We start from the raw sequence: 440,831 nt of genomic DNA, 5'->3' as shown, positions 1-440,831 counted from the left end.
CAGCCAAAGGAAACCCAGAAGAAATACCCCATAAAAGTAATTCAAACTGCCAGAGGGCACAACCCAGGGACTCTCCCTCTGAATCTGCCCTTGTGCCTATATACACGTACTGAACTCTTTTCCTCTTAATGGTTTACCTGCTTGACTACTTTCCTTTTATGCAAAGCTAAAGGGCCAGGGCCCTTGTCTCTGACCACTGGTCTAGTGGCTAGTATCTGATGCTTTCACTGCCACAACCGAGCCTGAATCTCTGGCTGGGAACCCAAGCCCCACTCCAGGCCACTGCAGGTGAGGCCACCCGAGATCATATCTGGTGCTGAAACCTGGGAATTCAGAAAGTCAAGGTAAATTTCTGGCCTTGCCCAGCTGTGGCTTGAGGCCCCTGACTTTTGCTCCTGCCTTCTTTCTCTCACTCTCCCCTTTGCTTTCAAGACTCGCAGGGCATAATCTCTGTCCGTTCACAGCATTATGGCTCCCCCCAACATAGGGGGTGGCAGGGGAATTCTCCAGGCGGTGCAGATTCAAGCACTGCTGGGGTGACACAGCTGACGCTGTCCTCTGGGACGTGGTAGAAACGTGATTTCTGACTGTGCTGGGATCCAAGGAGTCTCTGACTCTCACTTCCCCTTGCTCTCTCACTCTCCCTCTCTCACTCGCACAACAAGGTCTCTTTCTCACTTCTTATCTCCGCACCCTTCTACAGAATGATTTCCTAGATATCATTCCTAAACTGCATCCTCACCACTGTCACACTTGGTGCCGTGCTGGACAAAATTGTCAGACGAGTCTCAATTCTATCTTAGCTGCCAGGAAGACAGGGCCAAGAATTTTGGGTTCTTCTGCTGTCTAGTCTCTCACCTCACTCTATGTCCAGAAATCTCCTATGAGCATTTCTCTGCCTCCCAGCCCTCAAGCCTTGAAACATGTGCCATCTTCCATAGCACCCAACTCTTAATTTCTCCAAGGGTTCCTCTTTGCATCTATTGGACCCCTTCACTCCAGGCCTTGGCAGCCTCCACACTGTTACAGATAGCCTATTGGACCAGCTGCTACCCAGAAGCCCAAATTATAAACTTTGTAGATGCTCAGTCTTGAGGAATACACCCCAGTGTAGGAAGACCTATCATAGAACGTAAGCTCTATAGACAAGGGATCCCTTCTAAGAAAAGTCCTGGCAACCTGTCTACACTAGAAAGCCCTTCTCTGGCTGTACTGGGGTGGGCACCCTGCACAGGGTATCACAGGGGCCAGAGATGTCTGGTCAGAAATCGATGGAAGAGTAGAGGATTCTTGAAACTCCATCAGGTTCGAAGGGAATTTGGAGGACGCCCTGAACCCCTTCAGGTTAAAGCCTTCTGGTAAATGTATCTGGGACACTAGATTCCATTCCAGGAGTGCTGTCTTGTTCTGGGGTTCAGGTTACTCAACATGGGAGGATCCCTCTACAAGCCAGAAGAAACACTTCTGGAGTGTATCCCTAAGAACTGGTAGTTCTTTAAAATCGAAGGGTTAAAAAAGGAGAAACTTAAGTTCTACTGTTGCAGTGCCTGGCCTTTTTGTAAGTTGGGGAATAGAGAAAAATGGTCTGAAAACGGGTCTCTAAATTATAATACCATTCTGCAATTAGATCTTTATTGCCACAGAATGGAAAAAGTGGAGTGAGATTCCATATCTTCAGGTTTCCATGGTCCTTTCATGGTCCAAAATCCCGACCTGTATGGCTTTCATAATGTAAAACCTGGAGAACCAACCAGAAGATTTTCCCGACATTTTGGTTGATCCCCTTCTAAGCTCTTCCAGGGTTGGGGGGGGAGGGGGAACTGAGCTTTTCCTGCTCCAAACCTAGCTCTTCCTGCTCCTGAAAGTATTCCCACCTAATCAGTCCACCCTTATATTGAAGTGAAGTCGCTCAGTCCTGTCCGACTCTTTGTGACCCCATGAACTGTAGCCTACCAGGCTCCTCGGTCCATGGGATTTTCCAGGCAAGAGTACTGGAGTGGGTTGCCATTTCCTTCTCCAGGGGATCTTCCTGACCCAGGGATCAAACCCGGGTCTCCTGCATTGTAGGCAGACACTTTACCGTCTGAGCTACGAGGGAAGTCCCAGCCTTTATATTAGGAGGGCTTCCCTAATATCAGATGGTAAAGAATCTGCCTGCAATGCAGGAGACCTGGGTTTGATCCCTGGGTCAAAAAGATCCCCTGGAGAAGGGAATGGCAACCCAGTCCAGTATTCTGTGTAGGGTAAGGGAGTTAGAGAAGGTGAGGTTTGGGAAAAGAATGAGGCCGGCTCTTTAAAGGAACAGATCACCTTTAATGAGGCGAGAAGGGGCAGCAGTCAGATTAGTGAGCTGCTGCACTAACCCAGGAAAAGAGTAAGTATATATAGGAATATATGTGGAAATCTACTGTCTTAAGGGGGCTTCTTCTTCTCCAAGGTTGTTCAGAGTAGTTATCTCTTAAACGGCTGGGGCAAGGAATTCTGGAGATTGGCCAGAGACTGGACCAGCTGGGAACTGGACGTAATCAATCTTAATGTCCATTTTTTTTCTTCGGGTGAGAGAGTTCTTTGTTTTGCATGGAATGGTGGGGAGGACCCGGAGGGGAGTTTTAACTCCAGGCTATTTTGAGCCATGTAACTTTCCTTCACTCTCCAGTATTCTTGCCTGGAGAATCTCATGGACAGAGGAGCCTGTCCATGGGGTCGCAAAGAGTCTGACATGACTGGAGAGACTTAGCAGGCAGCACACAGGAGTAAAGAATTATTTCTAATTGTATAATAATGTCAATTAGTTTGCTGTCACAGAGGTGATACATACTTGAAGGAACTGTGATTTGATTTTCCCCTGCTTACAGTGAATACGTTGTTTGTGTCTCAACAGTGATAGAAGACATGGGACTCCTCAGACAACAGACTTTATTACTCATGGCACAGGAAGAAGGTTGAGCTTCAGCATGTTCACAAGGGTTTTCTTTGCCCCTAAACTCCGCACAGGAGTCACAATGAACACAGATGGGTGGCGCCCGTGCAATGGGTTTGCTTTACGCTGAGGAACACTGAACTTAGTAAAGCCTTTGCTTTTATAGCAACAGTAAACAAGCCTATGCTTTGTCCTGGTGAGACATGCTTTTATCCCTTGAGGTTGCTCATGTAAACTCAGTCTTGAGAAACTGTCTGAATGGCATAACCAATAAGACACATAGAAGCTCAAGAGAGCCACAGAAAATTCCCTTCAAACAGTACTTACTCTGTGTGTGTGTGTGTGTGTGCAGTCTCTTCAGTTGTGTCTGACCCTTTGTCACCCTGTGGACTGTAGCCTGCCAGGCTCCTCTGTCCATGGAATCCCCCAGGCAAGAATACTGGAGAGGGTTGACATGCCTCCTCCAGGGGGATCTTCCTGACCCAGGGATCGACCTGCATCTCCTGCATTGCAGGTGGATTCTTTACTGCTGAGTCACTAGGGAAACCCCAATACTTACTTACATTTCCTAATGTGGAAAAAAACAAAACAAGGAAAATCTACCCTCTACTTATATATCCCAGCAACTTCATTGTTAATTTAGTTCTACAGACTAGATCTGTCTAAAATTGAGAAAGGTGTATGGTCAGCCACTGGAATCACATTTAAAGTTCGGGTTATAATATTTTTGAAACTCACAAAAATACTCCTGTTAGTGACAGCTAAAGCTCTTACACATTGTCAACCTCATGATTAGGGATTGCAATTACTTTCTCAGGTGGGGTTACCCAGGGGCCTCCATTTCCCAAATTCTCAAGGACAATCCTTCAGGTTTCCCAGTGATGGAGTGAATGTTCTCTGTCTTTGGACATGGTGAGAGTTTCCTCACAGAGCCTGTCCACTTCTAAGCCCTTGCCTCTTCCTCAGTACACTGTCAAACAAGAACAAGTCACAAAAAATGCTTGGAATAGGACAGATACCCACAGCAGAGCATCCAGACTAAGGCCACAGGCAGCCTCGACTGCGGAAACATGTAACACAGTTGTCTGTATATGTTAGTGGAACGTTTCCCACTGTTTGTGCTTAGTCACTCATTCGTGTCTGACTCTTTCCCACCCCACGGACTGTAGCCCGCCAGGCTCCTCTGTCCATGTGGATTCTCCAGGCAAGAATACTGGAGTGGGTTGCTATGCCCTTCTCCAGGGGATCTTCCCAACCCATGGATCAAACCCATGTCTCCCACATTGCAGGTGGATTCTTTACCTTCTGAGCCACCAGGGAAGCCCAAACTTTTAAGTGAAAGTGAAAGTGTTAGTCGCTCAGTTATGTCTGACTCTTTGCCACTCTACAGACTATAGCCCACCAGGCTCCTCTGTCCATAGAATTCTCCAGATAAGAATACTGGAGTAGGTTGCCATTCCCTTCTCCAGAGGATATTCCCAACCCAGGGATCAAACCCAGGTCTCTTGCACTGCAGGCAGATTCTTTACCATCTGAACCACCAGGGAATGCTACTAATACTTATTGGTATGTAGGCCATGAGTGGTTCCCAAACCTGCTGTTCCCTCTCAGTCTCTTGTATTGGATTTTTCTCTGTACCTATTTCCTGGATTGCCGGCTATTCCCATACAGTCTCTCACAGGGATCTCAAATTCAACATGTTCCAAATTGACTTAATCATTCTCTACCTATCCAGATCTGCTCTTGGCCCTGTAGTTCTGTCTTGATGGATAAAATACTGAACCATCCCACTGCCCAAACTACAACCTTGGGAATCCTGGTTGACACATCCATCTGGCTTACCCTGGATCATCCATCTAAGACCAACTCTTGTTGATTTTACTGCATAAATATTCCTTATACCTGTTCTCCCCCTGAATTCTTTGTCACTTCTCTGACTCAGCTCTTCATTATTTCCTCAGTAGATTTGCAACAGCTTCCTTACTAATCGCTCTTCCAGGGTTTCTCAGAGGAGATGCTATTGGCATTTTGGGAAATATAGGTGTTCATTTGTGCAAGATGGTTCCAGCATCTAATGGTTGCATGCATGAAATGTCAATGGTGCCGTCTAATTGTAAGAACCAATCTCTCCTCCCACAAGTGGTGATAGAAAGGAATTAATGTTGATCAGAAACCCAAGAATACCAAGGGCAAAATAGAGCCACAGGAACCATCAAAGCTGATCTGAGCCAAATCTAAAAGTGGGAATGTGTACCCTTGATGGGGATCCTAGGGTAGGAATGCAGTTCCCCCCAGGAGTTTTAGATGTAGCAGACACTGCATCTCTACCCCATGCCTCGTCCTTCTTTGTCTTTGCCTTTCAGATTTTCTTCTTCTTACTCTACACGTTATCCTCAGAGATTGTTTTCACTTGCAAGATCCAAGTGTCATGGAAATGCTGATTTCTACCAGACACACAACTCTAGCCAAGATACCTCTTTTGACCTTGAAATTTTGTATATATTGAAATATTGTATATATAAAAAAGTGGCTATTCAAATCAGTTCAGAAAGGTAAACTATTCAACAAATTGTATCCATACATACAGAAGGAAATTGAGATAGATCCTTAACCAGTTACAGAAGTATGTTCCTGATGGTTAAAAAAATTAATATAAAAATTATGAAACTATAGAATAAACTTAAAGGTATATATATTTGAAGATTCCAGTTTGATGGTGACATAGGAAGATCCTGAATTTACCTCTTCCCACAGACACACTGAGTCTATAACTACATGTGGAACAGTTTCCTCTGGGAAAAACCTAAAGCCTGGTTAAGTGACAACTACACACTGGCAAATGAGAAGAAAACCACATCGAAGTGAGTAGGAGAGGCTGGCATACAATCTGATTATAAACCCCATCCCCAGTTTATAACTCACAATCAAGAGAGAATTCAAAACCTGGAACTTTTCTCCCTGAAGAGTGAAGGGTTTGAACCCTATATTGGTCACCCCACCTTTTAAGACCTGCACCAGAGAGATAAGCCCCCAAAACATCTAGCTTTGAAAACTAAAGTCTGAGATCTTTGACCCATTTCACCCTTTTCTCCTACCCACCCACCCAGCGACAATTGGACTTAGTAAATACACATCTTATCTATCCCAAGGAAAATTCACACATATGCACACACAAGAATGTTCATTGCAGAAATGCTTCTTAGAGCAAAGAGTAGAAAGAAACTTGATGGTTAAGTATAGTGTGATATATCAGGGGCTAAATATACTGTGGTTTGTTCTATCTTAAGACATTACAAAATAGATTACAAACTTATATATGTACAGATGTGGACATTCAGTGAGCAAGTGTAGATTCAAAAGTAAAGCAATACTGGCAATTCCCCGGTGGTCCAGTGTCTTGATTCTGCACTTTCACTGCTGAGGGCCCAGATTCAATCCCTGGTCATGGTACTAAGATCTCCCCACAAAAAAAAAAAAAAAAAGAAGAAGAAAGAAAGAAAGAAAGAAAAAGCAAAATAGTAATGGGGAGATCTTAGTTCCCTCACCAGCCACTGGACCACCAAGGAATTCTCAATATATATAAAAATAAGCAGGGCTAAAAGAACTACTTGCCTTATAAAGGAAAGGAAATATTTGGTAACATGTGGCAAAGGGTGAGTAGTCATGAAGGAGTTAAACCTTTAACTTTTTTTGAAAGTGTGGAGTCCTAACCACTGAACTGCAAGGGAATTTCCATTTTTAACTTTTTGAGAGTTTTGTTACAATGCACACCCTCAATATTAACATAAAAATTTAAAATAATAGAATATACCAGACAATAACCCTCCCCTTTCTTCTTCAGGAAAGGAAGCAAACCATGAGAATGAAGAACAAAACATAAGCAATTGCACCAGAAAGGAACCCTTTACCTAGCATTCTTTCCCTTCTATCCTTCCCAAAGGCAGAGAAGAGCAATCAGCTGCAAACACTAGCCCCACCAGGTGGTTCTACTGACCAGTTTCACACTGAGAAGAAAGGAGCAAAACTCATCATGGTTTTTGAAGTCTGACACTATTTTGAAACACTTCTCTGGTAACATTCGATAGAAATGGTCTCTGGAAGTGTAGACTCTGCCCTTTACCTTTGTTGAAACTAGGAATTTTATTCCTGTTTCATTGATGGAGAGATTTCTCCCACTCTCCACCCAACAGTCCTTCAGAAGAATATATTTCCTTAAAAATTTTTTTTAATTTATGTATTTATTTTCAGAAGAATATTTCTTATAATTACATTCCACAAGTTTAACAAAGCACTTTGGAATCCATTAAGTAATATTTCTTAGAGAAAGCTTAAGCCACAAACCTCCTAATTAGTACCACCCCACCAATGGCAACACACTCCAGTATTCTTGTCTGGAGAACTCCATGGATGGAGGAGCCTGGCAGGCTACAGTTCATGCTATTGTCTAAGAGTCGGACACAACTGAGCAACTTCACTTCTTCACTTCACTTCACTACCCAATCAGAAGCCATTATCATCCAACTGATATCAGGCCCCTAATTCTTTAGCTACTCTAACATAAAAGAACCAGCTCCCCAGTTGGTGGAGCTCTTCTCTGTGATTATGATGTTAGCAAGTTGATGCTACCTCAAGTGGAATGAACGTATATGACTTAAGTATAGATTTGAAGTTATTTTTAATTCTGCTTTGTGTCAGGGGTAGTGTCAATGGAGATTTTTAATGCTCAAAACAGTAATAATTATGTTGTATCATTGTGCTTCTTAGATATCTAAGTAAAGTTAGTGAGTTGGTAGTTTGAGTGTTAAGCACAATAAAATGATCTGACCTAGAGATAGGATCTTTGTATGGCTGTTAGAATAATTGATGCCATCCTGGGCCCATAGAGTTCCTCCAGTTCTTCCACTGACCCTACTCAGGACTCTACTTTGTGGCAGATTACTTATCTGTTATCAAGGGCTTTGTAGTTAATACATATTGTTTAATAAACAGGTGACTGAGCGTAGCACACACTCCACAGGACCAGGTGACTTCTGTGTTCTGTTAGTACCCAAAAAATGATGAGACCTTTGCTGACATAATCCTGGCACCCATGAAACTGGTTACTCATTCATAAATTTTGACATCGGAATGCATATCTTATTTCCAAGCATGTACTCCTATACCCTAGGTTGACTATAAAACAGTCCCAATGGCTTCTAATTGGTGTGGAATGCATTTGCGAATGCTTTCCTATTATCCCACTCTGATCCCACCCTGTGAGTATGTTATCCTATGATAAACTGATCCATTGGTTATATGCAGCTGCCTTCCTCATTTTTCAATCTCAAGATGCCCTCTCACTTTGGTGGGTACTTTTTGTTCCCTCCATCCTCCAACAGCCCTCTTCTGAGAAAATAAAACACAAGATTAATATTTTGAGATATTGATGCTTTTCTCCTCTGTGTATTTTCCTTTATTTATTTATTTTCAGAACTTTCCCCTAGCCATCTCCATCCCAGAAGTTGGTCCAGTTTAATTTTCTCAGGGAAGGAGAGCAATAGCAGAAAACACTGATAGTCTCTGGCTAAAACTCAAACTCACTAAGAAGATTAAGTGAGATGCCTCTGAGGGTAAACACCACAATAGAGGGAGTGCCTTATAGTCTAAAATCATAATTAAAAGTTCCTTTTGGCGGGGTGGGGCTGGGAGGAAGCTGGGAGTCTGAAGAGTTAGGAAGGTTCCAGAAGGGAATGGTCATAGCCTCCTAGTGTTGGTCCCCAACTCCAAGACCCAGAGCATTGGGTCAGTCCTGAAGAGGGTCTGCTGATGATGCTATCTGAGTTCTTGAGTGTTGAGAGTTCTTGAGTGAGTGGGGAAAGAAAAGGGCAGTAAGACTCCAAAGAGATCTTAGGGGACCCAAGTCCAGTGAATAGGCAGTGGTATCACAGAGAGGCCCAGAGGAGGCAGAGACATATGAGGTGGGGCAGGGATGAACTAAAACATATTGGGATTAACTTTCCACTCTTCCTATGGAACAATGGCTTTGCTGGTGGTGGAGGAGCTCCAAATAGAAATTGAAGTAAATCTAGATTAAGTTATATTTCTTTTATATGAATCTGAGGGCTGAGAGTCCTCCCTGAGACACAGATAACATCTTGTTCTTATCAATACTACACAGAAATGCAGAAATAAATACTACACAGTAATACAGAAGAAATGAAGGGGAGGAGGAGAGAAAATCTTGAGACACCAGTGAGAGAGAAGAGTCTTAATGACCAAATTGATGTGCAGGGGAGGTAGGACTGGGGCAGAGGGAAGAAGGAAATGGCATCTATGATGAGCCCCAGGTTTCTTGCTTAGGGCCTTGGTGGTAAAAGTTGGGGTCATTTACTAGGGCTTGGAACACATGAACGAGAGAGGCTATGTGAGCCTGGGAGACTTAATGAAGGCACCTAATTCTCTCTCCTACTCATCTTTATAAAGTAGGGACAATGCTACACACCATAGGGCCCCGTCGATTTCACAAAGACCTGTTAGAATGCTGTGGGCTAGAGTTGATAACTGAGGAGAGGCTAACAGTTGAGAAGAACAACAGGTGATGGAGAACATTAGACAGGAAGGAAATCTTTAAAATGAAATTTAAAAAACTTAAATTTAAGATGAAATTTTAAAAATTTGTTCTAAGTGAATAGATCAGAGCCAGAGACGTTCCTTCCATTTGACACTACTGCTTCGTATCCATATCATGGCTCACCTTCATTAGATCTCCATCACCCGTAAAATGAGGATCGCAGTGTGGTCCCAAGACAAGAAAGGGGCAGGGCACAACATTTAAAAGGATGGCATGGTCCAAGGACAAGACACAAACTGATTAGAACCAACTAGGTCCAAGATGGTGTACCAGTGGACTTACCCTAGACCTGGAGACTCAGTGTTTGCTCATTTTAATACATCAGCAAGCGAAATGACACTCCCACAGGTGTCATGACAGTTCTAAGACTGAGCATAAGGTCAAAACATGGATGGTGGCCCAATTTCTGGAAATCCCCAACCCTTTCTCAAAATGGCTAGAATATTCCTCCCACTCATTAGCCTATGAAATTACTCACCCCTGTAAAAACTAACAACTCCATACCCTATTGCTTCTCTTGACTTCCAAAATGGTCTACATTCTGTCTCTGGAGTGTGTTTCCTCACTGAATTAACCTTCTTTCACTTTAGTATGGCGTGCTCTTGAATTTTTTCCTGTGTGCAGCCAAGATCTCACACTTGGCGGCTGTCCCAGGGACTCTGATGTGACCTGGGATGTGACCATTTTTTCATGCCCCACTCTCTTTCCTATAACAGTCCCATTTCTAAGTAGGGGCAGTCATGAGGAGGGAGGGAAGGGGACTTCAGATGATGGTTACTACTGATTGATCTGTCCTCAGAAGCATGGCAGCAGCATGCAGGATGAGTATGGAGCCAGATTAGTGCCCAGAGAGGACTGGATGCTGCAGAGGGACAGAGGCGGGAGAGACATGAGATGTGGGTGAGGGGTTGGTGCCTTGCAGATGGTTGGGGGATAGTTGTGGGGGAGGGAGTTCAGAGATCGTCTATGACCTAGGAAAATCAGGGTGGTTCAGGACTGAGACTGCCACATCAGCCCCCTCCCTGGGCCCTGGAGAGCATTATCAGACTTAGGGCAGCCCCAGGATGGCAGTATTCTTTGAGAGAAGGGCACAGGACTCACAAGGCAGGCCCTCACCACAGGGTCCTCAGCGTAGACAGGAAAACAGAAAGAGGAGATCATTGGCTTCAATGATCTCTGAGCTAAAGGGCACCCAGTCTGACCCTGGACTGTTTCTTCTTCTGGCTAATGTCATAGTGGAGTCACTAGACTTTTCTCCAAAGTAACTGGCAGGGCTTTGAGGGTAAAAGCTCTTGTTCTTGCACCTCCTCTGTATTCCAAAGCCCCAACAAGGCATGGCAAGGAAACAGTGCTGGGTAAAGATACAGGTCTCACTCAAATAGCTAGAAAGGCTAGTTTATATAATAAAAATTCAGGACAGAGGGACTGTCACAGAAAGTGGAGAAAAGGTGGTGGGCTTCACTGGTGACTCAGATGGTAAAGAATCTGCCTGCAATGCAGGAGACCTAGATCCAATCCCTGAGTTGGAAAGATTCCCTGGAGAAGGAAATGGCAACCCACTCCAGTATTCTTGCCTGGGAAATCCCACAGATAGAAGGAGCCTGGTGAGCTATAGTCCATGTGTTCGCAGAGTCAGACACGAGTGAGTGACTAACACTTTTCTCATATAAAGCATGGCCTTGAAGACAGGGGCTGGCCTTAATCATCTATTTGTAGACCATCTTGAGACATTGCTGCACCTTAGTAATGATTCATGAAAGGGAAGCTGCTACCAAAAATGATATTTAGAGGAGGTCGTGATAGCAGGGCAGTAGGACATGGAATTAATCTCTCCCCACAAATGCACCAAGAATACATCTACAAACAGAATAATTCTCACAAAGCACCAGCTGAACACTAGCAGAGGACCTGAGAGACCTCAAAGGACAGGAAGGATCCCCAAGTGACTGGGTAGGATGAAAGAAAGAAGGGGAAAATAAGAGAGGAAGCAGAATGAGACTGGTTCCCAGGGGTGGGGGGATCTGAAGGAGAGGTTCCCACATCTGGGGAACTCCCCTCACCAGCAGGAACATCAATTGGTACAGAAGGAGAACTTAGGGGGCTATCAGAGGAGAGTTCAGTAAGCGATCTGTGGCATGAAAGACAGAGTCAGACTTACACAGACAGTCTATGTCACAGCCCTGTGCACTTTATCCTGAGACATGTGTCTGCCACTGTGAGTGGGATTGGGGGCTGGAACCTGGGGTTGGAGAGCAAACCTGGGAAGGGCTGTGAGGAGACAGCCTGAAGGAGTGGGAGTGAGGAAGTTTGCAACTAGGAATGTTTTTGAAGAAAACTTGGACTGCCATAGAAGCAAAAAGTGAAATGTTTGTCACTCAGTCATGTCTGTCTGTTTGCATCCCCATGGACTGTAGCCTGCCAGGCTCCTTTGTCCATAGAATTCTCCAGGCTTTTATCAGGACATCACAGGTCCAAGCCCTGGGCCAGCATTTGAATGTCCCATGACCAGAAGTGAATAGGCTCTGGGAGAACAGATCACATCAACCAAGTTCTCAAGAAAACACATCAGCCAACACGCTTATTAATTGACAATGGCAGAGCCACCTGGCACAAGATCTAGATCAGATTATCTTCTAAATAAGTTGACCCTGGGGATTATCTTGTCTAGGGTAGAATTATGACTGTGTGTGTTGTGTGCTATTATTTAGTTGTATCTGATTCTCTGCGACCCCATGGACTGTAGCCTGCCAGGCTCCTCTGTCCGTAGAATTCTCCAGGCAAGAATACTGGTGTGGGTGGCCAGCACCACTGTTAAGTGATGCATGAGGGGCGGGGTCGCCATTGCAGCCTCTCTCCCCACAGGGTATCCTGGCCTCACAGGCACTGGCAGGGTGCCCTCCCAGGTCTGGCTCTCTCAGGCCCACAGTCTCTGGCTCCCTTACATGACTTGTTGTCACTGGAACCAGCCCCCTCACACCTGTGGCTCCTGGCTTCCCTGCATACCCCAAAACACCAGGGCCAGCTCTTTTGCACCAATGGCTGGGCACTAGGAAAGACCCCTGCTGGGGTTGATTTTCTCTCACCCATAACTGCTGACCTTCCTACATGCCTGTCAGCACTAGGGCCAGCTCTCTTATGCCCATGGCCAAGCACTGGGAAGGACACCATTGGGGCTGATCTTCTTGCACCTGGGGCCACCAGCTCCCGTATGTGCCTGTCATTGCCTGGGCTTCCATGACCCCATCCACAGAACCACCTCCACACTCCCTCCTTGAATGGATGGACTTGTGTGCTCCAAGGAAACCACAGAAGCAGACCTGCGGCGGGTGGTCCACACTCAGAGGTGGGGCTAAAACCATTGAACTCGAGGCAGCTATGCAGCTAAAGAAGGAACGCTCAAATCTCTTCTTGAAACTACATAAACAGTGAATTGAGAGTCTTGTGACCGACTTTGTAAGCTCAGTACCTATAGATCATCTATATGGACAAGTGCTCCTATAACCAAGATGATTCTGGCTTTAGTAACTGTATATCTTGTGGGTATATACATGTGGGCATTGGACCAGGGTAGAATCTAAGCTGCCTCAGTAGCACCCACAGTGGGTCTAAATCCATTATTACTGCAATCCTGGGACCTGAATCCAGTGAATCTACGCTGGTGGCCTGGTGAAAACAATGTCTGAGACACTAGGGCCAATGCTGTGATACCCACAGTTAAGTTGGCGCCAAGAGCAGTGCCAACAACAGTGTAATCTGAGAGCTCACACAAAGGGTAAAAGGTGACTCAATAGAGTATACCACATGTGAACAATTCCAGAGGAGGAATACTCAGTCACTTCCATCCCAGTGGGAGTGCTGCAATACCACCTATCTTGCACTATGGATCAGAAACACAGTGAAGAAATGACCTGGGGGCCTCTACTCCAACAAATAGGAAGCAGACTCCACCTCTGACAAGACAGTGACAAACACAGAACAAAGGGAAGGCCCTGCTCAATATGTAGGGCAGCCTCTGGTTATGACACTGGTCAAACCCCCATCAAGAGGATAATGGCACAAGCCTCTGGACCAATGTCATCCACCAGTGGGCAGACACCAGAAGCAAGAGGAACTATGATCCTGCAACCTGTAGAAAGCTGACCACAAACACAGTAAGTTTGACAAGATGAAATAAAGAAATATATTGCTGATGAAGGAGCAAGAAAAAACCTATAAGAGCACCTAAATGAAGAGGGGATACACAATCTATCTAGAAAAGAATTCAGAGTAATGATAGTGGAGATGATCCAAGATTTTGGAAAAAGAATGGAGGCACAGAATGAGAAGATACAAGAAATGTTTAACAAAGACCTAGAAGAAAATCAATTATCCTCCAACTAAAAATAAAATTTTAAAAAGATCTAGGAGAACTGAAGAACTAAAGAACAAACATAAAATAACTGAAATGAAAAATAAACTAAAAGGGATCAATTAAAGAATAACTGAGGCAGAAGAATGAATAAGTGAGCTAGAAGACAGAATGGTGGAAATTACTACCATGGAACAGAATAAGAAGAAAGAATGAAAATAAATTTCAGAGTATCTGGGAAAACATTAAACACACCAACATTGAACTATAGGAGTCTCAGAAGAGGTAGATAAAGAGAAAGGGTCTGAGAAAATATTTGAAGAAATTATAGTTGAAAACGTCCCTAATATGGGAAAGGAATTAGCCACCCAGATCCAGAAAGTGTGGAGTCCTGTACAGGATAAACCTAAAGAAGATCATGCCCAGGCACATACTAATCAAACTGTTAAAATTGAATACAAAGAAAAATATTAAAAGCAAAAAGGGAAAAGCACCAAACAACATAGAAGGGACTCCCCAGAAGATTATCAGCTGAGTTTTCAGCAGGAAGTCTGTGGATCAGAAGGGAGTGACATGATATGTTTAACTTAATGAAAGGGATAAAATTACAATCAAGAATACTCTATCAGCAAAGATTTGACAAAGAAATCAAAAGCTTTACAGAAAAGCGAAACCTGGAATTCAGCACCATCAAACCAGCTTTACAACAAATGCTACAGGAACTTCTCTAGGCAGAGGAAGAAAAATAGATCACAACTAGAAACAAGAAAATCACAAATGGGAAACCTCACTGGTAAAACAAAACCTAAAGTAAAAGCAGGAAATCATCCATACACAAATATGACATCAAAACTAGCAACCATAAGAAGAAGAAAGAACAAATGCAGGAAATGGGAAATTGAGAGGCCAGCAATTTAAACTTGAATATATATATAGTGGTTTCCCTGGTGGCTTAGTGGCAAAGAATCTGCCTACCGATGCAGAAGATGCAGGTTTGATCCCTGAGTCAGGAAGGTCCCCTGGAGAAGGAAATGGCAACCTCCTCCAGTATTCTTGCCTGGGAAATCCTATGGAAAGAAGAGCCCGGTGGGCTATAGTCCATGGGTCACAGAGTCTGATATGACTTAGTGACTAAACAACAACAGTGACACCATATATGTGTGTGTGTATATATATATATACATATATATACAAGTATATATATATACATATACATATATATATATAGAGAGAGAGAGAGAGAGAGACTGCTAACCAAAATCTCAGGGGAAATGCAAATTAAAAGCTATGATAGATACACACAAAAATAAGAAAGCAACCCAACCACAACACTAAAGATGGTTATCAAACCACAAGAGAGGAGAACAAAAGAGGAAGGAAAGAAGAAAAGACCTACAAAAACAAACTGAAAATAATTAAGAAAATGGCAATAGAAATACACATATCAAAAATTACTTTAAATATAAATGCATAAATGGATTAAATGCTCTAGCCAAAAGACATAGATTGGCTGAATGGATACAAAACCAGACTGAAAGTTGGAAAAGGATATTTCATGCAAATGGAAGTCAAAAGAAAACTGGAATAGCAATTGTCGTATCAGAAAATAGACTTTAAATAAAGATTGCTACAGGAGATAAGGAAAGATACTACCTAATGATCAAGGGTTCAATCCAAGAAGAAGACATACCATTGTAAATATATATGCACCCAACAAAGGAGAACCTCAGTGTATAAGGCACATGCAAACAATCATATAAGGGGAAATCAATATTAACACCCAATAGTGGGTGACTTTAACACCCCACTTAATCAATGGACAGTTGATCCAGTCAGAAAATAGATAAGAAAACACTAGCCTTAAATGACACATTAGACCAGATAGACTTAATTGATGTTTATTGGAGCATTCCATCCAAAAGCAGCAGAATACACTGTTTTCCCAGATGTACACGGAACTATCTCCAAGACAGATCACATCTTGGGTCACAAATCAAGCCCTGGTAAATTTAGGAAAATTGAAAACATCATGCATCTATTCCAACCACCATGATATGAAATTAGAAATCAATTAAAGGGGGAAAACTGTGTTTTAAAAAAGCACACACATTCACATGGAGGCTAAACAATATGTTCTAAATAACCAAAGAGTCACTGAGGAAATCAAAGAGGAAATTTAAAAATACCTAGAGACAAATAGAAAATTATCCAAAACCTATGGGATAGAGCAAAAGCAGTTCTAAGAGGGAAATTTATAGCAATACAATCTTACCTCAAGAAACAAGAAAAATCTCAAATAGACAACCTAACCTTATACCTAAAGCAACCAGAGAAAGAACAAACAAAACCCCAAGTTAATAGAGGGAAAGAAATCATAAAAATCAAGGCAGAAAAAAATGAAATAGAGAAAAAGAAAACAATAGTAAAGATTAATGAAAATAAAAGGTGGTTCTTTAAGAAAATAAACAGAAGTGATAAATCTTTATTAAGTCTCAGCAAAGAAAAAAGGCAAAAGATACAAATAAATAAAATTAGAAATAAAAAAGGAAAAATTGCAAAAGACACTACAGAAATACAAAGGATCATAAGAGGTTACCACAAGCTACTACATGCTAATAAAATGGCCAACCTATGAGGTTGAATAAATGCTTAGAAAAGTATGATTTTCTAAGGCTGAGCCAGGATGAAATAGAAAATATGAGCAGACAACCACAGTACTGAAATTGAAACTGTGATTAAAAAACAAAAACCCAGGACCAGATGGCTTCAAAGACAAATTCTATCAAACATTTAGAGAAGAGTTAACACCTATTCTTCTGAAAATATTCCAAAATATTGCAGAGGAAGGAACACTCTGATGCTCATTCTATGAGATGACCATCACCTGGATACCAAAACCAGAGAAGAATATCACAAAAAAGAAAATTACAGGCCATTATCACTGGTGAACATAGACACAAAAGTCCTCAACAAATTATTAGCAAACTGAAACCAACAACACATTAAAAGGGTCATAGTCCATAATCAAGTGTGATTTACCCCAGAGATGCAAAGATTCTTAAGCATATGTAAATCAATCAATGTGATACACCACATTAACAACCTACAGGGTAAATACCACATGATCATTTCAGTAGATGCAGAAAAAGCTTTTGACAAAATCCAACACTCATTTGTGATAAAAAAAAAAATTACTCTCCAGAAAGTGGGCACAGAGGGAACTTACCTCAATATTATAAAGGCAATATGAAAAACACAGCAAACATCATTCTCAGTGGTGAAAAACAGAAAACATCTCCTCTACGACTAGGAACAAGACAAGGATGTCCACCCTCACCACTTTTATTCAACATCATTTTGGAAGTCCTAGCCATAGCAATCAGAGAAGAAAAAGAAATGAAAGTAATCTAAATCGGAAAAGAAGTAAAATTGTCACTGTTTGCAGATAACATGATACTATACAAAGAAAATCCTAAAAATGCTGTCAGAAAACTACTAGAGCTCATCAATGAGTTTGGTAAAGTTGCCAGATAAAAAATCTATACACAGAACTCTCTTGCACACCTATACACTAACAACAAAAGATCAGAAGGAGAAATTAAGAAAACAATCCCATTTCCCATAACAGCAAAAAGAATAAATTACCTAGGAATAAACCTACCTCAGGAGGCAAAAGACTTGTACTCAGAAAATTGTAAGATACCAATGAAAGAAATCAAAGATGATGTCCATCAATGGAGGAATGGATAAAGAAGATGTGGTACATGTATACCATGGAATATACTCAGCCATAAAAAAAAGAACAAAATAATGCCATTTTCAGCAACACAGATGGATATAGAGACTGCCATACTGAGTGAGGTAAGTCAAAGACAATATATGATATCACTTATATATGAAATCTTACAAATGGTACAAATAAACCTATTTACAAAACAGAAATTAGGTCATAGATGTAGAAAACAAACTTATGATTATCAAGGGGGTAAGCGGGGGGGTGTGAAGGGATAAACTGGAATATAGGGATTGACATATACACACTACTCTACATAGAAGACAACTAATAATAACCTACCGTATAGCACAGGAAATTCTATTTGGTGCTCTGTAAGATGATGCTGTGAAAGTGCTGCACTCAATATGCTGGCAAATTTAGAAAATTCAGAAGTGGCCACAGGACTAGAAAAGGTCAGTTTTCATTCCCATCCCAAAGAAAGGCAATGCCAAAGAATGCTCAAACTACCGCACAATTGCCCTCATCTCACTTTCTAGTAAAGTAATGCTCAAAATTCTCCAAGCCAGGCTTCAGCAATACATGAACCGTGAACTTCCGGATGTTCAAGCTGGTTTTAGAAAAGGCAGAGGAACCAGAGATCAAGTTGCCAACATCCGCTGGATCATCAAAAAAAACAAGAGAATTCCAGAAAAACATCTATTTCTGCTTTATTGACTATGCCAAAGACTTTGACTGTGTGGATCACAATAAACTGGAAAATTCTGAAGGAGATGGGAATACCAGACCACCTGACCTGCCTCTTGAGAAATGTGTATGCAGGTCAGGAAGCAACAGTTAGAACCAGACATGGAACAACAGACTGCTTCCAAATAGGAAAAGGATTATGTCAAGGCTGTATATTGTCACCCTGCTTATTTAACTTACATGCAGAGTACCTCATGAGAAATGCTGGGCTGGAAGAAGCACAAGCTGGAATCAAGATTGCCGGGAGAAATTTCAATAACCTCAGATATGCAGATGACACCACCCTTACTGCAGAAAGTGAAGAAGAACTAAAGAGCCTCTTGATGAAAGTGAAAGAGGAGAGTGAAAAAGTTGGCTTAAAACTCAACATTCAGAAAACTAAGATCATGGCATCTGGTCCCATCACTTCATGGCAAATAGATGGGGAACCAGTGGAAACAGTGGCTGTCTTTATTTTTCTGGGCTCCAAAATCACTGCAGATGGTGATTGCAGCCATGAAATTAAAAGACGCTTACTCCTTGGAAGGAAAGTTATGACTAACCTAGACAGCATATTAAAAAGCAGAGACATTACTTTGTCAACAAAGTTCTGTCTAGTCAAGGCTATGGTTTTTCCAGCAGTCATGTATGGATATGAGAGTTGGACTATAAAGAAAGCTGAGTGCCGAAAAATTGATGCTTTTGAACTGTGGTGTTGGAGAAGACTCTTGAGAGTCCCTTGGACAGCAAGGAGATCCATCCAGTCCATCCTAAAGGAGATCAGTCCTGGGTGTTCATTGGAAGGACTGATATTAAAGCTGAAACTCCAATACTTTGGCCACCTGATGTGAAGAGCTGACTCATTTGAAAAGACCCTGATGCTGGGAAAGATTGAAGGCAGGAGGAGAAGGGGACGACAGAGGATGAGATGGTTGGATGGCATCACTGACTCAATGGACATGAGTTTGGGTAAACTCCGGGAGTTGGTGATAGACATGGAGGCCTGGCATGCTGCAGTCCATGGGGTCGCAAAGAGTCGGACATGACTGAGCGACTGAACTGAACTGAATGACCTATATTGCAGTGTCCCTGGTGGCTCAACGGTATAGAATCCACCTGCAAATGCAGGAGATGCAGGAGACATGGGTTCCATCCCTGGGCCAGGAAGATCCCCCTGAGAAGGAAATGACAACCTACTCCAGTATTCTTGCCTAGGAAATTCCTTGTACAGAAGGGCCTGGCAGTTTATGGCTATGAGACTGCAAAAAAGTTGGACACAACTTAGTGACCAAACAGCAGCATCAATGACCTACATGGGAATGGAATCTAAAAGAGAGTAGATATATGTACACATGACTGAGTCACTTTGCTGTACAGAATGAGCATACTATTGTAAATGAACTATAGTTCAACAGTATATTAATTAAAATGTCAAAAATGAAATTAGCATTCAATTTTTCCCTTCCTCCTAGCTGCAGCAGAAGGTAGGTGAAAATCTGCCGTTTTAGAGCCCTGGGTAGTCAGATTCTTGCTTTCTCAACTCATATTTCCCCAACCCACTATAGAAGGCTGGCTATGGGACTGGACATGAGTAATTAGGGGACAAAGATAGAGTCTCCTGACTTGGCACTTGTCTCTGACAAAGCCTCCTTGAGAAGTGGATAACTGAAGCTGAGTCTTTTACTTGTGATACGCTTGTGGGATCTTCAGAGCTTCCCTGCCCATCCCTCTGACCACAGGCCCTGTGATGTGGGCAGTTCCTTCCGTCCCTTTGGATGTCATCCCCCTGGGGCCCTCATGTGCTCATGGCCCATTCTGCATCACATCTGACTGTTGGGGTACCTTCAACCTCCAAGACTCAGCTCTCAGCAGCACTTAAAACCTCTTTAGTTCAGTTGTTCTGCCTCTTCATGGTCTGTGAAACACTCACACATCCTTACTCTGACAAATTCTGGGAGTCCAGTTCATTTGGGGCAACATATTCCGTCCTGCTGCCCAGGCTCCCTTGTTGTTAAGTCGCTAAGTCATGTCTGACTCTTTGTGACCCCATGGATTGTAGCCTGGTAAGCTCCTCTGTCCATGGATTTCCCAGGCAAAAATACTGGAGTGGGTTGCCATTTCCTTCTCCAGAGGATCTTCCCAACTCAGGGATCAAACTAGCATCTCCTGCATTGCAGGCATATTCTTTACCACTGAGCCACCAAGGAAGCTCGTTAGCTATTTCAAAATTTCCTGTACCCTCTCTGGCCTTTGCGAACACAGTGCAAGGTCTTCTACTGCAACCATAGAAGTCCTCTCATTACGCCTGAGGGACAGAGGCTGCCTCTAGATCCTCCCTGAAAGGGAGTAGGAACTTGGCAATAGCAACCTCCAGATAAATCTTTTCGAAATTCTTCTTCCTCTCTCCTCTCTAGATACAGGCTCTTCTATATTCTCAAGTAGGCAACAGTGCTTGAGGACCATAGAACCAGATCTGGAAATTTCCTTTGTGAATTCTGCACATTGTGAGCTGGCCTTTAACCAAACTTGCCCATGTCTCAGTTGAGACTGAGTCAGGAAAAACCCCATCTAACATGTCTGACATGAAGCTCTAGTAGCATGAGATGTCAGTTCAGAGGTTCTCAATATGCTCACTTGTTTGCTCCCTCATCACTCACACAGTGCCTGTTCTTTGAGTCAGACACCTGGAAACACCTCCAGAGACTGTCCAACTTAACTGGACAGTCAAGTATCCTTTACTGCATTCAATTTGGATTGCTTCATCACGTTTTAGGTGCAGCTACTGACTGGGACTGGGGCTTCCCTGGTAGCTCAGTGATAAAGAATATGCCTGCTGATATAGGAGATATGGGTTCAATCCCTGAGTTGGGAAGATCTCCTGAAGAAGGAAATGGCAACCCACTCCAGTATTCTTGCCTGGGAAAACCCATGGACAGAGAAGCCTGGTGGGCTACAGTCCATGGGGTTGCAAAAGAATTGGACATGACTGAGTGACTAAAAACAACAACAACAATTGATTGGGACTAAATTCAGCAGCATATGGAAGCAGTCAAGATGGCTCTGCAAATTTGGGGTGCAAATGTGAGCAACTCTCTTTTTTCCACTGGCATAGCAAGTAACCTCCAACCACTCTGCCTTTCCTTGAGGTCACACTCCTCACCTGAGATGATCTGAGAAGGTCCAGGATGTACGAGGGAGAGAGCAGTGGGATCCACTGTCCTCCCAATGCTGCCACATGGTGGCAGCTGTTGAAGGTCCTGCAACCTTCCACAAAGGGGCTTTTGTCTGTGTCCCCACAGAGCCACTCAGGTTCTCTGAAGGAGGATGAACCCATTCCTTCAGCAGTAACCTCAGCCGGGGTGACCCTCCCACTGGAGCTCACAAGGTTGCAGCTTAGCTGAGTTCTGCCGCCAGTTTTCTTTCACAGCTCCTCTTTGGGAGCCAGTTGGCTCCAGGATCCCCAGGGCAGCACAGGCTACCAGGAATCCCAACAAGTGTTTGTTTTCAACTCAAAACACAGTGTCCTGTTACCATCTCCTCTTCCTGGACAACCAAGATACTTGCCACTCATCTAGAATTCTGGAAAAAAGTAACCTCAGTAACTCTCTAGGGAATTTCAGCATGCCTATCTCTTCCCTTCCCCTTCCCTCCACTTAAAGTTAGCAGCTCATGGAGTTCAAATTGGTTTTCTGTCAGAATCTACAAACCAATAAGAAGTTGGCACTTTTCTCACTTAAGAAAGGGACTGCAAATGTAATTTTTAGATTTTCCTTAGACATCCCTCAAAGTGAGAAGTGCCTCAAAGTCACTCTGCCTGAAAGTAAAAGCCTGTCTCACATGCTTTAAGATCTGGAACTGTCTATGGCCCTGATTTTCAGAGCGGACCTCTGGGAGTGCGTTTGAAAACAGTGCCACAAGACTCTACAGCCATGGCCAAGACTAAGGTTTGAGACCTTTGCAGCAAGAAGAAGGAGGAGCTGCTGAAACAGCTGGAGGACCTGAAGGTGGAGCTGTCTCAGCTGCGTGTGGCTGAAGTGACAGGTGGCATGGCTTCCAAACTCTCCAAGATCCGAGTTGTTCATAAATCCATCGCCATCATTAACCAGACTCAGAAATAGAAATTCTATAAGGGCAAGAAGTACAAGCCCCTGGATCTGCGGCCTAGGAAAACATGTCCCATGGGCCGCTGACTCAACAAGCATGAAGAGAGCCTGAAAGACCAAGAAACAGAGAGGCAGGAGTGGCTGTACCTACTCCAGAAGCACACATCTGAGCACCCAGGGGGCAATGGAACAACAAACTGGCAAAAAGAAAAAGGACATGGTGCCACAGTCTGACCTCTCTGACTTAAGAGATTGATTTTAGATTCAAAAGGCTTGTTCATGCGTGGCAATTAGTTTTTAAAGCTTCACGGGATAAAGGTTAGTCCCCATGGAGATGCAGAATGGGGAACCCAGTGTTTTTGAGGCAGGGATGTAGGTCATGGAGTGCTGGATGTTGCATCAGTGACTAAGCCACTTCTTACCTTTGCTCAGTAGGAGCCAGGCACTGAGGGGACCAGAGGGCTCCCAGGGTGAGGATGAGACAGTACATCTTACAATCTGGGATAACAACAGTTGACATCTTTGAACATGGGTTATATGCCAAACATTTTTGGGCTTACTTTGCACATGTTCTTTCTTATTTTCACAATCACTCTATTTGGTGGATGTTTATCACCCCCATTTTACAGATGAGGAAAGTATCTCAGAGGAGTGAGCAGTCCAGTGTCACACAGCTATTAGAGGAATGGGGATTTAAACCCACTTTTCAGGACTCTACAACTCTTTCTCTTCCCACTGTCCTATGTGGCCTCTCAAGAATAGTATCCATCTTGAAAGATGGATGACAAGGAGAAGGCAACTGGGAATGCATCTTGCAGGGCTCCTTGTGAGATCTGAAGTTTAGAAAAATGATAAGCTTGCCAATAAGGCAACAATGAAAATTATTCTCACCTACAGTCCCTTACAGAAAGAGTGGTGGAAGCCAAGGGCACAGAGTAAATGTGACCACTTCACTTCCTTGGGAGTGGATGGGCTTCTTATTAATTTGACATCCTCTTTCATGTCTCTGTAGTGTTTCCTCTGCTGCTTCCTTCCCTGGAGTTACTTTCAGCCCCCACTCTGCTTCCCTTGGAGAAAGTCTGACCATCTCCTCTATGCAAGAAGGCCTTTCCTGATGGGTCCTCTAATATGCAGGTGGAGTTAGGAACTCTCTCATCTGTGTCCCCATTGTTCTTGTGCAGGCCCTAGAACAGCATGCATTATTCAAAGCACAGTCATTGTTTAGGCCTGGGGCTAAATGCAATGGCAGGGGAGTTATTTTTTACACAAGACAATAGCAGGTGCCAGGAACGTTCAGAGCCCCAACTATTCAAGAACAGGGAGGTCTGAAGGGAGTCTACACGGCCCAAAGGCAGTTATGTTAGAGGATGAAGCTGGAGCCAGGAACCTGGAACCTGGAGAAGATGAGAGAAGCAAGCACTAGCAAGTCAAGCTGGAAGGTGCAGTATCTAGTGAGGGCCCTGCCTGTAGATGGCTGGTCCTCAGTAAGCAGGTGATAAATCAGAGAGGAACTGATAAAGTATGATGAACAGCCTTTCTTAAGCCAAACCTGAGGCTGTGTTTGTCACAGGCAGTCGCTAACATGAAACTGGAGTCATAATTCTCCCAAGAGCTCATCATTGTCTTGAAACTTCTCCCTGTGTTTCCCGAATGACTTCCCCACAGGTTTGACCAAAGATCTGGACCACTTGAATTGATAAGCCACGCCAACCATCCTGGCCAGCCGCACTCTGAGAAACACTTCTCTCTCTAGGTGCCTGCGTGCACAGCTAGAAATAGCTGAACCAAAATGACAGTTCAGTATAACTGAACTGCCTCATTTGGGAATCAGCCCTTACTCCTGGTCATAAATCTACTTGTGCCCAACACCCCCTTTGTTTTTCTGGAAGTTGGGGTTTCTTTGGTTAAGCCTCCAGGTCTTCCCTATTTCTGCATTTAATGAATTCATTTATTTTTCACCTAGCAGGTTTTAGGACTGGTTAATGAGTGGTGGGGTTCTCTTTAACTGCCCAAGTGGGCCGAACTCGGACACTTTTCTTGCTATTTCCAGCTTTCAAGTCCCCAGCGTCTCTTTCAGTCTCTCCTCTACTCTGGAAATTGCCTTCCTTAGTACAGTTCCAATCTGTGGAAATTTCTGCAGTACAATGATATATAGGCCTCAGGTTTTGTTTTGTTTATTCACCTATCTTCCCTTGGACAGTTGTTTCAAAACAACTTTAAGAAAAAACAATTTCTTTTTAAAAAGAAATCTGTGTTGAAGTGTCAGGGAGAGAGATTTGCTTTTAAACATAGTTTCTTCTCTGGGATTTGTCTGAAACTTTTGGTAGATTTTGGGGTGCGGGTTGGTTATGAATCCCAGAGAGATTTGCCAGAGGCTGTTTCAACCTCCTTCGGGTGAAGCTGTTTTAAAGAGCTGCCAGGAGGGAACACTAATGAAAGGGAACTTAGAAGCCTCGCTTGGTGATTGACACCTGGGAAATTTTCAGCCTAGAGCGAATGAGTGTAGGGTCTGTGTGGCAAGAACAGGAATCTACAGTGACTCAACGGCTGACTTCGTTCCCAATAGCTCCTTGTGGTAATGACATCGCAGCTGCTTTATGGAATCATGAACCACAGAAAGTTTAACCCATAGGATCTCTGTATCGTTGATCCTGCTTGTGATGCCAATTGTCTTGCTATTCACACTGTCCACACTGTTTGCTGAACCCAGGGTAGGCAAGGTGCGAGCTAAGAGGCTGGAAGGAGACTTGAGGAGCCGAACTGCAGACACAGTCATTCTCCTCTGGCTGACACAGCAGCCGCAGCGGTGTTCACACTTTAGTCTCTCCTCTCATGGCTGACCACACAGACACAGCCCTGATGCAGCATTAATGCTGACACTTTTTAGGTGGATCTCACATGTACATACAGCACACAACCCGTGACCAAGCAGGAACCTCATAACACTCATGTGCAGTGCTATAAGTGATCTCAGCTGTTATATAAACCTCATGATGTGCGTGCACAGTGCTATAAATGAAGTCAGCTGTTATATGGTCATTATATACAAAACGTAGGGAGAGAGAGCCTGAAAACACTATCTTGGCTAATTTGCTCTCTCCCCACAATCTCCTTATGTGTTTGCCCACCGTCCTTTGATCTTCCATCCATTGATCTAGCTATCCATCCATCTATCCATCCAGTAAATGAAGGCTGACCACTTACTGTGAGGCAGGCCCTGGACTAGGTATTAGGGTGGCAGGAGGAACGATTAGACACAGCACCAATGAATAACTACAGGTCACCTTTGCACATTTCACAGTAAGGATTCTTGTGTGGTAGAGGCCAAAAGACAGTGGGGAGGCGATAGAGAATAATTCACAGAAACCTCAGCATCCCATGCTTGGGTGGTTCACAGAGTGGTTGTTAACTCCTTGTCCCCTGCTGAATCTCTAAAGCTTGGGCACAGCACTCTGCCTCCTCAACCTCTGCTGCCTCCTATGAAGTCACAGCCTTCAACCTGCTTCTCCATGGGGTCTAGGCAGTGGGCAGCATTAGAGAGTCTGAGGTGCTTCCATCCCAGGTGAGATTAGAGAGACAAGCTCAGGTGGGGAGGCAGTCTGCCTTCATCTGTGTGCCGTTGCTGGGCTTCCCAGGTGGCTCAGTGATAAAGAATTCACCGGCCAATGCAGGAGATGCAGGAGACTAGGGTTTGATCCCTGGGTCAGGAAGAGCCCCTGGAGGAGGAAATGGCAACCCACTTCAGTATCCTTGCCTAGAAAAATCCCATGGACAGAGGAGCCTGGCAGGCTATAATCCATGGGGTTGTAAAGAGCTCAACACAACTGAGCACATTAGTTTGCTAGGGCTGCTATAACAGAGCACCACCTGGGTGGCTTAAACAGTGGGAATTTGTTGTCTCACAGTTCTGGAGGCTAGAAATCCAAGATGAGCGTGTCAGGAGGATTAATTCCTTCTGAGGATTATGAGAGAGAATCTGTTCCAGATTCATGTGAAATCTGTTCCATTTTTCATCTGGTTTCTGGTGGTTAGCTGAGAATCTTTGGCTGCTCTTGGCTTTTACACTGGCTCCCCTGGTGGCTCAGATGGTAAAGAATCCACCTGCAATGTGGGTGACCTGGTTTCTATCCCTGGGTTGGGAAGATCCTCTGGAGGAGGGGATGGCAACCCACTCCAGTATTCTTGCCTGGAGAATCCCCATGGACAGAGGAGCCTGTAGGGTACAGTCCATGGGGTTGTGGAGTTGGACATGACTGAGCAACTAAACACACACACATATGGGTGTGTATATGTTAATTCGAAACTTCTAATTTATCCCTCCCCCTACTTTCCCCTTTGGTAACCATAAGTTTGTTTCCTATGTCTGTGGATCTATTTCTGTCCTGTTATATAAATTTATTTGCATAATTTTTCCACATACAAGTAATATCATATATTTGTCTTTCTCTGTTGGACTTACATCACTTAGTATGATAATCTCTAGGTTGATCCATGTTGCTACAAATGACGTTTCATTTTTATGGCTGAGTAATATTCCATTGTGTGTGTGTGTGTGTGTGTGTGTGTGTATGTGTGATATCTTCTTTATCTACTCATCTGTCAATGGACTTTTAGGTTGCTTCTGTGTCTTGAAGCACTAATCACAATTAGTGCTTCAATGAACAATGGGGTGCAAAAAATTTCAAATTATTATGGTTTCCTCTGGATATATGCCAAGGAGTGGGATTGCAGGATCACATGGTAGTCTTGTTTTTAGTTTTTTAAGGAACCTCCATACTGTTCTTCATAGTGACTGAACCAATTTGCATTCCTACCAACAGTGTAAGAGGATTTCTTTTTCTCCACACCCTCTCTACCATTTATTATTGTAGACTTTTTGATGATAGCCCTTCTGACCCGTGTGAGGTGATAACTTACTGCAGTTTTGACTTGCACTTGGTGTGCTGTGATTCATGGAGTCGCAAAGAGTCAGACACGACTGAGCGACTGAACTGAACTGAACTGAAGTAATTAGCAATGTTGAGCATCTTTTCATAACCTGCTGTTTATCTGTAAGTCTTCTTTGAAGAAAGTCTATCTAGATCTGCCCATTTTTTGATTGGGTTGTTGGTCTTTTTTATATTGAGCTGTATGAGCTGTTTATATTTTGGAAGTTAATCCCTTGTTGGTCACATGGTTTCAACAACCCCACTTTAAGCTGTTCTTCCAGTGAGATATGAAAGTACTTGTACCTAAGAATGTATGACAGGGGTACTTATGGAAGCACTGTTTGCTATGGCAAAATACTGGACAATGCACCAGAATCTGTCAATGATAAATGGCCAAATAAACACTGTGCCTCCATGCTGTAGGATGTTATGTGACTAATACAAAGAAGAAGTAAATTAGATTTATCAACATATTCACATGGAGAAATATTACTATATTAAGTGCAAAAGCAAGTTGTTTTCAAATGTACATACCATAATTGTATTTTTGTAGAAAAGTTGATAAGCAAATAAAACACAATACTCATGCCTATTCTGTGTTTATGTTTATAACATCTTGGAGAAGCATGGCTTAACAGCATAAATTGCCTCAGGGAATAGGAATAATAGAGTGATTTTTAACTTACGCTTTCTATACCTTGAGTTGTTTTGCTTTTTAGAAGAATCATGTTTTTGTTTTTTTAATTAAAAGCAATTGGTTAAAGGCAATTTTCAAGGGGAAAAAAAAGACAGAGTGCTTAAAACATTTTTGTGACTCACTGAGCTCTCAGGTTAAAGTCCTTTAATGGACTCACAAGGCCCGTGGGATCTGATGCCTGCATACAATAACAGCCTTTCCCCCCTTTATTTTGTTGTTTCTTCTCTGTTCCCCAACTGTGCAGGACCAGGAGCCTTCTTAGCAGTATTCTTCCCTCTCTGCATACCTGGATCTCACTTCCCATGGGAATCCCTGAGACTGGCTTAAGTACCCACCTAACTATTCCTACAGCTCCTTGTGCCTATGTCCCTAATGGGATTGCTGTTGGTTTAGTTTTATCCCCACTGGATGGTAGGTACCATAAAGGGAAAAATAGCTTTTTTCGTGGTGCCCTCAGTGCCTTGTCCAGTTCATTGTAGGTAATAAATACAATAAAAGTTTGCTGAATGAATAAAGGAAAGAAGAGCAAAATTAATGAATGAATGTCAAGCATTAGAGATACAAAGAAGAAAACAGTCTGTGCCCTCAAAATTGCATAGTGGAGAGACAGGCATGTAAACAGCACAGTTATAATAGAAAAGAATGATTATTGTTATAGGACTGAAGGACCATAAGCTACCTAGAATTGCCCAGAGAAAGTCTGGAAGATTTCACCAGTGAGGAAACATTAAATCAGAGATCTAAAGTATAAATAGACATTTACTAGGAAAATAAGAGGATGGCGTGATTTTCCTGGCACAAGGACAAGCTCCGGCAAGGTCATAAAAGAGCATAACATAGTCTGAAAAACCTCAATAGGTTTAGCATTGCTTGAGTGTAAAGTTCAAGGTTGGGAAAAGAAGTATATGAAAGGTTATAAATGGAGGCAGTTTTGTTGGAACCAAATCATTAATGAAGTTCCCTGCTTGGCCATGACCTTGACTTTAGAGATTACATGGGGAACTACCGAGGAAGACTTTAAGAAGGGGTATGATATGAGAGGAGAAGGCAATGGCACCCCACTCCAGTACTCTTGCCTGGAAAATCCCATGGATGGAGGAGCCTGGTAGGCTGCAGTCCATGGGGTCACTAAGAGTCGGACACGACTGAGCAACTTCCCTTTCACTTTTCACTTTCATGCATTGGAGAAGGAAATGGCAACCCACTCCAGTGTTCTTGCCTGGAGAATCTCAGGGATGGGGGAGCCTGGTGGGCTGCCATCTATGGGGTTGCACAGAGTCTGACATGACTGAAGCGACTTAGCAGCAGCAGCAGCAGCAGCATGATATGAGAAGTTTTAGATCATACTGATAAGATTTGAAGTTTGGGGCAGGAGATGATTATCAAATAAAGGGAGACTGGCCAAGAGTGCAACAGAAAGGAGGTTACTACAACCTTCTGAAAGTGAAAGTCACTCAGTTGTGTCCAACTCTTTGTGACCCTGTGGACTATATCAGTCTATGGAATTCTCCAGGCCAGAATACTGGAGTGGGTAGCCTTTCCCTTCCCCAGGGGATCTTCCCAACCCAGGGATCAAACCCAGGCCTCCCATATTGCAGGTGGATTCTTTACCAGCTGAACCACAAGGGAAGTCCAAGAATACTGGAGTGGGTAGCCTATCCTTTCTCCAGTGGATCTTCTCAACCTAGAAATTGAACCGGGGCCTCCTGCATTGCATGCAGATTCTTTACCGACTGAGCTATGAGAGAAGCCCACCACAACCTTCTACTAGAGAAGTAATCTGGGCTGAACCAGAGCAGAGACTACGCTTCAAATAGGAGGGATGGTGAAGTACTAAGGAGGTCACGTGCTTGATGGGCTGGAGTAGCCAAAAGTCCAAATGATGCCTCAAGTTTCTGATTTGGCAACTTCAGAAATATTACAATAAGAAACATCAGAGTAGACGCAGATATAAGAAAGGTAGGAAACAAATTCAGTCTGGCCCGTGTAGAGGGTATTCATTTCCTAGGGCTTAAGTTCTAAAAACTGCATGGCTCAAATCAATAGGAATTTATTCTGTTACAGTTCTGGAGGCTGGAAGGCCAAAATCAAGATGTCAGCAGGGCCATGCTCCCTCTGAAGGCTGTAGTGGAGAATTCTTTTCTTGCCTCTTCCTAGCTTCCTGGTGGTTTCTCTCAATCTTCACAGTTACTGGGTTTTTAGCTCCAGTCTCTGCCTCTGCCATCCCTGAACTTCTCCCTGTGTGTCTCTGTTTCCATACAGCATTTTTCTTTTATTATAAAGACTGGGCATATTGATTAGGATCCACCCTACCAGCCTCGTATTAACCTGATTATATCTGCAAAGACCCTATTTCCAAATAAGGTCACATAGAGAGATGTGGGGAGTTAGGATTTCAACACATATTTGGGGGAGATGAAATTCAACCCATTACACTGAGTTTAAAGGGTTGTGGGACTTTTGGTGGCAGTGTCCAGGAGGCCTCTAGACAGATGGTTTAGGGCAGAGGCCTGGATTGCATGTCTTTAATTAGAATCTGGTGGTTCAGATGGTAAGGAATCTTACCATGGCATGGCAACATGCCACAGCATGGCAACCCACTCCAGTATTCTTGCCTGGAGAATTACATGGACAGAGGAGCCTGGTGGGCTACAGTCCATAGGGACACAAAGAGTTGGACATAACTGAGCAACTAAGCACACACACCAGCAAAGTGACTGCAGAAGTGATCATGGCAAATGCGGAAGTGGCCTGGAAAAGGAATCCTGGGGAAGGTTATGGAGCTGCAAGGGCCAGAGGGTCCCATGCAAGACATGAATAAGAAGGGCCACAGGATGGACATCTTCAGGGACTCCTATGGATATGGCTGTGACAAGGCAGGCATGTGTCCACCCTTTGCTAATTGTCACCCACCAGAGCACTAGACTGTAGCCTGGCTCTTTCGTGCTCGAGTTTCTTCCCCCTGCTTGACATAGCTTTTCTCTCTTATTTAGGAAGCATTTGAGCCCTGCAGCCACCTTCCAAAAGTGTCAGTGGTGATGTTGTCAGGTCAACTGCCTTGCTAAACTCAGCACCATAGTACAGCATTGGTAAAATAAACAAGGGCAGCTTGTTTGCATTTTGCATTCCTTCAGAAATAAGCTGAACGTTTTATAATAAAACTGAGGAATTACACTTTGCTGTATCACCAAAATATTCCCATATGGCCATAAAAGGGTTGTCAGGGTGTACCTAGTCTTTCCCTTTCAATCTTGAGCCTCTACCCCTAAGAGGCTGCAAAGCCAGATTTCAGTTATCAGAGAAAGGTGCAGATTCTAGAAAGTAGGACTGAAGTTCAGAGAGGACCGGAATAACTCAGCCAAGGGCATTCAAAAAGCGTTCCTTTCAAACATGGTAGTATGTGCTTTCTGTTAGGGCAGAGTCCTTGACTGTTCACTGCTATAGCTAGCTCCTTGTAGGCTCATGGGAGTTTTTTTTAAGTTTAGTCCCTCAGTCGTGTCCGACTCTTTGTGAGCCCATGGACTGTAGCCTACTAGGCTCCTCTGTCCATGGGATTTTCCAGACAAGAATACTGGAGTGGGCTGCCATTTCTTTCTCCAGAGGATCTTCCCAACCCAGGATCGAACCCGGGTCTCCCACATTGTAGGCAGACACTTTACCATCTGAGCCACCAGGGAAGTCACACGTTAGGTGTTAGGCTCATGGGAAATACTTGAGATACTCAAGAAATACCTCCAGCTCCGGGCAGCCCAGGATGTGAGATGATTGTCAACACTGGGATCAGTAAATGACTGCCCAGCAGTTTTCAGCTAAAGTGGAACTCCCACCTCCATCCTGAGTGAGCAGGAGTGAGATGCGTGCAGTGCTCATCTTTTCTTTTCCTTTCTGGGGAGGCCAGTTGTCAGTGCTCAAGCTTGCTGCAGGTTAGCAGTTCTGAGCCAAATCTTCCTTGCTCCAGCAAGATTTATTTTCTCTGACTCTGAAAACTATTGCATTTTGACAATAAAAATAATGACTAATATTTATTGAGTGCCTGCTATAGATCAGGCTCTGAACTATGTGCTTTACATGTATTGTCTCAAGTAGCACTTGCAACACTCTATGGGGTAGTGGAGTAGGTGCTTTTTTGTTTGTTTAAGATAACTAAGCTTTTATTTTGTTGTTTCACAAATAGAGCTGGCTGAGTCGATTGCTTTCTTGGTGATAATTCAAAGAAACCAAGTGTAGGTGTTATTATATCACCATTTTAAAACAAAAATGAAATTTAAAATGATGAAGTCACTTTATTCAAGTTCTCACACCTAGAATGTGGTGTTAGGCATGTCTGAACCCAGACTCTCCGGAAATGTAGTCCCCTTGTTGAAGCCCTTCATTGTACACATGAGTTTTGTCAATATCTTGTTGAAATTTCTTGTATACTCATAGCAAGTTTAGCCCAAGAAGATGTGACAAGAATGATGTGGACAGTTAGGAAGCCTTCAGGGAGGCTCCTGTCAAGTTCTAGGAATTAGAACACAACTTTGGCTTTGGGGAGAAAAATAGCAGTGAATTTAACAAGAAGTGCAAAGGAGCCTAGGTGCCAAGAGTCATAACTGCCTTGTAAGCGCTACATGTCTTTTGGGCTAAGTTCAGCTGTACAGGCCTACAAAGGGCATGGACTCACAGTCTGAGCTCCTTTTGTCAATTAGTGAATTATGCGTTAGAACCAGTGATTCATAGCCTCTGGGGATTGACAGGGCCCCCAAGGATAATCCAGTTTGACTCTTTGATTTCACAGGTGAGAAACCTGAGGTTCCAAATGCAGAGTAAGGACTATGGAGGTGAGTTCTTTACCACTGGGACCACCTGGGAAGCCCCATGGCAGATTTAAGATGGCTACAAATTCTTTGACACTTGTCCTACTGTGAGTGAGAACTAAGCTCCTCCCCATGAATCTAGAGAGTCTATGACTGCTTAGCTAATAGAAAGCTGCCTAAGTGACACTGTGCCAGTTTCTGGACCCAGGCCTTAAGAGACTAGCAGCTTCCACTTCCTGCTGTGTGAACATGGATTCTTCAAATACAAATGCCATGCTGTGAAGAAGCTTAAATAGCCCCATAGAGAAACATATAAAGAGGAACTGAGGTCCCTGAAGTCAACAGTCCTTGATGACAGTGAGGATTTTGTGGCTAATTTGGAAATGTAGCCTCTAGCTCGAGTCAAGGGCCTCCTGCTGAAAACTCATGGAACAAGAACAGCCATTTCTGCGTAGCCCGGCCCCAAATGCCAATTTATAAGCAAATTAAGTGCTATCTTAAGGTACTGAGTTTTGGAATGGTTTGCTGTGCAGCAAGAGATAATCAGAATAAGATGTTCTGACCTTCAACCAGTGTTTATTTCACTCTAGTGCACTAATGCTTGGGGTTTGCCTTTGGGTCACGCAGCCCACTCACCAGTCTCAGTGGTCTGTGAAGCTGGAAAAACTGGTTTATTACCCTGTATGAGGACTGCTGAATGACTGCAGGTCTTCAGCAAACATCTAAGGATCATAAGAATCCCTGGGGTCTGGAGCTTAAGTATATACATTATTGAGGCTCATCCCGTCATATATTGAATCATAATCCTTAAATGTGTGACACTTCTATTTTTTAAGGCATCCCCAAGTGATTCTGATGATCAGTCAGCTTTGGGAACCACCAATTAAGATTTGTTGTTGTTCAGTCAGTAAGTCATGTCTGACTATGTGTGACCCCATGGCATGCCGGGCACCTCTGTCCTCCACTATCACCCAGAGTTTGCTCAAATTCATGTCCACTGAGTCACTAATGCTATCTAACCATCGCATCTTCTGCCACCCTCTTCTCCTTTTGCCTTCAAATTTCCCAGCATTGGGATCTTTTCCAATGAGTCAGCTGTTTGCATCAGGTGGTCAGCATCAGTCTCTCCAATGAATTTTCAGGACTGATTTCCTTTAGCATTGACTGGTTTGATCTCCTTGCAGTCCAAGGGACTCTCAAAAGTCTCCTCCAATACCTGAGTTCAAAAGCATCAATTCTTTAGTGCTCAGCATTCTTTATGGTCCACATCCATATATGACTACTGGAAAAACTGCAGTTTGACTATACGGATCTTTGTCAGCAAAGTGATGTCTCTGCTTATAATATGCTTTCTATGTTTGTTATCACTTTCCTTCCAAGGGGACTTCCCTTGTGGCTCAGCTTGTAAAGAATCCACCTGCAATGTGGGAGATCTGGGTTCAATCCCTGGGTTGGGAAGATCCTCTGGAGAATGAAAAGGCTACCCACTCCAGCATTCTGGTCTGGAGAATTCCATGGACTGTATAGTCCATGAGGTCCCAAAGAGTCTGAGCTACTTTCACTTTACTTCACTTCCTTCCAAGGAGCAGACTTCTTTTAATTGTATGGCTGCAGTCACCGTCTGCAGTGATTTTGGAGCCCAAAATATAAAATTGTCACTGCTTCTGCTTTTTCTCCTTCTATTTGCCATGAAGTGATGGGACCAGATGCCATGGTCTTAGTTTTATGAATGTTTTAAGACAGCCTTTTCACTCTCCTCTTTCACTGTCATCTAGAGGCTCTTTAGTTCTTCTTCACTTTCTACCATTAGAGTGGTATTATCTGCATATCTGAGACTGTTGATATTTCTCCCTGAAGTCTTTATCCCAGCTTCATCCAGTCCAGCATTTTGCATGATGTACTCTGCATATAAGTTAAATAAACAGGGTGATGTATACAGTCTTGATGTATTCCTTTCCCAATTTTGAACCTGTCAGTTGTTCTATACATGGTTCTGACTGTTGTTCTTTGACCCAGATACAGGTTTCTCAGGAGACAGGTAAGGTGGTCTGGTATTCTCATCTCTTTAAGAATTTTCCACACTTTGTTGTGATTCATAGAGTTAAAGGCTTTCATGTAGTCAATGAAGCAGACATAGACATTTTTCTTGAATTCCCTTGCTTTCTCTATGAGCCAAAGATGTTGGCAATTTGATTTCTGGTTCCTCTACCTTTTCAAAATCCATCTTGTACATCTGGAAATTCTGGATTCACATATTGTTGAAGTCTGACTTGAAGAATTTTGAGCATAACCTGAGAAATGAACACATGAGAATGAACACATGAGAAATGAACACAATTGTACAATAGTCTGAAAATTCTTTGGCACTGCCCATATTTGGGATTGGAATGAAAACCGACATTTTCCAATTCTGTGGCTGCTGCTGAGTTTTTCAAATTTGCTGGTATATTGAGTACAGCACTTTAACAGCATCATCTTTTAGGAGTTGAAATAGCTCAACTGGAATTTCATCACCTCTGCTACCTTTGTTTTAGTTATGCTTCTTAATGCCTACTTGATTTCACAGTCCACTCACTAAAGAATCCACCTGCACCACACCATCATGGTTATCTGGGTCATTAAGACCTTTTTGTATTGTTCTTCTGTGTATTTTTGCAACCTCTTCTTAATCCCTTCTGCTTCTGTTAGAGCCTTACCATTTCTATCCTTTATTGTGTCCATCACTGAATGAAATATTACCTTGATAGCTCTAATTTTCCTGAAAAGAGGTCTCTGTCTTTCCCATTCTATTGCTTTCCTCTACTTCTTTGCATTGTTCATCGAAGAAGGCCTTCTTATTTCTCCTTGCTATTCTCTGGATCTCTGCATTCAGTTAGATATATCTTTCACTTCCTCCCTTGCTTTTTACTTCTCTTCTTTCCTCAGCTATTTGTAAATCCTCCTCAGACAAACACTTTACCTTGTTGCATTTCTTTATATTTGGCATGGTTTTAGTCTCTGCCTCCTGTGCAATGTTAGAACCTCTGTCTACAGTTCTTCAGGCACTCTGTCTACCAGATCTAATTCCTCGAATCTGTTTGTCACCTCCACTGTATAATCATAAGGGATTTTATTTAGGGCAGAGCTGAATGGCCTAGTGGTCTTCCCTGCTTTCTTCAATTTAAGCCTGAATTTGGCAATAAGGAGCTGATGATATGAGCAACAATCAGCTCCAGGACTCACTTTTGCTGTCTGTAGAGAGCTTCTCCATCTTTGTCTGCAAAGAATATAATCAGTCTGGTTTCCGTATTACCATATGATGATGATCATGTGTAGAATCATCTCTTGTGTTGGTGGAAAAGGGTGTTTGCTATAACCAATGTCTTCTCTTGACAAAACTCTGTTAGCCTTTACCCTGCTTCACTTTGTACTCAAGGCCAAACTTGCTTGTTACTCCAGGTATCTCTTGACTTCCCACTTTGGCAGTCCAATCCCCTATGATGAAAAGGATATCTTTTTTTGTTGTTAGTTCTGAAGGGTCTTAGAGGTCTTCATAGAACTGTTCAACTTCGATTTCTTCGGCATCAGTGGTTGAAGCATAGACTTGGATTACTGTGGTACTGAATGGTTTGCCGTGGAAACAAACTGATATTATTCAGTCGTTTTTGAGATTGCACCCAAGTACTGCATTTCAGACTCTTTTGTTGACTGTGAGAGCTACTCCATTTCTTCTAAGGGATTCTTGCCATAGTAAATATAATGGTCACCTGAATTAAATTCTCCCATTCCGGGCCATTTTAGTTTACTGATTCCTAAGATGTTGATGTTCACTCTTACCATCTCCTGCTTGACCAGATCCAATTTACACTGATTCATGGACCTAAGATTTCAGATTCCTATGCAATATTGTTCTTTAGCATTGGACTTCACTTTTATCACCAGACACATTCACAACTGTGTGTCATTTCCACTTTGGCCTAGTCACTTCATTCTTTGTGGAGCTATTAGTAATTGCCCTCCAGTCTTCCCCAGTGGCATATTGGACACCTTCCAACCTGAGGGGCTCATCTTCTGGTGTCATATCTTTTTGCCTTTTCATACTGTTCATGGGATTCTCAGGGCAAGAATACCAGAGTGATTTGCCATTCCCTCCTTCAGTAGACCACATTTTGTCAGAACTCTCCACTATGACCCGTTGTTTTGGGTGGCCTTGCATGTCATGGCTCATAGCTTCATTGAGTTACACAAGTCCCTTTGCATGACAAGGCTGTGATCCATGAAGCAGAAAGCAAAAGTTACTTATTCTCTTAAAAGCTAGGCCCAACACTGGAATGGCATTATTTCTGCTACATTCTATTTGTTAATCAGTCATAGAACCAGTCCAGACTCAAAATTAGGAGTAGCAAAATCTACCTCTAGATAGGGTAATTGACAAAGAATTTGCCATCATCTTTAAGCCACCACATTGCCTAATTTCCATTTCAAATATCTCCCAAATCACTCAAGAAGATTCTATGAGGCAAAGTAAGTCTATTAGCATTTCCAAAATATGTCTGGTTCTTTCTCACTTCTCTGTCTTGAGCAAACCTATCCCTCTTCATAAATTTTGCCCTCAGATACCTCTACCCTCTGGGGGATTCTAGACAGTCAGGATTGGCCATTGATCAGTGTCTCCTGTGAAGTTTCATGACAATACAGTCATCCATTGGTATCTGCTGGTGATTGGTTTCAGGACACCTCATAGATATCAAAATATTCAGATATATATCCCTTATATAAAAAGGTGTAGTATTTGCATATGATCATTGCATAGTCTTCTGTGTACTTTATCTCTAGATTACTTATTATACCTAAGACAATAAAAATGCTAAGTAAAAGGTTGCTGGTGTGTGCAGCAAATTCAAGTTTTGTTTTTTTGAACTTTCTGAATTTTTTTTTAATAGTATTTTCAATCTGCAGTTGGTTGAATCCACAGACATAGAACCTGTGGATAGGGAATGCTGAATGTACATTTACCTGTTACTTGATACTTTCCAGATCTGAATACTCATTTTATATGTAGTTTCTCATTGAATGGGCTTCCCTTGTGGCTCAACTGGTAGAGAATCCACCTGCAATGTGGGACACCTGGGTTCGATCCCTGGGTTGGGAAGATCCTCTGAAGAAGGGAATGGCTACCCATTCCAGTATTCTGGCCTGGAGAATTTCATGGACTGTATAGTCCATGGGTCGCAAAGAGTCAGACATGATTACTTCTCATTGAATGGGATTTATATGTCATGGCTTTCAGCATTGATCGGTGCTTAGTAAGTATTTTCTAATTTGAGTGCTGTGGGACCTTCTCTGGTGGCTCAGACAGTAAAGAATCCACCTGCCAATGCAAGATACCTGGGTTCAATCCCTGGGTTGGGAAGATCGCCTGCAGAATGGCATGGCAACCCACTCCAGTATTCTTGCCTGGAGAGTTCCATGGACAGAGGAGCCTGGTGGGCTATGGTCCATGAGGCCACAAAGAGTTGGACATGACTGAGTGACTAACGCACATTGTGGGGAGGCAGTGGTGGAAGGGACTTGGTATTCATTAAACACAGAGCCAAGCACGATGCTATGTTGATACACATCATTTCATATGTTCTTGATGGCCATTCTATAAAATGAGAATTTTATTCCCCTCTAACAGACAAGGAAATCAGTACTTAATTTGTTTTATTTCACAGCTGGTAAGTGGAAAACCCAGAACTGAATGTAAATCTGTTTGAGGCCAAAATCTTTATCTTTCATTGGTATCATCCTGCCTACAACTCCCTTGAAATGAAGCTGTATGGAAAAATAGGGGAAAACTATGTAACTAGAGACTGTGGTTTCTAGAGCATTTGAACCATGAACTTATGGTGAGGGCATACTCTAGTCAGCTTATCGGCATGCAGACATTTACTAGTGCTTAGGACTAAAGCTAAACATTAACTCATTTGAGATCTGCTTTTTCTTTTTGTTTTCAAATTCCTATGACTCTCAGTGGACTTGGTCATAGACCTTTTCCATTATTACTCCTTTTTAAACAGCTGCTGGGCCTCGAGACAGCACTTTTGGAAACACTGGGTCACATCTGTAGTGATTAAACTTCACTAATATGTTTGGAAACACTGGGGCACATCTGTAGTGAAGTCGCTAATATGTTTGACTCCTAGTCTTCCTTAGGCCTCATGACTCCAGCATTGCTGGGGAGCCCCTATTTATGTCTCCATTTGAAGAATCTCAAGAGAGTGCTTGTGGCTCCTTCTCTCCAGCCTCAGAGGGGAGAAAAATTGCTGGGTAGGCATTTCCAGAGGGCTTCAAGGGGATCAAAGAGAGAAAAGCAAACACTGAGGGAAAATGTGCTGTTTATTCTTGGAACACAGTTATATTGGCAGCTTTCTCCTCTCCAGTAATACTTGTTTTCCTGAAAGGATTATGCATGAATTTGCTTCCTCCCAGAGGATTGAGATACCACTCAGCTTGTGACCTGCAACTTCTATCTCCCACACCCTCTCAATTATGCTTTCAGTTTTCTCACTGGCTGGGCAAAATATAAAGAGATTAAAATCAACCATGAGAGAAAGTGGGTTAATGCAGCTGCTGCAAATGCCCATGTCAGCAATCCAAGTCAGCAGCTTTAATTAACTCAACCATGGGGGTGGTGTCCCTGTGCCATAGACGAGAAGATCCCAGAGATTTTAGGGCTCCATCCCCAGGGAAGCAATGAGGAGGTTTAGGCTAAGTGAGGAGGGCTGCCAAGTGGAAATATCTTTCTTTGGGAAAGCAATTCTGGGTTTCTAAGCATACACATCCAGACTGGAGGTCAAGGAATTCCCCAAAAAGGAAAGAGAGAACAAGATTTCTGAGTGTGTTCATGAAATGTAAATGCCTGGATCCTGCTCTCCTACGGCACCCATTGCAAGGACTGCTGAAGGGCAGGAGGGGAGAGAGAGAGAGTAGAAACAACCAAATATTACAGGCTGTGGCCTTGAGAACCACAGGCCTCAGAAGTTACATGTAGACTTAGAAAATAAGCTTGGATATAGCAATGAATGTAGACAGGAGGGCCCACCTTACATGCTCTGTATGGTACAAATCATCAGGGAGCTACCCCTGACCTTGGGGAGAACCTAATAATGACTGAGATTAAATTTCCCTATGGAGGGAGTAAAGAGCTCAAAGTGAATTAAATTCACTTTAGAGAAATAAAAGAAGTGTAATGGCTCTTGCATCTTACTCATGTAGTAGCACCTACTAGGTGCTAGGCACTGTGCAAACTCTGGATACAAAGCGATGAACAAGCACTTATTGCCCTCACAGGTGAGGAAACAAATTGCAGAGTTCACAGTGAAGACGTCACAGATGCCAGGGATCCAGGAGGGAGTGCTGCCTCTATTTGAGGGCAGGGAAGCCTTTCTAGAATTCCCCACCTTTTTCCTGAGTCTCAAAAGATGATTTGGAATTCCCCAGTGGAGGATGGGGGTGGAGTAAAGGACATTTTTTACAGAGGTATAGAAGTGTGAAATAGCATGACATATTTGGGAGATGGTAAAGAGGTTCACCTGGGTTTCCCAGGGGGTACTAGTGGTAAAGAACCTGCCTGCCAATGTAGGAGAGTCAGGGAGCCTGGGTTCTACCCCTGGGTTGGGAAGATTCCCTGGAGGAGGGCATGGCAACCCACTCCAGTATTCTTGCCTGGAGGATCCCTGTGAACAGAGGAGCCTGATGGGCTACAATCCACGGTGTCACAAAGAGTCAGACACGACTGAAGCGACTGAGCCTGCCTGCAACGCAAAGAGGTTCACAGAGCGAAGCATTGCAGGTTGTTACAGGCTGCGTGGGGGCTGACCCTGAAAAGCTTTGAGCTCCATGCTAAGAAGTCTAGGCTTTATTCTGTACAAGATGGACAACCCCCAAAGGATTTTAGTAACACGAACAGATGCATTTATCACGAATCAAAGCCAGTTAATGAAGGTCACAAAGGAGGTATGACCACAAAGATAGGAAGGAATCTAAGCGATGGGAAAGTGCAGAAGTGAAGGGAGTATAGTTTGTGAAGAAGAAAATGGCCAACAGCGGACAATACTACAGAGAGGTACCAATATGAGCTCAGGGACAACCAATGGGTTTTGAAATTTGGAGGCTATTATTGACTTTATTGAGGGCAATTCCAATGGTATGTTGGGGCCAGAAAACAGGCAACAGTGAGCTGATGACTGAATAGAGTTTGAGAAAGTGAAAGTAAATACACTCATTTGTTTGATAAATTTGGAGAAGAAATAAAGATATGGAAAAATATACATAAGTGGGTAATTTATTTATGTGTTTCAATTGATGAGGAGGACTCAGGCATGTTCAGGATTTAGGAAGGAGGCAATGAGAGGATAAAAGATAAGAGAGGGAAAAAAGTATTAGAAAGCAAGGTCTGGCAAGCAAGGGCTTAAAGCATGAAGAAGATTCCGCTGACAACCAAACTTCCCATATGCCTAAGGGGGTAGAGATCACACGCTAATTTAAAGGGTTCCAAGTATGGCCCTTTTGTTGAAGCAAATGAATCTGTTTTTTCATTTATTATCTCTTCTTCTGTTTGGACCATAATCTTAGACTCTTTTTTCAACCTAAAGTAGATCCCTAACTCCATTAGCTGTGTCCACACATAGGAGGCTGACTGTTTGCTAGATGCAGACATCAATTTAGAAATCACTTCAGTTTGGGCACTGGGGTAATGAACAAAGTGCCGTCCATTTGGTTTGATTAGATTTGGCACACCTGTGCATAAGGATACCATGTTCCAGAACTTGCTACTATGAAATTTATGAATCAGAGAACTGATTAATGAATGCACTGTAGGGTTTTGAGAAATTTAGGGTCACCTCAACCATCTGTTCTGGTTAGTGCATACTCTTCAAAGAAATGAATAATTTGGTATGTTCTGTCATATGTTCTGTGTTTGCCTATTTATCTTTCAGACCAAATCACTCAATTTCTCAGTCTCACACCTTTCACAGAGTTGCAGGATACAAGTCTTTGAGAAATTTGGAAGAGTTGCAGACTGTCTTGTAAAGGAGTACTGAAATAGAGCTCAGAGTTTAGTTCAGTTATGTTATTATGTTGAGCTGCTGTAATTAAAGTTTTATACTTTATTTTGAACTCTACTGTTTCTTATTCCTCTAAAAATGACTTTTAGTAGTTTGCTAGGTATGAAGTGCATTTTTTTAAAATAGATTGTGGGACTAAAGTTAAGTGTAGCAGAATGTCTCAAAATTGAAATGTCAATGACATTTTCAATATAAGAAAGACATTTATCTTACAGACAACATTCAGGGTCATATGTGTTGTGGATAGAAGTAAAATTCGCACTTTCTTAAAACACAACTATTAAAAATTTTACTAGGCATGTTTCCTGTTTCCATTGTCTCATTTCTTATAATTAAAACCTCTCAGTTGCACAGTGACTTCCTGTTCATTAGAAAGAGAGTGTTTTCTATGAATGATTTATTAAAATTCTGTTCATGCTTATTTAGCCTGTTAGCTTCGATGAAAAAAGTAAAGGTCTCAGCCAAAGGATGAAAATCGCCCCATGGAAAATAGAGGGAATAAAAGAGAAGCAAAAATTTTTTTTTTGAGAAGCAAAATTTATACTCAGCTATATTTGTAGTTGCACTGGTGAATATTTTTTGGTTTGAAACCCACCAGTAATCAGAAGTAATATTGTATTGGGCAGCAGAAACTGGCTAGAGAAATATTTTGATTTCTACTCTGTTACCTCAAGCAAGATATGGTGGTTGAGCCAAGAGGACTTAGATTTCTACTCTCCTGACTGGACCCATGGGGAAATAATTCAATGAGAGATAAGTTTCCACTTTGCAATAGAATAAAGACATCCTTAGTGGATGCTTGTTCCTCATTATTTCATCTATTTTAAGTGCATAATATTTTAAGAAAGATGGAGGAAATAGTTAGAACACCGGGAGGCCAGTTGGGGGGGTTGGTGCTTAGCTGTGTGGCTTAAGTTCTCTATGCTTTTCAGTTTTATGAAATTTTTTTGACTAGTGCATCCAGCATCCCCTTATATTTCTCTGTATAGGTAAAACTTCACTTTCTGAAAATGAAGAAAAGACCAGGGACCATACATTTGGTTATCTGTCTCTGGAAACTAGGGAGGGCATAACTGTCAATATTGACTTATTTGGTGATCAAAGGTGAAAAAGCTGATGAAAGGTCTGGCTGTAAGTGTTTGGTGCTGCATTCTTCAACCTTTGGTGTCTAAGAGGTATTAGCAACTAATACTATTAAGGTTGGTGATAAAGTAACTGCAGTTTCAGACCATGAATTTTATTTTATTTTATTTTTTATTTTTTTATAAGAATAATTACTTTTTTTTCATTTATTTTTATTAGTTGGAGGCTAATTACTTTACAATATTGTAGTGGTTTTTGTCATACATTGACTTGAATTAGCCATGGATTTATATGTATTCCCCATCCTGATCCCCCCTCCCACCTCCCTCTCTACCCGCTCCCTCTGGGTCTTCCCAGTGCACCAGGCCCGAGCACTTGTCTCATGCATCCAACCTGGGCTGGTGATCTGTTTCACCCTAGATAATATATATGTTTTGATGCTGTTTTCTTGAACATCCCACCCTTGCCTTCTCCCACAGAGTCCAAAAGTCTGTTCTGTACATCTGTGTCTCTTTTTCTGTTTTGCAAATAGGGTTATCGTTACCATCTTTCTAAATTCCATATATATGTGTTAGTATACTGTAATGGTCTTTATCTTTCTGGCTTACTTCACTCTGTGTAATGGGCTCCAGTTTTATCCATCTCATTAGAACTGATTCAAATGAATTCTTTTTAATGGCTGAGTAATATTCCATGGTGTATATGTACCACAGCTTCCTTATTCACTCGTCTGCTGATGGGCATCTAGATTGCTTCCATGTCCTGGCTATTATAAACAGTGCTACAATGAACATTGGGGCGCACATGTCTCTTTCAGATCTGGTTTCCTCAGTGTGTATGCCCAGAAGTGGGATTGCTGGGTCATATGGCAGTTCTATTTCCAGTTTTTTAAGAAATCTCCACACTGTTTTCCATAGCGGCTGTACTAGTTTGCATTCCCACCAACAGTGTAAGAGGGTTCCCTTTTCTCCAAACCCTCTCCAGCATTTATTGCTTGTAGACTTTTGGATAGCAGCCATCCTGACTGGCGTGTAATGGTACCTCATTGTGGTTTTGATTTGCATTTCTCTGATAATGAGTGATGTTGAGCATCTTTTCATGTGTTTGTGAGCCATCTGTATGTCTTCTTTGGAGAAATGTCTGTTTAGTTCTTTGGCCCATTTTTTGATTGGGTCATTTATTTTTCTGGAGTTGAGCTGCAGGAGTTGCTTGTGTATTTTTGAGATTAATCCTTTGTCTGCTTCTTCATTTGCTATTATTTTCTCCCAATCTGAGGGCTGTCTTTTCACCTTACTTATAGTTTCCTTTGTTGTGCAAAAGCTTTTAAGTTTCACTAGGTCCCATTTGTTTATTTTTGCTTTTGTTTCTAATATTCTGGGATGTGGGTCATAGAGGATGCTGCTGTGATTTATGTCAGAGAGTGTTTTGCCTATGTTCTCCTCTAGGAGTTTTATAGTTTCTGGTCCTACATTTAGATTTTTAATCCATTTTGAGTTTATTTTTGTGTATGGTGTTAGAAAGTGTTCTAGTTTCATTCTTTTAAAAGTGGTTGACCAGTTTTCCCAGCACCACTTGTTAAAGAGGTTGTCTTTTCTCTATTGTATATTCTTGCCTCCTTTGTCAAAGATAAGGTGTCCATAGGTTCTTGGATTCTTCTCTGGGCTTTCTATTCTGTTCCATTAATATATATTTCTGTCTTTGTGCCAGTACCATACTGTCTTGATGACTGTGGCTTTGTAGTAGAGCCTGAAGTCAGGCAGGTTGATTCCTCCAGTTCCATTCTTCTTTCTCAAGATTACTTTGGCTATTTGAGGTTTTTTGTATTTCCATACAAATTGTGAAATTATTTGTTCTAGTTCTGTGAAAAATACTGTTGGTAGCTTGATAGGAATTGCATTGAATCTATAGATTGCTTTGGGTAGTATAGCCATTTTGACAATATTGACTCTTCCAATCCATGAACATGGTATATTTCTCCATCTGTTTGTGTCCTCTTTGATTTCTTTCATCAGTGTTTTATAGTTTTCTATGTATAGGTCTTTTGTTTCTTTAGGAAGATATACTCCTAAGTATTTTATTCTTTTTGTTGCAATGGTGAATGGTATTGTTTCCTTAATTTCTCATTCTGTTTTCTCATTGTTAGTGTATAGGAATGCAAGGGATTTCTGTGTGTTAATTTTATATCCTGCAACTTTACTATATTCGTTGATTAGCTCTAGTAATTTTCTGGTAGAGTCTTTAGGGTTTTCTATGTAGAGGATCATGTCATCTGCAAACAGAGAGAGTTTCACTTCTTCTTTTCCTATCTGGATTCCTTTTTCTTCTTTTTCTGCTCTGATTGCTGTGGCAAAACCTTCCAACACTATGTTGAATAGTAGTGGTGAGAGTGGGCACCCTTGTCTTGTTCCTGATTTTAGGGGAAATGCTTTGAATTTTTCACCATTGAGGTTAATGCTTGCTGTGGGTTTGTCATATATAGCTTTTATTATGTTGAGGTATGTTCCTTCTATTCCTGCTTTCTGGAGAGTTTTAATCATAAATGGATGTTGAATTTTGTCAACGGCTTTTTCTGCATCTATTGAGATAATCATATGGTTTTTATCTTTCAATTTGTTAATGTGGTGTATTACATTGATCAATTTGTGGATATTAAAGAATCCTTGCATTCCTGGGATAAAGCCCACTTGGTCATGATCTTTGATTTTTTTAATATGTTGTTGGATTCTGTTTGATAGAATTTTGTTAAGGATTTTTGCATCTATGTTCATCAGTGATATTGGCCTGTAGTTTTCTTTTTTTGTGGCATCTTTGTCTGGTTTTGGAATTAGGGTGATGGTGGCCTCATAGAATGAGTTTGGAAGTTTACCTTCTTCTGCAATTTTCTGGAAGAGTTTGAGTAAGATAGGTGTTAGCTCTTCTCTAAATTTTTGGTAGAATTCAGCTGTGAAGCCATCTGGTCCTGGGCTTTTGTTTGCTGGAAGATTTCTGATTACAGTTTCGATTTCCTTGCTTGTGATGGGTCTGTTAAGATCTTCTATTTCTTCCTGGTTCAGTTTTGGAAAGTTATACTTTTCTAAGAACTTGTCCATTTCTTCCAAGTTGTCCATTTTATTGGCATAGAGCTGCTGGTAGTAGTCTCTTATGATCCTTTGTATTTCAGTGTTGTCTGTTGTGATCTCTCCATTTTTGTTTCTAATTTTGTTAATTTGGTTCTTCTCCCTTTGTTTCTTAATGAGTCTTGCTAATGGTTTGTCAATTTTGTTTATTTTTTCAAAAAACCAGCTTTTAGCTTTGTTGGTTTTTGCTATGGTCTCTTTAGTTTCTTTTGCATTTATTTCTGCCCTAATTTTTAAGATTTCTTTCTTTCTACTAACCCTGGGGTTCTTCATTTCTTCCTTCTCTAGTTGCCTTAGGTGTAGAGTTAGGTTATTTATTTGACTTTTTTCTTGTTTCTTGAGGTAGGCCTGTAATGCTATGAACCTTCCCCTTAGCACTGCTTTTACAGTGTCCCATGGGTTTTGGGTTGTTGTGTTTTCATTTTCATTCATTTCTATGCATATTTTGATTTCTCTTTTGATTTCTTCTATGATTTGTTGGTTATTCAGAAGCATGTTATTTAGCCTCCATATGTTTGAATTTTTAATAGTTTTTTTCCTGTAATTGAGATCTAATCTTACTGCACTGTGGTCAGAAAAAATGACTGGAATGATTTCAATTTTTTTGAATTTACCAAGACTAGATTTATGGCCCAGGATGTGATCTATTCTGGAGAAGGTTCTGTGTGCACTTGAGAAAAAGGTGAAGTTGATTATTTTGGGGTGAAACGTCCTATAGATGTCAATTAGGTCTAGCTCGTCCATTGTGTCATTTAAAGTTTGTGTTTCCTTGTTGATTTTCTGTTTAGCTGATCTATCCATAGTTGTGAGTCGGGTATTAAAGTCTCCCACTATTACTGTGTTACTGTTAATTTCCTCTTTCATACTCATTAGCGTTTGCCTTACATATTGTGGTACTCCTATGTTGGGAGCATATATATTTATAATTGTTATATCTTCTTCTTGGATTGATCCTTTGATCATTATGTAGTGTCCTTCTTTGTCTCTTTTCACAGCCTTTATTTGAAAGTCTATTTTATCTGATATGAGTATTGCGACTCCTGCTTTCTTTTGGTCTCCGTTTGCGTGAAATATTTTTTTCCAGCCCTTCACTTTTAGTCTGTATGTGTCCCTTGTTTTGAGGTGGGTCTCTTGTAGACAGCATATATAGGGGTCTTGTTTTTATATCCATTCAGCCAGTCTTTGTCTTTTGGTTGGGGCATTCAACCCATTTACATTTAAGTTAATTATTGATAGCAGACCATGAATTTTAAATCATTATAACTAGGCTCAAATACATCTTTGTTAAACAAAATAGGAACCATCACAATCACCACATTTTTGCCAATAAGAAATAAATTTGTTTATTCCTGTAGCATAAAAATCCATACCTCAGAATTTGATGAACTCTTGGAAAGTATTTTCTGCATGCTGTTGGTTGTGGAAGTGTTTTCCTTTGCAAAAAGGTGTCAAGATGTTGAAGAACCAGTAGTTGGTTGGTGAGAGGTCAGGTGAATATACCAGATGAGGCAAAACATTGTAGCCCAATTCATTCAACTTTTGAAGTGCTGGTTGTATGACATGCGGCTGGGTGTTATCATGAGAAGAATTGGGCCCATTCTTTTGACCCATGTTGGCTGCAGGCATTGTAGTTTTCACTGCATCTCATCAATTTGCTAAGCATACTTCTCAGATGTAATGGTTTCGTTGGGATTCAGAAAGCTGTAGTGGATCAAACAGGCAGCAGACCACCAAACAGTGACCATGGCCTTTTTTGGGTGCAAGTTTGGCTTTGGGAAGTGCTTTGGAGCTTCTTCTCAGTCCAACCACTGAGCTGGTTGTCTCCAGTTGTCGTATAAAATCCCCTTTTCATCGCACGTCATAATCTGATGGAGAAATGGTTCGCTCTCATTGCATAGAATAAAAGAAGATGAAACTTCAAAACAACAACTTTTTTGATTTTCAGTCAGCTCATAAGGTACCCACATTGAGCTCTTTCACCTTTCCAATTTGCTTCAAATGCTGAACAACCACAGAAGTGCCGACATTGAGTTCTTTGGCAACTTCTCATAAGAGGATAAGCTTCAGTAATCTTCTCAGTTGGTCATTATCAACTTCCGATGGCCAGCCACTATGCTCCTTATCTTCAAGGCTCTTGTCTCCTTTGAAAACTTCTTGAACCACCACTGCAGTATATGTTTGTTAGCAGTTCCTGGGCCAAATGTATCATTGATATTGCAAGTTGTCTCTGCTTCTTTAAGATCCATTTTGAACTCAAGTAAGAAAATCTCTCAAATTTGCTTTTTTGACTAACATCATTTCCCTAATCTAAAATAAATGTAAAATAAACAGCAAGTAATAAGTAATAAGCAAGTAATGTCACTAGCAAAAAAACATAAAATGAGAAATGCACATTAAAACAGCAAATTTCAACTATGCAAAATCACGATTATTTTTGCACCAACCTAAATATCTATCATATGACTAGCATCGTTTCAGTGGGAAGTTATGAGGTGAATTTAAATGTCACCTGGTTAATGACTATCCATGGGCCTCAATGTAAATTTTATCAATTTTCCAGGGAGTGTAAAGGTAAAAGTGAAAAGGTGGATTTTTAAAAAAATAGGGAAAAAAGGAAGCAAGAAACAAAGAGAAAGAAATTGTTTTGCATCCTGTACTATTTTAAATAATATTTGAAACAATGTTCAATATTAAACAAGATTATTTAAACAATAATCTTACTTTTATTAAGATTAATAAATATGAAAAGACTATAGGGTAGAACATTTTTAAATATTCTCAGCTTCTTGATTTTCCTAATGTGACATCATTAATGGTGACTGTTGCATCACTGATGCAATGGACAGGAGTTTGACCAAGCTCTGGGAGATGGTGAAGAACAGGGAAGCTTGGTGTCCAGCAGTCCATGGGGTTGCAAAGAGTTGGACAGGGCTGAGTGACTGAACAACAAAAGTCATGAGGCAATTTCTTTTGTCTTTTGTTTACATGTTTACATTACTGTCTTGCTCTGACTCTTAGAGATCATTTACTACTTCTGAAATTATAAGTGCTTGATGTATGAATGCTTCTTGTAAATAGCAGTGTCATAAGAGAAAGGACAAGAATTCTGGTTTCAATCATTTGTACTTTCTTAGGACAGAACAAGATTTCCTACTCTTCAGCATGTGTTGATGACCTCACCTGCTCAAGACTGAGATAAGTCCAGGGATTTTTGTTAGTTTGGTGTTATCTTAACATGCTTCAGTCAAGAGGGAGATTTTGATATTTTCCTTTTCTTGATGACTTCTGGTGATCATCCATTACTAAACAGAGCACCTTATTGTTTGCCTAGGCTTTGTCTCTGCCTTTCCTAGAGAAATGCTTCTTAATCCTGACTATAATTTTAATTACCTGCAGAGGTTAAAAAAATGGGCTCCACCCCTAGAGATTCTGATTCAATTGGTTTGGAGCCCAGCTTGCAATTTTAAAATATTCTCCAGCTCTCTGCTCCTGCCCATTTGACAGAAAGCCACAACTTCCCTGCTGTGCCAGCCGCATCCCTGAGACAAGATGGTGAAGGTCGGAGTGAAGGATTCAGCTGCATTGAGTGCCTGGTCACTAGGGCTGCTTTTGATTCTGGCACAAAGTGGGCATTGTCACCATCAATGACCCCTTCATTGACCTTCACTACATGGTCTACATGTTCCAGTATGATTCCACCCATGGCAAGTTCCACCGCACAGTCAAGGTGGAGAAAGGGAAGCTCGTCATCAATGGAAAGGCCATCACCATCTTCCAGGAGCGAGATCCCACCAACATCAAGTGGGGTGATGCTGGTGCTGAGTACATGATGGAGTCCACTGGGGTCTTCACTACCATGGAGAAGGCTGGGGCTCACTTGAAGGGTGGAGCCAAGAGGGTCATCATCTCCGAGCCTTCTGCTGATGCCCCCATGTTTGTGATGGGCGTGAACCATGAGAAGTATAACAATACCCTCAAGATTGTCAGCAACGCCTCCTGCACCACCAACTGCTTAGTCCCCCGGCCAAGGTCATCCATGACCACTTTGGCATCGTGGAGGGACTCATGACTACTGTCCACGCCATCACTGCCACCCAGAAGACTGTGGATGGCCCCTCCGGGAAGCTGTGGCATGATAGCTGAGGGGCTGCCCAGAACATCATCTCTGCTTCTACTGGCGCTGCCAAGGCCGTGGGCAAGGTCATCCCTGAGCACAATGAGAAGCTCACCAGCATGGCCTTCCACGTCCCCACCCACAATGTGTCTGTTGTAGATCTGACCTGCCGCCTGGAGAAGCCTGCCAAGTATGATGAAATCAAGAAGGTGGTGAAGCAGGCGTCAGAGGGCCCCCTCAAGGGCATTCTAGGCTACATTGAGGACTAGGTTGTCTCCTGCGACTTCAACAGCGACACTCACTCTTCTACCTTCAATGCTGGGGCTGGCATTGACATCAACGACCACTTTGTCAAGCTCATTTCCTGGTATGACAATGAATTTGGCTACAGCAACAGGGTAGTGGACCTCATGGTCCACATGGCCTCCAAGGAGTAAGGTCCCCAGACCCCAGCAGGAGCATGAGAGGAAGAGAGAGTTCCTCAGCTGCTGGGGAGTCCTTGGCCCACCTCGATCCTCTGCCATACTAAGAATCTCCCGACCTCCGCACGGTTTCCATCCCCAAGGCGCTGAGGAAGGGGAGGGGCTTAGGGAGCACTGCCTTGTCCTGTACCATCAATAAAAGTACCCTATACCCCCCAAAATAAATAAATAATAAAATAAAATATTCTCCAGATTAGGAGTGAGTGTAACATGCCTCTGGTGTCTAGGAAAATTCTTTGTGAAGGCAGGTGGTCTCCAGGAAATGGCAGATAAATTGAACCACATTGGTAAATAGGCTACAGAGGCCAGATGATTTTGAGTGAGGACATGTGTGGACCTATTTCACTGCAAGCATAGTGCAGCATCTTACCTACATCATTTGGGGGTAAAATCATAGGGGCCTGAAGGTCTCACCTTAGATTCATAGTCCCCCTTTGGGTATTGTGCCTTAATTTCCCCATCAGTAAAATGGAAATAACCAAAGTTTGAGGTCATAGTTTTGTTTGAGGCAAAAACCAGTATCAGTAAAGGTTCGCCACAATGAGCTTTGTGTAAAATCATCAAATTGCGGTCATGCAAACACAGATGAGAGTTTGGGAAGTGGAAGCAGCAAAAATGTGTCTGGGGTCCTTGTTTAAGTTGATTGACAGGGATCCACCATGATGTGGACTTGGAATCTCCTACTAAATCCTAGCATCGTGACATTAGTGTTGCTGAAGAAATGCTACAGCCTCCACTGACTGAGGGTTAAAACTACCACTTCTTTTTTGTGTTAAAAAAAGGGGGGGCTCTGAGGACTGTGTTCAGTCACTTCAGTCTTATCAGACTCTTTATAATCCTATGGACTATAGCCTGCCAGGCTCCTCTATTCATAGGATTCTCTAGGCAAGAATACTGGAGTGGGTTGCCATTTCTTTCTCCTGAGGATCTTCCCAATCCAGGTATCGAACCCTCATTTCTTTCTTTTTATTTTATTTTATTAGTTGGAGGCTAATTACTTCACAACATTTCAGTGGATTTTGTCATACATTGATATGAATCAGCCATAGAGTTACACGTAGTCTCCATCCCGATCCCCCCTCCCACCTCCCTGAACCCTCATTTCTTATGTCTCCTGCATTGGCAGGCATGTTCTTTACCACTAGCACCACCAGGAAGCCCATGGGACTGGATCTCTTCCATGAGTCAAGATGTCCTGCTGCTAACCAGGACACCAGTGTGCAGGATGGTGGAGCCTTGCTCTTACTACCAGCACCTTGGGAGCCTAGCAAGAGTGCTTACAATGAGAGCTTAGTTCACAGCTCTGGGCCTGGACCCATGCATGAAGTAGTTACTTCAGATTCTGGTTTCCCAGGATAAACACTTTTCCTGTTCTAATTCCCCACCCCTGCCTATAACTGGAGCCACAGGGCATGTCTGTGAGTATAGACTCCCTCCTGCTTCTGCTCCTACCTGGATCATCCTATGGTTCTCAACCCCAGATTGTGTTTCTATTTAACTCAGCCTTAAGGCCAGTCCAGCAGTTCCATAACCAGGGGATTAGCTTCATAAGATAGCCACTGAGTATCTGCCATGGTCGAGGATAAAGACTTAATAGCCCCTCCTCACATTCAGTCTAAAGTCTTAAATTATACATAATGCCAGATGGCACTAGTGCGGAAAGAACCCACCTGCCAGTCCAGGAGACATAAGAGACACAGGTTCGATCCCTGGATTGGGAAGATCCACTGGAGGAGGGCATGACAACCCACTCCACTATTCTTGCCTGGAGAATCCCATGGACAGAGAAGCCTGATCAGCTACAGTCCATGGGGTCACAAAGAGTTGGACACATCTGAAGCAACTAAGCATGCATGCACAGACATGGAAAATAGAGGATTCCCTCTTTTATGATAGTTGTGCTATTAATGAAGTACTGAACCCTCTCATCTTGGGATAAATCTCCCCATTATGTTTGGCTTCTCATCACAGTCTATAGTTTCTCTCTCCTCATCTCAGTTATGGAGGATCAAGCCATGCATTGCTTGCTTGCTTGCTAAGTTGCTTCAGTCATGTCTGACTTTTTGCGACCCTATGGACTGTAACCTACCAGGCTCCTCTGTCCATGGGATTCTCCAGGCAAGAATACTGGAGTGGGTTGCCATGCCCTCCTCTAGGAGATCTTCCTAACCCAGGGATTGAACCTGTGTCTCTTACGTCTCTTGCATTGTAGGTGGATTCTTAACTGCTGAGCCACAGAGGAAGCCCCAAGCCATGCATAGTGTCTCGGTAAACGGGAAATCAAGGAAAACTTATTTTACACATGGGAAAAAGGGGGACAGAGAGTTTTGATGAAGTATAACTGTGACAAGTGAATGGGATCTGAAATAAGAACTCTTGTTTCTATCAAAATGGTGGTGTGGGGGGTAAAAGGGTGGTGATCAATGTGAACAATGGTGGTGGTCAAGTGTACCACTTGAGAAACTTGGATTGCAGGGACAAACAAATCTTCATTTAATGACATCTCAGTTTTCTCATTTATAAAACATGAAAACAAGAGTACTTAACATGTCAGGATGCTGTGAGGGTTAGGAAAAATATATGTGAAAAGAACTGCAGCAGGGTTTGGCTTTTGTAAGTAAGTAAGGCAGTAAGTGCAAACAGGTGCAACCATGAAGTGGGTAGCTTTGAAGAGTCCCTTTTCAGTGCTTAACCATATAGTCCAGAGATCTCTTGAGATAGGTTCTGGGAGCATCGGTTCCTATAGGGCCCTGGAGCAGTCACTCCAAAGCGCTTCCCTCAGGTTGGTCTCTATGGAAGCATTCTCTTTGAAGAGTGACCCCTAAGACCCTCAGGAGGGCTCTCTGGCCACATATGCCCAGTTGCACAACCGGAGGCAGGGGCTGCCCTAGGGGTTGCCCTCATCCCTTTATATCTATGATTCCTGAAACTAATTGGACTGTATAAGTTCAACAGTATCTTCTTCATTATAACGAAATGAGGTTATCCTAAGCAGAGTATTTAGCTCAATGCCTGCTGTGTACTAAGCATTCAACAAAGGTTTTATTTTTGTCATTTTTTAGTTGCTAAGTTGTGTCTGACTCTTTGCGAACCCATGGACTGTAGTCCACAAGGCTCCTCTTTCCATGGGACTTCCCAGGCAAGAATACTGGAGTGGGTTGCCTCTTCTTTCTCCAGGGGATCTTCCCCACCCAGGGATTGAATCCACATCTCCTGTGTTGGCTGATGGATTCTTTACTGCTGAGCCACCAGGGAATAGTTTTAAATCCTAAACTAGGTTTATGGGTCAAAGTACTTCCAAATTCCAGAGTCCTTCCTCTAGATTAGGAAGGGCCAATTCTGGGTTAGGGCCAGTTCATGGAAAGTCTATATCACCATTATGAATGATATTTATTCATTCATATATTTATTTATACATTTAGTACACATTTACTGAGCATCACTTATGTGTGTTGCCCTTGCTCAGCACATAATTCTCTGATCTCTGGTGCTTATGAATGGCAGTTGCACACAGAGTGTTTTATTAGGAAAACCCACCTCTGAACATCACTTTTCCATTTACCTGCTGATAAAGCTAGCAAATTGGAAGGAGCTCCGATCATGGCACCTTTCAAGCCAAGGTGTGAAATCTAGAGTTAGTCATGTGTGTATTTTACAGATAAGAAACTGAGGCCTGAGAGGCCAGAGGCCCCAAGTTTGGAACAGTACTTCAGAGGCCATCTGAGGCTAGAATCTGATTGCCTGATTAGTTTAGGAAACAAAGGCCCTTTCCAGCAGACTGGTTGCCTCTGTACAAGGGTGAGATAATTGGTCTTTACATTGTCATTTACACAAAGGTGTTCTTTTCTGAAGAGGTGCCCTTCAAGGTTAAGTGAAATAGCATTTGAATAAGTCTAAAACAGTGGTTTTTAACTCTGACTGTATTAGATCCTCTGAAAAGCATTTTTAAAACACTGATTTTGGAGCCCCACCCCAGACCAACAAAATAAGCATTTGTGGGAGCAGGGGTCTGGGGGCGTCATATTGTTTTTTAAAGCTCTCCAGGTGTTTCTAATTAAAAAGCTCCACAGTCTAATTAATACCCAATCATTCTTATACACAGTCAGTGGTCTAGAGATCAGTGCTTCTGAAATTCTAATGCACATTTGCATTATCTGGGATCTTGTTAAAATTTAGATTCTGATTCAGTAGGTCAAATGGGGCTGGAAAGTTCCCATTTGCAACACACTCTCAGTTCATGTTAATAATGCCAGTCCCCAGATCACACTTGAAATCGCACCCCCAGAAAGTGCTCTGGATTCTGGTCATCCACTAGTCACCAGTTTGTCCAGCCAGAGGCCTGGAAATTGCCTCTTTACTTCACCCACTCATCTGTACCCCATCAGCTCTTGGTTACTAGTGCTTGTCAATGCCAGCCCACTGTTCTCTGTAGCTTGTCAACTTAAATGCACAACATGAAAATTGCAAGTTTTATCTGCAGTAAAGTGAGAACTGCAACCAGGAGACAGCACCTCAGATAGCTTTGAGAAACTGCTCCAAAGAGGCGGGGCGGGGGGCAGGGGGGAAGGTTAGTATATATGATTTTTTGTGAACAGAGAATACATGCAATCAAATACATTATTTTTCCAGAAGGTTTCTATTAGTCTCTTGAAGCCTTCTCTAGTCCTGAGGAACAGTGTCACCATGAAGGATTTTAGTGTTCTAGATAGGAGGAGATGTAAGAATTGGGCTCATAAAAATCAGCTCCTGAGAATATCTATTTGAAGACCTGTCCTGTCAGTTTTCCTGGGGCACAGATTGCCTCATTTATGCTCCTCACCCTGAACCCCTTCAGGGGATGTTGAAAGTCAGCAGCAACAAATGATTTAATCCTTGTAGAGGTAAATGACAAGCACCCATGTACGTGTGTTTGTGTGTGTGTGCTTAGTCAGGCAGTCATGTCCAACTCTTTGTGACCCCCAAAGACTGTAGTCCACCAGGCTCCTCTGTCCATGGGATTATCCAGGCAAAACTACTGGAGTGGGTTGCGATTTCCTTCTCCAGGGGATCTCCCCAACCCAGGAATTGAACCCGCGTCTCTTGAGTCTTCTGCATTGGTAGGTGGATTCTTTTTTTTTTTTTCCATTTATTTTTATTAGTTGGAGGCTAATTACTTCACAACATTGCAGTGGGTTTTGTCATACATTGACATGAATCAGTGGTAGGTGGATTCTTTAGCCCTAGTGCCACCTGGAAAGCCCAATCACCCATGGCAAGTTCCAATCTGTATTTGACAAGTTCTTAATTCTTTCTTGGTAGACTGGTCACCATTCTCTTCCACATTCATCTACCGTCACTCCCCATCCTGGCTGTGTTCTCTGATAGACCACCTCCTGATGGGGGTTTTCCATTCCTTCTTAGCTCTGTGCATGCCTTTTCTACTCTGTAGAAAGCTCTTCCAGTACTTGACCTATCTTGTAAGAGACCACAGAATCCTTGGGCCTCTATCTGCACTAGACACATATTACAATTGTCCAGGAACAACATGCCCTACTGGTTCTTTTCTAAGTTCCTAGAGCCCTGCTCAACACTCATCAGGCTCTTAAATAAAACAGTCCTTGAATCTAAGAAAGAAAATTCCAAATTTGAATGAGCAAAACCAAACAAAGACATCAAATACTCTCCTCATCAAAATGAACATTCTTTCGAGATTACGCATTAGGTTTTAAACACCCCCATTGGGGGGGGGGGCGGGGAAGTAGCTTAATAGGGGCTCAGGGATGTCTCTGGTGGTTCAGTGATTCAGATTCTGGGCTTCCACAGCAGGGGGCACAGGTTGGATATCTGGTCCTGGAACTAAGACTCCAGATAGGGAACTAAGATCAGAAAAAGGAAACAAAACAAAACAAAACAAAACACTCCCCACACAAAAAAGAGCTCAAAGCAAGCGAGAGGACAGGAAGGAGAGGATGGGATGCTGGAAGCAGCATGGAGGTCAGCTTTTAAATCTGGGCTGGTCCCAGCAAAGGCGCCTCTCATAGCTCAGTTGGTAAAGAATCTACCTGCAATGCAGGAGACCCCGGTTGGACTCCTAGGTCAGGAAGATCCCCTGGGGAAGGGACAGGTTACCCACTCCAGGATTCTGGTCTGGAGAGTTCCATGGACTGTATAGTTCATGGGGTCGCAAAGAGTCGGACACGACTGAGCGACCTTCATCTTTTTTTTTCTTTCCTCCCAACAGGGGAAAAGGGAAGAGCTCTGGGCCAGGGTGGGGACAGCCCACGGTGAACCTTTCAGGGCCCTGGGGACTGTCAGAAGTGCGCGGAGTAGGCAGGAGTTTCGGAGCTTGAACTAACTTGCTGCGGAGGGAGGCGCCGCGAGCCGCAGCTATTCAGGTTTCAGATCTTTCCAGCGCCCTCAGGGTAGCTGGTTTGGGGAAGGGGAGGGGATGGGAGGGCAGGTCCAGAGCAGAGTGGGTGGAGTGGAGGGGGCAGACTGAAGGAAATGAGACAACCTTTTCCTCCCACCGACTCGTGATCCTCCTGCGTCTGCTGGGGTTACCACCGCCGCCTGTGAGCGCCCAGGCCGGGACCGCGTGCCCACAGGTCTCCACTGGGGTTTCTTTCCGAATCGCCAGTGCCAGCCTCAACCTTGGCCACAGCTTTGCTGCGTCCTCCTCTCAGGGATCGGCTCCCGGTCCCCCGGCTCCGCCCCCAGCACCAGGAGCCAGGACCCCGGAAGTGCGTGCTGGCGGCTCCGGCGAAGGTAAGCGTTGCGGTTGAGCGCGCTCAGGGGTTAGGGGCGCCTGGCATCCCCAGCGGGTCGTGGCCTGCCCTGAACACCCCTGCTTCGGAAACACGTAGAGCACTTCTGACCCGAGGAGGCTGCTTTGTTCCTGACCCCCTGCCCAGGTGTTGTAGCCTGGGTACCCACAAGGAACTTTGCTCACTGGCGCTTTTCTCTTTCTTCTTCTCACTTTCCTGTTGCTTCCTACCCCGCATCCCTGCTTCTTTTTCTGGATCCAAGAAATCTCTGCTCCTTGCCTATGCAGCCTGGCTTCGGAGAGCGAGTCCTTCCCTAATCTCTGCGCCTCTCTCCTCCTCTGCCTCTGGGACCAGGGGCTAAGTTCCCAGCCGGCGACTGTGACTGGCTTTGACCTCGGACCTGCCAGGTCCGAAATTTCCTTGGCTTTAGTTGATTTCGTTTTGTTGTTCAGTGGCTCAGTCGTGTCCGACTCTTTGCGACCCCGCGGACTGCAGCACACCAGGCTTCCCTGTCCCTGACCTTCACCATCCCCCAGAGCTTGCTCAAACTCGTCCACTGAGTCAGTGATGCCATCCAACCATCTCGTCCTCTGTTGTCCCCTTCTCCTCCTGCCTTCAATGTTTCCCAGCATCAGGGTCTTTTCCAATGAGTTGGCTCTTCCCATTAGGTGGCCAAAGTATTGGAGCTTCAGCCTCAGTTCTTCCAATGAATATTCTGGGTTGATTTCCTTTAGGATTGATTGGTTTGATCTTGCAGTCCAAAAGACTCTCAAGGGTCCTCTCCGACACCACAGTTCAAAAGCATCATTTCTTCCATGCTCAGCCTTCTTTATGGTCCAACTCTCACATTTTACATGACTACTTAAAAAACCATAGCTTTGTTTTATGAATGTTTTAAGCCAGCTTTTTCACTCTCCTCTGTCACCCTCATCAAGAGACTCTTTAGTTCCTCTTCGCTTTCTGCCATATGGGTGGTGTCATCTGCATATCTGACATTTACCAGACTCCTTTCCAGGAACTCAGCCTGCTACACGCTTTTGGTGGCCCCCGAAATAAAAATGGATGGGGGGGTGAAAAGGTAGTTGGTGGTCCCTAAATCCTTAGGGGGGATGCTCTGCTCGTGGAGAGGAGTATAGTCAGCTTCTTGCAGTTCTGACTGGGTTTCCCAAGGATTAGGGTGTGGGGGAGGGGATGAGCACTGAATGTGGGATTCGAGGGTGGAGGGTGGAGGTAAGGAGGCTGATTTGGAAGGAGAGGGGAGGAAACCATTTTGTGTAAGCTTGCCATTTTGCTCTTATTTACTACCTGAGTTTTCACATCAAGCCTCTGAGTAGGGACTCCTATCCCTATTTTACAAAGGAGCAAAGTGAGATGCACAGAGGGTGAGTAATGCTGCCAAGGCTATGCAGATGGGAAGGGATCCAGCCAGGATTTGGGAATCAGCTGGTTTGTACCAAGCATACCCACATCCTGCCCTACAAAGAGTTCCTCTATCCAGTTTGAGCAGAATACCAACACCTATCCCTGGGTCAAACTACATGGGACCAGGCTTTTTACTTTTTGAGCAAATACATCTTGATTCTATTCAAATCCAAATGATTTATTTAGTACCTACTATCCTCGCAATTCAGTGGAAAGCACTGAAATTTCAGCCTGAAACCTCACTCTTGTATCTTCTGCCCGTCATCCAATCTGTCATCAAATATGTAATTCTTCCCCAGAAGCATGTCTTGAGTCTCTCTCCCCAAAAGACTGTTAGGCTTGTTGGCTAACCTAGAGTGGGACCACTAGCGTTTAAATCCTGCATGAGGTCTTACTGTAGTTTTCTGTGTCTGGAAAGTAGGGATGGGAGGATTTGAAGCAGAGGCTGTCAACTAGGGTTTCGGTTTTGCCTCCCAAATGGTATCTGGCAATTTCTGGAAACATTTTTGGCTCTTAACATGCAAGTGTTAGTGTCCTCCCACCCCCAGGTGACAGAAGAGATGAGAATCTGCACGTGTTGTATGAGCACCGAGGTAGATCCTATGCATATTAAAATTTGAGAATCACTGTCTCACAGAATAAAGTCTAACCTCAGATATTGGCCTACATGCCTGTTCACACTGGTCTCAATTTACCTTCCCAAATTCATCTCATGACACTTCCTGTATGCACTTTCTATTCCACCCAACTTCCTATTCTTTTGGTATTCTAGGTCTTGACTTTTTGGAATGCCCATCTTTCTCCATGGCTGGCAAATTCCTCATTATTCTTTGAGACCAGATCTCAAGTCCCATGCTGGGTGAAGGATAGTTCAGCCCCTACAGGTGGTTTGGTTTTATCCCTCCCTGCTACCCTGTCCCCAGTCCTCCTCTCCCATTTTTTCTTTTAATGTAGCTCTCCTGTAGTGTTCACTGTGCTTTATAGGGATCTCTTGTTCATCCCCTGACTGGTCTCTACCTGGAACCTAGCACAGCGCTGTCCTCATGCTGGTGGTTAAATTTGCAAGCTTTGGAATCAGGCTGCCTGCATTCAAATTCTAGTTCTGCCACTTTGTGACCTTGAGACATTGACTCAGTCTCTCAAAACCTTGTTAACAAAATAAGAAGAAATAGTTGGCCTTCTCTGCGGACGAGTGTTATCAACTAGTGGGATAATAATAGTTCATATTAGCACTGAGTGCCAGGACAGGGTTCAATTTTAGCATTTTATGTTTTTACTAATTTAGTTTTTATGAAGACCCTATTAAGTTAGTACTAGTATTACCCTATATTCCAGGCAAAGAAATGGTATCCTGGGAAGCTAAGCAGTTTGCCCAAAGTCACACAGCTAATGTAGGCCAGGATTCACCAGATATCTGGACTGTAAAACACATTCTGGTAAAGGGCTTAAACCACATATAGTAAGTGCTATATAAACATGAGCTGGATTTGTTGTGTACACTGATAAGAGCCAAAGTCTATTGGGTTTTTCAACTGCACAGCCTTGTGATCTAAGACTGTGCCCTTCTTTTTACAATTTCTGTTCCTTTCCTCTCCATCTTGCCCCTAACCCAGTCACAGAGGGACAAGACATTGGAGTCAGTCTCCTGTCACAGTTCTAGGTCAGAACCAATGAACTTGATGCTAAATGGAATCTTCTGTGAGCCAGGTCAGGGTCAGAACAGCATTCACTCTTTGAGGACGGGCCCATGGAATCAGCACACTTGCTGGAGGTGGGAGGTGCCGAGGAGGAGTTAGGAGCTACCTGACTCCAGCTCTGTCCTTTCCAAGCATTTTGTGTTTTGCAGTGTGTACCTAGCACATTAGTACTGTGTTAAATCAATCAGTGAATGTGGGATGAATGGGTGAATGGCACTAGGTAGATCTCCTGCCTATACTTGATGATGCAGAGTATACTTTTTCTCCAAGTGTTATATAGTAAAGGTAAAACTTGTTAAGAGAATTTAATGACTTGCACGGAGTTTTTGAGAACCAGATTTGGAACCTGTCACTGACCACTTATATGAGTTATGTGTGACACTGGATTCTAGGTTACAGCTGATCACTTTATTAACTCAAGATCCTTTTCCCTGAATGTAGCCCTGCCTTTGAAAGCTGAAAGCTGAACCCTCTTCCTTGCTGGTCCATTGGCCACTTGCTGTGTAGGCCAGACTGCCTTACACAAATACCTGCACATTTGTGTTCTCTGGCTTCTTTCACAGCTGACTCAGACAGTTGTGATCCCCCTGAGTTTGCTTGTTTTGGCAGGTTGTTCCTCAGACTTTAGTGGAGTGAGGTTACCTGGTATGTGCAAGGCTTTGAGGTTTTGTTAGGAGGTCACAGAAATACTCTAGTAAGGCTGCTTTTGAGGATGGAGCAGGGTGAGAACTTCCCTGTCCATCGACATGTTACAGACCACTCAGATTCCCTGTAGCACTTCAGACCAGACTCTTACTGCCTCTGGCGGTAATGCCTCTGGCATTATCCCCTTTCTTGGGTCATCAGATGACTGATCTGAGAAACACATTTTCCTCAAGTGCTAATGACTGGAGTGAAAGGCCAACTCAAGATTTTGGGAGAATCACTTGTATTTTCACTGAGGCATTTATCTAGAAGATAAACTAGCCCAGGAGGGGAACGTCAGGCCCGGCACTATGGTTTGCAGGCCTCTGATGTCACAGCTTGGCTACCTCTTAACCTCTTCTACCTCTCAAGTAGGAGCTTGCTGGGTTTGTGGGGACTGGTAATCATAAGTGACAGATAGAAAGCTGTATGTAACTGGTATATAGCTAAAGAAGGGCCTGACAGATGGATAGGTGCCTGGTGACTGGAGGACAAGAGATGGGTCTGGGAGATGGCTCTGACTTTCCAGCAGACCAGGAATCTGTTTCTACATTTTTGGGAGACAGTGGAGTGGGCTCAGGTATGCTGAGCTCTTTGAATGGTGGCTCTCCCTTCTGTTTCCTCCTGTGGCCATGGAACCAGAGCCCAGGGGGAGGGACAGTGTGTCCGGTAAGCAAAGAAACCAGAGTCACGAGGTTGTGCTCAGTGGTTGTAGGTTTGTTTGTTTGTTTGTTTTCCTTCAAAGCCCTGGTTAATAAACTGTGTGGATGCCTCCTCCTGAGTCTGGACTTTTGAACATTACCTTTAGAGAAGCCAAAAGTCTGTCTGAATTGATAAGTAATTGCTAAGTTTCTCTGGACTTAGGGAGGAAGAAAGCAAGAGAGAGAGAGACAAGAGAGAGAGCTAGGGCACACTTGATCTATCAGGTCTGATTTTGTAAAATCCAGCATGTGACCCAGCAGATCACTGTCACGGCTGATACATTTGCTGGGAATCATGTTCACAGTTGCAGTCCTTTTCTTTGATCCAAAAGCCTTTTGTCAAAACACACCTCAGGTGCTAGGTACATACATTTGTTGATTGGACAACTGATATAAGTGCTTCTATAGGTCATTCCCAGATTTCACTAGTTTATTTACCACTTAGTGACACCCCCTTCCCCCTCCCCGCATGCAAGAGATACTTAGTGAGTGATAAACAGTGAATGAATGCACTAGCTTGACAGTCACATCTTGAACCTCAATATGTTCATGCCCTAAATGGGGAGATAGACAGCAAAACCAGCACAGCACAGTGGAGCAGTTCTGTGACAGAAAATACAGATGCGGAGGAATACTCAGTCTAGCCAGGGGTCAAGGAATGGAGGCAGAGGGAGAGGAGGTCTCTTTGTGGAACATTCCTCTTCCATGGAAAGTGGTCCCATAGGTGGTTACTAGTGGTCAGTTGCAATAAGAGCACCTGGGAATAGGTGCCAGAATCCATGTTAAAGGTTTTATATGCCTTTATTGTGTTGATCCTCGTAACCATCCTCTGAGGTCAACATTAGAGGGGGAATCAGAATCCCATCCCTAGCTAAAAGGCAGATCTGGTATTGGATCCAGGCCACTGGACTCTGAGCCCTTCACCATTGCTCCAGACTGTCAGGGTGGTCATATTATCATCAAAGCCAATTAGAAAATCTAATTTTCAAAAAAGAAAGTACAGGTGTGTGGGGTTTTGTGGTCTGGGTGGGAGTGGCCCTTTCCTCTATGTTTTTCCCCCTTTCCCTCTCCCTTGCCTGATGTCTGAGGCCTGGACTTGTGAGAACTTAGAAGCTTAGACGCTGAGAAGCTTAGATGTCTAAGACGTCTTAGATGCTTAGACGTCTAAGACGTCTTAGACGCTTAGAAACTTAGAAGTTAGACGCTGTCTGCTCTGGGGATCAGCACCTCTTTTTTCTACCTCTTACCTCCTCTTTCATCACCTAGGCGTCTTGCACTTTTTTCTCCAAGGTGAGAGGAGGTGGAAATGCTGCTCAGTAGACAAGTAACCATAGAGTTTTGAATAAAAAAAAGCTTTCTTAAAAAAAAAAAAAAAAACCCTGCTGTAGTTTAAGCCTTTCCCCTTCGCCCTGTGCCCTCCTGCCTGCATCACTCGGATGGTTAGTAGTAGGAGGAAACTGACTTCAGGGGGCCTTGTTTCTACACAGGGACCCTTGATCAAAAGGGCTGCCAAAACTTGCCTTACCCTAAGGACCTACACAAATCACAAATATGGCTGGCTTGTCTTTTTGCTTGCTCATATTGGCAAGACAGGCCACAGCAGTCCATGATAAGGGGCTGGAAGGGCCTCTTATTGGAAGACACATGCATGATTTTCCTTAAGTGCCTATCCTGTGTTCCACTAGGCTGAGCAACCTTTGACATTAGTTTCCTTCCCTGCTGGAGTACATTTTGAGGACCTCATGAAAATACAGAAAACAATGACTTGGATGTGTTAGAGTCTTGAAAAGACACTCATAAAAGTGAAGAGTGAGCCTGTAGATAGCCTTGTTTGCTCACAGAGATAGCTTGGTGGCCTTGGTTAGTCTGCTTAACTCAAACCGTCAGTGTTTGGGCTTCCCAGGTGGCTCAGTGGTAAAGAACCTGCCTGCCAATGCAGGAAACACCACAGACTCAAGTTCAGTCCCGTGGGTTGGGAAGATTCCCTGGAGAAGGAAATGGCAACCCACTCCAGTATTCTTGCCTGAAGAATCCCATGGACAGAGGAGTCTGATGGGCCACAGTCCACGGGGTCACAAGAGTTGGACCCAACTGAGCACACATGCTGCATGTCAGCGTTTACTGACACCTCATGTCCCAGGCATAGTTCTAGGCCCTGGGGTTGTAGAGATGAACAAGATGTTCTTCCTGCCCGTCAGGCTTCTTTGCCCATGGAGTTTTCCAGGCAAGAATACTGGAGTGGAGTGCCATTTCTTACTCCAGGGGATCTTCTCAACCCAGGAATTGAAACTGTGTCTCTTGCATCTCCTGCATCGGCAGCTGGATTCTTTACCACTGGCACCACGTGGGAAGCCCCAATGTAGCCCCAATTATTACATTACTATCCTGTATTATAGTAGCATTACTATATTACTGTCTTGTAGTATTACTATGCTATCCATCTCTCTCATTAAAGTAAATTCTCTGAAAGCAAGACATGTGTGCTTGTGCATGCTGAATTGCTAAGTCATGTCTGACTCTTTATGTCCCTATGGAATGCAGCCTGCCAGGCTCCTCTGTCCGTGGGATTTCCCAGGCAAAAATACTGGAGTGGGTTGCCATTTCCTTCTTCAGGGGATCTTCCCAACCCAGGGATCAGACCTGCATCTTCTGCATTGGCAGGCAAATTCTTTACCACTGCACCACTGGGGAAGTTAATTCTCTACTGATCTCCAGTAGCATATTTGGCACCTACCGAGCTGGGGAGTTCCTCTTTCAGTGTCCTATCTTTTTGCTTTTTCATACTGTTCATGGGTTTCTCAAGGCAAGAATACTGAGGTGGTTTGCCATTCCCTTCTCCAATGGGCCACATTTTGTCAGAACTCTCCACCAAGACCTGTCCATCTTGGGTGGCCCTACATAGCATGGCTTGGTTTCATTGGATTAGACAAGGCTGTGGTCCATGTGATTAGATTGATTAGTTTTCTGTGATTGTGTCTCCATTGCTTGTCTGTAAATAGGTTCTTCAGTGCTATTTTTCTAGATTCTGTATATGTGTATATTCACAATCAATAGCCAGACAAAAAATAAAAAATAATTACAATTGCCGGCTGCAATGGAAACATGATTAACTTAACAATATTAAATAATTACATACAATTTGAGGGGTCAAGCAGAATGATGTGGGAAGTGAACGTACATACATTCACATGTTTTCATCTGCCCAGCCAGTCTTTGTCTTTTGATTGGTGCATTTAATCCATTTACATTTAAGATAGTTATCAATATGTGATCCTATTACCATTTTCTTAATTGTTTTGGGTTTATTTTCTGTAGGTCCTTTCCTTCTCTTGTGTTTCCTGCCTAGAGAAGTTTCTTTAGCATTTGTTGTAAAGCTGGTTTGGTGGTGCTGAATTTGCTTAACTTTTGCTTGTCTGAAAAGCTTTTGATTTGTCCATCAAATTTGAATGAGAGTCTTGGGTAGAGTATTCTTGGTTGTAGGTTACCTTTCATTACTTTAAATATATCATGCCAATCCCTTCTGGTTTGTGGAATTTCTGTTGCGAAATCAGCTGATAATCTGATGGGAGTTCCCTTGTATGTCATTTGTCATTTTTCCTTTGTTGCTTTCAGTATTTTATTTTTGTCTTTAATTTTTGTCCGTTTGATTAATATGAGTCTCAGTGTGTTCCTCCTATGGTTTATTCTGCCTGGGACTCTGTGCTTCCTGGACTTTGTTGACTATTTCCTTTCCCATGGTAGGGAATTTTTCAGCTATTATATCTTCAAATGTTTTCACAGGTCCTTTCTTTTTCTCTTCTCCTTCTGAGGCCCTTATAGTGCGAATGTTGGTGCACTTAATTTTGTCCCAGAGGTCTCTTAGGCTGTTTTCATTTCTTTTCATTCTTTTTTTTTCTATATTCTGTTCTGTGGCAGTGATTTGCACCATTCTGTCCTCCAGGTCACTTATCTGTTCATCTTCATTAGGTATTCTACTATTGGTTCCTTGTAGTATATTGTTCATCTCTGTTTGATTGTTCTTTCATTTTTCTAGGTGTTCGGTAAACATTTCTTGCATCTTCTCAATCTTTGCCTCCATTCTTTTTTCCAAGATCTTGTATCAATATCGCTATCATTATTCTGAATTCTTTTTCTGGAATGTTGCCTGTTTCTAATTCATTTAGTTGCTTTTCTGGGGTTTTATCTTGTCCCTTTATCTGGGACATAACTTTCTCCTTTTTCATTGTGATTAACTTTCTGTAATATGGTTTTTATTTTAGCTGCTGTGAGACTGTTTCTTTTTGCTTCTTCTGTCTGTTGTGTGGTGGAGGAGGCTAAGAGGCTTGTGTAAGCTTCCTGATAGGAGGACCTGGCAATGGGAAAAACAGTCTTACTCTGGTGGGCAGGGCCTTGCTCAGTAAAGTTTTAGTCCAATTATCTGCGATGGGCAGGGTGTACTTCCTCCCTGGTAGTTTTTTGGCCTGAGGCAACCCAGCCCTGGGGTCTATGGTGGGGTTAATGGTGACCTCCAAAAGGGTTTATGTCAAAGGGGACCTTCAAGGCTTGCTGTTGCCATGCCCTTATCCTGGTGGTGAGCCCCTGCCAACCCACACCTTCACAAGAGGCCCTCCAACACTAGCTTTGGTTCAGCAGCCTGTGGGGGTCACTGCTCTTTTCCTCTGGGTCTTGTGTGCAAGATTTTGTTTGTACCCTCCAAGACTGGAGTCTCTGTTTCCCTTAGTCCTGTGAAAAGTGAAAGTGAAAGTCGCTCAGTTGTGTCCAACTCTTTGCGACCCCATGGGCTATACAGTCTATGGAATTCTCCAAGCCAGAATACTGGAGTGGGTAGCCTTTCCCTTCTCCAGGGGATCTTCCTGAGCCAGGAATTGAACCAGGGTCTCCTGCATTGCAGGCAGATTCTTTACCAACTGAGCTCTCAGGGAAGCCCCAGTCCTGTGGAGTCCTGTAATCAAACCCCGCTAGTCTTCGAGCTCAGGTTTCCTTGGGATTCCTAGTCCCTTTGTTGGATCCCTAGGCTGGGAAGCCTAACATGGGGTTTAGAACCTTTGCGACAGTGGGAAAATTTCTTTGGTATTATTGTTCTCCAGTTTGTGGGTCACCCACCCTGCAGGTTTTGGATTTGACTTTATCGTGATTGTGCCCCTCCTACTGTCATGCTACAACTTCTTCTTTCTCTTTGGATGTGGGGCACATTTTTTTGGTGTGTTCCAGCCTCCTCCTGTTGATGGTTGTTCAACAGCTAGTTGCAGTATTGTTGTTCTCATAGCAGGAGATGAGTGCACATCCTTCTATTCCACCAGCTTGAACAGGAAGGCTTAATTTCTAACTTTTTTGAAATTAAAAAAAAAAAACTTCTTTTTTTCTTGATGAATCTGGCTAATGGTTTGTCAGTTTTGTTTATCTTCTCAAAGAACCAGCTTTTAGTTTTATTGATCTTTCTTATTGTCCTTTCTTTCTTTCTTTTTTTTTTTTTTTTTTCATTTATTTCTGCTCTGATTTTATGAGTATTTCCTTGTACTAACCCTGGAGTTTTTTGTTTCATTTTTTTCTGGTTGCTACAGATGTAAAGTTAGATTGATTATTAGATGGTTTCCTTGTTTCTTATTTTTTCCCTTTTTAAAAAAGTTCATTTTTAATTGGAAGAAAACTGCTTTACAATATTTTGTTGGTTTCTCCCGTACATCAACATGAATCAGCCATAGGTGTACATGTATCCCCTCCCTCTTGAACCTCCCTCCCACCTCACTCCGTCTCTCAGCATTGTCATAGAGCACCAAGTTTGAGTTCTCTGAATCATGCAGGAAATTTCCAGAACGAAGTTAGTGGAGGTGATGAAATTCCAGCTGAGCTATTTCAAATTCTAAAAGATGATGCCATGAAAGTACTGCACTCAATATGCCAGTGAATTTGGAAACTCAGCAATGGCCACAATACTGGAAAAGGTCAGTTTTCATTCCAATACCAAAGAAAGGCAGTGCCAAAAAATGTTGTAATGTAACTACCTTACAATTGCTCTCATTTCACATGCTAGCAAAATTATGTTCAAAATCCTTCAAGCTAGGTCTCAGCAGTGCCTGAATCGAGATCTCCAAATGCACAAGCTGTATTTAGAAAAGTAGAGGAACCAGAGATCAAATTGCTAACATCTACTGGATTATAGAAAAAGCAAGGGAATTCCAAAAAAAATCTACTTCTGCTTCATTGACTATAAGAATGCTTTTGACTGTGTGGATCACAACAAACTGTGGAAAATTCTTAAAGAGAGGGGAATGCCAGACCACCTTAGCTGTTTCCTGAGAACCCTGTATGCAGGTCAAGAAGCAACAGTTAGAACCGGACATGTAACAGTGGATTGGTTCTAAATTGGGAAAGGAGTATGTCAAGGCTGTAGATTGTCACCCTGCTTATTTAACTTATATGCAGAGTACACCATGCAAAATGCTGGTCTGAATAAAGCTATCATCAAGATTGCCAGGAGAAATACCAACAGCCTCAGATATGAAGATGACACCACTCTAATGTCAGAAAGCCAAGGGGAACTAAAGAGCCTCTTGATGAAGGTGAAAGAGGAGAGTGAAAAAGGTGGTTTAAAACTCAACATTCAAAAAACCAAGATCATGACATATGGCCCCATCACTTCATGGCAAATAGATGGGAAACAAATGGAAACAGTGACCTATTTTATTTTCTTGGGCTCCAAAATCACTGTAAATGGTGACTGCAGCCACGAAATTAAAAGATGCTTGCTTCTTTGAAGAAAAGCTATGACAAACATAGACAACGTATTAAAAAGCAGAGACATCACAGTCAACAGAGGTCCATATAGTCAAAGCTATGGTTTTTCCCATGGTCATGTACAGATGTGAGAGTTGGACTGTAAAGTAGGCTGAGTATCTAAGAATTGATGCTTTTGAACTGTGGTGCTGGAGAGAACTCTTGAGAGTCCCCTTGGACAGCAAGGAGATCAAACCAGATCAAACCAATGGAAATCAACCCTGACTATTCATTGGAAGGGATGATGCTGAATAGGGGTGATGAATGATGCTTAACCACCCATGATGCAAAGAGCTGACTCATTGCAGGGTACCCTGATACTGGGAAAGATTGAGAGCAGAAGGAGAAGGGTGGGACAGAGGATGAGATGGTTGGATGGTATCACTGACTAGATGGACATGAGTTTGAGCAAGGTCTGGGAGTTAGTGATGGACAGGGAAGCCTGGTGTGCTGCAGTTCATAGGGTTGCAAAGGGTAGCATATGACTTAATGACTGAACAACAATAATCTATTTTACATATGTTAATGTTTATGCTTCAATGCTACTCTTGATTTGTTCCACCCCCTCCATTCCCTACTGTGTCCACAAGTCTGTTCTTTATGTCTGCGTCTCTATTGCTGCCCTACAAATAAGTTCATCAGTACCATCTCTCTGGATTACATATATATGCATTAATGTACAATATTTATTTTTCTCTTTCTGACTTAACTTTATATAATAGGCTGTACGTTCATCCACCTGATTAGAACTGACTGAAATGCATTCCTTTTTATTGCTGAGTAATCCATTGTCTACATATACCATTCATCATATGTACCATCCATTCATCTTAATGAATGTCCATTCATATCCATGGACATCTAGGTTGCTTCCATGTCTTCACAATTGTAAATAGTGCTGCAATGAACATTGGGGTATGTATGTCTTTTTCATTATGGTTTCCTCATGGTATTAACCCCAGTAGTGGGATTGTTGGATCATATGGTAGTTTTGTTCCTAGTTTTTCAAGGACTCTCCGTATTGTTCTCCATAATTGCTGTATCAATTTACATTCCCACCAACAGTGCAAGAGAATTCCATTTTATCCACACCCTTTCAAATGTTTATTGTTTGTAGATTTTTTGATGATGGCCATTCTGACTGATGTGAGATGATACCTTACTGTTTTTTTGATTTGCAATTCTCTGATCATGTGTGATGAGCATCTTTTCATGTGTTTATTAGCCATCTGTATGTCTTCTTTGGTGGGATGTCTGTATTGGTCTTCTGCTAACTTTTTGATTGAGTTGTTTGTTTTTCTGGTATTGAGCAGCATCAGCTTCTTGTATTTGGGGGGAATTAATCCTTTGTCACTTTTTCCTTTGCTATTATTTTCTCCCAATCTGAGGGCTGTTTTTTCACTTTGTTTACAGTTTTCTTTTGCTGTGCAAAAGCTTTTAAACTTAATTAGGTCCCATGTGTTTATTTTTATTTCTATTCTTAAAGGTGAGTCATGGAGGATCTTGCTGTGATTTATTCAAGGAGTGTGCTGCTTATGTTTTCCTCTAAGAGCTTTATTGTTTCTGGCCTTATATTTAAGTCTTTAATCTATCTTGAATTAATTTTTGTGTATGGTGTTAGGAGGTGTTCTAATTTCATTCTTTTACATGTCCAGTTTTCCCAACACCACTTAGTGAAGAGGCTTTATTTTCTCCATTGTATATTTTTGCCTCCTTTGTCAAAGATAAGGTGTGTGGGTTTATATCTGGGCTTTTTATCTTGTTCCTTTTGTCTACATTTCTGTTTTTGTGCCAGTACTTTGCTGTCTTGATGACTGTAGCTTTGTAGTATAGTCTGAAGTCAGGAAGGTTGATTCCTCCATCTCCATTTTTCTTTCTCAAGATTACCTTAGCTGTTCACAGTCTTTTGGTTTCCATACAGATTGTGAAATTTTTTTGTTCTAGGTCTGTGAAGAATACCATTGGTAGTTTGAGAGGGATTGCATTGAATCTGTAGGTTGCTTTGGGTAGTGTAGTCATTTTCACAATATTGATTCTTCTAATCCAAGAACATAGTATATCTCATCTGTTTGTGTCATCTTTGATTTCTTTCATCAGTGTCTTATAGTTTTCTGCATACAGGTCTTTTGTCCCTTTAGGTAGGTTTATTCCTAAGTATTTCATTCTTTCCGTTGCAATGGTGAATGCAATTGTTTGCTTAATTTCTCTTTCTGATTTTTCATTGCTAGTATATAGAAATGCAAAGGATTTCTGTGTGTTAACTTTATGTCCTGCAATTTTATTATATCCATTGATTAGCTCTAATGATTTCTGGTGGCACCTTATGGTTTCTGTGTATAGTCTCATGTCATCTGCAAAAAGTGAGAGTTTTACATCTTCCTTTCTAATCTAGATTCCTTTTATTTCTTTTTCTTCTCTGATTGCTGTGGCTAGGGCTTCCAAAACTATGTTGACTAATAGTGGTGAGTATGGGCACCCTTGTCTTGTTCCTGATCTTAGCAGAAATGCTTTCAGTTTTTCACTGTTGAGAATAATGTTTTCTGAGGATTTGTTTTATATAGCCTTTATTATGTTGAAGTAGGTTCATTCTGTACCTACTTTCTGGAGAGGTTTTTTGTTTTTTTTTTTTTTTAATCATAAATGGGTATTGAATATTGTCAAAAACTTTCTCTGCATCTATTGAATTGATCATATAGTTTTTATCTTCAGTTTGTTAATATGATGTGTCACAGTGATTGATTTGTATATATTGAAGAAACTTTGCATCCCTGGAATAAACACCACTTGATCATGGTGTATGATCCTCTTAATGTGTTGTTGGATTCTGTTTGCTGAATTTTGTTGAGGATTTTTTAATGCATATGTGTTCATCCATGATTTTGGCCTGCAATTTTCTTTTTTTTTTTGTGCAATTTTCTTTTTTTGTGTGATATTTTTTTCTGGTTTTGGTATTAGGGTGTTGGTGGCCTGGTAGAATGAGTTCAGGAGCTTTCCTTCCTCTGCAATTTTCTGTAAGCATTTGAGCAGTATAGGTGTTAGCTCTTCTCTAAACTTTTGGTAGAATTCACCTGTAAATCCATCTGGCCCTTGGCTTTTGTTTGTTGAAAGATTTTTTATTGAAGTTTTGATTTCTGTGCTTGTGATTGTTCTATTTGTATTTTTTATTTTTTAGCTTTTAGTTCAACTTTGGAAGGTTATGCTTTTTCTAAGAATTTGTCCATTTCTTTGTGGTTGTCCGTTTTATTGGCATATAGTTGCTCACAATATCTGTTATAATCCATTATATTTCTGTGTTGTCTGTTGTAACTTCTCCTTTTTCATATTTAATTTTATTGATTTGAGTCTTTTCCATTTTTTTCTTGATAAGTCTGGCTAATGGTTTGTCAGTTTTGTTTATCTTAGTTTTAGTTTTATTTAGCTTTTAGTTGTATTTGTTTTTGCTATTGTATTCATTTCTTTTTCATTTATTTCTGTTCTGATCTTTTTTATTTCTTCTATTAACTTTTGGAGTTTTTTATTCTTCTTTTTCCAGTTGCTTTATGTGTAGGGTTAGGCTGTTTATTTGATGTTTCTCTTGTTTCTTGACGTAGGCTTGTATTGCTATAACATTCCATCCTAGCGCTGGTTTTACTGCATCTCTTAGGTTTTGAGTTGTTGTGTTTTCATTGTCATTTACTTCTAGGTATTTTTTAGTTCCTTTTTGATTTCTTCAATGACTTCTTTGCTTTTCAGAAGTGTATTTACCACCTTCCATATGTTTGGTTTTTTTGTTTTTAACATTTATTCCCCCTGTTTTGATATCTAATCCTGTAGCACTGTGGTCAGAAAAAATGTTTGATACAATTTCAAGTTTTAAAAATTTATGAAGGCTTGATTTGTGACCAATGATGTGATCTATTCTGATGAATTGTCCAAGTGCACTTGACAAAATAGTGAAATCTAGTCTTTTTGGATAAATGTCCTGTAGATATCAATTAGGTACATCTGGTCCAAGATGTCATTTAAAGCTTGTGCTTCCTTATTAATTTTCTGTCTGGAAGATCTGTCCATCCGTGTTAGTTGGGTGTTAAAGTCCCCACTATTATTATGCTGCTGTCGATTTCCCCTTTAATAGTTTTTAACATTTGCCCTATGTCTTGAGGCGATCCTATGTTGTGTGCATATATATTTAAAATTGTTATGTCTTCTTCTTGGATTGATCCCTTGATCATTATGTAGTGTCCTTCCTTGTCTCTTGAAATGGTCTTTATTTTACTTTCATTTTTTAATGATGAGTATTACTATTCTTGCTTTCTTTTGATTTCCATTTGCATGGAATAATTTTTTCCAGCCCCTCACTTTCAGTCTGTATGTGTTCTTAGGTCTGAAGTGGATCTCTCATAGATAACAGCATTGGGGTCTTGTTTTTTTATCCATTCAGTTCTCTGTGTCTTTTGGTTGGAGCATTTAATCCATTTCCATTTAAGGTGATTACTGATATGTGATCCTTTTACCATTTACTTTATTGGTGAGTGTGTTTTTGTAGGTCTTTCTCTTTCTCTTGTGTTTCCTGTCTAGAGAAATTCCTTTGGCATTTGTTGTAAAGTTGGCTTATTGGTGCTGAATTCTTTGAATTTTTACTTATCTGTAAAGCTTTTGATTTCTCCATCGAATCTGACAAAGCAAAGTCTTTGCTGAGTAGAGTAATTTTGGTTGTAGGTTTTTCCCTTTCATCACTTTAAGTATATCTTGCCACTCTCTTCTGGCCTGCAGAGTTTTTGTTGAAAGATCAACTGATAGCCTCATGGGGATTCCATTGTATGTTTTTTTTTTTTTTAATTTTCCCTTGTTGCTTTTAATATTATTTCTTTCTGTTTACTTTTGTTAGTTTGTATAATAAGTGTCTTGACATGTTTCTCCTTGGATTTATCCTGTTTGGGACTCTCTGGGCTTCCTGGACTTGGGTGGCTATTTCCTTCCCCATGTTAGGGAAGTTTTTGACTATAGTCTTCTCAAATATTTTATCATACCCTTTATTTTTCTCTTTTTCTTTAGGGACACCTATACTTTGAATGTTTGTGTGCCTTATGTTTCCCCAGATGTCTCTAAAACTGTTCTCATCTTTTCTTATTCTTGTTTCTTTATTCTGCTGTTTCAGTTACTTCCACCATTCTATACTCCAGCTTGCTTATTCATTCTTTTGCCCCAGTTATTCTGTTATTGGTTCCCTCTAGTGTATTTTTTGTCTCATTGTTCTTTGCTGATTGCCTACTCTCTAATTCTTCTAGGGCCTTGTTACACATTTCTTGTATCTTTTCAATCCATGCCTCCATTCTATTAATCTGTGCCTCCATTTTTATTTCCATGATTTTAGATTATCTTTAGTATCATTACTCTGAATTCTTTTTCAGGTAGACTGCTTATTTCCTTTTCATTTGTTTGGTCTTGTAGGTTTTTACCATTTTCCTTCATCTGCTGAGCATTTTTTGTGTCTTTCCATTGTGTTTAATTTGCTGTGCTTGGGATTTCCTCTCTACAGGATTCTAGGTCATAGTTCCTCTCATTTATGGAGTCTGCCCACCGTGGGTGGGGCTGGACCAGTGCCTCATGATGGTTTCCTGGTTGGGAGGATGGGTGCTTTTGTTCTAAGACAAATGGTAATAGCAATACTCCACAGACAAGAACACCCAAAGAAGCTCACATGCTCACAAAGGGAAGAGACAAAAAAAGAGAACAAAAAAAAAAAAAAAAAGAAAAACAAGAACCAAAAGAGACGAGAGCAGTGAAGCCAATTAAAAAACTCATAATTAAAACAAATATAAAAACTAGCCAAAATACAAAATCAAAAACATAGGATAAAATCCTATTTATCTACAGAGTACTGTAAAAATAGGAAAAATGAACAAGAAAAAAGATACATATATATAGCAAGAGAGAGAGGAGGAGGAGGAGGAGTAAGAATATCCTCCTGTGTACTCTGTTGTCCTCATCACACAGTGATCACCAGCCAATCTGCCTCCTCAGGAAGTCCTCCAATATTTCTAGGAAGGTGTCTGGACCTTCTGTGGGCATTCTGGGGTCAGCTCAGACCCAGATCTGTCCTTCTCCAGCTTGTACTTGCATCCAAAGTCCACAGTTGACCCCAAAGCAGTCTCAAACCTATTGTGGGGATTTGACCTGGTGTCTGCAGCCATGAAATTAGTACTCTAGTACTTTGGCTATCTGATGCGAAGAGTTGACTCTTAGAAAAGAACCTGATGCTGGGAAAGATTGAAGGCAGGAGGAGAAGGGGACAACAGAGGATGAGATGATTGGATGGCATAGCAAACTCAATGAACATGAGTTTGAGCAAGCTCCAGGAGATGGTGAAAGGCAGGGAAGCCTGGCGTGCAGCAGTCCATGGGGTCGCAAAAAGTTGGACACAACTGAGTGACTGAACAACAATGTGTTGCACCTGCAGCTGCAGTAATGCATAGCCTTCCTCTTCTCAGGCCACACAGTCCTGAGTGCTCAGCTTTGGTTTTGGCTCTGCCTCTGCTTGTAGGTCTCCCTTTGGTGTCTGTTCCACCCAGGCAGGAGGGGGCAAAAGTATCAGGTTATTAGGGCTCACTTGCTCCGTCAGGCTAAGGAGAGGGAGGGGTATAGCAGATACAGCTGGGGTGTGTGAGGCGTGCCTGCTACAGCTGAGGCCTGAGGGAAGTTGCTGTAGTCTGAGGTGGTTCATGTGCTCTCCTATAGGAATTGGCCCTGGATTGTGTGTCCCTCAGCAAAGCCAAGCTGCATAGCCTCCCAGGAAGGTGTGGGTAGTGACCTGTGCCCGTTCACAGCTTGGTGGCAGCTGCTACCTCTGGGGTCGGGACAGCAGTGGTGTTTTGTCCCTTGCCTTTGGCACTCGCTCAGGCTTTGGTGGTGGCCATTTGGCCTGTTTCCACCTTTGGGATTGAAAACTACAGTCCCTTCTAGTCTTGCTTCTGGCACTCATGCCAACTTTGGTGGTGCTGGCCAGCGTATCTACCTCTGGGGTCACAGTCCACAGCTGCATCTTGTCCCACCTACAGCACTAGCGAAGGCAGAGTCCTGTGGTCTGTGAGTGTGTGGAGTTAGAGGGTCCCCACAGCAGTGATCTTTTGTGTCTCTGGCAGGCCCAGGCTTTTCCCTGGACTTCCTCAGCTGTGTCATACTAGCTCCCTCAGAGTATCTTCACAGCAGTCAACCCAAGTCCTTTACCTGGAGTCTGACCCCCAAAGCCTGAACCTTAGCACCCAGCCCCCATTTGCCACAGCAAGTGTGCAAACAGCCTCTCAGCCTACAAGTCCTGGTTGGCAATGATCTCCGTAGTGAATTCTCTCCATTTTGCCTTCCAAGCACCTATTGCTGCATCCAGCTTTGAGGTTCTGAAGCTCCCTGCCCTGTCCCTGCCCGTGAAGTGGTTTCCGACTGTGTGGAAACTTTTCCTCCTTCACAGCTCCCTCCTTGAGATGCAGGTCTCTGTCCTAAATCCTTTTATTATTATTTTTTTCCTTATATCTTTTACCGTACCCCATTCTGTGGAGATAAGTTTGTGTTTTTGGGAGTCTGGGATATTCTGCCAGCATTCCGGTGTTTTGTAGGAGTTGTTCCAAGGATGTATTTTTGGTGGATTTATGGGGAGAAAGCCTTACTCCTTAGCCATCTTGAAAGCTACTCCCATTTAGCTCCTTAATAATGGGAAAGACTGGCATTTCCTTATGAATGCTCTGTAACCAGGCTTGAAGGACAGTTCCAGCAAATTCTAAGAAGTGCTAATCTAGATCCAAAGACAATCTCCATGTTTTAATACATAGAATTCTTTCATTGCTTGACCAGAGGTAGATGCCACAGAGGGCTGAAAGCTTGATTTAAACAAGAAATTCAGCTTTGCCTTCATTCATGGAACTGACATCCCTGAGGCTGCAGGCTAAAAATAGAATTTGACTGCCAGCTTCGTTAATTTGCCTTGGTTGAAAAGGTGTCTTTGCTCTTCTTGGAAACATCTCAGTGAAATGCACACACCTCCACAGAAAGCCTTTGTGGATGGGGCTGTCTCTCAAAGAGACGCTGTCCAAAATCAAAAAAGCCACACAGGAAATGGCCTTGGGATATTTTTTTTTTTCCCCTACACTAAGCAGCAACCAAGCTGAATTATTTGCCTGATCTTGAGCTTCAGGTCTTAGGAAGAATGAACAATACAGCTTTCAAGAGTCACAGTCTGAGCTTAAAGATTTCCTCTGTTGGAGTCAAGGAAGGATCATTCCAGCCTGGCAGCCTCCCCCAGCCCTTCCCACCCAGGCCTCTCATCTGTATGTGGGCATGGTGTGTGGTGCCTTTAGCTGGATGTGGGAGTGATGCATGGATAGGACACCCTCCTTAGGGACAGAGAGAAGAAGTTGCAGTAGTCTTGCCCACCTTTTCTTAGTAGAAAAGGAGTAGAGGATGTCTTTTTCCAGGAAGTCATGGTTGGGATACTGTATGGTTCATTGAAAATGTAGACTCAGTGACATAAAGCTATAACTTTATTTCAGTTTCATGAGGTCTGAATTTGAACTCATCAAAAGGGCTATGTAAACGTTCCACACAGATTCCAAGAACATGTGAATAGAACTGTATACATATTCCAAACATCCCCATCAAAGTGGTACTTGAGTTCAGTTCAGTCACTCAGTCGTGTCTGATTCTTTGCGACCCCATGAACCGCAGCACGCCAGGCCTCCCTGTCCATCACCAACTCCCAGAGTCCAACCAAACCCATGTCCATTGAGTCAGTGATGCCATCCAACCATCTCATCCTCTGTCGTCCCCTTCTCCTCCTGCCCTCAATCTTCCCCGGCATCAGGGTCTTTTCAAATGAGTCAGCTCTGCACATCAGGTGGCCAAAATATTGGAGTTTCAACATCAGTCCTTCCAATGAACACCCAGGACTGATCTCCTTTAGGATGGGTTGGTTGGATCTCCTTGCAGCCCAAGGGACTCTCAAGAGTCTTCTCCAACACCACAGTTCAAAAACATCAATTCTTCAGCGCTCAGCTTTCTTTATAGTCCAATTCTCACATCCATACATGACCACTGGAAAAACCATAGTCTTGACTAGACGGACCTTTGTTGGCAAAGTAATGTCTCTGCTTTTTAATATGTAGTCTAGGTTGGTCATAACTTTCCCTCCAAGGAGTAAGCGTCTTTTAATTTCATGGCTGCAATCACCATCTACAGTGATTTTGGAGCCCAGAAAAATAAAGTCAGCCACTGTTTCCACTGTTTCCCCATCTATCTGCCATGAAGTGATGGGACCAGATGCCATGATCTTAGTTTTCTGAATGTTGAGCTTTAAGCCACCTTATGCCTATCCAAACTTTTGGACCATCTGAATGCCAGAAGAATCTGAGGGGCAGTATCTGGTGTACTCAGAAAGTAACAGTTTTGATTCTTTAGATTATTTCATTGATATTTTTGTCTTTTCATACTGTTCATGGTTTCTTGCTGCAATAGTACTGAAGTTGTTTCCCATTTCCTCCTCCAGTGGACTGCATTTTGTCAGAACTCTCCACTATGACCAGTCGATCTTGGGCAGCCCTGCATGGCATGCCTTATAGCTTCATTGAGTTATGCAAGTGCCTTCTCCGTGACAAGGCTGTGATCCATGAAGCAATATGTACTGAGTATGACATGTCAGTTATTGGTGGGATATTATTTCCAAGGAAGGAGTGCCTGCCCCTTGGATAGGGCTGAGGCAGCAATTCTAGAAGGCTTCATAAAGGAAAGGATATTCAAGAAGTATATTGAAGTACAAATAGAAGTGTTTTGTTGTTGTTGTTGTTTTTTATGTGGAAAGGGTGTGGTGTTGTTCTAGGTGAAAAGATTCTGGTGTGTTTGGGGGAGCTTTATTCTACAAGGAGTTTAGGATGCAAGTAGGGGAATGGTGAGAGATGAGCCAGGATAGACTGGTTAGGGCCAACTAACACAGCTTAGACTTTATCTTATAGGCAAGTCACTGAAGGGAATGATGAGTTACTAAGGGGGAGTGTTCTAGAACAAATTACCAAGGGTACTGCAAGCTTTCTTAAAGAACCAGATAGTAAATATTTTAAGCTTTGCAAGCCATACTGTTTCTGTTGCAGCTACTCAGCTCTGCCTATAACTATAGTGTGAAAGTTGTAATAGATGATACATAAGCAAATGAGCATGACTCTGTTCCAAGAAAACTTTATTGATACAAACAGCCAGTGGGCCTGACTTACCTGTGAACTTACCAATTGCTATTCTACAATGACAGTTCTAGGGGCTCACTCAAGATTGGATTGGACCATGGGGAGAGAATGGAGACAGTGAGGCCACTTAGGCTCCACTGCTTTAATTCAGGGGAACTAGGAAGGAGGGACCTTGAAGAGAATGGCTTGTGACATGCTCAAAAGTCAAAATGACAGGACTACATAACCAATTTGATGGAAAAAATGTCTAGCTGTTTCTTTAATGCTCAGTGGACTGATTTTTCCAGTAAAGAAAAAACAAAACTGTAGACATTCTGTATTTGTGACTCAGAATCATGTGTACATCCTGGGGAAGTCACCTCTTGATCACAAGATACTATGCTGGGTGTATTATATAGATTATTATGCAGAATTCTTAAAAATATTGTTTTATTTCCTGTTTTTCAAACTGAATTCAAGTAGCTGGTAAATGGTGGAGCTGAGATTGAACCAGATCTGGGATCAAAGCCTGTGACATTCTTAAAGTGTAGAGTCTTCTCCCCACCTCTCATAGTGTGGCATGAAGCCCCATTCCATAAACCTATGCCACTCTCTCCTCTCTGTCCCTGCTAAGACCCACCTAGCCCTTCAGGGTTCTCAGTTAGCCTCTGGCATAGCAAGGACTGTGTTTTAGCTGCAGAAACCAGTTAGGTGTGAGATTATTCTTCTGTGTTTGACAAAGGACATGCAACAAAACTCAGACCCAAACTTGAGGTTCTAACCTGATGATTTTTGCATGTTACAATTTGGAGAAAGTGTGGTATTAGGTTGTGGATTAGGGAATTCCTGAATTTAAGTGTCTAGATTATAACATTGTCTTATCCACTGCCTAATCACCCAGTGGATGTTTGTTAAATTCAGGTAATAATATCTGATAAGAGAAAACTTGTTAACTTACACTCTGGAGGTCCAGATTAGCCTCTGAAAGGACAAACAACTATTATGGTCAAGGAAATCAATTCAGTTACCATTCTCCCTCAGGTTATCTAGTAACCCCACTGATTATTACTTTAGCGCCTTGTCCAGGTTCAGTAAGAGACAGTCTCTGCACTGAATATTTCAAACAGGCCTTAGAGACAGAGAAATATCCAAAACCAAATGAATCATATCATGGATGCTGTGCTGCTGTGCTAAGACGCTCAGTTGTGTCTAACTCTGCGAGACCCCATGGACTGTAGCCCGCCAGGATGCTCTGTCCATGGGATTCTCCAGGCAAGAATACTCGAGTGGGTTGCCATTTCCTTCTCCAGGGGCTCTTCCCAACCCAGGGATTGAACCGGCGTCTCATGTCTCCTGCATTGGCAGTGGGTTCTTTACCACGAGCGCCACCTGGGATACAGCAGTCCTTTTAGTGAGACCTCTTGGACAGAGTTGGGTCACATGGTACACAGAATGGCAAAGAGATGTCTGTGATTGAAGTGAATCAAGTCCATCTCCCATACCTTGGGCCAGGGAGGATGGAGAAACAAAGCAGAGGTCTTCAGTAAGTGGTAAGGAGGACTGCATGTTGGAGGTAAGCACCAGTGCCTGCCACAGGTTTTGATCTGTTTGACTTCCAGCCTGTATTAGTTTCATAGGGCTGCCATAACAAAGTACTACAAACTAGATGGCCTATAACAACAGAAATTTATTGTCTCACAGTTGGGGAGGCCAGAAAAAATATTAGCAGGGCCATGCTCCCTCTGAAGGTCCTAGGGAAGTATCTGTGCCAGGTTTCTACCCAGGCTTCCGGTAGCCTTAGGCACTTTTGCTTCCTCCCTGTGTCTCTTCACATTGTCTTCCTTCTGTGTATGTCTGCATCCAAACTTCTCCTTTATGTAAGAACACTAGTCATACGAAAGGACCCACTCTTAAAGACCTCATTTTAACTTGGTTAAATCTGTAGAGATCCTGTTTCCAAATAAGGTTACATTTTGAGACTTCACCATATCTTTTTTGAAGGACACAATTCAACCTATAACACAACCCTCTCTCTCCTTTTTTTTTTTTTATTGCAGTGGTTTTTGTCATACATTGACATGAATCAGTCATGGATTTATATGTATTCCCCATCCCAATCCCCCCTCCCACCTCCCTCTCCACCCGATTCCTCTGGGTCTTCCCAGTGCACCAGGCCCAAGCACTTGTCTCATGCATCCAGCCTGGGCTGGTGATCTGTTTCACCCTAGATAATATACATGTTTCGATGCTGTTCTCTCGAAACATCCCCCCCTCGCCTTCTCCCACAGAGTCCAAAAGTCTGTTCTGTACATCTGTGTCTCTTTTTCTGTTTTGCATATAGGGTTATCGTTACCATCTTTCTAAATTCCATATATATATGCGTTAGTATACTGTATTGGTCTTTATCTTTCTGGCTTACTTCACTCTGTATAATGGGCTCCAGTTTCATCCATTTCATTAAAACTGATTCAAATGAATTAATGGCTGAGTAATATTCCATGGTGTATATGTACCACAGCTTCCTTATCCATTCGTCTGCTGATGGGCATCTAGGTTGCTTCCATGTCCTGGCTATTATAAACAGTGCTGCGATGAACATTGGGGTGCACGTGTCTCTTTCAGATCTGGTTTCCTCAGTGGGTATGCCCAGAAGTGGGGTTGCTGGGTCATATGGCAGTTCTATTTCCAGTTTTTAAAGAAATCTCCACACTGTTCTCCATAGCAGCTGTACTAGTTTGCATTCCCACCAACAGTGTAAGAGGGTTCCCTTTTCTCCACACCCTCTCCAGCATTTATTGCTTGTAGACTTTTGGATAGCAGCCATCCTGACTGGCGTGTAATGGTACCTCATTGTGGTTTTGATTTGCATTTCTCTGATAATGAGTGATGTTGAGCATCTTTTCATGTGTTTGTTAGCCATCTGTATGTCTTCTTTGGAGAAATGTCTGTTTAGATCTTTGGCCCATTTTTTGATTGGGTCATTTATTTTTCTGGAATTGAGCTGCAGGAGTTGCTTGTATATTTTTGAGATTAATCCTTTGTCTCTTGCTTCGTTTGCTATTATTTTCTCCCAATCTGAGGGCTGTCTTTTCATCTTGCTTATAGTTTCCTTTGTTGTGCAAAAGCTTTTAAGTTTCATTAGGTCCCATTTGTTTATTTTTGCTTTTATTTCCAATATTCTGGGAGGTGGGTCATAGAGGATCCTGTTGAGATTTATGTCGGAGAGTGTTTTGCCTGTGTTCTCCTCTAGGAATTTTATAGTTTCTGGTCTTACATTTTGATCTTTAATACATTTTGAGTTTATTTTTGTGTATGGTGTTAGAAAGTGTTCTAGTTTCATTCTTTTACAAGTGGTTGACCAGTTTTCCCAGCACCACTTGTTAAAGAGGTACACAACCCTCTCTCAAGGAGACTTCAGGACTGCTTCCTCATACCAAGGTGATTGAGTAGCTCTACCCTAAGGAATCTTCATCTGTGTTCTTTAGGCCACACTCACTGCCTTTGTCCTTCCAGCCTCCCCTTACTTTAAACTTTGCTCATTTATTTAACAGTAAGTGTTCATGTAACAGTAAGCACTGAGTTCCTGTTGCATTTCAGGTACTATGCTAAGCACCCCTCTACCATGCTCTCCTTGCTTCCTTTGGAAACAGTACTCCTTTCCCCCAAAGCGACACTGACCAAAATTTGTTTGTCTTCATAACTCAAGTACTACTATCATGCCCGTGTTAATAGGTGCTTTATCAGTAAATGAGTGAATGAATGAATGAATGATTCCTAGACTATGCTGCACTTCTGCTTTCCAGGCTGCATTCTTCTCTTGGCCTCCTTCCCTCAAAATCATGTCTAGTCACCACTTTTTTTCTACATGCCCAGAGCAAGTAGCACATGGCATTCTTTCCATTATGCTGATACCTCAGCTATGCTGGTCCTAATCATGTGTGGATACATTTGGCTACCCATTGACCACCATCTCTCTGTCCTGCTTCACACAAAGAAAAGTCCAATTTCAGTTCAGTTCAGTTGATCAGCCATGTCCAACTCTTTGCGACCCCATGGACTGTAGCACACTAGGCCTCCCTGTCCATCATCAGCTCCCAGAGTTTACTCAGACTCATGTCCATTGAGTTGGTGATGCCATCCAACCATCTCATCCTCTGTTGTCCCCTTCTCCTCCCGCCTTCAATCTGTCCCAGCATCAGGGTCTTTTCTAATGAGTCAGTTCTTCACATCAAGCAGCCAAAGTATTGGAGTTTCAGCTTCAACATCAGTCCTTCCAATGAATATTCAGGACTGATTTCCTTTAGGATGGACTGGTTGGATCTCCTTGCAGTCCAAGGGACTCTCAAGAGTCTTCTCCAACACCACAGTTCAAAAGCATCAATTTTTCGGCACTCAGCTTTCTTTATAGTCCCACTCTCACATCCATACTTGACCACTGGAAAAACCATAGCCTTGACTAGATAGACCTTTGTTGGCAATAACATCTCTGCTTTTTAATATGTTATCTGGGTTGATCATAACTGTTCTTCCAAGGAGTAGGCGTCTTTTCATTTCTTGGCTCCAGTCACCATCTGCAGTGATTTTGAAGCCCCTCAAAATAAAGTTTCTCACTGTTTCCCCATCTATTTGCCATGAAGTGATGGGACCAGATGCCATGATCTTTGTTTTTTGAATGTTGAGCTTTAAGCCAACTTTTTCACTCTCCTCTTTCACTTTCATCAAGAGGCTCTTTAGTTCTTCTTCACTTTCTGCCATAAAGGTGGTATCATCTGCATATCTGAGGTTATTGAAATTTCTCCTGGCAATCTTGATTCCAGCTTGTGCTTCACCCAGCCCAGCGTTTCTCATGATGTACTCTGCATAGAAGTTAAATAAGCAGGGTGACAATATACAGCCTTGACATACTCCTTTCCCTATTTGGAACCAGTCTGTTGTTCCATGTCCAGTTCTAACTGTTGCTTCCTGACCTGCATATAGATTTCTCAAGAGGCAGGTCAGGTGGTCTGGTATTCCCATATTTTTAAGAATTTTCCACAGTTTGTGGTGATCCACACAGTCAAAGTCTTTGGCATAGTCAATAAAGCAGAAATAGATGTTTTTCTGGAACTCTCTTGCTTTTTCGGTGTTCCAGCAGATGTTGGCAATTTGATCTCTGGTTCCTCTGCCTTTTTTAAAACTAGCTTGAACATTTGGAATTTCCTGGTTCATGTACTGTTGAAGCCTGGATTAGAGAATTTTGAGCATTACTTTACTAGCATGTGAGATGAGTGCAATTGTGCGGTAGTTTGAGCATTCTTGGAATTGGAATGAAAACTGACCTCTTCCAGTCCTGTGGCCGCTGCTGAGTTTTCCAAATTTGCTGGCATATTGACTGCAGCACTTTCACAGCATCATCTTTTAGGACCTGAAATAGCTCAACTGGAATTCCATTACCTCCACTAGCTTTGTTCGTATAGTGAACAAAGCTACAAACAATGTTCAACTTACTTGCCCGCAGAAAGATGGCTCTCATAGGAAAAGCAAAACTTCTACCATGGGCATCTTTGTTTCTCCATTTCTAAGGTTTCCCTCTCTTGCAATTCCAGAAGGAAGGGACATACCATTTCTGCTACGTTGATTATTTCAACAAGTATTTTTTCGAGTCCCACGTTTATAGGTGGGACTATGTTTGAAGCACATTAACTCTTATCTAGTTTCTACCTTTCTAATAAAAAGGCCTGCTTCTTTAACTTCTTCCTGTTTAATATATTGGGTTTTTCCTATGGATTGAATAACACAGCGACTTTTAATTTTTTTTTAGCATTAATACTCTTCAAATGAAATCTTAAATGGAATATCAATGAGTTAAAAAGAAGAAACAAAAATTTTGTTGTATATTTGAAAATGATGAGACTGTTATGGTGAATATAAAAATATAAATTGAAATTTTGCGATGACAGTTGTAGCCTTGTAGTCTCCTCACTATTAATACTTCTCTGTGTTTTGTGTTGGCTGTACAGCCTTAAGAAAATTATGGCAGCCAGACATTCAAAGTGATAGCACTTTTAAACAGGATACCTTGCAGATTCAGGTTATTTTGATTAAAATGATCCAGAAACTTGAAAGAAGAATATAGGAAAATGTGGTTTTAATGTTGACTAATTAATGCTATGTAACAACTGTTTGCATTCTTTAATTATAAGGGATCTAATTGAAAATAATAGATAAACAGGTTCTTCAACCAATTTTTATCTTCCTTTGACAGAAAATACTTCCTCAAAACATATTGTGCCATTATGAGATGTTAATTATGATATTAAGAGTATTGTGACTTCACTGCTTGTTTCTATTAATGGGTTTCCCTGGTGGCTCAGGTGGCAAAGAATCCACCTGCAATGCAGGAGACCTGGGTTCCATCTCTGGGTTGCAAAGATCCCCTGGAGGAAGGCATGGCAATCCACTCCAGTATTCTTGCCTGGAGAATCCCCATGGACAGAGGAGACTGGTGGACTGCAGTCCATGGGGTTGTAAAGAATCAGACACGACTGAGTGACTAAGCACAGCACAGCACAAAACCTTAAACACAGCAAAAAATATTTAATTTGGCATGTTGAGTCCAAACTTCAGTTGTCATTTTCATCACTGACATTTTGGCCTGTACTGCTGAGTTGGTCTTATTTGGATTTATAAAAGCCTTCCAAGCACTATAAGAATAAAACAAACATTAAAGGTACCAATACCACCACATTGCAACAGGTAATGTGGTCACTTATTACTATTACAGTTTACTTTCCCTCTTTATGTGAGCATGGATATCCCATGCTCAATGGATATCCCAGAGTCTTGTCTGGCATTTAACTGAGCTATGGCATACTTGAGCCAAAGTGGTGGTGGTGGGCTTACTTGTCCAGTTTTACAGAGAGAAGACTTGCGAGGATCCGAATCACTAAAGACATTTTCAGAACTACAGCTTTCCTAATTATTGGTGTTTCTAATACATTCCCTGATGGCTCAGCAGTAAAGAATCTACCTGCCAAGCAGGAGATGCAGGAGACACGGGTTCGATCCCTGGGTCAGAAAGATCCCCTGGAGGAAGAAATGGCAACCCACTCAAGTATTCTTGCCTGTAAAAGATCCCATGGACAGAGTAGTCTGGCAGGCTACAGTCTTTGGGGTTACAAAAAGTCAGACATGACTCAGCACAAGCTTCCCTTAATATGTTCAAAAATATTCATGATTTTCCTTTATTCTGAACTTGTTTACATTTGGCACACTGAATGTATATGTTTACTGTTTTAAAAATATTTTTAAAAATATAATTTGAGTCAAACATTTGTAGAACCCTGAAGCAAATAGGTTGAACTTCAGTGTATTGGAGTATGATGTAAGACAATGGTGGCTTCAAGAAAGCTGTAGAACTGACTTGTTGGCATCAGATAAATGTCTGCCCAGCTCATGGCTTTTCACCTTCTGGGTGTTCAGCGGTTTGTCTGCATTGCATTGAATTGAATTGGCCCAGAGCAGGTCCTGTGTATCTGTGGACTAGTTCCCCCTGGAAGGTCTCAGGTGGAAGCTGTCTACCTTCTCAAGTATCCACACAGATCCTGCCAAGGAAGGCTGGCACACCCCTACCTAGAATTTCCCTTTTCTCCAGCTCCCTGGGGGACTGGTGTGGGTTTCCAGACTCCACTTTGTTTTTGATCCACTCTTCTGACTTCTTGTCTTCTTTGGGCTTCCCTTGTGGCTCAGCTGGTAAGGAATCTGCCTGCAATTGGGAGACCTAGGTTCAATCCCTGGGTTTGGCAGATCCCATGGAGAAGGGGAAGGCTACTCACTCCAATATTCTGGCCTGGAGAATTCCAGTGTCCCTGTACTTAATGCTCTGGTTTTAATAATTATCATGGACTTAGAAGTCAGCTTGGGACTTGGGAAGCCAAAATGGAAAAGAATCATGACTGGTAATGCTTCTTGTTCCCATTTGTGTGTTCCTTGGTGGGGCATTATTTTTGTGAGTTCTCTACTTTTACAGATGCCCCAGGTATACAGGACTTGGGAAGCCCTACTGGTGGCAGATGAAACCTTTGCTTGAGGAATACAGGTTAAGAATAAAATGGCAAGTGAATTGCCTTTTTTAATGGCCTGGATTAAAGATCCACATGTCTGTCATCATGTTCTGCCTTGCTTGCAACCGTAGAGAGAAAATCACACAGGATTTAGTCAGAATTATTCAAGCACATGTTGGTTGGCTGACCATCAGGACTGAAATTCTTTTCATGCCCAGTGTGGTACAAATGTTGTGATTCTGTTTGACTACTTCCTGCCATCTCCATGAAGTTTCTTCTTTCTCCATCTGACACTTGACAGGCTAGTTTTCACTAGGGTTCAGCCATGAGTTCTTTCCTTTACCTTTGATATTCTTCATCAGGGTTACCTCCTCTGTTTTCACACTTCAGCTGATGACTCGCAAATGCTTTTAATTATCATTCCAGGATCACAGCATGATTCCAGAATTCCTTTATGTTATTATTCCTCCAAACCTCTTTACATGTCTTACAAGCTGAGCAAATTCAATGTTCTTGGGTCTCCCTACATTTCCTTAATGAAGGCGAATCTAGTGTAAGGCCCCTAATTTCAAAGAACTTATATGGCCTAATGCAAAAATATAGGAAACACATACTTTTACCACATGCAAAATATTGTCACAGAGGGTTACAGGGCTGCAAGAGAGGGAGCCATTATGTATGATGAGGAGAATCAGAGAATGTTCTTACAGGAGATGATGTGACATGGATCTTGAAGGGTGGATAGGACTCAGAAGTGCATTAATGTAGAGAAAAGCATTCAGCAGAGCAAAGCCCAGAGTTAGAACTGAGTGGGAAGTATATGAGGAAGAACATGATTCCATTTGCTGGGACTTTGGCTGTGTTGGAGAGCTAGGTTGGGGAGAACCTATGAAGGGCCTTGATTTACAGGCTCACACTTGAATTTTACTCTGTAGGTGGTGATTTTAGAACAGAGGAGTGGCATTATTAGAACATTGTTTCTGAATGCTCAGTCCAACACCAATATATGATCTTGGGGTAGGAGAAGAAGAAAAGGGAACTCCTGTTAGGTGAGTGGCAATGGGGACCAAAGAGGGGATATGAGGTAGAATTTTCAGGGCAAGGGAGAGGAAGGGCCCAAGATGACTTCCAAGTGTGAGTATGAGTGATTGGGAGGGTCAGGATATTGTGAAAACTGTGGAGAAAATAGGAAGTAGTTTAGTGGGAGAATGAACTTAGGACACACTGGGCTGGGGAGATCTCTGAGAAATCCAAGTGGAGACTCCCATCCCGCCTCATCCATCCTCAGTCCTTTAGACTCCCCTTTCAGGTTAAGGTGGTCTGGCTCCCTGCCTGGCTCTCCAAGCTAGAATCAACCCCAACTTGTATGCCCAGGCCTGTCTTACTTGGGGCAGTAAATATTTAAGAGGATCCCCTGACCCCCTGGGCACATATATTTGGGCATCAGTCAGGAGTCAGACACAACTGAAGGGACTTAGCACGAACCTAACAGTCCAGCTTAGGGCTGATCCTAAGAGCCTTGCAGGTTAGACCACCTGTAACCCACGTGGTCTACTTCATAAGACTGGTTTTTGTTTGTTTCCCTTTCAAATTCTTGTCCCTTTGCTTGTGTTCGCACTCCTGTACGCCCTCCTGGGACAGAAACTCCTGCTCCCAGACTAGTGCTAGGGTCCTAATACACATAGACAGAATCCAGAGGCTGAAAGCTACTCTTTAAAGATAGCTTCCTGGATTCTGACCATTTTTAAGGCCCTTAGAGTTGACTCGGGCTTCCCAGGTGGCGCTAGTGGTAAAGAACCCACCTGCCAATGCAGGAGACATAAGAGACGCAGGTTCAATCCCTGGGTCAGGAAGATCCCCTGGAGGAGGGCATGGCAACCCACTCTAGTATCTTGCCTGGAGAATCCCACGGACAGAGGAGTCTGGTGGCCTACAGTCCATGGGGCCACAAAGAGTCGGACAAGACTGAAAGTGACTTGGCTCTGGCACTAGAGATGACTCCGCTCTTCCATCTACAAGATCAAATCCTCAGTGCCTGTATCATCCTTAGGGATGGGCCCTGGTTCTCTTCCCACGTCCAGGTGCTACTTCAAGCCCAGTACCACAGCTCACCAGTGACTTCCAGGAAATGTGAGGTGTCCAACATGTGCATGGCACACTCTGCATCTTGCACCTGTCTCGGACCTTTTATGAAAGCATCCTGCATCCTGCCTCCCAGGGTTTGAACATTCCTTTGGATCCTCAGTCTTCCCTCCGTGGTACTCTGGTTGACCTCCCCCACGACTGGACCCCTGACCTTCGTGCCATACTGGAGGTATTTGCCTTGCTGGTGCTTGGTATTTCCCATGTTGGTTGTTTTTGCTGCTGGTTGCCCCTTGCTTCTGACAGTGTCATCATTCAATTCCATGGATACTTCCTTTATGTTTATGGTTTGGAGACTTCAGAAATAAACTGAAACTGGGGAGGAGTCCGGGAGTATCCAAAGCCTTTGCGATTGCTTTAATCAAACATCTTCAATCACTTTTTTCTCCTAGTGAAGACTTCACATAATTAAAACCATTCCTGGCAACGCCAAATAAATTTTTCACATTCTGCTTGAGTTAGTGTGCAATTTTACCCTAGTGTGGCTTTGTCTGAAATTAATATTTCACCGAAACTCTTCCTCTGGATAGGCTGAAACCAGAAACAGTGGAAATTCAACATTTGCTTTGTACAATGAAAATTTAGGACAGGACTCCCCCCTCCCCCACATTTCTTAGATATGTAACTCATTTGTTGGGGGGGGGGAGTGGGAATCATTCTTGGCAGAATCCATGTAGCATGAGCCAAATATCCTAGCTTGTGTTTCTATATACTCAGATATAAAGTGATGGAGAAAATGCAATTCTAAATGCCCGTCATATAACATTGGTGTATAAAAGTTAGGATTACCATTTATTGAGTATCTACTATGTGCCAGGCATCTTACCATGCTCTGCATCCTCAAAAACACCCTGTGAGTATAAATGTGCCAAACCTGGGCCTTTTGGCTTTCTGATCCATACTCTGTCCTGCATAGAAGGGACTAAACTGGAGGCTGCCTTTCTCAGGCTTTAGGGTGCTCTGATTTCCTGCTAGGTTCGGTCAGTAGAGTCACCAGTGAATGGTTGGAGGGTGAGGAAAGGAGGAAGCTGGAGCATTTCCTTCCTCCCTCTTTTCCTCAGGTGTCTCCTCCAGTAGTGGCTGCGTCTCCATGGTTCCAACTTCCACTGTTTCAGTGCTCCATGGTTCCAGATTCTTCCTGGTGACCCTGGCTCCTGGAAAACACAGCCTTCTCCCTGTGTCCCTTCAGTTGGCTCCTGCTTATTGTTGCTAATCTCTGGTTTATCTCTGGCCCATCTTGTACAGTCTTACTCCAGCTATTTTCCTCTTTTTAAAGTTCAAACCAATCTGAAAAGATTTTTAAATTCTTGACTTTGTCATCTATTATAGCAGTCTTCAAATCTCAGCTTCTCTGTCACCTTCAACCTGTATTTATATCTTTATCAAATGCAACCAGTTCTCTGAAATAAATTTCTTTTGTTGTAAATACTTGAAGCAATTTCTCTGGTTAGAAGGGGATTGATGGATTGAAGCCGGAATCATTAGCCTCATTTTAAGGATGAGGAAACAGAGGATGACAGAGGTTAACTGATTTGCTCAGTCTTAAATATAGGAAATAGAACTCTGGTTTAAACTCATGCTTGACCAGTCCTGAAGCTTGTGCCCTTTCCCCTACGTACATCTGTGTTCTGCTTACTGCTGCCATACAAATGGAATCTAATTTTTTTTCTGTATAAATTCCTTCATCTTCTGGAAAAAGAAAACTTTCATAACCTCCTTCTCCAAGATTTCCCCAGATGAAATGTTCTATATCTCTTCAACTGTTCCTTATGAAAAAGAATTTTGGATTTCCCAAGAATCGCTCTGTGGCCCTTTTATTGCCATACTCACTTCCCTTCTGACCCTAACCCCTCCTTAATCCCTAAAACCACTAATTTACTCACCATTTCTATAATTTTGGCATTTAAAAAAAAAGACTATTACATAAAGTCATACAATATGCAACCTTTTGAACATGTTTTTTTAGATTCACTTTTTAAAAATATTTGTTTCTTTTTGGCTGCTGTGGGTCTTTGTTGCTGCGTGCAAGTTTTCTCTGGTTGCGGCAAGTGAGGGCTTGTCTTTGATTTGGTGTGTGGGCTCCTCATTGTGTTGGCTTCTTGTTGAGAAACACAGGCTCTAGGCTGCGTGCGTCAGTAGTTGCAGCCCGTGGGCTCAGTAGTTGTCGCGCACAGACTTAGTTGCCCCACAGCATGGGGAATCTTTCTGGACCAGGGATTGAATTTGTGTCCCCTGCATTGGCAAGTGAATTCTTAGCCACTGGACCACTAGGGAAGTCCTGAAATCTTCTTGGATTGAGTTTTTAACTCATAATTTTTTGGAGATTTATCCAGGTTGTTGCATTTGTTAAAAGTCTGTTCCTTTGTTCTTGCTGAGTAGTATTCCATGGCATGACTATCCCACAGAACATTTACCCCTTGGAGAAAATTTGGGTTGTTTTCAGTTTTTGGATGTTACAAATAAAACTGCTTTAAATATCTGTGTGGGTTTTTGTGTGAATGTAAGTCTTCCCTTATTTGGAATAAATGTCCAGGAATGGTGCAATTGCTGGGTTATGTGATAGTTTTTTGAGAAACTATGGAACTCTTTTCTAGAGTGGCTGTCTAATTTTACATCCTCACTAGCAATGTATCACTGATCTAATTCCTCCATATCTTTGTCAGCAATTGGTATTGTCTCTATCTTTTAGTTTTGCTGTTTTGATAGATATGTAGTGGTATCTCATTGCTTTAATTTCATCTTCCTAGCGACTCATGATGTTGCATATCTTTTCATGTGCTTATTTGCTATTTCAGTATCTTCTTTGGTGAAATGTCTCTTCATGACTTTATCCCTGTTCTAAATGGATTGTTTGCTGTTTGAGTTGAGTTTTGAAAGTTCTTTATATATTCTAGATAGTAGTCCCTTTGACAGATATATGACTTGCACACTTTCCCCCATTCTCTAGTTGTCTCTTCATCCTCTTAACAGAGAGAATGTTTTTAATTTTGATGAAATCCAGATTATCAATTTTCCCTGTTATGCATTGTGATTTTGGTGTCAAGTCTGAGAATTCTTTACCTAATGCTAGATCCCAAAGATTTGCTTTTTTTTTTCTAAAAGTTTTGTGGTTTTATGGTTTGTATTTGGTCTGTGATCCACTCTGAGTAAACTTTTATGTAATATATGAGGCTTAGGTCAAGGTTCACTTTTTTGCCTTTGGCTGTCCAGTTTCTCCAGCACCATTTGTTATAAAAGCTCTTTCCTCCATTGAACTGCAAAGCACCTTTGTCAAAAATCAGTTGGGCATATTTACGTGGGTCTATTTCTGGGTTATTTATTCTGCTCCATTGGTCTGTGTTTCTCTCTTTTAGAAGTAACACACAGTCTTGATTAATGTAGCTGTATACTAGTAAGTTTTGATATAGGTAGACTTATTCCTCTCACTTAATTCTTTTTCAAACTTGTTTTAACCATTCTAGTTCCATTGCATTTTTATATAAATCTCAGCAAAATCTTATTTATATCTACCAAAAGTCTTGCTGGTTTTCTTGTTTGTTTGTTTGTTTTTGGCTGGGATTTTAATAAGAATTCATTACACTTATATCTTTTTGGCCTTTTATACAGCTCTCACAGCAAGTATACTGGGGTGGTTTGCCATTCCCTCCTCCAGTGGATCACATTTTGTCAGAAACTCTCTGCTATGACCTGTCTGTCTTGGGTGGCCCTGCATGGCGTGACTCATAGCTTCATTGAGTTACACAACCCCCTTTGCCATGACAAGGCAGTGATCCTTGAAGGGGACTGTATACACAGAAGAACTGTATAGAGAGGATCTTAATGAACTGGATTACTACGATGGTGTGTGGTTAGTCACCCAGAGTCAGACATTCTGGACTGCAAAGTCAAGTGGGCCTTAAGAAGCACTGCTGTTAATAAAGCTAGTGGATGCGATGAAATTCCAGCAGAATTATTCAAATCCCTAAAGGATGATGCCATCAAGGTTTTGCATTCAGTATGTCAGCAAATCTGGAAGACCCAGCAGTGGCCATAGGACTGGAGAAGGTTGATCTTCATCCCAGTTCCAAGGAGGGTAGTACCAAAGAATGTGCTAACCATTGGACAGTTGCACTCATATCCCATGCTAGTAAGGTCATGCTTAAAATCTTGCATGCTAGGCTTCAGCATTATGCAAACCAAGAAATTTCAGATGTCCAAGGTGGGTTTAGAAAAGGAAGAACTAGAGATCGAATTGCCAATATTCATTGGATTATAGAGAAAGCAAAGGAATTTCAGAAAAACATCTTTGACTGCATGGATCATGACAAACTGTGGAAAGCTCTTTGAGAGATGACTCATTGGACCAGTCCCTGATGCTGGGAAAGATTGAGAGCAGAAGGAGAAGTGGGTGTCAGAGAATGAGAGGGCTGGACAGCATCACCAATGCAATGAACAAGAACTTGGGCAAACTTCAGGAAGTTTGGTGAAGGACAGAGAGGCCTGGCGTGCTGCAGTCCATGGGGTCACAAAGAGTTGGACACAACTGAACGACTAAACTGAACTGACAGGGCAACTGAACAACAACAACAACAAAATACTTGTATATCACTTTGGGGAGAATTAGTATCTTTATTGAATCTTTGAGACCACAACCATGATTTCCTTTCATTTTTTAGATCTTTGATTTCTCTCTGCAGCATTGTATAGTTTTCAGCTTTAGAGTTCTGTACATGTTATGTTACATTTATATCTAAGCGTTTCATTTTTTGAGCAATTGTAACTGGTATTGTGTTTTTAATTTCAGTGTCCACATGCTCATTACTAGCATTTAGAAATAAACTTGATTTTTGTATGTTTTATCTGTTTATCTTCCCTGTGATATTGCTGAACTCATTTATTAGTTTTAAGGGTTTATTGTCGTTGTTGTTGGCTTTTTTGTTTTCTGTTTTTAGGTTCCTTGGTATGGTCTGTGTAGACCATCAGTTCAGTTCAGTTCAGTTCAGTCGCTCAGTCATGTCTGACTCTTTGAGACTTCATGAATCACAGCACGCCAGGCCTCCCTGTCCGTCACCAACTCCCGGAGTCCACCCAAACCCTTGTCCATTGAGTCGGTGATGCCATCCAGCCATCTCATCATCTGTTGTCCCCTTCTCCTCCTGCCCTCAATCTTTCCCAGCATCAGAGTCTTTTCCAATGAGTCAACTCTTCGCATGAGGTGGCCAAAGTATTGGAGTTTCAGCTTCAGCATCAGTCCTTCCAATGAACACCCAGGACTGATCTCCTTCAGGATGGACTGGTTGGATCTCCTTGCAGTCCAAGGGACTCTCAAGAATCTTCTCCAACACCACAGTTCAAAAGCATCAATTTTTCAGCACTCAGCTTTCTTCACAGTCCAACTCTCACATCCATACATGACTACTCATTTTCAAATGAGTCCATCATCTCATCTGCAAATAGAAACAGTTCTGTTTCTTCTCTCTAATTTGTATCTGATCTGTAGCTAAGGACAGATCAGTTCAGTACAGTCGTTCAGTTGTATCCAACTCTTTGTAACCCCATGGACTGCAGCACACCAGGCCTCCCTGTCCATCACCTCCCAGAGCTTACTCAAACTCATGTCCATCAAGTCGGTGATGCCACCCAACCATCTCATCCTCTGTCATCCGCTTCTCCTCCTGCCTTCAATCTTTCCCATTATCAGAGTCTTTTCCAATGACTCAGTTCTTAAGGTGGCCAAAGTATTGGAGTTTCAGCTTCAGCATCAGTCCTTCCGATGAATATTCAGGACTGATTTCCTTTAGGATGGACTAATTGGATCTCCTTGCAGTCCAAGGGACTCTCAAGAGTCTTCTCCAATACCACAGTTCAAAAGCATCAGTTCTTCGGCACTCAGCTTTCTTTATAGTCCAACTCTCACATCCATACATGACTACTGAAAAAACCATAGCTTTGACTAGATGGACCTTTGTTGGCAAAGTAATGTCTCTGCTTTTTATTTATTTATTTTTGTCTCTGCTTTTTAATATGCTGTCTAGGCTGGTCATAGCTTTTCTTCCAAGGAAGAAATGTCTTTTAATTTCATGGCTGCAGTCATCATGTGCAGTGATTTTGGAGCCCCCCAAAATAAAGTCTCACTGTTTCCATTGTTTCCCCATCTATTTGCCATGAAGTGATGGGACCGGATGCCATGATCTTAGTTTTCTGAATGCTGAGTTTTAAGCCAACTTTTTCACTCTCCTCTTTCACCTTCATCAAGAAGCTCTTTAGTTCTTTTTCTCTTTCTGCCATAAGGGTGGTGTCATCTGCGTATCTGAGGTTACTGATATTTCTCCAGGCAATCTTGATTCCATATTGTGTTCCATCAGATAGCTCTAGCTTAATTTGCTTTCAAGGTTTCTTTCTTTGTTTTAGTTTTCAGAAATTTAATTAAAATGTGTTCCGGGGACTTCCATCTGCCTGCCAGTGCAGGGGACATGGGTTCGATCCCTGGTCCAGGAAGATGCCCAGGGAAACTAAGCCCGTGTGCTGCACCTCCGGAAGTCTTTGTGCTCTAGAGCCCATGCTCTGCAACAAGAGAAGCCATGACAGTGAGAGGCCTGCACACTTCTCTAGTTGTGGTGAGTGGGGGAGAGAGTAGTGCCCACTCACCACAACTAAAGAAAGCCCACATGCAGCAACGAAGACCCAGTGTAGCCAAAAATAAATACATAAAAATAAAAAAAAATTTAAGTGTGTTTTAGCATGGATTTCTTTTTTGATAATAGCTATTTTTATTTATTTAAGTTTAAATTTTTATTGGTGTATAGTTGGTTTACAATGTTGTGTTAGTTTCAAAGTAAATCATTTATGCATATATCCTCTCTTTTTTAGATTCTTTTCCCATATAGGCCATTACAGAATATTGAGTAGAGTTCCCTATACTATGCCATAGGTCCTTATAAGTTATCTATTTTATAGATAGTAGTGTGCATATGTCAATCCCAGTCTCCCAATTTATCTCTCCCACCACTTTCCCCACCTGGTAAACATAAGTGTGTTTTCTACCTCTGTGACTCTATCTCTGTTTTATAAATTCATTTGTACCATCTTCTTTAATATTCTATGTATAAGTGATATCATATGATACATCTTTCTTTGACTTACTTTACCCAGCATGACAATCTCTAGTCCATTCATGTTGCTGCAAATGGCACTATTTTTTCTTTTTTATGGCAGAGTAATATTCCATTGTATATATGTACTCCATCTTCTTTATCCATTCCTCTGTTGAATGACTTTTAGGTTGCTTCCATGTCCTGGCTGTTATAAACAATACTGCAATAAACATTTGGGTGCATGTATCTTTTCAAATTATGATTTACTCCAGATATATGCTTAAGAGTGGGATTGCTAGGTTGTATGGTAACTCTATTGTTCTTTACTATTCTTCATAGTGCCTGTACCAATTTACATTCCCACCAATGGTGTGGGAAGTTTACCCTTCTCCACACTCTCTCCAGGACTGATTGTTTTTAGATTTTTTGATGATGGTCATTCTGATCATGGTATGAGCTGATGTCTCATTGTAGTTTGGATATGCTTTTCTCTAACAATTAGCATGTTTTGTCAGAACTCTCCTCTACGACCCGACTGTCTTGGGTGGCCCTGCACAACATGGCTCATAGCTGAGAAGAGGAGTGAAAGGCAAAGGGAAAAAGGAAAGATATGCCCATCAGAATGCAGGGTTCCAAAGAATAGCTAGGAGAGATAAGAAAGCATTTGTAAGTGAACAATTCAAAGAAATAGAGGGAAACAATAGAATGGGAAAGACTAGAGATCTTTTCAAGAAAATTAGAGATACCAAGGGAATGTTTCATGCAAGATGGGCACACTAATGGACAAAAACCGTGTGGACCTAACAGAAGCAGAAGATATTAAGAGGAGGTGGCTAGAATACACAGAACTGTACAAAAAAGATCTTCATGACCCAGATAATCATGATAGTGTGATCACTCAGCTAGAGCCGGACGTCCTTGAGTGTGAAGTCATGTGGGCTTTAGGAAGCACACTACAAACAAAACTAGTGAAGGTGATAGAATTCAAGCTTAGTTATTTCAAATCCTAAAAGATGATGCTGTTAGTGTGCGGCACTCAGTATGTCAGCAAATTTGGAAAACTCAGCAGTAGTCACTGAAAAAGGTCAGTTTTCATTCCAGTCCCAAAGAGGGCAGTGCCAAAGAATGTTCAAACTACTGCACAATTGCACTCGTCTCACACACTAGCAAAGTAATGCTGAAAATTCTCTAAGCCAGGCTTCAGCAGTATGTGAGCTGAGAATTTCCAGATGTTCAAGCTGGATTTAGAAAAGGCAGAGGAACCAGAGATCAAATTGCCAACATCCATTGTATCATAGATAAAGCTAGAGAATTCCAGAAAAACATGTACTTCTGCTTCATTGACTACGCTAAAGCCTTTGACTATGTGGATCCACAACAAACTGTGGAAAATTCTGAAAGAGATGGGAATATCAGATGGGAATATCACCTTACCTGCCTCCTGAGAAATCTGTATGCAGGTCAAGAAGCAACAGTTAGAACCAGACATGGAACAACAGACTGGTTCCAAATAGGAAAAGGAGTACATCAAGGCTGTATATTGTCACCCTGCTTATTTAGCTTATATGCATAGTACATCATGAGTAACACTGGGCTGGATGAAGCACAAGCTGGAATCAAGATTGCCGGGAGAAATATCAATAACCTCAGATATGCAGATGACACCACCCTAATGGCAGAAAGTGAAGAAGAACTAAAGAGCCTCTTGATGAAAGTGAATGAGGAGAGTGAAAACGTTGGCTTAAAGCTCAACATTCAGAAAACTAAGATCATGGCATCTGGTCCCATCACTTCATGGCAAATAGATGGGGAAACAGTGAGAAGCTTTATTTTTGGGGGCTCAAAAATCACTGCAGATGGTGACTGCAGCCATGAAATGAAAAGACGCCTACTCCTTGGAAGGAAAGTTATGACCAACCTAGATAGCATATTAAAAAGCAGAGACATTACTTTACCAACCAAAGTCTGTCTCGTCAAGGCTATGGTTTTTCCAGTAGTCATGTATGGATGTGAGAGTTGGACTATTACAAAAGCTGAGTGCCAAAGAATTGAGGCTTTAGAACTGTGGAGCAAGCGTCTTTTATAGCACTTTCACAGCATCATCTTTTAGGATTTGCAATGGCTCAACTGGAATTCTATCACCTCCACTAGCTTTGTTCTTAGTGAGGCTTCCTAAGGCCTACTTGACTTCACATTCCAGTCTGTCTGGCTCTAGGTGAGTGATCACACCATCGTGATTATCTGGGTCATGAAGATCTTTTTTGTATAGTTCTTCTTGTATTCTTGCCACCTCTTCTTAATATCTTTTGCTTCTGTTAGGTCCATACCATTTCTGTCCTTTATTTTGCCCATCTTTGCATGTAATGTTCCCTTGGTATCTCTAATTTTCTTGAAGAGATCTCCAGTCTCTCCCATTCTATTGTTTGCCTCTATTTCTTTGCACTGATCACTGAGGAAGGCTTTCTTCTCTCTCCTTGCTATTCTTTGGAACTTCTAGCAGATGAAACAAATCAGGCTCACTTGGCTAGAGGGCCAATATTTACGGAAATGACACTTAGGATTTTAACTTATCCTTGACAAACTGTAGTTCTCAATTTCTTTACCCTTGTTTTCAAAATTTATATTTTAAAAAGATGGCAGAGATAAGGTGTTCCCCTGAATACCAGATAAGAACATTTACATTTTGAAGGTGTAGGCAAATTTCTCCTAGGATGACTTTGTTTTCCCTCTGTTTAATACTGACAAGCCTTTTGAGAAAAATAGGGTTTTGGGAGTGGTAGAAAGGATTGGTGGGCTTTGGATTACTTTTGGAGCCACACTTCTGGTCCTATAAAGGCTAAATTTGTAAAACAAAGATAGTTTTGTTTTTATTTCTCTCTCCCTCTCTCTCTCTTTTTTTTTTTTTTCGAAGTTTGGGTGGCTGCCCCAGTGATATGGAAGAACTGACATACCCATTTGCCGGTGCTGAAATGTTTTAGTTTTACTCATTTAGCTTAAGGGAGAAGGCCTTCACCTAAAATTCTTATCAGGCTCCAAATGTTAGCTATGGTTAGTGTGAAAGTGAAAGTGTTAGTCACTCAGTCATGTCTGACTCTTTATGACCCCATGGACTATAGCCCACCAGGCTCCTCTGTTCATGGAATTCTCCAGGCAAGAATATTGGAATGGGTGCCATTTCCTTCTCTAGGGAATCTTCCCCAGTCAGGGATTGAACCTGGGTCTCCTGCGTTGCAGGCAGACTGTTTACCGTCTGAGCCACTAGAAAGTCCATGATTAGTGTAGTGGCCTCCCATTTTGGTAGTCTATTTACAAACACTTTCGAGGATCTTCCCTAGGCTTAAGGAATTTGTACCTTATATTTAGACACTCTTAGACCCTTTTGTGTCACCCACTTGGTTGACATGAGTTTGAGTAAACTCCGGGAGTTGGTGATGGACAGGGAGGCCTGGCGTGCTGCAGTTCATGGGGTCGCAAAGAGTCAGACACGACTGAGCGACTGAACTGAACTGAACTGAAACCCTTTTTACTTAATAATCATTGGCTGGATATCTTCAGCCAATCCCAGAACCTTGCTATTCCACATTATAGGGTCTACTAAGGCTTCTATTTTAGTTTCAGCTTTTATCTGTTACTTTCTACTTTCTGTTAGAACCACTTGGTGATGAGGGTGGTTACTTTGCCCCTCAAGAAACAGAGAAGCCCCTAACTTGGTTAATAAATCTTTTCCCATTAAAGGGATGGGGCAATCAGGCACAAACAGAAAGGAATGTAAAAACAGCTGGCCATTGATTTTGCACAAAAGAGGTTTCTAGGAAAGTGTGCCCCTTCTTTTTCCCTGACACCCTCATTACATACTCTTTATGGTTACTAAGGGTTCCAATACTTTGGGTTAAGACTGAAAAGGTTGCACCATATTTAACATATTTCTCTGGGTATGTTAAGACTTTCTGGCCATATCACTATTATTGAAAACCAAATAAGCCAATTGGAACAAATCATTCATCAGTGTCTGAGGATCAGCAGTTGTTTTCTGAATTGTTCCTGAGGCAGACTGGGGTATGAAATGCATAAAAAAAGGGCCTGTCCCTCGGGGGAGGAGGTATCCGTGTTCATGTACCTCCTTATAAGCTCTACTACCTTGCAAGACTGCAAGACTTTTCTCCTGTCCCTGTTGAACCTCTTGTCTCAAGCTTCCATCTTGTACGTGGTCCTCTCGTAGTCCTGAGGAAGTACCCAGCTTGCCATCTGACTCATAACCAGTCAGCCCTGGTGTACTTTTAGTCTTCAAAGTGGCTCACTCTAAAATCTACTCAGAAATACTCTCTGAGACTTACTCATGCACGAAGAATGTTGTTAGGCACTCAGTCGTTTCCAACTCTTTGCGACCCCATGGACTGTAGCCCACCATACTCTTCTGTCCATGGAATCTTCCAGGCAAGGATACTGGAGTGGCTAACCATTCCCTTCTCCGGGGAATCTTCCCGACCCAATATCAAACCCGTCTTCTGCATTGCAGGTAGATTCTTTACTCTTTGAGCCACCAGGGAAGCCCTTATGCATACAAAGCTCATGTCTAATTGCTCTTTTGTTTTTCAACCTTCTCTCATCAGGTACCATGCTAGGTACCAGGATAATAAGGATTTGTAAGATGCCTCTTCAGTAAACCAATAATTCCAATTACAATAGCATAGGTGCAATATTAGAAAAATATTTGGATACTTTGATAGAGAAGAAAAGAGTCTGGAGCATTTGAAGCTTTGCTTCATTAGACTATTCTTTTTTTAAAAAAATCATGAATTTTTATTAATTTTTACACAAACACATTTATACATTCAGTGACATATGTTTTTCCTCTTCATCTATAAATGTGATGGAATACAGTTATTTACATTAAATTTTTTATAAGTGAGATAATGAAAGCTTTTACATAAAGTTAAGCCAGATTAGAATTGTATTGACTTCAACTTTTTACATCAAAGTGTAGTTTATATATAATATTCTATAAATTACAAGTGTACAATATAGTGATTCACAATTTTTAAACATTATATTGCATTTTTAGTTATTATAAAATATTGGGTGCTCGCTTCGGCAGCACATGTACTGAAATTGGAACGATACAGAGAAGATTAGCATGGCCCCTGCGCAAGGATGACACGCAAATTCGTGAAGCGTTCCATATTTTTTAAAAATAAAAAAGAAAAAAAAAATTGGCTATATTCTCTGTGTTGTATAGTGTATCTTTGCAGCTTATTTTATACATAATACTTTGTATTTCTGAATCCCTTGCTCTATATTGCTCCTCCCCCCTTCCCTCTCCTCACTGGTAAACACTAGTTCTCTATATCTGTGAGCCTGCTTCTTTTTTGTTATACTCACTAGTTTGTTGTATTTTTTTAGGTTCCACATATAAGTTATATCATGTAGTATTTTGACTTCAATTTTAATATACTATAATTCTATTATCATTCCTGTTAACTGAAAATCAATATTTGATTACAGGATTCTCTAAAGAATTTTTAAAATTTAATGTTTAAAATGTATTGTGTACCTCATCAACAGCTTATATTATTATTAATTTAAAAATTGTGAAAATTTCCTATTTTAGTCATTTTTAAATGCACAACTCAATGGCATCAAGTACATTTACTTTGTTGTGCAACCATTATCACTATCCATGTCCAGAATACTTTTCATCTTGCAAAATTGAATCTTTGTACTCTGTACCCATGAAACAGTAATTTCCCATTCCTGCCTTCTCCCCACCCCTAACAGTCACCATTCTTCCTTCTGTCTCTATGAATTCAACTACTCTAGATACTTCATATAAATGGAATCATACTATATTTGTTCTTTTGTGACTGGATTATTTCATTTAACACAACGTCCTCAAGATTCATCCATGTTGTTGCATGTGTCAGAATTTCATTCCTTTTGAAGACTGTAAGTAATAGTTCTTTGTATGCATATACCACCTTTTCCTTATCCATTTGTCTGAGGATAGACACTTTGATTGATTTATCTTTAGGCTGCTGTAGTACTGCTTCATAATTGATAAACAAATATCTGAGCCCCTGTTTTCAATTCTTTTGGTTGTAGACCCAAAGATGAATTGCTGAATCATATTTTTAATTTTTTTTTTTTTAGAAACTGCCATACTATTTTCCATAGTGCCTCCACAATTTTACCTTCCCACCAAGAGTACAAGTGTTCCTCTCAAATCCCCTCAAATACTTGATCCTTTCTGTTCTTTTTTTTTTTTAATAGTAGTCATCCGAATGGATGTGCAGAGGTATTTCACTGTGTTTTGATTTGCATTTCCTTAGTAATGTTGAGCATCTTTTCATGTGCTTATTGGTCATTCATAAATCTTCATTAGAGAAAGGGGTATTCAAGTTCTTAGCACATTTTTAAATCAGATTGTTTGTTTTTTGTTGTTGTTGAGTTGTAGGAGTTCTGTATATAATCTAGATATTAACCCCTCATCAGATATATGATTTACAAATATTTTCTCCCATTCCATGGATTGCCTTTCACTCTGTTGATTGTATCCTTTGATGCACAAAAGTTTTAAGTTTTGATGTAGTCCAGCTTATCTACTTTTATTTTGTTGCCTGTGCTTTTGATATAAAGTTCAAGAAATCATTGCCGAATTCTGTGTCATGGAACTTTTCCTCTATGTTTTCTTCTAGGAGCTTTATAATTTTAGCTCTTCCATTTAGGTCTTTTATCCATTTTTAGTTAAATCTTTTAGTATGGTGTAAAGTAAGGGTTCAACTTCATTCTTTCACAGGTGGATATCCAGTTTTCTCAACAAGACTATTCTTTCCAAGTTGTATGGTCTTGGCTCCTTTGTTGAAAATAATGTAACCATATATATAAGGTTTTATTTCTTGGCTCTCTATTTTATTCCATTTATGTATATGTCTGTCTTCATGCAAGTACTATATTGTCTGGGTTACTGTAGCTTTGTAATATGTTTTGAAATCAGGAAGGGTGAGACTTCCTGCTTTGTTTGTTTGTTTAAGGCTGCTTTGGTTATTTGGATTGCTTGATATTCCATATGAATTTTAGTATGGATTTTTCTATTTCTTAAAAAGGGAAGTCTTTGAGATTTTTAGACTATCATAGAACTTTTGAATTATTTCTTAAAAGAAACATTAGCCAGACAGATAAAAGGAGGAGGGGCTTTTAGACAAAAGGAAGGGTATAACAAAAAGCATGAAAAGATAAAAGAGCTTAGTATATTTGGGGAACTGAAAGTAATTTAGTATTTTTGAAGTTTTAGGCATATTTCTATTTCTGTGTATATGTGTAAGAGTGTAGACTTGATCAGGAGATGAATTAGGAGCTAAAATAGAGTTCATATATTGTGAAAGTAGATATGTGTTAAGAAGTTTAATAAGGATTAGTTGAAGGGCTGGACTATGGAGTGAAGTGATCAGATTTGTACTTTATAAAGGTAATCTTGTTGGTGAGAGTGGGTGCTAGGTTGAATAGGAAGAGTTATTGGCAGAAGCATCAGTTAGGAGACTATTAGAAAACTCACAGAAATGAAATGAGATTTGCACTATAGTAAATCTTGATGGGGATACAAATGAGGGAATGGACTTGAAACAGCTTTGTCCCACTACATACTCCATTTTTCATTGACCTCACTTTCTTCCTAGGTCCTGAAGTCCTCAGACCTTCAGTTCAGAGTTCAGTCTCTGAACTCAGTATGGTGGTTCCAAGCCTTCACCTACATCATCTAGTTGTCACCATTAAGGAACTCAAATGGCGTTGAGGGCTCAGAGATACAGGGGTCCCTAAGCAGTATCTAGCCCCCTCTCAGAGCTCCCTAGCTCCTACTCCTCATCCCGCTTCTCTCTAGGCCTCTGGCTGCTCCAAGGACCTTACGTTAGTTTCTATCTTACCTGTGGGTTAGGCTGTCTTTCTTTGCTTTAGTCTTCCATAAGCCCATTGGAATTCATCAAAGTTAGAGTTGCCTTATCTGTTGTGACCCATTCCACCCACCTATGGAACTGTGGTTCTCCAAGCCGTCTAAATGTGATCCATGTTACCAAATGTCTGTGATGACCCATCTGAGAACCTGTTTCTTCTGCAAGGACTGGAGCTTTCTGCTTCTCTTACTTTCCCCAGGGCTTCCCTTGTGGCTCAGCTGGTAAAGAATCTGCCTGCAATGCAGGAGACCTGGGTTCAATCCCTGGGTTAGGAAGATCCCCTGGAGAAGAGAAAGGTTACCCACTCCAGTATTCTGACCTGGAGAATTCCATGGACTGTATAGTCTATGGGGTCGCAAAGAGTCAGACACGACTGAGTGACTTTCATTTCACTTCACTGCTTTCCCCAACCTGACGTCCCTCCATACCCTGTGTCAGTTTCCTGCTTTCAGCTGGAGCGTGGCATTGAATAGGAATCATTAAAATCTTTGCCACTTGAAATCCTCAGCTGTCTGCCAGGGCTTCATTGAATCAACTGGGTAATGATAATGTTGGGCCTGAGCAACAGCAGCAGCTAGGGAAAGAATGTGTTCCCCCAGCCAGAGGCTGAGCCACTGAACACTGAGATCCCAAGTTCTTGTTTGGAACCCCAGTGATCCAGTTCCTTTGATGGGTAGTTCATAGCACTGCCTGTGTGTTTGGTTGGCCCACCACTGTCACAGTGGAGTCATGGAGCTGGGTGCAGGGAGCATGCTTGAGCTCCCAACTTCTTGGGGGCATTTTAGAACTGGAACCACTTTAGCAGTTCTAAAATAGGCAGCTCTGACCCATTTCCAAGAATCCACATCTGGTGATATGTGGGATGAGGCAAACTGATCAAAGTACCCAAGTGCCAACAATACAGGCGAAAGCAGAGCCAAGTGAAGAGCAGGCTGTGGCTTGGGGTTAAAATGCAGTGACTAAAATGACGATGGACTGCACCTCATAGACAAACCAGCGAGAATGAAATGAAACATATCACAGAAAGATGAGGGAGAAGTGTTAAAATGGGAAATTGGAAAGAGATGGGGGAAGAGAAGGGCTTCTCAGGTGGTGCTAGCAGAAAAGAACCCACCTGCCAATGCAAGAAACATGGGTTCGATCCCTGGGTCAGGAAGATCCCGTGGAGGAGGGCATGGCAGTCCACTCCAGTACTTTTGCCTGGAGGATCCCATGAATAGAGGAGCCTGGTAGGCTATAGTCCATAGGTCACAAAGAGTCGGACATGACTAAAGTGATTTAGCATGCATGCATGCTGGGAAGAGAAAGGAGAAAGGCCAGGAAAAAATGACTTAAGGAGTTACTTCTTCTTTGAAAGCCAAGAAGCTGTTATAGCAAAGGGAATAAGACCTCAGGTCTTTGCAGCCCCCTGGCTGGGAAATTGGACTGACTTTTGTTCTTGAGCCCAGGCTACCTGGAACACAGCTTCAGGAAATCAGAACGTGTTCTCATCACTCACTTTGTGTTCCCAAACAGAAGAGAAGAGAGGGAGGGTGGCCACCTTGATCCAGCTAAAGCATCTCCAGGAGGCCTTCTCTGGATGTCACATCGAGGCTGCCCTTCTGCCACAACACGGAACTGGTGATCCCCGAGCGCATGGACATGGCTTTGCTCAGCAATATCCTAGCGGCCTATTCCTTTGTCTCAGGTAGTTGTCCAGGCTCAGCTGGGCCAGGTCTGAGGCGTTGGGCTGGGCAGAGTCATTTCCTGAGTGGCCACCTCTGGCCTTTTACTCAGGAGAAAAATGGTATGCAGACTTATCAGAGGGGCTCTGTGTTACTGAGTTTTGAATGGAAAATCTTCTGGTTTGAAAGTTAAGTTTTCTCTAATTTGGCAAATGGGAGGAGTTCTAAGAGCTTTATATAATGTTTGGTTTCCTTTTGGGCTCAAGTGAGTGAGTGAAGTAGCCTGGGGCTGCTGTTGGCTTCTGTCATTAAGTATTTAACTCTGATATGAAAGGCCAGAATAGAGTATCCTCATCCTGATTTTTTCTAAGCAGTGGTTCTCAACCCTGCTTAGGGTGTGTGTGTGGGGGGTGGGCGGCGTCTGTGTTTAGGGGGCTATGTGGAGAAGTATGATAACTCTCTGGGAGACATGGAAACAAAAAGTATGTGAGTCTGGGAGAGTCTAATATTTGCCTCTTCCTTGATTCCAGGTTCTTTTCTTTTAGGAAGATGGCTGACTTTCTCAAGATCATTTCTTGAGAATAGGTGCTGTACATATAAAAGGAGTCATTTAAAAATACATGAAAATATACCTCAATAAAGCTGAAAATTTTTAAAAATACATGAAAATGCTCAATGGTTTGAAAGACCAAACTGATTTTCTGCTGCTTGAGTGAGTTTTTAAGTTTTGATAGTTGATTTTTCTTTATCTTATGTCTTTATTGTATTAAAAGGAAGGGACTGAGGTTCTGAATAGATTTCCTTTGAGAGCCTGATTTTACGTTCTAGTTCTCTAGTCAGGGTTGACATGTGATGACCTCAGAGTTCAGATACAAAACCTGACTTTTCTATTTACAATGTCAAATCTGAGCCAGGACTGAGGATAAAGGAAGTTCACAGCTTCTTGCTGAGAGAGCATCTTGGATGACATGCAATCTGATTTTAGAATGGAAGACTTCTCAGGAGCTTGGCTGGCTCCTTAGTGGCTGGCAAGATGCAGCATGTCATCTTCACATGTTTTGAGTCCAGGGTTCTCCCTTCTCAGATCAGCAAAGGCTCAGGTCATCAGTCAGCTCCTCACCTCCCAAAGTGATGCCGAAAGCTCAGCTTCTCTATAAACCGGTGCCAGATCGAATCTCAGAGAGCTTTAGGTGAAGTAGAAATGGATAGCTTTGTTACTTTGCCAGGTAAAGGGGGACACAGTGGACTCCTGCCTCAAAAAACTATGTGTCCCCACTTGGAGAAAATAGAGTTTATAGTAATTGTTCAAAGAGGGCATGATCAGCTCATGGGCATTCTTCTTATAGGTTGATGGTAAGTAGGAGTCAGCATCATAAACTTTCAGGTTCCAGCTGGTCTGGATCTACATACTTGTGGCCAGCATACCATTATTAACTGTTAATTTATCCCACTCTGAGGGGGGGTTTCAGTATCTGAAAAACAACTCAAAGATATTGTGTGTATCTGTTGATGGGGAACCAGGACCATGCCCCATGGCTGAATAACTTGTTTCTCTTGACCGTTTCTCCCTGGTCTTGCATCCTCTCCCTTCCCTAATTAGCAACTGCTAGAATCTACCTGGTGGAACTCAGCAAAGGTCATGGAGGCTGAATGAAGGCTATTTTCTGTAATCAAAGAAATGGGAGACATAGAAAGGATTCGTGCCCAGGAGACCCAGAGGACCCTGCTCAGTATCAAAAGGAAGTTGTAGTGCCAGGAGCCTCCTTACCTATGTACTCACACATCAAAGGAATCTCAGTTCTGCTCTTTCTTCTAGGCTATTCTGGGGAGAAAGGACACTGGAGCTGGAAAAACGATGTTTGAAACTATGGTATCGTGTTTTCACAAGCAACTGAATGATGGTCTCCTCAGCTCTATAGTGAAGACCCCCAAAATGAAGTGGGGTATGGCAGGGAGGGTCTGAAGTTTTCAAGGTCTCAGATGACCCTTGCAAATAAGCTGTTGTAAGAAAATATCTCTGGTGAGAACAAACAGGCTATTGGACTTTGAAACTGTTCTCAGCACAGGAAGTACCTGGCAGATATCCATTTTGGCCCTGAGTTGTGATCATTGAATGTGGTAACTCATTGAATGCCCTGGTGTTTACCATGTGTCTTAAGATCTTAAGGTGAAAGGGTACGTGGCCCTGTTTTTCTTCCTCCTTCAAACTTTTTCCTTCCCACTCCATATTCTGGAATTAAATATTGCTTAGGGTACAGGAGGACTTCCCTGGTGGCTTAGAGGGTAAAGCGGCTGCCCACAATGCAGGAGACACAGATTCGATTCCTGGGTCTGGAAGATCCCCTGGAGAAGGAAATGGCAACCCACTCTAGTACCCTTGCCTGGAAAATTCCATGAATGGAGGAGTCTAGTAGGCTACAGTCCATGGGGTCTCAAAGAGTCAGACACGACTGAGCGACTTCACTTTAGGGTACAGGAAAATAATTTTTCTTTTAAGTATGGGCTGAGATAAAAAGAGAATGCAAGGAAATGGAAAGTAGAGTAGCTAAAATAAAATGCATTAGAACTAGTAAGTAGATTTGGTGGCTAAAAATTTATTCCAAGTGTGATTTAGAACACTGCCTGACTATAAAGGAAATGAATTAAAATATTTAAAATATGAAAGTGTTGACTTAAAAAATATTCACAACCTATTAATAAAAATTGAGAGTAATATTTTATTCAGTGGAAGTTTGGGGGATTTCAAGCCCGGAAGACAGCATTTCAAGTGACCCTGAGAGAACTGCTCCCAGAAGGTGAGGGAGAAGCCAAGTTATATAGAAGTTTTGCAACAAGGGGCAGGTAGTCTTAACATCAGAAGATGATTTTTAATTAAAGAAAACCATATACTCCAAGTTAAAGAATTTAGTGCTTTATGGCAGGAAATATTTCATTTCTCAAAGGTGAATATAATATCCCCTAACCTCTCCTAGTTTCTCCCAGTTTATCAATTGCCTCATTCATAGCAACACCCTTGCTAATACACATAATTCCCTTATTCCCGGGGGCTTCCCTGGTAGCTCAGATGGTAAAGCGTCTGCCTACAATACAGGAGACCTGGGTTTGATCCCTGGGACGGGAAGATACCCTGGAGAAGGAAATGGCAACCCACTCCAGTATTCTTGCCTGGAGAATTCCATGGACCGAGTAGCTGGTGGGCTACAGTCTATGGGGTTGCAAAGAGTCGGACACGACTGAGCAACTTCACTCACTCCCTTATTCCTGTGACTCGTTTCTGACTAAGCCAACAAGCAAAATTCCAACTCTTAAGTGTATCCTTCTTTCTCCCTTTTCTTTCTCTGCACTCAAGAAACCAAACGCTGTTAAAACTTTGAAGATTGAAACAATGAGAAATTCATAGAATCCAGCCTTTGCCGAGCCTAATATTGCATCATTCTTTCTTTTTGCTTTTGAATACATCTTGTTCCCATTCTTCATATTCTTCCCATTCTTCACCATTTCAAACCTTGACCATTCCAGCAATTTAAAATATCTGTTTATCAAAATGTACCCTTAGTTGGCAAATGCAACTAAGAATAAAATGTAGCGTTAATGAAGAAAGCTTAAAGTTAATATGTAAAGAGCTCTTACAAATCAATAAATGTTTTAAAAGAAAAGGTGCAAAGGATAAGAATCAGCAGTTTGCCAAAGAAAAAATCCAAATTGCTGATAAACATAAGCATCTCAGGTTTTAGAAATTAAATGCAAAATGAAAACAACAGGTTAACATTTTTATTTTATAAAATTGTCAAATATTTGAGTGTTATGTTTATAATTTCTGTTTTGGAGAAAGTGTAGGGAGATGAGTATTTGCATATATGCTGATGAGGTTATGAACTCCCACAGCCTCTCCAGAAAATGATTTGGGAACACCTGTCAAAAGCCTTAAAACAATATTTAGCCAGCAATTCCATAAGTAGGGATTTATCCTAGTGAAATAATTAAGGTTATGGGCCAAAATTTTACTGTGAAGACAGTTTGTCTCAGAACTATTTATAATAGTATAAAAAAATCATAAAAGTAGGTGAATATTAATTTAAATAGAAAGATGTTTATTATGTGCTATTGTATGCTTTAACAGTTAGGATTGCTTTCAGCTGCAAATAATAGAAACCTTTAATTTGGTGGCCTAAATGCATAGGAGTTATCAAACCCACTCTGATGGGAGAAGTCCGGAGGTAGGTGATTGCTAGCATTAGCTCACAAATGTAGGGGCAGCTTCTCTGACTCTCATGGTCTCTCTTTTATGCTTATCATCTTATGGCTGCAAAATTGCTGCTGTTGCTTTTGCCTTTCAAGTAAGGATTGAAAGGATGAAAAAGGAAGGAACTTCCAGTAGACCCCCTCTCATGTTTCATTGGCTAGACTGTGTCACGTGGTGATTTCTAGCTGCAAGCAAGGCTGGAAAAGTGAGAATTCTAGCTTTTTCAACTTCCAGACCAGTGGTTCATAATCAGGGGTGATTTTGCCCTATAAGGGGATTTCTGACAATGTCTGGAGATATTTTTGGTTGTAATAACAGGTAAGGGTAGAGAAACATACTGCAATGCATAAGACAACCCCAATGACAAAGAGTTAACCATTCCAAGATGTCAGTCATGCTGGGATTTAGAAAACATACTAGAAGAGAGACAAGCAAGGGAGAAGGGATTTAGGGATAGTTTGAGGTACTCCAATCTGCAGTTTTTTATATGGTTTACCAGGGCTCTTAATGCTTACCTTAACATCTCCATACTCTTATTTATAGTCCTCCCTGACCAAGACCTCACTTTGGTTATTCTGAACCACCTGCCTGGCCTTTGCTCATCTCTTTGCTTTTGCACAGTCATTTCCTTTTCCAAGAATTGTTTCACTCAGTCTTGGATTGGTTAACTCCTTCCTAGTCTTTAGAACTCACTCAGCCATCTTCTCCCCTCACTCACCATTCTGACCTAGGTGCCCATCCACCTAAGAATCATCCATGTGTTCTCCCTACACATTTAGTTTCCTCTATCTCAGCACTTGAATTGGAGCAGTAAACACTTCTTATTTTAACTTCTTGTTTTAAGGGGTTGAAAGCAACCCCTTGAGATCATAATATAGTAAATTAAAATAAGGATATAATCTCATCAATAATAACCTTATTAATAATTAATATTAATAACTTCTAAGTACATTGTTTAGAAAATTAAACTGAATGATTGCTCTTTTTAAATTCAATGTTTTTCATTGATAATACATTCTGCAGCCTCACTCTTCCATTGTTAGATTTTTTTTCCTTAAAAATCACCTTCTTAGTGAGATTCTGGTCACTCTGTTAGCCTCCTTGCCTCCAGCATACATTCAATACATGATATCTTCTTTCCTATTTTTTCTGTTTTCTCCTTATCACCATCTAACATGCCACCTATTTTATTTATCTTGTTTATTATCTATCTCCTTACTAGCTTACTAGAATGTAAGCTCCCAGGGGCACAGAGATTTGTGTTTCTTTTTTTGACTGCTGTATCCTTAGCACAAAAAATAGGGCCTCCTTAGCACAAAAAATAGGGCCTGGCACCTTTTAGGTATTTAGCAGGTTAGTGAATGAATATTGTTCAATGATCAAATAATATAAAAGGACATATAGTAAGAGGTCTTACTCCAGAGCTGCCCCCTCCTTCCAGTCCCAAAGTCTGATGTATTACCAGTCTTCTCTGCACCTTCCCAGTGCTTATTGTGCAGATGTAAGAAGCTCTAGCCCAACAGTCTCATCCTCCCCACTTTTACAGACAGGTAGCATATCCTATGTACTGTGTTGTACTTAATTTTTTTCTCACTGAACATATATTATAAATATAAAGTATTTATATCATAAATACTTATAAATACATAAAATAAAGTATTTAATATCAATATATAGAGAGCTTTCTCATTCTTTCAGACAACTACATACTGTTCCATTATATATATGAATTGGTTTAACCAGTCCTCCAGTGGGAATGATTCAAATCTTTTTGAATAGGAAAACAAACCCATAATAAATAACCATGGCATACATACATGTGCATACATGGCATACATGGCATACCTTCCCAATGCTCATTGTGCAGATGTAAGAAACTCTAGCCCAACAGTCTCATCCTCCCCACTTTTACAGACAGGTAGCATATCCTATGTACTGTGTTGTGCTTAATTTTTTTTTCACTGAACATATATTATAAATATAAAGTATTTATATCATAAATACTTATAAATACATAAAAATAAAGTATTTAATATCAATATATAGAGAGCTTGCTCATTCTTTCAGACAACTACATACTGTTCCATTATATATATGAATTGGTTTAACCAGTCCTCCAGTGGGAATGATTCAAATCTTTTTGAATAGGAAAACAAACCCGTAATAAATAACCATGGCATACATACATGTTCAAGTGCATTTGTAGAATAAATTCTCAAAAGTAGAATTGCTTGATCAAGTATAAATAAATTATTGCTTAAGATAAGTATTACCAAATTGCCATTTGAAGAGTTTCACAAATTTATTGCTCATAAGATGTGTGAGAAGACCCTGTTTTCAAGCTGTTGGATTTTTGACAGTCTGATAGAGAAAAAATAGTATCTAAATGTCATTTAATTTTTTTTCTCCAGGTTACCTGTCAGTAAACTTTCCTTTAAAAAAACCAGATAGTAAATATTTTTAGGTTTGTAGGCCATATGCAGTCTCTATTCTAACTCGCAAGTCTATTGAAGCATGTAGGCAGACATAGACAAAACGTAAATGAATGGGCATAGCTATGTGCAAGTAACAAATCAGCTAGCTAGCCAGATTTGGCTTGTGAACCATAGTGTGCCAACCCCTGCTTTCAGTGAGCATCTTTTCATGTGTTTTAAAGAACCATTTGTATTTACTTTTCTTTGAGCTATTAATATTTTTTGTTCATTTCCTTTATTGATTGTCTTTTTCTTAATGCTTTTTCTAGGTAATCTTTATATATTAGCTCTTCATCTCTGTTACATATTTTAAATATTTTTCCCAGTTTAGCATTTTTCATTTAACTTTGCTTATGGTAATTTTTTCAATGAATAAGTTTTGGGGAATTATTTTTCTATTTAACCAATATTCTTTGGATATTTAACTGCCAGTATAGCTGTACAGGCCATGTAATATTTAACCAGAATTTGAATTACTGTTCCTATGAGATTGGCCTGAGGGAGATGATCTCAGCAACGAGGGAGTGTAGCCCACCATTGCTCAATTGATAGTCACAAATTTGGGGATTTAAGAAAGTATTGTAATTTCTATTTTCTAGTATTCTCCTTTATATGGAAATCTGGTGAGGGCTAAGAACCTTGTCTCTAGGTCAAAGGCATTGTAGACTCACAATAAATTTTTGTGAAATAAAGTAACCGTTTACTGACAAAAAATTTTAAAAATTTTTCAGCAGTTGGAATATATCTTCTTGGAGAATTTGGTAAAAGTGGTAATTTCATACATAGCTGTTGGCAAGATAAATTGTTGTACCATTTTTGAACTTTCACTTAGCAATGTATTTTAAGAGGTATAAAATTATATACCCTTTTGACATGAAGATTTCTATTCTGAGAATCCATTATAAAAGCTGTAAGTGAAACAAGCAAAATAGGAAGTAGTTTTAAGCATAAAAATGCTGCTTCCATTATTTTTAACATAAAAAGAAATTGGCAACAACCTAAATATTCAAAGGTAGGAAACTGCTTTTGTAATGTGTGGTGAATTCACTGGGGAGAATACTATGTAGCCATTATTAGGTATGATTGACTGGAAGACTATGGAGCAAAACAAAGACATTTACATTATATAAACTGTATCTCCTTGGAGAGAAGGGTGAATAGGTGGAGCACAGGATTTTTAGGATAGTAAAAATGCTCTGTATGATGGATACATGTCATTATACATTTTTTGAAACTGATAGAAAGTACATCACCAAGAGCAAGCCCTGGTATAACCACTGGCCTTTGGGTTATTATGTGTCTATGTAGTTTCATGTAATAAATGTACATTAAATAATTGTACCAAATGTAACAAATGTACCACTCTGCTGGGACATGTTGATAATGGGGGAAGCTATTGCATTTTTAGAGTAGTTTTACATTCAGAGGAAAATTAAGAGGAAGGTACAGAGATATCCCATATAGCTCCCAACCTTACACATGCAATTCCTAAAAAAGATCATTGTAAAAGCAACCAAAAAGTATATCCAGAGAAAAATATATAAGTTGTATATAAACTGACAATAAACAAATATAAATATATACAGGATAAAGAAGGGAGAAAATTCACTTCACTGTACTTCATAGTTTCTAGTTATGTTCAGGTTGTGAGATTATGATGATTTGATAGATTTTCTTCTGTTGCCATCACTTCGTGGCAAATAGAAGGAGAAAAATGGAAGCAGTGACAATTTTATTTTCCTGGGCTCCAAAATCACTGAGGATGGTGCCGCAACCATGAAATTACAAGACTTGCTCCTTGGAATAAAACTATGACAAACCTAGACAGTGTATTAAAAAACAGAGACATCATTTTGCCAACAAAGTCCATATAGTCAAAGCTATGGTTTTTCCACTAGTCATGTACGGATATGAGAGTTGGACCATAAAGAAGATTGAGTGCTTAACTGTGGTGGGGAAGACTCTTGAGAGTCCCTTGGACTGCAAGGAGATCCAACCAGTCCATCCTAAAGGAAATTAACCCTGAATATTCATTGGAAAGACTGATGCTGAAACTGAAGCTCCAATTCTTTGGCCACCTGATGCGAAGAGCTGTCTCATTGGAAAAGACTCGGATGCTGGGAAAGATTGAGGGCAAAAGGAGAAGTGGGTGGCAGAGGATGACGTGGTTAGAGATTATCACTGACTCAGTGGACATAATTTGAGCAAACTCTGGGAGATAGTGGAGGACAGAGGTGCCTGGTATACTGCAATCCATGGGGTTGCAGAGTCTTAGTGACTTAGCGACTGAACAGTACTCTTAATATTTCAGTCTTCTTCTCTCTTCTTTCCTTTCTTTCTTTTCTCCCTCCTTCCCTTCCATCCTTCCCTTCCTTCTACCCTCCTTTCATTCCTTCCTTCCTTCTTTTATTTCTTTAATTGAGATATAATTTGACATATAACATTGTATAGATTTAAGATTTATAAGTGTATAAAGTTATACATTTCTGTATTGCTGCATGATCACTCTTGTAGCATTAGCTAACACCTATTTCATATCATATAATTACTGTCTTTCTTTTTTGTGATGAAAATTAAGATCGTGTCTCTTAGAAATTTTGAAGTCTATAATAAATATCATTGTGCATAATGACTATGCCATACATTAGGTCTCCAGGACTAATTTATCTACTAGTTGCTAATAGGTACATTTAAACTACATGTCCACAGCTCTCTCACCCCTCAGCCCCTGGTAACCAGCATTCTATTCTGCTTTTATGAGTTCAACTTTTTAAGATTCCATATATTATTGATATCATACATTATTTGTCTTTCTCTGACTGATTTATTTAATTTAGCATAATGTCTTTGAAGTCCATCCATGTTATAAATGGCAGGATCTCCTTTTTTTTAATGGCTGAATAATATTGTAATATATATCACATTTTTTTAATCTATTCATCTGTTGATAGGTTGTTTCTATATCTTGGTTACTGTGAATAATGCTGCCATAAATATGGGAATGCAGGTATCTCTGTAAGATGATGATTTCATCTCCTTCTGTTTCCTTGATCATCTCAATAGATGCAGAAAAAACATTTTACAAAATACAGCTTTCCTTAATGATAAACCCTAAACAAATTGAGTATAAAAGGAAGATATCTCAGTATGGGCTTCCTGGGTGTAAAAGAACCTGCCTGCCAATGCAGGCAATGCCTGAGACAGGGTTCGATCCCTGGGTCGGGAAGATCACCTGGAGGAGGTCACGGCAACCCTTTCCAGTATTCTTGCCTGAAGAATCCCATGGACAGAGGAACCTGGCAGGCAACAGTCCATAGGTTCACAAAAAGTCAGACATGACTGAAGCAACTTAGCACACATGCATGCACTCAGTTTAATGAAGCCAGTATATGACAGGCCCAAAGCTAACACACTAATTGGTGAAAGACCGAAAGTTTTTTGTTCACATATGAAACCTCCACCCATTTTACTCACCTCTTTACATTTTGATGTCACAGTTTACCTCTTTTTAATAGTGTATTCTTTAACAGATTATATGGCAACCCACTCCAGTACTCTTGCCTGGGAAATCCCATGGATGGAGGAGCCTGGTAGGCTGCGGTCCATGGGGTCGCGAGGAGTCGGACACAACTGAGCGACTTCACTTTCACTTTTCACTTTCATGCACTGGAGAAGGAAATGGCAACCCACTCCAGTATTCTTGCCTGGAGAATCCCAGGGATGGAGGAGCCTGGTGGGCTGCCGTCTATGGGGTCGCACAGAGTTGGACACGACTAAAGCGACTTAGCAGCAGCAGCAGCAGCAGCACTGTTATAGTTATTAATACTCTTTTCCTTTAACCTTTAAACCAAAGTTAAGTGGTTAACAAACCATGCTAATACAGAATTAGGGTTTTCAAAATCTGAAACTGTATTTACAGTATATTTACCTTTGCCGGTGTGTTTTATACTTTAATATATTTTCATGTCACCAGTGGCTTCCCTCATGGCTCAGATGGTAAAGAATCCGCCTGCCGTGTGGGAGATCTGGGTTTGATACCTGGGTTGGGAAGATCCTCTGGAGGAGGGCATGACAACCCACTCCAGTATTCTTGCCTGGAGAATCTTCATGGGCAGAGGAGCCTGGCAGACTACAGTCCATGGGGTCATAAAGAGTCAGACACAACTGAGTGACTAACCATAGCACAGCACAGCACCAATTAGCATATTTTCTCCTTGATATCTGAAGGATAACTTTGCCAGATAAAATATTCTTGGCTGGCCTTCTTACTTTCAACAATTTGAATATATCATTCTGTGCTCTCCTGACCTATATAGCATTTCTGCCAATGAATCTTCTGATAGCCTAATGAGGGTTCATTTGCAAGTTTACTATCTTTTTTCGTCTAGCTTTTTAAGGATTCTCTCTTTTTCTTTGATTTTTGAGAATTTCATTATAATGGGTTCTTGGTAGTCTTTTGCATTGAGTTAGTAGGATGACTTATTAGTTTCATAAACTTGGATTATCTATGTCTCTCCTTATATTTGTGAAGTACTTAGCTAGTGTTTCTTTAAATAAACTTTCTGCCCTTCATTTCTCCTTTTGGAACTCCAGTTATGCTAGATATTTGTATGTTTGATTGAATCCCATAGATTATGCACACGTTCTTCCCACTTTTTCATTCTTTTCTCTCTATTCACCTCTGATTGGGTTATTTCAAAATCACTGTCTTCCTGGTTGCTAGTCTTTGATCTACCCTGCTGCAGATTCTCTCTATTGCATTTTTATTTTAATCAACAAATCTTCAGTTTTGGAATTTCCGTTTGGGTCTTTTTTATGGTTTTTAGCTTTTTGCAGAATTTCTCATTTTGTGCATGCATTTTCCCCCTGGTTTCATTGAATCGTCTTCTGTGTTTCTTGTAGTCTGTAGTTTCCTCAAAACAGCTATTTTTAATTCCTTATTGGCTCAATTATAATTTTTTTTTCTGCTTTTGAGCTCAGTTATTGATGGATTATTATCTTTTGGTGATGTGTTTTCTTGATTCTTCCTTTCTTGTATCAGACACTTCCTCAAATCTTCACTAGTTGCCTTCAGATAGGGTATATACTGTTTGTTAATCCTGTTCTATCTGGGGTTCTCTCTGACCTCGTATTTATACACCTGCTTTGCACTTCTTGCTCCCTCATGTGGCAGAATTCATAAGCTTTTATGTCTTCTGTGGTTCTTAGAACTCACATGGCTGGCTGCTAGAAACCTCTCCTGTTTTCCAGAAAGTAGAGCTATAGCTCAAGTTTGTGTTTTCTCTTTTGCCAACAGATCCTGGCCTGTTTTTGTCATAGCTCTCCTTTTACTATCCTCACTCCTGCTACGAGTCTCTGCTCACAGAAGCCACCCTAGAGTGAGGGGAGGTATGGTTTTAGTTCTTGGGACATTGAGGGTGAGATCCCGCTAGTGGGGAGATCCTTGGCTGAGCTAGTGGGGAGATCCTTGGCTGAGCCTCCCAGAGGCTCCTAAGTGGACTTCCTGCTGAAGCTCTGAGCACAGACAGCAGGACCCATGACCCTTTAGTGCCTTTTGATGTTCTTATTTAGCCTTTCCTGATCTCTCCCCTGCCTCCCAGTAATGGAGGTTCCCGCTTCCAGTACTCTTACTGTTGCTGGAGAGAAGTGGATTTCTTGTGTGCAGCATCTAGTACAGCTGGGGCAGCCGTGCACTCACTGCATCCCCTTTTCACCTGTGGAGAGGTCATCATGAGATAGCTCCGTCTCTTATTGTGTCAGCTTGTGGGGAGGGGCAGAGCCGATCAAGCTCCTCTTTGCCTCTCTGCTACAGTCAGACTCGTATGTGTGTGTGTGTGTGTTCCCTCCAGTGGTGTGCTCTGATCACCTCCATAGGGCTGGAATTTTACAAATTCTCCCTCATCTGTGGGTATTTGCCCAAGTCAGAAATCTCCAGGTTTTCCCCAGTTATGGCTGGGAGTTGTTGAGGCAGGTTTGCTCACTCTGCTGATTCTGCAAACCAAACCAAGGATTTATCTATTACCAGATGAACAGGTAGGTGAGGCTTCTCCCTGGTCCCTTGGTTTATGTTGATAGATCATGCTGTGCCCACAGAGGCACTCTTGTTTGTGTTTGTTTAAAAAGAAGGGACAAAAAGTAGACTTACACTACCAGGACTTGATGTCACTCCTTTTTCATTATATTATACTGTTTGTTGGCTACTCTTACGTTGACTCTTCGTGTTTTCTATTTTCTTCTCTATTCTTTTCTTCATAAAAATACCTATAATTTGTATCTATTTTATACATGTCACTATCATTTCAGTGGGGATTTCAGAGAGAAGGAGGGATCATAAACACATGGGTTCAATATGCTGTGTTCAAACTGATAGAACCTTTTTTAGGTAGAATTTGAAATGTATAAACCTCAGAATGCCTAAGCCCTTTGATGCAAAGTTCTGTTTCTAGATTAATTAACCTGTAGAAATAATTTTGCTGCTGCTGCTGCTGCTAGGTCGCTTCAGTTGTGTCTGACTCTGTGCGACCCCATAGACGGCAGCCCACCAGGCTCCCCCGTCCCTGGGATTCTCCAGACAAGAACACTGGAGTGGGTAGAAATAATTCTACATGTACATAAAGAGATGTGTACAAGGACACAAAGATATGACTCTAGCATTGATCATAACAGTGAAAAACTGGAAACTGTTTATATGTTATCAACAACGAAAAGGTTAAATAAACTTTGATGTCTATACTACAGAAAAATATGCAACAGTAAAAAAAAGTGCTATTGGTATATGTTGAAACCTCTCTAATAAATATTTTTAAGTTTGAAAAGCAAATATAAATAATATATAATCCCACTTATATTCTCTAAAAACACACAAATACAGGGTTTTGAACACATCATACAGGGATCATCACTGGGCACACTAAGTATATTGCTCATCAGCAGAATGTTTATTTCTTTCTCTCACCAAGGAAGGGCTTAAATTACTCCCCCACAAATTAACCTAATGAGGTCATTCAAAAATGCCCACACTGACTTTCAATCTATGATTGAAAAGATAAGTTATCTATTGCTGCACAGTAAATTACAGATCTTCCTTAACTTACCCATTGTAAATTGAAAATATCATAAGTCAAGATGCATTTACTTAAAAAAATTATTTTATATTGGACTATATTTACAATGTTCTGTTAGTTGCAGGTGTACAACAAAGTGATTCAGCTGAAAACATACATATATCTGTTCATTTTACAATTCTTTTCCCATTGAGGTTATTACAGAATATTGACCAGATTTCCCTATGCTATACCGTAGGTCCTTGTTGGTTATCTATTTAAAATACAGTATTTTGTGTGTCTCAGTCCCACAGTCCCAGTTTATCCCTCTCCTCTACCTTTCCCCTTTGATAATAGTTTTTTCTAAGTCTGTGAGTCAGTTTCTGTTTGGTAAATTTTTAGGTAGGAAGTTAGGCATGAGCGACTGAGGGGTGGCCCAGCTGAAAAAGATTCAAGCTGATATCTAAACCCCACCTTAGTTGCTTTACAGACAAGCAGGAGATAAGAGAATTCAGAACCGCTAAACCAGTTTTACAACAAATGTTAAAAGAACTTCTCTAGGCAGGAAACACAAGAGAAGGAAAAGACCTACCTACAGAAAATAGACTCAAAGCAATTAAGAAAATAGGAATAGGATCATACATATTAATAATGACCTTAAATGTAATGTATTAAATGCACCAACCAAAAGACATAGACTTGCTGAGGTGGATACAGAAACAAGATGCATATATATGTCATCCAGAAGAGCCCACCTCAGACCTAGGGACATCTACAGACTGAAAGGGGGTGGGAGAAGGTATTCCATGCAAGATGAAGTAGCAATACTCATATCACACAAAATAGACTTAAAACAAAGACTATTATAAGAGACAAAGAAGGACACTACATAATGATCAAGGGTTTAATCCAAGAAGATATAACAATTATAAATATATATACACCCAACATAGAAGCACCCCAATATGTAAGGCAAATACTAACAAACATAAAGGGAGAAATTGACAGTAACACAATAATAGTGTGGGACTCTAGTACCCTATTTTCATCAGTGGACAGATCATCTGAACAGAAAATTAATAAGGAAACACAGATCTTAAATGACACTTTAGACAAGTTGGACTTTACTGATATTTATAGAACATTCTACCCAAAAGCAGCAGACTACTCAAGTGCACACAGAACGTTGTCCATGATTGACTACATGCTGTGCTGCAAGGCAAGCATGGTAAATTTAAGAAAATCGAAATTATATCAAGCATCTTTTCTGATCACAACACAATGTGATTAGAAATAAACTATAAGACAAAACCTCTGAAAAACCCAAACACATGGCAACTAAATAATATACTACTCAATAACCATTGGATCACTGATGAAATCAAAGAGGAAATAAAAAATACTTAGAGACAAATGAAAACACAATGGTCTAAAACTTATGGAATTCAGCAGAAAGCAGGTCTAAATGGGAAGTTTATAGCAATACAATTTCATCTCAAGAAACAAGAGAAACCTGGAATAAAAACTGTCAGCCCACACATGCCTAAATGAGTATGTAAAAGCCTCTCTTGAAAACCCCTGTGCCTCCTCATTCTGGCACCGGTGCCTCTCTTGGCTTGGCCCACCTCTCCCTTGAGGTGTTCTTATAAGATCTCAGATTCTTCTTAGTGTTCTTAAGAAGAACTGAGGTCCCACAAGGGGGGGTCCTCTTCAATTCTCCCTGTATCTGCTAATAAAAATAGGCTCATTTGTATCATTTTTTGGGGTTCTGTATATAAACAGTATCATATGATATTTGCCTGTCTCTGTATGACTTACTTCACTTAGTATGATAATCTCCAGGTGCATCCATGTTGTTGCAAATGACACTTCATTCTTTTTAATGATTGAATAATATTCCTGTGTGTGTGTGTGTGTGTGTGTATATATATATATATATATGTATGTATGTATGTATGTATGTATGTATATCCATTCATCTGTCAATGGAGATTAAGTTGCTTCTATGTTTTGGCTATTGTAAACAGTGCTGCAATGAATATTGGGTTGCATATATCCTTTCAAACCATGATTTTCTCCAGATATATGCTTGGGAGTGGGATAGCTAGTTCATATGGTAGCTCTGTTTTTAGTTTTTAAAAGAACCTCCATACTGTTCTCTATAGTAATTGTACCAATTTACAGTCCCACCAACAGTGTGAGAGGTTTCCCTTTTTTCTACGCCCTTTCCACCAATTATTGTTTGTAGACTTTATGATGGCCAGTAGTCAAAGCTATGATTTTTCCAGTAGTCATGTACGGATGTGAGAGTTGGACCATGAAGAAGGCTGTTGTTGTTCGATCGCTCAGTCATGTCTGACTGTTTACAAACCCATGGACTGCAGCACGATGCTAGGCTTCCCTGTCCTTCACCATCTCTCGGAACTTGCTCAGACTTATGTCCATTGAGTCATGATGGGTCCATTATGATGCAGTCGTAAGGTCAATGATGCCATTCAACCATGTCATCCTCTGTTGCCTCCTTCTCTTACCCTCAATCTTTCCCAGGATCAGGGTCATTTCCAATGAAACAGCTCTTCATATCAGATGGCCAAAGTATGGGAGCTTCAGCTTCAAGCTTCGGCATCAGTCCTTTCAATGAATATTCAGGGTTGATATCCTTTAGGATTGACTGGTATGATCACCTTGCTGTTCAAGGGACTCTCAAGAGTCTTCTCCAGCACTGCAATTCAAAACCATCAATTCTTCAGCACTCGGTCATCTTTATGACGTACATGACTATTGTACATATCACATCTGTACATGACTAGTGGAAAACCATAGCTTTGACCATTCAGATCTTTGTTGGCAAAGTGATGACTATTTTTTAATACACTGTCTAGATTTGTCAGAGCTTTTCTTCCAAGGAGCAAGTGTCTTAATTTCATGGATGCAATCACCATCCACAGTGATTTTGGAGCCCAAGAAAATAAAGTCTCTCACTGTTCCTATTGTTTCCCCATCTATTTACCATGAAGTGATGGGACTGGATGCCATGATCTTTGTTTTTTGAATGTTGAGTTTTAAACCAGCTTTTTCACTCACCTTGTTCACCTTCATTAAAGAGGCTATTTAGTTCTTCACTTTCTGCCATTAGTGTGGTGTCATCTGCATATCTGAGGCTATGGATATTACTCCTGGCAATCTCAATTCCAGCCTGTGATTTATCAAGCCCAGCATTTCATATGATGTACCCTGCACATAAGTTAAATAAGTAGGGTGATATACAGCCTTGACATACTCCTTTCCCAATTTGGAACCAGTCCATTGTTCCATGTCCGGTTCTAACTGTTGCTTCTTGACCTGTGTACAGATTTCTCAGGAGGCAGGTAAGGTGGTCTGGTATTCCCATCTCTTTCAGAATTTTCCACAGTGTGTTGTGATCCACACAGCCAAACGCTTTAGCGTAGTCAATGAAGCAAAAGTAGGTGTTTTCTGGAATTCTCTTGCTTTTTCTATGATGCAATGGATGTTGGCAATTTGATCTCTGGTTTCTCAGCCTTTTCTAAATCCAGCTTGTACATCTGGAAATTCTCAGTTCAAGTACTGTTGAAGCCTAGCAGGAAGGATTTTGAGGATTACCTTGCTAGCATGTGAAATGAGCACAGTGGTGCCCTTTTTTGGGATTGGGATGAAAACTTTTCCAGTCCTGTGATCACTGTTGAGTTTTCCAAATTTGCTGGCTTATTGAGTGCAGCGCTTTCACAGCATCATCTTTTTGGATTTGAAAAAGCTCAGCTGAAATTCCATCACCTCCACTAGCTTTGTTCATAGTAATGCTTCCTAAGGTCCACTTGACTTTGCAGTCCAGGATGTCTGGCTCTAGGTGAGTGACCACACCATCACAGTTATCTATGTTATTAAGATCTTTCTTGTACAGGTCTTCTATATATTCTTGCCACTTCTTAATTTCTTCTGCTAGATCCTTACTGTTTCTGTCCTTATTGTGCCCATCTTTGCATGAAATGTTCCCTTGGTATCTCTAATTTTCTTGAAGAGATCTCCAGTCTTTCCCATTCTATTGTTTTCCTCTATTTTTTGTGCATTGTTTACTTAAGAAGGCTCTCATCTCTCTTTGCTATTATTTGGAATTTCATTCAGATGGGTATATCTTTCCCTTTCTTTGCTTTTCACATCTTTTCTTTTCTCAGACAAACATTTTGCCTTCTTGCATTTCTTTTCCTTTGGGATGGTTTTGGTCACCGCCTCCTGTGCATTGTTATGAACCTCTGTCCATAGTTCTTCAGGCCTTCTGTGTATCAGATCCAATTCCTTTAATCTATTTGTCACTTCCACTGTATAATCATAGGGGGTTTGATTTAGGTCATACTTGGATGGCCTATTCATTTTCCCTGCTGTCTTCAATTTAAGCCTGAATTTAGCAATAAGGAGTTAATGATCTGAGCCACAGTCAGCTCCTGATCTTGTCTTTGCTGGCTGTATAGAGCTTCTCCATCTTCTGCTGTAAAGAATATAATCAATGTGATTATGGTATTGACGATCTAGTGATGTTCATGTGCAGAGTCATCTCTTGTGTTATTGAAAGAGGGTGTCTGCCATGACCAGTACATTCTCTTGGCAAAATTCTGTTAGCCTTTGCCCTGCTTCATTTTGTATACCAAGGCCAAACTTGTCTCGGAGTAACAACTCCAGGTACCTCTTGACTTCCTACTTTTGCATTCCAATCCCTTACGATGAAAAGCACATCTTATTTTGGTGTTAGTTCTAGAAAGTCTTGTAGGTCTTCATAGACCCATTCAACTTCAGCTTCTTCAGCATCAGTGGTTGGGGCATAACTTGAATTACTATGATGTTGAATGGTTTGCCTTGGAAATGAACTGAGATCCTTCTGTCATTTTTGAAATTTCACCCAAGCACTGTATTTCAGACTCTTGTTGACTATGAGGGCTACTCCACTTCTTCTAAGGGATTCTTGCCTATGGTAGTAGATATAATGGTCATCTGAATTAAATTCTCCCATTCATCCATGTTAGTTCACTCATTCCTAAAATGTTGACGTTCACTCTTGCCATCAGAATTCCAATTGTGGTGCTAGAGAAGACTCCTGAGAGTCTCTTGGACTGCAAGGAGATAAAATCAGTCAATCCTAAAGGAAATCAACCCTGAATACTCATTGGAAGAATTGATGCTGAAGCTGAGGCTCCAGAGCTTTGGCCACCTGATGTGAGGAGCCAACTGATTGTAAAAGACCCTGATGTTGGGAAAGATTGAAGGCAAAAGGAGAGGGAGGCAGCAGAAAATGAGATGGTTAGATAGCATCATTGATTCAGTGAACATGAGTTTGAGCAAACTCTAGGAGATAGTGAAGGACAGAGGAGCCTGGCATGCTGCAGTCCACGGAGTTGTAAAGAAATGGACATGACTTTGCAGCTGAAGAGCAAAACTCTGACTGGATGAGGTGATATCTCACTGCAGTTTTGATTTGCATTTCTCTAATAATTAGTGGTATTGAGCATCTTTTCATGTGCCTCTTGGCCATCTGTATGTCTTCTTTGGAAAAATGTCTGTTTAGGTCTTCTGCCCATTTGTTGTTTTCTTTTATATTGAAAAAAAAAAAGGCATTTAATACACCTAACCCTTGGAACATCATAGTATAGCCTAACCTACCTCAAATATGTTTATAACACTTACATTAATCTGTAGTTGGGCAAAATCATCTTACATGAAGCCTATTTTATAATTAGAATCTCATATAATTTATTGACTACTGTATTGAAAGGGGAATACCAAATGGCTGTCTAGCTTCAGAATGGCTGTGACTGATCACGTGGCTGACTGGGAGCACAGCTTGCAACTACTCCCCAGCATGAGGAGAGAGTATTATACCCTATATTGCTTGCAGAAGGAAAGATTAAAATGCAAAACTAGAAGTACAGTTGCTACTTAAATGCATATTGCTTTCACTCCATTGTGAAGTTAAAAAATTGTTAAGTCCAGCCATTGTAATTCAGGGACACTCTGTGTCTCAAAACAACAAGTATTTATTTTCTCTCAGTTTCTGTAAGTCAGGAATCTGGGATTTGCGTAGCTGGGTTCTCTGTTCAAGAGGTTCCACAAATTTGCTGCAAGACCAGGGTTGTGGCCACCTCAAGGATCCAGCGGGAGATGATTCACTTTAAAATTTTATGTCCCAGTAAAATAACATGACTTATTACAAATGTGATATCAATAAGTATAGAATACTGACAACATATAACTAAGCAAAAGAAAATTTAGAGGACATATATGCATATTCATACACATCCAGGCTCACTTACATGGCTGTTGGTGCAGTCCAGTTCTTTGAAGGTTGTTGGTCAGAGGCCACCCTTAGTTCCTCCCTATGTGGGCCTCTCTGGTACAGCTCACAGCATAGGAACTGACTGCTTCAGAGCAAATGGGTAAGAAAGAGAGAGCATGAGTAGTTGGAAGTCAGTCTTAGGTTACCTAATCTCAAGTCATCCATCACTTTTGTTAGGTCCAGCCCTTGGGGGGAAGGTCTTATGTAACAGTATGACTACCTAGAGGTAAGGATCATCTCTGAAGTTGCCTACAACTACAGTTAAAAGATAATTCAAGGAGTTTCAGGAGAAAATTCAGAAACAAAGATTTGTGTAATATAAGCAAATGGCTTCTTAAGCACAGTTACTTGCTTATAGTAGATGCTAAACAATATTTTTTTCATTTTTTAACTTCTCATTTTGAAATAATTTCAAAGTTAAAGCTGCAAGAATAGTGAAAGAATTCCATACAGTCTTTATCCACACTATTTGTTGAAAATTATATTTGAATACATTATGCGATTTGTCACATGAGAAGGCATTATTTGTAGCCATCAAAGCTTTGGGGCCTGGTGAGAGGGGTCCATCCTGTGCTGAAGTCATATTTGCTCTCTTAGTATATAGTTCTCATCTTTCAAATGGTCTCTTTTTCTTCCTTCTCCAACAGAAAATCCCGAGGGAGCAGCTCTGTACTTTGTCTCTGGTGTGTGTGTTGGACTGGTCCTCACCCTAGCTGCCTTGGTGATGAGGAGCTCTTGCCACACAGACTGCTGTCAGCGTTCCCAGAAGCTTCTGAAGGACCAAGAAAGCAGCAGCAACAGCAGCGATAGCGAGGATGGCAGCTTGGATGCAGCATCTGACATCTCAGTCAGGAGACATCGGCGCTTTGAGAGGACTTTGAACAAGAATGTCTTCACCTCAGTGGAGGAGCTGGAGCGAGCCCAGCGGCTGGAGGAGCGGGAGCGTATCATCAGGGAGATTTGGATGAATGGCCAGCCCGAGGCTCCCGGCACTAGGAGCCTGAACCGCTACTACTAGGGGCCGGAGCAGGAACCCATAGCCCACTGTTTAGCTGCCTGGGAGAGAAAGGGCCCCGCAGAGACAGTGGGCACTGAGAGTTGAATGCAGTTCTGCTAATGTTATGGTGGCAGAGATAAGCAGGACACTGTCATTTTTTAAACAGTAAGACAGATTTGTCCCTTTTGGCTACATGGAGAAGTAGAAAAACCAAGTCGTTTTATCAACCTTTCTAGATCTTGGAATGGTGCTGAAAACCCTCTCCAGCAATGTGGATGGAGATTAGAGGAATGGGACTTGTGGTGTGGTTTCTCTTGATTTCTGAGGATCTCAGAAGTTTCTGCAGACTTCATTGCTATGTTTTATTTCTATAGAAAAGGAAATATTATTATAGCAAGAGGGCTAGGGAGAGCAGGGTTACCTTAACTTAGTAAATACAACTTAAATGACTGCTTGCCATGGAGGTGATTTTGATCCAGGTAGCATGATCCATGCTTATTATTTAAGGCCTATTTTCAAATCTTGTATTGTAATTGCAACCTCTTCCATTTTAAATGGCACCTCAGGGATTAAAATCCTGTTTTTTATTACAGTTACCACTTCACTCATGAAAATGAATAATGTATTATAGGAGATGTGTCAGTGAACTAGAAAAATGTCAATAACCTCAAAGGATGAAGGGTTTTATTTTAAATAGCTTCTAAGGACTCTATTAACGTGCATTTAATGCTGTATGCATTTGAAAATGCTGCAGCAGAACAAAAGCCGTGTCTCCCCCCTTTTGGAGAAAAGAAAACTTTATGACTCTAGATAATCATGACTTTAAACATTTTGTTAAAAAAATAAAAACCATGTTTGGATTTATAGTAAGAGAATGGGAATGGGAGGTGAGGAATAAAGCCAAAATCAGGTTGGGATAAAAAAATAAAAGTTACATAAAATATTTTTTGCTTCATGTTTTGTTTCTGTGGTTACACTTACTTTAAACAGCAGCCCTTTTATAGGTGGGTATGATCTTTTGCCTGATCCTTCAAATAACTGGAGAATTTTGAGAAACAGAGAAACCAGAAAGTGGAGAAATGACACCCAGGAGCTTGTTATTTTATGTATGTTTCTAAGTTGATTTAGGACTAGAAGACTTACCAAAGGCTAGAAATAATAGGGTGTCCTCATATGGAGAGGGGAAGTTGGTAAGGAAGGGAGGAAAGGCTGAACCACATTTAGAAATGGGTTACAGAGGAGGATGCAGCAGGAATAATGTTAGTTCTGTGTGACTGTCAGATCCCTTTTCTTGCCATGTAGTAGATTCCTTAGTCTGTCTGGATACTCCAGAGCCTTCCTACTAGATTCCTCCTGTTCATTGGCTTTGTCATCATACCTGAGAGGCTGGTTGGGAGACTTTCTCTGCTGGACTCTCTATTAATGATACTTTGGCAACCCACTCTCTGTGATAGGGGCCTGGAAGTCTGCCTTAAGGACTGAGAAGTTACAAATACATGTTTCCCAAGGGAGCAATAGTTTGCTTGAAACCCTCAGTGGCTGGCTTGATTATACCTTTTTGAGTGACCTCATTGGCAATTGCCCAAAATCTTGTTAAATCAAGCATCGCTGAATCTGGTTTCAGCCCCTTGCCAACAAGTACAGGAATCATATCATTTCCCCTGAGCATTACATTAATATCATCTATACTGGTCTCTGCCTCTTTTTTAATTTTTAAATTTATTTTATAAATTAATTTTTATTGGGGTGTAGTTGCTTTACAATGTTGTGTTAGTATCTGGCTGTACAGAAACATGAATCAGTCATACATATATCTACTCTTTTTCAATTTCCTTCCCATTTAGGCTACCACAGAATATTGAGTAAGAGTTCCCTGTGCTATACAGTAGGTTTTAATTAGTAATGTATATATTTCAGTCCCAATCTCCCAATTTATCCCACCCTGTCCCTTCCCCTCTTGGTAACCATAAGTTCTCTACATTTGTGACTCTATTTCTACTTTGCAAATAAGCTCATCTCTCCCATTTTCTAGATTTCACATGTAAGTGTTACTATACAACATTTGTTTGTCTCTTTCTGATTTCACTCTGTATGACAGTCTCTAGGTTCATCCACATCTCCACAAATGGTACTATTTTGTTCCTTTTCATGGCTGAGTAATATTCCGTTGTTTATTTGTACCATGTCTTCTTTCTCCATTCCTCTTTCGGTTGACATTGAGGTTGCTTCCATGTCCTGGCTATTGTAAATCATTCTGCAATGAACATCAGGATGCATGCATCCTTTTGAATTATGGTTTTCTTAGGATATATGCCTAGAAATGGGATTGCTAGGTCATATGGTAGCTCTGTGTTTTTTTTTTTAAGATACCTCCATACTGTTCTCCACAGTGGCTGTGTCAATTTACATTTCCGTCAACAGTTGTGGGATGGTTCCCTTTCCTCCATACCCTTTCCAGCATTTATTGTTTGTAGAATTTTTAATGATGGCCATTCTAGCTGGTGTGAGGTGATACCTCATTGCAGTTTTGATTTGCATTATCCAATAATTTAGTGATGTTGAGTTTGTTTTCATGTGTTTGTTGGCCATCTGTATTTTTTTCTTTGGAGAAATATTTTGGTCTTGTCCATGTAGGTCCGTGACCGCTTTTTGACTGGGTGGTTTGTTGTTTTGATATTGAGCTGAATGAGCTGTTTGTATATTTTGGAGATTAATCCCTAGATGGCTGTGTCATTTGCAAATATTTTCTCCCATTCTGAGGGTTATCATCTTGTTTATGATTTCCTTTGCTGTGCGAAAGCTTTTAAGTTTAATTAGGTCCCATTTGCTTGTTTTTGTTTTTATTTTATTTTCATTACTGTAGGTGGTGGATCAGAAAAGATCCCATTATCACTTATATCAAAGAGAGTTCTGTCTATATATTCCTCTAAGAGCTTTATAGTATCTGGTCTAACATTTAGGTCTTCAATTTGTGTGTGGTGGTAAAGACTGTTCATTTTTTAACATGTAGCTGCCCAGTTTTCCCAGCATCATTTATTGACGAGACTGTCTTTCCTCTGTTGTATAGTCTTGACTCCTGTGTTATAGATTAATGGATCATAGGTGCATGGGTTCCTTTCTGGCCTTTCAATCCTGTTCCATTGAGTTATATTTCTATTTTTGTACAAGTACCATACTGTTTTGATGAGCTGTAGCTTTGTCGCATAGGCTAAATTCAGGAAGCCTGATTCTTCAAACTCCGTTTATCTTTCTCAAGATTGCTTTGACTATTCAGAATCTTTCGTGTTTCCATACTATTTGTAAAAATTTTTGTTCTAATTCTGTGAATATTGCCATTGGTTATTTGACAAAAATTGCATTGAATCTGTAGATTACTTTGGGTAGTATAGTGATTTTGACAGTATTGATTCTTCCACTTCAAGAATATGGTACCGCTCTCCATCTGTTTGTGTCTTCTTTGATTTCTTTCATTAGTATCCTATAGTTTTCTGATCACAGGTCTTTTGCCTCCTGTGGTAGGTTTATTCTTACGTTTTTTTATTCTTTTTATTGCAATGGTAAATAAGATTGTTTCCTTAATCTCTCTTTCTGAGCTTTCATTGTTAGTATATAGGAATGCAAGAGACTTCTGTATGTTAATTTTATAGCCTGCAACTTTACCAAATTTATTGAGGAGCCCGAGTAGTTTCTGATAGCACCTTTAGGATTTTCTATGTATAATTCTGGGCTTCCCTGGTGGATCAGTGGTAAAGAATTTGGATTCTGTGGGAGAAGGCGAGGGTGGGATGATTTGAGAGATGAGCATTGAAATATGTATATTACCATATGTAAAACAGATGACCAGAGCAAGTTCGATGCATGAACAGGGCATTTAAAACTGGTGATATGGGACAACCCAGAGGGATGGGGTGGGAAGGGATGTGGGGGGGGGGGGTTCATGATGGGGGACACATGTGTACCCAATGCCGATTCATATTGATTTATGGCAAAAATCATCAAAATATTATAAAGTAATTATTCTCCAATTAAAATAATTTAAAAATTAAATTAAATTAAATATAACTTAAAAGGCAAAAAAAGAAACTCACTGCCAAGCAGAAGTCACAGACTTGATTCCTGGGTCAAGGAGATCTCCTGGTAAAGGAAACAGCAAACTACTCCTGTATTCTTGCCTGGGAATTCCCATGAACAGGAGAGCCTGGACAGTCCAAGAGGTCACAAAAGAGTTGGACATGACTTAGCAACTAAACAACAACATGTATAGCATGTCATCGGCAAATAGTGACAGTTTTAGTTCTTTGTTTCCAATTTGAATTCCTTTATTTTTTCTTATCTGATTGCCATTCTAGGACTTTAAAGCTATGTTGAATAAAAGTGGCAAGAGTAAACATCCCTTGTCCTTTTCTTGATTTTAAAGGGTTTTTCAGCTTTTCACCTATGTTGTTAGCTGTAGGTTTGTCATATATGGCCTTTATTATGTTGAAGTAGGTTTCCTCTAAGCTTACTTTCTGGAGAGTTTTCATATATGGGTGTTGAACTTTGTCAAAAGATTTCTCTGCCTCTATTGAGATGATATTATGGTTTTTATTCTTCAGCTTTTTAATATGATGCATCACGTTGATTGATTTGTATATATTGAAGATTCCTTGCATTTCTGGGATAATGCCTATTTGGTCATTGTGTATGATCCTTTTAATGTGTTGTTGAATTCTGTAAGCTAGTATTTTGTTGAGGATTTCTGTGTCTACGTTCATCAATGATATTGGTTTATAATTTTCTTCTTTTGTGATTCTTTGGTTTGGGTGTCAGGGTGATGGTGGCCTTGTAGAATGAGCTTGGGAGTATTCCCTTCTCTGCAATTTTTTTGAAGCATTTGAGAAGAACAGGTATTAGGTGTTCTCTAAATGTTGGAAAGGATTTCACATATGAAGCCATTTGGCCCTGGGCTTTTGTTTATTGGAAGATTTTTTTAATAAGCGTTTCAATTTCACTATTTGTTATTGGTCTGTTCATATTTTCTATTTCTTCCTAGTTCAGTTTCTGTAGGCTATATCCTTCTAAAAATCTTTCCATTTCTTCTAGGTTGTCCATTTTATTGGCATATAGTTGCTTGTAGTAATCTCTTATGATTTTTTGTATTTCTGTGGTAGCCATCATAACTTCTCCATTTTCATTTCTAATTGTATTGATTTTTAAAAAACTTTTAATTTGTACTGGGGTTTATAGCCAATTAACAAGCAATGTTTAATTTTATTGATTTGTTTTTTTAGAATATTTATGTATTTGGCACCACCAAGTCTTCATTCTGGCACACAGGATCTTAGATCTTCTTTTTAGCATGTAAGATCTTTAGTTGTGTCATGTGGGATCTAGTTCCCTGACCAAGGAGCAAATCTAGGCCCCCTGCAATGAAACCATGGAGTCCTAGCCACTGGACCTCCAGGCAGGCCCCTAAATGTATTGATTTGAGTCTTCTTTCTTTTTTCCTGATGAGTCTGGCTAAATACTTAAGAATTTTGTATATGTTCTAAAAGAATCAGCTTATATATTTTTTTATTTTTTGCTTTTTAAATTATGAAAACATGATAACACATTTATAGGAGTCTTGGAAAACAAAGAAGGTTACATATGGTTCTACTATATATTACAATTATTTTTTAAATATATAAATTAAGGTTTTTAGTTGGAATTTCAATATCAAACACCCAAAAATTAATGGAATGAATAGACAGAGAAATAGAAAGATATAGTAGACCTAAAAAGCACTATGAACAAATTCACCATAATTAAGATTTATGCAATTTTCACACAATAGTAGGTTACAAATTCTATTCAAGTTCCCGTAGACTATGAACTAGGAGACACTAGAACGTATCCAGAAACATAAGACCAGGTTCAAAAATTTCATAGTCTAAAGCTATTGAAATCATAGAGTCTGTTCTCTTATCGCTGTGGAATTATGTTAGAGATCAATATCAAAACCTTTTGAAAATAACCCACATATTTTCAAGTGCAATGTGACATTTGCCAAGAGAAATCTTTGACTTAGCCATTGAAAGCCTCAATAAAGTTAGTAGACTGAAAAACCACAGAAGGCGATTGCAGCAAAGAAAGCTTTTAAATGAGAAATTAGTATCAAAGATACCAAAAAAATCCCCATGTGTTTGGAAGTTAAACCTTCACTTTCAAATGATGGGCATATCTAAGAAGTCATAACAGGGAAATAGAAGCTGTGTGAGAACCAGCTTTTAGTTTCATCGATATTGACTATTTTCTTTATTTCCATTTCATTTTTCTGCTCTGATCTTTATGATTTCTTTCCTTCTACTAACTTTGGGTTTTCATTTGTTGTTGTTGCTGTTGTTGTTCTCCTTTCTCTAGTTGCTTTAGGTTTGAGGATAGGATGTTTATTTGAGATTTTTCTTGTTTCTTGAGGTAGGATTGTTTCGCTATAAAAGTCCCTCTTAGAACTGCATTTGCTACATCCCATGCATTTTGGATTGTCATATTTTCATCGTCATTTGTCTCTAAGTATTTTTTCATTTTCTCTTTGATTTCTTCAATGACCCATTGGTTATTTAATGACATATTGTATAACCTCCGTATGTTTGTGGGTTTTACAGTTTTGTTTTTTCTGTAATTGATTTTTAATTTCATAGCATTGTGGTCAGAAAAGATGCTTGATATGATTTCAATTTTCTTTAACCTACTGAGGCTTGATCTGTGACCCAAAATGTGATCTATCCTGCAGGGTGTTTCGTGTGCACTTGAGAAAGTGTGTTCTGCTACTTTCAGATGAAATGTCCTATAAATATAAAATAAGTCTATCTGTTATAATGTGCCATTTATGGCTCACGTATCCTTATTAATTTTCTGGCTGGATGATTTGTCCATTAGTACAAGTGGGGTGTTAAAGTGTCCCACTACTGTGTTACTGTTGGTCTCCGTTTTTTTTCAATTAATGAATTGTTGTGTTGCTCAGTTGCTCAGTCATGTCCGACTCTGTGTGACCCTGTGGACTGCAGCATGCCAAGCTTCCTGGTCCTTCACCATCTCCTGGAGCTTGCTCAAACTCATGTCCATTAAGTCAGACTTGACTTGAAGAAAGTAGGGAAAACCACTAGACTATTCAGGTATGACCTAAATCAAATCCCTAACAATTACACAGTGGAAGTGAGAAATAGATTTAAGGTACTAGATTTGATAGATTGCTTGATGAACTATGGACAGAGGTTCATAACATTGTACAGGAGACAGGGAGCAAGACTATCCCCAAGAAAAAGAAATGCAAAAAAGCAAAATGGCTGTCTGAGGAGGCCTTACAAATAGCTGTGGAAAGAAAAGAAGCAAAAGGCAAAGGAGAAAAGGAAAGATATACCCATTCGAATGCAGAGTTCCAAAAAATAGCAAGGAGAGATAAGAAAACCTTCCTCAGTGATCAATGCAAAGAAATAGAGGAAAACAATAGAATGGGAAAGACTAGAGATCTCTTCAAGAAAATTAGAGATATCAAGGGAACATTTCATGCAAAGATGGGCTCAATAAAGGACAGAAATGGTATGGACCTAACAGAAGCAGAACATATTAAGAAGAGGTGGCAAGAATACATAGAAGAACTGTACAAAAAAGATCTTCATGACCCAGATAATCACGATAGTGTGGTCACTCACTTAGAGCCAGACATCCTGGAATGTGAAGTCAAGTGGGCCTTAGGAAGCATCACTATGAACAAAGTTAGTGGAGGTGATGGAATTCCAATTGAGCTATTTCAAATCCTAAAAGATGATGCTGTGAAAGTGTTGCTCTCAATATGCCAGCAGATTTGGAAAACTCAGCAGTGGCCACAGGACTGGAAAAAGTCAGTTTTCATTTTAACCCCTAAGAAAGGCAATGCCAAAGAATGCTCAAACTACTGCACAATTGCACTCATCTCACACGCTAGTAAAGTAATGCTCAAAAATTCTCCAAGCCAGGCTTCAACAATATGTGAACCGTGAACGTCCAGAAATTCAAGCTGGTTTTAGAAAAGACAGAGGAACCAGAGATCAAATTGGCAACATCTGCTGGATCATTGAAAAAGCAAGAGAGTTCCAGACAAACATCTATTTCTGCTTTATTGACTATGCCAAAGCCTTTGACTGTGTGGATCACAATAAACTGTGGAAAATTCTGAAGAAGATGGGAATACCAGACCACCTGACCTGCCTCTTGAGAAATCTGTATGCAGGTCAGGAAGCAACAGTTGGAACTTGACATGGAACAGCAGACTGGTTCCAAATAGGAAAAGGAGTACATCAAGGCTGTATATTGTCACCCTGCTTATTTAACTTACATGCAGAAGTACATCATGAGAAATGCTGGGCTGGAAGAAGCACAAGCTGGAGTCAAGATTTCTGGAAGAAATATCAATAACCTCAGAAATGCAGATGACACCACCCTTATGGCAGAAAGTAAAGAACTAAAGAGCCTCTTGATGAAAGTGAAAGAGGGGAGTGAAAAAGTTGGCTTACATTAAAAAGAATACATTTGAATCCGTTCTAATGAGATGGATAAAACTGGAGCCCATTACACAGAGTGAAGTAAGCCAGAAAGATAAACACCAATACAGTATACTAATGCATATATATGGAATTTAGAAAGAATGTAACGATAACCGTATATACAAGACAGAAAAAGAGACACAGATGTATAGAACAGACTTTTGGACTCTATGGGAGAAGGCGAGGGTGGGATGATCTGAGAGAACAGCATCAAAACATGTATATTATCAAGTGTGAAACAGATCGCCAGTCCAGGTTGGATGCATGAGACAAGTGCTCGGGGCTAGTGCACTGGGATGACCCAGAGGGATGGGATGGGGAGGGGGATGGGGAACACATGTAAATCCATGGCCGATTCATGTCAATGTATGGCAAAAACCACTACAATATTGTAAAGTAATTAGCCTCCAACTAATAAAAATAAATGGAAAAAAAAAAGAAGACACAGAAGCCTCTTAGTCTTTTCTAGAAAGATTTTGTAAAAAAAAATAAAATAAAATAATAATAATAAAGAAAAAGTTGGCTTAAAGCTCAACATTGAAAAAACTAAGATCATGGCATCTGGTCCCATCACTTCATGGCAAATAGATGGGGAAACAGTGGAAACAGTGGCTGACTTTATTTTTGGGGGCTCCAAAATCACTGCAGATGGTCACTGCAGCCATGAAATTAAAAGACATTTACTCCTTGGAAGGAAAGTTATTACTAACTTAGACAGCATATTAAAAAGCAGAGACATTACTTTGCCAACAAAGGTCCATCTAGTCAAGGCTTTGGTTTTTCTAGTGGTCATGTATGGGTGTGAGAGTTGGACCATAAAGAAAGCTGAGTGCCAAAGAATTGATGCTTTTGAACTGTGGTGTTGGAGAAGACTCTTGAGAGTCCCTTGGACTGCAAGGAGATACAACCAGTCCATCCTAAAGGATATCAGTCCTGTTCATTGGAAGGACTGATGATGAAGCTGAAACTCCAATACTTTGGCCACCTAATGTGAAGAGCAGACCCTGATGCTGGGAAAGATTGAGGGTGAAAGGAGAAGGAGATGACAGGATGAGATGGTTGGATGGCATCACTGACTCAATGGACATGAGTTTGGGTAGGCTCCGGGAGTTGGTGATTGACAGGGAGGCCTGGCATGCTGGAGTCCATGGGGTTGCGAGGAGTTGGACACACTGAACTGAACTGAACTGAACTGAACCGCTTGCCCTGGGAACTAGATAGGCATGAAATAATGCTGCCACCTTGTGGATACTGCATATAACAACAATTTAAAAACCAGTGCTGATGGGCTCTTAACATTCATAAGCCCTGTGGGGCTTCTTCCCAGGTGGTACTATGGTACCACCTGCTAATGCAGGAGATGCAGGTTCAATCCCTGGGTTAGGAAGATCCCCTGGAGTAGGAAATGGGACTCACTCCAACATTCTTGCCCTGGGTGATCCCACGGACAGAGGAACCTGGCTACAGTCCATGTGGTTGCAGAGTTGGACATGACTGAGCACACACACTCTAGATGAAAAAAAAAAAAGAAAAGAAAATCTCAGCAAAGAAACAGAAGTACATCTTTTTAAAAGAACCAAATGGAGGGAACTTCCCTGGAGGTCCAGTGGCTAAGACTCTATGCTCCCAATGCAGGGGGCCTGGATTCAATCCCTGGTCAGGGAACTAGATCCCACATGCCACAACGAAGATCGAAGACCCCACATGCTGCAACCAGGACCTGGCACAGCCAAATAAGTAAAATTTTTGAAAAGAACCAAATGGAAATTACAGAATTGAAAAAGAAAAAAACGTAATAGGTGAAATTCTAAAATTCACTGGCTGAACTCAGTAGCAGAGGGGAGATGAGAGGATAGAGTCACAGAAGCTGACTTTCAGAAGAATTTATAGTAACCTTTCAAGGTTGACCTTTCAGAAGAATTTATCTGATCTGCGTGACGGAGAGAAAACAGACCCCATGCAGGCAGGGGTCACTGTGATGACCATTTTGCAATATGTACAAATAGTGAGTCATTATGCTAGACACCTGAAACTAACACAATGGCACATGTCCATTATGTATCAATGAAGATATGAGGAAGTCTATAGACCTTCACCAGTTAATTTGTAGAACTTCACCAGTTAATATTTTGTGTTATGAACTCTATAATAATAATGAGTTCCATGACTTTCTTATTGTCACTCAATTCAGAGGCTTCCAGAGGCACTAGCAGGAGCTGTAGGGTCACCTGTATGCAGTGAAGTGCCTGCTAAGGACACACTAAATAATACTTCTCACTCTTTTTCTTTTTAAATTATTGTTTTGGTTGAACTAGGTCTTTGCTGCAGCACACGGGCTTTCTCCTGTGGCAGTGTGCATGCTACTCTTGTTGCAGACCGTTGGCTCTTGAGCGCTCAGACTTCAGTAGTTGCACCTCGTGGGCACAGTTGCCCCATGGCATGTGGAATCTTAGTTCCCAGACCAGGAATTGAATCTGAGTTCCCTGCATTGGAAGGCGGCTTCTTAACCACTGAACCACCAGGGCAGTTCTCTGACTCTGCTTTATCTTTTCTTTCAGCAGCATCTTCATGCAAGGGTCATAAAGCCGTTTGTTGCTAAGTGAATCTTCATGCTGCTCCTTCAGAAGGAAGGGGAGGGGAGGCCATCTTTATCTGGGGGTGGGAGGGAGAGCGGTATTTAGACTGAGAGGAAAGATCTGGAGGGCAGGGGTCTCCTGGGCCATCCTGTCTCTGCCACTGACACACACAAAGTCTGAGGGTAAGACCCCTGGGTTTGGATTACAATTCTTCATTCGTGAAGTGACCATAATCACCTTCCCAGTCCTTCCTTCATGAGGAGGTTCAAGGAATCTAAGCAGTTTGAGTAAGCGTGCTGTTTCCATGTGTCCACACAGGACTTGGTCTCAGAAGCTCATGAGATGCTCATGAAATGTTGGATCTCCTCCCTGCACCTACAGTCATCCCTTCCCCATTGTTCCTCAATCCAATCATAATTCCTTACTGAAATCTCAGATTGGATGGGGGCATTCTCTGCATTCCTTTCTGCCTCTTGGAGACAGTCCTGATATCAGCCTGAAAACCGCTGTGAACTTTTTGAAGGAAAATAACAATTTGGGGTTTTGAATTATGATCCAAACACTCATTCAGAAAGTCCATGTTTCTTGGTGGTAAGCATGCTAGACTGAGGGTCAAGGAGGAAGGGAAACACAGGAGCCAAGAGCAGGAGAAGGGGACGGGAGCGGGGTGGAAGGAAGGACCACACTGATGTGGGAGGGAAGGGGGGCGGCTCTCAGGCTGCCAGAGCTCCTCCCGGCAAAGACTGCACATGGGATGGGACGATCCTCCCTGTTCTCCACAAAGTGCTTTGCTATCTTTTGGTTTCAAATACCTGGGAAGAGCTGTGCCTGCAGAAGGGCCACCAGGAGAGCGAGGTCACAGCCAGGCTGGGGGAAATTCTCTGTCTCTGCTCCTGGGCCTCATGCTCACAAGCAATGGGCCAGGCACCCCAAGGACAGAGGCTGTCCTTGGTTTCTTTATCTGCTTCTGTGTTCCTGGAATTGACTGAGTGTAACTAATCGATTATCCCACTTTCTATCCAGAACAATCACACATCAGGAAGGAATGTCCTCGATGAAACTGTCAGATTTTCCCTCTGTGGCCTCAACCCGCTATAGCCATTCATTTTCCTCTGGAAGAAGTGAGCCTGGGGGCACAACCACTCCTCTGCTGTTCCCGGAGCCAGCAGCTGAGTCACAGCCCCACCGACTCCCCGCAGCCACGGTGGCTGTAACATCAAGTGGATTTTTCTGGTTGGGTTTTTCTGGTTGGCTCCTCACTCCAGACCACCACTCCTCCTCCCTGGTCCCCCACTTCAACCTCTGAGGTTCAGACTCCGCAGGTATCACCCGGTCCCAGAGAGGCTTGCTGTCTCCCCAGGCCACGTGTCTCTCAGAGGCCACACGGCTCTGGGTTTTCATTGCATATGAGGGTGAGTCCTCCCACACCCGGTCCTCTCGTTTCCTACCAGTCTTCTCTTCCAGCAACCTGCCAGAAACAACAGCCTGCCTGTTTCCAAATTTCGTGGTCAGCTCACCTCTCAGAAACATGTGACACGGGTGGTCACACCTGGCTTCTTGATGCACCTGCCTCCAGTGGCCTCCGGGTCTTCCCGCGCCCACCCCTGCCAGTCTCCTCGGGTCTCGTGGCCTGAAATACCACCCACCTGCTGGCCACTCCCAAGTGCGTCCAGCTCAGATTTTCCTCCCAGCTCCACACTCGTGTATCTAGCAGCTTATCTGACCTCTCTGCTTGGAAAGCTGACAGACACCCCCAAGGCGGCATCCCAGAGCTGAACTCCTACCCAAGCTCTCCTCCAGAAACCGGCTTCATCTCAGACAAGGCCAGCTCCACCCTTCGTTTGCTCAGGGCAAAACTTGGAGTTGCCTGGACTTCTTTTCCTTCCACATCTTACATCTGATTGGGCAGGCTCTGCAACCACCACGTATCTTGACTGTATTTCTCACCACTGCTACAGCCCAGCCCTGGTCCCAGTACCACTGAACTCAGCAGGATCACGCAGCCCTGGATCCCTTCTCAGCTGAGCAACCAGCGTGGCCGTCACATCCTCCTCTGCCCTGGACCACCCGGGGGCGGGGAGCGGGCATCACTCTCAGGAGACCGGCCAAAGACTCCGTCTTTTGGGGGGATCCAGAGTTCGTTTTAATCAGGCATGGTTAGACTCGGAGACACGGAAATGGCTGTCACGAAGGGAGAGTCTTTATTGACACATCCCTAGAGACGGGAAGCACGCACACTTGGCCACGAGGGGGAGCCCAAGGGCCAGTCCGGAGGTTCATTCCGTGGGGAAATGCTGCCAAGAGCCTTTACAGTGGTTTCCACAGTGTAGGCACCTGGGGTTGAATAACTAAATAAACTGCCCCTGGCTTTCTGGTTCCTGGCCCCGGGGTGAGCAGGCCAGGGGAGCAGCGGCCTGGACTGTGAGAGCCTCTGGAGAAGGGGCTGGGGTGAGCTGTGGATTGGGTGATTTGCCTATTTGCTGCCCCTAGGGATTAGCTGACACGGTAAGAAAACACGCTTCATACCCTGGCGCCTCCGCGAGCTGTGGCCCCACCGCGCGCCTGGGCAGGACCACTCCTTCCCCGGTCCCTGCAGGGCTCTCTCCTGCCTCCTTGTGGTCTTTGCTCAGATGACACCTTCTCAGTGGTGTCTTCCCTGCTCACCCAATAGTATAAACTTCCATGCCGACTCTGTGCTCCCAACCGCCTACCCTGCTCTGCTTTTTTCTTTGCTTGCACTGACACTTTCTAATACATCCCATGATTTACTTTTTCATTGTTCACTGTGTTTCTGTCCTGTTTGACGACAGTGGGTGCATCCCCAGGCCTAGAGCAGGGTGTGGCGCAACGAGGCCCCAAGCCAACAAGTCTCCTGAACTACAGACGGAACTCCTGTGCTACACCTTTGAGGGTGAGTTAATTCAGGCAGCCCCTCTGCAGCTCCTGAGGAAACCAAGTTGTGACTTAGGGAAGAGGAAGAGGCAGAGTCAGCATAGACGGGGGACCCCCTCCACAGTTATAGGTTTTTCTCCCACGTGGCCAGTAGCTTCCAGCCTGAGCCAAAAACGAGCCCCAAACTCAGGGGTTTCCCATGAAAAGAGTGGCATGAGGCTCTGCTCTTCTATTGTATATCTGTTAGTTCTGCTGTCATGTTTGTTTTTCTGTTGAGATGTATTTCACAAGTCATAACATTCACCCTTCTAGAGTGTGCAGTTCACTGCCCAAAGCTATGCATCCACACCCTCCATCATCAATTTTAGGACATTTTTATTGCCCAGGAAGACATTGCACACCCCTTCACTGGAACCCCAGCCTTAGGCACCCAGACTCTCTCCCCATGCCTATAAGTTTGCTGCTCTGAATGCTTGTGGAGAGGCAACCACACTCTGCCATTGTGCTGGCTTCTTTCTGTGGCCACTGTCCCTGGGTGGTGAGAGGCAGAAACTGAACACTGATCAGGAACTCTCCAGGCTGCTTGAGACTGCGATGGGTTTCTGAGTAGGCAAGGGCTCCTGGGCTGCCAGGAGTCTGCAGTGAGGATTTACTTGCTGGCATGGAGCACGGGAAGGGAGACGAGCCTCAGATCCCCTCCAGCTTGGCTTTGAGTTGGGAGTGTTTTAAGGGAGAGGAACAAAGGGGCTGGGGTTAGTCATAATCCTGTGACATTTCTTTACCATGGCTTCAGGAGTCAGGATATCTCTGGCAGTTCATGGCTCAGGGGTCTGTGAGCTCACCTTGCACTGGAGAAATGACCTGAGTGTGTGACCTTAACACTGGTAGCGGTTTTCATTAGTATGACTGTTATGTACAATCTTATCAATAATAGCAATCTTAGTCACCTGACCTGGTTGATTAGTGTTCAGTGAGCACAGGATGGAGGTCAGAGGGAACAAGAAAGGGAATAAAGTTATGGACAGAGAGGTTAATCATAGATGTAGTGAGGAAGCTCAGTTTTAGGGGGACTCAGTTTCAGAAGCAAGGCTGCGTTCCCCAGGGCCCTCACAAAGGCTCAGTTTCAATGTACAGGCTTTCCAGCTGGCTGCTGTGGTCCCCACCTCCGCCCCTCGGTGGCAGGGGAAGGGACAGGAGAAGCCGGAGCCTGGACCTGAGATCGAGATCGCTGAAGAAGCTCTGGGTCCCACCTCTGGGGCTGGCAGCAAAGCACTTGCAGAGTGCTGCACAAGGCCTGCTCCAGACCCCAGCTGGCCGCTGCCTGAGGCCCTTGCCAAGTGTGAGGTCAACAGAGCCCTCCTGCTTTGGCCCAGCTCTGAGCAGACCTGGAAACTGGCCCTGGAAGGATCTCCTCAGCTGAGCTCTCTGCCCTCAGTAGATCACAGGACATGCCCCAGAGTGGCACTCCCCAGGTCCGCAGGTTTAGGCAGAAACCACCATCATTAGGTGTTATATAAGGGAGGTTTCTCCCAGTCATCGACTGTGGCTGGTAAGTAGGTCTGTTTTTCTTCCAGCACATTCGCTGAGCTGTGGGCAGAGCTGCTGTAAACACTGCAGTTCTGCTGGGACAGACCCCAGGCCTCAGCCGGTTGTTTGTAAAGAACTTGCCTCGCGGCAGGACAGGGCCAACTGCTCAGAACATGGTGAAACCTGCAGAACCAGACGCGGCCTGTCCTGGGGAGGAACCCGCTCCACCCAGGCAGTACAGTTAGGCAGAAATGGACGCCAAGGCTGGGCTGGAGAGGAACTGTCACGAAGGCACTGTTCAGAGCCTGTCGCTGCGTGTGTAGGAAGAAGGAAGGTGTGTGAAAGGAGGAGAGCCAGGTGGGGCTTGCAAAGTCCCCCAAGCAGGGGATGTCCCAGGGTGTGGTCACCATGTGTTCCTCCTGATGAGGAGCAGCAGACCGACAGGAGGGGGCCGGGCCTCGGAGGGGCTCAATTTCCCACTCACTGTAGGACCCTGAGCTGTCACCACCCTCAACTGACTCTGAGGTTCTGTCACCTGTGCCAGAAACTCCTCGGGTCCAGAAGACTTCCAACATAAGCACATTCCTCGTTAGATTAACTACTGGAGGCTGGCGACCAGATGGCCTTTGTCTCTGCGCCCCAGTATGTACCTGCCACAGACCAGGAAATTTTATAAATTCTAGTTACAATGAATGAAATGACAGGTAAGGGAGAGAGGGTGCTGATACTAATTTTGGGAGTTTGGCTATCACTTTTTCCTGGAAAAATATTTTTCTGTTGTTCAGAGATACTTGGCTGTGGAAGAAGTCTTACAAAAGAGCAGTTTTGTGAGAGAAGTGTAGACCGTCCAGCCCATATGGATCAAATTTCCCTGTAAGTCCAAGACGTCTTTTACAAACACAGCAGAGATGGGGGAGGGGAGAAGGCTTTCAGAAGGGAGGAATATTAGAGCTTACCCAACCCAGTGCAGGAGAGGGAAGAGGTGATGGTGTGCAGTCCAGAGTGGCTGGATTCTGTTCCTGTATGGAGAAGTGGGCAGTGAAGCACACTGCAGCTAGTTAAAATGCGCGCCACGTGTGATTTTCTGCTGACTGCCCCTCCCCCATGCCTGCGACCCCAGCGCTAGCACTGCAAGATGAACAGCTTTAGTTCAAGTTCTACCGCTGTTTTGGCCTATGTGAAATAAAAATATCTACTGCCATATTAATAAACAAGAAACATCACAGCCATCAGTGATTTCTGGCTTCCAAATATGAGTGAGGGCTCCCGAAACTGTCATTATACAGATGCTGCCACCCCCATGATGATTGCTGAGGAACTGGGGAGAATGCAAGTAGCAAGGTGAACAAGGATACAGGATTAGCCCCAGATAACTGAGGTGCACATGAAAAGAATGAATTCAGTGAGCCCAGAGACTTGCATCTTGCCATACGTAGAATGCTAAATTCCTTAATTTGATGCCTTCTGGAGTGTGAAGTCAAGTGGGCCTTAGGAAGCATCACTATGAACAAAGCTAGTGGAGGTGATGGAATTCCAGCTGAGCTATTTCAAATTCAAAATGATGATGCTGTGAAAGTGCTGCACTGTATATGCCAGCAAATTTGGAAAACTCAGCAGTGGCCACTTGACTGGAAAAGGTCAGTTTTCATTCCAATCCCAAAGAAAGGCAATGCCAAAGAACTACTGCACAATTGTACTCATTTCATACACTAGCAAAGTCATGCTCAAAATTCTCAAGCTAGGCTTCAACAGTTTGTGAACTGAGAACTTCCAGATGTTCAAGCTAGATTTAGAAAAGGCAGAAGAACCAAAGATCAAATTGCCAACATCCATTGGATCATAGAAAAAGCCAGAGAATTCCAGAAAAACTTCTGCTTCATTGACTACACTAAAGCCTTTGACTGTGTGGATCACAACAAACTGTGGAAAATTCTGAAAGAGATGGGAATACCAGACCACCTGACCTGCCTCTTGAGAAATCTGTGTGCAGGTCAAGAAGCAACAGTTAGAACCAGACATGGAACAACAGACTGACTCCAAATTGGGAAAGGAGTATGTCAAGGCTTTATATATATATATATTATATATACAGTCAAAGCTGTGGTTTTTCCAGTAGTCCTGTATGGAGGTGAGAGTTGGACCATAAAGGAAGCTGAGTGCCGAAGAATTCATACTTTTGAACTATGGTGTTGGAGAAGATTCTTGAAAGTCCCTTGGACTGCAAGGAAATCAAACTACTCAATCCTAAAGGAAATCAATCCTGAATATTCATTAGAAGGAATGATGCTAAAGTTCCCATTGTGAGGCGAGAGTAGGTCTTCCTACTTGGTAAGATTATCAGGCCACCTGGATACAACCAATTAGCTTTTGCTCAACACTGACCACTGTTTGCCAATTAGGACCAATTAGCTTACTTAATACTGACCGCTGTTTGCTAATTAGGAAATTAGGAATGGGGCGGAAACCCCCAGGAAAGTCCCGCGCGCGTGAAAGTATTGACCAATGAAATTGCTTTGCAAACGTGTAACCAATCCGCTTCTCACCCTATAAATTTGTGTTAACAGCCTGGGCTCGGGGCTCTCTGACCTGCACCACTGCTTTGGATGCGGCAAAGGGCCCTGGCTCGAGTCAGTAATAAACTTCCCCTTTTTGCCAGTTGCATTGTCTTGGAAGCCTTCTCTCTTCCCGCTCAGGGATTCAGACATCGGGCATAACACCCATTCTTTGGCCACCTTATTTGAAGAGCTGATTCACTGGAAAATTCATTGGAAAATCTTTCCCTGATGCTGGGAAAGATTGAAGACAGGAGGAGAAGGGGATGACAGAGGATGAGATGGTTGGATGGCATCACCGACTCAATGGACTTGAGTTTGAGCAAGCTCTGGAAGTTGGTGAAGGGCAGGGAAACCTGGTGTGCTTCAGTCCATGGGGTCACAAAGAGTCAGACAGGACTGAGCAATTGAACAACAACTTTGATGTTCAGACTACCTGTTCCCTTTGTTGCAAACTTGTATATAACCTGACTCCCCCTCCCACCTCCTTGGAGAAGTTTTCTCAGAGTTACTGAGATACTGTCTCCTGGCTCAGAGTCCTAAACATTCCCACCAAATAAAATAGCTCTCTACTTCCAGGCTGTGACTAGGTTTTTTAGTCAACACCTAAAGGAATCTGAAAAGCAATATTAGTGACACAGGCACCATTCTCCAAGAAATGGAACCAGAGCTCCTTGGAAAAGGGACAGATTCTAGGAATGAGGGAAAGGAGTGACCAGAAGACCCTAAACAGCTTCTGGGGCCAAAAGGTAAGAAGCGCTCAGAAGTCAGCTGGACTCATCGACCTGAAGGAATCCCTGCCGGGGCCATGTCCACAGCAAGATAAACAATGATAATTCTGGATTGAGACCCCAGTAAGATCAGCGTCCACACCACTGGAAACAGGTGACTTCATTGCATGCGCTGAGCCTCATCAGGGTTGGGGCCGAGCTGCACCCAGGCTGTGCATCCCTGGAGGAGCAGAGGCCATGGTTAAAGGCTGTCTACTGTCAAACACTGGGCGCCTACGAGCAATGTGACTTACAGGGTGGATTTCACAAACAAGCCCTTTCCTGTTCACACTAACAGGCTCAGGATTAGCAATGAAGCAGAGCTGTCATCCTCCTCCCCGCGATCATCCGGGGTCAGAGGGGCAGGGCCTGCACTTGCTCTAGCAAAAGTCCAGGCCCCCAAACCCTTCCCACAGGCTGCCCCCCTAACACCGCACAGACCCCGAGACACCCAGTTACCATAGGACTGAGCCCAGTTGGCAAAACTGTCTACACAAAGTACTGAGATGTGAAGGCCAGAGGCTAGGAGACAAGGAAGTGCCAAAACTCTCAAAATTAACCATGAACCCCTCTAAATTACTCTTCTGTGATATTTTTTCAGAAATTTTAAAACACAGAATCGTCCCTCATAGTTTAGGCTTTTCCTCCAAAACTTGACCTGCTCTCCAGCATCCCCATGCTCCTCCCCTCCTCTCCCTCCCCCCTCCAGCACTGGCCCTTCCTGACCCTGGAAACCCTTCCCCTGTTTTGTGACCCTGATGTGACCCTTCCCACGAACAGATGGCCATTCCAAACACCCCAGAACCCAGCACCCAGGCCCCAGCCTAACAAGCCTCCGGGACCCATCATGTTGGTGGCTGATCTCCATCTTGGGGGCTGTCCTCTTGCCACTGGCCAGCCCGTCACAGCTGCCCATGGGCTTTCAGCTGCCCCCACTCACAGCCTGAGCAGAGCACTATTCACAGAATGAGGGCTTGGTGAGATTAAAAATCGTGACCGGTTTCTGAGGATGTGGGAGACATACTGAATGTAAGTTGGTGTGACCTCTACAAAGGCAATTCAGCAATAATTGCCAAAGTTTGAAATACACACATCCTTAGACCCAGGAGTTCTCATCAGTGATTATCCTAGAGTTTTACTGCTGCAAGTACAACACTCTGCTTTAAAAAACCTATTCATTGTAACATCATGTGCCCTTACAGGCTTATCATTGATTCTGGCGATCGTCCGTCCTCTGTCGCTCAGCGTGTCCAACTCTGTGATCCCATGGACTGTAGCCCGCCAGGCTCCTCTGTCTATGGGGTTTCCCAGGCAAGAATATTGGAGGGGGTTGCAATTTCCTCCTCCAGGGGATCTTCCCAACCCAGAGATCAAACCCACATCTACTGTGTCTCCTGCACTGCAGATTCTTTACCGCTGAGCATATCATATCAGTGGTTACCTGGTGGAATAAATCACACGCCCTCTGCACGTGGAATAATACTCAGATGTTAACAAGAAAGCGGCAGGGCTGGTACCCTGGTACAGGAAAGGTTGCTGGACGTCTGGCAGGTGACAATAGCCGTGAGCTCAGTGCAGTGCCACCTGTGTGAAAACATATGCTCACAGAAGCCCGTAAACATAGACTGTTTCTCACAGGATTCCCAAGAAGGCTGGCAGTGGTTGACTGACGTAATTAGACAGAAAGAAAGGCCAAAGACAAAGGAAAACTTGCTTTTCTCTTTCTTCACAGAATTTTAACTTTACAATTTTGTTCATATGTATAGTTACTTATTCCCAAAAAATAAAATAATATAAAGGTATATATAGTTTTGTCTCTATAAACTTGGGGGATGTGAGAGGGTTACTGAATTTAATCCCCGTGGGCCTTGTACTTGTTCCCTACGAGTCACAGAGAAGAACATGAGGTGGTCTCCTCTCAGAGGGAACCGGCCAATGTGGCCCCCGGCAGGTCCTCCAGGGGTCAAGAAGTGGACAGGAGCCAGAGGGCCCTGGAGGTGGCCTGGTCACCTCAGGGGAATCCCAGCCCCGAGTTCTGCTCCAGAAGCCATGCGTTTTTGCTTAATCTGCCAGCATTTTTGGAGAATGGTCACTGACTGGGGGGCTCAAGGACACAGAGGTGAGCAGGTCCATGTTCCAGGAGCAATGTTGACTCTGCCAGGTCAGGCTGGGCCACTCCCAGTCATGACACAGCCGAGGGAGGGGCTGCCTTTGGCCGCCAGCTGGTGAGTCACAGTCTGACCCTCCTTGTGGCCCTGGTTCTGGGCCACCCCCACCCACAGCGCTGCCTGTGGCCCTGCAGGCTGTCTGCCCACTGTCTTCCCTCCACCCCTCCCCCGGCCCAGGCCCTGCACCTGTCACCCACCCCCCGTCCTGCCTCCTCAGCAAGGCACCCTCCTGCCCAGCTCCCCCAGCTCAGGGCTTTGTTCTGAGGGTCACACAGCTTGACCTCTAACCACTCCTGCACTCTCCCCATGTAAGTCCTCTTTCCATGGAGGGTGGGGACTACATCACTCCATGGCAGCACCCTGTCCAGCACCTTCCAGACTCCCACTTAGGACATTTCCAACAACTGAATGACTTAATCTCCTCCTTCCTGGTCCCCCATCAGGCTTGGTCCTCCCCAAGGCCATTCCCTGGGCCACACTTACAGGGATATTTAAAGAGAAAGCTGTTTGCTTCTTACTGAACTAGGAAAATAGAAGAGAGGCTAGTCTGTCCTTGCCACCATTCTTAGAGGAGAGTCAGCTGAGGAAATGAGATGATCCAGGCTCTCCCGATGGGGACCAGCCCCTGACCTGCAGGTCAACATCCCGAGGATGGTAATGACCATCCTCCGCCTGACGGTGACAGTCCCCCTCATGTCACACAGGCACGGGTTGCCCGCCCAGAGCCGTGTTTCTGGGATGCTGGTTTCTCCTGTCCCTGGGGTTCCTTTGTGTGTCGCCCTCCCCCTGTGTCTGCAGGCATCACATGCCCATTTCAGCCTTCAGGGGGTCTCAGGTCTAGGAGCCAAGCCCACTCCTCTCCCAAGAGGAGAGAGGCCCATGCTCCCACCGTGTACACACAACCACACCGGCCACACGGGGTCAGGCTGGGTGAAGCTCACACCACGGTCAGGCCTTCAGTCCCCTCTGGTTCTTCTTCCTGAAAGTCTGTGCTTCTCCAGTTCCCAGGAAAGTGCAAACGCCATCTCCCCATCGCCCCATGCACACACGCACAGCACACGCACACATGCACACGTGGAGCACACATACCGGATCCTCTGACGAGGAAGTGCGATCATCTCATCCAGATCCTGGGCCCACAGCTGCGCCAGGCCGCTCTGTGGCAGCATCCTGTGGACTGCCCCCACAGGGACATAAATGGGCTTTGCTCAGCCCTGACAGTAGCCCAGGACAAGAGGCACAGCCCACCTTCTGTTTTCCCCATCTTTGCTCAGCTTTTGGCTTGAAAGGCTGTGAGGAGGCTCTGGATCCCCATTCATATCAGTTTCCTGACGTTAGCACAGTCTCTTAACCCCTTCCCCGCTCTCAAATTCCCTCCAGACCAACGAAATCAGGAACTCTGGATGTGGGACTCAGAAATCGTGGTATTTTGTTTTCTTCTGTTTTCTTCACAGCTACCAAGTGGGTGTAACTTTCAGCTGCTGTAACTGAGAACCACTGCCTGGTAGTAATTAGCTGTGTCAGGTTAGGATGCTCGAGGCTGCAAGAAACAGGAAATCCCAGTTTAAACAGAAAGAAATGTCCTCTGTCCTCTAACAACAAGTCAAAGGTGAGGCGGATCCACGGCTGCTATAACAACCTGACGTGTTGGTATCACCCCACCCCCACCCCCCCACCGTGCTCAGCTCGTCAGCCTGTCCCTGGCTCCTGACAGCACATCCTCACATGGACAAGCTTACAGGGTGCAGCCTCCTCACCTCCCTTCCGGGACTCAGCTCTCTGGACTTGTCACACGCACTTAGGTCCTTTTCATGACTCAGTCATATTCCATTGTGTATGTGTGTGCTTGTACACAATATATATATATATACCACACCTTCTTTATTCATTCCTTTGTGATGGCTGTTTAGGTTGCTTCCATGTCCTGGCTGCAGTGAACCCTGGGGTGCATAGGTCCTTTCAAACCATAGTTTTCTCCAGACACATGCCCAGGAGTGGGATTGTTGGCTCATATGGTAGCTCTGTTTTTAGCTTTTTAAGGAAGTTCCATCCTGTTCTCCACAGTCACTCACTCACTTCAGTCACTCAATCGTGTCCGACCCTGCAACCCATGGACTGCTGCACACCAGGCCTCCCTGTCCATCACCAACTCACAGAGCTTACTCAAACTCATGTCTGTTGAGTCGGTGATGCCATCCAACCATCTCATCCTCTGTTGTCCCCTTCTCCTCCTGCCTTCAATTATTCCCAGTATCAGAGTCTTTTCAAATGAGTCAGTTCTTCGCATCAGGTGGCCAAAGTTTTGGAGTTTCAGCTTCAGCATCAGTCCTTTCAATGAATATTCAGGACTGATTTCCTCTAGGATGGACTGTTTTGATCTTGCTGTCCAAGGGACTCCACAGTTCTCCATAGTAACTGCACCAATTTACATTCCCACCAAGAGCACAGGAGGGTTCCCTTCTCTCCACAGCCTGGATGTGCATAGTCTAATTTTCATAAATCCTACCAAAATGCCCTCCAGAAATGTGTCCCACGTTACTCTCCCAAAGGCATATGAGAAACCCTGTCTCCCACACCTCCACCAACAGCAGGTCAGCATCCTCTGAGGTGCCTATTGAGCTGACACATGAAAAATCATCTCACAGCTATGATTTGTGTTTCCTCCATCATGATCCTGGTAAGAGTAATGTTTTAAGTGTTGTGTAGATAATAAGCACAGCACCCTCCATTTGCTGCCTGGGTGGGGGCTGGGGGGAGAGTAAAGAAGTCCGGTTCCTATAAAAGCAGAGAGGCCCATTGCTGGCTGCCCACCATGGTCTGACATTGCAGTGTCCTGTGGATGGAGCTGGGAAGACCACCACCAGAATGATGTTTGGGTTGCCAGAAAAGGTGGGAAATCTACCTAGGGTAGGCAGTCTCTTGCTGGGCACAAGGTCTGCCCAGAGACACCCAGTTCCCCCTCCAGTCTCTGTCCTGAACTGACACACACTGTGAGGTCTTCAGTGGGTTCCAGGGACCCTTCTCAGTCCTCAGATTGCCCGGGGAGGAGGACGGGTGGTGGTGGGGCTGGCCGGTGATTCTTTCTTCCTGGACCAAGTACTTCTCTGAGCACAAATGGTGAGACAGAAATCGACACGATACAGTGGGAGCCCTGGGGAAGGCGGCCAGCTCTGGGAAAGGCTGCCAAAGGTCTGAGAGAGATGCAGGGCGAGGGGAATTTAGGGCTCACCCCAATCTCTGATGAGGTTCTAGAAGCAGCCTCCTCTCCCCACCACTATAAGTGCCACAAAGCAGGCCCACCCCACAAGTCCTGAGCCAGCACACAGCAAGCACACAGTCAGTGCTAGTGCAATACAAGAAAGGGCTGGGGGCAGGGACCACCACGGTGAAGAGCCCCTTTCCCAGAATGCTGGCCTCTCCGTGGTGAGTGGTTGTGGCCAGGCGGGCAGCTGGTCCAAGGGCAGGGACCACACTGCCTGGGAGCAACTCTGCTTTTCTGGGTCCTCACTGCTGAGACTGGGGAGAAGTTACAGCCATCTGCCAGTTTCCCATATGTGAAGGGGGATAAACCAGACATCCAAGGTCAGGGGAAGGGGCAATCCACTACATTACATGAAGTGCTTGCAACAGTGTGACCGTCGTAACAGTCCATCAATTTCCTGTCATCTCACGAGCCACCGACTCCACTGACCCACCTGTTCCCTCTGCCATCGACCCCAGGAAACTGCCTTGAGGTCCTCAACCTCCCCTGGAGGGCGGTCAGATCTGCCACGTAACAGTACAGAGCAGACAGTCTAAGAGCATCTCCATCACACCATACTAACATATTGTTCACTGCTTATCTGAAACCCAGCTTTAACTGGGCAGCCTGTACTTTATGCAGCAACATGACTGCTGGTCATGTTGTCAGAATTCTCCTTCTCCCCTACAGGAAACTGTAAAGTTATTACAGTACTTTGGAGTATTTTCAAAACATCATCTCACTGTTCACAGTAATGTGTTTATTCTTTTCCAAAGAATGTTCTTTGCACCAGAACTGTTCCCAAAACTGGTCTGATTAAAAGATGAACCTAGAATCCTGGACCCCCTAGACCAACCAGTCAGCCTCTCCAGGAGACAGCCTTTGGAGGCATGTTTTTGGCAAACATCTCAGAGATCCTGAGACACAGGAAAGGTAGGTCTGGGGAACACTGGGCTGAAGTGGATGGAAAGAGTGTGGAAGAGTAAGAGCTCGTGAACCTCTGATGGCAAAGTGAATGATGAGGCCTCGCTAGTGAAGCAGACCACAGCTGTGTGAGCCTCCCCGAGGCCACGACTCAGCACATTGGGGTCCCTGAAGTCACTCAGCTGCCCTGGCTGTGACTCTCCTGGTCGGCCTCTGAATCCCAGAGTTTCAGTGCTTCATCTTTCAAAATCATCACAGTCCTAGACTTCCTTCCCCTCTTTGAAAGATTTTTTTCTGGTGGGGACCACTTTTAAAGTCTTTATTGAATTTGTTACAAAAAACATTGCTTCTGTTTTATGCCTTTTGATTTTGTAGCCTGGAGGCAAGCTGGATTTTAACTCCTCAGCCAGGGATTGAACCCACCCACCCACTCCCCACTTCGCATTGGAAGGCGAAGTCTTAACCCCTGGGCTACCAGGGAAGTCCCCCACTCCACTGTCAAGGGGCACCCAGGTTGTTCCTAATTTGTATTACTGTGCCATCGTGTACTTGTCTTCTGGTGAATGTACTGAAGGGTGAAGACCTGATGCCCCACTAACACCACTTTGACATAATGACTCTGGAACTAAAGGCACTTGAGAAATAGCAAGTGTGGGAAAGTCTCTCTGACCCCTTTTGAGATAAAAACAAGTCACAAAATTTCCCATGAGAAGGACAACCTCCCTATACCAGGAAGAAATATCCTTATCACCAGCAACCGGGAGTCTACACTGAAACAGGCTATACAAATGAGCCTCCTAAATCACCCTTCACCCCAGTGGATTCCCAGGTATTTCCTGATCCCTGTCTCATAACCCACCACTCCTAGAAGCTTAAATCTTTTCTTCTGTCTTTTTGCTCCACAAACTTACTGTTTTGTTAAGAGAGTATCAGTTTAGTTCAGTTCAGTCACTCAGTCATGTCTGACTCTTTGTGACCCCATAGACTGCAACATGCTAGGCTTTCCTGTCCATCACCAACTTCCAGAACTTGCTTAAAGTCATATCCATTGAGTCAGTGAGGCCATCCAACCATCTCATTCTCTGTCGTCCCCTTCTTCTCCCGCCTTCAATCTTTCCGAGCATCAGAATCTTTTCTAATGAGTCAGTTCTTCATATCAGGTGGCCAAAATAATGGAACTTCAGTTTCAGCATCAGTCTTTCCAATGAATATTCAGGACTGATTTCCTTTAGAATTGACTGGATTGATCTCCTTGCAGTCCAAGCGATTCTCAAGAGTCTCCAACACCACAGTTCAAAAACAGTAATTCTTCAACACTCAGCTTTCTTTATGGTCCAGCTTTCACATCCTTACATGACTACTGGAAAAACCATAGCTTTGACTAGACAGACCTTTGTTGGCAAAGTAATGTCTCTGTTTTTTATTTTATATTTTTTATTTTTTTGTTGTTTTATGTTAAGAGTTTTATTTATTCTTTTTTTCCATTTATTTTTATTCATTGGAGGCTAATTACTTTACAATATTGTAGCAGTTTTTGCCATACATTGTGTCTCTGCTTTTTGATATGCTGTCTAGGTTTGTCATAGCTTTTCTTCCAAGGAGTAAGTGTCTTTTAATTTCATTTAAGAGGCTATAGAGGGATAAAAGATGGCTCAGTCCTACCTGCTTTTATGGCCCTTATTTTTTCTTTTTTTTCAAGTGTATTCATTTTTGGGCTTTGCTGGGTCTTCATTGTTCTCATTTTGGGTTCTCATTTTGGTGGCTTCTCTTGCTGCAGAGCATGGGGTCTTGGCTCATAGGTTTCAGCAGCTATGGCGCAAGGGCTTAGTTGCTCCAAGGCATGGGGGATCTTCCCGGATCAGGGATCAAACCTGGGTCAGCTGCACTGGCAGGCAAATTCTTAACCTCTGAACCATCAAGGAAATCCCTATTACTTTTCTTATGAAGGCTTCCATGAACACATAAAAAAATTAAATAAAACTGTAGGTTTTTCTCCTGTTAATATGACCATGTCTGTTTAATTCTCAGGCCCAGTCACAGAACCTAAGAGGGTAGAGTACCTTCCTTGCAGACCTGTGCCTTTACTGGTGGGATGCTGGGTCCCTGGGGTACGGTGCTCAGCTCTGACAGACAGTGTCAGAGACAACGTACAGGGTATGCTCCCAACAGCAAGGTTTGAAAATCCCACTTTCTCCACATTTTTACCAAAGCTAGGTGTTATCACTCTTTTTCATTTTATTTTAGATAGGTGTAAAGTCCTGGGACTTCCCTGGTGGTCCAGTGGCTAAGATTCCATGCTCCCATTGCAGCAGACAGGGGTTCAATCCCTGGTCAGGAAACCAGATCCTGCATGCCCTAACTAAAACCTGGCACAGTCAAATAAATAAAAATAATTTTTTTTTAAAAGAAGAAAAGTAACCATTTAAAATGGAAGCATACAGATTAGAACAGAGAAGGTTTGGGCAAGAGGTGAGAGTCACGTGGCTAAAACGTGAGCATGAGTAGGGGGTGGGGCCTGACTGAAAGGGTGTGGTTGAGTCTAGGCGGCCAGTTAGTAATGATGATGACGAGTGGTCACTGGGTGTTTCTACATGCTCCCTGTGTATTGATACATTGAGTTCTACAGAGAGAGAGAACCACTATTACTAGAGCCCTCACTCTATACATAAGACGCAGAGATGCTGATAACCTTCCCCAGGTCACCCAGCTTCAAACAGAACTGCCACTGTCTACCTAGACTTGACCTACAACATTATTCTGTCCTGGAGCCAAATTCACACTGGGTCCCTGTGCTCACAGCTGATGGCAGGAGGAAGTGCTGTGGCTTGCCTCTTGCCCTGGGATCAGACAGTTGTCTCCAACTGTTTGGGAACCTTCAAGGTCATTGTCAAACTGAGCTTTGAAAACTGTGTAAAATGCACCTTCACATTCCTGGGCTCCAGCTCAGATACCTGATACTGTTTCACAAAGTCTGGAGTAGGGTGTGGTCCCTGGTAATGTTATCAAGTCCAAGCTCAGTCTGCTTGCTGCACGACAGGCCAATGAATCTGAGAGACAAGATGTTGAGGCAAAGAAAACGAATTTATTCAGAAAGCAGCTGACGGAGAAGATGGCAGCCTAGAGCCATCTTATCGGGGTCTGGATGCCAGTTTCTTTTGTAGGTCAGAGATTGGGGGAGGTGAGGAAGCAAAGTACAAAGGCCATTAGTCTTGCAAACATCTCCTAGAATGGCAAGCCTCAAACAGAGAATGTGTTAATTTCTTCCTTCCTGCCATCTACAGGTGGACAGGGTTCTGAACAAAGGCACTCCAGTTTAACAGTCAGGCAGAGGTGCTGTGCTGTGGTGTGTTGCTCAATTATGTCCAACTCTTTGCAACCCCATGGACTATAACTCTTTGCAACCTTGCCAGGCTCCTCTGTCCATGGGGATTCTCCTGGCAAGAATACTGGAGTGGGGAAATGCTTTCAATTTTTCACCATTGATGATAATGTTTGCTGTGGGTTTGTCATATATAGCTTTTATTATGTTGAGGTATGTTCCTTCTATTCCTGCTTTCTGGAGGGTTTTTATCATAAATGGATGTTGAATTTTGTCAAAGGCTTTCTCTGCATCTAATGAGATAATCATATGATTTTTATCTTTCACTCTGTTAATGTGGTGTATTATATTGATGGATTTGCAGATATTGAAGAATCCTTGCATCCCTTGGATAAAGCCCACTTGGTCATGATGTATGATCTTTTTAATATGTTGTTGGATTCTGTTTGCTAGAATTTTGTTAGGGATTTTTGCATCTATGTTCATCAGTGATATTGGCCTGTAGTTTTCTTTTTTGTGTGTGGCATCTTTGTCTAAAGTCAGGAATAAGACAAGGGTGCTCACTGTCACCACTACTATTCAACATAGTTTTGGAAGTTTTGGCCACAGCGATCAGAGCAGAAAAAGAAATAAAAGGAATCCAGATTGGAAAAGAAGTAAAACTTTCACTGTTTGCAGATGACATGATCCTCTACATGGAAAACGCTAAAGACTCCACCAGAAAATTACTAGAGCTAATCAATGAATATAGTAAAGTTGCAGGATATAAAACCAACACACAGAAATCCCTTGCATTCTTATACACTAACAATGAGAAAACAGAATGAGAAATTAAGGCAACAATTCCATTCACCATTGCAATGAAAAGAATAAATACTTAGGAATATAGCTACCTAAAGAAACAAAAGGCCTATATATAGAAAACTATAAAATACTGATGAAAGAAGTCAGAAAAGACACAAATATATGGAGAAATATACCATGTTCATGGATTGGAAGAATCAAAATAATGAAAATGAGTATACTACCCAAAGCAATCTATAGATTCAATGCAATCCTTATCGAGCAACCAACGGTATTTTTCACAGAACTAGAACCAATAATTTCACAATTTGTATGTAAATACAAAAAACCTTGAATAACCAAAGCAATCTTGAGAAAGAAGAATGGAACTGGAGGAATAAACCTGCCTGACTTCAGGCTATCCTACAAAGCTACAGTCATCAAGACAGTATGTTATTGATACAAAGACAGAAATATAGATCAATGAAACAAAATAGAAAGTCCAGATATAAATCCACACACCAATGGACACCTTATCTTTGACAAAGGAGGCAAGAATATACAATGGAGAAGAGACAATCTCTTTAACAAGTGGTTCTGGGAAAACTGGTCAACCACTTGTAAAATAATGAAACTAGAACACTTTCTAACACTATACACAAAGATAACTCAAAATGGATTAAAGATCTAAATGTAAGACCAGAAACTATAAAACTCCTAGAGGAAAACATAGGCAAAACACTCTCCGACATAAATCACATCAGGATCCTCTATGACCCACCTCCCAGAGTAATGGAAATAAGAGCAAAAGCAAACAAATGAGCCCTAATTAAACTTAAAATCTTTTGCACAACGAAGAAAACTATAAGCAAGGTGAAAAGACAGCCTTCAAAATGGGAGAAAATAATACCAAACGAAGCAACAGACAAAGGATTAATCTCAAAAATATACAAGCTACTCCTGCAGCTCAATTCCAGAAAAATAGATGACCCAATCAAAAAATGGGCCAAAGAACTAAACAGACATTTCTCCAAAGAAGACATACAGATGGCTAACAAACACATGAAAAGATGCTCAACATCACTCATTATCAGAGAAATGCAAATCAAAACCACAATGAGGTACCACCTCACGCTGGTCAGAATGGCTGCTAACCAAAAGTCTACAAACAATAAATGCTGGAGGGGGTGTGGAGAGAAAGGAACCTTCTTACACTGTTGGTGGGAATGCAAACAAGTACAGCCACTATGGAGAACAGTGTGGAGATTCCTTAAAAAACTGGAAATAAAACTGCCATATGACCCAGCAATCCCACTACTGGGCATACACACCGAGGAAACCAGAATTGAAAGAGACACGTGCACACCAATGTTCATTGCAGCACTGTTTATAATAGCCAGGACATGGAAGCAACCTAGAGGTCCATTGGCAGACAAATGGATAAGAAAGCTGTGGTACATATACATGATGGAATGTTACTCAGCCATTAAAAAGAATACATTTGAATCAGTTCTAATGAGGTGGATGAAACTGGAGCCTATTATACAGAGTGAAGTAAGCCAGAAAGATAAAGACCAATACAGTATACTAATGCATATATATGGAATTTAGAAAGATGGTAATGATGACCCTGCATGTGAGACAGCAAAAGAGACACAGATGTATAGAACAGTCTTTTGGACTCTGTGGGAGAAGGTGAGGGTGGGATGATTTGAGAGAATAGCATTGAAACATGTATATTATCATATGTGAAACAGATCGCCAGTGCAGGTTTGATGCACAAGACAGGGTGCTCAGGGCTGGGGCACTGGGATGACCCAGAGGGATGGGATGGGGAGGGAGGTGGGAGGGGAGTTCAGGACGGGAACACATGTACACCCATGGCTGATTCATGTCAATGTATGACAAAAGCACTACAATATTTTAAAGTAATTAGCCACCAATTAAAATAAATAAATTAAAAAAAAAATACTGGAGTGGGTTGTCATGCCCTCCTCTGGGGGATCTTCCCAGCCCTGGGATCAAACCCAGGTCTTCCACATTGCAGGTAGATTCTTTACTGTCTGAGCCACCAAGGAAGCCCTGGTCAGGCAGAGAGGTAGGGTGCTTTTAAGCAAGCCATTATGTATGCTTATAATAACAAAAGCAACAAAAAGCAAGTTGAAGAAACAGTTTTCAACTAGGAGTCAGAATTGGCTTCTTCTCCAAATCAGTAACTTATACAAGCAGAGTTCATCTCATTGAGATGGTGTGGGATGCTTAGATTTGGAAATTTCTCTCTGAAAAGTTTTAAACCAAGTAACCAGAAGTTTGCTCCAGCCAACTGACAGAGGTCACCTTTAGAGCCACGTCTCCTCAAGGTGGTGGAGGGGAGTACAGTGTCAGCTTTAGTGTTTAAAGACAGACCAGTGTATGCATACAGTGTCTCAGGTATGTATGTATATAGATGCACCTACACACATGTTGTGATAAATATGCCGCTTATGTCTGTATATACATCAGTAATACGTACACAGAGTCGATCCTGTGATTTATAGATTTTGTATTTCTAAATTAGTTTGTAGCCCCAAATCATCACTCACTGACTGATGTGCATAGTTGTGCACAGGCTCACAGCAGAGAGAAACGTGTCACCCATCCATACATTCCCACTGAGCTCCAACCAGCCAGGCTCTGCTTTCTGCTTCACGTCACCCTGTCAGCAATGTCCTCTGCATGGCCTATTTAGTTTTCATGTGTTCACATTTCACACTGTTGGATATGGCCCCAGGAGGGACTTTGTCTGAGCTTCTAGGGGCAGGAAGGCTGGAGCACACTGCGGGCAGGGTTGCACATGTACATTGAGTCTCCTTCAGGCCTGAGTCACGAGAGTTCAGTGACAGTGAATCAATAACTTATATTCAATATGGTGTCTACACTGAAGCACACAGAACAAGGTGCCATGTTGATCCGCTGATAGAAGTGCTGGGTCATGGGACCTATCCTTGCATTTCCCTGGTGGCAGAATCCGGGTACAGAACAGACTGGCCGCGGAGGCAGCGCACGGGGGCACCTCTGCCTTTGCCTCTACTGGGTCAGCCCAGAACAGGCCCTTCGCAGCTGTTGGCTGAGAGCTGAGCAGTGGAAGGCTCCAGGCTTGTTTCCTGATTGTGTCCCTCCTGTGTGCCGGGCCCACATGAAGGGTCTCACTCTCAAGCTACGGGGCAGCCAGCATGCCCTGCACCCACAGTGGAGCCCCTTTGGCTTGGCCCCACAGTCTGGTTCAGGCTGCCTTGGGAGCCCAAGGAAACAGAAGGCAGAGCTGAGCGTCCACTGTGTACTCCGAAACCAGGGAGTCTGGTCACTCCTCAGGACCACCTGACTCCTTCACAAAGTTCTCAGTGCAAATTCTCCAGGAGCTCACGTTCGGAGGAAGGCTCTGGACGCTCTCTCCTGGACTGAGTGAGCATGTCTGGAGGCACTTCTGTTGGGTCCAGTCCAGCAGCATCCGGTACAGCAGCCGGGTCTGCTCAGGGATCAGAAGGGTGGCTCTGGACAGCCTCCCCACTCCCTCAAACATGGCTAACCCTCTGGTGACAGATTCTCAAGTGTGACCATCTGATATCCTCAATATTTTCCACCCTGGGGGTCCTTTACAAATTTTATATTTTGAGCTGAGACAAAAGGAAAGAACTTACCTAGTTTTAAGAGCAATCAAAGATGCAGTCTTGCCATAAGAAGCTTTTGGTCTGTACCTTCTGAGTGACAGGAAGTAAGGAACTGTTGCTAAGCAACACTGCACATCCCCCAAGTCCCTCATCCCCAGCGGCTCCTGCTCAGTAGGGTCCCAGGGCGTGTCCCTGAGGGGCCTGTGACCCTCCCTCTGGTCAGCCATCCTGTCTCTCTCTGCAGCGGAATTTGTTGGGTGCTTGCAAGTCCCCCTGCCAGGTACTGGGGGTGCCTGGGTCAAACCAGGAGAGTCCAGCCTCTTTTTAAAGGGAGACAGCCCCAACGAGTGATTATACGACAGTGTAGCAGTTGCTCTTGTAAGGAAATAAAAAACTGATTTTTCTAAACAGCTGACACCAGAGTTCTCCACTGGGAGGAAACTGACTTTATCCGGGAAAATGACTTGGTAAACTTCTGGGTCAGGACTTGGCACACAGGATATGGAGGCTTCAGGCACAAGCCTACGGGGTGGGAGGGAGTTCCTGGAAAAGAGGAGAAGAGGAGGGAGGACGGGGAGCCCAGCTTTGAAAATCCTGGCTGAGGCCCAGCTCAAGAGGGATGTGGAGTTAACTGCGTGGCTTTTAAAGCACTTCCTGTGACCCACAAACCTTCAGTAAGCATTCTGATAGTCCTGGCAGAATTCAGTTCACCGTCACCGGGAAAGGCTGCTCAGAACGGATGGGACTCGACTCTTAGGGTGTTGGGACAGTGGTGGAGGGAGAGCCACATCACAAAAGGGAAAGCAGACCATGGGGCCGAGACTGGACACCGGTGCAGGATCGACCTTGAGACCACAGAGTTCCTGCCACCAAATTCGGAGAAGTCCTGGGCCAGGCACGGCTACAGCCTGAAAGCTAGGTGGCAGGACCTGAGCACCCCACCCAGACGGAGGGGTGGGGGGGCGGCTGTGACACCAGGCCATCCTGTAGCACAGGTGGGGCGGGTGAGGGACCATGCCCCGGGGTCCCTCTCTCAAGAATTCCTGAAGGAGGGGCACAGTGCTGAAAAGAGAGTGAGTAGAAGTCACCTGCAAATCAGGGTGTCTGCCTTGGAAGATGGGGAGTGTGCCATAAAGTGACAAATTAGTAAGGAGCAGAGCAGAGGTGGGAAACCTCAGAGATGACACCCCAGCATCTGAGAGATGGCGATCTCTTCCTCTCAGACCAGGTCTCACAGAGAAGATGACGGAGAAGCAGACACCAAGGAATCACCCCCAGGGTCCAAGTCAGGTCAGCAGAAGCCCAGACAGCTGCAGAGGCCGCAGTGGGGCATGGGGGGACTGTGGGGGGGGGGCCGTGGGGGGCCGTAGGGGGGTCGTGGGGGACGAGCCCAGGGCTCCCAGGAGAACAAACCACCCCCCCGCAGACAGGCGGAGCACACTGGGAGCCGCCCAGCCTTCCTAAGGCAGAGTGAGCACACGCCCGGGTTGGTCATAACTGGCTTGCTTCCTTGTTTCAGGAAGAAAAATGCTTCCTTTCCTTTCCACAGAAACATTCACGACCCCTTGTTCAGCTGGAATTTCCTGGGTCTGTCCTGTCACGTCAGGTCTCTGGCTTCAGCTCTGACAAAGGCAATTTCAGGGCTCAGATATTTCCTCCCGGCCATGCTGAAAAGGCAGAAAACGTGCCCAAGGAATCTAAGCATCTGCACACGCCCACCTGTGGCTCCCCTGCTTCTGAATGGGAACCACAGCCCACTTGTACTCGCAGTTACTCACTGAGTTGGGGCAGAGGGGAGAGCACAGGTGCGGAGGTGATGCTGAGAGAGGCATCCTTCAAAGGGCACTGACAGTGCTGAGGGAGAGCCTGGCCCCATGTGCACCCGAGGACCCAGGCCGTGCAGGTGGGAAGAGAAAGGCAGAGGGTGGGCTGGCGGGGGTGACCAGGGTAGGAAAGGTGACGGAGTGGATCTGGCCATGGTCCCTCCAGCCTGCCAGACCTCCTCCAGGGCACACACAGCAGGACTGTGATGGCTGTTACACTGGAGGAAGCCCCTCATTGGTAAATGTTTGTGGGAGAATAAATAGATGCAGTCTTTCTCCCGGTAGTCTCCCTGCCCCACCCAGAGGCCTGTGTTCCCACGGGAACCAAACACTCCCAGGGATAGGAAGGGCGCTGTCTGCAGGTGAGGGGAGCTCAGGGCCTCCACCCACCCCGGGACAGTTTACTACACAGTCTTCAAACAGAGCCACACTCAGTAGAGACAAGCAGGCAGGGCGGGGCTGGCACGGAAGGAGCCACGAGGTCGCGGGCTCAGGGAAGTCCAGCAGGCAGCCCTCTGCGTTCAAGAGCAGCTGTCGCAAGGGGCACATGGACGAAGGCTCTGCTACTGTGTCCGCCAAGAGGCACATGGGCGACGGCTCAGCCACTGTGTCCTCCCAGTTGGCAGGTGGCAGACATTCTACAGCATCAGAGGAAGTCAGCACCTGAGGGCGCTTAAAAACATCACTGGAAATGAAGTGCAGCCAACCAAGAGGTGGATCAAAACAGAAAATTAAGGGAGGGAGGAGCCATGGTCAAAAGACTGGCAAAGAGGATGAATCTGTTCTATGGAGGAAACTGGTCTGAAAATAAAATGTAAAACTTAGCGGCATAGAGCTGGCAAACTCAGGTGAGAGTTTGGGAGAGAGAAGGAAGGAGATGTGAGAAGGTGATTTCCTTATTCAAATCAAGCGTTAGTAGATACTATCCAAGGTTAAAACACATTTTAAAATAACTGCTGGGACTTCCCTGGAGGATCCAGTGGTAAAGACTCCGAATTTCCACTGCAATGGGTGTGAGTTCGATCCGTAGTTGGGGAACTAAAATCCCACATGTCACAGGATGAAGTCAAAACAAACAAACAAAATTAACTGCTGCTCATTAATGCTTATCATAAATCCTTTTCTTGATTTCAGCAGCTTTAGCTTAGAAACTAGTTTTTTCTTTTTTTTATGGTGAGGAAATATTTATCTGAAATTCTGCATTCCCTCCATCTTACTTCAGTTTTTTTTCTGTTAAATTCAAGTACAGTGACACTCAATATTCATTGTTTAAAATAGGACGTTTTGGGGGACTTCCCCAGTGGTCCAGTGGCTAAGACTCCATACTCCCAGTGCAGGGGGCCCAGGTTTGATTCCTGGTCAGGGGACTAGATTCCACATGCCACAACTAAGATGCAGCACAGAAAAATTAATTAATTAATTAATTTAAAAAAATAGGATGTTTGTGCTTACTGAGATGTAAAGGCTGACACAATAAAAAGCTGTCACGGGCAGCCCTGAGAGAGTGAAAGGTGTTTCCCACAGGGTGCAAGGAGGTCTCTGCAACATAACCTGACACATTAAATGAGAAACAGGAAGACAACCTAGTAGGAAAACCAGGCAGAAGACCCAGACAGGCACTTCACCAACAGACACCCTGGACAGGCAGTGACTGCATGGACAGGCGCTCACCTCCTTAGTCTTCAGCAAAACACAAATTAAAACCATGTGAGCTACAACTTTTCTCCTAGAATAGCAAAAATGCCTTATCATACTGTTGCTGGGGTTCTCTCGGCAGGAATACCGGTGCTGTGCTTATTTAGCCATCAGTCCTGTCTGACTCTTTGTGACCCCAAGGACTGTAACCCGTAAGTTTCCTCTGTCCATGGGATTTTCCAGGCAAGAATACTGGAGTAGGTCACCTTTTCCTTCTCCAGGGGATCTTCCCAACCCTGGGATTCCCAACCCGTGTCTCCTGTGTCTCCTTCATTGCAGGTGGATTCTTTACCCACTGAGCCATCAGTGAAGGTCATTCCAATTCCAAAGAAGGGCAATGCCAAAGAATGGTCCAAATACCATACAACTGCACTCATTTCACAAGCTAGCAAGGTAATGCTCAAAATCCTTCAAGGCAGACTTCAGCAATATGTGAACTGAGAAATTCCAGATGTACAAGCTGGGTTTAGAAAAGGCAGAGGAACTAGAGATCAAATTACCAACACTTGTTGGATCATAGAGAAAGCAAGGGAATTCCAGGAAAACATCTACTTCTGCTTCACTGACTACACTAAAGCCTTTGACTGTGTGGATCACAACAAACTGTGGAAAATTCTTCAAGAGATGGGACTACCAGGCTACTTTACCTGCCTTCTGAGATACTTGCATGCATATCAAGAAGCAACCATTAAAACTGGACATGGAACAATGGTCTGGTTCCAAACTGGGAAAGGAGTATGACAAAGGCTGTATACTGTCACCGTGTATATTTCACTTATATGCAGAGTACATCATGAAAAATGCTGGGCTGGATGAAGTGCAAGCTGGAATCAAGATTTCCAGGAGAAATATCAATAACCTCAGATATGCAGATGACACCACCCTCATGGCAGAAAGCGATAGAGGAACTAAAAAGCCTCTTGATGAAGGTGAAAGAGAAGAGTAAAAAAGCTGGTTTAAAACTCAATTCAAAAAATGAAGATCATGGCATCTGGTTCCATCACTTTATGGCACATAGAAAGGGGGAAAGTGGGAAGATTTTATTTTCTTAAGCTCAAAAAATCACTGCGGACAGTGACTGTAGCCATGAAATTAACACTTGCTTCTTGGTAGGAAAGCTATGACAAACCTAGACAGCACTAAATAGCAAAGACATCACTTTGCCACCTCTTGAGAGCCCCTTGGACAGCAAAGAGATCGATCCAATCAATCCTAAAGGAAACAAACCCTGAATATTCATTGGAAGGACTGATGCTGAAACTCCAATACTTTTCCACCTGATGCAAAGAGCTGGCTCATTGGAAAAGACCTGATGCTGGGAAAGACTGAGGGCAGGAGGAAAAGGGACAACAGAGAATTAGATGGTTGGATGGCATCACCGACTCAATGAACATGAGTTTGAGCAAACTCTGGGAGATGGTGAAGGACATAGGAACCTGGCATGCTGCAGTCCATGGGGCCACAAAGAGCTGGACATGACTGAGTGACTGAACAACAGCAAGAAAGCTAAAATGCAGGAGAACATTGGACCCTATTGAGCAGACCAGGCCGGGGTCCTGGGACCCTCGTGTACTGTCTGCAAAGGTAAACTAATGCTGCTGCCTCGGAAAACTGGCCTTTTCTGACCAAAGCAGAGTGCACGTTCTACATGACTCGACAATTCTATTTCTGGGAATATCTAACAGATGTGTATACACGGGCTAAAGTGTGCACAGGAACACCTAGAGCAGCATTACTCACAGCAGTCCTGAACTGAAATGTGCACGTGTCCACTGACTATTCACGCACTAGACAACAATGAAAACCAGTGACGGAGACACAGAGCAACGGTGATGAGGCTCACAAACATCGTTTTGAGCCAAAGAAGTCAGACACAAAGTAATACCGAATTCCTTTTCTTTTGGCCTGCACCCCGAGGCATGTGGGATCTTAGATCTCAGACCAGGGATCAAACCCACAAGCCCTCCCCTGTTAAGGGAGGAATCTTAACCACTGGCCCTCCAGAGACATCTCAGTGATTCATTTTATAAAAAGTTAAAAAGGTGAAACTAAGTTATGGTGACAGAAGTCAGGACAGTGGTCCTCTGCGGGGAAGAAGGAAGGAAGGGTGATGAGGGGGCCTTCTACAGAGGAGCAGGAGTGGGATTCTGGGCACTGACCTATTTCTTGACCTAAGTGGAGTTTACATAGATGTATTCATACTGTTGCATTTACAGCTTTGAAATTTTTCCCTTTTCTGTATGTATGGCATATTTACGAAGTTTTAAAATAAAATTTAGAATTACAAGTAGGAATGTTGTATCTCATTTGGGGATAATTAATTTTATCTGTATTAAAGTATTCACTGAGAAATTTCTGTGAGACTGTTCACTAAACATTCATAAAGGTGCTTTCTGGGAGGTAATTCAGGTGATTCTAAATTTTGCACAATTGCTTAAATTTCTAAATGCATGCATCATTTCTGCAGAAATTGAATGATGGAATTGTGTGACAAGCAGAAACCTTGCCCAGCAGGAAGGATGATTCAGAAGAGGAACAGACTTAATGAGGCCTGCCCAGCACCAGGATGGGACAGTCTGCTCTCCAAGCAGAAGAGAACACAGGCTTGACTTGGAGACTTTTCCACCTCATGCTCCTCCCAGCTCTCAGCCAATGCATCTGGGTCCACAACAGCAAGCAGGCTGGCCACTGTCCGGTGACCCTGGGCAGGTACCTCAATGTTACAAGAGCCTTTTCCCCACAGCCAACTGGAAACGGTTCCTGGATGAGCCCAGTCTCTCTGCCACCATGTGGACTCATCAACGTCATCACTGCTGTTCCTGCTACTCTGGGTGTTCTGTCAACCATCCTAACTCCTGTCCCAACTGTTCTTGGCCTTTCCTTGTGGCTTGTTTCACGTTTGTTGATGTAGTTACGAAATTTCTGCAGACATTCTTAGCCATAATTCCATTTTCCTTTCACCCAAGGGAGACGTGAGTTTCTGTGCTGCTGATAGCAATGTATTTGGTTGACAGGCTAGTTTAAATAACCTTTCAGCATTTAACAGCAAGGCACTTTGTATGTGTGCTCAACATTGGGTCTAAACTGGATCAGAACTCCACCAGGAAAGGGACATCTGGACGTCTTTATCTGTCTTGTTGATTTGTCCCCAGCACCCAGGAAAAGAACTGGTGCATAGCAGATTCTGAGTGAATGAATGAAATACCACCTTTGCCTTCAATTTTCTGCACTAGTGGAGGAGATAATAGTGCACCTAAGACATAAGGTTAGGGATCTATGCAAAGTGCTGTGAGATCCCAGAAAAAAAAAAAGGGTCTTTGAGGACATCAAAGGGACCCCCAGATTGATTCTCAGCTGTCTTCGCTCAGGCATCCTGGCCCCTCTGTCCTCCCCACCTTGTCTGGAACTCTGCTGACCCCTTTTCTAACCGTGAGCCCTGGGCGTGCACACTCTGTCTGCCAGACCAAGTCACCCCGGCACACAGTCCCTGCTGCCGGGGCTGCATACACACCCCATGCCGGGCCACCTTCGTCCCTCTCCCGGGCCTGCTCCATCCATCCAGCCACTGGTGAGCCTCTGAGCACACTCGAAGTTGCCCAAGGATAAATCAGAGCATCTCTGTCAGAAGACAGTGCTCTAATCCTCGTCAACATTCACTTCTGAAAGGTAGCCAAGGCAACTGGGTTACTGTCACCTGAGCTTCTTTGATTTTATCTAGTTTCCTTCTTGGGATATCACGGGTGTCATGGGCCAGTCTTTGAACAGCTTTAATACGATCCTTTTACTGTGACTTGACATTATTCTAAAAGAATCTCAGTACCAGATATTATGGTGCCTGTTTAAATAAAGAGAGGACATTGTGATTCTGATTCACATTTGTTAGAAGTGAAATCATTTTACTCAGGAAACAAGTGAGAATCAGTTTATGTAACATGAATTCCGATTTGTGCTAATTTCAAAGCCAGGAACTTGGTAAGACTTCCACGTCAAGTGACTGATTACAAATAGTTAATCGAGCCTTTGGAGACCTTAGTCACCTTGGAATCCCTTCTGAGAGTGGATCCTCCCTCACCCTTAATAAGATGCCATTCCTAGTTTCTAACAGTAACACACACTAGACATGAAGCTAAAACCAACTTAAACATTTACTTCAAGTTGGACGTCACTTTGCACATGTATGTGATGTTCTATCTATAGAAATGCTGAGAAAGGATGTGGGTGTGAAAGAGAGAGAGTTCTGCTTAAACAAACAGCTGTCAGGCATCTGACATGTAGGGGTGCCTGCCTGGCCCCACAGAACTGGCTGTTAACCATCACCAGATAGGTAAAGTCTAGTTTTGGGCTGTTAAGCCCACATGAAAGTGGAGGGTGTTTCTAATTTAGCTGAAACGACTTCATCTCTTAAATCATATCATGGATTTTCTTGGCTCCAGTGTTGAAACAATTGGACAAAAGATCAACCTCAGGTTTGTGAATTTTTACTGTCTGTCCTTTCCTTTCTCCATCATGGATCTTGATTCCTCCTATGACTCTACTTTTCTACATTCTTTCTATTTTCTTAACAAAATCATAGACCACATTTTCTCTCTTTCCAGCCCCCTCAGGCCTTATTCTTCATTCACTAAAAACTGAGCTGAAGAAAACTCAGAAGACTCACATGACATTAATTAATGCCAGAGGGCAAATTAACTGTACAATTGCTAACTAACTAATCACTTGAGATATACTTCAGAAAGGATTATGTACATTAGGTACCTGAACAAATGAAGCTGGGCTTCCTTTGGCACTTTAGTGTTAAGAAAAGGAGTTGAAAATTAAAGGAAAGACAGTAGTCCTAACGGACAGTGGACAAAAGGCAGGCGGAAGACGTGTGGGGAGGACAAGAGGGTTCTGCTCCATTTCAGGCACTCAAGCCGATGTCATGGACTGGGTCCTGTCTGGGCCATGAGCCACATGGCTGTGCAGGAACAGCAGGACTCCATCATCACATGACAATCACTTACTTCTGATACAAGAGAGTCCCTTGGTCAGAGTCAGGTTTTGCAGGATATTGTGCTGATAAGTAGAACATTCTTTGCATCCAAGAATAGGGACTAGGGACTTCCCTGGTGGTCCAGTGGCTAAGACACATATATCAGTGCCCTGCTAGAACATCCAGAAACTATATTGTTCCAGGAAGCTTTAGGATCACATGTCCTAAGAAAGTGATACAACTGTTATGCAACAAACGGTTACATCCTAGAACTGTCATGTCATCACACAAGTGTGACACTGAGCTGTCGTGGGTCCCCAAGTTCATCTCCGCCCAAGTAGTCACTTCTTCTCTTAAACACACAAGGTGGGGAGGAATATTAGTGAAGGAAATATGTGCTTTGGAATTCAGCTCCTAGAAAATGGAATATAAAAAATTTGGAATTTTAAAAGAGATAAGGAGTTAATCAGATGTTTTACCCAAAAAAAAAAAAAAAATTCTTTATTTTAGGTAAGTATAAAATTCACAATACTTTTAAATACTTAGCCCCTGTGATATATTTCAAGCACCATTTTCAGGATCATTAGAACTCTTCTGCTAACACAAGGAGAAGGTTAAATTACTCAAGCTTTCAAAGCCATCTCCAAGTTTTCTCTTCCTAGCTAAAAAGAAGCTAGGACTTCCCTGGTGATCCAGTGGCTCACTCCTAATGCAGGGGGCCCATGTTCGATCCCCGATCAGGGAACTAGATCCCACATGCTGCTGCAACTAAGACCCAGTGACCAGCACAGGCAAATAAATAAATAAAAAGAAGCTTGTTGCCCCACCACCACTACTATCTTGGACAAACAACATGGCTTGCAGATCTTAGTTCCCTGACAAGGGTTCAGTCTGGCTCCAAGGCAGCAAAAGCACCGAACCCTAATCACTGGACCGTCAGGGAATTCCCACCCACTCCCCTTTTTGGAATGTTTAGGTAGTCAGGTGTTTATTTTCTAGTTCTCAATAAAAATTGTCAGATTTTCATTTTTGGTAAACACTGTGTCTTACCTTCTTGCTTTTTTGTTTAGTATTTATTTATTTGGCTGCACCGGCACTCCAAATCTTCGACCTTCATTGCAGCATGCGAACTCTTAGTTGTAGCATGCACGATCTAGTTTCCTCAAAGGGATCGAACCTGGGACCCCTGCATTGGGAGCACAGAGTCTTAGCCACTGGGCCATCCTTACCTTCCCGCTTATGGGGTGAAGGTAGCAGTTAATAAGCATGGTTCTAAGTGAAACAGCAGAAGCCAATTTACTCTAAATAGAGTAGAGGTAGGTCCAGGCCAAGGTGACCTGGCCTGGTTACTCCCCTCTTAGGTCACGTGGACACTGGTTAGGAGTTAGGGTGTCTACCCCACCACTCACCTGCTGAGTCGGAATCCACATTCAACAAGGGCCCCAGTGGAGACGCACTGCACTGTGGTTGGTGCAGGGGTTCCTACAGAGCGACAAAACAATGACTGTGCTAAGTGCTCAGACTGGAGGTTTGAACCTGCTGGCTGTTCCCGCAGGTCCCGCGGGGACCCCCACACACCTGGGGCTGTTCCGAGCCTGGAGTCTCCTGTCTCCCCAGACCCTGCCAGCACAAGGAGCACCCGTGGCCTCAGAAATTCCAAGTGACACCCTCTGTCCTAGTTGACTCACCAAATTTGCATCAGAGATTTTTCTGATTCTCAGTTCAGTTCAGATCATGTCAGTCGCTCAGTCACGTCAGGCTCTTTGCGATCCTGGGAACTTCAGCACACCAGGACTGAAGGAAAGTGCAGTGCAGCCCTTTCACAGCGTCATCTTCCAGGATTTGAAATGGCTCACCTGGAATTCCATCACCTCCACTAGCTTTGTTTGTAGTGATGCTTCCTAAGGCCCACTTGACTTTCCATTCCAGAATGTCTGGCTCTAAGTGAGTGATCACACCATCATGGTTATCTGGGTCATGAAGATCATTTTTGTACAGTTCTTCTGTGTATTCTTGCCACCTTTTCTTAACATCTTCTGCTTCTGTTAGGTCTATATTATTTCTGTCCTTTATTGTTCCCATCTTTGCATGAAATGTTCCCTTGGTATCTCTAATTTTCTTCAAGAGATCTCTAGTCTTTCCCATTTTATTGTTTTCCTCTATTTCTTTGCATTGATAATTTAGGAAGACTTTCTTATCTTTCCCTGCTATTCTTTGGAACTCTGCATTCAGATGGATATATCTTTCCTTATTTCCTTTGCCTTTCACTTCTCTTCTTCCCTCTGCTATTTGTGAGGCCTCCTGAGACAACCATTTTGCCTTTTTGCATTTCTTTTTCTTGGGGATGGTCTTGATCACTGCCTCCTGTACAATGTCATGAACCTCTGTCCATAGTTCTTCAGGCAGTCTGTCTGTTAGATCTAATCCCTTGAATCTATTTGTCACTTCCACTGTATAATCATAAGGGATTTAATTTAGATCATACCTGAATGGTCTAGTGGTTTTCCCTACTTTTTTCAATTTAAGTCTGGATTTTGCATAAAGGAGTTCATGATCTGAGTCACAGTCAGCTCCTGGTCTTGTTTTTACTGATGATATAGAGCTTCTCCATCTGCTGCTGTAAAGAATATAATTGATCTGATTTTGGTATTGACCATCTGGTGATGTCCATGTGTAGAGTCATTGCTTGTGCTGTTGAAAGAGGGTGTTTGCTATGATCAGTGTGTTCTCTTGGTAAAACTCTGTTAGTCTTTGCCCTGCTTCATTTTGTACTCCAAGACCAAACTTGCCTGATCCTCCAGGTATTTCTTGACTTCTTACTTTTGCATCCAGTCCCCTATGATGAAAAGTACATCTTTTTTCTTGGTGTTAGTTCTAGAAGGTCTTGTATGTCAACAGAAATCCACTTATAACAGTTGAAGGGGGGAAAAGGACTTAATCATAATGACAGGCGTGTAGATCACGAAACCCAAGGCAGCCTCCTGGGGGAATTCCCAAGCCCCGGAGAATTATTCCAAGTCCAGCCCCATGGCCACGTGGCCTCTGGTTGCTGTTTCCATCTGCACGTTGCATGCTTCTGTCTTTTTACACTGTTTATATGACCAGCCCAGAGGTTCCCTCATGCCAGCAATACAACCCCACCATCCTCACCTAGAAGGTCTCCTCTCAGATATAAACTTGGGGGGACCTGCATTTAATAAGGCACAGTCCCATTTACCCAGAGAAAAACATCTCTGGTTGACAGGGTGAATTCAGGCATCCCCCACAGACCTTGGCTGGGTGCCTACTCAGCCAGCTCACAGACTACCTGCTGCTCTAGAAGAAGGGTGTGGGCAGATTGTGCAGAATCTCACTGCTGGCAGTTGCATTGACATTTAGAGTCCCACGGGCTTGTGAATGTGGCATTGTCCTTCCAGGCCACACAGTCAGAAAGCAAACAAATGCTGCTCAGTCAGCCCTGCATTGCTCTCCCTGGGGGTGGGGACCAGCCACAGCCAAGAATCAGGGAAAAGTCGACAGTTTGATCAGAGTGATTTCTGTTGACTTCCTCTTCTGTTTGTTTTAAGTGACAGGCTTGGGGTTTGGCAACACACAGCATCCTGTGATCTGGAATCAAATATTAACAAGCGGCTGAGGAGCAGGCAGGGAACGAGGTGCAGGTTTGGAAAGACAGTGTTGCTTCTTTGGAAAGTGGAGCGCGAGCTGCAGGCTGACATCTACCGCAGGCCACGTCCAGGCAGCATGGCCGCAACTTCCCAGCCACAGAGCTCTGATGCCCATGGGATAAAGGATGCCAGCCAGAGCACAGCTCCCACAGTTTGAGTGTGGTTACTGCAAAAGCCTGATTTCTTTTTTTGCCTCAGATTTCTCAGTAGTCATATTAGAGATTCTGGAAAATTTTACCTCTAACACAAACTTCTTTTCTTTAACCACAGCCTTTCTCCTAGTGAACTTATTTGACTCCCTAGTTTTAATGCCATCTATTTACTGATGGCTCCTAAATGTGCATCTCCTCTGAGCTCAGGGCCAACCTGAGCTCACAACCTAGAAGCTGAGAAGGGAGTGGATGCAGTCTGAGTGCTGCCAGATGGAGCAGGCATTTTTCACCTTCCGGGTGCCCTTAGAGCTCAGGAATTCACATGTGGAGGGCCAGAATCGCTGATACTTGTCAGCCTTGTTTACTGATCTGGCAGAAAATACTCCACTTCTCAAAGTTCCTCCTGGGACCTAGATTTCTAATTCCATCTCAGGCTCAGTGTGGCCACAAGTGAACTTCAGAGCTCTGCCTGTCTCTTCCATCTCCCAGTTGTCTCTAATGAGTTCGTGGCCTCCTTCCAGCCACCACAGGCAAAAATGGAGGAATCAGAACCAGTTTCTCCTGTCAACTGAAAGAAATGCACAGCAGGAAAGCTGAGTTTGTTCGGCAGACTTTCGAGGACTTAAGCCCGGGATGCAGGCTCTTAAAACAGCTCTGAGGGTGTACTCTGTTACAGGCAAGGGGGGAGCCAGGATATCCAGGAGTTTTTGCAAAAAAATCCAGGCAGTCAGAACACTGAAAAATTACTGTTAATGAATCTAGTGCTCTGGTATGTATGGGAAGATGCAAGAGTCTGGGTTCACTGAAATCATTCCTCTGATGGGCACCTCAGCTGTCTGGGGCTAACATCCTTCTCTTCTCCATCCTGAGTTCCCTTGGGGTGCACAGTCAGGGTGGCCCAGTGGCTGCTGGCTTGATGGCCACAGCATCCCTTGTTTACCACTGTGGGAGAAGGCATTCTTTGTCCTCACCCTCTTGGCTAATACCGCTAGGAAATAGCTCTCTACTCCCCACAAATATACCCCAGATTTATCAATTCTCACCATCTTCCTGATAGAAACAAGAGTACTAGTCACCTTTGTCTCCACCTAGACTATATCATGAAAGCGTCCCTCCTGTCTCTCTTACTTTTTAATTTTTGTTGTTTTTATGCTTCAAAAACTTTTTATTATAGAAAGTTTTAAACATTAAAAGCAGAGAGATTAATATAATAATCCTCTGTATACTTATCAACTAGCTTCAAGAAACCCATTTTACATGTTATTTTTCTCTCCCCCCCCCCCCCAAATTGGTACTTTGCCTTGTTTCAGAATATTTTAAAGCAATTCTCTTATATCATGCTGTCTTTTTTTCCTGTAAATACTGTAGTATGCATCTGTAACGGATAAGGAATTTTTAAGGAACACATCCATTATACTATTATCATATGTGAAAAATTAACAATTTTCTCATTTTGTACATATCATCTTGAAAACCTGTTTTTACAGTTGCTCTGGTGGAATCAGGATGCAAACAAACTTCATGTTGTATATTTGGTTAAGCTGTCCCTTCAGTCTCTTTTGTAACCACCCTTCCCTTCCCTTTTTAGGCTCTGGAAGGAAACAGACTGGACTTCGAAGTTGTCATCTCCCAAGAGCACAGAAGAGCTTATGCACAACTGGTCTAAAATCAAACTACATAGGACCTCCCTGTGGCCCAGTGGCTAAGGGAGGCTAAGACTCCACGCTCCCAATGCAGGAGGCCTGGGTTCCACCCTTGGTCAAGGATTTAGATCCCACAAGCCTGAACTAAAGATTCCACATGCCACAACTAAAATCTGGTGCAGCCAAATAAATATTTTAAAAAAATAATAATAGAAAATAAAATAAAACTACAGTCTAAGACTTGCATTCCTGGTGCAGGATTTGTGGAACATCAGGGTTCATATACTTTTCCCTTTTTTGACATTTTTCAAAATGAACGTTAACAACACAGAAACCACCCAGAGCCAACCATTTCCCACAGCTGATGTCTTAGTTCTCGAGATCCACCATCTTTTGTCAATAGTTTCCATCTCCTAAGGGTATGGCAACCCACTCCAATATTCTTGCCTGGAGAATCCCATGGACAGAGGGGCCTGGCAGGCCACAGTCCATGGGGTCGCAAAGAGATGGACACAACTGAGGCAACTTAGCATGCTTCTTCTCTTCTACTTCTGGATAGACAACAGTTTTTGATTATTTTGTCTCCCAAATGAGACTCACCCTGCTATCCTGTTGCTGGGACCAACCATCCGTCACCCTCCAGGTATAGGATTCCTGCTCTACACACAGATTGGCTTCAGTACCAATGCTGTCAGTTACCTTTCTCTGTGCCTGAGACTGTCCTCCTTACCTGGGTTCTAAGTCCCTGAGACCGAAAGTCTCGTCTTGTACTTACTGATACACACAGAAGACTTGGCACTATGATCCACAGCACATGATTGATAATTGTGGTTAAGTGGCTGTAATTACTCAATTGGATGCTAAAGGTAGAGCTTTGAGAGAGAAGAGATGATAATTACCTGAGCACAGAGTTAGGAGAGGTAAGGCTAGAAGTGAGACAATCTTCCCAGAAGAAAGAAAACTACCTGAGGACAGCCTTTGGGACACCTAGCATGGGAAGACAGTGCCTTACTGTTACTGAGTCCAAGCATGCTCTACTCACTGCGTGACTGGCCAAAGAATCCAAGAGATGAGGTGAGGAGGCAAGGAAAATGACTTTATTTGGAAAGCCAGCTGACTGAGAAGACAGCAGGCTAGTGTCTCAAAATAACCATTTTGTCAGGGTCTGGATGCCAGGCTCTTTTGTAGAGTCAGAGAGAGAGAAGCAATGAGGAACTAAAGTCAAAAGGCAGAATAAAGAGGGAGAGGCAGTGGGGAAGTAAAGTGAAAGGGTCTTCAGTCTTGCAAAACATCTCCAAAGGAACAGCCAGTCTTTGAGAAGGTTTGTGTTAATCTCTTCTATTCACAGGTGGGCATGGAAAAATCTATCTCTCCATGAGCTGAACAAAGGCACTTTAGTTTACAGTTAAGCAGAGGGGCAGGGTCCTCTGAGGCAAGCCATTAAGTATAATAACAAAAGCAACCAAAAGCAAGTCAAAATAACAGTTTCCAACATGGAGTCAGAATCAGCTTCCTCCCTGCAACATTAGCAGATTGCCCCTGGAAACCAAGTGAGGTGTTATTCAATACACACGCAAGGGGCTTTAATTTTTTGCTTACAGTGGAACACTCCTGCCTGCCCCAAATGTTCAGCTGCCAAGAAACAGCTGAAATACAGCCAGAAAATTTGACTGAAATACCCTGAATCACTCATTAAGTGGCCATTGAAAAGAAGTGAAGGTGAAAGTCGCTCAGTTGTGTCCAACTCTTTACGACACCATGGGCTGTAGCCTACCAAGCTCCTCTGTCCATGGAATTCTTCAGGCAAGAATACTGCAGTGGGTAGCCATTCCCGTTTCCAGGGGATCTTCCCAACCCAGGGATTGAACCCAGGTCTCCCACACTGCAGGCAGATTCTTTACCGTCTGAGCCACCTTTTATTAATCCTAATTCCTTTTTAAAATGTATTTCAAATAGCCAAAGGAAAAGAAAGGAAGGTCATTTGAGAAACAGAAAGGCTGACTTTGTCATTTATATGACTGCTGCCCCTTTGTTCCCTCGTCCGTATTTTTTTAGTGTGGTAAATATATATAACACAGAATCTATCGTTTTAGCCATTCTTAGGTGAACGACTCAGTGGCATTAAGCATGTTTCACTGGTGAGCAACTATCACCAATAGAACTTTTCATCTTATAAAAACTGAAAGTCTATCTGCATTAAACATTGGCTTCCTCTGCCCTCCTCCCCCAGACCCTGGCCCCCACGATCTACTTTCTCTCTCTGTGACTCTGACTTCTGTAGGGACCTCAGAGGAGTAAAATCAAACAGTATTTACCCTTCTGTGTCTGGCTCATTTCACTTAACACAATGTCTTCAAGAGAAATCCATGTTGTAGCCTGGGTCAGATTTTCATTCCCTTTTAGGCTAAATAATATTCTGCTGTATGTACAGACCACATCTTGTTTATCCATTATCCACTGATGTCACTTGGGTTGGTTCCACTTTTTGGCTATTGTGAACAGTGCTGCTCTAAACACGTGACCGCAAAGCTCTGTTCAAGTCCCAGCTTTCAATTCTCTTGGGTGTATACCCAGCCAAACCCAGGTTTGGAGCCATTATTTCCAGTTCTACACCTCTTAGGCATTTAGAGTATTTCCTTTCTTCCACATCTTATTTTTAAGGTAATTCTACAAGATTTAGCCTCAATTTCCAGCCTCTGGTAAACCCCATATAAACAAAAGTCCCAGCCTTTGGGCATCAGGAGATCGTCAGGTCACTTTGGAGGCAGGAGCCAGGCAGGCTTGGACATTCACTCCACTGTCTGAGTCAGCTCTCCCGCCACACCTGGGACAGACTGAGGAAAACAGAGGCTCCAGTCTTCAGGCTAGAGAACTTGGAATGACTGTTCAGTAAACAGCAGCCACCGGGATGGAAACAGAGCCGGGTATCTGAAGCTCCCACCTAGAAAGGGCAGCGGAAGCCGGCAGGAGGAGCTGGGGTGGGGACAGACCACGCAGACGGGTCCTGCTGGGGCCACAGGAATAACCAGCTCCACACTGGCTGGAGTTTACCTGCTTTTAGAAAAGTGACCCTGTAATACATGTATACTGTTCAGAGCTGTTGTGAGTGCTCAGAGCTGTTGTGAGGAGAGATTAAATAACAAAGGAGATTTGGGCTTTGAAGACACAAGGAATCATGCAGTTCCTAAGTATTCTGTGATCCCTCCATAATGCTTAATGTTCTGTTTCAGAAAAAAAAAAGAAGGGAGGAAAAATAGAAGATTCCCAGCTCTTGAAGAGCAGGAAGTTCCTTGTGTTCTGCTTCCCTCTTAATCTCACCCTGTTATTAACAGAAAACACCAACAACTTTCTTTAAAAGGTAGATCAGAACCTCTAGATTGCAATGATTTTCTCACATGGCCCTGAGTCAGATCACTGTTTCCCCAAAGCCCTAGCAGAACATCTGGTTATTTTCTTAGTGTAGACCTGGCCTAATGCCTAAATCCTTCACTGAGGACTAATACTCTTTCAGTTCAGAAGGTAGAGAACAAAGTCTTGAACTTGAAAATAGTCTGAATGGGGACTTCCCTGGTGGCCCAGTGGGCTAAGACCCCCGAGCTCCCAAAGCAGGGGTCCTGGGTTTGAGTTGAATGCTGGTCAGGGAACTAGATCCTACATGCCTCAATTAAGAATTCTTGTGCGGCAACTAAAGATCCCACATGATGTAAATAAGACTCGGTGCAGCCAAGTAAATTAAAATAGTTATTTTTCAAAACTGCATGAATCTCTGCAAAGGAAGAGATGCTTCAGATGAAACCACACTGACATGAGAGGTCTCTATGACAACAAACACGCCCTAAGCATTAGGCAACAGACTCCTTCTTTCCAAGGATATTGGAGAGAAATATCCAAGGATATCGGAGAGAAAACCCAGGGAGAGTCACCTGGATCACTCCCTGGGAAGGGGTTTGGCCAGGACATCAGCTGCTGACTACAGGCTCTGTTTGGGACATGGCCACAGTGCCAGGAAAGACAGAAGAAAGTCTCCAATCTCTATTTATTTCAAGAAACATCATCTCAGAGGGTTGGCAGAAGAAACAGGGAATCTTACAAGAAAATCATCTCAACAATACAACTTCCTAGGCATCTGAACTCTTTCTCAACAGTTTTAGCAATTTTTAAAAGTTTAGTGTTTAGAACTGCGAGAACTAGTCCTAGTAGCTGAGACCAAGCGCTCATAAATGAGCCATTAAAAGAATCTAAAAGACAGAAGTAGTGTATTATAACCATCAATCTTGCTAAGAACATGTGCTAAGTCGCTTCAGTTGTATCCAACTCTGTGCAACTGTAGCTCGTCAGGCTCCTCTGTCCATGGGGATTCTCCAGGCAAAAATACCGGAATGGGTTGCCCTGCCCTCCTCCAGGGGATCTTTATGACTCAGGGATCAAATCTGCATCTCTTATGTCTCCTGGATTGGAAGTCAGGTTCTTTACCACTAGCACTACCTGGGAAGCCCTGCTAAGAACTTACTGATTCCTCAATTCACCTACTACTACCGAAAGCCATGCCTTGGACTGCAGCAAGCAATGCTTTGGGAAAGGGATCCTGTGACACTACTACTAAGAAGGGAAGATAATCATGTGATGTGAGAGAGGTGCTAATTATTCCTACATGTATAAATGTATCAGAGCAACATGGTGTACACCTTAAGCTTACACAATGTTATATATAAAATATATTTCAATTCAAAAAGTCAACTTTAAAAAGATTTTCAAAAGAATCTAAAGGAAAAATAAAGGAAGCCGTGTGGCTGAGATTCCATGAAAACATTTTTTTTTTTTTAAATTAGTGTGCAAACCTACTACATAAGGACTCAGGAACTGATTTGATTTAGCCCATTTGTGAAATCTGTTTCTAACTGGACCGACTTTTTTTTTTTTTTTTTTTTTATGGCCATGCACCTTGCAGCTTGTGGGAGAACTAAGGTTCTCCAACTAGGGAGTGAACGCATGTCCCCTGCATTGGAAGGATGATGTGTGAATCACTGGACCACCAGGGAAGTCCTTAACTGGACTGATTTTTAAACGAATCAATGGAAGTAGTTGCACAGAAGGCCCAGTCCTGTCACTGTCACCGTTGGCCGGTGGCTCAGCCCCACTCTGGAGGTGCCTTCAAAAGCAGCTTCAGAAAAAACAATGACACAGTCCAAGCACATGACATGCATACCTGGTGAGGAATTTGGAATTTGAATTTGCTTTTTTATTTAATATTTATTTACTTGGCTGTGTCAGATCTTGTTTGCAGCATGTGGCATCTTCGCTGTGGTAGATGGCTTAGTCGCCCAGCGGAATGTGGGATCTTAGTTCCGTGACCAGGGATTGAACCTACATTTCCTGCATTGGAAGGTGGATTCTCAACCATTGGACTGCCAGGGAAATCCCCTGAGTTTGCTTTTATGGGGCATTAAAAAAAAAAATGTTTCAGGAAAAATTAAATCTCATGTTTTCAGAGAGCAACCCACTGTCTTCCCCTTTAAACAAACTTAAACTCCTTCTAGTGCGTGCTACAAACATTTGAAGTGCTTCATTTTAATCCTTAATAACAGTTTTATTATGCTACCTTTGTTTAAAACTTTAAGTTACAATAAGATCACAAAGAATTTCCATTTATCCTCTGTCCTCCTTCTTCAAATGTTAACATTTTGCCACATCCACCCTGACTTCCTCTGTCTCTTGCACTTCCCTGAATCATTTGAGAGTAAGTTGCAAATGTGATGCTCTTGAGTCTGAATAGTTCTTCCCAGAAGCAAGGTCAGTCCACTCCATAATCACAGAACAAAGATCAAACCCTGGAAATCAGCATCACACAACACCATCATAACCTACAGACCTTATTCAGGTTTGGCTATTTAGCTCAATATTGTCCTTTGTAGGGGCTTCCCTGGTGGCTCAGACCGTAAAACGTCTGCAATGTGGAAGACCCGGGTTCGATCCCTGGGTCGGGAAGATCCCTGGACAAGGAAATGGCAACCCACTCCAGTATCCTTGCCTGGAGAATCCCATGGATGGAGGAGCCTGGTAGGCTACAGTCCATAGGGTCGCAAAGAGTTGGACACGACTGAGCGACTTCACTTCACTTCTTTTCCTTTTGAGTAAAAGAAAAGCCTGGCTCACGTGCTACATTTGCCAGCTGTCATATTTCTGAAATCTCCTTTAATCTGGAACGGCTCTCAGGCTTTGTCTTTGATGATCTTGACAGTTCTGAAGACTATACATCAGTATATTGCAGAAAGTCCCCTCACTTGGGTTTGTCAGATTCTTCCTAATTACTTCAACAGGGTCATGCACTTTCAGCAGAGATTTCATAGAAGTAATGTGTTTTTCTAGTGCATCAAATCAGGTGCCATACTATGTTGATGAACAACAACTGCTAACAGAAAAGTTGTATCTTGGTATGCCTTTCTCTGTGAAATAAAAAAACTATAAGAATTCTAAACTATCATTAGATTCATAATAACTGTAGTTATGATTCTGTGATTTACCTATCACTTCCTAGTCACAGGAAAAGTGGAGAGTGCACATTTACAACTTAGTACCAGTAAAGGACATGACTTCTAGTTAGCACCCAGAACCACCTGTCTTTTTCGTTTCTGCTCTGTTCCCCACCCCCCACAACTCCCATCTCTGTTTCTTGATCAGCTTAGACAGGGTCAGACAGTCCAATCCAGACGTGGCTCCCTCTCAACATGCTGTGTGGCTCCACTGGTCAGCAGTGGGTGAAATGGCCTCACCCATCACTTGACAATGTTGGATTGCTGAAAAATAAACGATTAAAATATGGTATGTCCAGTAGTTATCACACTTCTGATGAACAATGAAGTTGCATAAAAAACTAGACCTCAAATAGGCAAAAATTGTTCTTTTTGAAGTTTATAGAAGATGTAAGGTTAAAGAACCACCAGTTTCAGGATTCTCCATAAAATGGTATAACATTTAGGCTTCTGCCATAGCCTATGTAGGGCTTCCCAGGTGGCTCAGTGGTAAAGAATCTGCCAGCTAAATAAGGAGATTCAGGTTCGATCCCTTGGTCAAGAAGATCCCCTGGAGAAGGAAATGCAACCCACTCCAGTATTCTTGCCTGGAGAATCCCATGGAAAGAGGAGCCTGGTGGGTTATAGTACACAGGGTCACAAAGAGTTGGACACGACTGAGTGATTAAGCACACAGGCACACACAGCCTGTGTCTATGAGCAGTGGCTGGTAGATGACAGAGAAAGCAAACATATTTTGTTATTGTTCAGTTGCTCAGTTGTGTTCGGCTCTTTGTGACCTCATGGACTGCAGCACGGACCGCAGCACGGACCTCATGGACTGCTGACTCCTTGTCCTTCAGTATCTTCCAGAGTTTGCTCAAACTCATGTCCATTGAGTCGGTGATGCCATCCAACCATCTCATCCTCTGTTACCCCCTTCTCCTCCTGCCCTCAATTTTTCCCAGCATCAGGGTCTTTTCCCACGAGTTGGCTCTTCATATCAGGTAGCCAAAGTATTGGAGCTTCAGCTTCAGCATCAGTCCTTCCAATGAATATTCAGGGTTGATTTTCTTTAGAATTAAGTGGTTTGATCTCCTTGCAGTTCAAAGGACCCTCAAAAGTCTTCTCCAGCACCACAATTCAAAAGCATCAATTCTTTAGCATCTAACTCTCTTATCCATACATGACTACTGGAAAAACTATAGCTTTGACTACTTGGACCTTGTCAGCAAAGTGATGTCTCTGCTTTTTAATATGCTGTCTAGGTTTGTCATAGCTTTTCTTCCAAGCAGCAAGCATCTTTTAAATTCATGGCTGCAGTCCCCATCTGCAGTGATTTTGAAGCCCAACAAAATAAAATCTGTCACTGTGTTTCCACTTTCCACCCTCTATTTGGCATGAAGTGATGAGACCAGACACCAAGATTTTAGATTTTTGAATGCTGAGTTTTAAACCAGCTTTTTCACTGCATTTATACATCACCAAACTTCCCCATGGGCAAATACCTGCTCTATCATAAACAGCAATGTTCTCTCTGAATAAACAAGACAACTCCTTAAAAGTTAACATTCCTCCTTGAGTTTGTAAGCAGTCACATGACTGGCCTTAGATCTGGATTATGTAAATAATCTGAATTAAGTAAACTGTCAATAATACATCATTTGAAGGGAATTCCCTGGCTATCCAATGGTTAGGACTCTGTGCTTTTATTGTAGGGGCCTGGGTTCAATCCCTGGGTGGCAAAATAAAATATAAAATAAAGTAAAACAAAACACAATAACAAACAATGTCATTTGATGTACCATCCTGTCTCAGACACTTGACTTCTAAGTTCTCACAACTTTCTGAGCTATCTTTCCTGGGTTATAATACTCAAATTTGGCTCAAATAAAATTTTCCATTTCTTTCCTAGATTGACTGATTAATTTTATTTACATCAACATAATTTTTATCTCTTCATGGATACTCATTTATGGTTGTGACTTTATACTGTGCTTAGTCACTCAGTCGTGTCTGACTCTTTGTGATCCAATGGACTGCAGCACACCAGGTTCCTCGGTCCATGGGAATTCTCCAGGTGAGAATACCGGAGTGGGTTGCCATGCCCTTCTCCAGGGGATCTTCCCAACACAGGCATCAAACCCAGGTCTCTGGCATTGCAGGCGGATTCTTTACCATCTGAGCCACCAAGGAAGCCCATGACTTTATATTATTTGTGAATAACTGTGCCCTCCCCAACTCCCAACCTTTTGGTTCTCACTGCTGCTGTCAAGAGATTAGCTCTCAGCCTGATCATCCATTTCCTGGAGATAATCCGTCTTTTCTCTCTGGTTTGTTTTCATGTCTTCTCTTTCATGTTTGTCTTTCATGTTTGTCAGTTTTATCATGTCTCTAGGCCTGGGTTTTTGTGGTTTGCTGGACTTCCTGGTCAATGATTGGTGTTCTTCATCAGTTGGGGAAAATTCCCAGCCATTATCTCTTTAAATACTGTTGCTGCTTCTTTTCACCATATTTTCTGCTTCTAAAATCCTAAATGCATGTATCTTTGAAGTCATCCTGTCCTTTATAAGTCTTAACTTCTTTTTTACACTAATATAAAATCTCCATGAGCTATATTCCAGAAAAATTACTTTAATTTGTCTTCCAGTTGATTTTTTCCCCCATTTTCTGAGATGTCTAATCTGGTGTAGGCTGTCCCTTAAGTTTATTTTTTTGTTGTTTTAAATTTCAATTATTATACATTTTATTTATGAAAATTTTATTTCGGTATTTTTCAAATAAGCTTGTTGAACTTATAGGCTCTTGTTACCTGCTCACATTTTTGTGCTGACTATTCAGAAAGGAATGTGAGAAAATCCATGCCCTGAAAAAGCTCACCATGTAGTAGGGAAAAGGGCAGGTAGAAAAATAAAATCACAATATCATGGGGGAAATGCAACAGGGAACATGCAACAGATAATGCAGCCAATTCTTCAAAAGCTTCCCAGAAGGGACAACAGTTCAGTTCAGTCACTCAGTTATGTCTGACTCTTTGCGACCCCATGAATTGCAGCACACCAGGCCTCCCTGTCCATCAGCAACTCCCAGAGTTTACTCAAACTCATGTCCATCCAGTCGGTGATGCCATCCAGCCATCTCATCCTCTGTCGTCCCCTTCTCCTCCTGCCCCCAATCCCTCCCAGCATCATGGTCTTTTCCAATGAGTCACTCTTCACATGAGGTGGCCAAAGTATTGGAGTTTCAGCTTCAGCATCAGTCCTTCCAATGAACACCCAGGACTGATCTCCTTTAGGATGGACTAGTTGGTTCTCCTTGCAGTCCAAGGGACTCTCAAGAGTCTTCTCCAACACCACAATTCAAAAGCATCAGTTTTTCGGCACTCAGCTTTCTTTATAGTCCAACTCTCACATCCATGCATGACCACTGGAAAATCCATAGCCTTGACTACAACCAAAACCAGCAGTTAATCCGTATCTGTCTTATACAATGGTATTCACATGGTATCAGCTGCTGCACAAACTGGATTTTAAAGAGAATTAAATAGAAGCAACTCTCAGGAGGAGCACATGTCCACGGACCCTGAAACCGACCAGCCTGTGAGGGCTGTCTCTCAGGCTGTGACCCCCGCCCAGTCTCTGTGCTATCAGAGATCATCCCTTTGCCCCCAGATTCATTCTCCAGTCAAGTGTCCTTTTTAACCTTGCCTCTGGCTCTCCCCACCCTGAGGATCACTGGAGGAGGGAGAGCAGGCTGGAGGGCAGTGATTATCCTTCCAGGTGGACAGCTCCCTCCACAGTGATGCATCCTTCCAGGGGGACAGCTCCTTCCACAGTGATGCATCCTTCTAGGGAGACAGCTCCTTCCACAGTGATGCATCCTTCTATGGGGACAGCTCCTTCCACAGTGAAACATCCTTCCAGGGGGACAGCTCCTTCCACAGTGATGCATCCTTCTACGGGGACAGCTCCTTCCACAGTGATGCATCCTTCTAGGGGGACAGCTCCTTCCACAGTGATGTATCCTTCTAGGGGGACAGCTTTTTCCACAGGCCCTGGGGTGAGGACAGCTTCCCTGGGCACCTCCTCCTTCTGTGCTGGTTCCCTCACTCCTGTCTATTCTTTTAAAAATTGTTCCTTCATTCAAAAGTCTTTCCAAAAAATTTAGCTGAAATGCCTTCTGTCTCCAGCCAGGACCTTGCCTGACATGATTCCCCTAAAGGAGCTCCCATCGAGCGTGAGCACAATAAAAGGGTAAAAGAGTAAGTTTATGGCAACTTATTAAGATGTTGGAGCCAAAAGAATTTGAAAGGAAAATTTCCAAAATGGTAACCATGTACTTCATCTGGGACATCAAGTATTAAAGAGAGAGAACAAAGCATGCTTCCTCCGACCTGGCTGCTGGCCTGCTCCAGCACCAGTCATCAGGGTTCATGTGGCCCTCCTAGTCAAGATGGGGTCCTCCACAGGCTGCCCACTGCAGACAAGTCTCAGAGGGCCCCCAGACTCCACACAGGTGTTCTCATGACCCCCTTTGTTTGTCAATACACTAGAACAGCTAACAGAACTCAGGAAAGCATGGGACTTGACAGAGTGGGTTTATGTTAAAGGGCACAGGTGGGCGAGATGGGGAGGGGGGTCCTACATGCAGGGTTTGTGCCTTCTCCCCTTCCTGCTCACCAAATGGGAAGCCTGGGTGTCCATCCAGAACTCTTACTGGGCTCTCATTATGTGGGCATGGTTGAGGAAACCATTGGTTACATGACTGGACCCAATCTCCAGCCCCACCCCCCTCCCCAATGGTCAGGGAATTCAAGGTCCCAAACCCCTAATCACAGAGTTGTTCTTTCTGGTGACAAGCTCCCATTCTGAGCCTCTCCAGGGACCCACCAGGGTCACTCCGTTAGTACAACAAAGACATTCTGTCACTCAGGAAATTTCAAGGGATTTTAGAAGTTAATGCCAGGAACTCAGGACAAAGACCAGAAATAGTTTTTATTATGCAAAAGTGATCAGAGATGCCTTAATGAACTCGGAGCTTCTCTCCTGAGCACTTGATATTCAAACAAAAATCAACATACATCTAGATTTTCCCAAATTAAGGATTTGGGAAAATTAAGAGATGGTGTCATTAAACTTATGAACTGATATCTATATACTTAGCTCACTTTCTAAGAAGATTTGGGACTACACATGACTTCTTTTCAAAGTATTCCATTATAAGAAAGTGTAATTCATCCAAACTACGGAAAACAGTCTAAGTGGAGGCATTGAGACTCTGCAGGCGTAGGTCCACGCCTTAGCTCTGCTGCAGTGTGACTGTCCCCTGTCTCTGCTGTTTCATGTGTGACTCTAAGAACTGAACAAGCTAGTACCTGTAGTCCTATGACTACCATGATCCAACCGTTCACCCACCTTCAGAGAACCAGCACTCTCAGGGTATTTTCAGTATATGTATTATTTCAGGTGTTTAATTTTAGAAATTTTCTGTCCTGTTCTATCCTTAGCTGTCACTCCATTTGTCCTCCCTGGCCCTCCAGCTGGAAATGACCTCATCTTCTTGAGAAATAAAATACTGCCACCAAATCATTGAACAAAGAATGTCACAGAGATTGCATCGGAGCCTGCAGTCCTACCAAATGGGACTGAGGTTTTAAAATAAATTATTGGGACTTCCCTGGTAGTTTAGTGGCTAAGACACTACACTCCCAAGGCAAAGGACCAGGGTTTGATACTTGGTCAGAAAACAAGATCCCATATGCTGCAGCTAAAGATCCCACACACCTCAATTTTGATGAAATGCTTGAGATAGAAAAAGGTGTAAAACAAGCAGACAGATTTTGCTCTACAGCAGAGACTGGCACAACATTGTAAATCAGGGGGATGTCCCTGGTGGTCCAGTGGTTGGGACTCTGGGCTTCCAATACAGGAGGCATGGGTTCAATCCCTGGTCAGGGAATTAAGATCTCATATGCCTCTCAGTGCAGCCAAAACACTTCCTAATACCACACACAAAAATAAACTCAAAATGGATTAAAGATCTAAATGTAAGGCCAGAAAAACCCTTAGAGGAAAACACAGGCAGAACACTCTGACATAAATCGCAGCATGATCCTTTTTGACCCAACTCCTAGAGTAACAAAAATAAAACCAAAAATAAACAAATGGGACCTAATTAAATTTAAAAGCTCTTACACAGCTAAGGAGACCATAAACAAAATGAAAAGAACCCTCAGAATGGGAGAAAATATTTGCAAATGAAGAAACTGACAAAGAATTAGGTTCCAAAATATATAAGCTGCTCAAGCAGCTCAATATCAAAAAAACAAACAACCTAATCAAAAAGTAGGCAGAAGACCTAAACAGACATTCCTCCAAAGAAGACATACATATGGCCAACAAACACGTGAAAAGATGTTCAACATAGCTCATTATTAGAGAAAAACAAATCAAAACTACAGTGAGGTATCACCTCACAACAGTCAGAATGGCCATCATCCAAAAATCTACAAACAATAAATGCCAGAGAGGGTATGGAAAAAGGGTAATCCTCCTACACTGTTGGTGGGAATGTACACTGATATAGCCACTACGGAGAGCAGTGTGGAGGTTCCTTAAGAAGCTGAAAATAGAACTATCATATGACCTTGCATATGACCTTGGACTGCAAGGAGATCAAACCAGTCAATCCTAAAGGAAATCAATCCCGAATATTCGTTGGAAGGGCTGGTGCTGAAGCTGAAACTCCAATACCTTGGCCACCTGATGCGAAGAACTGACTTATTGGTAAAACCCTGATCCTGGGAAAGATTGAAGGCAGAAGGGGACGAGAGAGGATGCGATGGTTGGATGGCATCACTGACTTGATGGACATCAGTTTGAGCAAGCTCTGGGAGTTGGTGATGGACAGGGAAGCCTGGTGTGCTGCAGTCCATGGGGTCGCAAAGAATCAGACATGACTGAGTGACTGAACTGAACTGATGAGCTTACAATTCTACTCCCTGGCATATATCCTACGAAAATCATAATTCAAAAAGACACATGTACCCCAGTGCTTATTGCAGCACTTTTTACAATAGCTAGGACGTGGAAGCAACCTAAACATCCATCAACAGATAAATGATAGAGATGTGGTACATATATACAATGGAATATTACCCAGCTATAAAAGGAATGAAATTGGGTCATTTGCAGTTATGTGGGTGGACCGAGAGTCTGTCATATAGAATGAAGTAAGAAAGAGAAAAAGAAATATCATATGTTAATGCATATATGTAGAAATCTAGAAAATGGTACAGAGAACCTATTCGCAAGGCGGGAATAGAGACGGTGATGTAGAGAAAGGACATGTGGACACAGTGGGGGAAGGGCAGGGTGGGATGAACTGAGAGAGTAGCACTGACCTACACACAATACCACAGGGAGCTCAGCTTGCTGCTCTGCGATGACCTGGGGAGGGCCGGGGGAGGGCAGTCCACGAAGGAGGGGATACATGCATACATAGAGCTGATTCACTTTGTTGTTTAGCAGGAACTAACGACATTGTGAAGCAATTATACTCCGATAAGAAAAATAATAAAGCTACCTAAAAATTGTAAATCAACTATACTTCAATTTAAAAAAAAGAAAAGAGGAAAAAAAGAAAATGTATTCCATGTAACTAAAAACAACAAAACAATTAGCACATACAAAATAAAAGCAGACAGCTCTGGGGGAAAGAAGACGAGTTTAACAGAAAGTATGAGGAGACAACTGCACACATAAATGAAGGAGGCTTACACGTGTAAACTGACGTGGCCAAACGGGGAAGACAGAAAACACCCATTTTTAATGATTAGTGGTTAGTTGCCAGTGACAGAAACCAGGAGAGGGGGACCCTCGGCCGTTCCCAGGCCTCATGAGTGTTAGGAGGCAGTTGCAGGCCAGGCTTTGAGGAAAGTCCCAGAAACCACCAACAAAGGATCCTGGAACCACCCCATCTATCCACTGGGAAGATGGAGAATCAGGAAGGCTGGCCGCACATCAGAGATGCCAGGCAAGCGCTCACAGCCCCAGGACCCATGAGGCCCCAAACAAAACTGCTCATCGATGTCAATGGAGGAAAGAGAAACTGTGACAGTCACACAACCACACAGCAAGCAGAATAAACAGACCTCATAGCAACAACATGGGTGAATCTTCCTAGTACTATAGAGCAAACAGTCAGACACAGGGAGTACATAGTGTATAATTCCCCTTAAAAAATGTACAACATTGTCAACACAAACCTAGGACATTATGAGTCAGGAGCAAGTCACCCTTGTGAGGAGGGCAGGGATGGAAGGTGGTGTGAGACAGTTTTCTAGGGTTGGTGTTGCTCTGTGTCTCATTTTGGGTGCCCCTTAAATAGCTGGGATGAGTTTATTTAAAAGTCATCATTATATACAGAGAATCATGTGCTTTCTGTATGCATTTTCTATACTTCCACACGGAAGTTTGGGTTTTTAAAGTCCCTGCCTCAGCGGTAGACCCAGGCCTCCATTGCTGCAGCCCTAGCCATGCCAGGATGGAGGCCTGCACTCAGCTGTAGCATCCTGAGGCTGAGGACTGCACCGGGGATCTGCTCCCGGGGAACTGCAGGGCCAGCCTGGCTGTGAATGACAGAGCAGTGCAGCCTGCCCCTCACTCTGATCTTCCCAACCTGCCATTGGCAGTGTAGAAGCCAGTCTACATCAGGTTCCCAGATTTGCTGGTCTGAGAGGCATGGCTGTGAGTGACAGAGATGTGAGGTTCTGACAGGGTGGGAATGGAAATGTGGGACCTGCTACAGACCAGCCCACTCCCCATTCGCCTGCTGGTGCTCCTGCTGGGGGGCCTTTTCCGTGCAAGGACATGTTTTATCATTTAGATCCTTATCGTGAATGAATTCAATGAGTGATAAGGGAAGTGCCCGTGATACAGAAGACCAAAGAATGCCTGTCTTGTTCTTTTCTCCCTTGGACAACATTCCAAACATGCAGAGAAGTATAGTAAATGTCCAGTCATCACTCAGCTTTATCATATTTTAAATCCTGCTGTGTTTGACTAAGAAAATAAACTTAAGGTTGCCAGAGGGAAGGGATAGTTAGGGGGGTTGGGAAGGTCATGTACACTCAGTTATATTGAAAATAGACAACCAACAAGGACCTACTGTATAGCACAGGGAACTCTGCTCAATGTTATGTGCCAGCCTGGATAGGAGTTTGGGGGAGAATGGATACATGTATATGTACGGCTGAGTCCCTTTGCAGTTCACCTAAAACTATCACAACATTGTTAATCGGTTATACCTTAATACAAAATAAGAAGTTTAAAGTTTGAAAAAAAAAACTTGCTGTGTTTGATTCAGAATTTTTAAAAGAAACAAAACTCCACAGACACAGTTAAGTTTGCCCACTTTGTTTTCCTTTTCCCTACTGGTAATGATCAGATTACATTTGATATCACCCTATGCTTTTTCCTAATTCTAGAAGAGGACAACAGCCTGGTTTGGTGAGAAAAGAGGGAAAAGGAACTCCTGCCTAATTCTACTTGCTATATGTTTAGTACTTTACTTAATATTTTAAACCATCCTAGTGACCGATCATTTGAATCTCAAAACCACTAAGTGTTGCTATATGTCCACCTGAAACAATTACAAATCAGCTATATTCCAATACATAATAAAAAGATAAAAAATAAAACCATTAAGTGTGATAGGCTGTATATATGGGATTTATCACCTCCAATTCATAGATGAACTACTGAAACTCAAAAATACATAGCTGCATAAGTCTGAATGGCAAGTAGATGGCAGAGCAATTTTTCAGCTGTAAAGAAATAGTAGTCACTTTAAAGGAGAAAAGAATGTGTTTTGCAAGAGCCAATTATATCTAAGTAAGTATTTAAAAATACTAAAATCAATACTAATTGCAGGTGAGATCATCATGAATGGATGAAAACTCTGAATTCTAAGATGTTGCATGTGCGATTGATGTCTATTTAGCAAACTAAATTAGGCTGACAAACGTTTGTTTCAACACAGGTCCTGTGGTTAGTGAACACAGACAGTGACCTGCAGCCAAGTTTGTGGAGCATGACAAGAAGCATAGATGTCACAGAAGTTTCTAATTAAAATGACCTCAAGGTTCAGGAGTTAGGAATGCTCTCCTCAATATCCTGCATTAGGGGCAGAATTAGCCTCGAATGAAAGGCACATGGTGCTGGTTTAACGTTAACCCCTCACCCCACAGCAGCACTTCCCTTAAATACTCTTCTATTTTGTTCACCTGCTTCATTATTAGCCAAAGGCTTAATTTCAACACCACCCACACTTGAAGAGTCCTGGGTACAAGCAAGAGGCAGCAGGAGGTGTGGGAAGCCAATGTGTGCAGAAGGTCATGTGGTCCAGAGTCAATTATCCTCACTGTGGGGGTGGGTAGGGGGAGCCCACCTCCAGGAACACCCCAATGGCTTGTGGTGACTTCAGTATGCAGTGGGCAAGAGGGCTGAACACAGACATCATAGCCCAGAATGCTGTTAGACTAACAAAAGCAACTGACTCTGCGAGATACATCTCCTGAAGACATAAATGCATCCTGTTACCATCCTGCTCAAGGCACTCTCCAGGTGATCCTCTTGACCCGCATTCAGAGCAAGACGTCCCAACCTGTTGCCACATGCTTCTCTCTCACTAACTCTCCCTGCAGCATCCCCAGGGGAGCGTCCCACAAAACAACTGTGTATGATAGGCTGAACCATGGCAGTGTTTTCCTCTTAGCCGCAGACCCCTTCCATGCTCCCATGATCTCCTTAGAACACTTCGACCCTCCCTTCCAGAACTGGAAGACTAATAGTGGACACCAAGCCCTACTGTGCACAGAGGGCAACCATCATATTTCTGTAGAATTAAATGTGCCCCATGACAACACTGGAGATCACGGTCTGGTCTTTCCCTGGGGCCCTGGTGAGCACCCTATGCTGTCCACACCCCACCGCAGGTTCTCTGGGTCCTCCCTCCCTTGTCCTTTTCTCTCCCACCCCTAACTTACTAAAGAAGGAATTTTTAGGAGGCTGATTTTGTTTCAAAAGTCATTTTCCAGTTTTTTTCCAGGAACCACAAGAGATTTCCCAGCCTGGGGATCTGGCAAAGAGACTGAGAACCCCCAGGGAATTTGACATTGGGAGCCAGTGGGATTTGATTATAGAACTTCCACGGGACTGGGGAAATGGACTCCTGGAGGGCACTAACAAAACCTTGTATGTACCAGGAGACAGGAGAAAGGAGCAGTGCCCCTATAAGAGACTGAGTCAGACTTGCCTGTGACTGTCAAGGAGTCTCCACTGGATGATAGTTTGGTCTCAGGCCAACAAAAGGAAGGGAACACAGCTCCACCCATCAACAGAAAATTGGATTAAAGATCTACTGAGCATGGCCCCACCCATCAGAATAAGATCCAGTTTCCCTCACAGTTAGTCTTTCCCATCAGGAAGCTTCCATAAGCCTCATCCTTATTCATCAGAGGGTAGATAGAATGAAAACCATAATCACAGAAAACTAACCAAACTGATCACATGGACCACAACCTTGTCTAACTCAATGAAACTATGAGTCATGCCGTGTAGGGTAACCCAAGATGAACGGGTCATGGTGGAGAGTTCTGACAAAATGTGGTCCACTGGAGAAGGGAATGGCAAACCACTTCAGTATTCTTGCCTTGAGAACCCCATGAACAGTATGAAAAGGCAAAAAGATGGGATACTGAAAGATGATCTCTCCAGGCCAGTAGGTGCCCGATATGCTACTGCAGAAGAGTGGAGAAATAAATCCAGAAAGAATGAAGAGACAGAGCCAAAGCAAAAACAACACCCAGTTGTGGATGCGACTGGTGATGGAAGTAAAGTCCAATGTTGTAAAGAACAATATTGCATAGGAACCTGGAATGTTAGGTCCATGAATCAAGGTAAATTAGAAGTGGTCAAACAGGAGATGGCAAGAGTAAATGTCACATTTTAGGAATCAGTGAACTAAAATGGACTGGAATGGGTGAATTTAATTCAGATGACCATTATATCTACTACTGTGGGCAAGAATCCCTCAGAAGAAATGGTGTAGCCCTCATAGTCAACAAAAGAGTCCAAAATGCAGTACTTGGGTGCAATCTCAAAAATGACAGAATGATCTGTTTGTTTCCAAGGCAAACCATTCAGTATCACAGTAATCCAAGTCTATGCCCCAACCACTAAAGCTGAAGAAGCTGAAGTTGAATTGTTCTATGAAGACTTACAAGACCTTCTAGAATCAAAGCCAAAAAACATGTACTTTTCATCATAGGAGACTGGAATGAAAAAGTAGGAAGTCAAGAGATACCTGGAGTAACAGGCAAGTTTGGTCTTGAAGTACAAAATGAAGCAGGGCAAAGGCTAACACAGTTTTGCCAAAAGAACATACTGGTCATAGGAAACATCCTCTTCCAACAACACAAGAGACGACTCTATACATGGACATCACCAGATGGTCAATACCGAAATCAGATCAATTATATTCTTTACAGCAGAAGATGGAGAAGCTCTATACCACCAGGAAAAACAAGACCAGGAGCTGACTGTGGCTCAGATCATGAACTCCTTTATGCAAAATCCAGACTTAAATTGAAGAAAGTAGGGAAAACCACTAGACCATTCAGGTATGATCTAAATAAATCCCTTATGATTATACAGTGGAAGGGACAAATAGATTCAAGGGATTAGATCTGACAGGCAGAGTGCCTGAAGAACTATGGACAGAGGTTCATGACATTGTATAGGAGGCAGTGATCAAGACCATCCCCAAGAAAAAGAAATGCGAAAAGGCAAAATGGTTGTCTCAGAAGGCCTTACAAATAGCTGAGGGAAGAAGAGAAGCTAAAAGCAAAGGAGAAAAGGAAAGATATACCCATCTGAATGCAGAGTTCCAAAGAATAGCAAGGAGAGATAAGAAAGCCTTCCTCAGTGATCAATGCAAAGAAGTAGAGGAAAAAATAGAATGGGAAAGACTAGAGATCTCTTCAAGAAAATTAGAGATACAAGGGGAACATTTCATGCAAAGATGGGCACAATAAAGGACAGAAATGGTATGGACATAACAGAAGCAGAAAATGTTAAGAATTGGCAAGAATACACAGAAGAATGATACAAAAAAGATCTTCATGACCAGATAACCACAAAGATGCAATCACTCACCTAGAGCCAGACATCTTGGAGTGAGAAGCCAAGTGGGCCTTAGGAAGCATCACTACGAACAAAGCTAGTGGAGGTGATGAAATTCCAGTTGAGCTATTTCAAATCCTAAAAGATGATGCTGTGAAAGTGCTGCACTCAATATGCCAGCAAATTTGGAAAACTCAGCAGTGGCCACAGGACTGGAAAAGGTCAGTTTTCATTCCAATCCCAAAGAAAGGCAATACCAAAGAATGTTCAAACTACTGCACAATTGCCCTCATCTCACATGCTATCAAAGTCATGCTCAAAGTTCTCCAAGCCAGGCTTCAACAATACGTGAACCTTGAACTTTCAGATGTTCAAGCTGGATTTAGAAAAGGCAGAGGAACCAGAGATCAAATTGCCAACATCCGCTGGATCATCAAAAAAGCAAGAGAGTTCCAGAAAACCAACTATTTCTGCTTTATTGACTATGCCAAAGCCTTTGACTGTGTGGATCACAATAAACTGTGGAAAATTCTGAAAGAGATGGGAATACCAGACCACCTGACCTGCCTCCTGAGAAATCTGTATGCAGGTCAAGAAGCAACAGTTAGAGCCACACATGAAACAACAGAATGGTTCCAAATTGGGAAAAGAGTATGTCAAGGCTATATATTGTCATCCTGCTTATTTAACTTAAATGCAGAGTACATCATGAGAAATGCCAGGCTGGATGAAGCACAAACTGGAATCAAGCTTGCTGGGAGTAGTATCAATAATCTCAGGTATGCAGATGACACCATCCTTATGGCAGAAAGTGAAGAAGAACTAAAGAGCCTCTTGGTGAAAGTGAAACAGGAGAATGAAAAAGCTAACTAAAAACTCAACATTCAAAAAACTAAGATCACGGCATCCAGTCTCATCTCTTCATGACAAATAGATGGGGAAACAATGGGAACAGTGAGAGATTTTATTTTGGGGGGCTCCAAAATCATTACAGATGGTGACTGCAGTCTTGAAATTAAAAGATACTTGCTCCTAGGAAGAAAAGCTTTGAAGAAAAGACAGAATATTAAAAAGCAGAGACATTGCCAACAAAGGTCTGTATAGCTAAAGCTATGATTTTTCCAGTAGTCATGTACAGATGTGAGAGTTGGACTGTAAAAAGCTGAGCGCTGAAGAATTAATGCTTTTGACTGTGATGTTGAAGACTCTTGAGAATCCCTTGGACTGCAAGGAGATCCAACCAATCAATTGTGAAGGAAATCAGTCCTGGATATTCATTGGAAGGACTGATGCTGAAGCTGAAACTCCAATACTTTGGCCACCTTATGGGAAAAACTAACACATTGCAAAAGGCCCTGATGCTGGGAAAGATTGAAGGCAGAAGGGGATGACAGAGGATGAGATGGTTGGATGGTGTCACTGACTGAATGGACATGAGTTTGAGCAAGGTCTGGGAGTTAGTGATGGACAAGGAAGCCTGGTGTGCTGCAGTCCATGGGGTTGCAAAGTCAGATATGACTAAGCGACTGAACTGAATTGAACTCCCAGGTTTTTCATAGAGGAATGCATTGTTTTCTAGTGGTGATTATGGTTTCACACTTTCCCTCTCTTGGAAGGAATCTTCCAAGGAACAGGGGGTAAAACCTTGGGGAAGATAATCAGGCAGGTGGCTTTTTGGAACTACATCACTACAGGCACACAGGAGGCTCATCAACTGGCAGCTCTCCAGCAGCGCCGCTCAGCACAGGTCTGAGAAAAGAAGAGCTCAAGTTGTATCCTGTTCTTGGAGATCCGAACGTTGTGGGCAAAGTAAAGATGGTGGGGAACCAGGTGTCCAGAAGAGCCCTTCGTTCCTCAGTCTTCATGTTCAGGATGAATGTGCAAGATGAAAGTGTGCGCCTGAGAACAGATAGGCAGCCAGAGACCCGTGGCTCCAAGAGCCAGGGGCGCACAAGGCCCAGGCAAGCAGCAGAAAACTGTCTGACTGGTCAGGGTTGGGGACGGAGGCAGGGACGAGGCAGCGACAGGAAAGTGACACCACCGCCTGCATGGCTCAGAGAAGAGTGCCGGGCTTGGAAGGAGCCTAGCACTGGTGACTAGTGGCCCAAGGTGACGGCAGAGAGCAGTGGGCCATGGTCAGGCAGCTGCGGAAACCCTGGAGGCTGGTGTGCACAGGGGCACGCAGGCTGGAAGCCCAATACCAGCTTTCCCTCGCTTCTTCAGTATCTGCATTAGGTATAACCCAGTAAGACGTGGATAAATCATTTTAAGTCAAGGAGAGAGACCAGCCTGAATGAAGGAAAAGTCAAATACCCAAAAGTATAGAAGGAAGCATTAGCTGGAGTTCTGATGGGGATGCAAATGGAGGAAAAATTAGTAGTCTACTTTTGACCCTATCTGCTTCAAGCTACCCATAAGCATACATTTTTTTAATATAAAAATAGTAAATAAAACTAGGCATTTTTGTTCATTTGAAGTTCATGCATAATTAATTGGTGTCAAAATTATAGCAAGTGACTCGGTTTTTTAAGAGAAATTGCAAACAATGGAGCAAATATCCTTTGAGATTCTGTTCTTAACTCACCCATCACCCTTTGTAGTGGAGCAAAGGTAAGCTTCTGCATATTCTGAAATGAGATTCCAAAATTCAGAATTAGTGAGTTATAATTTTACTGTAAAGAAAGTGAATGCTGAGCTGCTGGTTTTGTTATAGCCAGCTTTCTGGGAAACAAACTCACTCAGAAGGACAATGCAGATAGTGGAGTGCAGTTTATTACACTGGCGGGCCCAAGGCAGAATCTCCTCTTAGCCAAGGACCCTAACAAGATTTTGTGAAAATCTTTTATACCCCATGTGTACGTGTCTGAACCCACCACCCCAAATTCCTTGAGGCTTACAAAGGAAGGGTAAATACAATCACAATAACCCCATCATTCATGTGTTATGTGTTCAAACAGCTAATAATCAATAAATCTGCGGTTACATTCCAACCAGTTAATAACCGATAAGCCTGTGGTTACATTCCGATAGATACTGTCTGGAGGCAGGGGTGATTAGTGTATGTTTTTTTCTTAGGTGATGAGTAACCTGGATACGATCTTCAAGGTTCCCCTGTTCGGAGGGGGTCTTATCCTTCCATTGTCGTTCCCACAGGCACTAAGCAGAGAGTCCAGAGTCCACTGGAGAGGTGGCCGAGCATGATCAGCACGGACAGGCCTCAGATGAATCCAGGCCCTATGAATTCCTTCTTCAGTTTTCCTCCAGGTCCACCTAGAATCCCAGGACTACAAAGGACGGGGACATTCCAGTAAAGCTCAAGTGCTCAGACAACTGGGCGGAGGCTGGGGCCAGGGGAGAAATATGACCACACCCTACACAGCGTAGCAAGCCCACCATCTGAGCTAAGGAGATGCACTTTCCCAGCTCAGATGACTTCTATCCTAGGTGAGATGGAGAAAACCAAATACCTAAAAGTCCAGTTCTTTTCTTATTCCTGTGCAGGAACAGTATTAGCTATACAGGTCAAGTCTGTCTCACCCACTAGTGCTTATTGGAGGTTTGTTGGCTCTCTTCCTCCACAGGGACTGTACATACTCTGCACCACTGGGTGGTAGCCCTGCCTCTGTGCTCCCAGGGAAGTGGCACAGCTAGTGGTTGCCGCGGGGCCTGGGGCCCCAGCTGCCGGAGTTCAAGGCCAGGTTCTGCTGCCAACTCTCTTTGTGAGCTTGGGCAAGTAGCCAGTTTCTGCCACTGACTGCTCATCAACAAAACAGAGACATCAGAGTTGAGTGGGGGAGGGAGGTGGGAGAATTAAACAGCTTACTTTTTATAATGTGCTTAAAACCTTGCCTGGTTTACACAGTCATCCTCCTAGCAGAATGAATGGCTTTTACGCAAAGAACACCCTCAGCCAGGAGCCACTCCCCTCTGTGCAAGTTGAGCTGCTAACTGCAGCCAAGTAACTGCCTTGTGAACGTAAGCTCATCACAGACTGAATGTTTGTGTCCCCCAGAATTCCTGCTGAAAGTCAAACGCCAAGGCGATACTGTGAGGAGGCGGGATCTTTTGGAGGGCTTCATCTCATGATGGGATTAGTGCCCTTGCCAGAGACTCTGTGCCAAGACACCAGAGGGACATGGGGAGCACGTGGAGGAAGCAGGCCCTCACTGGACACCAAGATGCCGAGGTCTTGATCTTTCCCTGCCAGCCTCCATAACCATGAGAAACGAGCTTCTATTGTTTAAAAGCCACCTAATCTATGGGCTGCTCTTTCATCAGCCCGAACAGACTAAGACAAAACATGATTACATTCATCAATGTTGGAGGGACTTCCCTGGTGGTCCAGTGGTTGGGAATCCACTTTCCAAGGTGGGGGACACAGGTTTGATCCTTGGTCAGGAAACTAAGATTCCACATGCCTTGGGGCAACTAAGCCCACACACCACAACTAGAGACCCTGAGCACTGCAAACTAAGACATGATGCAGCCAAAAATAAGTACATGTTAAAAAAAATAATAACTAGAAACTTCTGGACAAATCTCAAGGATTCTCAATTTTATTTCTAGAATATTTAGCTCAACATTTCTTAGCGACCCAGAATATGCTAACAGGCACTTCCAGGTTCTTTGATAGAACAGCATATAATGTTTGTTTTAAAAAACACAAAACATGTATTTAACTTCATTCTAACTCAGCCAAATTTGGGCTGGAGCTTTGGTCAGTGAGTGGTCTAGAGCAAGGTTTCTCAACACAGCATCAATCACGGGGGTGCTTTAAAATGATGTTTCACCTTTTCTGGTCCTCATAGAACCCCTGACCAGTTATTTTCGAAGGCTGAGTGTTCTACCTCATGGGACAGGCCATGGCATGCTTCAGTTCAGTTCAGTTCAGTCTCTCAGTCGTGTCCGACTCTTTGCTTAAAATGATTATTAGAAAGCTCTCTAAGCTGAACTAAACTTCATCTCCCTGTTCTCTTGCTTTTGTGGCTTCACAGGCCAAGTAGTCATTTGTATGCATGATAATACTGAGACTATTTAAAGCCATTTAAAGCAGATTCTCCTAGGGATTATGTACTTGAATAAACTTGTAAGTAAAACTTCTAATAATCAAATTTACTGTTGAAAATCTCTTAAATTGCTTACAAAGTAAGATCCTAATAAAGCTGATTCCGCCTCCAGGATTGAAATAGGTTGTTCTTTGGGCTGGGCTACGGATGGCATGGTTGGCTGGCAGTGGAGTCACATTGCAGGAAAAATCCTTACCTTTATTCAGTTGGAATGAAAGCATATTATTGAAATTATCCATGTAATGCAACATTATGAAAATTTCCTTAGCGTTTCCATGAAAACAAAACACATATTGTGTAACTTCAACATGCTAGGCCTCGTGCCAGTGGGGGCACTTGTCACACATTCCCCAATAAATACGGTAAAGGGGTTAGTTGCTCAGTCGTGTCCGACTCTTTGCAATCCCATTGACGTAGTTTACCAGGTTCCTCTGTCCATGGAATTCTCCAGGCAAGAATATTGGAATGAGTTGCCATTTCCTCCTCCAGGGAATCTTTCCCACCCAGAGATCAAATCCAGGTCTCCTGCATTGCAGGTGGATTTTTTTACCCTCTGAGCCACCACAGGAGCATAAATATGGAAAAGCGGACACTTTATTAACTGAATAGGGAAGCCCCTTCCTGGGACAAAGCTGACATTTAAAGAGAAGATTAAGGAGAAAAAAGTTTGGTAACATGAAAACAATATTCTTCACAGGAAAAAAATCCAATAATGATGCAAACAACTGCTGCCATATCTTGAAAAAGAGGTTCACAAAGGGTCACTTTCTAGCCCTCAAATTGTAACTATGTGACTCATCACTGAAGGAACAATGGTTTGCAGCAAATTCCCAGAGTACTTTCAGGATTAATTTAAAAGAAACTAAATATTAATAATACCATGTATTTAGTGAAATAAAAATAAATAAAATCTTTCACTAGGAAAAATTACAGATACCTTCACATGAACTCATCAAGGAGTCCTTTTAAGATACACACTTCTAAGGAAAGAAGCTATTCTAGAAACAGAAACTTCGTTTTATACGTTGTCACAAAATATCAGTATCAACACTAAAGTCCCTACCAGGGAGCATGAGGAAGTTGACAACAAGGATTCACATGACACTTTGTATCTGCTGAGCTTCTTCAAAACAAAGATCAAAGGCAACCTTGATGAGGAAATTAATTAATTAATGTCCAATGCTTGATGGATATTGAAGAGAATGGAAAAAGGCATTCCTTTCTTAAACTTCCCTCTAGGTATGAAGGGTTTATAGTAGCTGGCTTGTGCAAGAGTCCGTTTTTTTTTAAATTAATTTTTATTTGAGTATAATTGACTTACAATGTTGTTTCAGGTGTACCCCAAAGTGATTCAGTTATATATATATGTGTATCCTGTTTTTTAGATTTTTTCCCCATATGGGCCATTGCAGAGCATTGAGTAGAGTTCCCTGTGCTATTGAGTAGGTTATTAGTTACCTATTTTATATATAGTAATGTGTTTATGTCAATCCCAATCTCCCAATTTATTCTTCCCCTTTTCCCCTTTGGTAACCATAAATTTGTTTTCTACATCTGTCTCTGTTTTGTAAATAGGTCCATCTGTACCTATTTATTTTAAGATTATACATACAAGTGATAGCATATATTCATCTTTCTCTGAATTACTTCATTCAGTATGATAATCTCCAAGTCCAACCATGTTGCTGCAAATGGCATTATTTCACTCTTTCAATGGCTGAGTAATATCCCATTGCATATATATATACCATATCTTCTTTATCCATTCCTCTGTTGATGGACATTTATGTTGCTTCCATGTCCAGGCTATTGTAAACAGTGCTGCTATGAACATTGGAGTGCATTACCATCCTTTCAAACCATGTTCTTCTCTGGATATGTGCCCAGCAGTGGGATTGTAGGATCATATGGTAGCTCTATTTTTAAGTTTTTTATGGAATCTCCATCCTGGCTGTACCAAGTTACATTGCCCAAAGCAGTGTAGGCGGGCTTCTTTTCTCTACACACTTTCCAGTATTTGCTTGTGGATTTTTTGATGATGGCCATTCTGACTGGTGTGAGGTGATACCTCATTGTGGTTTTAATTTACAGTTCTCTAATAATTAGTGACGGTGAGCATCTTTTCATATGCTTTTTGGCCATCTGTATGTCTTCTCTGGAGAAATGCCTCTTTAGACCTTCCACCCATTTTTTATTGTTTTATATATGTGTGTGCATATATATTGAGCTGCATGAGCCATATGTATGTTTTAGAAACTAATCCCTGTTGGTCCCTTTGTTCGCATTTTTTAAGGTAGAGGTATGACCCTCTCCTCAAGCTGAATCCTCTACCACTCATGCCCAACCACAGCACTTTGGCCAAAACTTGGCAATTTGAAGTGCATAAAAGATAATGCTGTGGAAGAGCACTGAGTCTTGAGATCCTCTTGCCATTGGCTTTGTAACTCTGAACAGCACCAACCTCATCCCCTCAACTGTAATTAGGGATATATGGCCAGTGATTTAAGGGATAGAAAAAGGATAGATGGAAACTTAAACAAGCACTGTGTGAAATGTAAAACCCCATTAAATTATAAAAGATGACAGCGATTTAGACAATTCAGAGGGAAAATCTAGTGTGAATCTTTTATTCTAACAAAATAAACTTCATAGATTTTACTTTCTGAACTCCCAAAGTTTCACTTATTTGAAAAATAAGAGACAAGGCCTATTGGATGCCAAGTTTTCAGACATGAATAAAATAGCACCACATGTTCAAGTTGTATAAGCTAGCTGCACTTTATATACCATAACAGTGAAGGGACAGACTCACTAGTCTCCACTGCACCTGGAAGAAACACATGGACATACCTGGATTTTCTAACCAGTTTCATATCAACAACCTCTGAGTAAATGACATACATATTTCCATTAATGGCAGGCATAACTCCACAAATACCAAACTACATAAATCACTTGCTTTTCATAATCTCAATTTGGAAATTAAAAAAAGAGGAACAGAGTTAAGTAGCTGAAAATGCTGTACTTACTGCACAAAAGTACCTCATGACAACGAATCCTAGAAATTGTTCCTCCAGGAATGATTTTTGAAACATTAAAGAACATTTTATCAGAAAAGTTAAAATCTTCAAAGTGAAAAGCAAGTTAAGCATTGATTCAGTTTCTAAAGATCTAGCAAATTATAGATTTTTGTGCAGTAAGGTACTAACAACAACCCACTCCAGTATTCTTGTCTGGAAAATTCCATGGACAGAGGAGCCTGGCAGGCAACAGTCCATGGGGTTGCAAGAGTCAGACATGCCTGAGTGACTAAACCAACCATACACATTTAAGAGATTAACACTGTTCAGGAGAACATAGAGGTGGTTCTGCAGTGTTTTTACGGCTCACTTCAGCTTCTGTAAGCCCAAGACTTGGTGACAAATTACAACTTATCCTGTACTAGATAGGAACCTATTTTTAATTTATACAAAATTAGATTGTTTTTCACCTACATGTATGGATAAAAGTGCTTCTCAAATGTACATAGCCCATTCCCGTAATCCTAAAACAAAACGAAAGGCACATGAATGGACAATAGTTTATATGGATATTTTTCAATAGCCTTTAAACAAATTCAGCTGCTATCTAGAGAGGTGTGACCAATTTGTTACAAATTTCTACAATTTGGGAAATTAAAGATTTAAGAATTCTCTAAACACTGCAGTTCTGTGCAATTCATGTATTGGTTCATTCACTCTGCAAGCTGTGAACACACACTGTCATCTCCATAGGCTGCAAAATGCATGTTTCAGGAACTGTGACACGAAAAAGACCAATGGAGAAGGAGTTTTTGGAATTAGGTCTCTCACAAATTGCTTTGAATCCTATTACAAGTGAATTTAATGTTTCTGAATTAAATTTAACAATAATTATAAAGACATTCACCCTAACATATTTGAATGAAATGTAATTAAGTACACTTAAGTGTTTAATTGCAATGAATGATATTTTTCACCTATATATAAAAGGATTCAATAGCCAGCAGCATTTAAATATAGAAAATGTCCCATCTATTATCTTTCCCTTTTTTATAAAGTGCTATTTTAAACTGGGTAGATTTACTAGCCAGCTTCCCAATACCTTCACTCTATGTCTCTAATAGATTCAAAGAAACGTGAAAACTAAAAGGATTTAGTATTTTAAACATTTGCAAAACACTGCTACAAAGTATTGAGATTATGAATGTATTTCATTTGAAAATAAAAAGTGTACCTTATGTAAGAATCATTAAGTTGATTTAATAATTACTTCATAGAAGCATCAGCTAACATTTACATCAATTTTTGCTCATCACCTAAACCAGCAACAGTTTCTGTAGGCAATTCAACTCTAAGCACAAAGAGGGTCACATCAAGTAGAACCAACAGTTGTATAAGCCCCAGAACAAAAACTCTGAAAAATTCAGACTTTTACAAGAGCAAAACAAGTTTGTGAGAATAAGAACCAGAGGCAATATTTTCTTAGGAGTACCATAGGTTGTTACAAGTGTTTTCTTAAATAAAAACTTGTGTAGTTACTAAAGTGAAAGTCGCTCAGTCGTGTCAGACTCTTTGAGACCGCATGGATTATACACTCCACAGAATTCTCCAGGCCAGAATACTGGAGTGGGGTAGCCTTTCCCTTCTCCAAGGGATCTTTCTAACCCAGGGATCAAACCCAGGTCTCCGGCATTGCAGGCGGACTCTTCAACAGCTCAGCCATAAGGGAAGCCCAAGAATACTGGAGTGTGTAACCTATCCCTTCTCCAGCAGATCTTCCCCACCCAGGAACTTAACTGGGGTTTCCTCATTGCAGGTGGAATCTTTACCAACTGAGCTATCAGGGAAGCCCTGTAGTTATTAATAATGTACCTTAATACTGAGTGCAGGGGTGTTAGAGATAGTTAAGAAGAAACCACCCAACAGATTAACTCAAAAGTGAACGCTGCCTGTATTTTCAGTTCAGTGGTTAAAGCTGAAACAGCTTTTGAAGAGTTGAACACAACTTACAAGTAGGGTACCAACAGAATTCCCAATTGTATTCACATTATTCTCTAATTAGTATTTGTGCATGTAAACTGACCTGGCCATCAGTGGTATCTTAAAGCAAATGCAATTAGTAAAAACAGACGGCAGTATGTAGTTTTGTTTACACTTACAAATACTACCAGTTCATTACTACTTGCGTATCTTGTTGCTCTTGGAAGAGTGCAAAATGAAAGTGAGAGTCGCTCAGACGTGTCCGACTCTTGCGATCCCATGGACTATACGGTCCACGGAATTCTCCAAGCCAGGATACTGGAGTGGGTAGCCTTTCCCTTCTCCAGGGGGATCTTCCCAACCCAGGGATTAAACTCTGGTCTCCCGCATTGCAGTTGGATTCTTTACCAGCTGAGCCACAAGGGAAGCTCTTGGAAGAGTAATCACTTTAAAAAAGATACTGTAAAGTGCAATATTCCTTACTTTGCATGGCAACCGGCAATGTTTAAATCAAAGGAACCTGCAATCATCAACTCTGCACCGGATTTAGTTACATTACTAGCCCTCCGAAACAGCGACTCCAGGGCAGAGAGGCTGTAGGGGGCAGGGGGCCGAAGTCAAGATTGGAGGAATCACTGGGAAAGCCACTGCAGCCACATTGCTGGGAAGACCCCTCGGATTAAGAATGCAGCCTCCAGCGTCTTTTCTGGTCTCACTTTCTTGTCTACACCTAGTATCCTATTCCTGACGACAAACAAGTCTCAGAACTTTCTAAAAGAAATGATTTTTACCCAAATACATTGGACTTGGGTCTCAGTTTGAAAGAGGACGAATGGCCTTTAAGAGACCGGTCCTCTTCCTCGTCCTCCCCCTCCTCCAGAGGCTGCTCTGGGTCTCTGAAAGAGGGTGTGGTGTGGATGATCTGGGTTCGGAAGCGAATTTTGTTGAGTCTGGGTTTCATCCGCCCACTAGAGCTGCCCGAGACTTTGCGACTCGGCTCCTTCGCTTTGCTCGCCGCCAACCCCTCGGCCAGGTGGTGGTGATGGTCCCCGCCGTCCTCCAGAGCGTGGGAGAGCCTGCCGGAGATGAGGTGCGAGGGCAGCACCCTCGAGAGCCTCCAGCGCCCTCCCCCGCTGCCCGCCGCGCTCTCGCCTTCGTCCTCGTCCAGGGCGCCCACCAGCGTCCGGATCTCCTCGGCGGTGCTCGGGCTCAGGTACTGCGAGGCCTTCCTGCCGCTGTAGTCACGCACGTCCACATCCGCGTCGTAGGCCCCGACCAGCAGCTTCACCACCTCCACGTGTCCGTGCATGGCCGCCAGATGCAGCGCGGTGTAGCCGCCGCTCGTGCGCGCGTTGATGTTGACCGGCAGCCGGTGCTGGCCCGCGAAGCGTACCAGCAGGGCCAGCAGCTCCTGCCGGCCGTGCTTGGCTGCCCAATGCAGGCAGGTAAAGCCGGTGATGAAGTCGCGCTTGGCCAGCAGCCCAGGCTCACAGGCCAGCAGCCCCTCCAGGCTGTCCCAGCGGCCGTCGGCGGCCGACAGCATCCACGCGTGCTCCAGCGGATCCAGCGTCAGCGAGCCCGCGCCCTCCTCCTCGGCCGCCGCGCCGTCCGCGCCCCCGGGGCCGCGCCGCAGCTGAGGGGAGCCGCCTGCAGCGGGGTCCCGGGGCGCGGTGCGGCCCGGCCGCGGCGTGGGGGGCGCATCGCCCAGCGCTTCGGGCCGCGCACCTTCCCCCACCGGGCCACCGCGGGGTCGCCTTCCGAGCGGCGCGTTCGGGATGCCTTCCACGGGATCGAAGGGGTCCGCGCGGTCTCCCGCCTCGTCCTCTGGCTCCTTGGGGCGGCCTCGGACGCTGGCGCGCTGTTCGGGCGACCCGCCTATGGCGCCCCCGACGGGCTGCTCCAGCTCGGCCTGCAGATCCTGAGCCCTGCCCTTGACGGGTCCCTCCATCTCGATAGCGAACCTGGCTGGCTCCGGACCTACGCGGCGGCCGCTCGGCAAGTTCCTAGCGCGCCTCAGCCGCGGGACTAACAGCCACCGCCCCCCTGCCTCGCCCGCGGACACGCCCCCGTCGGGGGGCCCCACCCACTTCCGGCCTCCTAGGAGGCCGCCTTACTGCTCCCGCGGGCCCCGCCCCACTCCGCCCCACTCCGCCCCACCTCTTTTGGGTCCTCGAACCGGCTGCATTCAGTGCCTTCCCTTGGACACCCCTGGCCCCACCCACTTCCGGCCCCTGCACTGGCCGCAATGGTCGCTCCCGCCAGAGGACACGCCCTGACACGCCCACTTCCGGCCTTGTACTAGCCGCAATCAGTGCTTCAGCCCCGCCCAAAGGTCTGAGGATCCATGGCCGCTCTTCCCCGCCTCTTTATCTAACTTAGCAATTGTGCTCCATCCTCTCCCAGGCACTGACTGGTCATCCTCTAAAATAGGGGTCCCCAACCTCTGGGATCTAGTGACTGATGATCTGAAGTGGAACTGATATAATAATAGAAAAAGTGTACAATAAATATGTGTGTATATTTGTGTGTATAAATGTGTATAAGTCATCCCGAAACCATCTTTCCCCTCCCCGCATCTGTGAAAATATTATCTTCCATGAAAGGGTCCCTGGTGCCCAAAAGGTTCGGGACCACTGTTTTAAAACATCTGGGCACTCCTGTGACAGACCCAATTCGAGGAGGTGTCTGGGAGCCTTGACTCGCAGGCCGCCCAGGAGCCCCAGCTCAGTGGAGGCCGCTGGACCGCTCCTCTCATCTCCCCGCCCCTCCCTCCTGGACTCCTGCTCCCCACGCCATCCCGCTCAGCCCCTCACATCACTGAGGCCACAGGACCCCTCCCCTGAGCGCTCCTCCCCTCCCGACCAGACCCGCCCCGCCCCCCGCGCCATCCAGCTCAGCCCCACACGTCACTGAGGCCGGGGGACCCCTCCCCTCCGCTCCTCCCTCCTGTGCCCCCGCCCCGCCGCGCTCCATCCCGCCCTCCGCTGCTGGACGCGCGGCTCGGCCGGCCGCCGCCGCCTTGCTGGCCCCTCGCCCGCCCAGTCGCCCGGACCATGGCCTCCGAGGTGGCGCGGCACCTGGTGAGTCCGCCAGCCCTACGCCCTCGGCCAGGGACCCCCGCCCTCCCGGCTGGGCCCGCGATTCCCGCCCGCTCCCTCGGGCGGCGCCTCCCGGCTTCCCGTCTCCCCCGAGTGGGGTGTGAAGCGGGCGGTTTGTGTAACGGTCCCAAACTCGCGGGAGCGGGACTGGTGGCGGGCGCCCCACTGGACTCGGCCTTCCAGGCCTTCACAAGCCTCCCACCTTACCCAGCGTTGACATCTTTGGGATTGGAGCCTTTTTTTTCCCGCCTTGGAGTTCCTGTCCGTTAAAAGAACGGATGCGACTGATGTGTTCCGTTTTCTGTCCCTCCTCTACACTGGTCTCATTTCAGAGTAATCCATGGGAGGGCCACAGAGGTGTTCTTGGCCACACCAAGCTGTTCCTTGCCCTTTTCACTCATTCTCTTGTGTTCCTGGAGTTTTCCCGACAGCTACGCCGTGTGGAAGGACCACTTGTCTTTTGAAAAATTTAACTTCTGATACTATTCATACCAGCGATTGTAATCCACGTAAACAAAAGCTCTGCTGGGACCTGAGACCAAAAGTGAGATGTGCTGATCTGACCAGTCTCTAGAAATTTAGCTGGTAGGAACCTGAGAGGATAGGTGATGGGTCCAGAATCACACAGCCGGTTTCTCTGACAGAGCCTGGAGGAGGGTCTTTCTCCTGATTCAGCCCAGGTCTCTTTCTTCTCTGTTTTGTTTTTAGAGAAATCTCGGCTTTCCTCTCTGACCTGCCTTGTTACAGTTGTTGTGTCTGTGTGCACGTCTTTGTTTCAGAGTGAAGTTTAATCTTCAGAATTAAACATGGGATTTCTTGTCTGTTGCTCTGCTTATTTTGCAGTAATGTTACCTTTAATTAAACTTTTTATTTTGAGATAACTGTAAATGCGTGTGCAATTGTGAGAAAAAACAGAATTCCCCAGTAACTTTGCCCAGTTTTCTTTAATAGTTGTTCAGTCGCTAAGTCGTGTTCAATTCTTTGTGACCCCATGGACTGCAGCGCGCCAGGCTGCCCTGTCCTTCACCATCTTCTGGAATTTGCTCAAATTCATGTCCATTGCATTTAATGCTATTTTACCATCTCATCCTCTGCTGCCCCCTTCTCCTTTTGCCTTCAGTCTTTCCCAGCATCAGGGTCTTTTCCAAGGACTCTGCACTCTTTAATAGTAAAATGTTACAAAATCATAGTAAAGGCCACTACCAGCACATGGACACTGATTCTGTGGAAACTGAACTTGCCCCTACCACAGGACCCTTCCCTTGTCCTTTTGTAGCCACACCCACTTCATTTCCACTCCACCTCCTCTTTAACCCCTAACTACTATAATCTGTTATTTCTGTAATTTTTCAAGTCTGTTATATAATGGAATCACCTAGAATATAACCTTTTGGGATTGGATGTTTTTCCTTCAGTAGCATTCTCTGGAGATTCATTCAGGTTGTTCCAAGTATTAGTTTGCTCCTTTTTAATTGCTGAGTAAATATTACATGGTATGGATGTAACACACTTTGAAGGACACCTACATTGTTTCCATTGTTGAGCTATTATAAATAAACCTGCTATAAACCATTTCTGTATGTTAACGCGTAACATAAGGAAAATATTGTCTTCAGTTCTCTGGAATTCACATGGCAGTTGCTAGTTTCATTAAGAAACTGCTAAACTGTTTCCCAGAGTTTCTGCATTTTCCATTCCCACCAGCAGTGTATGTGAGATAAGTTTCTCCACATCCTCACCAGCATTTGGAGTTCCTGTTGTTGTTTTTTTTTTTTCCAAGACGTTCTGATAGGTGTGTAATTATATATTGTGGTTTTAACTTGCATTTTTCTAATGGCTAGTGATGTTAAACATCTTTTCATGTGCTTGTTTGCCATCTGTATATTTTCTTCATTGAATTTCATTTTTTGTGCCCATTTTCTTTTTGTGGATTTTCTTTTTTTACTGCTGATTTTAGAAGTTTTCAAAATATGTATTCTAGATACCAGTCCTTGATACGTGGTTTGCAAATGTTTTCTCTTTTTCATTCTCTTAAAGAATATTTTGCAGAGCAAACATATTTAGTTTTGATAAAATCCATTTTATCACTTTTTCCTCTTATGGATTGTACTTTTTTGTCAAGTCTAAGAATCCTTTGCCTAACTCAGAATACCAAAGGTTTTCTCTTTATTTTTTTCCTAAGAGTCTTGTAGTTAGTTTTACATTTAAACCCATGACCCATTTTGTTAGTTTTTGTATAAGGTATAAGACTTAGGTCAAGGGTCATTTTTGGCTAATGGATACTTAAACAATTCGTTGAAAAGGCTATCATATTCTATTGAATTGCTTTTGCACTTTTGTCAATAACTAGTTGAGCATGTTGTGCGGATCTTTTTCTGGGGTCTCTGTTAACATGCAGTCTTGATTCCTATAACTATATAAATAAATCTTGAAATAGAGTAGACTGATTACTCTCACTTTATTCTTAAATTTCAAAAATTTTTAGCTATTCTAGTTTCTATATCTTTCATTATAAATTTTAGAATAGTCTTGTCTATGTACAAAGAATTTTTCTGGGATTTTGCTAGATATTACCTTAAGTCAAAAATTAATTTAAAGAAAATTGATATCTCTACCTATGTTGAGTCTTCCAACTAATGAACATGGTGTTTCTGTCCATTTCTTTATATTTTCTCTGATTTCTTTCATCAGATTTATATAGTTTTCAGTACACAAGTCCTGCGTTTGTTTTATTAGATTTACATTTCATTTTTTATCAGTTATAAATGATACCATATTTTTATTTTCATTGTCCTCATATCGTTTTAACACAGAAATACAATTGAGATGTGTATGTTTATCTTGAGTCCTTTGACCTTGCTGAATTAATTTATTCTAGGAGTAAATTCCTTGGAGTAAATTCTTGTGTGCATAAAAATTATATCATCTCAACACAGAGACAGTTCTCTTTCTTTCCAATTTGTATACCTTTTCTGCCATATTTGAATAAGTGTGGTAAGAGCAGACATTCTTGCCTTACTGTGATGTTGGTGGGAAAGAATTCAGTCCATCATCAGAGCAGCAGGATGCTGCTGTTCTTTTGTAGATACTCTTTAAAAGTTCAAGAGCGATATTTGTCTGCAAGTTTTTTTGTACTGTCTTTGGTTTTAAGTCAGAGTAATATTAGTTTCATAAAAGAAACTGGGAAGTGTCCCCATCTCTTCTGTTTTCTGGAAGAGATTATGTAAAATTGGTATTAATTCTTTTTTAAATGTTTGGTAGGATTCTTCTGTGAAACTATCTGGACCTGGAGATGTCTTTTTGGGGAGTTTTAAACTTACAGATTTAAATTTCTTAATAGTTATCTGTGTGTTCATGTTAATTTCACACTGGGTGAGTTGTGATGGTATGTGGTTTTGCAATCCATTCCTTCCAAATTGTCAAATTTATGTGTATAGACTTGTTCATAATATTCTCTTAATCTCCTTTTGCTTTCTTCAGGGTCTATAGTGATAATCCCTGTTTCATTCCTGATACTGGTAAAATTTTCATCTTCTGCCTATCTTTGTCAGTCTTGCTAGAAGTCTGTTAATTTCACTGACCTTTTCAAAGAACTATTTCTGTTTCACCTTTTTTTTTCTGTTATTTTTCTATTTTCGAAAAACTGGTCTTTTTATTTCCTTTGCTTGCTTTTGGTTTAGTTTGCTTTTCTTTTTCTAAGTTCTTGAGGAGAGGCCTTAGATCACTGACTTGAGACTTTTCTTCCTTTCTAATATATACATAAGGTGTTAATGAATTTCCCTTTCAGCAGGGCTTTAGCTGTGTCCCACAGATTTTGGTATGTTTTATTTTCATTTTCATTCCACCTTTATTTTTTAAGAGTTCTGTTTTAAAACTCACTTGAAACTCTTCAGGTTTTCAGATCATTTTTTTTTTTTCATAGATGAGGACATTAAGACTCAAAGATATATTTTACAACACAGGGAGTATAGCCAATATTTTGTAATAACTGTAAATGGAAAGTAACCTTTTAAAACTGCATTAAGATCCAGGGAGGTTTAGTGTATACTCAGGGAGTCATATCTAGTGATGATGAGGTACGCTTTGGCCAGATTGTGTCTGGCATGATCTCCAGCATGTCCTCTATTACTCAGTTGCACAGTCATGTCCGACTCTTTGTGACCCCATGGGCTGCAGCACGCCAGGCTTCCCTGTCCATCACCAACTCCCAGACCTTGCTCAAATTCATGTCCATCAAGTCAGTGATGCCATCCAACTATCTCATCCTCTGTTGTCCCCTTTTCCTCCTGACTTCAGTCTTTCCCAGCATCAGGTCTTTTCTAATGAGTCAGTTCGTCTCATCAGGTAACCAAAGTACTGGAGTCTCAGCTTCAGCATCAGTCCTTCCAATGAATATTCAGGATTGATTTCCCTTAGGATGGACTGGTTGGATCTCCTTGCAGTCCAAGGGACTCTCAAGAGTCTTTTCCAACACCACAGTTCAAAAGCATCAGTGCTTCGGTGCTCGGCTTTCTTTATAGTCCAACGCTCACATCCATACATGACTACTGGAAAAACCATAGCTTTGACTGGACAGACCTTTGTCAGCAAAGTAATGTCTCTGCTTTTTAATATGCTCTCTAGGTTGGTCATAGCTTTTCTTCCAAGGAGCAAGTGTCTTTAAATTTTATGGCTGCAGTCACCATCTGCAGTGATTTTGGAGCCCCCCAAAATAAAGTCTCTCACTGTTTCCATTGTTTCCCCATCTATTTGTCATGAAGTGATGGGACTGTATGCCATGATCTTAGTTTTTTGAATGTTAAGCCAGCTTTTTCACTCTCTCACTTTCATCAAGAGGCTCTTTAGTTCTTCGCTTTCTGCCTTAAGGGTGGTGTCATCTGCATATCTGAGGTTATTGATATTTCTCCCGGAAATCTTGATTCCAGCTTGTGCTTCATCCAGCCCCGCATTTTGCATGATGTACTCTGCATATAAGTTAAATAAGCAGGGTGACAATATACAGCCTTGACATACTTCTTTCCCAATCTGGAAATAGTCCATTGTTCCATGTCCTGTTCTAACTGTTGCTTCTTGACCTGCATACAGATTTCTCAGGAGGCAGGTCAGGTGGTCTGGTATTCCCATCTCTTGAATTTTCCACAGTTTATTGTGATCCACACAGTTAAAGGCTTTGGCATCATAGTCAATAAAGCAGAAGTAGATGTTTCTCTGGAACTCTCTTGCCTTTTTGATGATCCACCAGATGTTGGGAACTTGATCTCTGGTTCCTCTGCCTTTTCTAAATCCAGCTTGAACATGTGGAAGTTCACGGTTCACGTACTGTTGAAGCCTGGCTTGGAGAATTTTGAGCATGACTTTGATAGCATGTGAGATGAGTGCAATTGTGTGGTAGTTTGAACATTCTTTGGCATTGCCTTTCTTAGGGATTGGAATGAAAACTGACCTTTTCCAGTCCTTGTCTGTATCATTTCCTGTTTCAGATGCAGCATTCTTCTTCTTATTTTTTTTTCTGAATTCTTCTTCTTATTTTTTTTTCAGTTATCATTCAGTGATGACAGTTTTTTTATCTCAGAAGTTTCCTGCATTTGTTTTACTTTCTCTTGAAGTTGTGACTTTTAATTCTCTTTTATGTCCTGGAGTTAATTACTCCCTCAGTACCTTGTGTTTCTGATCTGGAGTGACATCCCTTCACTGGTCCAGGTCCTACAGTCATGAGACCGAGTTTCCGTCCCATCACCTCTGAAGCTTTTAACCCATGGCATTCTGTCCTTCTGCTTGTTTGCCACTAGTCATGTGTTTTCCTTGCAATACCTAACTTATGTTTTGTATTGTTACTTTTTCCATTAAATTTTAGTGAACCCTGCATTGCCCCCTACCCCCTCAGTTAAATGATCTTTCTTTAGGAAACACAACTTGTAATATTCTTTGTATCCTCCATAACCATGATCGTTTTTTAATCATTTTATTCTTGTTGATTGTTATACATATTAGTTATTTATTCTTACGGGCAGAGCTATTAGTCTGCACTTATGTTCTAACGAGGCTCCTCCTTCTTCCAAGCCTTTGAGCTTTTCCCAGGCTGACTTTGCTCCTGACATTGTTCCAAACTGTAACTGTTTTATTTATGTATTTATTTTGGTGTGTGGGAAAGGAGGAAGAAGGTGTTTTAAATTTTCATATTTTACTGCAGAATAGATTTCCTCTTCTCAAGAATACTTACTGGCCTTTTATTTTTAACCATACTAAATTTAATTTTCTCTGCTGGAGATTTTAAGTATTCCTAATATAAAATACCTGATTCTCAAAGCTTTTCACTGAGAACTTTAATTTTTACACTTTCTTTTGATCATATCTGGCAGGAAGTTTGATTTAGGTGATGCTTTAAAATTTTATTTAACACCCTTTATGTTTTGAAGATCACAGAAATAAGAAGCTCATAGGTTCAAACATAACCACGAGATTGAAAGCTATGATTTTAAATACCTTTAAGACCAATTATGATTTAGCATTCTTACAATTTTTTAGTACTTTTAGTAAATATGCATATTTTGCTTGAGCATTCTTGTTTTTGAATTTTTTTATTTGGCAATTCCATTTATTTGAAATTAACTACTTTCTTTTTCTAAAAAAGGCTGGAAATTTCTTCACTGAGGTTTTAGCTGAAGCAGTTTAGATACAATAGAACCCAAAGTTCATTACGTTATATGATTCCTTCTAGAACTCGTCATTGTAAAAGTGAACATGTGCCTACCTTAACGTTGTCCAAAATTGCTTTAAGTGGCCTCTTTTTCCTTGTTTATTGTTTTGGTTAAATAGTGTCACCCAGGCTCCCTCTTGGCTGTCTGCAAACCTTTCCTGTCAGAGACAAATGAAGATGTGTGGATATAGGGTTTTACTGGCTTAGAGAAGCTCCGAGAAGTCCTGGGTTTTCTGGATCAGTGCCAGGTATCTTCCCAGGTACAGAATACTTTCAGACCATGTGTTTGGAGCATCTGTTTTGAGAAACATTGTGACCGTATTCTCTCAGGAGTCATGACTGGGGCTACATTAGGAATTCTAGAATTTTCAGATTTCTTTCAGTCTGCTTTTTCTGACACTAGAAAAATTTAAATTACGGAATAAATTGTTGGGGGAATTTTTTAAGATGAACCAGGTACTGAGACTAAAAAAGGAAGGCAGACTCAAACAGAGCATGTGAGGGACTTTTGAAATGCAGCCTTTGGGAGAAACGAAGCAAAGGAGGATCAGTTGTCAGAATTTCATTCCAGTTTTGTTGTGTCACAAGGGAAGATGCCCGGACAAAGCGGCAGCTGTGCCTCATGGACATGGAGGGCTGAGGCCTTGGAACCTCTGTTAGGGGAGAGGGAAAAAGATACACCCTCTGGGCCGTGTTCCATTTTAGGGCCATCCTGAATCTTCTGTTTGAACAATCCTCAATACTCTGAGGCCTGAGACAGGTGACAGATGGAAACGTAAGCATATGGCAGTTTAGTAGAGGTTGCATGGTAATCATTTAATTCACAAACCAGAAGTAGAAATTATATAGAAGGAGTAAGTTTCTTTCTGGGATGTCAGACCTGAGTAATACAACTAAAGTGGTAATTAAAATTATGCCATATGTTGAAAAAATAAAATATGCCTCATGAGGAATAAGGGGTTAAGGTTGGGGGGAAGTAGAAGAGGCAATTGCTGTTTGAGATGTGGGTGAGGTGGAGGGCTGGCCCTACAGGTTTCATGCCAGGTGGGATGGGTTCCCCAGCCCCTCAAGCTAGTTTTAGGCAGCTCTGTTGTCTCACAACTACAGGGCTCACCAGAGATGAGGTGGGACAGCTGTGGAACATCTTCTCTGGTCTCCTCTCATGCTGCTCTGAAAAGCCAGACCAAGGTCATCTTGCCTCTCTTTGGAGGCAGTGAGGAGGCCTTTTGTTCTCATTAGCCAGTGTGATGTGTGTAGAAAGAGTTCATAAGTAACGGAATGCTAGGTCAAGAACATGTTGATAGATACCATAAATGTTCTGTGAGTGGTCTGTTCTCCAGTTTTTTCATGGACAAAAATAAGTAGAACACAGTGATATTTTCACTTAGTTGAGTGTATACCCTTTAACTGGAACATTACTTTGAGTTATTAATAAACCAGGACTGCCTAGTTGTTATTCAGTCACTCAGTTGTGTCTGACTCTTTGTGACCCCATGGACTGCAGCATGCCAGGCTTCCCTGTCCTTCACCATCTCCCGGAGCTTGCTCAAACTCATGTCCATCAAGTCAGTGATGCCATCCAACCATCTCATCCTCTGTCGTCCCCTTCTTCTCCTGCCTTCAATCTTTCCCAGCATCAGGGTCTTTTCAAATGAGTCAGTTCTTTGCATCAGTGGCCAAAGTATTGGAGTTTCAGCTTCAGCATCAGTCCTTCCAATGAATATTCAGGACTGATTTCCTTTAGGATTGACTGGTTTGATCTCCTTGCAGTCCAAGGGTCTCTCAAGAGTCTTCTCCAGCACCAAAATTTGAAAGCATCAATTCTTTGATGCTCAGCCTTCTTTATGGTCCAACTCTAACATCGATTCAAGACTACTGGAAAAACCATAGCTTTGACTATATGGACCTTGGTTGACAAAGTCTCTGCATTTTAATAAATCCATCAGCAGAAAATTGGATTAAAGATTCACTGAGCATGACCCTGCCCACCAGAGAAAGACCCAGTTTTCCCCCACAGCCAGTCCCTCCCATCAGGAAGCTTCTACAAGCCTCTTATCCTCATCCATCAGAGGACAGACAGAATGAAAACCACAACCACAGAAAGCTAACCAAAATGATCACATGGACCACGGAATTTGGTTAAGAGTGAAGACAGGTGGGCAGTTGATTTAGGACTGACCTGGGTGAAGAAACTGGAGTGCAGGACAGTGTGGAGAGGGCTGCGGAGGAAGATGGAAAATGTTGCATGCAGACATGGTCTGCTTCGGGGTTTATCTGGGCAGTAGTTCTCTACCATTGTTCATTACTGACCTTTCGGTACAAAAATGAAATTTAAATCCAATTTAGTTAATAACGTTTACCTAGCTCTTAGGAATTGATCCAGTTGATCAAGTTCTCCCTCATGAGAGGAATTCAGTACTAGAATTCCTCTAGGAGAAATGAGAGGGAGTTGGTACCAGAGAAGAAAGGAGAGGGAGTCGGTACTAGAGAAGAAGTGTTTTCAGGTAAGGTTGACTGAGCTTTGGAAGGCCACAAACCACTGACTTTTTTGGTCCCCCCAGAACCAATTTCTACCACCTTTATGGTGGGGATACCCCCCCTTGAGAATGCATGATCTGGAGTAGTCTTTTTAGGAATAGGGCAATTAATGTGCTTTGTCTGTTGCTGGATTTGAAAAAACTTAGTCTAAGATTATAAATAGTATGTTATAGGTTAAATAAGGCATTTGTAAACCTACAAGGACTTTAAACATAATGTTGTTTCTGTAAATCCAAGCAGCTTATTAAAATGAACTTTTGGAGAAAACAGCCTATATGTGAGATCGTGATTTGTACTAGCTTTAAATATAAAGAGTGAAGCCTTTTTGGCAAAGCACAGCATTGAGGTGAGTATTAAAGGAAGAGATGGCCATGGATGAGCACAGAGGTAATATTTTAAGCATGAAAAAGATTAATCATCTCATACTCAGCCTGTATTCTCAATCTTAGAATATCACAAGATGCCTTTCAATTGTATTTGCCAATCATGAAAAAAATAGCTGTAAAATTTAGTGTATATTTTTTGAAAACTAAAGGAAACTAACCATTATTTTCAACTTCTTTAGATGTATCTTTACTTTCTTAGTGATCTAGGAATCTCTAAAGACTTTGCAAACGATTGGAGATATATTTTTGTTGGGACACCACTGGGATAACGGAAGTCTCCTGGTGCTGACTGCACTCACTGGGGTGGGTTTTGGCCTTGCATTGCCACATTTCTCCTACCGACCCCTTGAGTTGAGGACTGTTATCTCCATTCAGGGCGGGTAAGGATAAACGGTCTCAAAGTTTGTGGAACAGACTGTGTCTTGTTTTGCTTCTGCTGTGCTGGTATATCTTTGCCCGGGCCCTGGTGCATGGCTGGCAGTTACTCGGTGCTCCAGACCTCTGTTTCCTGCTGCTATGCGCAGTTAACTCCAGCAGCCTTCTCAAACCATACATTTACACTGTCGTCGTGTAAACCCTTCTCTCCTGTGACACAGGTCATTGAGACAATTTCTAGGGGCTCTCTGTTTTAGGAAAAGATAGGCTGCTTGTCATATAGTAACAGATTCTGTTGTGTGGAAAAGAATTATAACTTACAGTTTCCACATGACTCTGAGAGCCAAAAGAAACCAATATTGAATTGTAATTTGAACAGCTGGAGAAAATAATTTAATCTCATTTTGTATTTGCATATTTTGCTGTATATTTTCTTTATTGGTTCTCACAAATAATCATACATGTATCATCTTAAATCATTGTCTTCAGATAATCTAAATTTTTGTTAGCTGCTGCTTTCCCATGTATTAATTGCTGTTAGAAAATTTTGTTATATCTTTAAGAATTAACTTATTATATTGAGCTATAACTTATGCACAGGAACATTTACTTTTTTAGTATAAAGTTTCATGAGTTCTGATGAATGTATACTGTTGTATAACCACAAACACAATGAAAAATACAGAATTTCTGCCTCATCCTCCACCCCACATCCCCTGGTGCTTCTCTGTTGTCTGCCTCCTCATCCCCTTCTGCCCCTGTGGCTTCGCCTGCACCATACATGTGGATTCCTGTGGCCTCTGAGCTGGTTTCTTCGGTGCAGAGCAGACCCATCCACCACGTTGCTCATGTTCCTTTACTGCCGAGTGGTGCCCCGTTGTGCACATGGGCCACAGTGTAATCTGTTCATCCATTTGCCACTTGAAGACCACTTGGGCTGTTTCCAGTTTTTAACAGTTTTTAATAAAGTTGCTGTAGACATACATTCACATACAGGTTTTTATTCGAGTATTAGTTTTCATTTTCCTTTGGCTGATGATCTAGGAGTGGGATTGCTGAGTATGTTGTGTGTTTTAACTTCAGAAACTGCCAAACTGTTTTCCAAAATGTTTGTGCCAGAATTTGCATTCCTGCTAACAATTGCTTTGCATCCTTGCCAGATAATTTTTTAGGTCATTCTGGTAGGCATGCAGTGACACCTTGTGTTTTCATTTGCATTTGTTTAATGACTAATGATGTTGATTCTCTTGCTGTGTGCTTATCTGCCATCCCTATATCCTTGGTGAAGCGTCTGTTCCAATCTTTCCGCATTTTTTAAAAACTGAGTTATTTTGTTTCTAGTTGTACAAGTTTTTGAAAATATATAATTTCTTACATAAGTCCTTTATGAGATAAATGACTTATAAATCTTTTAACCAAGTATGTGTCTTGTTTTTTCATTCTCTTAACTGTACTTTGAAGAGCAGCGGTTTTTTAGTTTATTAGCTTCAGTTTGTCATTTTTTTTTGTCTTGTGGATTACACTTCTCGTATCTAAGAAATCTTTGCCTAAGCCTAAGGCCACAAAGACTTTATACTTTTTCTTCTAGAGTTTTTAGGCCTATGATCTGTTTTGAGGTAACTGGATGTGGCGGGCTTTTTTTGCATGCAGGAGTCCAGTTCTCTTGGCACAAGCCTGTCCTTTCTCTGCTGAGCTGATCTGCACCTTGCTGAAACTCTGCACCCACTGCCGCCCTGACAGCTCTGGGTTGTGCCACTCTCTGGCATTTACCACACTTTGCCGCATTCTGACATCAAGGAGGAACCTCTGTGGGGGACAGAGGGCTGTGTGTGGAAGCGGTGTCAGGCCCTGGAGGAGAAAGGGGAGGAAGCAGAATCCACAGAGAGAGGCTCACAAGCCATGCAGACCTGGCAGAGTCTGGGCCAGTCCAGTACCTGCCAGGGCAGCCTTCACAGGGCAGAAGGGTCTAGGTCCTGACCCCTCTACCCTCCTACTCTGCTCAGTCCTGGGCTAGGACTGCCTGGGAAGGAGTGGTCTGGGCTCCGGTCCTGCAGGTGCTTGCTGGAGGGACAATCTGAGGGGCATACTTCCTGGCTGCCACAGAAGGATGTTCACTGTACTGTTACTACAGTAATGCAATTATTAGAAAGGGTATTTTTTTCTATAATACACAAACTATTCCTTTTCTACTTAAGGGAGGAAAGTAATTTCAAAATAAAATTTCACTTATATTTTAACCCTTACATACACATTACTGTAAAGGTTTTTTTTGGGGGGGGCTTAAAATCTCTTCATTATGAATTACTATCAAGAATTTTTCTGTCTCGATGATATTTTGAGGCTGCATATCAAACTTTGTAGTTACCTTTATGTGTACTGGAGATGGTAAAATTGAAGTGATATTTTGATGGAACCTGGCCTACTCCTAGCTGTCCTTGACCAAGCCTGTCCTCTGGGGGACAGGAGGCCAACACACTGCTTCTCCTGTGTCAAGTCTTACTGATTCAGTTGGATTCTCTCTTTTTTCCCTGGTTGTAATTATTATCTATTTCAAGAATCATCTTCTGCTTAATCTGAATAAGGTAATTTTACTATTTGTTTTAGGAAAATTTTAGATCAGCATAGTAACATTTATTTAAGCTGAAGATTTAATAAAATGATTTTAAATAATGCATCGGTGGAACCTTTCAAAGTACTATCTTAAGCCAAAGAACCCTGACCTATTGAAACCCATAAAATAGATCCAGTTTAACTATTTTGACCTCTCTGCTAATTTCTTTTTCTTTTTTGAACTAAACTCTAAGAAATACCAGAGGACAGTTAGAAAATTTTGGTTCTGTTCCTTGGATTGGCTTTACAAAGATAAACAGTGGAAACATGAAGGTAAAATGAAGCAATTGTAACCCAAGTCATAATTCTGTTCATCCAAAGCTCATTGTTAGGCCTAGAGAGAGGCTATCAGGCAGTCACAGGACTGTTTGCTGGAGGGTCAGAAGAGCTTGGGTCTTGTTGTGAAAGAATCACCAAATGCTTTCCTGTAACTGACCGATAGGAAGAAGGTCCCTACCACCTATGTTCAGGGGGCTCCAGAACAGATTGAGTGCCACATCTGTTGTGTTGCCCACACTCCCCAAGCTGATACTTTGAAGAAGGTGGAGAACCTGATCTTCCCCCAAATGTTCTGGCATTTTGTGTGTGTGTGTGTGTTTCGTTATATACTAAAACTTCTAAAAAATGTGTTAGACTTGGCCGAGTTAAAAGTACTGTATGCATTCTTCCTTTCTAGGATGTGGATGTATAGATTTAAATACATGTGTGTTTGTGTATCTATGATGCATGTATTTAACACAAAAGCTACCAACTGTCATTAGGTGTAGATAGGGACTGTTAATCTCCCTTGTACCTTGAAATGAGAGCTGTCAATCATTTGCCTGTGTTTCTCCAAGATTAGTTCTTAAGATCAAGGGCCGTGTCTTCCTCCTGATACCCCGTTCCCAGCACAGGGCTTTTACATAGTAAGAAGGTAGTCAGTGGTGGAGCAGATTGGAATTCCACTTCCAGATTTTTAATTTAGGATTTACCACTAGAGGTGCACTGGGTCAATTCTTGTCCCCTTGTTACTTTACCTTCAATAATGTCTTTGTTAATTTATTAAAAACTGTTTTCATTCTAAAATCTGTTTTGGAAATCTGACTAGCCAGGTAGTACCAGTGGAAATATTAAGAACAACTATTTATAATAGTTTTATGTGACTCATTTGTACTTCCTCATCAAACCATTTATCCACAGAGATTTTAAGTAGGCTTTCTGGCAGGTGTTCAGAAACACAGGAAATGAATGAACAAAAGTGAATACTTGATATGAACTCATATAAATGACAGAAATGTAACCTTGGTTTTATTAGTCAAAGTTTAAAGTTTATAATAAAGAAGTACAAAACCTTATTTTTTCTAAGCAAATTTTATATATCAATGATACTGCTTCCTAAGCAGCATTTCACAAAAATTTCAGTATGCTATCCATTATATTAAAAATCCAAGACTACTTATTGTAGTTTTTTAAAGACTAATCTTCATTAGAGTCCTGTAGTTGATAAAATTAAGTTAGACATGCAGCTGCTGCTGCTGCTGCTGCTGCTAAGTCGCTTCGGTCATGTCCGACTCTGTGCGACCCCATAGACGGCAGCCCACCAGGCTCCCCCATCTCTGGGATTCTCCAGGCAAGAACACTGGAGTGGGTTGCCATTCCTTCTCCATTGCATGAAAGTGAAACCTGAAAGTAAAGATGCTCAGTCGTGTCCGACTCTTAGCGACCCCATGGACTGCAGCCTACCAGGCTCCTCCGACCATGGGACTGTCCAGGCAAGAGTACTGGAGTGGGGTGCCGTTGCCTTCTCCGTAGACATGCAGCACCCACTCCCATCTGACGCGGGCAGACACAGAGGCTCTGCTGTGCTCGGTTTCCCTCCATGGTGCCTGGGGTCCTGACAGCAGTTCCACCCCAGGTGTACACTCCAGGCCTCATCCTGCAGCTCCCTGCTCCACTCTGGCTTCTTCATAACTTCACAACAAGAGATGATGAGCCCTTTGTTTCCAGCAAACTCTTCTACTGATGGTTCACTTTATCCAGATAAGATACTCCACCTCACTCTCAGGGCTCAGAGATGTTTTCTATCTTAAATGCCGCCTTGCCTGAGGCTGGCGTCTCCTGGGCCAGCGCAGTGTTGTCTTCCTTCTTGTGTGTGTGGCCATGACCACAGCTGTCTTCCCAGTGCTCTGGCTCCTCTGTGCTGGCGCAGACTGGGGGTGTGCGCTCCAGCTCACGTGACACATCGTGGCAGGGGTGGGGGAAGTCAGGGCAGTGTGTGTACAGTTAAAGCCACACTAGTCCAGTTCTGGTGGGCTTTGTATTAAGGTGCTTTTCTCTTACACATACACCAGTTCCTGTGTTCACCCCGGGACCTGGCTATCTCTTAATATACAGCACATTCCCACTGGCCAGAGCCACTCCCAGCACAGTGCGCTCAGCTGGCTGCTCAAGGTGCCCGGTGAGGTCCCAGGGCCCACCTTCAAGAGCTCACGTTACCCAGAAAGTACCATGGGAAGGGGTCATTAGTGTTCTGTAGAATGCAGTCCTGGCCGCCCCATGTGTTGGGGTTCAAGGTGCCACACATAGCCCTCCCTTGCCACAGCATCAGGTTCCCCTTAGTCCCACGTCTAGGCAAGCTGCTGTTCACTGAAGTGCAGCTGTTGCAGTTAAAAGATGGTGCATCTGCATGTTGTGCAGTTTACAGAAGAGGTACTGTCCTGGGAGGGAGGGAGGAAGGGAGGGAGGTAGCTCATGCTCTGCTGACGTGGTCCCCACCACAGATTAGGTGAGAAGGACAACCACTGCAGATCACCAGTCATGAGCCACAGACACTGTGCATTCGCACTCCAGGCCGCCTCTACCCCCAGGGGAGAGAACTGCCAGCTTGCAGGGGTCAGGGGAGGAGGCAACTTAGTCTGCTCTCTGTTCTCCACCAGCACTGTTTCCGCTTTTTCTTACTACATCCATGTTACTGTTACTTTTTAAAAAGGACATGTTTTCTCCATGTTCTCTGCTGCATGCCAGGATGGAGTGCTCTTGAGGCAGCGTTACTCTGATAACACCACAGCTGCTTGGGCCCCATTAGCCTGGGGATGGCTGTAGCAGGGGTTCTGTGATGATAACTTTTACATTTTTGTGAGTGAAGGTGTAAGTGCAATAATGTGTATCATGTGTTGACTGTCACATGGTACTGACTTCTGCAGATATCCTTCCAGCAAGAAAACCTTGTGTAGATCACAAGTCAAAGCCTGGTGATAATGACAATACTAGAATTCCTTTTTAATATAACTATTAATGTATTACTTAGATATAGGTTTTTTTTTTTTTAGTAACATCTGTGTTTTCTTTTTCAGCTCTTTCAGTCTCACATTGCAACAAAAACAGCTCATACGTCCTCACAAGTGTCTGACCATGAGCAGAAAGTGAGTATGTCTCTTAAGTAGACTCACCTTGTATTGTGGATGCCTCTGTGGTTTCAGGATGCAGTTAGACAGACTGTTGTTGGTACTCACCTTGAATATGAATTAATTGTGAACGCTGATCCAAGTTCAAAATCAGTAATGAACTGAATCACTGTTGAGTGGCCACAGTGTCTCTACCCTACCTGATGTCAAGCAGATTCAGGTTCCACCTCTGCCACAGCGGTCGGGGGAGCTGGCCCTGCTCTGGCAGGCGTCCTTACCGACTTTGGTGATGACAAGGCGTGGTGCCATGGGATGGCCCTGTAGGAGCCTTCCTGAGCACAGTGTCAGAATTTCATGGTTCCAAGGGGGTTCTGAATGTACTTGCGCAGGAGGATGGGTTTTGGTAGTTTTTTAGTAAAAAGTTATTTAAAAAGAGAGGAGGTAAATTTAATCTGGTGAACAAGGTGAGTTGTTTTTTAAAAAAGAAAACTGCAAACGTGAGCACAGGTGATCACCATTGGTTTCCTGCAGTTCTGTGCTCTGTAGTCTCTTCTCTTCCTCCACACATACTGAAGTCCCCATAGTTTTGATAAATGGTGATTTGTTCATTCTTGCTCTCTTACTGGTAAGACTAGCCTATCCACCTTTATTTTACCACCTCATAGACTTTCTGAGTTACTCCTAACCTGCCTTCTGACACGTTGCTTTACTGAATCTACTGTAATTGCTCGGTGACTGGTGCATTGAGTGCTCACTGTTTAGTCCTCATGTTCTCCAGCCCCTCCTCTTTGTTAAATTGTAGGTAAGTAGTAGACAGTCACAACACCACGCTACTTGGTGACTGCAGCCTTAGACTAAGTAGTGTGCATCCTTCAGGTTGTTCTTCTGCACAGTGATTCTGGCGATGCTAAGTCCTCTGGCTTCCCATGTAAATTTTACAATGAGCTTGTCAGTTACTGCATTGACAGTACAGAGTTGGGTCTTGCTCTTTCATCCAGTCTGACAATTTCCTTTTATTTGAAAAGCTTAGACCTGCACTGTCCAGTATGGTGGCCACTAGTCACACCTGGATATTTAGATTAGTTAAAATTAAATAAAATTTAAAAGTTCCTTCCTCAGTTGCATGTGTCATGACCAGGTGTGCCATGTCTGCATGTGGCTAGTGTTCCTTTGGCAGCTTGGCATTGTCACGGAAGGGTCTACTGGACAGCTGGCTGGGACCACTTCCCTGTAACTACAAACACGGCTGGTTTCATTCTGCCAACTGGCCATTTATTTCCTATTTGTCCCATTATTCTTTCATTTTTTAATTTTCCTGCCTCCTTTTGAATTAATGGAGTATTTTCATGGCTGCATTTTATCTCCATTCTTGGCTTACTAGCTAAACTTCTTTTTTTTTTAAACAGCAATTGATGTGGGCTTTCACTTACCCCTCACTGCCTTTGAGCAGTGTGATGGCAAGTCATGGACAGTGTATAAGTCTTACAGCAGGGTGACTCCTCCCCTCCCATCTTCTGTGCTGTCTCGGTCACGCATCCCGCTTCTCCACGTATCATCACACTGTTGTTAGTGCTTTAAACAGTCAATCTATATTTTCAAGAAATTAAAACATGCAAAAAATTCTCTTGTATTTACCCATATTTTTACCTTTCTGACAATCTTCATCCTTTTTGTAGATGAGTTTCCATCTGTTGTCATTTTCCTTTCTCTTGAGAATTTTTAATATTTCTTATCAGGTAAGGCCTCCTTACAGTAAAATTCTTAGATTTTGTGTGAAGATGTTTTCATTTTGCCCTCACCTGTGAGGGATATTTTCATTGGATACAGAATTCTGGGTTGTCAGGGACTTTCCTGGTGGCCCAGTGGTTAAGAATTTGCCTGCCAGTGCAGGGGACAGGGCTTTGATCCTTTGGTCCGAGAACTAAGCCTGTACGCCATGCTACTGCAATGAGAAACCATTGCAATGAGAAGCCCTCACACCATGACTAGAGAGTAGCCCTGCTCGCCACAACCAGAGAGAACCCAGCAACAAAGACCTAGTGTAGCCATAAAGAAATAAACAAATTTTGGAAAAATAAAGAATCCTGAGTTGTCATTTTCTTACTTTTGGCATTTTACTGATGTTGTTCTGTTGTCTTTTGGTTTACACTGTTTTTTATGCCAATACTGTGATCATTTTATGTTTTACTTGTCTGTAATATGTCTTGCCACCCCTGGCTGCTTGTAGATCTTTCTCTGTTCTTACTTTTAAATGGTTTGCTCTGATGTGCCTGGCTGTGGATTCCTTTGCTTTTGTTTGTTTGCAGTTTGCTGAAGTTCTTGGATCTCTGAGTTCATGCTGAAACAATTAGAATATTATCAGTCACTATTACTTACAAATTTCTGTCCTCCATCCCCTGCTCCCATCTCTTTTCCATCCAGCATTCCCACTGTAGGTGTGTTAGATCATTTGATATTGTGCCAGTATTTTTAGGCTCTGTTATAGTTTTATCTTTTCAATGACAGATTTTTAGCTTGGACAAAGATATTTAGCATGGATATGATATTGAACAAGTCTTTCTCCCATTGTTTGATCTGCTGTTAATACTATTTTATTTCTGATGTTGCATTTTTCCATTCCAGGAATTTTATTTGTCACCTTTTGTTGTTGTTGAGAGCTTTCTTGTTTCTCTTATAATTCCTTGTCACGTCACCTGTCATATGTATCTCTTCTGTAGAGAAAGAGAACATTTTTCTTTTTAACATATTTGTCAGCATTAAAGTTCTTACCAGCTAGTTCAGCATGTGGCTTCTATGTGGACCTTGTTCTGTTGACTGTTTTCTTGTTCCTTGACTGTGAACTGTGTTTTGCTTCTTTCTGTGTAGTACTTTGATTGCACAGTTAGGTGTTGTGGATACACACTGTAGAGGTGCTGGCCTCTGGTCCAGCAGGCACTAGTGAGTCACTGGCTGGTCACACTCATCTCTGTTGCAGCAGGTCTACTTCAGTTGTGCCTTCAGCACGAGGGAGGATTTCTGAGTGCTGGGACGTGATCCTTACTCCTAAAATGTAGGTTTTCATGTGTTTACTGAGTCCTTTAACTTATAGACTTAAAGTCTAAGCTCCCCAGGCTGGCCATTCCAATTCCCATTTCCCTGTTCATGTGTAGGTCAGCACTCAGCCAAAGACTTGAGGGGTGTGTGTGCCGACTGTGGACTCCCTCCTTTCTGGAATTTCCCCTTTCAGCTGACCTGCCTGCCCTTGTCTCCACTGGCTTCTGAACCCAGTAAGACTAGTTCCCTCCTGAGCTCTGTCTGCTTGTACAGCAGTGGCTGGGTCTGCCTTCAGGGGAGAAGCTACAAGGTGTGTCCCTCACTCCACAGTCTCTCTGCCTTTGGTTGCAGTGACTTGAGGGAGCTGACTGTAACTTACCAGCAAGGAGGTGAGTGTGACATAAGTTACTCTGCCACGACTGTGAGCTGGAACTCCATCTGTAACTTTGTGCTGTACCTCTCTCACTTGACATTGTAATGTGACAATTTATATCTAAAATTCATCATAAACCTCTTTGATGACTTTTACATACCACACTCCATTTTGTGAATGATTATGCCATAGTTTGAGTATTTTCCTGTGTGGGGAAATCAAATATTTTAATGTTACAAATGGTGTCAGGCCGTCATCATAGGAAGATAAGAAGAAATACGTTTTGAGGGTCTGGACACAGGTTTCTCACAAACCAGTTGTATCCTGGGGGAGGTATAATGATCGAAAAACTCTTTAGTTTTTTTAATAAATTATGTCTGTGCTTTCCAATGTGCCTATATTCTGTCTCAGTAAAACTTTAAAAAACTGTTGCCATGGTTTTTGTTTTCTTGCAGCAAAAAGAAGGTCCTCGCTCTTTAACCATGTCTGGCCATGTTGGTTTTGAGAGCCTGCCTGATCAGCTGGTCAACAGGTCAATCCAGCAAGGCTTCTGCTTTAACATTCTCTGTGTGGGTGAGTGCCCAGCCTGTCCAGACTTTTTCATCCTGCTCCTGTGCTCACCTCCTTCTTGGGATGGGCAGTATGGTGCCCATCTGAGCAACCTGAGAGCAAGAGTATAGATTTTTTTCAGTTATTTAAATTCTATCAGTTTTTTCTTAGCTGTGCTGCTTTAAGCTTTCTCTTTGTTCTTTAAACATTTCAGTGCCTTCTTCAGAGTTCTGAGTAACTCAGCATACAGGGCTCATTTTTATGCTCAGCTTAGAATGAACCACCTTAGCATGTACTTCTTTCAGGGACAATCCAGCCCTTGCAATATTTGAAATATTTGGGATTCAGGAAACCAAATCACTGTAAGAGTTTACTGTTCTGTTTTTCATCCATCCTGTGCACCTGTGAATATGAATATGTACCTGCATTTCTTTCAGGGGAGACTGGAATTGGAAAATCAACGCTGATTGACACATTGTTTAATACTAATTTTGAAGACCATGAATCCTCACATTTTTACCCACATGTTAGACTTAAAGCACAGACATATGAACTCCAGGAAAGTAACGTTCGATTGAAACTAACCATTGTGAATACAGTGGGATTTGGTGACCAAATAAACAAAGAAGAGAGGTACGTGCTTTCCTCTAGTAATAAAACAGGTTTTTTTCTTATTACAGGATATCTGCCTTCTTGGCCTGTGTGCTGATTTGATTTTAATCTGTAGAAACCCATGCCTTTCTTCCCAGACTTAAATTCTTTAAATAATAAAGCAATATTTTGTTTTTGTTGAGAAACTGACATTTTTCTGTCCAGTTGTCTATTTTCTTTAGAGTAATTTGAATCACATTTTTAAAGTGTGCATGATAGAAAAAATAGTTTTAATTTTTTCCTGATATGACAGTTTGGTGTATATTAAGTGATTTTTACTAATTTTCAGGCAAGACTTGTTTTGTTGAGAAAAAAAAACAAACAGGCATACATGGCAAATACATAATCACCAAATCCATGGTACATGAATTTTTTGTGAAGTTCTAAGTAAATTAGCCAGATTAAGCATTGCAGGAAAGGTGTGATGATTCAGTTTTAATTTATATTTTGTATTAGGTTACTATTTTTTGTCATTATTTCTCCTATGGTATTACAAAGATAATTTTGGCTTAAATATGAAAATTAAGCCATAAAAGGAGGAAACAGACTGGGGCAATGACCGTTCTTTTTCCTTTTTGAAATTCATATATTTTCATTATTTTAGAGGTAGTTTTCTAGGTCCTAAAAGTTTGCTTTAGAGGGAAAATATGTTATAAAACTGACTCGCATTATGTTTTAACCTGTTCAGCACATTTGTGTGTTCTGCTCTAGATTTCAAGAAACAATTTTTGTGGGCTTTCTGGAAGAAGTAGATTAGTGGAGGAGGCAAAGGCCCATGACACATGGCTTTTTTTTTAGTTTTCTATATAGGAATTATGTAAAGCTTTACTTAAATTTATCCTTAGATATTTGGTATTTTTGATGATCCCATAAATGATATCTTTTACAAATATTTCATTTTCCATTTAATGTGTGGAAATATAATTGACCTTGTACATAGAAACTTCTGTGTATTCTCTGGTTAATTCTAGTTAATGCATCTCTAATAAATTTGTTTAGGTTTTCTATGTATGCAATAGTATAGTCTGCAAATAATGGCATTTGTTCTTCCTTTCTAATTTGTTTATAAATAAGTTTTATTGATGTGTAAAATTTACATACAATAAATAAGATGCATTGGTTTAAGTGTACAACTTAATTTTGACAAATGTGTAGTTTTCTATCTACCACCAAGATGGTTATAGGAAATGTCTGTAGTCTTGGGTCCTCTCCTCACATGCCCACAGGTCAGTTCTTCCCAGAGGGCGAGGGGCTGCTCTGCAGCCCCAGGGCAGTGCTTTCTCTTGGGGTCAGGCGTTTGAGGCAGGAGGATGCATCCAGGGAAGGACTAAGCCTGTCGGCTTCCTCTGCTGGTAAATAAACGAGAATGGAGCTGTGCCTGAGTCACCGGTTAGGATGCTTCCATGTGGGTATGCCCTTTCCTTACCACGTTCATGCTTCCACGCCACACAAGCTTAATTTCAGAACAAGAAGTCATGGAGTTTGACCTAAATAACTTTTAGGTTGCTGATACTCATGTGGGGTAATATGCCATGCCCAGCATGGTTGCAGTTAGATGCCTATCCTCCTTCAGCAGCCTGGCAGGTTTGGGGAGCCATGCCAGAGGGCTCCAGGTGTGAATGAGTGTGAGAGGCACATTCAGGGTCATTTCTGTAAGATCATTTAAAGCACAGGTGGTTCTGACAGTTTCAAAGTACTGCCTCTGTACCTGCACATTTGCACATTTGTTTTATTACTGAAGTTATCTATTTAGCGTAGAAGTCAACTGTTTGTTCACTAGTGAAAAAACAAATTTCAAACTTTAAATTTATGCAAATACTTTATCAAGATACTATGAATATATTGTATTAAATATTTAAATATTTTTTCAGCTACCAACCAATAGTTGACTACATAGATGCTCAGTTTGAAGCTTACCTCCAAGAAGAGCTGAAGATCAAGCGCTCTCTCTTTAATTACCATGACTCCCGCGTGCACGTGTGCCTCTACTTCATCTCCCCGACAGGCCACTCCCTGAAGACACTGGATCTCTTGACCATGAAGAGCCTGGACAGCAAGGTGGGTCTGAAACAGCCAATGGTTGCATTTCAGGATTTAGAGTGAACTATTAAATATATAAATATATTTATGATATGTGCATATGTCATAACTGTCTCATTCTGTGTATTTTTAAAACATTTAACAAGTTTCAATTTTAGGATATTTTCCAGAGAAATTCAGTTTGGAAGATGAGATACAAAGAAAAAGTGTTAGCATAAAATTTCAGTCCTTTTTTAGTGATTAAATTGCATGTCAGAATATGTGTATTCATTTTCATTTAACTATAGAATTTATTTGACACTAATTTTGCTTTATGACACTATTAAATGATAAGAAGCTCACTGATGAAGATTAAGATCTAAAGTCTCATACAGTAAATTAATTTTAATTTGAATTGTATCCAGAAAACCTATTTTTAATTTCTGAGCCAATGAGCTATATATAAATTCAGGGAGCTGTAAGTAGTAGTATCCAGAAATTAACTCACTTCAGGTTTTTTTGTTTAAAGGATAAAGACTCACTCTCACACTAAAAAGGTCTCCAAGGTTCCCCTGTGCCCTGGCTGAGCAGCCTGTGAGCTGGCACTGGGAGAGCATGGGGTCTACCAGGGCTGCCTTCTGTACAGGAGTCAGTGTGGGAGGCAGGCGGCGGGCATCGCAGTGCCGAGACCAGCACTGTGGTCCCCTGGCTGAGACAAACCTGGAGGAGCTTGGGTGAGAGTCTGTTCACCTGATGGGATATTGTAACCATTCAGCCAGTTATCTTCACAATTGAGTCTGATGTGTAGAAATCCACCCTTACTAAAGGGACATGAACACAGGAGTGGGCAACTTCATCTCAGGCAGACAGAGCTCCAGGCTGAGGTCTGTGTGGAGTTGTGGGGGTGCTTTCAGGGCTGCTCTGCTACTTGATCGCCCCATGTTCTTCGCAAGCTTCCACCACTCTGAGTTTCAGTTTCTTCACTTTTAAAATCAAAACTAGAAGAGCATCTACTTCTGAAAGAGGTGTGAGGGTGATTAAATCGATAGTGCATCTTGTTCTTAAAAGATGACTCCAGTGCTCTACACGGGGAATTACTTGTGCAGGTGATATGTCCCCATCCGCGGGGACATCTGCTTTCAGCCTGTGTTGTGTCCTTCAGCCCACTGATGGTGATGAGCTTGGCTGGGAATGTGATGTGCTCCATACCTACATTTACTCACAGTGGGCCCTCACACGCTCTCCCACATCCAGGGACACTGGGCCGGCCCTCGTGGTTCTTAGAATCCCAGGCGGCACCCCAGCAACAAGCACTGGGGGACTCTGAGGATCAAGGGTTGTTCCTACAGGATCTGAGTGTACACAGTGCAGCAGGTGCGGGGGGAAGAGGAAGGGAGGGAAAAGGGAGAGAGCGATCAGCCTTTATCAGGGTCTGAGGGCGGGGCATCTTGGGCCTCTCCAGTTCCTTCTTTGTGGGTGACTTTAACGCACCTCCGTGGGACCTGGGGCCTGAAGGGAGAGGTAGGTCACCTAGGCTTTCTGAAAGGAGTCCTCCAGGAGGGTGGCCTATTCCTTACCTGATGGCAGCCAGTAGCTGTGTCCTCAGGTGCTGGCTGTTTATTCTAATGGACATCTGAAACAGATGCCTCAGTAGTCAAATGTCAGTCAGGTTTTCACACTACAGTGAGAAAGCTTAATGTCAGCTACATACACTGGGTGCTTCTGCTACTGATCCTGGAATCAATTAGAAGTATAACTTGGCACAGTTTACTGACTATCTAAGTATATATGATACTGAAATCAAGAACTTGGCATCAAATTTTTATATACTTTGACTAACTTATCTTGAAAGGTGTTTACCCAAAATTGCTGGAAAGTTTATTTCATGGTTAGTTGGAAAAATCTTTATCCCCTTTGGAACATATTTAAGACTAATAAATCCAAATGTACACACCGTAAATCACTGTGAAGCTGGAGAAGACAAAGAGTTTCAAGAATAGAAAAAGAATTATTTTAGTTTTCATTTCTACTCTGAAAATTATACTGACAGTTCACTCTTTTGACACATGTGACTACTCAGCCTGAAGTTTTTCACTAAAAACAAGCTAATAAATAATGAAAAACATACAAACCCTTTAATCTGTGGTGATATCACTCCTTTGTGGATACATTAATCTTACAGAACTGGGACTTCCCTGGTGGTCCAGTGGCTAAGAATCTGTGCTCCCAATGCAGGGGGCCCAGGTTCAATTCCTGGTCAGGGAACTAGATCCTGCATGCCACAATGAAGACTGAAGATCCCACATGCCACAACTTGGACCTGGCACAGCCAAATAAATAAATACAAATAAATAAGTATTTTTTAAAAATCTCACAGAACTAGCCTTGCAGGTTAGTCTTCATGTCCCCACATCTCTTCCACTCTGGCCAGTGACAGGACTTTTAAATAATGCTGAAAAACTAATTCCTTTGAGTTGTGAATGTTTGTAGTTGGTATCCATAAAATTTCCCTCTGTCGACCTATGGGTAAGATTCTGACAGTGGGGTCAGATCAGATGCATTCACTGGGAAAAGGGGCTTGCTTCAGTGAGAGGCAGGGGAGGCCTGTGGCCTGACCCATAGGTCTGCTGAAATCAGTCACCAGATTACTTAGTGCTGAGATTTTTAACAGATAAAAATTCTTAGTGAATTACGCAGGTGATTTCAGCTCATCTCTTACATTCTACTTATTTTGTGTATGATGGAATTGTAAGAGACAGAGGGGAAAATGTGAGATTTCTGAACCTGACTTCAGTTGAAAGATGAAACTTTGTAAGAGCTCTGCTTCTGAAAAGCAGTTATTATCAGCCCAGCATTTGCAGGAATGGCTGTGTAGGGCTGTCTGTAAGAATGAAGCCGTGATTTCTACATCAGGAGCCTTCAAGCTTTTCCCTTGAAGGGCCAGGCCTACTTCTGCTGTTACAGAATGAAAGTGATCACAGGAAATACATGATGTATAATGAGTGGGCTTGGCTGTGTTCCAGGAACTCTTTACCTATGTACACAGGCAATGAGTGGACCATAGTTTGCCTGTCCTAAGGAAATCTGTCAGAGTGGTTTTGAATTCAGAAACTTTGTTATTAAAAAATAAATCCTCGATCATCAGATTTTGTTTTCCTTTATTCTTAATAGGTGAACATTATACCAGTGATTGCCAAAGCAGATGCAATTTCTAAAACTGAATTACAGAAGTTTAAGATCAAGCTCATGAGTGAACTGGTCAGCAATGGTGTTCAGATATACCATTTCCCAACAGATGATGAAACTATTGCTAAGATCAATGCTTCAATGAACGTAAGCTCTTAACTGAATCATTCTGTTTAATATACGAAAAAAGTAACATTGCTACTACTTTTGTGAGCATTTTTCTTCCCTCCCTATTTTCACCTAAATTAAGTGATACACTTGTGAGAATGGGATTCTCCTTCTGTGGGACCATTTTTTATTTCCGTAGTAAGAGTCCTTTCTGTCCTGTCTTTAAGGACAGAAGATGGCACAGCCTCCCTCCTGAGAGACTTTACAGGGAGCTTTCTAATCTAGTATTTAAGTTCCTCCCTTATAGTGTCACAAGTACATGTGAAATACTCACATAACTTTTGTGTTTTAATATAGAATATATTTAGTATATATTTTAATTATACATAACAGTATGATTAAAGATGACTAAGTCCTCTGTGTTACTTCAGGCTACCAAATTTCTTAAATACTTGGTTAGATTTTGATGGATCAAAGGTTTTAGAGTTCTTGTGGAACTTCCTAACCTCACTGAGACTGTTAACTTACCTATAAAATGGGGCTCCCCATTTTCCTGAGACTGTTAACTTACCTATAAAACAGGGCTCACTGTTGTGAGGAGGCAGCTTTGTTCACTGCTTGGCAGTGACATTCAGTACCTGTTCATTCCATTTCTCCTCTTTTCCTTTTCTGATTTTTTCACACTTTGTCCATATTAAGATACTTAAACTAAATATATAAAAAGCTGACTTATGTAAAGGAAGTGATATTAAACCCTGTGTGTTAAACTCTTTATATCTGATTTTTTGTGTGTGTGCCCACCTGGAATAAGTTTTCAGAGGGTAACAAGAGACTACACACTGTCAATCATTAAATATTAAACATATACTGTTTACATTAGATTTTTCCCTAAATTAATTCTCAGTGTCTGACAGGACAATCTCCTCACTGCCATTAAATCCAGCCACTGTGTCTTTTTTCACAATCGTCTTCTTGCTTTGCTATTTCTTCCTATGCTGCTTGCTCTGTCTCCAGCTTGGTTGTGTCTTCCTGTCACAGAGATCTCTCAGTCCTTTGAATTTCTGTAACATTTGTAGTTAGCATAGTTTGGGACTTAACTACTACTTGATATTGGTGTTATGTATGTAGGTATACCCTAAATATAGTTATATACCATATATGGTGTGTATGTGGTTTCTTCAACATTGTCTTTTATATCCAAGACCATGAGGTAAATGATACCTGTGCTAGAATTCTTTTTTTTTGTATCCTTATAGCAAAGTTGGAATGCATGTGGGGCATTCTCAGTAACTATTTTTCTCTGTAGGGCCTGAGGATGACTGTAGAACAGCTGACATGTATTCACAGGGCAGGTTTTAAAAGCCAAGGCACAGCAGACCATTTGACTTTAACACACTTGTCATTTAGTAAATGTCCTTTTCTCTGTTGTCATTGGTATGAGATGTGATTGATATGCTGGCTCCTTTCCAGGGACACCTGCCATTTGCTGTGGTGGGAAGTATGGATGAAGTGAAAGTTGGAAATAAGATGGTCAAAGCTCGCCAGTATCCCTGGGGCGTCGTACAAGGTAAAGGAGATCTACAAGGACATGTGTGCTTGCCTGACAGTCTAAAAGCTGCATTTAGTGCATCCTCTGAGGCAATGCTTATTTTGGGTTCTGACTAGTTGTCAGAAGGGCTGACGTTTTAGCCATGTCTGCAAAGCCAAATGGAGCCTCCCCACTTCCTGCGTTAGACCAGTTAGTTACCTGTTAAGGTGTGCTAAGACACTCAGAAGGTGGGAACCACTAGTTGGGTACTTTGAACAGAATTTGAGTGTAAATAGTATTGTTTAAACATAGTACAAAAATTAATTACTAGATAATTCTGGAACACAATAAACCTCCTTATAAATTTATATATTTTTACTTATCAAAGTATTGTCAACTATTTCCCAGTCAGCCAAATGAAGATTTTTAGCATGTATCTAACATTACAATGAGTATGAAATTAACTATCTGGTTCATTCACTCATGGTACTAACTAATGGGGAATAGATTACCCCTGCTGATACTGGTTTCTCAGTGCTGTTTTTTTTAATTGACAGATGTTTTATTTAGTGGAAAATATTGACAAAACTTAACATTTTTAATTTTTAATGTTTAATGTTTAGAAAATATAAAGGTAATTGTATTTACAACTATTGGCCACAATTAGGTACCTAACGCAGGACCACAAATGTGGCATCATGTTGGACAAGGATTTGATAATCACAGCAGGCACAGATGGTGTTGTTGAGTGTGCAGAATTTACCACCTTGAAGTTTTAGTGAAAAAATGTTACATACTCTTCTCAAGTGGTATGTGAAATGTCCTGAGGATGGTTTATAAACTGGTAACAAAATATTAGTGAGATTAGTGGAGCATATCGTACCAGATAGAATATATTTCTTTCCTGTTTCCCTTGGCTACCAAATTTAAGCCAGTGCTCTGGTCTGTTAATGAGTACTACCTGTAATTTGGTGTGTGTGATACAAGAAGTACTTCCTTGGCTACTTGGGTGAAACAGCCATAGCTCTTAGATTGATCATTTCACTGTTGCTTATTTCAAATATGTTTGCATTTACTCATCTATTCAACAAATACCAATTGTGTGTCAGGATTGAAAGTCACTCTTGGTATTTTCTATTTCTCTGGCTAGTGGAGAACGAAAACCACTGCGACTTTGTCAAGCTCCGGGAGATGCTCATTTGTACAAACATGGAGGATCTTCGAGACCAGACCCACACAAGGCACTATGAGCTGTACCGGCGCCGCAAACTGGAGGAGATGGGCTTCATGGACGTGGGCCCAGAGAACCAGCCACTCAGGTGAGCAGCCAGCCACGGGAGGAGGGGGTGGTGGGGAGGATGGTACCTCTTTATCTATCCAGGATGACGGGAGAATCTCCCACACTGTGAAAGACCACTTGATGATGATTTATTATCACGCTTTCTATGATGCTTGAATTACTGGAAGGCTTCTTGCTCTTGGAGGTCTCCAAGTCCTCATCCGACTTAGGGAGTTAAGTAGAAGGAAGAACACAGGGTAGAATCTCAGGATTTCAGTACCTGCTGAAGTGAGTAACCAAAGGAAAAAGCTCTCATTATTTGATTTTAATTTTGTATTTATATGAAAAAAATGAAAGTATATTATTATTAAAAAATTTGGAATATGAATCATTAAATAAACTATGAAGCTGTTGTCTTTCATCCTGATGGAAGTTCTGGAATAACTAAATGTAGGAAAATTTCTTATAAAGGAAGCATGAACATTTTTGTGGGGAGTCAGAGGTTAGACTAAAGATATTACCATAAGTTACAGGAACTGTAACTTGCTCAATGGTTAGAGCATGAAGTGTTGTTGGAACTTCTTTTGTTATTTTATATGCTGCTATACTCCTGAGGTCTTTTTTTTTAAATTAAATTATGCAAACGTGCTAAATCAGGTTTATTTTTATGTCACATTCCTGAACAATTCTGCTCAGGACCAGCACTGTTTTAAATCTGCTATGGGACCAAGAGTTCCTTGGCATCTCATTACTGACTTTGCAGCCCCTCCCTGGTGTCCTGGTCTGCACCAGAGCAAACACCATGGGAGAGGGGAGCCCTGGAGCCAGCTGCCACTGCACGTGACCTTCGGGAAGGTTTAATATCAGGTGAGGCTAAACTTTTCCATTCTACAGATTAATGAGTGTTTTAGCTCTGGCAGCATAATAAACTAAGAATTCTATGTACCTCACCCTCCTCACCAATTTTGGGTGTGCTGTAACAGACTGGTTCTAGTAAAGTGATTTTCTCTGCTGAAGAGAAATTGTCCAGCACTGGCATCCCTAGTGTTTCCCAGAGGAGGCTTCATTTCTCATTCTTCCAAGTCTGAGGTTATACAGGGGTGTCCATGTGCATGAAGGAGAAGAGGGATAGATCAGTCATCAGTCACCTGTGGGTGATGTAGAAATGCAGGCTCAGAATTTCTGGGTATGGAGCCTAAGAATCACATTTAAGTTAAAATCCCCATCAAGTCCAGGTACGTCCTGCTGGTCAGTGGGTAGATGTGCACCATGGGATAGAGGGCCCTCTACCATGGGATAGAAGGCCCCAGGGTGGGGCAGGAGGAGGATGCTCCTGCCCTGTTATAATGAGCAGAAGCTGGGCATGAGGAGACCCAGGCGGGAGGCTGCTATGGGCATCCAGGCACAAACACAGGGGCTTGGTAGTGGTGCGGGGAGTGGGGTGGTCAGATGCGTATTTACCCCTTCCAGTGGAACTGGAAGGTGAAGTTAATAGGACTCAGGAAGGGAGAGGTGGGCCGTGTTGATGGGGACCAGGTTGTGCTGTGGCTGTACAGCAGTGTGATATAGTCCAGTCTCTTCCTTTGCCATTCTCAGAAGAGCAGGCCATGTCAGTCACGAGTACGGTGCTGGCTTGCAGGTTCAAAGGGAGAAAACCAGCAGTTTCATTGTACTGCTGGAGTGGAAGAATGAACAGACCATTTCCAGTCTTTCTTCCAGGAAAGTGGGATGTCTAATGGGCCCAACATAGGACGTGTGCGCATGTCTTGGCAGGGTGGGTGTGAGCCTGACTGGCTGTCCCACCAAGATGCCTCCTGTGGGGAGAAGTAGAATAGCAATATGACAGGAGACAGGTGGTGGGCAGGCAAGGTGAACAGCCATTCTTTTAGTATTTCTTCAGTTTGGGGAGCATCTGTCCACTGGACAGGTAGAGAATGGGAAAGGAGGCTCTTTAGTGGATAGCAGGTGAGAGGGCAAGAGCAGTGGCTGCAAGCTGCTAGAAGAGGATGGATGGCAGAAGCAGGAAGGATAAAGACTCCACTCAGAGGAGGGGGGGCCTGCCTGCTGCCCAGGAGCCGGTGGGCCTCTACCCTGCCCTGGCCTGCAGTCCTGACAAGACGAGATTCCCTGGGCCAGGCACGCACAGTCTCTCTCCTCTTCATGCTTTCTCATTTGTGGATACACTGTTTGATAAAACTTCTGTCATTCTTTCTAGTCTGAGGTCTTAGGTTTCAGGAGTGTGGTTTCAAGAACTTCTATTCCATCTTTTGGGGAATCTTCCAATTTACTTGGTGTGTGTGCAATAGCAGTCACTATAATTTGGTTGGCATGTAAAATCTGTCCCTCGATACTGTATCAACTAGAAAAATGAGCTGTCTGGATGACCTCTTCTCTTTACGGCCCAGCTTCTTCCCTGAAGTATCTTCATTTCCTTTCACTGACTGGTTGTGTGGAGTTGTGATTCATGTCCCAGTCTACCCACGCCAATCTCGTATTTGTCATGAGGTTCAGGTAATGGCATTGTGTGTACCCTTGAGGTCTTAATTAACTGACCTTTAATTATTTAAACTACATGAAACGTGCTTTTATAAACCTCAAATCCCTAAGCTACTTTAGATGAACATAACAGTCTTGTTGATCATCACTGCTCTAGAGTTTGGAAGGTCGATTTGTGTGGTATTTTAGAGTCCCTTAAGTGTCTGGCAAAATTTTTGTGTCATACACTTTGTTTCTTGGGAACTCTCAAGAAGTAGTTCCCTTTCTGTGTTTGGCCTGCAGCAGAAGTGGGGGCACTCGGCAGTCCTGGGAGAGCTGGACCCTGAGCTCATGGATGAGTTCCCAAGAGAGAGATGCAGTGGTTTTCCTGACAGATGCAAGCACCTAGGATGCTTTTTCTTCTTTGGTTTTCAGCTTTGCCTTAAATCGGTAATGTCTGCAACTAGCATATATGCCACATTAAATACAGCAGCAAGAGGGCTATTTTTCATTCTCCAATCCATGGCAGTCAACAGTGGTTGCATAAGTTTCACAACACTAACTGTATAAACCATCCTTGCAGATCTTCTCAGGGTTTCGTTACCACCTTTTGAAAGACAGTGTGGTTCTTTCCTTGCAGTTGGCTCTGTAAGCTTCCATGTCACAGTGGGCGCGTGTGACAGATGGAGAGCACACCAGAGCAGTGCTTCCCTTTACCTTCTGCTGAGGCATCATTTTAGGCAGGATTTATCGGGGTTAAGAATGTGGGCTTTGGAGCAAGTCTGACCAGGTTCCAGCTCCAGCTCTGTCCTTGCTAACTCTGTCCCTCTGGGCAGATGACCTTACTCTGAGCATCAGCACACTAACCCTGACAGTGTTGGTGCTTGTTCTTCAAGGTGCACAGGGATTAGTGAGAGTCCAGACCAGTCTCTGCCGGCAGCAGCTATTCTCTAAGTGTCTGGTCTTTTCTCTTTGTCAGGTGGCTTGACTTTCTTCCTGAACAATTCAAGGGCTTGTGTAAATAAATTTCTGAGAACCTTTTAAAAGTTAGATTTGACATGATTTAGATACATTATTTAAACCAAGTTATGTCTTTAAAAGCTATCAGTCCAGTGTAGGACCACTGAAATGTGAGTGAAGGTGGCATGACTGATTTAGAGGCTTCTTTAAAATAAGACCAAAACAAACACAGAAAAAAAACAAACAAAAAACCTTCTAAGAAATAGGATGCCTCCTTGAGACCAGAGGCATTAATGTGGTCATCTAGAACACTGTGTATATTTATAAACTTTGCTCCTAAAGACAATGTATAGGATTGTTCCTCCTTGGAACACATGCTGTTAAGTACCACACACTCATGCTCAGCTGTAAGGGCTAATGTGTAACATTTCTTACTCTGATTTTCCTTCAGTTCAGTTCAGTTGCTCAGTCATGTCCAACTCTTTTGACCCCATGGACTGCAGCACACCAGACTTCCCTGTCCATCACCAGCTCCCAGACCTTGCTCAAACTCATGTCCGTTGAGTCAGTGATACTGTCCAACCACCTCATCCTCTATAGTCCCCTTCTCCTCCTGCCTTCAGTCTTTCCCATCATCAGGGTCTTTTCCAATGAGTCAGTTCTTCTCATCAGGTGGCCAAAGTATTGGAGTTTCAGCTTCAGCATCAGTCCTTCCAGTGAATATTCAGGACTGATTTCCTTTAGGATGGACTGGTTGGATCTCCTTGCAGTCCAAGGGACTCTCAAGAGTCTTCAATACCACAGTTCAAAAGCATCCATTCTTCGGTGCTCAGCTTTCTTTATGGTCCAATTCTCACATCCATACATGACTACTGGAAAAATCATAGCTTTGAGTAGACGAACCTTTGTTGGCGAAGTAATGTCTCTGCTTTTTAATATGCTCTCTATGTTGGTCATAGCTTTTCTTCCAAGGAGCAAGTGTCTTTTAATTTCATGGCTGCAGTCACCATCTGCAGTGGTTTTGGAGCCCCCAAAAATAAATTTCTCACTGTTTCCATTGTTTCCCCATCTGTTTGTCATGAACTGATGGGACTGTATGCCATGATCTTAGTTTTCTGAATGTTGAGTTTTAAGCCAACTTTTTCACTCCTCTTTCACTTTCATCAAGAGGCTCTTTAGTTCTTCTTCACTTTTTGCCATAAGGGTGGTGTCATCTGCATATCTGAGGTTACTGATATTTCTCCCAGATTGTGCTTCCATTCCAGCTTGTGCTTCATCTAGCCTGGCATTTTGCATGATGCACTCTGCAAATAAGTTAAATAAGCAGGGTGACAATACAGCCTTGACACATTCCTTTCCCAATCTGGAAACAGTCCATTGTTCCATGTCCAGTTCTAACTGTTGCTTCTTGACCTGCATACAGATTTCTCAGGAGGCAGATAAGGTGGTCTGGTAGTCCCATTTCTTGAAGAATTTTCCACAGTGTGTTGTGATCCACATAGTCAAAGGCTTCAGCATAATCAGTAAAGAAGAAGTATGTTTTTCTGGAACTCTCTTGGTTTTTTGATGACCCAACAAATTGATGGGTTCCTCTGCCTTTTCTAAATCCAGCTTGAACATCTGGAAGTTCATAGTTCACGTACTGTTGAAGCCTGCCTTGGAGAATTTTGAGGATTACTTTGCTAGGGTGTGAGATGAGTGCAATTGTGCAGTAGTTTGAACAGTCTTTGGCTTTGCCTTTCTTTGGGATTGGAATGAAAACTGACCAATTTTCTTTAAATGTATACAGTTCTATCCATAAAAGATTTATTTCTCTGGTTAAATAAGGTTAGTAAAATTCCTAAATTTTATTGCATTTTAAATCTATTTAGCTATAAGTATTTTCATAAGCAGTAGAAATTTTTAAATCATGACACACCTGGAAAGCCAATTTACTGTATTCCCTGTTAAATGCTGGGACGTCCTCTCAGTGAGCTGTGATGGAAGGGCTCAGCGCTTCTGCATGTGAGGAGGTCTGTGGCTCCTCTGAAATTCCACAGGTAAGAGAGGCGCTTGTCATGGAGTTCCAGGAAGTCCCTGCTCTGTGGGCTACACTGGCCCTGCTTCCCTGCAGTCTCTGTCATTAGATGAACGTTTATGAAGAAACTGCAGTGTCAGAGAGCTCTGCTGGACAGCTGGATTACAAAGATGCTGAGCTGGTGGAAGAGAGATGCAGTTGGGTGGGAATGCCCAGGAAGAGGTATAACAAAGAGCCATGGAAGTGCATGGAGGGAACAGGGGATTCCACTGGGGAGACTAGAGGCAGATTCCTGGAGGTATAGGACTTGTGGGGCAGAGTGAGGGCAGGGCAGCAGGCAGTGGCTGGAGCAAGAGATGTGTGCCTGAAACCTGAGGAGGAGAGGTCTGTTTACAGGATTCTGCAGTTTCTAAGGTGCTCTCGTTTTGGAGATAATATAACTAATGCAGAAGGAAAAGATAAAAGAGATCTCTGTTTTTGGTGGAAAAATCTGAGGAGTAGCAGGAAGAACAAAATCAAAGAAAGATGAACTCAAATCCTAGAGCTCAATTAGATTATCGCAACAGTGAAGGCAGAAAAGTTCAAAGATCAAGCTGGGCTGAACAATGTGTCTGTAGAAATCAAAACAAGCCTGGACTGAAATGATGTTGGGGTCCCAGGCTGAACTCCCAGACCCTGGTGATCAGGCATGGTAACAAATAGAGGGGAGGAGTCCAGAGAGGTGGATGAAGGAACCCGTGTGGGGTGAAACGAGCACTTCTGGGAGTGCTGGCACAGCAGGGACCCACAGACAGACCCGCGCTCCTTGAAGGAGGTGGGCTCTCCCTGCCCTCGGCTCCCTGGAGGCACACACGCTGGACAGTCATGAGGCCTAACCTGGAAGTTTGAATGTCTGCAGGTTTCTATGTCATCTTGTTAACATGAGAGTAACACAAATAACTTTTCAGTCTTCAGGAGACCTACGAAGCCAAGAGACACGAGTTCTATGGTGAGCGCCAGAGGAAGGAAGAAGAGATGAAGCAGCTATTTGTGCAGCGTGTGAAGGAGAAAGAAGCCATCCTGAAAGAAGCTGAGAGAGAGGCAAGTGTGCTGCTGTTTGCTGTGATTTCTGTTTATTTGGGGTGTCCTATTAACCTGAGGATTTATCTCAAGAATTAACAGGTGGTTTTAAAGACGAGCTGTTCTTTAAGAGTAGCTCTTCTAACACATAGTCTTTGGATGCAAAATTTTACCAAAAAAAAAAAAAAAAAATCACAGGCTGAAAACAAAAAATTTTGCCTTTGTGAACAAAGTGTCTGATTAGAAGTGGTTTATTGAGGGCTGGTAGAGGACTACATTACCAAGAAGGGTTTCAACTATCTTAACTAGGAGGTAGAGATGCTTTAGCTATGGTTTGATAAGCCCTTTGGAGTTTTGAGAGTCCCTCAGACTGTTGTTTGCTGAAAGTGGGTGGCTCAGAGCTGTTGAGTCTGAAGTCAGGCTTCCTGGGGGAAGTGGGTGGTCCAGGTGGCCTTTGGGAGGCTTTGGCACAGAATTATCTGCAATAAATTTTGTTTGGTTCTCTTTAGTTTTGTTTGCTTGTGGTTCTTCAAGGATAAATTTTACTTTTACTTGAGTTAAGTTATCTTCTGTAGACTTAGCTGCGATGGCTGCATCTAAGTAAATGGATTCTAAGTTAAGGTGAGGATCAAAAAGCAAGAGCCGCAAAAAAGAATTTCTGAGAGAAGACAGAAATGTTAATACAAATAAACTTGCTAATATGAGAGTCCCTTTAGACTTACTTGTTGTTCTTGTTCAGTCACTCAGTCATGTCCAACTCTTTGAGACCCCATGGACTACAGCACACCAGGCTTCCCTGTCCTTCACCATCTTCCAGAGCTTGCACAAACTCCTGTTCATTGAGTCAGTGACGCCATCCAACCATCTCATACTCTGTTGTCCCCTTTTCCTCCTGCCTTCAATCTTTCCCAGCATCAGGGTCTTTTCCAGTGAGTCAAACTCTTCGCATCAGGTGGCCAAAGTATTGGAGCTTCAGCATCAGTCCTTCCAATGAATATTTGGGATAGATTTCCTTTAGTATTGACTGGTTTGATCTCTGTGCAGTTCAAGGGACTCTCAAGAGTCTTCTCCAACACCGTAGTTCAAAAGCATCAATCCTTCGGCCCTCAGCCTTCTTTATGGTCCAACTCTCATATCCATCTATGACTACTGGAAAAACCATAGCTTTGGCTAGATGGACCTTTGTCAGCAAAGTAATGTATCTGCTTTTAAATATGCTGTCTAGGTTGGTCATAGCTTTTCTTCCAAGGAACAAGTGTCTTTTAATTTCACGGCTGCAGTCATTATCTGCAATGATTTTGGAGCCAAAGAAAATGAGGTCTGTCACTGTTCTATTGTTTCTCCATCTATTTGCCATGAAGTGGTGGGACTATATGCCATGGTCTTAGTTTTCTGAAGTTTTAAGAAAACTTAAAAAAGTTTTAAGCCAACTTTTTCACTATCCTCTTTCATCAAGAGGCTCTTTAGTTCTTCTTCACTTTCTGCTGTAAGGGTGGTGTCATCTGCATATCTGAGGTTATTGATATTTCTTCCGGAAATCTTGATTCCAGCTTAGCTTCATCCAGCCCGGCATTTTACATGATGTACTCTGCACAGAAGTTAAATAAGCAGGGTGACAATATACAGCCTTGACGTACTCCTTTCCCAATCTGAAACCAGTCTGTTGTTTCATGTCCTGTTCTAACTGTTGCTTCTTGACCTGCATACAGGTTTCTCAGGAGGCAAGTCAGGTGGTCTGGTATTCTCATCTCTTTAAGAATTTTCCAGTTTGTTGTGATCCACACAGTCAAAGGCTTTAGTGTAGTCAATGAAGCAGATGTTTTTATGAAATTCTCTTAACTTTTTCTATAATCCACCAGATGCTGGCCTTTTCTAAATCCAGCTTGAACATCTGAAAGTTCAAGGTTCACATACTGTTGAAGCCTGACTTGGAAAATTTTGAGCATTACCTTTGCTAGTGTGTGAGATGAGTGCAATTGTGCGGTAGTTTGAACATTCTTTGGCATTGCTTTTCTTTGGGATTGGAATGAAAACTGACCTTTTCCAGTCCTGTGGTCACTGCTGAGTTTTCCAAATTTGCTGACATATTGAATGGAGCACTTTAACAGCCTTATCTTTTAGGATTTGAAATAGCTCAACTGGAATTCCATCGCCTCCACTAGCTTTGTTCGTAGTGATGCTTCCTATGACTCACTTGACTTCACATTCCAGGATGTCTGGCTCTAGGCAAGTGATCACACCATCCATCGTGGTTATCTGGGTCATTAAGATCTTTTTTGTATAGTTCTTCTGTGTATTCTTGCCACCTCTTCTTAGTATCTTCTGCTTTTATTAGGTTCATACCATTTCTGTCCTTTATTGAGCTCATCTTTGCATGAAATGTTCCCTTGGTATCTCTACTTTTCTTGAAGAGATCTCTAGTTTTTCCCATTCTATTGTTTTCTTCTGTTTCTTTGCACTGTTCACTTAGGAAGGCTTTCTTATCTCTCCTTGCTATTCTTTGGAACTCTGCATTCAGATGGGCAAAACGATTGTCTAAGGAGGTCTTACAAATAGCTGAGAAAAGAAGAAAAGCAAAAGGCAAAGGAGAAAAGGAAAGATATACCCATCTGAATGCAGAGTTATTTGTAATCAAATTATCCATGAGAACATGCATGCATGCTAAGTTGTTTCAGTCATGTCCAACTCTTTGTGACTCCATGGACTATTGCCTGCCAGGCTCCTCTGTCCATGGGATTCTCCAGTCAGTACTGGAGTCAGTTGCCATGCCCTTCTCTGGGGGATCCTCCCAACCATCTCTTGCCTTTCCTGCACTGGCAGGCAGGTTCTTTATCACTAATGCCACCTCAGAAGCTTAATTTAACTACAAAAACCTGTTATTTAAAATACTCTGATAGTACCTGCTATTTAAATAAACCCAATAGTAAGTGGTTTTGTAAAATTAATAATGTACAAATATATCTTGTCCATAATTTGAATTTTGATCTTTATTTTCAAAAAGTTCAGACAATGGGAAAATGAAAGTACAGGGTACCCATGTCCATCCTCACACCTAGATTTAGAATGGACATATCACCATCTTTAGGGTGTATGTTTTCCTGGCCACCTGAAGGCTGGTGTAAACATCAAGGGCACTTCATGCATTCCTGAAGCTCAGGTGCCTTCTCCTCCATAATCATGGTACCAGTATTACACCTAAGAACAGTAATAGCAATGCCACAATCTAACCTGATCATCATAATCAAATTTCTCCAGTCATCTCAAGATTATCTTTTATTATTCCTTTCTATTTGGTGATTTTTTGTTTTTGAACCAGAATTCAATCTTAGGTCTAAAACTGCATTTAGCTGTTCTGTTTTGTGTCGTCTCTTATTTGAGAACAGTCCCTAGCTTGAAGTTATTTTGAAATACAAACATTGAGGAAGACTGTGATAAGTAGGAAACTGTGCTGGTTTTTCTTCTGATTAGCTATACTTCTCTTGTAAGAGTTTCTCTCTCATACATCATGGTTCTCAGTTTCTCTAGTGAGAAGATGTAGAAGTGGTTTACAGTTGAATTTTAATTTTTAAAACCCCCCATAAGAATATTTTGGCTTCCCTGGTGGCTCAGATGGTAAAGAATCTGCCTACAATACAAGAGACTAATCCCTGGGTTGGGAAGATCCCCTGAGGAGGGCACAGCAACCTACTCCAGTATTCTTGCCTGGAGAATCGCAATGGACAGAGTACCCTGGCAGGCTACAGTCCATGGGGTCGCAGAGTCGGACACAACTGAGAGACTTTCACTTCACTAACTTCTTCAAAACATCTGTTAATTATTCATAATCATCCATGAGTTACACATAATAAAGGGCTTCCCTGGTGGGTCAGGTGGTAAAGAATCCACCTGCCAATGCAGGAGACACTGATTCAATCTCTGTGTGGGGAAGATCCCCTGGAGGAGGGCATGGCAACCCACTCCAGTATTCTTACCTGGAGAATCCCCATGGACAGAGGAGCCTGGCGGGCTACAATCCACAGATTGCAAAGAATTGAACATGACTTAGCAACTAACCACGCACATGTCTTATTTCTTAATTGTTCACTTAATATTTATGCCTTCCCTGTTTCCACAAGTACTGTAGATACTTTGAAGTAAACAAGTACAGCTGCACTAAAACCCAGACCTGGAGAGTCCAGAGTGAGTATATGCAGTATATACACTAGGTGTGGCTGAGCCACGGTCCTGGGTGCTTCTCAGAGACACTTCTGGGAACCCAGCAAAGTACAGAACTCAGGTCAAAGACATTGGCTAGTTTGGCAAGAAAGGAATGTTGTTTCTGGTATTCACTTTTAAAAATAGATACTTTAAAAAGGGTCACTGCACAGCAGAATGTATGATGTCCTCAGAGGCTCGTTTATACAAGAGACAGCAGTGTACCATGTGGCCACAGACCTTTCAGAACATCAGTGAGTAGTTTCAACAGCGCAGAAAGTCTCCTGCTTTTAACTTTTCAAGTATTTGAAAATGTGTCTGAATTAAAGGCCTTGTAGTGAAAAGTGGAGCCACAAGTGAGTGCTTCATGTATGTGGAGTAGACCGTCGCTGCCCAAAGTTGTAAACTCCATGTAATGTAAATAATAGTCGGATTCCGCCTACCCCCTTTTCTAAGCCATTTTTGTCTTTACAGTTTTCCCGGAATTTTCTAGTCAACCTCATGAATGATATGTGAAGTACTCTAAAACTTTCCAGAATATTTAAGGATATAAAGTATGCACCCTCCATTTAAGGAATCAGAGATTGGATTCTACTCACATAATGTATAATAAACCTGTCCTGTAGTCTCCCTTTCCAAGCCTTACCCTCCCTTCTGCTCTTCTTCCCAATTCATGGGGGTGCACGCATGCTCAGAGAGCTGCCACTCTATATGCATACCACCAACTCTTTATAACTTTTAAAATTAATTTAATTGAAGGATAATACTTTACAATATTGTGGTGGTTTTTGCCATACATTGACATGAATCAGCCATGGGTGCACATGTGTCCCCCCATCCTGAACCCCCCTCCTTCCCCACCCTATCCCTCTGGGTTGTCCCAGAGCACCAGCTTTGAATGCCCTGCTTCATGCGCTGAATTTGCACTGGTCATCTATTTTACATATTTTACATGTTTCAATGCTATTCTCTCAAATCATCCCACCCTTGCCTTCTCCCACATAGTCCAAAAGTCTGTTCTTTACATCTTTGTCTCTTTTGCTGCCTTGCATATAGGATTGTCATTACCATCTTTCTAAATGCCATATATGTTAATATACAGTATCTGTGTTTCTCTAACTCACTTCACTCTGTATAATAGGCTCTAGTTTCATCCACCTCATTAGAACTGACTCAAATGCATTCTTTTTTATAGCTGAGTAATATTACATTGTGTATATGTACCACAACTTCCTTATCCATTCATCTGCCGATGGACACCTAGGTTGCTTCCATGTCCTAGCTATATATATATAAAGGCACATGCAGATGCTAAGGCGCTGATCTCTCTGGAAGTGACAGTCTCAGGAATACAAGAGTCTTTGGGCCTCACCTCATCTGTTCAACACTATTCTGTCTCTGTCTAAATTCTTCTGTGAGGTTTGCTGGCTCAGTAGACAGCTGTTCTGTATCCAGAACATCGAATTTTATTAGGAAGCAGCGTAGCTCTCTGCTATCTCTGCCCTCAGCCTCTAGTTTTTAGCAAAGTATTTCCTCAGTGATCATATGCCATCTTTTCTATAAACCAAGTCCTACTTTTTGTATACACATTAGGTTGCTGCCCAGAGCTGAAAATATGAATTGAAAGTTAAACCAGACCCAGGAATCCTCCCCTCAAGAGAGTGACTTTTCAATGCAGATTCTAGATGCTGTGCTTGTATTCTTGGCACACGGCTGATTCATAAGGAACCTGCGAAAGTCCCTAGGTTTTTTTTTTTTTTTTTTTTTTCAGATAAACAATTAAACCAGGGAAATCTGAAATCTCTAAACTTTGGCAAAACTCATTTTAATGACTGCATCGAGTGTATTTAGCATAAATGAATTTTAAAGTGTTATTTCTCTTAGAGACAAAGGTTTTTTTCCCCAATTACGGTGTAGATCCTACTACAGTGAAGTCTGCTGCAAAGTCACTTCAGTCGTGTCCGACTCTGTGCGACTCCATAGATAGCAGCCCACCAGGCTTCCCCGTCCCTGGGATTCTCCAGGCAAGAACACTGGAGTGGGTTGCCATTTCCTTCTCCAGTGCATGAAAGTGAAAAATGAAAGTGAAGTCGCTCAGTCGTGTCAGACTCTTAGCGACCCCATGGACTGCAGCCTACCAGGCTCCTCCGTCCATGGGATTTTCCAGGCAAGAGTACTGGAGTGGGGTGCCATTGCCTTCTCCGACGGTGAGGGCAGCTAACCCTTAAACCACTGGGGAGTGAGCTGCGTAAGCCCACTTATAGGTGGGTGTCTTCACTTACTAAGTCCACAAGACTGCGCCGTCCACACTCAGCTGAATCACAGATACGAAGCTGACTGTGACACACATCTTCAACGGTGTTTGATTTAGTTCAGATTTCAAGAAGGTGAATGACTGTGGGAAAACACATCAGATTTTTAAGGTTCTTGGTTTAAACTGACAGTGCTTTCCACACAGGTTCACCAGTGTAACCAACAGCTATTTCACTAGTACATGGTAAATTTATTTGGAAAAGATGGACTTTTCCTATTTTTGATAACTTGATTCTATAATTTATGTCCCTCACTTTTATTAAGAACAGTTTTAGAAACTTTATTTGAAGAGGCTTTTTGGTGAAAATGTGGAGAGCAACTAAAGAAAAACTCTAAGAAGAGGTCAAATATTTAAAAAACTGAGGTTTGTTTGTGAGGCTGTTTTTGTTTTGCTCATGTGTTTTTGCATGGGAGCTCATTTCAGTTAAAGCAGTTCCACATGTGAACATCTGCCTGGTTGCTGTGCAGGCAGCCTGAGCAGGGCTGCAGCGCCAAAAGGCACAGGTGTGTGCTGCCACACAGCATCCTCAGCAGGAATCTCACGTCACTTCACAGCTCCAGGCCAAGTTTGAGCACCTTAAAAGAGTCCACCAAGAGGAGAAGCTGAGGCTGGAAGAGAAGAGAAGACTTCTGGAAGAAGAAATCATCGCTTTCTCCAAGAAGAAAGCTACCTCTGAGATATACCAGAACCAGACCTTTATGACCCCAGGCAGCAACCTGAGGAAGGACAAGGACCGCAAGAAGTAAGCCCTTCCCTTGGTCAACCCCTCCAGCCTCAGTGCCCCCTCTTCACGGCTCTTTGCCCTGTCTCTTTATTCCCCTCTGTCTCTTGCACTGAAACAAAAGCTCCTTGAGAGCAGAGCCCTGGTCCCTCCCGGTGTGCGGATTCCCCAGCAGCTAGAAGGGTACCTGCCATGTGTCTAGTGCTCTGTGCACATCTGAGTGAATATTTGCATGAATGTGTGAGTGAATACAACACAAATTTGCCACAATGTGGGAGGGTCTGTGACCTGAGGGCACTGTCCACTCCAGGACATGTCTAATAACTACTGACCTCTTGTCAGTTCTGTCGACTTTCATGCCTGACAGAAGCTATATACTTTGCTGGGGAAATTAGAGACATAATACTTGATAAAAAATTAATTCTTAGGTTTACTTCTTTTAAACAAATTCCGCTAATGATTTTGTGAGAATTTTTATTTTAATAAGGGAACCAGGCTATCGATTGGAACTCCTGTGCTTTGATGTCAGAGCTTGTGAAACGATTGGTGGACGTAAAGATGCAGAGGAAGGTAGAGAGGGACCCCGTGCGCCAGGGCGGCCTTGATAACAGGTGGAGGATGGCGCCAAGGCTTGTAGGTCTGGGGTATGTGTTAAAACCAGTGTAACCAAAGTCTTAGAAAATAAGGTGGTTTTCCCTCCTTTGTATTTTTTTTACTGTATTTCTCCCCCTTGAATGTCCTCCTCACTTCGCCTATTTGCACACTCTGCTGAGCATCCAGCCCGCCTTGTGGCAGCTCAGATTCTCCTGGGCCTCACAAGGCAGTCCTGGGGTTTCTTTTATCACCACATTGTATTTCAAACTGGTATTGTCAGAAGACTTTATAAGTCACCTTCAAAAAGTTAGGAAAATATAACACTGCCTGTGATAGCTTTCCATTTTTGAACTATGGAGAGTTAAATTCACAGGGTTTGGAGTGGATTTAATTGGCCTGTGGACGTTATGGTTTGTGGGAAGAAGGAATTCTCATATATAATCTTTTAATATAAGCTCTTCCAGGGAGTGGATCTCTTTTGTTGGCTGATGTATCCACCCTCAGTTCCTAGAACAGTGCCGGATACCAAAAAGGCATGCAGTTATTGGTGGAAAAAATGAATATCCTGAATTTCAAAACATAAACCACCCCATTATCTGTGGGGGACTGGTTCCAGGAAGACACCAAAATCCACTGCTGCTCAAGTCCCTCATATCAATTGCACAGTTTTTGCACAGAACCTATGCACATTCTCCTGTACATGTTAAATCATCTCCAGGTTTTTTCTAACACCTAATACAATGTGAACAGAATATAAGTGCTAGGCAGATACTCACCAGCAAGTAGCACATTCAAGTTTGGTTTTTTGGAACCTTCTGGACTTTTTTCCCCAAATACTTTTGATCCTCAGTCAATTGAATCCTCAGATGTGGAACCCTCAGATCCAGAGGGCCAACTGTTTACATATAATTTATGACTTCTTTTCAGTGTGTCTTGAATTATAAAGCTAAGGGGCCTTTCACCTTCTCATCATCTCGACTTAGTCCAGTTTTACTAGACTTGGACTCCCGCACTTCATTCCATACTTGAAAAACCTTTACAGTCACCTTGTGAAAATAAGGTATGGGCTGCTGTTTGCAAAATCAGGGCCAAGCCCACAGTTTAAGAGCTCAGAAAAATTTACCCTCAAGAAATGTTAGTGTTTGTTTTTTCTAGATTTAGCTAGATATCCTATCATATACTAGATGTGTATCTGTAAAAACTTTGTAAAAGAAGTGATTTTTATTTCCTATATGGTTTTCTATTGTACCAAACAAAAGGTTTTTTTTCTCTTTCCAGCTCCAATTTTATGTAAAACAAAGGTTCCAGATCACAGAAGGTCATCACAAGCAAAAGCTATTAAAATGTTAGAAGTATGCTTTGATTTTCTTGCTGTTTTTATTTGATGTATTACTTATGCTGTATTACTTATTCTTTATCTGGCAAATGGCCACAGTTACTGCCATTTATGGGAAAATACTTTTAAGTATGAGGTCAATATATAAGCCAGACTTGATGGTATTATTCACTGTTAGTAGTTTAAGATAAGTTTGTGATGAATTGAGATAATTTCCCCTGCTGCCCACTGCCTGTCACTATACTGTGACAAGAGTGTCTGTTGGTGGCTTTGAAAATACAGGACTCATATATGTTAGGCTCTGATTGCATATATATTCCAAGATGAATCTTTTGTGTACATACCAAAGGTATGTAAAGGTAAACTTTGGGGAATATGTTTTAAAATGTATTATGTATCTGAAACTCTAGCAGCTCAAAACTTTTAAAGTTTTGATACAATTATCTAGTTGGAAACATGATCCTAAGCTTTTGTATCAGATTACATATTATGTGCTTCAGCATTGTGGTCCATGTGTTGTTGTGATATGTTTAACAGCAGAAACACTCAGGTAAATAAGCCCTTTTCTAGTGATAAGTAACTTTAGAACTGGGTGTCCTCACACTGTGTGCATTAGTCTGTATTACATAATTGTTTAAAACTGTCTTCCAGGGTAAATAAAGTTAAATCATCTTACTAAAAATATTTCTTAAGAAAATAGCTATGAACATCTGAATATTAAAGATAAAAATTTAGGTAATTCATATTGTAAAGGATATTTGAATTCAGTGCCTTAGCATTTGCAGAACAATTTAATGGTTTCTAACTTTTTCTTAACATTTCATTAAGTTTTCACTTTTTGTACCTGAATATTCTAAATGAAACTGATATTTACTCTTGACAAATAAAATGTATCTACATATTTACTAAACTGTGTTTAAATCACTTTAACTTTTCTTTTTGCAAATTGATCTTAAACACTTTATCAGAACTAGTTAATTGTATGTTTGAGTTATTTTAAAACAGAGGTGGATGATCAGTACTTCTCAGACAACAGAATGTTTTACACGGCACATGTCAGATTCTGAGCAGTGTATTTTTCACGAATTTCTGTTAAGTCGCAAAAGAAACCTTTCATTTTGTAGCACAGCTTATCCGGACCAACACTTTAAATTCCATTTTTTAATTTAAAGTTCAAAATGTCTCTTAGCCCTTTAGAACTTTAGTAACATAAGTTATAAGTATCACAGAAAAAGCTCTGCACTTTCTTCTCAGGATCAGTAATGCCCAGCCTCTGGAAGGTGGGAGCAGGAGAGCCGGTGAGTCCCCGCAGGCAGGTAACCTGGCCTCCCGAGCCCGGCCAGTGCTGCAGCGCTGAGCCTTAGCCCAGGAGCGACGCGGCAAGCTCAGTGACCTGACGCAAGTGGTGGTTGTTCGTAGCCTATTATATCAAACTGTGTATAAACAGCTATCCTGAACCTTAATAAAGTTACTTTTAAGTGCCAGAGTGGTTGTTGGCATGTTACAAAAAGTTATTCAAGTTCCTAGTTGAAAAGATCATGGAAACCTACCTCAGACCCTGAGCTGAACAGAAGGGCTGGCGCCTTGTGCTGCCGGTGACTCTGCTGTGAAGGAGGCTCACCACATGTGCATGCCCACAGTGCGAGTCCTGTATTTGCTTCATCTATCTGTGACTCCCTGTAAGATTCTACTTTAGAAGAGTTGCATGGCAAAGAAAAAAATATTGTTTAAACAACTACAGTACAGGCAGACCTCAGAGACAGTGTGGGCTCAGATCCAGACCACCCATCCAATATAGTGAGTATTGAAATAAAGTAAGTCACATGAACTGTTTTTGGAGTGCATACAAAAGTTATGTTTACACTGTGCAGTATTCTTGTGAAGTGTGCAATAGCTTATATCTAAGAAAACCAATATACATACCTTAGTTAATACTCAGTTGCTAAAAAATGCTAACCATCCCGAGCCCTCAGCAAGTTGTGGTAGTAACATTAAGATCTCTGATCACAGATCACCATAACAAATATAATAATGAAGAAGTTTGAAACACTGTGAGAATTACCAAAACGTGAGAGAGACACAAAGTGAGCAAATGCTGTGGGAAAATGGCACCGACACACCTGCTCGATGAAGGGCTGCCACATGCCTTCAGTGTGTAAAGAACACACACCTGCACAACACACTGAGGTCTGCATGGATGAAGCTCAGCTTCTCACAAAGCGTATTAGTTCTCCAAGGTTATAGAGTGAGGTATTATCCACTGATGCTTGAAGCAATAAATTTCAGGGAATAAAATAAAGCTATACCTGTTTTATTATTTTTTTTTATAAAGCATTTGAAACATAATTGTCTTTGACTGCTAACCACTAACCTTCTGACCAAGAAGTGAATTTTTAAGTTCTTTCACACAGATTCTGATTCCAGGTTCCAAGCATCACATGGAAGATTACTACCCCCATCTGGAAGATGAACTGTTTTAAGTCTTGTTTTCCTATTTGGCCAGGAAATGGGGGCACAAACTGATGAGGCCCCTGTGGAACAGCCTCTCGAAGAAAGGCTCCTACCCAGGGAGCACAGGAAAGCACCGAGGTGACTGGCCTTGAAGGACTGAAGCAGCTTCAGACGTAGGAGGGGAAGAAGATGACCTGGGTACAGGGAAGCCTGGGCACCCAGGGAAGCAGCTCAGTGTGAACAGAGGATCGGGGAAACATGGGGGGCAGGATGTGAGTGAGGGTGGGGGTTTAGAAGGAGGCAGGGAACAGACAAGGAGTTCATAAACCTAACCCGTTGAGCAAGAGGAGTCTCGGAGAGGTCTGACTCACGCAGTCAGACACTCATCCAGAGTAGAGGGAAAGGTGTGCTAAGGGATGAGCCAGGCCATGGGCAGGGAAACTCAGACTGAAGCCCAGGCCAGTAGTTCCTACCACAGCGTGCACAGGAGCATAACTAGGTTGTGTTTAAATAACACTGAGGCACAAAGGAATATATAGTTAAAAAAAAAAAGTGGCATGGATCAACCTAAATGAATAATGGCTGTGTAAAACCCTGAAAATGTCCTCTGGAGCTAGAAATACAGAGGGAACTAAAGCTCAAGACTTCAGTGGCATGCCAGTTGGGAGTGGGATGAATGGAGTAGGAGGGCCTTGTGTTAACTGGGAGCATGTAGAGATCCCCGTGCACCGTAACTGACATGCAGGAAGAGCACGTAAGTGTGGGGACGATGTGCCTTTCCAGCCAGCAAAAGGAAAACTAAACTGATAAATGATAACCTAGAAGGAAACAAGGAAACAAAACAGATACGACAGTCAAAAAGCATTTAGTAATATGGCAGATTTAGGCCCAAACCAGTAGTCACAATTTTTTTTTAGGCAAAAGTTTTTTAAAATCAGCTATGTCACTTTACAAGAAAGGATTAAAGTTTTCTGTCCTGATAGGTAAAGGTACATCATGTGCATTCAACCAAAAGCTACTGTGCAGCTGTGCGGTGCTGTGCTGTTCCTAATCACTCAGTTGTGTCTGACTCTCTGCAACCCCATGGACTGTAGCCTGTTGGGCTCCTCTGGCCATGGGGATCCTCCAGGTAAGAATACTGGAGTGGGTTGCCAGGCCCTCCTTGATGTTCAGCTACATTCTCTATAGAAGGCATCACTTCTATAGGATGAAGACAGCCTTGCTGGGGGGCAACGTGCGTGGCCTCAGGGGCAGGAAGAAACCAACAGCTGGTGTAGGCGCCTTAGGTCTGCAGTGTGTGGGGGTGATGTGGCTACAGAAGTCTGTAAAACTCATGCAACTAAACACCTTAACAACCTTAACAATGAAGCCTGATAAAAACATTCCGAGAAAGGACAAAGTAATCTAATCTCATATACGAGCAAAGATGCAAAAATCCTAAACAGGTTACTAAAAACTAAATCCAGAAATATGTATTTAAAAAGACAGTTCCTCATATCCAGGAATGCAATGATGTTTTAACAGTAGGAAATTAACCAGTGTAACTCAGCATGAACATTAAAAATCATATGGTCATCCCTGTAGAATCAAAAAATATTAATAAAATGTAGCATCTTCAATATTTTTTAAAAAGATAAAAGATTCTTAGAACACTGAATAGAAGGAAACTTCCTCAATTTGATAAAGGGTGCCCACAAACAGCAACCCAGAGCAGGCATCACACTTTTAAGGCTGGAAGCAAGGAAGAGTGGCAAGACTGTCCCTTCTGTTAGACATGTCACTGAAGCCAACAGTCACCTCTGGAGGCAAAAAATTAAGATGATCTCAGTTCTCACAGGTGACATGGCTGTGTCTGCAGCGAGTCCACCTGAAGCAGTGGTCAGGGCACTGAGCACTGGGGTCAGGAGTCCACAGGGTCGTGGGCACAGATGCCCACCTGATGAAAATGTGGCTGGCCACTGGGCAGGCTCGGTGCCTGACACTCTGTTCTCACTAAACAGAGAATCTCAGCTCTTGAAGCTGTGTCCTCAGCTCTGTCCCACCTACTCTGTATGGCCTCGACAACTACCCTTCATTAACTGGCTTGTGCTTAGGTTCTGCTGCCCCCAGACCTGTCCAACTGTGGTTCAAAGTCAAGGTCCTCCACAAGGCCAACCTGCTCTCTGGTGCCTGTACGTGGCCTGTGCCTCTGTGAGGGAGTCCCAAGCAGTATTTGCTTCAATTCCTGCCTCTGTGGAAACTGTCACTTGTGTGGGCAGAGTCACCACAGGCCGGGATTGCCCACCACAGAGCCGCATGGTCCCAGACCTTCAGTTCTCCTGCCCAGGCTCCCAGGGAAGAGCCGACCAAACAAGTAAACCACCCCAGGGCACCGCCCACTGCACGGCCCCTCATGGCTTACTACAGCTGCTCCTTCTGGGGGCCTCCCACTCCCAGTAGCTCTCAAGACTCTTGGGCTCCTCTTTGAACTTTGGGAAGCAGGCAGGCTGTGCTGCTGCCCCACCAGACGGATCAGCAAAGAGGGTGAAGTGAGGTCCAAGGAAGAGAGACCTGTGCTCATGGAGGTAGAACAGGAGTCAGAGTCTGGTCTGACCTGTCTCCTCCTGTGATGGTGGCCATGCCGGGCAAAGGAAGCCTGGCACTTCTGAGTCTTTCCAAGCGAACAGTGAAGCTTTCTCTCCACAATACTTGTCTCTGAACGTCTTATGCATCAACACAGGCTGCTCCACAGAAAGAACGTCTCCAGGAAGCAGTGAGCTGAGGGTCACGTTCCTGGGCATCAGGAAATAGCTTATCAAGTCCTCCATGTCAAAGAACAGGAGCAGAAGGCAGGTAGCCTCTCAATCAAAGCCAGGGCCTGCCCCAGATTCCGTTTTTACTCCCCTTTCCCTATTTCCCTGCAGAATTGTTGACTACAGTGTTTAAGGTGTTACCCCACATGGGAAAAATACTAGCTTTAAAAAGAGATGCTTGCAAAGAAGAAATACAGATGGCTAATAAACACATGAAAAGATGTTCAGCATCACTCATTATTTCAGAAATGCAGATCAAAACTACCATGAGGTATCATCTCATGCTGGTCAGAATGGCCACCATCAAAAAGTCTATAAACAGTAAATGTGGGAGAGGGTGTGGAGAAAAGGGAACCTTCTTACACTGTTGGTGAGAATGCAAATTGGTACAGCCACTATGGATAACAGTGTAGAGATTCCTTAAAAAACTGGAAATGGAACTGCCATATGAGCCAGCAATCCCACTGCTGGGCATACACATCAAGGAAACCAGAATTGAAAGAGACACATGTACCCCAATGTTCACTGCAGCACTATTTACAACATCTAGGACATGAAAGCAACCTAGATGTCCATCGGCAGACAAATGGATAATATTACTCAGTTATAAAAAAAGAATGCATTTGAGTCAGTTCTAATGAGGTGGACGAAACTGAAGCCTATTACATACAGCGAAAGTAAGTCAGAAATTGAAACATTAATACAATATATTAATGCATATATATGGAATTTAGAAAGATGGTAATGATGACCCTATATGCAAGGCAGCAAAACAGACACAGATGTAAAGAACAGACTTTTAGGCTATGTCAGAGAAGGCAAGGGTGGGATGATTTTGAGAGAATGGCACTGAAACATGTATATTACTGTATGTAAAATAGGTGACCAGTGCAAGTTCAATGCATGAAGCAGGGCACCCAAAGCTGGTGCTCTGGGACAACCCAGAGGGATGGAATGGGATGGGAAGGAAGGCAGGAGGGCATTCAGGATGCGGGGGACACATGTGCACCCATGGCTGATTCATGTCAATGTATGGCAAAACCCACCACAATATTGTAAAATAATTAGCCTCCAATTAAAATAAATTAACTAATTTAAAAAAAAAAGACGCTTGAAGAAGAAAACATCTTTGACACTCCAAGGAGTCTGAATGGTGGTGTTACTGAGTTCACACTCATCCTGCTCTCAATACAACGGGTCAATAAATCAAGAGACGAGATGTTGGGACAAGGAGTAATAACTTCATCTGGAAAGCGAGTACACTGAGAAGATGGCAGGCATGTGCTCCAAAGAACCATCTTGGCTGAGTTAGAATGCAGGCCCCTTTCATGCTAGAGGGGAAGGAGTAAAGTCAGACACTTCCGGATTCCCATTAGCTTCCAGAAGGGACATGTGAATTTCATCCTCCTACACTAACTCACAGGTAGGCCTAGTCAGGAGGGTTCCTAGAAGGTATTTTAGCTTACTGCTCATTACCTGGGTTCCCAGAGATGGGCCATTATGTAGAATTTAGGCTTAAAGTAAACATCCCTTTAGTGACTAACATAGAATACAAGTTAATTCTATTAAGAGATTTTTCCCTATTATTAGAGAAACTAGGTTAAGAATAAACAAAGATCTCATCAAGAACAATGTCAACCAACAGACAATACCTTTTCAAATGCTAAGTAAAAAAAAGAACCTAGAATTCTATGCCAGTAAAAATACCTTTCAAAAATATAGGCAAAAGAAAGACATTAAGACAAGCAACAGCTGAAAAATTTCACTGCTAACATACCTGGATGACATGAAATGTTAAAGGGGGTGATTCAGGCAGAGGGAAAATGACACCTAAAGGAAATTCAAATTTACACAAAGGAACTGGAAATGGTAAATATGTAACTTAAAACCTTTCTTTCTAGTTTAAAAAGTGCTTTGATATCATACTACTATGTATAAAATAGATAACCAAGAAGGACCTACCACAAAGCACAAGGAACTATACTCAATATTTTGTAATATAAAGAAAAAGAATCTGAAAAAAAATTGATATAATTGTATCTCTGAATCACTTTGCTGTACACCTAAAATACACACAACACTGTAAACCAACTATATACTTCCATATAAAAAACTGCTTTAAGCTAATCAATTGTTTAAAGCAAAATCAAAACAGACTATGGGCTTTTGTAACACACACAAAAGAAAAATACATGAAAACAGCAGCCTGGAGACTGAGGGCAGAATTGGCGTATTTGATTAATAAAAATGCTCACAAAACAAGTGAAGAGGCATAATGTGTATCTTTAACACCAGAATGACAATTATCAATGATAACTAAATATACATATTGTAAACCCAAAGCAATCACAAAATTTTAAAATAGAAGTATGCCTGGAGTCAAAAAGGAAATAAAATTCCTTTTTATTTTAGGAAAACAGAAAAATAACAAATCCAAAGGAGTCAGGAAAAGAGGGAGAAAAAAGAAATAATGAACTGATGAAAAACAATAGCAAGATTGTAAATTTAAATCCAATTGCATTGTTGTGACCAGTCAGAACACTCCAATGTTAACAGGCAGAGACTGTCAGGTTGGATTTTAGAAGATACTGTTATACACTGTCTACTAAAACACTACTTTAAATAAGAAGACAGAGTAAAAGGATGGAAAAATATATCTCCTGAAAACATGAATGAGACAAAAACTAAAATGGCAGTATAACCAAAAGGGTTAGTCGCTCAGTCGTGTGCAGCTCTTTGTAACCCCTTGACTGTAGCTCGCCAGGCTCCTCTGTCCATGGAATTCTCCAGGCAAGAATACTGCTGTAGGTTACCATTTCCTCCTTCAGGGATCTTCCCATCCCAGAGATAGAACCCAGGTCTCCTGCACTGCAGGCAGATTCGTTATCCTCTGAGCCACCAGGAGGGAGCATAACCAAGACAAAGTCAATTCAGAACAAGGAACTGCATACGGATAAAGGGGTCATTTCTGAATGATAATGGGGCCGATTTGCCAGGAAAATCTAGCAACCATGTGTGTTTGCACCTAACAACTAAGTAAAAGTACCTGATGAAAAAACTGATAGGACTTAAGAGAGATCTGCAGATACCATGGACGTTAAAAGAATAAACCCACCACTGTGACTGGAAACGCCAAGGTTCTCTCAGTAATTGATACAACAAAAATCTATAAAGCTAAGAAGATTTAAACAACACTGTCAATCAGTTTGATCTAATGGACATTTAGAGGTCACTCCAACCCCTCTCCTGTGTGTCCAAGAGAGGACACACATTCTCCTCAAGGGCACACAGCACATTCACACAGAACATTTTTTACCATAAGATCAGCTTCAATGAATAAACATAAGAGGGTTGAAATTGTGTAAAGTATGTTCTCTGAACACAGTGGAATTAAATTAGCTATCAGTAATGGAAAGAATACCTGGGAAAAGACTAAATATTCAGAAATTAAATAATACACTTCAAAAAAATGTACAGCTCAAAAAGAGGCAAACTTACAAAATATTTTTAACTTAATAAACACAAAACACACACAAGAAAACCGTGCAATGCAGCTGAAGCATGTGACCGTGTTTGATGCAGGGTCTGTAAAGAGGTTAGTCAGTCAGTCACTGAGTTGTGTCCAACTCTCTGCAGCTCCATGGACTGCAGCACACCAGGCTTCCCTGTCCATCACCAACTCCTAGAGCTTACTGAGACTCATATCCATCGAGTCAGTGATGCCATTCAACCATCTCATCCTCTGTCATCCCCTTCTCCTCTTGCCTTCAATCTTTCCCAGCATCAGGGTCTTTATCAATGAGTCAGTTCTCTGCATCAGGTGGCCAAAGTACTGGAGTTTCAGCTTCAGCCATTAGTCCTTCCAATGAATACTCACGACTGATTTCCTTGAGGATTGACTGGTTTGATCTCCTTGCAGTCCAAGGGATTCTCAACAGTCTTCTCCAACACCACAGTTCAAAAGCATCAGTTCTTCAGTACTCAGCTTTCTTTATGGTCCAACTCTCACATCCATACATGATTACTGGAAAAACTATAGCTTTGATGAGACGGACCTTTGTAGGTAATCTTTCTATAAAGAGGTAAATGAGGTCATGTGGGTAGGCTCTAATCCAACAGGACTGGTGTCCTCCCAAGAAGAGATCGAGACATAGGCACCGTGAGGGAGCCACGTGAGGACACAAGGAGGGGACAGTGGTCTACACAACCAAGGAGAGAGGCCTCAGGAGGAACCAGCCCTGCTGACATCTTGATATCAGACCTCCAGCCTCCAGAGTTGCAGGAAATTAAACTTCTGGTGTTTAGGCGCCATCTGTGGTCCTCTGTGATGGCAGCCCTCACTCACTAAAAGGTCCCTTCTCCCAAGAATCATTCTGTGTTACCCATGTTCCAATGTCCTGTGTTTTGTCTGGTTTTCTAGCTATGTCAGGTGGCAGGGTAAATCCAATTCTGTTTTTCCATTATGTCCATAAGCAAAAGTCAGAACTGACTTTCGGTCACTCAGAAACATCTGCTCCATCTATGATCCATTCATAGAACATCAGATCAGAAAGCAATGAGGTGAAGACTGGTGTCCCCCCAAAAATAAGTCCACAGATTTAAGAGGAAAAGGTTGACTACTATAATAAGAGCCTTCCTGTGACAATGGCTTAAATAGACAATGTTTCCTTCTCTCTCCCATGGGCAGGTTGTCCACTGAGGCTTTGACTGGTCAGAGCCCCCTCCACCACCTCCTCCTCCATCCTGTGGAGTTTGCTCCTGTCTTTGTGGCCAGAGACGGAAGTCAACACATCCACACCCCCGCTCTCAGAAAGATGGGAAGAAGGAGGGTGTCCCCACTAAGGGTCAGGCCTGGCTGCAGCGCAGACTGGAAAATGCATTTAGGGGCCATCCTGCTCTCAGAGGAGGAAGGTAAAGCCAGTGTCTATCAGGTGAGGCTTCTCTATCAAGAGATCGAGGAGAAGAAGCCTTCTCACTGAGACGCAGGAGTGAATTAACTTCCACAGAACCCGGTTTTCCTGCAGATCACGGCAGCTGTAGCTGGGCTTCCCTTTTAGCTCAGCTGGTGAAGAATCTGCCCGTAATGCGGGAGACCTGGGATTGATCCCTGGATTGGGAAGATCCCCTGGAGAAGGGAAAGGCTATCCACTCCAGTATTCTGGCCTAGAGAATTCCATGGACTGCATAGTCCATGGAGTCACAGAGTTGGACACAACTGAACTACTTTCACTTTCACGGCAGCTGTATGGCTTAGGAGGCAGGAACCCCAAGGCCATGAGGTGACCACCTTGGGACATCCCAAGACAGTGGTCCTTAGACTGAGTAAAAGGAGAAATGAGCAGATCGAAGACACTGGGCCCAAAACCAAATGTTGAGGCATTCTGGGAGCATAGCCTCAGCTGAATATGATGGACAGGACTGAGTGTGGTCACTGAAGGGTTTGACCAAGCTTTGTGATTTCAATTCTGGATATATTTCTGGGTCTAAACATTCTGACAAGACCCTCAAGGAATTTATTAGAATAGCAGGACCCAGCCCACTGATGGCTTGTTAGCTGTTACAGAAACAAAGTATAGAAGCTCCTGTTTGTCTGGGAGACACACAAAGGGCAGTGGATTGTGGGGGCCTCCACTACTGTTTCAAGAAAAGCTCTGCTTTCATCTGGTTTGTATGCTAGGTTTCCAGATACGATTTCATTTGAACAGAGAGTTCTGGGGATTTGAGGATATAAAGTTTAGAACAATTTTTACAATTTTACTTGGCTGATGCAACCTGACCTTTTCTATTAATAAACAAATAATTTCAAAACCTGGAAATCACCTGGTCTGAAACTGAGGGAAGCCTGCCTGCCTTTCCAGTCCTGCCTAGCCAACCTGGGAGTCCTCTCCAACTCCCGATTCCTGAAGGCAGCTGTGTGACCACTAACCCTTCCCCAGGTCCCACAGCTGCACCTGCCTTCAGCTAGACTTTCCAGGGTGGGGGAGCCCTTTCCCTAAACTTACCTTAGCAGTTTTGGATTTACTTATGTCATGTCCTCCTTATGGAGAGAACCCAGTCATGCTGGTTGGTGAAACACAATAAACCGCACATTTCTGGAAATACGGTTCTACAATTACTTGAATTGTGCATGAATCTCTTTCCTTGAGGAATGCGTATCGGTGATTCTGACATCTTGTTATATCTACCTGTGTGGCCAAGCTTTGAGCAATTGATAGATGTGGTATTCAATGCCCTGACACCTTCATCTGAATTATAGAATACTCAACTGGGCAGAGCCCTGTGGTATGCCACTAGAGACCTCCCTGCGGATTGACAGTGATTTGACTGGGCCCCACGGAAGATTGTAAAGCATTTGATTAAAATTGTAGGTTCTGGACTTCTCTGGCGGGGCTCAGTGGTAAAGAATCCGACTGCCAATGAAGGAGATGCGGGCTCCATCCCTGCTCCGTGAAAATCCCACAAGCCAGGAACAACTAAGCCCTTGCGCACAACTACTGAGCCCACAAGCGGCAACTACTGAAGCCCGCGTGCGCAGAGCCCACGCTCAGGAACAAGAGAAGCCACCACACGGCAACTAGAGAGCAGCCAGTCCCGGCTCCCGGCGACTAGAAAAAATCCATGCAAGCAACGAAGAACTATCACAACCAAAAATAAATAAATTACTTAAGAAATAAATAAAGAGTAGGTCCTTTGATGAGTTCGCTGAAAAAAACACAAATCTGCGATGTGGCAGGCGAGCAGCTGCGAGGTCATTCCCAGTATGATTTACGTTTATTAGGGCTCTGACGCACATTGAAGATGCATATTAAAGGGCTGAGTTCAGAGGGACGTATTGGACGTGCCACGGTGTGGGTAGCTTGGTGGTGTTGCAGGGCCTGACCCCTCTTCCCGTGATCAGTCAGCGTTCAGGCCACAGAGCGGCCCTACGACGTACCGAGGGCCGCCGCCAAACACGATCCAGCCCGGAGGGTTGAAGGCCTCAGCGTCTGAAACCAGCGTCAGGACTGCGTCTGCGACCGTACACAGAGCGCACCCACACCCAGGCCCGGCCCGCAGCGGGGCCCAGCTCTGCTGTCCAGGGTCCACACGCCCGGCCGGGGGAGAAGAAGGTCGGGCCGGGTTGGGTAGACGTGCGAGGGAAGTGTGGTGGCGGGGCGGGGGGAGAGGAGGTGTGGCGGTGGGGCCAGGGGCAGCCTGAGGCGCAGGTTCCCCCTCCCTCCTCCAGGGCCTGCCCCGCCCCGCCCCGCCCCCGCCCCCTCTCCCCTCTTCGCCTGTACAGAAGCTGCCTCCCGAGCGGCGCCTCTGCCCGGGCTTGTCCGCCGGGTGAGCGCGAACTCTGAGGAACCCTCTCAGTAGCCCCGAGAGGCAGCAGCGGCTCAGCTTCTGACTTTCATTCAAAACGGGTCATTGGACTTTTACACTGAAAATTAAGTTTTGAAAAAGCCGGTTACTTACGTGGTTACAGAAAACAGCACTGAGGGACCTCCAGACACAGCCCTCCCACCGCCCGGTTGCGCTCCCCGCGTCCTTAACTTTCTCGTGTGAAACACGACACGAACGAAGCACACCCGTGTGCCCGTCACCGTCACACACACACACACTCACTCCCCATGCCTCCCCTTTCTTAAAAGAACGCGCGCCGTCCACTCCTCGCCTGCCTCTTCAACCACCTAACGGGAGCCGCTGCAAACTCTTGCCTCCCCGGTCAGCACAGCGGCCCGAGTCTCGAGCGCGAAACCCGAGCATGAGCCCGAGCGCCGACGTGCCGTGCGTGGGTCCCGTGCGTGAACGTACCATCGACGTGTGTCCGAGCGTCGACGTGCCGTGCGGGGGCCCCGTGCGTGGGTCTCGTGCGTGAACGTACTGTGGACAGTGGACGTGTGTGTCCAGTGCTCCTGGGACACGGGTGCGCCGAGTACCCTTCTTGGGCCACACCTGCGTCCCTGCGACCAAGCAGCGTCCGCCTGCGATCCCCGTATCGCGTGGACCCCGTTTTTCTGATTCCGAGGGCGGCTGCACATCTTCTCTTAAAGGGGCCGTTGTGTTTCTTTTTGGGAACCGGCAGGGCAAGAGCTGCTTAATTTTCTTATTTAGACAAAAGCAGTTAGGTGCCAAAAAGCCGAGGGCCTGAGGGGCCTCTGGCACGGGGGACAGGCATGCTGCGAACTACAGAGTGGGCAGGGCTGTCTCCCAGCTGGGTTGCGGCTTGACCCAGGGCGTGGGGTCCCTGGGAAGGAACCTCGCCCCCACCCCCAGGTTGAGCCCCGGGCGAGCCCCGGGGCAGGAGGCAGAGCCCGTCGTTCCGCCCCACTCTCCCTGCCTCCGTCCCCGCTCGTCTCCTTCCTAGGGATCTGCGCTCTTGCCTTGATCCGTGTTCAGCCCCCACCACTGCCTGGTACGCGCCCCTCCTCGAGGGCCTGGCGTCCAGCCCATTCCCAGCTGAACCGCCCCCTTGGTGGTCCCTCCGCGGCGCGGCCCCCCGGTGCTTACCTCCTTGGGGGCCTCCCGGTTACCTGGAGCCTCTTCCTCCGCAGTTCCTTCTACTCTTACCGGGACCCTTACGGACACTTCCTGATAGGAGACCCTCTCCTTTTGCCCGACTGGCCCTCCTCCCGTCCCGGTTCAAACAGGCCCACTCCAGCGCTCTTGAATCTGAAGCCGAGGCCTGGCAGGTTCCCCGGGTCACTCAGGACCCGACCTGGGCCAGAAGAGGCTGTGGCTTGTCCGGCTTCAGAACCAGCCCTGGGCACCGAGTCCTTCCCACGCAGCGCCTCTCCAGCCTCCCTGAAGTCCTGGCAAGGACCATGTGATGACTCTGGGCCCACCAGGTGGCCAAGAGTGGCTCCCAACTCCTGTCGGCTGGCTAGCAACCTCAGCCACTCTCGTCATTTGTAACATGAGAGGGATTGGGACACTGGGGGCTGTGCCTCTCCATCCACAATACGCTTGACTCACAGCCCCTCGCTGCTGCCCTCCCAGTCCCCCTCCTGCTTTAGAGGGGGACGTTCCCTTCTCCTGTTTCACCCAGGGGTTGGGGTCCCTGGGAAGGAACCTTGTCCCCACCCCCAGGTTGAGCCCCAGGAAAGCACCGGGGCAGGAGGCAGAGCCCATTACCTCTGTATTTTCTTTCTGCTTTCCTTTTGTCCTGTGACCTCTGTCCTTCCCCACAGGGGTGAAACCAGCAAAGGGAAACCCGCCAGGACTTGGATGTGGCTCTTGGAGTGGGGGGGGGGGGGTGGTCAGTGGTCGATGTGTTCCTCCCTGCCTTCAGGACCCCACTAGGTGGCCTGCAGATCCCGAAGGCATTGCCTGCCCTTCGCCCTCATGCCCAACACACTCTTTCCATGGAGGTCCCAGGCTGATCGCCCAGCCTTGGGAGTTGGTCCACTGAGCCATGAGATCTGGGCACTTCATTTAACTTCTGATCTCTATTGCTCTTTCTTTGGGATTGTAATGAAAACTGACCTTTTCCAGTCCTGTGGCCACTGCTGAGTTTTCCAAATTTGCTGGTATATTCAGTGTAGCACTTTAACAGCATCGTCTTTTAGGATTTGAAATAACTGGAATTTCATTACCTCCACTAGGTTTGTTTGTAGTGATGCTTTCTAAGGCCCACTTGACTTCGCATTCCAGGATGTCTGGCTCTAGGTGAGTGATCACACCATCATGGGTCATGAAGATCTTGTTTGTATAGTTCTGTGTATTCTTAGCACCTCTTTAATATCTTCTGCTTCTGTTATGTCCATTACCATTTCTGTCCTTTATTGAGCCTGTCTTTGCATGAAATGTTCCCTTGGTATCTCTAGTTTTCTTGAATGGATCTCTAGTCTTTCCCATTCTATTGTTTTCGTCTATTTCTTTGCATTGATCACTGAGGAAGGCTTTCTTATCTCTCCTTGCTATTCTTTGGAACTTTGCATTCAGATGGGTATATCTTTCCTTTTCTCCTTTGCCTTTAGCTTCTCTTCTTTTCTCAGCTATTTTTAGTCCTCCTCAGACAACCATTTTGCCTTTTTGCATTTCTTTTCTCGGGGATGGTCTTGATTACTGCCTCCTGTACAATGTCATAAGCCAGGCTTCAACAATACAGGAACCGTGAACTTACAGGTGTTCAAGCTGGATTTAGAAAAGGCAGAGGAACTAGAGATCAAATTGCCAACATCTGCTGGATCATCAAAAAAGCAAGAGAGTTCCAGAAAAACTTATATTTCTGCTTTATTGACTATGCCAAAGCCTTTGACTGTGTAGATGACAATGAACTGTGGAAAATTCTGAAAGAGATGGGAATGCCAGACCACCTTAACTGCCTCCTGAGAAATCTGTATGCAGGTCAAGAAGCAACAGTTAGAATTGGACATGAAACAACAAAATGGTTCCAAATTGGGAAAGGAATACGTCAACGCTGTATGTTGTCACTCTGCTTATTTAACTTATATGCAGAGTACATCATTCAAAATGTGGGGCTGGATGAAGCACAAACTGGAATCAAGATTGCCAGGAGAATATCAATAACCTCAGGTATGCAGATGATACCACCTTTATGGCAGAAAGTAAAGAGCCTCTTGATGAAAGTGGGAGAGTGAAAAAGTTTGCTTAAAACTCAGCATTCAGAAAACTAAGGTCATGGCCTCTGGTTCCATCACTTCATGGCAAATAGATGGGGAAACAATGACAGACTTTATTTTGGGGGGCTCCAAAGTCACTGCAGATGGTGACTGCAGCCATGAAAATAAAAGACGCTTGTTCCTTGAAAGAAAAGCTATGACCAACCTAGACAGCATATTAAAAAGCAGAGACATTACTTTGTCAACAAAGGTCCATCTAGTCAAAGCTATGGTTTTTCCGGTAGTCACGTATGGATGTGAGAGCTGGTCTATAAAGAAAGCTGAGGGCCGAAGGATTGATACATTTGAACTATGGCGTTGGAGAAGACTCTTTGAGTCAAGAGTCCCTTGGACTGCAAGGAGATCAAACCAGTCAATCCTCAGGCAAATCAGTCCTGAATATTCATTGGAAGGACTGATGCTGAAGCTAAAACTCCAATACTTTGGCCACCTTATGGGAAGAACTGACACATTGGAAAAGACTCCGATGCTGGGAAAGATTGAAGGCAGGAGTAGAAGTGGACGGCAGAGGATGAGATGGTTGAATGTTATCACCAACTTGATGGACATGAGTTTGAGCAAGCTCCAGGAGTTGATGAAGGACAGGGAAGCCTGGTGTGCTGCAGTCCATGGGGTTGCAAAGAGTTGGACATGACTGAGCGACTGAACTGAACTGAACTCCATTGCCCATCTGGCCAAGTGTCTTTGGTCCGGTTTCCTGGAGAGGTGAGTGGAGGCTTCATCATGGCAGTGCAGCCCTCCCCTCCCCTCCCCACCCCCAAGTTCACTCCATTCCTATAGAAAAGAGAAATAGCTCCTGGGGCTAAGCTCCTCTCCAGCTCCAGTGATGTGAAAGTCAGAGGTTCTGGGCAGTAGTCCAGGCCAGGAGAGCAGCTCCTGGGCCACGGGCAGCCCTCCACCTGCTACTGGTGACAAGCACCCTCTTGGAAATCGGCAAGCTTCCTGACACCCCTCCTGCTGGTGGGTGTCAGGCACCCCACACCTGGTATTCCAGGACAGATCTCCTTGGCCCAGACTCCTGAGGCAGGGCTTTGAGTGTGCTCATCTGAAGGCCGATTCCAGGCGCCTCTAGCCCACAGGACCTGCATGACTCCTGGCATGAAGGCTTCCTGCAAGCAAGGGAGGAGCATCACCTATAGAAAGCCATTCTGCCCTTCCATGCAGGCAAGACCCTGCAGGGCACCTAGAGATGCCCACGCCCACCCAGGCTCAGTTCTGCTGGCCCAGCAGTGGACTCCTCCCCATGCCGGGTGTGGCTGTCTGGCGCCCCCATCCCCTCAGCGCCCTACCACCCTACCACACAGACCCCAGGTTCCCCACTCCGAGGCTCTTGGTGGTGGCAGGGCTGTGTGCCCACAGGAAGTGGAGGGGATGTGGGGGTCTTCTGCCAGCTTAGCTCCCACCCAGCCCGCGCCCACCTGACTGCTCCCCCATTCAGAAACCAGACTTCTCCACGTTGTTTTATTTAAAGACTCGGAATCACAGGCATCGTGGTTTGTCATCAGTTCGTTCCTCCAAAATCACACACATCTGTGTCTAACAGAAACAACGGGTGCGTGTGTGTGACTGTGCAAAGTGCCAAGCATTTCCCAGCCAGAGCCCGCATTCACCGCATGGCTGCCACCCCTGACTCTGCTTCTGTGGCCCGCTGGTGGCCCTGGTTAGCCCTGTGTCTCTGGTCTCAAGACCAAGGTCTGCACTGAGAACAGAGTAGTTATCTATTGAAAGGAAACTTGGTGAAACCTCCACAAGGTGGCAAATCTGAACTGTGGTGACTAGCGCACCTTTTGACAGTGGAAGCTGTAGGTGTGGTCTCCTCTCTACAGTCACAGGAGGGCCTCTTGGCCTGGGGTCCCCCCTCCTGTTCCTTCACTGCCGGCCCTGTCAGAACATCTCCAGATGCGGCAAGGGCCACTGGAAGGGCTAAAGAGATGGGCTTTTCCAGACTCCCACCAACGCCAAGGCCACTCTAGCCCTCGGAGGACCAAGGCTGTGAACATCAGGCTCCCCAGGCTCACAAGGTGCCTGCAGAAGTTCTGCCCATTTGCTGTCTCCCCAGAGATCTTTTCAACCAAGTCCTGACTAGTTTTACAAAAAGGCAGCACCAGATGTATGAAAAATAGGCAGTGTACGACCTGTTAGAGATTTATAAAGTCTAACAGCTTTGCAGTAAAAAGGTGTAAGAAAGAAGTACGAGAGCAGGACAGTGGTAGCAGGCGAGAAGCACTGTGTACACCTCGCCCGCGGGAGCCGAGCACTGCCTCAGGGACCTGGCCGATAATGACCTGGGCCAGGGCACCATGCTAAGGGGCCCGGTGGTGGTGCCTGAGGTATAGATGGGGTGAGGAGCAATCCAGACCCAAGTGAAGCCCGGAGCCGCCTTGAGAACACCCTCCAAATGCGCTGGGCCCGTGCTCCCTGTCAGCCCCATGAGTAGAGGGCAAGAAGGGTCCTGGGAGCAAACCACCCCACAGTGCGTGGGTCCTGCCGCCTGCCTGGAAGGACTGGGGCCTCTGGCGGCTGCTCCCCTGGGGTCCCTGCACCTCTGTCCCTGGGGGGCAGGCGCAGCCTCAGAAGCTCTCCACGAAGCTGCCAGGGAAGAGGCCGGTGCGGCCGTTCCTCTGCAGGGTCCCCTTGTACCAGCCGTCCTCACGCTTCTTGTGCACAAAGACCACGTCCCCCTCCTTCAGCTCGATCTCTGCCTCGCTCTGGGGCGGGTATGAGACCACCACGCGGTACCTGGGGAAACAGACACCGGGGTGAGCGAGCAGCCCATCATCTCCAGGGTTCCAGGGCCTCCCGCCCCTGTTTATGGACCAACGTGCCATAAAATCCACCTGGGTCTCCGCTGTGGGAGCCTCTGCCTGCTGAGTGCCTGGGCTCTGATCAGGAACAGACACACAGGCCTCAGCAGGTGGCCCCCCTCCCCCCGAGGGCTCCCCAGATCTGAGACAGCTGTGCCTGGCCAAGGGCACAGGGTGGGTCTGCACTCCACACCTGCCCGGAAAGCCTCAAGGAGGCAGCTCTGAGGACCAGCCTTCTAAAGCACCCCTAGGATGAGGGCAGATGGCTGTGACCTGGCCTCCCTGCCATCCAGCCCAGCAGAGTTGCTGGTCACACCCCTCCAGCTGGGGGTCACACAGGCATCCCACTGGTGTCCCACTGGCCCCATGCCCACTGCCCTTCCGGGGGTGATGACTGGGCAGGGGGCTGAGGGCTCCATGCACAACCTACTCTGGGTGATCTGGTGGCCATCAGAGCACCTGTTTTCACTGGCTGCAAACCGCACACACCACAGGCTGGGCATGGGGGGTCAGCGAAGTCTCCCTGATGGACCTGCCAAGCGCTCGGTCTCACCATGCTCCTCGTCTCTCCCCACTCCACCTCCACCCCCAGCCCATCATCCACACCACCCTCCTGGGCTGGAACCACGTGGCTCAGACAAGAAGCACGCTGGGAAGAGGACCTGTGCTTCCATCTGTCCCCACTCCCTCCAGACCTACCTCAGCCCCAGGGTTCCACCTCTCAGGTCAGCTCCACCCACTGGTCTGGCCCACAGGTGACCCGGACAGGGACCTCCTGCTCCTGGGCTCAGTCTGGCCCACACCCCTGCTGTGGGCAGCGGCAGAGAAGGAGTGGCCGAGGCTGGGCTGGGGAGAGCCATTTCTCAGCCAGGCCACCCTCTGTTCTCCCAGCCCCACAAGCCCCACAAATCCCCAGGTGTCCTCCCTGGGCCAGAGGTGCAGATTGTGACACCCCTTCTCTCCAGTCACCCCCTGCTTTTGGAGCTCTGGGCCCTCCCTCCCCTCTCTCTGAGGAGGGCTGCCTACCCCCTCCTCCCTCCCTGGCTGGGGAAGGGGAGAGATTCCTGACCGTGCCCTGGGCTCTGCCTCCCCATCAGCCACAGCCACACCAAGGGCCCCTGAAGGAGTCTGGCAGCTGGGGGTCCCCAGGGTCCTCAAGGGGTTTTGTCCACAGAGCCTCTGACCTGGTATTTCCTGGACCTGGAGGAATCAGGATGTAATAAAGCAAGAGGTCCCAGGTCAGCTCTTCTAGAAGTGAGGCTCACAGACTGGGCACCCTGGGGCCACTGGACGAGATTTTGGGGGGAGTGGACCAGGGAACAAGGTTCCTCAGGATCTGCCCACAGATGTCTAAGGACCAGGGTGCTGAATGAAAACATTAAGACCGACTTCATCCTCCTTCAGCCAGCTGCACACAGCCTGGGGGCCAGACTGTCTGGCTGGAGTTGGTGCGGGGCTTGGGGAAGATGCTCGGGCAGAGAAAACCCAGGTACCAGCTGGCTCCAGGCGGTGGAAGCAGGGCAGAGAGAAAGGGGGTCTCTGGGCTGGCTGGGCTGGTGAGCAGGCCCTGATGCTGAGAGAGCAGGCCGGCCCAGCTCCCCAGGTACCTGCAGTATGCAAGGTGGGGCCAGTTTCCACCTTGGTCCCTTTCAGGGTGAGGAAGGGGTGACAGCTCCTCCCAACCTGGCATATCTGTGAGCAGCTGCCTGCTGGCCACTCCCTGGAGGAGGCCGGGTGGCTGCTGGGACACAGCAGCATGAGGTCAGCCGACACCATGCAGACGGCGTCTCCCACCCCTAGCACCCAGGCTGCATGACCACCAGGACCGGCACCTCCCCCATGGCTTCCAGCCACCATTGCCTTCTCCTCTGCAGACACCTGCCACTCCCTTCCAACCCCCCCAAGGAAAGAACACAGTGAGATCATTTCTCACAAGTTTTAGCTTTTGCCTCAACTGCCAGATGTGAAACAAGCAACTTTAAAAATGTAATTAAAAATTAATTTAGTGCTTCTGAGCAATCCCGTGATTTAAGGAGTCCAGATGGATGACGTGGACCAACTGTCTATGAGACGGGCATTCGGGATTCCATCCTGATCCTTCCAAGACACTGAAGTGCAGATCTGAAGGGCCAAGAGAACAGGCAGGGCAGCAGCTTGCAGCACAGTCCTGGTGTCGTGCATCAGACACACACAGCGAGTCTGCAGACTGGGCTCAGGAACCACTCGACTGCTGCAGGCGCTATTGCCTGGCATGAGGGGTAGGGGGCATCCTCTGTGTCACACGAGGGGCCCTGATGAGGACAAGGGGTCCCAGGTAGGGACTGTGGTCATCACAGCGGTGTCCTACCAGACCTTGGAAATGGTAAGAATACACGCTGGACACCACACTTGAAGGTCTACATGGGCCTAGAGTCCCTGCGGCGTCTGACAGATTCCCACAGACAGCACCTAACAATGTACACATCTGGCAGTTCTGAAAGCCTGACGTTCGTCACAACCTCACAGGGACACAGTTGGTCTCGGGGAGACTGTGTCCCCTCCCCTTTTCCTGCTCCTAGAAGCTGCCAGCGTTCCCGAGGAGCATTCCTGTTCTTCCTCCGACTCAAAGCCAGCACGGCAAGCTGAGCTCCTTGTCTGCCTGCGAGGACTCCTGTGTCACACGGGCCGCCTGGGCCTGGACGACCTCTCCACTTTAGGGTCAGCTGCTCGGTCCATCTGCCATCCTATCCTTGGTGTGGGGATTAGGGCAGAGATGTCTTTGGGAGCCATTATTCCACCTATCATGACCCACAAGAGATCAAGGCAAGAAACTTCTAAATCCCAACAGAGCTTGACAGCTGACAGGCCAGCGGGAGGTGAGGACATACCACCTATGTGTGTGAACATGAAGGACTGTCAATCAAAGGGGGGAGACCACCACCCCCACATGATCTCACTCACTGTCATGTACGTGATGTCACACGACACTGTCACGTCATCTTTTGTGTTGTTATGGTTGTCCTTGCCCTTGGTGTTCACTGGGAGGAGAAGAGGGCAACAGAGGATGAGACAATTGGATGACATCACTGACTCAATGGACATGAGTTTGAGCGAACACTGGAGACAGAGAAGGACAGAGGAGCCTGGTGTGCTGCAGTCCATGGGGTTGCAAAGAGTCGGACATGACTTAGCAACTGAACACCAAATTTGTTCGTCTTTTCCTGGGTACTAATTCAGCTGCTTTGCAAATATAATAACCCCCAGGCACCGTCATCCTCATCTTGTGTGTGGGAACTGGGACTCAAACAGCAAAGGCACTCATTTGGGTGACATGGCTGTTAAGTGGCGGACAGTGGTCATAGGAGGAGGACGGGGAGGGAGTACAGGCCGGAGCTCAGCCAACCCCAGCAGGAAGGCGGACAAGAGCTTTCCTGATCCCCAAGCAATGTCCAGAAATGCAACTCCCTGTGCACTGCCCAGAGGCTGGGGTGCTGCAGACCACCCAAGGCTAGGTTCCCGCAAGGGCAGTACCCTGGCTCCCAAGGTCTCCTCCTGAGAGCCTGGCCTGCCTGGGGGTGCTCCTCATGGTTCCCCCACACACACCTGGGAAGTCTCCCTCAACAGCACCCTCAACCTAAAGGTCTTTCCTCTGAGATCACCATCAGGGAGAAATGGCTTGCACGCAGGCGGCACCAGACAGGCCAGCGGCAGCGCCCCTCATCCACACGTTGGGAGTGTGGCCTGAGGCCAGGTGAGCTGCCCCGGCCTGAAGGTGACATTGCTGTCATCACGTCCTTGGCTCCAGCCTGTTTGGGCCAGGACGTGGCGTCCTGAGGGCTGCATAGGGCTGCACAGGGCGAGGGCCGCGCTAGGCAGTGCTGGCCACTAACGAGCTGTGCAGGGTGCTGGGCAGGAGGGCATCCGGGGCCCCAGGGATGACACCCAGATTAGCCGGGACTGTCAGTGAATGGGAGGAATTCCCTGAATTTTCTAGTTACTCAGAGACTCCTGAGATTTTTTACAGCAGGGTCTTTTAAGCCCCACATGGAGTCTGGAGGTTGAAAAGAACTCAGAGGAGACGTGAGGGCAGCTTTAGCACCCGCAGGGCCTGTCACCCTGACTGGAGATGCTCTAGGAGCCCAGCTGTGGGCCTTGGAGAAGGGCCAAACCCCTGCAGAGATCATAGGCAGCTGGGCTGGTCTCATGTAAGAAGGAAGGCTCTGATGTGGGAGAGCGGCCCCAAGGTGAAGGGAAGTGGAGGAAGAAAGGCAGATGTGTGGTGTGTGAGGTTGAGTGTGGCATGTGTGTGTGTGTGGTGTCTGTATTGTCTGGTGTACATGGTGTGTGTGTGTGTGATGTCTATATTGTGTCTGGTGTACAGGATGTGTGTGTGCAGTATCTGTATCGTGTCTGGTGTACATGGTGTGTGTGTGTGTGGTGTCTGTATTGTGTCTGATATACATGGAGAAGGAAATGGCAAACCACTCCAGTGTTCTTGCCTGGAGAATCCCAGGGACGGGGTCACACAGCGTCAGACACGACTGAAGTGACTTAGCAGCAGCAGCAGCATGGTGTACATGGTGTGTGTGCGGTGTCTGTATTGTGTCTGGTGTATATGTGTGTCTGATGTACATGGTGTGTGCGTGGTGTCTGTATTGTGTCTGGTGTACATGGTGTGTGTGCGGTATCTATATTGTGTCTAGTGTACATGGTGTGCCTGGTGTACATGGTGTGTGTGGTGTCTGTATTGTGTCTGGTGTACATGGTGTGTGCAGTGTCTGTATTATGTCTGGTGTACATGTGTGTCTGGTGTACATGGTGTGTGCAGTGTCTGTATTGTGTCTGGTGTACATATGTGTCTGGTGTACATGGTGTGTGTGTGGTGTCTGTATTGTGTCTGGTATACATGATGTGTGTGGTGTCTGTATTGTGTCTGGTGTACATGATGTGTGTGGTGTCTGTCTTGTGTTTGATGTACATGTGTGTCTGGTGTACATGTTGTGTGTGTGGTGTCTGTATTGTGTCTGGTGTACATGTGTGTCTGGTATACATGGTGTCTGGTATACATGTGTGCCTGGTGTACATGGTGTGTGTAGTGTCTGTATCGTGTCTGGTGTACATGGTGTCTGTGGCGTACTTGGTGTGTGAGGTGTGTCTCAGGTCACACGGAAGAGCTGGCATTGGTCAGTGTGGCCGAGTGGGGGAAGGATTCTGACAGATACCGGGACTATGTTCTCAGGAGATGCCCCTCCTTTTACCAGCTCTCGGAGGAGGAGGCGCTCAGAAAGGAAAGTTCTTCCTCCCTGCAGGCCCCCGGCCTGTCTGAAGCTCTCTAAGGACCGATGACTCAAATGGGCCTGCTCACACAAGAGGACGCTGACCTCTGGCCCTTCCACCTGATGCCTTGGTGAACTCAGTTCCTGATCCAGAAACTCTGGGCTGAACTCTATGAAATCGCTGGCTTTGGTGAAAAACAGATAAATACTGGCCATGTCATATGGTTTAACCCTGAGCCAATCTGGGGTGAGGGGGCCGGGATTCCAGAAGAGTTGCCTGGGGTGGGATCACTCCAGGTTCCGGTGGGGCTGGGGGTGCAGCTCATCTCTCTGGGCTCTGAACACCTCAGTTCTACCAGATTTTCCTTGTAAATCCGAACTCAGGTCGCAGATGGACTCAGAATGTGAGACCTGCTCCTGTTTTATCTGAGTCTCTGGGACAGTGAGGGACACCAGGCAGGTTCACTCCCCAGGAATCCCATCGTCCCTTTCCCCAAAGTGGCTCCAGGCCTCAGAGACCACCGCACCCAGGCCCGAAAGAAACACAGCTCCCCCCTGTTACCTCTCTCTGGGAAGTGGCTTGGGTTCAGGGCGGACAGCGATTGTGGAGAATGCGGCCGGCTGGGTGGGTGACGGGAAGCTCAGATCCAAGGAGCCTGCCTTCCTGTGCAGTGGCTCCATCCCCAAGGCGCCCTGCATCTCGCCTTCGATGGGACAGGACCCAGCCCTGCCGTGGATGGACAGCAAGGACACTTCGGGCCCCACCGCGCCCTGGAGTGAGGCGTCCACTGCCTGGGGGTCATGGGTGGGAGAGGTGGATGGCGGGGAGCGCGACTTCCTCCTGGTGGATGCACCGGCCAGCAGCTTCAACAGCCCACTCTTCCTGTCTTTCTAGAGACACACAAAACGAAGTTGGGTGAGTGCTTCCAGCGAGGAGTGTGGCCCTGTCAAGAGACTCTGGTCCTGGTCAAGTAAAGCTGCCTAGAGGAGGACGGCGAAGATGGAAAGCTTTCCCATCTCGCTTCCTTCCTTTCCTGAGATGTGGAAGACACGCCAGCACAGACCGAGACCTGGAGGTGCCAACCCGACAACCCCCTCCTCAGGAACCCCCTCCAGACTCCCGCTCTCAGGAACCCTGATCGCAGGACCCCCATCTCAGGACCACATCCCAGCCTGGAAACATCACCAGCTGAGGGCAACATGGGTCTCCTGCAGCGGGAGGGGGTGGTTATTCCACATTAGTACTGAGTATCCCACACACCTTCAGCTGGAGGCCCTAACAGCACTGTTTGTGGTTGTAAGATATGGGGAGCCAAGTTCCAAGTGTGTCACATATGTGTGTGCATGTATGAGTGAGGGTGTGTGGAGGAGGAAGATGTGTACACACACAGGTGCTTCTATGGCAATGTGCTGGCCTTGGTGTCCAGAGTTTGGCAGCTCTCCTGGAACTGACTGTTCTGACGTGAGATGAGGACTAGCTAGCTGGCAGGGGGTGTGGTGTGAAACAGGTGGCACTCTGAGTCTGACACGGAGCCCCGGGTCGGTGATGGCCACCACAGCGTCTGATTGGGTCATGGGGATAGTTGGACCCCACAGTGGCCTGATGGGGACTCCTTTTTCCACCCCAGCTGTTGGGGAGTCATTGGTGCTGAAATCACCACAAAGCGCACTTAGCAGGGACGTGTGCCTCAAGCTAAGTCAATAACACTTTAGTATGAAGAAATCTGAAGTTTTTCTCTACTCCCAGCACTGGTACTGATGGAAAGAATTGGAGCTGATGTCCTGAATGCACACCACGGCTGGCATGGGCAAGTCCCAGCCTGGAGGGGAGCAGGCATGGGGGCATCGTGGCACAAGGCAGCCTTGATTAGCATCCACCAAGAGATGACAATGTGGGACACATTCAGGAGAGTTTTGGCCAGTTAGCCACCAGGGGGCGCCATGCAGCTGGCTCGGAGGCGTTGCCAACCTCCAGATAGCCACCAAGCAGAGGAAGGGACTCCCTGGATGACAGCCTCCTAACTGAGACCAGCAGGGGGAGGGCACCGGCTCAGGTGCACAGAGTGTCCTTGGCGCTCACTTGGGGACTCTGGAAAGGGAGCCAGGCTGACAACAGACCCCCAAACACTGCGGGGTCTCTGGCAAAAACCCACTGGCTATCAAGTGGTCAAGTGGGATCTGGAGATGAAAACTCTAAAAGTAATCTAACAGTGTATGTGTGTGCCTGTGTGAATGTGCGTGCCTCTGCGTGAATGTCTGTGCCTATGTGTAAATGTGTGTGCTTATGTGTGACTGTATCAGTATGTGTATGTATGTATGTGCGCATGTGTGCATGTATCTGTACATCTGCATGTGCACATGGGTATGCATGTATATGTGTGCGCATGTGTATGCATGTGTGTCTGTGTGCATGTGTGTGCAAGCACACACAGGTGAATAAAATTAAGATCCATGTGATGGGTCCCCAAGCCTGCCAGTGGCCCCGTGGTGCCATCCACAACAGAGGGAGGGGCATCACTGGCTCAGCCTTCACCCCATGGGACTGAGGGCTGACTGCCCCTTCTGCTGCTCTGCTGGGCCAGCCAGGCTCTCAGAGCACAGGGACTGAATTCTGGACACTCACTAGCAAACCCTGATGGGGCCACTGGACCATGTGGGCACCAGGGTAGGGACAGGGGCTCCAGGCATGAGCTGTGTCGTTGGTGGCATCATAGACAGAGAGTCCTGCTGGGTGAGTTAGCCAGGACATGCATGCCCAGTGGAGAGGGGCCTGCATGAGACCTGCCAGTGACCAGGGGTCACTCTCGATCCCTGGTGAGGTCTGACTGTGCCCATTGCTAGGTCTCACCCAGCTCAGAGCTCTGGCTGCTGCTCCATATAAAATCAAGGCAAAGGATACACAGTTAGGACAGGCCCAGGGCAAGTGGGCAAGGCCTCTTGGAAGTTTCTTGGCAAAGCCACAGCCTTCCCAGGAGAGCAAGTCGCCAGGCCTATCAGCAGGGCTACCAGCCCTGTGTCGGGCTCCCACCACCTACACCTGCCAACTGGGTGGCAAGGGCCACCGTAGGAGTAGGGGCTCAGCAGGCATGGCAGCCGTGCCAGGCACAGCAGGCAAAGAAACAGTCAGAGCCAGGCTGTCAAGGTCCACACCTGGGTCAGCACATCAGAGAAGAGCCCAGGGGGACATTAGAAAGACACACACGTATACACTCACACTCACACACACACACACAACCTGAGATAAAGTCATAGCCTACTAGCAAAGAATCACCTCAAAACCAGTATTATAAAAGAGATATACATTCATTATAGGAGAACCGTAAAACATCTTAAAAATAATAAAATGATAGCTTCTGTCCCTAGAGGGTTTGTTCCTTAGAAGGTTAATGCAAAAACTTGGCCAAAGGAAAAAGAAATTTAAAGCTTATATGAAGAACTGCTGCCAATTAAAAGTCAATTAAAATTATGGAAAATTATCTCTGAAATTAAAAGAAGTCAAAGAGAACAGAATTTGATTTATAAAATGTGACATTAATTTTTTTAGGGAGTCAGTTCATTTAATTAAACGAAGTAAACCTGAGTGCCATGTCTTCACCATTGGTTCCTCATTAATGCACAGGGTTAGATGGCCCCACTTCTCTCACACAGATTTACCCTGTGTCCTCGCTTCTGCTCACAGGACATTTAAAGCTGCAGGTGGGCACACACTGGATACTGGGCAGGTGTGGTGGGCGTCACTGACATGCACATGGTTTGGTCTGCAAGGCTCAGCCCCGACCCCCTAGGAAAACCTCAACCTGCAGGACCAAATGCACTTGTGGGTAGGGCAAGCTCTTCCCACCACCTCTGAGCACAGGGCACAGACAGAGCCACACATGTGCATTCTGCCAGGTGCACAAAAGGATGTTTCCACAAGCTGAGACAGGAGTCCAGGGTCACAGGTCAAGGGTCATGGGCCATGTTCTGATTGAGTCCGCACTCAGTGACCTGGGGGCATCACTGCCATCGGGGAAGCGCAGATCTAGTTCCCCAGATGGCTGATGTTGGCTCAGGAGAGCAGGTGCAGGAGGGGCTCAGCGGTACTTCATTTTATTACACATTTTGGTATTTTCTGACCTATTATGTCAAATGCTGTTTCTTCTTGAGAGGAAACATAATGAAGGCAAAACTTGTAAAAGTTGCTCTGCATGCAGGGTACTAGACATGATGTACTGGAGAGAACTTCTGCTGTTGTTCCGCTGATGGGAAGGGAGGTGGTTTTGGAGGAGTGGGGTTGGGGTGAACTGCCCGCGAGAGCTGCCCGGGGACCAGATGAAATAAGACATGTCAGACATTTGCCTGCTGTCCCCAGCACCCTCTCATCACCATGGTTACCAGAGCTGGCTGGAGACTTCTTTCTGAGGCCACCAGTCCACCCAGTGACACATGGGTGTCCCTCCCCTCCATGGCTGCATCTCACTGTCTGGGCATGGAAGTGCCATGCTCCGCCAGAAGAACAGTGCCAAGACCTTGTCTCTTCTATGACAGCAGTCCTCATGGGATGCGAGTGTGACGCTGTGCTTCCCACAGGCTGCGGTGACATGTGTGGCGGAGGGGGCCCCTTCCCTGTGCTGAGCTTCAGGGGCTGTGAGCAGAGCCAGAACAGGAAGGAGAAGGCCTGAATGTCTTTCCCCAACAGGAGTGTCACTTGCTGGGCCGTGAAGGGCCTCACGGCTCTGAACAGAGGTGCTTCCTGGGTTCTGTGAAGCCCCTGGACTTGCCAGGCCAGGTGCAGGTAGCTTCTCAAAGCAGGTCATGCCCTTCACTAGGGATAAGATGCTATGGTTTAATTCAGCTGAGAAACGACGAGGTGAAGGGTGGTGGTTGTGAAGCTCTGACCGGCTGCACCACAGCCAAAGAGGCAAGGCCCCCCGGCTGACAGCGCAGGACTGCTCGGGTGTCAGGCTCCCGGCATCTGCCCATCCCTCCCCTCCAGCAGCCTGAGGCAGGCACTGGCAATGGCCTTCTGCACCCAGGGCTACTCTTGTATCCCAATTGCCCCCACCCTTGGTTCTGCAACCTGGGGGCTTACATGACCAGCTTGGAGCAGCTCTGGGAAGCTGGGGGCTGATGACTCCATTGCATGGGTCTCCCCAGGGAATGAGGAGATGGAGACAGAATGACCCAGAAGCCCTTAGAGAGCCATGGAGAGGGACTCGGGGAGGGGTGCTGCTCTCCCTGGTGCTGAAACAGGCCAGCTGGGTGAGCCCTGGGAAGGTAACAGGGTTCTTCAGTTAGGAGTGACAGCAGGGCCTCATGGGTCGGAACCGAGGTATTTCCTGGGCTCTGGGAAGTCCTGAAATATCCAGGCTGGGTCCCCACTCCGAATGGCCGTGCACTCACTACCTCAAGGAGCAGCTGCGAGTTCCGCACCCATGGGTCAACTAGTACATATTCTAGGCAGCCAAGCCCCCCTGGACCTGTGTCTCTGAACACCCGCAGGCTCTGAAAACTGCCATCCTGCCAGCCTCACTTTATTCATCCCAAGTGGGAGCCACACCCCAAATCCAGGTGATGAGTCCAAACAGAGGCAAGGAAGGTTCCTCTAGAAACCCAGGGGAGCCCTACCCAGGACTGCATCTCCCGCATCTTTGTGGACTGACCTGAGCAAGTGGGCTGCTCTGGGGGGTGTGGACGCAGTGTCCCCAGGAGAAGGTCGGCTGTGCTGGTGGGATTGGGCTGTACAGACAGGGGTTAGGAGTGAGGGGACTGCATGTGCTGCCCCAAGTCCCATCTCTCTGGCATGTGAAGTAAAAGTGAAAGTCGTTCAGTCATGTTCGACTCTTTGGGACCTCATGGACTATATACAGTCTGTGGAATTCTTCAGGCCAGAATACTGCAGTGGGTAGCCGTTTCCTTCCCCAGGGGATCTTCCCAACCCAGGAATTGAACTCAGATCTCCTACACTGCAGGCAGATTCTTTACCATCTGAGCTACCAGGGAAGCCCTTTTATGATATTATATATATATATAATAGAGAAGGAAATGGCAACCCACTCCAGTATTCTTGCCTGGAGAATCCCAGGGACAGAGGAGCCTGGTGGGCTACCACCTGTGGGGTTGCACAGAGTCAGACATGACTGGCGCGACTTAGCAGCAGCAGCAGCATGTATATAAAATACCATAATCTGTTTATGATTCTTTTTAAGAATCAAAAGACTCAGGAGGAGCCTCCACTGACGCCGAGAAGCAGGTGGGTAGAGGGCAGCTCCCAGAAGGGGCTTCCCTGGGCGATGGCAGTGAGACCAGGTGTGCGTACAGGGCAGAGCCTGTGGTCTGTCTGTTAAGACGCCGCTCCATGTCCAGGGTCCCTGCCTGGCCCAGCATTCAGCAAGCACCCGCTTTCCCATCTCCATGTGAAACTCTTTCCTCTTCTATGAGTCCCAGCCCCACCCCCTCCACCACCACCAGCATCCTCCTGTGTCCTGAGCAGAGATGGTGTTCAAGGTGAGGCCTCCACCATCCTGGTGATTCACTTTTCCTGGGTCTCTTCCATGTGCACGTGTTATTAAACTTTGATATCCTCCTATTGATATACCTCATTTAGTTCTTAAGTCTGCCAGAAGGACCCAGAAGGGGAGAGAAACGTCTTCCCCCAACAGGAGACACCCCAGGAGAGAGCCATTGGGGGGTGAGACGGCGGGTGAGCCCCAGTGGGAGGTGGGGTCCCAAGGCCTCCCAGACAAGAGTGGCTCCCTTAGGTTCTCTCTGGGCAGCAGGGCTGTTGGGGAGGGGGTGGTGGGCTGGGCTGGGCATGCACATCCCTCTTCTCTCCCTGGGAGCACAGTCCCTCTATCCCTTCCCTGCAGCCCTACTCATAGCCCATCCTGTCCCCAAACCTCTCCTCTCTGGGCCTCGGTGAGCATTCCTTTCCGGGAGAGCTTGTTTCTCTCTCATCCGCTCTGCCCACTGGCAAGTCTTCAGCCTCTGCATGTTATTTTTTACCCCCTCCCCCACATGGACCACCAGTTGAATTTGTGCGGTAACCCAGCCCCACGGGCAGTGGTGCCTGTACCAGGGAAGTTCCCACAGGAGCCTGGCTCTGGAGTGGGGCCAGACCAGACCTCTGAGTGGTACCCTTGTCCCCAGGCAAGAAGTCACTGGGCAGAATGCAGTGAGATGAGGGAGGGTTAAAACGCTGAGCTTTCACTGCATCACAGCTTTCCCTGGACTCAGCGTTCTGATCTGCTCCTTTCTCTCCTCACCCTGATGCAGGAAGGCCTATTAACTCGGCAGAATTTATAGCTCAACACTAATGTCTTTAAGATTGCTTCTGAGGAGGTCAGGCCAGAGGGCAGATGGCAGAGGCGTGAAGCCAGAACAGCCCTCTGGCTCTAGGTTGTGTCTGGGCCGCTCTCGGCTTCCTCCACCAGGACAACCTTGCCTTGAATGTACGTTTCCGATGGGCCTCTGCTTGTTTTCTGTAGAACAAGTGTGGGGCCACCACAAAGTATTAGATTAAATGAAATACATTCAGATGAAATCTCTGTAAAACCTGGTATCGTCCAGAAAGGGTTCTGGAATGGAACAAAGAAGATCAAACACATCCTTATCTACTCAGGTGTGCCAAGTGCAGGCACTTCTGAAAATTTTTTTAAACAAAACAGATGGGTAGAAACTACCTCATCCAACCAGAAAAACGGCGGCAGGACGGTCACCACAGGGGAGGGGCTGTCCACACGGGAGGGGCTCTGCCAGCCCGATGCAGGATCTCAGAGGCTCAGGTAGGGATCTAAGCTGTTATTTCCACTAGCGCTGACAACCAGGCCTGCCAGCTCTCAGGGACACTGGAGTTGTCTTCCTGGACTCATGTCCTTCTTACCACAGCTGTTTCCAGGCAATGTCGGGTGACACCACCTGGGTACCAGCTCAGAGAGGCCAGCCTCAGCCCTGCAAATCCCAGACCCTGGCCCGGCTGCTCCTCCCTGAGAAGGGCCTGGCTGGGCTCTTCTGCTCCTAAACTCTAAAGAGCTGCCACCATGTGCGCAGGTCTGCTTGTCATCATCACATCAGAATGATTAGGAAAGGACAGAAATTTGGAAGAACTCGGGGTGTCAGGACCCCAGTGAACTCAGGTCACTAGGGACCCCTGGTGGCTCCTCTCTGAGCTGCTGATCTAACGGGAAAGAAGCGGCTGCCTCGCAGATGGAGGGAGGGCCGCAGAGTCCACCTCGCAAGCAGTCCTGGCTCGAGGGTGTGGGAAAGGCTTAACTAGAGCTGCTCACGCCAAAGGGCAGGGAGGGCTGCCTATGGGTTGTGGGTGAGTTTATCTTCCACGACTTGACTCCTAGGGTCGTTTCTACTGGGGGTGCCGAAAGCGGAGGCCCTGGACCCTCTCCCAGCGTGTGCCCTGGAGCAGGGACTCAGGCCAGCATAGAGCAGGGCCACAAAGCCCACATCTCTCCCTGGGATGGACCTTGTTGTTCTCCAGTCTCGCCTCAGCAGCAGTCTTTTCTTGCCATCGGCACAGAGGAGTGAGGTGCCAGTGTCCTTCACAAACTATGAGTGTCTCTCTGGCTGGAAGGCAGGCTTCTCTGCACAGGGGGCTGAGGAGCCGCCTGCAGCTCCCCTGTGTGTCCCCCTGCTGCTCCTCGATGGGCCCTGCCTCCGGGTTCCAGGGCGCCCTACGGAGCACCTGCTTGTTCAGCTCTGGGCCGGGGCACAAGCCAGGGCTCGCCACCGAGTAAGCTCCCACAAAGATTCTGCTGTCAGTGGGTCAAAGAGCACACGGGTGGCTGAGGGCAGCCCAGGTGTGCAGTGAGGATAAGGGTGAGTTCTGGAAAGCAGAAATCTGCCAGGATTTCTGGTCACGGGGGAGCCCGTCCCTGGGGAGAGGGCCCTGTAGGGGTGTGAGTGCATGAGGCACATCACCGAGGGTTCTGGGTCCTGCAGAACCCCTGTCAGACTCCTCCTCCGCTGATGAGCAGGGAAGCTCATTTTCGTTCTGTGATGAGGTCCCTGGACCCTCTGGTGGGGCTGCCGTCAGCCTGCCGAGATGGGTCCTTCCACCCCAGGGGGGCCCTGCTCCACTGACCAGAAGCAGTTCTGGGCTTGCCCGGGCCAGGACGGGCTGGTGTGACAACCACCAACAGACGCAGTGTCACCCAGTCTGTGTCCTTTTCCTGCCCTGGCTCTAATGATGCTCTGCTGCAGTGTGGGTGGGCACCTCCCTTTACTGCCCTGCTGTCCCTGCTGTCCCCGGTGCCATGCACCAGACACGCCTGTCTCCCCCACAGCCACCTGACCTCTGCGCGGTGTCACACTCAGAATCATCACAAACTCATTCTGGAGCCCATGGGGCAGGAGTTTCCCTCTCTCCAAGAAAGACCTCCAGGAGTGAGTGCCTGGGTTCATGTCTCTAGGAACCGCTGGGCTCTCTTCCAGAATGTGTGTACCATCTTCTACTAATATTCCCACCAGCAGCGACCGGGAACTGTCTGCTCAGCCTAACCCTTTAAATACATAGTTTTGCCTCCCTCCTACACAGAATATGGGGTACCCCCCAGCCCCCAACACACACACATGCAGTAAGGAATAGTTCAATTCAGTTCAGTCGCTCAGTCGTGTCTGACTCCCTGTGACCCCATGAACTGCAGCACACCAGGCCTTCCTGTCCATCACCAACTCCTGGAGTTTACCCAAATTCATGTCCATTGAGTCAGTGATGCCATCTAACCATCTCATCCTCTGTCATGTCCTTCTCCTCCTGCCTTCAATCTTTCCAAACATCAGGGTCTTTTCAAATGAGTCAGCTCTTCACATCAGGTGGCCAAAATATTGGAGTTTCAGCTTCAGCATCAGTCCTTCCAATGAACACCCAGGACTGATCTCCTTTAGGATGAACTGGTTGGATCTCCTTGCAGTCCAAGGGACTCTCAAGAGTCTTCTCCAACACCACAGTTCAAAAGCATCAATTCTTCGGCATTCAGCTTTCTTTATAGTTCAACTCGCACATCCATACATGACTACTGGAAAAACCATAGCTTTGACTAGATGGACCTTTGTTGACAAAGTAATGTCTCTGCTTTTTAATATGCTGTCTAGATTGGTCATAGCTTTTCTTCCAAGGAGTAAATGTCTTTTGATTTCATGGTTGCAATCACTATCTGCAGTGATTTTGGAGCCTCCCAAAATAAAGTCTGCCACTGTTTCCACTGTTTCCCCATCTATTTCCCATGAAGTGATGGGACCAGATGCCATGATCTTAGTTTTCTGCATGTTGAGCTTTAAGCCAACTTTTTCACTCTCCTCTTTAACTTTCTTTAGTTCTTCTTCACTTTCTGCCATAATGGTGGTGTCATTTCCATATCTGAGTTTATTGATATTTCTCCCAGCCATCTTGACTCTAGCTTGTGCTTCATCCAGTCCAGGGTTTCTCATGATGTACTCTGTGTATAAGTTAAATAAACACAGGGACAATATACAGCCTTGATGTACTCCTTTTCCTATTTGGAACCAGTCTGTTGTTCCATGTCCAGTTCTAACTGTTGCTTCCTGACCTGCATACAGGTTTCTCAAGAGGCAGGTCAGGTGGTCTGGTATTCCCATCTCTTTCAGAATTTTCCACAGTTTATTGTGATCCACACAGTCAAAGGCTTTGGCATAGTCAATGAAGCAGAAATAGATGTTTTTCTGGAACTCTCTTGCTTTTTCAATGATCCAGCAAATGTTGGCAATTTGATCTCTGGTTCCTCTGCCTTTTCTAAAACCAGCTTGACCATCTGGAAGTTCACAGTTCGTGTACTGTTGAAGCCTGGCTTGGAGAATTTTGAGCATTACTTTACTTGCGCGTGAGATGAATGCAATTGTGCAGTAGTTTGAGCATTCTTTGGCATTGCCTTTCTTAGGGATTGGAATGAAAACTGACCTTTTCCAGTCCTGTGGCCCCTGCTGAGTTTTCCAAATTTGCTGGCATATTGAGTGCAGCACTTTCACAGCATCAAATTTTAGGATTTGAAATAGCTCAATTGGAATTCCATCACCTCCACTAGCTTTGTTCATAGTGATACCTCCTAAGGTCCACTTGACTTCACATTCCAGGATGTCTGGCTCTAGGTGAGTGATCACACCATTGTGATTATCTGGGTTGTGAAGAACTTTTTTGTATAGTTCTTCTGTGTATTCTTGCCACCTCTTCTTAATATCTTCTGCTTCTGTTAGGTCCATACCATTTCTGTCCTTTATTGATCCCATCTTTGCATGAAATGTTCCCTTGGTATCTCTGATTTTCTTGAAGGAATAAGGTTTCCACATAAAAACAGGCACAGGTCTTGTAGACTAGCCCTAGCCTCATTTTGCACACAAGTGGCTTTCTCATGTCATGTGACAGCCTTCTCTGAGTAGACAGAAAACACGGACATAACTCGCGTCCTTTGTGTATGCTCCCAGAGTGACCTCAGCGAGGAGGGTCTCATGACCCGTCCTTTGCCACCAGTCAGCTCTCTCCCCAGCCAGTCCTGTCAAAGTGACCATGGTGGTAGGGACAGAGGTGATGTGTGGGCTCAACATCAAAGGTGTCCTCCCACCAGAGCCTCCTGGCTGCGGCCACTGTCGGCTGCCCAGTCTGCCAGAGACCAGCACTGAGCCCCCAACACGCCCTGCCCTCTGGGCGGTCAGTGCCCGCTGGCAGCAGGCTGATCACACGGGACTACTTCCACTGCGGACGGGGCAGCTTTAAGTTCCCACTGAAATAGTCACTAATTCTGGACTCACGGCTTCTTCCCCACATGCAATGCTTCTGCCAAAACTCCTGTCTGTGGACTCAGGGAATACCTCACCCAGCATCACGATACTTTACATAGCAATGCCTCTGAAAAAAAACCAAGCGTGACAATGGGCCCCTGCTCATGGAATTCACTGGTCTCACCCTGCCCCTCACTGCCCACAAGCAGGAAGCCTGACAGAGGGGTGCAGTGACCTCTTGAAGATCCAGTGGGTCTGAATCCAGGAGACCCCTTGGGGCATCTGTGTCACCAGGCCCTGTGCTCAGGGTCGATGGGAAATGACAACAGCCCACCCAGGCAGGACAGCTGACGGCCCAGAACCTTCAGCATGGAGCCCTGATTCCCCAGGTCAGAACCACGGCAGCCGAGCTGCTCGCTGGAGGCAAAGGGGCAACGGAGCGGGTGGTAGGAGAGGCAGTTACAGACACGAGGGCTGTGGTCGGCACAGAGACTTCCTTGTTCTGTTAGGAATACAGCCATGTGTGTACCTATAAAATACCTTTGTTTCATCACTCTCCCATTCCTCATCACAGAACATCAGCAGTGCTGACTTTATACCTCGGGCTCGGCGCACACACATCATGGAAGACTTGGCCTCCCTCCGTGGGGTCAGCTCGTCCCAGTGGCTCACAGCACAGTGATCTCACATCAGCAGAAGCAAGCCCCTCGCTGTCTTTACTCGGAGACGAGGCTGGGTCAGAGTTGGGCTCGGGGCCCAGCTAACAGGGTGCACTGTGATGGGTGCTTTGTGTGGCAGCTTGGCCAGGCTGTGGGGCCAGTGGTCAGCCCCTCATCTGGACGCTGTGGGGAAGGTGTGTCCAGATGTGGTCAACTCCACAAGCAGGGGCTTCAGGAAAGCAGGCTCCTTGCAGCATGGGCCTTGATGGCTGGGTGGCCAGTGCCACTGGTCAAGTGCCTAGGGAACAAGCAAGGTTTCCTGGGAAAGACTGTCTGCCTCCAGATAGCATCTTGATCCCGAACCTCTCTCAGCCTGTCAGTGCCAAGGTCTTTGGCTTCCAGCCTCCATGATCATCACATGACCCAGGCCCTCAGACGAGCATTAACCCAGGCCCTCAGGTGCGTAAATGCACCTCTCTCTATTCGCTCTGCTTCTCTGTGGAACTCTGACTGAACAAACCAATAACGAAGGCTTTTGTAGTCAGCAGAAGACATCATTCCCATCTTTGTTCAGTCGCTCAGTCGCGTCTGACTCTTTGTGACCCAGTGGACTGCAGCACGCCAGGCTTTCTTCACCATCTTCTGGAGCTTGCTCAAACTCATGTCCATTGAGTCAGTGATGCTATCCAACTATCTCATTCTCTGTTGCCTCCTTCTCCTCCTGGCTTCTATCTTTCCCAGCATCAGGGTCTTTTCCAATTAGTCGGCTCTTCGCATCATGTGGCCAAATTATTGGAGCTTCAGCTTCAGCATCAGCCCTTCCAGTGAACATTCAGGGTTGATTTCCTTTAGGATTGACTGGTTTAATCTCCTTGCTGTCCAAGGGACTCTCAAGAGTCTTCTCCAGCACCACAGTTCGAAAACATCAATTCTTTGGCGCTCAGCCTTCTTTATGGTCCAACTCTCACCTCCATACGTGACCACTGGAAAAACCATAGCTTTGACTAGACAGACCTTTGTCAGCAAATAAATGTCTCTGCTTTTTAATACACTGCCTAGGTTTGTCATAGCTTTTCTTCCAAGGAGAAAGCATCTTTTAATTTCATGGCTGCAGTCACTGTCCACAGTGATTCTGGAGCCCAAGAAGTAGTCTGTCACTGTTTCTATTGTTTCCCCATCTATTTGCCATGAAGTGATGGGACTGGATGGCATGATCTTAGTTTTCTGAATATTGGGTTTTAAACCAGCTTTTTCACTTTTTCCCATCTTAGCATTAAACAGAAATCTCAAGGACTTGTCTAAGGTGATAAAAAGCAAAGACATCAGAAGACAGTGGATGCAGCCAGAAATGCAGCCACAACTACTAGTCTTAGAAAGATACCAGGAAGTGATAACATTTTCTTTAAATTGACCCATCAGTTCTACTTGAGATATGGTTGGAAAGATAGTGAATCCTCTAAAAAGATGAATGTGCTTCATTCCCATGCCACGGGCGAACATGTCTTGTAATTTATTAAGATGTGGCCTGGAAGGAAATACGGAGCTCATAACAGTCAAGCCTGCCCCCAGAGTGACCTCGCCCTGGAGGGAAGCACAGGTCTGCAGCTCCTGTCCTGTCCCAAGGTGGGGATGCCGCCCCTGCCTCCACACAGCCGCCCGCACAATTGTGTGTGTGACAAGATGGGAGGGCACTGCAGTTCCTGAGGCCTGGCCTCCTGTGGGCACTACCTTTGGTTTATGGGCTGTGCCCAAGGTTTTCTCTTGAACTGATTCCATCAGCTGAGATTCCCTGGGCATGAAGGACTAGAAAAAAGTCTCCCATGTCTGATGAGGACACGGTGGTCTCAGAAGACAGCGCTAGTGGTGGAATTCTGTACCAGATAATTCTAGCTGAGGTTGGATCACGTGGGCCCATGGCCCAGGGCCACTTGGATGTACTTGGACGTCCACCTTTCGTACCATCAGCCAGCTCTCCTGGCTGCTCTGGGTGTTCAGGTGTCAAATCTCCCCCATCCTGATTAGTTACAGTAACATTTGCCCTCCTGGGAGAGTTACAGAATGGCTATTACAGGTGAGTCACAAATTCTTTTCCATTTATAGTTTATCGCTACTTTAAAAATGAATTTGGGGGACTTCTCTTGTGGTCCAGTGGTTGAGAATCTGCCTGCCAATGCAAGGGACACAGGTTCTATCCCTGGTCTGGGAGCATCCCACATGCCCTGCGGCAATTAAGCCCATTTGCCACAACTACTGAAGCCTGAACACAGAAGCCCGTGCTCTGCAATAAGAAAAGTCACTGCAATGAGAAGCCTGAGCACCAAAACGAAGAGTAGCCCCCACTTACTGCAACTAGAGAAAGCCTGTAGCAACAAAGGCCTAGCACAGCCAAAAAAAAAAACAAACTTCAACACTTTTAAAAAATGAATTTTGGTTTAATGTTTTGCAGCAGAAACCCAACTTCTGACTGGAATAGTTTTCTTGGGTGCCATCTATCCTTCAGGCTAAATGTCAGGTGTGAAACTAAGACCCTAAAAACCCTTTTACACCTGTGTTTCTTGGTGGACACAGGAAATGGAGCATCCAGTATAGAGATGAACAAATACTGTTTCACAAAAAGAATGCCAACTGGCCCAGGTTCATTTCAAGTAGGCAACGTTTCTTGATTTGGCAATGTTAATAAAAACCCTTTTACACCTGTGTTTCTTGGTGGACACAGGAAATGGAGCATCCAGTATAGAGATGAACAAATACTGTTTCACAAAAAGAATGCCAGCTGGCCCAGGTTCATTTCAAGTAGGCAACGTTTCTTGATTTGGCAATGTTAATAAAAACCCTTTTACACCTGTGTTTCTTGGTGGACACAGGAAATGGAGCATCCAGTATAGAGATGAACAAATACTGTTTCACAAAAAGAATGCCAGCTGGCCCAGGTTCATTTCAAGTAGGCAACGTTTCTTGATTTGGCAATGTTAATAAAAACCCTTTTACACCTGTGTTTCTTGGTGGACACAGGAAATGGAGCATCCAGTATAGAGATGAACAAATACTGTTTCACAAAAAGAATGCCAGCTGGCCCAGGTTCATTTCAAGTAGGCAACGTTTCTTGATTTGGTAATGTTAAGTGTCCTTTTTCCGAAACTGCAAAACCAAATCCCCTTTTAATCTTTCCTCAGGAGCCTCAGGAATAGAAGCTGTGCATGTATATCTAACCTGCAATTCTTATGGGATCTGGCCTTCAGTGAACTGTCAGATACCTAATAATGGTTCCTAATACTTTCGTCCAAATACCTATGCTAGGCATGTATGTAAGGAGATCAAGCCAGTCATCTAAAGGAAATCAACTCTGAATATTCATTGGAAGGACTGATGCTGAAGCTGAAGCTCCAGTACTTAGGCCACCTGATGTGAAGAGCCAACTCACTGGAAAAGACCCTGATGCTGGGAAAGATTGAAGGCAGGAGAAGGGGACGACAGAGGATGAGATGGTTGGACGGCATCACTGGCTCAATGGACACGAATCTGAGCAAACTCTGGGAGATAGTGAAGGACAGGGAGGCCTGGTGTGCTGCAGTCCATGGGGTCACAAAGAGCCAGACACGACTGAGTGATGGAACAACTAAGCACGAATGAGCACTTCCTCCTTCCAAACCCCATGGCAGGCGCCATGCTGCTACCTCACTGATGCAGGAATCAATCGGGGGAAGCCCCTGGAGCCCCTACAGGGGCAGCAACGTAAGCCTCCACCCCTTTCACACGTATCCATTCATCTGGGCCCTCCTTCTCCAAATTCAAGCTCCACTCACTGTGTAGCAGTTTTGGTTCCTGCCTGCCCACACACCCCGTACCCTGATGCCCTGGGCACCCAGCAGGAGAAGCTGACCAACAGGCCCGAGGAGAGGGCATGGGCACTGGCTGAGCACCAAGGCCTGGCCTTACTCCTGGAGGCTACCAGATGCCTGGCCTCAGCCCCACAGGTGTGCATCACACCCTGAAAGCTCACCAGCACCACACTGAGCTGAGGCCCAGAAGTTGCTGAATTGAGTCTCAGCCCAGGACAAGGGCCAGGGCCTCGGAGGGAGAACAGGAGGTTGGCCAGGCCCTCCTGGGAGAGTGCAGAGGAGAAGGTCCCAGGCTGCCTGTCCTGTCCCACTCAGGGTCTGCAACCTACCCGTGTCACCGGGGGAGGGACACTCTGATGGAGTGTTCTCTGCAAAAGTAAGTTGCCTGTAAAGCCTCACTGTTCTGACAGTGGGAATATGTGTTTTCAGGATGGGCTCGCTGTCTGCCTGAGGATGACACATCTGCCTCACACCAGCCCGCCTCCTCCCACCAGCAGTCCAGCTGTAGGGAGCAGAGCTGAAGGGCTGAGGTCATGAGGTCTCCAGAGGCCTGGAGCAGTCAGCAAAGGGCCCTCCGCCCCCCAGGGCACCAACTCTAGTGCCACAGCAGGCAGGACTGCCCAGTATGCATGTCCCAGGGAGGATGCAGGTCTCCATGGCCCACGGGTAGACGGATGACTGCTGGACTCCTCAGCGACTCGTTCATGGGGTGGACAGGGTTCCTGAAGCCCTTGAGAATGTGCCTCCTGGGCTGTGTGCTCAGTGAGTTTCCTGCATAATTGAGCCCCACTGGGGATGCAGCGCTGACTGAGGGCAGGGCGCCCTGTGTGTGGGCCTGTCCTACCTGCAGAGGTCAGTGTGATGTTGGGGCCTGCCGGGGATGCCAGTCCTGGTGAGGTCAGACCCAGTCCGCTCCCTTACTGGGTATGATGTCTGCAGGATACCTCCCCCTGTCCTGCTGAAGGGGGTGGCAGGGCTGGGGGCACTGGAGCAGAAAGCCATGGCCTGTCTTGAAACTGGAAATGCTTTGGCAACAACTGATACACTGGTTACAGAGCCGACACAGTCCTCCTCCTAGTCCATATCTTAGAAAGAGTGGGCAGCAGCTTGCTTGGTACGTGGACACCCAATGGGGGAAATGAATTTACAAACCAGTGGTTCTTCACTTTAGGAAAAGGTGCCTGGTTGTTTATGAACTTCAACTTTAGGGCTTCCCTGGTGGCTCAGTGGTAAAGAATCTGCCTGCCAATGCAGGAGACTGGTGTTCCATCTCTGATCTGGGAAGATCCCACATGTCAAGAGCAACTAAGCCTGTGTGCACAACTATGGAGCTTGTGCTCTAGAACCAGGGAGCTAAAACTACTGAGCACGTGTGCCACAAGTACTGAGGCCCACACATTCTAGAGCCTGTGTTCTGCAACAAGAGAAGCCACTGAAATGAGAAGCCAGCACCCCACAGCTAGAGAGTAGCCCCCACTCACTGCAACTAGAGAAAAGCCCATGTAGCAATGAAGACCCAGCACAGCCAAACTAAAAAATCTTTTTTTAAAAAAAGGCAGGGACAATTCCTTAAAAAAAAAAGCCTCATCTTCAAGATTTATTCAGATTGTACATTCCTGAGTTTTCATTAAACATGTCATTGTACCACTCCCTTCATGTGTGGTGCACTTGATCACTCAGTTGTGTTCAACTCTTTGAGACCTCATGGACAGTAGTCTGCCAGGCTCCCCTGTCCATGGGGATTCTTTAGGCAAGAATACTGGGGTGGGTTGTTGTGCCCACCTCCAGGGGATCTTCCCAACCCAGGGATCGAACCCAGGTCTCCCGCTTTGCAGGTGGATTCTTTACCATCTAAGCCACCAGGGAAGCCCAAGAATACTGGAGTGGGTAGCCTATCCCTTCTCCAGTGGATCTTCCCAACCCAGGAATCAAACCAGGATCTCCTGTGTTGCAGGCAGATTATTTACCAGCTGAGCTACCAGGGAAGCCCTCCTCCCATAATATATACACACAATTTTAATCTGGGGCTGTGGTTAATAAAGGACAGTTCACCTGCAAACTATCACCATGAAGTCCCTACAGTAAGCAGGCTCACCTGCTCTGCCCTGGCCATTGGTCCAAACCCACCCCCAAAACCTTAGCTACAGAGGCCACACCTTCTGTGTGGGTTTGGTCAATGGTTCACTCTCATGGGACCCCTTCTGGCTGCACTCGAGTTATGCACAACCAGAAGGCAGATGCCGCAGTCCCCTCTTCTGGGCCGACCTCAGGGCCTCCTGCCAGCAGTTACCCTGGACTTCTTGCCCCCCAAGTCCTGCCTGAGCCAAAAACATCAGCAGTCATGTCTCATGGGGAGGGAAGGTTATCACAAGTCAGTGCACTGGGGCCAGACAGCCTGGAGACCAGAGTCCTCAGCCTGGCTCCACAGCCAGTGCTCTGTGATCCCAGGCAAGTGCCTCAGCATCACTGAGCCTAGGAGGATCATCAAGAATGAACAGTTTATGTGAAGATCTTTAGAGGTTCTTTCCAGTTCCCATACTCTATTACTCTGTGAAAAGGAAATACCAGGGGAAATATCAAGGAAATACCCCTCATCGACAAGAGGAAAGTTAACTTTCTTCCGGCCCATAAAGTAAAGAATTTCCCATAAGTCATGCGGTTGGAACTTTACCGGCAGTTTTTCCAACTCTTGTCAATCAACAAACATCACCAGATGCCTGCTATGCATGTGGTACCTCCAGGGTCAGGCAGGGCTCTGAGGTTCCTGAAGTAAGTTTTAAATTAGGACTTAGCACAAAATAGCAACCGACTCCCACATACGCTGACCCTCCTGCGTGCTGGGCCTGCCGACCCGCTGCGTGTCCTGTTCCATCTACACACACGTTGGTCCAAATCCACTAAGCTGGTCTCGTGACTCCTGAGGGTCATGTCAAACATGGGTCACAAGAAGGACCCTCAGCACGCTGGGGCCACGGAGAGCACTGGCCAGAGTCAGGCTCCAGCAGGCAGTCAACCTCAGAGTGGACGCAGGGGAGGGAGGCGTGTGAGTGTCCCTGGTCAGGCCTGACCCCCATCGTCCTCCCACCTGGGGCCTCCCGGCAGCTCTTGGGCTGCCCACCACTGGCTACCTCCTTTGGCCTTTGCTCAGTTGAAGCTGCCAGGAGCCCTCCCCTTACCGACAGGTGCTCTGCTTCCCATTCTCACCACCCTCTAGGGTCCAGGCAGATGGCCTCACCATCTGGATCAGGTGCTGTCCTCAAGGGACCAGACAGGATGCTGTCTACTTGAGGGGCATGCTCCAATCAAAGCTGGTTTCATACTGAAAGGTCTGAAAACATCCAGAGGGACCTCCCTGGTGGTCCAGCGGATAAGACTCCATGCTCCCAATGCAGGGGGCCCAGGATTCATTCCTGATCAGGGAACTAGATCCCACATGCCACAGTGGAGATCGAAGATCCCGAGTGTTGCAACTAAGACCCCTCACAGCCATAAATATGTGAATGAAGTTAAAGTCAAAGTCGCTTGGTCGTGCCAAAGAAGTAGGACCACCCACTGGGCACTTACCTTCTCATTTTTCCTCTCGTCTGGTCTGCCTCCTCCGCTGGTGGGGCTGGATGCGGTCAGGCCCCCGGCGGTGCCCCCTCCAGCCTCCCCATTGAGGTTAGCGGCGCTGACGTTGGGAGGGGTGACGGCTGAGGCTGCCGAGGCGAGTGGGATGGCCGGTCGGGGGCACTGAGTCACTGGCTGGGGGCTGTGCTGAGGGGACCCCAAGGCGGGGGGCCTGAGGCCGGCGGGCAGGCGAGACGGGGAGTTCTGAGAGCGCAGGGGCGACACCGTAGCGGTCGGCCGGCCCTGAATCTGGGCCGGGTGGGCAGCTGGGAGAGAGGGGTAGAGAGGGCGGGGGAAGGTCAGTCTGCAGCCGGCAATCCTGGGGCTGCGGCCTTGCCCTCCCGCCCACACCTCTGCCGACGCCCTCACCTTGGCCCTTCCCAGGTTCCTACAGTCTGAACTGCAGTTGTCTGCCAGTGATGAACCAGTACACTCCGGTTTTACAAACATCCTGTTCAACGCTTCTAGACCTGAAGCCCCTAGTGAAATGAAATGTTTCCTGCTTTACGCTCTACCAGTAAACAAGCCTTTTCCAAATGCACATTTCTGAGCCCAGGTGAAACAAAGCCAGCTATCTGGAAGCCATCAGCTGCTTCCTCTCCGGTAAGCGCTGAGGAGCTGGGGGGATGTGAGAGGCGGCCATACCATTACATTCGCCTTCTTTGACGGTGAACAAGGAATTAGTCTGTGAACAATAAAGAAAGCAGGACTGGCCCCAGATAGCTATATGTATATGAAAGAAATGATTTCAGCAAGCCCTGAAGCTTGCATCTTCCCATACATGGAAGATCACTAAATCTTTTCATGTGAGAGATACAGTTTTCTCTTAATTAACAGTAATCTTTTAATATTTAGATTACCTACTTCTCCCTGCAAACTTGTATGTAGCCTGGCTCCTCCCCCACCTCCTCAAAGCACTCTGGGTCACCTGAGATGCTGTCTCCTGGGCGCGAGCCCTAACATTCCTACTGAATAAAACCTAACTCTCAGCTTTTAGGTTGTGTGTATTTTTTTTAGTGGACACTGTGGAGGAGCCCGAAAGAAGCCTGGGAGTCCCTGGGTTACCAGGCACAACTGAACGTGAGCGCATCTCTGGACAGTGTGGCTGGGCGGTCTCCACCTGGAACTGGAAGTTACGGCCCAGCCCCTGGCTCCCAAGCCCAGTGGTCGAGCTGGCCAAGCACCAGCCACGATCACCGACAAAGGCTCACCGTCCACCTCCCTACCCCAGCGTAAGCTCTGCATGGTGGGACCTTCATGTTTCATTCACTAACATGTTCCAAACAGCTGGAATGGTGCCTGGCACATAGTAAGCGCTGAATAAAATTGTTTCAGAATATTTGTGTCCGAGAAAAGAGAACTCGGCTAAAACACCTGTACCGATTTCACAGAACTAAACCACCGGAGAAGAAAAGAACACTTCCCAAGAGAGGTGGGGCTCACTCCACAGCTGGCATGAGGGTTAAAGTCCATGGGCCCTCAGTCGCCCGGCTGGCAGGACCCAAATGTGCGCCTGTTACCGGCTAAGCCTGCTGGTCTGCGACACCAGAGTAGACGTGGGCTGCTGGAGGAAAGACCATGGACATGCCATTGCTCTCAGTCAGCCCCCCACTTCTCTAACCTGTCATCTCAGTAACTCTGGGCCCCTGAATCCTGCCAGCTCTCACAGGTCCACTCCACCTCCCAGGACTGGGTTCAGTGGGCGCTTTACAGAAAGCAAGTGAGTGAAAAATGATCTGCTTATTGTCACCTCTGTCCTTCCCTCACTCTCAGGCCATCATGTCCTGTTGCATGGAGGAGCAGATGCTGGAAAGTCCACAACTCAGGGCCATCTCTGTCTGGACAGAACCCCTCAGGCTCCAGGGCCCAGGGCATGCACTCAAGTTTTTCCTGTCCATCACTCTGCCCCCTCCTGTAGCTAACCCTGCCCTCAGGCCAGAGCTAGACTCACCTCCAAGTCCAGGTGGGGCTCCATTCCCTCCCCTACTCCAGGAGGGGTCTCAGTACAGAGCACACCCAAGAAGGGCTCAATACTGACCACCCCTAGGAGGGGGCTCAGTATTGACCACCCCCAGCAAGGGGTTCAGTACTGACCACCCTCGGCATGGCCTCCGCCCTTAGATGTCCTCAAGGGTCCACCTGTCAGTCTTCTGCAGGAGGTGAGAGTCAGCCAACACCATCAGCTTCATCCCGGAGCCCAGGAGGCCAGCACATCAACTCTCTTGCGTCCCATTTGTTTACATCCAATAAACCATCCTCTCTGTGTCCAGAACAAGGGGCAGGAGTCCCACATGATTCACTCTTCCAGGAGTCTCAACTCACTTCCATACTAGAAACATGCCTTCTCACCCCATTCTTTCATCAAGTTATCTGGACAAGAGCAACTGTGACTCCCCTCTCATCAAATTAATGGACACTTTTATGTTTTCAGAAAAAGTACTATTGAAAAAGTACTCAGTCATTTGTCTTCACACCAATACCACACTGATGACTGTGGCTTTATCAGTCCAGTTCAGTTCAGTTGCTCAGTCGTGTCCGACTCTTTGCGACCCCATGGGTCGCTGGGGTCATGCTGGGTGTGCTGCAGCACACCAGGCCTCCTTGTCCATCACTAACTCCTGGAGCTTACTCAAACTCATGTCCATTGAGACAGTGATGCCATCCAACCATCTCATTCTCTGTCATCTGCTTCTCCTCCTGCCGTCAATCTTTCCCAGCATCAGGGTCTTTTCCCATGAATCGGCTCTTCACATCAAGTAGCCAAAGTATTGGAGTTTCAGCTTCAGTCCTTCCAGTGAACACCCAGGACTGATCTCCTTTAGGATGGATTGGTTGGATCTCCTTGCAGTCCAAGGGATTCTTAAGAGTCTTCTCCAACACCACAGTTCAAAAGCATCAATTCTTCTGCACTTAGCTTTCCTTCTTCTAGTCCAACTCTCACATCCATACAGGACTACTGGAAAAACTATAGCTTTGAATAGATGGACCTTTGTTGGCAAAGTAATGTCTCTACTTTTTAATATGCTGTCTATGTTGGTCATAGCTTTTCTTCCAAGGAGCAAGCGTCTTTTAATTTCAGGGCTGCAGTCACCATCTTCAGTGATTTTGGAGCCCCCCAAAATAAAGTCTGTCACTCTTTCCATTGTTCTCCCATCATTTGCCATGAAGTGATGGGACTGTATGCCATGATATTTTCTGAATGTTGAGTTTTAAGTCAACTTTTTCACTCTCCTCTTTCACTTTAATCAAGAGGCTCTTTAGTTATTCTTTGTTTTCTGCCATAATGGTGGTATCATCTGCATATCGGAGGTTATTGATATTTCTCCCGGCAATCTTGATTCCAGCTTATGCTTCATCCAGTCCAGCATTTCTCATGATGTACTCTGCATATAAGTTAAACAAGCAGGGTGACAATATACAGCCTTGATGTACTCCTTTTTCTATTTGGAACCAGTCTGTTGTTCCATGTCCAGTTTTAACTGTTGCTTCTTGACCTGCATACAGATTTCTCAGGAGGCAGGTCAGGTGGTCTGGTATTCCCATCTCTTGAAGAATTTTCCACAATTTGTTGTGATCCACATAGTCAAAGCCTTTGGTGTAGTCAATAAAGCAGAAGTAGATGTTTTTCTGGAACTCTTTTGCTTTTTTGATGATCCAACAGAGTTGGCAATTTGATCTCTTGTTCCTCTGGCTTTTCTAAATCCAGCTTGAACATCTGGAAGTTCATAGTTTATGTACTGTTGAAGCCTGGCGTAGAGAAATGCGGCTTTACAATGTGTCTTAAAATCAGTGTTAGCTTTTAACTTTGTTTTTCTTTTCCAGGTTTTTTTGACCAAGGTCCTCTGCATGCCTATATGAATCTAGGTAGCAGACTGCCAGGTTCTACCAAAAAATTGGGTTAGATCTTGATTGGCACTCCACTGACTCTATAGGTCAGTTTTTGGAGAATAAACACCTTAACAACATCAAGTTTTCTTACTCCTAAATAAAGTATATCTCTGTAAATGTTTAAGACTTCCTTAATTTCTTTCTTTAATTTGCAATATTTCAGAGTGTTCAAGTCATACTCGTCTTTTATCAGATTTAATCCTAACTAATTTATGTTTTTAATGCTATCAAAATTGGTATCATTTTTAAAATGCCAATTTCCAAAAATCATTCCTGGTATAGAGAAACAAAATTGGCTTTTGTATGTTGACCTTGTATTCTGTAACCTTTGTGCCTGTTTCCACCTGGTACAATTTTCCTTCTTTCTAGAGACGACTGTTTGACATTTTTCATGGTGTGTGATGACATCTTTTTAACTTCACTGTGTCTGAATAATTCTTTATTTTGCTTTCATTTATGAGAGACATTTGTTGGGTGTAGAATCCTAGCTTGACAGATGCATTTCTTTCGGGACTTGTTAAGTTTTCCACTGTCTTCTCAACTTGTATTGTTCCTGACAAGAAATCTACTGTCACCCTTATTTTTTTCCTACGCTATATATCTTTTCTTTTGTGCTACTTTCAAGGTTGTCTTCATCACAGATTTTGAACAATTTGATCATAATTTGCCTTGTTGTAGTTTTCTTCATGTTCCTTGTGCTTGGGAGTCACTGAGTGTCACTGATCCATCAGTTTACAATTTTTTTTTTAATCAAATTTAGAACAGTTTTGGTCATTATTTATTCAACTAATTTTTCTGTCCCATCCTTGTCTCCTTTACTTTGGGGACTCCAATTAAAAATATATTTGACCACTTGAAGTTGTTCTACTGCTCACTGATGCTCTGTTCATTTTAAAAAATTCTCTTCTATCTCTTTGTTTCACAGTTTCTATTGCTAGATCTTCAAGTTCACTACTATTTTCTAAGCAATGTCTAATCTGCCATTAATGCCATCCAGTGTGTGATCTCACACTGTGTAGTTATTTTTAGAAGCTTGATTTCAGTCTTTAAAATATCTTCCATGTTTCTACTTACCTTTCTGAGCATATGAAATGCAATTATAACATCTTTTTTAGCATCTTTGTTCTGGGTCAGCTTTGATGACTGGTGGGTTGATCTCATCTCTGCGGGGCATGTTCTCCTGCTCTTCTGCATGCCTGGTGCTTCATTATTGCCATCAGACACAGGTGGGTGAGATGCGGCTGCCCCAGCAGGGTGAGCTCCTCTGCATGGTGGCTAGTGTCCTGGGAGCCGGCTGGTGGGAACAGGCACTTCTCAGCAGAGTCCTTGTGCTCTTGGCCCACGGGGTCCCTCACATGCCTGCCATCGGTTCTCAGTGTCTTGAGCCAGGGACACTGCACTCTCTGGGGCTCGGTCATCCAGACCCTCAGCTCTGTACCCCAACCCAGAGAGCCTTCTGGACTGGCGCTCATGCTCTCCCTGTGCGGACACCTGGCCTTCTCTCCAGGAGGTGAGCTGGGACCTTCCTCTGTGTTCTCATCTCTCATGGATCACCATCCTTGGTCTTCTAGTATCCAGTGTCTCACAACCACTGTTTTATACATTCCTTGTTTTTTTCAGTTGTTTCTGGTGGGAGGGTAAATCCTGACCTAATTGCTTTATCTTGGCCATAAGCAGAAATCTAGCTTTACCTTTTACATATAAAAATCTGGTTATATCTATTATTTTAAACCCTCTTAGGAGCCCTGCTGCCCACAGGATAAAAACTGAGGTTCCTTGACCCAGTGGAAGAGAAACAGCCTGATCTGCGCCCCTCAGCTTTGTCACAGGGCTCACAGCCGCCAACACGCCTGCCCTCTGGGGCTCAGAGCCTCTCTCGTGCTCCCTCGTGCTCCACCACTGCACGCTCTGCTCTGAGCTTTAGACCTAATGTCCACCTTCCCTCTGCAGAGAAACTGTCACCAACACCCTGCTCCTCCTTCCCACCTCTGTCTCAGTCACATTAAAACAGAATCACTCCAAGCACAAACTGTGGTCTTGCTCATCTCCATGCCTTTGTGGCTGGAATTCCCCATTTGTTTGGTCCACCCAGGTACTTTCTGTCTGTCCTTTAGGAACCAAGGCAGCATCACATCCTCCTGGAGATGGTCCACAGGCCCCTCAACAGTCGCCCCCTCCTTCCTCTTTGGTCTGAGGGAGGCACCCCTCCTGCTCCCTACAGCCTCATACCCCCCAGGCCTCCACCCAGTGCTTTTCAAATTCCACTGTAACCTGGGTCTCCTTGTCTTCCTCTCTAAAGGGTGGGATAGAAATGGGTCCAGACCCCAGCAGAGCCCTTATGCACCCAGCTCTCTCCCAGTGCATTTTGCTGATAAATGAATGGCTATGTGGGGCCCTTGCCCTCTGGGCACCATGGCCAAGGCAACCAGGCCTTTGTCCAACTGCCTGACTATGGTTTGGTCTGAGGACACTAACAAGGATCTCCCAGGTGCCAGAGCTGGGGTTTGCTGAGATGGGGCAGTCACTGCAGTAAGCGATCCTCTGCCTGTGCACACTGTCAGCACTGTGTTCTTGCTCTCCAGACACAGAAGGAAGTGGAAAACGCTGTGGGGACTCCAGACGTCTAATTACTGCAATGATGGGGGCATCCTGTATCCTGGCTGCAGCACATGAGTTGGGGACGAGCCCTGGGCTGGAACGCACCCGGCATGCCATTAAACCATCCTATGCCTCACTCTCCCACACGTGAATTAAACAGATGGAAGAGCATGCCTGTTACCCATGTAGGTTACCATGGTGATTGAGGACAGAGAGAGTGTTGTTTTGCTCTGGCTGGCCAATTTCTTTGATTCTGCTGTTATTCCATTCCATAAATGAGATGAGCAGGTCATATTCCTCTTTGAACTGGTGGGTTCCTCACGTGGCAGGGTGTGGACAGGCCCTCGTAGGGCACTTGGTGCAGAGCTGGGTGGCTGGGGATGGATGTACACTCCATGAGAGGCAGGCCTGCCATGGCTTTCAGCATCATGGAGCACAGAGCAGGTTGGGGAATGGATGAGGGGGTCACAAGCAGGAGGACCTGCTTGGGAGCTCCAGACCCAGGAGACCAGCACCTCAGCGCACGTCTCCCCAGCCATGGAGCAGCGAGCAGGCACTCCCTGGACATGCTATCTCTAGGCCTCAGGGGCTGCATCTACAGCTGGAGGCTACAATGAGCACCATCAGCTGCCCTGAGCCACAGCCGGCTGGAAGGTAATGGCTGGGCCGAGAGGTCAGCCAGAGGTGACATCACTGTAGATTCTTCTAGGGCAGAGACAACTAGCTCTTCTCCAGGGCCCTACTGGCCAGGTGAAAAACAGACCTCATTTTTCACTAATTTAAGGGGAAAAAAAAAAAAACACATATGAAGGACTCTCGTTTTCAATCGCTAAGTCGTGTCCGACTCTTCATGACCCCATGGACCGCAGGACACCAGGATTCCCTGTCCTTCATCATCTCCTGCATTTACAAGGTGAGTCTTAGCAAATCTACACCAAGGCAGGGCCAAGCCCACCCACGAGGCTTCCTTGGTACAGAGCCCACTGTGCTGAATAAGACCACCCAGCACAAGGCTGGACACCAGGGTGGGACTGCTGTCGGGGACTTTCCTGGTGGCTCAGTGGATAAGAATCCACCTTCCAATGCAGGGGACACAGGTTTGATCTCTGCTCCAGGAAGATACTACATGTAACTAAGCCCGTGTACCACAACTATTGAGCCTGTGCTCTAGAGCCCGTGAACTGCAACTACTGAGCTTATGTGCCACAACTACTGAAGCTCGGTCACTCTAGAGCCCGTGCTCCACAACAAGAGAAGCCACCACAATGAGATGCCCAAACACCACAATAAAGAATAGCCTCCATTCGCTGCAACTAGAGAAAGCCTGCGCACAGTAATGAACACTCAGCACAGTCAAAAATAAAATAAATAAATTGTTGTTGTTGTTTAGTTGCTAAGTCGTGTCCGACTCTTTTGCAACCCCATGGACTGTAGCCTGCCAGGCTCTTCTGTCCGTGGGATTTCCCAGGCAAGAATACTGGAGTGGGGTTGCCACTTCCTTCTCCAGGGAGTCTTCCTGACTGAGAGAATAAACCCACTCTCGTGCACTGGCAGGTGGATTCTTTACCACTGAGCCACCAGGGAAGCCCAAAATAAAATAAATAAATCATTTGGAAAAAGAAAGATTATTTTTGAGAATGGGGTCGGAGTGGAAAGGAATTCTGAATTATTCAAATGAAACTCAGAGGCACATCCTCCCGTCCTGGGTCCCTTTCACCACACAGTGACAATGTTACTGGCTTATGTATCGGAAAGTTACTGGCCTGGCTCCCAGGAGGACCACGTGAGTCAAGCTTAGCAGTTCTTCTTAGCTCACTGCCAAGCTTCCAAGCAAGATGCGTTTACCCTGTTCACACCTTCAGGAACCTCCCCACACTTCCTCTCGTCTCATGCTACACAGGGAGCCGCGTAGACTGTCCTGACTTCTGGTCAGTCTTCTCCTGATGAAGCTGCAGGAGGAGCAATGGCCATCACTTCTCAGCCTCAAAGCATCTCAGGAAGCACCTCTGTGGATTGGTTTCATTACCAGCTCTGTCCTGGGGTGGGGGTGCTGCCTCATCAGCAGACCCCTTGGTGAGTGGCATGTAGATGCAGGTGACCCACGGTGGCTCACAGGGCCACCCAGAGGTGACAAGGTAACCTCACTGGTCCAGCCAGTCCTCTTGCTGCATGAAGTATATAAACACCTGTGAATTTTCTAATCCATTCCAGCTGTAGGACAGGCTACGAAGATATGTCAACATGTTCCCCAGGACTAGCATAAATTCATGATTACAGGGCACCCCTCCAGGGATCGCTCAAGACCTGGGTCAAAGGACGCTCATAACTTGTGTCCCTGAGATCACCTTGCTCAAATTTTCCAGCAGAGTGAGGTCCCTAGGAGGCTGCTACATACCAGGGGGGCCGGCGCTCCGGGCCTGGCTGGCCGCTGGCTGGACTGTGTGCCGCAGACAACTGCCCAGTGGGGGAGAGGCGGCCTGGTGCTGGGCCGGGACCTGGGCTGTGGTAAGGGGAAGGGCTGGCCTCAGGGCCGTGGCCGGGCTGCTCAGACTCCCACCGCCTGGGTGCATGGTTGTGGCCATCCCTTTGGCCAGGGGAGACCCTCCGACTGCATTATTCCGGGGTGGCCCAGCCCCTCCTACAGGAATCCTGAGGAAATGAACAGAATGAAGTCAGGGGAGGGCACAGATACACCCACACCACACAGACTGATGAAGAACCACTCAACCCCTTGGCTCCGGAGCTGGAGGCCACACCATCCAGGAAAAGTCCTACAGTAGCACCAGGATGGCCTGGGCAGGTGGTATCTAGAGGCCCGGCTGGACAGCAGAGCCCCTGACAACCACACGGTCTTTCCACGTGCATATGTGACAACCAGTGAAAGAGCCATAGGAAACAGGGAAGTGATGCTAATCAGATATTTTGTTCCAGAGTCACTGCCTTGATTTAGTCTAACAAACAGCTGTGTGTCCCTAAACAGAGGCAGACGGAATGGGCTTGGCACATCTGGCAGGCAGCAGGAGGCAGGGGCCTGGCTCCTTCTGGATGAAGGACTCCTGGGAGTCCAGGAAAGGGCGCAGACAAGCCTCGTGTTTGCGGTTTTATCCCAGACTTTCCAGAGAAAGTGATGTGGAGAGTCCAGGACACACCGTGGACCACAGGACTCTGAGACAGGCCCCAGTGGCTCCTCCCCCACACGGGCCAGCCTGAACCATGCACCAGCACCAAGCGTGTGGGGCTGGGGTGGGGAGCTCCTGGGATCCGTTGTCAGGATCACACGCCTTCCATTTGTCCAAGAGCCGGGAAAACTCCCCATCTGTCTCCTCTGGATCTCAGCCGTGAGGCTCGGGGAGCCACCCGTGGTGGGAGCAGGCATAGCCTCTGCAGAGCAGCTGTGGGGAGAAGGGCCTCCCTGCACAGGGCCATAGGACCACGGGCCTCACAAGGTGGGCCTTTCCAGGAGGGCCTGGGGGATGTGGCTCCTGGGCCTGCTGCCGTGAAGGTACAAGTCAGGCCGCGTCAGTGCAGGTCTGGGTGTTTACTTTGCCTGGAGTCTTATTGCCAAGAGAGCAGAAGCTGGTGGGGTGGGGAGAACAGGGGGTGGGGTTGGGGGAGTCTGTAGCAGGTCTCTGCAGGTCCTGGGCTGTGAACACAGGGCTGGGGCATCCCAGGCTCCCCGGAGTGAGGCCAACCCTAAACCAAACCTTCAGGGGACGCCCCTCTATATGGAAACATCTGACAGCCCTGGGTCACCTCGGGCTAACTGTTAAACTTGCTTTTGCCAGTTTATAAAAATAATATAACAGTAAATTCGTAAAACACAGGAAATTACAAGGAAAGAAAAAAATTAATTACTCATAATGCTCCACTCAGTAATAATGGTTAACTTTTAGGAACAAGGAATCTTTTCTTCATGTGTGTAAATGGCACGTGCTTTTTGCACACACACCCACTGTACTCATACGTGCGCACACGTACATGCATGCACCTGTGCCCACGAGATCCAGCCCCGTGACACGCCCCTGTGTGGTGCTCCAGCTCCTCCCGGCCACCTTCTCCCTGGGGCCACGGGCAGCGGGCAGCAGGAAGGCAGGTGAGGCACAGTCCCTGGTCTCCACTCAGCTATGGCCACAGGAGGCGGGCAGCAAGGGCCTCACCTGGAGACGGGTGTCACATAGTTGCCAGGGAACACGCCCGAGAGTCCGGTGCGCAGGGCCGTGCCCTTGAACCAGCCGTCCCGACACTTCTCCAGGACACGGTATGTGTCGCCCTTGCGGAGCTCCAGCTCGTCACTCTTCTGGGGCTTGTAGGCGTAGAGCGCCAGGTACCTGTGGGTAAGAGGCGGGTGGTGAGCGGTGCCATGGACAGAAGGGCACCCTTGCACACTTAGTGGGCAGCCAGGGACCAGGAGGAGACCCTGGGGAAAGACCCCTGGAGCCACGGGCTCCACACCCTTCACCAACCAGCAGGCTGAACTCAGAGAAGCCCTGCCAGGACCAGATGGGGGGCTGGCTGTCTGGGCCCATTTTGTTCTCTTTTCTCTGATTAATACCTGATGCTCTGGGCAAGAGAAGGCTTTAGGGAAAACGGATGAATTACACAGCCTTGGATGGGTTTCCTTGTTTAGTCCCACCTGCCCACTCACCCATCCATGCAAACTGGAGATTTGGAGGCCCTTTTAAAGAAAAACCAGCCCAATTAGGGACTCCTTAGATAGGTGACTAACTGAAATTCTACTTTTAAGATCAGTGACTAACTGAAATTCTACTTTCAAGATTTTTTAACAGCTTGGTGGTGTGAGCCCTAGCTGGGGGCTTAGACACTGTGCTCCTCATTTGCCAGGACTCTTTGAAATGTCCTGAGCCCCTGGCGCCACCCTCAGAACCTCTGATAAGTGCTTTGCTACTCTGGGGGTTTGTGGAAGGGGTGGTTTGACCTAACAGAGAGAATGTTTTCAGGCAAATATCCTGCTTGCAAGATCTGGGAAGGAAAAGTGGTGGGGGCTTCACTCCAACAAAGAGACGAGATGCATTAAAACAATTTTTTTTGGCTGTAACCATGTGGCATGTAGGACCGTAGTTCCCTGACTAGGGATCGAACATGTGCTCCCTGTAATGGCAGCATGGAGTCTTAACCGCTGGACCGACAGGGAAGTCCCAAGATGCATTTCTAAGAAGCATCATCTCCTGGGCCTCCTTTCAGGACGGGCCTGGTGGGCACACTGCCCCTGCTGGGCCCCAGGAGCCTCCTTCTTTGCCCCCTAGCCACCCTCCCAGGCTCCGGGACTAGGTGACTCCAGGGGCTACCTGCACTGTCCACCTGCCCCGTGGAGCATGAAGCTATGGACAGAGGGCCATCCAAGGGAGAAGGGCTGTCCCTGCTGGAGAGAGAAGGACCTCGGGCAGTGAGCGAGAGGCTCAGAGGTTCCAGTAGCCAGGGCAGCCCTCCCCCCAACATGGTATAGTCCCCCCACATACCCGGCAAGCCTCCCCCACACCCAGCACAGCACCCACTGGCACCTACTTCCACAGTGGCATCAACCCAGTTTCTAAAAATAAGACAAGTGTTAGCAACTGTAGCAAAGACCCGACGAGCTGTGTGTATGTGTGTCTGTCTGTCTGTCTGTGATCCAGGGAGGGGCCTTCAGATGACAGAGTGATCTCTGGGGATGAGCTGATGATCCTACTCAAAATTCTGGAATCCCCAAGTCATTCAGGGAACAAGGTTTGTTTTCACCTCTCAGGATCTTCCCATCACAGTGAGAATGAGTTATTTTTAGACTGTGGGCCTTAAGGCAGCCTGATTAAGCCTTTACATCGAAACAGTCTTCTTTCAAAATCCCACTTGTACTTTAGAGAAACACACCGTGGTTCCTAATGAGGTAATAAAGGCAGAAAGCGGGCAACAGAAGTGAACTTGGCTGAAACCACCACCCGACTCCCCAAACTTGGACCAACTACCGGCCCCATTGGGTGGGGGCACCCCCCCCCCCCTCACTCTCGCCTCTGGGACCACAGGCTCTGCTGAGCTGAGTCGTGAGGGAGTCTGCAGGCAGATCTGGATTTATCCTGTGTCCTGCCTCCTCTAGAGTCATGGCGGTAGGAGGTGATGTTTCCCTCTGGTTTCAGCTGTTCATTCATTTATTAGATGCCCAGTGATCCTGGCACCCTCAGGCGCTAACCATGCAGGGAGACAGGCTTGCTTCCAAGGACCTCTTCACCCCAAGGGACGGGGCACCCTCCTCCATCATCAATCAGAACTCTGTTTAGGAGGCACTGCCGCCACCTGTGGGACAGTGTGCAGAGCCCACCCTCCTCAGGTGTCTGGAGTCCAGGCAGGGTGGGAAGCTAGAGTCTGTTATGGTCTCGCTGGAGCCCCACATGAGCTCTGAGGCTGGGCTACTTACTCATTTCACAGCTGAACAAACTGAGGTTCAAAAAGATGGAGTGTCTCTGTTTATGCAGCGAGTTGGAGGCAAGCAGTTGTTCTTGGCCCCAGGGCCTGGTAGGCCCCATGGGAAGCTGGGGTGAGGCCTGGAGCAGGGGGCCCTGAGGCCTGCTGTCTTCATCTTTATTGTGAATTCATTCTCCGAGGAGCAATCTGTTCTCTGGTCTCAACAGTTCAAGTTCAGTCTTTCCGTGTGCACTGCTGGGGGGTGGAGTGTAAACCAATCTGACTTCACCTGGCACACCTAGGCCTCCCAACCTGTTCCCTTTGATGCCACAGGGGAAGCCAGATTGCCTTGCCAGCATTTTTCCTGCACGTGGGGCTGCTTGTCTGCCTGTGGCTCCTGCACACATCTGGGATGCTCCAGAGGGGCCGGCGGCTCCCAGCCTGATGTCTGCAGCTCTGTGGTCTCTGCAGTGCACTGGTCACTCAGTCCCGGTCCAAGTGTGGCCACAGGGAAGGGTGCATAATCTGCACCCCTTCTATCCCCACCCCCTCGGCCGTGCCCGCCAGCCTGGAGGGTGCCCTCAGCTGGACCTTGGAGCTGCAGGCCGATGCCCACAGAGCCCAGGGCAGGAAGAACCAGGTAGCGCCCGCAGGATTCCCGGTACTCCACCTGCCTGTCCCCTCCGCCTCCTGTCCACTCCTCCTCCGCTCCCTCTCTACTCCTTCCAAAGGACTTCAGCTCTGCACATGCCTCCATAGAGGACACAGTGCCGGCTGCTCCAGAACTGGCTTGGGATTCATTTGTCTCAGTAGATTCACTCACAAGGCTGGTACTGAAGGTACTTGGTTCAGGCAAGAGTGGGAGGTCTGGTTCACAACGCTCTCCCCACGGCCGGGTGGCCAGCAGGGGACTCTCCTCCCCATTGGAAGAGGCGTCCCCTCCTCCAGGCTGACGCAGCCCCGGGGGAGTGAGTGTGGGGGCACGTCAGCCCCTTCCCTGGCACCCTCGGCTGGACAGCATGCAGTCTGGACACGCAGCAGCTGTGGCCGCCCAGCCTCTACTTGCAGCTGTGTTCCCATAAGCAGCCTGCTGGGAACAGCCGCCACTCACCACATAACTGCTCTTCTCTATGGAAGATCTTCACTTGCTGCTAATTGTCTATAGACTCTAATCAAGCAGTGATTAAAGAATTTTAGCGCCTTCATTAACTTCACACCCTTCTGCCTCCATATGACAGCTTGCTCATTTCTTCTGAAATAAGTGAGATTCTCTCCCATCCTCCTGCAAAGAGCCTGCTCCTGCTCCTCTAGGTGCCAGTGCCGCATGGACTCAGGCCAGCAAAACATGTGCCTACTTGCTGACCTTTGATCAACAGGATCAGCTAAGGAAAGGGTTCCAGATAGCGGCACAGGACACTCCTGAACTTGTCTTTTCCCAGGAACACAGCAAACCCACAGCCACATTAAGGGACCACCTCTTCAGAGAGGGACTTGAACCCTGGATGGACAGAGCCTCCACCACTAAGGGCAGGAGGACAACAGACAGCACAGGAGACAGAGAGATGGACTCGCCAGGAAACCCCTCGCCAGCCACCATGGTCCACTCAGAGGGGACCCAACCCCTCAATCCTGCTCAGGAGAGACCAGTCCCCCCCAAATACCTGGCTTTGAAAACCGACATAAAATACCAGGAAAACTACAGAAGCACCTGGAATGGAAAACGTGCTCTCGATGGGCCTGTATGCAGACTCATTCAACCCAGAAACCAGTGCAAAAATACCAGACTGAATTGCGCACAGGCCACTGAATATTGTGGCAGCTTCTGCCAGGGGTCAGGAACCAGGCGGGATGCTCCCTGGGGACTGACTCACTAGCCGGAGCCATTTCAGAAATTGCAGGCTATCTTGCTTATGCCACCCAGTGGGTACAATTTTGGAATGTTCCATCTAACTTGTCATATCTTTTTGCCTTTTCATACTGGCAAAAATATCAATAACCTCGGATATGCAGATGACACCACCCTTATGGCAGGAAGCGAAAAGGAACTAAAAAGCCTCTTGAAAAAAAAATAAATAAAAAAAATAAAAAGCCTCTTGAAGGTGAAAGAGGAAAGTGGAAAAAGCTGGCTTAAAACTCAACATTCAAAAAAAAAAAACCTCAACATTCAAAAAACGAAGATCATGGCATCCGGTCCTATCACTTCATGGCAAATAGATGGGGAAACAATAGAAACAGTGACAGACTTTATTTTCTTGGGCTCCAAAATCACTGTGGATGGTGACTTCAGCCATGAAATTAAAAGATGCTTGCTTCTTAGAAGAAAAGCTATGACAAACCTAGACAGTATATTAAAAAGCAGAGATATTACTTTGCCAACAAAGGTCTGTCTAGTCAAAGCTATGGTTTTTCTAGTAATCATGTATTATGTGAAAGTTGGACTATAGAGAAAGCTGGGTGCTAAAGAATTGAAGCTTTTGAACTATGGTGTTGGAGAAGACTCTTGAGAGTCTTGGACTGTAAGACTTGAATCTCCTTGGACTGCAAGGAGATCAAACCAGTCAATCCTAAAGGAAACCAATCCTGAATATTCATTGGAAGGACTGATGCTGAAGCTGAAGGTCCAATACTTTGACTACCTGATGCACGGGTTGACTCATTAGAAAAGACCCTGATGCTGGGAAAGATTGAAGGCAGGAGGAGAAAGGGATGACAGAGGATGAGATGGTTGGATAGAATCACCGATTCAATGGACATGAGTTTGAGCAAACTCTGGGAGACAGTGAAGGACAGGGAAGCGTGGTGTGTTGCAGTCCTTTAGGTTGAGAAGAGTTGGATGCAACTGAGTGACTGAACACCAAAACCTAACCTGTCAGCATCAGTGGGTATGCCCTGATGAAGCCCACCCACCCCTGCACCTAGGTGAGGTCTCACCCTGGCTGAGTGAGAACTCTGCCCACCACTGTCTAGTAGCTGCTGTGGCTGGGCCCACACACCAGCATGCCTAAGCAGTAACCACAGCCCCCCACACCAGCGGGGGGACACACTGCCCACAGAGGGGACCCTCGTGTGCCTGCCTCTGGGCCCCACAGGATGTCTCCTAAACAAGGCCACTCCTTCAAGATATGGAGACACAGCAGATTTACTAATACCCAGACACAAACACAGAGAATCAGGCAAAATGAGAGTCAGAAGTGTATGTTGCAACTGAAAGAAAAGGTAAAGCCTCAGAGAAAGAACTAAACAAAATAGAAATAAGCAATCTACCCATTAAAGAGTTAACAGTAATGGTCATAAGGATGCTCACACCAAACCTAGAAGAATGGACCCAGTGGACCTAATGGACACATACAGAACAGTCCATCCAAAAGCATCAGGATGCATATTCTTCTCAAGCATACACAGAAGGTTCTCCAGGATAAATCACATCAGTTTACAAACAGTCCTCCATGAATTTACAAAGATGGAAATCATATTGAGCATCTTCTTGACCACAATTGTGGGAAATCAATCAAAAGAAAAATTGGAGAAAACAAACAAACAAAAAACATCAAAATTAAAGAACATGAATGGGCCACTGAAAAAAATATCAAAGAAGAAATTTTTAAAATACCTAGAAACAAATGAAAATGGAACCACAGTGATCCAAAATCTATGGATCACTGCAAAAGCAGTTCTAAGAGGGAAGTTTATAGTGATATGAGCCTACTTCAGGAAATGAAAAATCTCAAATAATCGAACCTTACACCTAAACAGAAATGATCAACAGATCAACAGAAAACAACAGAAATGATCAGTGAAATTAAGAGCTGGTTCTTTGAAAAGATAAATTCTCCAACTTCTAGTTAGGCTTATCAAGAAAAAAAAAGGAACTGGTCCAAACAATAAAATCAGAAAGGAAAAAATAAATTATAACTGACACCACAGAAATATAAAGGATCATAAGAGACTAATGAGAACAATAATATGCCAACAACCTGGAGGAAATGAAAAGATTTCTAGAAACATATAATCTTCCAAGACGGAACCATGAAGAAAGAGAAAATCTGAACTGACTGATTACAAGTTAGCAGACTGTTTGTGATCAAAACTCTCCCAAGAAAAAAAATCTCAAAGAAATAATCTTAGTTTCACTGATCATTTCTGTCATTTTCTTAGTCTCTATTTCATTTATTTCTGCTCTGATATTTATTATTTCCTTCCTTCTATTAACATTGGGTTTTGTTTTTCCTTCTTTTTTCTAGTTCCTTTAGGTGTAAGATTCGATTATTTCTTTGAGATTTTTCGTGTTTCCTGAGGTAGGGCTTCACTGATAAATTTCACAAAATATTCAAAGATTTAATAACAAATTGCAGGTTGCTTGTGACCAACATAGGTGCAAAGATCTTTAAAAATGTTAGCAAAGCAAATTCAAAATATACTAAAAGGTTCATACGTTGTGACCAAATGGACTTATTCCAGGGATGTAACAATGGCTTAACATCTGCAAATCAGTGTGACTGATATTCCACATTAACAAACTGAAGAATAAAAACCATATGATCATCTCAGTAAATATTGGAAAAAATGTTTGACAAAATTCAATATCTACTTATGATAAAAAACTCTTAACAAAGTGGATACTGAACAAACATATCTCAACATAAGAGCTATATATGATAAGCCTGCAGCTAACATCAAGAGAACACACTGGTCATAGCAAACACCCTCTTCCAATAACAGAAGAGACGACTCTACACACGGACATCACCATGTGGTCAATACCACAATCAGGCTGATTATATTCTTTAGGGCTGAAGATGGAGAAACTCTATACAGTCAGCAAAAACAAGAGCTGGAGTTGGCTCAGATTATTAGTTCGTTACTGCAAAAGTCAGGCTTAAATTGAAGAAAGTAGGGAAAACTACTAGGCCATTCAGGTATGACCTAAAATCAAATCCCTCATGATAACACAGTGGGGTGACGAACAGATTCAAGGGATTAGATCTGGTGGACAGTGTGCCTGAAGAACTATGGATGGAGGTTTGTGTTCGTCCTGTACAATAACATTGTACATAACAGGAGGCAGTGATCAAAACCATCCCAAAGAAAAAGAAATGCAAGAAGGCAAAGTGATCATCTACAGAGGCTTTACAAATAGCTGAGGAAAGAAGAGACGTAAAAGGCAAAGGATAAAGGGAAAGATATATCTGACTGATATCTGATAGACAGAGTGCCTGAAGAACTATGGATGGAGGTTTGTGACATCGTACAGGAGACAGGGAGCAAGACCATCCCCAAGAAAAAGAAATGAAAAAAAGCAAAATGGCTGTCTGAGGAGGCCTTACAAATAGCTGTGAAAAGAAAAGAAGGCAAAAGCAAAGGAGAAAAGGATAGATATACCCATTTGAATGCAGAGTTCCAAAGAATAGCAAGGAGAGATAAGAAAGCCTTCCTCAGTGATCAGTGCAAAGAAATAGAGGGAAACAATAGAATGGGAAAGACCACAGATCTCTTCAAGAAAATTAGAGATACCGAGGGAACATTTCATGCAAAGATGGGCTCAATGAAGGACAGAAATGGTATGGACCTAACAGAAGTAGAAGTTATTAAGAAGTGGTGACAAGAATACATAGAAGAACTGTACAAAGAAGATCTTCATGACCCAGATAATCACGACGGTATGATCACTCATCTAGAGCCAGACATCCTAGAATGTAAAGTCAAGTGGGCCTTAGGAAGCATCACTACGAACAAAGCTAGTGGAGGTGATGGAATTCCAGTTGAGCTATTTCAAATCCTAAAAGATGATGCTGTGAAAGTGTTGCACTCAATATGCCAGCAAATTTGGAAAACTCAGCAGTGGCCACAAGACTGGAAAAGGTCTGTTTTCATTCCAATCCCTAAGAAAGGCAATGCCAAAGAATGCTCAAACTACTGCACAATTGCATTCATCTCACATGCTAGTAAAATAATGCTCAAAATTCTCCAAGCCAGGCTTCAGCAGTACATGAACTGTGAACTTCCAGATGGTCAAGCTGGTTTTAGAAAAGGCAGAGGAACCAGAGATCAAATTGCCAACATTCGCTGGATCATCGAAAAAGCAAGAGAGTTCCAGAAAAACATCTATTTCTGCTTTATTGACTATGCCAAAGCCTTTGACTGTGTGCATCACAATAAACTGTGGAAAATTCTGAAAGAGATGGGAATACCAGACCACCTGACCTGCCTCTTGAGAAACCTGTATGCAGGTCAGGAAGCAACAGGTAGAACTTGACATGGAACAACAGACTGGTTCCAAATAGGAAAAGGAGTACATCAAGGCTGTATATTGTCCCTGTGTTTATTTAACTTATACACAGAGTACATCATGAGAAACCCTGGGCTAGATGAAGCACAAGCTAGAATCAAGATGGCTGGGAGAAATATCAATAACCTCAGATATGGAAATGACACCACCATTATGGCAGAAAGTGAAGAAGAACTAAAGAAAGTGAAAGAGGAGAGTGAAAAAGTTGGCTTAAAGCTCAACATGCAGAAAACTAAGATCATGGCATCTGGTCCCATCACTTCATGGGAAATAGATGGGGAAACAGTGGAAACAGTGGCAGACTTTATTTTGGTAGGCTCCAAAATGACTGCAGATGGTGACTGCAGCCATGAAATAAAAGGACATTTACTCCTTGGAAGAAAAGTTATGACCAACCTAGAGAGTGTATTAAAAAGCAGAGATATTACTTTGCCAACAAAGGTCCATCTAGTCAAAGCTATGGTTTTTCTAGTAGTCATGTATGGATGTGAGAGTTAGACTATAAAGAAAGCTGAGTGCTGAAGAATTGATGCTTTTGAACTGTGGTGTTGGAGAAGACTCTTGAGAGTCCCTTGGACTGCAAGAAGATCCAACCAGTTCATCCTAAAGGAAATCAGTCCTAAATATTCATTGGGAGGACTGATGCTGAAGCTGAAACTCCAATACTTTGGCCACCTGATGTGAAGAACTGACTCATTAGAAAAGACTTTGATGCTGGGAAAGATTGAAGGCGAGAGAACAAGGGGATGACAGAAGATGAGATAGTTGGATGGCATCACCGACTCAATGGACATGAGTTTGAGTAAACTCCAGGAGTTGGTGATGGACAGGGAGGCCTGGGGTGCTGCAGTCCATGGGATCGCAACGAGTTGGACACGACTGAGCAACTGAACTGACTGACTGACTGACCCGACTGAATGCAGAATTCCAGAGAACAGCATAGAGAGATAAGAAGGTCTTCTTAAATGAACAGTGCAAAGAAATAGAAGAAAAACAATCAAATGGGAAAGATTAGAGATCTCTTCAAGAAAACTGGAAGTATAAAGGGAACATTTCATGCAAGGATGGGCACAACAAAGGACAGAAATGGTATGGACCTAATGGAAGCAGAAGAGATTAAAAAGAGGTGGCAAGAATACACAGAAGAACTATACAAAAAAGATCTTAACGACCCAGATAACTATGTTGGTGTGGTCACTCACTTAAAGCCAGACATCCTGGAGTGTTAAGTCAAGTGGGCCTTAGAAAGCATTACTACAAACAAAGCTAGTGGAGGCGATGGAATTTCAGCTGAGCTTTTCAAATCCTAAAAGACAATGCTGTCAAAGTGCTGCACTCAATATATCAGCAAATTTGGAAAACTCAGCAGTAGCCACAAGACTGGAAAAGGTAAGTTTTCATTCCAATCCCAAAGGGCAATGCCAAAGAATGATCAAGCTACTATACAAGTGTGCTCATTTCACATGCTAGTAAGTTTATGCTCAAAATCCTTCAAGCTAGGCATTAGCAGTATGTGAACCAAGAACTTCCTGATGTACAAGCGGTTTTAGAAAAGGCAGGGGAACCAGAGATCATATCGCCAACATTCCTTGGATTGTAGAGAAAGCAAGGGAATTCCAGAAAAACATCTGCTTCATTGACTGTACTAAAGCCTTTGACTGTGTGGATCACAACAAACTGAATAATTCTTCAAGACATGGGAATACCAGGTCACCTGACCTGCCTCCTGAGAAATCTGTATGCAGGTCAAGAAGCAACAGTCAGAACTGGACATGGAACAACAGACTGGTTCCAAATTGGGAAAGGAGTATGCCAAAGCTGTATATTGTCACCCTGCTTATTTAACTTATATGAGGACTACATCATGTGAAATGCCGGGCTGGATGAAGCACAAGCTGGAATCAAGACTGCCAGGAGAAATATCAACCACCTCAGATAGGCAGATGATACCACTCTAAAGGCAGAAAGCAAAGAGGAACTAAAGAGCCTCTTGATGAAAGTGAAAAAGCTGACTTAAAACTCAACATTCAAAAAATCTAAGATCATGGCATGTGGTCCCATCATTTCATGGTAAATAGAAGGGGGGAAAGTGGAAACAGTGACAGATTTTCTTTTCTTGGGCTCCAAAATCACTGCAGATGGTGACTGTAGCCATGAAACTAAAAGATGCTTACTTCTTGGAAGGAAAGTTATGACAAACCTAAACAGCATATTAAAAAGCAGAGACATCACTTTGCTGACAAAGGTCCATACAGTCAAAGCATAGTCACGTACAGATGTGAGAGCTGGACCATAAAGAAGGTTATCACTGAAGAACTGATGCTTTCAAATGATAGTACTGGAGAAGACTTGACAGTCCCTTGAACTGCAAGGAAATCAAACCAGGCAATTCTAAAGGAAATCAACCCTGTATATTCATTGGAAGGACCAGTGCTGAGGCTCCAATATTTTGGTCACCTGATGAGAAGAGTCAACTCAACAGAAAAGACCCTGATGCTGGGAAAGACTGAAGGCAAAAGGAGAAGGGGACAGCAAAGGATGAGATGGTTAGATACCACCACCAGTTCAAAGGACATGAGTTTGAGCAAACTTCAGGAGATAGTGGAGGACAGGGGAGCCTGGTGCGTGGCAGTCCATGGGGTTGCAAAGTCAGAAATGACTTAGCGACTGAAAAACACCAAAAACAAGACATAATACTCAACAGTGAGAAGCTAAAAGCATTTCCTCTAAGATCAGGAACAACACAAGGATGCCCACTCTTGCCACTTTTTTTCAACATAATACTGGAAGTCTTCATCATAGCAATCAGACAAGAAAAAGAAAGAGAAATCCATGCAGGAAAAGAAGAAGTAAAACTGTCACTGTTTGCAGATGACATGATACTATACATAGAAAATCCAGAAGATGCCACAAAAAAAAACTAGAAGAAATCTTCAATGAATTTAATAAAGTTGCAGCATATGATATTAATATATAGAAATCTAGCAACAAATTATCCAAAAGAAAAATGAAGAATACAATCCCATTCACAACTGCATCAAAAAGAATAAAATATCTAGGAATAAATTTAACCAAGGAGGTGAAAACAATGAAAACTATAAGACATTGATCAAAGAAACTGAAGACACAATAAATGGAAAGATATTTTGTGCTCAAGGATTAGAACAGTAAATATTGTTAAAATGTTCATACCACCCAAGACAGTCTATAGGTTCAATGCAATCCCTATGATAATTTCAATGACATTTTTCACAGAACTAAAACAAATCTACAATTTGCATGAAATCACAAAAGACATCAAAGATCCAAAGAAACCCTGAGAAAAGAAGAAAGCTGTATTTCAAAAGATAGAGCTACAGAATACACACATTAAGGTGCAGTAGCCAGTTAAACTCACGTTGGCCACCATCCAGGTGACGACCACCATGACCAGCAGACACATTCCTGCAAAATGCTCATTATCCTTTGAAAGATGGATGGGACTCCCTTCTGTCAGCTAAATGAAGATCTCCACCCAAACAGCCATGATCTGGGGTGAGGCAGAGGGAGAGGGCAGCGGGTTGGGGACCACACTGACCCCTCAAGCCCCAGGGCGGCGGGGATCTGGGGGAGAAATAAGTCCCTACACACTCTGCCCCAAACTTAAGCTCCCTGTGATACGGAGGGTCCTTAGGTGGCTGAGGCCTCCAGAATGTTCTGATGGCTCTCTGGGGTGATACTCCAGGAACTGGTAACCTTCTGGGTTCCGAGGCAGAGCCGCCTCCTTGGGTAGCTGACTGGGGCACGAGAGCAGGGAGTGGGCTGCCACCAAGACCCTCAGCGTCCAGCAGGGAAGACTGGCTGTCTCTGAACAAGGGAACAGCTCCTGAGACCTTGCATGTCAGGCACCTTGTTGGGGATGCCAAGACGAACCCCTGGGCTTGTCCTTGAAGAGCTCTCCTGTCCCGCCTCGCACTCAGGAAGTGACAGGAGCCCCACTGTCTCCCACAGAACAGGCTGCTTCTTCAGAAAAGGGTCTGGCACCCAGTTTTGAAGAGCGAGACGACTGCCCGGCCTGCCCTGGTGCCCTGTCCCCAGGCTGAAGCAGAGACCTGGCTGGAAGGGAGCGCCTCCTGTCCAGTGCTGTCCTGAATTTCTCCCTGAAGACTCTAGACAGCACCTACTAACCTGCGTCCCCTCAGGAAGCTGTGTAAAAGGGGCGGGTCCCCAGGCCCTTGGTTGGGTCGGTTGAGGCAAGAACCCAGTTCCCACAGGGCGAGCTTGTAAAGGAGGCGTTCGGGGATTCCCATCTGCCACCAGAAGAGGGCGCGAGTCGGGACTGGACTCTGCAGAGAAGCCGAGCCTGCAGAGCGGACGGACGCTGTCGCCCGCTGGGAATCCTACCTGAGACAGGCAGGCTGCACTGTGAAAGCCTCGCGTGCTCGAGACCCTCAGTGTTCCGCAGCGACACAGGCTGACACTCTGGCCCTTCTGCACCCTGGGAGCTTTCCACCCTGCCACATTGTTTGCCGGATTCACATTCTCCACCTTAAATGTTTGTTCAAGTAGCTGAACAGCAGTTACTTGACAGCAGCCGGCAAGGTGCTCTTCAGAACGCTCTTGAACGGTGATGTTAAATGGCACATCTTTTAGAAGCTGTCATTTAACAAGAGCAGATTCTCCTAACAGACAGACATTTCACTTCCCAGCAGCATTCATCTGGCTCGATTTGGTGATGACGAGCAGCTCGTTTTGGGGAGTGGGACAGCCATAGGCTGCATCTGGGCCATTGGTGGCACCCGCTTCTCCGGTCATCCTCTGCCCCATGGGGCCCACGTCCACCGCCTCAGGGGCCTCTGGGGCCCTTTCCTGAGTGATCAGTGGGTGTCATCAAATGTCTGGACCACCTTCCTGCTCTCATCGAATGTTGGAGAAGCACAAAAGCTGATTAACCTGCCAATCTGCTCTACAGGCTGCCCCATCAGCAGTCCTGAGAGCTCAGAACCAAGTGGGTGACAACTAGAAAACCCCACATGGACACACTAGTAGGGTGGGGGTAGGTACTGAAAGCTGGGGCCCCAACACATAAGTGGCAGCTCACACATTGAGAGGCAGCTGGACTCTGGGAGCAATGCTCTGCTGTTCAGTCGCTGGGGTGGATCCGGCCGAGGAGTCCTGGAAACAGACAAGAGGACACAGTGAGCGGACTGCAGGCTCCCAGGGCAGCCTGGCAGCCAGTGAACTCTGTCCCTCCCACAGCATCAGGAAACCGCGCCTGCCCACGTCTGGTTGGACAGCGGATGCAGCATTCAACGTGCAAGGAGATGGGGGGTGGGGGAGAGGGCTGCCTTTATTTTCAGGACTTGAATTAGTTACTCCTGTGTTTGTCCAAGAAAAGCCAGACAAAACTTTTCATGCTTCAAGATGTAAGCTTATTTAAAACCACATCCCTGAGTGCTAAGGAAAACCAGTCCTTCCACAGCGAACACAGCGGCTAGAGCGGACAGGATGTGAAACACGGCATCTCGCCTGACCAGGCGCGCAAAGCCTCAAGGGTCCACTCTGCAAGATGACAGAGGGACGGCTCCTCGCAGGTGATTCCTGCTGAGTGCCTGGCACACGGTGAGCTGCTGAGGGGCTGGCTGAGGCAAAAGGAGCCAGTCCACCCAGTTTGCTACAGCGGCTCCAGGAAACTCAACAGGGGAGGACCCCGGGGGTCAGTCTTCTTGCTTCTTGCTGACTCTGACCCTCTGGACTCCTCTCAGAAGGACTGTGCAGTTACAATGGCCCAGAGAGTCCAGGACTATCTCCTAGCTCCATTTCCTGGTCTCCTGCCAAGGAAGGCAACACTCACAGGTTCTGGGGATCAGGAGTGGACATATTTGGGGCCATCATTCCCCCTCTACCAACAGGAGAAGTGGATTCGGGCGAGGAATGGTGTGCAAGACAAAGAGCATTGAGTCTCCGTCCTTAGTGACTGGCAGGACAGAGATGCTGAGTGAAGGGAGTGGGGAGTATGAGACCTGGGGGAGGTCACGGACTGGGCACTGGACACAGTGAGTCTGATGTGCTTGGATCCTGAGGATGACGCAGCGGGAAGCCAACCAGGGGCTGGGGAGTGGGGGCACAGCCTGGACATGTGCATTCAGGATCAGCACAGGGTCCCTGAGCCCTGAGCTCTCAGCCTGCAAACGTAGGTGCATTACACCCTCGGGCCCTGACTTCTGCCCCGACCACAGCTCAGCGACAGGGATGGGGTGCACCCCACTCAGAACAGCTGGGCACCAGACAAGACTGTGACGCCTGGTCCCCAAGAATCAAGTAGTGAAGACAGGGCCTGGAGGGATGAGGAAATGGCCATCGAGGGGTCTCACCTTCCAGGTGAGCTGGAATATTAGACACAGTAATTCACAGCTTCGAGCAAGGAAATGCTGGCTTCATTCTTTCTGCAGCCACTGGAGGTCAGAGGTGAAGATTCAGCCTCGAGAAAGGGCGGAGGAAGGACAGAGGCTGACCCAAGACTCTGTCTGCCAACCAGCATGCCCCACACAACAGGGAGAAGGACCTGCACAGGTGGATGTGGACAACTGCATGGAGCACATCGAACAGGACTGGGTGAGGGAGCTGGACACCCAGGTTTAGCTTGTTTCTATAAAAGGAAGTGTGCTTCCATTGGGAAATTTACATACAGATGATAGATAAAGCTGGTACTTACAGAGTTGGGATTTGAGTTAATTTTTTAAAAATTGTTCCGGTTTTCCATCATTTTACTGTCAACAGTGAGTGGTTCCAATACATTTTCAAAGTGAGATACACAGAATGACAGTTCAATTATCTGAGGTCTATTTCAAGATCAAGCTTTGGTTGATGTGACCGCATGTTTCCTGGATTCCATACATGTCACCTTAGTGGGGGGCTAGGAGGAGCCAGGAGAGGACTGTGGGGTGACCCTGCAGATCAGCCACTCTGCTAACCAAATCCAGGCACTGGGGCCACAGTGCTGTTGGAGGGCCTCAGCCGGGCGGTAGGACCCACAAGGTGACTGGCTTGGATGGAGCTAGACTCACAACCCAGCTCTTATCAGAGGGCTCCTGTGCAAATAAAGCCTCCTGAAACAGCTACCAGCCAACAGGCACCACACATGAAGCCCCATGACCTGGCGTGGCTGCTGAATCCTGCTGTGCCTGGAGGTAGCCTTCCCCGGTGTCTTTCTGCACCTCACTGCTCTCCAGCCAGTCCGGCCATGATTCACCCGGAGGAGACAAGCTCAGATGAGGCTGCCTCCACCTCCCGGCCAGAGGAGGGATAGGCTGGCGTGGCTGAGCTCTGAGCCGCAGAGCTGAACCTATGGACCCGGCCCGTCACTCTGGACGACGGATGCTGGGGGCAGGAGGACGGGGCGCTCACCCAGCATTGGGGCCACGAGGATGCCCTACAGGGGCCACAGGGGAGCAGTGCCGGCCCTCCCTGGACACCTGGCCCTCAGCTGAGATCTGACATGACAGAGGCCACAAAGCAAATAAATGGGATTTCAGGGCAGACCCTCCATTAGAGCAGGGATGCAGGCATGAGAAGCCACACCTGTGATAACCCCTTTTCCCAAGGTCAAGGTCGAGATGAAGAACATCTAAGACCAAGCCCACTGAGCCGGGGCTCCAATAGTTCCCTGCAGCATGGAGCCCAGATGAAGGCCCCTTTGACATTGTACCCAGTGGTGGGAGCCCCGCTGGGACTTCCTGGTGGGGCAGGATCCCACCCATCCCCCTCCAAGTTCTGTCTTCACCTCTGTTCCTGTTGAGAGAGGGTGGAGGGCTGTCCCCCGCTGGCAGCCGAGGACACAGGCCCAGCAAAGGAGGACGCGGCCGCAGACATGGGGGCCCCTCCAGAAGCCTGGCAGGCAGGCCTCTGCTAACCCCAGGGGAGACAAGGCATCGGGATCAAGGGCTCGGAAGCACCAGGCATCCCATGTGGCTCCAAGTCATGGCAGCCCACCTTGGAGGAAGGCGCCTACCAGAGGCGCAGAAAGTCTGTTTGAGGTCGTTCAGTGCAGCCCCATGCCCTCTGCTGTGACCACGTGGAACAGGCTTCCCGCAGGGTCTGGGGCCTGTCTTCTAGCTGAGGGCTGGAGGCTGATTCTGCTTTGATTTTTAATGACTTACTTTTAAATGATTCTGGGCCTGAAGGAATTAGCGTGGGCTTGGTAGGGGTGAGGGAACTGGGCAGGGATGAAGGAAGGAAGGAGACGGCTCCAGCGCTTTCAGATAAAAATGATTGGGAACGCAGCCCTGGGACAGGCTCTTCCTGCCTCCTGGTGACGGCTCGCCCCGCGCCCGCGCCCGGCCCGGCCCGGCCCCGCCCTCCCTCCATCCCGGCCGCTCCTTCCCGGCCCCGCCCCGTGCCTGCCTGACCCATCGCGGGAAGGTGTCCGCTGAGATGAAGCGGCATCTATTCAGTAGACTCCTAATGGCCGTGCGCTGGGACTCAGCCCCGGAGGCTAGCACAACCCAACCAGGGGAGCCGCCAGCAGGGTGAGGACGTGGGTGGCACAGTCCTCGGGGCCACTAACCACGGGGCGGCCCACCCCAGTGACCCATCTAGCCTCGTTCAGCAGTGGCCCACGGAGTATTTGACAGGAGTCTATGACGAGTTCCAGAAGACGTGATTCTAAATCGTCAGGTTGTTACCAGATGCTGGAGGCCGCACCGAGACATTTCCGGGGCCCCTGAGCAGTAGCCGGGAACCAGGCCTTTAATTTCCCACTGGGATTAATAAAAGGGAAAACCATCTGTGGGTTGGTGGACTGCACCCCTGCTAAAAGGGGCTCTAAGTCACTTTCCTGACGCAGACCAAGACCCTAAGAAGAAACATCTCACTTTCATTTTAGTATGTGTCCAAATAACACTGTCATCACCATGAGGAGCTGCGAAATGGGCAAGTTCACTCATCACTTGCTACCACCCTGGAACACAGGGTGTAAAAGATTCTCAGGAACATGCTTCCCAAATAAAACTTCAGAATAAAACATTTACAGCCAAACTCTTTGCTTAGTGCCAAGAAGAACAGCCAAGAGCCTGCAGGGCCAGGGTGACTAGAGGCAGGGTCTGGGTGGTGAGCCTGGCCTGGCAGAGCCTGGCCTGGGCTGGCCAAGTTCGCACCAGCAGCTAGAGGTCAGAGGCCGAGGATCTGAAGGAAACGGTCTGTCCTGGGAGAAGGAGCCATTGCACTGTGCCAACAGAACATCCACAGTTCTCTCCATCAGCCCCGGGAAAGCTGGCTGGCCACGCAAGACAGAGGCCGATGGGAGGCCAAGCTCACCTCAAGTGGCTCCACTCACACCTGAAGGGGCCCTGACAGGTCCACAGACTCTCAACGCAGCCCTGAGCCTCTGGCTCCAGGTCCGCTCGGGTCCATAGACCCACCCGAGGTCACATCTGGTCGCTGCCGCCCCTGCCTTGATCAACAAGATTCTCCTGGCTCCCAGGGTGGAGGGAAGCTGCAATAGAGACCACGAGGTCGCAGGCTCCAAAAGGCCAAAAAGCTGCCCGAGCCACTTGAGTGCCGTCTGGGATGACAGGACACACCTCCAGCCCCTGCCTTCGTCCTGCTGGGCCACAGCCGGGCCAAGAGCTGGACAGGCCTCCCCGGGTCACTCTGAAGGGGAGGGGCCCCTAAAGTGGGGAGCTTGGGGACCATTCAGTCCGGGACTGAAAATCGCAAAGTGCTAATGAGCTGGGATGAGGGAGGTGGTTACAGGACTACTTCTGACCTGTTGGGGGCGTTATAAGGTTTGACTTTGAGTCAACGGGTGGGGCCTTTTTCCACCAAGAAGCGTCCATCACTCATGACCACCGCCCACGAGCACCACCCACATTGGCACCTGCCATTCACAGCCCTGTGAGTGAGTGTGCAGTCGTGTCCAACTCTTTGCCGCCAATGGACTGTAGCCCATCAGGCTTCTCTGCCCATGGGATCTCCCAGGCAAGCATACTGGAGTGGGTTGCCATTTCCTTCTCCAAAGGATCTTCTGACCCAGGGATGGAACCCCTGCCTCCCGTGTCTCTGAGCCACCAGGGAAGCCCTGCAGCCCTGCCGGCCTGCCCTTAATTCACAATGCTCGGACTCCTTCCTCCTCCCAACTGCTGAGTGACAAGGGTCCAGAGATGGGCGCAGCTGCTTCCCTTGACCTCTCACCCTTCTTGACGGCCTCACTGAGGGCCCGAGCCTGGTCACAATGTTTCCTTCCAGTGTAACTGTAGGAACATGGGTTCCAGGACCCGGTCATCTCTGCTGCTGACCCCAACACCTTGTCTGTTGATGGACTGGCCTTTCGTGCAGTGAGCAGAACCAGTCTGGCTCTGCTAGTTGGCTGGAAGCAAAGCAAATTCCCTTGACTTCCCTGGTAGATGGAGCTGGTGCCTCGTCCCACACAGACAGGCTCCATAGACACGTGGTCACAGGGAGCACATCGGCCAGGCTCACGAGATGCTGAAGACACAGGAGCGCTAATCCAGGCTTTCTCCTGTGTCAGAGGGCTCTGGGGGCTGGGATTGCACCTTCAGAGGCTGTCTCGGGCCCCTGAGAAGCCCCTCATGTCCACCAGGGCTGTGTAAGTACTGTGGTTGAGATGGAGACTCACCTCCACCAGGGCTTGGGGGCCCTGAGGCTGGGACCTCAAAAGGCACAGGTGCCTGGCCTTCTCATGCCCGCCCAGGGACTGGGGGAGGGAAGTGAGTGGCGCTGAGGAGGACCACCAGGTCACAGGCCGTGGCATTACCTGGGCAGGAGCACTACGGGACAGGTGCACCAGGTCCCCGATCCTGGCCGCAGCCCGGGGGTCACTGGAGCTGATGAGCACAGGGGCGCTGATCTCCATGGAGCGCCTGTGGCCGCTGGCCTGGGTAGACTTGTGGGTCACGCTGAGCGCTGTGAAGGAGTGCCGCTTCTTGGCGTTCTTCTTGCTGTCCACACGCCGCTGGAAGGCGCTGACCGCCCCCGTGCTGCCAGAAGTGGGACCTGGGGCCACGCTGGCCACTGCGCCGGCGTTAGAGGGTAGGGAGGCAAGGCAGCCGGATGCCGAGGCCAGGCCCAGCTTGTCCATCTCCATCAGCTGCTTGGCGGCATCATTGAGCTAAGGAGACAGGAAGGGGAGGGTCAGTGAGCAGCAGCCGCACCCCACGTCCAGCCTTCTGCTCACGCCTCAAAGCTGCCAGTGTGTTTGAGGCGCTGGAACCTTCCAACAGCACGTCCACTAGGAACAGTGTTGAGGATACACAGTAAGGCTGGGGTGGCATCTGGGCACTTGATTGAAAAGCTGTGTTTTCAGGGTTCTGCTCCCTTTGCCCCACTGTGGCTGAACTGTGCTGCCTGGGAAACACCCAGAGGGTGGGGGGAGTGCCCCCACGTGCTCCCCACCTTGTGGGCCAGCAGGAGGCACCACCCCCGTCCACCCCCCACCCCCCACACGCGGCCTCAGGCTGCAACAGAGCCCTGTCCCCGCAGTCCGGGGAGGGGGACAGAACAAAGGACCCCCTGGAACAGGACATGCCTGTACCAGGTGGGGGGCAGGGCCCAAGGGGAGCACAAGCAGAGACCAGGCTGTGAGCTCAGGGCCGCAGTGGGGCACCGTACCAGGGGCCGTTGCGGAGAAGGGTTGCAAGGCTTTGCTGCTGGATTTGCGCAGCGAAGGGAAGGGATGGTGCGTCCACAGGCCAAGCTGACAGATTGCAGGTGTTGGAGTCCAGTCACTCTGGATGGCTCAGGCACAGGGCTGTCTGCATTTCCACTGCAAACACCCATCCTTCACGGGGTAGGGGTGGGGGGTGGAGTTGTACAATTCACTCCAGGCCCCCAAACCTGGGATCTAAATCCAGGATCATTTCCTTTGAAATGCTGCCTTCACTGAGGCTCAGCTGTTTTGCTCTATTTTAAGGTTTTACTCATTTGCTCCTCCTATAGTGCTGAGTCCCCTCCCCCTTCTTTGGGGGCCCTCTGACCCTGGAGGCCGGCCTCCTGTACCCCCTGTTCTGCACCCAACTGCAGGGCCACCCAAAGAGCAGAAGCAGGAAGCATGGGCACCAGAACCTGGTCTAAACTACCGGCCCTGTGCCTCCACGTGGCAGGTTTCTGTAAGGAAATAACGGCACCAACGCTGCCGCTGGGCTCAACTCCCCCTTGGCCCCAGAGCAGCAGCCCTGGAGCCCCTCACTCAGTCCCAGGGACCCTATGGAGTCAGTGACAGAAGTTTGAGGATACACAGTAAGGCTGGGGTGGCATCTGGGCACTTGATTGAAAAGCTGTGTTTTCAGGGTTCAAAGTTTGAGGACCAGGAAATCCAGGGAAGGACAAGGCAGGTGTGTACACGCCCAGAGTACATGCGCACACAGCAGGACCAGGCATGCCCTGGCCCCACGGTCACGCCCACCACTCTGCCACACGATCAGCAGCCCACCCACATGTCTGCCCTGAGCTGACATGTCCACCACCCTGCCCCCACAAGGAGAGCTGGGCTTCAGGGTGGCCTGAGTGCCTCCATGGGTGCTTAAAGGAGGACGAGCCGATGTCCAATGAAGAAGAGGGTCTCTGCAGGGAGACAAACCGCAGGGAGAATGACAAATGCTGCTTCCTGGTGGTGAAGCCTCTGCATTTCCTCCCACTCCTGCTGCAGGCGAGGGGACCCCAGAGGAACACCCTCCAGATGCAGGAAAATGGTTTGGCCTCATCCTGTTCACTGAGTCTTTGTTGTGTGACAATGGCAGAGGGGTCTGGCCTGTCCAGGGGATAGAGGAAGGCCATGTGGTGGGGGCGGGGGTGGGGGTGCAGTGAGGAGGGGGTGAGGCCGGCAGATCCCTCGGACCTGTGGGCTCCAGAGAGGAGCCTGGATTTATTCTGAGAGTAACACCCCCTCCCACCCCCGCCCCACCCCCGCCAGGGCCATAGGCAGGAGTGAGGCCTGAGTCACCTTTGTAGAGATGGTCCAGTCCGTGTGTGACGATGGACCATGGGGAGGTGACAGCGGGCGGAGGGTCGGCTGGGAGATGGTGACAGACGGCAGGGCTGCTCTGGGAGGGCTGACACCCAGCACAGCTGAAAACTTTTCCTCTGAAAGTTCCTCTTTACATTCGCTTTATGCTATCAACTCCAGGTAAAAGCAAAGTTAGAAATGAATGACATGGTTGGGCCCGAGGAATCAGTGGACAGAGGGACAAGGGATGTTCCTGGAGCAGGGAGAGGGTCTGGAGTCACCTACTTCTGATGTGTGGAGCAAACTCTGGAGTCCTGAGAGTGAGCAGGCCGGCCTCCCATGGCCCTGCCCTCTCCCCACGCCTTCCCACTGGGCCTGCTGGGTCACCCTGACCCCACAGTCTCTCAGCCACAGGCACTGGGGGCTGGCCCCTCACCCTTGCTCCTGCCCCCAACGTGGCTTCTCTGCAGGTCCCTCTGAGCAGGAGAGTTACAGCTCCTCCCCTACCTTCCTCCCACTTCCAGCTCCATGTCCTCCATGAAGGACACACTGCCTCTAGACTTCACCTTCTCTCCATCTGTGTCTCTTCCCACGAGAACCTGGGTTTCAAGATGACTCTTCCAGGGCCTAGCACATAGCAGTCGCTCAATAAATGAGAGGCAGCTCGGATGGCCACGTGCTGAAAACTGCTCTTTCAGTCCAGGGCTCAGACGTGCCAGCAGACTCAGAGGCATGGAGTCCTCAACAGCTTCACACTCAGCTCCTAACTGCTCTCACTTTGAGGCTTTGGAATAAACAAAAGCCACAGAGGAGAGCTCTGAGCCTCTCTGAGTGGGCGCAGCCCAAATTAGCTGTGTTTTCTCTCTGCAGTAATTGATGGAGTTGCAGCGGTTGCAGACAGTGGACCAAGCACATGCACGGGTCAGGTCACCAGGGACACACGGCCCCTCTTCCACACAGAAATGCTGCCAAAGGGAGCAGGAGGAACATGACGACGGGAGGGGTTTCTCCAAGTGGCCCAGAGGGGTAGTCTCAGAAGTAATTCCTGGTCAAGTCTTAGAATGAATGTGGAGGCAGCAGAAACTGCAGGGCCATTTCCCCACAAACGCTCTCAGCTCTGGAGGCAAGAAGCCCAGGGGCCCGTGACCCTTTCCAGCTGCACAGTCAGCCAAGCCGTTCCTTCGCTGAACACAGCCTGCACCTCAGCCAAGCCCTGCTCTGTTGTCACCTTGTAAACACCTAGAGTCAAATATCTCCAGGCCAAGTCTGCTTTCACCCTCAGCAAGGAGGCTCACCCAAGGGGCAGGTGACCCCATATCCACGGCCAAGGTCCACCCTTGGGGCCACGTGGAATCTGCAAAAGAGCCTTTTCCCCAACTTATTTCTCAGATACGGGTCCACCCAGACCCACTGTCAGGCTTGGGGCTGACTGAGCCTGGGGCTTCTGGGCGACTTTGATGCTCACTGAAGTTTCTGAGTCACTGACTGGACGGGATGAGTCAGAGTGGGAGGAGGGAAGTCGAGCAAAGGCACCTGTTGAAACCACGGCCGAGGGGAGGGCAGGTGGGAGGGTGTCCAGGGCAGCCTGAGGCAGGGGGTTGCTGAGGAGCCTGTGTCCCTGAGCAGAATGCAAAAGAGTAGATAGCAGCCGAGGACACAGATTCTGAGCCAGGCATCCAGTCGGGGGAGCTCAGCTGGCTGAAAAGTGGTCCCATCCTCACGTGCCTGGTTTGCAGGGTCACTGCTGCCCATGCAGGGGACACGCGATGGGAAGGGAGGAAAGCCACTGGCACCTGAGCAGAAACGGTCAACGCAGCACAGCCAGCGGCCGTCCCCATGGCCATCCCCATGCTAGGTGGGCTTAGGCCCCAGGAGAGACGTGGGCCCCACCGGCAGCCAGGCCAGGCGCCTCCCTGCATTTCAGCCCCAGGTTGCCATACTATCATCCAAGTGTGGTCTATGACCAGCGTCATCCCGCTGGTCTATGGAAGATGGACGTTCACTCAAGGTAGTGCCTCTGCTTTCTTCTGGGCTCTCCTGCAGCTGGATGGCTCCAGGGAGGTTGGCGGCTCAAGGCCCAGAGGGACTCGTCTCACAGGACTTGCTAGGTCCCTGTGTGCTAATAATAAGCAGGCACGCTGAAAGGGTCCCAGCTAAGACCTTGGTGATGGCTGGTAGCTTAGTCCTTATATAATAGTTTGACTTCTATGAAACACTGGCCCACAACCCAGAACACTACACAGATGAACTAACTGCCTACTGTGTGCCGAGTACTACACGAGGATGAGAAGGGAAAGGAACTGTCATTGGTCTGGCCTCAAACTGGCTACCTATGCAGAGACAGGATGACAGGGAATCCGAGTCATTACCTGTTTACATGTTATCTTGTGTGCATCATATTGTAAGATTTAACTTCACAAACAGTTTAAAAAATGCTACAGGGGAGAGCGGTCAGGGAGAGCTGGTAGCTATGTACCTACCAGCCTCTGTGGAGGACCCAGGGCCACATCCCATTGCCCGGATTGTGCCTTGGGGTGCAGACCCAAGGGTCACTGAAGTCCTCCTCTCTCTGGTGGAGCTCCACCGGCTCCACCCGCCTCGCTCCCTCACCCAGCCTGCCCTATGGTGACTGGGTGTCACCTGTAAGGGAAGCACATTAGGTCTTCATGAAGGCACAGTCTGAACCTGGACACAGAAAATGCGGGCAGAACTCACATCCAGGTCCAGAGAGGGAATCCCTGCCCCCAGTTGCCCACTGATGGCATTCATCATGATGCTCATGAGAAATGGGTCATGAAGAAGAAAACAGAAAAACAAAACGGAGCTTCAAGCACCATCACATCTCCCCAGTGTTCTACGGCAGGGACCCCTGAGCAGCTCCTCTCTTGTTTCTTCCTTGGGACTTTGTCTGGTCACCTCTGGTGTGGCAGAATCAGGGTGTCGTGAGAGTTAGGAGCTGGGTGAGGAAGCAGGGGTTACACTGGCTTGGGAGACACGGAGGAGCCACCAGCCCGCCCCACCCCCCAGCGCACCTGGAGCGCTGGTCACAGGACAGTGTTTGGACATGGTTGTAACCTGTCTCCATGGAGAACAATGACCCCCAGAGACTTGCACCTGGTCCTCACTTCTCTGATGGAAGCTGTTTACTCTACGCCCTGAGCTGAGGGGCCTCAGCATGGGAGAGCCACAGCTGGCCCACAGACTTCCTGTTCTGTCGAAAATACCTCTCGGATCCTAATTTTATCATCCTTGTTTGTCCCCAACCGCAATTATATCAATTATTGCAATATAATTGACATATGACATTGTGTTAAAGCGTACAATATAATGGTTTGTCACCCTTATTTCAAAATTCTACTCCACCACAGGTTAACAGGAAGGAGCAACAAGGACCATATTTACCCTCTCATCTGAAATGCTAAACACAGATTAAAGAAACACGGCTTTCAGACATGGAACACTGGACAGTTCAGGAGTGAAGAACCTCATAAACCACAGGACATGCAGTAGAAAACACAGCTTCAGAAGGTGTCTAATCAGCCCCACACTGAGGCGCCCTGGTTCTGCCTAACAAGCTATGAGCAAGGCACATAAAAGCATCACACAGCCTCTCCATGCAGAGCTCAGTACATCCCAGGACAGGGCCTGCAAATACTGGTAGGCATGCAAGAACACCCCACATCCGAAAAGCCAAATTCACAACACCACATCCCCTCAGAGGTGCTAGGCAGGCAAAGTGGCAGGGAATGCAGCCCGTAAACCAACTGGGTCAGTATTCACAGGGCAAGAGGTCATCAGCGGACCTAGAACCAGAACCAGCCAGAACCCAGAGTCGGTGGGGAAGCACCAGGGGACACCCCGACCACACTCCTCATGTCTGAGCAGCGAGGCCAGTGTGCGCATCAGGAGACACCCCCAGGACTCGAGGAAGACACCATCCATCTTCTAAAGACCAGTTCCCTGGATGCCCAGCCCACCTGTCCGTGGCACAGAGGCCCTGCCCATCTGTCTGTCCATCTGTTGGGCACATGCTTCCCATGTGCTACCCCACTGAGGCCACTTCCTGCCTCCTTCCAAACAGGTCGGGCCTGAAGCCCCGGAGTCAAGCAAAGCCCTCTGTAGGAAAGAATGGGGGCAGGGGGGTGGTTGTAACAAGATGCCACAGGGAGGTTCTGGGGCCAGTTCCACCCACCCACCTGCTGGCCACGAGGGAAGCCATGGGACAGTCTCAGGAATAGCTGCTGCCACGTGAACCCACCTCGAGTTTCACAGTCAATCGTCCAGATGTGGCTGCAAGTTGCTGGTTTTGAACTGATACCATTCATTAGGCCACTAGCCTGGGGGCCTGGGGTCTGCGTGGCTGCCCCATAAGGGTCCCATCCCACTGACTCTCTTTGGAGAACCCACCTGGCTGCAGACCTGCCCTGACCTCTAACAGCTTGACGGCCACACAGCCATCCCCGTGTCCGCACGAGGGCCACTTCCTAGAAGCTGGCAGTGCTGGTCGTTCGTAGTAGGAAAGGAAGTATTTAGAAGAGGCCCTTTATCCAAGGGAGCCCCCCTGCTCGGAGCCGCTGCCCTGACTCCCTGGGTGGCTGAGAGAGTGGGAACGGCTGGCCAGGTCCCTCGGCTGCTGTGAGGGCCTCCCACCCCTTCCAGAGGCCTCGTACCCCAGACACACCGCTCATAGATGCCAGCGGCCACTAACCATTGCCTCTGGGTGGTGCTGACCACCTACATGGGGCTGTGCCTGGTACTTCCTTGGGTCCTCCTGGTGCCCTCTGGACATGGCACCATCCACACTGGCAGAGGGAGAAACTGGGTACCAACGCATCACACAGCTGGGTGAAGCCCAGGTAGCCTACGGGTCCAGAGTCAGACCAGGAGAGCAGCCTTCCAGTACCCCCCCCACATCCCCCAATGGGAGCAAGAAGTCAGAACTGCCCCCCACCTCCCTACTCCACAGTGGGAGCAGGAAGTCAGAAACCCCCACCCCCCAACCCCCCAGTGAGAGCAGGAAGTCAGAACCCCACCTCTCAGTGCCATGCATCCCCGACATGCAGGGTTTCTTTTCCAGGAGCTGTGCCTCCACCCCCACCCCCCCCGACCAGGGACACCCCAGCAGGTTTATACACCTGGATCCCAAGAACACCTAGGGTCTGTGGAGGCACTGAGGCCTGGAGGGGGCTCGGGGCTCCTGTGTCCTTCTGCTTCTCCCGAGCCTGGGCGTGGACCTTCCACTAGAAGCCAAGGACCCTCCCCAGCCTCCTCCCTGGAAACACTCTGCCTGCCCCGGAGCCTGAGACAAAGGTGAAGAAACAGCCAACAGTTACTGGGTCAGCAAACTCCACGTGAGTGGGGCAGCCTGCACCTTTGAAACAGAACAGACAGCTTCAATGCTGTTTGTCTCCAGGGATGTTGGCAGCTCTGATACCACAGTTGGAGATGGACGCTCAGAATAACATGCTCTCTTCATAAGGCAAAGTGACAAGGAGACGATAGTGCTCCAGGAACAAGAAAGGCCAAGTTCAACACTGCAATTAGCGGAGGCTCAGACAACTTCCACAGCAATCATCACGCTGAAGACCAAGCCTCTCACACAGGAAGCAGTTGCCATTAGCAACCATACCATTTTGGGCATTACATCTATTTGGCTAAATCAAGACTTCAGTTTTTGCCTCCATCTTCTCCCGGATCCGTAAATAGCACCACATCAGCCTCAGGGATCAGCCGAGGCCTGCAGCACCACCAGCAGACAGAGGCTTGGATCTGGTCCCAAGGTCAGAACTCTCTGGACGCCCCATGCCCAGGATGAGGCTGCCCCCACTTTCTGGGGCTCACCCCACCTCCTCATCCTCCCCACCTCCTCATCCAGGATACAGGCATCTGCAGGTACCCCAGGGCTGTGGGAGATCAGGGCGGATCCTGATCCCAGCGTGTGGGGCAGCAGAAGGGGGAGCAGGAGCCAGAGGACAGGCCCACCAGATGTGCACACGGCTCCAGGTTTAGGACACAGGCTCTCGACAGACACCACTACGGACGCGTCCATCCAGCTGCGTGGACGGATGGATGCGGGCAGCTTTGATGGATGTGGAGGGTCAGTGGGAGTGAGACAGGACTCCTGCAGCACCACTCTGGACACCCCCACCTCCACCCTTCAGCCCCTCACACCTGCGTGGAGCCTCTCACACCCACGTGCAACCCTAGGCTGCAGCCTGAAGCCCATAGCCCTCTCCTCTGGGCCATGTCCTCTCCTCCTTGAAAGCCACCCTCACCCTGTGGCTGTGGCGTCCGCAGCCGCACACCTGTCCTCTGGCACGTCCACCACTGCTCGGCTGACCAGGAGCCTGCCTAGCCTGCACGTCTTCTCTCGGTTCCCTGCCCCTCACAGGTCTCAACACCTCAGGTGAAGTCCCCAGATCACGTCCTGCTGCGTCCTGAACACTCTTTCTTGACAAACAACCTTCTGTGGAGAGGCTGAGACGAGGACAGCTGGGCACAGACCTTCAACGCCCCACCCTCATCTCTTGTTCCTTTCGAGACCCTCCTCCCCAGCCACCTCCTCCGTGCGGGCAGTCAGGTCGGCCCCTCTACCCCTGGGGTGTGGGCGACCCTGTCTGCGATGGAGCTCCTGCTGCAACCGCAGGTGGGGCTGACCTCCACCCCATCTGTGGGGATGGCGAGCTCCATCCAGTCCCTGGTGCCCTGGGGACTCACAGGCCTCCCACCTCGGCCTGGTCCACCAGAGCGGCCCTACTGTGTTCTGGCCCTAAGACTCCGGGGTCACCCCTAGGCTCCTCGCCCCTCTTCAGAGTCTCCCACTCCCTGCTCACCTCTGCTTCCAGACTTCTCCCCCTCCACAGAGTGGTCTTCCTGGGATCAGCTCCTCTCACTACAGGGCAGGGGTCCCCAGCGAAGCTCCCAAGAAGTGCTGGCTCTCTAGGCAGAGGCGCGGCCACCTTGTCCCTCCAGGTGTGGATTCCAGTGACCGCCCACAAGGACATGTGGAGCCAAGTCAGTTGGCCTCCAGGGGCCCAGAGCACAAGACAAGGAAACACATGGCTCCAGTTTGGGGCAACATGATAGGCTCCTAGGAATGTCCCCATGACTGTCTCTGAATGGTCCCTCAAGGGTCTGCCTGGGAAGAGGTTCCACTGACCAGAGACATCTGGGGGGGAGGGTCTGACTCTGCACATCTGGACGGCACTGTGTGGTTTCTGGGTCGGAAGCAGTAGGATAGAGACCACCCCAGGCACTGGAGCAAATGCACAGGTGAGGACAGGGGTCCATTCAGGAGCCAGAGGGCAGAGTGTGTGCCCATGAGTGCCTCTCACGAGGTACCAGAGAAGAGCATGCATGTGCGTATGGCCTTACTGCTGGGGAGGGTCTCAGAATTTCCTGGGAAGCTGATCTAGAGCGAGTATGAGAACTGCACGGAGCAGGACATTTAGGAAATGGGAGGAAAGGGCCAGAGATGCGGCTGGAAGAGCAGAGGACGCCACGGTGCAGAGAGCCCGGGCTGCCCACCCCAGAGAGCAGCCTCCATCCTGCAAGGCCCAGAGCCCACTGGCCCACAGGGCTCAACAAAGGCAAAGCTGGCCACATCCCGGGAATCGTGTGCAGTGCACCCTGAATTGGGGACTGTGGGCTCTGAGTAGGGTACAGCTGGGAGCTGAGTTGAGAGACGTCCACCTGCGATCACGTCCAGCTCTGGGCCTCTGTCGGCTCATCGGTTGCATGGGGGCAGGGGGTGCAGTCCTGGTGTTCATGCTTGGGATTTGTGAGAGGCAGGGCGAGGACTCCTCAGAAGGGTCTAGGGTGCAGGCACTGTGAGCACTGGCTGAAACGATTTCCAAGGATGACTCGGGGGTACACAGGTACAGCGTGGGGTCAGGTTGGGGATGCATACATGGACATGCGTGACAAACAGCAGACACACACACAGCCCACGGCAACCAGGACTTGAAAGGTCAAAGGTTGTGGACACTCCCCACTTGGCCACTGCCCGTGACACATTCACTAGATACCTACGGCACATCAGCTATCAGCCCCAGAGAAGACGCAGGAAGCCCCAAGTGTGCTCCACTCCAGGAACCGGCCACTGACCAGCCGCCCCAAACCCAGAGTCCGGGAGCCTCAACATCTGTTCGGTTGTTGGCAGAGTCAGGGGCGGGGTGTAGGGGTGTAGGGGGGCAGGTGCCTCTGGGGGAAACCCAGAGAGTCTCGGAGAAAGAAACAGGGCTCAGGCTCAGTTGTAAAGAGAAGTCCTCTGGGGAGCCCTGCCTCCTGCCACATGGTGAGACGAGGGAGTGACCCACAGGTCAACCCCACCTGAATTCAGAAGACTGTGGGGCAGCCTCCTTCTCTTCAGAAGAGGGGCTTCAAGGCCAGGGCCCCAGGGTCTGGTGACGCAAACCACAAAGAGCAAGAGAAGGGTTGGGAGTCTGGCCTCACCTTCACCTGCAGGGGGGCGGGGCTGGGGCGTGGCCTCACCTCCACCTGCAGGGGGCGGGGCTGGGGCATGGCCTCACCTCCACCTGCAGGGGGCGGGGCTGGGGCATGGCCTCACCTCCACCTGCAGGGGGCGGGGCTGGGGCACTGTCTCACCTCCAGGTACAGCAGCAGGAGGGGCTGGGGCAGGACCTCACCTCCAGGTACATCAGGGGGGCGGGGCGGTGGGGGGGGTCTCACCTCCACGTATAGCAGTGGGAATATCCCAATCTTGTCTCTCAGCTTGCCCTCTGCCCAGTTGTCATCCACTCTTCTGATTACGGTCAAGACTTCATCCTGGAAGTGGCCCATGGAGACAAGCCCAGGGACATGCACGAAAACAGACAGAAACAGAACCAAGAGATCAGTCAGTGTCACTGATGCTGAGGAAAGACTCTAAGTGATGACTCGTTATGAGATCTGACATGAAAACTGTTCATCCCCACATCTTCACCCGCGATCGCTTTTCCTCTCTGGTATTGATTTTAGAGGCCAAGACACTCCAATGGAAGTGTATGGCAATTACAATCTAGTGAGCACTTTAAAATTCATGTTCCTAGTAATTACTTATGGATAAGATTGTTTTCAATAAATATAAATTCAACTAATCCTTTCTGTGTTTCTACCTCCATCAAAGCACAAAATATGACCCAATCTAATTCATTTACTTAGAGTTGTGGAAGTCTGAACAAGCCTGTTAAATTCATCATGCCAGACGGTATCAAGGATAGAGGCAGAAGGCGGACAGAGGCAGAGACAGGAGAGTTGTGAAGCAGGGAGACAGGTGGCCAGAGAGGGTGGCCCCACCTAATGCCCACACAGGTGCCTGAAGCTGATAGGACAGTCGATGAGGTTGGCAGAGGACGAGGAGCAAGGGGACGACCTGCCTGGTGCACCCACAGGTGCAGGGACAGCCGACAAGGTGGGGGGCGGGATGAGGAGTGAGGGGATGACGGGCAGCAGCGAGCATCGGGGCCCAGGCTGGTGAGGCCAGGGGAACAGTGGAACTACTCAGGGGTGACCAGGAGAGCCCTGAGGCCACAGTGAGCTCCACTCAGATTCAGCCAGAGGGTGGAGCTGAGATCCTGCCGATGGCGCAAAGGAAAAGACAACTGCAGGCTTCTTATAAGTCAGCACTTTTGCGAAAGCAAAATAAATCAAACAAAAAAAGACATTTAATTTTGTAAAATTAAAAATAAAAAAATGCCAGATTAATTTTGGTAAAAAAAATAAAATACACAATATCCACACTGTTATTTGAGACTGGTCAAGAAATTAGACTCAAAGAAATAAAAGAAAAAAAATAGGAAGTACAAATACTGGAAAAAAGACCATACGATTTTCTACCTAGAAAAACAGAGTATCAATTAAAAATTAGAATAAGTAAGAACTTGAGAAAAAGCTGCAAATTTTAAAATAAATACATAAAAATCATTGGTTTCCCCATCTACTGCCAATAATCAATTAGAAAATGTGATTAAAATTGGCTAATCATTAAAAAAATAAAGTTGATTCTCTAATTCACTGTATATGTCAAAATTAATTCCATAAGTATTAATGATTTAAATGTTAGGGAAAATAAAAATTAAAAAACCTTAAAAGTCCAAGAAGAAAATATGGATAGATGTTTTAATCTTGAACTGGGGATGGTCTTAAGAAGTAAATAACAAAGATTTGGCTAGAGAAAAATGAAATCCTCTACGTTAAAAACAGCAAGAAAAAGACAAAAAGGCAAATACTCTAGAATACTTGCAGAGAATTGGAAAGAAAGACTGAATATTCTTGCTACATGAGGACTTAGAGACACAACAGGAAAAAGAGATAAATAAATAGCTTAAAAGGAAAACAGGCCAAGGGCAAAAATCACATAATTTACAAAAAGGAAGGAAACCAAACTGCTGTTAAATACATTTTAAAATGTAATACCTAACATTCAAAAAGTACAACTTTAGAGAGGAAAATTCCTTCTCTCCTCTTTGTTCTTTGGGTGTCTATCAGATAAGCAGGGATGAACATAAGCCAGCCAGTGTGGTCAGTGTGAAGTCTACAGGCACTTGACCACTGCTGTCAGGGATATAAACTTATGGCGGCAGTTTGGCTATCAAATGTGAGACCCTGCATACACACTGATCTGAAAGAACATTTCTAGAGCCTCTTTCTTAAGAAGATCAAAGACATGCAAGAAGATTCAGCTCTGAACATGCTCATTACAGTGTTTGCTCAACTAGAGAAAAACTAGAGACAAACGTACAAAGAGGGTTAGTTCGATAAATTACGATATGTCCACCAATATGACGCCAGTCACCCAGTCCTGCCTAAGGAGGATGGGAAGGTGGAGATGCTCACAGTCTGAAGGTGCAGCAATTCAGAAGATGGGACCCTAAAAACAGAACCTCTTCTCCCCAACTAAAAAGCCAATTTACAGCAGCACCCTTTACGTGGTACATTGTGTCTGAATATCAAAAAGGAAAAAAAATCACTAGATGTCCTAAAAGGCAAAAAACAGTTTGAAGACAAAGAGCAAGCATCAGAACCAGACTTAGATATGGAAGGAATGTTGGAATTATCAAACAAGGAATTTAAAACAACTATGATTAATATGCTAAGGGCTCTAATGCATTAGGTAGGAAGCATGCAAAAACAGGTAGGCATTGCAAACTGGCAGGTGGTAAGTCCAAGAAAGAACTAAAAAGAAATGCTGGAGATCAAAAACAGTGCAACAGAAATAATGACTTTTAGAGGCTTATTAGTAGATTTAACACAGCTGAGGAAAGAGTCTCTGAGCTTAAGGATGTCTCAATAGAAACCTCTCAAACTGAAAAGCAAAGAGAAGAAAGACAAATAAATAAACAAAAATCCATAACAGAATGGAATATCCAAAAATTGTGGGATAACTACAAGAGGTGTAATATACACATAATGGGAATATAGAAAGAAGAAAGAAAAAATAAACAAAAGAAATATTTGACACAACAATAACTGAGGATTCTATACCCTGCAAAATAACTCCTTCATCAATAGTGAGGGAGAAATAAAGGCTTTCTGAGACAAACAAAAATTCAGGGAATTCGTTGCCAGGAGACCTGCCTTGCAAAAAATGTTAAAAGAAGTTCCTTAGAGAGAAGAAAAGCTGCATAGGTCAAAACCTTGAATCTACATAAAGAAAGAACATAGGAGAAGGAATAAGTGAAAATAAAAGAAAAAATAGTTCAAAATAATAATAGCAACAATGAATCTGATTAAATATATCTATCTTCCTACCACATATATGTATATCTATGTATACATAAGCATATATTACAAGTGTGTAAGTATATTGGAGAAGGGCACGGCAACCCACTCCAGTGTTCTTGCCTGGAGAATCCCATGGACAGAAGAGCCTGGTGGGCTACAGTCCATGGGGTTGCAAAGAGTTGAACATGACTGAGTCACTAACACACAGACAGATGTAAGTATATATAACATGTATATTGACATACATGTTAAATGAATATCAGCAATGACACAAAGGACAAGAGGAAGGAATTAGGAATATTTTATTATTATAAGGTACCCACACTGTATAGTGCTATTTGAAAGTGGACTTGGATTAGTTGTAAATGTGTATTGCAATCTCTAGGGCAACCACTAAAATAATTGTTTTAAAGGTACAACTGAGATGCTAAGACAGGAGAGAAAATGAAATCATATAAATTGCTCAATTAAGACTATAAAAGGCAGAAGAGAGTAGAAAACAAAATAGGAACAAAAATCAAAGACAACAAATAGAAAACAAACAAAGGTGGTAAATATTAATCCAACAATATCAATAATCCCTTTTAATAGCAATAGTCTAAATGTACAAATTGAAAGAGAATGTCATGGTGGATTAAAAATAAACAAGACCCAACTATATGTTGTCTACAAGAAACCCACTTTAAATATAAAGATACATATAAGTGAAAAATAATGAGATAAGGAAAGATATACCACACTGACACTAACCAAAAGAAAGCTGCAATAGCTATAAATGAGAGACAATGCAAATCACTAATATTAGTAATGAAAGAGGGGACATGACCACAGATACCTTGGGCATTAAAAAGATAGTAAAGAAATATTTCTATGCCCACAGATTTAATAAACAAAATGGGCCAATTTCTTTAAAGACACAATCTGCCGAAATTCACACAAGAAAAATACTAATAGACAATCTGAATAAGTCTGTTATCTGTTAAAGAAATTGAATCAATAATTAATAAACTTCCCAAACAGAAAGCACCAGACCCAGATGAGTTCACTCATGGATTCTACCAACATTTAAGGAAGAAATTATGCCAAATTCTCTAACAATTTCTTTCAGAAGACAGAAGCAGAGTGACCACTTCCTAACTCATTCTACGAGGTCAGCATTATAACATACACTTCTCTAAAGAAGATACACAGATGGTACATGAAATGATCCTCCACATCATACGTCATCAGAGATATGCAAGTTAAAACAACCGTGACATGCCACTGCACACGATTAGTAATAGAAAGGCCAACATCTAGAACAATGGCAACATCAAAAGGATTGTAAAAGGATCAGTGGTTACCAGGAGTTGTGGGGGAGAGTGGTGGCTTGTGCAAGCTTCAGATGGGAGGGACTGGCTGTGGGGAGAACTGGGTCTTGCTCTGGTGGGCAAGGCCACATTCAGTAAATCTTTAATCCAATTTTCTGCTGATGGGTGGGACTGTGAGCCCTCTCTATTAGTCGTTTGGCCTGAGGCGGCCCAGTCCTGGAGTCTGCAGTCTCTATGGCAAGGCTATGGGCTGGACTGTGCACCAGCAAGTGACCAACTTCCTGATATCACTGAGGCTAGTTCCCACCGTTCTGCTCTGCTCCAACCCGACCCACACCAGGGACACAACCTCCGTGAGGAGTGCTGAGAGCTGAGTGGCACCGCAGAGCCGCCAGCACCTAGTTCCATGGGTCCTGCCAACAGTTACACCTTCTCCCACCACCAACACAGGATCCAGAAAATGATGCCTGGGTCCTGTCGGGCCTCAGATTTGCTGTCATACTTCATAGCCTAGGGCCGGGGTAGGCATCTGCTCTGTAGCCTCTTGAGAATGTGAAGAAATGCACCCCCTGGAACCCCAGCTGCACTGGACAGGGCAGGCCTGAGTCCAGGGCACAGTGCACTGCTCACGGGGGTGCTGAGGCCTCCGCGAAGTCAGCTGAGCAGTCGAGCAGGGAACTCTGGATGGCACCACTGAAGCTGCAGATTCTCCAGCCTGGGCCAGGAAGTTGGCATCTCAGGATCTGCTGGCCGTACCTTCTCTGGCTCGTGCTCAACTCTGCTCTTTTAGGATGGGAGCTGCCAGAGACGCAGGAGGAGAGTGGGTGAAGGGGTCTGGGTGAGGGCCAGCGAGGCCGGATGGAAACTGCCGCCAGCAGGCAGGTTGGCTGGAGCCCGGTTCCCCAGCGCTGCCCAGGGTGGAGCAGCAAGTGTCCTCTTCCTGATGCCAGGACACTGGTGAAGGGTTGGAGAGAGGGACAAGGTCTGGGCCAATCTGGCTGCGTCAAGGGTTTTCTGGATGAAAGTTGCTTCTGTGACATCTTTCCACCTTCAGACACACAACTCTGCTTCACTCTCAGGCTCCCCGGCAAGTGCTCCTCTCGCGGGTCAGTGGATCCCCTAGGCCACCTCCCTGTTCCAAGCTCAACCAACATAGAGGGCCAGGGCCCAGAGGCAGAGCTCAGGGTGGTCCTGAGTGGCCTTGAACACACACTGGTCATGTGAGGAGTGGACCGCCTTTCTGCTCAGGCTCAGCGGGCAGCACGTTGGCAAAGGAGTCAGGCCCCACCTCAAGGGGCTTTAACTGCATTTCTAATTAATTTACCCAACTCTCCCATGTTTGTAGGGTTCTCCTGTGGCTCAGTGGTAAAGAATCCTCCTGCAATGCAGGAGACACAGGTTCAATTCCTGGGTCTGGAAGATCCCCTGGAGGAGGAAATGGCAATCCACTCCAGCATTCTTGCCTGGAGAATCCCATGGACAGAGAAGCCTGGTGGGCTACAGTCCATAGGGTGGCAAAGAGTCGGACACGACTGAGCAATGAAGCGTGCATGCACAAACCCCTGTCTGTGCGTGACTCCTGCCAGGGAAAAGCCAAGCTGCAGACACATGAGTCTGTTAGGAAGCCCAGGCCTAAGGCTTTTCCTCCCTGACTTGCCAGGAGATTGGGGTCTCTGCCCGCACCCAAGTCCCGGACACCACAGGGTGGCTGGCTGAGTACACTGCCCCCAATACCCTGTCAAAGGGACGTCTCACACGCTGAGAGCCTGGCCCACACCTGGAGAGTTCCCGCAGCAGCTCCAAGAAGACCAGCCCTGGGGGCTGGACCGTTTCCTAAATGTGCTGTGGGGTGGATCACACATGGGGAGCCCAGCTACTCGGCCCCCTCTTTCCCTGCAGCCACATGGTCTCCCAGAGGCAACGAGAAGCAGAGACGAGGAGAGGCCCTTCAGAAATGCCTTGAGAGCGTTGTGACCGCCCTCAGGACGGAGGACACACGGGGGCCCAGGCTCCTCACAATGGGCACTGTGGCCTTGACCTGGGGGCTGAGGGCTTCCACACCCCTGCAACCCCACCCAGATGCAGTCACCAGGATGAGACGGGCGCAGGGGACCCATCTGGGGACTCAGCTCCAGTGTGTGTGTCTGTGGAGGAGGCCCAGCCTCATGGAGTTTCCTGGGCAAAGGCAGAAAGGACAGGAAGCTGTGGGCGTGGAGGCGAGCCCCCAATTGGTGCCTGTTTTGAAACTGGCTCCCAAAATGCCTTTGTTCGTTGAATCCTATCAACCCCATTTTATAGTCAAAAAAGATACTCAGAGGTAAAGTAAATGATTCAAGTGAAAGTAAAAGTGTTAGTTGATCATTCGTGTCCAACTCTCTGTGACTCCGTGGTCTGTCCATGAAATTCTCCAGGCAAGAATACTGCAGTGGATTGCCATTCCCTTCTCGAGGGCATCTTCTGGACTCAGGGATTGAACCTGGGTATCCTGCACTGCAAGCAGATTCTTCACCATCTGAGCTACCAGGGAAGCCCAGAGTACCCAAAGTAAGAGATAAAAGTGAAGGTGTCACAATTTGAATCCCATCTCACTCAGGAGCTGACACTCTGAATACATTTGATTTCTATCCCTGATCAGAACTTGCTTTGGGATTAATGCTGGGCCAATTCATGAAGCAGAGAATCCCCTCATTGAGGAAGGACCAGTAAATACTCAGCGGTGGAGGAAGGCCGTAGGGAGGGTTTGGCGGAGCTGCCAGCAGGAGGGGTGTCTGCCAGAGTCCGGACAACAGTGGGGCTTTAAATGGGCTTGGTCGGCTCGGAGCAGCCAGCCCAGCCCCACCCTGGCACGTGGAGGGCACTGTCACGCGGGTGACAGTCCGGAGGGACTGGCTGCAGAGCGGGATGCTGCCCTGCTGTCTGTCACCTTCAGTCGTCTCACCCACACATGCCCAGCTCGTTGGAGTGGGACTGCTATGAAGTATAAATTGTGCTTTTTATAGCTGCTCTACCTACGAGAAGTAATTATGCATTCTCTTCTTCAATGAAACAAAGACTTTGGTTTTAGAATGACTTTAATTAATGCAATTTTAACAAGACTGTTCAAGAGCTGACATCGAAGGTAAGAATCTTGCTTTGATGCACATGCCTCATGCCTTTTAAAACCTCATCCGTCCCACCACAATGCTATTTTTTTAAAGGGAAGTTAGCACCATCCGTGGATTTTAGATGCTCCTTCTTTCCTTGCTGAGTCCAGAAAGGAACATATCCAAACAGCAAAACACTCCCTGGAGGCAAAACCAAGCTGGTCAGAGCCACATGGTCACTCAAGGTGGTGAGATTGAGGCTGTTAGAACCAGTATTCCAGGCCAGTGGAGGGAAGCTCAGGCTGTCACGCAGGGTGGCAGGGATGGGGGTGGAGGGGGGGCAGTGGTGGCTGGAGGGGAGAGAGGAGAATGGGCAGGTGCTCAGACAAGCAGGCTGTGCCCTAACTTAAGGGGTGTGGAGTGGGTGCTGGTGACACGCCTGTGTGAACACAGTGGGGAACACGGCGGGGCCACAGCAAGGTCTTCACCAAGAAGCATGCCCTGCCATCTCCAACTCTCCACGTCAGTCCATGGATTGAGAGAAAGAAAGTCCTGGAAGAGCAGCCCGAGGGATGTGTGGCCCACCGGCTCCCACACCTCCGCTCCCTAATCCGGGCTCAGAGTCCCGGGAAGACCGGGGGCCACCCGCCTTGACGGCACAGTCCAGGATGCCAGGGGCCCCCGTGATGTAAAGTGGCAGCAGTACCACCAGAAGGTGAGTCTCAAGGACCCGAGTTCGCACCTTCTCCACGAGGCAGCTTTAACGTCTCTTTTGAAATACGACACATTACCTGCCGCCTTGACCAGACACTCCGCACACCTCCTGGGTGACCCCACTGCCCATCACTCTCAGGAACTGTCCCCTGCACTCCTGCCCTGTCTCCCCAGCCGACCTCAGGCTTGTTGGTACAGCCCGGCTCCCAGCGGGGCCTGGCTCAGCACGTTTTGCCGGTGAGCAGCCAGGTGCCCCTTTGTCCTTTGACCAGTAGGCTCTGGACGTCCCCCCGGAGGTGAGGGTCCCAGGCAGAGGCTGGCACATATGAAGCGTGTGATGGAGGAGGAGGACAGGGAGGCTTCTCCCTTCTCTCACGGGGCAGAGATGCTGGCGGCTCCCGCACTGCAGCTGTCCACTCGGTGAGCCTCCTCCACAAAGGCTGTGAGGAGGGCCCACCCCGACCTTGTCAGCCGTGACGGGTCTGTCTCCTCACAAGGGCTCAACCCAACCCCCAAGGGGCGGCTCTCTTGATCCTTACAGCACAGAGCGCCAGGGCCCAGGGGTCTCAGGGCAGGCTGGGCAGGGGAGTGGGCATCAGGGTCTCTGCTGCCTGACCTCATTTGGCAGCCCGCGCTCCAACCTCAGAGGGGGACGCCTAGTGCTGTGTTCAGGGAAGCTGCAGGGCCGGGTGACAATCGCAATGAACAGCCTGATGGAAGGGAAGTAGAGAGAGTTAAACGTGAACGAAAAGAGATCATTCACCTTCGGGCTGAACAATGGAACGACCTGCACAGAACAGGCCAACTTTGCTCAAAATGGAGCACGGGGTACTCACATCCCTGCACAGCGCTCGGCACCACAGCTAAGCTCGGCTCTGAGCAGAGGAGAGGCTCACAGTGAGCTGGGACCTAGCTCTGTGTTTACAACTGTGTGTGGGGAGAGACTGGAGAAGGAGACACAGGACAGGACACGGGAGAGGGGGAGGACTGTGCAGCCCCTTAGAGCTGTGGCTTTGCTAGACACCCGCTGACCGGAAACCCCCTCCACAGGTGGAACCTGTCCACTCTGGCCAGGCATGGTAGTAACCACTTGCGTTAGTTATCTCACAATAGGTGATACCAACAGGGAGCTTGGAACCAAGAAGTTACCATCAGCTGGAAGAATTTGGGAGGAGATGCCAGCCCCTAATAAGCTCTGCCAACCTCCCAGGAACCCTGGTGCTGGAATCCATCTTGGCTGAGAGAGGCACGCGCCACCAACAAGGACCCTGAGTCAGACCAAACACAGGCCAAGCAAGATGACTGGCCAGAAACAAGCTGGTAAGTAACTCCATTACCATAAAACCAGGGGCTGTGAGCCACATGGAGAGTGGCTCTCCTGGGGTCCTGTTGTTCTCTGCCTGGGTGCCCTTCCTAGTTAAGTCTTGTGCTTTTTCAGCACATGTATCACCTCAGACAATTCATTTCTGAGCATTAGACAAGAGCCCACTCTCAGGCCCTGGAAGAGGCCTCCCTCCTGCAACAGCTTCAACATCAGGAAGACAGGCTTCCGGGGACCCTGGCAGGCAGTTGTGAAGATCAACAATGAATCGATGATGTTTCCGAGGTCTAGGTGCCATGGCCCTCCCAGCCCTGGACTGGGAAGAAGTGAAGCAGCCAGGAAGCGGGGACGTTCACAAGCCCTGACTCTGCAGCCTCTGTGCGTTGACACTGCACCCCAAAGGCCGGGAGGCTGGAAGCCAGGCCCCTCCATGTCTCACTCGGCCCCCAGGACAGTTCAGTTCAGTTGCTCAGTTGTGTCCGACTCGTTGCGACCCCATGGACTGCAGCACACCAGGCTTCCTTGTCCATCACTAACTCCCAAAGCTTGCTCAAACTCATGTCCACTGAGTCAGTGATGCCATCCAACCATCTCATCCTCTGTTGTCCCCTTCTCCTCCTGCCTTCAATCTTTCCCAGCATTAGGGTCTTTTCTAATGAGTCAGCTCTTCCCATAAAGTGGCCAAGGTATTGGAGTTTCAGCTTCAGCATCAGTCCTTCCAATGAATATTCAGGACTGATTTCCTTTAGGATGGACTGGTTGGATCTCCTTGCAATCCAAGGGACTCTCAAGAGTCTTCTCCAACACCACAGTTCAAAAGCATCAATTCTTAGGTGTTCAGCTTTCTTTATAGTCCAGCTCTCATATCCACACATGACTACTGGAAACACCATAGCCTTGACTAGATGGACCTTTGTTGGCAAAGTAATATCTTTGCTTTTGAACATGCTGTCTAGGTTGGTCATAGCTTTTCTTCCAAGGAGCGTCTTTTAAAATCATGGCTGCAGTCACCATCTGCAGTGATTCTGGAGTCCCCAAAAATAAAGTCTCTCACTGTTTCCATTGTTTCCACATCTATTTGCTATGAAGTGATGGGACCAGATGCCATGATCTTAGATTTCTGAGTGTTGAGTTTTAAGCCAACCTTTTCACTCTCCTCTTTCACTTTTATCAGGAAGCTCTTGAGTTCCTCTTCACTTTCTGCCATAAGGGTGGTGTCATCTACATTTGAGGTTACTGATATTTCTCCTGGCAATCTTGATTCCAGCTTGTGCTTCATCCAGCCCAGCATTTCAAATACATGATGTACTCTGCATAGAAGTTAAATAAGCAGGGTGACAATACACAGTCTTGACATACTCCTTTCCCAATTTGGAACTAGTCTGTTGTTCCATGCCAAGTTCTAACTGTTGCTTCTTGACCTGCATACAGATTTCTCAGGAGGCAGGTCAGGTGGTCTGATATTCCCATCTCTTGAAGAATTTTCCACAGTTTGTGATAGAAGAAGTTTCCACAGTCAAAGGCTTTGGCATAGTCAATAAAGCATAAATCAATGTTTTTCTGGAACTCTCGCTTTTTTGATGATCCCACAGATGTTGGCAATTTGATCTCTGGTTCCTCTGCCTTTTCTAAATCCAGCTTGAACATCTGGAAGTTCATGGTTCATGTACTGTTGAAGCCTGGCTTGGAGAATTTTGAGCATTACTTTGCTAGTGTGTGAGATGAGTGCAATTGTGAGTAGTTTGAACATTCTTTGGCATTGCCTTTCTTTGGGATTGGAATGAAAACTGACCTTTTCCAGTCCTATGGTCACTGCTGAGTTTTCCAAATTTGCTGGCATATTGAGTGCAGCACTTTAACAGCATTATCTTTTAGGATTTGAAATAGCTCAACTGGAATTCCATCACCTCCACTAGCTTTGTTCGTAGCGATGCTTCCTAAGGCCCACTTGACTTCGCATTCCAGGTTGTCCCCAGGACAAGCGCACAGGAATTACGACTGGTTTGCCACTGACTGGGTCCCGAGGTTTCAGTGGAGCCTCATATGGCCCAAACACATGCATCCACCCCCAGACCCTCCAAGAAGGGCCAGGACGGGCTGGTTTCTGGGCCCAGCTCCCCCTCCAGGATATGACAGAGGTCTCTGCCATGGTCTCCCCAGCAAGCCCCCTCCAAGGGCCCACGAGCCCTGCACACCCGTGACTTGGGTAACAAGGGTCCTGCCCCCACTACCAGAGAGCACCTGTCGGTGGGGCTGGGTGCCCCCTCTTCCACCTGGCAGACTCTCAGTAAGGAGAAACCACTTCTGTCTCCATCGGGGCAGGGCCTAGACTCACATGCTCACCCAGGCTCCCGGCTGGGGCTGTGGTCAGGGGACGGCTGCGTTCGAACACACCTTACCTTGCTGAAGCTCAGACAGTCTTTGTCCTGGTCTCTGTCCTTCATCTCGAAATCATAGAGTGCTTTGCCCTGGGGCGGGGCTGGGGGCAGTGGCCGCACGCTCTGGACGAAGCCAGCAGGCAGGAGGCCGTGGTACCAGAGCTCGTCACCCCGGCGCTGTAGGACGACAGCATCTCCTTCTCCGCACCTGAGTTCCCCAGGCTCTGTCCCCTCGAGGTTGAGCAGGGCTTTGCCGGCAGGTGGTGGGGGAGGGCCCTGGAAACAGAACAGGTGTTACTCAGCAGCTGTCTGGCCAGTGTCTGACCTGCGGGGCCCCCAAGTCTCAGAGCCCAGGAAGGGGGATACCTCTGAGGAATACAGGGTACTGACAGCCCACCAGGTATGCACAGTGCTTGGGACAACAGCCTAACTCGACTCGCCCCAGAAACATGGGCCACGCCCTGCTGGGCGGGGTCTGCAGAGGGTCCCCAGACATGCCCCAGGCCTCCCTGAGGGCTGCCACACGCTAAGCTGGAAGGATGCTGAGGAGGAGCTGGGAGACCTTCATACAGACTCTGAGAGGGACACGGCCCCTACCCGGGCTCTGGCTCCAGACGCTTTGCCCACCACTGTATGCTGACTGCTCATCCCCTGGGTGCCATCCCCCCTGCTGCATTCCCGGCTACCACCATCACACAGGACAGTGACTCAGAATGTGTGTCTGGGGGGTTTCAAGCTGAAAGGACAGACTTGCTGGGCTGTTTCGCACCCTCCCACATCACCGCTGCAGGGCCTGGGGGCACAGGCTCCAGGCCCACCAGGGGGAAAGGCACCTCTAGGGCTGAGAGTGCTCATGAGGGGTCCCGGCCGCCCCACCACCCCACATCTCGCCCGCCATGGCCCCTGGCTTCCGGAGGTCAGAGAGGTCTCATCCACAAGAGCCTGAGGCAGGTCCTCTTTAGGTCTCGGGATGCCCCCATCCTCCTGTCAAAGGTCATCGAGCCCACTGCCCTTCTGATCTGCCGTCTGGCCTTGAGCCACCCTCGGGCCCCCCTGCTCTTGGGTAACACGGGTCCACTGAACCCCACACCTTGCGCCTGGGGCACCTGCCAACTAACCCCCAGTCTGGTTTGTGAAGGCCAGGGCGCCTGAGTTTCTCTCCTGCTTCTCTGCAGTGGCCAGTTCCCACGGGTCCCAGCCTCTGAGTGAGGGAAAGACAGGGGCCAGATGCCTCCAGAGCAGACAGGAGGGAGCCTAGCAGATGGCTCGGGCTCCTGCCACAGCCTCAGGCAGTCACGCCCATCTGGCGGTCGGAGTGCTGGGCGGGGAGCAAGCACACAACCTTACCAGCTCCAGCCACACCTGCTGAGGTGGCCAAGCTGCTGTTTGGTCCTGTCAGTGGACCGGGAGGTAGCAAGAGGAGGCAGACGAGGGGAGCAGGACTGGGAGATGGGGAGACACCCACCTCACTAATCCCCTCCTGCCCCTCAGACTGCCAAGACCAGCATCTCCTACAGAACCGAGAGGAGGGGCCACCTTAAGATTCGTGGTGGGGAAGGGAAGGCGCACTCCTGGGGGTGAAGATTAGAAGTCAGATGGTGCTGGGGGAAGCTGCTATGTGAACCCAAGCCTCTCCCGCCGGCAATGCTTGGAGCTGGTGGGTCTTGCACCCCCAGCCTCTCACCCTCTCATGCTTGATGAGATGAACTAAGGAGTCCATGATGAGATCCTGGCAGGTAGACGTGGGGCCAACAAAAGACCGCAGATGTCACAGCAGCAACCAGAGGACCCCTGAGACCAGCCCCTGGCCCAACCTCAGGAAGCCTGCGGGGTCTCTGCAGCCCGTCCCTCTAAGTACCCCTCTGAGGAACGGCTGAGTTGAACACCACTGCCAAGTTCCACTCCACAGGCTCAAGACACCCAGGAAACAAGATGAAAGGGGAGTGAGAGGGACACACAACTGGGATGCCTACAACGATTAGCACAGCCACCCTGCGGGACATCCGTGATAATGAAGACAGATGACGTTGGGCTCACGGCTCAGGACTCGGGACATGTAGGAGCTGCGGGATGTCATGCAGGCACGGCAGGCCCCAGGTCTGTCTTAACTGGGATCAACATATAGGTGAGCTTTGCAGATGCACTGCTTGCACTCGGCTGCCCATAAGGCCCCCGAGAGACCGTCCCACAACCAGGTCTCACAGTCTGACCCCCAGAAAGACAGGGTGAAGAGTGTGGACAAAGAACTCCTTCAGTCTTCAGACTCCAAGGACTCTCTGGTTCTCCCTCCACACCGCTCCCCATGAGGCACGTGTTACCAGTGTGGGGGCCCCCAGGACAGGCACCACCTGCTTCTACATTTGAGGCTACATCCCCGACCCTGGCCTGGTTCAGATCACACTCTCGAAACACCTACCAAATGGCTGGCCCTGTGGGCCGCCAAGCCAATCCTAGGACTACAGTTGGCTTAAGGGCCTTTGGCTGGAAGGACTTCTCCCAGGATGGCAGGTCGAGAGTCCACACGGCTCTAAACCTTGTTACCACTGGCCGGGCGCAGACGACTGGAAATCCCCGTGGTCACTCAGAGAGGAGCCAGGCCAAGCGAGGGCTAGGAGCTGGAGATACAGGGCCTGCCTCCTGAGGGAGACACACCCTGGTGAGTTCCCTGGACAGCGGGTGGGCCCCAGGGGGAGAGCACCCAGCCTCAAACCAGTCAAATGTCTCAGGGTCTCAGAAGGCAGCGGTGACAGCCAATTGTCCCCCAAGTCCACCTGCTCCTCCTGTCAGGGAGAATATTTCAAGTTTCAACTGGCGCCAAGCTCACCAGTTAAGAACTTCACCTCCCAGCCCTGCTTGAGGGGAACCCTGGCCACACGCCAAGATTCCAGGCAATGAAGGCAAGTGAGAGGGACTTGAGCCAGTTCTGGGCCGAGCTAGGAAATTCCACTCCTCATCCCTCAGCTCCCAACACTTAACCAGCACCTCCCTCCCTGGGGGCGGAGGAGGGGGTTGCGGCATTTCCCACAAAGATGACACTCCAAGCAAAGGAGGGAAGGACCAGGTCCTCACATGACGTTGGGAAGCAGAGCCCAGATGTCACGTGAAAAAAAGGAAACTTTATCCTGATTGAGCTGCCATGTTTTGAGATCTTCTCATCAGCAGGTTAGCCTGTATCTACCCGGGTCTGAGGTGGGACTTACAATTTCTTTGCTCATATGCAGCTTCAAGTCAAAGCACTTAACATCGCCATGGAGGTCGTCACACACATACTTTCCTTCTAACATGGACACGCTCAGATTTAGAATTACCTGAAAAGGTACATGTTACTAATGTATTTAACCAGAAAGTCCCTGTCTCCTAGTCGACAAATTTCATCTGTAAGGAAGCTGTCACTATATCACACTCCAGCAGGGAGGTTCCCAGGTTTCACTTTTATTGTAGGTTAAATTTTAAGCTCCTTCTTCTCTTTTTCTTATTAAAAGCTTCCTTTGGATCCTGGCTCTTTCTTTCTCTCTTTTATTTTGATGGTTGTTTCTTCTTCATGTTTGGACACTTGTTTCTCCAAGAACCTTACGGGATACCACGATACACCAGGTCCTGAAGTAGGCTCTGTGCCTCTGGGGAGTGAAACATCCCTTACCCTGAAGGTCATGGAAGCTTGCAACTAAAGACATGTGTACAACATGTCCCCAGGCAGGTGGAGTGAGGACAACCCCAGGTTTGCAGCACGAACACTGGGCTCCAGGCCTGGACTTGTCTTCCCCACGTACCCCTGCAGGGGCAGGGGTGCTCTGTAATGTGCAGTTCCCAAGGAGAGCCCAAGCTCTTCTGACAAGTATGAAAAGGTGAGGTAGAAGGTCAAGGTGAGTGTGGCCAAGGTCAGAGACGAGACTCTGCTCACCCCAGGGGAGCGAGTCACCTGTTACACTGGGGAGCAGCCCCGCCAGGCACGTGGGCAGCAGACTCTACACTCAGGCCTGGCTCACACACCAGGTCATCAAATCCACCCTCCCACATTCCCCAGGAACCTGAAGAGGATAGAACTGGTGGTACATAAGGAGCTTCTTATCTCTTAATGGAGAACCCACTATGAAAAAATTCTCACGGACCGCTGGCTGAGGCAAACAAGTGTTTCAGGAGCCTGAATGCGGTCCTAGAAAAGGCAAATGCTTTTAAGCACAGAAAACGGCCAATGAGGAGCCCAGCTCTCCAGCAGGAACACAGGTCAGAGGGTACAGTGAGGACACCGGCCGGCCTGGCACCTGCTCACATTGGCTTTAAATTGCATCTGACAGAAGTGATACCAGAGAAGCAGAACCCTGTGTGACACCCCCTCTCCCTCCTGCGTCTCTGTGGGCACTGGCTCAGGGCCCCTTTGATTCTAGGGGACACTCTATTGTGACTCACAGTCACTGTCACCCCTTCTTCAGTGAGGACTGGCTCCTTCCTCCTGAGCACCAGGCTGCACCCCTTTCCACCCACCAGACACTCACATCAACCCTATGAGGCTGGCCTTATGTCATTGCCACTTTGCAGACAAGGAGCTAAAGCACAGTGAAGTTCAGTAACACGTCCGGGTCCCAGAGGTGGCGGAGTGGTAGACTGTCCTCTGGAGCCCAGCACATACCTGCCACTCATGCTGCGCTTGATAACAACACAAACACTTATCTAGCTGTAGACCCTGAGCCATGCAAGCCAGGCAACTCGATTACTGCTCACAGGAACCGTGAGAAGTAGGAATCAGTCATTACCGCCACTTGACAAGTGAGAAAAACTAAGAGGCAAATCAGCTCCTAGATGTCGTGAGGCTGGTAAGAGGGGGCCAGCCCTCTTCTTTTAACCACCATCCAAACCAGAGAGGTGGGGGACCCTGACAATTCTCTGTTTAGTGCAGAAGGAAAAGGGAAGGTGGATTGCTGACCATTAGGCTGGGAGTGTCCAGACTTGTGTTGCATTTATCCAGTTTGGGGAAGAATTGTTCATTTTTCCACTCTCGGGGAAGACAAGCAAACAGCAGACTGACTCTGAGAAGCTCCTAGTCATATTCGGGACACTGGTTACCAGATGAGCATATGATCAAGCCCCTAGAGGGTCTGTTTGGTGGCATGTGCCCCAGTGCTCCCCTAGGAGATGAGGCGCTAGCTGCCTGCAACTCCCCAACAACCCCAAGTCTGTTGTGGCCTCAATCCAGGGGTGCTCAGCCAGTCATATGTCCCCACATTCCACCCGGGCTCCTGCAGGAAGGTCACTCACCAGAGTCTGCTTTATAGGGAGGGGCTTTGTGCTGGGATCTCCAGCCACATATGAAATCTCCAGCCACGTATGAAAGGGTGTCTGGGTGTCTGGGCAACCGGAAGGAAAGCAGAAGCTTCTCATTGGCTCTGCCCTTTCTCAGGAATGAGAGGCAGATGGCTCCTTTCAGGCCCTTATTTCAGCCCTCACTAATACCACCTTATTTTAAATACTTTTAAAAACATCATTATTTCAATGTTACCAAAGAAGAGCTGGATCATAAACAAGGCTGAACACCAAAGAATCGATGGTGCTGGAGAAGACTCCCAAGGGTCCCTTGGACTGCAAGGAGATCCAACCAGTCCATCCTAAAGGAAATCAGTCCTGAATATTCATTGGAAGGACTGATGTTGAAGCTGAAGCTCCAATACTTTGGCCACCTGGTGCGAACAGCCGACTCATTGGAAAAGACCCTGATGCTGGGAAAGATTGAAGGCAGGAGGAGAAGGGGACAACAGAGGATGAGATGGTTGGATGGCATCACTGACTCAATGGACATGAGTTTGAGCAAACTCTGGGAGATGGTGAAGGACAAGAAGGCCTAATGTGCTACAGTCCATGAGGTTGCAAACAGTTGAACACAACTTAGCGACTAAACAACAACAGCAAGGGAAAAATAAGGTATTTATAAATATCCAGGTTAAAAAAGAAACAGTTGCCTTAGGAATCCAGCTCCAAAGGTCCCAGGCCCTGGAGGGATCAGTGGTGACTGGGCATCAGCATGTTTAAGGGCCTGGCTGTGCAAGATGTGATGTGTCCTCTCAACTTGTCCACATCACACGACAGGCGACATACACACCAGTGAGTTCTGTGGAAACAAAGACCTTAGGCGATAATCTGATCAAGACATTTCATCTTTTGATGTTATTTGGCAAACTCACTACAAGATGGAAAGGGGGGACTTCCTGGGGGCAGGTTTGCTCCAAACGTGCTCCATGTGCCATAGGACTGGCCTGCTGTGTGGCGACATGCCCACGGGAAGTCCCTTCTCACCTTCATGCTCTCATGTGACTTTAGAGTGGACAAAGGTAGACACTGAGGTGTCTGCCCAGGGCCAGGGCCATTCCTACCACACACCTGCCAGAAAGCAGACCCCTAGGGAGGCCGCTCCACCCAGCCAGGCTCCACCGCACTCACCTTCCAAGACACAGGCCGCCATACAGCCCAGCCCCACGCCGATAGCAGGGGTGGGTGCACAAAGGCTGCCCTTGCCTTATGCCGGCTGCCACACCAAGGCCTAGCTTGACTGTTCATTCCCCCATCAGAGCAACTCAGAGGAACCCAGTGGTTGCTGATCATTTATCACGCACGGCAAGAAATGTTTCGTTGCCATTTGTGAGAACATGATTAACATACTGTGTAAATTTAAGAGTGTGGTATGCCTCTTCACCCACCCAGGCAACAAGCGGCTGCCTGCGGACCCCAGAGTCTGTGAGACCTGCCCAGCAGAGACGTTGACGCCCCCACCTCCTGCCTGACAGATAAAGCCGATCCTGCCCACCAGTCCTGCCTACCGTGGGCAGCCCAGCTTGCTCAGAGTGGCAGGGAAGTTAAGAAAGGCATCCCGGCATGACTGAAGGCACAAAGCCTTCTGAGCAGAGGGGAGCCTGGGGCCCCATGCGCGTGGGTGGGAAGGCTCTGTCTCATTCCCGCACAGCCCTGAGAGCAGGCAGGGTCAGAGGCAGCGTGAAGCAACTTGGAGGGGCGATCCTTGGTCAGAGCTGAGCTGTTGGCGAGAGGGAGGCAGCCCTGGCCAGAGGTTTGACCTTCACAGCATCTGCCACAGGGTGGGCCTCAGCGCCCTAGGGCATGAGCTTCTGTAAGATGGGGCCCGAGGACACAGCAGGCTGAGCCCAGAGAGACACAGAGGCCAGGGAGGCAGGACTCAGGCAGGCTGAGGGGGCTACAGGCCACAGCCCTCTGGGTAAAGAGCCTCCACTGCTGCCCTTACAGTCAGCCTCAGGCACTACAGGGCCAGACCAAAGCGTCCAGAGGACCGGAAACATTGCACTGTCTTCTCACTGCGGCTGGAGGGAAGGTCACTGTCTTGGACCCACCACCGGCTTGCAGGCCCCCGAGGCTCAGTGTGGACGGGCTCAGCCCCAGTCCTGCGCAGGCCCAGATCACCACAAGGCCATAGGGAGGGCCAGGGAGCTGCAGCCCCTTCCGGAGTCTTAACAAAAGACTCTTCAGAACTGCTGGTAGTATTCAAGTCCTCGGCTGCATGTACACTGGCCACCTAACTTGGGCCAGACACATCTTAGGAACTGCTATTATGACAGATTGTATTTTCTTGGGCTCCAAAATCACTGCAGACAGTGACTGAAGTCATAAAATTAAATGATGCTTGTTCCTTGGAAGAAAAGCTATGACCAACCTAGACAGCATATTAAAAAGCAGAAACATCACTTTGCTGACAAAGGTCCATCTAGTCAAAGCTATGGTTTTTCTAGTAGTCATGTATGGATATGAGAGTTGGACTATAAAGAAAGTTGAGCACCAAAGAAGTGATGCCTTTGAACTGTGGTGTTGGAGAAGACTCTTGAGTCTTGAGAGTCCCTTGGACTGCAAGGAGATTGAACCAGCCAGTCCTAAAGGAAATCAACCCTGAATATTTACTGGAAAGACCGATGCTGAAACTGAAGCTCCAATACTTTGGCCACCTAATGCAAAAAGCCAACTCACTGGAAAAGACTCTGATGCTGGGAAAGATTGAGGGCAGGAGGAGAAGGGGGTGACAGAGAATGAGACGGTTGATGATATCATCGACTCAATGGACAAGAGTTTGGGCAAACTATAGGAGATACTGAAGGACAGGGAAGCCTGGTTTGCTGCAGTCCATAGGGTCACAAAGAGTTGCACACAACTTAGCAACTGAACAACAACAATACATCAGAAACAAAGTGGACAGGAAATGCTCCTGCCCTGAGGGGCCACACGTTGTAGAAGCGGGGAGAGATGTACAAAATAAGCCATCCATACACACAACATGCTGAAGACAGAGAGCCCTGGACAAGGAATAAGGCAAAAGAGTCCAAGAGTCAGCCGGTAGGGGCTTCACAGTTTAAATCAAGTTGGTGGGAGAGGCCATGGGGGGACCTGAAGCCTGCAGCTTGGGGGAAGACACTCCAGGCAGGAAGGACAGGCAGGGGTCTGAGAAGGTCCTGCCTTTGAGAATGCCTCTTTTCACACTCAAATTGGTTTCTTTATGAAGTAAGTGGGCTGCAGAGAGAAAAGAGGAGGAGGCAGGACTGGGGGTGGTTGGTGTCTCAGTGTCTTGATTCCAATGCTCAGGGCAGCAGAGCTCCAGGCCCACAGCATGGGTTTTCAGTTTTTCTTCTGTCACCATCCTGTGCTCAAGAGAAAAGTCGAGGCATCCTTTTTAGATTTTGGTCCAACATCAACCACAGACTCTGTGAAGATTCCAAATCCCTGGCCTTTCTCCTGGGCTCAGACCACAAGCTAACCCTTGGCACCCCGTGTGCTTGGCACATGTTTCAGGGTTCCCATCACAAATATGCCCAGGGTGCTAGTGACCAGTGGTGAGCAGCTCAGGGACCCTTCCAGAGGGTTCCCAGCCCTTCACACAGAGCCCATGCATGGTGGGTCGGTCTCTCTCTCTCTCTCTCTCTCTCTCTCTCACACACACACACACACACACCCGTCCTCGCGGGGCTAGCGATGGCGGCCTCTGTTTTGCGTCTCAGTGCAGACGTCAAGTGCTACCTTGTTTCACCTGTCATCCACCTGCTTCCTGGAAGATGGAGCATTCATTTATATGACAATACATGGAGCTTACGCAACTTGAAAAATCTACAGTATAAAAGTCCTGATGCTTCTGAGATATGCCAAGATGAGAAAAAGAAAAAAGTAAGGAAAGAGATGGGGCAAGGAGGAGCTTGCCATTTCTCTTCAGTTTTGCAATAACATTTGACGTCAAACCAAAATTGAGGAGAGGCAGCGTTCTTCCTGCCCCTGGCAGCACAGGCCGATCATGCACATTCACTGTGACTGAAGCCCGGCACAGGACGCATTCCTGCACTTTCCCTCAGGGAACCTCCCACAGCCGGAGACAAGGAGACAAACAGTTGGTACAGCCACATGCAGCTCATCACGCACATGCCTTGAAAACCTTTGAACTCTTACTTCATCTGGATGAAAAGAAACACTTCTTCAGGGCCAGGAACCTTATGGCATCCCCTTCTCAGTGCCTGGTTCCATGACTGGTGGTCCAGGAAACCCATTAGACCCAAAGCTGCAGGTTCCCCAGAGAGACTCCTGGACACTATTTGCTTTCACATGACTTTCTTTTTCTGTTTGCTGAGCTCCACACACCACACAAGCACCTGAAGATGGGTTATGGGATCCAACCAACAATATACAAAGGTCAGTTGTTTTTCTATACACAGTCAACAAGTAGAGTACATAAGTTTTAAAAATATTTTTTATCTTTGTTGCTACTGTAGTGTGTTAGTTGCTCAGTCATGTCTGACTCTTTGCGACCCCATGGCCTGTAGCCCGCCAGGCTCCTCTGTCCATGGGATTATCCAGGCAAGAATAGTGGAATGGGTTGCCATTCCCTTCTCCAGGATTACAAATGGTACTAGGAACATATTTAACAAAAAATATGCATTCCCTTTATGGAGAATATCATGAAAGTTTATTGAAAGACCTTAGAGATCATTGAAATTAATGGAAAGAAATACAATGTTTTTGAGTAGGAGGATTGAGAAAAGCTATACTTTTCTCTCAAACTGATGCATGGTTCAAATGCATTTCCAATGGAAATCTCAGCAGGATTTTGACAAATTGATTCGAAATTCATGTGGATCAGCAAAGTTCCTGTTCCTACTAGACATCAAGACTTTAAAGAAGGTATAGCAATTATTAGAACATAATGGAATTAGGGATAGACAGGCGGAGGGGACTGAGCCATTCCAGAAACAGCACCCCACAGGGAGATGTGATCCTGAGCATGTGTGCTCAGACAGCACGGCAAGGCCAAGTGTCTAATAAAGGGTGTGGGCAAAATTGGAGCATCCACACGGGAAAAGATAGCCCTTTGTATCATACCGTATGAAATTATTTCCAGCCAGATTACAGTCTTCAACATGAAAAGCAAACTATGAAACTTTTAGAAGCTAATCTAAGGAGCTAAGGTAGGAAAAGATTTTTTAAATCAGACACAAGACAGACATTGACCATAAAATGTGTTCAATTCAACAACACTAAGAAAATGTCTCTTCATCACAGGACACTAAAAAGAAAAAGATAATCCACAAGCTGGGAAAAGATGTTGAGTAGTAGTCCCCAGAACATATAAATGAGTTAGTGGTTAGAGTGTCAGGGGCCATCCCTGACCTGCTATCACCTCCAGGATCGGACAAGACACTCCACCTGGCCCTCGGCTACCTCACCTAGGAGGCAGGCATCACCGTACTAGCAACTACTTCACCGGGAAGGATCAGAACCGTCAGTGTGTCCAAACCACTAAGAACAGTGGCAGTAACCAGAGATGAACACTGTCTGCTTATTTTCAAGGAGAAGGCAGGAAATTCCAATAGGCATTGAATAAGACAGACATGAATGGTCCATGAGTGCACTGGTCACTGGTCATCAGAGACCTGAAAATTAAGGCACACATGATGCCATACCAACCCACCAGGTTGGCAAACATTGAAAAGTCTGACAATACCAAGTGTTTGCAAGGGTATAAAAACTAGTGTCTATTTGCATGGCCAGTGAGAGCCCTGTGTGCAGGCCCAAGAGCACAGCCCAGGGATCGCATGCAAGAACACACTTCCTCATGGGCAGGGAACGCCCCTGGGCTTTAAGCAGGAAAATTCTGACACGTACATCATGGACACTCTCTGGTGGGAATGCTGGATGCCTCACGTGAGGACATGGCGAGTCCTTGCTGAGCAGGAGAAGGTCATGGAGAAACCACAGTGGTTCTGAGCACAGAATGTGTCCAGTCGACCACCCAGACCCTGTGGACACGTGCATCCGTGTCTGTGTCCTTGCGTGGCTTCACCCAAAGGGAACAAAGGAAGGATGGCAGGGCCTCAGGTCCCGTGGGTCTGGCTGTGCGGAGGCATCCCCGCCTGTCCCACTCTCGCTCTGTCAACTGCACACATGAACCCTCTCTTGTGTACAATGCATCTCCCAACAAAAATGCTGCTAGAAACAAAGCTTACAGACGTTCATTGTAACCTAAGCACCACACAAGCTTTTAACCCTCCAAGCTTTTCACCACGAGTGAAGTGAAGGCCTAAGACACTCCTGTTGGGATCAGGAGAGGCGGCCATGACAATTGCAGGCCCCACACATGGCTGCAGGCCTGGGGTCACTGGAGGAGTGAGGGGCTGCCTGGACACTGGGTCAGGGAGGGTTAGCTGTTTGCATTAAAGTGCTGCCATTCGAAGACTGAGCCACGAGTGGCCACAGGCTGAAGCCCAGGCTGCCGGTGGGTGTTCCTGAGCAGCAGACTGGGAGGTCACAGAACAAAGAACCTTCCAGCTGAGAAGAGAAGAGAACTGAGAAGAGAACGAGCTGCCTGGAGGTGGTGAGCTCCTTGCTGTCTGGGGTCCAGGCAGACAACAAAAAGCCACTCTGGGGGCTGCAGTTAAAGAGGCTGAGCCACTGGGGGCGGGGGGTGGGTACCAAGGAAGTAAGCAGAGCAGGGGTCCCTGATGTCCACCTCAGTCCAGAGATGCTATAACTTCTTGTCTTGCTCTGTGGAGACTGACCCACCCACTTGGGTGGTGCCAGCACTGCTCTGTACAGAAGGTCAGACTGAGCGCTGCTTCTGAGCCCCGTAAGGACACGTGGCCTGCTGGGTGGCCCCCACACTGACCTCCAGGGCCCGCTGAGAAGCATCACACCCTTTGTCAACCTCCAGCAAAAACAAAACCACACACAGGTTTTAAAAAGTGTCTTCACACAAGCCAAGTCCCAGGACAAACTTTCCTTGCAGAGCTGAGTATCACACGTTCCTGTATGAACCATCATGTCACTTAGAACTGGGGACACAGGACCTGGGGAGGTGACGTCTGTCCCACTGCTTTCAGGAGAAGACGTATCAGCACATGCTCAAAACTGTGTGGAGTTCAAGCTCACTGGGCCGTGGGAAAGAAGACATGGTGGGATTAGAGACGGACTCCGGTGTCTGCACCTCCATCCTGTCCTCAGCATCTCCTTTACCACCAGGAGGTGTCCACAGCTTCCAGCAAGGAGGTCAGAATAAAGGTCAGCTTTGCCTTCTCAAAGCATGACTGTTAAAGAATGTAATGTATAAATATTAGTTCACAGACCATCAGCATGGTTTTCCTTCCAAGGTAAGTGGTGGCCACAACCTTCATCATTATTTTAAAATCTAAAAGATAAACTGAAACCACTTCATGCCCACAAGGAGGGCTATAACCATAAAGAGACCTTGGTGGCTGTTGGCATGAAGGCCGAGAAACAGAATCCTTATAGTTTGCCCACGGGAATGAAAAATGCTTTGGTAACTCTGAGCAACCATCAGGCAGCTCCTCAAAAGATTCAACAGTTACCATGCTATCCAGCACTTCTGCTCCTAGATCAACGAGGACACTCGTCCACACACAATCCAGACAAGAACATTCATGGCAGGACTCACCACAGCTATCACGAGGTGATGGCAGCCCAAACGTCCAAGGGCTGACAGGCATCAGTGAGAACCAGTGAGCCTCTCTATTCGACGTATTACTACTCGGCTGTACAAAGAATGGGGTGCTGACACGTGTGACAGGCACGACAAAACTCTGAAAATGTGATGCTGAGGCAAAGAAGTCAAACACAAAAGGTCATACACAAATCCCATTTATATGGAGGGGTGAGAATAGGCCAATCCATAGAGACAGGAAGCAGCTGAGTGGCCCCAGGGCTGGGGGACAGGAGGGGACAGGAGGAGAGGGAGGGATTGCTACAGGGTGTGGGGTTCCTTTCTGGGGTGACAAAAATGCTCTGGGATCAGTGCGCTGGTCGCATGACTTTGTGCCTATACTAAAAACCACTTAAAAAGATAAAAATGGAAACTTAGAAACTGAAAGGTGAGCCCTCTGAGCCCTTTGGGGACCTACACTGACAACAAGCATGAACATCTGCAAGCCAGGCTGGCCGGCAGTCTAGAACAGCGTCTGGACACTCCTGCCACTGCAGGAGGGCACAGGCAGGCAGCCTTGCCATCCAGGTTGGGTCATGCCGGACACTGCTGAGTTGGGGGCTTATTTCATGCCCCTCCCATCTCCACTTATATTCCTTCTGGGGGTGGGGGTGCCGCAGACAACTAGCAGATGATCACTGTGGTTGTTCCTTTAAATCTCACGGAACACTCCTTGGGATGCTGTGTGCTCCGTGAGCCCACGTGTGTGTCCCTATTCATGAAGCATGCACACAGCCTGGAGTTGGAGTCTCCCAGCCTCTTCTTCAGGGCATCCTCTCTGGTATGACTGGCCTGATGGGGACCTGCCCTCGTGTCAGCCTGGACTGAACATCTGATGACCTCCAGACCAGGACCTGATGAGCCAGAGGGTCTGAATGCCCCTCAGAAGTACAGGCCCCCTTCGTCCCATGCCTCGTCCACAGAGGCCAAGCCCCCTCCTGGGAGTACGGCTGGGAACCCAGCACACAGGCGAAGTAAAAGCAGTAGAGCGACTGGAAGCCCCCATCTCTGCTGATGTTTTGATGAGACCGCCTGGGGTCAGACAGACACAGATGGTAGAAGAGTCCCCTGTGCAGCCCTGACAGCCAGGCAGCACGTTCCACACTGGGCTTTCCTATGAGTCTGTCTACTGGTTAAATCCCCACTGAGCCAGGAAAGCGCCACCTCTTGGCCTCATCTGAACATTACAAGGCCTGAGCGTGGAACTTTAAACTGATGGCAATAAAGCTGTCAGCCCAGATCTCAACGTGGTGAACACACAGACTGCGCAAGCCTGACTGCCCAGGTGGAGAGGGTCCTCATTTGAATTCTTCTCTGCTGAAAACCGAGGATTGAGCTGACAGTCCATCGCTTAATGAACTGGAGATCATGTCCCCAGGCACTCTTTGTGCTCAGTTGCTGCACCTTTTAAGTGTGGTTTCTGCCCTGGACTGTCCTTTCACATCTGACGGAGGCCACTGCAGATTCACCCGTTCAGCAAATCCAGCCTTGCTGTAGCTCTCAAGAGCCAGTATGCACATTGCTGTGCAGGCCCCACCGTGAAATTACTCACGGCCTTATTTAGAAATGCAAGCTTCCTCAAGACTCATGGTGTTCCTGGCTGACTTCAGCTCAACTCTTTGCTCCGTGTCCTGGGCTCCTGCCAGCCTTCCTGCCAGGCGGTCCTGGGAGGCAGCTCTCAGGCGTGGCTCGGCCTCCTCTTGGCCCGGCCGCTCTCATGCACAGTGGCTTTCTTGCTTGGGGGTTCCAGGCTGTTAGAAGCTGTGCCAGATATCCTGTCTGTCTGTCCCCCACCCTATTCAGTCCTTTCCTTCTTTCCCGCCCATCCTCTTGCCTTGCTGCGCCTCCCAGTTGTCAAGGTAACTTTTTAAGAGCCATCCATTCCTTGAAACGCAGTATTTGCCTTGGCTCTGAATGACGACTTTCCGAGCTCAGACCTGCAGGAAGTGATCCCAGCTTCCACTCCATAGTGGCCTGCTATGCCGGACTGTGGAGGTAGTGGAAGCTTACTGGAATCTGGGCAGGATTTTGGTTTTCCCGTGGCCGGCCTCTGACGTCAGATGTAGACAAGCCCCTCCTTTCACATCTCCCGTGTTCATCCTGGCAATTAGAGGGAGATCCTCACCCTCCCTCTGCTCTGGAAATCTGCCTTTCCTCAGGCTGCCTGCAGGGACCAATCTGACACTGCTGTTGTTCATTCATGTTTACCAGATCTCTGCAACCACAAAACGACTGTATTCAGTCAGGACTCCTAATCTGGCAAAGTTTCATCCTCTGTGGGTGGGTCTCATCTCCTGTAATCCATCAAGCCACTGAAGAGTGTTTGTCAAATTTCTATTTTAATAAAAACACCACTGACACACTTTCCTTCCTCTGTTAAATGGAAACAAAGCACAATCTAATTTTTAAAATACTACAAGCAGATAATCAGGAATCAACAACTCTGTGCCCTGACCACTCATTTCCACTTCAAATGCTTCCAGTCTGTGGTGGCTTTGGTAGTGAAGGATGTTCAGAGGAAGAGACAATCTGCATGCCACACTTGCTCCACCAATTTTCTAAATTAAGTGGCAAGAGAGTGAAGGAGCGGCGTTTTGATGAGAACAGCCTAATTAAAAGTGACTCGGGGGGTGTGAGGTTTGCTCCTTTACTGCCTGCATCACCTCAGAGGTGGCACAGAGCAGCAGTCCTTGACAGACGTGCTCCCGGCCTTCCCTCATGGCCGCATTTCTGCGACTTTTGACTAATTCTCATCAGCAGTGACAGGCTTTCCTCGCTGAAGCCGGTTGGTACCCACAGCCGTGTTCTGAGCACCTGTGAACAACCTCTGATGATGCCTTACATACGTCTGTCTGGCCCTGGTTAAAACTCTGCAAGATGCAACATTATCCTTGGTTCACAGGTTTGTGGCTCAGAAAGCTTATGGGAGTTGTACAGGGTCCCACAGATGATGGAGCAGGGTAGGGGTCCGAGTCTGGTCTGGCCACAGTCCACGCCCACTGGGCACACAAGCCCTGGCACTGTGATTTTCCCCAGAAGTGGTATGTCTGCATGTAGGAGGCGACTTACCACCAGAAGCACCTGCCTCCACATGGACATTTCATGGGGATTTCACACAGACAATGGTTCTGAGTCCTGTGGGATGAAGAGTGAAATTTTGACATGGGTCCTGGTGGCCTCAAAGCTGAGGGCTGGGAGGTTCAGCTCAGGCTGGGGGGAGTCTCAGTGGCCCCAGAGGACAAGCGTGGATCCCACGGGAGAGGGGCCTCCTCTTGACCATGGAAACTGGCCTTGGATTGGGAAACCCAGGGGAATCCGAGACAGCCAAGTGCTTCCTGTTCTTTGCAGGGACGAGCCCCTGGCTCCTCATGCTCATCTGGCCCTGAGCTGCCTCGGGGGGCTGAGGGGGGCTGAGGAAAGAGCCAGAGCCTGGGCCCTGCTTTCCAGCGGAGGGGCCACAGGTGGTCACACAGGGATGGGAAGCACCTCACCTCTTGACCCCCCCATGCCTCCCAGAGACAGCCACGTGGGCAGGCCCAGCAGGACCAATGCCATCAGGACATCAGTCACCTGTACCCCAGATGCACCCGGGGCTCCCGGCCACGTCCTTCCCAACTCACCAGATGCCACACAAGGCTGCCCTCAGTGTCTTCATGAAGCCAGGACCAAGACAAAGGGTTAAGAGGGCCTCACGGAGTGGGGACCTTCTAGACTTGGAAAGACAAGTAGGGGCTCTTGGGGGCAGTGAAACTACTCTGTATGACATGCTAACAGCAGGCAGAGGTCCTTGTCGTTGTCATCGTTTGGTTGCTAAGTCATGTCCAACTCTTTGTGACCCCATGAACTATAGTCCACCAGGCTTCTCTGTCCATGGGATTTCCCAGGCAAGAATACTGGAGTGGGTTGCCATTTCCTCCTCCAATAGGTCCCTATACATTTGTCAAAACCTGCAGATGGTACAACCCTGAGCGTGCCCATCATTGCCCAGGTGGCCTGTGGACTCCGGGTGATGATAATGTAGGCTCGTCACCTGTAAGAGATGTACCATCGGGGGTGGGGGGGATGGTGGGGGCTGTGCAGGTGGGGGCAGAGCATACGGGAACTCTGTACCTTTCTCTCCATTTTGCTGTGAACGTAAAACTGCTCAAAAAGTAATGCCTTTTTTTTTTTCTTAAGTAACAGAACTCCTACAATGTGTGACAAGCTCTCTTCATGTCATGGACTGTGTAAAGGCCACCTGAGCAGCCATGAGCACAGGGACACACATGCCCACTGGCTCACCTGTGCTGGGCAGGGAGCCAGTGTCTAGAGGAGGGACCCCAACACACCGAGGCCCCAACCAGCTCGAGGGGCCGCCAGCCACCAGGCAGCCATTTCCCAGCATCAACTGGGTGGAGTAAGCCTCACCCTCCTCCGTCTGTCATCCTTCCCACGTCAGAGGCCCTGCAGCACCAAGAGCAGACTGGCTGCTGGGCAGAAGCCCACACAACCTCCAGGTCAAACTCCTGCCGGCCCTCAGGGCAGAACTCGCCTTCACCCACTTTGCCCTCTCTTTCCTTCAAAAGCGCCAAATCCCTAAATACCAGAAATTTTGCAATTTGGATGAAAAAATCCTGATATATCTGCATGAAACCTAATCTCAGACCTAAACACCACCCAACACATCTCAAAAGCTCCCTGATTCTTCCCAATGACAAGGGCGTAGGTGGACAGGCATTCCTGCCCCACAAGAGCCAGGTGGGGACAAGAGGCGTTGGGGCTGGATGGGTGACAGTGAATAGGGGGCCAAGGTTGGGGCTGGACCCAGGAGCCTATGCGGGTCTGTGATGGCCCATTGAGTACACTTACTGCCATCCAGCTCCCTACTCAGTGACAAAAGTTGAGGCCAGTAACTCTTTGCAACCCCATGGACTGTAGCCTGCCAGGTTCCTCTGTTCATGGGATTTCCTAGGCAAGAATATTGGAGAGGGTTGCATTCCCTTCTCCAGGGACTCTTCCCAACCCAGGGACTGAACCCATGTCTCCTGCATTGCAGCCAGATTCTTTACCATCTGAGCCACCAGGGAAGCCCAGTATAGTTAAAGCCCACATTAAATGAAACCAGAGCGGTGAAGGAATTTACAGAGTAAGAAACAGTCTGCTGGAGAGTAGTCCCTTTAAGAAGAGTCATTAGGGACATCCCTGGTGGTCCAGAGACTAAGACTCTGTGCTTCCAATGCAGGGGGCTCGGATTCGATCACCGGTCAGGGAACCAGATCCCACATGTCGCAACTAAGAGTTCACATGCCACAGCTAAAGATTCCAAGTGCTGCAACGAAGACTGAATATCCCATCCCATGTGCCACCATTAAGACCCAGCACACCCAAATAAAGAAAAAAAAAAAGATTCATGAAATGATTCATGAAGGAGCAGGTTTGTCTTATGCATCTAAAGAAACTGACAAATGTATACACAACCATAAGGATGATGCAGAGTGACAGACGCGTGCAAATTAGGATACAGACACTCTTCCCCAGGGCTGGGGTGATGAGAGTGAAAAAGTTAACTGTTCCGTTCCGGCAGTGGCAGTCTGCATGCCAGCAGTGAGGAAAGGCTGAGGTTCAGGCCACCGGGTGGCCCACTGACTCTGGGCCCCATGTCCTTGCCCTCCTGGCTATACCCAAGCATCGTTATTGAAATCCTGAGCCTCTAGAAGGTAACTGAGGATTTATCAATTTAATCATTTCAGGAAAAGCACATTCTTCTAAACTGTATTCTAAGCCGTGCTTTCTTAAACAGGCTCCACGATACACGCAGCCCCTCCTCCTGGTCCCCTGGCTACTTGCCCAGGTCGCCACTGCCTCTGCCCACTTTCAGGTACCAGCTCAGGCCTGCCACCTTCTGCCTCGGGGCCCCATCCCAATGGGCCCAGGTGCTCAGAGGGTCTTCTCCGCTGCCTCTTCCCTCTCCCCTGTTTCAGGGAGGAAGGTCGCCAAAAACCCTCCCCAAACCTCTTCTCACTGCTCCTCCTCAGGCCCCTTTGCATCCCAAGCCCAGCACCTGCTCCTGCCCACTAGTACCTGGAAGGCCAACCCCTCTCCTCGGCTCCTGCTGCCATGGTGGGAGGGTTACCCACCCTTGGTGTCTGAGGTTGACCGCCAGAAATGGGCTTAAAGCAAACACCACTACCCGGGGAGAGCATCCCTTCTGTGAGCCAGGAGACTAGATTCTGCTGAATACTGAGCTCCAGAGTATTCCTTTCTCATCCTCTTGTGCTCACAAAGCATGAGAGGCAGGTTCACGTCGGCTGAGTTGTGTGGCCTCGGGCTAAGTTAGCAGCCCCTCTGGGCTTCAGTCTCTTCAATGCATCACACACACAGAGGGCAGAGCAGTTGGCACACAGCAAGCACCCAAATGTGAGGACCAGGGATGCCCTAGCTGTGGCTGCACTCCTGGTGACACCATGACCTCCCGCAGTGACCACAAACACAGACCCCATCCTCGAGATGTCAGGGTGAGGTCTGGCCCTGCCCAAGGAGGATGGGTCCTGATATCAGGCCAGGGTTGAGGATGCTGGTACAGACGAGGGTCCCACCCATTTCCAGGTCCCGCCTGGCTCCTCAGTGGAAGTGATGAGCCACTGAGGACACACGTCCCCTCCCCGGTGGGCTTGAGCCAGGCCCCCCTCTTCCATCCCTTCTCAACCCTCCAGACAGGCCACCTGTCATAGTCTCTCCTGCTTCCACCTTAGTGCATTTGGAAACAAAACCCAAGAGCTGTTGGAGGTTCCTCAACAAGATAAAAGCAGAATTACCACAGGACGCAGCAATTCATGCCCCAGAATACACCCCCAAAGAACTGAAAACAGGTGTTGAAGCAAATGCCCACACAGCAAGTTCCATGCAGCACTGCTCACCACAGCTCAGAGGCGGAGGCAGCTCGAATGTCCACAAGTGGTAGAGAGACAAAATGCGTGTAAGCCCACAGAGTATCAGCCTTGAAAAAGCAGGAAATTCGGGGACTTCTCTGGTGGTCCAGTGGCTAAGATGCCACACTCCCAAAGCAGAGCGGCCGGGTTTGATCCCTGGTCAGAGAACTGGATCCTACGTGCTGCAGCTAAGAGTTCACATGCCACGACTAAGAGCTGGCGTGCTGCAGCAGGAAAGATCCCACCTGCTGCTCTGGACATCGAAGCCTTGCATGTAGTGGCCAAGATCTGGCACAGGCAAATAAATAAATATTATTTTAAAAGAAGAAGAAGAAGGGAACCTTGCCACAGGCTATAACACAGATGAAAATTATAAACATGCTGAGACAGAGAAGCCAGACGCTAAAGGACACATCCTATATCATTCCCTAACCCCAGAGAAGCGAATTCAGAGTCAGAGAGCGAGTGTTGGGGGCGGGGGTGGGGCAAGGAGGGTGACAGCTTTGTGAGTGCAGGTTCCCTCTGGGGTGATGGGAGGCCCTGGAGCCAGGCAGGGTGACAAATGTACACCTGAAAATGGTTCTGATGGGGCATTCATGTGATAAAAGACAAAGAAAGATCATAAAAGGCCAAGAACTGAACTTGTTAGAATTCTAGCCACAGGAAAGGGAGGCTTGAGACCTGAGCGACGGGGCACTCTGTCCTTCAGGCCTCATACATTTTGTTTACTAAAATCTGTGATTCTTTGTAAGATTCTGAGTTTTCAAATCAGCACGGTGCCAGTTCTGAGTAGCTGACATGTCTTTCAACCAAGCAGCACACTGCAGTCTTGCCCTGGCTGAGGTCAAGATGCGGGACTGGCCACATGGTGCCCAGGTCAGCTCCACGGCAGTGCCAAGCTCTTCCAGCCTGGATGCACCACGATGAACAAGCATGGCTGAGGTTTACAGAAACATCAGCTCCAGGGTCTGTGTGACTCTATCCACCGCTAGGGGCTCCATGTTGGCCCGCACCATGGCTACATCCTCCATCCGGTGCTGACAACAGAGCAGACTGTGAGCAAAGAAAGCCTTGCGAGGGGGTTCTTCTGCATTTCCTGTCCCTCTGATTATTAGAATATAATAACTAGGCAGAAAATGAGGAAATGACATCGGGGCGCAGGTACAGAACAGGACAGGTGCACAGAATGACGGAGGGTCATTCTCAGTGTGACCTGATCATCATTCGAAGTCAGGGCTGCTCCCAAAGTGAAGCCAGGAAAGACAAACACAAGTTCCCCTCAGCTCCACCAGTCAGAGGGAGCTTCCAGAGATTCCCCTCTGACTGGGTCCCAAGTCACCCCTCAACCATCCATGACCCCAGGAAGAGCCAAACTGAAGGGAAAACACCCCCGTTTCAAGTGCTGCTGCACAGAAGAGGGGCCTCTGGGCAGAGAATTGGCATCAATCTTGACCCCCGACCCCTGACCCCCGACCCCACTGGGTGTCCCTGAAGATGCTACAGTAACAGGTCTCAGATGGCATGTGTGATGCTGGATTTGGGGATGAAGGCAGTTTGCCAAAGGAAAGTTCAGTCTGTGAAAAGTTTCTTTTGTACATTCGCTTTCCCAACAGGCATATCTGAGCAATGGGAGCTAAACACCAGTGTCACTGGTGGGCAGGACGCCAGGTGTGGATACTTTTCTGTCTCAAGTCACGGTAAGAGAGAAATAAAGACCTCATGCTGGTTATAGAGTCGAGAAAGACATAGCCTCCTGTATACAAGCCACAAGCACACTGCAGAGACCTGTGTGCCCAGATCACAGTGTCTGGAGCCAAGCGCAGACCCTGGGGTCTGAAGCACATGTGGGACCACGCAGCTCTACTGCAGCCGCCAGAGCTCTTGTCCGCCCTCCTCCACTGGTGTTTTCTGCCTGGGGACCAGACCCCTCTTCACTCATCCCCTCACTTCCTGTGGATCTCGGTGCAGAGCACCCACTCCCCATCCATCCTCTCCAGCTCAGTCCAGGCCCAGCCCCTCTCCTTCAGGACCCCCTCAGCCTCCACTTGGGGCCCAGGCCACCCTTTAAGCCCTCACGTCTGCAGAGCCAGGAAAACACGTGACCGCTTAGCTGTCTGCAGCCTTTAGACAAGTTCAGGTCTCGAGCAGACCGGCTGGCTCACAAGAATGGAGGCAGTAGCTGTCAGTCACTGAGAACCAGGCGACCTGGGTGCCCCAAGCACAGGGCTAGCAGGCCACCAGCATCCCTGAGGGGATGGGGCCAGAGCCAGAGCTCTTGTTCTGATTTCCCAGGAAGGTGGGGGGCAGTGGGCACCAGGTTGAGCCGGGGGCCGGTCCTGCTGGCGTCCACTCCCTGCAGGTGGAGGGAAGGAGGGGCCGGATGGAGGAGAAGGAGCTACTGAGGCACGCGGACCTGCCACCCTGAGCTGTCCACGTGGAGACCAGACGCTGGCACCAGGGCCTCATCCAAGTCCTTCCCTAAGGAGGCCTTGGGGTGGCCAGCCCCCGGCTGGAGACACTTGCCCTCACGCCCACCGCCAAGCTCGTCCCTGTCCTCCACCCCGGGTGAGGTTCCCTGCCTCCCTGCCCGCTCAGCAGCTGCACTGTGGGCCACGGTGCTCCGACTCCAAACTGTTGGTGGGGGGGCCCTGCTGGCTCTGAGTCCTCCGCTCCTGGAGCTGCCCTGCATGGCCTGCTCGTCACCCAGCAGTTCTGAATCTTCTTTGCAGGCTGTTAATTGAATGCTCAGCCTGGCTGTACACGCGGGGCTTTGTAAGCATTTTAATCAATAAATAAATGAGCCCGTACCACAACCACATCCTCCATCCGGTGCTGACAACAGAGCAAAGAGCCTTGCAGGGGGTTCTTTTGTACTTCATGTCCCTCTGATTGTGAGAATATTCCAGGCAGAACCGGTTTCAGATTTGCCAAGTGCAGGTGCCCTAACGTCAGGGTTTCCATGTCCCCGAACCCACAGAACCTCCCAGCCCAGCACCGGGTGCCCCCCACCCTGGGTCCTCCCTAAGGAACAGGTTGGGACGGTGCTTCTCCAACCTGGAGCATGCCTGAGGGTCAGCTCAGGAGGCCAGGTGCTGGTAAGGGCAGGCTTGGGGTTCCTCCCCAGGGGCCGGTCATCTCTGGTCACCAGGTGGCAGAGCCTCACCTCTTCGCCCCCCTCCCCTCTGTTGTGGGCTTCCTTTCAACTGTTTTACAAAGGATTCTCCAAGAAGGCAGGCAGAAGGCAGTCTTTCCTAAGATTTACAGCACTTGAAATAATAATACTAACATGACATCAGGAGTGACTCCTCCTGGGGACTTGGTGTGTCGGAGCCACACCCTGACCCCCCCAAGACTCCACCCCTGATGCCCCCACTGCGGATGTGTGTCTGGGCAGCTTAACATCCTAGCTGTCTCTCCTGCATGGACCAGAGCTCCTTGAGGGCAGAAACTGACTTGTCCCTCTCAGCTGTTCACTCGGGGCCCAGCGCTAGGCATGCAGTGGGCACCAGGGAGCAGGTGACGTGGACGTGGCGAGTGGTCAGACCCTGGGTGGCTCCAGGCCTCGTATGTCCTGACTTCAGCCAAAGCGTTGTAACAGTTGAGGCAACAGCTCCTCCCCTCCCCACCACTAAATCCTCCTCATCACCTGTGAGGCCCCTCTTCTGAGCACCCCACCTGTGGGCTCCATGTTGGGGTTCGGCTGAGGCCTAGTTCAGCCAGCGCCTCCTCCAGGTGGGCCTCCCCGCAGGACTAGGGAGGTGCTCAGACGTTTGCTGATCGGACAAAGGAATGCAAAGGTGTGTGCTAACCAAACTCCTCCTACAGAGCACCCCTCTATCTGCAGGGGATGCACTGCCAAGGCTCCAAAGAGCCGCACCTACATCCTTGATGGGAGAAAGGATTCTGGCTGGAGTGACCTGTCTCCTGGGTGGGGGAAGGGCACACAACAACTGCAGACCAGAACCGCCACACCCCCAACAAACAGCAAGACAAGAAGGCTGTGACTCCCCCAGCCACTGGGCTAGGCTGGAGTGTGGGCACGGGACACCCAGCTCCACAGAGCACAGAGCAGCAAAGCTGTGTTGTGTCAAGGAACAGGACTCTGGATTGAAAATAAACCCGCACATCCTACCCAGACCTGGGCAGGGAGGGCTCTGTCCCCAGGGATGCTGGAGAGGGATTTCAGGATGGCAGTGGCAAAGCAGGGATGCTAAGACAGGACGCTTCCTTTTCGGTGAAACTCAATCCCACTTTGATAGCACACAGCCCAGGATGACGGAGCCTGGGAAACTGGGCTCATTGGAGGAAAGGGCTCCAGGGTTGGCACGGGCTCCCTGCCTTCCATCCTCTACGGGTCAGTGGGCTAGGTGTGCAGATGGTGTGTGCGTGAGGAGATCAAGCCCTCGGGTTTCTGTCCTTGGCCTGAGCTGGTGATGCTATGAGTGCTCAGACCAGGAGAAGCAGGGCCAGGGCCCATGTGCTCAGCTGTGGTGGCCTCAGCTGTGGTGGCCTCTGACTCCATGTGGGGAGACATGGTCCAGACCTACAGGCTGTGATGCATGCTGGCAGGAAAGAGCAGACTCCAGTTAGCTGTGAGGATCTGCAAGTCTCTGCTGCAGTGCTGGGTGTTTCCCAAAGGAGGGTTTTCCTCGCCAATCCCACCAGATCAACCCAGAGGCCACACAAACCGTGGGCATGGCAGGTTTGGCGCCACTTCTGGGAGTTCTGCCCCCGGCTCCCCCCCCCACCTGCCCTCCTGGGTCACTGTGGAGTGGACTCAAACCCTGACCAGTCTGTGGTCCGGGCCCAGCCAGGCAGGTGGGAGCCCTGTTGTGCCCTCACCAAAACAGGTCCTGCCAGACAGCATGTGTGGCTAGAAAAGTGACAGAAGGGAAGAGAAAAAAGTCCAAAATAGAAGTGAGGAAAAATACAACTAGAAGCAATGAGATAAAATATTATTTAACATAGAGAAGAATGGGACCAAGCCCAGGTGTCTAACAGGAGACTTGTTCCACAATGTAGGGAAATATCGGCAATGATCTGTTTCACAGTCATTAAATATCCTGCCTTTAAAACATTCTAAAAAAGTGAAAATATTCTAAACAAAGGATGAAGTGGAGAGCCCAGCACAAACGTGACTGATCATGTTTGGAAACAAACACGTGTGCAGAACAACAAAGGCTCAACGAGGTTCACTCTGCATTAGGGGAAGGGCAAGTTCTATTTCCTTCTTTAAACAGTACTTTTATACATTTACACATCCTACATTTTCTGTAGTGAGCATAAATAATGCTTCTAATTAGATGCAAACATTTAAAAATACATAGTACTTTCAGACTGAAAAGACATCAAATACGGCTCAGCTTTTGGTGGTTCCTCTGTGGAACTGACATGAAAGTCACTGGAAATGGGTGCCACTGCTGACCTGGGTGCCGGCTCTGGAGCCGCGGATGCCCTGAATAGGCAGCCACTGGGAGTGGGGGGCTCACCTCCCCACCATGCAGGGCCGCCTAGGCTTAGCAGCATGTCCTCCATGAGCATCACAGGATGAGAGGCCCCCAGGCCTCCTTGACCTGAGCCCCCACCCCCAACTCCCACAGCAGAGAAGCCCTCCCATCTGGAGTGAACACGCCCCACTTGCCTTCAGGCACATGGGCCTCATGCAACCAAAGCCGGTGGAGGCAGCTGCACATAGAACACTGAAACTCAGAACAGCCTCCCTACCCCTCAAGCATAATGCAAACCCAGAAATTTCTCAGCTTCTTTTCTCTCCTGACAGCCTTCTGTTGCTGCTTTCCTGGCAATTCTCCACATCATCTTGACAGCATCTTCAAAGGCTCATGTTCAACGGAGCACCCCCCCAACCCAGATTCAGGAGAACAAGAGGCTCAAACCAGACTCCATCCAACCATCAGGAATGGTCCTGGCCACCTCCCAGGTCAGGGAGCCATGGGCTTCACAGGCACTAGATGAGCCCAGGAGATAATGTCAGGTCATCACCTACTGTGCACCCAACACTATGCACCCACACTCTGCACCCAACACTATACCCAGCACTCTGCACCTAGCACTGTGTACCTAGTACTCTGCACCCAGCACTGTGTGCCCACACTCTGCACCCAGCATTCTGCACCCAGTACCCTGCCAGCCACCCCGGGGACATGGGAAATGGCAACAAGATAAGTAGCCACATGCACAGCCACCTGTCTCAGCAAGTTCACCATCTGGCCAAAGAGGCAGAAAACATACACAGAAAGAATAAAGGTAATATTTAAGCCCTAAACCAGGTGAGCTGTTAGAAGCTCAAGATGGAGCATTGGGTTTGCAGGACCTGAAGCCAGGGAGGGTGCGTGAGCAGAGCAGTGGGCGTGGCTGGGCTCCCAGGGTCAGGGAGGCTATCAGGGACAAGGAGCTAGGCAGCTACAAGGAGGAGTCCGGGCTGAACCGATGCAGAAAGGGACGAGTCATGGGGGGTGCTCATAAAGGAGACGCTGAGAAAATAGAAGCTGTGTTGGAGGGTAAGGTGGGGAGACCTGGGCCTTGGGGCTCCCAGCAGGGACCTGGGGTGTGCAGGGGTGTGCTCACGTGTACACATGCTCAAGTGTGTGCCTGGGGGAACTCTGAGTGTTGCAGGCCTGGATACCCCCACTTCTTTTCCCGTCAGTTAACTAATAAATGTTGATCGAGTGGCTGGTACGATGCATCCAGTTTTGCTCTGCATCTTTATGTCTCTTTGCTGCTGAGGGAAAAACAACAAGAGGAACTCCAACAATTTACAGATGAAGAAGGACCCAGCAGCCACGGCATCTACGTCCATGGATCTCAGAGTCAGATTCTGTACTTTAATAAGCCCCCCAGCACACAGTGAGCACCTCACAGTGAGAAGCCAGACCCAGGTCAAAAAGCCTAGGATCCAGCCCTTGGCTGGTCTGGAGGGCAGCTCAGTGGTCACCCAGCTCGACCCACCATATGCTGGACGAGCAAACTGGGGTCTGAGAGTGCTAACTGGTTTCTCAGGGTTCCTTTTTAAGATATCACTGTCACCCAGTTTGGGGCTAAAACCCCCAAGCCATCATTTCCTGACTGCATTTTCCCCCCTCCCCGCCCCCAGCACACGCTCTTAGTGTCAAGCACCCGCCACTTGTCATCACGTGTGTTGTCAAATGAGGCCACAGGATGGAAATCTGCATAGCTTCCAGTATGTTTCAAAACTAAACACACAGACACCTGCGTACTGGGCACATCCCCGTGCTGCCCAATGATCACCATGGTTACTGAGTTCTGCACCCATTTCCACCACAGCCAAGGTTCAGCTGACACACATCACCTAGATGGCGAATTTATATACAAACAACCACACTCTATGGAATGATATGCCCAGCTCTCGGTCCAATAACTCCCTGAAACGGTGGTTTTTAAGGTTCTTTTGTGTAGAAGCAAAGGATCTGAGATCTGCTCTAGTTGAGAGTAAATAATAAGCCTGGGCGGTGACGGTGCGTCATCACCAGGCGGCGTGGAGCCACATGCCAAGTCGTGGGCAGCAGGGAAGGGCCTTGTTCCCGAGGACAGAGAGAGGATGAGAGAAGGGTAGGCAGGATTTCTTTTCATTTGACAGCTTGGAAAACTCCCATTTCATCTTGATAATGCCAGCTCCTCGGTTACAATTTAACACCTATTCCAAGAACAGTTGACGACCGAATGTTAGTGACAACACAACGCCAGTTTCATACGTGGCCAGATGATTCCTTTATGTCCTCAACGAGCCCACGACAAGCTTGTCAATCTGGCCACATGGGTGTGGGCTCTGCAGACGGCCCTGCCATCTGCTGTCCCGCATGCGCCCAGAAAGCGTCTCGGGAGCTGCCGAGCACGGAATAGCTCTCCGATCACTGGCCGCCTCGCTGTGTCCTCCATCACCCGTGAGGCTCAGGGATGGCGAGGAGGAAGTCGGCACCAAGAGCTTAAGGATGTCTCCTCTGGGGATGGCGCCTTCCCTGCAAAACTCGCAGCAAGCGGTCAGCAATGCAGGCCCACCCTCCACAGATGAGAGGCTTCTGGGGTCAACAACATGGGGCTTCTTTGTAGGGAACCCTTATGTCTGGCTTCATTCTATTTTTGGGAGCCGGAGTATTCATGTTAAAAGCCTCCTTCCTGAGCTGGGCTGAGGGACTACCCCCCATGTGCTCGTTGCCCCAACACGCTAAGAACTCAGGTGGCCTCTGGCCTCCAGGCCCTACTGGAACACCAAGTGGAGTTTGCAAAAGCAACTGCAGTTAAGACGGCTGCCCCAACTGTTAGTTTCCTTTTCTCACAAGACTGGGATTCAGGTTCCTTGCCTTCCCCGGGTTGCACGTGGGGATGTCTGGCTCCTGGAGTCCCTCTTGGAGCCTCATCTTTTGGGCAGAGAACTCAGGGCCAGAGACTGATGGGCTGGTGTCAAAAGGGAGCAACGTCACAAGGGGCCACCAGCCACGGGGTGTGGGGATGCCCTTGACGGGGCTCCCGGGTGTGCGGGCAGGTCAGGAACTGCATCAGCATGGAGCAGCCCCATGACCAGCAGCAGGGGGTGGGTGCAGCATCCTGGCTGGGCAAGCGCCCTGCAGGGTCACCCTGGGAGAAGGCAGTGCAGGCAGACACTGGACAAGTCCGACCTTGTGGTCCCAACAGCTCAGCCTTCTGGGCTCATACAGGGTCAGGGGAGAAGCTCTGCAGGTTGGGGGAAGCCCCTGGGAAGGGGGTTCTCAGAGACTCCTGGGCAGAGCACCTCAAAAGTGACACACAGAGATGCACTCACTTATCCACAGCCATGGTCAAGACAATCTGCAGACCCTAGTGCCACTCTTCTACCAGGGGGTCAGGAATTGGGAAATAGATGCAGTGGCTAGGTAAGTCTGGGATCCACCATATCCACACCCAGAAGAGACTGAGTGCTTGTCACAGGACCCAGCAGGAACCAGTACCAGGTGACATCATCACACCCTAGGAGGTATCATCAGTCTCATGTGATGTCACACAACCCTGGTGATGTCATTGCAGTGCCTGATGACATCATTAGTCTCCAGTGATGCCATCACAGTCCCAGATGATCCCACCATATCCAAGTGATGTCATCACATCCCAGGTGACATCATCACACTCCCAGATGATGTCAACACATTCCTGGTGCTGTCATCACAGTCCCCGTGACATCATTAGTCTCCAGTGATATCATCACAGTTCCAGATGATATCACCACACCAGGTGATGTCATCACATCTTAGGTGACATCATCACAGTCTCAGATGACCTCATCATGACTGAGGCTTGAATCCAGGTGTCCTGATTTCAGAACTTGCTCACACACTGCTTTTTTGCAAGTGAGCTGCTTTGTGAATCAGCACATTTCGTTACAGGGGCACATGGTTTTGCTCCCACAAAGGATTTCCTGATTCTGGGAATAATGCCAGGCCTGGGTCAGAGTCCAAGATTCCATGTCCAAGCGTCCTCGGCCTCCGGAAGTTTACAAAATCCATAAAAGAACTAAGAATCCCCTGAGGCAACTTTAATTGGAAAATCTGAAGTTTGAGGAATCACGGCAAAAATGAAGATTTACGATGAACTTCCTGAATTGCTTAGTACACCGTGCTGGCCAACTTCAAAGGAAAATCTTAGTGAAACTGGGTTCAGTTCAAGGAATGAGCAACAATCATGAGAAATCCATGAAGATATTTTATAGACAGCCTTAAACTTGTCTCCCTACAAGGGGTAGCTAGTATTCTTGCCTGGAGAATCCCAGGGACACAGGAGCCTGGTGGGCTGCTGTCTACGGGGTCGCACAGAGTCGGACACGACTAAAGCGACTTAGCAGCAGCAGCAGCAGTTCAAGAAAAACAGAAATTAACCAGGCTTCATCACCAGTGGACCCTTGAAAAGGAGGAACTGATGTCCAAGTCTGTTCTCCAGGCTCTGAGGGTCTGAGTGTCCAGACTAAAATTGCCACAAAGAAATAAAAGCTCCATCTGAGCACCAAGAGGGGGTCCGGCTACAGTGGCAGCCGACGCTGGTGTGAGCTGGGGACAGAGGGGGTGACCGAAGGCAGGGGCCTCACTCTGACAACAGCAGCTCTGCTCGCCTCTCTGTCTGAAAACCTTTGAGCACAGATGCTCGGACCTCAGGATGGCAGGGTCTTTTACGGGAAGGAGCCTGGAACTTGCAGCCTGGCCTGGCGATGGAGCTCTGGGAGGGTGGAGCCAGCCCCTCACCGTGCTGAGAGCAGGCAGGACAGGTCATGGGTCATGTCTGCAGATCATGTACGGGGTCACCATCAGCCGGCATTCAGTGAGAACAATGCTCCCCTCCTTGGAGGCTCAGGGCCGGTTGAGAGGAGGCCTCCCATCCACCGCCTCGCCTCGGCTCTGACCTGGTATCCAGCCCACACCAGCTGGGCTGCAGCAGCGGACTGCAGTGTGGAAAACATGTGGCTTCTGCTCGCAGCCCCCATAAGGCTGTCCAGGGCCACAGCTGGCTTCGAGGCCTGAGAACGGAGGCTCCTTGTGCCTCTGACTGGTTTCTAGAGGTTGAGACCCAGGGGCTGCCAACAAGGACATTCCTGGGTGCCCTCCATATCCCTGCCTGAAAGGGATTCTGGCGACGACATTCCTGGGGTCCCTGACTCTGCTGGCTTATCCCTAAAACAAGCATCAGGTCAAACTGCTCTCCTCTTAAAAAACACTTCCACACAGTGTAGGGTCCTATAAATTCAGTGTCCAGTCTCACACTTGACATTTGTCTGTGGGTATTTCCAGCATATCAGGAAGATAGAATTGCATTCACGGGTGAAGACCAGTACTGATAGATTTGCCTAAAGACTTAACACGGTGTTTATTTTCTTAATACTGCCTGTGGTCTGAAGGGCTACCCTGCCAAGGTGGTCCTAAAATGCCAAGTGCACATTTTCTGGAGAAAGCTTTCATGTGACTTTATCATTGTGGTCATGTGTGCTTCTCAAACATCTCACACTGCCCTTACACTCCTCATCTCCAGCTCAGATTAGAATCCATTGTTTTTCAGTCTGTAAACAGCACACCCTTCAAAACAGTACAAGGAAAACAGAACCACAGCGAAGGAGGATTTACTTTTCAGTTCAAGGAAACCATAGTTTCCATCAGAATTACAGGGAACCCAGGACCAACAGAACAGAAAGTAATGTTCCTACAATTACCCACCACAGATCTGACCATCACTGCTGGCAGCGGGAGTGGGGCAGAGGTACCAAGGCGCATCTTGTGGCAGATATGCTGCATCTGTGCCCGGTCCCGACTGTCTGACCATCCTGAGGTTCCCACCCATGCTCTCGTGCACAGGCTCAGCCATCCACCACTCATTTATCCACATTTGTCCACTCACCCATCCAGCATTCCTCACTGAACTGTGACTGGCCAGGCTTCAGAGGGATGATGCGAGATGGAGAAGACACAGACACAGACCTCAGGTAGTCTGTAGTCCAGGAAGGAGATATAGCCAGGCACTGTCTACCACATGAGGAATAGTAAAGGATTTCCTGGCAGCCCACTGGTTAGGACTTGGAGCTCTCCCTGCCGAGGACCCAGATTCAATCCCTGGTCAGGGAACTAAGATCTCACAAGCCTGAAGCAAAACAAACAAAACACACGGAATAACAAAATTGTCGCATGAAAAGTCGTAAGCAAAGTGCTGCGGGCATCCAGAAGGACAATTAATTCATTGTTGGAACTTGAGACGACATTTAAATTAGCTTCTTGGGAATAAGAATTGGGCTGAAAAGTGGGGAGCAGGAGGGAACTGCATGCTCACAGCCTTGACAGTCCCTTGGACAGCAAGGAGATCCAAACAGTCAACCCTATAGGAAATCAATCCTGAATATTCATTGGAAAGACTAGTGCTGAAGCTGAAGCTCTAATACTTTGGCCACCTGATGCAAAGAGCAGACTCACTGGAAAAAACCCTGATGCTGGGAAAGTTTGAAGGCAAAAGGAGGAGGGGGCGACACATGGTTGGATGACATCATTGACTCAATGGATATGAGTTTGAGTAAACTCCAGGAGATAGTGAAGGACAGGGGAGCCTGGCATTCTACAGTTCATGGAGTTGCAAAAAGTCAGACATGGCTGAGCAACTGAACAACTCCACTTTCACTCCCCTCCCCCTTCCCCTTCCCCATCTCTGCCCCTTCCCTCCCAGGGGCTGCGAGTGGGGAACAGGGAGAGGCTGGTAAAAGATCAACAAGGTCTGAGACTTTGATATAAAATCTGGTGACTACAGGTGACAACTCTGTGCTGTATAACTGAAATTTGCTGAGGATAGAACTTCAATGTTCTCAGCAGAAAAAAGAAAAAAAAGATAAAAGTGTGATAAGATGGATGTGTTAATTAACCAGATAGGTGGAATCCTTAAAATATTTTTCAATTAAAAAAAAAAAAAAGACACTCCACAAATATTCTTTCCAGTCTTCTCCCCCAATACATACATGTAAGGCATTGAAAACAGGGGAGTGCCCCACCACACAAAGAATTTTGTATCCTTTTTTTCACTTAAATTGTTCCAGTATCCTTCCACTCTTTATAATGGCCTCAATGTTGGGAGGATCTTCGTATTTATTTACATTTGGCTTCACTGGGTCCTTGTTGCTGTGCACGGGCTTCTCGTTGCAGTGGCTTCTCTTGTTGTGGAGCACGAGCTCTACGGCACAGGCTCAGTAGTTGTGGCCCACAGGCTCAGATGCTCCTCGGCATGTGGGATCTTCCTGGATCAGGAATCGATCCCGTGTCCCCTGCATTGACAGGTGGGTGCCTTACCACTGAGCCACCAGGGGAGCCCTGGGATGAACTTCTTCAAGGATGAATCACTGTCCTTTTCTCTCTTTCCTGTTAGATTCTCGGGCTAAAATTGCCAGACCAAAGCTGCTGTGTATTTTCTGCAGATGTAAACAAGTTGCTTTTCAACTTGTGGAAACAAAAACTTGCCTCATTCTCTTCGTCCTCATTGACCATTATCTGATTTTGGTTAATTTATTAGACAATGAGGCCTCTCACTCTTAGAGTATATTACTGAGGTCGCTGATTTTAAACATGAAAGTGAAAGTCGCTCAGTTGTGTCCAACTCTTTGCAACCCCATGGACTATACAGTCCATGGAATTCTCCAGACCAGAATACTAGAGTGGGTAGCCTTTCCCTTCTCCAGGGAATCTTCCAAACCCAGGGATCGAACCCAGGCCTCCCGCATTGCAGGTGGATTCTTTACCAACTGAGCCAGTAGGGAAGCCTGATTTTGAACATATATTTTAGTAATTCTTCTTCTGATGCTCAATATAGTCCTCTGGGTGAAAGGAAAGTGAAGAGTAGGTGTGGGGGACCAAGTTGTGGCTGGAAGCAGAGCTGGGGAACTCCCTGGAGGAAAGGAGCCAGAGAGGGATGGGTTCCCACGGACGCAGAGCCTCCAGAGTCCAGGGGGGATTTGCCTCAGGGAGGAGAGAAAACCCAGGGGTTATAGTGAGGAGGGCACAGGGGAGTGTGAGCAGCTCAGGGGTGGAGGCGTGGAAGGTAGTTCCACCTGGCAGCACTGTCCTCACATGAAATACTATGTGCAGGCTACCTGCCTGGGAGGCTCTCTACCTGGGGAGGCTGTCTACCCAAGGAAGCTGTCTACCTGGGAAGGCTGTCTACCCAAGGAAGCTGTCTACCTGGGGAGGCTGTCTACCCAAGGAAGCTGTCTACCTGGGGAGGCTGTCTACCCAAGGAAGCTGTCTACCTGGGGAGGCTGTCTACCCGAGGAAGCTGTCTACCTGGGAAGGCTGTCTACTTGGGGAGGCTGTCTACCTGGGGAGGCTGTCTACCTGAGGAAGCTGTCTACCTGAGGAGGCTATCTACCTGAAGAGGCTGTCTACCTGGGGAGGCTGTCTACCTGGGGAGGCTGTCTACCTGGGGAGGCTGTCTGCCTGAGGAAGCTGTCTACCTGGGGAGGCTGTCTACTTGGGGAGGCTGTCTACCTGAGGAAGCTGTCTACCTGGGGAGGCTGTCTACTTGGGGAGGCTGTCTACTTGGGGAGTCTGTCTACCTGAGGAAGCTGTCTACCTGGGGAGGCTGTCTACTTGGGGAGGCTGTCTACCTGGGGAGGCTGTCTGCCTGGGAAGGCCATCTGTCTGGGGAGATATCTACCTGGGAGGCTGTCTGTTTGGGAGGCTGTCTGTCTGGGGAGGCCCTCTCTCTGGGGAGGCTGTCTGTCTGGGAGGTTGACCTGAGAGGCAGAAGCAGCAGTGGCAGAGAGCTTCTCCGCCATCACCACATGAAGCTCCAGGGGAAGCCACACAGTCTGGATACTCAGCTGCAGCGTCGTCAGTCACAGGCTTAAAGACTCAGTTTTATCTCATCATGATCAGGTGAATACATAACAAAATCATGACACACAGAAATGGTAAATCTGCTTTAAGGCTTAATAATCTACCTGTCAGTTGTCTTCTGTTCTCCATGCAGAGGTTCATAAGATTTAAAAAAAAATACAGTTATAACAATGTATATGCCATGTAGTATCCTGCTTATTTTTAAGAACCAACACTCGCCTTTTGAATTAGTCTTAATAAAAATCAATCTAAGTTGGATGCATAACATTGGACTCACTGTGTATAGGAGACTAGTGATCCCCATGCTATTAATTAATACCATGAAGCTGGTCTCCCCTGCTGGCTACTTTTCACAACACTAAAGGAAGCCTTTGTGGAGATAGTGTTTGGCTTCTGTGTGTTTTGAGGCTTGTATTCTGGTGGTGGATCCCCGCGGTGACCACGGAGCCCACAACATGGTTCTTCACGGCTCTCAGCCCACTGCGCGGGTCCCTGAGGATGACCATCACCACCATCACCTCCTCCAGACTGCACTCTCTCACGTTCCTCATCAACTCGACAGCTGAGGAACAGCATTTTACTACTTTTGCAAATGTATGCCTCTCTAATTACTCAAACCACACATTTCTCCACGTTTTCAGACCACCAAGATCAACTGTTTTCCAACACTATTGTCATTTTCTCTGTTATGAATAATTTACTTATATTCTTTGCTGTTTTACTTAATCAGTAGTTTTAAACAACTGCTTTCAACAAATTCTCCACAGATTAAGAACATTTTTGAAATACACTCTGTAAATATCTCTCCTGGTGTATATCTTGCCTTAATGAGATTTCTAACTTGACTGGGTTTCCTTGGTGGTCCAGTGGTTAAGACTCTTTAGAGTTTCACAGGTGGCTCAGTGGTAAAGAACCCGCCTCCCAATACAGGAGACATAAGAGACATGGGTTTGATACCTGGGTTGGGAAGATCCCCTGGAGGAAGGCATGGCAACCCACTCCAGTATTCTTGCCTAGAGAATCCCATGAACAGAGGAGCCTCGTGGGCTATAGTCCATGGGGTTGCAAAGAGTCAGACATGACTGAGGGACTAAAAAACAGCAACAACAACTTGTCTGTAACACTGTGCGAGGTTGGCCTTGGCAGCACTGCCTCCCTCTCTGGGTGGAGACTTGCTCCAGGCGCTGACTCTAGGGTTTTTCTGTGGCCTGGCCCCTGGATCTCAGCCCCAAGCTGGCTGACCCCTGCTTCTCCCCATCCATCCCAGTCTAGCCGCAGTGGCTGAAGCGCCCGCCTCACCCAGCATGGGGGCCCTCTCACCTGTTCCCGAGTCTCCAGGTGACCAGGCAGCCAGGTGCCCCCATATCTGTCACCCTGCAGGGACTGATGTGAAAGTACAGACTCACCTAGCTCAGCGGCCGAGGAGGGTCAGAGAGGACGGGGGTCTCAGACTGCAGCCTTGGAGGCCCAGAGAGTGGTGGAGGGGAGGGAAGGGGAAGGAGGCGGAACCACAGTCATGTTCCTGGTTCCCCGCCACTCCCGTCCCAGAACTCCTGTGTTCCCCCTACAGGCTGCCATACCTTGAAGAAAGCTCCTCCTCCACAAAGTGCTTGGAGATCGAGGCGGCCGGGCTCCAAGGGCCCTGCTCTGAACCTCTTCACTCTAGGTTTAAAGTGACACCTCCGAGGAGGAGGTAGGGCAAAGGCATCAGGGTGGCTTCCAGACCCACATCCCGTGGCGGCGAGCCGCACATGAGTGGGATAATGCGGCTGGGACACAGGACACGGGCAGAGCCCCTCCAGACTCAGGGGGTGACCAGCGGCTGCCCCCCAGGTACACATCCTGGACTGGACCCCAGGAAGGCAGGTGCGGTCCGGGGGCTCGTTCTGGCCAACGAAGGCGGGTGAGATGTGTCACCTGCAGGCCTGCACAGACACGGCAGATAACTGGGAGGGGTGCCAACAAGCATCTGTACTTGCCAGCCCAGCATTTCCCACACTCGGTTCCAAAGGACACTGGCTCTGTGAGACATTTGTCATCAAATAAATTCAGAAACTATCTACTCACCTCCTGCCTGGAGGGCAACATATTTTAGTGCTTAATGTCTCACAATAAAGGAAGAGTTTAACATTTTTAAAGTTTTCCTACGTTAGCTGTCCACAGAATGTGCACTTCATGGTATTCTTGCCAAAAGCCTGAGAACCACAACCCTGGTCACTACAGATGAGTACAGAGGTTGTCAACACAGCACATACATCCCAATAGACGCATGGTAAGGTTTAACTTGGAAAAGTGAAAGTGAAAATCACTCAGTTGTGTTCAACTATTTGTGACCCCATGGACTATACAGTCCATAGAATTCTCCAGGCCAGAATACTGGAGTGGGTAGCCTTTCCCTTCTCCAGGGGATCTTACCAACCCAGGGATCGAACCCAGGTCTCTCATATTGCAGGCGGACTCTTTACCAGCTGAGCCACAAGGGAAGCCCAAGAATATTGCAGTGGGTAGCCTATCCCTTCTCCAGGGAATCTTCCCAACCCAGGAATTGAACGAGCATCTCCTGCATTGCAGGCAGATTCTTTACCAACTGAGCTACCAGGGAAGCCCTAACTTGGAAACAGACTAATAATACTAATGATATCCCTGCTGAGGCTAATCTTAGAACCAGGATGTGTCCTCTGCAGTGTGTTGACTCAGAACAGAGGGAAGGGGCTGGTCCCCTGGGGGTGGAGAAGCAGAACATCACTGAGTGCAGAACTGTAGAGCCTGATGGCACCTACGGACCAACACTGACATTTACTCTTGTAGGTGTTTCTGCAAAAAGAATTTGACCTGAACTTTGGAAATAAGTGAGACCTGGTGGGCATGAGAAGAGAAAGGTCCATGAGCCATGGTGGGGCATGAGGCTGACTTCTTCCCAGAGCTCTTGTTCTATCAGAACAGCATCGGGTCTGCCCCGCCTCTGCCCACCAACCCACTTCGGGAGGAAGAAGGAAGGAAGTGACCAAAGAGTAAGGGCTCTAGCCACTGCACCAAGCCCTCTACACAGTCTCTGGAGGCTTCCCCACAGTAACCAGAGTTCACCCTCCTGCCCTGCACAGCTTTGCACAGTCAGCCTACCTCCTACTCAAGTGACCTTGCCTTCCTGCCTGAGATGCGCTTGAGTGGCCCCAAAGGGAAGCCAATGGGCCAGTGAACTCCCAGGAGATTCAGGAATGAAAATGAGATATTCTGTCTCCTCTAAAAATAGATACAGGTAATGGATGAACAAACTGTGTATTATGCACACAAAATGGAACATGACTTGGCTCTAAAAAGCAGGGGTTCTGACCCCTGCTGCAGCAAGGGTGGATGTGGAGGCCAGCAGAGATAGGTCCTGCATCATTCACTTACAAGGGGGCCTCTGCTGATGGTCCTGTCTTATTCTGCACCCAATGTTCTGCGCCTGGGGCCTGGCTGACCCTGCAGGAGGCCTCATCCAGCACTGCCCAGTCTGGAGTGAGTACATGACAGCCTGGGGGAGGGCCTTTCAAATGCAGTCCCATAATCCCAGGTCCACACCGCAACATCCCCTGCTCCACGCATGGGGTCTCACACTCAGCCCTCATGGTGCCCTCATGACCGGGATCAGACGACCTGAGCAGCCTCTCCGTCCCTGGAACCACAGCCAGGCTCTTGCTCATAGCCCCCACTACCCCTACCCCCATCTGCCCCAGTGCTTCCTAGTGTGGGAACCCTCTGCTGCAGGCACAGACATCCTAAAATTAAAAGGGCAGGCTGGACACAGAACTAGCATCCTCAGATAACAGAGGCCTGTCTCCCAAGACAGAACTGGTCCCCAAGCATCCTCAGATAACAGAGGCCCATCTCCAAGACAGAACTGGTCCCTGAACATCCTTGCATAACAGAGACCGGTCTCCCAGGACAGAACTAGTCCCCAAGCATCCTCGGATAACAGATGCCTGTCTCCCAGGAAAGAACTAGTCCCCGGGCATTCTCAGATAACAGAGGCCTGTCTCCCAGGACAGAACTGGTCCCTGAGCATCCTCAGATAACAGAGGCCCGTCTCCCAAGACGAACTTTTGTGTATGGTATCAGGTAAGGGTCTCACTCCACTCTTCTGCGTGTGGATATCCAGCTTTCCTAGCACTATGTGTTGAGGACTGCCATTTCCTCACTGGATGGTCTTGTTGAAGACCAATTAACCACACTTGTGCAATTTTACTGCCATGCTAGTCCATTGGTCTGTGGTTTCTACCCAGGCCAGCACACTGATTCCACTTCTGTAGCCTTGTGACATATTTTGAAATCTGTGAGTGAATCTTCCAATTTTGTTCTTCTTTTCCAAGACTGATTTTTGCTATTCAGGACCTCTTGAGAGTTCACACTAACTTTTGGACAGCTTGTTCTATTTCTGTAAAGAAATACCATTGGGATTTTGATAGCGATGGTGTTGAATCTGTGGACCACTTTGGGAAGCGTTGTCATCTTAGCAGTATTAAGTGTTCCAGTCCATGTACAAGCAATGACTTTCCATCTATTTGTCTCAGAAATGTTTTATAGTTTTCAGTGTGCAAGTCTTTTACTGCCTTGGCTAAATCTATTCCTATTTTACTCTTTTTGATGCTGTGGTGAGTAGAATTGTTTTTTAAATTTCCTTATTGGGTTGTTTTTGGGTTGAGAGGAGCACGACAACATACTCCAGTATTCTTGCCTATAGAACCCCATGGACAGAGGAGTCTGGTGGGCTACAGTCTATGGGGTTGAAAAGAGTAGGACACGACTGAGTGACTAAACACAGCACATTGGGTTGCTCATTGCAAATGTACAGAAATACAACTGAATTCTGAGTGTTGATTTTATATTCTTCTACCTTCTTGAATTCATTTATTACTTCTAAGTACTTCTTTGGTTTACTATCATAAGCTCATGTCACCTGCAAACATAAAAATATTACTTCTTCCTTTTTAATTTGGATGCCTAATTTCTCTGGCTAGAACTTCCATTACTTTGTTAAATAGAAATGGCTACACTATCTACTTGTGATATCAAGATGTTTGTTATTAAATGATGGTGAAATTTTTAAATGTTGTACTTGTAACATTGAAGTGGAAATTATGAAGTTAAAATGCTTTGGAAAATATACTGAACCAATACCAAATACTGATCAAAATGTCTGGCAGTGACTGTGTGGGATACTCTAGAGACAGCCAAGACCCTCGATGCTCCAGGCGATGGTGCCTCCTCCCCCGCCACAGGTGGGGCTTGGGATGAGGGGCTGGGGCTCCCTGCAGCCAATCAGGTGGACGCCAGTTGATGGCAAGTTGGAAATTATTCAAGTCCAGGTCAGTTACATGAGGACTTGAGCCCCAAAGAGCACCCTGACCAAGAAGGAAGGGCCAGTCCCCATGAAGGGCATAAAATCAGAAAAGAAAGGAAGAGACAGAGTCCAGGAGCTTGCACGCTGGACAGAAGGCAGCAGGCACCTGGCTCTGGGGGAGGAAACGAGGTGACACTCATGGGGCCTGAAGAGGTCAGCAGGGGCCCCGCCCACCCAGAAGGATGACTGCGCCACTGACAGCTGTCCCCACCCCGTCCTGTGTGTCACATGCTGAGAAACATGGCTGGGGATGGGCAGCGGGGCAGTGAGAAAGGCCAGGAGGGCAAGACAGTGGAGGCCAGGCAGTGAGGGGTCAGCACTGGATGCCCTGCTCTTGGCCACCAGCTCCTTGACCCCTGCCTTGTCATGTCCAGGGCGGGGCTGCCTCCCAGCCCATCAGCCACCCACAGGAGTGTCCTGAGGTTGAATCGGGCACATGGGACAGCTCTGAGAACTCTGATGGGACAACAATGTCATGGGTGAACAGTGGGGACCAGATCTGGACTGACATCCACAGTGAGTCGAGCCCTTCCCATGGCCCGCCACCTCCTTGGTACTCAGCACTCAGCGAGATAGGTGCTCTGTCACCTGCTCACTGCGGGTCAGGAGAGGAGCCTCAGCCTGGAGTCTGAGCCCGGCCCTTGTCCACCTCTGGGGTTCGCCCTGCACCCAGTTTAATGGGGAAGGTCCCTGCCACCCTGGGCTCAGCTCCTCTGTCTGTGAAGGAGGGATGGTTCCAGCCCAGCGGTGCCGTCCAGGAGAAGGGACAGCACACCCGGAAGGGGCCCTGGCCACTGTGAGAAGTGCAGGTTCTGATGAGACTGGTGGCATCAGAAATGCAGGGATAGGAGGGGTCCCAGCTCCACAGAGAGGCATCTCAGGTTGAGAGGTCTGGGACTATTTGCTGAAGGTTCTGGCTCTCTTCCAAAAACAAAGTCAAGGCTTCATTTGCTTCCTGAGCATCGCCCACCAGCTCTTCTGGGTTCAACCCCGCCCTGGCCCAGAGGCATGGACAGCCTTTGAGGGCTCAAGTTTTCAAGTGGTGAGGCTTGGCCCCAGGATGGGCCAGTAAAAGGGCCCCACCTGCCCTCCCCCGCAGGCCAGACCAGCATTCACTGCACAGAGCAGGGGTGATCATCTGTGTTGACTGCCATGGATACTCCAGGTTAAAACACAGCCCCACCCCGAAAGCCTGGAATATGGGATTCCTCCAGCTACTGGTACATTTCAGTCCCCCTTAGGTTTCTGTTCCTGTTCTGAGCTCTGATTCTGTTCACCAAACACTCATGATGGGAGGCAAAGTAAACTGCCCTGAGGTGGACATTCTAAAGATGCCTGAGGTCTGGGGAAGGCCAAGGTGACGTCCTCTCTCAGTGAGAGGAGAGGAGAACGCCCTCTCTCAATCAACCTTCATCTGGACAAACCAGCAGAACAACTAAGGTAAAGACCAGGGAACCCTGGAGGACAGGCAGTGACCCCAGACTATCAGGTAACAGTTTCATGGGAGCCCAGTGGCCACCTGGCTCTCAGTATGGTACATGTAGCCCCAGGTCTGTGTCTATAGAAAGGGCCTCCTGGTTCTCCAAGGACATGTCCTACACTAAAAATAAGAATAAAACATGATCAAAGCTCCAAGGAAAGCCAGAATTATACTGAGTGAATGTTCCCAGAATAGTCTACAAAAATGTCTGCAAAAGCAACCCAGCAGCAGATGATGGATAAATGGAATGTGGTCCATCCATGCTGTACAATGTTGCTCATCTTGAAGAGGAAGGAGACTGACACCTGCTACAGCATTAAACCTGGAGGACATGATGCTCAGGAATATAAGCCGGATCCAGGAGGAAAAGTGCTGTGTGATTCCAGTCCTGTGAGGTCCCCAGAGGTGTCAAGTCCATAGAGACAGGAAGTAGATGGGGGCAGGAAGTAGATGGGGGGAGGAAGTAGATGGGGGACAGGAACTAGAGGGGGACAGGAAGTAGATGGGGGCAGGACATAGATGGGGGCAGGAAGTAGATGGGAGATAGGAAGTAGATGGGGGCAGGAAGTAGATGGGAGAGACAGGAAATAGATAGGTGGCAGGGGCTGGGGGAGCCAGTGTTTAATGGGGACCAAGCTTCACTTTGGGAAGATGAGAAGGTTCTGCAGACGAGGGTGTGATGGCTGCATAGTCACATGAATGTGCTCAATGCCACTGAAGCAGACACTTAACAACTTTTAAAATGGTAAAGCCTAGTTGTATTCCCCTGCAATTTCCATTTATATCGAGTTCTATCAGACAATCAGTAGGTGAGTGGCTTTGCCCACCCGGCAAGTCTGGGGCCAAGGCTCAGGCAGTCCCCACATCGGAGCCTGGCTTCCCTCCCCCAGGCTTCACGGTTCACCTCTGCTGTTTGTTATTTCGATGGTCCAGCTGGACTGGACATGAGGCTGGGCTTAGGGCTTCTTCCCTCTTGAGGTCCTGGCTTTCTCCTCTGCTACGTGGGCCTGTCCACCTTCACACAGAGCACGGCTTCCAACCCCAGTTCATGGAGCTGATGGTCAGTACACAGTGCGCCCGGCTGGGTCCCTAGAGCCCCCTTCCTCTACACTTGGGGCTAACTCAGCTCTCTGAGAAGCTGCTTGGGGATGGAGGAGGCGGTGAGGCAGCAGCACTTGCTCTGCTGGGGCCAACACAGCCCAGGCAGGCAGACTCCTCCTCATGCCTCTGTGCAGCCGCCAGCTCTGCGACCTAACCTCTGCAGCCCTGGCCCACCAGCCAATGCTGGGCTTGGGCCAGACCCACCAAGCCCCCTCTGGAGGCTGACATACCCAGCCTGAGGTTAACTGGTTGGTATCACTCCCTCATGGCCATGCTGAAGCATGTAGCCAGCAACAGAGATGTTAACAAGCCCTGGGATACAGGCATGCGAACTGGCTCAGACGCCCTGTGACCTCTAGGCCCTGGCAGGGGCTAGAGAACACACCTGCAGCTCTGAGATGACCCCACATGACATGTGCCCTGTGGACCTAAACATCGCCCTTCAGAAGAAGGTGCCCACAGGCGACTTCCAACTCCCCCCTCCTGCATCCTGGAAACAGCCGAGCAGTGTCGCCCAGTAGAGGCAGCACGGGGCCTACAGGACCAGCATCAGAGGCAAGACCCGACCTCCTGGCCACAGGGAAGGGTCACCTGCGAGGTCCTCAGCAGAGGCAGGTGGGTGGCTCTTCAGAGGACGAGACACACAGGAAATCAAGCTTGTCCTCTGGCTCCTCTCCCAGGAAGCCTGGGACCATGACCAGCCGGCTACCGGCCACCGGCCCAGCCCATTCACTGAACATGGAATCCTCCAAAGTGCCCCCAGGTTCAGCTGCTCCCTGGACCCTGGAGCCAGCCCACTGCCCAGAGGGTTCAGGGTTCCAGGCGGAGGCACAGAAGGGGCCATGACAGCCCTCCGATCTCCTAAGGCCCATCCCCTGGCCCTCTGCAGGCTGGCAGGCCCTCAGCTTTCCCAGATGTGGCTTCACCACTTACTGCCATATTTCCTTTCTATGTAACATCATCTGTGAATCCTACTAAATCCCTGTTAATGGGTGCTTCCAGCATCAATAACCAAGATGTTAAACAAAACCGAGGCTTGGAACTTGTGACTGTGTTGATGCACAGTCCCTCACCCCGGGACAGTGACTTCATGTACCTGGGACCTTAAACCTGGAGCATGGGCCCAGCAAAAACAGCCTGAGTGTCCAGCACAGGTGTTCAGTGAACGTTCACTGAGCTGTGGGGCTGACCCGGTCCACACTGAAGTGCCCTCATGTCTTAAACCACATTGGAATCCCAGCTTGGTGCTGGGTTTTGCAGGTTCTCCATTTACACGGGCAGAAGACGGGATTCCAAACCTGAGCGAGACGTGAAGCCAGAAGGAAATAGCATGTGTTGGTTTGTCAAATCGGTCTCTAAAATGTGTGATATAGTTTCACATTTAGCCACTGACAAATCTCAGTGAGTCTTATGAGACCTGCCTTATTTCCAGTTTCTACGGGTGACACACCACCTCCTACAGCAGCTGTCCCTCCATCCTGCCCACCCCCAGGAACAATCACACCCTCATCGTTCACATGACAACATCCTAACAACACACAAACAGCATCGTGCTCCTCACAGAAACACCATTTCACCGTGAAATTCCAAGACACACATTTCCAAGGAAGATAAGTCTGATGCACAACATCGTTACATACATAATCATCTGTGTCACCAATATTTTCAAAATTGAAGCGGAGCCTTTTTGCTGTCACTCTTTCTTTTGCTGTCTCCATAGCAACAGGCCTCCCCTCCCCCAGAGACAAGAGAGCACAGGAGACATTTTTAAATTGGCATAAATTCGAGACAAATTCTTTATTTAATCAGATACATGGCTTACGTTAATGATTACCATCCACTAGCATGGTGCAGAACTAATAACCATAGCTCGTAAAACTAAGCCCCTATAAATAGCCCTCTCCGCAGGACAAAGGTGTAATTATATGACAGGACACTTGGACCTCAGCCCCCACCCTTCCCTCTGAATGATCCAGGAGGGTCCTGCCCTAGCTCCAAGGGCTCACGCATAACTCCCAGCCTCAGAGGCAGAGCTCGGCCAATCACCGGTGACCTTCCTAACCCAAGGCAAACTCGGGGCCAGAGTGGTAACCACAGAGCCCCTGGGTCAGGTCTGTGCTTAACAACACCCCACTGAGCCTGGAGAATAACATCTGATGCTGAGCAGGATCCAGGGGGCAGAGGCCAGCCCTCCATCCTCACACCTTCAGTCACAAAGTGCCCCGTGACCTCAGAGTCCAGGAGACGCCCAGAGGGTCCCACTGCCACCAGGTCTCTAAACGCTTTCTGGAAAGTGAGTAGGAGCTGAGAGAAACATGGCCTTTGCTTCTAAGTAAACACACAGCCCACAACCTGCAGCTGGCTTCCACGGTAAACATGAGGACAGGAGGAAGGTCAGCCGAGGTCCAGGAGTGCTGCTCACACAGGTGTCACCTCCGCAGGTGAGGTGGTGCTGGGAGGACAAGGGGAGACCCCTGGCCCAGACAGGAGACGTGGCCCTTGGAGCCTGGGTGGAGCTGGTCTGACTTGTCATCCACACTCCCGACCCCCTACATGTGAGGGAAGTTCCTCAAACCTATTCTTGCTGTGAGCTTAGGCGATCACATATGCTGCTGTAATTTAAAAGTCACCCTTCCAAAATCATTTACCTAGGAAGTAAGAAAGCCTTTGTTGTGGCCCCCATGCCCGGTTCAGGGAATAACACCCACAAACAACCCGCAAACACAGAATGAGGTTCTTACAGAACAAGGGACCTGGGGTCATCAGAGGTTTTCAGCCTTGGAGAGCAGGGCTGGGGAGACGTTCCCTCCACCCCCCAACAGCTTCTCTGGGACAGTGAGGTTGGCAACTGACATTGCAGGGGAAGGGGAGGCAAGGTGTTCACCTGCTCATCTGAGATGCAGCCATGGTGTTGAGGAGCCCTGGTCTGGATCAGAGTGACCAGAGACACATTACAAGGAAAAGTAACCAATGAACTGTGTTTTAATAAAACCTACAGAATGAATTTTAAGGAACAACTGGCAAGACCCAAACGTGGACCACATGTTCCCTGTTGACCTGACATTGACAGTGTTAGGAAGTTCTTTCCAGTTCTCAGAGTGAAGGCAGCGGGGGGAAAAAGGGGTGGCAGAGGATGAGATGGTTGGATGGCATTACCGACTCAATGGACAGGAGTTTGAGCAAGCTCCAGGAGATGGTGAAGGACAGAGAAGCCTGGCATGCTACGGTTCATGGGGTCGCAAAGAGTCGGACACGACTGAATGACTGAACAGCAAGAGTGAAGATGCTGGCTCAGCTGGCATGCCTACAAGATCAAGGTTTTGTTTCACCGTTCATCCAAGATCTTGGACACACAGAACGGAAGGAAAAGCAATCATGCAAAACTAACTGAATTTGAACAAAAGTGATGAAGACCCTAACTGCCCCAGACTTTCCTTTTGTCTCCTCTCCTGTGCACTCGGGTTGGTGCAAGGAGGAGATCCTGGCCACGTGTGATCAGTCTTCTGACGTTTTCTCCAACGTAGAATATTCCGATTCTCTGACATTCTCTCGAACGTAGAATATTCTGATTCTCACGTTCAGAACGTCTCCCAAGCATCGATGTGTGCATGTTTGAGGGCCTCGCGGGCATTGCTGGAGGATCTGCAGGGTCTGTCCCACCGTGCACTCCATCAAAGAACCAGACTCAAGGAGGGAGGGGGATGAGAGGGACCCTCGTGAGACAGAAACTGCAGGGGTTCCAGGCGGGAACCAAGACAGACGAGCTGCCCCACCCTCGTGGGCACAGAGGGCAAGCTTGGGGTCCGGGCGCATCCGTATCCTGTGGAAGAGGACCATGCTGGCCACGCGATGGGAGCCACACTTCTGAACAGAAGTGCCAAGGAACGAGACTCTGTCCTCAGTGACGAGGTCATGGAGTCCTGGCTGACACTTCCCAAGGGTCTGTCACTCTGGGCTCCATGGCCGCCACTTGGTCTGCACATCCACGCAGGAAGCCAGTTCCTGATGGCAGTGCGTCTGCCGTGTAGACAACCCCCTGCTCTCTTCACCTTCCCTTCCCAGGCTCCCTGACGGACAAGGGAAGGGATGCAGGCTGGCCCCACTGTGTTGACCAGAGAAGCCCAGACCCCCACTTTGCTGGAAGGAGCCCCCCTTTGCCAGGGAAGCCCCAGTACCAGGTTCACCCAGGAAGCTGTCAGCGTCTCAGGGCAGAGGGGTGCCTGGTGACCGTGACAGCAAGTCTGGGATCTGGGCTGCAGACCCAGGCCAGGGCAGGGCCTCCGGCAGCCCCTGACCAGTCAGAACACAGGGCCAGAGCAGACCCAGGAAAAGCCAGGATGGGTGAGAAGGATGAGGACAGTCCATGGGATGGGGGCTTGTTGCCACAGTTCACAGGATGCAGGAGGCTTTGGGGTCTGTGAGGGTCTATCCTCCTGCAAAACCCTAACCCCCTGACCCCAGGAGACCCACAGTGGCACTTCTACAGATGCTCATCTGGAGTTTGGGTTTCATTCTGTCCTTCTGGAAACTGGAAACAGCAGTACCCCCAGGACTGCCCTAAGAAAACATGGAGACCACATGTAATACCCCACTGGCCCCTGGACAGGGCGGCGCCACAGTCTCTGCAGAGACAGATGTCGGCCCCTGCCTCCCTCGGGGACGCTGTGTCCTGGCCGAGCACCTGGACCCACCCCCGGCTCCCCACACAGAGGCTGGCTGCAAGTCCTGGGCTGGGACCACCAGGCTGTCTCCAGACCCTGACAAAGTCTGGGGGCACACAGGGCCCAACTCTGTGAGGCAGCCCCTGCCCACCCCCCAGCTCTGAGTCTTGTCAGCCGGATGTTCAAGTAACCACTGTCTTGTACTATTAAGGATTTATTCTCTGGGGTCATACATTTCACCGCCACACACACGACCCTGTAGCTGTGATCTCACAGGGCGAGGTTGCGGGTGTGTCCTACTTTATTTTTTATTTGCAATCCACGCCATCAGTGTCACTCACAGTTCCCAAGGGTCCTGGAAGTAACCATCCTGACGTCTGGAAGGAGGCTCCAAGGGGCCTTCTCAGGGCCACACTCCTGCAGGGAGCTGACCCCACATGCCCTGAGGGTCCACTGATAGGGCAGCTCACACTGGACGTGTTCCTGCTCAGGCTGCCAGCCTGGGCCAGCCCATTGTCCATGGGACTCTGTGGAAACAAGTCAGAGTCTTTGCCCAAAGGCAAGAAGGAGGGCTTTCCTCAGGGTGAGCCAGGACAGGGCAGGGGGATGGCACCCACAGACCGAGGTCAGCCTCCACTCCCTCAGAGGTGGCCTGTGATGGGCCCAGGGAATAACCACCCCAGAGGCCACCTAACATGCCCTGAGGGTGGACAGGATTTCAGAGAACCAGCTCATGACCTGGAGCAACACTCAACCCAACACTCAACCCCTCTTGGCCTCTGAGTAGCTTTGAACAAGACGACCAAAGACGTCTACTGTCCACTGCTAACATACGAGGATTCCTGCTTTTAAAAAGCACATGCCTGGGGATCAGCAAACACACGTCCATGGAATCTTCCATAAGAGCTGGCCACGCTGCCGCCCTGCTCACTGCAGGGCGGGCGTGGGCAATAGGACACCCAGAGGAGGGAACGGAGAAACGTCCAATTACCTGACTCGGCCCCAGAGTCGAGTGGTGACAAAAAGCCGAAGAGTAACTTTAGAAGTCCAACAGCCCAGAGGAGTCCAAAGGCTATTTTAAACACCTTATCAGAATTCTGGGTTAACTGAGTACCTACAAAACCAGAAATAGCAAGTGCTCAGAAAAATAAAACACCACAGAGCCATCTGGCACGGTCAGAGGCTGCCTGCGGGGAAAGACTCGTCTTCCAGAAAAGGACCCAAAAATAGCTCCAACGAGGGAGAAACCACCGTGCGCGCCAGGAGAGGTGCAAACGGGGACTGAATTAAGCAGCCTCCAGGGAACGTGGGCTCCCACGTACAACAGCTCCTGCCATGCCCCGCTGGGAGGGGGCAGAAGGGGATGTGGCTAGACCTCGGAATAAGCAGCAGACACTTGTCTGCAGGCCAGGTCACCTGGATGCAGTGGGCAAGCCCTCTGTCTCCCCGACCAGCCACCTGGGGCTTGGAGGATACCAGGTACCCACCCAGTGGTCAGCCAGCGGCAGGGAGGTGAGCCTGCGCCAGGATGGGCCACTGGGGGGTGGGGGGCAGGAGGGGACAGCACACAGGGGCAGGAGGGGATGGCATGTGGGGGTAGGTGGATGGCACAAGTGGCCCCAGCCTGAGCCTGGGAAGCCCTCCTGCAAGTGAGAGAGCGAGGGTCCCCAGGTAGGTCGGAGCCGACCTGACACTGGAGCTCCTGGCTGGTGTGGGCAGGGGGCTCAACGCAGCCCAGCCACAGTCCCCGCCCATAAACCCAGAGCCCAGGGACACTCACCAGAATGTCCCGACACGGAGGCCCTGTGTGCCAAGTGCACACGGGCAGAGGAGGCTGCGTGCAGGGACCTCCTCTCCTCCAGGGGCACCTGGACTCTGCACGGCCATCCCTGCTTACTGGCCAGAGACCTCAGGAGAGTCCCGAGACTGGCCGGACCCTTAGTCTGACCTCATGCTGTCCCTTTAATCACCAGGAAGTTCTCATGTGAGAAAAAGAACGGTTTGGGTTCCAGAATGGATGGTGCAGACTGGTCTTTCTGTGTGATCATCACAAGCAAACACAGAGGTGGCAACATCCCCAGGGTCCATCAGCAGGGATGGTAAACACAACGGGGTATTATCTACACAGCAGAATGATACTTAGCCACGAAAAGGACTGGAATGCTGGTTCGTGCCACCATGTGTGAGCCTGGAAAACCTTATCTGAGTAAAGAAGTCTGTCTCCGAAGGTCACGAACTGTATGGTCCCTTCACAGGAAAACCCAGAAATGGGAAACCTAGACACAGGAAGAAGACCAGTGGGGGCTCCAGAGGCAGGGGGGAAGGAAGTGGAAGACTGTTTCAGGGTGACGGAAACTTCCCAATGATGATTGTGTGCTGTTCTCACATGCCTGCATGAACTAGAAGCCCCTGTGTGAACTGTAGGGAATGTTAATTCTATCTCAAAAAAACTGTTTAAAAAAAGTAAATGTAGGAGGAATGACCAGGGACATACTTTTCGTCCCCTCAGCTTCTCTTCCAGGAGCACGAATTGTCTACTCTGATTCAACTTCTTTTACAGTGATGCCTCTGGTGTGTCCTCTGGGATCCCAAACCCAACTGTTAGAACTATTAAGACATCTCTCTCCACAATTTCTCTGCTCACTCACCTCTGAACCAGGCTAAGTGATTTCTCTCCAGGCTGACCCCTGGGTCGTTAGCAGATCTGCATTTCTGCTGCCCAGGAGGCTGGGCAACGGGTCATGGGAGCTCACCTCACTCCCTCTGTCTGAATTGCCCTTAATTTAAATAACAAGACTGCCGCAGTTGAGGTGGCATCTCTCAGAAGAAGGTCGTAAATTAGCAATTCATAGAAGCAGGACACATGCGCACATGATCTGGAGTGAGTCCAGCGTCCGTTCACCTCTGTCAAGGTTGAAGCTCGTGGGTCCCTGCTCGGACCTCCACCAACTGTGGTGGTTGCCCTGAAGTCCTAGGAATGCAAACCCATCTCCAGATCTTAAAGTCAGGCCTTGAAACTGCCGCTCAGGATAGAAATCCCACCCTGCTGTTGGAATGCAAGTCGAAACCATCTCCCAGACCCATCCACTGTCCCCTGCCACTTCCGGATAAAACCCGACTTGAGGACCATGCTGACAGCTGCAGAAGTGACCACATGTGCACACAAGTGCCTTCATCCAAACCAGCACAAAGCGCGGCAGGCTAATGAAAATTAAATCCTAATAATCAAAGTCTTTTCCCACAATAATAAATGCCATAAATACTCTGCATGTTGAAAGTGACGGCTGCTCAAAAAAGGAGATTTTAAAAAAACTCTTTCTCTTGCTTTCCGTATCCAAGCACCTCAAATAAATTTGGTTTTGGTAAGCCGTGGTTTCCCCAAACATCCCCATGAGGCTGAGTGTCGTGACAGATCCCCTTTTGGGAACAGACACAACCAAGAAGAAGCTAAGAGGCCAGTGCCCCATGCAGGTCACTGCCATCTGCAGACCGCCCCCACGGAGCTGGCACGTGACCATAAACCAGCTCGTTCTGATCACTGTCACTGTTTCCCCATGTGGGGAACAAAGCAAGGCAGACCAGGTCAGCAGTTTCAAGCCACTTCCTCCAAAATGGTGGCCAGGTCAGAGGAGCTGGGCCTACTCATGGACCAGAAAAACACCACATTCAAGTGTTCCCGTTAAGCAGAAGGATCGTCCGCCAAAAACAAAGAAACGAAGGTGCCCACAAGTCTGGCCTGAATAACCCAAATGATTTGTGGTAGCCCCAGCCTGGCTACTGCATTCACCCCACGCCTGGTGACCCTGCAGCGGAGGCCCCAGCGTGGGCTTCCTCTGACATCCACACAGCTGGCGATGAGGGGGCTCATCACACCTGCCATACCACCTCCACCATCTGGAAAGCATTGTCCTCAATTACCATTTCTTCATGTATAAACATGGGCAAGGCCTGCATGTCCAGCCATATGACATGAGGACAGTGTCCCCCGCCCAGAGGAGACCCAGAGAGCACCGGCGGACAGGGGTCTCCCCAAGCCAGGCTGCCAGGGGTGACCAGAAACAGCTCACTGGTGCAGGCGGGCCCCTCCCAAACTCACAGGTTCACTGATGATCCCACTTTCCTCAAAACAGGACTCAGCAGCAGTCAAGAAAACCCAGCCCTGAGCAGAGTCCCCAGGGCCTCTGAGTCCTCATGGACTCTCAATGGGTTAGCAAATGCCCTCTCTGTCTCCAACCACCTCCCCTTCTGTGTCAGCCAGGAACCTCCTGCTCAAGTGTCTAAGCCGATACCTCCCCACCTCCCCTTCAAGGGCATTGTCCCTGCCTCCGCCCCCCACCAGCCTTACATGGCCCCCCTGACTCTCAACCTGCAATCTTCCCTGTTTCTCTCCAATTGCATCTGCATATTGTCCTCGGCCACCGGCCTGCTACCACAACACAGGTAGACTATTGGTGTCTGCAAAGCTTGAAATATTTCTCAGAAAAGATTTGCTGACTCCCGTATTAAAGCAATTATTGAAATTAATTGGAGTTATCTCCTCTGCAAAAATATTTGCTTCTAGCTGGCAAAATAGTACCTTGCATTTTCTCATTGTGTATAGCACGGTGTTTTGCATACCACACGTGTCTCATAAAATATTTCCTGAATTGATTATTCCCCTAAAAATGATTTATTTGAGTCTCAGCCTTGTGTGTTGCACCTACTGGTGTTCCCATCCCAGGGTTGTCAGGCCATTTGACTGGAAAAGGAAGGGATACCAGGCACAGTGAATGGTTTTAAACAGTTTGCAGGTGACTTGAAGTGCACACAGCTCTGGAAATGCAACAATAAGAAAAGTGTGCACCAAGGGCCACATAATTAGGTACAATGAGAGGCGGGTAACTTGTCGTCTCATTAACCATCTGCTCACTCAGTGTCCTGAAATTCCACAGGAGAAGAATCAACATTTTGGAAGTTTACAACCTGTCAGCAACAACCTATAAAAATAAGACGCCAATTTGATTGCAATCAAGGGAGAGAGCTTCATCGTAGCTTTTGTTAAAGCTCATGTAGGCAAAATCACCCAATTACAGGAGGGTTTAAAGCGATGACAGTGTCAGAAAGTCCTGAGAGCTCCCCCTCCTTGTGGACAGACAGTTAAAGACCCACAACCCTGGCTGTTCCTGGCCCCTTGAGACCACCTGCAAGGCGTGACCCCAGCCTTCCTGAGTGCACCTGATACCGCAGTCTGTTCCACCAGCAGCCGGCAGACCTGGACATGTGCTGTGGGGTGGAGGGCACTCTGGGGCTTGTAAGAGACAGTCAGAACTGCTAGATGCTCTGGACAAGTAGCCAGTAGTGATGCAAACATAAAAGCTATTTTCTGGGCTTTTAATATCAACTTTGGTTAATAATAAGACATAAAATTGATCTATTTCCAGGATCTATATTTGTGATTCACTAGAAAATCATTTGGTGGGAGAGTATGGAAAATGTAGAACACTGACATAAATAATAGGCTTTTTTATTTTGCTGAATAAAACTGTGGAGAAAGTCTGGCTGTGATGGTCATTTCTCCCCAGGAGGGTGACACAGAAAGTCAGAGGGAGGGGGTGTCCAGCAGGTAACCCCCGCCTGTCAGGCCACAAGGCACGTGACCCTGGTGGTCAACATAGGGGTACAGCCAGCGTCCCCCGCCACCGAACTGGACCCCACACCAGGTACCCTCAGGACACCCGAGGCCTCGCTGTCACTGTGGGGCTCAGACTGCTTTTCACCCAGAAGAAACTCAACCTTCAGTGAAGTTACAGGCTCCAGGGAGCCTTGGGTTTGGGCTGGAGCTTGGGGTGACCCCGACATTCCCCCCAAGGCCTTGGGAAGCTGGACGTACTGCTGTGGGGACTGCTTCCTCCCCTCAGAAGAAGCCTCTAGTCTTCAGACTGAATCGAGCACTTCAAACGTATTTTTGGATTCTTTTATTAAATACAAAAAGTGCTAGAATAAATGCCAGCTGCTATAAATGCCCCAGAAAAGCAAACACTTTCTCCCTCTCAGTGGCACTTGGAGGAGCAGCCTGGAATGCCAGCACCGTTTTCATTGTGTTCACGGACGTCAATAAATAACCAGATTGCAGTGTTTTGCTTTTGCAACAGGGCCTCTCAGAAAGTCTCAGAAGCCAGCCGACAGCAGCCCCACAAGTGCTGGAGAAAATCTGATGCAGAAAGCGCTCTGTAAGGAAGTGCCCCCCAGCAGCCAGGACCAGAGTGAACTTTCCCCCTCAGGAAGCCAAGGGCGGCTGGGTCCCTGGACACCACGTGTCACCTGCCGACCAGACTTGATGTCCTCAGGAACCCAAGGGCGGCCATCCGCGCCCACACCAGGGGGCATCTGCATCCACACTGGGACCCTGTAATGCCAGAGACGCGGCCCCATCTCTTGTTGAGACACAGAAGATCAGAAGCTCGACCAGAGATGAGCTCCTGTAACAGCTAGACTCGTGTGTCTTAAACACAGGAAGCTCCCACCTCCTGTCCCCAACACACCTTCTCCCCCTAGAGTCACGAGCTAGAGCCGAGGTGAACGTGGGTGTCCTGTCCATGGTGGGGACCCCCACTAACACCCAGAGACCCACTGGCCTGGGGCATCAGCAGGCCTCAGCACTGCTCTGTCTCTCCAGGAAGACAGATGTCCTCCTCTCTCTATTAGATCAACTGCCTCTTCAGACAAGGATTTAAAACAAGTTCCCAAAGAACAAACGCGGCTGCCTTCACTCTCTGCCGAAGCTCTAACAATCCAATTTTTTATTGTTTAAATAAATGCACACACATTGAACTTGTCTTACAGGGGATTTTATCCACATCGATTCAGAAAGCACCATTTACCTGACGACGCATCCCTGCCATGTGATTCTGGTCGATGCACAGAACAGCAATAGCCCTTCAGACCAGCAGCAGTCTTGGGAGAACAATCCAGATGCGATGCAGGGTCCACCAGGGGACAGGATCTACCCGGTGACCTGTGATCACCCTGCAAGTGACGCAGAGCCACACTAAGAGGACAGCACATGGACCCTGAAGCCAGGACCTGGGTGTGATGCCGTCAGGGCGCCCGGGAATAAAGGGAAATGCAGATACTTTTCATGGCTGATGAGGCCCCGTCTCCCAGGACCTTTGCTGGGTGTCCCACTGGAGCTCAGCTGCCCCGATGGGCAAACATGTTCTTAAAGGTGGCACAGCCCCCGCCCCCTAAACCCTGACCAGCGGCCCTGCCCACCTCGGATGGAGAACTGGAGAGCGGGCTGCCTCGGGGGAGGAGAGGGACCCCCCACAAGCAGGGAGGCTTGGGGGACACACTCTCGTAGGAAGGCTGAGTGATCTCAAGTGAAGTCTGGGCAGCAGCAGGGACAGCAAGACAGCAGGATAGCAGCACCCCACCCCCACCCCTGCCCCTGAACTGGTCACACCCCCTTGTCTACCCTAATCAGGGGTCACTCTGATGAACAGGGTCTGGACCTGCTCAGCAGGAGACGGGAGAGAGAACCTGCTGAGGATGATTTGACCACAAGTCCCCCAGGACTCCCAAGCGAGTGACCACCTGGAGGGGGACGTGGACCTGCCCAGATAACATGCTCAGCCAGCAGCACCCTGGGTGGCATACAACATCGCATCCACCAGAGATCAGGCAGCCAGCACGCATGGGTTAACACAACCAAGCATTAACCCCATCCACGACTGCTGTGTATCTGGTTACAGATAAGAAATGGGAGACTGACATGCTAAGGAGCCCACCCCCAGCCAGTAAGGCAGGGGCAGGGTCATTCGAGAGCTCAACCCCCAGGATGAGGCCTCAGAGACGAGACATTGACGGCCTGGGTCCTATGAGTTGTGTGACCTTGAACCAGTAACCTGCCCTTTCTGGGCCTTACCTCCACATCTAAAACATGGAAAAACTATTCCTAACCTGGCAAAGTTTCTGTAAGGACCAAATCCTCCATGTAAGGACATGTTGGGGCGAGGGGGCATTTTCAGAACCAGAGCTTTCCCGACCACTATGATGGTCTGTTTTGGGATCTGGGCTCAGGACACCAGCTGCTCAGGCAGGAGAGGTGGCCTGAGTGGGAGGAGCAGAGACTGAGTTGGCGGGGGAAGGTGTAGACAGACCTGGGCTGCGGTCAGCAGGAGAATGTCTGGAGAGAGAAGCTGGTAGGTGGACACACACCCGCAGGGCAGCGGACCCCTGGGTCGGCCTCTTGCGGGTCTCCTGCCTTCTGCACCCCATGTTCAGCTGGGTGCCCAGGCGGGGGAACCTCCAACAAATGCCCACCGCCTGACGGGTCTGAGTGGGTTTGTTTGTTGCAACCACAAGGGCCTTTAAAGAACCAGGACAAGCCAGCCTCTGTTTGTTTAACAGCCCTGGGGTTTTTTGGCCCCTCAATTTTCCTCCCACAAGGAACACTTCGAGGGTGGGAGGCAGGGTGGCTCAGTCAGAAGGGCTCTGGGCTGGAGGCTAAGAGCCCTGGGACACCAGCTCAGGGACCAGGACTCGGGGAGGTCAGGGACCCGAGATGCTCGTCTTCACCTGCTGCCCCGGGAGCTCCACGTCTCTGGACCACTCTTCTCATATCATCCTCTTGCTCCCCGGCATCATGTCCAGAGCCAGAGAGGGCACTAGACCCTCACTCTCCCCAGAGCTGCGGTGGGACGTCACCTCCCTGCTCAGAGACACCCCACAGCCCGGCTCTCCTGCCACCATCCCAGCCAACTCCAGGCTCGTCCAGTCTCAAAGGACACCAGCCCACTCTCCTTACAGATGCTCATTCTGGTTAAAACCACATGCACACACACACAGGATTTTCACCATCTAAAAGAAAAGGCACATTTCTTTCCTCCAAAACCTCCAGACACACATAAAAAGTCAATTTTCATATCTTATGCTGAGAAGATAACCCCAAACCCAAAGTTCTCAGGACTTTCCATGAAGTCATCATTTAGCTCATTTATTAATTCATATTCATTTCACTGTAACACAATTATTTTGCTCATTTAATATTTTGTGCTGCCAGAGACACCTATGAAATCTAATAAGCAGCTTCCAGAACTATACAACACGCCAATTAAATATGTTAATTAGATTTAAGTGAGTGACACAAGATTTTTAACCGAGTGAATTCCAGGAGGGAGGGCGGGCCAAGCCACTGTCTTGCCTTGTTCAACTACCAGGGATCGATTCTGAAACAGCACATTTGAGGTCAAAGACTTAGGGCCCAAAAATCAACATGATATGGTCGTCCCTGTGTTATCAAATCAAAGCTTGCTCTGCTCACCACACAACAGGCCAATGAATCTGAGAGACGAGGCATTGAGGCAAGGAAAACAACTTTATTGGAAAGCCAACTGACTGAGAAGATGGCAGGCTAGCGCCTCTTCTAAATAACCATCTTATGGGGTCTTGATGGCAGGTTCTTTTGTAAATCAGAGATGGAGCAGGGGAAGGTAAGGAAGCAAAGTAAAAAGCCAATTGATCTTGCAAACATCTCCTAGAATGGCAAGCCTCCAGCAGGGGATGTGTTTATTTCTTCCTTCCTGCAATCTACAGGTGGACAGGGTTCTGAACAAAAGGGCTTTAGTTTAATGCCAGCTCAAGGACCAGGACTCTGGGAGGTCAGGGACCTGGGATGCTTGTCTTCACCTGTCAGGGGGGCAGAGTCCTTTTAAGCAAGCCATTAGGTATGATTATAATAACAAGAGGAATGAAAAGCGAGTCAAAGAAACAGTTTTCAACATAGAGTCAGAATTGGCTTCTTTTCTGCACCACCTGGGTACCCACGGGACTGGTTCCAGCATCCTGAGGATATCTAACTCCAGCAGCTCAAGTCCTCTGTACAAAATGGTGTGCACAGCCTACTCTCATCCTCAGCAGACTAGAGGTCATCTCCCGGTGACTGAGAATACCTCAGACAGCATAAATGCTATGGAAATAGTTGCTGGGGCGGCAAATCCAAGTTTTGCTGTTTGAAACTTTCTGTAACTTTTTCAAATATTTTCAACTGTGGTTAGTGTAACAGGACAGATGGGGTTTAGACGTAGGAAGTGAAAGTGTTTTGGTTTTAGAATATGTGCTTGTTTGTTTTGCTTACATCTTAACATTGAAACGTGCTTGAACAATTAGGAGAAAAGACTTGGGTTGTTAGGTCTGCTGGCTTCCCGAGCAAGTTAGATGCTTTGGGAGATAGAAAGACCAATCAAATGAGGCTCCTGCTCCCTAGAAACTTCCAATTTAGGACAGAAATCCAATCTCAAAGGAGAAGGATGGATTAAACAAACAAGCTTACTAGATGGTGACCCACACGCCATCAGGCAGTCAGCCAAAATAAATCAGAAGAACTGCCTTGTCTAATAGGCTTTGATACTCCTTACATCAAAATCTACCGGAGGATCAAGTGGAACAACTCCTGTGATTTTCCTCTGAGCATTTCCAGCCTGAGTCACTTTGAGAGTTTTCAGGTTCCTTTAAAGATCAGGTTGGGACACCTGGGCCGCCTGCCACTGGGTCCACCTCACACACCCCAGGACCCCTGTTTGTTCCAGATCACGCTCCAGCCTGGTGGGGTCAAGCCCCCACCCCTACTGCCATGAGAATCTGACAGCCACAGTCCCCAGGGAAACAGGCTGTATGTTGGTTATTATCCTTTGAATTCTCAGCACCTAGCACTGTGCCAAGAAAAAAGCAGGCATCCAGGAATGCAGGTTGACTCAGTGAATTCTCCCAGTATGCTAACCAAGAGGAGACAAGCCCCAGAGGGACACCAAGAAAGTCTCATGGATATAAACAGAGGGTCAGGTGGACAACTGCTTGCTTGGCTCTTTGATGTGCTTCAATATGAGTGATCCTGATAAGTGAAGTATCACCATAAAATGTTCAAAGGACTCTCAGGAAAAATAAATCAGCACTTATCCCATAAATAATTAAAATGCAAAACTAAAATGCATGTTAAAAACTAATCTATTGGAATGACAGCTTAAAGTTGGTGAAAAATGAATTATTTTCTATTAAGGTCACAGTGTTAAAAACTACTCATTTAATTTTAAGTTCACCCACCTAGAAATATCCCCTAGTGAAAGTAACTTTTCCTTTTACTGATTCTTTATCCTTAAAAATAAAGGTTCTGCTCAGAGCTTACTTTTTTTTTTTTTTGAAGATGTATTTTATTTATTTTGGCTGAGCTGGGACTTTGTTACAGCTTTTCTCCAGCTGTGGCGAGCAGGGGCTACTCTTCATTGTGGTTCACAGGCTTCTCACTGAGGTGGCTTCTCTTGTTACAGAGCATAGGCTCTAGGCAAGTGGGCTCAGTAGTTGTGGGGTCTTCTCAAACCAGGGATTGAACACATGTCCCCCGCATTGCCAGGGGGATTTTTAACCACTGGACCATGAGGGAAGCACAGAGCTCACTTTTAAGTCAAAGCACTAACCTAAGATTTTGGATTTGCTGCTCTCTGAGCTGTTGTTAAGGGGGTTAAGAGCTCACTTTGTTTGCTCAAACATGACTCAGTCATCTGTGACTGAAGACCCACCCCCTGAGGACCTACCTATGGTACAAATGGCCAGCTCCTCATCAACCATCCAGTGCAGAGGGTGCCAACGGGAAGAAATGCTCTCCAAGGCCCCTGTCTCGGGGTTATTTCAATGGAAGTGCCTTTGACTGGGAAATGGGCAAGTCAGCTCAAAGCCACTCAGAAAATGATCAAGTTTTACCACAAAGGAGGTAGCTATGATTCAGTTCTCTGCACATTCATGTACTTAATGGAACACGAAGTGAGATTTTCACAGACAAATCCACAGGAAACATGAATAGAAGGTCTTCCGTCTGTGAAAGAGATGCAGCCAGGAGCAAGCCATCCAGCCCCTTCTCCCAGTCTGGAGTGAGTTAGGACTCCACGTGCCCCGAAGGGCCATCTGGGACACAGGGCAGAGGCTTGGAGGGCACGGAGGGCTGGGGCCTCCAGACGGCATCACAGGACCAAACTCCCAGAGCAAGCGTCTCCCAGACAACAGACGATGAGGAGGAAATGGCACAGCTGCTGTGTGTCCAGATGAACTTGCTGTCCCCCCTCAGGCAGGAGGGTCCTGATGCAGCTGTGTGCCCAGGCCCCCAGAGGCCTTCTGAGAAGGACAGAAAGAAGGAGCAGGGCTCAGGGCACACGGAGAGCTCATTGCCTCTGCCCACGAGAGGAACTGATAGCAGAGCTCACCATTCTGCTTGAAGAGGACAAAAACCCTGATTTCTAAGCAGACTGCAGACAAGACACAGATACGGCGAGGAGATGAAAGGACAGACGACCAGACAGATGCTGGCAACCAACAGAAACCTGGTGAGCTGCTTAAGCTCTATAAATTATTCAGGAAAAGAAAAGTCAAAAAGCAAGCAGAGCATCCGTGAACTACTGCCCGCCCCCACCCCAGCCCTGCCTCCCCTCGCTAGGACCCACTCTGCTGCAGCCCCACCCAGGCCCAGCCACGGCCCCCTCCCCAGGCTCCGACACTTGGCAAGCCGCCCTGTTCACCTGGGAGCCACTGAACCCCGAGCCCACTGCTTCCCCTGAACTGAGGAAAAGATCGCATGTCTCTGTGAGCTTGGAAATCTGCCCAGGGACTGAACCTGAGGCCCTGGGGCTCCCCATCTCCGCCCCAGATAACTGCTGAATGAATGTCCCGCTGCAGGATGGACCAACCCTCAGAAAATATGGCCCAGTGGCCACAGGAAAGGCAGGAACACCGGGACAGCAGGTGTGAGACACCTGAGGTCTCAGGGCTCTTTAGGGACCCTACTTCCCCACGGCCACGGGACCACACACCACACCTCCTCCATCCTAAGGGAGCTTTTGAAGGCAGGAGAACTGTGCTTTTAATGACGTCTTTTGGCCAAAATGCCATCAGAACTGTAAGGGCTTCGGGCAGTAGAAAATGAAGGCTAAGTTCTGTGTCATTAGGGAAACAGGAGCTGATGTTTCTTTCACCTCAATTCATGTATTAGCATCCCTAAGTTAAGGACCCCAGGAAAGTTAAAAGTCCAGGAAACAGTGATGCCCCCGCCATGTTCGAGCACAAGGTGATTTATGCCAGGATCTGCTCTGCCCAGAGAAGCAGAACAGCAAGTGGACCTGTGAACGAGTTGGCACCCAGGGGATGACAGGCCTCCAAAGCTCCCTCAACTGCAGGGACCCCACTGCCACCACCACCATCACCTCCCTCACCATCATTGGCTCTATCACTTTCATGACCATTATCACCTCTATCACTTCCATCACCACTGCTACCTCCATCACCTTTGTCAGCCCCATCACCTCCAATCGCCCCTATCAGCTCCATCACCTCCATCACCCCGATCACCTCCATCACTGCCATCACACCACTATCACTTACACCTTCACATCACAGGGCAGGGGAGCCATCCTGAAATCCTAGAATTCATGGGGAGGTGCTCAAAACTTAGCAAAAGCTGCTCCCCTCCTCCTGGTCACACACATACATTCCAGCCATGCTTAACTCTCAGATGGACATAGAATCATCCCATGGTGGACTCTCACCCCAGTGAAGTCAAGCTCAGGTCATTAGCTCTGGCGGGGCTGCTCCAGATCTGTGGAAAAGGCTAGCCCCTCCCAGGACTCCTTGGCCCAGAGGCGTTGAGAAGCTGCCCTCAGTGACTGAAGAAGAGCCGCCCAGACCCTGTTGACCCTTCCAGGGGGTGAGGAAGCTGGAGGAGGGGAACCCATCAGCGTGCAAAGTCATTTGTGTGCAAATACCATTCGCTCTGTGTCCTGACACCACACGGTTTCCCCCAGGAAGGCAGAGACTCCTTCCCAAGAGAAGGCCAAAAGGAAGGCTGACTACGCTGATGGCCTCTCACCAGGCGGCCCTGGGGGTCAAGACAGGCCAAGAAAGCCCCTTGCTCCTGGACTGGCAGGTCCACGGCCAGAGAGATGGACACCCCTCCTTGCTGGGGGATCTACATGTTCAAAAGGATCCACCCTCAACTCTCATGTGCAAAGCTGACCAGGTGGCCTGGACTTACCCACACAACTTCAACAGACTTAGTCTCATCACCCCCAGTGGCTGCAGCAGTAGTCTCCCTGCCCACCTTCGCATCAGGTGCACGGCACCGCCTCTGGATCCACACACCGGGGGGAGCAGCAACTGCTTGGAGGAGAAGCTGCCTTGAATGACAGTGCAGGAGTGGGGCTCAGAGCCTGAACGACCCAGAATCCACGGTCACAGCTGCCCAAGCCCAGCTTGGGAGTCAGCCCAGACCTGGGACTCCCAGGAAAAGAGGTCTGTGGGTGGCACAGGATAGGGGCCCAGAGCATGAAGTAGGTCAGAGTGACTTATGTGAAGATCCTCGGTCACCATCACAGACCCTGGGCTTTCATCCCAGTGGATGAGAACATGCCGGGCACATCACAGGAAACCCCACATTCACCAAAGAGACGCTGGAGTCCTCCAGGTCAGAGCTGCAGACCCTTTCCGCAGGGAGCAAGCTGATGGAATGTATAATCCCTGTGCTATTTCAGGGAGAAATTGCCTTTGTTACCTTTACTCAGAAATCTTCAAACAAGAGAGCATTTAAACTGAAAAGAACACACAGCGGATACTATCAAATCAGGAGCAACTGGTTGGTAACTTCCCATCGTCATGGAAAGGTACACAACCGCTCACATCACTTTTCTAAAAATGTAAAAATTACAACTTTGTGTTCACACTCAAGGACGCTGCCCAGAATCACCCGAAGGTTCCCAAACAAGCACCTTGGGTCACCTGCTCCCCTGTGAGATCCTCACATTGGATGGAGCACAGCAGTGTCAGCACCTGGCCTGGGAGCCACCACCAAGTTGGAAACACATACTCGCCCTTGGCCATGGTGAGACTTGTCGGACCCTCCACCCACAGCTCCAGCGTGGTGCCAAGCCCAGCAACACCCTTAGTGGGTTCCATCTGCAAAAGGTGACTGCAAATTAGCCGTAGGAGCAGGGAGGATAGCTCAAAGCCAGCAATCACTAAAGTGACAGCAAAGAGGGGAGGCCCTGCTTTTGCCAATGTGGGGCATTTCATACAGAAGCACAGGAGCCCCCAGGGCAGCTCAGGGGCCCCAGGGCGTCCCTGACTCAGGGGGCAGCTCTTGCCAATGTGGGGCATTTCATACAGAAGCACAGGAGCCCCCAGGGCAGCTCAGGGGCCCCAGGGCGTCCCTGACTCAGGGGGCAGCTCAGTGACTGCAGTGAGCGACCCCCAGTCACCAAGAAAAGCTAAGCCAACCCAACACCCTTGGTGCAGTGAATGCAGTGAACAGAGGCACTGAGAGTTAAGACAGTCTCGCAGTCTGGGGTGAGGGCATGTCTATGTTGCATCAGTTACACACCTAGGCCTACGCACTGTTACATGTGCACCCTTACAGGTGTGTCGTTACATGCGCACCATTACACATGAATCACTACATGTGCACCATTACACATGCACTCTTACACGTGTACCCTTGCTCATGCTCCGCTACACGTGCACCATTACATGTGCACTCTTACACACGTGCTGTTACATGTGTGCTCTTACACATGCACCATTACATGTGCACTCTTACATATGTGCTGTTACATGTGTGCTCTTACATGTGAGCCATTACACATGTACCCTTCCATGTGTGTCTTTACATGTGCACCAGTACATGTGCACTCTTACATGTGTACCCTTGCTCATGCTCTGTTACACATGCACTATTACATGTGCACTCTTCCATGTGCACCCTTGCTCATGCTCTGTTACACATGCACCATTACATGTGCACTTTTACACATGTGCTATTACATGTGTGCCCTTACACACGCACCATTACATGTGTGCTCTTACATGTGAGCCATTACACACGTACCCTTCCATGTGTGTCCTTACATGTGCACCAATACATATGCACTCTTACACATGCACCCGCACACATGTGTGGTTACATGTGCACCCTTACAAATGTGTTACATGTGCACTCTTACATGTGTGTTACATTTGTACTCTTACATGTACACTTATATGTGCACTCTTACATGTGCGCCATTAGATGTGTACTCTTACACCATATGTGCTACATGTGCACTCTTACATGTGCACCCTTACATGTGCACTGTTACATGGAAGCCACACTGAAGCTCAATGTTATAACTCAGGATTGAATCACAGACCCAACACTCTGCTTGAAATTAATCCTAAGTAGCAAAAGATGTGTCATCAAAGAAAGAGACACAACTTCAAATGCTACAATCATTCACCTTAGTCAACAGGGTGTGGGACCGCTGACCAACTGGGAAGGACACCACGGGACACCCAGTCCCTGCCCAAGCCCACTCCAGCTGGAACCCAGGGACTGAATTTCTAATGAAATGCTAACTCTTCATTAAATCATGGAAAAGGAGTACATCAAGGCACCACCCTGCTTATTCAACTTATATGCAAAGTACATCATGAGAAACGCTGGGCTGGATGAAGCATAAGCTGGAATCAAGATTGCCAGGAGAAATTCCAATAACCTCAGATATGCAGATGACAGGCTGCCCCTGCTGTCACCACACCAAGTCCCCAGAGCCTGTGTCACTGGAAGATCCTGTCACCTTGATGCTTCATAGGGGCTCCTGGCATTGCCCACAGACCCTCCAAATCACATGGACACAGGTCACTGGAAATGTAAAAGCAGGAGACGCCAGCCCTCTATCATGGTGTCTGGAGCTCTGCCAGCAGCCTGGTGCCCCCAGGGGGCTCTGCAGCCAGGAGTGGCCCTTGAACCATCACTGAGGCATGCTGGCCAGTGACAGACACAGCGGGCCTGGCGCCAGGCGTGGACCAGGGAGGCAAAGCACCCTGAGAATGTATTGTGCTGAGCAGTACTAGGTACACATTTGGGTGGAGTGGTTAAAAAAAGATATATTATTAAGCCAATTTCATCTGTTACTTTTTGACTTCTGTAATGTGGCTATAGAAAATTGTAGGTTTCTACACTGAAACCAACCACCACACAAGAGCCAATAAGTTTCAGAGCAAGACATACCACGCAAATTCTCCAGCAACGCAGGAACATAGCCCTGAACATCAACATACAGGCTGCCCAAGGTCACACCTAACACATAGACCCATCTCAAAACTCATTACTGGGCACTCCATTGCTCTCCAAAGAGAAGAAATCAAGTTCCACGCACCAGAACACTGATGCAAGCTTCCCTAACCAGGAAACCTTGACAAGCCAATCGTCTAACCCCACCCACTGGGTTAATCCTCCACAACAAAAAGGAACCACAGACCTCCAGAATACAGAAAGCCCACTCCAGATACAGCAATCTAAACAAGATGAAAAGGCAAAGAAATACCCAACAGGTAAAGGAACATGAAAAATGCCCACCAAGTCAAACAAAAGAGGAGGAGATAGGGAATCTACCTGAAAAAGAATTTAGAATAATGATAATAAAAATGATCCAAAATCTTGAAAACAAAATGGAGTTACAGATAAATAGCCTGGAAACAAAGATTGAAAAGATTCAAGAACTGTTTAATAAAGACCTAGAAGAAATAAAAAAGAGTCAATTACAAATGAATAATGCAATGAATGAGATCAAAAACACTTTGGAGGGAACCAAGAGTAGAATAACAGAGGCAGAAGATAGGATAAGTGAGGTAGAAGATAAAATGGTGGAAATAAATGAAGCAGAGAGGAAAAAAGAAAAAAGGATCAAAAGAAATGAGGACAACCTCAGGGACCTCTGGGACACTGTGAAACGCCCCAACATTCGAATCATAGGAGTTCCAGAAGAAGAAGACAAAAAGAAGGGCCATGAGAAAATACTCGAGGAGATAATAGCTGAAAACTTCCCTAAAATGGGGAAGGAAATAGCCACCCAAATCCAAGAAACCCAGAGAGTCCCAAACAGGATAAACCCAAGGCGAAACACCCCAAGACACATATTAATCAAATTAACAAAGATCAAACACAAAGAACAAATATTAAAAGCAGCAAGGGAAAAACAACAAATAACACACAAAGGGATTCCCATAAGGATAACAGCTGATCTATCAATAGAAACCCTCCAGGCCAGAAGGGAATGGCAGGACGTACTGAAAGTAATGAAAGAGAATAACCTACAACCTAGATTACTGTATCCAGCAAGGATCTCATTCAGATATGAAGGAGAATTCAAAAGCTTTACAGATAAGCAAAAGCTGAGAGAATTCAGCACCACCAAACCAGCTCTTCAACAAATGCTAAAGGGTCTTCTCTAGACAGGAAATGCAGAAAGGTTTTATAAATGTGAACCCAAAATAACAAAGTAAATGGCAACGGGACCACACCTATCAATAATTACCCTAAATGTAAATGGGTTGAATGCCCCAACCAAAAGACAAAGATTGGCTGAATGGATACAAAAACAAGACCCCTATATATGCTGTCTACAAGAGACCCACCTCAAAACAAGAGACACATACAGACTAAAAGTGAAGGGCTGGAAAAAAATATTTCATGCAAACGGAGACCAAAAGAAAGCAGGAGTCGCAATACTCATATCAGATAAAATAGACTTTCAAATAAAGGAAGTGAAAAGAGACAAAGAAGGACACTACATAATGATCAAAGGATCAATCAAAAAAGAAGATATAACAATTATAAATATATATGCACCCAACATAGGAGCACCGCAATATGTACGGCAAACGCTAACAAGTATGAAAGAGGAAATTAATAGTAACACAATAATAGTGGGAGACTTTAATACCCCACTCACAACTATGGATAGATCAACTAAACAGAAAATTAACAAGGAAACACAAACCTTAAATGACACAATGGACCAGTTAGACCTAATTGATATCTATAGGACATTTCACCCCAAAACAATCAACTTCACCTTTTTCTCAAGTGCACACGGAACATTCTCCAGAATAGATCACATCCTGGGCCATAAATCTGGTCTTGGAAAATTCAAAAAAATTGAAATCATTCCAGTCATCTTTTCTGACCACAGTGCAGTAAGATTAGATCTCAATTACAGGGGAAAAATTGTTAAAACTTCAAACATATGGAGGCTAAATAACACGCTTCTGAATAACCAACAAATCATAGAAGAAATCAAAAAAGAAATCAAAATATGTATAGAAATGAATGAAAATGAAAACACAACAACCCAAAACCTATGGGACACTGTAAAAGCAGTGCTAAGGGGAAGGTTCATAGCATTACAGGCTTACATCAAGAAACAGGAAAAAAACCAATTAAATAACCTAACTCTACACCTAAAGCAATTAGAGAAGGAAGAAATGAAGAACCCCAGAGTTAGCAGAAGGAAAGAAATCTTAAAAATCAGGGCAGAAATAAATGCAAAAGAAACTAAAGAGACCATAGCAAAAATCAACAAAGCTAAAAGCTGGTTTTTTGAAAAAATAAACAAAATTGACAAACCATTAGCAAGACTCATTAAGAAACAAAGAGAGAAAAACCAAATTAACAAAATTAGAAATGAAAATGGAGAGATCACAACAGACAACAATGAAATACAAAGGATCATAAGAGACTACTACCAGCAGCTCTATGCCAATAAAATGGACAACTTGGATGAAATGGACAAATTCTTAGAAAAGTATAACTTTCCAAAACTGAACCAGGAAGAAATAGAAGATCTTAACAGACCCATCACAAGCAAGGAAATCGAAACTGTCATCAAAAATCTTCCAGCAAACAAAAGCCCAGGACCAGATGGCTTCACAGCTGAATTCTACCAAAAATTTAGAGAAGAGCTAACACCTATCTTACTCAAACTCTTCCAGAAAATTGCAGAAGAAGGTAAGCTTCCAAACTCATTCTATGAGGCCACCATCACCCTAATTCCAAAACCAGACAAAGATGCCACAAAAAAAGAAAACTACAGGCCAATATCACTGATGAACATAGATGCAAAAATCCTTAACAAAATTCTAGCAAACAGAATCCAACAACATATTAAAAAAATCATACACCATGACCAAGTGGGCTTTATCCCAGGAATGCAAGGATTCTTTAATATCCGCAAATCAATCAATGTAATACACCACATTAACAAATTGAAAGATAAAAACCATATGATTATCTCAATAGATGCAGAGAAAGCCTTTGACAAAATTCAACACTCATTTATAATTAAAACTCTCCAAAAAGCAGGAATAGAAGGAACATACCTCAACATAATAAAAGCTATATATGACAAACCCACAGCAAGCATCACCCTCAATGGTGAAAAATTGAAGGCATTTCCCCTGAAATCAGGAACAAGACAAGGGTGCCCACTCTCACCACTACTATTCAACATAGTGTTGGAAGTGCTGGCCACAGCAATCAGAGCAGAAAAAGAAGTAAAAGGAATCCAGATAGGAAAAGAAGAAGTAAAACTCTCACTGTTTGCAGATGACATGATCCTCTACATAGAAAACCCTAAAGATTCTACCAGAAAATTACTAGAGCTAATCAATGAATATAGTAAAGTTGCAGGATATAAAATTAACACACAGAAATCCCTTGCATTCCTATATACTAACAATGAAAAAACAGACAGAGAAATTAAGGAAACAATACCATTCACCATTGCAACAAAAAGAATAAAATACTTAGGAGTATATCTACCTAAAGAAACAAAGGACCTATACATAGAAAACTATAAAACACTGATGAAAGAAATCAAAGAGGACACAAACAGATGGAGAAACATACCGTGTTCATGGATTGGAAGAATTAATATTGTCAAAATGGCTATTCTACCCAAAGCAGTCTATAGATTCAATGCAATCCCTATCAAGCTACCAACGGTATTTTTCACAGAACTAGACCAAAGAATTTCACAATTTGTATGGAAATACAAAAAACCTCGAATAGCCAAAGTAATCTTGAGAAAGAAGAATGGAACTGGAGGAATCAACCTGCCTGACTTCAGACTCTACTACAAAGCCACAGTCATCAAGACAGTATGGTACTGGCACAAAGACAGAAATATAGATCAATGGAACAGAATAGAAAGCCCAGAGATAAATCCACGAACCTATGGACACCTTATCTTTGACAAAGGAGGCAAGGATATACAATGGAAAAAAGACAACCTCTTTAACAAGTGGTGCTGGGAAAACTGGTCAACCACTTGTAAAAGAATGAAACTAGAACACTTTCTAACACCATACACAAAAATAAACTCAAAATGGATTAAAGATCTAAATGTAAGACCAGAAACTATAAAACTCCTAGAGGAGAACATAGGCAAAACACTCTCCGACATAAATCAAAGCAAGATCCTCTATGACCCACCTCCCAGAATATTGGAAATAAAAGCAAAACTAAACAAATGGGACCTAATGAAACTTAAAAGCTTTTGCACTACAAAGGAAACTATAAGTAAGGTGAAAAGACAGCCCTCAGATTGGGAGAAAATAATAGCAAATGAAGAAACAGACAAAGGATTAATCTCAAAAATATACAAGCAACTCCTGCAGCTCAATTCCAGAAAAATAAATGACCCAATCAAAAAATGGGCCAAAGAACTAAACAGACACTTCTCCAAAGAAGACATACAGATGGCTAACAAACACATGAAAAGATGCTCAACATCACTCATTATTAGAGAAATGCAAATCAAAACCACAATGAGGTACCATTACACGCCAGCCAGGATGGCTGCTATCCAAAAGTCTACAAGCAATAAATGCTGGAGAGGGTGTGGAGAAAAGGGAACCCTCTTACACTGTTGGTGGGAATGCAAACTAGTACAGCCGCTATGGAAAACAGTGTGGAGATTCCTTAAAAAACTGGACATAGAACTGCCATATGACCCAGCAATCCCACTTCTGGGCATACACACTGAGGAAACCAGATCTGAAAGAGACACGTGCACCCCAATGTTCATCGCAGCACTGTTTATAATAGCCAGGACATGGAAGCAACCTAGATGCCCATCAGCAGATGAATGGATAAGGAAGCTGTGGTACATATACACCATGGAATATTACTCAGCCATTAAAAAGAATTCATTTGAACCAGTCCTAATGAGATGGATGAAGCTGGAGCCCATTATACAGAGTGAAGTAAGCCAGAAAGATAAAGAACATTACAGCATACTGACACATGTATATGGAATTTAGAAAGGTGATAACGATAACCCTATATGCAGAACAGAAAAAGAGACACAGAAATACAGAACAGACTTTTGAACTTTGTGGGAGAATGTGAGGGTGGGATATTTCAAAAGAACAGCATGTATACTATCTATGGTGAAACAGATCACCAGCCCAGGAGGGATGCACGAGACAAGTGCTCCGGCCTGGTGCACTGGGAAGACCCGGAGGAATCGGGTGGAGAGGGAGGTGGGAGGGGGGATCGGGATTGGGAATACATGTAAATCCATGGCTGATTCATATCAATGTATGACAAAACCCACTGGAAAAAAATAATAATAAAAAAAAAATAAAAAATAATAATAAAATAAAATAAAAAAAAAAAAAAAAAAAAAAAAAAAAAAAAAGAAAATTGTAGGTTTCACAGGTGGTCTCCATTCTAGACCTGCAGACAGCACTGCCTGGAGGATAAAATCTAGAATTTGTGCCATCCAAAGGTTTTATCTGAACATGTGTAAATCCAGTAGCTTTTTGTGCATGTGTTTGAGCTGTGGAGGCACAGATGTCCAGGAGAAGATTCTGTATCTAGTCCGTTTCCATGGCCACCAGTGTGGAGCCCCAAGCAAGCACATCTGGCCCAATTTTAACACTCAGTCCAGGGGGGTGCAGCCTCAGATGGACGGGAGAGGCTGCCATGTGAGGACAGTGGACAGAAGGACACTTCTGGGGACCCAGGTTCACTAACCGCATTTCCATAATGTTCGTTTCACCGTGTGAACACAGAGCCCTTCCAATGCAGGAAGACCCCACAGCCCCACCTCCCCAGCACAGGGCGGGTCATCGTGTCACCCTGGCCTCTGAGCTGAGCGGCTGCCCCTGGCTCCAGCCCTGAGCAACAGCGGGCCACTCTCACCTGCCCCTCAGGTGGGAAAGGAAGACTCTCTCCTCCCCACAGCCCTCCCTCCACATCTGCCCCTTCTGTTCCACCAGGAAATTCACCCACCCACCTGCCTCTTTCACGATGTGGTAAAGACCGCAGGAAGTATCCTGGCATCTCCCCAGTTGGGCATCCTGGTGAGGTGGAAACAATGGGAAAGAATCGGAACCCAGCTCACACCTCACCTTCCCGCCCTGTGTAGAGGGGCTCACAGCCCCAGCCCTCCACCCCAGCATGACCCCAGAAGAGCCCAAGTCCCTACACTCCTCTGGGTCTGCAAAGAGGGGGGGCAACCACAGTGCCCAAATCACTGAGTTGTCACAAGGACAGGTGGATTAATGTGTTGAATTTATTGCTTTTGTATGAAACTTTTCCCCAAAAAATCATTTATTAAGTGAATTAATGAGCAGAGCAGTGTCAGGCTCCTAAATAAAACGGCCAAGGATGACCCTCTGTCTCCAGCTCCCCTGGAGCCTCCTGTCCAGCTGCTCACTGACCCTCACTGGCCCTGATCACCTCCTTCCAGGACCAAGTCTGCTCCATGCACCTCAGGGTCCCAGGCCTCCATGCCCACACTCCCTCTCCACCTGGCTAGCCCTCCAGGGGGTAGGGCTTCCAGAAACGTCCTCCTGACTCCTCCAACCTCCCCAGCCTCTGTGGTTCAGGCCAGCACTGCCCACAGCCAGCGTCTGCACCACCTGGGGACTTTGACAAGCCAACGCTGGGCTGCACCCAGACCGAATGCATTAAGACCTCCAGACTGGGGCCATGCTGCAGCGTTTACAGGACTTCAGTGTGTAGCCCAAAACCAGGAGCACCAGGTTCATAAAGGACCACGGCTACAATCCTTTCAAGGACAGTTTCTTCCACAGAATAAAGACATCATCTATAGAATGCAGAGAGCTCACTTTTTTTTTTAACCTAAATTAATCCATCTAGAGTATAGAACACACACATCACAAAACATCTCCATTGCATCTGACATTTTTCAGCTGGCACCCCACTTGGTCTCTTGAAACACCCACACTCTGAGCTCCAGGGGGTCAGAGACCAGACCCTGGCCTCTGCGAGGCCACGGAGCCACGTGGACGCCTGGAGGAGCCTTGCAGGCCTCCTCCCCCGGGGACGCTGGTAGGGGGCACAGAGCAGACATTTGGAACAGTGACCTGGGCTCCCGTTTGTGTCTGTCGCCGCAGGAGGGGGCCTGCCTCCGGGCCTGTGAGGCGCTGCGGGAACCCCTGAGCTGAAGAGCAGATGACTGTCAACATGAATATTAATAGCAGCATAATTAACAACTGAGGTTGTCTGCCAGATGCTTGACTCTGATTAAAAGGAGTCCAGGAGCCAAGGCTCAGCAGGGCATACGGTTCTCTCAGCGTTGGATGGAGAGGTCTTTACGGTCAGGTGGGTGATGGCCAGGGCAGCGCTCAGCCCAGCCACTGGGCCCACTCCCCCAACCTGCAGAGACCCAAGCCCCCACACCCACCCCCACCCCCCACTGCATCAATAAGGAAGGGACTGGGAGCCGAAGCTGGAATGTGCAGACGGGTCTCAGACCAGTGCTCACCTGAACTCAGCCTGCTCCACAGAGAACAGAAAGAGGAATGCTGTTTTGTGGTGGAGTCACCAATCAGAACTGTTCCACAAGCTGTAAATTCACCTAAAATAAACTTCTAAACCATCATGGCCGCTGTCACTACAAATATCTGAGACTCAGGAGGACACCAGCTGTCCTGTGAGCAGCCACCCAACTGTCCACGGGCAGCAGTTTCAGACTGGTTCGCATCCTGCCTCCCCCATCCCAGATGCAAGCTTTAGCCTGAGACACCATTACTTGCACACTTTTCTGCCTGACTAATGCCGTCTTTAATTATACATCATCGAGCACCTCGCTGGATCTAATGGGGTCTATTACTCATCAAAACGGCCCCATCAGCAACCACAGTCCCCAGAGCCAATAACTCAAGCCTCCCTCCATGTTTCACAAGTGCCCGCCTGCACCTGCCGACACCTGCACACACCTCAAGCCCCAACCTCTCACTAATTGGTCCAGAAGACACGACTGCACGATGCCAGCTTTCTACTGGTCCCATGAAGCCCAGTGACAGCTGGTGGCACTCGGGCAGCCACATGTCCAGGTCCTTCATGCCATGTGCTCTGCCCGGGCAGCACCCAGAAAGCCAGCGCTACCCGAGCCCTGTGGCAGCTGGTAGCAGAGCCAGAGGGGCCTGCTGGGACTGGACACATCGTGGGCACAGACAGGTCTTTCCTGTCACCACTGAACAGTTCAGTCCAGCTGGATGGGCTTTCTTAGCACACGACTCACTGTGAGGAAACTAAAGGTCAGCAGAAGTCAGCTAGTCCCCAAACTTTCATTCAAAGGGATGAAATGCCAACCAAATTAATAATGGTAAATGTGTAACATATAAAAATGATACATATATATTTATATTTCCTATATATTAGTATATGTGTATTTGTTGTTGTTCAGTCACTAAGTCATGTACAACTCTTTGCAGCCCTGTGGACTGCAGCCCACCAGGCTTCTCTGGCCTTCACTAGCTCCGAGTTTGCTCAAACTCATGTCCATTGAGTCAGTGACGCCATCCAACCATCTCATCCTCTGTCACCCTCTTCTCCCCCTGCCTTCAATTTTTCCCAGCATCAGGGTCTTTTCTAACGAGTCAGCTCTTCGCATCAGGTGGCTAAAGTATTGGAGTTTCAGCTTCAGCATCAGTCTTTCCAATGAATACTCAGGGTTGATTTCTTTTAGGATGGACTGGTTTGATCTCCTTGCTGTCCAAGGGACTCTCAAGCGCCTTCTCCAGCACCACATTTCAAAACATTAATTCTTTGATGCCCAGCCTTCTTCATGGTCCAACACTCACATCCACACACGACAAGTGGAAAAATCATAGCTTTGACTGTACAGAACTTTGTTGGCAAAATGATGTCTCTGCTTTTTAGTACATTGTCTAGGTTTGTCGTAGCTTTTCTTCCAAGGAGTAAGAGTCTTTTATGTGTATGTATATACATAAATCCATTTACATATATTGAAACGTATTTGTCGCTGAGTGAGAATGAGTAGGTCAGGTTCTAATTCCAGACAATTTACCTAAACAACTGATGATTTACCTGTCATACTTGTAAGAGAAACTCAAGTTACTAAACCAAGTGCCCTAAGGCCCAGAAGCAGAAAGATATAACTGGAAAGGTCACTCAGTGGACAATTAAGAAGCAAATCACTTTTGAAAGCACTGGGAACTGTGACAGTGTGAGACCTCGTACGGTCGACCCTCTTGAATAATTGACGCTGCATCTTTCTCTGGCCCCTTTATGGGGCTATGTTTAGAATTCCATTTAGTGCAGCAAGATTTTCACTCAACATGACTCAGATGTGTTGACCAAGCAGCAAAAGAAAAATAACAAATACACAAAGAGCATTTCTTTGCTGTCCAAGCATTGTAGCTTGTCCAGGGCTGGCCGGCGCAAGTGGACTGGGTTCTGTATGCAGCATGCTGTCCATGCACCAGCTCCCTGGGCTTGCTGGACTCCAGTCCTCCCATCAGAGCTGGAGTCCGGCTCGAAGGAGCAGCAGCATGTGAGGAGAATCCGAATCATGCTGCTGCTTCACCTGCTCTTTTTAGTCCAGTTTTGTGTGGAGGGAGAAGGGAACCACACCACAGTTTTTAAACCATTCACCACAGTCTCCACCTCTGTCTGACACGCTCGCATTCCAAGGTGAATTAGAATTCCAACAGGATAGACGTCACACGTGCATCAAGTACGTGAGATCGGAAGATCTTCCAAGGAAGGCAAATCAGATACAAAGTGACCTTGGTCTCTTCAAGCACCATAAAGTTAGAGCATTTCCCCAACTGAATCCTGCTGTTTTATTCCAAAAATGTACCTCGAAAAAGAGCATGTTAACTGTGAAAATAAAGGTTAAATACAGACTAAAGTGAAATGCACACTTGAAACAACTCTATAGTTGAGACTCAATCTCATCCTGTTCCAGCGAGCCCACGGGCTCTCACGGGCTGGATGAGGGAACAACAGGGGTAAGTCTGGTCTGTAGAGGCAGGAGGTGCAGATGAGCTCCCCACTACTTCCTGCACAGTTGGGAGGTATAGACGAGACTCCCAACTCCTCTCCCCCGATCCCACTACCCCCATCCTGCAGAGGAGGAAGCTGTGCCCCCTCCCTCTCAGCAGAGCCCCAAGCAGCAACTCAGCACCCAGCAGGGTTATTAAGCTGCCTTCCCTAAAACAGATGACCTTTTGGGCTCTTTTTCAGTTCAATGAAGCTTGTAAGGATCAAGAACGCTACCTCAATAACAGATAAAACTTGGAGGCAATTTAAAGGTGAAACAGATTCAAGTCCTTAGACACTCCTCAACACTCAGAGATCCAGTCATGGGAACTGGATTTGAACCGCCTTTGAACCTAGAGGTACAACATGTATGAGATACACACACACTCACACACACACACACACACACACACACACATAATTTAGGATGCCATATTCTGACTCCACTAGCAGTCAGGTGGGCCCGGGGAGCACACCTCAGGGGTAATTAGAGGCTTCCAGACGTGTGTGGGTGATGGTACTCAGCCGACAGTCCGGGAAGTGTTGGTCCCCGCCTGCATCACCTCCTTCACCCACTAATGCAGACAGGCTCTCTCCCCCACTAATGAGAGGGCCCAGAAGAGCCAAGCCATCTAAACCCAGGGATGAACACATCCATCCTCACTGCCAGTCCTGGTTGTCCATCAAGTCCCCACGCACCCTCCTCACATGGCCCTCGGGAGCCCAGAGACCCGCCAACACCTGAGGTGGGTGGTGGGGCGCGGCCAGGGGGAGGTGAGCCTGGGTTCCAAACCCCAAGGAGCTGGGCTCCAGTCCTCAGGGATGGGGTGCAGGGTTGTGTGGTGTGGGGAGGGTATGGTGGGGGGCGGCCGAGTTGGGTCTGTTCCCTGACCTCAACAGTGAACGCCTGACCTTTCACAGCGTCATGAGGCCCCTGCGTCTGCTTTGAGACCCCTGCTGTCATCCCAGGATGGTGACAGAACAGGACGGACCAGGATGCCGCCCTGAGGACAGAACGGAACCCTGAACAGACCCCAGGTGCCTGGGCCTCCACGCTTAGAGCTGCCGGCAACCTGTCCCCAGAGCCACGGCCAACGTGACGCTCTCCCACCGGGACCCCCACCAGCACCTCACTCTGCACAGGCCCGCCCACAGGGCCCAAAACACCTGCAGCTGTGGGCAGAGTGACCTCAGGACCCAGCCTCCTGGTTTGGGACCAGAGTCTAATTGATCAGGTCTGTGATAGCGAGAGGTAGCTAATCCGGAAGCCAGTAGGCTGGTGTGTCCAGAGTTCACCTTCAAGGTCAGTTTCCATCTGCTAAGAAGCAGCCTTGCTGAGCTGAGGTTGGAAAGCAAGGAGGCACACTTACACCGCCTGGCCCACCCACACACAGCAGGCGCTCAATAATGGCCACGTGTCCCAGAGGAGCTGGTTCTGCACCCAGGGCCCTTCTAAAAACACGTCCCGAAGGACTTGGCACAACTCTTCCATCACAAAGGCTGGCGTCTGACCTGGAGACACAGTGGCCGCGGTCACCACTGCCTGCTGTCCTGGGAGCAGCTTGGCTTTCATAACCTCCAGGTCCCTTCTCTGGAGCCCCTGTGACACCCTAGACCACGCCACAGCCTCCCACCCTCAGGACACAGTCATGTCCTAGCCCTAACCCTCCACAGGACGGCCAAGGTGTGCACCCCACAGAGGGCTGCACCTGACTGGCCACTGTCCAGGTCAACACTCCTGCTAGGCAGGCTGGTGCTCACCAGGAGTCTGCTGTCTGGATTCTCAAGCATGTTTCTGCAAGCGTGCTTATATACTTACATACAGATACAACTCTAATTAAATAGTATGTAAACCAAAGGAATCTAAGTGCAGAAAAAGTAACTTCTTGGAAAACCAAGGTGATGACTTAGGAAAGACTTACCAAAGAGAGATGGCTTTAAAACTGTCACTTGGCAGGAACAAAAACAGAACACATTCAGGGGGAATTATTTAAAATCTTGAAGGTGCTCCACTCAGATTATTTTGAGTCTCTTAGTCCTCAGTCCATTTGAAAGAAACAAATAGGAAACCACAAACTGTGACTGTGGCTTAAACTAGAAAGGCAAGTTAGAACCCAGAGAACACTCTGATTCTGCATCCAAAATGTGGTGAATTATTGTATGTGTTTATAAGATAAAATAGCAAATGGACATCATTGGTGTGGTTCATTTCGCTGCTCCCATTACTGGGTCGCTCCCATTACCCGGACCCCATCTGGAGATACTGCTGGCCAAGAGATACACAGGTTTCCAGCTTAAACAGCCCCAGGTACCTGCGGGCAAACTAATCAGACTCTAGCATTATGTTTTCCATCAGCAAGAGCCTTAGCCAAACCCTCCATAGGCCTTTAACTGTGATAATGTCCTTCCTTTAACCACCACAAAGTTCTGGCCAAAACCTGCCTGGCGCCTCCAGGAACCTCCTGAGAGTAGAATGGCTCCAGGCCCTAATGTCAGCTCCATCGGGGACACGCCTACCTGGTCACCCAGGATGGTGCCTGCACAGTGCAGGTGTATGCCAAATACAAGCAAGGGATTTTCCAAAAAAATCACTCACAAAAAGACTGCAGTTCCTGATATCTGTGCCCTACTCATTCACATTAAAAAGTACTCTCTGAATTACTCAACTGGGAACCACAAAACCTTCTCAGAAAGACCAGTGGCCCTAAAAACCTCCATCAGTGTAGTTAGGGTGTTCGAGGGGTCACCTTGCAAAACTGTAAAACAGAAAAAGAAAAAAAAAGCTTAGGCTGAGAAACTCAGCAATTTCAGTGGCAGCACATCCCACGGGCTAAGGCAACTCTGATAGCCACACAGGATGGTGGCATCTGCCAGCCTTGGGCGGTGGGCACCAAAACCACAGTGTAAGAGCTCCAGGGCAGCAGATTTAACTCATTTCTAACACCTTGTCCCAGGCGACACAGGTGTACGCAGAGCCCTGCCCACCAGGCTGGAGGGTCTGAGCACCTCCAGTGAAAGATGCAAGTTAGGGTGTGGAAAGTGCTCCCAGAACCTAATGGAGTTAAGTCCATTCCAGCATCTACCTGTCACTAAATTAACAGACATCTAAGCAGATACCTACTAATCTACCCACCTAATAAAACATCCACACTTCCCCACTGACCCAAAGGAAGGTTCCCAGCTTCTCGCTGGGAAAGGGGACTGTCTTATATTTAGTCACCTACTACTAAGGCATACATAGTACCCACTGATGACAAGTGCCCATCTATGAAACAGCACATGGCAACACCCAGATCCAGATTTATTCCAGTGGACAGTCAAGTACCTACCTGGAAGTGAGGCTCAGCTTAAGGTTTGCCTGCCACACTCACAGGGCTGCTAACAGTCCTCTATGCAAGACATCTGGTTGCCCAAGAAGACACCCGGCAATTATTGAAAACTAGTGGCTAAAATGCTAGATGATACTACAGTCCACATGGACGCTACTCTTTCTTTCCTCTCTGAGAAAGATCAAATGTAATATCAGCTTTAATTCGGACCCTTCCTAAGACACAAGCTTTGTCTTGGTGAGAGGGGCCTGAAAGAAAGGACTGAGCTCACACTTAGGTAAAACAGGAAAATGAAAAAAGGAAATGTGTTCCAGAGTCTGCTGGGTTCAGACAGACCTGGACAGAATCTGTTTTCTGCACGTGTCCAGAAAGAAAGTCAGTTAATCATCCCCAACTCCAGGAGACAAAAAATTAATTCTCTGGAACTAAGTGTCATCACTAAAAATTCAGCCCCTTCACAAATGTCTTTAAGTGCTGCAAATGCCATGGATTCCAGGAGCTGCCTCAAGGCCTCCCACCCTCCTGATCAGATTCCATTCACAAAACGTCCTCAATAGAAGCATCATTCCAAAATCATTTAATTCTCTGAGCCAGAGGAGGTAACCCACTTGTTTCATAAAAAAAAGGGGGCCTTCAGTTATAATACCTTAGACAATAACAGTAAGGCAGGAAAGAAAAGTTTGAAAATCTGTAACAAGAACACTTATACTGGATTTAATCACAATTAAAAACCAAATTAATTAACACAATCGGGCTTCCCTGGTGGCTCAGCAGTAAAGAATCTGCCTGCAATGCAGGAAACACAGGAGATGCCGGTTCCATCCCTGGGTTGGGAAGATCCCCTTGAGGAGGGTATGGCAACCCACTCCAGTATTCTTGCCTGGAGAATCCCATGGACAGAGGAGCCTGGTGGGCTACAGTCCATGGGGTCGCAAAGAGTCGGACATGACTGAAGCAACTGAGCATGCATGCAATTAATATCATCAATTCCCCTTCAGCACTGATCCCATTTATAAATATTCCTTGACTATTCTTGACTTGAGAATGGTCGTTCCCCCTGATTCATAGGAAAAACCCAGTTTGGCAAAGTCTGACTTTTAACTCCAAAGCTTAACTATCCAAGGGCTTAAGTTCCTAACCTCAGAGGCACTGCAGCGCTGAGCAATTCGGTGAAGACCTTCCCTCACTGCAGTACTTCAGATATAAGAAGGATTCATTAAATGGCTTCTGCACCACCAGACCTTTAAAAGGTCAAAAGCAGAGGGGTATGGCTGTGCTTTTTAAAGTGAATATTTGCAACAGATCAACAATCCTTTTAAGCTATTCCACATTTAAACAAAACACGAAACACAAGTACTTCCTCATCTCTCACTTAAACCAGCATCCCACGGGCTGGCTTCCCCCAGCCACAGAGCCCAAGGTGGCCAAGGTGTGAAATGACACACTCTGAGTTGCTCTTGAAACAAAACCACCGGAACCCTCCAGATACGGTCTCTGAAACAGAAGCAGTCCACATTGCACAACAGAGCTATACCAAAGGCAAAAGGAGAAAAACCCTCAAATAACAACCCAGTGGGAACATAGCAGGCCTGAGATCCCAGGACAGGACCAGGGCTGCCAGACAGGCCCGGTCCACCAAGGGCTGAGGCAGACACTCCTGGGCTCCAGGTTGACTTCTTCCCTCCTGCTAAATGGGTTTGCAGTGTGTGTTCTCGTAACCCAGGCGCACTGGCCTCTGCCAGACTCTCCCTTGCCACATAACAGGCAGGAGGGCCCCCCTGCTCCCCATCCCCCTCCCAGCAGCCAGGACCTGGGAAATTCAGCAGGCACTAACTTCAGTCCAGGTGGGCAAGGGTGTACAGACGGTTAGCCTGGGGTCCAGGAGAAGACTATGTCCAGAGAGACTGAGGGCCCAGCAAAGTTACAGGTGGAGAAACAGTCCAGTGCGCGGGGGACTGGATGGGGACAGGGGACAGGGAGTCCTGGCCACACCAAGGGATGGTGGGGGGCCACTGATACACACACAGGCCACATAACAAGTGCAGGTGGCCACAGGGATTCCAGAGGGGGAAAACAGACGTCAGCTCACAAGGAGAAGTTGGAAGGGGGTGGGATGGGAGCACAGTGATGCCCCAGAGTTGGCAAGCGGGACTCGGAGGGTTACACCCACGGAGTCGATGGAGGGAAGCCAGCCGAGAAAGAAGCACAAGGTGAAGGCCATCGTGGAACAGCTCTGGTCCCCTGCCCCTCCGCACTGCCCCCTGCCCCCAACACACACACAACTCGGAGAAGCGCACACCCACCTTTGCTGGGGGCGTGCTCCTGCTGGTCGCCAGCTCGCGCAGGCTGGAGGTGGCGCCGGTCGCCGCGGGGAGGAGGACTGGGGAGCCAGGAGAGCTACCCCCGCCACCCGCGAGCGCCGAGGCCGCCCCCGGAGCGGGGCTGGGGCCCGGGCCAGGACGCGCGGGCGGACTGCTGCCGGGGCTGGCTCCAGCGCGGGGCCGCTGGCGGATGCCGTCCAGCAGGCGCACCAGCAGGATGTTGGCGGGCAGCTCGTCCACGCCGCAGCCCACCAGGATGCGGCACTCGGGGCAGCGCAGCTCGCGACGCGAGCTCACTATGCTCTCCAGGCAGCGGCGGCAGAAGGTGTGTTGGCAGGGCAGCACCTTGGCCGTCGTGTCCAAGCGTTCCAGGCACACGGAGCACTCCAGCAGGTCCAGCAGCGACGACTCGTCCATGTCCCCGCCCAGCCTGTCGCCGTCGTCTTCTCTCTGCGCCGCGGCGGCCGCCCGGGATGCGCACAGCCTGGGCGCTCCGAGTAGCATGGGGGCGGCGCCGGCGGCGACCGCGCGCACCTTTAGGTCCCGGGGCTGTTGCGGGCGCTGCAGCGGGCAATGGGCGCCAGGGTCGCGCCTGGACGGCGGCTGGGGGACCGGGCTACACGGCGACCTCCTTCTCTGAGGCTGGTAGCGCCAAGGGGTACCAATCGGCCTGCGCGGCAGGGACCGGAGCTCCGAGTCCCGCAAGACCCCTCCGGACCGCCAAGCCCACCCAGTGCTTCGGAGCGCAGCGCCCGCAGATGCGGGCTACACCTGTCCCTCTTCTGCGAGTCCGGCCGGCACGGGTTCCAGCGGCGCCGCCGGGCGGGCAAGACACCCGGCGGCTCTGAGCTCTCAGCCGCCAGTCCGATCCCGGTAGAGGCGGGGGCGCGGCGTGCGCGCTCCCCCGCACTGCCTCGGTGCGCCCTGGGCCTGCCCGCGAGCCGCTGCCCAGCGGGTGCAGCCAGACCCCTCCTCGTCCTCAGCCGCGAGCACGTGCGCGGGGAGCGCGCGGAGGTCACGGTCACTGCGGGGCGCCGGGAAGGGGCAGCCGCGCCCTGGACTTGCCCCGCCTGGCGCAGGCCGGACACCAGTCCTGCCCTTAAGGCACGTTCAGCGCCCCCAGGAACTCCGGGGCGCTCCCCAGCGCAGGCCCGGGCCTGTCCCCTCTGGCGACCGAGCCTCCTGCGCTCTCCGTGAGCCTCGGAGCGGGATGTTTCCGCCTGACGCTGCAGCGAAGGAAAGTTTGGGCGGCGCTATCCCGACCGCCTCCTTGGGCAGCGCCGGCCAGCAGCCTGGGGACGCAGCCAGCACCCGGGCATCCTCCTCGACGACGGCCGGTCCCCTGCCCGGCGGCGCGCGGAAGTGACAGCCCCACCGGGTGGGCGCGCGGGGCGCCGGGCGAGGCGGAGGGGGGAGGGCGCTGGGGTCCTCCCCGCGACGCGGGTCCGAGGCTGCCCCGCTGCCCGCCGGACCCCAGTCCAGCACGGGCCGCCCTGGGAACGCGCTCGATCCCTCCTCCGGAGGCGCAGACGAGGTTAGCCGCGGTCTCCTTCCCGGCGCCCGCCTTCGGGCGCGTCAGAGCGACGCAAGAGCGCACGGAGGCCCGGGGGCCGCGGGGCCGCGGCCGGTGGTGCAGATTCCCTGCCGAGCGCTGCCCCCTCGTGGCCGCTCTGGGCCCCGCCGGGGCCGGCGCAGCCTGGTCCAGGTTGGCCCGCGGACCCTGCACAGCCCAGGACTGGGCTACCAAAAGAAAGGCGCTAGGGCCTGACTGACGGTCGGGCTGTCTTGAGGTTTGTGAAGCTAAGTGTGGCTTTTTTCACTTTTCAGGGAGAAAATAATATCTGTTGTGGCGTCAGTGCCAAAAACGTTCATCATTTTATTTAATCCTCTAAACGGCCCTATGAGATAACTACTTTAACCTCATTTTTGCTTGCAAGGAAAATGAAGCTTATGCTTATGAAATCATTGCATCTGGATTTTTTAAATCTTTGTGTCTCCAAAACCGAATGCATAGAAAAGATCTCAGTCCACTGTGATACAAGCTCCCGACAAGCCACGTATTTTTACACTGGAATATCCCCAATGCCTAGGGAAATACCTGGCACATAGTAGGTGTTCAATAAACATTTGTGGAATTAATGGAAAAATGGTCTCCAAGTCATTGCCTATTGGTGATTTGAATGCACATCTTAGCATCTTAGTTCGGGGTGTCCAGATTCGTATGTGTATTCATGCATGCTAAGTCGCTTCAGTCGCCTCTGACGCTTTGTGACCCCATGGACTGTATGTAGCCCACCAGGCTACTCTGTCCGTGGGATTCTCCAGGCAAGAATACTGGTTGCCATTCCCTTCTCCTGGAGATTCTCTCGACCCAAGGATCGGATCAGCATCTCTTATGTATCCTACAGTGTGAAGTAGGTTCTTTACGACTAGCACCACCTGGGCAGCCAATCCTGAGTCATACGCTCAGTCTATTATCCATGTACCTGAGCACCCATTCACCATGTAGGGCACAGCCCTGGCCCCAGAGAGTCAGCAAGAGAAAGTTCACAGCACATCCTCAGAACTTGCTGTCAGCACGGAAATGTCGCCATGAAGGGGAGCCTGGAGGGCTTCAAGGAGGAGGCATTCAGTCTCATGAAGGAGGCGAAAGGACTCCCAGGCAGGGCATCTGCAAGGTCAAAGCTACACTGTGAGGAGCAGAGAAGACACCTGATTGGCAGGAGAACAGGGAACAATGGGTGTGTGAGTACAGCACAGGCTGATGGTGGAGCAGGAGGAAGTCAGGCTTGGTGACCAGCCAGCTTGAGGATGCATGGGTCTTGGGAAGGCTTGGGTGGGCAGCCCTGAATGTGGTCTTTTGGGACAAGGAGGAATCTGACTCAGGAGAGATAGCGTGATGACAGCAGACATGTACTTAATGCCACTGAACACCTAAAATGGGTGAGCTGGTATATTTCATCACACTGTAAAAATTTTAAAAAAGCCTCAACAGGGTCTCCGGGGCTGAGGACTGTGGCCTGTGAGGAGGATGAGCAGAAGCAATTGGAAATACAGGAACAGCTGCCACACACCCCACAAGGTGAGTTAACAGGAGGCCTCTACTTTGCAGGGGAGGAGACCTGGGCACAGAGAGGACAAGTGAGTCACCGAAGGTCACACAGCTGCTCAGTGGAAGAGTCAGAACCTGCATCCAAAGGGTGGAAATCCAGAGTCAGTTTCATATGTGCCCAGCTCCTCAAGCTCATGAACAAGGCAAGCACTGAGGTTTATCAGGTTGTAGGCAGCCAGGAGCCCCAGGCAGTGGATGGTGAGGGAGAGCAGAGCCATGGGTACCTGGTGCCATGGGCAGCGGGGAGAAGCAGGGCCTGGGAGCCCTGAGACAGGGCCATGGAGGGGTAGGGAGAGAGCAGAGGGGCCTGAGGAGGGTGGGCCCCTGCCAGTCAGCAGGGCTGGGGACGCAGATGTGAGCCAGGCTGACCCCAGGAAGCCTGGGGAGCCTGGTGCCCCCGCCTCCACAGCCAGATCACATTCCATGCAGGTTGCCTGGGCTCTCACGGCTGTCCATTGCTAGTGAGGCAAGACCACCTGCCTTACTGCTTGATGGGGCCCCCAGAGACACAGTGCAGCTGTGGTGGGGGCTGTCAGGTCCCGAGGTCACTCTCCCCCCAACACCCGGCCAAAGCCCAGCACTGGGCTCTCTGCGCTGGGCAGAGGCGGAGGCTCCAAACACCAGGCATGATCCTGGATGGCAGGACAGTTCCCTTGGCCTTGGGAAAGACAACACTGTATGGTGCCTGAGTGCCTGGAGGCATGGAGCTTTGCTGGCCAGGGAACTCTTTATTGGCTGACTACTCTGTTTGTATCCTTCTCCTCCTGCTATAGCTTCCTGGGCTCCCCTCCCAAACAAGCCACATGCCTCCAGACCTGCCCTGAGGACCTGCTTCTGGGGAAATTGAAACCAAAGCAGGTGCTGAATGCCAGGTGAAGGGTGGGCAGCCTGTAACCGCCAGCCCCTTCCCTCCCATTTCCCTGGATACCTGCTCCTCCGTTAACCTTATCTTCTCCCCCATGCCGCACAGATGCTCTGTCTCCCTTTCCTGAATCCATGCTCCTGCATGACTGGATTGAAGCTCGCGTCCTCCCCACGAGCAAGCAGGTGGTGTGCACACCAGAGGAAAGAAACACCTCCGCTGGCCAGGGAGGAATGAGGGAAGGGGTGGGAGGCACCATCAAGACCCTCAGCAGAGCACAGGGGCTGGGATAAGAAGCCAGACAGCCGGTCTTATTTCGGGCACGAGTCTGAAGTGCTGGCAGCCCCGGAGGCACAGTAATGTGAACAGAACTCTGGAGGGAAATCGGAGCCTGGCGTGCAGGAATGGGAGAGATTTTCCTGGAGGTGACGGATGAGGCCGCGGGTGAGAAGAGGAAGCTGCGTTCCTTCCTTGGATCTGGAAGGGAAGAATCTTCCTGCCTTCTGCTCAGAGGATGAGGATGAGGCCAGGGAGCCTGTGGCAGGGGGTACCCTCAGTCACTGCGACACGGTCCATCTGCAGGTGGCAAAATGCTCACAGGTGTGAGGAGTGCTTCGCAAATGATGCAGAGGGGATGACAGAGCATCCGTCTTGGGTTCACAGGACATGTGCTGGTGTTTATGTCTGAGGCCGTGGCTCCACGTAGTTTCAATATAAATATCATTAGTCCAAGGTCAGGATGCGTCCTTGCTCTGCAGAAGCCCATGTTTGCTTCCTTACCTTGGGACACCTGGACACCTGGCTGGGCAGAATGTGAGCTGCTTAAAGCAGAGGAGCCACTCCGAGGGCCATGGTGGAGGGAGGCTGGGGCGTCTCTGCTGGGAAGAGACACCTGAGCTACAGGCAGGTGAGAGGGAGCCGTCACTGCTGGGGCGACTCTGACCTGACAGGAGCCACTTCCCCCAAATCTCTGGGGACATCAAGTGAGAGGCTGAGTTGGTTTCCAGTCCTCCCAAGCCCTCGCCAGGATACTTTCAGACTGAAGGCTGGTGGATGGAGAGGTGACCCTGCAAGAAGCGGCAAGGATGGTCTGAAGCTCAGGTCTTGGTGCTCATGGATAGCCGACCCAGTGAGCACATGGCCGAGGCTAGAAGACTGCCCCTCCCTGCCTGGACTAACATCTGGGGACCATGGTCCGAGTGAGGATGATTCCAGGAGGTGCCCCCGGGAACCCTGCTGCCTGAAGGCGGCTGTGGGCAGGGACTGGCCTCAGAATATCTCAGGGTCTTCCCCGCTGAGCCAGGTGTAAGCGAGGGTGACGCCAGAACCCAGGTAGGCTGGGTCCTGCCGGGTGACTGCGGTGGAAAGGGAGCCTGCCCCTCGGGGTGGGGATTCATGGGTGACACAGAGAGGGGTCCAAACCAGATGCTGGGCTTCCCTCAATTCGATCCAGTAGGACCTTGAGTGAATTTGCTCAAACTGACAGAGCAGGCCATTCAGTTAAATAAACAAGTCAGAATTGCCTCCGCTCTGCAGGAAGGACCACGGCTCACAGGCGGGGCTTCTCCCCGCCAGCAGTTTCCATAGCACTGGGACAGAAATATTGCAAGTGCTTTCAGGGATTAAAAATAATCCTGCCATTGCCTGTGTTTTGTTCGCAGCCTTCAAAAGAATTATAATAGATTCTCCTGCAATCTGGAGACATAACACTTTATTTCAGTCTGGCCCCAGATCTCAAAGATACTTGAAGCTGTGTGCCATCAGCTAAAGCACAGGGACACGTTTAACCCGATAAAGAAACTCCCATGTTTAAATTACAGTCATAGGCAAAATGAATGAAAATTGAATATAAAGAAAATCTTCCTGAATAATCACAGCATAATTGACATTGACTAATATTTAATATCTGAATCCATGTCTTGGCAGAAGTACGTCTTAGATCACCCAAGGGGAGGCTGTCAATTATAAATGATACTGATGTGTTTTCTAGAAAAATGTGAAATGCTTATGAAAGACATAGTGCTAATGTAGAAGAATCAATCTCACAAAGAAGAAAAATGGAGCCTTTTCTCAGGTAAGATAATGCTCGCCTCCTTCCGAGGAAAGATTAGGATTGTGTGGCTCTGCCAAGCACTCTTTCTAATCTGAGCTGCGGTGAAACACGTGGACCTTCTGGGTAAAAAGCATGTTAAAGGCCTGTATGTGCCTCTGTGGACAGGACACACCGCTCACTCACGGAGGGAGAAGGGATTGGGGACCCTTCTGCAAAAATGGGGTCACAGCCTCACATGTGCTTGGGATGAGGCTTCCCCAAGAAGTTCCCCAAAAGCAGCGGGGACTCAGAGAGACTCAATGACGGCTCATCAGGATATCTCCCCTCCAGTCTCACACCTGCTCCTGCAGCCTAGGGGCCAGGCCAGCTCGGACCTCCATCCACACCATCCTCTTCAGTGATGCTGTGAAGTCCCTCCAGCTTCCCGTTTTGGGTGCCTGCATCCTCTTCCCCAGGCAGCAAGGAATGAGTGTGGATGCTGAACCCGGACTAGGAACACTTGAAACCCAGACTTTGATTTGTTTTCTGCTAAGAATCCTCCTGGTAGGCCCGGGATGGACCCTCACCGTCTATGTAGGCTGTCCTGGGGCATCAGGACATCAGATGTGGTCCAGTGTGTGGTCCAGTGTCTGCACCATGTGGAAAACAGCCCAGACTTAGAGGCTTGAAACCAGGACACCATTTATCCTGCTCACAGATCTGTCCCTTGGGCTTAGTGGGGCAACTTCTCTCCCTGGCTCGGCCACAAGGCCCACATGCCTGGCCTACAGCGTGGTCCATGGTGACCAGTCCCTGGGAGTGAGTGGGGCATGGGCAGCGTAACCCCTCAGAAGTCACACAGGCCCCTCTCTGCCCCTGCTCACCCAGCAGTGGGCCCAGCAGCTCGTCGGTGTGAAGAGCTGCAGACAGGCAGGCCCCCTCCAGATGAGGGGCAGGATTGAGGTGTCAGAACATATGATGGAAATGTCGATTTTCCTGGGAGAACAGCATCTCCCAGCTCAGTGGATTTGCAGCCTCCTTCCAGAGGCGGGCCCTGAGCTGCTGGAGAAACTGTGAACAGAGTCAGTGAGCTTTCCCTCTGGGTCAGTCAGAGCCAGCTCTGGTTGCAGTCTGATATTCAAATATTCAGTGGTGGAATGGGTGTGTCATAGCATTTCCAGCCATTAAATTCCCACAATAAAGCTGTATTTCAGTTATCAATAAACATAAACTTTTGAGGACTTCCCTGGTGGCTCAGTGGTAAAGAATCCACCTGCCAATGCAGGAGATTCAGGTTCGATCCCTGATCCAGGAAGATCCTACATGCCGAGGAGCAGCTAAGCCCGTGGGCCACAACTACTGAGCCTGTTCTCTAGAGCTCATGCGCCACAACAAGAGAAGCCACTGCAGTGAGAAGCCCATGTACCACAACTAGAGAGTAGCCCCCACTCTCTGCAACCAGAATAAAGCCTGCACAGCAACAAAGACCCAGCATAGCCAAAAATAAATAATGAATCGATAAATCAAAATAATTTTTAAAAATTAAAAAAAAACCCATAAACCTCTGAAAGTACAGATCCACGTGTAGAAAATGGGCCACCACGTGACAGGTCGAGAGAGGCAGGATTTCGATCATGATGAGGAATGGTGGTCTATTAACTCAGAAACAGAGTGGACTGCCCGCAAAGCAGAAAGTCTCTCAGCTCAGCATGAAAATATTCAAGCAGTAACAGAGTCATACTGTGTACGCATTTGTTAGGGTAATGATGGTTTCTGCAGTAAACAAACACCATGTTTTCTGTGGGTGGACACAGTGCAGGTCCGCTTCTGACTCGTGTGTAGGGCAGCATCCCAGGTGGTAGGGGTGATGGTGTGGGTCCCACACCCTGCATGGTGCTGCCTGGCCTGCTCAGGGTTCAGAGCCCCCTGCAGCTGGAGGACTGGGCCTTAATGACACACATCACCTCTGCTCCAGGCTTTCCAGGTGATGCTGGTGGTAAAGAACCTGCCAATGCAGGAGACATAAGAGGCACAGGTTTGATCCCTGGATCAGGAAGATTCCCCTAGAGGAGGGCATGGCAACCCAATGGCAATGTCCCAGTATTCTTGCTGGGACAATCCCATGGACAGAGGAGCCTGGTGGGCTACAGTCCCTGGGGTCGCACAGAGTCACACGTGACTCAACAACTTAGCACACACACACCTCTGCTCCCATCCTCCTACATGAACTGTTCCTGATCTCACCTGATGCAGGAAGGCGTGGATAGCTGCCTCCCAAGACCATCCCATGCCCAACCTTCCAGTAACCGCCAGCCCACGCTGACCAGCAGATCACAGGTGGAGGGAACCCTGTACTGGCCACTATGAGCCAGTTATCCTGCAGGTGCCCACAGCACCAAGCCTGTGATACTAGCAACACACGTTCTACACGCTGCCGACACTGGGTTGGGAGAGTTAGTCTCAGTCCCAGGAATTATTCTGTGGGTTGGAATCTGAGCATGGCATGGGAGGAAGCCCTCAAGCACCCAAGCATCTCTGGGGGCCGCAGGACTGGGACGTGGACATTCAGAACTCCGACAAATGCCAGCTGCCCCTGTCAGGCGTTTAGGGTCAGGCAGGCCCTGTTGAAACTCCCAGCGTGCTGGTCCACTGCCCGTCCACGCGGAGCCAGTGCTACTTCCTGAAGGAAGCAGTGAACCCTGCTTCCAGGCACTCTAGGAGGAAAACCATCCCTGTAGGCCTTCATTTATCATCCACCTTCTGCCTGTTGTACAGAAATGTCCTGTGCATCAGAGTCCTGCCTTCCCACTCTACGGTCTGGCCGGTTGTCACAAACAAGACAGAAAAAGGCGACGGTGCAAGGACCATCCTGGGATCCTCAGGAGCAGAGAGGTACTACGTTCAGAGCCTTTTGTAAAGAACTTCCGGCACAGAGCCAAGGAAAGGGGGGCTATGGAACTCTGCTCAATTCTCCAAGTATGTGGTGGCAGAATTAAAGATCAAAAGTTCTTTTTATGATGATGAGAACAGAAGGACCACAGAAAAATTTTTGATTCATTCCAAGACTACTGTCTTCAGGAAAAGAAAATTGATTCAATATCCTTTTAAGTTCACCTAATTGCATCAGGATTAGCCGAAACGAATCTCTAATCTATTGATACGAGTTAAATATAATTTGCACCCACATTTATGAAGTCTTCTTTTGCCTGTAAAGTACAATGAGAAGGTAAGAATCCACATTCGTGTAAATGGAAAACATACTTTTATTAATCAGCAGTGGGCTGCATTTGAAGGAAGCAATTTAATTAAATCTGCAACGCAAAGCATAACAGGTTGCAGGAAGCCCATTCACTCCTGGATTTCCTGTCTGCCTGCCTGGGAGCCATTGCTCGCCTGCACTAACCTGGGTCACCTGCAGTTAGACACAAATGCCATTTTAAGAAGCCATCAAGGTCCTGAATTAAATCAGATCCTCAGGATCGGAGCCCCACACCATAGCCTCTCCTCAGGCCTCTCTGTGCCCTCTCTGTGGGCGGGAGGGGGCGGGGGGGGGGGGCGGGGAGGTGGGGGGTGGTTCCTGGGGCGCATGCTTTGGCTGGACGCCATTTCTGCTTCCATGTCTTCATTTTCATCTTTTTAACGTTGTTTCGTGCTTAGCAACCACATAAATACTATGGATGAACTGCCCAGTGTGGGCTGTCTTACATCTTCATCAAAGTGATGTCGTCCACAGTAATTGGCAGAGCTCAGGGTGGAGCAGCCGCCTCCCTGCCCCCACCTCCGACGCATGCGCAGCCAATTCCTTGTGGTCAGGTGCCCCTGAGGGATGCTCTCAGGGAGGAAGATACTATCTCGATTCTGAGATCAAGACTGAGCTCCTGTCTGGCAGGAAACGTGAGGAAATTCCCTAAACCCAACTCTTCTTCTGGTTAAAATCCAGGGCATTCTCTTTACCTCTGCTTTGCAGATTCTCTTCTTTCGAGGGCTTCACCTGACTGGCTATTTAATGAGCTCCCAGGTGGGCACAAGGAGGGCCGGCTGTGGTCCAGGCGTCATGATACTGGGCTGGAACTGCCGTAGCCCTAGAGGTGCCCAGCTCACAGCTGCCACCTCTGCTGCCCTGGGCCCTGGCTTCTCACACCAGGGTCCCTTCTTCCTACGTCACTTAGAGACCTCGCTCCTACGCAGAGAAGCTGACAAAATCCATGAGAAGGGTCCGTCTGTGCCAAATGGTCCTCCTCTGAGGACAAGCTGTGGGCCCTTCTCCTGCCCTCAAGTTGAGTCTTAGGAAAGCCCTCTTGTGCTCGTCTTCCTGGTTTCACAGGCCTCAGCTCATTCTGATCTTAAACATCCTTGGCAAGATTCTGACAACATCTAGGTCACCCCCCTCAGCCCTCAGCCCTCACCCCTGCAGGAGACAGAGATGAGAAGCCGCAGCCTCTTAGAAGCCAACAGGAACGGCAGGGCCATGGCCAACCTCAAAATGGTCTCGGGCCAGTTTGTAGAAACTTCAGGAAGGTGAAGGATGTGGAGTTCAGCTCCATCTGGCCATTCACACTGATGCCGTCCTCACCCACAGAGGGAGCATGATCCTCTTGATTTCCTGAGAGATTCATGGCAGCTTTCAGAAAATGCATGAGTGGCAGGTGCCTTTTCATGTGAAAATCTTAATTCTGCAGTCTCCAAATTTCCCCTTCTTACCAAAGTAGAGACTTGCTGGATCTTTTTAACGTATGAATTTGGTTGACATGAACCTGAAGGTAGAATTCCCAAGAAGTATAAGGACGTGCTGGCACCTGGCTGGTTCATTTTCTCTTTGTGTTCCTTTCACTGTAGATTTTCCCTTAGAAGAAGGACAACGGGGATCTTTGAGAGGCAACAGAAGAAGCCACCGTCGGAGCTCACCTGTGGAGCAAGGTGACTTCCTGGGCAGCTGTACCAGGAACTTGACCTCTGAAGGGCTACAGAGCTCTGCTTTGCAGCCATTATGCAATGGTTTAAGGCTGCCCAGAACATAAGACCAGTGCCAAAGTGGTGAAACTCAATGTTTCTCAAGATCATGAGTGTGCAGTAACTTTGCTGTGAGACTCAACTGTCTACTGCACAAGGGCCCTGACATTTCTCTTAGCCTAACACCCCTAGAGCCATCCGAGTTGTCACAAACGGCAGAACTTCCTCCTTTTTGTGGCTGAATAACACTGCATTTTATGTACAGCTACCATATTTTCTTTATTCATTATCCCTTGATGGGCACTTAGGTTGCTTCCATGTCCTCACTATTATAAATAGTGCTACAATGAACATTGCGGGGAAAGGCAGTGCATGTATCTTCTCGAGTTAGTATTTTTGTTTTGTTCAGATCAATACCCAGAAGTAGAAATGCTGGATCATATGGGAGTTCTGTTTTTAATTTTTGGAGGGACCCCCATACCTTTTTCCATAGTGGCTGTACTAAGTCACATCCCCGCCAAGTGGAGGGGGCTCCCTTTTCTTCATATCCTCAGCAGCATTTGTTATTTCTTGTCTTGTTGGTGATGGCTGTCCTGACAGCTGTGAGGTAATACCTCACTGTGGTTTGGACTTGCATTTCCCTGGTGATCAGCCCCTGTGACATTGAACCTCCATTCGTGTACCTGTTGACTGTACATCTTCCTGGAAAAATGTCTATCCCAACACTCTGCCCATTTATATGTTTTTTTTTTTTTTTCTTCAATTAGGTAGGTTGCCTCTTCATTTTGGTGGTGGTTTCCTTTGCTGTGCAGATTTTTAGTTGGGTGTATTCCCACTTGTTTATATTTGCTTGTTGCCTGTTCTTTTGATGTTAAATTTAAAAACTCATCAGCAAGACTGATGTCAAGGACCTTACTGCCTGTATTTCCTTCTAGGTGTCTCATGGCTTCATGGCTTATGTTCAAGACTTTGATCTTGAGTTAATTTTGTTGTGACGTCAGACAGTGTCCAGTTTCATCTCTTTGCAGGTAGCAAATTTCTAATACCACTTATTGACAAGACTGTTCTTTCTCCATTGTATATTCGTGCCTTCTTTGTCATAGATTAAGTGACCATATATGTGTGGGTTTATTTCCAGGCTCACTATTCTGTTCCATTCATCTATGTGCCTGTTTTTATGCCAGCACCATATTGTTTTTGATTACGATAGCTTTGTAATATAGTTTCAAATCATGGTATGGGATGCCTCCAGATTTGTTCTTCTTTCTCAAGATTGATTTGGCTATTTGAGTTCTTTCCTGATCTTTTAAGATTGTTTTTCTATTTCAATGAAATACATCATTGGAATTTTGATAGAGACGGCCTTGAATCTGTATGTTGCTTTAGGCAGCATGGACATTTAACAATATTAACACTATGACCCTCTGAAGTTACACCACTTACTTGTTACTTGTCTGGTTTTCCACAAGATTATGGGGACTCAGAGTACCGTCCAGCAGTGTGCGTGCATGCTAAGTTGCTTCAGTTGTGTCAGACTCTGCCCAGCAGTAGTTAGAATCTAATAAATAACTGTTGGATGAATGAATGAACTAGTGCCTCAAGGAAACAACACGACTCCCAGAAGCAGAAGTGAAGATGTGAATGGTGTTGCCAGGCAGGTAATATTTACATTCACCACGTTTCCAAGGCTGTTTCAGGCCTAATCCCCACTGAGCAGAGGGTGGGGCTGAGACCCTGGCTCTGCCATGAGCACCCTGCCCCCGCTTTGATGTCATAGGGCTTACCACAGTCTCACGCAGCTGTGAGGCCAGGTTCCCGGCCAGCAGGCACCACGCTCCCTGGGTCCCAGTCCCTGAGGGAGGGGGCCCCTACTCCCTTGGGCACGTGTTTGCAGATCACTGTGTGCTGGCACCTTGGCCGTGTCCTTTGATGTTTTGTTCAGAAGAAATATGATCCCTCCGTGAGACCCGTGTCCAAATGAAACACCAGGGTCCTCAGCCTGAGGCTGCCGTGGGGCCAGCTAGGGTCCAGGCCTTGGACTCACAGTCCCCACCTTGCATGTTTTTTTAACTGTTCCATTGGGTTTTTCTTTGATTACTTTATTTTGTGTCTGTCTGAGAAAATCTACTCAAGATAGGAAATTCATTAGCACTATCCTGAGCATATTGCCTGAATTTTAAATGCAAATGCTGATGAGTGAGACACCTGCAATGTGTCTTAAGGGCCTTCTGCTTTTCCTCTCAAAATGCCTGTCTAAAGGGGGCCCTCTGAGTTATAAGGAACAGGCCCCTGACCACTGTGGGTGTCCACAGTGGTGACATTAGTGAGATTTCCGCTTTGCAGAAGGCACCTCGTAAACGCAGTGATTTGAAGGTATTTGTTGCTGACAGCATTTTGACACAGGATCATATCTGCTCATCCCATAATCTGACAGATTAAAGAGAAAAGCAAATTTGATTCCACCCAGTGGCTGAGGGAATAAAATCTCAGAAAGGCCAAGGAACTGGCCCAGAGACACACAGCTCCTGCAGCTGAGCCGAGTCCAGACCGGTCCAGCACCTGCCCACTTGACCACACCACCCAGGAGACAGGCAGAGGCCATTCAGAAAGCCTTAGGCTTGGAAATTCCACGAACCCATCAGAAATAACATGTGAATATTTACCAAGTGCTGTGTATGTGCCAGAACCTGCTCGTTCAACATTCACAGAGCATCTCTTGTACTGACTCCTGTTCTGGGAGCTGGAGACACAGCAGTGACCACACTCATTCTCCATGTGTACACCT

At 46.3% G+C, this 440,831-nt stretch overlaps 4 protein-coding genes, 2 non-coding genes and 1 pseudogene across 9 annotated transcripts; 4 read left to right on the top strand and 3 right to left on the bottom strand.

The window, feature by feature from the left end:
• Positions 1-6,826: 6,826 nt before the first annotated feature.
• On the bottom strand, positions 6,827-7,030 carry LOC133065758 (small nucleolar RNA U3). Its single transcript, XR_009695011.1, has one exon. It is a non-coding gene; the product is annotated as a small nucleolar RNA U3 (small nucleolar RNA).
• A 42,671-nt stretch (positions 7,031-49,701) lies between these two features.
• Positions 49,702-50,703, top strand: LOC133065565 (glyceraldehyde-3-phosphate dehydrogenase-like; annotated as a pseudogene).
• Positions 50,704-54,348: 3,645 nt separating this feature from the next.
• On the top strand, positions 54,349-127,849 carry EVA1A (eva-1 homolog A, regulator of programmed cell death). Its single transcript, XM_061156117.1, has 3 exons — positions 54,349-54,368; positions 57,149-57,492; positions 126,559-127,849. The coding sequence occupies exons 1-3, from the start codon at positions 54,349-54,351 to the stop codon at positions 126,927-126,929; spliced, it is 735 nt and encodes a 244-aa protein (XP_061012100.1). The 3' UTR covers positions 126,930-127,849.
• On the top strand, positions 101,284-101,390 carry LOC133065777 (U6 spliceosomal RNA). The gene has a single exon (XR_009695024.1). It is a non-coding gene; the product is annotated as a U6 spliceosomal RNA (small nuclear RNA).
• Positions 127,850-201,186: 73,337 nt separating the features above from the next.
• SOWAHC (sosondowah ankyrin repeat domain family member C) lies at positions 201,187-205,504 on the bottom strand. The gene has a single exon (XM_061156116.1). It carries the CDS (start codon positions 205,502-205,504, stop codon positions 204,344-204,346), a length of 1,161 nt encoding a protein of 386 aa, XP_061012099.1. The 3' UTR covers positions 201,187-204,343.
• A 1,025-nt stretch (positions 205,505-206,529) lies between these two features.
• On the top strand, positions 206,530-252,497 carry SEPTIN10 (septin 10). 3 transcript variants are annotated; one of them, XM_061155368.1, is made up of 11 exons: positions 206,530-206,636; positions 222,593-222,661; positions 226,505-226,622; positions 227,036-227,231; positions 229,121-229,307; positions 232,440-232,601; positions 234,033-234,129; positions 235,241-235,409; positions 241,769-241,901; positions 248,943-249,130; positions 252,294-252,497. In XM_061155368.1, exons 1-11 carry the CDS (start codon positions 206,610-206,612, stop codon positions 252,394-252,396), a joined length of 1,449 nt encoding a protein of 482 aa, XP_061011351.1. In that variant the 5' UTR covers positions 206,530-206,609; the 3' UTR covers positions 252,397-252,497. The 3 variants fall into 3 exon arrangements, with proteins under 3 accessions (XP_061011351.1, XP_061011352.1, XP_061011353.1); XM_061155369.1 differs by lacking the exon at positions 252,294-252,497 and adding an exon at positions 250,982-252,138; XM_061155370.1 differs by lacking the exons at positions 206,530-206,636; positions 222,593-222,661 and adding exons at positions 225,530-225,692; positions 225,793-226,065.
• A 15,865-nt stretch (positions 252,498-268,362) lies between these two features.
• SH3RF3 (SH3 domain containing ring finger 3) lies at positions 268,363-427,941 on the bottom strand. Of its 2 annotated transcripts, none has more exons than XM_061155366.1 (10): positions 427,073-427,941; positions 347,451-347,705; positions 335,591-335,686; positions 324,713-325,066; positions 319,040-319,113; positions 305,438-305,608; positions 303,676-303,929; positions 294,750-295,060; positions 275,529-275,857; positions 268,363-269,646 (listed from the first exon to the last, which is right to left on the bottom strand). In XM_061155366.1, the coding sequence occupies exons 1-10, from the start codon at positions 427,592-427,594 to the stop codon at positions 269,478-269,480; spliced, it is 2,535 nt and encodes an 844-aa protein (XP_061011349.1). In that variant the 5' UTR covers positions 427,595-427,941; the 3' UTR covers positions 268,363-269,477. The 2 variants fall into 2 exon arrangements, with proteins under 2 accessions (XP_061011349.1, XP_061011350.1); XM_061155367.1 differs by lacking the exon at positions 268,363-269,646 and adding an exon at positions 272,685-272,728.
• Positions 427,942-440,831: the final 12,890 nt, after the last annotated feature.

The sequence above is a fragment of the Dama dama genome, chromosome 11 (assembly GCF_033118175.1).
Source record: "Dama dama isolate Ldn47 chromosome 11, ASM3311817v1, whole genome shotgun sequence".
Lineage (NCBI taxonomy): Eukaryota > Metazoa > Chordata > Mammalia > Artiodactyla > Cervidae > Dama > Dama dama.
Note: the sequence above shows the minus strand (reverse complement) of the source record. Positions and strands in the feature narration are given on the sequence as shown.

Bases quoted from the DNA above. Each gene is read 5' to 3' on its own strand.
- EVA1A (XM_061156117.1), top strand. From the start codon at position 54,349: ATGGCACCTTTCAAGCCAAG. The intron at 54,369-57,148 runs GTGTGAAATCTA...CAGCGCCCTCAG, and splicing joins ATGGCACCTTTCAAGCCAAG to GGTAGCTGGTTTGGGGAAGG. The intron at 57,493-126,558 runs GTAAGCGTTGCG...CTTCTCCAACAG, and splicing joins TGCTGGCGGCTCCGGCGAAG to AAAATCCCGAGGGAGCAGCT.
- SOWAHC (XM_061156116.1), bottom strand. From the start codon at position 205,504: ATGGAGGGACCCGTCAAGGGCAGGGCTCAGGATCTGCAGGCCGAGCTG.
- SEPTIN10 (XM_061155368.1), top strand. From the start codon at position 206,610: ATGGCCTCCGAGGTGGCGCGGCACCTG. The intron at 222,662-226,504 runs GTGAGTATGTCT...GTTTTCTTGCAG, and splicing joins TGTCTGACCATGAGCAGAAA to CAAAAAGAAGGTCCTCGCTC. The intron at 249,131-252,293 runs GTAAGCCCTTCC...CTTTCTTCTCAG, and splicing joins AAGGACAAGGACCGCAAGAA to GATCAGTAATGCCCAGCCTC.
- SH3RF3 (XM_061155366.1), bottom strand. From the start codon at position 427,594: ATGCTACTCGGAGCGCCCAGGCTGTGCGCATCCCGGGCGGCCGCCGCG. The intron at 335,687-347,450 runs GTAAGGTGTGTT...GGCCACTTCCAG, and splicing joins ACTGTCTGAGCTTCAGCAAG to GATGAAGTCTTGACCGTAAT. The intron at 319,114-324,712 runs GTAATGCCACGG...GTCTGTTTCCAG, and splicing joins CCCGTAGTGCTCCTGCCCAG to GACTCCTCGGCCGGATCCAC.